Raw genomic sequence first — 576,716 nt, 5'->3', positions numbered from 1 at the left:
GCTGGAAAATTCATTCATATGATTGTGTGGATGAATGGTAAGCAAAGAAAGCTGAAGAAACTAATAAATATTGAGTAAGTCCCATTCATTTTTTTTTTTTTTTTCCCCCTCAGTTGGTTTTGAGACAAGATTGGAATAGTTTATTTGCACATCTGATTTGCCTCTCAAATTTAAATTTCTTCCAGTACTTCAATGTGGACAACTTTAAAGGGATAGTTCACCAAAAAAAATCTTTACTCACCCACAAATCTTTATGAATTTCTTCTGTGAAACATAAAAGAAGATTTATGACCATACAATATCATACAGTCCATACAATGACAATCCATTTTCTTAAATGTTTTTCAAACATATCTTTTTTTTTATGCTCCACAAAAGAAAGTAATACAGTTTTGAAATGACATGAAGGTAAGTAAAAAGGAAGTCGACCCATCCTTAGGAAAACATTACAGACTTTTGAAAAAAAAAATAAAAATTGGGGCTCTTTTCTGGACTGTTCACCTTCTCTTACTGCAAATTTAATAAATGTTAACATGTTGTTGTTGTTGTTTTCTGGTTTTGTAAAAGAAAAAAGTAAAAGTTGTAAGAAACAGTTGTAATGTTTTCTCTTATAATAAACTGAAAATAAAGCTGTGCCCTAGAACGACTGATTGCAAGTATATTGAGTTAAAGCCTGCGCCTTCTAGAGAGAAACTTGCATTAAAAAAAAGTAATCAAGTAATTTATTGCACACTTCATGTCATGCCATGTTATTAGTTTCTCTCACATTTATTTCCTATTGGTTTTAAATAATGACTTATCTATTTTTTGTTCACTGCTGTAATGCTTCAATGTCCCCCAGAGGATCAGTTCTGTCCTGCCTTGTCCTAAAAGTAGTTTGCTACTTTTGGTCTATAATATTTTTGAGAAATATTTGCATTAAATTTCCATTTTCTTTTTTTCTAAATTTGCTTGGGAGAATGGCCTTTTCCTTTGCTGGTAGAAAGATTTGTTTATGCAATTTATATAGACAAACACTTTCATTGGTCTGCGCCATAAAGATGAAGTACCATTCCTATCATCTACTAAGGCTGGATTGGGAGATCAGCTATGGATATGGAGACGTTTGTCACGGTACTCCTTTTTTTGAGTCTCTTTAGACTGAACTCCAGTTATAGAAAACATATTTATGTGAAAGATAAAATGAAAGGGAACGATGCACAAGAGTACTGCAGATAAAACTACGATTACCTGTCCACTGTCACCAGTCAGGACCTACAGACCTTCTGTCAAAACTCAGAAATCAAAGAGGAATACTTCTACTGTGGGCTTCAGAGAGATGTTCAAAACTCACAGTGGAAGTGGTCTGATGGTACACCAGCAAGAATTAACGAATGGGATGTTAATCAAGGAACTAAAACAGGTGAAAACTGTGTTGCTGTAAGAAAATCCAATGCTAAACTGCATGATTTTGATTGCAATGAAAAATTAGCATTTTATTGTATGCTGGACTTCGGGCTGGTCCTGGATTTGACCCCAAAACTGCTCGAGTGGACACCCTGCTGTATGAGACAATGGGAACAAAACCATCACTTTCCAGAGTGTGGAATGTGGTGAAGATTCTTCTTGCCTTATCACATGGTCAGGCAAGCGTCGAAAGAGGTTTTTCAATCAACAAAGAATTAATAGTTGAGAATCAGAGGGAAAGATCTCTGGTGGCTCAGAGGCTCATTGTTGACCATGTCAGATCTGTAGGGGGCGTAACCAAGGTAGAAATCACAAAGGAGCTGCTCCTTTCTGCTGCAGGAGCCAGGCAGAAGTACCATGGGTACCTGGATGAAGAGAAGAGAAGGAAAGAACAACAAGCTGTTGACTTGAAGAGGAAGGCTTTCACAGATGAGCTGGAAGATTTGAAAAAAAAAGAGGGCTAGGATGGAGGTGGACATTTGTGCTCTTGAGAAATCAGCAGATGAATATGCTGAAAAGGCTAAATCTTCAGGCAAACTGACCTTAATCAGCAAATCCAACAGTTTCCGCCATACTGCAAAAGAAAAGAAAGCATCTCTGCTCAAAATTGAAAATACAGATTGATGAGAAGCTTTCAGAAATGAAAAAAATGGTGTTGATTGTTTTGGGGCGATGTAGAAATCAAATAAGGATTAAGTTAACTTGTTAAAGACCGTTATCAGTTTAATTTATGGCAGTTAAAGTAAAGGACAGTGTTGCTGGACACTTTTATTTATTTTTTAGTTTAACATTGTTGCTTCCCCTTGATTAATGTTAATTATCTCCCATGGATTACGTTAATCCATTTCTAAGCGGTTCTCAGGGTTTGATGTATTATGTTATGAAACTTTGTTACTGTGCAAGCGTTATTTAAATAAATATTTCATATTCTACTGTACACTACAAAGCTTGTCATTTATTTTAGTAAAAATATGCTGGGTGTAACATGGATTTTCTTCTTATTTAACATGTATACATAGACATTTCATGAAACATTAGGTCATGAAATTTTACTTAAAGTCATGGAAAAGTCATGGAATTTTATTGGTAAAAATGTGTACGAACCCTGGAATACACTAACCCTGACTAATGATGTTTGGACTGGTCTGCACTTTATCACTGGTTCTGGGTAAAAAATGGAAAAGATCTCGGCTATAAGGTCTGGTGGTCTGCGGATGGAGAGCTCCAGTGTCCTGCTTTTGAATAGAAAAAAAAAACAAGGCATGTTTCTAGTTTTGAGCGAATCATTCGGGTGAACCAATGACCCATTTATAAAGAGAACCATTTACTGGGTTCTTCTCAATTCTCTAATTGCACCGCGAGGAAGCCTCCTGAGGAGTCATAATGGGGTGGAGCTAAGACGTGAGGAAAGAAAACGAGGATGCAAAAATTAGAAATGAGAAGCACCCACTTTTTACTTCAGTGATTCAGCCGTTTGAATGAATCGAATGAATGAATGACTCAACTTACTCATTTAGACATTTACTGCCACCTACTGGCAGTTTTAGTTTCTTATTTAGAGCATCGTTGGGGATAGTTTGGCCAAAAGTGAAAATTCTTTTTATACATTTACTCACTCACCCTCATGTCGTTTCAAACCTGTATGATTTTCTTTATTTTGTGGGACATAAAAGAAGATATTTTGAAGATTTTTTTTTTAATTTTTACTGTTTTGCTCCGCAAGTATGGCTATCTAAATACCAATTCAGATGCAGCTTCCGAAAAAAAATGATGGCCATTGGAGCCTAAAAGTTTAATACCGTGTATGCTGAATCCAATAAAATATTTCTTTCTAAAGCTACTTTGTGTGTGTGTGTGTGTGTGTGTGTGTGTATAGAGGGAGCAGATGTTAACCCATGATTGATTATTTTGGGGAGGCTTTATATGGACTTATGCGGACTGTTTTTGTACGCACCACATAAAAGCATGTCTTAAAAGCAAGATGACAACATAAGTTATAACCGTAATTCAACTAAACTATACCTGTTCTATCTTCATGAAGCATATATTCTCTGGCTCAGGATCTTACAATAGTTCCCACATTAGCGATTTATTATCATGACAGAATATGCTAATCAATGACTTTAAGATAGTTAACTCCATATCTGCTACATAAATTAATCAACTAACCATTAGGAAACGCCATGTTGCATTCTACATGTTGTCACTTCTTCTTGAGTCTCTCCATCATTGTCCTACTCCGGTTTGAACATAAAAGGCTGAACAGTTTCTGACATTTTCAGTGAGTTTGTGTGAGGTAATCGGCACTGCTAACACAAGCTCTTGAAACTCCGCCCTCTTCTTGAGAGCAGCAGCTCATTTGCATTTAAAGGGACACACACAAAAATGGAGCGTTTTTGCTCACCCTCAGTGACAAATTTAACATGCTATAAAAAATGATATGTGGGGTATTTTGAGCTAAAACTTCACATACACAATCTGGGGACATCATAGACTTATGACCCCTTTAAAGCATTCTGTCAGTGTATATATAACGTTTGAAAGAACTAACACTGAATACACTGTGTTCTGATAATATTTCTAGAGAGGTTTGTCACATTCTCAATGTTGTATTTAGAATAAACAAATCCAGTTTCTGCATGTGCAGAAACACTTTACCTGTTTTGGGAGGTAAAACTGAATTTGTTTATTTATTTTGTCCTTGTTAGTCTCTTTTGTTAGTTTGAAGGTTAACAAAATTTATTTGCATCGTCTGATTTGCATCTCAAGCCATTTTCTTAAAAATGGACAAAAATTTACAAAAAGGACAATGTTTCAGTCACACTTTCTTTTACACTGTCATTCAAAGTATTTAACCTTGTTGTCTCATGATTTTTGTAACACTTTACAATAAGGTTCATTAGTTAAACATTAGTTAATGTATTAATTAACATGAATTAACCATGAGCAATACATTTGTTTTTGTATTTACTAATCTTCGTTAACATTTTAATAATGTATAAGTAAATGTTGAAATTAACATTAACAAAGATTAATAAATGCCGTGTAAGTGCAGTTCATTATTAGTTCATGTTAACTAATGAAGTAAATGCTCTACAAACGCTCCCGCGGCACTCCGATGTCACCCGCCGGTCGGTCCGCGCTGCTCCGATGCATCTCGAACAAGCCTTCTATCAACAATGACTGACGCTGGCTAGTGGCTACTATTGATGCACATGGCTTTGCGAACCTACATCGGCATCCAAACACGGCTCGCCGTAATTTGTATATAGACGGAGAATACAATCAAGTTGCTATTAGCTCGATTAGCTGCTTCTGCTATTTCAAAAATGGCGGTCACAAGTTTCTTGTTGGTCACGGTAACCCCGCCCCCAACCACTGACGCAAGCGGTTCTTTCTTCTAGACCAGCAATGTTTTGGTGCTACTTACGAACCACTTTTCCTGGTTCGGAACTGGTGCGTTGGGTGTCGACAGACAAAGAACTGATTTGAAACTAGGCTCTGGCTCCGAACCAGCACTCAAACTGCCTTGGTGGAAAAGCCTCTGGACTTACTTCCGATTTCTCTCAACACGGGGACAGGAGAGGTGTCAGTCAAAAAATGGGAAAACAAAGTAACTTGAGTTACTCGAAAAAATAACTCAGATGTTTTGGTGTAAATTTAAATTGTGTTACTTTAATAGTTACTTGAAAAAAGTAATCTGATCACTTAACTTGCGTTACTTGTAAGGCGTTACCCTCAACACTGCTTGTTAATGTGTGGATGAATAACGTTATCCTACTGCTCATAAAACATTCACTACTTAAGTAGGCAAACCTATTAATAGACACGGTACTTCTTTTAAACTAAATTCCAGCACAGCTACAACAACCATAATTAAATGACTCTTCACAATAGATAATGCTTTACAATGAACTCTGTTAGAGAGCTACATTTGGAAATTTATCTGTTCAATAAAATACCTTACTCACCTGTTGAGTAATAAAAACACCATCTCCAAGTCACTTTTACAACATTTCAATTAAATAAAATCTAAGTCAGTGTTGATTCTCGTTTTATTATTAGCTCTGTCGCATTTTCTTTTTGCAAAAAACTATCCTCTGTTCAGCATTAAAAAAAAAAAAAAAAAAAAAAAAGAGTGATTCCCCGGAGGTTCAAGATTTTCAACCCACACCATAAATGCGTCAAAGTAGCCGGAGCAACTTTTCTCTATTTACGGATGATGAGACACGCACAATGACTTATGTATGCAATTTCCCGCAAAAATCATCCCGACAGGTCTAAAAAAATAAACGTTTATAATAGGCTTACCATAGTAAATCATGGTAAGACAAAAACATGCTTTGAATTATTTAAATTGTATTAATTTTGAACAAAAAAGTTACAGTGTACCTTTAATTAAAACTATTTTTTCATGAATTGAAACAAAGTCCCTTGTTATTCTATAGTCTTTGATTGAAATAAAGCTGAAATAAAATTATTCAAACAATAAAATCAATACAATAATAATTAACAAATAAATAAAAATACATTAAAGCTATCTAAAATATTAAACAAAATTACTTAAACTGAAAATATAAATATAAAAGCTTACACTGTAAAAAGAATTGTTGGTTTAACTTAAAAAAGTAAGTTACCTGGTTGCCTTAAAATTTTTAGTTCATTGAAATTCAAAATTTGAGTTAATACAATGAAGGCGATTGGTTTAATCAACAGAAACTCAAAATATTGTGTTATCTGAACCACATTAATTAATTAAGTTGATTTTAGAAAAATAAATGTTTTAATAACAAATCATAAAAATATTTTTTTTACAGTGTATTCATAATATTAATAAATACTATAATAGTATTTAAAATAACACTGGTAATTCATATCTAGCAGTGTCATTTGAGAGAGATGATCACATCAGGGATGCATGCACGATGTACAGTACTGTACTGGTTATTGGCTGATACTAGAGATTTTTAATTTATCAGCATTGACAGATATTGGACATTCAATCCCTTATTTATACATTTACAGTAAATTACACTAAACGTTCTTGAAGCTTTAAAAATGTTAATAATTTAATAATACTTTTAAAAGTAAACTTTAGCAAACCTCAACATGAATGTCAATTTTTCATACTGTACATTATATATTTTATTGCACATTATACTGTAAATATTGTACAAATCTCTATGTTTGCTCATTCGGATGCATTTTACCTTTTTCTGAGGTCAGTCTGAATTTGTTTACTTATTTTCTCTTTCAGTTAGTGTGAAAGTTAAACAATATTTATTTGCATCCTCTGATTTGCATCGCAGGTCATTTAAAAAAAAAAAAAAAAAAAAAAACACTTTCAAAGGACACCACTTTAAAAGTGTCCTTGAAATATTACACAAAAGGTGAGTCTGTATTTTTTTTTTTTAATCAAAAATAGAATCACAAGATGGGGACAGAGACAAACTAAAATGGTAAAACATTAAAATAAAAATAAAACAAAACAAAAAAATTGAGGTAAATCATGATGACGAGCCACCCCATCCACAGTCTTTTTAAAGCATATATATATATATATATAAGACATTTTTAAAAAGACACTATCAAAATTTTAGGCATATTGATTATTATATTGTCAAGATCAGGAACTACAGTGAGCCAGCACAGATAACAGTCTGTGGCAATTTAGAAAAAAAAAAAAATGAATCCAACAGAATGAGAAACTAAATTAGACCTGAAAAGCTTGGAGATTTTTTTTTGAGCATACAAAAACATTTCTATATTAGTTTAATATGTTACTTTGGAATGAGGGAAAGGTCATTTCCACATTTTCCACACATTTTAAGACAAATTATACTTAATTTTACTCCTAAATTCGTGTTTGACTTATATACTATAGCTGGACCCTGGATGTACTGTCTGTGAAACAATTTGTGATTTATTTCAAATCAATTCACTTTATTTTCATTCAGAGCTTAAAAAAAAAAAAATCAATAAATATACTGTCTCCAGGGTTGGGGTGTCCAAGCAACTCAAAGGAATAAGGAGGAGTCTTACAAATATAGCTTAGCCTTTGATTGGTTAAGGTTGTCCTTGTCTTACTGGTCTAAGTAAGAAATCTTCATAAATTCAGACCTGCAATCGTCTCTTTGGGCATTTCTGCTGATAGTAAAACACTGGATATATTGACAATATGGCAATGAAGGCTACAGTCACTGTGTTTTTGTTTTTGAGTCTCTTTGGATTGAACACCAGCCTCTACAGAAAACACTACTATGTGAATAAGTATATGGGGTGGTCAGATGCAAGGCGATACTGCAAAGAAAACCATGATGACCTGTCCACCGTGAGCAATGAAGAACTGCAATCACTTTCTGATAACACACAGAGCACCTTTGGTTATTACTTCATTGGTCTTAGTAGAGATCCCAACGACCCAGAACGGTGGAGATGGACTGAAGGTGAGGATGCAACTAATGTAATGTGGGACAATGACCAACCAAATTCTCCTTATGAACAGCAATGTGCTGCTGTCAAAAAATCAAATTCTAAAGTTCATGATGTTGATTGCTCTTGGGCTATACCATTTTATTGTATGGAGGTCTTTAAGCTGATCCTAGTGCAGCAAGAAAGCACGTGGGAAGAGGCCCTGCAATACTGCAGACAAAACTACACTGATCTTGCCGGTCTAAGCTCAGATGTGATTATGAAAGAGGTGAAAGTTAAGACCACATCAGCCCTGACAGATGATGTTTGGATTGGTCTGCGCTTTATCGCTGGTCACTGGTTCTGGGTAAATGGAGAAGATCTCGACTATAAGGTCTGGTCTGCGGATGGAGAGCTCCAGTGTCCTGCCATAAATCAGCGCTGTGGAGTTTATGATGTAAAGCAGAAAAATTGGAAACCTGCAGACTGTGAGCAGAGACTCAACTTTCTCTGTGTCAAGAACCCATGAAATGATTTATTTGAATAATGATGACAACAAGCCTGGTGACTAAAGAGCCAAACAGTAAAGCCTATTTTAATAGTTAATATAGATGTAGGTTAACTGCAGTGCATTGTGATAATAATGATAATGTCTAGTCTCTTTTGGGTGAAATGTTGTTAGCTGCATCCTACACTTATTTTGTGCTTTTAAACTTTACATTTGTAATAATAAATTATGTCAAGACATAGTTTTTTGTTATACACACACTCCTGCTGTACTTTAAAAGACTTAAAAAGCACTCTGTCTTAATACGTTTTTTTAACTTTTTATTTATTTTGCTATCATAAACCATTAAGCAAAACTATTAAAGATGTTGTAATCAATGTTTTATTCTACACAAACCTACTGAGTCAGTCAGTGTCTGTAAAACAGTAATTATGCGAGATGAGTCATTTTGATCGTTTGAAAATGTCTGAAGGACTACGAAGAAAGGGGTGTTGTAGTTCTAAGCCTGGCAGAAAATTATAGAATAACCAAGAAATGAGTAATTTAAACGCTTTACATATACACTTGACAGTTTTTCAGCAATCAAATTGTGCGTCCATTATTCTCTGTAGTCATCCGATTCGTGATGTAATCGTGTTTCAGAAAGTGGTTAGCAAAATGATCTGAATCAGTTCACTCACTCTCGCATTGAATCAATTAGTTTCTGAATTAAAGGGATGTTCACTTAAAACATCATTTACTCAACCTTATGTCATTTTCAGACACATAACTTTCTTCTGTAGTACACACAGAGCTGGGTAGTAACGGATTACATGTAATCTGGATTACGTAATCAGATTCCAAAAATCAAGTAATTAGAGTAAACTACTTTTTAAAATACTCTTAATCAGACTACAGTTACTTTATGGATTACATGATTACATATTATTTACACAATGGCAGTAAGTTGTTCACAATTCATTGATTCTTCTAATTTTAAATTTTTTACGTCTAATTTTTTTTCATAATAAACCTGCCGCTTATATACTGTGACGCAGAGTCAGCGGAGTGAGGATCCATCTGCAGCTTTATTTTAGCCAGAGTCTAACAGTACAGGGTCGAGACACAGCAACGGCAATAGAGAAGGCAAAACAGAATCGTAAACAGGGACAGGTTTGGGTCGAGGCAGGCAGCAAACATACACAGTCCAAAAATCAGGCAAAAGGTCAGGGCAGGCAGCGTACAATTACAATTCAATAAACAGGCAATAGTCGGGGCGGGCAGCAGAGAATCAAACAACAGGTAACAGTCCAAGATCAAACACAGTCTAACCATCCACAAAGAAACGCTCAGTAATGACCACCATGGCACATCAAGACTTCACAATCGGTGGCGAGTGTGTGGCGTGCTTAAATAGTATGTGTGTGATGAACTGCAGGTGTGTGTGCAATCAGTCCCAGGTATGAGGGCCTATGTGAGATGGAGTCCAAATGCAACAGTAAATATTCTGTTGAGAGCTCCCTCTGATGATCCGGAGGAAGCGGAGAGGGAGCCTCACCTGTAACATATACGTTCGTGATTCTTCGAGTTTATCTGGCGGTGAGGGGGAAATATAGATGAATATGTATGAAATATAGATGAAATATATATATGAAATAATAATAATACACTCAAAAAAAAATGGTCCTATATTGTACTATAAGTGGTTCTTTGGCTCGTAATCATAGGGAAACCACTTTAAGTGCTGTATAGCACCAAATCTTGGTGCTTCAGTGGTTCTTCAGCAGTTCTTCACTGGTTCTTTGGGATGACTGAGGTGCTATATAGCACCACTACTGTATACAGAACCTGTTAAGCCCCTGTAGGTGCTTCAGCGGTTCTTCAGCAGTTCATTGGGGTGGTTAAGGTGCTATATACACCACTGCCATACAAAGAACCTGTTAAGCTCCTTTAAAGGTTCTTTACAAGCCAAAGAACCACTGTTGGTGCTGTTTAGCACCATTTTTGTTGAAGAAATAAAATGCGATATGGCACCTCTTATGGGTTCTACATAGCACCTTTATGATGCTACTTAGCACCAAAAGTGGTTCCCCTATGATTACAAGCCAAGAACCACTTTTAGTGCTGTAGCACTTTTTTTTTTAGAGTGTATAATAATATATGGAATATAGATGAAATATTTGATGTAGCAGTGATATTGCTGTGAGTTTCATGTTTTTCAATATTTGTTTTTGTAATGTTGCTGTTTTCTAAATGTACTTAATTTCAAGTAAATATGTTTTAAAATCATAAGATGTGATTTTGTTTTATTCAGTGTTACTATCAGCAAACACTAACAGGTACATTAGTGTTAGTATTTTGAATTATTAACTATCTATAGCCTACATTTTAATCCAAAAGTAGCCAGATTACGTTACCAAAAATGTGTAATACAAGAGATTATATAGAAGATTATAGAGAGAGAGAGAGAGAGAGAGAGAGAGAGTTCCATGAGAGATGGTCACACTTGAGTTGAGCTCCAGATAAATTATGAAAAATGAGAATAATTTTATCAACAAATTAGTAGAAAAGTAGAAGATTCAACATAAAACAACGTCTAGATAAAAGCTTCAGTTGAATTAGGACAGGTTTTTTTTTTTTTTACACTTTTTTTTCAAACCTGATTCTGAGGAAAGTTCAAGAAAGAAGTTCAAGAGACGATAATCACAGGACAACCCTCTGCAGAAGAGGATATTCATGTTGAAAAGGATAACAACAAAAACAACAACAAATAAGAAGAAAACTTACAAGAAAAGAGAGGTAAAGACATTTTGAACAGACTGTACTTCATATCTCTCTTTGAGTTTTTGCTTAGAAGAACAGCATAAAGAAAACAATTTGGACAAAACTGGAACTTTAAAGGCTTTTTTTTTTCACTTAAAATCAATGAAAGTCATATTTTTCCACTTTTTGGCTCATTTTTTCATTTTTATCTCTTTATATACTCACTGAGAGAAAATAAACAAAAAATTGGCAGTTAATTCAGTTGATTGTTTACATTCTAAATCAACTATGGCCAGCGCATCATCCTGGCCCCACCCCTTCATCTACCCTCAGTCTGCGCTCAAAGTCTTCGTTGAGGAACGAATAAAAACATTGGCACTGTCTGATGAAGACGACAACAAGGATATAAACACTGATGCCTCCCCTGGAAAATCAGTCCAAAAGATGACAATAACTTCAGCAACTGTGATTCCATCTCCAATGTCAAGAACTCAATTCTGTTTCATCACCTAGAGTCTTCTGCTAAACCCTTGATGTGTGCAGAGATGCCCACAGAAAATCCTCAACCTGAACAGCTTCCAGTGGAGGAAGAGTCTCACTGCTCAACTGATCCAGTATCCCAGATTCACACACGCTCTTATCCTGACTGACTCAAATGGGAAATACATCAATGAGAAACTTCTATTCCCAAATTTGAGATCCAAGAAAATCTGGTGCCCAAACACAAGAAGTGCTTTTCAGATCCTGTCTGAGAGAAACCTGAATGAAAACTATAAACACATCATTATCTACACAGGGACAAATGATTTAAGGGCCATGAAGGGACATGTGGCTCCTGTGATCAGAGAGATGGCAATCAGAGCCACACAATGTTTCCCAGAAGCTAAAATAACTCTGTCTACACTACTACCACGCACTGATGTGCCATTTCACATGATCCATGGAAATAATGTGGAGCTTTCCAGAAGTTGTGTACTTATTCCTAATTTTCACCTCGCCCATCACAAAGACATACGGCCTCATCATATGTATGACCATGTACATCTCAATAAGCAAGGAGTGAAAGTCTTTGCCAGAGTGCTGAAAAGCACAGCCCTTGGAAACACACCAAGAAACAGCAGAAACTCTAGTGACAAGAGAAGATCTCAGTCACCAAGAACCATCCGTCCTCCAGCAGAGTCCAGAAGGACCACAGGACCTCCATCACAACACAAGAGCTACGCAGCGGCAGTTCAACAACCAGAAAACCCTGCAGCTGCTGAACTCATCTAGGGCTGGGCAAAAAAATCGATTTTTCGCTTAATTGTTTTTTAAAATGTGGTCGATCTGATATCGATTCTCAAAAGTCAAGAATCGTTTTTTTCCGTATTTATTTCTGCAAACACTGAACATAATATCTGATTGACGTTAATCTTTTTATTAGTCTTCTCCACTAGATGTCATCCTCTTATTTACCTTGCGTGATGTTACAGCGGGGACCCTGTCATTCATAGAGTACCTCAGGGATGACGTGTTTTTGCAGGCCAACCCGGAAGTTAGCGGCGCACGGGTTCCCTCTATCGAAAGCCTATGCATTTTTCCTATAGACCTTTGGAAAATTGCAAAAAATAAGCTCTGTGTTTAACAAAGGGTTATGACACTTACACGTTTTGTCTATCAAGATAATCTTTACAAGTTAAACAACATGGTCACCACGTCACCACCACCAAGCTTCCTCAAACTTTATTTAAAAACATGCTCGCTGATTATGATCTGCGCTGTGTGTGAATACTTATCCACTTTTTCATGAGAAATGCTGTCCAAATGTCCTGCTTGTCATGATGACGTCTAAAGTCCCCGCCAAAGGAAGTAGTCCCTTTTAGCAATTTGTTAGCAACTGCCGTTTTTAAGACACAATAAACGTTTAAAAAAATGACAAGCGGGTTATAACTGGTGTGTTTTATGTCATAGATCAAAACGTGAAAATATTTAGAGGCTGTGTTAACCACAGACCTTATTTCAGGCCATTTAGCAAAAACCCATTCAAAAAACCCATTGACTTCAGGGCGATGGAACCAGAAGTCCTAAAATGCTAACTCGCTTCCAGGTTTTGCCTACAAAAACACGTCATCCCTGAGGTACTCTATTCAGTGATACTGCTAAACATGGCAGAAGCATGCACGACCTTCAGCGTGAAAGACGTTCCGGACAGTTGAAGGAACTGTAAGTGTCCCGATCGGGCCAGCACTGCATGAAGTTAGGCAATCGGCGCAAGTGCATAAAATGTAAACAACACAAATGTTTTTGTTCCCTTTGTATTTATAATGATGTCGCAGCTATCAGATGATCTCTACACAAAAGCTGCACGCGCTCGTGACTCTTTAGCTCTGCCCACGGCACTGACGGCAGGCACGCCTCCAGGAGCTCGGCTTTTTGACAAGACTCGGTTTAGCGTATCTATCTTTTATAAATATGATAAAACTAAAGACTTTAGACCCTTTGCAGCTATAACTTTGCAATTCTTCTGGGAAGGCTTTCCACAAGGTTTAGGAGTGTGTCTCCGCTCTAATTCATCCCAAAGGTGTTCTATAGGGTTGTGCAGGCCAGTCAAGTTCCTCCACACCAAACTCGCTCATCCATGTCTTTATGGACCTTGCTTTGTGCACTGGTGCGCAGTCATGTTGGAACAGGAAGGGGCCATCCCCAAACTGTTCCAACAAAGTTGGGAGCATGAAATTGTCCAAAATGTCTTGGTATGCTGAAGCATTAAGAGTTCCTTTCAGTGGAACTAAGGGGTCAAGCCCAACCCCTGAAAAACAACCCCACACCATAATCCCTCCTCCACCAAACTTTACACTTGGCACAGTGCAGTCAGGCAAGTGCCGTTCTCCTGGCAACCGCCAAACCCAGACTCGTCCATCAGATTGCCAGACAGAGAAGCGTGATTCGTCACTCCAGAGAACACGTCTCCACTGCTCTAGAGTCCAGTGGCAGCGTGCTTTACACCACTGCATCCGACGCTTTGCATTGCACTTGGTGATGTAAGGCTTGGATGCAGCTGCTCGGCCATGGAAACCCATTCCATGAAGCTCTCTACGCACTGTTCTTGAGCTAATCTGAAGGCCACACGAAGTTTGGAGGTCTGTAGCTATTGACTCTGCAGAAAGTTGGCGACTTCTGCGCACTGTGCGCCTCAGCATGCGCTGACCCCGCTCTGTGATTTTACGTGGCCTACCACTTCGTGGCTGAGTTGCTGTTGTTCCCAATTGCTTCCACTTTGTTATGATACCACTAACAGTTGACCATGGAATATTTAGTAGTGAGGAAATTTCACGAATGGACTTATTGCACAGGTGGCAACCTATCACGGTACCATGTTTGAATTCACTGAGCTCCTGAGAGCGACCCATTCTTTCACAAATGTTTGTAGAAGCAGTCTGCATGCCTAGGTGCTTGATTTTATATACATGTGGCCATGGAAGTGATTGGAACACCTGAATTCAATGATTTGGAGGGGTGTCCCAATACTTTTGACAATGTAGTGTATTTTAATGCACATTATACTGTAAATATTGTACAAATCTCTACGGTTGCTCATTCGGATGCATTTTACCTGTTTCTGAGGTCAATCTGAATTTGTTTATGTATTTTCTCTTTCAGTTAGTGTGAAAGTTAAACAATATTTATTTGCATCCTCTGATTTGCATCGCAGGTCATTTTTTAACACTTTCAAAGGACACCACTTTAAAAGTGTCCTTAACCCTTTCATACATGATTTTATTGCTCTTAGGGTATGAAAAACAAGGTATGAATTTTTATACACATTTTTAAAAGAGATTTTCAAATGTCCAATTTTCTTTCTTTTCTTTTCTTTTCTTTTTTTCTTTTTTCTTTCTTTCTCCACTTGAGTGGACAGTATGTGTTTATGGTTCTAACTGAAGATACTGTAACATTTTAAATTTTCTAAAGCTTAACATGGACAAAACTGAGATTATTTTTATTGGAACCCCCTCACTCACTAGCAATATTCCAACCAATTTCACCTGTGAGATTGCTGGTTCTCACATCAGATCATCTAATACTGTTAAAAATTTAGGTGTAATCTTCAACTCCCCTCTCCTTTCAGTTTCATATTAACTCTATCACCAAATCAGCATTCTTTTATCTTCGTTGCATTGCCCAACTTCGTCCCTTCATCAGTATCAAAGATGCTGAAACTGTCATCCATGCATTTGTCTCATCACCCCTTGACTACTGTAATGCCCTTTTCATTGGTCTACCTGCCAGCTCCATTTCCAGATTACAATACATTCAAAACTCTGCTGCTAGAATACTCACCCATACCAAGCGTTCTGCTCATATCACCCCAATTTTGTATGATCTTCACTGGCTTCCAGTTGTTTACCGTATCTTTGCATGGCTTGGCTCCCCCTTATCTTCTTAACATGCTCGTCCCCTACACCCCGACTCGCTCACTACGTTCCTCTGACTCTGGCTTTCTCATTGTCCCTCGGCAACGCCTCTCTTCAGTGGGGAGCAGATCATTCAGTGTTGTTGCTCCAAAACTCTGGAATTCTCTCCCCTGCTCACTCTGTTGTGCTAATAATATTTCTGAATTTAAATCATTACTCAAAACTCACTTATTTTCTGAATGTTATGTTATGTCTCTTAAGTTCTGTTTTGTATTTTGTTGTGCTTTATTCTATTCTTCTGTATGCTGCCTTGTCCATATAATGTTCCTTTGCTGTATCTTTTAACTATTGTTTATCATCATTGTCTACTCTACTTGTATTATCTCTTCCTTGTTAAATGTACATTGTAAAGCATCCTTGAGCCATGGAAAGGCGCTATATAAATAAAACTTATTATTAATAAACATAATACAGTAATAACACAGCAATATTGTGTGTATTTAACAAACCAATTAATAATATTATAACATCATGTGAAAACTACAAAATATATACAAAAAATATAAACGCAAAATGCAACTGAACATATAAGTTGAAATTCATGTGTCTTTGATATCAGAACACGAGGATGTGATTCCATCAGAGATCTCTATAACCTGTCAAGGAAACCCAACTCAGATTATGTAGAAAACATTCACACCCCCTCCAGTCTACCTGAGTATGTTTACCCTTATTAGCTGGTAATTCTGATTATGTTCAAGATGGACACATTTCTACCATAGCTCTCCTCTGAGAAAACCTAGCGATTCAATCTCATCTGAAATGAGCAGTGTTGGGGGTAGCGCATTACAACATGCATAACGTAATCAAATTACTTTCTGATGTAAGGAGAAAAGTAACGCATTACAAGTAATGTGTACTACATAATCAGATTACTTTTTGATGTTATGAGTAAAGTAATGCATTACAAGTAACGTACATTACATATGTAATCACATTACTTTTTTGATGTTAATACAAATTACATTCTAATAACAAACAAACTAATAAAAACAACTAATAAAACAGTCAATAGTATGAATTGTAGCTGAAATATAGCTATAGCTGATGCATGATGTTCAATTTAATAGACAGATGATTAATCATAATTTCCTAAAAACAATATTTGGAAAATTTAACTGTGATATGACTCATTAGATATAGCTTGATGCTACAAGATTTTTTTTATTTTTATTTTTTACCTACAAGAGTCTCCTAGGATAGAAGGAATGGATGGATAGTCCAGAGCAACTTGGCATTTCTGACTGGCCATCAGCCATCTTGATTTGGAGGGGAAAAAATTGACATACAACGGCTTGCCACTTGGTGGCAATGTATAGGATGATGCACTAGGGTCCACTGTAGAGGTTGATGTGCAACTATGCCATCAAAACCCATGCATATGCAAGAAAATGCTTTTTAAATAGCCGTCCACTGTAATGACCTCTAAGCGTGAAAGGGTTGAAATATTACACAAAGGGTGAGTCAGTATTTTTTTTTTCTCTGCATTTAAAGGATTAGTTCACCCAAAAATGAAAATTCTGTCATTATTTACTCACCCCCATGTCGTTCTACACCCGTAAGACCTTCGTTCATCTTCGTAACACAAATTAAGATATTTTTGATGAAATCCGATGGCTCAGTGAGGCCTCCATTGAGAGCAAAGCCATTGAAAGTTCAACAATATCTAGTGATGGCCGATTTCAAAACACTGCTTTGGAACTTTACGAATCGAATCAGTGGTTCGGAGCGCCAAAGTCACATGATTTCAGCAGTTTAGCCATTTGATAGGAGATCCAAATCACTAATTTGAAACAAAAGATTCGTAAAGCTCAGAAGCTTCATGAAGCAGTGTTTTGAAATCGGCCATCACGAGATATTGTTAAATAAAGTCGGTATTTTGCGCACAAAAAGTATTCTTGTCGCCTTAGAATATTAAGGTAGAACCACTGAACTCACATGAACTGTTTTAAATATGTTTTTAGTACCTTTAAAGATCTTGAGAGGTTCGGTGGCTTTGCTCTCAATAGTGGCCTCACTGAGCCATCAGATTTCATCAAAAATATCTTAATTTGTGTTCCGAAGATGAATGAAGGTCTTACGGGTGTACAGCGACATGAGGGTGAGTAATAAATGACATTTTAATTTTTGGGTGAACTTTCTTATTAAAAAAAAATCCAACGGAAAGGTCATTTCCACATTTTACACACATTTTAGGACAAATTATACTTAATTTTACTCCTAAATTTGTGTTTGGAAGAATGGTCTTCATCAGATTTGCCTTATACTATAGCTGGACCGTGGATGTACTGTCTGTGAAACAATTTGTGCTTTATTTCACATCAATTCACTTTATTTTCAGAGCTAGACAAAAAAAATCAATATACTGTCTCCAGGGTTGGGGTGTCCAATACAAAGCAAGGAATAAGGAGGAGTCTTACAAGTAGAGCTTAGCCTTAGCCTGATTGGTTAAAATTGTCCTTGTCTTACTGGTCTAAGTAAGAAATTGCTGCTGGGTAAATGGAGAAGATCTCGACTATAAGGTCTGGTCTGCGGATGGAGAGCTCCAGTGTCCTGCCATAAATCAGCGCTGTGGAGTTTATGATGTAAAGCAGAAGAATTGGAAACCTGCAGACTGTGAGCAGAGACTCAACTTTCTCTGTGTCAAGAACCCATGAAATGATTTATTTGAATAATGATGACAACAAGCCTGGTGACTAAAGAGCCAAACAGTAAAATCAATTTAAAATACAAACTATATTCAAAGCCTATTTTAATAGTTAATAGCTGTAGGTTAACTGCAGTGCATTGTGATAATAATGATAATGTCTAGTCTCTTTTGGGTGAAATGTTGTTAGCTGCATCCTACACTTGTTTTGTGCTTTTAAATATTTATAATAATAAGAATATCTGTTAAGAAGTAGTTTTTTGTTATACACACATTCAGACCTGCTTTAGGCTACTAACTTGTTTTCAGAAATTCCACATGGACTTTAAAAGCACCATGATCTTTCTGTCTGAATACTCATTTATTTTACTTTTAATTTATTTTGCTGTCTTAAACCATTAAACAAAACTATTAAAGATGTTGTAATAAATGTTTTATTCTACTCAAATCTACTGAAACAACCTCTATTAGTACTTTTAGTGTCTGTAAAACAGAAAGTTTAGCCAATAAAAATGGCCTCTTAATGTATAAGGTGGCCCCAATTTGCTCCAAGTTTTGTGAAACCGATCAACCAATTTATTGAAAAGATTCAAAAGCCATTCGTTCATCAGTCGGACATCTCTGCTTCTCATGAATAAGGCCACTTACTGGTGTTTTTATAGCATGCATACAACATAAACGAATCAATAAATGTGGATAAAAGTGTAGGCTATAGGCTACATGAATATGACTGTGATGTGACTTTTGTTACTGAAAAGGATATCATAAAAGGATGGATGATGAGATAGGGGAAAATGGGGACGGTTGGAACACTTTTTGCAAATTTGCAGACTTTTTGCAGACTTTATTGGTAGGCAAAAATTTTAATAGGCCTATTAAAGGATTAGTTCACTTTAAAATGAAATTACCCCATACTTTACTCACCCTTAAGCCATCCTAGGTGTATATGACTTTCTTCTTTCTGATGAACACAATCAGAGTTATATTATAAATATCCTGACGCATCAAAGCTTTGTATGAAGCTCAAGAAAGTGCATCCATTCATCATAAACGTACTCCACACGGCTCCGGGGGGTTAATAAAGGCCTTCTGAAACGAAGCAATGCATTTGTGTAAGAAAAATATCCATATTTAACACGTTATAAAGTAAAATAACTGGCTTCCGCAGACCACCTTCCATATTCAACTTAAGAAAGTCATATACACTTAGGATGGCTTGAGGGTGAGTAAAGCTTTGGGTAATTTTCATTTGAAAGTGAACTAATCCTTTAAACCCACATCTGTCAGCTACCCACACTGCTGTAACATGTGTACATAAGATAATATACATACAATTTATGCTTGAATAGACAAAGTCAAATGTTGCAACTAACCCCATAATAAAAGGCATGATAAAACTTGCTATAGGGGAGACCGGGGATGGTTGTAACATGGGGATGGTTGTAACACCATCAATTCCACCAATTAGAGACAAGATAGGAGTCATTTGATCACTTGAGTATTTTCCTACTTTCTCTCCGACCCCACATATTGATTGTCAAGGCTGGAAACAGGAAAATTCAGAATATATAGAGAAAAAAACAGATTTTGAGGTAAGAAAGTAAAAATTTTGACCAAGACTAAATTTTGTTTAGTATGTATACTAATGCAGATAAAATTGTATGACTTATATTAGATTAAATAATAGTTTCTTAGGCAATATGTGATGCATTTTACCCCTGCTAATTTCAAACCACTATGGTAATAAAGCTAGCTAAACAATGGCTGACAGGGCGGGGATGGTTGTAACATAAGTGTTACAACCATCCCCAACCCTGTCAGCCATTGTCTTTCATACAACTAAGAATTATCTTGATTTAAATGTTTTTACAGAATGACTAGGACATGGAAAAGAAAGACTGATAGAGGTATCTGTTTTAAGTAAAGCATCTGATGAGGTTTGGGTGAAATGCACCCCATGCAGTTTCTGGGCCCACCAAGCCTGCAATCCGGGGTTACCAGCATTCATCTGTCAGCACTGTGACTCTGATTGAGAATATGCACACATAGACACACACACACACACACACACACACACATTGACATTATTTTTGTTAGACTTAAAGATGTACAAAGATGTTCTTTATTCAGCTACATTGTAGTAGCCTAGTGCTTTTATTAAGTGCACTTAAGTAAGTTTGTTCTAGTAGACAAATTTATACACACACAGTCATAGAGAGAGTAAGAGACATTGTTCTTTTATTTCAATAAACCTGTTTTTGAACAATATCATATCAATATCATATCAACACCATGTATCTAACATTAACTCACAAGGTCTGTGATATTCTTGTAGAGGATTGAATTGGTTCCATTTGTAGTAAACAAATGTGGGTACTTTGTATAAAAGTTTGAGAACTCAAGCTAAAAAATTCAGCGAGTTATAGGTGCTGAAGCAAAAAGTGTTACAACCACCCCCGGTCTCCCCTACTAGTATGACAAAATAGCTTTGACACATGCTAGATATGCCTGTTAGAAGCTAAGAAAACACTAATGAAAATATTACTTTACAATGTTTCACAAAAACAGTTTAGACAGTATTTTTTTTTTTTTTTTTTTTTTGCAGAAGGAATGGTTACATGTGTCTGCTTTCTTCCAGGTAGAAGGGGCTAACTGAGCATGTGCAGTATAAATATCATCACTCTATCTTACTCCTGGGGCCCGTTCTTCGTACGTCGCTAACTCGGTTAGCTGGATTTGATTGTTGACAATTTGGCATGATCTTGGATTGTTCGGTTCTTCGACGCTCATCCTGGACGTGCTGTCATACCAACAGGTCCGTAAGCTTAAACCTGCTCGTGAGCAGGCTTATTTCATGTAGGATTAGATTGCATCTTTTAACAAAATCTGTCCCAGCCACTGCTAATTTATTTCACAAGTACTCTACTTATCCAGGGACAATAATTTAAAATGATAATAATTTACAAATTAATTTGAAAATAATATTATAATGTTGTGTAGTCTAAAATACTATAGAGACAACCAGTTTTACTCATTGAAAGATTTATTTGTGACGGAATAATTACTTTATAATTGTATGGAGTCTTACACACATGCTTGTACAGTTATTCTGAGCCGTGCATTAATTTGAATGGTGACGCTATTATGGGAGTGGCTTGATGCAGATAACTTGATCTTGACTTTAATTCATTTTTAATTAAAACTTTAATTAATGCTGTCACGTAACAAATCTGCTTCAAAGATAAATTAAATGAATTGCGAATTACAACTTTGAAATAAAAATGTAATGACTGTACAAATGCTCGTGAATCTAAATAGTTGGGAATCATGTAAAAAAAAAAAAAAAAAAAAAAAAAAAACAGTGCATATTTCATTTATCTATTATAACATTTATGTCGTAATGTCATGTTGTTCATTTGGCTGTTTCAGGTCCAGAAATTCATCGAGTTTTTCGCCAGGTGTCTTTTCTAATTATATGATGTCATTACGTTGCTGTCTTGCCGCCAGCCAATCGCTGCATTGCTGATCGTGGTTTCGAGTATCGATACATCTGCCCTTTTCAAGGAACACGAGAACGCGCAGTAATCTCGGACAATTTAATCCTGATATTTTAATCCAATCAACAAATTCATTTGAAGAACCAAATTAGCCAGTGATCAGTTATCACGATTAGTTATCAAGTTATCAAGATCTGGCATCTGTCAAATCATCTCAGATGTATTAAGCGAGGTACGAAGAACGGACCCCAGATTTGGAGGAATAAGCCATGTTGCAACCGTCCCCTACATAAAGAGATACATAATAAACAAAGAAGTTGAGAAATACAAGCAATGATTTAATGCAGGACTGCATAATCATGTCACAGGAAATTGAGTCATCAGTGTCCTAACTTGGTTAATGGATCAAGGCTCTTGCTGCTGCCTGAATTCATGTTCATGACGTACTGCTTCATGAAAGAGCAGAATGTTTTTCTACATATTGAACACACCCCTAATGTCAACAGGGAAGTCAAATTTCCCAATTCTCAGTATTATTACTACATACATTGCTTTTATAATAAAAATTTCCATTTAAATACGTTAAAATGCACTTAATTCAATCAGTATTTGTGCATTTGTTTTTTGTAACCTATAGGCTATCAACCTGCTATGTTAGCTACATTCTAACACGAGAATTATGCTGTTAATATGCTGGGAACTGCTTTGAAAGAGCTTACACAATGTGTTGAATCATGTTTCTGCTGGAGAGTTTTGTGTCACAAGTGTGTTAAAAACATGCACGGTAACCAAATCCTGTTTTTACATATGTGGAAACATTTTAGCATAAAACTTGTTTCTGAAGGAAATCTGAATTTGTCTAATTGTGTTGTCCTGCAAATTAAGGTTAAATGATATTTCTTTGCATCCTCTGATTTGCCTCTCAGGTTGTTTAAAATGGCCAGAGTTTTAATGTCACCTTTACTTACAGTGTCACAAAGTATTTCTCTTTTAACAAGGTAAAAGTTGTTTTTTTTTTTTTTTTGTTTTTAGCTTTTAATTGCTTTAATTGATGATATGCTCCGGTATGCTTATCTAAGTTTAGGTGTTTGTCACTTTTGATATTGTTTTATTCCCTATGTTAGATGTATGTGGAATGTAACAGTAAATGGGAAGGCTCTATAATAATAATAACTGTGTGTCCGTACAGTACTAAAGTTAATCAATACATCCTCAAATATTAGATGTATATCTTAAGATTATGAAGGATAGACTTTAATAGTAACATCTAAACTCACAGCAAACAAGGCAAAAAAGTTGATATAAAATATATGTGTATGTATGTAAATATGTTTTAAAGGGCTAGTTCACCCAAAAATAAAAATTCTGTCATCATTTTCTCACTTTCAAGTTGTTTGAAACCTGTATGAGTTTCTTTCTTCTGTTGAACACAAAAGAAGATATTTTGAAGAATGTCAATAACCAAACAGTTTCTGGTCCCCATTGACTTTCATAGTATTTTTTTTTCATACTATGGAAGTCAATGGGGTCCTGCAACTGTTTAGTAACCCACATTCTTCAAAATATCAATATAAAATGTATTTAAAATGTCAACAGAAGAAAGAAACTATACAGGTTTAGAACAACTTTTGTTGTTAAAAAAGCATTTTCATTTTTGGGTGAGCATGCCTTTAATAAAGATCTAAAATGCTTGAGAATATCAGTGAAATACAACATTTTTATATTAACAGACATGGCAAATGGATGCGGAGTTTCCCTGCACACATACTTCATGCACTGGATCCTCATTTTCACTCATCTAGAGGAAGCTGACATTCATACATTCATACAGGAAACCACAAAGAGTTTTTGTAATGTTGAAATGGGTCAAATCAGGCCCAAACACAACACATGTAACATTTTAAAGTCACACAAATTCAAAACGGATAATTCTTATTTTTTTAAATGGAATTTTGCAATGGGTTTTTTTAAATACATGATTTATCTGTGCACATTATTATTATTTGCATTTTTTCTTGATTGAGAAGCTGCATTGCAACTTCTTGTAATGCAGTGGAATTTCTGCATTTAAATTTCTTATAAGAAGATAACAATATAAAAGCTACAGAGTTCATTTCCACTTCCTCCCACATTTGTATGCAAATCACACTTTGCTTTTGTCCTGTGAAAAATATATTTTCCAGTGGTGGGTGTGTAATACATTTACATTTAGTAGGTGCATAACCAAAGTGACTTACAAATGAGGAATATATTAAGGGATTCATAGGGAAGTGCTAGTAATACAGTTTCAGACACTGTTCAGAATATTAAAAAGCTAGAACAGGGAGGGATTAAGGAATAGTGAGTGGACAAAAGGGGAGGGGCCAATCCTTTAATTGGTCAGACCTGCTTTTTATTGGTTTATGTAATCTTTGGGAAGGTATGGTAGCAAATTATTCACAAATAAAAATGTGGAATTGACAACTTCACTGCATTTCTGCTAACACTGGATACACTGACAATATGGCAATGAAGGCTAAAGTGACTGTGTTTCTGTTTTTATGTTTCCTTAGAATGAACACCAGCATCTTCAGAAAACACTACTATGTGAAAGAGAGTATGACGTGGTCAAATGCACAGCAGTACTGCAGAAAGAACCATGATGACCTGTCAACCATCGACAGTGTAGAACTGAACCGACTTTCTGCAAATCCAAGGGTCGTTTCTGATTTTTACTGGATTGGACTTCAGAGAGATGCCCAAAGCCCAACACTGTGGAGATGGAGCGGAGGTGAGAAAGCAGCTAATATTATGTGGGACGCTGGACAACCCAATACTTTGTATGAACTATGTGCTGCTGTCTCAAAATCAAATAGTAAAGTGCATGATAGTCCTTGCCTTATGTCTAAACCATTTTATTGTATGGAGGACTTTGAACTGATCCTGATGCAGCAGGAAAACACGTGGGAAGAGGCTCTGGAATACTGCAGACAAATGTATGTTGATTTGGCCGGTCTAACTTCAGATTTGATTATGGAAGAGGCGAAAGACAAGAGCACACCAGCCCTGACGGATGATGTTTGGATTGGTCTGCGGTTCATAGCAGGTTACTGGTTTTGGGTAAATGGAAATAATGTTGTATATAAGGCCTGGTCTGAGGAGGATGAGCCCCAGTGTCCTGCCATAGATCAGCGCTGTGGAGTTTATGACAGAAAAAAGGCGGTTTGGGAACCTGCAGACTGTGAGCGGAGACTCAACTTTCTCTGTGTCAAGAAAACTAAATCGAAACCTAATGAAAGCAGTAACTGAATACATTTGTCATGTGTAATGATTACAGCAAGTAAAGTCACTAAAAAACAAACTAAAATTATTTCTGTTGTTAGTTGCTAAATGTAGGTGTAGATGTCAGCTATGTACTCAGAAAGCAAAACATGCCTGGTTTTCAATCTTGTGAGTAATGTTTTATTTATATAAATGAGTGATATTTGGAGTGATAAAAGTATCAATTTTAATTATTTGATTCCAGATATGTTTTTGATACATTACAAAGTTACCCACATTGTCTGGATGAATTACAAGTATTTTTGTATTTAAATAAAGACTGTGTCATTTCAGTGTCCAAAGGTAGTACTCTATTGATTCAGCTTGACTACTGAAAGTGTGCTGCTCTTTTCACTTTTTTAAGTTTAAAGGGGTCATGAACTGCGTTGTTTTATTGTTTTATAATGTTTCCTGGGGTGCACTTATAATGTTAGTATGCTTTTTACATCCAAAATTGTCATAATTTAGAAATAAAAGGCATTTTTCCTACCCTTATTTTAGCCCTCTGGTTTGAACGCTCTGTTTTAAGGGGCGTGTCTGCTGTGAGACTTCAGTGTAGACGCCCACTGCTGTGATTGGCTAACATCTTTCCATTTGAAACAACCAAGTATTACTCTCTCTTTTAGCGTGATTTTACTATTACAGCTCTCAAGGTTAACTAATCGTGAAAAGTGTTGCATTACATTTAGATCTATGGCATTATATTTAGATCGTGGCATTAAAGGTTGCAGAGATGAACAAAGTAGCCGATCACAGACATGTTGAGCGAATGAAAGCAGTGATCTCGTCATTGCAACTCAATTTATGTACACTAACAAATGCTTTCATCTTCACTAACAGTGCAAACGCGATATAACTAAGAGATTCGTTGAATTAAACGGGAGTTTTGCACGTGTCAGTCACTCATAAACTCGCGCTGTTTGATTGACAGCTTCAGCTCGCGCTGCTCCAACGATTGCAAAGGGAGCTTTCTTTGATCGCGTTCTTTATATCACCGTTAAATAACAGATTATTTTCATCCTACTAAGAGAAACAAAGCAAGTTGACGTTTAGTCACGGGTTTGATTTACTGACACTCAAACAAATAACATCTGTAGCCTACATAAACTATTACATATCAGATCAGGCATTAGAATTAACACAGTTACTTACATGTTGCATTACTGTCGAATCGAGGCACTGCACAATATTTTGTAATCCTCAATGGCATGTTTATTGCTTGGTAGCTCGATCGTAGGTCTTCGTTTCTTACGCTACCTATTCTATTGCATGTCATGCGCGAATCGGTGGGCGGGGCTAAACAGGCAGTGATGAAGTAGGCGTTGATCTTCTTCTGCGGAGGCGGTGCTTGCTACCCTTTGACGTCACAGATCCCCACTTTGTAAAACCTGTGGTTTGCTGGGTCTGGTGTCAATAAAAGCTTTTATTGGACTAACAAGGAAGTTTTCAGTTCTGAAACTTACAGGATATTCTTATAGCATGATGATCTCTTATATGTCAAAAGCTCAAGAAAAATTTGATTTCTCAGTTCATCACCCCTTTAAAATATTCTAGCTGACCCTGTTTGCCTTTATTGTTTCCATGGCGACGCGTCATGCTTGTCACATAACACACCGCAGCCACAATAACACTGTAAGACAGATGTATCGCTATTATTTTGTTTTTCCTTTTTTATTTAAAATATTCACAAACTTGCTTACCATGTCATCAACTATCTGATATTCGATTCTCAAATAAATGTAAGTGAGTGTTTTGTCATTTAAAAACCTTTATAAATGATTTTTTTATTTTTTATCTTGATCTATAACGCCAGATGGGCGCCGCCATCTTAGTTTGCGCCATGTCCTGTCAGTCGGATTTACAGCACGTGAATGCATCAGTTTCTCCGAAATACACCCAAATAAGTGGCTGGTGAACTGGAAGAATAACAGAGTAAACTTTATAGTTACTTAGGCCCACTATGTGTGTCTGATATGAATAAATGTCGGCAAATTATATTTGAATGGATTGTTATTCACTGCTTCCACTGATGTCTGACATCAGTGTGTATTTTACAAACTCTAAATGTATTGTTTTACTCGTGCTTATGTGTATTTAAATGTCTGAAACCTTAAAAAAACATGTGGCTGAAAGCACTACATAGTTGTGATATATGACAAGCGCTGAGCGTGTCTGTCTCACAGCCAACGCGCGAAAGCAGTTTGAATCTGGCAGTTATGTGACGTCACTGGACGTGTTCCCATATGTGGGATCGTACCGCTCAAAAGGTTAATAAAAAAATAATAATAATAATCAAATAATAAAGAAAAGCCAACACTTTTTCAATGGTCCATTTTAGACAATCTACTATAAGTAACTTTGCAACTACATGTTAACTAGCAGTCATTAGAGTATCAGTAGACTGCTTAATATCTGCTTTATTTTGATGATCCACCAACAGACTTTCAACTGACTATAAGTAACTTTTCAAGTATATAAACTTATTCAAACCCGAAAGCTTTATCCTAACAGTCTACTAATATTCTAATGAGAGGTAGTTGACATGTAGTTGCAAAGTTACTTCTAGTTAGTAGAATGTCTAAAGTGGACTATCGAAATAAAGTGTTACTTTTTCTTTATTATTTGATTACTTTGTTATGTAAGCACACTTTCAGTAGTCAAGCTGAAAAACTCAAAGAAAATAAATTAATAAAATAAAAATGTAATTCTTTTTAATTAATAAAATAATGTAAAATAAAATAAAAATAATAGGCAATGTTTTGACAGTTGTATTTATTTTAAGGATAGTAGAATTGTGTTTACAAATCTATTGATGTAAGACCGAAAACAAACTATTCTGTGGACAGGAAATGAGACCATTTCAGCATAACATTATTAGATATTGATCATAAAAAACTGTAAGCATTAATTACAACTGCAAACAATTGCAATTTTTGGACGTATTTAAACACTTACAATAAATTCTTATTGTCTCAAAGTCTATATTGTAACTCTTAAAGTAAATACTGACAATCAGTGGTATCATTTTTGTATCACACACATACAGTTGTTCTCTCAGATGCCACATGTAGCAGAAAAAAACAGAGCAAAACAATACGAACGCTCAGTCTTAAACCAATGGAAAAAAAGGCCTACACATATACAATCAAACATAGCACTGTTTCCATCTCTCACACATGTGGTCAAAGGCAGATGCACTTTTTGTCAGACCACTCATTTATTCTTTAAAACAGGAAATGACTCGGACTCTTTGGGGTTGGTGGCATGTTGCTATAGAAGCCTGAGCAGGAAGTTAGCCTCGAAAATAGTGACACGCAGTGTGGTATACATGTTAAAAGCTATATATGTAGTTTAAAGGCGAATAGAAAAATACATTCATTAAACATGAAAACTATTTAAATTATTAAACACGTAGAAAAGTAGATGTTTGATTATTTGCTTACATCTATGCTAGTGATTACCAAAAGTTATAAACAACATTTTCTTCTTGTGATTGAAAGCTTATCTACAGGTGCGACATACTTAAGATAACAATTGTACAAGGTCCAGAAACTTCTTTCCCTCCTTTTGCTTTGAGTCTTAGTCTTGTCCTTTGAGTCTTACGCTTTTCCTTGCTTCATTTTGATGGTCTCGTATGTGTCCTGATCATGAGGCTTGAGACCCTGCGGTGTGGAGGAGAGAGAGGGACAAAACGGATGTGGCAGAGAGTGAGCGCCATTTCAATAGAAGCTTACCAGATCAACCACAGGCTTCAGAAATTTAATATGCATCAGTTAAATGGTATGAAAATCCTAATATAACAACCTCTAAGACTGGATTTAAATGTCTTTATGCCTTAAAAGAGTTGCATATGGATTTAATACTGCCTTTATTTGCTATCGGAATTATCATAAATACAAGTTTCTTAGGTAAAAACTGGATATTTACCACTGGGAAGTTCGGGGATAATTTTGATACCCAAGTTCCCCAAGTTGGGCGAGCCATAAACAAACTTTAAACATGGCCGAGGGGAAAATGTTTGCTGCTGTGACCAGTAGTCTTTATTCGTTTTTTTCCACAACAGCCTTGTCTTCTCATTAGTAGTAGTAGTGCATATTTAGTCTACATATATGAAAAGTCATTTGAAGCGTATTGTATGTTTTATACACAGCAAAAATAGCCTCTATTTGACCAAAATTGTTAGAATTGTCAGCAAGCTGACTAGATAGATAGTGGGGTGAATGTTTATATGGCCGTCAATAATTGGGGCGCTAAATGTCATTTTAGCTTTAATAAAATTTTCCCAATAAATTGGTAAGAATAAACCTGGTGTCCTCCATGATTCCTGTTCTTTCCGACGGCAAAACACTTGAATGCGATGAGTTTGTATTAACGACTTCAGAAGTGGGAAGTAGGAAATTTCCGACAGGCAGCATAAATGCAGGTAAACAAAATACTATATAGTTTTACAAATAAATACAATTTTAAACTTGAGAGTAAATATGTATATAATGTAGGTATTTTAAATAAATTTTGAATTGTTATTTTGTAAATGAATTAATAAATCCAGTCAAACTTAAAACTTGGCAGTTAACAACCCAACAGATGTCTGATTTAAAGTAGAGATTGAGTAATTTTTCACCCCTTTAATTTGCTTAATAACAGCCTAGTTTAAAATATTGCATTTTCAACTTGTTTATTGCTCAGTTTAGTGTGGCAAAACAGACTCAAGTGCAGCACTTTTCAAGTAAATTCCCTGAAAAAAAATATACTAAAATGTATTTGAAATACATTTATTTTAAATAAATTTACATGTTTATGTGCTAAATAAAAATACCCTGCAATTGTACTTTTGGTATACTAAACTGCTATACTTAAAAGTCTGCTAAACTGGAACAACTAATTTTTTTATTTAATGCACTTTAATTGTTTGGAAGTAGTGCTGAGGTTTAAATAAAGATATACTGAAGTATATTTGGTTGTGCTAAAGTGGAACTATTGCAAATATACTTTAGGTACACTTTAAATGTCTTGCATTTAAAGACTGATATTATACAAAGATCATACAATCCTTATTAATAGTGATATTAAAACACCTTTTAGGCATAATGTGCATTGTGCAATAAAGAAATACTCCAAATAAAGTTTAATTATAATTTTATATCAGTAAGTCTTAAGTGATGTGTCAATAAATATGTTAATTGGTTTGAAGTATGAAATAAATGCATTTTAAATAGATTATGGTATAGTTTTTTTTTTATTATTATTATTATTAGGGTTACACTTGCTGCTCTCTGTAGTTATAGTTAAATCAATTCAATGTCATTATCTATAGAGTTACACTGAGTTTGAATATGTAGGTTTACTATAGAAAAGCTATAGAAAAGCCCCCCCCCATGCTCTGCCCATGAAACATTATTATAGTAGGCTATTCAAATAATATGAATTCTATATAGTATTTGATATGCAAAATATAGACATACTGTACACACAAGAAAGGTAAATTCTACCGCTACACTGAGTATTAAACAACCACAACACAACAAGAATACCTCATAAACCCCTTCGCCGGCATCTTTCTTCTGTAAACAATTGGAAAGAATAAAAACATTAGAAAGGCTGTAACAAATATGAAACATACACACAGGGCTATTTTTTTTGCAGTGACAGTCACGTATGGTCAAATTAAGTTCAAACAATGTTCATTTGTTGCAATACCCTTCTAAGAAAGGATGCATGACTGATCTGTACAGGCAGAGGACATGTTTCATGTGAAAGGTTGCATGCTGAAAAGCAGCAATTTTTAGAAAGGACTTCACTCACACACAATGATCACGACAGGATGCAAAAGTGTGAAGGGGGAGGATACGGACAGTAAGCAAAAGCAGATCATTTTAGAGATTGAAACATAAGACTGAGTCTTCAGGGACTCAAATTTGAGAGAAAAAAAAATGTGCTCCTTAAGTCAGTCTAGGGTTAATTTTAAGGATATTAATAGTTAACCCGCATAAATGTCATTTGTTGGTCTCAGAACGTACTGGCCATCGTTACAGCCGTTTGTGTTCAATTTACATTACAGCACATTGATTCATTCAAGCAGTTTTAGAAATGTTTTTCTATATTTTATAATTATTTTTTTATATATGTATAAATATATTGAACATAATAGTGAATAATTTAGCATGGTTAGGATGGATAGTCTTACCCCTGAATATGACTGTCTTCCGGCTTGTTTACTTCGCATCTGCAAATAAATAGATAGATGATCTCTCTCTCTTTCTATATATATAAACTTTGACAGTCTTATCTAATACTTAAACGATTGAACACAACACACATACACTTTATGATGCCATAATTATATATGAAAACAATTACCTTTCAGACTAGTTTGAACTGTTAAAAAGAAGTTAAACAGAGTTTAATCACATATACAGTACCTTCATTCTGCAGTACAGGACAGTGAGAACAATCCCATAGACGAACAGAACCGCGTCCAAGATGTAGCATATCTGCGGCTCTTTTAAGCTCACTGCATCTAAAAAAATAGGAAATAATAAAGAAAAGAAAAAACTAAATATATTGCGCTTCAGTTAAAGTATTTTATGACAATTATTAACAGTGATAATATGATTTTTATTATTACATGAAACGGTCTGAGAGTCAGTTTTATAGGTCATTGCTACATATAAAAACCCGGTTACGCTTTATTTTAGGGTGTGCTTGTTACAGCGTAATTATACATGAGTAAGTATAACTACATGTACTTACTATAGGGTTAGGGGTTGGTTTAGGGTTAGTTACATGTAATTATGCATGATCTATAGTTCGTAACTACATAAGGACACAAATAAAGTGTTATCATAAACTCTTTCACAAAGTTTATCTGCTGTATTTGAATACATTATCAATTTACACTTGATAAATTCTCTTTAAATTTGTGGTCATTAGTAAATTACAAAAACTGATGCATCATTAATTATACTGATTGTCACATCATTAGAATTGTGTGAAAGCATTGGTGTGCGGTTATATTGTTTATATGAAAGACTTGTGTTTACAATACGAATTCTAATGATCAGACACTAATACACACCAACAAACTGTGATTTATGGGAATATAGTGTATCGTGACATTCAAATTCAAATCAGAAATCTATACCTGCTGTAACAGTTTTGATAATATACACAAAAAATATAGCAAAAAGCCATGAATTTGCAAATCAAGGTTTTTGTGAGAAACTAACAACTTTACAAAGTGCTGAAGTGTTAAAAAAAACTATAGGAGGCCATGTGTGATGTTTGTCATAGTATCATATCCTACAAAATAGCGTTACTTCTCTTTTCGTGGAAATGTACAAGTACAAACGTGAATCCGCTGACCACACGCTTACAATGAATCCAATTACAATCAAAAAATACAGTACTGCGTAATCTAAAATAAAGAGGCACAATGACTTACTATATTTAACTACTCTAACATTGTGTTGTCTTAATGGCTCCAAGTTTAATGGATTCATTCTAGTGCAACAAAAACACTGTTGGTTGATCAAGATGCATGAATTTTTTTTTTTTTTTTTTTTCTCATAGCTGAATGCCACTTTCCACTTGTCATCAACCACATTTTTATCCATGAGAATTAAAGTAATGCATTGAAAATGAATTAATAATAGAAAGTACTACAAAGCTCAAATCTTTAAAACTTTGTTTAGTTCAGGGTAGCAGAGAGGCAAAAGGGAAGTGAACCAGCGACCAGTAGAAGTAACATAGCCAGAACCTATAATTAAACACTAGCAGTTTTCACATGTACTAGTCAATACATTTTGAAAAAAAAAATTACCTGTGTATTTATTCTGTTATTGTGAGCTTTGTCTTAGCAGTTGCCGTTGAAATATAGGGTCATATTTGTGTGGCTCAAGCCTTGTTTACAAAATAAAAAGAGGCTACTTCCTGTCATCAAAGTTTCATTTCAATGTTACACCAAAAGATGTGAAAAGTGATCTTGACTAACCAACCAAGGCTCTCACTTCACTTAACTTTTCTTTTCTTTTTTTTTTAACACAAATGCTGGATTGAAAGAGTGACAAATGCACTCTTTTAAGCTTCACTTGCTTCTTAAACGTGCGGCAAAAAAAAAAAAAAAAACAGAAGAAAAACCTTGTATGAAATCCCGGCATACTTCCACATTTAAGACATGATCAGAGCGTGCTATTCTTAGTGGTTTTATTTCATAATTTGTGAACAAATTAGGAACAAAACTGGTCTAAAAAAAAACAATGACGCAAGGAAACACAGTGATCGCAATGTATTAAAGCTTCACAAGTTTAATGGACAAAATGACTATATTAAAAAAAAAAAAAAAAAAATTTAATTAAAAAGTTAAATGAAAGCCAATGTTCACACTAGATTTTAGTTTGTTATACATCATAAAATTTTGGAATACCCCTTAGGCCTTCCCTAAAAAGGAAAGTTGTTAACGTATGGTCGCGAGCACGCAAAACACAACCAAGCCAATTCCTTGCGATTTGCATCGCTCGTATGAGATAAAAAGCACATTGATATTTAACACTTACCAGCAGTGCCGAAGCTGAGCCAAAGAGAAAGAAGAGAGAACGGCAACCCCACCTTCATCATCATCATCCTCGTTAAAAACTTGGGCTTTGCTCGAATACAACCTCACTGGACACACACCTCCAAAGAAGACTTTCAGTGAACAGATGTGAAAAGCACATCAGAGGCAGACAAGAGGGAAGTTGTGGTGAAAATATGTCAGTTTTGAAGTTTAAACCACCCCCACCCATGAGTGACGAAGAGGAAAAGGCCCGTAAGTCAGCTGATTTACTTCAGACTGCGGATCTTTGGAAATGCTGAATCAGTATTTGACCCTATGGATGCTCTAAAAACTGCTTAATTGCAGTTACTTCATATACATATATATAGGTTTATGACCAGAACGTTGCATTGCAGCACTTGTAATGCGACCTTCCTTGTTTGCAAGTCACATTAGATAAAAGGCACCCGCTGAATTTAAAAAAAAGAAAAAAAAGAAATTGCATTCTTTTTTTCTCCCAAGTTTTAAAATATTTATTAGGTTTCATAAGCATTTACACAGAGAAATAAGAGAAACTTCTGTCGTAACATCACTAGAATGGACTGCAAAGACAGAATCATAATCAGACACTCAGAGCAGCCATCGGCATCCTCAACGGTCCACTTCACCAAACACGATGTCCTGAGTGCCTATGGGAAGAGACAACAGGTTGTTACAGGTCATCATCATAACGGTTACGAAACACTGAAGATATTGTAGCAAAAATTGCCATTTTATACGTTCTCCTATCCCAGTTTAATTTTCAGAAACACATTGCATTAAGCAAAAGAAAATGTTAAAAGTTCAAGACTTTGCCACAGGAACTGGCAGGCTGAAACCACTGACTGCAATATCCCTTATACTTCCTCTGTTGAATCACTCCAATCCACCTTCTTTCTTATGTAAGAGCTGGTGCGACCAATTGTAAACTGAATCTGTCTGGCTTCCGGTGTCATTCTCTTCCAGTTACGTTTAGTTGTACAAACCGCTTGTTTTGCCGTTTGATATTGCAAACTGGTATTTTTACCATATTATTTTAATGTATTGTCTTAATTATAAACACACTGGCTTGTAGTGCAAATAGTTTTACCATTTACTGGACTTTGTTACTCTCCTAAAGCGGCTAATACATCGGAAGTCGCACTTTCACCGAAAATAGCTTACTTCTGCTTTGCAAAATAAAGTGGATACATTTATAATGAAAACTGTTCTTAGTTGCAGATGGACTTTAGATTCATTGAAAATACACACATTATGTTTAAAAATCAACAATATCACTGCACTGACCAACATTTATGAGTTTGCTATAACTTTCTTTAATATGCCAATAACAAGCAATAAATGTATAAGAAATTAAAATGGATGAAGGTTTCATGACATTAACTATATAAATGTTTGTTAATGATCTGCTAAGCATTATATAATTATATAAGCAGCATATACAAGTGTCAATGGTTTTGTGTGCACATAAATAAGCAGGAAGATCAAAGTGTGGAAGCTCAATAGATCATTGAAGTCTTTGATAAAATAATACAGAAAATGTCAGTGAATAAAATATTTGTAAGCAGAGTGTAAACTGTGGAGCATTGTGCCTGTTTATTTGAGAAGTGTGATATAGCTAGATTTGGGTGGGACTAAAGGCCTATTCACACCAAGAACGATAACTGTAATGATAACTATGTTAGCGTCCACACCAGTGGTTGATATCGTTGTGTTTACTCTGAAGTTTTGTCGTCTGCAGCTTTAAATGCTCGAGCTCTTTTTATAGCTGGATGGATTCTGATTGGCTGCCAATGTTTTTATCATTCATCCATTGCAAAAAAATCATTCTGAAAGTGATTCCAGTGATATTGTTTCTCTGTGTCATTCTCATTAAACTTGTGCTTAGGGCCCTTTGAAATCAGTTTTATTTTTTTTTCCCAAATTCCATTTTAATTTTTATGGATTCAGTTTTTTTTCTTTTTTCCTCAGTTTAATTTTTTTTGGACTCTATTTGAATGATAAATTTAATTTGAGTAATCAAAAAGCATGTGTAATTAAATGAAATCATGAAACTTATACAATTTAACAACAATTTAATAAAAGGTTTAACAAAAATTTGATTTTTAAGGCCCTATGAAATAAGTTTTTTTTTTTTTTTTTTTCTCTTTTCTAAAATTCCGTTTTACTTTTACCAAATTCTGTGTTTTCGGTTTTAAGTTTTCTGGATTCCATTTCAATGGTTTAATTAAATTTTAATAATCAAAAAGCATGTCTAATTAATTTAATGAAATCATAAAAACAATTAATAAAACATTTTTAGGGCCCTGAAATGTTTTTTCCTCTAGAAATTCTGTGTTGTCTATTTTAATTTTTCTGCCAATCAAATGGAAGGCATAAAACATTAATTTATCTTTTGATCAAATGAAATTAAACTTTTTTGTCAAACAAAAAGCTGCACAACAAAGCTTTACTGTTAAAATGAAAACATGGAAGATAAAATTGTGTTTATTACTTAAAAAAAAAAATAAAGATTTAATAATAATATTAGAATTAATTTAATATTTATTTATTATTACATCGAGACATAGCTACATTCTACTGTACAATAGTAATATATTTCTGTCACAATTTCTTCAAGTTAAACCAGACTTTTATTTTGACGAGTTGCCGTAAAGACCTTTGAGTTTCTGCGTGTATATGATATTACGATTCAAATGAAATGGTAAAATGTCATGAAGTGACTCTCAAAGCAGCTCTGGAGATGAAGTTCATGCATTCATGTCCTTATATAGTGAGGCGGCAGAGGCTGAAAACAAAGCGAGCGTCATGCGTGCTTCAGTGTGTGTGGTAAATGAAACCACACGTCTGCGCCATTAATTCACAAAGCGACATGCAGAACATGCAGGATACATATTTAAATAGTCTTTTTGTGGTTTAATATTCACAAACACTTGTATATATCGCAATTTGATTAAAGTGTACTGACCTACTTTTAATTTATTAATCAGAAATTTGACAAATTCTGTAACATTCTGCATTATACATTAAATTACGTTTTTATGACTGGATTCCGAGATCTCACCAAGTTTTCTGCATTGCGGAAATCATAGGGCCCTATGTGCTGTGGACTCTGCTACTCTTTCATATTTAGAACAATTTTTAAAACTATATATTTATCTTTATGGTTATAGTCCTTGGTGTGAACATGCCTCGGGAATAGGGTTTTTAATATTACATTATTTTATTTATTTATTTTTTTATCATCATCAAGTGTCAGTGGCCTTTTATTTAATTTTATTACTTCAAACTAATATGCAGTTCAGCAACAAACTGATGTGACAGGCAAATCTCAAATTGTATGTATATATATAAAAAAAAAAAAAACAGACAGAACTGATATGTTGAACCGTAAGAGTGAAGAACTAGTTCTTACCGATGATTGCCACCACGTCTGCAAGCATGTGTCCTTTAGACATTTTATCTAAACCAGCCTGTGAAAAACAGGAACAGGAAAAAAAGAAAAAGATCAAACCTGCAGTATTTGCAGCCTTTTTACATACACTACTATTCAAAAGGTTGGGGACACTATGACTGTATTAAATTTGACTATGACAATTTTTTTTTGAAGAAGAAAAAGGAATCAATACTTTTATTTAGCAACAATGCATTAAAATGATACACGAATGCTGACAATCCTGAAAAAGTGAATCATGGCTTCTAGTCAAGTCAGTCATCTTCATTTATATAGCGCTTTTCACAATACATATTGTCTCAAAGCAGCTTCACAGTGACAATAGGAAAATTATTATCGAGCTAAAGTTGTTTTTTGATTGAATCACTTCCATTGTAAAAATGGTTAATTATTACTTCAGGGGCCGCTTAAAGGGATAGTTCACCCAAAAATGAAAATTTGATGTTTATCTGCTTACCCCCAGGGCATCCAAGATGTAGGTGACTTTGTTTCTTCAGTAGAACACAAATGATGATTTTTAACTCCAACCGTTGCGGTCTGTCAGTCGTATAATGCATGTCAATGGGAACACCATCTATAAGAGTAAAAAAAAACATGCACAGACAAATCCAAATTAAACCCTGCGGCTCGTGACGACACATTGATATCCTAAGACACGAAATGATCGGTTTGTACCGAACAGTAGTTATATCATTTTTTACCTCTAATAAACCACTATGTCCAACTGCCTTGAGCATCCGGTTGGTGAGGTCTGAAAACGCGCTCTGATGCCGGAAGTGATGTCTCGCACTCATTGACATATACACGCGAGAGATCACTTCCGGCATCAGAACAGCGTTTTCAGACCTCACCAACCGGATGCTCAAGGCAGTTGGACATAGTGGTGTATTACAGGTGAAAAATGATATAAATACTGTTCGGTTTCTCGCACAAACCGATCATTTCGTGTCTTAGGACATCAATGTGTCGTCACGAGCCACAGGGTTTAATTTGGATTTGTCTGTGCATGTTTTTTTGACTCTTATAGATGGAGTTACCATTGACAAGCATTATACGACTGACAGACCGCAACGGTTGGAGTTAAAAATCATCATTTGTGTTCTACTGAAGAAACAAAGTCACCTACATCTGGGATGCCCTGAGGGTAAGCAGATAAACATCAAATTTTCATTTTTGGGTGAACTATCCCTTTAAATGACACCTTTCATGAAACTATCATGGCTTCTACAAAATTTAAGCAGAACAACTGTTTTCAACATTGATAAATATTTCTTAAGCAGCAAATCATCATATTAGAATGATTTCTGAAGGATCATGTGACACTGAAGTTTTGCACATAAAATGCACATAACATTTTAAAATATATTATAAATAAAATTTGGAAAAAAGAAAATTAAATTATAATATTTCACAATATTATTGTTTTTACTGTGTTTTTGATCAGATAAATGCAACCTTGGTGAGCATAAGAGACTTCTTTCAAAAAGATAAAAGATCTTTCTTACCCCACACTTTTGAATTGCAGTGTATGTTCTTTTTATTATTTACAAAGATTATTTTATAATATGTATTTTTTTTTGGTGAGTGCATTAACAATAACTAAATCATAATAGTAAACTGATTTAATTACCAAGTGAGCAAAGCCAGGTGCCTTGATCTTGCAGCGGTAAGGCCTGCTGGACCCGTCAGACACCAGATACACACCAAACTCACCCTGCAGCACAACACAACTGGGTTCAGGAAAGGGAATTGTGGGAATATATAACAATTCTGGTTCTGATTCCTCTTAAGTCCAGTATAATAGTCATATACTTATATTAAAAAGTTTTTGGAAAAAAAAAAATTGCATTGCATTTATCGGCAGTCTGTTGCCAAATTATGAGATCAGTTCAGATTTCAGCAGAAGTACAACAAATCAAAAGTAAAATACACGGGTTGCATTGTATGTATTTGATTGACTGAAAATAACCAGATCATAAAAGACGGGAATCAGACTGGTCGTGCTGTGTTGCGGCATTGCTAAATAAAAACAGCACCACAAAAAAAGTACCTGTACAGAGCACCACAGAGACAACAACTTTAGAAACCCACATTCCCCACATGCGCATGCTTAGTTGCAAATTCACCAAAAACTTGACCATGTTGGATGAAAAGACGACCAAAAACCACTGAACACCGAGGCAAATGCAAAAATTTCTCGAGAACAGTGATGGTGTGCAGGTCAAGACGTGCTCATACGGGGTCACGCTCACCTTTGGTGCCTCTACAGCGGTGTACGTGGCTCCTGGAGGAACTTGGTAGCCCTCGGTGTACAGCTTAAAGTGATGAATGAGAGATTCCATTGACATCTGTATGAAACAAAACACATCACAGGACGAGAGGGGCATTAGTTTACGTTATAGGACACAAACATGAAAACATTTGAAACCTTTTTTTCCTCAAAGGGGAAGTGTGCTTTTTATGTTATATAATATAAATATTTTCTCTTATCTTAATGGACCCTTTTCACATTTATGTGGTATTCAGAAGCGGAAGTCATCATATTTGGGTAAACTTCTATAGAAGTGAACAGGAGACGACAGGAGGGACGGAGGGAGAGAGAGAGAATAATGACAAATTTGCCATCGCTCCCTTTTTTTGTGTATGTGTTCATTTATTACATATACATTTGTTAAAATGAAAATATATAAAGAAAAAAACTTTACTAGATTTGCAATGTCAATAACTGTGAAAACACATCACAGTGTGTGAAAAGGGTCCATGTAATATGAAGAGAAAATTATAATTAAGCCATTGAAAGTTGTTTAACACTGTGGTGCTTCAAAACATTTTTTGTTTGAGCACTCAACAAAGAAAAATTGTCTCAAGGGGCAAGACTATATGACTGACCAAAGGAAAATGAGGGGTGTGTTCAGAAAAAAACAGTTTGAAAAAGTTGTTTAGTGACATTTAGGGATGCACCGATAAAGCTCATGTACTTGTACTCGTACTCATAAAAATACCCCCGATACCAAAGACCGATACCTCACGTGACGTAACTGACAGAATTTTCCGTGCACCGAGACACCGACGGCAGCAGCAGAAACAATGTCAGCCTCAGAGGTGTGGAAATACTTCAAAATTAGTGATAACCCACACATTGCGAACTACATGCTTTCAATCACAATTCGTTATCAATTAGTGAAGGCGGGATAGGCGGAATCGCGCTGAATGACACAGACCAGAAGCGCGCTCTCTCTCTTTCTTGGTTGCGATCCCAGTTCAGACAGCACACGATCAGTTCTCCTTGCGCCTGAATGGTCAAATGCACACATAGTTGTCAAAATGTCCATCGTGTGGAGTATCTCACGTAAATACAGTCGGTTATGGCTTAAGTGGACGTAATCATTTGGGTGAAAACAGGATATGCGTCAGTATCAAGCGGCAACCTCCCCCAGTTTCTCGTGAAGCCAATACGGAAGTGACTTAAACTGCAATTCATCGACTGGCCGCTAGGGACAGGCTCCAAAAGAAAGCAGAATCTCATTGAGTCCCATGTTAAAACGGCCAAATTTACATCAGAAAAAAACAGCTTGGTTTACAGCTTGGTACAAATTGTGGTTTTGGTCTATACTGCTAATTTTGCCCTTCATGATAACTCTGAGGGGGGTGAATTTTTTTATAACTCATCCGTTTAAATTATATTAAGCCTTAAAGTTCTGCATAATTAAGGGTGTGGTCACTTGAGTGACAGGTAGATTGCTGCTGCTGTCTGTGAGACGTCACTTTACTTCAGCTAATTCCAGCCGCTGAATTTGGCATCTCAGCCTTATTTGTGCTTTTTTCTGGATTACTTTATACAATTATAAAATAATATGGCTTGCTGCATTAATGGTCGAGACTCGAGAGAGATGTGTGTCTGTGTAGATGTGCATGCATGCGGAAGATAAACAGAACACACGTTGTTGGATCGTCTTGGCATTGGCTAAAAGTTTTGTTTGTGAGATTTACTACAATGACAATGGCGGGAGGATATAAAACTCCGACAGCACTGCTTGGATATTATAACTAAAACTGCTGCATTTTGAAAAATTATACTTTGGACGCGGTCTCATTTGTTTGTGACATATATACGATCATATACAGTTTTACAACATAAACGCTGCTCAGGTTGCATCATTTCTTGAAGAACGATGATGGAGAGCAGATCATTCAGAAGAAATGTGATGCAAACAATGGATAATCTATCAATATATCATGGATTTAACGCTTTTATGGACAAAAAGTAGGCCTACTGTTTTTTGTTTTGCAATGGACACTCATGAACATTTCACCCAATTAAGTGCCATGGATTGGATTCATCTCGCGATCGCTATTTCATTATAAAAGGTATGTAGTTTGGGGTTATAAAACGGGTATATAAAGTCCCGTTTGATTTTGCGTGTTGTTATTTGCACACCCGACTCAAATTAATTACTGGTGTTGGAGCATATCTTAAAGACACCGTAGATTGACAATGCACCTTTAGAACTTTCTAATAAACTTGTTATCTTTATTAATATTTTAGATATTATCTAAGATAGATAGCTCCTTCTGCTAACATGATCATGTCGCACTAGGCCGGCGTGGTTTCAGTAACCAGTCACCTTGGTTCCAACCACGTCCCGCCTCTTTGCCCATTTTCAGTTATCCGGGAGTGACGTGCGGTGACGCGCAGCTAAGATGGCGGCGGCCTCATTTTCGCTTCAAAAATGCTCTTCAGAAATCTACGGGTGACGTCACGGACACTACGTCCATATTTTTTTACAGTCTATAGTCAGTATCCATGGATTCAGTCTTAAAGGGACCGTAGCCTATATTTGTCATTAATTTAATAAATGTATACATGGTAAATAAACCTACTGTATCTGAAAAACAAGTTTATTTAATTTGTATCTCTATAGTATTTGTTGTATTGTTCGTAATTTGTTTGTAAATTTCTTTTTATATAACAACAATATTTATATATAATAATAATAATATATATATAATAATAATAATAATAATAATAATATAATTATGCCCTTTGAAGGTTATATTGGACACTGTGAAATTTTTGTTCTTTAAGTTTGTGACAAGCACATACAAATTATTACTTTTTTCATTAGAGTAATAACAAAGAAGCTGTCCTACATTCATTATGTGTTGTGCTTGGAAAACTGCAACATCACCCAAAAAAAAAAAGAAGAAGAAAAAAAAAAGAGAGAAATTAATAAATGTATAGGCATCGGTATCGGCGAGTACTAGAAAAAAAAAAGTATCAGTACTCGTACTCGGTCCTTAAAAAAAATGGTATCGGTGCATCCCTAGTGACATTATTGGTGCAGAAATGGCACACTGCACCTTTGAATCACATTTCTTGCCATTTGAACAAGATACATATGAAAACATATCTTACCTTCATTTCAGATCTTTTGGGTGGGGCAATTTTAGCGTCATCTACCTTAATCTCTCCAGCAGGCATTTTGTTGAGACACTGATGCATGATACGCAGAGACTGTCTCATTTCCTCCATTCGGCACAGATATCTGAAAGTTCATGTTTGTCACTAATAAAATCTAATATAAAAGAAGCCTAGGAATATTTGCATCTCTTTCTATATTTGAAGGCAATGCTTTTAACAAAACCAATACGTGATGTGTTATTCATTGGTATAAATTCTTCATGTGAAATGTCATGTCATCATTTTTGGTCGGACAATTTCAAGTTTTCACAACACATTTTATCTGTTTTATGCTGCACTCGTCGCCACATTTCACATGCGATACTATCAGCTCATGTGGTGAGAAAGCTAAGCAAAGCCTAAGACCAATTTGTAGCCTGTGGTCGCATTTAGATTTCCTGTCATTCGGAGCTTTCTGAAACTCTTAAACCCAGTCTAAAACAGAAAACATTGACATGTGTGGTCACCTGTCATAGCAGTCGCCATTACTTCCAACGGCCACGTCAAACTCCACCTCGTCGTATTTGTCATATGGTTGACTCTTCCTCAGATCCCATTTAATACCAGAACCTCTCAGCATCACTCCACTGAAAGAGATCGAGAGCGATTCAAACAACTGCTCAATAAAGTTCAGTTACTGGATACTATCTACATCCTCAGTGAACATCAATCAGGCAGCTGTATATAATTAACATCATCAGATACACAGATTTTAAAGAGATAGTTCAACCAAAAAAATTAATATTCTGTCATTATCATGCCCTTAGGTGACTCAAAACCTATATGAGTTTCTAAAACACCAGATATAGTAACTGCTGTGATGTTTAACTTGAAACAATGATGTTATTGTGTTAGTCAGGGACTATATTTTATAGTATTACAGCTGAAGGAGGAAGGCCCTTAATTGATTTACATGAAAACATAAAGGGCTGTCATCTATTAAAACATTTAAATGCAAAAAAACAACAACTAAACAATATGACTAATTTGTGTGGATGACAGTGTAAATTATGCAATGCTGCTCTTGATATGTCTCACACACACAAAAAAACCCAAATATTCTCTGTAAACTTGAATACTTGTGTACTGTGTTAACATTCTAATTATAAATTATAATTATAACATAAGTTATTATTTTTTATCATCATTATTAATAATAATTTTCCTCACACACTGACAATCTGACAAGTGTAAAGATACTCTGTGGTCAACGATTAAAATCTCAACGTTGCAGATGACTTGTGGGTGATTTTTTACATCACTTAATGAATAATCTTCACCATACAAATATATAAATCTAAATATCTTAACACAAATGATTTCGCTTCTGTTCCTGTTTGGGTTTGATTTATAAATAAATTGGTCTTTCTCAACTTACTGATCATCTACTATAACAACGCCTGTGCATGCGGGTGAGAGAGAGCGAGACACTTGAGCTGCAGCTCTGACCAATCAGATTCACTTCATTATATTACATTGTTTTACCTGAAGCCGTAATTGAGTGCATCCTCTGCACTAATAACACCAATGCCAACAGTTCGGTTCTTCCAGATACGATTATTAGTCAGCATCTGAAACCATATTGGCGATGTACTCATTTAGAAACTGAAACACTAATCTACATGCCCAGTAAGACAAATATCAAATTTTAGATATATATTTAAAACTAAAACCAGTTGCATTTCGGTGCACATACCTCCTCAACCTCATCAATGCGAATAGAGAAATTCTTGCACCATTCATAGATGTCGTCCATGAGACCAAGAGGCAAGTCCTGCAAAAAAAAAAATAAAAAAATCAGCAAGTTGAGGTAGAAGTTATAACATTTCAGTATAAACAGAAATGATACAGATTTTTCAGTTAGAATGACAGTAGCCATCCACCCAAAGTTGACTTGTGCGCAAATTTGGAATATCTCATAAAACATTTGGAATAAAGAGAACACAATCGTCACTTACTGGGAAAGTGGGGCAAAATATCCGTAATAAAAATGGAAGTTGCTGCAATCGGGGAAGAAACCGTGGCTCTTTTTTTCCTACATCATAAATGACTTGCGTCTCAGAGCGCACAGACGAAACACAAACGCTGTCATGTTATCTTGTGTTCGGATGCTGGTGTTTGTGAACACAATCAGGTGAGATGCTTCTGGAAGGTATTTAAACTCAAACATTTTGATGACAGACTTAGACTCAGGCATTTCAGAATGATCAAACCAACATTTGAGATGCTGTGCAATGCGATTGGTCCAATCACATCCACTGTTGAGACAAAGTCACGAGTTTTTTTTTTGCGCATCAAGGGATTTATTCTGTAAATATGTAAATATTTATGCACATGCCTTATCAGATAAAAAAAAATTATCCGCCTCAGTTGAGTGTACAAGTTTTTTATGCTCATTTTTAGAATTCATGTGCATCTTGGCATTTTCATCCAACGTTTTGTATGTGATATCCCAAAATTTGCATAAAAATAAGTTGATGGAAACAGCTAACGTTCATCAAATCGTACCTGATGAACTCCACCGGGTCTGACGTATGCAGCATGCATCCTGGCTCCAGACACTCTCTCATAGAACTCAAACATCTGCAAGATACCAACAAACAGCCAATTGAATGATAACTAGGTTCCACACAAACAACCAACAGTTTAGCAGAATCTTGTATTAGGCTGCAACTAAAGATTATTTGTTGATTAATCAGATTAAAAAAAAAAAGCCAGATTTTATTTTTTTAGTATTTTATTTTAAAAAGAAAACGTTACTACATCCTCCCTAATGTCGTCCTCCAGTGTGCAAACTGAAGAATCTATATATGCAAAAAAGGGTTAAAATATATAAAGATGAGCCAAAACATTATGACCACCTGCCTAATTATGCTGTTGGTCTTCCGCATGCAACCAAAACAGTGCTGACCTGCTGAGGCATGGACTCTACAAGACCCCTAAAGTTGTCCTGTGGTATCTGATACTAAGACTTTAGCAGCAGATCCTTCAAGTCCTGTAGGATCCGCCATGGATCGAACTTGTTGGTCCAACACATCCTACAGATGCTCAATTGGATTGAGTTCTGGGGAATTTGGAGGCCAGGGCAACACCTTGAACTCTTCATCATGTTCCTGAAACCATTTCTGAACAATGTGTGCAGTGTGTCAGGGTGCATTATCCTGCTGAAAGAGGCCACTTCCACCAGGGATCACCATTGTCATGAAGGGGTGTACCTGGTCACCAACAATTTAGGTAAGTGGCGTGTGTCAAATTTGCATCCACACGAATGGCCGGACCCATGGTTTTCCAGCAGAACATTGCCCAGAGCTTCACAGTACCTCCACCGGCTTGTCATCTTCCCATAGTGCATCCTGGTGCCATCACTTCCCCAGTGTAAATGGCACACACATACACGGCCGTCCATGTTATGTAAAAAAAAAAAAAAAAAAAAACAGGACTCATCGGACCAGGTGACCTTCTTCCACTGCTCCAAGGTCCAGTTCCGACACTCACGTGCCCATTGTAGACGCTTTCACTGGTGGACAGGGGTCATCATAGGCACTCTGATTGGTCTGCAGCTTCCACCCATAACCATTGTTAAAATTCTGTGTGACTTGTGCCACAGTAGACCATCTTTTGGCTCGGACCAGACGGGATAGCCTTCGTTGCCCTCATGCATCAATGAGCCTTGGATGCCCGTCACCTTGTTGCTGGTTTGTGGTTTGTCCCTCTTCTGACCACTGTTGTAAATCCTCACCACTGCTGACTGGGAGCAACCCACAAACCTTGCCGTTTCAGGGATACTCTGACCCGGTCGTCTTGCCATAACAATCTGGCCATTGTCAAAGTTGCTCAGATCTTTATTCCTGCCCATTTCTCCTGAATCCAATTATCCAACACACTGATTACAAGAACTGATTGTTTGCTTACCATCTAATCTATCCAGACCTTAATATGTGGCCTTGTGGAAACATTCGTGTCACCTGTGCCTGGTCATAATGTTTTGGCTCATCAGTGTAAACATTACATTCTAAACCAATAAAGCAGAAAACAAAAACAGACTAAACATGAACTTATCTTTCTATAGTAATTATTTACAATTTTACCACAATTTTACAACATTCTCTTTAAATTTTATTTCTGTAAAAAACAAACAAATGTTACCTTCTCTCTCTCCTCAAACATCCAAAAGAAGGGAGTCATGGCACCGATGTCAAGTGCGTGAGTGGTGATGCCCATGATGTGGTTCAGGATACGGGTCATTTCTCCATAGAGCACTGCAGAGGCCATATAACACATTTATGCAGCTGATACAGCCAATCAAACACATTCAAAAACAATCAACGCAAACTCAATTCCTTGTAGAACTATAACATCTTTTATGTTATTTATGGGGATTTGTTTTAGCAAAATGGACTTTAAATTTGGGTTTAAATCTAATTTCATGAGTGCAAACCAGATTGAAAGTGTTTTAGTTTTTGTTCCTCACCTCTGATCCACTGTGCACGGGGCGGAGCCTGAATGTTAAGAAGCTTTTCTACAGCTAGAGAATATGCCTGCTCATTACACATCATGGACACATAGTCAAGCCTGTCGAAGTATGGAAGTGCCTGCAGCAACAAACACACAAGACAACATTACAGCCAGTAATATTAAATCACAGACAACAGCATAAAGTATATAGCATCATATACGAGCACAGTTTTGACAGCTTATTAATGACTAACAATAGAGCCAAAAGTTTGTGATGTAAAGCATTATATTTAAGTTCAACTTCATAAATTTGGCAGACAGTTTTATCCAAAGTAACTTATATTGCATTAAAGATATTCATTTTATCAATAGAGCACCACGATCTACTGTTTGAGCTACAGGAACTGAAATTAAACCAGATATTTTTGCATTACTAGGCAACCATTCCATCAAACAAACACCAATCTAACAGCACACACACCCTCAAAGCCCAGCAAAATAAAACAGATGCGCTGTAAAAAGGATATTATAGCTTCTCAACCTTTCAGCTGTACATTCATTCACAGTATTATACACTTCTTAACCAGTTATTGTGCCCTATTAGCCCTATCAAGGACTATATTTTCTAGTAAAAGAACAGCAGTTAATGAATTTGATTTGAATATTATTTTTTTTATAAAAGGTTTGTGTTCCTAATATTTTTATTTATTAAGTAATTGTTTCATTAAAACACTAAAGGTTGCGCTATATTGTGTATACAGCTCAGCCCTGAGTACTCAAATTTTGGACTATGCAGAAACACTGGATTTTAAGTCAAATTTATTTGTATAGTGCTTTTCAATATTTTCATGCATTACACCATGTCCTAATCAGATGCAATAAAATCCAGACAACTAATTTGTCTGTCCACACCAGATACGACTATAAGACATGAAAATCAATCAAAAAAACACAGCCAATCAGAAGAACGTGTGGGCGGAGTCTCTCTGCAAGCGCACCACACTCACAACCAAAAGGATGTGCTTAATCAAATTCATAAATTTTACACCATTTTAACATTATTAATAATACATACTGAGTGACTGAAACAATCTTTGTCACAGAATACACTTGCTTGTTTGCGCTGAGTTGACAGTTTGAACGTCATTGTTTCCTTTAATTCATTTTCCAGATTTGAGGTGAATTATCCATTGTCACTTTCAGTATGGCTATAAAGTGCACACAAAATTATATTCAAAATCACATTAGATGCTTTTAACAGTAAATAAAGCACATAAACAGAACCTGAGTTGATCATTGTCATTCTTTGTATGTTGTTTGTGCCGCTACATCGCAGAAATAGAAAACATTTCTAAAATTAGGACAAAAACTGATTAACATGCAAAAGATACCTTTTATCACATCACTGCTTCACATCGCATCTGGTTAGAAGGACATGGTGTTAAAGTGGCATTTAGCATATTAGAGCAGAGCTAAAACATAAGTTTAAATTCTGTGATGACAGATGCAATCAAGCTATTAAGATATGCTAATATATGTCTATGGATAAAGTCAGACATACTTATAGTGGATCCCACTTTATATAAAGAGCTAGTCGATAACATAGCTTCATTTATAGCTACGAGGAAATTTTTTAAAACCTTTGCGTGAATTAAAGGTGCAATATGTAATATTTTCTGTCTGCTAGAGGTCGCTAGAGGCCTATTCAAAACAAAGGCGTAGCTAGATGACGCTAAGTTTGAGCGCGGAATCTTGGGACATGTGGTCTTCACCTCAACTTGTGGAAAAGAATTGGGATAGGACTCAGGAAGAAATCATGTTCATGGATGCGATTATTAACGTTACTATAGTATGAAGCAGAGCAGGACCGAGTGTTGTGGGAGCTGAACGAGGCCGCTGGAGCGATTGCGCAACACACGCCTCACGAGCAGCTGAACTTTTATTATGCCGCAGTCGCTGGCGCCGCTTCCGCTTTTCTGGTCATAAGCATGAGATAACGCAGCTCTGTTTATCATATTAGATACATTTGAGTGTGTTGAACATGTTATAGCGTGGGTTCGCTTGGTGGCTGCTGTGAGACACTTGTTGCACAGTGCAGTAAGCTAGATCGATTTTAGAATATATTAAATGCTGGATGGCTTGTGTTGATAAATGGCATGCAATTAATTTTAAAACATATTGTATGATGGAGAAAATGCTGTATTACTGTTACTAAAAATAAAGCTGCATCTGATTATGCTATGTTAGCTACTTCACAAAATAGTGTTTTTCTCTGAGGCATGGTAAAAGCATGGTACTTGCAAAAAATCAAGGAAATTAGACAATAAGACTAAACGTGTTGAGCTATATAACAATAATTAGTTTTCTGTCTATAAATATATAAAAACAGTTGTTCCCTTGTCTATTAAAACATGTAAATAATAAAGCGTCTTTGGTGTTTCCATGGTTTCTACAAAATAAAACCGGAAACCGAGGGTAACGCGGGTATGACGCAATTGACAGGCGACTCCCTGACACGTCCCGGAGCCTTGGTTAAAATTGCAATTTTCTCACGATTTACAAATAGTTGCAAACATTTGGCTGTGTTTATTTATGTTACCCAGGAAGCAGTAGATGTGGGAATCACCAGAGGAAACCACGATATGATGTCACGATTCTTATTTCACAGTGCAATATTATTGCAATTTTAAACACTTTGTGATATGCTAAGTATTGCAAAAAATATATATTGCGATATATACATATTGCAAATGTCCCAAAAGGAAAACTGTGTCCACGTAAGTTTTATTTAATATAATAAAGTTCTCAGTCTGTTCATTTTACATCTTCATATCAGTCTTCTTCATTGCTTCCTTGTTCAATATTTTCTTCCTCATATATTTTAGAGTAGAAACTACATATTTGCACACCCAGTTGATATTACAGTGTCATGCTTCAGGGTTTGTAATTCTTAAGTACCTGTAAATAAGTCTTGTACTCAATTAGTTTCTCCGTGCCACGGTGGAGGAGGCCGATGTGAGGGTCGCATTTCTTGACCGACTCTCCGCTGAGCTCCATCACCAGACGCAGCACTCCATGAGCCGCCGGGTGCTGAGGTCCGAAGTTGATGGTGAGGTTGGACACCTCCTTCTCCGCTGGTGGGTCCTTATCTGAAAGAGATGAAGATCTTTTCGATTTTGTGGTTGGACTTGCACGGTGATTGTGAAAATATGGAAGTCATGTAAAATCAAACCAACCGTTCCACGGTGGAGGTGCCCACTTCTCAGTGATGACACTGGGGTACATCACAGCTCCAGCGTACTGCTCTGTCCACTCCACATCTGGTTGCCATTGCTTCAGCCTGAGCAGACAGGAAAGAAACACATTGTTTTTACTGTCATTGACAGAGATGTATTCTCAAACTTCACAAAGTTCACAAATGACAAGGTGTCAGCTTTTACACAGTGGCCTCATTTGTAAGCCACACTTAAAAGGGTTAGTTCACCCAAAAATGAAAATTGTGTCATTAACCTTCATGTCGTTCCACACCTGTAAGACTTTTGTTCATCTTTGGAACGCAAATGAAGATCTTTTTGATGAAATCTGAGCAATTTCTGACCCTATGTTGACTACACAACTGAAACTTTGACACTTCAAAAGTTCATAAAGAGATAGTAAAACTAATCCATATGAATTAAGTGGTTTAGTCCAAATTTTCCATAGAGACTCAATCTTTTTTTTTTATGATGAACAGACTGAATTTAGGCTTTTATTCACATGTAAACATTGATCAGCTCAACTGAAACTGCTTCATATGTGAGATAAAACCTCTTCCGGAAGCTCAAACATGCTGCGTAATACATGAGAATGAACCTCACTGGTTCACTGTGTGAGTTGATGGATGTTTATATGTGAACAAAAGCCTAAATTCAATCTGTTCATCATATAAAGCGATCAAGACTCTTCAGAAAATTTGGACTAGACCGCTTAATTCATATGGATTAGTTTTACAGTCTCTTTATAAACCTTTTGAAGCATCAGTGTCAGTTGTGTAGCTGTCTATGAGGGACAGAAAGTTCTCGAAGTTCATCAGAAAGATCTTAATTTGTGTTCTGAAATGAAACGAAAGTCTTATGGGTTTGGAACGAGATGAGGGCGAGTAATTAGTTTGATTTTTGGGTGAACTAACCCTTTAAGCATGTCTCTTTAAAAAGTGCCCAAAACTTTGTCTTCATTTTGAACTATATTAATTGTTTGAAAATTAAAACAAAACACATTTGACTGGAATGTTTTGCTGAAAAAAGGTGCTTGCGCTCTTTTTCTTAAAAATAAACTCCATTTGGCTTGATGTGTTGTTATCTAATGCAATGACATTCAAACATTTTAATGTGTGGCTTCAGTACATTTTGTGGGCCACTTTATCTACAGATATTAAGATGTTTGCGTTGGTGGACATTTAAAACATATAAAGCAAAGCAGATGTACAAGTAATTGAAAGAAAAGACGACAAAATCTTAAATCCATGACTTTAGAGTTGTTTCTTTACTGCTTATGTTTCACCTCCACCGGCTACATGCTCATTTTCAGCAGTTGATCAAAACCTTGGTGGAGGGGAAATAATTAACAAATAATATCATGCAATAATAAGTATTATTATAAGAGGTACAGTTTCGTAATATTGTACATTTCAATGCTTGTCAAAAAACTCTTAAGTTGCATAAATACTGGTTATCTAATCCTGATAACATTGCCAGAAGCAAGCCGCGCTATCTAACTAAACCAATGCTTAAATTAGGCCGTATTGGTGACTGTAATATGTGTACCTCTTCTGAAGCAGAGCACAGGCTGGGGTGCTGATATTATTGTTTAATATGACTGAAGGACGTCCGAGTCTGGAGAGCGACCTCAGCATTGTCGCCGCCATCTTCCCTTCTGTCAGACTGCTGTTTCTGCGGTGATTTCTTTACGGAGGATTGTTTTACTGCGGCTCTGACGCCATCTGCCTGTAGGAGGTTTAAGCTGTAGGTTCAGTGCGCATTACTACTACGCACAAAAAGCCACTAGGTGTCAGTCGACTCTGTAGTTATAGTTTTATGGACAGATGCAGCTGCTGATGTGGAATTTAAAGGTGTTTGTTGTGAAATTTTAGCCACTAATAATATTTCTGGAGAGTCGTTGCAACCGGATCATCGGAGTCAGTGGTGACACGGACCAATTCGATTCTTGAGCGAATCGTTCTTTTGAGTCGGGTGTTTTAAATGAATTTGACCAGGAGTGTGCAATCCTGCTCCTGGAGGGCTACTGTCCTGCAGAGTTCAGCTCCCCAATTAAACACACATGAACCAGCTAATCAAGGCCTTACTAGGCATACTAGAAACTGTGTTAAGGCAAGTTGGAGCTAAAATGCAGGACAGGAGCCGCCCCTGAATTAGACAAATCGAACTGATTCACGAATCGACTCCTGCCCTGCGCTCAATTCACGGACTTAGTGATCCGGTCGCTGCCTGCTATGCTGTTTCAGTACAGGTAATGTGGAATACATAGCATTAGCATGATAACATGGTACATTTTAATAACTTTATGTTAGTGATATTTGTAGTTAATTTTCCCGATATGATGTAATTGTTGATATATTTATTGCGAACAACCGTTCAAAGGTTTGGGGTCAGTAAAATATTTTTTAAATAAATTAATACTTTAATATTAATACTGACAGTAAATACATTTATAATGTTAAAAAAAAATTCAGTTCGTTTGAACTTTCTGTTCATCTTACTGTTTCTGTTCATGTTTCTATAGCAGCAAATCAGCAAATTAGAATGAGTTCTGAAGGATCACGTGACACTGAAGACTAGAGTAATGATGCTGAAAATTCAGCTTTACCTCACAGGAATAAATTACATTTTAAAATATATTAAAATTTAAACCGGTTATCTTAAATTGTAATAATATGCCACAATATTACTGTACTATAAGAGACTTTCATAAACGTTAAAAAATCTTACCGACCCCCAAACTTTATATATATATATATATATATATATATATATATATATATAGGCTATATATAGGCTATATATATATATATATATATATATATATATAAAGAAGGCTGTACTATGTGTAGTCGACAGGTCCTTAAGAAACATTCTTTAAAAAGAATGGCTACTGGGTATTAAAACTGGGCCTAACTGTATTCATGAAAACTGAATGTGATCCTATAAACAATAATCTCCTCATATTTTTCATATCTTGTAGCTGACACCAGTTTGGAATTAAACTAATGCTAGAGATCACATTCTCAAACACAAGAATGAACCGTAAATATATTTGTATTGTATGTGTATATATAAACCACACATTCAATACGTCATTGGTTCTTAGAAAAACAGTGCTTTTATTTCTGATATACTGTGAAAAAATAATTACGTAACATTTTTAAAAAATATTGGAAAAAATCAAAGGGAAATAAAAAAAAAATCAATAACTTTTGTTGTACATCTGTCAAACATTTTTCAGCTACCAAGAACAGTACAGTAAGGTCAACGTTTATTTTCTAAGACACAATTATACAGGATACACTCCTACCAGCAGAAGAAAAGTATTGGAGCAGAAACGTGAGAGAAGTAAATGAACGGATTACATAAAGATTTTCATATACTCGCACTCAATCGCACACACAAAAACACGCATACCTTCATCTGCACACACTCCTCTGGCCTTAAGCCGGTTTATAAAGTGAGGGAATATAAAAGTCATGTTTTCCTAAGGCCACTCTTTATTTTGTTCACTCCTTCATATATTCCTTCTTTCTCATCTTCATGGAGCTTCAAGTTCTTAGATGGGGCGGGGAATGCAAATACTGTCCAGTGGGTCACATGTCCCACAAAATTTTCCCCAGGCCATCAGTATAAAGGATGAGTGATTGGCACCGGATCCTCCTGAACACTCTTGGTATCGTACTGGCTCCAACCAAGCTACTCATCGTCCGCTTTGTACCGTATCAGAAAGTACCATCGCTATGGTGTTTGTCAACCTTCTTCACGCAATTAAAAACATGACAATACTGCATTTAAAGAGTGCATCACATTGGATGATGTAAAATAATACTTGAAGTCGGAATTACACATGGGAAGTATTTACAGGGCTCGTTTGAAATGTGGACGAAGACGAAAACTAGTCGCAGAGAATATCTCACTGTTCCGAGGGATTGTCTTCATCCTCATGTTTCATCCTCATCCATCACTGCTCTGACAACGGCATCCTTCAAAACCCGTTGAAGACAGTTCATAGCCAAAGACCATCTCTGGTCCCCGTAAGGTAGTTTTTCGCAATTGGCGGAAAATTCTTCAAGTTAGTCGTCTGTGTTTGGCACAAATATCAGGTGTGTGTCTGTGTGAATAAGTGAGTGAAAGACTCTCCGATCTCAAGCTTCACATCAAAGTCTGGGGCGCGAGACATTAAAAATCCACTCCAGACCTCTGACCTTAAATTACTTCCAATTTGATCTGCGTAATTTTTAAGACGAATGTGATAGCAGCCTGATCTCAGATCAGTAAGGGTGAGATTGAATACCTAAGGCTGGATCAGTTTAAGACCTTCTCTGCTGTTCCCAACCCTCAAAAAAAGGAAAAAAAACTCTGGGTCACTAGCGACCGAATAAATTCGCAAACAACGATAACAAACAAATCTGCATATTTTCTTGTTCGTTGAGGTGAATATCACCCAAATAAAGACTGATACTCTAACGTTGAACCTTTGGTCCAGAATCACTTACAGAAATATGACAAAAAAAGAAGATTTTCGGTAATATTCAAAATATAGAGGAAAAAAACGCTCTAGCCTAGTGTGCAAATGAGAGATTACATATCGATTATGAGGGTAATCTAAGCTAGAATACTGGAATGCAGTGCAAACAATGACCCCACTACAAAAGCACCATGGAAAAGAGTGGGGCATTCCTGTATATGAATATGTATATAGATTTATATATATTCCATGGTTCTGAACTATTTGTACGATAGTGAAATAAATGGCTGTCGCCATGTCTGAAAACGGTTCAATGGCTTCCTCAACTGGTCTCCGTCATAATGTTGAAATTTAAAGGGTAATGTGTTTTATTGCAAATGCTCAAAAGTGCTTTTTAAATGGAGATGGACCTTAATGCGAGTTGGTCGCTGCACTGGAAGGCTCCTAACCTGTTTTATCGAGGTAGCTCAGCAAGCTGGATAGCCAGGTTGATGCTGATTTACAAAGAGTAATAGTCATCTAGACTCAAAAAATGTTGCTTTGGTGATCAAGAGTATTGGATGAGTATTGTGTGCTCTTCATCTCATTTCGTTTGAGAATAAATGGAAAAATAATATTTAAAGATATTTGGATATTTTGTGACACTGGCATTTGTGTACAGTGGGGTCTAGAAGTCTTCTCTAATATCCATAGATGTATAATTTTTTCATAATTTTGAGTGAAAAGTTCTACACATCTCTCGCCCATTATGTGTTTGATTATTAAATATACTGGTGAATCTGATTCATGCTTTCAGCTACCAATAATAGTGTAGTATTACTTTAATGCACTGGTAACCTTTTTGACTAAAACATTGTCCACAACAATATGCGAAGGCCCTATGGTTTTTTTTTCATGAATTACTGGATAAGGATTTTAAAAATATATATTTTAGAGCTTGGCATAACTAGAAAAATTGTATATTCATTATAAAAATGGCCATGGAGTTATAAGATTTTATTAATTCACATGATTTTTTTCAGGTCTAGAAATCACACTTTTAAAAATGACCATGTATGTCCATGTTTTTCAAGGCAGTAGAATCTTCAAAGAAAAATGGATGTTGAGGGGGTAACTTAAAATAAGAAATATCTTGATTCTTAGAAGTTTTATTTTATTTTAATGCTTGATTAGTCTCATTTTAAATCAATTTAAGTCATTGGGGCCTCCTGTTTTAATGGCTTTAAATATGGTAAACACATTATTACCATATTTAAATCAATTATACAGATTTATTTACAAAGCGCCTCCAGACTCTTTATGGGCCTACAGATGATCCCAGAGCATCTTGGCCTTTAATGGAAGAAATAAAATAGTTTGCACATGATCAAAATTGGCTTACATTTGATTAGTGACCTAGAAATAGTGTAGAACCTTAAATATTTCAGCTTCTTTATCTTTTCCTGGTTTAAATTTGTGTAATTTAAATTTTTTATATCCTGAAAAATCTCAGACTTTTGGACCTTATTGTACATTGTGCAGTTTGCCATTAAATGTCATTTTAAACTATACTAAGCTTAAGGAGAGAAGTTGAAGAAGCCATTGAAGAGAATTCATTCATGTGTCTCATATGACCATCTCTGTTAGAGACCACTGTTAAAAGACTATAAGCCTATAAGAGGCACCCTTCATTTCTCAGGAATCACCTTTGTGATCATGCTTATGAAAAGCATTCAGAATTTATTGATCTTTTATTAGATCTTTTCTAAACATCAGTCTTTCTTGATTGTGACTTTCGCTTTCAGCTCCTGCAGCTGAGAAATAAACACTAAGACGCTCCTGCCCTGCATCTCGTTCTCTTTTCTCGGCCTCTGTTTACTTTGAGCTTCTCTTTGTTCGTTCACCTTCCGTGTTTATCTGTGGTTCATGTGTATCTGTGTGAGTGTGTGTACTTATACGGCCGATAACATCAGCGTAACTTGTGTTACGAACTTGTGATGCTTCTCTCTTACACATGTGTCTGCATCCTCTGTGTGTGTCGGTGGGAATAATCGGAATGCTGGGAGGTGTATGAGAACCGTGTGGAACTGCCATATTTCCCAAGTCCAGTCTCTGGAGTTCCGGTACCGCCTCCTGCGCCGACACTCGGCCCGACCCCGTACATCTCATAAGCCGGCCCTCCTTCTAACGGGGCGAGGCTAGGCGGAGCAAAACCCATCCGAAATGCCGGATAGTGCGATGGGTAGCCATAATTTTCGTATCCGAGCTGAGCGGTAGAGTCCAAGAGGCTGCATTCAGCAGGGAAGTCGCTAGTCTGTGGGCCAGAACTGGGCGGAGGCTGCTGGGACTGCCCAGCGCGGGTGAACGTGTTGAATTGGGCATAGCTGTTGTGCGAGAGTCTAGAGGGAGGACGAGGGTCGTAGCAGCCCGCTCGTGACCCCGGAGCCAAGCTGCTTGGTGTTCCCGGACCTGCCGTAGCTCCAGGAGCTCCTGAGCTACTGCTAACAACGGCTGCAGCGCCCCCTGGCTGGCCGGAGGTGCGATAGTCTGAGTAGTGCATGGATCGGGAGGCTGGACGTCCCTCATCATGGGTGGAAGCTCGCACGTTGTAGTAGCCATTTGTTGGGTCCTGCACAAAACATAATAGACATCTTGAGTGAAGTTTTTTTTAGACAAAAACTAAAACTGCTAAATGTTTCTTGAGCACCAAATCAGTATGTAAGAATGATTTCTGAAGGATCATGTGACACTGAAGACTGGACTAATGGCTAATTTCACAATATTACTACGGTGAGCATAAGAGATTTTAAAAAATATTTACATCTTACAGGCCCCACTGTAGAAACTATGGTATAAAAAAATCTATTAGAACCACAGTCTTGATTCTGGAAATATTTTTCCCATTCATTTTCTCCATAGAGATTAATAAAGAGAAACATTTTAAGCCATGAACTCAACCGAACCAAACAAAACAACTGAATGAATAACATTACAAGCGATTCAAAACAAAAAAGTACTTGAAAATCAGAGGAAAAAAAAAAAAAAAAAAAAAATTGACAAATCAGCACGTTTTATTAAAAAAAAAAAAAATGTTAAAAGTCACACTTATAGCTTCTACACTAGCATTTTCCAAACAAAAATCTTGGACCTAATGGTTTTTCTTTTTAGTAAGGGTAATACTAGTGGTCGACCGATATCTCCAAGACCGATTTATTGGCCGATATTTGGCATTTTTTAAATATCGGCACTGGCCGATAAGTTTTTCTGTTTGGCTGATGTGTCAGAAGCAGGACTTTTATTTTGACGGCGCTGGTGCCTGAACACACAGCGCTCCTGTTTTCCGTCTTCATTAGTTTACAGTCTCTGCTTAACAGTCCAAACAGTCTGTTATTAGATAAAAAGAAAGTAAACGGTATAAGAAAAAGTATTATAGCATTTACTATAATCAAAAAATCAATGTCGGTTGACCACTAGATAATACGATGTTGCTAATTTCTCTATGGAGAAATGAATGGGATTTTTGCTTGTGGAACCTGAGGTCTACTGAAGCTGCATACAGGTCATATATCACTTGTGTTAGTGTGTGAAGTATCGGTGTGTCTATTCACCTTGAGCTCGTAGTCCTGGCGCGTGTCCAGCGTGTCACTGCGTAACTCCTGTTTGAGGTCAATGTCATCTTTAAAAGGCTGGGAGGAGGGAGAGAGGGTCACAGAAGGTAAAAACTAAACCATAAACGACAAGAGAGCAACCAAGAGGGGGGGAGAGAGATGCAACGTAAGAGGGGAGGAAAACCAACAGGAGATAAGAAGAGGAAAAGAGAGGAAGGATATAAAGGAAGAGAGGGAGGTTGAGAGAGAAAAAGGATTAATTTCAGCTTTGGAAATGTTATTTAAGAGGAAATACATTGGAGCAAGTAAAGGTGATTATCAATTAATTTTGAAATGTAAAATGTTACAGCAATGTCTTTCTGTCATGACAACTCTGAGTGTTTGGCATGGTAATGGATATGACAATGTTGATATGTTGGTTCTTGGTGGAATAAATCTGCTACGCTGCTGCTGCAGAGCAAGTACGGGACTTGCCAATGCATACAGAGACATGCTGTTGTGAGCAATTAAGATGCTTTTAAGATACATTTATTAACTACAGCAGATCTATACAGGTGGAGCTGGGGAAGGTGGAGGGTTTCTGAAAGTGCGCTGCAAACTGCTACAGCAAATGCTGACAAAGTATTTGAAAGTCGAGCAGCAAAGCTCATTGGCTACTGATACAGCAGGAACCAATCAGCTGTGGCCTATAGAGAATGATGTGATTGCAAGCAGATTAAGTTAAAAATCAGCCTGCGCCATCTAGAGTTTCATGACAGAACTTTGTATTTGTTATGTGTTAGGCAGTGAAATAATGCTTAATAATTTTAGGGACAATTTATTCATGCAGATAAAATCTTGTGGTCAAAAGTAATAAGTGAGTGTATATTTCAGCGTTATCAATTAATTAGTGTCAGTGTTGTTGTATCATCTTCACAAGATTCACAAGACAAGGCACAATCACCACTGGCAAAAGACACGACATTGAATCAAGAGAAAATTGTACTCAATATTACCATAGTAATATTAATAATTAATAAAATTAATATTATGCAAATTATCCTTCCTACATTTTACAAAAAAGTCCATATCTTGTCAAAATTATAAATTATGATATTATTGACAAAATGTAGCAGTTGTGAGCTACTGTACTGTTCATGAGTTTTAACTCAGCTCAGCTCATCTCAACGCTTTAATTCTATAGTCCTCTTTAGACATTCTACTGATTATAAATGTCTAACTCTCATTAGAGTATTAGTTGACTGTTAGGTTAGGGTTAGTGTTAGTAGAATAAGTTGACATGTACTTGCAAAGTTACTTATAGTCAGTAGAATGTCTGTTGGTAGAGCATCAATTAGCAGATATTAAGCAGACAGTGTACTAATACTCTAATGACTGCTAGTTGACAATTAGTTGCAAACTTGCTTATAGTTAGTAGTATGTCTAAAGTGGATTATCGAAATAAAGTGTTACCCAGTACAGAATATTTAAAAAAAAAAAAAATTTTTTTTGTTTCAGGATAAGTAATATCTTATTTTAAATAATTAAACTATTATACAGTACTTCACAATCTCAAAGTCCCTCTACATCCTTCGGTTATTGCTGTTGTGTTGTCAAAAGTACTCACAGAGTACATGGCCTTAACCATGCGTGTTGCTGTGGAGACGCTACCAGAGTCTTCCTCCAGGCTGTGGGTCTCTTTGTTTATGGTCTCTACCTTGATATCTGGCTTGCCGAGCGTGACCCCTCGACGACCTGAAAAGTAAACATCCCAGTAAACCTCGGATTCATTGCCTCTACAAACATGCTTTTTTGACATCTTTGTGGCTATTATTGATGTTCTTAAATATGGCTGATTGCCCTTGGGTTTTGTGAGTATTTAGAGGCACTTTTGCTTCTACATTCTCAAAGACAAACTTGCATGTTGCTGTTTTCAAGATTTCAGATTATTGTTGATTTAGATTTCTGAAGGATCATGTGACACTGAAGACTGGAGTAATGATACTGAAAATTCAGCTTTGCCAACACAGGAATAAATTACATTTTAAAATATATTAACATAGAAAACAGTTATTTTAAATATTACTGTTTTTACTGTATTTTTAATCAAATAAATTCAGACTTGATGAGCATAATTGGTGAGCACTTCTTTCAAAAACATTTTAAACATCTTACTGACCCCAAACTATAATTATTATTTTTTTTTAAATATCTAATAATTGTGAAAAAAGTGTAAGAAAACTGTTTTGGTGGCTTTGATAACTTACTTCCTTTGCGTTGCCGGTACAAAAACAGCACTAACACTAGTAAACACAGGAGAAGCAGAATCGAACAGCCGACGGTGCCACCCGCAATGATCCCGACTGGAACTATTTCTGCAAGAAAAAGACAAAGATAAAAATTAAGCACCATAATTTTTAGCTTTTTATTGATGATCTTTTTGCCTTTAATCATCAGGACATAAAAGGACAGGTAGAAAAACGGAAGGAAAGAAGGTAAAGTATCGTGATATGACGCAGACCAGACTCATGCATCACAGGTCCTGTGTGTCATGAATGTGCGTTCACTGCTGCACCGTCTCTTTTTTGTACCTGTATAACTGTACTTACAAACTGTATATTGAATAGAGAGAACTCTTAACCTGAGTTGACGTGACCTGAAGTAAATTTGGGAGATTCCATTCAAGCTATTTATTATTGAAGGCTGTGCTCTTTTACTTCAGTAGAGTAGTCTACTGTACTCTGGAGATGACGCAGCAGCACAATGAATTTTTAAAGACACGAACTGTACAAATCTTTGTCTTTAAGTTTCATGACAAATTTGTAGACTAAACTGTATGTACACTGTATATTACTTTTGACCTTACTTTTAGCTTTAGCTTATCGCATAGCTTTGAATAGGATAATCTTGTGCTATAGAGATATAAAATTACAAAGAGATAATAAAATTATGTTGAAAACTTGTCATCAACAATATAAAATGCATTAAACATTATGTCAGGGTTTCCCAAACTGGGTTTTGTTAAGGAACTGCACAGGGTTCGTAAGATGATGAAAAGGTAATAATTAGATAAACCATAAAAATGTAACCCTTTAAAATAAAATAAAAAACAAAATAAAACACATTATGCTGTGTGGCCTCTGACTTGTGTAATTCCACAAAACTGGAAGACTTTCTGAACATTAATAAGCAATAGGCTTATATATATATATATATATATATATATATATATATATATATATATACACACACACACACACACACATAATGCAGGCACGTGTCCTCACCGGTCTCTTCCAGTATGATGATCATAGTCCCCGGTCCGAATGAATTCCACGCAGTGCAGTTGTAAGTAGACTGGAAGTCTGACTCCATAACGTTGTTGATGGTGAGGGTGGACAGCACCGCACCACCCTGTGAGGTCAGTTTGCTCTGTTCTACCGTGTACCGTTCTGATAGGGTCCCTTTCTCTTTTTCCCATACATTCTCCTTCCATGCCCACACCTGGGAAAAACACACAGAGTTCACTCACATACACTTACCATCTAAATCTCCAAAATATGTGTCAGTGTAATGCTGAATTTAACCAATGTAAAGTATTAAAAACTGCTTGTGACTAAACCTTTTAACTCCAATGGATCAAAAACCTCTATCGTGAATGACGTGCCACATTTTGGACCATCTCTGCTTGTTATATAATGACTAATGTTTTATGTATTTGAGGAGCGGAGAAGTGTGTCATAGTCTAGAATTTGTCGTAGAGTCAAAGCCAATACTGTTGTAAATATAGCCTGTGCGTGGCACTACAATAACATGAGCTTTTGGCCAAATGGCAAAAAAACTAAGCGCCCATATAGCTACAGTAAACTTTATAGCCTGTAAGTTCATGAAAACGTAATGCAATATATATAGCCACAATATCAACTTACACAGTGTTTAATTATTGTAAAAATACAGTGTTTTTTCCATTTCCTGACAAGAAGCGATTTAGGGGATTATGTGAATAGTTACAATATAAGAATAGTTACCGTCCGACAACAACGATATATATATAAATAATATTTATTTGGATCCACAAAATGAAAATACAAAACTACATAAAAATATAAAATGAGCAATGTATTAAATGAATACATTAAAAATAAATAAATAAATAAAACTACAGCAGCCAAAATACCAAAAACTTTTTTTTTTTTCATATTTCAGTAGACCTACTGTGAACATTAAAAATGATACATATAAAATTATGAAAATCATTTAAATACCATCAAGTAATGCCTGAGAAATAAATAGTATAAAAAGATATAAAATAATATCAGCACCATCTGCAGTGGTCCTGCAAGAAGCAAGTGGACCAAAAATAATACATAATCTGTACCTTTCAAACAGGAGTGAAAAAAGTAATCCTTTATAAATATTTAGGATTTAAAAAGCATATTCAAGTGCATAAAATGTACCTGAACTGTATCTGCTTCGCATTGACCGCATGAACACATATTTCACACCGGCAATGGGATAAATGGCCTTTCTGTGCTGAAACATGGGGCTGGATAATGGTGAGAAAGCACCAGTTCTCCTTTCAAAACCACTAAATCTGTTGTATTATTCATGCTGGGCTGTGAGAATATTTAAAAATGCATACCCCCACATGTTCATGGTAAGCTTCCATTTACCTCACAAACCAAGACATTTGAAAAAGCTACAGCATTAAAAGGAGCGACTGCTCTGTTCCCATATTTCATATTTTATAAATCTCATCCTGGAGATGCATCGGGGCCAGAGCTGCGAGTCATTTTAAATTAAAATCACTTGTAGTTTCAGAGAAAGGATGTGTTTGAAAGCCTACAGGAGAGAGTGTTACTTTGGGATCAAGTCTAGTTTGAGTTAGTCTTAAACTAAAAACTGTAAAAACTAGTGAGCTCATTTGGAGTCGTAGGTGTCTAAAATGAAATTCTGAAACCAGCTTTCCCATGTAGTGAATAACAGCAAAACAGTGAAATATAAGTTATTAGAATTGTTTAGGAATGTTTTTGTACATTTCTCTGGAAAACAGCATAAATGTAAATGTATGTAAATGTAATGTGACTTACAATCTTGTCAGGGGGAGGGGTGCTGGCAATGTAACACTTGACTTCCCCTCTCTCCCCTCGAACTGCATACTGGACCGGTTCACTTGAGATGATGGGGGGACCTGCTCAAAAATAGAGTCCAAAACAAAATGCATAAACAACAGAAACCATACTATCAGAAAAACTACTTAAAACATATATACTTTTACATAGCTGATATAAGTGGCTCATAATTGTTTTTTTATTAATTAATTATTGATTTTTTTTAGTTATTTTAGTACATCAAGTTAAACTAAATGGAAATGAGAAAAGCGACTAGCTGATACAAAATAAGTTAGTATTTAAGTTAAAGTTTATTTTATTTCAAGTAACATTTTTTTTATGGATTTACATTTAGTTAACTACAATAACCCTTGCTTTAGGACCCAGAACCAAATTTGTTCATATAAAAATAAGAAAAATAATACACTGAATGTATTAATATCACACTTTTCGAGAATGACATGTAACGCAATCTCTCTATGCTGGCATGAACTTGACATCAACAACAAATGTTTTAAACATTTTTAGTGTTTTAACTGATCTATACAGGTGGAGCTGGGGAAGGTGGAGGGTTTCTGAAAGCTACAGCAAATCTGGCCAAGTATTTGAAGGTTGAGCAGCAAGCTAATTGGCTGCAGATATAGCAGGAACCAATCAGCTGTGCCCTATAGAGAATGACTGATTGCAAGCAGATTGAGTTAAAGACCTATCAGCCTGTGCCATCTAGAGTTTCATGACAGAACTTTGTATTCATTTTGCTATCCTAACTACATACACCATTTTTTGGATTGTGACCCAACTGTTGTGCAGTGTAGTGACTGTAATTAAAGCTTGACTCATCATCGAATGCAGAATGATCTGAACATTAATAAAAAATCTTGAAAGCTGCCTGGTTTTATTATATCTGTAGGTATTATTTCTGTAAGTTTTATTATTTCTGTAGGTCCAACAAGATAACAGAGCTGTACTGACCGTTGACGGTGAGTGTGACCTCCGTCTCGCCCACTCCAATCCTAGGCACGATGGCCTTACACACATATTGACCAGCATCTTCCTGGCTTACTGACTTCAGATAGAGCTGGTTATTATTACTCAAAACCTGTGTATTAGAGAGAGAGAGATAGAGGGAAGGAGAGAGATGGAGGGGGGAAAAGGACAAAAAAGCTGTTAAGTCACTATAAGGTACACATTATCTAAAAGGAAACAAATGGAACAAAGGACTGCAGCCTCAACATCAAAACACAGTTGCAAGATAAATATGGAAGAGAAGCAGAGCCAGGAAAAGAGGGACACATATGGAGAACACTCACTGAAGAGAGATTAAGTCAGAGGAAAATATCACAGTCAGACAAAAAAAGGTACACTGTAGAGAAAAAAGGATAACCTATATCTCAAAAAGAGAGAACAAAGAAGAAACTGCACATGTAACAGAAAAGGGGTTTGACTAAACAGATCTACAGGCAGATGCTCACCATGCTGGAACCCTTTTTTGTCCAGGTTAGTGTGAGAGGAGGATTTCCTGCCCACTTGCAATTTAAAGTGACGTCTGAGTCTACGTCGACTGTTACTGGTTTAGGCTCTACAACCAGGATAGGGCCAACTGCATGAAAAAGGGATTAACAGCAGGTCATTTTTTTGCATTTTAATATGATTATTTATATGACATTTGAGATTCAACTAGAAATGTTCACTAGACAGACAGACAGACAGACAGACAGATAGATAGATAGATAGATAGATAGATAGATCTGCTTTCACATGTTAAAGTTCACTTTAAGATTTTCTGGGTTAGGTTGCACGCTCTATCCGCTGAATTTCCAAGCTGATACTCACAGTGGACATCGACGAGTATACTGACGTTTGTGCTGCCCACAGCATTGAACACCTGGCAGGACACAGGCTCGGTGAAGAAAGAATGATCAGCCTTGGTGACAAAAACACTCTCTCTCGCCCCCTGTATGACCACACCTCCTTTTGCCCACCTAGGAAAGCCAAAAGGGTCGATCAGCAGATACAGTATATGAAGAAACACCCATAAAGCACGTAAAGAAAAAAACTCAAGGGTACGACTGCCATAACAGAAAATAATTGAAGATATATGGGGCTTAATATTACTTAAAGGACGTCTTTATCTCCCTGATAAAACAAGTCATTAATTTTTCATCTCACAGAATGTAAAAGGAGACACTTTAAGCATCACATTTAGTAAGAGACATACTTATAACCCATAATAGGTGGGTTGGCAGTAGCTTGGCAGGTGAAGGTCACTCTTTCTCCTTCCAATACAGAGCGAGGCTCAATGGATAACGTCACCACTGGTGGGTCTGCAGAGAGCATTCAGAATACATAATAAAGCCATATCATTCATTAGACCAAAGGCACGTTGAAGGACTGCCGGTAAGGAGCTACTAATATAGTGTCAGAATGTAGATGAATGTCATAGTTCCTCCTCATGGTTCTTGCTATCATCTTAAAAGGGTTTTAACCTCTTAGAAGGTTTTAATGTGCTATATTTTTTTAAAGCTGTTTTGGACAGCTTGTACTGTCTTGTGGGTTGAGATGACGGCCAATGAATACAGGAGCGACTGGCCAGATGTGGGAGGTCCTTCTCTCTCACATTTCTTTTCCTACACTGTAAAATATGTTTGGTCAGGTAGCCTAAAAAAGTGTTTCAAGAAGTGTTTAATCTAAATGAATTGGTTTTATTCAAGCCAAAAATATTATTTAATATGACTGAATCCACCTGACTAAATGAGGTTAGATCAGCAAAATCATTTTTAAGGGTTAGATCAAGTAGAAATAGATATTTATGAGAAACAAGTGCACCAGGAATGGATTGAGACTAAAAAAGGAGCACTTGATTTATATTGACCCATCACAGCCCACAATGGACAATTCCCTACTATACTGTACATTCATTAAAGTTCAAAAGTTTGGGGTTGGTAAGATGTTTTTAAAAGAAGTCTCTTATGCTCACCAAGGCTGCATTTATTTAATCAAAAATACAGTAAAAACAGTAATGTTGTGAAATATTATAATTTAAAATAACTGTTTTAATATATTTTATAATGTAATTTATTCCTGTGATGGTAAAGCTGAATTTTCAGCATCATGACTCCAGTCTTCAGTGTCACATGATCCTGCAGAAATCATTCTAATATGCTGATTTGCTGCTCAAGAAACATTTATTATTATTATCAATGTTGAAAACTGTTGTGCTGATTAATATATTTGTGGAAACCATGATACAATTTTTTTTCAGGATTCTTAATAGGAAGAATAGAAAGTTCAAAATAACAGCATTATTTTACTGTCACTTTTAATCAATTTATTGCATCCTTGCTGAATAAAATCTTATTGACCCCAACGTTTCGAACGGCAGTGTATGCATGATATGAACTATTGCCTGATGTATTATTTAGTTCATTTATATTGATTTTCAATGTATTCTTATCCACCTTATTTTTAACGTAAGAGCGGGTGCGGCCATTTGTAAATTGAATGTGTCTGACTTCTGCTTCCAGTTAGTTTTAGCTGTGCAAAACAACTTGTTATGCTGCTAATATATATATATATATATATATATATATATATATATATAGCTTACTTAAGTGTTGCAAAATAAGGTGGATATGTCAGAAATAGCTATTTTTACATCGCACAACAGAAAATAATTTAATAAAATAACTTTTCTTCATATATGTTACTAAAGCTGGAAAGGGTTCTAGACTCACGGTGTACGTTGAGGGTGATAGTGGCCCGTTTGCCCATCGGCACGGCCAGGTTAGTAGCCACACAGGTGAAGTTCTTCCCGGTGTCTGTATCTACTGGTAGAACGGGCAGGTAGCTGCGCGTGGTCACGCGTTTCCTGTCTAGAAGCACCTCCTGCACAACAAAATGATACTGTTGATATCAGGTGTGCCGCACAAGTCCTGAAAAGTAGGGATGGGCAGATCGATATGAAGTATCGATATATCGATACTGACGCTGAGTACTGAAAGTATCGATACTCAAATTAAAATATCGATACTAAGGTGTGTTTTTTTTTTTTTTTTTTTTTTTTACCAGTTATTTTGTTTATTTAACAATAAATTTAATGCATACAATATACACTGAATTGGACAAATAACCTATGTTAGCGAATAATTTGTAGCAGAAGTATTTTCCTGCTCATCTGAACACGCAAATACTGCAAGTCAGAACCAATCAATCACAGAGTGTTTGCTCACTGCCGACACTACATTCAAACAGGGTTGCGTTTAGTATCGTAAGAAAGTATCGAAACGCAGCCCAGAACAATGCTTAACAGCAGACAGAAAAATATAATATTATTATTATTAGTTATTTCACAATAAACAAAATGAAATAGTAGCCTACATACTTTGTGCAATTACATTTATTTACATTGAAGGTTAAAAGTTCATATTGATGTTCTGTCAGAATACAAATGTTGCACTGAATGGGTGCAACAGCCTGTCACTGGCAGCTTATGAAAATGAACCATTACTAAAGTGACCATAGTTCAGCTAGGCATATTTGTAGATTTGGTTTACCAAGTAAACATTTTAACTATGTGTAAACAAAAATATAATCTAATAAACTGCAATTAAGGCATATTGAATGTTAAAATGCCTTTCAAATATAATGTTAAGTGGGTATCATAACCCATTTTACTCTTAGTAATTCAATAATTGAATAAATGTTAAAAGCTATAAATTCATATTAGAGGTATCGTATCGGTATCGATATCGGCGATATTGGCCTTGAAAGTATCGGTATCGTATCAAAAACAAAATAAGTGGTATCGCCCATCCCTACTGAAAAGTGAAGCCAAAGCATTTCGATCGCCCCCTGGTGGCTGGCTGCAGTATAGGTCTTAAACCCCACCCTCTGCATGTAATCAAATGGGACGTGAGCAAACTAAAAAAATCCAATAACGCTTCAAATAATTTTTTCCTAAAGATGGTTTCAGTCATTTTATGTAGTTCTTATGATTCCAACGTATGTTCAAGTGTTTCAAGTGTTCATTTTTCCAATAAGTTTGGTTTTAGTTAGTTATTTGATGCTATAAAAATGGGGTGTACCATCATAATTTGACAGCTGTGCTTACGATTGAGTCTGCGGGAATAGGATTGTGGGCGGGACCTTGATACTGCGGCTCCACTCCGGCTCCGAACGATGTAATCAGCTTAATCTGGCTTAATTTTTCTACAGTGGAAGGAAGTGGAGACGCGCTGTCCATCTTTTTTTTTTTTTTTTTACAGTCTATTGTTGATACCTTTGTTCTTGAGCAACATAAGCTATTATATTGGGTTTTCTCAGAGTCAAATGTTTGGCATGTGTGTGTCTCACCGTGGTGCTGACAGCCCCTTCTATCGGCAGGCCGTCTTTCTGCCACTCTATGACGGAGGCCGGTTTGGCTCCACGGGACACGCAGCTCATGTTGTAGGGAACCCCTGCTGTGAGGAGGATCTCTGGGGCCCCCTCAATCACCGGGTCATCGGGAGGAACTACAGACACAAACACATATGGAGTTCAATTATTAATGGAAGCAACTCATAAATCTATTAATTTCATAACACATTAACCCCTTCACTCCTCATATTCTGGATAACAGGCAGAACTATCATAGCTAACATTTAAAACAATAAGCTTTAGAATGCATTGACCATTCAGATTCTTCTCAAGACTCACTGAGGACGGTGAGTTTGGCCCGTCGGGAGCGCAGCGCAGCCTCTGTTGCCTGGCACTCATAGAGAGAGTCATCTGAGAGTTCAGCAGCCGAGATCTCCAGATTATACTGCCCAACATCCACCAGCCTTAGCACACGATACCGGGGCCAGGCTGCAAAAAATCAAAATTTGTCACATTTTGGAGGTAGATAGTCTTCATTTGAACACAAAAACACACTGACTGTAACTAGTAAAGTAACGCATTACTTTTCAATTTACAACAAAATATCTGAGTTACTTTTTCAAATAACTAACGCAAGTTACTTTTTCCCATTTATTGACTAACAGGTCTCCTGTCCCCATGTTGAGAGAAATAAACTGCACAGGTGTTGTGTGCGCTGTGTAAACATGATGATTATTGTAGTTCTAGACTAAATGTGAACATGCATTTACTCATCTCACTTGCACAAAAACATTCAGTATTTCTCAAATTCCTCAATAAAAACAGTGAAATGCAATCTCAGAATTTTATGCAAACCTGTAATAATTGTATTTAATCTCACTTCATTAACCAATGTCTTTGCTGCTGACCTTCAATGACCTAAATCAACCATACTAATAAGTAAAAATTACTTTAGATTTAGAAATAAGAGACTTTCTTTTCCTGTATCCTATTCTTCTTTAATCCAGAATGGCAGCACAGCTGAAAGGTTTGTTTGAGCTGCGCCCTCTACTGTACAGGTATAAATATTCATTTTCTTCAGCCTGAGGCTTATTCATTTCACTTTTGGTGTGAAAGGGCCTTAACATTTGCCAAAAATACTTTTTTTGTTGTTATTAAAAAAGAATCAAGCAAGCCCAGCCCAGGTGAGAAAAAGTAACACAAAAGTAATGTAATGCATTACTTTTCATAAAAAGTAACTAACGCAATTAGTTACTTTTTTTAGGGAGTAACACAATATTGTAATGCATTACTTTTAAAAGTAACTTTCCCCAAAACTGGGTCTGATTGTTTTTTAGTGTGTTGTCATGCAGTCACTGGGTGTTCTGGGTGTTTTCATAAGGGATAGTTCACCCAAAAATGCCTTAGCAACCGCATTGCAACACACCAAAACTATGCAGAACACCTTAGTAAACTCATAGCAACACATTAAAGGGATAGTTTACCCAAAAATGAAAGTTTTGTCATCATTTACTCACCCTCAAGTTGTTCCAAACCTGTACAAGTTTGTTTCTTCTGTTGAATATTATTACTTCTGTTATATATAGTATTACTATGGAAGTCAATGGCTACCGTCAACTGTCTTGTTACCAACATTCTTGAATCTTTTGTGTTCAACAGAAGAAAAAATTCATACAGGTATGGAACAACTTTTCATTTTTGGGTAAACTATCCCTTTAATGTGTTGCTATGAGTTTACTAGGGTGTTCTGCATAGTTTTGGTGTGTTGCACTGCGGTTGCTAAGACATTCTGAGTGTTTTTTTTAATGTTTTTATATGTGGTTGATAAAATGTTCGAAAAAACACGAGACACAGGCATGGTCTCTCAAGACTCCTTTTATAAAAGCTTAACTTGAGCTTGGCGTTTTTAGAGTGCAGTGTTATGCGTTCCCAAAATATGGGAGATGTGAGTGCAGCGCAACAGTCATAGATGCTTAACTAGCACACTTTTACATAGAAAAACAATGGAAAAGCAACACAGTGAAATAAAAAAAAAATTAAAAAAAACGAGCTCTGTGTGAATGGTTTCTAAGTGTGTATGTGGTTTCAAGTGTGCACATGTTAGGTTGTTTTGGGTGGTTGTCCACTGGCCCAAGTGAAAATAAAATCCACCCTTAAATCAGATATCGTCCTGAGATATCTATGGAATTTTTTCCTCCATTTCGCTTAGAAAAGAAACAGCTCACCTCTCAAACCACATGACTTGCGGTCTCATTCACTTCTGCACCAAAATTGGTTTTAATACTCAGGGTTAGAGGTTTGTTCAAATCTCAGATCTCTAAGCAATAGTAAGTGACGTTTGCCTACTAACAAGGAAAAAAATAAGCATGCAGTGCAGTGATGTTATCCACCACTGGATGGCAGTAGAGTTTGCATGATATATGCTAGCGCTATGACATGGACATTTCCAGCTTCTGCTGCAAGAGAAATGACAAAAATTCTGCTGTGAATTACATCACGCATCCCCAACCCACACAGCCCTCTCTCTCTACTGTGGGATTGAGTTATCAGTGTGTGCTGTGCGCCGCTGAGTACGTGCGGATGTATTTCTGCGTGTGCACATTTGTGTATGTGTGTGAGTGTGAGTGCAGGATTTGTTCACATGCTTTTATATGAAAGCCACGGGGACAAACCAGTGAAGCATCACAGTGTAAATACAACTACACTGAGTCAAAGTGAGAGAGCGAGCAAGAGAGAGAGCAAGAAAGAGAAATCTCCCTCATGCCTCATGTCTTTTAACAAATCTGGCAAATGCAGCAAATGTAGTTTATCAGGTCCACATTTATCTATTTATAATGGCAGAGGTTAAAAATACCACATCCTGCCCTCACTGTTCTCATGACAGTCCACAAGGAGTGAGAAAAAATGAGCTAGTGGAGCAGAAAGCAAAAGAGCAAAGGGGAAGAGAGGACGAAAGTTAGACAGAAAACAACCAAACGGGGAAACAGAAAAAACAGCGAGAAGGATGAGAGATGAAACTGAAAGAGTGTACACAGGGAAAACTAAAAAGTACAGAGAAAGAAAGAAATACACACATTCTTACATTTTATGAAGACAAGCGTTGCCAATCTATTGCTAAGGTGTCCTGGTTGTTGTTGTTTTTTTGTGTTTGCTAGGGTGATTGGTTTTTAGGACTGCCCCCTAATAGTCGACTAAACAACTAATTTTATTAGTCGGTTAGTCGCAAACAATGACTCAGAAAACAGTAGTTTATGTAAGGAATAATTGACGACGAGCCGTTGAATTATTAGAAAATAATGCACACCTGAGGTGGTAATGCGGCCACGACGCGAAGCGGAATCAATGGTCTGAAGTCAATTATTCCGCTTATACTACGGTTACCACACCTCAAGACACTGTTCAAATGTTGTATTTCAAGACATTTGTCAAGTTTTTGTTCTTTAAACACTCTTGTGTGTGGGACTAATTTCTTACGCATCTCATCCCAAGCCTCCGTTGCTAATTCCAAAACGTCATTTCAGAGCTAGTAATGGAGCCTTGAGCTTTGATAGCAGAATAATACAGTTGATACAGTTATTAATGCACTTGAGAGAGAGAGAATAAGCATATGTGAATTAGCCTACCTGTGCACCTCTCACGGCAGCACTGTCTCTACTAATAGCGAAACTATAAGTTTATCTACCTCAAGAACCTCACAATTATTACTTTGCTGGTAGAAATGTAAACTATTTTACTGATCAATTCGTCAGAGCAGTGTGGACAACACGTTTCTGTGCGAGTGTGTGTCCGTACTATATAGTATGTGTGTACGTTTGAAAGAGAGAGAGAGAGAGAGAGAGAGAGAGGGAGGGAGAGACACAATAAAATGTATTTTGTGGCAAAAACCATGACAATAATTTGTCGTTTTCATCCTATTGTTTACTATATTTATTTGGTTGTTGTCGTTGTACGTTTAGTTTCTTTTGCGGTTGTAGGCTGTAAGGACCTATTGAAATTACTGAAAACATTTGGCAAAGTGATATGAAACTGTAATGCGGTCAAGACCTGCCTAGAAATACTTTAGCCGTGCGTTTCCCTGAAAATAATTGCACACCTTAGAACGTTGGTCAACCCATCAGATTCAACAGCCCCGTAGTATAATAGTAAATAATTAAAATGCCTCCTTGCTATTTTTTTGGACACTTTCATAATCATTACTTTTGCCGGTGTTTTGCGGCAAGCTTTATGTGTGCGCTTAAGCACGGAATAGGCTATATATTACGCCCCCCACCCCCCAGTATATATTTAATTCATTAAATTAATATAAACGTGCAATTAGTCGACTAATGGCTTAAATGAACGACTACTAGTCGGCTAGAAAAACCTTTAGTTGGGGGCAGCCCTAGTATCTTTTTCAAGCAAAAATGAAAAAGAAAGAAAAAAAGGAAGGAAGAAAGAAAGAAAGAAAAAAAGAAAGAAAGAAAGAACAAGTGCTATGTATCACTGACCTCGGAGGTCTTCTCCGATGCCTAAGGCCAGTCCATCCTTGGTCCACTGCACAATGCCTGAATAGTTGAAGACCACGCAGGACAGGACCACCCTCTGGCCCAAAACCACTGACTGGTCTGCAGGCTCCTGAGAGAACCGCGCCGTCCGCACTGAAACACAACAGACACAATTATTATTAAAAATATTAACATATCATGAGTGAGTATAACAATAACAGTACAATTACTGAAAGAACTTAGCTCTAGTTCAGTTTACTTCATGTGTTTGATGCAGCGAAAGTTAAAATGCAACAATATGTAAAAAAAATATTAAATTATGTTAATAAAACTGGAAGAGATTATAGCACTTGGTAAATATAAAGTTGATCTGTAACTGTCAAGGTGTTGTGGGTGGTTGCTAGGGAGTTGCTAAGCGGTTGTTCTGAGTGGTTTTGGAGGATGTATTAAAGGAAAAGTTCATTACAATTCTCAATCATATTTCTGAATATTCAATCGTTTTGCATTGCGATCAGTCATGTGACACGAAAACCAAAAAGTGGCATTGAACCTGGTGTAACGAATCTTTAGCAGCATTAACAATTTTCTAAACTTCTCCTTATATGTTCCTTAGAGGAAAGAGAGGGGTTTGTAATGATATTAGGGTGAGTAAATGATGACTATTATATATATTATTTTATTTTTAAATTATTTTTTATTAAAAAACGTGACATTAAGAAAAGTTAATATGTGACTGACTAAACGTAAGCAACAATCGTAAGAGTCAATGACTGAAACGCAGCATTACGCCTATATCTACTGAGCAGCTTCACTCTTACAATCAATCTTCTGAGTAAGTCAATGTGGTTTTTTGGAAGAAGGAACGTGTCCCTTGATACCAAATTCCAGACACATTTCTTCACCCGCAAAACATGGTATCCACCAGAGTCGCTCTCTTTCTCTGACACACAGGAGGATATTTGATACTCCAGACAAGCCCGAGTCTCCAGCTTGAAGAACTGACTTACAATGAAAGCTTTCATTCAGAGACTGAGTTGTGGATCTTTAATTGGACAGAAATCAAGAATGTTGTAAATTAAGTAAGGGTAACTCATATTTTCCCCGCATTCTTCTTTTCTTCGCTCAATGCTTTTCTTTCTTTCTTTCTTTCTTTCTTTCTTTCCTTTTCCACCAGGAGGCAGTTTGCAACCTTCCTTGTTCTTTTTTTCTTCCTTTCAAAAATGAAAGTCCTGTCATCGTTTTATCCACCCTCACAATGTCGCAAACCAGTATGGCATTCTTTCTTCAGTAGAATACAAAAGGAGAAATTGTGAAGTGTACTAGTTTCTCTTTTCCATGTACTACAGTATAAGGAATGAATAAATGATGACAGAATTTTCATTTTTGGGTGAACCATCCTGAGTTTTTAAGACTGAAAATGACACTAAAGCACCCAAGTAAATCAGAAAAGTATCATAAAAGTGGTCCATACACCTTTGAACTTTCGAAGCCATATGTGTGAAACAGACCAAAGTTTATGTTGTTACTGATCTTCCTCTCCACTGAATTCTGTGATTGAGTTGAACTTTAGAACCAGATGAGTCTGATTCATGAACAAAATATTCCGACTGTTTTTGTGAAAAAAACTAGGGGTGGGTCATCAGCATGAGTCTTCAGCAATTCCAGTCTCTTTCCTGTTATGCACCTATGTAACAAATTTGCATAATGCCAGCCTATGGTCTTCATTGGCTGCCAGTGAACCACGTCTGCTTTGACCCTCAAACTCTGTAGTTGCAGCTGAGGCCTGGAAGAGTTTCGTTCGTGTTATCGACATGTCGAGAAGATGCTTAAAACTATTAAAATTGACAAAAGGACAGAAAATTAAAAGTGAACACATAGAAATAAAAGTTAAAAATATAAAAAAAAAACATAATAGTATTTAAATGATGGCTAAAATAACCCTGCTTCAAACATCATGGGCCCTATTTTAAAGATCTAAGCGCATGGTCTAAAGCGCATGGCACAAGGGCATGTCCGAATCCACTTTTGCTAGTTTAAGGAAGGGAAAAATAGTCCGCGTGCCCGCCGCATGGTCTAAAAGGGTTGTCCCTATTCTCTTAATAAGTCATGGGTGTGTTTTTTGAGCGTAACATGCAATAAACCAATCAGAGTCTCATTCCCTTTAAAAGCCAGTTGCACTCGCGACATGGCAGATTCGCTATTTACATGGCGGAATTTGCAAGCGGAAAAACTGAACGCTTCTCTAGCGAGGAAACGGATCTCCTCGTGCGTGAGGTTAAAGCGCGCGAGCAGACCATCTATGGGACAAGAACACAATAATAATATTTTACATTGTAATCCTTTTATTTTGAATATTTGGCATGTTTGTGTGCTGCTGCGCGTCCCTGTGTGTGTAATAAGCAGAGTTTATGCGCGTTAGGCATTAGGCGCATATTACTAAAGTGCTCTTTAAATAACAAAAAAATATTGCGCCATTGACTTTAGACCAGGTTTCAGTTGTTTTCAGTTGCCTCAATAGCAACGCGCCAACAATGTGCCTGAACACACCTCGTTTTCAGACCAGCATGCGCATGGGCACACAAATGGGTGCAAATACATTTGCTATTTAAACAACGTGGCGCAGGACGTGAAAATGATAACTGCGTCGGGCTGAAACTAGCAAAAAACACGTTGCGCCTGGCGCCGCATTGCGCCGGGTGTGTGATAGGGCCCCATGTCACATGGACCACTTTTATGATACTTTTATTTCCTTTAGGAAGCTTGAAAGCTTCAGACCCCATTCACTAATACTTCATGGAAAAGATAAACCAGCAGAGCCTTCAGAATTTCTCCTTTTGTGTTTCACTAAAGAAAGAAAGTCATACAGGTTTGAAATGACATGCTGCTGAGTAAATGACAGAATTTCATTTCCCTTTAACTTCACATTCCTATGGGATTTCCTAGTAACGGCATCATCTAGTTTGGGGTACAATTAGCAAGAAAAGCCACTACTTTTGATCCGTTTTGTCATTTTTGCACAATTACTTGCAGTTTTCTATCCTTCTTGTTTAAATCCATTTTTCTCTCCCTAGCCCTGCCTTCTATTTCTGTGGTCTTCCTCTCTGGTTGGAGGGGGTTTGGAGACACGCTGTCACAATCCATTTATCACATTAAATATCAGCCCTCTAGCCCTCTCTTGTTCTCTCGCTCCCTCTCTCTCGTCTCTCATCCCTCCAGCATTCCTCTGTAGGTCCCCATCTCTCTCAGTTTCTTAACAACTGGCATATGCCCACTCATCCCCCCATGACCCCGTCCCTCTCTTTTTCTCTCCATGACTGTTTCCTCTCCTTCTCGTGCAACATCCATGATCACTTTGGGTGAAATTTAATAAAGTCAACAAGAGGAAGCAATTCTCTAATGACCATGAAAAACATCATATATTCTGTAGGATAATGCAGTTAATATGTTACTCTGGCATACCAAACCTCTTTTTTCTGCTTGCATGTCATGCACTTTGAATATCATTAAATAAATCTCATACTTGGGATAGTTCACCAAAAACTGATAATTTCATAATCTTTTACTCACCCTCATGCCATTCCAGACCTTTTTGACTTTCCTTTTTCCGTAGAACCAGTGTTGTTATCATTAATTAAAACAAAACTATTAAGCTAAAACTATATCTATCTATCTACAGTATCTATCTGTCTATCTATCTGTCTATATCCTTTACACATATATTAACAAACTTTTTTGTTAGATGTGATTAATTGTGATTAATCGATTTGACAGCACTATTTTTTATATAGTTTTAGTTTAATAGTTTTGTTTCAGTTAACGATAACAACATTGTTTATGGTTAACAATCACTTTTGTTAACTGAAATAAAGCTGAAATAAAATATAAATAACTTAAACTAAATATAAATAGAATAAAAATAAAACAAAATTAGAGTAAAAAACATAATAAAATTTAACCTAAAATTAAAAATGAAAACTGAAAATATAAAAATAAAAGCTAATTCAAAATATTAATAGATGCTATAATAGTATATAAATAGTACTAAAATAACACTTTGCTGGATACAAATCATGATATTTTGAAGAATATTTCTACAGTTTTTGTCCATTTAATGAAAGTCAATGGGGTCCAAAATAACACTGCTCGGGGTGACTTTCACTGTACCAACAAATAACACAAATATTTTTCAAAATATCTTCTTTTGTTTTCCACAAAAGACAACACAAGAGTGAGTAAATGACGAAAGTTTCACACACAAAAGTGACTAGATTTACGATTTACAAAAGATGATAAAACATGCAGAGAAAGAGGGACTCGAGCCATCTCAAGGGTCCAGAATTTCATAATAGAGACTTAGGGGTGGACTCTTATGACTTGAGCCAATAAGCAACCACCTGGCAACCGCATAAACACAAACTTGAAAAACCGTAGCAACTTCATAATCACTCTGTGGTAACCACCCACTACATGCATTGTTTTTCATCACATGTTCTACAGAAAATATAGCATCAAGTTACTATAGTTGATGTTATTATACAACGGGGCAGTATTTGGCCTTCACTAAAATCCATATCTATCCATTAACAGTATTACATCACAGGGAGGTCATGCAACCCAATGTGACAATGTGCTCTACGGCTGCCCGTCTTGTAAAGCAGCAGTGCATTTATCTATAGAAGATTACTCAGCTGCAATCGTCCTCTACCTAAAGGGCTTTGTGCACATATAAATATACGCTCATGGAATACATGCATAAAATGGGAGACCTGTGTACAGTATGCAAAAAGCTGTATGTCAAATGAGTAGTATTCATGAAACAGAAGGTGAACAATATGCGGATTCAATATCCGCTGAGACTCTGAGGTGTGCAGCCACAGGATACTTTACTATCCCATGAGGCCACTGGGGCCTAGGAGCTGTCAGATTCAAAAGGAGATCAGATTCAGGAAGCTTTTTTTAAGTGCTATAGGTACCAACAAAGATGTTCCTCATGGTTAATTTGTACTTGTGTAATGTCGCTCAAAATGTCTTTCATTCAACAGCAAAATTGTTAACTTCACTACAGTAGTTACCTCATACACAATAATGACTTATGCCAGGACCATTAGTACAGTAAAATTAATTATGGTGTGCTATACATTACATTACAGTGTGCTTACAGTACTGTACAGCCACGGCTCGTCTTTAAGGGAAGGTGGAGCAGTTAACCACAAAAATATTCACCCAAAACATATAAACTGGATCAATAATAAATTGTAAATGTGTTCAGATTTCTGCAACAAATATTTTTCTGATTTTCTAGACTATTTTAAGTTGTAAAGTGAGCAGGATATATTAAAATTTAGCGCATGGCTTCGGCAGGCATGTATTATGATACTAAGCAGGGCAGCGGGTGTCTGAGCCCTACTCAGCTCTACAGCGCCCCACAGTTTTCTAATGCAAATCTGTGGTGAAAAATGGAACTGCAGCACGCTCTAATTGAGAGCCATTAGGGCAGATTTCAGACTGCCCTGCTTATTTTCACACTACCCTACATAAACTTCGCTCCAGACCAAGATGATATTTCAATCCGCTATCAATATCAATTCAGCTCTGTGTATATTGGTCTGCATCATGTCAGTAACTAGTAGGCTTGCTGCGATAGTCGGGTTTTGACGGTGTTACCGGTGTTTAGCCTCAACACCGGTTACATCACTTGCTCACCATGGCACCGCCCCCACTGTCATTTTGATTTTTTTATAGTAATAAAAATCATTTAGTTCAGAACAGACACAATTAAAAACTGAACGTGTCTGCTCAATGCAGCGTGAGCTGAACAGCACAGACCAGCAGCAGGAGTCCGATTTCATTTATCACGGGACTGACAAGACGATGGCAGAAGATTTGGTTTTCAAAGCAAAATGTAAAAGTGCCTATTTGGGAATATTTTGGATTTAAACCCAATGCTAAAAGTGAAACCTGCAAAGGATTAGTTGTGTTTTTCTAGTTGTTGTGTTTTTCATTAAGAATAATAATGAACCCACCATTCAAGCAACTGCCGAATTGGCGCTAATTCGAAAGCAAAAGTAAAATGCGCACAGCTGCACGGACATTCATAACGGTGCATGTGCACTGGCGCAGAGTGAGCGAGCGTTTTCAGCTCATTGAAAACAAAAATAAATTTTTAAGTTTTCAAAAATCGCTCTGCTCCACATTATTATGAATTAGCAATTTAAAAGTGAGGTGCAACACTCCAACGTCCCCAACCCCCGTAGATTACCGGTGTTGTCACACGTCGATTAACCGGTGGGAAAACTTCCTCACCGTCACATCCATAGTAACTAGTTGGCATATCTGTTCTTCCTATGTGGACTAGCGTATCACTTAATTGAAAGTATAAAGCCTTTCATTTAAATGTGCTTGTATTTGCTGTATGCCATTTATATAGTTCTGTTGTGTTTGGTTTATGTTTGTTCTGAGAATAGACTTTACTTTCTTTTCCTCACCGGAATTCATCAACAACTTCTAACATCCTAAAACAACATTCAGAGGCAATAAATGCTAAATTAAGGCATTTTTAAGATAGCATTCTAAGCGTGTGTCGTGTACTTAAAGCCTGTCAATTAACATGAGAGCGCCACCCTCAGACTGAATAATGCAAGGTCATTAGAGCTCTGCCAAAAGTGTGTCTGCATGTATTCAGTGATTAGAATATAAAGCTTACAAAATGTTTATTGACATTCATTGTATGGACAAAAAAAAAAGACAGACCTTTTTCTATATTTGTATATGGGTGAGTAAATGATAACTGAATTTTGGATGAACTATTCCTTTACAATTTAATAAAATCTATTTGAATCTGAATTTCTATACCTCAATAATGTAAAAGTAATGTGAAATCTTTTGAATATGACATTTTTGTTTGTCTCTGTATATAAAAGGAGACCGGGGCAAGTTGCCACACTTTTTTCCCAGAAAAAATGTCTCAGAATGGCATCTTATATTAACTTGTTCGAATGCATGTCAGTGTTGTTTGATTGAACAGCTAATGCAAAAATATGATATTGTAATTTTAGTTTGGAGGACAGAATTGACTACATTACAACCCTTGACCTATAAATTCTCATGTTACAGTTAGACCCGCTCTCTCCTGTAAGGTCTCACTACGAACTTGATATTTATGAATCTACCAGAAGGAAACAAAAAAAGGGTGACAGAAGAGAAAGAGGAAAAGGGGAAGAGAGAAAGAGGAAAAGGGGAAGAGAGAAAGACACAGGGGAAATGAGGACAGAAAAACAAACACAGAGATGGAGAGAGAGACATGGCTGGAGAGGGAGTAAAAGACAACTAATGAGAGAGGACCTGAGAGAGAGAGAGAGAGAGAGTGAGAGAGGGCTTGTATAGTTTTCATTATGTGGGTTATGCTGCAGCGACAAATTTAGAGTGTCCTGATTTTCTTGAGTCACTGATCCCTGGGTACCAGCAGTAGTCCGTGCCACACTGCCAACGTCCTGACCGCACAAAGACGTGGTCACACACACACTCCGACCACACTTACACACCACACTCGTGTCAGGAACCACTTGACCGACCTGAGAGAACAGCCTCTCATCAAGGGATCGCCGAATCACAAACCCAGCACACCAGAAAATTCACTTCTGTCAACAAACATAAATCCTGAAGATTATCAGTTTTCACTCCAAGACTAACCGGATCCAATGAAACGCCTTGAGATGCGTGCGTTATAGTATGAAAATATTCAAATGCGCAACAAAGACTGAGATGATGTCATTTAAATATAAACCCCTTCATGAATAGAGATAAAAATGGATAAGCCCCGCCCCTTTCCCATTAACCAGAGAGAACTCTGCAGATTAGATATTGAAAAGATTTTCTTAATGATTAGTATTTTTGTCTTTTTTTTTCCAGATACAAATTTCTAATCCTAAATCAAGATACAGCAACTTAAGAAGCAAAATGACATAAGATATTTTTAGTCTTGATGTCTGAAAAAAATTAAAATTAAGTGAGTTTATGCTTAAAACAAGAGCAAATATCTGCTAATTGGGAAAAAAATAAAAAAAAATAGTTTTCCCTTTATCTGCCTTTACCCAACTGGCAGATATTTGTTCTTGTTTTAAGCTTAAACTCACTTAATTTGATTATTATTATCATTTTTAATTATTTTGCTTGTATCTTAATTAAAGAATGTTTAGATATTTGTAGTGGAAAAAAAGACAAAAATACTAAAATAATGTTTTGCAGCATTATTTATGATATCGTACTGACAAAAGCACAAAAAAAGGCAAAAATTGTTTTAATTTGTTTTTATTACACAAAAACAGAAGCACCTTGGAGCATCTGGAAACAGCATTTTCAACATCCCATCACATTTTATTGGTTTATTTTCTGTGTTTCATTCTTTTTGTACCATTTAAACAATTACGCAATGTTTTTTGAGATTACATATGAGAATCGAAGACAAAAAAAGACTGTCCCCATTACCTTCCTCGGCATACTTTAATCAAAACGGACCCTTCGAGGTAAAAATCCTAGATACTACTAGTAAAAACAGCATTGACACAATGTCAGACAAAAAAGCAGAGCTGTTCAAACTCCTCTGTGCGCATGCAGCGCAACGGACCAGACACTTCTGTGACTTCATGCGCTAGCCACTCTCAGACAACAAAGGAGTATGTCTGGACAAGGAATACGTCACCTGCTGCGGTCAAGGTGCCTATGCCGGAGCAACGGGAAAAAACCAATGGCTCCAAGTGCATTTGACACCTTTACAAAGGACAGTCAGCCACATCGAATGCTTTCGATGCTCAAATCATTTTATTCTCCATTACTGATTTCATACATCGCTGGCTCGTTAAACCGCTCTGTGTGTTGCTGTCATTGATAAATTAGCATCATATTATTTATTAGTATACATAAAGCTGTCATAATCCTTACGTCTGTCCAATTTTTAATGCATCCTCTATCGTAACCCCTCTCTCCATGCCTTTTTTCATCCCCTGCTCTCCAACCAATCGGGCACTTTCACTGGCTCATAGTGTTGCATCACCATAGCAACAGCTGACGTATGCAAAAAACTACCCTAAAAGTTTTTTCCTTGTTTGCAGGAATGTGCATGTGTGTGTATGCATGTATGTTTGTGGTTCACTTATGTGTTTGTTTGTGCCTCCTTGTGCTTTTTTAACATTTAAACAGTTAAATAAATATCTAGTTAAACAATTGCTAGAGATGCACCAATGTATCTGCTGATTTTTGATTAATTTAAAACCAACAGCATATCGGATATAGGATGAAAAAGGTAGGATGAACAGATACCAATGGCTTTTTAATTAACTGTGAAGGCGCTGAGTTGTATAATGTCTGATGTATAATCCAACGTCTTTCTCTGGTTAAAATAATTAAATACTTGCCAAAATGAAATGAAACCGCAGGGCTTGACAACAAGGACTGCCCGGTGCCAGCATGAACAGCGCTCAGGACAGTTGACGGAACTGTCACTGTCCCGATCTGGGGTGCGTTTCCCAAAAGCATCGTTAGCCAACTATAGTCGCAAGTTCCGTTGAATTGTATTGGTAACGACGGAACTTGTGACCATAGTTAGCTTCAGGAAACGCACCCCAGGCCAGTGCTGCTTTGTCACGAAATTTCACGTTTATATTTTGCATGTGTTTTTAAGCCTTGGGAATTTAAATATTCAAGAGCAAGAAGATGCAAAAGAGAACTCAATTTGGTACTCACTGTGTGAGAAGACACACATCCAGCGCGTGCCCGGAAAGACACGTCTCAGACAGTGTGCAAATACTGAATCGAGTTCTCTTTCACTTCTTCTTGTGCTTGAACAAACAAATTCACACAAAATGGTATCAAAATGCCCACAGTAAACACAGTCGGTTATGGCTTAAGTGAATGTAAACAGCTAAGAAATAAAATGCTTGTGTACTATCAGTATATTGGATCCATGTAGCTCTTAAAGTGACAGCAGCCTAATATTCCTGCTGCGCTGCTGTCTGTGTTTAATGTTAATCAAACAACAAAAGACAAAGAAAATGTGCTCACTGCTCTTGATTAAACAACTTTTGTAACTTTTCACACTTGAAATAGTTAACCCTGGGTCACTCTAAACCCTGGGTAAACAGAATATTGGGTTATCTTGCATCACGTTTCACACTGCTCATAATTTACCCGGGGTTAACAATTAATTCTGGGTATTCATAAGCTGACTTTCACATTGTACATTCCTAAACCCTGGGTTAAAGTTCTTATTTGCATATTTGCGGTGTCAGTGTCATTGATTGGATAAACGCAACATGCGACCTGTTTACATCAATCCAGCATTGAGCATCCTCATAGTATATATTGCCAACTGTACTATCAAGTTTATGCTGTATGGACATTTTGGACTATAAAGTTAAAAATGCAACAATCTCTTCTTCACTCAAATTGTCATGTTTTCAGTCAGCAATTTTTCCTCTCAAATGCTGAATTTACTGTTTATGTGCAATACACAGTGTTTCCGTTACTGTCCAAAGCAGGAAAATACAGTATTAGTACGCGATTGGTTGTCTGTTGCTAATCGTCTAGCTGTAACATTCTAACACCGCATCGTTTCACACTGTACAAGTTTGGCACAGAAGTGCGGGGTTAACACCGCAAAAGCGGCTCTGGAGCAGGGTTTCATAACCCCGGGTAAAAAGTGGTGCTAACCCCGCTTCTAAATTACAAGTGTGAAATGTTCCTTTACCCGGGGTTGAAAGCGGTGTTTAGATCGACGATAACCCAGGGTTAAGTGCAGTGTGAAAAGCTCTTAATAAGGATTAATGTATATTTTTATACAGTAGTGTTATCACTCCGCTGTGGCGACCCCTGACAAGAAAGGGGGCAAGAGTGTTGAGGTTCATTCACGCCATATCGTATTTACTGTAACTACGAGATTCTGGCTCGTAAAAAGCATTCACATCCTCGTAAAGCTCGTAATTCAATTTGTAAGCTGGGAGTTTTCTGAAAGCTCTCAAGAGTACCACGTGGCCGCTGTACCACCTGACTGTAGATTCATTTAGGCGTTGATCGTGGTGCCATAGAAACGCATAATTCCCAGTCCGAGGACGTGAACAGCTCCGAATATAACGTCACGTGTTGTCATCTCAAGATTACGGTAATTACGCGGTAGCGTGAATGCAGCATTATCTTACATTTGATTACTTTATTCAGTTTCTGTACCTGAAAACTACTGTAAAGCACTGTTTATTTCATATGCATATTTGTTCTGTATTATTTATTTATTTATTTTGAAAGTTAAATGGATCCAATCCATGTTCATTGAAGATAATTTGATGATGCAGCAATAAACTAACTTGTACTGTATATCTTAATGCATGTGTTTTTGAACTTTGCTAATTTAAAACATGATCCAAACAGTAATCTATTTTAATGACAACAGTAATATCGGAATCAGCCAATCATTGTTTGTTAAAGTCAATATCGTATCGGCCAAAAAAATACTATTGGTGCATCCCTAACAATTACCCAATGTTTTTTGAGATTACAAAGGAGAATGGATGTGTATATATGTGTATGCATGTACATATGTGGTTTGCTAAGGAGTCCTCTTTGTGCTTTTTCAAACAGTTAATGTTCTCTTCTAACAATTTAACAGTTAATGCATGAACAAGTGCAATGACAAAAAATGGTCAAGAACAACCTAAATCACCCAGGCAGCCTGTTTTTACAGTTACTAGCTAACAGTGTACGAGCTCTTTGCTTTGTTATATACAGGTCTAGTGTCCCTCTCCGTCGTCAACATTTCCTCATGTCGTCTCTTATTTGTCCGCAGCCTCATCCGATGCTTTCCCTTCATCATCTTCCCGCTTTGCTTCTCTAGATTCGCCCTTGCCATTCCTGACAGCGAGGAGAAACACCTCTTTCCCCGTGTCGCTCTCTCATTCTCATCTTCCTCTTCACACCTCTCTCTCCTCATCCTTTTCTCCCCTCCATCCCTCGTTTCTCTTCTTCTCGTTCTTTGTCCCTCTATCTGTGCAGCCCAGAGTTGCTATAGAAACCAATCTATTTGAAATAGGAGGGAAGGAAAATTATTTCTCGCAGGTTTCTACTCTTCCCCCATTTCGCTCCTTTCTCGGCTGCCGCGTCTTGTCTTCTGCAGCATTTATAGAGCTGATTTTAACATTATTTATTTGCGTGAATGGCTGTTGGGGCTATTGTTGCCATGGCTACTGTGGGAACATTGACATAATATTACATACAGTGACCATGGCAACCTCAAGGGTCATCAGCAGAGTGCTATGCTAATGCTTGGACGGACTGTCCACTTTCAATAGGCAGAGGCTTGAAGTATTACCTAATACCTCACAGACATCCTTTCAGCGCACTAAATATTTGGCTTTCCAAACAAATATCAAGAGGCTGAGAATGCCAGATGTGGTTTGTGTGTGTGTGAACGCATATGAGGAAACACGCACAGACCGACATTAAACTCGCTCTCAGAAGACATTTATTGCTGTTTCATCATATGCCTTTTATTTTATGACTTTGACGTACTTTGATGCAAAAGAATGGAAAACACTTGTCATTAAAAAGCAAGCGCTCCACTCAACTGTGGGAATCTCCTTCAATGCCGATCTAAAGATGAGCTATGCTGATGAGTAACTAGCCAAGGGTCATTAATGTCTAAATGATGTTTACACGCTCTTAATGTATTCATCAGTAGCTTCAAGTCAACATGAAATGCCGTTCACAACCCATTTTACTTCAGTGTTATTCCAAAATAAAAAATAAAATGCATTTACGAGTAGTTTTGCAAAATTCTGGGAATTTTTAAAGTTGGAAACTTTTCATGGGAATTAATGGGAATATATAGGAATTAACAGGAAATTTGCAAAATTGCAGGTTAGCCTATAACAGGGAGCTTAAATGTAGTTTAAAAAAAACATGTTGCAGCATAATCTTGGTTTAAAAAAAAAAAAAAATTATGCTTAAAATACCAGATTTAATTAATTCAGTACAATTTCTACTCTGCGCACTCCTGAATTTGCTTTCATTTTACATTTTTATTGGGACTTTTTTTGGGGGGTCGGGGTGGAGGGAATGCTTTCATTTTACATTTTGAATGGGACATTTTGAGGGGGGAAGAGGATCACAGGGAATATGTTTATTTTATTTAACATTCATGCTTTTTTTTTGTTCAATGAAAGAATCGATTAAAGTTCTACACACAAATAAATCAAAGTCAAAAATATCATTTTTTAAAATTTGTATTAGTTTGCAAGCATGTTTGCTTATGACCGAACAAAATGTTTATATTTATGTTTGTATACGATACAGTTTATATAAATTACCCCAAATTTCTAATTAATTCCCATTAAAGGGTTAGTTCACCCAAAAATGAAAATAATGTCATTTATTACTCACCCTCATGCCGTTCCAGACCCGTAAGACCTTCGTTAATCTTCGGAACGCAAATTAAGATATTTTTGTTGAAATCCGATGGCTCAGTGAGGCCTGCATAGCCAGCAATGACATTTCCTCTCTCAAGATCCATTAATGTACGAAAAACATATTTAAATCATTTCATGTGAGTACAGTGGTTCAATATTAATATTATAATCACGTGGTTTCAGCAGTTTGGCGGTTTGACACGCGATCCGAATCATGATTCGACACGCTGATTCATAACGCTCCGAAGCTTAATGAAGCAGTGTTTTGAAACTGGCCATCACTATATAAGTAGTTATTTTGTTTTTTTTGGCGCACCAGAAATATTCTCGTCGCTTTATAATATTAATATTGAACCACTGTACTCACATGAAATGATTTAAATATGTTTTTAGTACCTTTATGGATCTTGAGAGAGGAAATGTCATTGCTGGCTATGCAGGCCTCACTGAGCCATCGGATTTCAACAAAAATATCTTAAATTGTGTTACGAAGATTAACGAAGGTCTTACGGGTGTGGAACGGCATGAGGGTGAGTAATAAATGACATTATTTTCATTTTTGGGTGAACTAACCCTTTAAGTTTCAAACTTGGAATATTTCCAAAATTCCACAGCTTAACTTCCCATGGAAAGCTTTTGGAAAGTTTCCAGAAAGTTTACCAAAAATTTTCTACCCCTTTGATTTTTTTTATATTCAACAAAAAATTAAGGCAGAACTTTATTTGATCTATCGGTAATATACGATTACAATGGCCTTGGTTCCAAATGTATTTTTCCCATAAAAAACTTCTTTAGTGAGGGAAAGAATCCCATGGAAGAATCATGATTAATGTGTTTTTTCACCAGGTTTTAACACGATTATGTTAATAAGCTGACATATTAGGATTTTTACTTCCGGGACCCAGCTGCTGTGAGACAAGGGTAGCTGCAGGTCATAATGGGTGTGCCAAAAGGTTCACAGTGGCTGTGTCTGAAAACTGAAAAATGCTGCTTCCTTAGGAAAGATATGAAGGTAGGAATGCAACAAGGCACATCTGAATCCAGTGATAGTGCCACATCCTGTCTTGTGAGATACCTTCATATGATCGATTTTTGAAGGCAGCATAGATGTATTCTTCGCTGCCTTTGATACCCCACAATCCCATGCGTTCCATTCCATGACAGTTGAGCTAAAAAATATATATATATATCTGATTGTGGTTGGTGGTCAGTTTTGGTGTAAATGTTCATTTTTGACCAACTTTTGTCCACTTTTGATGTCATTTCTAGCGAGAAATTAAATATTCATTAGTTATCACCAAAGCTCTCTTTATTTTGATGTAGATCATTAAACCGTTACGCTGCCTCAGAAGCCTCTCTGAAATCAGTTTTGTGAGGTACCTTCATGTGCAAACTCCGCATGCAAAGCCATTGCCTGATTGGGCAGCGAGGCAACAAGCCAGCTGCCTAAGCTTTCGGACGCAGCCAATGCTACAGCAGAAAATAACCCCTAACCCCACCCCACACCATAACAGGCTGCTTTCACAACCAATTTTAAGGACCTTTTGGCACGCCCACTACCTTTCAGCACGCATGTTACTTCGACCAGCAAATACCCACACTTGACTTTTGCTGCACTCTATTGATTGGATCGAGAAAAGTGGAAGGCACATACCAGAATGGAGACAAGCGGTTGTAGGAGAGGGGTTGAAAAGTTGTTTCAGAGGTAGAGCTAGTTACTACAGTTTGATGAAAGATTATTAAATCAATTTCTTTTTCTTTTTTTTTTTTTTTGCTAACACTTCACATTCAGGTTCAATTTATTAACATTAATGCAATAGGTATCAGAAACTAACAATGAACAACACTTTTGTAGCATTTAATAATCTAGATTAATATTAATTTATACATTATGGTTTCACAGACAAGGCTTAAGATAGTCCTAGACTGAAATGTATGTTTGAGCTGTTTTAACTGAAAGCAACTTGCACTGACATATCTTAAAATATGTTAGAGCCATTGTTTTGTCTCGAGATGCACACCAGTAATGTTTTTTTTCTAGGGTACTTTTATAAAAGCTACTTAAATACCCTAATTGAGCTAAGGCCTAATCCTGGCTTAATCTAAACCCTGTCTTTGAAACCGGGCCTTAGAGTACTATTAACATCTAACATTTTAAGTTCAATTAATAGGCCTATTAATGTTTGATGAACAGTCAACAATAGTAAATGAATAAACATTAACCAAAATTTAAAAAAATGACGTAAAAGTATTGTTTATTGTTGCATTAATTGAAGGTTACTGAAAAACTGTTAACTTGCACTAATGAATGCTCCTCAATAAGCCCAGGAACATACGTTAGTAAAGTCAAAAGGTCCATTTTGGTTTCACATTGACTTTACAATGCATCTTTGTATTGAGTCAGCACCGGAACAGCTAGCATTTTTAACAGCTCTACATTTTGGTCCACAACCTCACCGGGTGACCGGTAATAATGCTTTTTGATGCAGAACGCCTCGCTGTCTCCCCAACTGTGAACGGCTTTTATTGCGGGTCGGCTGATTGGCCGAATTCGTCGATCAGCCCTCCCTGATTTGAAAACTTCAGAGAACAAGAAATGACATCACCATCATCATCAGCCACATTCCATTGCAGTGGGGGAGGGGAAGCAGTGGGAGGGGATGTCTGAAAAACTCCCCACACACACACAGATAAACACACACACACACACACACACACACACACATACGCACAACAGAGGAGAATCTCATCAGTGTCTACAGTACAGAGTGGCCTCTTCATCATGCGCTCTCTTTTAATTCATGTGCTTCTCCATCTCTCTCTCTCTCCCTCTCTCTTTTTTTTCCCTCTGTCCCTGTTTCCCTCTCCCATTCCGTGACCCCTCCCCCTCTCTTCTGACTACAGGAATGTAAGAAACACATCTGGAACTTATTAGAAAGAGGGAAGGGGGAAAACGAACTGGGGGATGGAAAGAGGGAGAAGGGAAAAATGAGAAGACTGAGGGAGTGAGGAACGACAAAAGAATGAAAAGCAGAGCGAGGGCCAGAACAAGGGGCCACTCAACAAAACCATTTCTGGAAAGAAAGAGATGTGCAATGCAGGAGCGAAGGCGAATTTTAAAGGGATAGTTCCCAGAAAATTAAAATTCGGACATTATTTGCAACATGTCACTGCAAACACGTATGACTTCTTCTGTGAAACTCAAAAGGTGACATTTTGAAGAATGTTAGGGTTGTTTTTTGTCCATACAGTGACAAAGAATGGGAACTGGAGCTTTCAAACTTTAATAAGAAAGCAAAAACACTGTAAAAGTATCATAAAAGTAGACTATATGGCATATATTTTAAGGTTTAAGTGCATGACACTTTTGTCTAACATCGACTAACTCATATGACTCCAGTCAGACTAAGGGTTTACATGAAATTTTAAAAAGACAAATTATTGATTTAGTCCGACTGAAATTGAATGAGTTGAACTCGAGATTTGAATCATTCCAATTTGTGAGCTGAGTTTTGTGAACCAGATGAACTGATTAACTGAAAAGAACTTACACTTTTATGGTATTTTATGGTGGTTTTTGAAGCTTGAAAGCTCCAGTTGCTATTCATTGTAGTTGTATGGGGGAAAAAATGGCTGGTGCATTCTTCAAAATATCTCCTTCAGTGTTCCACAGAAGAAATAAATGCAAGTTCGGATTATGACATGAGAGTACATGATCAAGGAATTTTCATTTTTGGTTAAACTATTCTTTTAAACATAACAAAGTAACAGCTAACGCTGACAAAACACAATGTGAATGAATGGAAGGCTGTTCATCTGAAGGGAAACATGGCATGTTCAAAATCGTTTCAATGAGATGGGATGTGGGAGCCCCTAAAAGAGGCGAGGGGGGTTCAAAGATCCTCGTCTAAGCCGGGCCTTTGAACTTTTCCCCCCTCACATTCATTGGAAGCAAGAGAAAGAGAGAGATTGGAGAAGAGAGGGTGTGAGCAGCCTCTTCTATGAGAGCAGTCGGGCATGAGTAATAATGCCTTTCTCTCCCTCTGGCCTAAAGCACACCCCCCTCTAGTTCCCCCTTCACCCATCCACCCCCCAATAACAACAAAAAGAAAACTCAAATCTTTGTCAATTCAGTCCCTCAACTTCACCCACCTGTCCCCAGTGTTGTCTTTTCTTACAGGCTCACCTCCAGACACAACGACACTAAAACTACATATTTTCAAAATCCACTAGTCGGTGGGTTTCCTGAACAATTAATTGACTAATCGGTCTCAAAGTCGTGATGAAACAGAAGTAGTGACAGATGTTTTCCTCTGTAATGTGACGCACATTCAAGAAAAACAGATTATCTGGGGGGAAAAAAGTAGGGTGGGGACTTGGTTCTGTCCATCATCGGTTGTTGACTGTATGGAGGCAGATCTGAATGTGATCTTGCAGTCGATTGTGGAGGTGCAGGGTTTAAGCGGACTAAAAGACTGAAGAAGTCCGGCATACGTCATAGAATGCAGGGGTCTTGATGCCCATTTTTAAAGGTGCAAAGGTAAAAACTGCTTTTATTTATTTTAAAAACCATAAAAAGAACATGCATTGCTCATGCCAGCATGATCAAAATAGCCAAACACAGCAATATCCATTAGTACATCATATAAATATCCTTCTATAACAAGCTGATACAGACACACAAACCAATTCCTCAATTAGATTTCATCTTTAAGGGGTAGTTCATCCAAAAGAGAGAAGAAAGAAAGTCATACAGATTTGGAACGATTCACACAATTTTTTTTGTTTGTTTATTATTATTTACATTATCTCATGAGGAACTGGCTGAAATGTATTCGCTGATACACTGCAGAAGAAATTTAATTCTCAAATCGTGTTCAGAAACAAATATGGTGAATCAATACATCACATCACTGACACAAAGAGACATTGGTTGAATATGTGAGAATAAGACCAAATTTTCACTCTCCAATTTTGGTTTCCTACACAAAACTATCATAATGGCTCTAAAATTTGGACAAAAAGCGCACAAGTCACACAAACTGCTTTATGGTGTTTTTGGAGCTTGATAGATTTTGTTGCATTAAGATCCTTTAAAAATCGCTGATACTGAGCCGGCGTTTTGACATAAACACGGAAACCTGCACTGCGTTCACTACGTCAACTGCGTATGACAACAGTTCAAATTGTTCAATAAAGTCGTTATTTTTGTTTTGTTTTTACACACAAAAAGTATTCTTGTCGATTCATAACATTAAGATTGAACCACTGTAGTCACGTTGACTATCTGAACAATGTCTTCTGGACCTCAAAAGGTGCAAGGACGTTGCCGTATATGTGTGCTTCAGAAACTCTCTGATTTCATCAAAAATATCTTAATTTGTGTTCCGAAGATGAATGAAGGTCTTACGGGTTTGGGACGACATGAGGGTGAGTGCCTAATGACAGAAATTTCATTTTTGGGTGAACTAACCCTTTAAGTGTTCAATGGAAAGAAACAGCAAATGGGTTTGGAACAACATGGGGGACAGTAAATGAAATGCTTTGTGAGCTATCATTACAAACAGAGCAGGTGTGCTCAGTACTGCTCACATAGATCTACCTTCAGTTCTAACCCTGCTTATACACACACCTGCCTGTAATTTACATGTGAACCTGAAGACCGTAATTAGCTGGTTCAGATGAGTTTGATTAGATATGGAACTCAGCAGGAACACAGATATCCATGAACAGAAATTGAATATCCACTTCTGACTATCATTTCACAAAAACTCTTTAGATTGTGTTTTAAAGTGATTTATCAACTTATATGTCTAAAAGTGCCCCTATTATGCTATTTTAAAGGTGCAATGTGTAAAATTTGGGAGGATCTATTGACAGAAATGTAATATAATATACATAACTATGTATTTAGTGGTGTATAAAAACCTTACGTTTTTATTACCTTAGAATGAGCAATTTATATCTGCATACACCGCGGGTCTCCCCTCCATGTCAAGTCGTCATTTTGCGCCGGCATGTTTCTACAGCAGCCCTAAACGGACAAACACTCTACAAAGCGCGTTTCATCACTATATTGTTCTCCTTCCAAATCGTTTGTGTTTTTAGAGGCAGTTTGCATCGTCACTACGTTGAATACACGTGAAGAAGTAGTAGGTGAGCATTATGCACATTTGTTACATTGTTACGTAGGTTTGTAACATGAAGTGAGACTGTAATTGCTGACGACTCGTTTCAGCAGTTCAGAAACAATTCTTTCTTTTAGGAGACAATAACTTTATTATCTTTAAAACTTTGCAGACCTTTTACATTCACAAACAGCTACTGTATATTACACACTGCATGAAATGTAATATTCGAAAAAGCATAACAGGCACTTTAACCATAAGAAATACTGATACAACAGGAAATCATGCTGACACCGCACACGATCACCTCATTGATATGATGCTGTGTTGCATTGCATATGGATTTTTTAAAGACAAAATTAGTAATAATCTAGAGAAAAAATTAGTACTGCATAATAAAAATACATTATCAAAGTCCTGCAACATTGTATGATTAAACAAAGTTCTTTGTAAAAGGTTAAATTACAGGACATGCCTGTACACAGAGTGATTCATGGGACTACTGCAGGTTTTATTAGAGGTATTGCTTCTGAATGACTCCTGGCTGCTATGATGGAGTGCGCCTGATGCTTAAACTCACATTACAACGTCTTTTCACTGTACAAATTATAGACCTCTTCGTTATAATGCACAAGTAAAACAACACCTGACATGTTTAAGAATGCCTGACAAACTCATAATGAACATCACAGGGGGAAAAATTCACTGCTTGGGTTACAAAAAAAGGAAAAGTTATTATCTCTTCTCATTATCAGGACAGAACATGGTAACAAGGAACATCCGTTACAGTATGTGCAGATGGAGTCACATACACTCACTGCCGTCTCCTGAGCAGGTTACTATGCTTCACAATGTGTGCTTAATGTTGACCTATATTACTACACTGCATACAGCACTATTGAACAGTTATTAGAAAGACAATGGCTGCATTGTTGTGTGAGGTCATCGCAATTGTCTCTGCTAACCTTTTAAAAGTCATTACAGTTTATTTGAAGGGCCAATTTACATGCCAAGTCATGTTGCTTTATGAGCTGAGGCGTCTGACCCGAGTATATCATTTTCTCAGCACCGATACCTTTATACGTTCCACCTTAAGACACAATAAATCATTACAGATGACATCAGTGCATGTACATTACTGTACAATTGTTCCAACAAAACTAATGCAGTCAACTTTCAGTCATCATTTACTCATTTTAAATGCCCAAATGTCTAAAATTCTGTCTTTTGTTTTTTCACAGACAAAACAAAGTTATACAGATTCGGAAAAAAACAAAACAAAAAAAAAAAAAACACTGAGGTTGATGAGAAAATGACCACATTTTCATTTAAGTGATCCCTTTAATGTGCTCTTTAAGAGAGTGCATTGCTACCTGTACCTTTCACACGGTACTTTCATTCATTCTAGTGAGTCATTCTGTATTCTGTTTCATTTTATAATAGCTTTAAACGTTGTGTGATGCTGAACAAAGCCGTGTCTGTATCCCTGGAAGACAAATCTCCCCAGATCTTGTCGCATACTGACGTTCAAAGCACCTGAACCTGTTTTCAAAAGGTATTTCTCGATGAATATGCATGTTTCTGCTTTGATTCTGGACCTTGTGAGAATGGGTTACATCATTCGTTACCTTCCTGGGACAAAAACACGCCCCTCACCTATGATGGAGTGGTCTGTACCTGCTCTCTGCTTCACATACGCACACATGCACAGTGTGTGACAGTAGACAATAGGGAGGGTGTCCGCATAGGCGCGATCACGGGAAAAGATGCTGTAATCTAACAGGTAGAGCACTGTGCTGTCGCCTAGCAACTCGCTGGATACATTAATACAGGCGCACCTGGATTTGCACAATGCAAAACATTAATTGGCCGTGCTATGTCCATTGAAAATTCTGTGATGAAACGTACTTGACTGTGAGTGTCTGACATGCGCAGGTGCTGAAAATACCTACATGACCCCGAGAAAAGAAAACGAAGTGGTGCGTTTCTTTATGCGGGAGTCTGTCAGAGAACCCCTGCATGCGTGTGCATGTGCGCGTGCCCCCCAGCCCCCCTCAAACCTCTAGTCTAATTTGTATTCTCATGACGAGAGCATGTTTGACGGGAGGGACCGCCGTTCTTCAGTCTTCCGCACTGCCAGTTTTTTCAGTCATCCCGTCATTGAGGGATCGAACGACATCACTGTTAACTTTGCGCGTGGAACGCAAAGGTCACGTTGCACCTTTATGACCGGACAGATATGAACGCTATAAGATCCACAGTACATCTCCCCCCGTTCTCCTATTTCTCTCTCATATACGCTCACACATATACAACTTTCAGCTCGCGGTTCATTAAGCTGAGTCTCTTACCTCTGTGGAAACTCAACGCCAAACTCAGAAGCAGCAGCAGTCCCTGCATGGTTCAAATCTCCTCATGGGGAGCGTCAAAATCCCTCCAACGGTGGATTATAATCCTTCCATTCACGTGTTTGCTGTGTATTGCCCCTTTTCTCCCCCCTTCGCTACTTTTAACGCATTTCTGGTCGTTTTTCTTCAGCCGTTCCCTCTTTTGCCCTCCTCTCTTGCGTCCTCAACGACGCTCCGGTTTCTTATTAGTGGCACATTCCTTGTTCATCGCGCTCGCTCTCTCTCTCTCTCTCTCTCTCTCTCTCTCTCTCTCTCTCGTGTCAGCAGCTGCTCCCTCCCTTTCTGTTTCTTTTCAGTGATGTCCAATTCATGAACGAATCGTTCTCTCGAACTGAATCTTTTCAGTGATTCTGATGAACCGGTTTGTTTACGAATCGGACTGAATCTGTCTTAACGGCTTTCGAATCAAATAACTCGCTGACTCATGAATCAGCACTTTTTTTTTCCGATATCGAATCAGAGAATCATTCCAAATTGCGTAAAAAGTTGTTCATTTGCTTTTTTTCCCCACTTAACTTTTTGACCGCTATGCGAAGGGGAGAGTGGGGTAAGATGAGCCGTTTTTTACTTATGTGGTCCTCAAGATAAGGGAAAATGAGGCAGAAGTACAATGAAAGTATTTAAAGTAATTTTGAATGTTTCCTATCATTTTAAATGATCAGAATACATCTATGAGAAAGGGTTCTAAAAATATGGCTTCTTATAAAAAAAAGTGTTCCTCTGGCTCAATTTACCCCAGGCTAGGGGTAAGTTGAGCCGAGTCAGTAGGTGGGTGTAAACTGACCATCTAACTGAATCTGAATCGAACCCATTTAAAATTTTAAAGATAATGTACCTATTTTAAAAACTAATTTAATAATCAAATTTCCTTTTACAAATATTCGTTGTTAAATTATTTTACAAATATTTCTTTTTTTTTTAAGCTAACTTAAACAACATAAAACCAACCAAATGAATTTGAAATTTCAGTATGTTTAATTGTTTCCATTTCCGAAACAATATGTTGAACACCAAAGTTGTAACCTTCCCATAAACAGACTAAACAGAGAGTTTGTTGAGTAAAATTAAATAAAAACTAAATAAGAATGAATAAATGCCACTGAAACTAATAAATATTTTAGCCAAAAGGTTCTTGACATGGTAGTTTTGCTGCAATGTCGACCATGTTAGGCCATTAGAGACTACAGGTGGAAAGATATATATGATTGAACATCCTCTGGTTCGTATCAGAGAAGGATTTGGTGTACTTGTACACTATTCCTATCAAATAAACTCGAAAATAAAGATAAACTAAACCAGTTGCGTAATATTACATTGAAATGACACCGGTTTATACTTTAGATTTATCTTAAATTCATTGCCTTATCGTGGGGTAAGTTAAAACGCTGGCTCAATTTACCCCACAGCATTTGGCTCACTTTGCCCCATAGCTGCCATTTTAGGAAAAGCTAGCTAGCTTACCAATTCAGAATAATATTTGGCTAAATAACTTGCATGGTTTTATACATTGCTAAATCACCAGTGTGCATCATAAATAGTTTTAGACCTGGACAAATTTGCTTTGATGAAACAGCCATTACATCTGTTATGTTAAAATTTTACTTTGACAAGCCAAAAACAGTTTTTGAAGTAAATATGCGACTTCCACTCCTCCCATGTGCTTCTCCTTTTCACAGTCTGGCAGAAATGACAGGTGGTTTTAAAATATATGGTCACACGACAAAAAAATGGTACGGTTGCCAAGATACAGGGGGTGGGTCAACTTACCCACTGGCTCATCTTACCCCACTCTCCCCTACTTTGGTTATGTTGGTGTTATTTAATGCAGGTGTAGTTCGACCCGTCATGTTGGTATTGTCCAGGCCTCGACGCTTAAAGTGTTAGTTCACCCAAAAATGAAAATTCTGTCATTAATTACTCAACCTCATGTCGTTCCACTCCCGTAAAACACAAATGAAGATATTTTTGATAAAATCCGATGGCTCACTGAGGCCTCCATTGACAACAAGTTAATTTACACTTTCAAATGCCCAGAAAGGTACTACAGACATATTCATGTGACTACAGTGGTATACCTTAATGTTATGAAGCGACGAGAATATTTTTTGTGCCCCAAAAAAACAAAATAACGACTTTATTCAACAATATCTAGTGATGGACGATTTCAAAACACTGCTTCATGAAGCTTCGAAGCTTTACAAATCTTTTGTTTCGAATCATTGGTTCGGAGTGTGTGTCAAACTGCCAAAGTCATGTTAACCATTGAAATTTCGGAAAGTTTCGAAACACTTATGACATAACGAAGCCTTGTTTACTGAAATCAGTGACTTTGGCAGTAAAGGGTGAACTAACCTTTAATTTTTTCGTCCGAACGGTTAATAACTCACTAAATCGCCTCTGTCCAGGGATGTAGCTTTGGGTTAATTTTTTTTTTTTTTTGCACATAGCACTGATGCTGCAGAGGTTTAAAGTTTTGTAGCACAGGCCAGACAATTGTAGCACAAATATGCTATAAAAAGAGCATTTTTTCCCTCGATACTTTGAAGAGCTTAAACTATTCGCTGAACTGACAGAATCGGTTCTTTGAAACGAACGTTCGAAAGAACCGATTCTCGGAACTAAGTCGAAGTCTCCATCACTATTTCCCTTTTACCCATCCCAGTTCAGTTGCCCTCCCTCTTTAGAACTCCACAGCGACAAAGAGAATAGACCCCGCGGGTGCGAAGAAATAAACCTTCTCCTTCATCGAATCGTAGAGATTGGGCTCGCATTTTTTCAGTGTACGTTCATCCCTGTTGAAAGGAGGACTTTGAGGGGCAAAATATTGGCAGCATTAGCTTACTGGATGTAGGCTACTGTAATATCCCAGTGAAGATGGAAAATATAGAAACGCAGTTATTAATTTAAACTTGTCTATGGATGCAATTGCAGTTTGGCAGAACGAGGATATTAAGATCACTGGACTGTCAAATATGAAATCCTGGGTTTCTATCGTGATCACTTTCAGACAACGTTTTCTGAACGTACGTAGGCTACATATCTTTGTGTGCTCTGCCATCTGCTGGACAGAATCAGAACTAGAGGGCAGAATTTGGACTAGTGACCAAATTACTGGAGATATTAGATTGGATTGTATGATAATGTTATCATTATAAACTTCTGATATAGGCTATTTACTACCCAGAATCAAACGGCAATGCAAAAGAATTGGTTTGGCCATAAAAAAACCCGATTTGTAATTGCGTTTTCTCTTTTATACATAGATAAGAAAACGGGTAAATATGTTATGGTGCTTGAACTACTTCATGTAAATTGGATAATGCTATTCAAAAAATGCTCAATAGGCCTATTTAAATAATTCAATTTAAATGTCGTATTTACCCCATTTATCTCAAAATGGGCTGTAAACAAAGAAACACCTGCTCTTTTAATGTATTACAATTCTTTCTAATAAAATTAATAACATGGCATTACGAGAAATGTGTTATGGCATTAAAATAAAGGCATTAAATGTGCATATTGTGAAGGGATTGAGTGAAGAAATATTGGGTGTTAGAATAGTAATATATAACATTATCATGGCCATAATATTAAAAGCAATTTCACTTAAACTCATTTTAGATCACTAACCATTCGGTTAACCTGTGAACCTGTGTGTGCATGTGACAAAGAGAAAGATAATTACATATATATATATATATATAAATTATTTAGCAAATATTAGTTGTTGTTTTTTCAAACTCACACCAATCAAAACAGTTGATGCAATTTGTAATTGTAGTATAGTGAATATTTGTTCAATTAATCAGTCCATGTAAAATTCTTCAACATCATCTCGGTTTTCAGGGTTTACATTACTTACATTATTCTGTATGCTTTTGATCAAAGCACAAATATACAAATCTGCCTTAAGCTATTACACTTATAACGTTGAAGTGCACAAAAGGCACTATAAAAACAATTAACATGCTCCATCCAAGAGCTGCACTGCATCTCTGCCGGGACTCGAACCCGGAGCCTCTGGATTAGAAGTCCAGCGCGCTATTCCATTGCGCCACAGAGACCGAGCCAATAAAAATCGATCAGACCCGCTTTAGAGACACACTGCACGGCGTATGCCTTCATCAGCATCCAGCAGCATCAGGACCACACTGCCGCCATTTTGGATCTCCGCGGACTGCCAGTAGAGGGAGCTCTAAGCGCAACTAAACAGCAGCTCTGAGCCAACATGGCGGACATCTGCGCAGATGACTGAATTGCTGTTTATGCATCTTGAAAAAACTTTTACTTTTCAAGATTTTAGATTCAAATATATAAATATTTATCACGGTTACCATATTTTCGCAATTATAGTACTTATTATTAGACTTACCACTGCCACTACTGTAAGGACAATAGCACATTTGTAAAATGGATTTCTCTTTCTTTTTATACTAGTTTTTCCTTTGCTCGACAACCAACACTTTTTTGTTTTTTTGTTTTTTAAATTTGACTTCGTCGAATAATTAAATTAGTTGTAAAGATGTGTCCAGCTCTAAACAGGATACCCAGCCATGCTAACGTAATTACAGCAAAATAAAATGTTCACTCAACCTTGATATGAGACAGAAAATATGAAAAAATAAAACTGAATAAATATTAACTTGTATTTTATTTGAATATCTGACTGTTTGTGTGACTTTCTATATCCAATTTTTTTGTCTTATTTACCTATTGTTTAGTCACCAGCCAAAGTTGTCAACGTACAGTATATACACATTAGAGTCGAGAACAATTTGGTATACAGTAAACCACACTTTAAAAATACATGTAACAATTCACAGTGTACAGAAAAGCAATTTTTTTATATATACAGTATATATAGGCTATATATATATATATAATCATTTTTGTAGCAGTATGTTTAGATTGTAAACTGTGCAAAAACACCCATGAGCTCATTAATGCGGCTATAAAAACAAACATGTAAAAGTTCTGAAAAGGTGTGCAAAAGACAAAGATGGTCAAAATTTCCACATTCCATGAATCTTTTTGGAGTGTATTTCTATCAAGCTGTATTAAGGGTGTTGATACTTATGTTGTCCACTGGCCTCTGGATACACCGCTGGCTCCATATACCACATCAGGTACAGGCAATGTTGGTCCTGGAGTGCCGCTGTCCTGCAGAGTTCAGCTCCAACCCTAATCAAACACACTTAAACAAGCTAATCAATGTCTTCAGGATTATTCAGGCTGAAGCCACTAATAAGTCCATTTCTACTAAGGCTACAGGCAGGTGAGTTTTTTTTTTTCAGGGTTGTCTCTGCAGCAGCACTCCAGGACCGATGTTGCCCAATCCCTGTACCAGATAACCAGATCCAACCAAACTGCCATCCGAAAGTCCACTGATTGCTTTTCTTATCTTCACAAAAAATGTAATGAAAACAAGCTGCTGTTTTCTCAGGAAGAGCAATTTACTGGCAACGCGTAGCAAAATGCGTAATAAGTGAAGTCAAAGTCCATTCAAAAAAATGTAGGTGGAGCCTGGATTCATTATTCATTAACAGATGAAACAGACAACAGGAGTTTGGTCCTCCTCATTGCATAGACATTGTCCAGACAGTGTAAGTTTTCAGTGCACCCTGAGTCCATCCTGATTTACTGGATATTTCCAGTCATCAGAAATGTTTATTTCGGCTCATTTTTCATCATTGGTACAAATGGTGTGTCAGGTTCAAGACTTATCTTGCTTTCTACGACTTCTTCAAGGGGGATATACAGTCTGCCAGTTGCAGGACTCTGTTGGTGAAGAGATTAAATCAAGAATATTAATATAATAATAATAACATTTTGGTAGCATTTTATTTTATAGTCCTGTTCCACATGTACATACAATGTGCTAATGATAGTTATTACAATAACTGGGTAATAACTAGGTACTAACCCTGAACCTACCCCTAAACCTAACCATAACCCATGTAGTTACTTTATATTACCCAGTACTTTCTTGCGCAAATGCGCTGCAAGTACACATGCGTGCATGTACTTTAAAATAAAGTTGTTTTTTACAAGCAAAGGTGTAAACTTGAGAGGTTTTAAACTGATGAATGATGACTGGCTGCACAATTTACCTGTAGTTCCTCTGGGGTTCTGATGTTGTTGATGAGCATGTCCTTAAAGAGAAGCGATGGCTCTGGGATTTGTGGGAATATGATGTCTTTATGTCTGAAGTAAGAGAAGCAAGTTTCAGTTTATTCTAGGCCTCAGTAATCATGTATATATTCAGTTCTTAGAACATGATAATATGCAATAATATTGCTTAATATTTGACATTTTTAAATCAAAGAGCAGAACAATGAATATCTAAATCATTCATCACCTTCTGAGCAGCACTAGAGAGACTAACAGGCAAAGGGAAACTATGAGCGGGATTATAATGACAGCCAGCAATGCAGGCAATTTCGGATCGCTGTCCTCTCCTACAAGAGCACAAAGAAAAACATTCAAGTTAATCTGTCAAAGACCAGAGGAAAGCACATTTCATTTGCAGGATGTGAAGCAATTAACACTTACGCTGCCGTTCAAAGGTTCAAAATCGGTGCAATTTTTTTTTTTTTTTGAAAGAATTTTTATTTTATACAAATGCTATGATTCTGAATGTTATATTCATCAAAGAATCCAGAATAAAAATGTATCACGGTTTCAACAAAAATATAAATCAGCAAAACTGTAAAGTATGTATGAAAAGTATCATTTGACTGAAGACTGGAGATGATGCTGAAAATTCAGCTTTGCCATCACAGAAATAAATGACATATTCAACATTTTCAAATATTCAAACAGTTACAATAATATTTTACTATGTTTATTGTATTTTTGATTAAATACAATACATGCAGCCTTGGTGAGCATAAGAGACTTCTTTCAAACACATTAAAACAAACTTGCTGACCTCAAACGGAATGGTAGTGTATTAATCTAAATGAAGTGGACTATACATATAAAAAACAAAGTCTAAAGGTAAAGTCTAAAGGTTGTTTCATTAAGACTGATTTAAACATTTTTCTTTTTGTTATACTGTATAAAGGTCACATTAAAATTGTCTTGGAAACTTGCCATGCATTCACCATTTAAAGGAATAATTCACCCTAAAATGAAAAATGAGTCATCATTTACTCACCCTGGTGTTGTTCTAATGTAGTTTACTGTTCTTTCTTTTTCAGACCACAAAAAGAGAATTTTTTTTAAAATGTCCCGCTTGCGTTTTTCCATATAATGGCAATGAATAATGACAAGCATTAAGCTTTTAAAAAAAGACGCAAAAGTATCACAGAATGATCCCATGCGACACGTGTCGTATATTCCAAGTGGGACCGTTCTTCTAATTTAAAAAGCTTGATGCTGGTCACTATTCACTGCCATTATATGGACAAGCGCAAGCAGGACATTTTTAAAAATTCTCGTTTTGTGGTCCGATAAAGAAAAAAGGGTTGACTTAATTGTTATTTTAAGGTGAACTATCCCTTTAAATTTTCTACATTTTAAAATGCCATTTTTATTGTTTTTCCCTTGTTGCAGGGTTCCTTATGCTATGAGAATTTACCATAAAATATGACTTACATTCTTAAAACTTTGACAAACTAAACAAAGAGTGATTATCATAGTTGATTATGAGGTCCATTATTAGGTCCAGACGTACCATATTCCACCTCGTCACTCAGATCACTTTTCCCGGCACCACATTTCTGTGAGAAGTTGACCTGCACTCTGGCTCTGTACTTGCAGGCTGGGTCATACTGCACCTCATAATGTTCTTTGTCCTTTACAGTACTATTCTGTTAACACAACAACAGAAAAATATAGGATCAAAAAAAAAAAAAAATTCTGGATCTTGTTTAACATGACATTTTGTGCTCCACTACATGGCGCAATAATAGCTCTGCTGAGGTCATGCTTGAACTGTGACCTGTGACTTTTAGTGAAAATGAAGAGGACCTGATCCTGTACTATTAAATAAAAATGTAGATTACATGATTTACCTTATTGCACTTGCTGATTGTGTAGATGTAACTGTAGCATTCCTCTGCAAACTCATCTAAATCTGATCCATTTGCTTGAAAAATGAGTTTTTGTCGGTCTTTATGGATTGTAAGTTGAGGTTTATTTAGTTTCACTGCAAAATAAGTCCAAAAAAGAAAAAGAGACTTTTTGTTAGTGTATGTGTCTGTCTATTTAAGGAACAAACAGAGAAGAAACTTACATTATAAAAACTTACATTAATAATACAGTTATTGCAGAATTATTAAAGGTTTTACTCAATGTAGGCCCACACATCAACGTGATTAACTTTTTTTTTTTCAAATAGTTTGATGTTATGAAACTGACAACTCTCGATATTCATAGTTTTCAGTCATGTGACTGGCACAGAGACCTGGAGGGCAAAACATCCATAGAACCGCAGCACAGGCTCGACGGCATTTATTTTCTAACCTTAACCAATGAAATTAGCTGTATGGCAGAGTTTCTGCTGAACCGGTTTGGGGAAAAAAATTACGCAAACCCGACTGGACCCGAACATAAACGGCATTGACGTGTGCACAGCCTGTAGCCCCGCAGTCGGTCAGGAAAAATCCCAGTGTCCTACTGACTGATTTGTCCGCTGCTCTATTACTTTCATTTATTTATTTACTTAATTATTATTACTTTATATTATTGCCTGCCTGGTGTATGCAAGTTATTTCTGAGTTTGGCTTTCAATTGTGACCAGTGGACTGGAAAAACAAACATGATAGCTCGATAAAAATTAAATCGATAGTCTAATAAATCAAGGATTCGCTAGTATTGTCTGCAACACTGTTTACCTCATATCCGGAGTGGCTTTTCCTGATGGATCTCATAGCTATAAGATGGATTTCTGTGTGCGAGATTACAAACGTTTGTTCCTTTTCTACAGGCGTTTCTCAAAAATGCACTTAACACGAACACGCAAGTATGCGCTGAAGTGCTGAAATGTCAGTCACTCATCACTGTAACCTCATTACGTCCTATAACTTTTGGCGTAATGTTATTTACCTGACCATAAGATGATTAAAGTTTATTTTTCTAAATATTCAAGGTAATTATCTAAATAATTTATATAATTTTATTATATTTAGCTTTTCTTCAGGGATATTCACCAATCAAGCGGTGCTTTTTTATCCTCAAATCCAAAGTGATAATGATGACAAATGGAAGGGCCTGGGATGAATTTAGAAGTTAAAAGCAAAAGGAACAATGATATCACTTTCCCAACCTTTGTTTTATTATTCTTAAAAGTAATGTAAATTATATTTGAATTAATAGTGGTTAGCTGAGTCTAAATGCGGAAGCAACCGTGCGTAGAGTCCATTGCACATAGAAGGGCGGATTCAGAGAGAACTTAGAAAAAGTGAGATAATAATGCTGTCATAGAATTGTTTTCAGTGGCTTGTTTAGGTTATTGGGGGCCCTAAGCAAATCTCCGGGAGGGGGCCCTGTGATCGTGTTCCCAGGGGTTTATCAGCTGGCAAGTTTCAATGCACATTTAAGAGTGCAGGTTGCAACTATTATTAACAAAAATGGAAAGATTAGGCTTATCAGTATGTCACAATATCACACTGTTCGGACTTTGTTTTTTGTTTTGCATCATTTCCTGCCAGTCTGTCATCATAGTTATGCATTTTGATTCACAAGCTTGCAATTCGATTCAGCATCAGTTATTTTGGATATACTGTATATCAGGTACAGTACATGGCAAATTTTCTCAAGAAAAAAAATCTCTCAACTAATGCTGTAAAATATACATGGATCAGTTGGTACTACATTAATATTGTAGGTTAAAATTAACTTATTTGTATACAAACTTAAATTACACTTAAGGAAATTTTTATAATAGGCCTAATAAAGTTGGTACTACATTAATATTGTAGGTTAAAATTAGCTTAGGCCTATTTGTATACAAACTTTAATTACATATAATGATATTTATAATTTTTAATAATAAAGTTATAATAGGCCTACTATCTTTAAAATTATTTCTACTCCAATTCGTTTTTTGAAATATAAACATTTAAATGGTGGCTGTCAACTTGATGGATTTTTTCAAACATGCATTATATAGGCTATTAAAGAACATTAAAATTATAATTAATATGTAATATGGTGCATATAGGCTATTAAGCTAAATGCTCCTCTCTAGAGTTCATTTTTCTAGCTGACTAACGAGTTTATGGTCATGATGAATATGTTTGTTCTGAGGTAAATTTGACGTTACGTTTGTTTATTACAAGATATTTTAGTAATGTCTTTCCGTGGTTGAACAATGATTGAGCGCGATTACACGAGACATGATATGGATTTCGGTAAGTTGTTCTGTATCTTTTAACATACCTTTAGTTAATTCATGTTTATTTCGCGCTGTAACTAGTATTAAAGCGGAGGAGAGGATCAGTTCACGTGCGCGTCAGGCTGCCGCTTCTCTAGAACTGGGGCGTTACGATCTGTCACAGTACATTAAAGAGCGCCAAATCCGTTTTCTTGCGCTTTTTAAAGTGGGTATATGCAAATCCTTGACCTTTCCTAGTGGGTATACGGCATATACCTGCGTATCACATAGACTACACCACCGTGGGGTCCCCCTCGGGAGAAATCGCGGGGCCCCACGCAATTGCGTGCTTTGCGTGGTGGATAAACACGCTACTGATTGTTTTAAATAATAAAATGTTGTTAAATGTCCGACATAGTTTAAAAAAACTTGGGTCTTCTCGGGTCCACTAATACTGAACCCGACCTGTGGCACTCGTCTAAGTTTCGGACCCGAACCCGCTCGGGTTTTTTAGTTAGCTTATGTACCAGCATAACATACATCTACCCAATTAGCCTGCTAGCTTAGCTTATATTGTATTATATTAGGTGTGTTTTTTGCTTCCAATATCTGTTTCCAGTTTGTTTTATTATGCAATACATAGGCATTCATTTTATATTTCATGCTGTTTGTTCACTTAATGTAATAAACATTATACAATAGTGAAATAGGTTATAATTAGTTAAAGACATCACAATAACTAATTTTGATCAGCCTGGGTCCTAAAAGAGACCCAACTCCTGGGAGGGGAGTCAATTTCTCATGACACTGTAATTGAGGAAAAGTGAAAAGGTGCATGTTTACCGTATTTTACTGGACGTTCATCCGTGAACGTGTTGAATACAGAAGTACCATTGTAAGTGCCGTTGAACAGATAGAATATGTCCAACGTGTCCTTGAGAAATTCATCGTGTATGATACATCCTCTGGGCTTCAACGTCTCATCAGGTATACACTTTTTTACTGATTCATAACGAGGTAGCCTGAAACACACACGTTTACAACCAGTTAATGTATGCAAGGAACTTAAATGACAAATAAAAAGGGAAATATACAAAGCAATGGTGAGACAAACAGAAAATGACAAACCAGTAATATAAACTGAGGTCTTGGACATCAACAACAGGAATCCAAGTGCAATTCATCTTGCTGTGGGAATATTCGTAGCTTCTGTTTTCCACCAGCCTCACTGAAATAAATTTGCAGATTTCAAATCAGTGCTCGAGATTAGAGAATCATTTGGAATAGGAGATTCATCTGTGGATTATGGAAGGTGTGAATCTTAATTGTTGAGTTCCCTGATGTATAATAGATGCCATTATTCCTAAAAACCAGAAGAACTAACAATAAAAGTAAAATGTGCTGCTATTCACCTAATATTCAGCCTATTTGTTGTCAACCTATATGGGGATTTTTTTACAGAGCAAAATGGCGAAAATATATGATATCACATAATTTAATTTATAGATAGTAAATAACACACGCTGCAATAAATTAACATTTATTTGACATATTTACTAAAATAATTGGAATTTTTTATTTAATTTTTAAAAAATGTAACACTTAATTTAAAATATATATAAAAATTGCTAAAATAGATGAATAAAAAAAGAAAGTACACACTGTAACCAACCAACAATGCACTGGTTGTGTGCACTTGGAATCGCATTTTCTCAAGTAAAGACGAGGCAACGCTAATTTTTCATACAGTTTGGAATGATTATTACCAGTTGCAGAAGGGTTTGACATCTTGCTTGATTTGCAAAAATTTGCGGTGTTCATGGAAGTAAGTCTGACATTTAATTAGACATCTAAATACTTGTTTAACTGCATATTTGACAAAAGCCACTTTAAAAAAAAATACAAGCTACTACTGCAGAGAGAGAAAGCAGAGATTCAGTGTGATCTAAAGCGTTTGTTCTTGTTCAGCACAGATCGTAATGCAGACTTCAAAAAAGGTCTTTATTGTAGGATGGATGAGTTAAAAACTATATTGGACTCAATATTTAACCTGCAGCTCTTGATAATAACTTTTCATCTTTTGACTTTCTGCTTTGTTAAAATGAATCAAAGGATTCTGCAATCTATATCCAATAATACCATAACACAATCAAATACTATACATGCAAAAACAGGAAACCATAAATACAGTAAGGTAACATATAACATTAACCAATTTAATTACCTCAACGTCTTAAGACTGAATAAACTAATAATATACTGCTCATGATCAAAATTGAGTTTGCTGCCACTGGATCAGTATAGAATGACAAAAAATGGACACAATTTACATTAGATAGTTGGCAATAGTGCCGAGTACCTGAAGGTGGAGCTATGCTAATGTTCGTCGCTTGACTACTGCCACTTTTTCCACAGTTTTCAAGGTTTGTTGTAACACTGATGCACAGTCCTTTCTCATTGGAGATATTTAATTTACAACCCAGGGCTTGGACTCTTCTGGAATCATATTTTCCTGAACATTCCTGTTGGTGAAAGAGGATATTTGTGTTAATTACTGCTGTAAGATATAGTATGTTTGTACTTGTGTTCATTGTGTGTTGCTGTGTTTCTGCATTACTCCATACTGAGTAAAGATGAGTCACTTTCTCATGAAAGCCTCCCCACCCTCCTGTTATTCCTTTCCAAACAATTAAATACACTTTTTTTTGTTTTTTTGTTTTTTTACAAACATTTCCTCAATAACACTTTACAATAAGGTTCATTTGGTAACATTAGTTAATGTATTAACTAACATAAACTAACCCTGAGCAATACATTTGTTACTGTATTTGTTAATCTTTGTTAATGTTAATTAATGAAAATACAGCCGTTCATAGTTTATTCATGTGAGTTCACAGTGCATTAACTAATGTTAACAAATGCAACTCTTGATTTTAATAATCTATTAGTAAATGTTGAAATTTAACATTAACAAAGATTAATACATGCTTTATCATTATTAGTTCATGTTAACTAATGAACCTTATTGTAAAGAGTTGCCATTTCCTCTTTACTATAGGGACTAAGACTTAAGATGGTTGAAATGTGTGTAATATATTTCAGGAACTTTTGTGCTTTCATTGAATTACAGTGCAAAGCAACTGGTTTCATTTTGAACAAGCAGTGGCTGACCACCTCAAACTACACAAGAGCATAACCAAAGTATTGCATCATGTAGTTGGACAAACCACACAAACTAATTCGCATTTATTCTCTTTCATTATTCCCTTATTTCATATACATACAAAACACACAAACAAAAACAATCACCAAAATTTTCCTCTTCCTCTCACTTCACCAAACCTTGTTATTGTGTATAATGTGTGTGTTGATGAGGGTCTTAGACTTGGAAGCTGGTCTAATTTAATGGTCAAAGTAACAAAATGTGACATCAATGTGAATATAAATGACTGGTTTTATTAACAGTTTTTCTAATTAAATGTAGCCTTTGTCAAGCTTTACAGTGTCAGTACAACTGACTTTGCTAACCTGACTGGCTCTCCTAGAAGGAAGTAACTCTGAAACATTCAGAAGGACCTTTAACTCTGAAAGTCCCTAAAATGCCACAGGCTAGAGATGCACCGGTTGACTGGCTATACTGGCTATAAATCAGAACAGGCTGGTTTTTTTAGCTTTATTTTGGCCCATCTCTATTCCGGACTTCTGCCGAACACAAAAGATGTTTTGAAAAAAGTCATTAAGCAAACAGTTGATGGACCCATTGACTTCCACAGTGTTTTCCCCCCATATTATGGAAGTCAAAGGTGGCCCTGGGCCTGTTTAGTTACCGACATTCTTCAAAATATCTTCTTCTGAAGATAGTTCAGCAGAAAGAAATTCATACAAGTTTGGAACAATTTGAGGGTGAGTAAATGATAACAGAATTTCCATTTTTGGGTAAACTATCCCTTTACTCCGTATAATGCCTGTTTATAAGCACAGAGCTGCTTTGTGTACAGCAATACCCAAAGAAACTGCTGCTGTTCCATAAGCGCCACCTACTGTCAGAGAATAAATTTGCATTTTTATTCAGTCTTTCTGCTACAGGTGTGTCTTATGTAGCATAATTTCACAAATCTAAAGTCAGTCAATTATGTTTTTGCCTTAAGTCTTGAAATTATACAATCTAGTTGAAATCAGAAACAACTGCTCATGTTACATGCGTGTAGCATCTTTGTTTGTTTGTACTGTGATTAAATTCAGTGATTGCCTTTAATTTCAAATGGCTACAGATATTTTTGTTTCAAGTTTCATGTGTGCTGGCGAGAACTCAAAACACATCTCATAAAAGCTTGTTTGATTTCAAGTATACTATTTGTAACCTTTTTTCCAACATTGCTCCAACATGTACAATTGCTCCAACGTGTACAAATTTCCATTAGTTAACATTTTCTTTGTGTGAACATCATAGTATTTGGCAGAATTATTAGACTAAGTAGATTAAGAAGGTCTTTATGTCCATTACATTTCCTGTACCATAACACTCAATGAGGAAATGAGAGGGCTTTAAGGCAAAGGACAAAGAGCTGCCAGGTTTACAGGGCTCATAAATGAAAAATGAAACTTAAAGGTAGGGTTTTATAAACACTTTTTTTATACTGGTTGAAACTCTCTTCATATCCTGATAGCAATCAATAATAGAAGTGGTGTAGATATTAAAACATGTACATATATCCTCTGTGGAAGTCTCAGGACCGAAAAATGTTCATCCAGTCGAATGATACGATGTCCTACCTGCCTGTCAACAAATGTATTTCCATACCTCCGCGCACCCTGCTTGCGCAGACATCACACGTCATCAGCGTGTTCTGTAAGGCTATGCAAAGTCGTACACAGACAGTCACCGAGTGCAACAAACAGACAGCAGCCACCTTTTACAGTTCCTCCTGAACCAAAACAACGAGCTTATGTTGCATTCACGCCATGTCGAAACCGAGATGGCAACCCGTGGCATTCTACCTGGAGCTGTATTTATGCGTTTCTATGTCAACACTATCAACGCCGAAATGAATCTGCAGCAGTCAGGTGATACAACTAGAGCTCTGTAAGTTGTTTAGCTTCATTATTATTTTAATGTTATGTGCTTTGAGACATGAGGTAATTTAACACCGTCTCTCGTCTCGTGACGCTTTGCAGAATCTGCCTGCCTTCCTTGTGTGTTGATGTGTTTTGAAGGAGGCGTGGCTTTGGAGAGCGCTGTGAAGGGAGGGTGGGCTCTGCCTTTAACACATGTAATATATGAGAAAATGACAAACCCAATGTAGACTTTGAGTTTAGATTAGATCAGACCTGATTTTTTTTTATTCAGTGTTTATTCAGTGCTTCTCAGGTTTGGTTAATTGCATGTTTACAGAGAAAAACTTTCCTGCATATAAAGTGTGTCAAGGTCACACATAAGATCGGCCGTGTTTTGACTCAAGTATGCTAATAAAACTGAGTGAAATGTGGGACAACGAAGGCATTTTCTTTATTACTGTTTCACCATTATATGATATCAATTAGCATGAAAAATATTAATTAGCATTTATTTCAAGTATGCATAGTTTAATGGCATACTATTAATTGGGAGCTCACATGGAATATTAGTAGCCTACTTTTTAAATGTTTATCTGTAAAACTGCAGGGCTATGTAAAAGGCAAAAATATGATTCAAAATGGTCCTGCCTCAGTTTTCCTCATGTTACATAACATCATTAAATATAATAGTTAAAAATAAATATAATGCATCATATATACTATAAAAAGTCTATACGATTTTATTCACCTGAGATCTTCATCTCAAGTGCTATAGCCAGATAAACATAACCCTAAAAACATTTTTGACTAATGAATAGCAAACTCCGTCAAACCTGTGTTGTGACGAGGATCAGGCTTTGACTGAGAAAGTTTATATTCTGTACCAAATGAAAAAATACTATAGTAATTTATAGTGTTTTTGAACCATACTATAGTAAAGTACTTGAATTAATTTGTTGTGGTAATTCTATAGTTGCTGTGGTAATATAAAACTATAGTAATATAAACAAATTACTTTACCCAATACTGTACTAAGTTTTCTACAACTATACTACAGTACACTAGTAAAAACTAAAGTATACTATAGTATTTATTACAGTTTATCAGTCACTATAGTTAATACTACAGAATGCTGTAGCATTCATTAACAAAGTGTTGTAAATACTTTGTTTCAATGGTTCAAAATCACTATATTATTTACTATAAATTACTATAGTATTTTTTCATGCGGGTACTGTATGTTAATCGATACACCTTACCTCTTTAAATTAACTGATTAAGCCTACTAAAGGTTCACATACTTTCTCCAACAATAAATAGCTTAAATAATATTTTAAAAATAATACAGTATAATCACGATCACTCGAAATTTATAAGATCTGAACAAATTAGCGATTTCAAGAAAAGCATGTAGAATTTCACATTCTTAAGAGTTCACTATCTATAGCGACTGTATCCACCGAGAGAATATTCTTTGAAGAGTGAGCGACGGATCGAGAGTGACTCACCTGTGAATGATGCACATTTACCGTGTAGTTCACTATACAGCTACGATCCAAATCCTCAGGCTTTTCCCATGTCAAACTAAGCCGGAAAGGTGTTTCCCATATAAAGGTCAGATTCTGAGGAGGAGGAGGGAGTTCTAAGGTTTTTAGAAGAGGGAAACAAGAGAAGACCAAGAGGGGAAAAAGAGAAAAATATAAAATAAGAACAGCGTTCAACAACAAATTAAACTAAAACTCAAAGGGTTCAGTCATGAGAAGATCTCTGACGTCAGTTTCGGGAATTACACAGGATACCCCGCAAGCGCTGTCATAGGGAAACTTAAGGGGAAAAGCGTTCCTAACAAACACGCAACACAACAACAGTAAACCCACCTGATATGTTATCACCTCCGACGAACATAACGGAGACAGAGAAGCATATAATCAAGGATATATCCCAAAATCGACACATTTCGACGGTTTTGTCGGATAATCCGTGTGAAAATCCAAAGTGAAATTACGTAATCCTGTGTTAATATACGCTAAACGCGATATTTTTTACTTTACTCTCAAGTGGTCGTACCCGTGCTTGGCATAACTCAACAAGAGTAAAGTACGTCCGTCAGCCTCGCGCTCAAAACAGAAGTGCGACTGGAGCTTTTTGGACTGTCAGACTGAAGTGGGTGGAGTGTGTGAGTGAACTCGCTTCAGGACTTTTCCAGGAATCACGTACACTACTTCAGTGGCATATTGCCTTTTTTTTCCCTACGGATTTGTCCGCTGAATGTCGAGTTAAATTACGAATACCGTCCCAGTCGAAATAGTATTCAGAAAATGATACAATTACAGAATGTTTATTGCCACATATGTTTACACACATACAAGGAATTTGCCTTGGTGACAGACGAAGCTTCCTGTGCAACAGGATATAGATAGAAAAATAAATAAAGATGAGTAAATGGCGTGTGTGTACACATACACACACACACACAGGTTTGTTTCGCTATCTTAGAGAAGACATTCCATAGGCGTAATGGTTTTTATACTGTACAAACTGTACATTCTATCCCCCTAAAGTACCCCTACCCCTACCCATCACAGAAAACATTCTGCATTTTTACATTTTTAATAAAACATTGTTTAGTATGTTTTTAAAGCTATTTTAAATATGAGGACTCATGAAATGTCCTCACATTTCATGTTTACGTCGTAATCAGGGCCGCATTAAGACTATATAAGGGGCCCCTGGGCTTTACCTCTTGAGGGGGCCCTTCATCCACCAGAACCAGGGGCGCCTGCAGGATTTTAGCACAGAACTTCGGCGGGAAGTTGGTGGGAACAATCTAATGCTGTAAAAATTGACTTATCGACTGCCTCTTTTTTGCTCACGCACTTAGAAAATCTGATGCACATAACTGCACTCTGATGTGCTTGTGTAGATGCTTCGTGAATTTTGTTTTACGAAATATTTTTGTGTAGATTATCTTCGTGAAGTTATCTCTAAGCGGCTTTGTCCCGAAATGTGCGTATTGTTTTCAGAGAAACGTGATTAACGAAAAACGAAGCTCATTTTCTTTCCAGTCACGTGAATGCTTCACTTTGCGTGTCGGAATGTTTGAACCCAGACCACTCCTATATCGAAGTTCAACATTTTAAATATATAAGCCTGTAGACTACATTAGGCTACATTATCATATGTTCTGTCATATAAACAGTATAAAAACAGTAAAATAACAACACAATTTACTTGCCTCAAACAACTCAGAGGATATTATTAGTATTATTATAATTATTGTTTTTGTTGATCCATTTAATTTATTGCCACACTTTAATATGTTATTTATTTTGTCAGAAAACTAAACACATTTAGCGTCATCAGGCTTTTATAATGGATAAAACAACAGAGCTGTGCACTCAGGTTTATGGCTGCTGTAAATTTTACCCGCCACAAGATGGCACTGTTTTAGACACTGGTCGGAAAAGTCTAAAATAAAATACACATTTTCGTTATTTTATGCCGCTTCAGATTTGGTTTCTGTGCTGCTTTTTCAGTGTAAAGATGCCCATTGAACGTTTTCAGAAACTGTAAGCAATGATTTGTTTTTTTGTTTTTGGGCTGCATCCGAAAACCTAGGAAGCTGACTTGTCGCCTCACTGCCTTCTCAGGCAATGACTTATAAGGCAGCGTTTGTGCATGAAGGCACCTCACGAAACTGATTTCAGACAGACTTCTGAGGCAGCGTAACAGTTTAATGATCTACTGCAAAATAGCGCGAGCTTTGTTGAGAACTAAACAAATATTTAATAACTACACTAGTAATTTCTCGCTGGAAATGACATCAAAAGTGGAAAATGCTGGTCAAAAACGTACATTTACACACAAACTGACCAGCAAACTCAATTTTCGGACGCCATTTTCGTCTATTTCGTTCGGATTGTGGGATATCAAAGGCAGCAAAGGATACATCTATGCTGCCTTCAAAAGTCGATCAGAAGAAGGGATCTCAGGAGACAGGAAGAGCATTTTCCAGTTTTCGGACGCAGCCTTGGACTTCATACAGACATACGTTAGGCTACTGATGATTTGCAGGGTTCAGTGAGTGAAGGGTCGCACATAGGTCGAGAAGCGCAGCGCCGCACCACGTCTTTAAAATTCGAACACATTGTTTTTTTATGAGGCCGTTCACACAGAACGCGTTTTTCCATTCCACTCCGTCTTTTGCAGCGTCTCGCGCATGACATGGCGTTCTAAAGCCATATCAGTTCAACTAAGGTAAAATCAATTCAAACTTGTGTATTGTCCATGTTTTTTTTGCAAAACGTTTGTCTTTCTGTGGCTTGACTAAGTTATATCCTATGCTTCATTTAGAGAGCTATTGTAATATAGATCGTGCTTTCTCTTTCCGTTTGTTTAAACACCTAACTTCAAACTCATCAACGCCACTATTTTTTTTAAACTATTTTCAGCTGTTTTGAACTGAAAGCGACACGTCCGGTGTGCGATAGCCTACAGTGAGTTTTTTGCTGCTAAATGCGGCGCGTCTTGGCGCACTTCACGCGCAAGACTCGAAACACCCGCACATGTATTCAAAGCAAAGCGACGTTAAAGGGACAGTTAACACATAATAAAATGCGTTTATATTTTTTCCCCCCGGCATCACCGGGGCCCTCCCTCAGCCCGGGTAAGCCCGTGCATTAATGCGGTCGTAATACCAGTGTTATACCCATGTCATTATACAAATTTGTGTCATCATAAATCACAAAAACGCGCGCGCGCACACACACACACACACACAACTCACACTAAATAGATGTAAATAAATGTAAATATAAATATAAATAATTTTAAGATTTTCAGGGTAAGGCAAGGAGACAGAATAATTTATGAATAATTGTTTTTGTTGATTAGCTACATTTTTTTTTTATCTTTAACCAATTAATAAAGGTCAGTAAGAGATAATCTTCAACAGTCAACCCTGCTACCATAACTTTATTGAAAACTCAATATTTGTAGAAATATTAAAATTTATTAAAAAAAATAGCTGAGATTGCACCATGTAATTGCAACTTCTATGCATTCCGGTTAGAATGAAAGAATCCTGAGAGAATGGAATTGGTTAATACAATTTAAAGTAACCATTATTATTTATACATTTCTGAAACTGGAAACTCTACATTGATGAGAAGTTATTCATGTTTAAACCACAACATAAAAGTAACTAACACTTTAATTCTCAAAACATTCATTAAAAATCATTGACAAACATAACAGTTTTCAGCAGGACAATAACTCATTGTCATCAACATCTGTAGTTTATCTTAGCTGTACACAACATTTGTAGGCGTAAAGGAACTGTTTTGTAAAAATCAGTAATGCAAGGCTTGCAATTTTGTCTTCAGATTTGGACATTTGTATTAGTAATGACAGTTAACTGTTTAAGCTGCAAAAACCAGTTTTATGCAGTCAGATAATATCAGTACGTATCAGTACATGTAAGAGTATGATATTAACCTCCAGTGTCCCTCTCAGAAAGCAGGCACCAAAATGAATTGTTACAGTTTTTCTCAATCGATTTGACACATTTCTCCAAAGTAATGTAACTGCCCTCAAAACAGTTAACACGGTGATCTCAACACACTCTTACCTTAGCCAAACAGTTCAACTTTACTTCAAAATAAAGCATTTCTTTTCTAGTTATGCATTTTGAGCGGTACGGTCCCACATATGGGATTTAGAACGTTCACACCGTGTCCTAACCAGACGCGACGCGACGCCGCGACAAGCGATAAAAGGTATCTTTTCCATTGTTAATCGGAGTTTTTGTCCTAACCAGCCGCGACGGCGACACGCGAATATTCTATTTTAGAAACGATTTCTATTTCTCCGCGACGTCGCGGCTGAAACAGCAACACAAAGTATGGCAGTGTTAATATCAGGTACTGTTTATGTGCTTTATTTAATGTTAAAAGCGTCAAATGTGAGTTTGAATATTGTTCTGTGTTCCCAGCTTTTTTAGCTGTAATGAAAACAACACTGGCTAATTCACCTCAGATCTTGAAAATAAATGGGCACAAGAACGTTCAAACTGTCAACTCAATGCGAACAGACTAGTGTATTCTATGACAAAGATTGGTTCAGTAACTCCGTATGTATTTTAAATGTATAAATTGTGTAATATTTATGAATTTTACAAAGTACTTGCCCATTTCATTGTGTCCGCTGTGCTCTTGCAGAGAGAGCCCGCCCACACTCTCTTCTGATTGGCTGTGGTTTTTGATTGATTTTGTCGCTTCTCATTTTCGCATCGCGTCTAGTGTGGACAGTCAAATTGCTCGTTGCTGGAATCTTATCGCATCGCGTCTGGTTAGGACACGGTGTCAGAGACGTCACATAACTGCCAGATTCAAACTGTGCATTCGCGCTTTGGCTGCGAGATGGACACGCTCAGCTCTTGTCATATATCACAGCTATGCAGTGCTTTCAGCCACATAATGTTTTTTTTTTTTTTAAGGTTTCAGACATTTAAATACGCGTAAGCACCAGTAAAACAATACATTTAGAGTTTCTAAAATACACACTGATGTCAGACATCAGTGGAAGCAGCAATAACAATCCATTCATATAATTTGCCGACATTTATTCATATCAGACACACACAATGGGCCTAAGTAACTATAAAGTTTACTCTATTATTCTTCCAGATCACCGTCCACTTACTTGCATATATTTCGGGAGAAACTGATGAATTCACCTGCTGTAAATCCAACTGACAGGGCCAAACTAAGATGGCGGTGCCCATTTCGCGTTATAGATCAAGATAAAGAACATTCATAAAGGGTTTTAAACGACAAAACACACTCACTTACACATATTTGAGAATCGAATATCAGATAGTTGATGACATGGTAAGCAAGTTTGTGAATATTTTAAATAAAAAAGGAAAAACATAATAATAGCGATCCATCTGTCATACAGTGTTATTGTGGCTGCGTTCAGCGTACGTGACAGACATGACGCGTCCCCATGGAAACAATAAGGGCAAATGTTCTAAAATAACGGTTGTCTTAAAAAAACTCACTCTGAGGGGGGTCAGTTAAAACATTTTAAACTCACGCTTGAAAGGGTTAAAAGCAAATACTAACATCAAAACTACAAGTGTATTTTCTAATGATTTTAGAACACTTTCAGCTGTAGATGTACAAATACACTAACGAAAATACACGTTTATGGGTCAATGACGTGACGGGTCATTTTTTTTGTCCAAAGGCCTTAATAATAATAAAAAACAAAGATATGACTTTTTTTCTTTTATTGAATCCAAAAGGTTTTAATTATATTTTGCTACATATAAAGGTATTTTAAAGATTTTGAAGTATCAAAAGGTCATTCAGTTTAACCGTCCAAAGGCCAATACCGTCATTTCATTTGTGATTAAAATATCTTAAAACGTAATAAATGTATATATTTTTTAATTCTGGCATGATTTCATGACATTATATATCAACATATTGCAAAATGGTATTGAAATTAGCCTATATGTAGAAGTCGTTGCTTTGTTATGAGAAAGAATGTCTGGAAAAATGAATTTCATTGATGTCGTTCGGAGTAACCAATATAAAGGGACCATTTTGGATCAAGCTATGCGCTCAATATCATGTGACAGGATGTGACATCATTCAGACACCTGCAAAGGACCGCATGGTCATGAAGCAAAGTAACTAACTCTCTTTTAACTATTTGAAAAATTCATGTTTTCACTTGCTCATGCGCACGTCCCGAAACATCAGGTCATTCGGTACAACCGCTATAAAACATGGAAAATGTTGTAATATTTTAAAAACTTGTACTAAATATAAAATGTTTGATTGTCCTTTTGCTAGCTAGCTAGCTAGATGTTAGCCTGATAGCATTGTTTAAAAATATCGTCATTCGGTATAACCCAAATTTTGGTTAAACCGAATGACTTTTTTGGTGACAAATTTTGTCCATCTTGAAAAAAATGACAAAAGCAGTGTTAATTGATTATAAAAACCACATAATCTCATCGTTAAAACTTCACAATTAATTATACCTCCATTATGTTTTTCTTTTTATAAAAACGTATTCGTAAATGACCCTTATTGTAATGTTTTTCCAAAAGGTTTTGTTATATGGGTCACTGAGCAAATAAAGCTGCAAAAAAGGTAATTTTAAAAAATCTTTTCAAAACTAATGCATATTTTTGAGTCATGAACAATGTGTAAACAAGTTTCAGTTGTTACATGACATTTCAAAGTGTTTAAATGATTTTTTTTTTTACTTTCTTTTCAAGTGGTGCAACCAAATATTTGTAAATGTATATCTACCCATACCTGAAATTAGCTGTTTTTATCAGTATTTTAGAGATATCTACAAACCTAAATCTATTGGGATCCTCTAATTGTTGCATTACAGTATCAGGCTTAACGTTATTACCTTGTCAGTTGATAATAAAATATATGCAGTTGTGCCACCCTGACATTCGATAATATACATTGACATTTGAGAATAATTGCCGGGCAAAAGTTTTTCAATTATCTCAACAGCTTTAAAGCTACAGGTATTTATAAAATTTGTTTATATGTATATTTAAACATAACATTATGCCAAAGTATTTTATCTTGAATTTCTTATAAATAAAAAGGTACAGGATTCAGAACCACTGAGTTAGGGTAATTCTGATTTCATTTGAAATCCACCTCTCCTCCCACCCCTTCCACCCTGCTGTCCACTTTCACCATGTCCATGTCTTCTTGCGATTTCTCCTCTTGCTCTTTCCACTACACCAGTGTCCTCTACTATACTCAGCTCTTCTCCTATCCTCCTTTTTACTTCCTCCTCTCTCCTCGTATATGATCTCCTTCTATATGTTCCACTCTTCCTTTCCTTCTCATTACACCCCTTCCTCTACCCACACCACCACCTTTACGCTTACACCTTTTTATTTTCCCCTTCTCCTGCATATTTTCTTGCTCAGTTTATACTTTCCCTTTTATATTTTCCCTACTACATAATGCAATTGTGATAAATGCGTAAACATTTGGGAAATCTGCATTTCCTGAGCTGTGTGCATTATTAATGAAGCAGATATCAGTTTGAGGCTAATTGAAAACATACCATGTACATTTGATAATATGACAAATTCTAGAGTTTTGTTTGTTGTGTTTGGACAAATGGTACATAAATGTTTGTGATTTGTGTAAAGCCAATTAAAATAGCTGCGGTTGTTTTTTTTTCCCCCTGATATAATAAAGTTTTGGTTGAATGTATGAACTATTATGAAAACATCTGAGAATTTTGTGTGTAGTGTTTTGAGAAAATGGTTCACAATCATTTCACATGCAATATGTGTGAAATGATTGAAAACTTACAATCTGTTTAGGACAATTACAAAGTGTTCAGGTCACTGAGTTAACTGTTTTGAGAACAGTGATCCGAGTTTGGAGAAATGTGTCAAATCTGTAAATGCCATCTTAGACAAATTATATGGAAATGGATTTAAAAGATGCGTATGCAATAAATTACATGTTTATTTTTTCCAATGCAAAGGTTATCAAGTTCTCTGTGGAATTAGGGACCAAATGGGGTCTGAAACCTGTTATACAGACAAGGGTCACATATTTTATCTATCATGTATTTTGTGGTTACCCAGTTTGTGTGTTTGTTTGGAAAATGAAACAGCACTGTTATGGGAAAACAGAGCTCAAAAGAGCTCAGAATAAACATCATCAAAGACATTTTTTTAAGAAATATTTATCTTATGAACTACAGACCACAGAGAAAAAAAAAAACATTCATACATTATATGCTGACATAATTTGAAGGAAATAATGAAACATCTTCAGAAATGGCAGCTTGTCTCACGCTATTCTCTAGCAAATTAATTGTCCATTGTTGATCAGAGATGGCTTTATTACTAAACTAGTAATTGTAAACATTTTAAAGAACTGCTTGCAAATACTGCTCTGCCAATACTGTATGTTTTTCATACACGGGCGCACACACACACACACATATATATGCATTTACAACAAATGGACAATTTCCTATATAAATCTACATATCCTCTGTTTGCAATTTGCATATTCAGTGCAGCAAGGTCTGAGAAGTATTAACAGCATTTCTGTGAATAAATTAGCCCTCGATAGGCTGTTCTGGCTATATCAGCGGGCAGGAACTAAGGACCAGCCCCCACAAAAAATAAAAACACGTCTACAATGGGAATCAAGTCTGCCTAAACTGGATATCAATTCTGTTACATTCTGCATATCATTCCTGCCCATAAAGTCAGCTGTTCTCTACCATCTGGGGTATGCATTCATTTTAAAAAATATTTGCATATATAATATAATTTTAACTCCAGATGGCTTCTATTTCATTTCATGACAGAAATGATGCACAATGATCTTAGTTCATTTTACAAACTCGCTGCCAGTCAGTAACCACTGCACTGATGTGTAGTAATGAAAATAGACAAACAAAAAGGTCAGATAAAGGGTTAGTTAATCCAAAAATTAACACTTTGTCATTAATTACTCACCCTCATGTTGTTCCAAACACATAAGACTTTTGTTCTTCAGAACACAAATGAAATCTTTTTGATGAAATCTGAGAGATTTCTGTCTTTTTGACGCTTCAAAAAGTTCATAAAGAGATCATAAAAAAAAAAAATCCATCTGAATTGAGCGGTTTATTCCAAATTTTCTTAAGAGAATTGATCGCTTTATATGATGAACAGATTGAATTTAGGCTTTTATTCACATATAACCCATTGATCAACTCAAACATCAGTTTGCTTGATGCCTGTGAGAACCAATGAGGTTCATTCTCGTGTATCTCGTAGACTCGTGTATTAAGCTTCCAGAAGAGGTTTGCTCTCGCACGTCATTCAGGTTCGCTTGAGCTTCTGTTTATGTTCACTGATCAAGGTTTATATGTGAGTAAAAGCCTAAATTAAATCTGTTCATCATATAAAGTGATTGATTCTCTTCAGAAAATTTGGACTAAACCACTCAATTCATATGGATTAGTTTTACTATCTCTTTATGAACTTTTCGAAGCGTCAAAGTTTCAGTTGTGTAGCTGTCTGTGGAGGGACAGAAAACTCAGATTTCATCAGAAAGATCCTAATTTGTGTTCCGAAGATGAACGAAAGTCTTACGGATTTTAAGGTCATAATTTTGTTTAATCAATAATTCAATTATTGTATCAATAATTAAATAAAATTCATTGTACCATTGTTTTTGTACCAAAAAAAAAATAAATAAAAGAAGTACCTTCCAATATATATATATATATACACACACACACACACACGTTTGTAATGATTTGATTCACCTTGAAGCTAGTTGGTTGGGTTTGTATCTTATAACTGAATAATTTTTCCTGAAGATGAATGAAGAAAATGAATGGCAAAAATACTTCCAGAACCAAAGCCACTGAAAATGTGGGCATTGCGCTCTATTGTCATCATGTTTATGGTTTTTTTCTTTTTCTTTTTTTTATACAAGATTCAGCTTTAGATTTTAAGGTCACCTGACATTTTCAGAAAATAAAACTGTCAATGTAAAAGCCATATGATATGGAAATGTAAGCATAAAATATAAACTGTCCATTTGATCTTTGGTGTGCTGGGTGATCTACACTGCGCGTTTTGTTTCCAGTGGCATCCCTGCAATTTAAATGGACAGTTTGGCTGAGATGCAAAACATAGATTAACCAACACAGAGAAAATTTACAGTCAAAACGCAATGGCATCGGTACAACATTTTACTTAAATGTGATGTGACATATTTCCAAGAACATGAGATAAAAAAAAAAAAAGAAAAGAAAACTGGGCTTTATCCTTTGATATCCATTGGATGGATTTTATCCATCGATAACTGATTGGATCATGAAAAGTTGTCATATAGAGATGGTTGAATAATTATGTCATAATTAATAAGTCATTATTATGCAAAAAAACTAATTTATGACATACTATAATTATGAGATTATGGGACTTTTTTTTAATCTCATAATGACTGATGTCTCATAATTACGGAGCACCTAAAGGGACATGGTGATGGAAAAATAAAAAACGAGATGGGAGAAAATATTATATGTCAATGCTTTTGCGAGCGAATTCCGTTTTTGAACGAGTTTCGCGGGGGAACGCAAAAGTTTCTAGGGGGTCATAATGGGTATGTCATGATTTTGACTTTTTTATTGAGTGATTATGACTTAGTATGTCATTGTTATGATTCTTTGTCAATTTCAACTTTTTGTGTCATAATTATGACCTTTATGTCCTAATTATGATTGTCCAAAGCATAATGTTTTTCTTCTGTGGTGGAAATAAGCTTCCATAATAATCAGAGGGTAAAGGTTGAAAAAAGAAAAAAACTCTTGGTAATGTGAGCCTAGAAGGAACGTCGATGCAAACACGATATGAGCAGGAATGTGCATTCAAAAAGTACATAGGCTCAATTTTGTCTTCATGTGTACACAAACTAGCTGTCCACATCAAGTAAAACATGGAAAAGATGCTAACGTTCTTGTTTCCTGAAGGGATTTGTACATTCAGTTGTGACTGGAGAGCTGATAGTCCAGAACAATCAGGAACAAGCATCAGGTTCTAGCTCAGGTCAGAGGAGGTTCCACTGATAGCACGGAACACATGAATAGAGTTCTGCAGCAGGGAACGCATCATATCCTCCTGGAAGATCTGTGTGACATAAGGTGAAAACAGGATAAGGATTTCAAAATGTAATGGAAGACTGGATTCACGTACAGTAGCTAGCAGATAACATGATCTCTCTCACACACCCACACACATACAATTACAGTATATAATCATAGGATATAGCAACTACATGCAAAAATATTCCAAAAAAAAAAAAAAAAGATACTTTTGACAACAAAAGCGGTTACCTAGAACTCAATCTATAGGACATGGCAGCATAAGGAAGAAAAACAGAGACACATTAGAAGCAGAAGTACTACTAAGAGGACAGCATAAAGAGAAGAAAAAGCACTTTACAACCAATTACTTTGGTTAAGACTTTTGAGGACTTGTTTTAACCAGTTACCAAAACATTTTGCAACACATTACCACATTCTTATTTCCAGTAATTTCAATTTTCATGATGATTCATTAAGCCTTAGTCACACAGGCAAACCCTCGCTTGCTGCAATTCTGCTAGTCTAAACAACATGTAACGGAGGAACTAATCTATTAAGGTATTTACAGAAAGATATCCTGTGGTGGCATTATGATTGCTGTGTTGAAAGTACAGTTGTTTCCGAGAGCTCTAACATGTATTTAAAATAATGGTATTAAAGAGGATGTGTGTGTGTGTGAAATTGTAATTTCATGTATTAGAGACGAGAACTGCCTGTTCATTGCATAAAATTCACATGCATAACTGCCTAAGGACTACATTTTATAGTATAATCTGAATAGAATTAAAGGATTAGTTCACTTTAAAATGAAAATTACACCAAGCTTTACTTTCTTCTTTCTGATGAACACAATCGGAGTTATATTAATAAATATCCTGACGTGTCAAAGCTTTATAAAGGCAGTGAAGGGGATCAACGAGTTTGAAGCTCAAGAAAGTGCGTCCATCCATCATAAACGTACTCCACACAGCTCCGGGGGGTTAATAAAGGCCTTCTCAAATGAATCAAGGCATTTGTGTAAGAAAAATATCAATATTTAACAAGTTATAAAGTAAAATATCCAGCTTCCGCCAGACTGCCTTCTGTATTCAACTTAACTCAACGTAAGTTAAATACAGAAGGCGATCTGGCAGAAACTAGATATTTTACTTTATAACTTGTTAAATATGGATATTTTTCTTACACAAACACATAGCTTCGCTTCAGAGGGCCTTTATTAACCCCCCGGAGCCGTGTGGAGTACGTTTATGATGGATAGATGCACTTTTTTGAGCTTTGTACTCTTTGCCCCCGTTCACTGCCATTATAAAGCTTAGACGCATCAGGATATTTATTAATATAACTCCGATTGTGTTCATCAGAAAGAAGAAAGTCAAAAAACATCTAGGATGGCTTGAGGGTGCAACTAATGTACTGTAATATTAACAGCTAATTCAACATAAAACAATAACACTTTTACTGATTTAAATTAAGTACTTGCTTCTTGTTAACTAAAAATGGTGAAGTTCACTCTTCAAGAAGAATATATAAAGCCGCATTTCCACCTCAGGAACTTCCCCCAGGAACAAGGTACTTTAGGGTGGTACTCTGTGTGTTTCGACTGCAGGGACCAGGGTCTAAATGAAGTTCAGAGTAAAAATTGCCCCCTCAGAAAGTCCCTGCTCACGAGGTAGTAATTTTCAAAGTTTTTCACTTTTTCAGGAACTTTTGGGGGTGGGACTTGGGCACTTTAATTGGTTGACATTTTAATTGGTTGACACCATGCAGCATTTTATTTCAACCACCATTTTAAAAAGTCTGTTGCGGTGCATACAGTAAGAGTTGTTTGCTATTCAAATCAACAATGTTTAAAAACTAAGCAAAGAACTGGGGCTTTGAGCTTCTGAAGAAAGCAAGCAAAAAAGGGTTGGGCTCAAAGCACATTCCATGACATGCACAAAAACCTTTTTTGACATTTAAATTCAATAAATTGTCAATGTAAATAAGTCGTCAATGAATACAACTTTGATTGAGTTGAATTTCAAACAAATAAATTCTATATGATGATAAATCAAGCCAAATCATATATAGCTGATATAAAAGTCTACACACCCCTGTTAAAACACAAGGAAAAATCATATCAGAACTTTTGCATGTTTACATGTAAAACAAACAAACAAACAAACTATCTATGCAAAATGACACAATTCAAAGAAAAAAAAAAGAAAAAAGAAAAAAAACTTGGAATAACTAACTGCATACAGTAAGTGTGCACACCCCTGAACTAATACTTAGATGAAGCACCTTTTGATTTTATTACAGCACTCAGTCTGTTTGCGTAGGAGTCTATCAGCTTGGCACATCTCAACTTGGGAGTATTTCCCCACTCTTCTTTGCAAAAACGCATCTGTTAAATTGTGAGGGAATCTCCTGGTCATTGCCCTCTTCAAGCCCCCCCCACAGATTTAATCGTTCCATTCCGTACTGATGCCCAGTGGCGATGTCGCTACATGGATTCTACCAGCACGGTTCAGTACCAACTGTTAGCCAACTGTGCTGAGAATTCCGGGTCAAGAACCGATTTACAAGCAGAGCAGAGTACACTAAAAGCACCTTTTTAAACATGTTTAAAAAAATTCAAGGATTTGGCCAGATTTTGACCAGTGTATAGTAGAGGTGTAACGGTACATTTATTCGCCTGAACCGTCACGGTTCGGTGAACAGTCAGATGACAAACACAGTCAGTCAAAGGCGATCCACACTCCAATCCAGAAGGGGGCGCGCGGAGTAATGCAACACTGTTTGCTAACCACCACAGGAGAAAGTAATAAGAAGAAGAACAGATGATCTTTGCATAGATGTTTGTGTAATCTCTCAACCAGCGTTTTAAACACGGAAAGACATCAATAAAACAGCTTGAGAATAATCTCTCACGTAGCATTACATTTACCTCAGGCAAGTCATTTAGTGTCCATAGCATGTTAGTTCACAAGAGAAATTAACTCTAGATGGGAGCATTTTACTAAATATATGCACTAAGCACTATATTATGCACTACAATATATATTCTTTACCTGTTAGTAATATCTTAATTGTTTTATGTTTAAATAAATTTGTCATGAAAACAAGTTATGACAGTAACCGTGTTAACACCAAATCACACACAAACACATCACATAGGCTAGATCTATAAATGTTATTATAGCCCAGTGACTGCCGTTCTCTGCTTTTCACCAAATAATTTGCACACTTGTCTTTTTATATTCTTTCTTTTTTCTGTCCGAATCTATAGCAGCAACATTGAAAGCTCCAGTGTTTAGCATAAAAGCTCATGTGATTGTTGCCGGCTTGCCGTGCAGTACAGTCATGCCGTGTACCAGCTGCTTTGACACGATTATCAGGTTAAGGAGTCGTGACGTGTGCAATGGCTCACAATCTCCCGAGTGTCCAAACTCGTACAGTGTACGCCTGCCTTTAGTCAGAAAAAGCTTGCATTTTGCCACCCTGCCACATAGCTCAGGCAGATGGAGAATACAGGAGACAGTTGTCACATGTAGGGAGCAGCCAGTACTTGGCAGAAAGAGCTGCAACTCTTTTAATGTTGCTCTAAGCCTCTTGACAGCCTCCCTGACCAGTTTTCTTTATCTTTATCTTGAACAATGACCTGTTCTTGATAAGCTCACTGTTGTGCCATACTTTCTCCACTTGCCATACTTTCTCCTCTTTCGTATATCTAATCCCTTGGAAATGTTTTTGTAGCCCTCACCTGAGCGATACCGTTTAATAATAAGACATTTCTGATGCTTTGTTAGCTGCTTGTGGCCCATGGCTCTTGTAGTAGCATGCATGCAACCAAGATGTCATCAGAAAAATCATATGAGAGGAACTGAAATTCATTTTGAGTCACTTGAGGATAAGACAGGTGTGTATGTTTCACATGAGCTTAATGATTAGTTAATTCTGACCACAGGCACATATTATAAAAGGGTGTGCACATTTATGCAGTTTGGTTATTTTTCTCTTTTTTTCTCTTACTACTCTGGTTTTCAGTGGCATTGCAGAGGTTGTCATTTTTACATCAAAGGTGCAAAAGTTATATGATATGATTTCTTTTTGTTTAATTTTTTACATCACAAAAAACAGCAGTTTTAATAGGGGTGTGTATACTTTTTATATCCACTGTATACTGCAAGCCCCCAAATTTAAAAACACTATGGCAGATGAGTAAACATTAAATATAGACTTTATAAGAATTGTCTTTAAATGTCAATTATTCACACTAAATTAACACATTCTATTATTCCATTATTTCTAGTCTAAGACAGGTGTCAGAACATGAGGGTAAAACCCAGTAAATTATATATATATATATATATATATATATATATATATTTATTTATTTATTTTATTTTTTTATTTTTTGTACACAATAGCAACACAATCTTTCAATCTCAAAATCTTTAGTCAAGTATGTCATGTCATCTCAGGACACACTCTCTCTGTGATAACCATGTACAAGCCAAAACATATCAAACCTGTTGATCTTTAATCGTACCAACCTAACAAACCTGTCTGCCAATCAATGACTGCTAGTCATAGGAGGAGGACAAAACAAATTCTTCACTGAGATCTCCAAGTTTTGAATAACATTTACTAACCAGTGGAGACATACAGTAAATTTGTTTTTTGGTTTGTTTACAGAGGGAAATGCCCAGTTAAAGTAGCTCATTTCCTGGAGTCTACACAGACAAAAGAATAGACAGTACAGAATTAACTATTTATCTTAATTCAGTCTGTAATTGCTATAAATTTGGTGCAACTGCAAAAACAATCTAAACCCATGCTCAGGGTCAAAAGTTAAACTTGCCAACCAACAAATGCTAGCAAAAACTGCCATTAGTGTGAAAGTTGGCCTGTAACTTTTTAAGGAAGTGCAATCATAATGCAAGGTGTAAATCAAATCTGACATAAGTGACAAGAATGAACAGTGTTGGGGGTAACACATTACAAGTAACTTGAGTTACGTAATCAGATTACTTTTCCAAGTAACTATTAGTAACAAAATATCTAAGTTACTTGTTCAAATAAGTTACTTTTTTACATTTATTGACTAACAGGTCTCCTGTCCCCATGGTGAGAGAAATAAACTGCACAGGTGTTGTGTGCGCTGTGTGAACATGATGGTTATTGTAGTTCTAGACTAAATGTGAACATGCATTTACTCATCTCACTTGCACGAAAACATTCTGTATTCCTCAAAATGAATAAAAACAGTGAAATGCAATCTCAGAATTGTTTTTTTGTTGTTGTTGTTGTTATTAAAAAAATAAACAAGCAAGCCCAGCCCACATGATAAAAAGCAATGCAAAAGTAATGTAATGCATTACTTTTCATAAAAAGTAACTAATGCACTTGGTTACTTTTTAGAGAGTAACGCAATATTGTAATGCATTACTTTTAAAAGTAACTTTCCCCAACATTGAGAACGATTATAATCAAAAAGTCAAGACAAGCTTTGAGATTTTTGCACATCATCTGAGGAATCAAAACCCTTCTTTGTCTTGTATTGTCAAATAACTCCAGAACTTAGTGTGGCAATACATTAATGGGGTTTATGCTTCGAAACAAAAAATGAGGAACAAAACCATGACGGGTGAACATTCTCATTTTCATGAGAAGTGGCACTTCACATAGAAACTGTCAGATATGGGAAAATGACAAGTGCTTTAATCTGCAAATCAAAGGAAAATAAGCTTACAAAGACATCCCCACCACCAGGATTTTAAAACTTTAATCTTAAATTTTAACAAAGACCAAAAACAGCACACCAAATTATCTAGTAAACGTTTGAATGGAGTTAGGGCTGAATTAATTGCAGAAATGTGTTGTGTAGGAGAAGAAGATAGATGAACAAGAATTTTGTGCCGCAAGAATTATAAAGATGGAAATGAGCAATCAAACATACCGGCTCGTGGATGATCTCAGAAAGTTCTTTAACCATGCTTTTGAAGTTAGCCTTTAGTCCCTCATGATACTCATACTGATCCTCCTTAATGAGTCTCTCATTAATGTCCAGAGCCATACTGCATGCATTGACAAATTGCCTGCAACACATATAACCAAACAATTAAGCATAACAGAAACAATGTAATATTAAAGCTGCAAGCAGCGATGAAAGGGCCCTCGCACCCGTGCCACCGCCACCTGGTGGCTTTAGGAAAAAAGAGCACGTGGGCAATATGCATTTAAGTACATAAATATAGGAGGATAATGTCAGTCATTTGTATTCGCCACACTTCCTGCTACCAGCTGGTGCCAATATGACTATAACTTATTTTTGTCTTCAGGCCAGAGCACTTATCAAACATGTGAAGTTTGAGGCAGATTGGACATTGTATGCTTGAGTTCCAACAACTTCCAAAAACAGTTTCGTGGCATTAATCGCATACATTAGCACTTAGCCAAGTGTTGCACGACTGAAAGTGTTTCTAGCATGTTTGGAACTTCATGGCATATTTAAATGTGTTTCAGGGAGTGAATTACAGTGTAAAGCATGCCATTTCCTGTTGCCAACAGGTGGCGCTATGACTAACTGAATATTGCCATGTAGATGTCTTCAGGCCAGGACTTTGTATGCCCGAGTTACAACAACTTCCTTTTTCATGGCGAAACATCGAACTTTGTCAGGCCGCCACGGACACGCCCTTCAGGGAAAACTCGCAATTTAACATCGCAAAGGCCTTCAGATTAGACTGACCAAATATGACGTTTATCTGATTAAAGCTCTAGGAGGAGTTCATTAAAGTATGTCTGGAAATGGCAAAAACTGCAAAAATTTTGCAGAGAAAACTCAAAATATCTCACTTCCTGTTGGGTTTTCAGATTTTGCACCCAGGGACTTTTTTGTAGGTATTGGGCTGTTAGATGTGTATACTGAATTTCATACCTGTACGTGAAACCTAGCGCTAAGGGCACTTAATTGAAATTTTGTAGGTGACGCTATCGAGCCATTTTGGCACACCTAATTCTGAAACCCATATCAGACATACATTTTTACCACTTCTGACGCGTGTGCAAAGTTTCATGAGTTTTCGAACATGTTTAGGCCCTCAAAAACGCGATTCATTTTGGAGAAGAATAATTGACTGAGCAATTACAATAGGGTACTCACACCATCAGTGCTCGGGCCCTAAATATAAACAAGAAAAAAGTAGCAAATAGCAAAAATATTTTTTTTATAGCGTGTGTGCACATATTATATTTATTGCATCCTAATGTGCTATTTCTAGTGAGTAGTTAACTGCAAAAGATTCAGCTGATTTACTTTGACACGTCTTAATTTATGGGAGGAAAAATTGTGTCATTTAACTGTCATACAAATGTCAGTGTGCAGTGCTGACGACAACAAATTCCCAAGCCATTTCCAAGAATGAGATGTTCTGACTGATAACAGATACATTCCTGCAACATGGCAAGATGATACATGCTGTTGAATAAACAGAGACTGCAGTTGGCTGCTTCCTGAACATGGCTAACTTCAGTTTCACCTATTTTTAGAACACTTACAGTACTATTCTTTTAAAATTAAAGTTCTTAAGTAGAAAGACGTGCCAATTGTGGTTTTATAACCAGGCAAATGTGGAAAATTAAAAACAAACCAAAATGATATTAAGCTCACTGATAAGAGAATTATGGATAATATTTATATATATATATATATATATATATATATATATATATATATCCTAACCTGTATCTATAGTGTGCCTGGTATTAAGATACGTTTTCGTCAATACAATCACGAGTGGACGATGCTAAATTCAGGTGTAAACCAGGTCTAAAATGTTTTGAGCTTGTCCACTTTCGACCACTTCCAGAGGTAGTTGAAAACACATTCGACTGGATTGCTTTTGTAGTGGAAACACTCATGTGGTCAAATGTGTTCGAACAGCCACAAAAGACCACCTGCTCTCCGCCTACTGACTTAAGGAGTAAACATTATAGGATGGATTTTAAACTTTGTTCGCTGAAGACCTAAGTTTGACATGTTCTTGCGGCTATCAGAGCAGAAAAGAACACTACTGTTGAAACAACTAATGCTGTTTCAACATAAAAAATAAAAAACTAATGTTTTTTTGTTCGCCTCCTTTCGCATTCATATGTAAATTGTGCAAGCTTATTTCATCCAGTAGATCGTAAGATCTGAAAAAGCCCATTAATTTACCTGGCCATAGACCCTCCCCTCCAAGAAATCAGGACAGTAGTGGTCAAAAGTGGACAAAAGAGAAACGGAAATGTATCTCCCTTATCTACAAAAAGCATCTTAGATCCAGGTGTCAACAGGGCCTTGGTGTTGGCCAATTTCCTTGTAACTGTTGTTTTAGGTTCTTCTTATGAAACCATGCCTTTTCATTGTTATGTTCCCACAGTTATCTTTTCCCTTTCTAAGTTCAACAAAGGCAAAGGTAATACAGCATACCTGAATATTTCTTTGAGCTCCTTGACTTTCTTATTGGATTGACCTGATTTGGATTCATCCAGGAAAGCTCGGGCATAGGCCATCGGTCCAGCGTTCACCTATAAACCCAAAAATGGTATTAGATTCATGATTGCGCAATAAACCATTATCAATGAACAGCCATTTGTGCAGTGTGAAAGCTGAATAGTAGTGCACTTACTGCATGACAGCCAACATGGAGGCGCCGGTGCGATCACTTGCACTTAAAATACTACGTCATTTTTGGTCATACAGATAAAAGTAATATATCTTTTAAATCTATGAAGAGTCTACTTTTATTTGTGTGCATACAAAATAACAACAAAACGTTGTGCTTTTGTAAAATAATGAAAGCAAACGGGGTGCGCTTTCTGCCGTCTCTCTCTGTGAACTTGAAAACTGTAACTCCATGTAAACTTGCCTCACATACATGAAAAACATATCTATAGAAATCGAAATGTCTACTTGAACCAATTTAAATGGAAAACAAATATTCTCAGGTTATGTAATACATATGAAATGTGCAGAGGCGCATCCACTACTGAGGAGATGACGAGTCAGCATCGCCAACTTCATCACTGCAGCCGAAAATACAGAAAACACTAAGTTATCAATTTATTATTAAAATGTTAAAGCAACTTCCTTGCTGTTTTTCCCGATGCATTCATAATCATTACTTCTGCCGGTGCACTGATTAGGCTATGTAGACATTAAAAGCACTTTATTATGATTTATATGGTTTATTGATAAACGTGCGATTAGTCGACTAATCGCTTAAAATGAACGACTACTAGTCGACCAGAAAAATCTTTAGTCGAGGGCAGTCCTAATTCTGATATTATTAAGTGTTCATATTAGAATTATGGGTCAAAAATGCAAAAACGTTTGTTACTTTTACAGGGCAATTTTGTTTTTCATGTAATTAACTTCATTTGCATTCTGTCATCTTAAAGGTGCAGTAAGCAATTTTTGAGAAACACTCCAAACAAACACTCCCCTCCCTTCATTGCTCCGCCCCCAAAATGCACAAACACAGAATGTAAGAGTGGATGTCTCTTTATCATAGCTGAAGCAAAGCAAAATAATGCTTTGCGAAAAATAAAGCGAAGATGACAAACGAACGACAAGGAAGAATAAAAAAAATGAACATACAGTACACAATAGAGTTGTCAAAAGGACCAACCTCGGTACCTAGTCGTTACTGATACTTTAAAAATGTGACGCTTTGAGTGCTGTTGAGCAGATTCGTAAACACCTCTGATTGGCCACTGTGTTCACGGGTCATCGGATATGCCTGTGATTGGTTTCAATGGTCAACGCTGTAAAAACATTGTAAATAGTCATCAATGACGCTCTTCACCAAGCGCTTACACAGATACACATGGGAGCAGACATCTATCGCGGACCATCCTGCTTTCAAACGCTCCCACTTTCAAATTTAAACACTTACGTGTGCTTTCAAACGCTCCCGTGCGTTGATCATTGTAGCCAATCACAGACATATCCGATGAGCGAGTCAACACAATGGCCAATCAGAGGTGTTTACAAATCTGCTCAACAGCGCTCAAAGCATCACATTTTTAAAATTTCAGTACCGATAGGTTTTGACAACTCTAGTACACAAGAGTATTTACAAGCTCCAGACAAACAATGATCCTCAAAACTGTCCTGTTACTATAGCTAACATTACAACAACAGCATATCTTGGTTCTGTGAAACAGCAAAACCAATGTTCTCTCTTCCCGCTTAGGTCTCTCCAGTGCCGGAAAGCTTTTCTAATATTATCTAACATTCCTAAAGCTCTGGCCTGATCATAAACCTTCTTTTCCCAGTGATATTCCTCTGACCTTTTCTCTTTTGTAATGTCTCCCAGCTATCTTTCTTTCTACAGTCATTCTTCAAATCTCCCTCTTGCTCACTTTCTCTCCTCCCCCATCATGAGTGGACACGCCCCCTACTGCTGATTGGCTACAAGTGTGTTGTGCTGCTCAGTCTGATCTACTTTCAACAACACTTCTCAGAAATCACTTACTGCACCTTTAATCAACACGTTCATGTTGCATTATAATGAGCTGGGTTTTTTTTATACTTAATACACTGTTATCATGTAAACACACAGGTGTAAAACAAGGGTTTTTGGGTGCTACAAACTTTTGAATAGAAGTGTAAATAGTATAAAGACTAAAAAGTTCCAGAGTCTGTACCTGCACACTAACACAGCCTTGGAGTTTGAGTTGAAGCGTGATCATGTTAACCTCCTGATTAGAGCAGAGCTTAGCGAGTTCAGTACTCTTCTCTTTCATCTCATCTATTGCCACATCAATCGGTTTAAGCTCCAAGTGCTTCTCTGCCACTACCTCGATGCGCTTCTTTACATAGGGAAATGTGTTGGCTGCTGCAGACACAAAAAACAAACACACACACAAGAGTCAGCAAAACAATACGCTTTTGAACCTGAAGACATCACTCAAACAAAAGATTGTAATCATGATTCAATAGTGGAATATCTAATATTTCATCTATGATTGACTGTCAGACGAGGTCATGGAGTTCACAGCTAGTCACGCACCTGCTGTTGTCATTATTCTTTGGTGCATGACAATAAATGAGTAAGGAGGCCAATTGAAAAGACTCATTATCTAAGTGATAGGTCACTCACAAAAGTTGTCACACAAATGCGTGCCAGTTTGAAGGATAGGCATATTTTGGCCCATGGGGAACATGTCATTGCCATTGTTCATACAAAACTGTTTTAGTTCGTTCCATCAAATATTTACACTGATGTTATACAGTATTAAATACATGCCATTTTCTTTAGGCTATGAACTTGGATGTTGCAACTAGCATATAAACAATGATTATTAGGGTAACACACACACTGCAAAGTTTCAGGAGTGACACCTGCATTTAAATGTGAGAGTGAATGACCTAAATTATCGTTCCATGAGTGTACGAAACTAGAGTCACTTAAGAAATTGCAATGACAGCAACGTTTTTGCGTTTTTAAATTTTAACTAAACCACCACTGACAGAGGCACTGTTTTGTTTATGCTCAGAAGGCTGACACGTTTAATTATGTCATTAACGTCAGTTCTGTACACTCCTGTAAATGTCGGAACTGTGTATGTACACAACAGGATTAAATAAAGCACTATGTGAGTAGTGAGTTTAGAACAGCTAAAGGGTGTTGTTAGGGGCTTATTGCTTTTCTAAAACGGATGGTAACACTTTAGGGTCCAATTCTCACTATTAATTAGTTGCTTATTAGCTTGCATATTACTTGGATATTGGCTGTTTATTAGTACTTATAAAGCACATATTAATGCCTTAAGTCATAGTTAATAGACAAAAGTCAAAAGTCATAGTTAGCAAAAGTCATAGTTAATAGACCCGTAACTAAAGTGTGACCAAACGGTTATGATAATAATACTGTACACTGTAAAAAATGATAGATGGTAAAAGACTGTAAAATGCTACGGTGAAAAACAGTTAATTGGTTTACAGAAAGTTTCCATACTATACACAGTGAATAACTGTAATAGATCTAATAGTACATTTAATGTAATTTTATTATACCATTAAATTTACAGTTTTTGGAAGTGAAAAATAACAAGTCATTGTATAATTTTCAGTGAAAAACCGTAAATTGACATTCCGTCTCATTACCACGGTGTTTGGTGGTTGTCAGTGTATTACAAAAGAACAAAACAGATATTAGTACTTCAATAGGTTGGTAAATGAATTAAAATCAGTTAATGAAATACAGTTTTTTACCATAAATTTAATGGAATTTTTATGTTATGAACAGTTATCAAATGTAATTATTACAATATAAACCTTTAAATTATACAGTTTTGAACTGTAAAACAGACAGTAAACCAAGTGTTGTCCTGTAAAACCGAAAACTTTGCTACCATATTTTTTACGGTAAAGTTCTGGCAACCACAGCTGCCATTTTTTTACCATAAATTTTACAGGGATTTAAGTGCTAAAGTAATACTGATGTAATGATGTTTGTAGAGTAATTTACAACAACCAATCAGAATCAAGGACAAGAACTATCCATTTTATAAGTATAAGTTTGCCGATTTTCAACCAGCTTTGTATTGTTATAGTGTTGGTGGTAAATGAACAATGTTTACTCTTTCTCCTTGTTAACTGGACTGAGAAAGTCCTGTTTATTTGCCAGCAAAACTCTGTTGACATCTCCAGGGCTTTCATGAAAACTACACATTGTACTTCCGCATTTTTGTATCCCTCCCCACAGACAGTCCGACTGACAGAGTGTTATTAACAGAACAGTTATTTAAACACCGTGTCTACACCAGAAAAGCTGTCTACACTGAACGCGACAAACCAAGCATTACAAAGCACTTGGACTATGTCAGAAATAGAACGGGGAATCCGTTTACTGTCGGGAATTTGTGTCGTGTCGCATCCAGTGTAGACAATATCACTGATTATAATGGGTTCTATTGTCTTTTGACGCATCACGTCACGCCACTCGCGTCAGGTGTAGACACGGTGTAAGACTAGGTTTATCACTGAAAATTGTATTGTACTTTGTCTGCTCTTTAAATGACAGCGTTTTGCTTCGGGGAGTTGGGCTGAACTGAGAGAACAGCAGTTTCTTTCAGACTAAAACAATGTGTTCGTAGTCATCCAGGTTGAAATGGACACTACAGACATGGTTTTCAGATTTTTTTTCGCAGCGTCCTCTCCATATTTACGATTCTTTGCAACCACTGCCAACACTGCCTTCTGGATCCTTCACTGGAAACTGGAAATAACTGACTCGAGCTAAACATTTACTCTTTGAATTCTTGCACCCGGGAGCAAAAAATGTCGACACCAAGTTTGCTAAGGAGCATTTCCTACTTCAAGCAAGGGGGTATTTGACGACTAAGAGTGGCCTTGGATGGCAACATGCCATGTGCATTATGGTTGTTGAAGTTTTCCTACTGATCTGGCAAAAGGGAAGACAACAGCCTTTCTACCATATAGGCAGCCAAGTTTTATTGAAAGCCCATTTTGTCAGTGGCAAAGCATTGCTTTAAGCACTAAAAGTTGAAGTGATAACCAAATCTGGATGCCTTGTGTACATAGCATAGGAGTCATTAAAAAAAGCAAACTGTAAGAGTTGGAAAAATGTTGTCGATCTTAAAAACATGATGTACTGGGAGTAATGCCAGATTTCCAGCTGTCTGCATTCTGCAAGCTTACTGGTAAGTATCGTCCGCCGCTTGCACTGTTCCTCAACCCCTCCTTGTTTCTTTCCTGTTAGTGTGAATGGAGTCTCAAAAACAAAGCGCTGAATGTTGTGGCATTTCTCAAAGTCTGTCTTCCTCTCCACCAGTTCTTTCTCATCAAAGTAAGGCTTGACATACGTGACCTGAATGTAGGCCAACTTTGGGTCCAGTTCTTTCTGGTTAACCTTTGGGTAAAAAAAAAAAAAAAGAAGTTTGTATGTGGTTCCTTTTATTTAAAAAAAAAAAAGAAAAGTTTACTATGAAATAGGAAACAATGAGGGAAAACATTTAAAATTTAATCAGTTTCCAAATGTTAAATACTCAAAAATATGCAAAGACTGGAAGCTAGATGTGCTTCCAAATGTTTGTTCTTATCATAAACAACTTTTTCCTGTACGATGACTCAGATGTGCAGCACTTCATGGTAATTTCATCTCAATACAGGAAGCTGTAGAGTGAAAAAGAAAATGTATGACTTCTTACTTTGTTGGAGTCCTGAATGATTTTGACATTCTCTGCTCCAAACTTTTCTCCGTAGAGGCCTATAAGACGATGGGAAATTTCGGGAAGCTTTGTGAGCTTTGGCTCTTTGTAGATGTATTCTTTTCCATCCTCTTCTTCAAAGAAGCCCTGAAGTCCAAAAAAAATAAAAATTAAGAAGTGTCTATTCGTATTTAATAATTTTAGATGCATGATTGATATGTTGCTCCTCTAGTATTACTGTGCTGTGTTATTATAGTAAATCCATTTTGATGACGTTTACATACATTAATGTTAAAAGGTTTGGGGTCAGTAAGATTATAAAAATTATTTATTTTTTATTCAGCACGGATGAATTAAATTTAAAAAAGTGACAGTAAATACTTTCCCATAGTTTTCAACAAAAGTTTTTTATTTTAAATAAATGCTTTTCATTTGAACTTTACATTCATCAAAGTTTCAACAAAAATAGTGACTGTTTTAAACAATAATAATAAATGTTTCTTGAGCAGCAAATCAGCATATAAGGAATAAATCAATTTTAAAATATATTAAAATAGGTAATGCTTATATTAAGCTGCAATATTTTTTCTAAATATTAGGTTTTACTGTATTTTTGATCAAATAAATGCAGCCGTGGTGAGCATAAGAGACTTCAAAAATATTACCGACCCAAACTTTTGAACAGTAGTGTATAAATTTGTTTAATTCGATAAAACATATTTCAGCTGTCAGTTCATTAACATAATGTGTAGACTGCAATGTGCACAATATCAGTTGTACAAGAGATACACAAAATATCAATGGTTTACACAGAGAGAAGTCATTTTGGGAAGTGGTAGCAAGTCAAAGCTACACAAGCATGAATTTGTGGTATGAACCCACCTGTCCATAAAAGGCGACTCTAAAGTAAGTCCCGAGCAGACGTCGACCAGACTGCATCACCTCTAATATTTTGGTGTAAGCTCGCTGCAGTGTGTCATACAATCTCCTCAGTTTCTATCGGAGAAAGAGAGAAAGCATGTAGCATGTAATTTTAATAAACTGATGTTTTTAAACCTGTGCTGTAAAGTCGCAATACAAATGCAGTCAATGTTTTTATTTTATCCAGTTTTTTGGCTTGAAACTATCAACTTTGGATTGCTTAATATGAAATGAGAAAAGCATAATGCAAATAAATTTAACTGACTGTTTTAATTTATTATCACATTTATCAACAGAAAAAAAGAGATTTAAGACAAGAAAGATGAGGAACAAGGGCAGGAAATGGAAAGTCGGATGTGATGAGTGAGTTAACCACTAGGCCACGACTGCAATTGTGTCATCTTTAAATTGTGCAAACTTTAATAAGGATGCTAATGTCTTTGTTAGCAGAGCAGAGGTACATATTCTGAAGTTCCCTGCAAACAGCTTTCCTCAGAACGGGCCCTTTATCAGAGTAAAGTAAATTGGCTTATGCTAAAAAAAAACATTAGCAGCACGTACATAGTCTATACAGACTATAACACAGTCAAATAAATCTTCCTGTCAGACTTTGTGGTGCCATCTACTCAAACACCTAGAGCAATGACTTGGCAAAAGTGTCAAAACTCTTGATATGATAATACTACATTCATACATAATTTATAGGTAGGGGTGTGCGATATAACGATTTTTGATCGTGGACGATTAAAATGTCTCCACGATCTGCTTATGAAGAAATATCGTAGTATCGTGCTACAGTGCTTTCTATCAGTTGCAGTTCCAGCGCCTGCTTCTCAGCATACTGTTCAACGTGACGTACATTCACATTTTAACGCAGCGGTAGAGAGTAATATTCGCGGGACACTTCAATCCACAAAAGTTCATTATTTCATGTGCCTTGCCAATTAAACTTTTCTTTTGTGTGCTGATGCGCTGTTCTGACATGCCGCATGCATTTTCCAGAATGAGTACACGCGAAGCGCACAGGCACTAAAAGCCTGTCAAACAGCGCCTGATTACTAAGTTATCTTTAGAGTCCGATTGCTCTAATACTGTCAAATACACACAAAGTTTACATAAACATAGTTGGTTATGTCTAAAGTGAAAGTAAACATTTGAGAGAAAATTGGATGCTTGGCTGTATATTAGAGATACGTGCAGGTCTTTAAAGTGACAGAGCAGCCTAATATTAACCATGCTGCCGCTTGTCCTTAAAGGGATAGTTCACCCAAAAATGGAAATTCTGTCATTATTTACTCACTGTAATGTTGTTTCAAAACTGTATTAATTTCTTTCTTGTGCAGAACACAAAATAAAATATTTTGGAGAATGTGGGTAAACCAAACAGTTGCTGGTCTCTATTGACTTCCATGGTAGGAAAAACATAGTCACTGTGGACCAGCAACTGTCTGGTTACATTCTTCATTCTTCTATGTTTTTCTTCTTTTTTAATAACAAAGATAAAATAATGACAAAGATTTTTATCTTCGCCACTTTGGCCTAAATGTCTGCCATTTTTTATTTTATTTTATTTTATATTTTGTTATTTTGTAAGGCTTTGTTTTTAAAATAGGGAAATTAGTTTGGCTGTAATGCTCAGTCACTTGCAAAATAGTAAAAACAACATGAAGAATCGTGATAAAATCGTGAAATGATATTTTTGCCATATCGCCCACCCCTATTTATAGGTAATTTATACTATATTCATACAGAATTTAAAAAAATTGATATGGAAAATCAAATGGCTGAAATAGAATCTAATTAAATACAAACACTTCGAATAACTTAAATAATTAAAACCGGTTTAAGTGATGACTAGCGAGGTGTTAAAAGTTTATATGCACAAGGCAACGGTAGAAAAGAAACACATGTTTTCATATTTGCTCACCTTTGTTAGCAAAACATCCCCCAACCACTGGTTTGGAGATAATGATATTTGATTTTACAGCTGGATTAGCTTGTATCAAACACATGAAGATCATTTAGACACGTAGAGATGGGCAATACCACTTGTTTTGCTTACAATCTGATATGAAATACCATCAAGGCTAATATTGGCACTAGCAACACTAATACTTTCTATTAATTAGACAATTCTCTATTCCATCGATGGGCACTTTTTTTTACATTTATTAACAACAATTACAGAACATCATCAATCATTTAAGAACTTTTAAGTCATAAGAAATACCATATAAAACACAATGCAATAAAAGTCACACACATATTTGCTGTTAGTTAATGAAGGTAAATAACTCCACGTCGTAGTGCTTCAAAGTTTAGGATTTGCATGCGTGTCTGTTGTGCTTTAGAAGAGGGAACAGTTTAAACAAAGGATAGACTTCTGGAAGGGTTGAACCTCTCATGACAGTGCTGGCACTCTAGGAAAGTTTCCATGTTTGTGAATGGCTTTCTAAACAGTGGCTGCATAAAGTACACAATGATTTCACTTTACAAATGAGAAGGATTTTTACATTTTGTGAAAAAAAATGTGGTGTATGTGTGGCGTTTGTCAATGCAAATGCAAGTGACTGTTTGCCAAGGCATTGCTATGAGGTTGCTATGATGTTCTGACCAATTGTTGGCACATTACTAGGGTGTTATGATGGTTGATAGAGTAAAGCTAGATGGTTTCTAGGGTATTGAGCTTGCCATCATGCAGTGTTGTTAATGTTAACTAAAACTAAAGTAAATCTTTTGTTTCGAATCAGTGGTTCGGAGCACATATCAAACTGCCAAAGTCATGCGATTTCAGTAAATGAAGCTTCGTTACATCATAAGTGTTTCAAAATTTCAATGGTTCACCACTGGGGGAGTGACTTTGGCAGTTTGATACACGCTCCGAACCACTGATTCGAAACAAAAGATTCGTAACGCTTCAAAGCTTCATGGAGCAGTGTTTTGAAATCGGCCATCACTAGATATTGTTGAATAAAGACATTATTTTGTTTTTTTTAGTGCACAAAAAGTATTCTCGTCGCTTTATAATATTAAGATTGAACCACTGTAGTCACACAAACTGTTTTAAATACGTCTTTAGTAGCTTTCTGGGCGTTTGAAAGTGTTAATTAATAATTATCTTGCTGTCAATGCAGGCCTCACTGAGCCATCCGATTTTATGAAAAATATCTTAATTTGTGTTCCGAAGATGAACGAAGTGTGGAACGACATGAGGGTGAGTAATTAATGACAGAATTTTCATTTTTGGGTTAACTAACTCTTTAAGTATCTATGATATTGTGGGTTTTCCCTTAAACATGATTTTTTCATACTTATTTATACTTTTTCCTTATTTAACTGAAAAGTGAAAGTGAAATAGATTGAGGCTCTGTTCATACTGACAATGCCCTTGCCATCCACACAAACATCTGACTGAGCAACTTGACTAGTCCTTTAGTCATGTCTAGTCAGTGTGTGCATGTGCTTTCAATTAATTTAGTTATTGAGTATTGAGTCACAGCATTTTGAAAGACTATTCTAGGAAAATGAAAGAGTTGGGCAACTGGCAATTGTAGAAGGAAGATTAGTACATTTCCTAAAGCCGAATAGCATCATTGCAACCTCTTTCTTACCTCAAACTCATGCCGTTTCTCGTAAACAGGAATGATGAGTCTCGCTATGTGTGTTATGAGTTCAAACCTCTCAGCTTTTAACAGACTCTCAACACACACCTCCAACTGCTCAACCAGGACATCCTGTCACAGAAATACAGCTGACATTTCACAAATGCAACTTGTTCATCATATTCTTGACTAGTCTTTTATGAGGGTTAAAAATCGTGATATTGCTACCATGATCTGTCTGGTTTTGGCATTGATAAATCTCCCCCAGTGTTGTTTACCTCAGTGTAGTACACATCTTGCATCCCTACATCTTCTTTCATAGCTCCTTCTTCATCAATGTTCTGGGTGATTCTCTTAAAAGCTGCCAGTCCACTCGGGAACAACTCTGAAACAATAAGAGAGCAGAATATGTGACAACATACTAAGAAAAGATTAGCAAAAACTCTTTATATAAACAGTTACAGCACATATGAATCAAAGAAAGTACAGCTACAGACAAGTTTTTTTTTTACACTGCGCTTATCGTGCGGTTATCGTTGTTTTAAACCCCGCTTTGCAATACGCAATATGGAGGAATAATGCTGCCTTCACATGCTCTCAGAATTATCGTAAATACGAGGTTCCTAGGTAAAAAATTGCACATGGATACCCTCTTATGTCGAAACTTGAATACGATAATCGTAATCACGACTTCAGAAGTGGGAATTATCAAATTTCCTATAGCACGTGAAGGCAGCATTAGTCCCCCTAAATAAAAGAGCCAATGCACATGTGCATAAGCTTGGTCCAGCCTGAAAAATGCAGTTTTTTGTCATGATTCAAGTGTTTAGAAACAAAATATATGAGACAGTTGTTGTCAGATTTCATTGGTGATTTTAACTATGAAATGTAATCGTAAGCTTGGCGAATGGTTTTGGAGAATTTGATGATTTCCCATTCAAAGAGATAGGAGCTGCACTTGCATGCCCAAGAGGCATTTCAAAGATGACCGCCGAGTGAAATGACTTATCTGATTTGTGATATAAGATATTTGGAAGAATGTAAGTAACCAAACAGACCTCGCCCCCCATTTACTACCATAGTAGGAAAAATAAATACTATGGTAGTAAAGAGGCAAGATCTGTTTGGTTACTGACTTTCTTCTAAATATCTTCTTTTGTGTCCAGCAGAACAAAGAAATTCATACAGGTTTGGAACTACTTAAGGGGGAGTAAATGATGACAGAATTTTTATTTTTGGGTGAACTATCCCTTTAAAGGGACTTTGTTTTAACCCCTGGTAAAGGAACGTTTCACACTTGTAATTCAGAAGCGGGTTTAGCACCATTTTTTTCCCCAGGGTTATGAAACCCTGCTCCAGAGCAGGATTAGAGCCACTTTTGTGAGGTGCTAAATGTGTACAGTATGAAATGAAGCAGTGTTAGAATGTTACGGCTAGATGCTTAGCTTACCAATCGCATGCCTCATATTCGCATGCTTTTGACAGTCGGCACATTGTATATGAACAATCATATTTCAGCGTTTGAAGGGGGAAATGTCAAATGGTGACAGAAAATGTGTGAATTGAAGAAGAAACCGTTTCATCCTTGCCTTTATAGTCTGAAAAGTCCATTCAGAAAAAAACTTGATAGTATATAGTTGGCAATGTGTAATATGAGGATGCGCAATGCTAGAGCTTTTATGTAAACAGATATGTGTGCGGCATTCGTCCAATCACTGACACTGACACTGACACGGCATATACTGTATGTAAATAAAAATGATCCAGGGTTTATGAATGTACAGTGTTACAGCTTATGAATACTCAGGATTAATTATTAACCCTTGGTAAATTATGAGCATTGTGAAACATGAATCTGTTTACCCGGGATTTAGAACGTGAAAAGCCCTACAATGTATCTATTAGTTTATCAATTACAGTAAACCTAATGGTAACACTTTACAATAAGGTTCATTAGTTAACATTATTTAACTACATTAGTTAACATGAACTAATAATGAACTGCACTTATACAGCATTTTTTAATCTTTGTTAATGTTCATTTCAACATTTACTAATACATTATTAAAATCTTGTTAACATTAGTTAATGCACTGTGAACTAACATGAACAAACAATGAACAACTGTATTTTTATGAACTAACGTTAATGAAGATTAGTAAATACAGTAACAAATGTATTGCTCATGGTTAGTTCATGTTAGCTAATACATTAACTAATGTTTAACTAATGAACCTTACTGTAAAGTGTTATCAACTTCTTATTGTGAATTGTTTGCTTGAAAAGTGTGCTTATGTTTCTTAACGAATGCCACTTGTTTGATGACATTCACACATTTTTATCTTATCATGCTTTTTGTCTTAAGTGTACATATAAAATTTGGAACCACTGTACATAACCTAGTGCAATATTTAACATTACAAAATAACTGCATCACAGTTGCCAACACATGACTTCTGAGAAACATACAGCAGTCTTTGAACAATGACATTTTTATCTTTGGTTTCTAGGGATGCAAATTTGTGGAACCGGCAACATTCTTTTAGTTTTGCAAGGGGAGAAAACTCTGAATTGCTAGCAGTTAATGAAATACATTTACTACTTAATTGGCAAAAAAAACATAGTTTTTTAAATACTGCAATTTAATGTTTAAAATCAAAAGGAAGAGAAAAAAAAAAACAGGTTTACTATGCTATCCACAATAGCTCCACTACTCGAGACGCACTATTTGAAACTTTGCATTGCCATTTGCATTGTGCACCACAAATTTGGACTAAGACAGGAGAGTGTTTGTCCAAGCAGGTGCCTTATTTGCATGGGGAAATGAGGGAAATTACATGAGCCACAGGTATTTATTGTTTTTGTGTTGTCCATTTATAAATGAAAAATTACAGTAGGTGAGAATGAAAGTAACATTGTGTAACATTCTGATTTTGTCTCAGCAATCAGTGTAAAATAAAGTAATGGATCATTTTTTTTCAGGACACTGTAATTTAAGGACATGATCCAAACAAATGAGCATGAAACCTTTGTTGAAAGTAAAGAAACCTTTGCAAACTTACTTTTCCTGTGCAAATACTCTGCCACCAATGCAGCAACATGAACATTACACATAGCAGCCTGTGAAAAAACAAGAGCAGAGAAATACCAGAGAAAATAAGGTTCACAGAACTAAGAAAACAAATCTCATACATAATGAACAAAACTTAAGCTCATCAATCTCTGTTTCCACCCACCTATTTTTCTGCTACGATAGAAACACATTTACCAAAAATAAATCAACAAAAAAAACTCAACAGTGGATGTGATTGAATAACAGGACTAACCAGTGGACCAATTTCATCGCACAGTATCTCAGATGTTGTTTTATTTATTCTGAAATGCCTGAGTCTGTCATCAGAATGATTTGGTTCAATTTCCTCCCAGATGTATCTCACATGATTGCGTTCACAAACATCAGCATCCGAAAGCAAGATAACATGACAGCGTTTATTGTGTTTGGTCTGCAAGCTCTGAGACACAAGTAATTCATGATGTAGAAAAAAAGAGCCACAATTTATTCCCCGATTGCCAGCAACTTTTATTTTTATTACAGATGTTTGTTGGCATTTTTTCCTTAGAAGTGACTATTTTGTTCTCTTGAACACATGGGATGGAAACACTGCTTTATTTGCAGATGTTTTATGCAATATTACAATTTTCCGGGTAAGTTAAATTCACAGCTTTGGATTTTACTATACCATCCAGAAAGCATTCAAAAAGCAATAAATTGTGTTCAGTACAAAATTAGGTCTTTAAAATACATATTCTATGTAGTAAACATATTTAACCACATATCCATTGTATTTATATGGTTTAGGCCATCCACTGCAGAAGGCACTATTGTTACATAATCTTTTCCATTCTTGGATGTATTCCCTGTATGTGTAAAAGAAGCATAAGAGAACGCTTGCCAAGAAAATGACCTTTGATACAATTCAGTTCCTGTTTTTCAGTTTGTGGGGGATATATTTATAGGAAGAATCAAACACTGCTGCTAACCTAAACATATACAAAATAGATTAAACCAAATTATTAAATAATTCATGACTAAGTAAACATAACAAGTAAACAGCACTGAAAGTCTCTTGAGAACTATTGTTAAATGACTGAGGCTTGATCGGTGTTGTTCAGTCAGGGAAATGGAGTGACAGGTGCTATTACAGGTGCTCTTGATTGTTTAAAGGTTAACCTGAACGTTATACCACTGGGAGGTGGTTTCCAGAGGACGACCTGTCATATAAAATACAACTGATCTACAGTTTTTAGTTTTTGTTCAAAGACTTCCCCAAACAGGAGGTCCAACACAACAATGGGAAAAGGTAAAAATAATAGATGCATGTGCATATTGCCCAATAAAGTAGAAAAGTCTGACAAAATATATTTGTAACAGTCTGCCTGTAAGAAGGTCAATAGACCTAAAGTTAGAAAAAATTTCAAACTTTAAAGTAAAGAAATTTTAAATAAAATACATTTTCCTACAAATGACCAGGGTTATTATCGTTATCTAAAACTAATTTAAAAAATATTTTTGTTAATTGAAATATAGCAGAAATAAAATAATATACAAAAATTAATTGAAAAACCTTGCCTTGGCAATAAACCAAAATAAATTTAAGTTGAAGCACTAAACTTATTAACTGGAAATAAATAAAACAAACTAAAACTGAAATAAAAATAAAATAAACCTAAATAGCAATATAATAATAATAAAATGACAAAAGCACATAACGAAATTACTAAAAATTAAGTAAAATTATCATGAAACCAAAAAAACAAACAAAAGCTTTTTCAATATATAAAAAAACTAAAATAAAAAACTAAAATAACACTGTAATAGATTTGTTCAATGATTTCTATAAAAGTAAAATATTAAATGAAATGTTAAATTTATCACTTGCTTAATCAGAAAAGACGTTAACATAAAAAAACAGCAGCTGATGGTTTAAAAACAACTAGCACTGGTATAGACAAACTTAAAAAAGGAGCTTTTGACAGCTGAATAATGTTTAATTCTCTATGGAAGCCTGTTCCTATATCTCAGGGTACAAAATAAAAACTGTAACTGTGAGACAGTGTCATTGATCAGATCGACCGATATGGGTTTTTCTATAACCGATGCCGATGTTTAGAGGTCAGGGTCAGCCGATGGCCGATATGTGCTGCCGATTTTTAGGGCCGATATCTTGAAGTTTTCCCCTTCATTTGCATGCTAAAATGTCACACTAATAATAAGTGGATGCACAACATTTCTAAACTTAACATCATTTATTGAACACTGACTTGATTTACATAAAAGTTTTAGAGCATTTATCAAGCTGAATTTTTCAAGTTTGTTGGAACATAAATGTAAACTTAAATATACATTTAAATAAAATAAATACAACTTTATAAATAAAAATCAATTCAAAACTTTGTCATGTTGCACAGCCTTGTATGCAAGGACAGTGCTAAACTCTTAGTGATTTCTGACATTCTTGACGGTTAACGCTAGACAGGTTTAATGAGGATAATAACTGTGCGACATTATATATATATATATATATATATATATATATATATATAGTCATTGGTCGGAACACATCACTTTATTAGGCTGATGTCCATTTTTATTCGCATTACACAGATGATGGAAATACACGCAGATGCTCATATTTTTGAGCTGAATTTTCATTAATGCAAAGTTGGATGGAAACCCGGCTATTATCTGCATCAAATCATGCTTCCGAACAAATGTCATACACTTCTGCGCAGTGGCGTAGCGCAAATCCGCGGGCCGAAAGTCCGAGGCCCCCCGAAGGAAGGTTCAACCAAGAAGGGGAGCCAATGGATATCACACAAGAAGCAACGTGCAAACTTTCTCGGTCAGTATTCAAAGTGAAAAGTAAAAGTGACGGAGCTGCCTGACGCTGCATTAATGGAGCATTTTCTCTCAGAGACGAATTTCAACATAATATGCTGATAACGGTATATAACTGTCTTAATTTATTCCATTATTTCTCTTGTTGCCCGTACATATAGTGAAAAAAATGGGAAGAATAGTATTTCGTGTTAAACAGCTTGTTTTTTTGTTTTGTTTTTAAAGTTGGTGAAGTAGCCTAAAGCTGCTCTTAATTTTCATTTATGACTGCAGTGTTAGGAAATATTATAGACTGTTAATAATTTTAATTATAGGTCTAATTCATTGTATAATAGACCTAAAAAATGTTTAAAACATTTTCAAAGAGGAGCTGATAGCCTAATCTTTTATTATCCTCACAGCACGTCAGTTATGCAGTGATGCGCTGTGAAATTATTGCGGGGCAAATTTATTATAATATTAATTTAATAATAAAAGTAGCTTACCTAATAGTAATAATAATAGACTAGAAGAATGTAACAGGCTTACATTAATTGGAAATGCCAAATCCTCTTAATATTGACAATATTTGTCGGAGTAACGTAGCCCTCAATCACGCTGCAGTGTTTGTGAGAGCTGCCGCCTTCTCCACCCCAAGCACAGAGTGAAATTCTCCAAAATAAAACAGAACTTATAACATTGGGGCTAATATGTTAGCAAGCAAGCTGCTGGTAGTTTTGGACTACAGTCCTTAAAGTTAACTACAAGAAAGCGAACCTTCAACCAGCTGTAGCATTATGCCAGTTCCCGACGGTTCTATGCTATCCGTTGTTTCTTTCACTAAGTGAAGCAACACTTCATAGTTTATTAGTAATATATAGTAAATATATGGCCATAGGACTTTGAAATATCAGAATTTAAGCCTTAGGCTACCTTTATCTCCCAGGACTGTTGTTGAATCTTCCAAAAGTTTCAATTCACATGCGGTGGCAGCAGCACATTCCACCGCACCAATAACACAGGGCTGCCCGAGGACGTGCCTGGCTTTAAATCGGCGCTACTAAACACGGATATCGATGCCGATATATTAAAAAAAGACAAATATCGGCCCGATATATCGGTTGACCTCTAGTTCGGAGCGTGTATCAAACTGCCAAAGTCACGTGATTTCAGTAAACGAGGCTTCATTACATCATAAGTGTTTTGAAATTTCAATGGTTCACCACTGGGGGAGTGACTTTGGCAGTTTGATACACGCTCCGAACCACTGATTCGAAACAAAAGATTCGTAAAGGTTCAAAGCTTCAAGAAGCAGAGTTTTGAGATCGTCCATCACTAGATATTGTTGAATAAAGTCATTATTTTGTTTTTTGCCGCAGAAAAAGTATTCTCGTCGCTTCATAACATTAAGATTGAACCACTGTAGTCACATGAACTGTTTTAAATATGTCTTTAGTAGCTTTCTGGGCATTCAAAGTGTTAATTGTCTTGCTGGCAATGGAGGCCTCACTGAGCCATCGGATTTTATCAGACATATCTTAATTTGTGTTCCAAAGATAAACAAAGGTCTTACAGGTGTGGAACGACATGAGGGTGAGTAATTAATGACAGAATTTTCATTTTTGAGTGAACTAACCCTTAAACCTGTTAGCATTCCACTGTACCGTCTGCGGTACACATACCTTTCAAAAGAGACCAAAACCATGCATATACTCCAAATGGTTCAAGAACAGCATGCAATTTACTTTGGGTATGCTTTTTTTAGGCATTTTAGGCAAATGTTACAGGAATGCTAAGGGGTTAAAGTGTTTTTTGTCCTTGGATGCATGTAAATCTATTGTAGGAGACCACCAAAACAAAATTAGGAACCGTTAAAATAGCATTATGGGGCACTTTAAAAAATCTTTACATTAAAGATGCACCTCAAAACTTTTAAATAACAATAATAATAATAATTTATGGATTAATCAGAGAAAGTAATAGAAAAATGACCTATATACAAACATAAATGTATTCTCTATTTCTACTCTCACAGTCCAGATGCCTAAAAAAATACATTGTTTTGGTGATGCAAATTTATTGCTAATCAGATTGATGGAACAACGGATGACATTATTATAACCATTTTAAAAGCAAACATTGTGTGCATTTCCTCTGAAATTTCCACTGAAATACAGGTGATATGATCTGCCATAATTCAGTGTATGCTTACAGCTTCAGGGTGTGGCTTAAAATTGGCCAACAGATGACATGATTGACATTTGACTAATTCAATCCATGTACAATGTGTTGAAGCCAAAACAAATTTAATATGCACATGGAAACTTTCCAGTGCACCTGTACCAGCAAAACAACAAGTGTTTAAATTAACATACCTCAGAAAAGTCCCCATTCTTACTGTGTGCTCGTGCCATGCTGTCCAGCCAGGTCCGCCTGAGCTCCGGGGTGCTGGCGTATGATTTGGCGAGACTGTACTGCAGGTCAAGCAGCATTTCTGGGTCTTTTTCGTGCTCACGCATCTGAGCGGTGGCCATCAAAACCGTACGAATTCTCATCGTCAAACCCTTCACTTCAGATGGAAACGTTGTGGTCTAGGGAGACATATAGATTTCATATTTTAAAAACCGAAGCAAGAATACTTGCCATTTTGGTGAACTGATTATTATTGTAAGTGTTATGGGCTGTTCACATGTCACATGTCTTGTGACTTTTTCTGTGTCTCACATGAATGACTCGCGTTTAATGCCATGTAGACCGCATGCTTTGATCTAAGCTGAACTTTCGAAAACATATCTCAAAAACACATTTTCTCTTCCACTGCATTTTAGTGTTTTGAATTTTTTTTTTTTTGTTATTATTTAAAAAATATTAAGTATCCACAGAATGTGATTTCTGGTTTTAGAACACAATTCAAAGCGGAATTATCACAACCAAGCAATCCTCGCTGTCATTAAAACATTAAAATGAATCATGTCAGAAAAAAGTGTTACAAAAGTGGCTGATATTTCTATTTACTGCTTAAATTAATACAATTTTTTAACTTCTGGATAATTAATGTAAATTTTTTTGATCAACTCCATTCTTTTTATGTGTAAATTTACAGTATTCTCTTTAATTCATCACTTTGATCACAACAGTAAAAGAGGGAGTATGCAAAGTCAGTCAGTGTGCAGGTGGCACGCACATGTTCATGTTGTTGTTTTTTTTATGTATACAGATAAATGACAAGGTGACAAGGTTTATGCCAAGGTTTATACATCAGGTCCCTGATGTACAGTACAAATGTGTTTCATGTTACATATATAAATTAAATTCTGAAGAATGATGGACTGGTACGGAGCCCCTAAATGGACATGGTAGTGGGAAATAATATGAGATGGGAGGAAAAAATATATTTCAATGCCCTTGTGTTCACAGAAAGTTTTGCATTCCTCTCTAGCAACGGTGCGTTCGCTCACAAAAACTTTGCATTCCCCCGAGGAACACAAGCAAACGCAAAGTTTCTCAGGGGAACGCAATATATTTGCTAGAGAATGCAAAATGATTAACATATAATTTTTCCTCTCATCTCATTTTTCTTTTTCATCACCCTTTCGGGGCTCCGTAGACTGGAGATACTTTGATTTCAATGGGTATCAAAAAGTGTTGGGGACATGTCCCACCTGTCCCACCCGCAAATGAAGCACATGTGAGCGGCCCCTTAATGAAAATAATTGATGAAGTAGTTTGACAAATGATTACAGTTTGCAAACTCTACCTTACCTTCATGACTTTATCACTGTTGGCAAAGTTGTTGATGATGGACAGTGACTCCTGGAAACGTGAGCTGCCGGTTACTGCCACATCAGCAATAAGCTGGCTCACAGCGATGATGATCTAATAGTCAGAAAGGAAACAGACAAAATATCAATGCAATATTTTAGAAACATTCCTGGGTCACCCAAAAAAGGCACATGTCTCAGGGATTGCTTTACCATTGTGCCTGGCTCAGACTTTCAAAAAATATGAACGAAATTATGTTTTAGATTAATGAAAAGTGACACGCACGCACACACACATGTATATATACATACATATGTTTTAAATTAATGAAAGAAACCATTTACATACACTACCAGTCAAAAGTTTGAAAACATTACTATTTTTAATATTTTTGAACGAAGTCTCTTATGCTCATTAAGGCTGCATTTATTTAATAATAAATACAGAAAAAACAATAATATTGTGAAATTTAAAATTATGGTTTTCTATTTTAATATACTTTAAAATATAATTTATTTCTGTGATGCAAAGCTGAATTTTCAGCATCATTACTCCAGTCTTCAGTGTCACATGATCCTTCAGAAATCATTCTAATATGCTGATTTGATACTCAGTTATTATCAATGTTGAAAACAGTTGTGTTGCTTAATATTTTTTTGGAACCTGTGATACTTTTTTCAGGATTCATTGATGAATAAAAGGTTAAAAAGAACAGCATTTATTCAAAATATAAATCTTTTCTAACAATATAAATCTTTACTATCACTTTTTATCAATTTAACACATTCGTGCTGAATAAAAGTATTAATTTCTTCCAAAAAAAAGAAAGAAAAAAATTACTGACCCCAAATTTTTGAACGGTAGTGTATATTGTTACAAAAGTTTTCTATTTTAAATAAATGCTGATATTTTTTAACTTTTTATTCAAAGAATCCTGAAAAAATATCACAGGTTATAAAATAATATTAAGCAGCACAACTGTTTCCAACATTGATAATAAATCAGCATATTACAATGATTTCTGAAGGATCATTTGACACTGAAGACTGGAGTAATGATGCTGAAAATTCAAATTTGCATCACAGAAATAAATTATATTTTAAAGTATATTAAAATAGAAAACCATAATTTTAAATTGTAATAATATTTCACAATATTATTTTTTTTTTCTGTATTTATTATGAAATAAATGCAGCCTTAATGAGCATAAGAGACTTTGTTCAAAAACATGAAAAATAGTAATGTTTCCAAACTTTTGTCTGGTAATGTACATGTATATTTACATACTATATATACTATACTATATATACGTCTGTGTGTGTGAGTTTGTGTATTCACAGAGTGAAAGTGTAACCAAAAAAACAGTACTTTGTAGATAGGTCTAAAGCATTGTGAATTCATTGTGAATGCAAAAGATGCTAACAAATGAGAACCTGTTTTCATTATTCATCATTAATGAGGATAAAGTTGAAATGTATAGCATAAATAAAAAAGTATCATTAACATTGAGTTTAAATAGTGCAGCTGCCTTAAGGCATGTGTGAGAGAGTGGAATTCAGCTGAAGAAAACAACAAGTGAATGTGGCTTGACCTGTCTAACTGGCACCATGAAGTTTTATTACACTATAATGACTGTATAGCATGCTTAAGCACCTTTTATGCTTTTGGTAAGAGCACATTACAAGACATTCAGAATGTCTCAAGTAGTTTTAGGTACACAGAAATGTTTCGTGACATCACATCTAAGCTTAACGTGTAACGTGTAACAAGGACACTGTAAAAATAAAGCGTTACCCTACATTTCTCTTCAATACAGTAGAAATTTTTATTAAATGAAATATGAAGGATGTTAACTGTGACAAGATGATTGACAGGGCAGTTTAAATGGTGACAGGATGCACAAAACTAAGTGAGAGAGCGGTTCATTAAAGATACACTTGATGTCCCAAAACTTGCCAATCGTTCTGCTACACACTTAAAAGTATGTACTTTTTCTTCACAAAAAGAGTACATACTTTTAGCTCATAGTATAAGTAGGCGAATTGGGATGCAGAAAATATCTCAGAAGTGGCTAATTAGAAAACCTACACACTCGACTTATGATATACCACTTATGATATATGTCATCTTAATGTTAATACGACTATAACTTTACCCTTTGTAAGAAAATTGATGCACCTCTTGATGGAAATAACATCACAACAACATTTATTTCCATCAAGAGGTGCATCAATTTATGATTTTGTATTGATAATGTACTTATGTCAATCACCCTAAAGCAGCCTAGAGTTAAATGGACAATAACATGCAATAATTTATTTTTTTCACTTAAAATGTTGGTAAAGTTTTGCAGCAAAAACAGTTAATGACTTAGGATCTTGCAACCGCCATTTTAAGTGTCTTACTCAAGGACCCAGTGGTGAAAGTTCATGAATCACCCCTTTAAATGTCCAACCATGCAGTAACCACTAGATATTTTATGCATTAGGTTAAAGTACTCCTCTGTGTTACACAAAACACCTCCCCCACATACAAATAATCTTTTACCGCAAGGTATTGTGTAAGAGTTGACTGCTTAAAGATTAAAATGATCTGCCAAGACATGTGCTAACATACAGTAAAGATGGGATTCACAATTTCCAGTATAAACAAAGAAAAGAATGATGTGAACGGTCATGAGATTTGGTGAGCACAATTGCTTTCCAAGTAAAATACATAGTTAGGACTCGTAATGGGCTTGTGTGTGTTACACTTGGAAAATAAAAAATCAAACAAAACAAAGACAAGCCCAGTGACCGGAAATTAGTCTTCTTAGATTAGTTTGGTTACTAGTCAGATGGTGATGTGTGCACAGCTGCCTGAAATTGTCATTATATACCTGTAAGTGCATGCGCAGGAAGCTTTTCCTCTTGGTGTACTCAAAATTGTTCTTCATGAGCAGGTAAAGAAGGGCAGATGCCTCCCCACGTAGGACACTTAATTTAGACATACAGCACTTCAAGACTTCGTAACACAGCGAACCGCACAGCGTTACGCGGCCCTTGAAAAGGGGAACCTGGAACTAAAATACACATAATCAAGACACAAACACATCAATGTTCAAATTCTGGAACATCTTGAAAACATCTCGAAAACATCTCATGTTGTTGTACTTAAAGATTGTGGTCATTATTTAAAACTTCACTCAAAATAAACATTTCTGTCATTGATTATTCAAAGTCATATTTTGCATCAAACCTGCATCTTTTGTGTTATACAGAAAAAAAAACCCCAAACAGCATTTAGGTTGGGAACGACAAGAGGGTGAGTAAATAATCGAGTAAACTATTCCTTTAAAGGTTTATAAAAGAAATATATTGATCTCACCTTGATGATAAAGGCTCGCAGAGAGGCAAAGATGTGTTTGATTGCTGCTTCTGATTGTCCGACTTTCAGTAAAGTGAGGTATGTGTCAAAGACCTTCGTCATCAGAGCATTGTGACCATCGCTGTCCAGCAGCTGATTCTGTCAGGATCCGTTAATCACATTATCAGTTTATGGAAGAATCAATCTATCTATTTAGAACTAAATCTTTAGCTTCATTATGAACTCTAGAACACTTATCCAAGTTAAAAAACAAAACAAAAAAACTCTTCCTTGAATGTTTGGAATGGTGATTACCTTAAAGCTCTGAGTGAAGAGTGAGAGGACATCCAGCACGGTAAGGCAGGCTTCTGTCGACATATTCCCCTCAAGCAAAGACTGGTGGTTGGTCTCTGCTTCTGTGGGACCTCCAACTAAAATACAAGATTCCACAATTACACATTAGATGCAAAATGAAAACAACTGGCTTCACTCAATGAATTCTGTAGTTTTCTTGTTCATTTTGTACTTATAAGACTAGATTCAAGAAAAAAAAACCCATAATAAATTATGTTATGCAAAGAGAGATGAAAGGCCTCAGTTTACTATGGTAGTGAATTCAGCTGTAGGGTGTCATTTTTTTATTTTAATATACTTTCTCATAAACTAACTTATGCTTTTTGGCATTTCAGTGATTATATATATATATATATATATATATACTAATTACCAAAAGTTTGGGGTCAGTAAGTTCTTTTATTTTTTAAATGAACAGTTTATTCAGCAAGGATGAATTAAATTGATCAAAAAAATGGTTTGAAAACTATTTTTTTGAGCACACTCAAAGTGTATGTTTAGAAAACTATAGTTCCCCTTTCCATCAAGTAAAAAAGGAGTTCCTCAAGGATCCATTTTAGCTCCCCTTTTGTTTTCTATTTTTATCAATGATTTAGGCTTTGGAGTGGATTCCGCTACTATACATCTGTACGCTGACAACACAATCATTTATACTGTAGCATCATCTTTAAATCAAGCTCTACTGAACTTACATCATGCATTTAACGTTATACAACATTCACTGTCACAGTTGAAACTTAAATTAAAAAAAGACAAAATATATGATTTTTAGTCGTACTCATTCTAGGATAACGGATGTGGTAATATATCAACTTTTTATGGTACAACCAATGAAAGAGTTTGCTCTTATAAATGTTTAGGTACTGTATATGGTTAGATGGAAAAATTGCTTTTAATGTACACATTGATAATCTGCTGAAGACGTTTAAACCAAAATTAGGATTCTTTTATATTTTAAAAAACAGTTTTTATTCAAAAACTTTAACAAAAATTTACATACCCCAAACTTTTGAACTATTGTGTATATAAGGCAGTATTTTTTTTAATGGATGCTATTAAAAAAATCATAATAGAGCATTATAGGAGCAGAAAATCTCTTAGCAAAATGTGATTTTTCACAGATTGAAGGGTATAAATCTTCAGGAGTACACAGATTACCCATGTTCAGAGTGAATGAGGTGTCCATAGTGCTGAACTGCTGCAGCTTTGCTTGCATAAGACTTCCTCGGCTACGCAGAACCGGCATGGTCTGAGACTTCCTGTCAGGGGTAAAGAGTTTCGACACCCACGGTTCCTGACTCCTAAACATCATACAAACAAAGATGTATTGTTCGCAACAGTGCTAATCTTAATACCACTGCTTAAAAACACAGGACCCTGAATGAAATGTAAAGATCTGACTTTGATGACACGATAGCAGGCAGCATAAAGTTATAGTTGTGGTTCATGTAAATATAGATGATCTGAATGTGGTTAACCCTTAAGCATACCGACTGATGTTTCGCTTTCCCATATAGCGGAACTGGACTATGCAGATCCTACAATCAGAGAAGACAGAAAATTAGTCTAATGATAGAAACCTAGATAAACACAGAGAGACAAATTAACATATTTCTGGGTCTTGAATTACTTTCTGGCAACAGAATTTTATATTCTCAAACAATTTTTAAGGCTAGAAACCCAGAATAAGACCTGAAATATTCTGCAAGTATACAGTTGCTTCCAGCTACACAAGCTGGATTTCACATCTTCCAAACTGTGTCAGAACACAATTCAAAAAGCAAGACAACTGTGTGCTGCATTCTTAGTGACACCACAAGGTGCCCTAAAGTGGGAATTTCTGGAAACTTCTTCTTATACAGTCTTTTTCTTTTCTTTTTTTTTGTCAGAAAGATCGTATTTGCCTGTTGAACGCACATGAACAGCACCACAAAGTGGGAAGCTTGGGATTTTCTTTAAGCCCTGATCTTTACGAGTTGGGGGCATGTCAGTGAGAAACATGGTGGAATACCTCAATACTTGTATTTAGCAGTGAAATATTAAGCAGCACAGTTATTTTGATGATAACAATAAGAAATGTTTGTATAGCAGCACATCAGCATATTAGAATGATTTCTGAAGGATCATGTGACACTGAAGACTGGAGTAATGATGCTGGAAATTCAGCTTTGACATCACAGGAATAAATTACAATTTAAAATATTTCAAAATAGAAAACCGTAATTATAAATTGTAATAAAATTTTACTATTTTACTGTATTTTTGATCAAATAAATAGTTGAACATAAGAGACTTCTTTCAAAAACATTAAAAAAAATCATACTGACTTATCTTGTATGATTAACCATCTGATTGTGTAGGAACACAAGATTGAGATACAGCTGAATAATTAGATCAACATTGGTCAGGACAACACCGCATGACGAAGTTAGTATGTCACTCACTCGAGCAGACTGAGGAAGTTCATGACGTCTTGTGGATTGACTTTAGACCAGTATGCCATCAGAGTATCTACAGGAAGACATTAAGCAAGACAGAATGATAAACATTAACGCAACATAGCTCAACTCTTCCTATTACAATCACGTTCTCAAGAGTTTCAGGAAAACCAGGATCCCACGGATCCACAAGGTTCCCACGCTCTTTGACCAATTACTTTTCCATGTCCTTTCCACTCATTCCTAGATAAGTTTTTTTTTCATAGTGATAATTGGGATGGATTTCAGATTACAAATTTTGGTAGCACTTTATTTTACAGTCCTGTTCCCTATGTACATACTATGTACTATTATAGTTATTACAATAACTGGGCAATAACTAGGTACTAACCCTGAACCTACCCCTAAACCTAACCTTAACCCCTGTAGTTACCTTATATTAACCAGTACTTTCTTAGGTAAGTACACTGTAAGTACACTTAAGTGCAAGTACTTTAAAATAAAGTGCGACCCAAATTAATAATATATGTACTAGTATATTAATAATATATGTACAATAATGTCTCAAATAAGAAGTGATGGTCAATTGTGAGCAAGTTTTACTCTAAACAGGAACTCACAATATCTAGCCGATGTTGTGAGTACTATTTTAGAGCAGAGAAATATTAGGAAAAACAAATTCAATAGGAATTTCTGTGATTTTTCCCAGCCTTTAAATCACAATTCCAGGTTTTCTATGACCGTGGAAACTCTTGATCTAAGACCAGGCACCAACTTGTTTAAATCAGTTTCTCAATACTGCTCCAGCACTTTTTGGGTGCATGTTTTAGGTGCCTCACCTATCTGACACACCCAACTTATGTCAAGCGTCACTCTGCAAATGAGCCGACAAACAGACGAACCTGAGAGTAGGACTGATAAACCCTGGATTGAAGTTGGATCTGTCATAAGAGGATAGTTGTGTGTGAAATCTGCACCCACGGATCTCCAACGAATATTCAACAGATTTCCATAGAATTTAAACAGCTGTCATGTAAAGATCAACAACAGCTGCCACCCATAGTTCACGTGTTACATTTGGGTACAACAGCAATCTGTTCTGTTCAGGTCAAGTCAAATGTATTTGTATTTTTGGGTTATTATTTATACGCACTGTTTCAAAGCAGCGTTACAGAAAATCATGATAACAATATGTTTTATCCGCTTGTTAAGTCGTGACGTAAGGAACGCCGTTTCTGGGTCCAAGCCCCGACTCGTTTCACTTGAGAATGTCATCTCGACGGCCTTTATGAGCGCTATTTATTCATATTAAACATTTAACATTTTGAAGTTAAACATTTAAAATATTTACAGTCTACACAACAGTCTCCATGGTCACTGCGTCACAGACATTAACATTTTAATGATTTATAAGATGAATCACTGTCTGGCCATCTGGGATTTTGGTATGGAGATAATGATTATAATTTTTTGGTAGTATTACACCACATCATGTGTGTATATTAGCACCGTTTGTTGTTTTCTTGTGGTATGAGAAAAAGTATTATAAAAAATACTGCCTTATATACACAATAGCGTTTGGACCCGGAAGCGCTGCTGCGTGACGTCAGACTTAACCGAATAGACATATGTAGCCCCGCACTCGTTGTGTTTTTCCACAGCATCAAGATAAGATCTTACCGATTTATGATTGAACGGCTCATTTTAAAATGAAATTTGTTATGACATCCGCTTTAAACATTACAATGCTCATGATAACTTTTGTCAACACTAATACACAATAATTAAATTCAGTTTACCAGCTAATACTCTTCGACAGCGATGCCATAGAAATATACAGAGCTACCGCAAAAAAATGGAATTCAAACACAAGATGGCTGCATGCTTGTTTCTCTGGTGCATAAGGTCTATATGTGAATGTGAAAATGTGAACAGTGCTTGTCCATCACAACGCTATTCTCTGTGGTTTTTGTTGTTAAGTAGTTGCTTTGGTGTTCTGAGTGGTTTCTAAGACATTGCTTTGTGGTTGTTATGGTGTTCTGGCTGGTTGCTAGGCTGGTTGTGAGGAATATTCTTGGTGGTTGCTAGGGCGTTGCTAGATGTTTTGAAACACACCTAAAAAGGTTATTATAGTTATAACATGAAGCTTCGAAGTTTCGAAGCTTTATGGATCTTTTGTTTCAAATCAGTGGTTCAGAGCATGTATCAAACTGCCAAAGTCACGACCCCCAGGTGTCAACCATTAAAATTTCAAAACACTAACGAAGCCTCGTTTACTGAAATCACGTGACTTTGGCAGTTTGATACACGCTCCGAACCACTGATTCAATTCGTAAAGCTTCGAAGCTTCACGAAGCAGTGTTTTGAAATCGCCCATCACTAGATATTGTTGAATAAAGTCGTTATTTTTTTTTTTTTTTTTTGGTGCACAAAAAGTATTCTCGTCGCTTTATAACATTAAGGTTGAACCACTGTAGTCACATTAAATGTTTTAAATATGTCTTTAGTAGCTTTCTGGGTATTTGAAAGTGTTAATTATCTTGCTGGTAATCCAGTCCTCACTGAGCCATTGGATTTTATCAAAAATATCTTAATTTGTGTTCCGAAGATGAACGAAGGTCTTACAGGTGTGGAGCGACATGAGGGTGAGTAATTAATGAGAGAATTTTCATTTTTGGGTGAACTAACCCTTTGAAGCTGATCTGAAAATAAGGCTACAATCATGACTATAATTCTGGTGGTGTTTTATAATGATAACAAAAGCCTTAAGTGTGCTTACCATCTGACAAAGTTCTTACAATGTGCAGGTAACACAGAAGCAGCCCTCTGACCTCATACTGCCCCAAACGGCCAGCGGCGGGTCCAGTGCTCATAGTGGAGCCACGCCTGTGTAACTGAGCAGAAGCAAAAAAAACATTAAAAATGATTCATTATATTTGTAATGTAAATAAGGTAACCTGCAGTGTTGGGGTAACGTTACGCATATTTATTTATTTTTTTCATAAAATGAGTAATGCATTACTTGTTAAATTTATACCATAATAGCCACATTAATGTTTCATTAACGCATGTTATTTAATTTATTAACTGACAAATGTAAATGCAAATCTGTCCCTTCCACACACTGGGGAAAAACGGGTATATTTAAGAGATTATAGCAGTTATGAGTGTGATTTATGCTTAAAAAAAGTGTTATTTGCTGTGCGTGCCATGATATATGTTGTTTTTTAAGTAAATTATATCATTAAAAAAAAAAAAATATATATATATATATATATATATTTTTATGATATAATTTACTTAAAAAACAACATATATCATGGCATAATGATTAATATTATAAGGTCTTATATATATATAAAATGTTATGCATGGCCGTTCAAAAGTTTGGAGTCTGTAAGATTTTTTATGCTCACCAAGGCTGCATTTATTTGATCAAAAGACAGTAAAGACAGTAATATTGTGAAATATTATTACAATTTAAAATAACTGTTTTACATTTTAATATACTTTAAAATGCAATTAACTCCTGTTATGCAAAGCTAAATTTTCAGCATCATTCCTCCATTCTTCAGTGTCTCATGAGCACTATGCCAATGCTGATTTGCTGCTATAGAAACATTTATTATTATTATTATTATTCAGGATTCTTTTGAACAGTAGTATATATGTAAAAAGGAAGAATTAACCTACTGCGTTTCCATAAAAAGTAACAAATGTAACATAATCGGTGAGTTTGACTTTTAAAAGTAACATTCCCCAACACTGGACATCTGTAGTGAAATCATGGCTGCCTCTGTTTCACCTCATTGATGTCTGGAGTGCCAGGATCTCCATATATAGAGCCTCTGGACTCCCCTTTCCTAACATGTCCATTCTGGGCAGCGACACCGGCTGTGAAACACACAAATGCAGACTGTGTGAGTGTGTTACTTGTAACTTCTGTTGTCAAAAAACTTTGATACTCACTAGGTTCCTTATCAACGATAGTGCTGCTCCTGCGGCTGTCCAGTGACAAATCATCCCGGTACTAAAGGAGCATGGGAAAACAGGAAGTGCTTATCCAAGTCCCGATCAAGAACTTGCAAGGTTAACATTTACATTAGAACATGGAATTTAAATGTAGCACTCGCATGTCTCGAGTTATACAACAGTGTAAAAGTAAACCCAATTGGTAAATATAGTACTGAAACACAGCACACACACCCACAATCAACACACACTGCTGACAAGATAAAACAGCTAAAACAAAGGAAAACAACTGGTCCATCTGTAAACTCTAAAACAGCACATATACAGTATTTTATCTGAATCATATTATACTTTTAATTCTGTAAAGCTAAAAATAACAATATGCAAAATATCCATTTCGAAGGTATCAGATGGTATTGAATGAAAGTTGATTAACATTACCATGAAATATGTTAACTAATGCTAGCTAATCTTATCTTTTTGGACTGACGTTTGTGAAGTTTCAATCCATTAAGCAATGCAAATTTCATAATATATTAATGGCAGAGAACAGATGAAGAGTCATTGTTGATCCCAGATAAGAGAGAAAGGGGTGTTTACCATCATGCCGAGGTCATTTCTACAGAGTTGCCTTGGGCTGTTCATCTGACTCAGGTTCTGGTACAGCAGTTCAAACAGTGGCAGGTACAGCAGACAGATGCGGGCCTGTTGGTTCTGTCATATTAATAGTAAATGAATGATTATGACACATTGTAGCAGAAAGAATGGAAGGCATTGTAAGTCACTTACCAATGACTGCAGCTAAAGAATTGACTTTCCATTAGTGTTTGTTTAATTGTGTATATTTCAACACTGTTACTCTGTGTGTGCCCTGTGGCTTTCAAAGAACAACATCTACTTTTCAAAAGCTTCCATGATTTTAATAATGCAGAAACAAACTATTTTAACAATAATCTTGCTATATATTACACAATAACTGAAGAAAATCATGACAAGTCTCGAAAGAGTTTAGCATGGTAATGTATATCAAAAATGTTGATATTGCTGCTGCTGCTGATTATTGCTGCTGCTGTTGATTATTGCTGTTGCTGATTATTGCTGTTGCTGATATTGCTGCTGCTTTTGATTATTACTGCTGCTGTTGATTATTGCTGTTGCTGATTATTGCTGCTGCTGATTACTGCTGCTGCTGATTATTGCTGCTGCTGATATTACTGCTGCTGCTGATTATTGCTGCTGCTGATATTACTGCTGCTGATTATTGCTGTTGCTGATTATTGCTGCTGCTGATATTGCTGCTGCTGATTATTGCTGCTGCTGATTATTGCTGCTGCTGATTATTGCTGCTGTTGATTATTGCTGTTGCTGATTATTGCTGCTGTTGATATTGCTGCTGGTGATATTGCTGCTGGTGATATTGCTGCTGCTGATTATTGCTGCTGGTGATATTGCTGCTGGTGATATTGCTGCTGCTGATTATTGCTGCTGATGATATTGCTGCTGCTGATTATTGCTGTTGCTGATTATTGCTGCTGCTGATATTGCTGCTGGTGATATTGCTGCTGCTGATTATTGCTGCTGCTGATTATTGCTGCTGCTGATATAGCTGCTGCTGATTATTGCTGTTGCTGATATTGCTGCTGCTTTTGATTATTACTGCTGCTGTTGATTATTGCTGTTGCTGATTATTGCTGCTGCTGCTGATATTGCTGTTGCTGATTATTGCTGCTGCTGCTGATATTGCTGTTGCTGATTATTGCTGCTGCTGATTACTGCTGCTGCTGCTGATATTGCTGCTGCTTTTGATTATTGCTGTTGCTGCTATTGCTGATATAGCTGCTGCTGATATTGCTGATGCTGTTGATTATTGCAGCAGCTGCTGCTGTTGATTATTGCTGTTGCTGATATCGCTGATATAGGTGCTGCTGTTATTGCTGCTGCTTTTGATTATTGCTGCTGCTATTGCTGATATAGCTGCTGCTTTTGTAGAGCCAATACATTCACAGACATGCTGCTGTGGGGATGTAAGACATACTTGCTGCTGCACAAATAGCATATATGAAATTACCCATAGCAGACCTATACAGGTGGGGCCTGAAGGTGGAACTTTGAAAGTGTGCTGCTAACTGTTACAGCAAACACTGACCAACTATTTAAATAGTTGGTCAGTGTTAAATACTAGGTTCTATTCCACACCCAAACGCTCCCGCTTAAAATTCACTCTGTGTTCAACCACTATCCGCTTAGAATGTTTTTCTTCCAGACCCGACTAATCCCACTAAATGTAGATCTCATTTCCAGAACCTCACATTTAAATTTCCGTAAAGAAAGAGAGAATGACTGGGGATAACAAATATAAAATATTGGCTATACAAGAATTTTATTTGTCATATTTATATCTGTCAACACAGTAAAAAAATGTCATAGAGAAAAATAGGCTAAATTAAATACAACATCTGTCACTGAAAATTATGAGCCAAAAATACAAATAAATGAAAACTGTTGGCTATGCTGGCTATGCAAAATGAAATCTTTATTTAAACATCCATGCAAGAACAGAATGTCTGACTGACGACGGTTTCAATACCGAAAGTCTCTCCTCCAAAATCCAACCACAAATGAATGTTGAATTTTAAATGGCTGAATATTCTCTCTGAAGGTGCAATTGTGGCCGGGATGTAAAGAACATTGCCAGGTTGCTCAGGGCAGGGAACTAAACGCCGCCAATGCAGAAAGTTTTGTTCACTTCAAGTTCAAGGGCGGATGTGCTGTTGTCAAAGGATTTCGGGAGAGGCTGGGCTATTGTCAGACCTGCCCTCTCCCATCCAAAGTACACCAGAGCTTAAAAATTTAGAAAATTTAATCCCGCGCCACAAGCAATTGGATCGGGTCACGCAGTTCCCGCGGGAGAGCCACGGGATGCAGACATCTACTTACTGGCCCAAGTCAAAAGAATCAAAGTGTCTTTCAGTGTTGTTATTGATAACTAAACCTAAAACAATTAAAAATCATTGCAAAAAATGTTTTCGTTATTTGAAATAAAGCTAAAATAAAATAAAATATTAGATGAAAAGCTTAAAATAGAAATGCTAACTTGGCAACTAACTGAACTAACTAAACTAACTAGCTTAAATAAGTTTAACTACAATTGAAATAAAAAAAATTACAGTTAAATAGATATAATAATAACAAAATAATAACATTTAAAATAAAATTAAAATGAAAACTTAAAATATCATATGTATAAGTAAAAAGAATATTATATAAATAATACTGAAATAACATGTCTCTATGATATTCTCTAAATTACATGGCAAATAACACAAGTCTTTTATTACTTAGAAAAGTAACAGCATTCAGAACAACATGAAAGTGAGTAAATAATCACAGAACTATAATAAGATTTGTCAAATCCCTAACTTTGGCCTTAGCAATCACCACTAAAATTGTACTGAAGACTAAGACTAAACTTGTACGAAATATTCCTGAAATGATTTGTCCCATTTGTGTTTATAAAATGAAAGTCATTCTTGTCATTCCTGTCATTTTTGTGTCTAGGCATGTTTTAAATCTAAAAACTGGCTAAAAACATATTAGCTTCTGATGTTCACTGTTTTTTAGAAATTACCCCATGATTCCATTTACAGAGATTCTGGCACCAGTAGCTGAGTCACAATGTTAAAAAAAATAAATGTGTTCTTCAAAGCAAACGGATCATAGTGACTTCTCAAGAAATGCGATTGCAGCGGCAGCTCAAGAGCCATGTCTGTGGCAACGATCTGGAACTTTAATCTGGACACACTGGCATTTGCATAACAGAAAGACGTCTGTCTGAGGTGAATGCAAACACAATGTGCAGCAGTTACTTGCTATGGCGACAACGGCATGAACGCAACTCGAGGATTTCTTTTATTGTTGTTAGCCACCCACCGTGATAAGATAAAATGCAAATGTCACACATTTTAATAACCTCGACTTGCTTATTCATTGTGGTCATCTCAAATAGCTTCCTGTACATGAGTTCCTGTGTATGATATACAGAAACCTTTAACTACACTTACAGTAGTGGCCCAAAGTGAAGGGGATTTTTGTTTTTAATGACCCTACAAGTTGATTAACCCATCAAAATACGAGGAAAATGTTTTATATTTTTCAAAGTGTTTTTAATATGAGGGAAGAACAAAACACTAAACTTGGTATATTTATCTGACCAATTTTTTTTTTGTTTTTTTTTTAAATGTTTTTTTTAAACATAAACCTGTTTTCAAAAGTTTGCGTTTCCAGGCACCCAAAATGCTGTTGTCATGTAAATGAACAGCCAAAATGCATAAAAAGTTTTACGTTTTCAGTTGAAAACGGTGTCGTGTAAACAGCCCCTTAGATTAAAAACTGTTCTTTGAATTTTTTCCCGAGCTGTGCGATTATTACAGCACCCATGCCTGACACAAATAAACTAGATTTTACATATTCAGAACTCACACTAATGTGAGCTTTTTTTATGAAGTTTCTATGTTAGTCCGGTTGATTAAAGTGCTGCCATTTTGTCATCTGCCACTTTAAACGCTAGAGCTCCGAAAGCAGGATGGATTCTGATCGGCTGTCAATGATTTTATCACTGATCAATTAGAAAAAAATTGTTCTTAAAGTGATTCCAATGATATTGTTTATCTGTGCCATCATCGTTGTGGTGTGGACTATATTTAGAATAAAATTTAACTATATCGTTATCGTTATAATCCTTGGTGTGAATGGGCCTTAGTAGTAAACACTACTAATTAAACCAATAGTGCAAAATAAAAGACTGATAGAGACTGAGGGTGCTTTCACACTGGCAGTTTAGTTCGAAACAGCATGGTTCACATGAAAAATTGATCACGAGCAAGCTGTTATGTGGACCCGGGAGCACACTGGTAACATGCGCACATGTTTTGGCCGATGACTATGTTAAACAAAACCTAGATGACAGTGGTGATGATTCACCTTGGATACGAGTGGCAAAGTAATGGCTCACAATCAGCTGTCTCCTCAAAAGAGTCTGTTTGCAAGCAGCAAAAAAGCCGTCCTTAATGCGATGCACATACAGTAGATGTGAGTGCCGTACACTCTGCTGCGCATAATAGCACTAAATAAATATATTATATATATATATATATATATATATATATATATATCATGCACCATGCACATTTGTGATGATGTAAGATGCAGTGGTGTAACTTTGTTTTAAAAAGCGGGCAAATTACAACCAGACCAACGCTGCGGGGGGCGCTGGGAACAGTCACACTCGTACTCGGGCTCTGACTTGCAGCAAACTTGTGTGAAAGCCCCCTAATATTAACATGTTATAAAACAGTTATGTAAAGTTGCACATGCAAAACAGCAATCATCCTTCTGGGGTCAAGTAATAACACCTGTCAATTCAGCAGCAACACGGACATGGCAAACAAGAAAATGTGATTTACACTTGTAAAATGATACATATGTTTGTACACTTACATAACTTACCTTATAAGCATTGTATCTGTCGTCCATGGCATGTTTGATCATGAGGTTCTTGAGTGCGGCCACAGCCAGCTGTCTGATCTCTGGACAGCCTTGGAGTCCATCGGCCACCTCTCGCAGAAGCAGACCCACCAGGAAATGGTTTTTGCAGTAGTCCTCAGTCAGGCTGTACTCCAAACTCTGATCTGAAACATATCCTTTGAGGGTCAGCAATGTTCTGTACTAGCAATATTTAATTTGACATTTCTTATGAATGTTTTTTGTTTTTGAAATCTGTGTGGCCTTTTAGTAGAAAGTAACAAGCTTCACTTTTATTTCATGCATCCTAATGACGCAAAACTTTTAAAGATGCTTATATGCAAATGGTACTTAAAGGATTTGTTCACTTCAGAATTAAAATTTCCTGATAATTTACTCACCCCCATTTCATCCAAAATTTGTATGTCTTTCTTTCTTCAGTCGAAAAGAAATTAAGGTTTTTGAGGAAAACATTCCAGGATTTTTCTCCATATAGTGGACTTCAGTGGGGTTCACCGGGTTGAAGGTCCAAATTGCAGTTTCAGTGCAGCTTCAAAGGGTTCTACATGATCCCAGACAAGGAATAAGGGTCTTATCTAGTGAAACGTTTGGTCATTTTCAAAAAAAAAAAAATATATATATATATATACTTTTTAACCACAAATGCTCGTCTTGCACTGCTCTGCGATGCGCCACGCATTACATAATCATGTTGGAAAGGTCATGTGTGACGTACTGTAGGCAGAAGTACAGAGCAAATGTTTACAAAGCAAACATGCAACGAGTAAGTCAAATGCCTTTTACAAAAAAAGGTAAAACGATGTTGGGGGAGAAAATAAGATGGAGTTTTTCGCCCTCCCGCCTTACTTCCGCCTGTGTCGTGCGTGACCTTTCCAACGTGATTACGTAATGCGTGGCGCATCGCAGAGCAGTGCAAGACGAGCATTTGTGGTTAAAAAAAAAAGTATATACTTTTTTTTTTTTTTTTTTGAGAAAATGACGATTGTTTCGCTAGACAAGGCACTTATTCCTCGGCTGGGATCATGTATAGCACTTTGAAGCTTCATTGAAACTGCAATTTTGACCTTCAACCCGTTGGTAGCCGTTGAAGTCTACTATATCTGGAATGTTTTCCTATTAATAAAAATTAATAAATATCCTGACGCATTCGAGCTTAATAATGGCAGTAAGCATTACCAAACGAGTATGAGTTGATGAAAGTGTCTCCATCCACATCCATCCATCATTAACATATTCCACATGGCTCCGGGGGGTTAATAAAGGCCTTCTGAAGCGAAACGATGCGTTTGTGTAAAAAAAAAAAAAAAAAATCCGTATTTAACAAGTTATAAGTGAAATATCTAGCTTCCGCCAGACCGCCTTCTGTAAGTGTAAACTGGCGTCGCGTCAGTTACACTTTTTCTGTGAGTTGAATACGGAAGGCGGTCTGGCGGAAGCTAGATATTTTACTTCATATCTTGTTAAATATGGATTTTTTTTTTTTTTTTACACAAACGCATCATTTCGCTTTAGAAGTCCTTTATTAACACCCCCAGAGCCGTGTGGAATATTTTTATGATGGATGGATGTGGATGGAGACACTTTCTTCAGCTCATACTCTTTGGTAACGCTTACTGCCATTATAAAGCTCGGATGCGTCAGGATATTTATTAATATTTCTCCGACTGTGTTCACCAGAAAGAAGAAAGTCATATACACCAATTTTCATTTGAAAGTGAACTAATCCTTTCATTTCTTTTCAACTGAAGAAAGAAAGACAAATATCTTGGATGACATGGGGGTGAGTAAATTCAGGAGGTTTTAATTCTGAAGTGAACTAATCGTTTAACATACAGGTGTAACAGGTAACTCCTGTATTAAGTCAACTGACATTTGTGATAGTGAAAGGCATCCAAATGAAAAGAGAGTTTGATGGCTGACTACAAATGTTTCTGAAAGCTGACTTCACTGCATTCCAGACATCACACAATAACAGAAACAGAAACCAAAGAGTGACAGAAAAACCTTGTGTTTATAATTCAAATGCATTTCTTTGATAGAAAACTAGTCATGCAATACTGAATTGTTGTGTGCATAATCTTAAATACTGATAAGATTTTCCCCCAGAATACACACAAGTTCATGTTTTCCTAATCCTCATGTTGCTTCAGACATGCATGCTGTTATTCATTCTGTGCTACACAAAAGGAAAACGTTTAAAGAATCTTCTCACGGTGAAAAGCATATCAGTGAACAAACAGTTCTGTCAGCCAGTTCTTTTTAAACTGGACTAAATGAAAAAGAGTTCAGTTCACTAATTCACTGATTCAGTCTCAGTGGTTCTCTAGCCATTCAAAAGTTTGGGGTCAGTATAAAAAAAAAAAAAAAAAACTTTTACTCAGCACTGACATAATAAATTGATCAAACATTATACAGTAAAGACATTTATAATGTTACAACATAATTCTACTTCAAATAAATGCTGATCTTTTAAACTTTCTATTTTAAAGAATCCTGAAAAAGAATCATTGTTTCCACAAAAAATTAAGCAACACAACTGTATTTTATCACTGAAATTAATAAGAAGTGTTTCTTGAGCAGCAAATCAGCATATTAGAATGATTTCTGAAAGATCATGTGACACTGAAGACTAGCGTAATGATGTTGAAAATTCACAGGAATGAATTACATTTCAAAATATATTAAAATAGAAAACAGTTCTTTTCATTTGTAACAATATTTCACATATATTTATATTATTTCATCAATATTTCTACTTGGTGAGCATAAGAGACTTCTTACAATCTTAATGACCCCAAACTTTTGAACTGTATTGTATGCCATATGTACTATGTCTGCAGCATTTTAAGGTGGTTTTCTGTCGTTTTAGGAGCATAACAGCGTTGGTCACTGTGAACTCTTATCTACTTGAAGATTCATGCTTTTTGTTTCACAGATTAAAGAAAGTAATTTGGTTTTGGAAAAACATGAAGGTGAAAACCTTGCATTTTTGGCAAAAGAATCCCTTTGAGATAATTTCTAATCCCTGTAATCAGAATTAAAAACAGTCACATTTCCTCACATTTTCCTGTACAACAATAGTCATAGAAATCAGATTACAAGTGCACACAAGATGTTTCCACACTCATTCTGCATGTACAGTATAGTATTACAGTTAAGAAAGCAAGTGAGGACAGAACAGGACATGACAGACAAATGCAGGACATACTTCATTAAAACAGTCAAGTCTAACAGCAACAAACTCAGATAGCATAAACATTGCCCTTTAAACCTCTATGCTGTACAACCATCCCAAAAATCCTCTCTCACAATGCAGTCATTCAATTTCATCAGACCAAAGCAAATATGCAATGCTTGGTGACAGAAAAAGCAAAAGCCTCAACTTAAAGTGTGAAATGCAGTTAGACAGTGATTTATGAGTGATGCAGGAGCATAGCAATTAGTGGGGTTATCAGGACGATTATCTGGCGACTGGAAATGCGTTGGCATTGGTCGGCATCACCTACCTACGACGCCAAAATACTCCGCTGCATACGAAATTAAATCTGAAATAATGAATAAAGGAAGCAATCATGCAGGATTGCCATCATCAGTGGTGGGAGTGAAGCTGTGAGGGTGTGTGGCTGTTTGGAATGTAATACTGCCTCACTACTCAATACTACATACAGTATATCCTGCATAATTCATTTTTTTTCTAAAGCTGGTTCATTCTGAATTATACATTAATAAACACTTCAAACAGTAGGATGCTACACTGTCATCCATGCTGCATGTTTAATTCAACAAAAAAGCTTTTTTTGAAGGGGGTATTTTGCTTTTTAATCCAACTTTTGCCAGATTATGGTCTCATGATCAAATAATGAGTTAAAAAAAGTTCTGGTTTATCCGTCAGAATGGAAATCTGAGCATAGCTGATTGCATTATGGGATCAGTTTGGGGTCAGTAAGATTTTTTTTTAAAGAGATTAATACTTTTATTCAGCAAGGATGCAATAAATAGATCAAAAGTGACAGTAAAGACATTTATAATGTTACATAAGGTTTCTATTTCAAATAAATGCTGTTTTTTTTTTAACTTTCTATTCAGAATCTTCAAAAACGTATCAAAAATATGAGGCAGCACAACTGTTTTTAACATTCAGTATAATAAGAAATGTTTCTTGAGCACCAAAATTAGCATATTAGAATGATTTCTGAAGGATCACATGACTGGAGACTGAAATAATGATGCTGAAAATTCTGTTTTGCATCACAGGAATAAATTACATTTTAAAATATATTGTAATAGAAAACAGTTATTTTCAGTTGTAATAATATTTCACAATATACCTGTTTTTGATCTAAATAAATGCAGCCTTGGTGAGCATAAGAGATTTTTGTTTAAAAAAAAAAAAAAAATCGTACTGACACCGAACTTTTAAATGGTAGTGTACAAACTCTGCAAAGCATTCATACTTTATACTGCACATATGAGTAGTATGGTAGTGTGCTAATACTGTGTTTCAAAGCTGAATTCAGAACCGCATACTAGCATATCACTCTTACTATTTCTGCCATACAAAGATGTGTTAAAAGTAGTATGAGTAGTATACTAGTATGCAGTTCGGTATTTAGCATGAGTGAAAAGAATGAGAGGCCATCTTGTCTGAACTTCATCTGAACTTAATCAGAAATTCATCTGAACTGCGTTTGTGGTGAGACAGTTTACCTCAGTGGAATAGTAATCATGGAAAATATATTACTTTAAGGGAGTGATCCATGCTGACTGACTGAAGGTTTTAGTATAAAGAGTTTCCAATTAGAAATGCCAAAACTGATAAACTCGTGACAGCCATTATATGTGTTAAGTGAAATTGTTTAATAGTGTTTAGGGAAAACTTTTAGGGAAAAGTAATCTGATCATATGCCAGTATTAGATGTTAAGCTTAGATGTTATCACGCCCCAGTTCGTGACACTTAAATCCCTGTGTAGCTGGGTTTTCAGGTTCAAGTTACATGGCATGAGGAATGGAGCTATTAGCAGATCTTATAATGTGGTGAAGTCGTTAGACTGGGATGGAGGGAAGGATGGGGGCAAGGGAAAGCCGTGGCAAGGTGGCAGCTACAATGATGGTGTGGAGAGACCTACCCTGGACTCGCTGCAACTTGGTTCGGCCGAACGCCATGGGCAGGTTAAGAGGAATGTAGTGCTCGTGATTGCACACCGTCATGAGAAACTCGAACTTCATCTCTGTAAGCACCTGCAAATATTGGATATAAAACTGATGGGTGAGATGCTGGAGAAGTTGGTTTGTAGATCTATGACTCATAGTAACAGACAGATAAGGGATTTAATCGCAAAAGCGTATCTGCTCAAGTTCTGACAAGCTAAATGCCTTAATTCACGTCCTAGTTCAGCAACAGAGTCAAAAAGAGTTGTTACTAACAGTTAAGTACAAATTAGGAAGGCCAAAATTAAAATTCTGGCTGATACGATAACACAGTAATTATTTTTATGTAATGGCTGACATCTAATAAAATAAACTTCTGTATTATTTTGTCTAAATTAGTCAGAGAAAAAAAAAAAAATACACAGGAATTGGAGAAGTCACACAGTCCGTGTTGGACAGATCGCTAACACGGCTAGTCCATGTGGTAATTACAGTATGTTGGGCAGAAAATCTAAACGTTCGGCTATAATTCATCAACCTCAAACAAGGTTCATCGTTTGAAACATAAGTCGTAGCCTAACGATAGCAACTTTACATGGCCGCTCAGTCTAACATTTATGTTAACCTAGATAAATGTTCGCTAATATTAGGCGCATAGTGTTTGTGTGGAGTGTGGAAGCTAAATTAGTACTGTAATAGTTAATTAGATTACTAGTCATTTACTATTAGTGCTGTAGTAGTAAATTAAATTAATAGTAAAATAAATTACTGCATGACGTTTAACTTCAAGAGTTAGTTCACCCAAAAATTGATTCTGTCATTAATTACTCCCTCATGTTGTTCTACACCCGTAAGACCTTCGTTCATCTTTCGAACACAAATTAAGATATTTTTGATAAAATCCAATGACTCAGTAAGGCCTGCATCGCCAGTAATAACACTCCCTTTTCCAATGCCCAGAAAGCTACTAACAATATATTTAAAACAGTTCATGTGACTACAGTTCATGGACATGTGAAACAGTTCATGTGACTACAGTGGTTCAACTTTAATATTATAAAGCGACAAGAATACTTTTATTGTGCGCGAAAAAGAACTTTTTGTGCACCCTTTCTTGGCATTGAAAAATTATTGCTGGCAATGAAGGCCTTACTGAGTCTTCAATTTTATCAAAAATATCTTAATTTGTGTTCCAAAGATGAACAAAGGTCTTATGGGTGTGGAACAACATGAGGCTGAGTAATAAATGAAGTAATTTTTCATTTTTTTGGTGAACTAACACTTTAACATGCATTTCTTTCTATCCACTGTACTGTGGAGATGAGAGTCAGCATTGTCAACTTCAAACACATAATTACTAAATTACTGAAATGTTCAAACAGTAACCTTGCTGTTTTTTCTGACACATTCATAATCATTACTTTTGCTGGTGTGCTGCAGTAAGCTTTCCTTTATGTGTATGCTTGAGTGCTTAACTTATATTTTAAATGCTCTTTATTATGGTTTATCAATGCATGCGTATTCCAAGGACAGTCTAGACATGCTGTAGCACACAGAATTTGCAAGTCAAAATTAGTTATGCATGATGTTATGATAGGACACTCCACAATAAAAACCACCTTTGTGATATCAATAGCACAGAAGATAAGCACAGAGAAAAACAGTATGACTCATACTCATCATCTAGATGTCTGTTGAGAAAGTCTTCACAGGGAAGTAAATCTCTTAAGAATCAAAACTGAAACATCAACTATGTATGGTCAATTGATTTCATGAGATGGAAAATAAAAGCAATGAAGCATTTTTAGGAGAACTGTACGTGCCAAAGCAAACAGGCCACTTCTCAATCAAGAATTAAGGAGATTAAACAGGTTAAATGTTGTTAAAATGACCTAAAATAGTTAATGTATTGATCTAATTTGACATGGTATCATTATGAGTTGTGTGGAGAAAAGTTAAGTTATTGCATTGTATGGCAGAATTAAATTATCACCCTTTAACTGTTATGAATGTCATGAATGTTACTATGAAGACTGTAAAGACCAAAGTATTGGTAACCCGGTGAGTAAATGTAAGCAGCATTGCTTTGACCATATAATGGAGCTGAATCATTTTGCCTACCTTTGGATCTTTCAGGCTGAATCCACACATGTAGTCATTTATCAAACTGAAAGCAAATCCTCTGTTCATAAATGTTAGGCAGCGCTGTGCAGGGAAAGAGTTTCAGTCAGAACAACATAATGCCAATCAGTGAGATCATATGAAACATAAATAACAAATAAAAATAATAAAATTCAATAACGAGTGAAATAAAACTTTAGACATGAATTATATTATATACGAACAATTTTGTTTGGTAAAACTCTATTATCAGGAAAAACAGGTGCAAGTTTAACTTTGATCTTGAAATGTTAGCCAGACATTCACTAAATTCTAGCTTGGCTTTATGAGTGATCCATAAATGCTAGTGATTATTTGTAGCAGAAAAACTACAAAAACATTTACATAACACACACTGACCAAGCCCAAATGAAACACACTTATGGTGACCAAGCCCAAATGAGAAACACACTTCAAATAATATCTATTAATAGATTACTTTAGTAGTTCCTTACAAAAAAAAAAAAAAAAAAAATCACTAACTGTGGGTAATTGCTCCGGGATACTTGAATGTTAATACCAGTATTACTTTACTATAGAAAATATGAATCAACCACCTCTTTGGCTCCTTTCTACAATTTTTTTATATCAATTCAGTTTAATTATTAGTGTGAAGGCCATTTGAAACCTATGATTAAATGTAAAATAGAATATCAGACTATCAGAATACCTTGTTCTCATTTTAAAGAATATATACATAATGAAATTCAAACAATTAAAATGAGTCCATCTTAACTTTAGACCTGACCCTAATGAAGCACTTAAAGTAAAGAACAATTTACAATGTACGCAGAGACTGCGTAACACATAAGAATAAACCTTATTGGTTCTTGCAGAAGCTCAAATGTGCTGCTTAACACACGAGAATGAACCTCATTGGTTCTTGCGGAAGCTCAAACGTGCTGCGTAACCAATGCATAACACACGAAACACATACTCTGTGTAACCAATGCGTAACACACGAAAATGAACCTCATTGGTTCTTTCGGAAGCTCAAACGTTTTGCGTAACCAATGCGTAACACACGAGAATGAACCTCATTGGTTCTTGCGGAAGCTCAAACGTTTTGCGTAACCAATGTGTAACACACGAAACACATACGTAACCAATGTGTAACACACGAAAATGAACCTCATTGGTTTTTGCGGAAGCTCAAACGTGCTGCAAAACACATGAGAATGAACCTCATTAGTTCTTGCAGAAACTCGAACCTCATTGGTTCTTCTGGAAGCTTCTAAATTAAATCTGTTCAGCGTTAAAAATAAGTGATCATTGCTCTTGAGAAAATTTGGACTAAACTGCTCAATTCATATGGATTAGTTTTACAATCTCTTTATGAACTTTTTGAAGCGTCAAAGTGGTAGTTGCATAGACTGTCAATGGAGGGACAGAAATCTCTCAGATTTCATTAAAATATATGTGGTTCGAAGATGAACAACATGAGTGTGTGAGTAAATAATGACAATTTTCATTTTTGGGTAAACTACCCCTTTAAGCATGACCTTAAAAAAAGCATTTAAGAGTTAGGTCTAACCTAGATATGCTAAACTTTTAGGTCACATGATCCTTCAGAAATCATTCTAATATGCTGATTTGGTTCTCAAGAAACATTTACAATTATTACAGAAACAATTATTATCAATGTTGAAAAAGGTTATTCTGTTTACCTCATTAAGCCACTAAAAGTTAACCTTAACTCAAGCACTAAAATGTGCCAGTTGCACAAACTTCTAGTCATCTAATTTTATTCTTTAAGACTGGTCATAACTTTTTTTTTTAAGTAAGTAACTTAAACTGGTAGATTGGTTTAATTTGGCTCTTGGCTAACAGCTAGTTGGTCAGACTAGTTCTTAAGATTTAGTCTTAACATAATGACTGTGTTTATGCAGCTGGCCCCTGGTCTTATTAAAATACTACTACAGCTTTAGGCCTGACCTTAATGAAGCAGGCCAGGCTGAAGTTGACGCAGCGGGCCTCCTCTGAAATCTCCACATAGCGGATAGTGATGTGAGGCATGATTGACAACAGCAGAGACTGCAGTGCTTGGTGGAATGACTCTGGAAACCTCTGTGCTCGCGGCATCTGTAGGGAATGTAGGTGGTTTGACATCATTAACCATCGCATAGCAATGCTATGAATGCTTCATAGTTTCAGTGTTTATAGTAAATATTCATTCATAAGACAAGTAGGATTTTATCAGATTTCATCTCAGTTGTCAATATCCTAGAACTCACACGGAAGTTCAATTAAAAAAAACAAAAAAAAACATGAGCTTGTTTCATGCAATCCAAGGCATGCTTGAACAACAGACTTCAAGCACTGGCCCTTAAATTACATAACATAAGGCACAGCTTCAGTTATGCAAATAGGATCCAATGGCATGTCAAATAGGTCTCAACATGTTTGGAAAGCTGAAACTGTTAAACACATATTGTAAATGCGAATCATAAAAACACAGTGTAAAAACTTGATGACAACAGTAGAGTACAGCTCAGCTTGTGTTTTGTGTTTATGAGTTCAAAGGGTGTGTTTTTTTCTGTGCCTTTTAAAGAATGAGGAAGTTCACTGCATTCTATGTACAAATGCAATAGTTGACAACATCCTGCTCAGCAACCCAGGATTATTTACATCCAGAGCTAGTATATTTACCTGATGATGATGTTGACAAAGAAAAGAAATGGAAAGGAAAGCCCTTTGTATTCTTCTCACATGACAAATGGTTGTTAATTGGTGATTATTTTAAAGTTAGTACTTTGTGATATTGTGTCAGTCTAAAACATGTGAATGGATTATACTAACTTTCATTCTGTTGCCGTCCTGGAGGTACTGTGCCATTGACTTGGCCATGGTCTCAAAGAAGAACCAGGAATACTGTAATAGGATTTAATACAATAACAAAGAAGAATATTGTAAATGTGTGCCAATACACACAATATACAGATACAATACCAAAAAGCAGATTATGCATATACACTACCATTCAAAAGTTTGGAACAATTACGATTTTTTAATGATTTCAAAAGAAGTCTCTTATGCTTACCAAGGCTGCATTCATTTTATCAAAACACAGTAAAACAGTAATATTGTGAAATAACTGTTTTAACATATTTTAAATTGTAATTTATTCCTGTGATGCAAAACTGAGTTTTTGGCATCATTACTCCAGTCTTTATAAATCATTCTAATATGATGATTTGCTGCTCAAAAAACAACAATGTTGAAAATTTTTTGTTGAAGCTGTGATATATTTTTTTAGGATTCTTTGATGAATATAGTTCAAAAGAACAGCTTTAAGTTGAAATATAATTTTTGTAACAATGTAAATGTCTTTACTGACACTTGATCAATTTAAGGCATACCTGCTGAATAAAAGTATTAATTTTGTTCTTTCAAAAAACATATATAGTGCCCTCCACTAACAGTGGCACCCTTGGTAAATATGAACAAAGGCGGCTGTGAAAATAAATCTGTATTGTTTTTTCTTTTGATCTTCCACTCAAAAAATGCACAAAATTTGTAAACACACTCATATTTTTGCTCATATTTTAATGTATTTTGGCCACAATTATTGGCACCCCTAGAAATTATTATAAGTAAAATATCTCTGAAGTATATTCCCATTTATATTTTTTAGCACACCAGGGTGACTAGGAGCACGAAATTGTCCAGTCATGACTTCCTGTTACACAGGAGTATAAATATGAGGAAAAACAAAGACAAAATTCCCTTCATCATTCATCACAATGAGTAAAGCCAAAGAATATAGTTCTGACGTGTAGCAAAAGATTGTTGAGCTTCACAAAATACACACACACACAAATCACTCAAAAGTTTGGGGTCAGTAAGAATTTTTATTTTTATTTTGTTTGAAAAGAAATTAAAGAAATCAATACTTTTATTTAGCAAGGACGCATTAAATCGATCACAAGTGAGAGTAAAGACATTTATAATGTTACAAAAGATTATATTTCAAATAAACATTGTTCTTTTGAATTTTGAGCATAACAGACTTCTTTTGAAAACATTAAAAATCTTACTGATCCCAAAATTATGAACGGCAGTATATATATATATACACATATATATCTTCTCTTCTCAGTCATAATCCTTACGCAGGTGACACAGTAAGCACAGTGAACGCTTCCATGTTTAAGTCCGAATGCCGGCTCAGTATTGGCCAAAGGTGATCACGTGAGCAGCACGACGCATGCGTGTGATGCTGATGCAGAAGCCGGCCAATAATGACTCAGCATTCTGACGTAGAATCTGGGAGCGCTGGACGTAAACAACGTATGAGAATGACACAGAAGAGAAGATATTGTTGAATAAAGTCGTTATTTTTGTTTTGTTTTTGTGCACAAAAAGTATTCTCGTTGCTTCATAAAATTAAGATTGAACCACTGCAGTCACGTCGATGTCTTTAGTAACTTTCTGGACCTTGAAAGTGTTGATTATATTGCTGTCTATGGACAAGTCATATACCTCTTGGATTTCATCAAAAATATTTTAATTTGTGTTCTGAAGATGAACAAAGATCTTACAGGTGTGGAACGACATGAGGGTGAGTAATTAATGACAGAATTTTCACTTTTGGGTGAACTAACCCTTTAAAAAGTGTACAAGTCACGTTTTTCTAAAGGAACACTGTTCAACAGCGACACCCACAGGTAAAGTTACAGCGGGAGTCCGCGTCTCTCGTGCTCCTCTTAGCCCCTAAAGCGTGCAGTGGGTTTAGTGCGGTAATTGAGAATGAGAATCACATGAGAGAAGGCAATGCCTCCATCGCGCTATGATTGGATGTGATTGGTTATGATTGGTTCACGTGATAAAATCCTGCCTCTTGTTTACGTGCACGGCCGCGTCAGTCTGAATGAACAAAATGAACAGCAAGACACAAATAAAATATATTATTTAAATTGTTACACATATAAAATTAATGTAAAATTGCTTAAAGCACTAACTTGATCTTACTGACCCTAAACTTTTGAACTGTACTGTAAATTATTAATTTCATTCTTTCAAAATAATAATAGTAATAATAATTAGAGATGCACCGATGTCGGCTAACAATCGGTATCGGCCGATAAAAGCTATTATTATCACTACTGGCCATCGGCCGATCGTTTAAAAACTGCAGATGGTCAGGGCCGATTATATCCTGTCAATCAAAAGGGTGCGGAAAGACGTGTTCAGACTGCAACTCATACATACTGTGTGTGAAGAAAATCACTCTTGTGTTAAATTTTAACGCATTAACAGTTTAAAAATAGTGACGTTAAAGCAGGCTCTTTTTGACCCTATGAATCACCCGTAGTTCAAGCCAGGGTTGCCAGGTCTGCGCTTTTTTCCTACATGAAATATTATTTGTAGCGCCTCCCATCCAATAATCGCAAAAAGATTTTATCATCAAATTCAAACAAAACATGGCGTTTTGGCGCTCTTAAATGTGACGTGTCAGTTCGCTGTAATACCTCAGTTCAGGCGGCAGCTAGGAGCGCGAGTCTTCCTCTTCAAAGTTATCTCGAAAAACATGAATGAACATCAAAGGTATGTTGAAATATATTGTACAACTTACCAGAATGTATCATGTCTCATGTAATCACTTTATTTGTGTTTCAACCGCGGAAAGACGTCAATAAAAAAGCTTGTGAACAATATGTCACATCAAGTCACTTTTACCTCAGGAATGTTTTCCAATATTCACAGTTCCTTAACTATCTACATATAAAAAAACACTAGAGAGGAGCTTATTTACTGTTAATTATATGTTTGTGCAAATTTGCCATGAAGACAAGTGCTTATGAAAACTACCTTAATGTGATACTAAGTTTTATACATTTCAGTTTTTATTTGAGTGTAATTATTATATCTGAATATAAACAGCAGCTGAATATAATACCTCTGCTGTTAATTGTAACCTCTAATATTGTAGTGTACCAAATGAGAGCGTTCCCTGTATAGTTTGCAACATTATTTGGGAGAGATTTTTTTTTTCCTTAAGAAAAACCAAACTATCGGTATCGGTATCAGCCGATATCATTCTGAATAATTGGCTATCGGTATCGGCAGAGAAATTTAGTATCGGTGCATCTCTAATAATAATATAAATATATTAAAAGTACACACTAAAAGTGGCACTCATATTCCTAGTCTTCAACCAAGTCTGCAAAACTGCAAGCACATTATTTGCTTTACTCTCAGATTTCAAATGTAAAGCAAGCTTTTTGCAAAACGTTAAACACAGTTCTTTACATTAGATACATCATTCAAAACTAACAGCTCTCGTGTTTTATTGTATTTGTGCAAATACATGTACGTGTGAGTGCTATGACAAACTGCACACTGAACAAGCAAAAGACACAAGATAGTAGTGTTTTACATTTGTCATATCCGTGTGTTCTGGAGAGTCTATGGCTAATCATTTGATGGTTTGTGTGTAGTTACTATGCAATTTTTAGAAGAGTTAAAATAGTTTTGAATGAAGTGTTTGATTTTGTGTGACATTTTGCATTTTGTGTGCATGTTTTATGGTTTTGTGAGCAGAGTTAAGAGAAAAGGAGCCATAGTTTTGGAAAATTATGTCTAAACAATTTTAGAAAAAATGTAATATATCTAAAATGAATAATAATATTAATACTGATTGTAAGTATATACATAAATACTATAAGATCACCTATTCTTCTGCATCACTATTACTTAATCTATGAGAGCAGGCAGTCAAATCAGTTTCAGTTATCTAATTGTGTAAGAAGATTCCCTAAAACTTAGTTCTAAGAAACCTCTGAGAATTGAATTCCAAGAAAATGTGTCCTTGTGGACAGGGCCGAATGAAGACGTGATGGAGATAGTCTGTATGAGAGAAGCAGCCTACATTCATTTAAATACACCGAGGAAGGTCCAGTGGTATTTAATAAAAGAAAGTGGTTTTATATTATATGGATGTGAATGATGATATAATGATCATTATTTGGAACAACCCACATATTCCTCATAACTTATTCAGACAGTAAGTTAAACCTCAATTCTTAAATTAAGCCAAAGGAGAGAAAATAAATGCAACAGCGCCATCTGCTGTGCAAAGAGGTCATATTCAGTATAACAGAACAGTTTTGTCACCTTGAGGAGTTTGTTGCAGGTGTTTGAGTCTGCAGTTTGTTTGAGGATGGCAGTCACTGCTGTAGCCAAAACTTCATGTGTCGTCACAGAGTTTTCTGAAGTTGTGTTGTGGATCCGAAACACGTACTGCAAAAGAAAAAGGTGGTTCTGAAGATTTTTTACAATGTTTATAAATAAAAAAAATAAAACTTCAGAGTATCAAGGTTGTAAACATTTATTTACACTTGTTAATAAAAGGAAAAGCCAGTAAAGCTGTATTGGTAACTAATGTTGTGATGTCATTGTTACATTAAAATACAAATACAGATGCAATTGTTTAAACCAGTGTTCTCAATTAGTAAGTCATGAAATTACCAAAAAGTACTAATAAATTGCGTAACTGGTATGTTTTGTGTTAGCTGGGAAGGATTTACATGCAGGTATGATGTTCATTCTATTAATCAGGATCAGCGTCCATACGTTTTATTAAAGGTTCATGTTAGTATTGTGTATTTACCATGGTAACTGTAGTTTCTGTAACCTTAACCAAAAATAGCACTTTATTTACATTTGGTGGTATTTTCTATATTTTTTATGACTGTGGTAGCTCATAAATTAACAACTATTTTAGAAATGCTATTTAATAGCCTTATACTAATTACCTTATACTGTTTATTCATCAGTGTCACCAATATTCTTACAGTTAATGTGTATGTTAAGTAAAGTAGGATGTTACTTGTGTGTTTGTTTGTGTGTGTGTGTGTGTGTGTGTGTGTGTGTTCTTGTATACATGGTTTATGAGGACACAAATGTGTATAATGACATGGGTATTACAACGTAAACATGGTTTATGAGGACACTTCCTGTGTCCTTGTAAACCAAATGGCTTAAAAAACATACTAAAAGGTGTTTTTTTGAAATTCAAAAAATGCAGACAGTTTCCTGTGATGGGTAGGATTAAGGGTAGGTGTAGTGAAGGGGGATAGAATATACAGTTTGTACAGTATAAAAACCATTACGTCTATGGAGAGTCCCCGTAAACCACATATACATGTGTGTGTGTGTGTGTGTGTGTCAACCATTATTAAGAAATAAATTTGCTTGGTTCAGATTCCTAAAAATTTGGGTCATGGCTTAATGACCATGGGAAACTGTGGGTCCCATGGCCAAACCTGTTAAGAACCACTGGTTTAAACCTCTTTTACACTGATCAAATCAATAGTTTTGTTTCCAAATTAATAAGAATAACTTTTCAGTTTTTTTTTTATTATTATTTATTTCACGTTTGTCAGTTTTGGTTTTTTAAATAAAATTGCATTTACAGCTGGCTTTTTGTATGATCCAATCAAAAAAATACATGGTAATGGCAGGTTTAACATGGAGCCTTAGAGTCATACCTTCAAAAAAGTGCGTAGGTACTGCTCCAGATCCTCCTCGTGACACTGAGACACTATGTGAATGATTACACTGTGAAACAGACGCACATTAGTAATGTCAATATGAGGGAGCATTCCTACACTTTAAATAACCCAAAAAGATGATGTTAAAGGTACACCATGTAATGTCTGGCCCTCTAGTGGTTAAAAACAAAGCTGCATGCATTTTGTGGAAGAAATCTTTTGGTTGTGCTTCAGCTCTGCCTGACTGGATGAAAATGACCCTTCACAATAGATGATGCTTTACAATGAAGTCTGTTAGAGAGCTACATATGGCAATTTATCTGTTCAGTAAAATACCTTACTCACCTGTTGAGTAATAAAAACACAATTTTTAAAACGCTTTTACAACCTTTCAAATCCCTCAGTTCTTGCCATCTCAGAAAAGCAAAGCCAATGTTGATTCTTGTTTTATTACAAGATCTGTCGCATTCTCTTTTTGCCAGCAGACTCTCCTCTGATCTGCATTTTTTTCTAAATGTGTGATTCCCCAGAGGTTTGAGATTTTCAATCTTTATCACTCGTTGTGACAACTAACCTATGACACTCCCACACCATACATGTGTCAAAGCAGCCGGAGCAACTTTCTCTATTTACAGATATGATGAAACACATGAGCGAGTGACGTATGTACGCAATTTCCCGACAAAACTGTCATAACAGTTCTAAAATATAAACACTTATAATAGGCTTACCATAGTGAATCAGGGTAAGACATGTTTTGGAAGAAAGACTGATCATGTATTGAATCATTATTTAAATTTAAAAAAAAAAAAAAAAAAAGTTACATAGTGTACCTTTAAAGATTAAACTTTTTCATAGGCCAGTTGGCATTCAAAACAGTAATACAGGTGGTGTCTTTCTGAGAAGACAAATAAGGTAGAAAAATCACCGTGTGGTGTTGACAGCAATATCTTGACCCTCTTTGCTTGCCATAGTGAGGACTTCAAAGAGCTGAACGAGCACTGTAGGGAGGAACTTGATGATGACCTGAGTCTCTACCGCATGTAGGCACTTGGAGAGGAGACAGGAAATGAAAAAGAGTACAAAGATTTCATCATTTAATTGGGTTTAACTCCAATTAAATTATGACACCTGCATTTTCCCTTGTTCTCAGACATGTAATTCTCACCTTTAGATATTTGACAAGTTCAGCGGGGTTGCCCTGTGATGCTGACCTCATCAGCTGGCAATACTGGAAGAAATTGTGGAGGTGCAAATCCTGGAGGGGGTGGAAGTTATTTTACATAACACTTCATTATTCTCTGTTCAGTACAATGGAAATTGGCTAAAGAATCCTTAGATCAGATCAACATACCTGAGTGTAAATTGTTGATGCTACATACGCTCGCACTTTGAATAATGGTTTGGCATTTTCCACCCATTTGATGTCCGGGCAAGCCTGGAGAGGAAAAAAAATGACTGAATGAATCAGTGAATCAATCAAATCAACCATAGGTTTTAGTAGTTTTACACATGTTTATGTTTCCCATTTTAGACATCTTAAGTGGTTACCTACAGAAAGCAGAGATGTACACCTTAAATTAAAGATAGTACACAAGATAATTAATAATAAAAAAAACTCCCACATACTGTACTTTAATATGTTATTTTCTTAGAAATAGAAACATTGTTATAATACTAGACAGAGGATATTACATTAAGTCGTTTTAAAACAAGAGTGTAATAAGTTGCCTCTAGATGTAAAGGGTATGTCAAATATAGTTGGTTTTAGTATGAAAGTTAAAAGTTGGCTACTAGGTTGTTTTAGTGATGAATTTGTATTAGTGTTTTTTGGGTGGATGTTTAATTATGATGTACATTTTAAAAATGTGTGTTCTTACTGTAGTGTTGTAATTATAATAGTATGCAATGCTAATGTAACCTGTCACTAGGAGTGAAGTTTGTGCTTTACGTCAAGGATCACAATGGAAACAAGTTTTCTTTAAACTTTATTGTGCTATCCTTGACAAATGTGTGTAATTTCACTATTATGTTGTCTAATAAATCAAATCAAATAAAAACAGTGAATGTACAAACGAACCAATCAATCAACAACTCAACCAATAAATGCACATTTAAATGAATTTTCAGTGTTAGTGTTGCAGAAAAGAAGATTTTACCTTCTTTGAGTCTTGGCTTTTGTCAAACATGTAACCAGGTGGTAGATTAGCAGACACAGGAAGTTGTAGCTCTGAGGACTGTATTCTGCCATCCTTCAGTAAAGGAGTCCAGGAATAACCCACTGTTGAGAGCGAGAGTTAAAGGTCAATAGAGCGCAACAGTGCCTGCCCACTTTTTCAGCAGTGCTGGTTCCAGAAGTATTTTTTCCAATCATTCAAAAAAGGGATTTCAAAAAAGTCTTTGCTAAAGCGTTTTAAGCCATGAACCAAACCAACCAGCTACAAGGTGAATCATAACATTACAAACTTTGATTTTAAGCAAAAAAGTATTTAAAAATCAGACAAAAATACAAAGGTACAAGCCTGTGTACTTAACGGCTTTAGTGAGGGAAAGAACTACAATCCCTTGATGCATTAATAACAGCACTATCAAATTGCAAAATTTGCATATTCAAATATTTAAGAATTTTGAGAGCGTAAGGAGAAAGCCTCGTTTATGTCATTCGCAGTGCTTCATGGAAGTGGGCGGAGCTAACAAGATATTTTGGCGTATTTTGCTTGTTTTGACTCTGATTGGTGGAATTTTTTGTACAACATCATGGGTAATGCAGTTTTTCAACCCTGAATTCCACTGTTAAAAACAATTATTTTAAAACTAAGTTGAAATAATGCAGCCTGATGGCTTTAACAGAAGCAAATACCATTGATTATCAACCTCATAGCTCACAGTAAGGCTGTCTTTAAAAGGTTTTTAAGTAATCGTTAAAAATCAATTTCTCTATTGAAATTTCACCTCCAGAACCCGACTGTTGCACTCTTTTCCATACACACACACTACCGTTCAAACATTTGGGGTTGGTAAGATTGTTTTAATGTTTATGAAAGAAGTCTCACTAAGGCTGCATTTATGAATAATATTGTGAAATATTATTACAACTTAAAATAACTGTTATATAATATAATTTATTCCTGTGATTCAAAGCTGAATTTTCAGCATCATTACTCCAGTCTTCAGTGTCACATGATCCATTAGCAGTCATTCTAATATGCTGATTTGCTGCTCAAGAAATATTTCTTATTATTATCAATGTTGAAAACAGTTGTGCTGCTTAATATTTTTGTAGAAACTGTGATTAATTTTTTCAGGATTCTTTGATGAATAGAAAATTTAAAAGAACAGCATTTGTTTGAAACAGGAATCTTTTGTTACATTATAATTGTCTTTACTGTCACTTTTTCCAAAATTTTGAACGGTAGTGCATACAGTACAGAAACAAGCAATCACTTACCCAGTGTTTCCACTCCCTCTCGCTTCTTGGTGGTGGTTTTGTTGCCAAGCTCACAGCTTATGTGGTAGAAAGTAAAGAGAATGTGATGCTTCTCGTGGATATGAACAGGAAGCTCGATTTTAATCTGTGACAGAAATGAAAATACTCAAACATTAAGGGGAACTTGACGAGTTAATTCATACAGTACATGAAAAAGTAAACGTCATTATTAAGTGATTAGTTTGGAACAACACAGAATGAGTAAATAATGCCAGAATATGAGCGCTTTGTCTTAATGCATTAAGCCAAATTAAGCATTTTGTTTATAAAGGTTTTCTAGGGGAAAATGCTAAACGCATATTGCATTTATATTCTGGGCTCATCTGCTTGCCTGTATATGGTATATATCATCAATACAATAAGGTGTATTTCAATTTTTGGTGAACTGCTCCTTTAAGGCTCGCCAGCTGATGACGTCATTGGCTATGTCTGTGCCTGCTTTATGTGTCAATGTCTTGTGACTCATTCATCTACTGAACAAACAATTTGTCTTTAATATCTTAGCCCTGAGGGTCTAGTGAAGCCTAACAGGATGTGTCTCAGGAATGATTCAGATTTTGTCTTGGGTAAGCTCATGCTTTGTGCTGTTTATGGCTCAACACCATGGGGCATTGACTGGGTACTGAATTATGTACGCACTTAATGTAAAATAGTTTTTGGTCTCAATAAAAAAATCTAAGGCTGCATTCACATTTTATGAGCTATTCATGTCCTCAGATATATACACATCATAAATATTTATTATTTAACAGTATTGATAATTCATAGATGTTTTATTTAATTAATAATAATAATCTTAATGTTTTACTAATTACGATAAAACATCGGCTTAATAGATTTATATTTAGGTGAGAGAATGTGTTGCTGCGCAGCTGAGCAAAAGAATTACACTACATGACAATATGCATGATAATATATGGATATATTACCTCATCATAAAACTCTGGACACTGATTGTGATGCAAAACTGCAGCAAAAGCACTGGTGGTGAAAAGTGGATCCCCTGGCTTGCCGTAGATACACTGAAAGGAATCAGTGGTTAATCAGTTACACATTATACTGCACTAATTATTAAATATTAAAGAACAGATGGAATAACGCTGGTACCACATGAAGAATAATCATAGTTACCTTCAACGGACCAGCTCCCTCCTCATCAGAATCCTTGAACTGAACACACACTGCAATGTTTCGAGCCTGAGAGGAAACATTGACACTGTATTAGACTTCATGGCCAATACATTTATCATATATGACATACAGTAATATTTGATTTCATATTTGATATGTTAGGGATTTTTTGCAACCATAACATATACTTTGCTTATCATCAAACTTAATTATCTTTGCAATGGAACTTTATTATCAAAGATAAAAAATAATTTGCCCCCTCAGTTTGAATAGGCATGATATTATATTATATGCAACAGACAAGGATATTTTAGTTTATAAATATGACATAATATTAAATATATTTTAGTTGCTAGTAGGTAAGCTAGAAGATGGCAATATATTTGGCAACATGTAAAATACAGATTGAAAAGATCATTATAAAGCAATATGTAGAGTGTAAATTGTTATATTGCAAATTAATAAAACTGAATGAAAGCCAATAAACAGATGACATCAGAAACGATGTGTATATATGTTTGGTAGCATCTCTAATTTAGTAGAAAAGAAGTTGGAGAGTAACAGGGCAAACAGCCAGTATCATAAGCTTTCCAGCAGTGCAGGAGGAAGCAATTAACCCTGAAGTCTGTTTAATTAGAGATACGATCTTTCGTGAATTGATTATGAATAGAATCCCGGGGGCTTTTCACAAAGCTCCATGTTTGAAAACACGTAGGCAGACATTGTTACTGCTTGAAGGAGCTTGTTGTTGTTCCACCACCCACAGCTTCCCAGTTCCATTAATTACAGATTGTGCCTTGTGAAGTGTGAGGAATCTCACCTTGGCAAATGTCTTCTGATTATCGTATTTGAGCTGCTGAGGATAGATGTAGAGATGGTTCTTGTAGATGGTGAATGGGTGGTTGTATTTAGCCTCTTCTGGAACAAACTCCTCCACTTCCACAGACGCCCTCTCACACTGTTCCTCAAATGGCTTCACAGGAATATAAGACGATGTGACCGAGTCTATGAAGATAAATATTATATTAAATATATATATATATATATATATATATATATATATATAATATACACACTATATTGCCAAAAGTCTTGGGACGCCTGCCTTTACGTGCACATGAACTTAAATGACATCCCATTCTTAATCCGTAGGGTTTAATATGGAGTTGGCCCACCCTTTGCAGCTATAACAGCCTCAACTCTTCTGGGAAGGCTTTCCACAAGGTTTAGGAGTGTGTTTATGGGAATTTTTGACCATTCTTCTAGAAGTGCATTTGTGAGGTCAGGCACTGATGTTGGATGAGAAGGCCTGGCTCACAGTCTCCACTGTAATTCATTCCCAAAGGTGTTCTATCGAGTTGAGGTCAGGACTCAGTTTTACAATATAAACATGTGCCTGTAGATAAAGTGCTACTAAGGCCCTGTTTCCATGCATTTTGGTCAATCGGATCACAAGTGGACGAGGGAGACACATACCCGTTTACACCTGGTATTTCAATCCGTCTCTTTTGTCCACTTTCAACCACTTCTGTCCTGATTTTTTCAAGGGGAGGGTCTATGGGCAGGTAAATGTATGTTTTTTTTTGTTTGTTTTTTTTTTTTTTTTTTTTAGATCTTTCGATCTAATGGACAAAATAAGCTCGCACAATTTACATATGAACGTGCCCATGATGAAAGAAAAACAAAAGGATAGGATCAACTTTCGTTTCTATTCTGACAGCCATAAGACCATGCCGAAAGCTGAGTATGTGTTAGAAATCAGGAATGGTGAGAGAACATTGTGCTTTGTACTTTTTTCGTCTTCAAACCAAACTTAGTTTAAAGTTTAAATCCCGTCCCATCCCATACTGTTTATGCGTTAGGTCAGTAGGCGGAGAGTAGGCGGTCTTTTGTGGCTGTTCGAACACATTCGACCACATGTACGAAAGCTATCCGGACAAATGTGTTTTCGACTACCTTTGGAAGTGGTCGAAAGTGGACAAACTCAAAATGTTTTACACCCCTTTTACACCTGTATTTAGCGTTTTCCACTTGTGTAAACAGGGCCTTAGAGATGTTAGCAAATGTTAATTGGGACAAACAAAGGGACAAACAAACTTACTTGACAAGTCTGGAGGTACACACTCAACAGTGATGTTAATTTGTCCAGGGATTATCTGAAGTTTGTTCTTCTCTGGTCTATGAAGAAAAAAAAATCTTTTCAAAACACTAAACTCTTAATGCATAATGCAATAAAGCGACTAACAAGGAAATACATGCATGGTGGATGAGCAGGATTTTGCCAAGTGGAGCACATCATTTCCATCAACTAATCAGATTTTAGGGATGGAGAAAGGGGTACATTAGGACTAATCTTAGGGTGTGTTCACACTTGTAGTTTGGTTCGCTTGGTTCTTTTGGTACCCCCCCAAAAAAAAAACATACCATATGATGGTATTTTTACCAGCTAAGAAGTCACAAAGAGCTTATATAATATGTAAAGGAATCAAAACAGTGGCAGGAATTTCTCTGTTGCACACAAACGAAGATCTGTGGCAAGGAGACAGAAGGAGAGTTTCCAACACCTGTACCGAACTGTAACAAGTAGTGTGATGAGAAGAACCAGGTGTGCTTGAGCTTTCTGTTCTTTTAGGGTCACATCTTGTGACATCACATCCTGTTTTTTTTTTTATTATTATTTTGTTTGGATGTCTGTATTGTGTTCATATTTCAGTTGAATCACACTAGAGTTAATTTGGAAGTGGACCGAGACCCACCTTTTCTCGGTCCGCTTGTTTGGTGCGCACCAGATTTCGGATGGCGGCGTTTACATTTTTTATCAGAAAAGCACTAACAGAGCAATCGCACCAGAGTTCAAACCAAACCTGAACACACCTTTAGAAGCTGTACACCACTCTTATCACTTCCCCTTTAAGGACTAGTTTATGTTTAGGGTTTAGTTTAAGGATAAATTTAGGGCTATGATTGTTTGATGCAGGATCATTTCTTGCTTGTCAAAATCACAGTGACCATTTAGGGATACCAGGCATCAAAAGATAGTGTACACATATGTTATCACTCACTTTTTGAGATCCGTCAACAGTTTGATGAGGTCTTCTGTGGATATCTTGCTACTGTCTTGGCGGTAGAGTGGAGAGAACTTCCCATCCATGTCTAAACTGCCTTGGGAATCTTTGAACACCTGCCTGAAGCCACACAACACATACAGTATATCCTGATGTCCTTGGCACCAGAAATTAAATTAAAAACTTAAACATTGTCGAAATATTTACAAGCTGCGTAAAGCTATGTCCAGAGAGTACTGACTGTGACATTTCAGTTTGAAAGGCACATAATTCTACTTGACATAGAACACAGATAATGTAAGTCAGTCTTACTAGCCCATTAAGTGAATAAAAAGTGAGTTTCTGCGTCTTACTTAGCAGCCCAAGCGAAGGGCATCCGGTACTGGCCCAGCCGTTGGCACGTCTGCTTGGCAGTCTTCAGGACTTTCTGTACTGTCTGAGAAACAGAGACATAAAAATGCTTGGAAATATTCTACAGTACATTCTGGAAGCATTTAAATCTGAATTAACAAAAGGACCCAATTACAGCAACACCTCTGGAAATACTGATGATAAATCATGAGTTTTGAAATGAAAAGCCATATTTTAATAGCAAAACATTACTTAACAACCAACAATTGTATAAATACAACACATTTTTATATTAACTTTATACACTATTCTTTTATTTTTCCCATCAGACGTATTTCTAAAATGTTAAAGTGCATCCTAGACAGCTTGTTGATGTTATGCAATGCTCTGTTCTAGTAGAAAGACGTGATGCTTCAGAAGATTTTACACTTCTCTTGAAGCATGTGTGTGTTATTCAGCACCAGACCTTGCTGATGTCAGAGGTCTTCATGTAGGGCTCAGCGCAATGGGTAATGCCGTTCTGTAAAACCTTTTCCACCCGTGCCAGCAGGAAGATGTCTGTGTGAGGGTTTGTAACGGAGAAAATACCCTGGATAAGACAAAAGACATTGTGGATGTAAGGGTGTTCTTAAAGGGATAGTTCACCCTAAAATGAAAATGAAGTCATCATTCACTCACCATGGTGTTGTTCTAATGCCATATTGCCTTCTCTTTTTTTATGGATCACAAAAGGAGAATTAAAAAAAAAAAAAAAAAAAGAAAAAATGTCCCGCTCGCATTAGTCCAGATAATAAATAGCAACCAGCAATAATAATAATTTTTAAAAAAGACGCAAAAGTATCACAGAATGGTCCCATGTGACAAGTGTTCTGGGGTACACAATAGGGTTTGGTGAAAAACAAACTGAAATTTAATGTATTATTTAACAAAAATCTTTGGAACAAATAGACTTTGACAAGACTAAACAAAAGACTTTGGCCGTTGGTCTTTGTGCTCGACTGCATGTTCATGACACTCTATTAGTGCCGCAGTTCACTCCGACTCACCCAGAAAAAGCACACAAGTTGTGAGAAATCAAGATTAATAAAAACATGAAATGAAATCCAATCCATGCACTTTCTCCTCTGAGATGATATGTTCGTCACAACAAGAAGTTATTGTTTTCACATCTGTCAACTGACATCCGGAGTTCAATTCAATTAAATTCACATTTATTTGTATAGCGCTTTTCACAATACATATCGTTTCAAAGCAGCTTTACAGAGAGTGCATGTCAACATTACAATTTAGAGAATGCAGTTAGCTAATAATGTAATAATTTAGGCAATTAATTTACAATCACTGTTAGCAATTTAATTGAAGGTAGAAGCAATGAACTCCTGGAAAAATGAATTACATATTAACAATAATTAGGATATATAGAAATTTGGGAATGTGCGTGTTGATCCAGATGTTCCTGTCCGGAGATATTTAACTGAGTGAAGAAAGTAAATGGATATTTTTGGGGATTTCTAGGCATTGTATTTCATGTCATGTTTATTATTCTTGATTTCTCACAACTTGCTATTCCTGGGCGAGATGGAGTGAACTGTGGCGCTCACGAACATGCAGTTAAGTACCGAAAACAAACAGCCAAAGTCAGGATTTTCGCTAAATAATACATTAAATTTTAGTTTGTTTTTCACCAAACCCTATCGTATACCCCAGAACACTTGGAATAGAAGACACATGCCGCATGGGACCATTCTGTGATACTTCTGCATCTTTTTTTTTTTAATATGCTGGTCACTTTTCACTGCTATTATATGGACTAGTGCGAGCGGGACATTTTTAAAAAACTCTCCTTTTGTGGTCCGAAAAATAAAGAAGGGCATACGGCATTAGAACAACACCAGGCTGAGTAAATAATGACTTTACTGTCATTTTAGGGTGAACTATCGCTTTAAGTAAAGAGGAAAATTAAACAGATTGATAGTTGTTTATTCAAAGATTATCATGGTAAGTGGTTTGTTAATTATGGAATTTCAGTGTAGTTAACTCAAGTAATTTGAATAAATGTGACAGAGAGAGTACAATGGTTTAGATAGTTTGCTAATCTGCTACTGATTTTAACCTGATACAATAATAAGCAAGTTAGTATTTTGCTTTGCATGTACTTTAACTAACTCCCAATCTTAAAAACCAACAGGAGGTCTCAAACGTAGAATAAAGTGTACTCACTATTTTTGTTTGGCATAGGGCCACATATGCAATTCATTCAAGTCATCAAAAGAAATCAAACTCAGTCTAAACTGCAAGACCTTGCTCAAACTCTTAAGTCTCTGTCTATCTTTTTGTCTATTTCTCTCTCTCTTCTTCCTCTAACAACACATTCAGCTATCTATTCTTCTTCACGTCAGCTGCCCTGTGTTGCACGGGGCCCTGCGTTATGTCAGTTCCAGGAAAGCCACGTCACTTTTCCCTGCCTGCCAGCAGAGGCTTGAGACAGTCACGGCACTGGCTTTGATTTAGTGTGTAGCATTAGTGCTTTGAAACAGTGCTGTGTTAAAACTTAAAGCTGTTTCTGCCCTGGCCACACGCCATGCACGGCATAGCAAGCTCAAACACATGAAAACACACATTTGAGAGTACACTCAGATAAGTGGGCCTTGAGAGGATTAGTGAAGTTCAACGATTCATGATTCATAACTAGAAAATTTCAGTACCCAAGATAAAAAAGGTGCATTTATTTAGCACAGGTCTCCATATCATCCTGCATTAAAAGGCATCAGGCCTGCAAAAGGTGAAAGATGTAAATAATAAAGCAAAATATGTGTTCAGTTGTATACACTAAACTGAGTGCTAATGTGGTAGATAAATTCATGTGCACATGACTTTGCATTTGTGCCTGTTATTGCAAAATTGACATAGGCTTTCAACAAAATGCAGAAATACAACGACAAAGAAAAATGACGCAAGTCAGCCAAACAATGACTATATTAAGCCACCTGCAGCCATGAAAACTGCATGGATGTGCAAAATTCTGAAACCACATTGAGTTCCTTATCAGGAAGCACAGCAGAAGCATCCTTCTTATTCAGCAGTGCTGGATAATGCTTACTGGGAAGGGTTGCCAGTCATTTAAAGAAATATTCAGCAAAGTGCAGAATTTAAAAGGTGACCAGGATAAGTCTGTCACAAGCTAATGAACAGAAAGCTTTCTCGTGGTTTTTAGTGATGCTTGCTAATGCTTTCGTCTGGTGGACCATAAAACAGGCAAAAAAAAAAAGAAAGAAAAAAAAAGAAAAAAGAAACCTTCCTTTAAGGAAAGGAGCCATATCTAGTGACAAGAATATCTTAGAGAGTCAAAGGTTCATCTGAATATAATATAATATATAATAAAATATAACATAACATAATATCATATATAATATAATATAATAATACATAATGTAATGTAATATAATATAATATACATTATATTATATTACATTGTTATATTATGTTATATTATGTTATATTAACGTAATATAATATAATATAATATATAATAAAATAAAATATAATACAATATAATATATCATATATAATATAATATATCATATATAATATAATAAAATATAACAATATAATATAATAAAATAAAATATAATATAATAAAAAAAAGTCAACATTTTCATTTAGCAAAGGATTTTATCAAAAGTGACTATCCACGTTTATTATTAAACATCTCTCGAAAGCAATCCCAATTATACAAAGTGTTACCATGTCAGTATCATGAGCTTTTACCTGAGTGGGGAAGCGTAAGAGAGACTCTGCAACCCTCTGGAGAACTGGTAGGCCCTGTCCGTTTACTCTGACTGTTTCATTTCCGTCTCCTCCTCCTGGTTCTGTTGGCACACCAGGAGAGCCTTCTTGAAGCATTTCCCTCACGCAGGGTGGATTGAGGTCAACATGGAAGTCTGCAGAGATCTTACAGCCTTTGGACAGATCAAACAACGCTAGGGTGATGAAGAACGGCTCTACCTGAGGAGAAACCGAATATTTGGGAATGTCATTACACCTTCTTTTACTCTGTTTAAAGGGATAGTTCACCCAAAAAAGAAAATTTGATGTTTATCTGCTTACCCCCAGCGCATCCAAGATGTAGGTGACTTTGTTTCTTCAGTAGAACACAAATTATGATTTTTAACTCCAACCGTTGCTGTCTGTCAGCCGTATAATGGGTGTCAATGGGAACTTCTTTTATAAGAGTAAATAAAACTTGCTTAGACAAATCCAAATTAAACCCTGCGGCTCGTGACGACACATTGATGTCCTAAGACACGAAACGATCGGTTTGTGCGAGAAACTCATTGAAGTATAAGCGCGAGACATCACTTCCGTTGTCAGAGCGCGATCAGACCTCACTAAGCGAATGCTGAACGCAGTTGGACATAGTGGTGTTTTAGAGGTAAAAAATGATATAAATACTGTTCGGTTTCTCGCACAAACCGATCGTTTCGTGTCTTAGGACATCAATGTGTCGTCACGAGCCACAGGGTTTAATTTGGATTTGTCTGTGCATGTTTTTTTTGACTCTTATAGATGGAGTTCCCATTGACAAGCATTATACGACTGACAGACCGCAACGGTTGGAGTTAAAAATCATCATTTGTGTTCTACTGAAGAAACAAAGTCACCTACATCTTGGATGCGCTGGGGGTAAGCAGATAAACATCAAATTTTCATTTTTGGGTGAACTATCCCTTTAACTTATTTGACCTCATTTTAGGTAAGCTTAATTCACACACAACATTTGATGTAGAGCAATTTCTGTTGTCTGAGCAGTACTGTGAGAATCATATAGTTTGTTGATGATACAGATTATATAATATAATGACAGCAAATTAGATGTAAGCAAAAGACTGTACTTTTCATATTTATGAACCAGCACATCTCTGTATGTAATTTCACAACATTCCCATCAATCATGTCTGTCTAGATCCTTCAACAAAGTGTGGAACAGAAAAGAAGTGTTCTAAGGGAGCAGTAGTTTTCCAAACCCAGCTGACGAGTGCCAGCATTCCTTCCCTGGAGCCAATGAAAGTGCTTCACTGAGCATGACCATATTCATCACTGTTCTGGATGAGTCTTCTATCCTCATGCCAAGAACCTCTAATTCATCTCTCATTAAAAACTCCCTGATATTCAGCTATACTGACCTATAACTGCTGTACTCTGAAAATGAAAGTTACACAATAGTTGACAAATGTATTTAACCTGGAGCCCAAAAAAAAGAATTCAGGTTTTTTTTGTAGTCCCCCTGTAGTCAATAATTTTATCCATTAAAACTTATCTTTGATAATCAAAATGTTTTTTCCTCTGAAAATAATTTCTTCATGTCTTAAAAAAGTTTGAATGTAATTCTACACCCTTGCTTCATTTAGTATTCGCAGATCTATGAATATGCGAATTAGTCCCCGCCTCCACTTAATCACACCAGCTCGGACTACCTGACCAGCAATAAATGTTTGAACCAGAAAGTGATTCAGAAGAAGAAGAGGTATAGTGAATTATACAGACTCGTCTACAAGTCGATGTATCAGAATGGTATCATGTTTTATGTATCACTCTCTACAATGTCGGGCGGACACATAATGGTAATTGATATGATTGTGTTTCTAATGTTACACAAGCCATGTTCCCGTTCACTGTCTCAGAGTAAGACAGCTGCTTTCTAAAAATCAGCATCTTTAGAAACGTTTTGAACATCTCAGAAAGTCAGTAGAGATAGTTCATTTTTCCTGTCCCTTTTTAAAGGTGTTGCCCGCACGTTGACGGGATTGGTTACATGTTTGTGACAGTAGAAAACGGCTGTTTCAAACCGTGTTTTGGTAAACTGCAGTTTTAAAGGGTTAGTTCATCCAAAAATGAAACTTCTGTCATTAATTACTCACCCTCATGCCGTTCCACACCCGTAAGACCTTCGTTCATCTTCAGAACACAAATTAAGATATATTTGATGAAATCCGATGGCTCACTGAGGCCTACATAGCCAGCAATGACATTTCCTTTCTCAAGATCCATTAATGTACTAAACATATTTATTTAAATCAGTTTGTGTGAGTACAGTGGTTCAATATTAATATTATAAAGCGACGAGAATATTTTTGGTGCGCCAAAAAATAAAATAACGACTTAGATAGTGATGGCCGAATTCAAAACTCTGCTTCAGGAAGCTTTGGAGCGTTATGAATCAGCGTGTCGAATCATGATTCGGATTGCGTGTCAAACCGCCAAACTGCTGAAATCACGTGACTTTGGCGCTCCGAACCACTGATTCATAACCATGATTCATAACGCTCCGAAGCTTCAGGAAGCAATGTTTTGAAATCGGCCATCACTACATAAGTCGTTATTTTGTTTTTTTGGCACACCAAAAATATTCTCGTCACTTTATATTATTAATATTGAACCACTGTAATCACATGAACTGATTTAAATATGTTTTTAGTACATTAATGGATCTTGAGAGAGGAAATGTCATTGCTGGCTATGCATGCCTCACGGAGCCATCGGATTTCAACAAAAATATCTTAATTTGTGTTCCGAAGATTAACGAAGGTCTTATGGGTGCGGAACGGCATGAGGGGGAGTAATTAATGACATTATTTTCATTTTTGGGTGAACTAACCCTTTAAGGAGAAAATACTCAGCAATGGTGTTGACTGATGAATTTGCACATGGTTTGTCTTAAAGCATATTAAAAACACCACACAGACATAGAAACAAGATGAAAAACTTGATTTTCACCACAGGTGTAATTTTGTTTTTACAAATACATTTTTATGTTTTGAGATATTTTATTCTTTAACACTGATATGTAAAATGTCGAACAAGTTTTTAAAAATAATATTTCATGTTTTTTGTATGCACACTAATATAATATACATATAAATTAGCAGTGCCTGTATATAAACGTTTTTATTATTATTATTGTATTTAATACGTTTTCACAAAATTTGTTTTCAGCATCAAACTAAAACTTTAAAACTATTAAAAAAATAAGATACATAATAATTATTTTATGTTTTTTAAAAATCTAAGGTGTTAAATTTTGAACATGAGCAAAATACAATTGATCAAATCTTTTTGAATTGTGATGTCAGATTATTTAAAAATCAATGAGAGGAAGTTGTCCTCTTTAAGATATATCAGGACTCTATATGAGGAAATTAATAAAAACAAATGTCATCTACAGAGAACAAACATGAATTGTGGGGTCATACGAGGATAACTGAGACAAGGGTTATATTTATGTTTTTGCTTTGAAAATGATACAGGGATGATAAACATTCTCATGTAACTGAGCTCAACATTACAGTAGAATTGGTGGCATTTACTACCAATTCTAATCACAAAACAGGACAAATATTTGACACTGACAAGAAAGATGAAATGTATAGATGAGAGTTTACTCACGTTAGTTAGGACGCCATCATTCTTCTCATTGATGCATCCTTGCAGGCTAAAGGTCAAGTCATGACAGCTAACCATGATTCTTCGTCCAAATCGCTCTTCAAACGGCTTCACGTCAGGCTCGATGCCTGAGAAATCTAATCTCTGAAAAGTAAAAGGGAGATATCATTTATTAATTTTCATCATTACTTCAGACTGTCTTTAATAGCTGTACATTGGGCGTAATGGACTAACCTGCATCTCAGGATCGAGGGTGAAGATCTTCTGTCGGCCCTCATTCCTGCTCATTTTATTCAGCTGATCAGTTTCTCTGGCATACTGGAGATTATAGGACAAGAACTCTTTGCATTTGTAAAAGCTTATGAATAAATAAAACCAAAATTCACCAACTGTGAGATAAAGGCCTGCTTTCACAAACAGGGCTCAGATTAAGCCACGATTAGGACTTAGTTTAATTAGGATATTTAGGTAGCTTTTATAAACATTCCTTAGAAAATCAGACTTTTAAGATATGTCAGCACCAGTTGCTTTCAATTAAAACAGCTCAAACATATATTTTAGTCTAGGACTAGCTTAAACCTTGTCTGTGAAGCCGGGGGAAAGTACATTAAGCATTGTGCTCTGCTCAATATAATCTATCCCACAATGCATTAAACTCAACGTGACCTTCCATTTCCAGTATGATAAATAAACCAGAAGCAAAATCAACTGTGAATTTTAATATCTCTTCTTGACTTTTTTATTGGATTACCATGACCTAAGATATTTAAACACAAAATTGGACTAAAATGCAAAATAATCCATCACAATACCTGGACGCCACTCACTGAATTAAACTATACAATGTGAGGTCACATGACAACAATGAAGCATACTTTGTTTTAAATGTGTATTGTCGCATACAGTTACATTTTTTTTACAACAGTATTCAGTACAAACTGCACAGTATGTAGTAGGCCTGTCACAGTTATTGATTATCGTGGTTATTTGATCTCATCACAATTATTTGAGATTACTACCGCAATAATTGTGCAGTTTAAAACCAATTTGCCAAAGAATATTAAAAACCCTGTTATAAAGTACACAAAAATAGTTAAAGGTTTTCCTTCATTCAAAATGATTTGTGGGTTTAATCAGACTGCATTATGTTTTATTAGAATTATTATTTTATTATATACACTCACAGGCCACTTTATTAGGTACACTTGTTCAACTGCTCGTTAATGCGGATATCTAATCAGTCAGTCACATGGCAGCAACCCAATGCATTTAGGCATGTAGACATGGTCAAGATGATCTGCTGGATCAAACTGAGCAACAGAATGGGGAAGAAAGGTGATTTAAGAGACTGAACGTGTCATGGTTATTGGTGGCAGATGGGCTGGTCTGAGTATTTCAGAAACTGCTGATCTACTGGGATTTTAACACACAATCATCTCTGGGGTTTACAGGGAATGGTCAGAAAAAGATAAAATTTCCAGTGAGCGGCAGTTCTGTAGGTGAAAATGCCTTGTTGATGCCAGAAGTCAGAGGAGAATGACCAGACTGGTTCAAGCTGATAGAAAGACAACAGAAACTGAGGGTACAAATTGCATGGGCTCACGAAAATTGGACAATAGAAGATTGGAAAAAAGTTGCCTAGTCTGATGAGTCTCAATTTCTGCTGCAGCATTCAAATGGTAGGGTCAGAATTTGGTGTAAACAACATGAAAGCATGGATCCATCCTGCCTTGTAGCAACGGTTCAGGCTGCTGGTGGTGTAATGGTGTGGGGATATTTTCCTGGCACACTTAGCCCCTTAGTCATACCTGTCAACACTCCTGTTTTTCCCGGGAGTCTCCCTATATTTCACACTCAACTCGCCCCCCTCCCCCCTCCCGTTTTGTTATTTCTCCTGGGCAACTCCCGTAATTTGTATGGCCCAAACCTTGTTATATGAATAATCACATCAATATATTATTCCAAGGTTGTCCAGTTGCCAGATCTTGTATGAAACGCATCCTACTCACACAATCGACACATCATACAAATTTCAACCCATTTGTGACCTCAACCTGGCAACCTACAACCCAAAATTAATTAATTTGTAAATTTAACAACAGCTGGATGGAAGAATTTAATTTCATATCTCGAAGCCATATCGACAATGCCCACGCCAAAGCGTGTCGCTGACTCTGCTAGAAAATACTATTATCATAATAACGTGACATTTTTTTAAATTAATAATTATATATTATGCATTTATTTATGTGAATTTAGCCTGCCTCTGCCATCCAGTAACTAACACTCCCCCCACCCCTCCCCCCAGTGCTTGTCACTGGGGCAGTACACTAAGGTACAAAGGTAAAAAGGTACTAATATGTACCTTTAAGGTACCAATATGCACCATTTAGGGGTAAGAAGGTACAAAGATGTACCTTTTCACTTGTGTACCTTAGGGTACTGTCCCAGTGACAAGCACTGTACCTTTTTTTTTGACAGTGTAGTTTTGCGTAGCCATACCTTCAGACTGACAGCAGAAGGTCTGGACTCTATCACAGCTTTCATTGGCCAAAGACCGCACAAGAGGACATTTGACTGACATGTAACGCAACCAATCACAGGAATTGTTTTGTTCCGCGTCATGTTTAGGTGTGTGAAAACGCAAAGTCGATGTCCCTACAATAACAGACCAGCGTACATCTAATAAATTATTCATTCAAGAACGCTGTGCAAGTTTACTGCAACGAATGGAGCCACGAATTTCACATACTTTTGAAAATCCAGCGTTTAGTTGATCCTGGTAAGCGCTCATTGTCACAGTTGTAAACACGAAAGCGTTCTTCTTCCATGATGTGGTTTGGCGTCACGCCATTTCTTTCCAGGCAGACCATTAAAGAACGTGACACGCACGTCTCCCGGACATCCTGTAGAATTCAACCAACCAGATGATGACTTCAAAAATCCTGAAGTGTTTCCAGTTAAGTGTGCCATGTGCATCGGATGTTCAGCCAACGGTCCGTAAGCGTAATGTCTGAGGCTGAGACTACAGTGTACCCATCTCATGATGGCTACTTCCAGCAGGATAATGCACCGTCACAAAGCTCAAATCATCTCAAACTGCTTTCTTGAACATGACATTGAGTTCACTATACTCAAATGGCCTCCACAGTCACTAGATCTCAATCCAGTGGTGGAACGGGAGATTCACATCATGGATGTGCAGCCGACAAATCTGCAGCAACTGCATGATGCTATCATGTCAATATGGACCAAAATCTCTGAGGAATGTTTCCAGCACCTTGTTGAATCTATGCCATGAAGAATAAAGGCACTTCTAAAGGCAAAAGAGGTCCAACCTGGTACTAGCAAGTGTACCTAATAAAGTGGCCAGTAAATGTATTATTCCAAGTAAAAAAATAACATATTAGGCTTACACTGTAAGTGACATGAACAAAAGAAATTAATCTTTAATCGCAATTATTTGAAAGACAATTATTTGGCCTAATGTCTGGCCCTAGCAGGCAGAACACAGCAACTTAAAAATGTACAAAGATGTGTTCAAACCACTACAGTTATCATTGTAATTATTTTGTCAAGTACCTTCATTAGCTCTGGATGAAGACTCCGGCCAAAGCTCTCCGCAACGTTCTCTGGTTTCCCCTGGCTACTGCTGTCATCATCTATGGAGATGAGGCATTTGTTAATCAAAAGGCAAGCTGATTAATTCTATTGAAGGTACATGCTTAACAGACAAAACGTTATATTATCATGCAGTGGGTGAATATGGGCTTATCTTAGATGCCAAGCAGAAAATTTTCTTTAACCACGACTGACAGTTATTTTTAAACAGCAAAAGTCACAGTCACATTGCTAATTTGCTGATCAAGGTGTCTGATATTTTTGAAAGTCAAACAGGTTTCTAAATTTTGAGTCCATTGAAACAGAAAGCAGTGCCAGTAGCAGTAATGTGTGCACGAGTTGCTGAAAAAAAACGTGTCAAATCAGGGACACTAGGTGGAGCTTTCTGGGAACTCAGCTGCCCTCATTTATTCATGAACACACCAGAGAAGGTGGGATGCTGGAAGATTTATCTCCAAACTGAGGTGGAACATTTTTAAATGGCTGCTTGATTCATATACTGCCACTTTCCAAGAATAGGGTACAGCTTGATCTCATGTTGTATCTAATTAGATTTATTATATAAACTATTATCTAACACAGGACATAAAATATCTGCCTCTCCTCTGGTGATTTTGGCCTAAATCCTGCAATTAAAATTCAATTAAAATCTGTTCTATCAATATTCAATTCATTGCATTAATGTTTTAAATGACTAACTTATTTTAATGACCAAAAACATAATATTGTCCATATTTAGGCTAAATCTGCAACCCTGTTAAATGCATTTTCTGAAGCACCTTTCAAAAAAACAATGACTTAATATTTTATACTATTTTGTGTGCTGTTCATGGAAAGTGTCCTGTATACTATCTAGACTTATAATAAACAAAAGGAATGGCTACCCAAATAGGGACATGGGGTATCATACATGTTAAGACAGTCTGTTAAACTTAGAGCAAAGAAAACCAGATGAACTGGAAAGCAGCATTTGAGACTGAAGGCTGCATGAAGACATCCAGCATTTGTTGTATGCTGTTGTTTTGTGTAGTTATAGTTATGTTTAATTCTAATGCTAATAGTTAAAGTTATCATATAATAACTGTGTAATTTCAATATCAGAGATCTGAATTATGCCCATTATTCATTTCAAAAATCGAGAAGTTACAAATTGAAAGCATGTTATTGAAAGCATAATTTCATTTCCTCATGACCATCACATGGAAGGTCATAAAAACAAACACGACCATTGGCCAAAGTTTATACCATAAAAGCACAGGGAGTTTTTTATCAGTGTCTTTATTTAACAGACCAAAAGCAGCATTCCCTTCACTACTCCTCTATGTGAATAGAGCCTCCCTAACATTTCAGTGATCTGTCATCACAAGAGAAAATATTTTCCAGAAGTCCAGAAGACTGAGTCTCCTACAATAAAAGAGCAGAAACTGTACTATTATTGTTATTATTATTATTCAGTGGGTCTTATTTCGAATACAGAGAAAAGTTTGATAGGCTTTAAAAAGGCCCCAAAATGAAAACAAACATATTTAGCAGAATGGAAACTATGCACCTCTCCAGGAAGTACTAGACACAGGCCAGAATTTCCCTACATTGCCAAAAATGCTTGGTATTTGGTTACGTAGATGAATATTTTGTTTATAAAGAAGGTGGTTTGTGTTCCAAAATGAAGGGAAAACACTGAGAACAGCCAATTAAAAACTGTTTATTGTTGGTATTTTGAGAGTGACATCATGTCTTTGATGATGATGATGATGATGATGATGATGCAATAAGTCGCATTACATCTTAAAGCTTAAAGGAATATTTCATTAAAAAAAAAAAAATTCTGTCATTGTTTATTTATACTCTTGCCCTTCCAAACCTATATATTGATTTTTTTATGGTGGAACACAAAATAAGAATGTTTTAAAGTGCCCTTATTATGCTATTTTAAAGGTTCCTAATTTTGTTTTGGAGGTCTCCTACAATATGTTAATAAAAAACAAACTCTTCCAGGCCTCAGCTGCAACTACAGCATTTGAGGGCGGGTCAAAGTAGACGTTGTTCACAGGCAGCCGATGAAGACCATAGGCTGGCATTATGCACATCTGTTACAAACCTATGTAGGTTTGTGCAGGAAGTAAGACTAGAACTACTGACGACTCATTTCAGCAGTTCAGAATCGATTCTTTCTTTTTGGAGACTTTTCTTTCTTTGATCTTTAAAATCCTGCAGACCTTTTACAATCACAAACAGCTATATTACACACTGCATTAAAGTTAATATCAGAAAAAGCGTCATAGGGGCACTTTAAGCATCTTCACATGCTATTGTTCGTGCTTTCAGTGTGTGTGTGTTACTTACCCAGAGAACTTTCAGAAGGTTCTGATCCGTTCCTCTTGTCCTCCATCGTGCCTAGTAAGGCCTGTTTCAGCGTGTTCACCCAATCCTCCATCTCGGCCTCACTGTCGGCCGCCAGATAGTGACTGATGCAACGGTCTTGCATCTTCAGCTCAAAACAATTGCGCCGCATCTTAGAGCACTGCAAGAAATATGCTGCATTAGTCAGTGGAGGAATTTGTGTGACTTTAAGAGCTGTTTGTGGTTGTAAGCAAGGAAGATTCCTCTGTTGTGTTACTGATATTACACCCCAGCCTGAGGGCTGCTACATTCTGCTGTGAAACTTCCTGAGAAACGTATCAAACCAAGTTCAGACACTTCCATCTGAAGTATGAAGATAAGTGGGACATAAAAATTGTAAAATAAAAATTAAGCTTAACAGGCAATACATTTGTAGTGTTTTGATGTTGATAATAATAATAATAATTGTATCAATAATTATAATAAACTTTTTAACAATGATCATTTTATAATTTTTAATTGTCATCAATTGTTGTAGACCTCATTTGTAAGTCACTTTGGATAAAATTGTCTGCTAAATTAATAAATATAAATTACATATTTACATTTTACAATTTGTAACTTATAATGCTAAAAACGTTTCAGGATTTCTGTATACAAACTTATTCAGAGCATGTACCGGAACTACATCTATACAGGAGTCCAGATAGATGGAGCCTTTTGATTCTTTGTAGTTTTTCTCATCTTTGTATGAATTCAGTATGTAGGAGCCATCAGGGAGTTGAGACAGGTAGAAATACCTCCTCTTGAACACCTGTGGAGAAAAAAAAGTGCTGCTCACTCAGTAACCATTTCTTATTATCAGTGTTGAAAACAGTTGTGCAGCTTAACATTTTTGTGGAAACCGTGACACACACTGTTCCATGTTTAACTACGTCGACTCATTATTGGCCGGCTCCTGCGTCAGCATCACACGCATGCATGGTGCTGCTCACATGAACAGCATCAGCCAATGCAGAGCCTGCGTTCTGATGTAGAACCTGGAAGCGCTGCACTGTGTTTACTGCGTGAACAGTGTAGGAGACCGACATGGAAGAGAAGAAATTGTTGAATAAAGGCATGTTTTTGCGCAGAAAAAAGTATTCTCGTCGCTTGATAACATTAAGGTTAAACCACTGTAGTCACGTGCACTATTTTAACGATGTCTTTGCTACCTTTTTTGGGACTTGAAATTGGTTATGACTTTGCTGTGTATAGGGAGGTCAGAAGCACTTGGATTTCATCAAAAACATTTTAGTTTGTGTTGCGAAGATGAACGAAGGTCTTACTGGTTTTTGAACGACATGAGGGTGAGTAATTAATGACAGAAATTTCATTTTTGGGTGAACTAACCCCTTAATCGTATATGAAACTATATGTGTTGGTCTCCTGACCAATCTACACTCCTGGGGAAAAATATTTAGTGGTCTTTTAATGGTCTTAACCATTTTAATTACAAATTAATTTTGTGTCCTAAGTGGTATTATGACATTTATCCTTTTGTATGTTTTACTTTGCTGCACATTAGTGCATGTAATTGATGTTTCTGATTTTCTGAGAAAACAAAAGACCTTATAGTCCTATCCAGCAGTGGTTCCTCAAACCGTATTGATGAGTAGATGACGGACGTACATTATATTAAGCAACAATGACTGCTACAGTTCTGCTGATGTCTTTTAAAAAAAGGTGTGCCGATGATTCCACTAACCTTCATAGAGACAGACAGACTGCTGTTGATGTTGGCCTTCTGCAGCCAGCCCTGCTTCATTACTCCTCCTCTCTGAGAGCAAAGAGATGACGAATCCTGAAACACACAGACAGAGTAAGAACTAAGGAAGCAGATAAACTGATCTGAATGCAAAGACACAGATCAATATATGTCTATGAGCGCTGCCTCTCTGCCCTAAAGATCAAATGCTCTGAACATGAACGCTGTGTGTTTTGCATTTACAAACCTTGATGCAAATAAGTCACTTATCCCTTGCATAGTAACTCATAGGGGTGTAACGGTACATGTATTCATCCCAAACCATCACTGTACGGATGTCACAGTTCGGTGCATACAGTCAGACAACAAAAACAGCCAGTCACAGGCCATCCACAATGCAACGCTGTTTGCTAACTACCACAACAGGAAAAAGCGCAGAAGAAGAAGAACAGATGATCTTTGCATAGGTACTGTATGTTTACGTGTAATCTCTCAACCAGTGTTTCAACCGTGGAAAGACATCAATACAACAGCTTGAGAATAATATCTCATGTAGCATTACATTTACCTCACGCAAGTCATTTAGTGTCCACAGCGTGTTAGTTCACTAGAGAAATAAACTCTAGAGGGCAGAGTTTCACTAAATATATGCACTATTTTAGTTCATATATATTCATTAATGTCTTAATAATTTAATATATTTAAATAATTTTTTAATGAAAACAAGTTATGACAGTAACTGTGTAATTAATTATATTTCAAAAATTAATTAGACTACTAATGAATAATTTAAAAAAAAACAATTGTATAATTAGATTTAGAAGTTAAGGCAAAACCTGCCTTAAGTGCAGTTTATAAGTTTTTTTATTTGAGTGTTGATTATTAAATCTAAAAATAAACAGCAACTGAATTTAATAGTTTGGGCTCTGTTGTTAATTGTGACCTTTAATATCACAGTAATGTGCAAGAAAGGGCTCACGGTATATAGTTTACAGCATTAACTGAGATAGATTTTTTTTATCCTTGACTAGAACTGTGACTATAATACCGAGGTACGTACCGAACTGTCATGTTTGTGTACCGTTACACCCAACTCAACATCACACACACACACATACATACATTAACACAATACAATAATCATGTAAAACACAGCTTAAAGATGCTTGGAAACAAATGTAGTGCATATAAAAGTAATATTAATGTATTTATGAAAGGTACAATGTAGTGGGATTTTTTTTTACTTAGAGCGACTGTAATTGTGTGTGTGTGTGTGTGTGTGTGTTAATTTAATTGAAGTGGCCTGGCGTCCTTTATGAATGTGCTTTTCTCTAGCTCTCCACTGTAATATAATTGTCCAAATGCCCTTCTCCCCTCTTCCCTCTAACATTTCTCATTCCCTCCCTCTTTCTATTCCTAACAGCCCCTCTGAGACTGATCAATTGCTTGCACCCTGTTCTACCTTCTGAGTCACTCAGCTAACTAATTAAATTAAATGGACACGACACAGCCAACATATATATATATATATATACATACATACATACATATATATATATATATATATAAAACTTTTTGGTGGTGTGTGTGTGTGTGTGTGTATATACATATATAGCTCATATATCTCAAAATCATATAGTCACTGCTGGAAAGGGTTCAAATATGCAAAACATGCTGGAAAATTGAAGAATTTGCAGGACCGTCACCTGGAGGATTTTTCTGAAGAACATTGGGCAGTTTAACTGTTCAGGACAAACAAGGGACTCATGAACAACCATCACAAAACAATCATCTAATCATCAACAATCATCATCGTAGATTATCCAGGTAACGACACACAGTATTAAGAACTAAGGGTTCCCAAACTTTTGAATGGGGTTATTTTAATAAATTCAGCTATTTTTTTATCTTATGGACTACATGTAAACATCTTTTATGTAAAATATCTTGCTCAGGACAGTACTAAACAAAAAATAACATGCATTTTGTATGATCTCTCTTATTTTGTTAAAATAATTCACATTTTCACAGATTCTGCAAGTGGTTCCCATACTTTTTCATGCAACTGTATATGAGGTACTATGAAAGTGATATAATTTTATTGTTGATCTAAGGTGGAAGTCATGTAAATGTACCAATCTTTGAGGTTTGGGATGTAAAGATTATTTTATTAGCTGAAAATAATAAAGTCAATATATACTTTATATATATATATTTTAGTCAATGTGTTCTAATGTTGCTTGGACCCCAACATTCTATAAAATATATTTTGTGTTCTGCAGAAGAAAAGAATGCATACAGGTTTGGAATGACATATGGGTGAGTATATTTTCATTTTGCAACTGAATGAGATACTGAATTCGTTCTCATATAATGCCCTTATTATTGTTATCTCTTTAGCCCAAAAAGTTTCTTTCACATTGGTGTTTAGACAACACATTTAACTTGATTCACCAATTAATTTAAGTGAAGCATAAGGAAACAGGCAAGACTATCCATGTCTAAACATATACACATAAATTCAGACATGCACATGCACACACATAGGGTGGAAAAGCAATCTCTTTGCCCTGTAATCACCACTTCTTACATCTAATTTTATCAAGATCTGCTGGACATTTAATGTGCGTCTATTAATAGACCATGAGGGTCAGGTTCCATGTAACAGGCCTCTCTGCTGACCGTCTGGCCTTCATCTCTACATCTGATTATGACCTCACAGAAGCCTCACAACATTTACATATACAGTATTCAGAAGTAAAACACAATAAATGTGTGACTTTTTAAACCTCAAAGCATTTCAGAGTTAACAATTCAGTACAAACTATACACAAATATAAAAAGAAGTCTTATTTTTAATTTTTTGATTGGATACAGTCCTTTTTAGACAGTAATAGAGCTGTTTAGTCATGACGACAATTTGTAGACCAACTAGATATTTGGTCTTGACATATGATTAAAATAAGGTCTGTGGTTAACATTACAAGAAAAGACTTTCCTGTTTTGTGCTATGACAAATCACACACAGTGTGTATGTCATTTTGGATTTCAAAAATGTTGTTTGCTTTAAAAATGTATGTTACTAATAATTTGTATAAAGGCTCAGTTTTCACTTTACCTGTGACAAAATGAACAAAAAGCATTTTTTTAAAAATATGGTAGTCAATTTGTTGTTTGATTCTGCACACAATTCAATAGATAAATGGACAGAAAAGCATTTTTAAAAACAAGAAAATGAGAAAAGGCAGTGCAATATTCTGTACTCAGTTTTCCACCGCCCAACATTAATGTCTCTTACCTCCTCCCCCTCATCCACCTCAAACACTTGGCTGGGAAGCTTTTCCGTCTTCATCCCTTTACTGCAAGACAGAAAAAGAAGCTTACGCCAAACTTTGCAAATAGCACTGCAAAACCTTTGGCAAAAAAAAAAGCAAAACTGACATACCAGGGCAGCGTCCGGAAATCTCCAGAGTAGGCCTCGTAATTATAGTTGATGACGTGCCAGTTGGTGTTGTACATCTTAATGCACTGCCAAAGAGCGTAAGTATTGCTCAATTACTCAATCACATGATCAGAAAAACATCAAAATATGAAAAACAGGAAAATATTATCTCATATTTTATTAGTCTGGAAAGCTCCAGGCTTTGCTGTTGTTTTAGTATTGCGAGGTTCTGCTCAATCCTTACCTCTTTGGCGAACAGGCTTTTTGCTTCACTCTCTGCATTTTGAGGAACTGAAGGAACAATGGTTCTCCTTTGACGTTCAATCTGTGCCTCCTAGATAGATTAGATGGATAGATAGTTAGATAGATAGACAGGTGGATACACAGGTAGACAGACAGATAGACCAATATGCAAACAGATGGGCGGAAAGACAGACAGACAGAAAGATGACTGATAGATAGATAGATAGACAGACAGACAGACAGACAGACAGACAGACAGACAGACAGATAGATAGATAGATAGATAGATAGATAGATAGATAGATAGATAGATGGATGGACGATAGATAGATAGATAGATAGATAGATAGATAGACAGACAGACAGACAGACAGACAGATAGATAGACAGACAGATAGATAGACAGACAGACAGACAGATAGATAGATAGATAGATAGATAGACAGACAGAGAGATATATTTATGTTGTTTAAATAGTATTTAATCTTATATTATGTAATATTTGCTTTGCTTTCCAAATTGATTTCTCTTTCGCGTCCTCAATGCACTTGGATGGACACATACACGCGTTATGTCAGTCATAATACCCCTCTTGGCAAGTATTCTTGTAAACACATTCGGTTATGTCTTAATTGAACGAGGTGAGAATTCGGATGTGTATCTATTGGATGTGTGCGTGCATGGGGTCTTACTTTTAAAGTGACAGCAACCTATAAATACCTGCTGTTGTCTGTCATGTAAATCAAACAACATAACACAGCTTTAACCAAAGATTAATCTATATTACATTTATACAGTGAACAGTGTCATTTTACATTTAATTATTACATTTCTGTACACGAAAATTAATACTACAGTTGGACCTTATACTTTATTTGTAACTTTATGTTGTATTTATCTATGCTTGTAATTGGTGTACAGTATTTGTTGTTTTACAGTCTGTTCACATGCCTTTAATAATGTATTAGTTAGGCTAGTAGTTTCTGCTGTGGTATCGGAGTAGTTAAAGTGGGCTAAGTAATAAATGCAAAGTTACCCCCCACGGAAAAATGATCCGATCCGTGACTTAATAACCGTGATATGATCCGAACCGTGAGTTTTGTGATCCGTTGAACCACTAATAGATAGACAGATAGATAGACAGACAGACAGACAGACAGATAGACAGACAGACAGACAGACAGACAGACAGACAGACAGACAGACAAACAGATAGATAGACAGAGAGATAGATAGATAGACAGACAGACAGACAGACAGACAGACAGATAAACGGATGGATAGAGAGGGAGATAAACAGGTAAAAAAGACAGACAGACACACAGACAGACAAATAGACAGTCAGACAGACAGACAGACAGATAGATAGATACATAGATAGATAGATAGATAGATAGATAAACGGAAGGATAGAGAGGGAAATAAACAGATAAAAAAGACAGACAGACACACAGACAGACAAATAGACAGACAGACAGACAGACAGACAGACAGATAGATAGATAGATAGATAGATAGATAGATAGATAGATAGATAGACGGACGGATAGAGAGGGAGATAAACAGATAAAAAAGACAGACACACAGACAGACAGACAGACAGATAAACGGATGGATAGAGAGGGAGATAAACAGATAAAAAAGACAGACAGACACACAGACAGACAAATAGACAGTCAGACAGACAGACAGACAGATAGATAGATAGATAGATAGATAAACGGACGGATAGAGAGGGAAATAAACAGGTAAAAAAGACAGACACACAGACAGACAAATAGACAGACAGACAGACAGACAGACAGATAGATAGATAGATAGATAGATAGATAGATAGATAGATAGATAGATAAATAGACAGACAGACAGATAGAAACAGACAGACAGATAGATAGATTGATAGATAGATAAATTTATGTTGTTTAAATAGTATTTAATCTTATATTATGTAATATTTGCTATGTAATATTAGGCTTTGTAAAGCCCAGCCTGCCAAATTAGATTAGACAAGATTGAGGACTAAGTTGGAAAATGAGCCAAACAAATAAACAGCAGGAAATGTGCTTGTGAAATGACTTACTGATACATCATCAGCTGGCCACAGCAGCAGGTCTCTCTGTGGATCACTGTGGATTTGAGCTTTCCTCTGGAACACCACATTCTCATAGTCCAGCGGCTCGATGATCTTCGGCTGCTCCTGCAAACGCACAAGATGGATCAGTGAATCTACACAGTGGCCCTCAAAAGCCCTATGCTGTCTAGAGCAAAAAAGTCTAACTCTTTCCTGCTGTTATTGAACATATTAAAGCAATGCACACTTGTTATTCAGATTTGATTAATCTGTTGTACTTGTTAGTGTAGCTTACACTGATTTGACAGCTCATCCTGTGAATTTAGCAGACACAGCTTACTGCCCCTCTACAACCTTTCCACACAAAAAAAAACAGATGCAGGACTTCCGATTTATTACTTTTAAAGCTTTTGAGTTTGGTTCAAAACTTTCTCTCAAGTGCTTTCCCTTTTCAAGTTCCTTCTAAAAGAGAATCACGTGCTAAAGCTTAAGCACTCACTCCTGACTCAGCTGACATGCCTGTGTCATGGTCTGATACTCATTCAAAGAGTTTAGTCCACAGAAGAGAGAGTATTTACACCAAAACAAACCATGTGGGATGGACAGAAGAAAGAGAAAGTGGACCACATTAAGCTGAACTATCTGATTAATGATCCATTTCAAATTTCTCACCTTTCATAACTTGATTCTTTTGCACTAATTTAACCCATGTTTCACATTACCAAATGGGAATTGCCAACGAGATGACATGTGTAAATGTGTCAATTTGTTTGCATTGCAACACACTCTGATATAAAGAGAGGAAGTTACAGTTTCAAAACTACAGTAGTCAAGGTTTAGGCAAAAAATGAGTAGTTGCTGCCTTCTGTTCAAAGTTCGGGGCTGGTTAAAGCTGCTCATTGTTTCTCATGTTTAAAGTGGTTCAGCTTTGACAGGATCAGTGGAGCCTGAACTCATAATCACACAGGTCTTTTGTGAATATTTCAACTAAAATCAAAGGAATAAAGGAAAATGAGTTCAAATTAAAGCAATTTCAACTAATCCTTTTTAGAAATCATCTTGTGGAAACTTATCCTAGCTTGGACACTGCTGCAGAAATTCTTACAGTTTCCCTATTATGCGTTTTTGAATATTACCTTTCATGCAGTGTGTAATATAGCTGTTTGTGAATGTAAAATGTCTTCAAAGTTTTAAGATTAAAGTGCACGACAAATAAAATTATTCTCTCGTAAAAGAAAGAATTGATTCTGAACTGCTGAAACAAGTCAGTAATTCCAGTCTCACTTCCTATTACAAACCTAAGTAACAATGTAACAAATTTGCATATTGCCAGCCTATGGTCCTCACTGGCTGCCCACGAGCTTTGACCCTCAAACACTGTAGTTGTGGATGAGGCCTGGAAGAGTTTGGTTTGAGTTGTTGACATGTCAAGAAGATGCTGTTTTCAGCACTGCGAATCCACTTTGCATGAACTTCAAAAAGATGAGGACCTGCACTGGAACTGATAAGGAAAAACTGTTCTGTATCAAGTGCTGAGGAAAATCCGGAGCTGAAGTTCAGATATGGTAAATGGGCGTTTCATTTGGTCTACACGCTGTAAGCGGTAGACCAATCACAACAGACTGGACCGTCTGACCAATCACAGTAGAGTAGGCTCTCGGAAAGGAGGGGTTTAGAGAGACCTTAGAACGAAGAGAATCTTAGAACGAACTGTTTTCAGACTCTTTGAGAAATGAGGTGAATGTTTATGTTTAGGTGAACTAACCATTGTACAATACAAACAGGTCAGGACAAATGTATACTACCGTTCAAAAGTTTGGTTAAGTTGCTAAAGTTTTTTTTATGTTTTTGAAAGATGTCTCTTATGCTTGCCAAGGTTGAATTCAATTTGAATATACACACTACCAGTCAAAAGTTTGGAAACATTACTATTTTTAATGTCTCTTATGCTCATTAAGGCTGCATTAATTTCATAATAAATACAGAAAAAACAATAATATTGTGAAATATTATTACAATTTAAAATTATGGTTTTCTATTTTAATATACTTTAAAATATAATTTATTTCTGTGATGCAAAGCTGAATTGTCAGCATCATTACTCCAGTCTTCAGTGTCACATGATCCTTCAGAAATCATTGTAATATGTTGATTTATTATCAAAGTTGGAAACAGTTGTGCTGCTTAATATTATTTTATAACCTGTGATACTTTTTCAGGATTCTTTGATGAATAAAAAGTTAAAAAATATCAATATTTTTTAAAAATAGAAATCTTTTTAACAATATACACTACCGTTCAAAAGTTTGGGGTCAGTAATTTTTTTTTCATTCTTTTTTTTTAAAGAAATTAATACTTTTATTCAACACGGATGTGTTAAATTGATAAAAAAAGTGATAGTAAAGATTTATATTGTTAGAAAAGATTTATATTTTGAATAAATGCTGCTCTTTTTAACCTTTTATTCATCAATGAATCCTGAAAAATGTATCACACAAAAGATATTAAGCAGCACAACTGTTTCCAACATTGATAATAAATCAGCATATTACACGCTTACACGCTTGATACACGCTCCGAACCACTGATTCCAAAACAAAAGATTCGTAAAGCTTCGAAGCTTCATGAAGCAGTGTTTTGAAATCTCCATCACAAAAAGTATTCTCGTCGCTTCATAACATTAAGGTTGAACCACTGTAGTCACATTAACTGTTTTAAATATGTTTTAGTAACTTTCTGGGCGTTTGAAAGTTAACTTGCTCTCAATGCAGGCCTCACGAGCCATCAGATTTCATCAAAAATATCTTAATTTGTGTTCCAAAGATGAACGAAGGTCTTAAGGGTGAGTAATTAGTGACAGAATTTTAATTTTTGGGTGAACTAACCCTATAAAATGTCACTTGACAAGTGACTGTCACTTTTAATACATTAATTGCAACCTTGCTAAATAAAAGTATACATTTTCAAAAAAAATTTTTATTGTATATTCAAATTGCACAATATGCTTTGCTTTCATTAACTGTCTTGCTTGAGAAGCAAGCACAAATATACCCAGACAAAAACAGCCATACATCAATACCATCTCTTATTATACACATAAATGCTTCCTGTGTTTCTAAAACACATACATGAGCTGTACCAATGCAAGTGTTTCAGCAGCAACTTCCTGTCATGTGTCATACCACATAGAGACAAAAAACCACAGCCAGTCCAGCTCCTACTGCAACAAAGCATGAGTTACAGCTAACTTCTGTTGCCTTGTGGCTGCACTCTCTCTCAACTGCCCTTTCAAACCAAACTAGCGCCAACTTCCCCAATGGGAATGCTAGCGTATGTCCAAGTCCTATCCCTAATCGCTGCAAGCCAGGCGTTAAAATCTCAGGGCCAAGGTTAAGCTACCTTACCCTGGTAGAACTAGCTTCCTATTGCCGAAAATAGCCCAACCTCTGCAAAAAGGCCTCAGATCGTTTAAAAAAGGGCTATCAACATATCAACCCTGTTGAGGACAGAGAGGAACTGAAGAAAAACAATCACAGGCCATCAAACCACAGGCTGAGGTAAAAGGAAATATGAGCCAGATTACTGGCTGCTCACAAGCTCATGGGCGTTGGCGCCACGCGCGTTTTAGTCATGTTATTTCCGTATGCAAGAACGCAACATGAAAAGTTGAAGGGCGACAAAGTGGGCGACTTAAAGCTGTACAGAATCTACGACTGGAGCACGACTACCGGATGGTTAATGTATTTTCCAGATGTGAGTCTTTGACTAAGCAGACAAAAAAGTAGAGCTCCTACCACAGCTGATATGAATTAGGCCACTGTATGTAAACACATTCACCAGCATGTGAACTGAACTGCCACAGCCTCTGTCTGAACCTCTGAGTTACAATGCGAACACAGATCTGATCTATTTTCTCTATCATTACAAGCCTTCTGAAAAGCTTATCTTGTCCTGTAAATCTCATGGAGGACCACATGCTCTGTGGGTCCGTGAGCATTTGAGGCCCACCATTTGAAAGCATCATGAAATATTTACATCCAGTGAGTCCTGTGCAGCAAACATAGCATAAAACACTGCGAGTAGTTTACACTTAGTACTATAACTTTCTGCAGCTTGGCTACAACTGCCCCATATTTACAGTCAATATGAATTGCTGTTTGCTGTAATGGGGTCTAAATATGATCAGCCTATTTTTAGTTATGAAACAAGCCATTTCAGAGGAAGAGCAAATTATGCCAATTTTTTTGTTTTGTTTTGTTTTTTTGCGTTGAAATAATATGCACCATTTCATTTACAATAAAAAAAGATAAATGTGCATTCATAAATTAAATGGGGTCAGTTTTGGCTTTAAAGTGTTAAATATCTGTCTATAGCGTGCCTCTCTGTTTGAATGGGTTTTTGGTTAAATGCCTGAAATAGATTTGTGCAGAGATGACATATTTTTGTAGGCCAAAAAATAGAAACGAGTTTGCATTTTGGCACTTCCGTTTCCATCATCCTGAAGTCAATGGGTTTTTTGAATGGGTTTTTGGTTAAATGCTTGAAATAATGTCTGTGGTGAACACATGCTCAAGATATTTTCACGTTTTATTGTATGATATAAAATACATCAGAAATACCCTCTTGTGATATTTAAAGGGTTAGTTCACCCAGAAATGAAAATTCTGTCATTAATTACTCACCCTCATGTCGTTCCAAACCCGTAAGACCTTCGTTCATCTTCGGAACACAAATTAAGATATTTTTGATAAAATCCGATGGCTCAGTGAGGCCTGCATTGAAAGCAAGTTAAATTACACTTTCAAATGCCCAGAAAGCTACTAAAGACGTATTTAAAACAGTTCATGTGACTACAGTGGTTCAACCTTAATGTTATGAAGCAATGAGAATACTTTTTGTGCGCCAAAAATACAAAATTACTTTATTCAACAATATCTAGTGATGGCCGATTTCAAAACACTGCTTCATGAAGCTTCGAAGCTTTACGAATCTTTTGTTTCGAATCAGTGGTTCGGAGCGAAACTGCCAAAGTCACATGAACTATGGAAATTTCGGAACACTTGTGACGTAACGAAGCCTTGTTTACTGAATTCACGTGACTTTGGCGCTCCGAACCACTGATTCGAAACAAAAGATTCATAAAGCTTCAAAGCTTCATGAAGCAGTGTTTTGAAATCGCCCATCACTAGATATTGTTGAATAAAGTCGTTATTTTGTTGGCACACAAAAAGTATTCTCGTTGCTTCATAACATTAAGGTTGAACCACTGTAGTCACATGAACTGTTTTAAATACGTCTTTAGTAGCTTTCTGGGCATCTGAAAGTGTTAATTATCTTGCTGTCAATGGAGGCCTCACTGAGCCATCGGATTTCATCAAATATATCTTTATTTGTGTTCTGAAGACGAACAAAGGTCTTATGGGTGTGGAACGACATGAGGGTGAGTACTTAATGAAAGAATTTTCATTTTTGAGTGAACTAACCCTTTAAAGCTTTTACTTGTCTTGTTAAAAGCGGTTGCTAACAAGTGGCTAAATGTGACTACAGAGGTTGTCGGGGACATTAAACGTCATCAACCAAAGAGATAAACTCATCTACTCATTAATCCGCTTTCACAGCCTCAGTGTGTTTATAATCACGCTCTTGCAAACTACTATAACTTGAACTTTTAATAGAAAGGTTTTAAACAAAAACTGAAAGTTCTCAGAAGCTTAGTGATGGTGACACTGAAGTTGTGCAGCTGTGGTGTAGTCAGCTTTTTACATCCACAGATTGCTCTTAGGCTTCAAATTTTATAGCAGTTTTGTTCATTTATGGAGATTATCACGATGAACAAAATGTTAAGTCACAGAGCTTATTTTTCTGCAATTATCCAAAAGTTAAAAGAAAAATCCATTTTTGGTTTTTGTCAAGACAATTAGGGTGATGCAAACTTTCAGGATGGCCAACAAAAATGTCATCCCTGCAGCACTCTATGTGCTAGTGTACTCCAAAGTGCTCAGAAAATTCACTTTTAGATAATATACACATTTAAAATGTACAATCAAACTCTTTTGGTAAAACAACGCAAAAAATCTTAATGACTCATCCTGCACTACACAGATTTTTGTCCAATCAAATTCTCTCTTGAATTACAATGTCCCGCCCCCTTATACCACCTGAAACCGAGTAACAAGTAGAAAATCATGTTCATGGCTATAAAACGATTTATAATTCCCTATTTAAAAAAAAATAAGATACAAAATAAGGAAACTTCCCATGAGAAATAAGTCAACACAAATAAAGCTGTGCTTGTTTATCAATTCCATTGGGTTTTTAAGTAAATAAATGAGCGGCAATAATAAAAGTGGTCACTTGTTTCATCTTTTGGTCGAATTTGTGCAAATGCACAAGTGTGCAAAAGAGAAGAGATGAGACAAATACTTTATTCAATGCATGCAGATGACACAGGAAGCATAGCTGAGCAGCCAGAGGGTATTCTCAAGGGAAACACAAAGGCTCTGCAATCTCCATAGAGTGCCATTTGTTTTCTGTCTCTCTGGAAACCACAATCAAACTGACAATCATGACATTATAGACCTGTACTCATACAACATAGAAAATCTCAGCCTCATGACATGTCTGGCTGAAAATATAATTTCTGAGCATGCCTCTAATGAATGCTGCAACAATCTATATCCTCCCTAAAAAAAAAAAAAACATTAATGGCACATATCTTCTGATAATTAATTTCTCAAAGGTTCAATAAAGGCACAAAGAGAGCATGGGCTTTGCTCTTGGACTGGTGCATGAACACATGCACATGTCTCTTTACACAAAGGCATAAGGATGCTCCATGTGGTTCCAGAAGGAGCTACAGAACAATGTCTTTTCCCATTAGGAAACGGTCAGGATCACCTAAATACCAAACCGTTTAGTGGAGTAGATCCCTCATTTTTTATTTAAATCAACACATAACTCAGTATATTAATGCGCAAGGCTACTACTACTGCCGTCTATGTGATGTGTAAGACAGATGTTAAAGCTGTGCTGCTATATTGCTTGAAGGCACTAGACGTTATGCCTCAGCAGTCTGGCACGTGTATCAATAATACTTTCAAACGCCGTTATAAAAAAAAAATAAAATAAAAAAAAACGAGTATAAGCAATACTTGACAGCTTATATACATATATGAGGTCAAATAATAAACTAGGACTGTTTCACAATCTAGTGAGCTGCCTACCTAGACAGCATGCTCGCGCCTGTGATGTCAAAAACGCCTCCTACATAGGTAGCTCACTACGTATTGAGACAGCCTACAGATGCACACCCCAAAGAGAGAGATGGGACGCTCTTGAGTTACTAACCACAGCAATGGACGTCCTCACCGCCTCCGACACACTTTGTCTGAGCTCCGCAGCCGTCCCAGGTTTGCTCAACCTCTTTGTGAACTTTCGTACTTCGGACATGGTTCTTTCTTTCTTTAGTTTGACTGTAATTCCATCAGCGTTCTCATTGCGGCAAACGACATCGCGGCACTCCAATCTGCGAGTCTGACAGAGGTACGGATGCGGGCGGGGGCCTCATGGACCAATTAGCTCCGCCCATCACGAGGGGTTGCCTGATATTCAGCAATCCCTGGTTTAAAAATATCTAAAGTCTCCAAAGCAATAATGTGGAAAAAAAATAAGTGTGAGCTTTAGCCATATCACTTTTGTAATAAGATTTTTTAAGATAGTCTTGGCCTACCTTTTCTTTAAGCAGAAAATCATCATGTTGCATACATGAATACGCGTTTTTGTGAATATGAGTCAACATACTCATTAATATGATCATAGACTGACACCTTGTGGTCGTGGTCTGTACTAAAATGTATATATTAATGCAATAAATGTAAGAAAACTCATATCAATCACATCATAAAATAGTTTTTTAGATTTACAATTGTGAGTGAATTAAACATAGGACAATAATATTGCATATATGGCATTGTATTTTTTCTGTGTACAAAATGCATGCTATATACAGGGTTAGTTATAGAAATAAACTACATATATTATCTTATATATACACATACATACATATATATATTATACATTCTGTACAGTGCTAACATTCACCTGACAGCTAGCAAATGCATCCAAACAGCGGGTTTTAAAGCAGTGGCTCTCAACCAGGGGGCCCCAGTAGATCATAAAATGATATAAATTTAATTATATTCACATAAAAACTCAACATTTACAACATTAAACTGTAATTAAATTAAGTTTATTTTTTATTTTATTACAACAGACTACCAGGGGTAGCTTAGATGCGAGGGTCTCCAAATTTTGTCTTGGACAAAAGGGGGCCTTAAAACGGTTGAGAACCACCGTTTTGAAGAATTAGTATGATTCAGAGGGTGAAAATGATCATTATAAAATAAAGGCTAAGTTGACAAGTGGCATGGAAGACATTTTAAACATCTCTCTGTGTCTCTAGGTCTTTGAGCTACATTTGGTTTTCAGAAGCTGATGGACTTTTCGGCTCAAGCTGGGTCTCCACGGCTTCACTATACTCTTCATGTTAACCATGAGACGGCCTTTTCTCACATCCTCATGTCCAACTACAAGATATTCCATCCCTAAAGCAAGAGGAAAAACAGTCTTAGCAGTTTACAAAATTATCATTATCATATTAGCCCAATTTCACTAAACATATAAAAACATAGGCAGTGTTAAAAATTAATAATACTAAATAATACCAAATTAAAGTATTTATTAATATTTGAACTAGCTTTTATTCTTATATTTATTTATGATTATGTTTGCAGGAATAGATTAATTTATGATTGTTTAGTCTGGTTTTAGAAGGTCTTATTCAAAAGACACTTGTTTTGTTGATATTTGACAGATTTTATTAGGAAAGAGATTGATGGAGGAAATTTGTGTGGAATGGTCCTGCTGGATCTTCAAAAAGCTTTTGATACAGCGAACCATTCAATATTATTGGATAAAGTATGTGCTGTGGGTTTTTCAAATACAGTTAAATCATGGTTGGCCTTGTATTTATCAGGGAGAGAACAAAGGGCAAAAGTTGAAGGGATACTTCTGAGATTAAAACTGTAATATTATATTATATATATATATATATATATATATATATATATATATATATATATATATATATATATATATATATATATATATAAACTGAGTTCCACAGGGTATTGTACTTGGCCCTTTTGTTTTTATTATATATAAATGATATCCAAGCTGTGTGTGATTGTAATATGTTTTTATACACTGATGATGTTTCTGAGAAGGAGACTAATAGAATTCAAGAAAAGTTAGGTGAGGAGCTTGTTAAGGTGAAGGAGTGGCTGTCTGAAAATAAGCTTTTATTACATGTAGATAAAACAGAATCTATTCTTTTTGGGTCTAAATTTCATTTATGCGAGGTAGATGACTTGGCAGTCAAAGTTGAAGGATATGTACTAGCTAAAAGAACTTCAGCAGCCTGGTTGGTTACTAATTGAAAGAAGATTAGTATTCCAGAAATTAAAAATGGTATATAAAATTACTAATAATAGAGCTCCAGTATATTGTAACTCATGTGAGACATAGGCACTTTTATCAGACAAAGTATTATGGATCTTAATCTATGTAGGTTTAAGACTTTGTATGGTCAAAGGTCGTTTAAATATTCAGGTGCAAAGGAGTAGAATAAATTACCTTTGGATATCATGGTACTAACAGATTGTGATGGTTTCAGTATAAGAGTGAAGAGACTGTTTTAAGATAGGATGTCTTAAAATGTATATGGATTTATGTTAGTGGATATTTGTTTGTGATTAGGGTGGAGATGTAAGCCAAATGAACCGTAGTCACTAATACAAGGTTTTTAAATCAAGGACCACAACAGAAATAAGTTATTGTGTTATCCTTGACAAGAAAGTTGTAACTGTGTATTGCTACTTTTGTGTCAAATAAACTCAAAGTTATATTTTCAATTTTCACTTAATTTGAGTAATTTTATGTTTTTGTCATTTTTATTAGTTTATTTTTTTAATTTCTATTTAGCTTTATTTTTATTTAAGTTTTTATGTCATTTTAGTACTTCAGCTTAAAACTTTTCAGTTTTTTAAGTTTTTCCATTAAAATTAATATTTTATTTCAATTGCTGTTAACAATAACAAGACTTAAGATAAGATTATGCCATCCTAACTAACAATAACACGGTCAAATTAAAATAAATGCATTTATTATCACCATTGTGTAAATGTAAATTATAAAAATCTTAATTTTTCACGATCTTTGCCAAGTACAATTTTATTTAAAAAAAAAAAAAAAAAAAAAAAAAAGCATAAGAGTAAAATAAGTGTATAAAAATTTGTTGAATAGTCACTGAATAAGTTGCTGAATAAGTTTGGTGAATAAGTTACACATTCAGAAATATTAGAAAAATAATGCAGCAAAACTACTATTATCCAGGGTGACAGGGAAGGGACACGTTTGGTTCACTTAGTTTAACTCATGGGAATGTGATAATATGTCGTGGCCACGAGGTCATAACATCCTTGTCGTGGCTACACGATGTGAAATCGTGGCCTCGAGATCCAATGTTGAGGGAATGACATCTGTTTCTCGTTTAATGCGTAAACAAACCCGCATGACCATAGCAACCTGGGATTATCAGAAATGAATATTAATAAATTAATATTTTATTTTGAATTAAGACTCGATCAGTGAAATTTAAATGGCTGTGGGATGGGATGGATAAAAATGTTTTCTTGTAGGCCTACATTATTTTATGTTCTTACATATTCTTTTAACATTTATTGATAATAACAATGCTGTCGAAGGCTGTCTATAGGCAACATCATGCACAATATAATATAATATAACGGTAGGCCTATACTATAGGTTAATATAATAATTTCTTAATTCTGCACTTTTGTGTCATTCTTAATTCAAAATAAAATATTAATTTAGTGCGTAAACAAACACGGGTTTGTTAAATGAGAAACAGATGTCATTTTCTCAACATAGGATCTCGAGGCCGAGACTTCGCATCGCGTAGACACCTCGGCAAACTGACCTCGTGGCCACCACATATTACCACGTTCCCACGAGTTAACCGAACCGAACATGTCACGTCCCGGTCACTGTAGTTATCAGATTGTGTCTGATACGGCGTTATATTAAATAACTATGCTTCCACTGAATCTGCGGTCACAGAATTCAGCAGAAAGCACTGCAGATTTCTACAGAATTAACACTTAATTTACACTGCATTTGATTTGACGATAACTCTGGTTAAATACTGTTCTCCGAGGCTCATTTAACACATTTGATCATATTTTAATCCATTCCACAGACCTCCACAGATGTGGAGGCAAATCTGCAGACTCCATATGTGCTTGCGTATTTTCCCCATCATAACAAACCTTGAATCCATGCTCATGTTTGCTAACCTGGAAAAAGTACAGGGCAGGTGCAGCCTCGTGACATCCAAGACTCGGGATAAAGAATTCGATTTCCACGAGAGAGCCTGAGGCGCGAGATATCCCACAACACCTTGAGAACCTTAACATCCACCTCTGCATGAGATCCCTTATCATGAGCACTGAGCACTTTCACCTTCACTGCTACAAACACACAATCACACAAGCAAACACACATTATATAAAGTGAACATAACACTGAGGTGAAGTGAGTGCACAGCAAGCGTGCTCTGGTCCAGGATTGTTTTATATGCTGCTTACCATAGGCATATTTTACGTTGCAGAATACTTTGCTGTTTCCAAGAGCTTGCTGTTTGCATAAACATTTGTCTGTCAAGAAAAGAAATACCCAGCAATTAAAGTATTGGCTGTCAGTTTCTTTCTGTTCCTATGACAACTTAAAAACAGGCATGACTTTACAACAGCACATGCCTTTAACTCGGACGAGACAATAAACTTTTCATAAAAACAAGACAGTGCTGTTATCAGCTCCAAGATTTCCATTTAATACCTGGATGACTAAGGGCGGAGAAAAGCTCTTCTGTTCGAAAAAGATGATTTTCTGCCGTGATGTTGTGAGCTGATTCAGACCTAGACAAGAATCACACACACAAACAAACACACAAAAAGCAAACACATGCATGATTATATATCTATGTAACTATATATTTCTATATATGAAATTTATAGTATAATATGTAAATTATATTATATAAATAAATATCAAATTAAATATAAAACACAAACTCCATCCTAAGTGTATATGAACACAATTGGAGATATTTTAATAAATATCCTGACGCATCCAAGCTTTATAATGGCAGTGAACAGGGATCAATGAGTATGAGCTGAAGAAAATGCCTCCATCCACATCCATCCATCATAAAGGTGTACTCCACACGGCTCCGGGGGTTAATAAAGTCCTTCTGAAGTGAAACAATGCATTTGTGTAAAAAAAATATCCATATTTAACAAGTTATGAAGTAAAATATCTAGCTTCCGCCAGACCGCCTTCCGTATTCAAGTTACGAAGAAAGTGTAAACTGGCTTCGCGTCAAGTTGAACAGGGAAGGCGTAGGACGTAGCGCAAGCTTTTTAAACTTGAAGAGTTTTACACTTTCTTCGTACGTTGAATATGGAAGGTGGTCTGGTGGAACTTAGATATTTTACTTCATAACTTGATCATTTTTTTTACACAAATGCTTCGCTTCGCTTCAGAAGGACCCCCCTGGAGCTGTGTGGAGTATGTTTATGATGGATGGATGTGGATGGAAGCACTTTCTTCAGCTCATACTCGTGACCCCTGTTCACTGCCATTATAAAGCTCGGATGAGTCAGGATATTTATTAAAATATCTCCGATTGTGTCCATCAGAAAGAAGAAAGTCATATACACCTAGGATGGGTTGAGGGTGAGTAAAGCTTGGGCTAATTTTCATTTGAAAGTGAACTAATCCTTTAAGGTAATCAAAACTGTTCATATTCACCTAAACATACAGTCTCCTGTGTACGGGTCACAATCACCAGCACACTGGCAGGGCTTGCAACCATATTCATCAAAACCCCAATATCCCAGCATGCACTGGTCGCAGCGTGGTCCAGCCACCCCTGGCTTACAGACGCAGTCTCCATTCTCAGGGTTGCAATATGTGGAACCAACATGGTAACACATGCAAGCTGTAATTCAGAAAGAAAGACAGTTACACAAAATACACACATCAGACTGCAAAATACATGCATATTATTAGTTGTGTTTCCTGAGGCTCTAAACTAATTTAATAATATGCTTTGCTCTAAGAAATGAGTTTCTCAATGACTCACACCATAAGAACGAACACATAGAGCTATACAGACCAGACTGACGCTTAGCATGCGTAGTTAATTATTATGAGACTGGTGTCATCTGATGATTAATCTGTCTGCCTCCACATACACAATATGCACACACGGCAGAGATCCCATCAATGTTCTTGTTATTCTACATGTCTCAACTTGTCCTAAGAGCCATTAGCATTCCGAGCAGGAACAACATTCAATACCAAACATCCCCTCAATGTGTGCATGCGTGTGTGTTCTACAATATTGGACATGTTCGCTGATCTGACGAGTTCTTGAATTTTGACATCATCTAGGCCACGTAAACAGGTACTCAAACACTCACTCACATTTTCATGCACATGCTGAAGAAAGACGGAGATCAGGAAAGGAAGTGTACAGCGGGGAAATCACAGATACTCCACATTCCATTTTAAGCAGCTTTTCAAAATCTGAGATTAATGGCTTTCATCTTTGTCCAAGACACAAATACACACACACACACACACACACACACACACATACATTCACACATACATTTACACACTAACAAAAATTATTACTAATTATAAGGAACTTTGCATCCAATGTTTATAGAAGTATTCCCCAATTGGATAGCCGTTTTGTTATAGTTTAAATATTGTGTTTAAGTAAGGGATAATCCATGGCTAGCTGTGCATTAAATTATTTTAATGCACGACATGGAGGCAAAGAACCACTCATTTAAATAGTTTAAAGCACAGCTAGACGTGGATTATCCCGCTTATACCATAGTCATTTACCAGCATTGACAAGTTAAAGCTGTTATTGATGTTTGCAGCACAATATTTGACTGGAAGAGTAAAAATGACTTATTTTTCGTCAATTACGACTAGTTAGATCTAGCATTCTGTTCGCTTTAAAGGTACACTATGTAACTTTTGGTCCTCTAGCAGTTAAAAAACTAAACTGCATGCATTTTGTGGAAGAACATTGTTTTGGTTGTGCTTCAGCTTGATGAATATGGTTCTTTCTCATAACTTTCTCATAACATACACACCTTCCATCCAGTCAGAATTAAGTATTCAGTCTGACCGTAGTATAAAAATATATAAACGTGCCAATGTTGAGCGATTAATGTGTGAACATGGATTTGAATGCGCGTTTACACAATGATACATGATTGCGTCTTACGTCTGCAGGAATCCGGGGCAGTGAAGGGTCTCTCGGGGCCTCTGTAGAAGCCGCTCTGACAGTGTTGGCAGTGGCGGCCGCTGGTGTTGTGAAGGCAGTCACACACACCGCCACTTCGCTGACCCGAGCGTAGCCATACAGTTTCGTCAAAGTGACAGCTCTCTGCGTGGCCGTTACATTTACACTCTACACAATGACACAGGCATACACAAATATTGGGTTATTATGCATTTTCATAGACCAGGGTTGCCAGATTTCCTGAAGATTTGGGCTACTTTTGAACTGCTGTGGTTGACTTTTTATTTTGTTGTAGGAAATACTGGACTAAATAGATGTTAAACGGATAGTTCACCCAAAAATGAAAATTGTGTCATCATTTACTCAACCAGATCTCGACCCCCATTGACTACCATAGTATTTATTTTTCCTACTATGTTAGTACACCGCGTTCCAAATTATTATGCATGTTACTGCTTAGTTTTATATTTAAACTGAAACTTACTAGCACACTGATGAGCTTCCCCGGTTAAACCGTTAGCTGGTTGCCATGGTTGGTCATTGTAAAGGCGATCACAGCGTTCACAGTGATCCCCAGTCGTGTGATGCCGACATAGACATTTACCGTGCACCTGTGGTAGAGGCCAGAAAAACACAATTCACAATACAATGACATATTGTTACACATTCACCTCAGAGGACCTCCGTCCAAACACTTGTTAAAAATCTTTCAAACAGAAATTTACTAAGCCGATCGTCAACATGTTCCAGCGTCCACGGTGTTCATTCTGGTGCCAAATATTTTATGATACCACATACTTTGCCAAACTATAAACCAAATGGGATAGGCCAACAACCAAGACTTTTTGTTCTTACCAGAACCTACGCTTAGCTTATGTTTGCTACATTAGATTCACTGGGCTTTTTCCAATTGACATTTCATTGCCAAAACTGATTATTAGATTCACTAGGTACACTACCATTCAAAGGTTTACTTTAAGTAAAATGAATACTTTTATTCAGCAAGGATGCATTAAATTGATCAAACTGTCATGTTTGATCAATTTAATGCATCCTTGCTACAAACCCGATTCCAAAAAAGTTGGGACACTGTACAAATTGTGAATAAAAAAGGAATGCAATAATTTACAAATTTCATAAACTTATATTTTATTCACAATAGAATATAGATAACATATCAAATGTTGAAAGTGAGACATTTTGAAATGTCATGCCAAATATTGGCTCATTTTGGATTTCATGAGAGCTACACATTCCAAAAAAGTTGGGACAGGTAGCAATAAGAGGCCGGAAAAGTTAAATGTACATATAAGGAACAGCTGGAGGACCAATTTGCAACTTATTAGGTCAATTGGCAACATGATTGGGTATAAAAAGAGCCTCTCAGAGTGGCAGTGTCTCTCAGAAGTCAAGATGGGCAGCGGATCACCAATTCCCCCAATGCTGCAGCGAAAAATAGTGGAGCAATATCAGAAAGGAGTTTCTCAGAGAAAAATTGCAAAGGGTTTGAAGTTATCATCATCATCTACAGTGCATATTATCATCCAAAGATTCAGAGAATCTGGAACAATCTCTGTACGTAAAGGTCAAGGCCGGAAAACCATACTAGATGCCCATGATCTTTGGGCCCTTAGACGGCACTGCATCACATACAGGAATGCTACTGTAATGGAAATCACAACATGGGCTCAGGAATACTTCCAGAAAACATTGTCAGTGAACACAATCCACTGTGCCATTCGCCGTTGCCGGCTAAAACTCTATAGGTCAAAAAAGAAGCCATATCTAAACATGATCCAGAAGCGCAGGCGTTTTCTCTGGGCCAAGGCTCATTTAAAATGGACTGTGGCAAAGTGGAAAACTGTTCTGTGGTCAGACGAATCAAAATTTGAAGTTCTTTTTGGAAAACTGGGATGCCATGTCATCCGGACTAAAGAGGACAAGGACAACCCAAGTTGTTGTCAGCGCTCAGTTCAGAAGCCTGCATCTCTGATGGTATGGGGTTGCATGAGTGCGTGTGGCATGGGCAGCTTACACATCTGGAAAGGCACCATCAATGCTGAAAGGTATATCCAAGTTCTAGAACAACATATCTCATCCAGACGTCGTCTCTTTCAGGGAAGACCTTGCATTTTCCAACATGACAATGCCAGACCACATTCTGCATCAATTACAACATCATGGCTGCGTAGAAGAAGGATCCGGGTACTGAAATGGCCAGCCTGCAGTCCAGATCTTTCACCCATAGAAAACATTTGGCGCATCATAAAGAGGAAGATGTGACAAAGAGTTGAGCAACTAGAAGCCTGTATTAGACAAGAATGGGACAACATTCCAATTCCTAAACTTGAGCAACTTGGCTCCTCAGTCCCCAGACTATTATAAAAAGAAGAGGGGATGCCACACAGTGGTAATAATAGCCTTGTCCCAACTTTTTTGAGATGTGTTGATGCCATGAAATTTAAAATCAACTTATTTTTCCCTTAAAATGATACATTTTCTCAGTTTAAACATTTGATATGTCATCTATGTTGTATTCTGAATAAAATATTGAAATTTGAAACTTCCACATCATTGCATTCCTTTTTTTATTCACAATTTGTACAGTGTCCCAACTTTTTTGGAATCGGGTTTGTAAATAAAAGTATTAATTTTACTTAAAGTAAACTTTTGAATGGTAGTAAAGGCTTTTACACTGTTACAAAAGTTAAAAAAAAATTACAATTTTACAAATGTACTTTTGAACTTTCTATTCATCAAAAGACTCCTAAAAAATGTATCATGGTTTCCACAAAATTATAAAGCAGTAAAAACTGTTTTCAACATTGATAATAATAAGAAATGTTTCTATAGCAGCAAATCAGCATATTAGAATGATTTCTGAAGGATCATGTGACACTGAAGACTGGAGTAATGATGCTGAAAATTCAGCTTTGCATCACAGGAATAAATTACATTTTAAAATATATTTGAATAGAAAACAGTTATTTTAAATTGTAATAATATTTCACAATATTACTGTTATTAAAACAGTAATATTGTGAAATATTACAATTTAATAGTATTTTGATCAACTAAATGCAGCCTTGGTGAGCATAAGAGACTTCAAAAACATTTTAAAAATTTGAACAGAAGTGTAATTGATAACATTTTTACTTTTTTGGTTTAGGGATTTGGAATATGTAAATGATAACTCTTAATAACTCTAAATATTTAACCTTTTTAATGGATTTGTGCAACAGACATGAATGTTACATCAAACCATGTATCTTGTTGTGGGGAGTTGTGCTATTTCTTTTCTAAGCCTGCACAATTTTGCCTGGGAGATGATAAAATGAAAAAAAAAAAAAAAAAATCTACCCATAATCAATTTTCACTTGCTGCAGATCCTCATTCTCTCCTACATCCCTTTTAAATTAGTTATGTGCTCAACATCTCTCACTCAACAGTCCTGTATAAAAACATCCTCCTCGTCTGCAACGTCCCTGATGACCTAATGATTCTCCTCAATATCCCAGACTCAGCCATCCATCGAGATGTCCTCTCCTCCGTGAGTTTTGAATGAAAGCACAGATAAATATTATCGGTCACTCACATGAGGAATGAAAATAGAGCAGTGAAAACAAACAAGCGAGAGAAGAATTTTGAAAATACTTCAGAAGAAAAAAAAAAAAAAAAAAAGGAGGACAAATTAGCGAACTGGCAGTGCTCCATCTAGTTGGCATCTGAAACACTTTCACATGTTTATCATCATAATATGGGAGGAAACGCACTCAGACGCACACACTCTCCCTGCTAACCAAAACATTCCTGCAGGGGCACACAAGGGTTGCGTGTGAGCACGTGTTCCTATTATGAGTGTGGATGGACAAAGCATGTCAATGCGACCGTGTTTGTCTGCATGTCTGGGTGGGTAGCGTGTATGTCTGTATGTGCATGCTTGTCGATTGGCACGGGGTGTGTGTTTTGTCTGGGCTGCTAGATCAAACGGTCTGACCTTTGATAAGAGAGCAACGAGCTGATGTGTGTGTGTTTGAGCGAGTGAGACTAATTGCTGTTATTGTCTGATCACAGCATGCAAACAACTCAATTAGGAAAAGGGGTGAGCAACGCAGCCACTCGTTTTCGTCTCAGCACTTATCGGTATTCCTCTCTCCGTTGTTTTCCTGTCTGATTTTGTCTTTTTACCCTTCAGTTGCTATCAGAGTTTTATCTCTCCACAGAGATAGAGCCAAATGAACAGCAAGCACACTGCTTATATAATCTAAAACAAAGACAGTGAGAGTGAGAGGGGGAAAGAGAACGAACGGGTGAAAGACGGGGAACTGTTTATGTAATCACACGGGAAACATGTTCTCTGAGAATGTGGACAACCATAAACAATGCAAAGTTGTTTGCCATTTTTGGTTTACATTGCCACTGTTGAAAATTCTGTCATGATTTACATCATTCATGCGGTTTCAATCTCTATGATTTTCTGTCTTCTATGGAACATGAAAAATTTACATATTTTGAAGAAGGTTTCAACTGTTTTTGCCCACACAATCAAAGCCAATTGGGTCCAAAACTGTGTTAATTAAAATAAAGCAGAAATAAAACAATTGAACTTAAATAACGTCAATGAAAACTACAAATATTTTCTTGGCAATTAACTGAAAATTTTAAAGTACTTGTTGAAATTTTAAAGTACTAAAATATGGAGCCCCACACATGACATGCGGAGGAAAAAAAAAAAAATGTATATCATGACCACGAATTAACAATTTGTTCCCACAACTTAATACGACAGAATATTTTACTACCTTGTGCTGCACATTACATATTACCTTGTTTTAAGTAAATCTTGTGCACAATATAATAATTAATTCCCTCGATTTACTAAATCATGGCCACGTTGTAATAACTCGTTCCCTTGTTTTAGTTAAATCAAAACGAGGGAACGAAAAGGCTTTATACAGAACGTTACATGAACAAATAGGAAAACATCCGCTGTCGGACAAAGTGTTAACGGCAGTACAAACTGACAGTGATATCTATGGACTTTTAAGGTAATCAGCTAACCTAACTAGTTCTTTTTATTGCTGCCATTTAATTTGATTTAAATATCTAAATGTTAGTGAGAAGACGAAAAATAAACTTTTAGATATCAATCTGCATATGCGATAAACATTGGTAATGCTCATCTTTACTTGCTTCTTTGAAGGAGTAAAATTGAGAATCTTGAGTAAAACAGCTATATATTTAACAAAGCACGTACAAATGTGACCTGTTTTACAGACTAATGAAGTTTGTTGGGCATAACCTCCATTAGTTTATAAGGCCACAACCATATGATCATTCATCCAGCCACCAGAGGGAGCCCTCTCCCAAATATTAACATCACTGCATTCCCTCTACAGGGACTTCCTGTTTGTAGGTTTATAAGCCATGTGGGCCCTGGCTGCGTTCCACTCCAGTTTTAGACAAGCACTTGCGAACTTCCCCTCGGGGGAATCCCTGCCGCCATTTTTAAGTGCGTTCCACTTCGTGAAGTGGACGAGGGAAGTTTATATGCACAGACCCTAATCCCCTCGATTTTGACCGAGGGAGCGAGTCTACTCTGATGTACACTTCAAGCTGCTCTATATCCCACAATTCAACTTGATTGTGATGTCACTGCAGATCGCGCTTAACTGAAGTGTATGATATTATTTTTAGAATTAAATTGCATAAGTCTATAATATATTAATTATGTTGAGATTCAATCGCATAATACTTGTAGCTACCTTATGTTCATAGTCAAAGTTTATACTATTGAGATTCTTTCATTTGTGTAATTTTATTTTTCTCCAACATACATATTAGCATATAGAATGGTGCATTAAACAAATTCAAAAGTAAAAAAATGGGTTTAAATAATAAATCAGCTCCAAAAGTGATCAAGAGCTTAGTGCGTTTCATTTAAACCTTATACACAAGTTCCGCCAGTAGTGGGCACTCATGCAACGTAAGCAATGACACACATCCAAGTCCACGAGACGGAGGGAAGTTAGCGAGTAAAGGGCATAAAAATTTGGAGTGGAACGCAGCCCTAGTTTCAAATGGCACCCTAAACACTCGCAGTCTTCCTACGAGTCCGCACTTCCGTGACGTAATGTCGCTTTGACTGTCAGGAAGATGTCTGCTGCGGAGATCGCACCAGTGCGGTCAGCAAAAGTGCGCATCGAGGGCACATATGAACCGCAAAGAGGGCGCTTTAGAAGCTCTGGTTCACATTGAAACCTGAGACTCACGCTCAGGACTTCACATGCACATTGACTTTTTTTTAGTTAGGTGGATGAGTCAAGTTCTGTGAAAGTGACATGTGAAGGCCAAGTATGGTGACCCATACTAGGAATTTGTCCTATGCATTTAACCCATCCAAGTTAGTGCTCACACATTAGGAGTAGTGAGTAGTGAACACACACACACACCCAGAGCAGTGGGCAGCCATTTTTGCTGTGGCGCCCAGGGAGCGACTGGGGGTTAGGTGCCTTGCTCAAGGACACCTTGGTCATTTCCAGCCAGTATTGAGAATCGAACCCGGGTTATCAGTCTGACTCTCTAACCATTAGGCCACGACTACCACCATTGGCTGGTCTAGTCTGAAAAATAAGCCTTTTTAACACTATTTGATCATAAGAAACAACATTTATGGGACAGTTCATTTCAGATTTTGTTACCGATTTGAATTGTAAGTTCTGAAAGCAGTTTTTGAGATTTCAGGATTTCCCCACTCAACTGGGTCATATGTGCCCGAAATAGCTGCCCAAATATGGCTGCAGAAGGAACAGACTTTCCTTGAAAGAGACTTTGACTATGCCCGTTGCGAAGTATTGCCAGTTCACCTGCCTTACCGAGCGTTTCTCCTCTGTGCCATTGTCTTGCCTCATGTTATGATCTTCAGCCTATTTATTGGATTTACATTTTTGGATTACTGTTTCTGCCTTGATCGCCTGTTGGAACGTTTACCTGTTATTCGACCACTGCCTGCCTTGCAAACCACATTTGTGCCTGTTGTTTTGGATTTTTTCATTAAACTTATGCAAAATGGATTCTAACCTGACTTTGAGTCTGGGTTCATTATAGTTCAAAGTGGCCACGAGTTATTAAAATGAGGGGAAAAAAATTAGTAAGTCGAGGGAATGAATTCTTAATTCTATGCCACGATTTAACTAAAACGAGAGAAAGAATTCTTTTTTTCTGCTGGGGTCCATACTAAAATATACTACAAAACTAAACAAAAATAAATCTGATTAGAAATATTAAAAAATACTAATAAAAATAGCAAAAACAATTTAAATGAAAATATAAAAATAAAAACTAATTTTAAATATTAATATATACAATATATGAATAGTATAAAAAAAAAAAAAAAATACTAAACCACTGGTCCAAAACAACACTGGATCCCATTGACTTCCATTGTATAAATATAAAAACACAGATGTTTTTCACAGAAAATGTTTCACAGAAAAAAAGACATTTAAAAGGGTTTGATACTACATGTAGATGATGTCAGAGTTTATATTTTTGGGTGAATGATCTCTAAGTTTTAATTATTTGTTTCTGTCAAAACTAACACTCAGGCCTTTGTCATTCCACATTGTGTTAGCATACAGTATGTACATACCTAAAAAATAATGACTCTGTATTACAACTATACACTTACCATGTGTTTGCTAGGAGGGTGTGTGATCTGTTGGTCACCAGCAGGCACACACTGGTCTGCATGTCCATGGCACAAACAGCCTCCCTTTAAAATGAGGTCATAGATGGCATAGTGGGCAGTAGGCCCTTTGGCATCAGGAAGTTTAGGCTGGCAGGGGCAGGACTGCGGTTGAAGTAGACGCATCCGTATGTTAGTGATGCCGAGGAGGGCTCGGGCATCAATGCTGTACGGATCCATTTTGTCCCAAGGTGACAGAGCACGGTAAATGACCTGCTCACACACACACACATCTGTTTCACTATATTAGTGAGGACACTGCATAGACTTCCATTGATTTTATACTGAAAAATGTTACGTTTTGAAATTTTTAATTTTTTTTGCTCCATCGGAATGAGATGACACTTGGTAACTTTTGTCACATTAGCTATGTGAACACACACACACACACACACAAAAAATCATGGACATGATTCAGATATGTTAAAGGGTCGAGAAAAAAAAAAAAAAAGCACTCAAAAATGCATTGCACAAATGCATCTTCTCTAAAATGTGAGATTCTGTGTGCACACTCTCACCTCTCCATTGCTGCAAGGCCATGCTGTGGAGTATTTCTGAGTGCATCTGTGTCCATCCTCCAGGTCGAATACTTCACTGCAGTTGTGTGCGTACAGCATCAGAGCGCTCCATGTGTGCCCGAAGTCCTGCGAGCGCTCTATTGCCATGGCAGCAGGGCGTGGCGACCGGAATATTATAATGAGATGGGTGAAGTAAAATTCCACCTCTAAATCCAACTGTAGAGTTTCTATTGTAACCTCCTGAGCAGACTGCCACCAGGTCGGCGGGTGTTTGAAGGGCGAGTCTGTCATGGAGGCAGGTGGGTGCGCACGATGTGTTACTGAAGCATCACACACCTCACAGTGCAACACACAACTACCCATTTTGTAGTTACAATAGCGTTCTGGAGAGGTTGAGCCACACTGGGAAATCGTCTGTACAGGACGCCCGACTGCCAGGTTCCCCATGCGTGGATTACAAACCTGATTCTCACATCCTGGTACATAAACACATAAACAAATACTTAAAATACAGTACTACATTACACAAACAAATTGCCTGAATGTGAAAAATTGAATGACTAGAAGATATTCTTGCCCCAAAAAGAATTTGCAGAAAAAAAAAAAAAAAAAAAAAAGTAACTGCAAAAATGTATAGTTTTGAGATGTTTGCAGATCACTTGTTCGATAGATAAGTCAAATAATGCAATGAAATTCATACATATTAAAGTGGGCTAAAGTTTTTCATACTAGCTGAGTTTCAACAGCGTTTCAGCACTTATTAAAGCCAGATTACAAGTCAGATTTTTTACAAATCAACACAATTTGCATTTTGTGAGACTAACATTGACAGGATTGCACCCGAAAATGACCTTTATAGGCAGTGCTGGGTAGATTACTCACAAATTGTAATCAGTATTCCATATTACATGACAAAAATTGTAGTTAGTAACGTAATCCATTACATATGTAATGTCTACTTTTTGATTACTTTTAGATTACTTTTGACAAAACTAATATCACATTGATTTGAATAGGATAATCTTGTACCATATTGATATAAAAATACAAAGAAAAAGAAAATATATTCCATTCTTTATCAACAACATGAATATTATATTAATAATTAATAATAATAAACATTACATTAAGTCAGGGTTTCCCAGACTGGGGTTCGTGAAGGAACTAGAGGGGGTTTGTGAGTTTAATGAAAAGCCATTACATAATTAAATCATAAAAATGTAACATTTAAAATAAATAATTTTAAAATAAAAAGCAATCAAAATAAAACTATAATAATATATATATATATATATATATATATATATATATAAAATACAAAAAAAAAAAATATATATATATATATTTTTTTTTTTTTTTTTGTATATATATATATATATATATATATATATATATATATATATATATATATATATATATATATATATATATATATAAAAAATACAAAAAAAAAAATATATATATATATATATATATATATTTTTTTTTTTGTATATATATATATATATATTTTTTTTTTTTTTTTTTTTTTTTTTTTGTTTGTTTTTTGTTTTGTTTTTTTGTTTACCTGCATCTCATGTGACCATTAAGTGATACCAGAAAACAATGAACTTAATTTTATTATTATTATTTTAATTTTGTTAGTGGCCTAACTTATTCACTTAAAATATCAGGAGGTTCAGCTAACAAAAAAGGGAATCCCTGCATTGCATAATATGAAATGATGTAAAATTTTAATGGGTTTAAAGACAAAAGCCTTCCAAAGACAGTAATACATGGTTAAATGACTTTAGATATGCAATGCTGCAATGCTGAGAAAACATGTTTTAAAATGATTCCTGTAATTCCAGTGATCAAATGCTGTGTGGGTCTCAGTTTTCAGTGATAGTCACATGACTAGTGGCTGGTCTGTGTGTGCAATTCCACAAATGTGGAAGCACTTCTGAGCGTATATAAGCAGTAGACTTTTTAGAAAGAAAAATTTAAAAGATAAAAAAAAAATATAGTAGTGGGTAAATCAATGAATTAGGAATGATTTACTGCCATTGTAGAAATAATCATGTAATCAATAAAAAAAAGTAACTGTAGTCTGATTATGAGCATTTTAAAATGTAATATAATCTAATTGCAGTACTTAATTTTTGGAATCTGATTACGTAATCCTGATTACATGTAATCAGTTACTACCCAGCTCTGTTTATAGGCTATATTTAGCAGGCGTGTTAAAGTCATTGTGTAATTCCCACACTGACAAACATATAAACATTTTTTTATTAATGCAATTAAAATTTATTACACTGACAAATTAAACGCACTTTTAACGTGCTTTAATATTCTACAACTGCAGAATCAATCTGAATGCATTTTGGCTGGATTCAGCAACATCTTTCTGGGTGTGCATGCACATGCAAAATTTGGTTTTGTTTTGCATATTCAAATCATCCCCATCTCTCCATATCAATCAGTTCGTCTGACACCATGAGTCTCTGTTTGGTTGACAACCAGCCAACTTGTTTTGATAGCACGTGCGGGTGAATAGTTTAAACACTGACCTGAACACGCAGGGTGAGGAACGCTCATCACGAGCGCTGCGAATAACATACATCTCCCTGGCAGCTCCATATTGGTCATTAATCCAGGGGTGAAACAATCCACAAATTACACGTATCAAACCCCTCGAGGGTTTTAATCCACAATACGCACAGGAACCTGATTCCGCTCCAGAGCCTTTCAGATTGCATGTAGGAGCACGACTTCACTGGCGTGGGTTGGCCAGGTGCGCAAACGCTGAGCTGAGGTGATATGCCCCCATAACAAACAGAAACTATTCACCTGAAAAAGGACAAAAATCTCTCGCGACAGCGCCATTAGTGGGTAACCATAAATAAGCGTCTATCTGAGTCACTTCTGTCCCCGGTGACAGCTGTCCGCTCGCGCTGTTCGTGTAAAAGTGAGTTATGCGTGTGTTTTGCTCTGAGCGCGACTCGTGGGGCTGCGCGTGCAGCTCTGTAACACCTGAGCTGGAATCTGGAGCCCCTGTGAGTGACAGGACCTTTGAAGAACAGAGGCCACGCCCCTTCACCCAGCATTTTTCTCGATTTAATAGAGCATTCCTGGCATGAGTCATCTGAGTCATTCAACGTCAGATCTTGCAGGATGTGCTCTCGCTTTCCACCTCTCTCACTTTGCCCAGCTATCTAAATACACTTTCTTTTGAATTATTAATAAGGCTAATCTATACTAATTTAATACATTTAGTCTCTCCTTAACCCTAAAACACACGTGCTGTTTTTTTTTTTTGTTTTTTTTTTGCATATGAATTTCTCAATTAAGGTATCTTTGGTCATATAAAATAATTGTTTTCACGTTTAATTTTGTTTTAGATTATTTTATATTAAAAGGAGGTTTGTTGTACTGCCCCATATAATAGTTTATGTAGGTCAAAATGACCGTGAAAATGACAAATGTCCACCTCTTATTAGGGGTTCAAGCATGTAGCACTGAAACCCTATTGTAATTTGTAAAATTTCCAAGGATCAGCATTCTCCCCTAAAAGTGATCGGGCATACCAAACCAAGTCTTAAGGCCAGAACACACCAAGCCGACGGTCGGCCGTCGGGCAGTTTTTGTTCGTCGGCCGACTAAGTTTTCTCAGTGTGTTCTGCACCGTCGGCTGAAGTTGGTCCTCGTCGGCTTTTTTCCGGCCGATTCGAAATGTTGAATCGGCGTCAGGTCCGTCGGGCCATCTGATCATTCTGATTGGCTGTTCAGCTACTGCCACCTGCTGGTACGGAAAGGCATTACATCCTGCGCAGGCGCAGAACGGACGTGCTACTTGGCCGTCGGGTGTCGATCGTGGGTTTGGTGTGTCAGGGCAACTTTGGACACAGACACTGCCCACGTGAGCCCCGCAGTTTACTTTCGTCACCACTAGTTCGTCGGCGTCGGCTTGGTGTGTTCCGGCCTTTAGAGACTTGAAACTTTGAGGGCTGGTAGTACTCACACCATCTACAACGTCACAAAGGCTCACCCCGATCGGCCTGACGGGGGCACTACAGCGATGACAAGTATGAAATTGCTCATAACTCCTGAACCGTTACGCCCGGAACGCACCGAGCCGACGGTCGGCCGTTGGGCAGTTTTTGTTCATCGGCTGACTAAGCTTTCTCAGTGTGTTCCGCACCGTCGGCTGAAGTTGGTCCTCGTCGGAGCTCGTCAGGTCAGTCGGGCCATCTGATCATTCTGATTGGCTGTTCAGCTACTGCCACCTGCTGGTACGGAAAGGCATTTCTTCTTACACAGGCGCAGAACGGATGTGCTACTTGGCCGCCGGGTGTTGAGCGTCGGTTTGGTGTGTCAGGGCAACTTTGGACCCAGACGCTGCCAATGTGAGCCAACCCCGCAGTCTGCTTGGTGTGTTCCGGGCTTTAGTTGTAGGCTCAATTCTTGGCTCAAGAAGGACAAAATTCGATGGTTGAGAAATTTTCATGTATTTTTCAATTTTTTGAAAAACCTACTTTTGTGAACTAGTCCTAGGTTTTTGGCACGACTGGAACCAAACCAGTGCAGCAAGATCTCTGGAGTTTGATTAACAATAATTATCAAAAAAAAAAAAAGGTGAAATCTCTAAGAGCCTCCAAAACGTTTGAAGTGGGCGGAGCCACTTTTACTAAAATGGCTATAACTTGTGAACGAAATGAAATATTTTCACCAAACTTGGCACACATATGTAAGAGCTCATTCTGTTGTCTTGTGTAAAAGGACGCGGCGACTGGCCACTTGGTGGCGCTAGACCGGACCAGAATATAAATGTAACTCTTATACCTTTTTGTCATCCTAACATACACAGTGATGCGTAATGAAGTCCAACAGAGCAGTGCAAGAATTTCAAATTTTGGGGGGACAATTTGGCCATTTCTAATTATTGGGGGGACTTAATTGTCCCCCTCAGTGTCTATGGTGGTTACGGGCCTGCTTTGAGGACATTCTCGTATCTCGAAAAACGTGGTCGGCAGCAGCTAATGAAGTTTGAGCAGCTATCAGACAAGGTTAACGGAGGCCGATCGGAACGAAACTTGCTGGGCCTATTTGACTCATGGCCCTAGAGGCCTTTGAGAAATTTAGAAGAAATCGGCCAATGGGAGCACCTTCGTGTTTCTCATGTGCGTAAAGGATTGTGCATCACACGACTTTTTCGCACACGGCCACGACATTCATACCACATGGTAGAACTCCTCATTCTGAGGACCGCCGCTGTCCATCAAATCGCTCATTAAATATTGGAGATTATTTCAAAAACCAACTTTGGCGAACTAGTCCTAGGTTTTTGGCTCAACCTCGATAACTGTTAAAAGGCTTTATAAACCATATCGGCTGTAAATGGTCCTTTCCATCTATGATCGAGATGGTTACAGGCTTGCTAATTAAAACATAATTCCTTTTTACGCATGTGCTTAAAGGTCTTAAAGCGCTTGAACCCCGATAACTGCTGCTCGCAGCTATATTCTAAATATTATATAATGGCAATGTTGAATATCATGTTTAGATTTATATTTAATATCTAAGAAAGTATATAGCAAGCTGTCATTTAACAGCAATGCACTGGTGAGGTTAAATACATTTAAATGATTATTGTATTTTCATTAGCAAAAGTAATTCAGTAAGAATATACATGTAATTCAGCATTTTATAATCTCACTGTAAGAAACAGTTTCATTCAACATTCTATGATGACTGTTTTCACAATGTTCTATTTTTCAGTTTATCAAAGAATCTTATTTGATTCTTAGAAAATTCTTGGATGATTCTTGTTTGATCTCATTAGGATTTGGTTCCAAATTATGTTAAAAATACTGTAAAAGAAATCAAAGCATTAGGGACATTTTGAGATTTAAATCATGTGAAATCAGTTGACAGAAAAGAGTGTATATTGATTTGATCAAGGCAGAAAAGCCTTGTTTTAAGATTGGTCAACAGGAAGGTATAATAAAAGATGAAAGACGGACCACTTTCTAAAATATTGAAAAAAATGCTTGTCTGGAATGCGGATCTGCAAAAGATTTCCGCTCTAATCCGCTACTGTTGGCTTTCAGGCAGCTTTTCTAATCTTTGACTCATTCACAAAGTACCCAACACATCATTGGAGTTTAGAACAATTCATCAGAATCTACTATTTGCAAACATATCAACACAGAGTTTATTTTGTGCTGGATCTGTCTATATACTCTATATACATCCTCTCTGGAGATACAGCGAATCTGTTGCCATGTCATCCCTGTCAGCCAAGTTTACATGACATTACAGAGAGGCTGTGTCCTCTTTTGAATAGATGGTAATGAAATGCAAACAAAAAATGCTGGATAAGTCTTCAGCTAGAACATAAAACAACTGTGGAAGATCTAATTGTGTGTTTTATTTATTTATTTATTTGAGACAGAATTACTGTGCAAATAAAGGACACTGCTGTCCGATTTAGATTAGTTTACTGTCGTTTTCAAACATAAATGTAACAGTATGACTGAAAAGTGTTGTACTCAGTGAATGCATTCTGAATCAAAACAAATGGTAAAATTATCCACAGACACTGCTGATGTGCTGGCAGTCTTTCTCGTAACCTATTATACAAAAATAACGCAAAAGTAACGCATTTTTATCAGTCTAGCCCAACTGTGATTCAATGGCCCTATTTCACGCCAGTGCTGCGTGTGGCGCTGTGAGCGAACGAGCTCTTCTCTCCCGTCGTGCGGTCAAAGGTCGCTCGTAGTCCTTCCCTCTTTCGGCGGCAAGGCGTGCGAGTGTGTTGCAGTAGCCTATGCTATTTGAATAAACAATTTTTTTCTGCCGTAATACTACTTTAGCAGTCCAGTCATGGTAAGTTCACCAGAATCTTTTCTTTTGCTCAATATTTGAAGTTTTGTTTAGAAGAGCGACGTGGTTTTCATTCATGAATGAGCTGACAATGCGGCTGCGTGTTAGCATCTGCAACGTAGACTGGACGTTGTCTCTAGTTATTATCAATGTTTCTTTAAAAACATTGATCTCTTATCATCAAATTTTCCACTTGTCACAATCTAATCATTTGCACTCCGAAGATAACTAGTAAAAATGCTCTCTGTGTAAAATCGCTCGCTTGTTTTCCTTGAGAAGATACTAAAGTTCTTCGTATAGAGTTAGTTTGCTTTGCACCTAATTCCAGTGGGGTTTAATAAGAATACCATAACACTTAAAAGATACTCGGTTAAACTTGAGTTCTACTGATCTTTTTTTTCTTTTCTTTTGAGAATAAAGCTATATTACATACAGTTTAATCATGCATTGCATTTCATTGGAATAATGTCTTTCTACTGAGCAGTTCTAGCAATGTTCATACCAAAAATATCATTCAGTTCCTTGTGATATCCAACAGAAGCATTTGACCCTAGTCTTACTTTTTTGTTGGAATACTATGAATGAATTCTCATTGTGATATTTTAGGCTCCAAATTATGATACAAATTTTTTTCAAAGTTAATGTCTAACACTGAACTTTTCTGCAGAGTTTGCCTTTGAACCCCAAGCCCTTTCTGAACGGTCTCACGGGAAAGCCTGTGATGGTGAAGCTGAAGTGGGGGATGGAGTACAAGGGGTACCTAGTGTCCGTGGATGGCTACATGAACATGCAGGTAAGTCTGAATATAATAAACCATTTATGAATGCGTTAGTCATTGATGCTGATGTTTTGATCTCCTACATATAATGTTTTTAGCAAATTCGCTGTCTCTGCAGGTGCAATATCCAGTGTAATTGCAATCCCCATTCACATTTGATTTTAAAATTGATTGCGATAGGTTCAGCAGAACATAAACATTGTAAATAGTCCTTTTGGGTTAACTGAGCTCTGTCCTTCTGATGTATCTAGCTGGCCAACACAGAAGAGTATGTGGATGGAGCATTAGCAGGTCATCTTGGTGAGGTGCTCATCAGGTAAGGTTTTGGATTTAAAGTCAATAGAGTAGTGCAGGGATGACATGAAAACCCAGAAGACTAATTTGTCAGCGGTTCCCTCGAGATTTTCTCATTTGGGGGGTTTTCACTTTGAGTAAAATAAGGTCCATGGTAAACAGTAGTTATGATACTTGAATGTTTTATTCTACAATATAAATTACACACACCCATATCGAAAGCACAAATTTTGAAGCTGTTTATTTAATTAAAAAAAAAAAAAAAAAAAAAAAAAAAATCAAATAAGCAACTAGATAATGTGTAATTTGTTGTGAAACAAAATGTCCTAGTATTGTCAAGTTATGTTTACCACAGGCTTTATTTTACTTAATTTTTAATTGAAAAACCCCATTGTAAAACCCCACAGCAAAATCTTGAGGAAACTAGCGGCAAATTACTCTTCTGGGTTTTGACATCATTCCTGGACCACTCAGTTCATGACTCTGCATTAATGGGAAATGCATATTTTGTGTTCTACTACTAATAATGTTGTTTTTTCCTTTTTTTTTTTTTTTTTTTTTCAGGTGTAATAATGTTTTGTACATAAGAGGAGTAGAAGAAGAGGAAGAAGATGGAGAGATGAGAGAATGAAGAGTGAATCGATTTCTTTTTCTAATAGATTGGAAGATTTATTGGTTAATTTGCAGTTTGTATTCGGTTTTATGTGAAACTGTTTCTTTTTTCCTTGTAAAATTGTTAGTTTATTTTTTACACTGTAAAAGCTATTGGTGACGCAATGAGAAATAAATTGTGCACTTTTGTATGTTTAAGTTGTCATTTCTTTAAAATTTAAAGTCAACATAAAATCAAAACTGACCCTACTCAAAGGGTTAGTTCACCCAAAAGCATTTGTCATTAATTACTCACCCTCATGTCGTTCCACAAGGAAGATATTAAGATATTTTTGATGAAGTCTGAGAAATTACCACATTCAAAGTCCAGAAAGGTAGTAAAGACAAAAGTCCATGTGACTACAGTGGTTCAACCTTAATGTTATGAAGTGACAAGAATACTTTTGTGTGCAAAAACAAAAATAATGGCTTTATTCAACAATGTCTTCTCTACCCTGTCATTCTCCTCTAAGCCGTTTACGTTGAAGACACATTGCAGAGCTTCCAGTTCCTACGTCTAGATGTCTACAGTAGTGATCAAAAAAGAAAATCATCTTTGAAAGTAATTTGATGCTTCAAATAAAGATTGTAAAAATTACGTAGTTAGATCAGTTGGTGGTGACAAGTGTGTCAATGAATTTATCATGAAATCCATTCAAAAACGCTGATTCATCCAGTAATGAAAAATGGGTCTGTATGAGTGAATCATTGAATCACACATAACAATTGAAAAAATGCATTAAAAGTAATACATTTCTTTTAAATGGATCGCAGTAGTTAACATTTTGTCAGAACCTCGTTTTTTTCATAAATGTGTTTTTGTGTAGTTGTTTATTCAGAATCGTCATCTCTATTTAAAAAAATAGTGGGAGTTTTATTGATGCATCCCATCTCAACCCTTTTAACTGTTGTTTAAAAAAGGTACGAGTCAGTATTATTAGATACATTATCCAAAGTGTTTTTATTGTTAGCATGCACATTAGCTTCCCTTAAAACTGGATTCAGCTTTAAACGTGTTTAATAATTGTTGATTTTCAAAGCATGAAACTGAGAGGCAGCCGTCCAAAACATTCTAGTTTTATTTAACCTGAGGACAAATGTTTTTAAAAGGTTGTGTGATCTGTTAAATTCAGCATGCACTGCATATACAGATTCCTACACAATGTATGTTTACTTTGAACAAAATTAAAGTAATTTATCTCTAAACAAAGATTCTGGCAGTGAACATGTTTGTGCCACACACAATTCATAAATGTTGTTGTTTATTGACTTTTCATGTGCCTGTCTTGATACTCAAGAAAACATTGTTTGGAGGAAACATGAAATATGTTAATGTAAACATCTCTGCATAGTATAGTATGCAGAGATAGGTATAGTATAAATCTTTTGGAAGTTTCTGTGTTCAGGTCCTCTACTTGAAAACATCTAAGAAGAGAAGTAAGTATTTCATACACATAACCTTAAAGATTTAACTCCTAAAATTTAAAACAAAGCTATTTTATGCATCACTTTGGATGCACAATGCTTAAATATGCGATAACATGTATTAAAAATTATATATTTTATTTATTTATATAGCAAAGCAATTATTTTATCAATGGATAATAGTGGTCTGTGTATTTATGTTGTATTTTGTAAGTTTTTATAGGCCCTATTTGTTAAACGGACACAGGAATTCATTTAAATTGGGTAAAATATTGTTTTTATTGTTAAGTGAAAAGTTAAAGTGAGACCCTTGGGGTGAGATGTTCTAATTAGAAATATTTTCCTAAATATACCTATATAACAAATAATCCTTTCAGCAAGAATAGGAAACAAGCCCATTTCTCAGCGGTGAGGAGAGTTCAGTCTCACGCGCGTTCGAAAGCTTCACTCCTCAGTCACGTAATAATGAAGTAGAAGGCTGTCTGTGCTGATTTGTTAAACATCCTCAGTTTTCGCAGTCTTCTCGTTGCTGTCTCTTCTGCTGTTCGTATTGAGTTTCCCCGAGTCAACATTTGTTATCATGACAATGTTGAAGCGAAAACGTAGTTTTTGCGCTCAGGTGTGCGACTCTTACAGCGGCACATCCTCATTCAGCACCGATGCGGCTAAAACCCATCAGCCCGTTAGTGTTGTTGAGGAAGATGAGATGCCAGTGAGAAAGAGAAGGAGGACGGATAGTTTTGAGAAGCTGCCGTCTCTTCATTTCTGTGACTGGAGCGGCAGCTCAGATCATACCACTGCGAATGAGAGAAGTACTGATGGTAAATCAAATGACCGTTTGAGAATGTCGTTGAAGTGTCGTTACAAATCCACACCAAAACACATTATATCAAAATATAACTGAAGTTTGATCAAGGCAATGAGCAGAAGGCTTGTTTAAAAACTATATAAACTATATAAACTGAAGAATCACCATAATGAGTATGCAATGTCTAATAATTATTATTGATTGAAACATGCTTTTGTTCAATATTCCCTGCTTTAGATCAGATTTCTCTACTGTACAGCGCCTGTGCTCTAGAGGATCATGGTCTTCAGGAACCTCTTTCCAGTAGACTTGATGTCCTTCCTCTGGCAGATCAACAGGTTCAAACCCCTCCAGTCCACCTGTTTTATGTTCTTTGTGATATGAGATGAAATTTGAGGTCAAATCTCTTCTACGTGTAATGTATGTCGGCCCCTACCCTGATTGCTGTTTTTGTTTATTGCGTATCATCAGCCTGTTAGTGAGGGAAGTGATAGTGAGGAGAGCCAGAGGAGGAAGAGTAGTTTTGGCGAGCTGCTCACTCTTCACTGGAGCTGCAGTTCAGGTCAGGGTCAGAAAGTGGAGGATCAGACCACTGCAGCCGTTAGTGAGAGACACGCTGAGGGTAAATCCAGCGACCATTTGAGAATCTGTACATCATAAAGTCTACATAATTTTCTGCTAGATATGAGTGTCCCTACATGGAAACCTAATTCATAAATTAGTGGAAATTTTTCTGTTTTGTTTATTACACACCGTCACACCTTATCAAAGATCAGTTGAAATTAAATCAAAGCCATGATCGGATGTTTATTCCAGCACATTTCATATATCTTTAAACACAGATGAACCCAAGCGGACATCTTTTAACAATGGCCAAAAGAGAAAACGAAGTTCTCACAGTGCTCAGGTGTACGACTCCCATCAGAGTACAACATCCAGCACCGATGCGGCTGAAAACCATCAGGCCCGTTAGTGTTGGTGAGGACACTGAGATGCCAGTGAGAAAGAGGAGGAGGACGGATAGTTCTGAGAAGCTGCCGTCTCGTCATTTCTGTGACTGGAGCGGCAGCTCAGATCAAAAGAGAAGTGCTGAGGGTAAATCAAATGACCATTTGAAAATGTGTAACTGTTTTCTGTTTACTAGAGCTCTGTACATCATAAAGTCTACATAATGTTCAGGTATATTTAAGTATCCATTAATGGAAACTTTAATGTTTATCATTCCCTGCTTTAGATCAGAATTCTCTACGGTACAGCGCCTGTGCTCTAGAGGATCCTGGTCTTCAGGAACCTCTTTCCAGTGGACTTGAAGTCCTTTCTCCTGCAGATCAACAGGATCAAACCCCTCCAGCTTCAGTCCACCTCAGTCCAGTCAGTCCAGAACCAGATCACAACAGAGTGGACGTGACAACTGAGGGTGAGTTTACAGCAATAACCTCAAACATTTCACTCACTGCTGTCCATGCTTGACATTTCATGTCAACTAAATGATTCATCTTTTAACAGACGACATTCTGAACCGGTATGAAATCGGCAGAATGCTTGGTAGAGGAGGATTTGGATCTGTCTATGAAGGGAAACGATTGGCGGATGACCTTGAGGTATCGTAATTTCCTTACAATATTTACTATATCCATTTCAAGTCCTTTTAGTGTTTACTACTTAGTGCACTTGACATGTTGGAAATGTAACAATTGTTTTTGGTTGATCAGGTGGCTGTGAAAATCGCCAGAAAGCCACGGAACATGAAATACATTTCCATTGTAAGTAGTCGACACTCTCTAAACTGTTCTTCCACTGTTTTCAAATTAAAATGTGTAAACACACTGACAGCACCTTCTTTCTTCATGATCTTTCTTCTAGCCTGGTCATCCCGCACCCCTTCCATTAGAGGTCGGCCTGTTGGTCCTTGCTAACAGGGGCCCCAAAGTTCCAGAGATCATTGAGCTGCTGGACTGGCAGGACCAACCTGACCAATACATCATGATCTTGGAGCGTCCCTCACCCTGCCAAGATCTCTGGGATTTTGTGGAGAGTCACGGCGGCACTCTCAATGAGGACACAGCACGGTATATAATGACGCAGGCAACAATGGCCGCTCACATGTGCTGTTCCCGTGGAGTTTTCCACCGAGACATTAAGTTGGAGAACCTGCTAATAAACACAGACACACTTGAAGTCAAACTGATTGACTTCGGGTGCGGGGATCTCCTGCAAGAATCCGCCTATGACGTCTTCTGTGGTACGTATTATGCATCAAACCTGTAGTTTTAGACTTCTAGTTTTAGAAGTTCTAGTGACAAGTTAAATTGGAATCATATAAACCATATCTCACTTTTGAAGCAGCATTTAAAAAAAAAAAAAATTACAAAGAAAACATGCCGTTGGATTTCAAGCTTACCCATCAAACAAAATCTCCTTCCTTCAGGCACTCGAAAGTACCGTCCACCTGAGTACTTCACAGAGGGCAAGTACCACGGTAAACCAGCTACTGTGTGGTCTCTGGGAGTGCTATTATTCTTGCTGGTGTGTGGACGCTTTCCAGAACCCAGAGATTTGCAGAGGATTGATGACGACGTCTGGTTTGAGCCTGGCTTGTCAAATGGTAAGATGACATTCATCACAACAAAGAAGACCAATTGTAATTTGAATCATACAAAACAAAGAAACAAGGAAAAAGTAACACCCGAGCCAAGTGGCTTTATAAAAGATGGATAATGTGGATAAAACATGAATTTTTCTTGATTTTCTGAACATACAGTATAGAATAGTCAAATCTTACAGCTTAATACAAAGACAGCAGGTGTAAAGTTTAAAGTAATAATCTGACTTTCTTCCATCGTTCTCACAGAATGCTGCCATCTGATTCGATCGCTCCTGCAGAAAAACCCAAGCTGGCGGATTGATTTGAAGAAAATCATTTTCCATGAATGGTTTATGGTATTGAGCCTAAGATCAGCTACAAATGATTTTGAAGATATATTTGCTTTTCATTTTAAAGTTTTTCTTTTTTTTTTTTAAATTCCCTATTTCCCCTAACAATTCATATTCTCTAAGAATGTCCTATGTATTTTTTTTTTTTTTTGCATGAGATGTCTTCTAATTCTTCTAATTGTAATGTATGTAGACGTCAACATATCATCTGGTGGTCTGATACAAGTGGCATCCCTCCCTCCATGCCTTGGCTGGTGACCCTTGGCTTGTGGCAATAATATAAGCATCTGGCAATATTACTTGTCAGAATTCCTCTCTTGGCTGCTCCAGAAGTTCATGCGAAAGCTGCTCCTTCCACGGCCCACTCCAAAGGATTCTGCACTGGATGCCACAGAATTTCCCATCTTTGGCCGCTCCATCCCTCTGCTTAGCATTTAGCATCTGGCTCATTGTTCATTAAATATTATTGTTCAATAAATATTATTTTATATAAATAATATTGGTGTATCTGGTATTGAGAAACGGTCTGTGTGTTAGTGGTGGGAATTTTTCAGCAACTTCAGCGCAGGTTACATTGACTTAACCTAGAGAATGAAAGCTCTAACAGACGCAGGTAATCAAGCACAAGCTCTCTCTCTCTCTCTCTCTCTTTAAAAATAAATTACTAATTACTAATTGCTTTATTGGGAGGGAGAGGAAATTTGTTAGATTGTTTAGGGAAATGAAAGGGATTTCTATATTTTCTTCATTTAATAGCCTACGCAAGTGATCTGAATTCAGCACAAAAACGTAGCGCAACAAAAAATAAATATAAATAAATGCAGCCGGGTATTCTATGCTTGGTTGCGCAATGTCGACTTTCTAGCTTTTTTGATTGGTCATAATATCTGCTGTGTTGTGTGAAAGCAGATATGTCAACCCAGAAAGAAGGGCAAAAAATCTTGAGAGAAAGACATCTCATAAATAATAACAGCCTAAAAACTTTAACTCTGTTACAGTCTTCAAGACCATCACACTATTCTCAACCTTGTCACATTCATATTTTATATTTATATCACCACCTGACATGTTAAGAACTAACACAATAAAATTGTGGTTTTAGTTAAACATTGTCACAGTCAGCAACACCTTCAGCAGCAGACGTCTACAAGCCAACACTCATCAGTTCACCATTCTCTGGTCTTGTCGTTCAACCTGAACCACTTACATGACTACTTACCTGAATGACACTTACCTGTGAGAACCTCTTCTCTACTCATCAGCCTCCCGTTGTCTGCTACCAGCTTCAGGCATCCTTCTCCAGTCTTCACCATCTGAAACAGATAAGAACTGTCATCCACCGCCAGCATTACATCAATTACCTTTATCTCAGTTACTCACCTGCTCACATTGCTTGTTTAAACCTCTTGTTTTAGATATTACCTGTGTTGCGTTCTTCTGTTCCGTGACAAACATCTAAATTAAAAACCTTTTTTACAGAGACCACAGACACAGTTTTTCTTTTTAACTTCATTCCCATTCAAATGTGAAAATTATCACATGTAATCACATGTATGTAAAAATGTTACATTTGTATGCACTTAATTAAAACATTTAAGAATTCCACTCACTTTAACTATTTATCCACTTAAGCTATTTCTTATAAGATATTACTTTGCTTTATGGTTGAAATCATTTTTTCCGTTCATGTTTGGTACGTCTGACCTTGAAATGAAGAGGTTCGAAGTTTGGCTAATTTAGGTTTGTGCAAGAATTATACAAGAGAAATAAACTTATTAATATATACATGCATTTCACAAACATAAACATCCATTTAAATAATTAAACAGAACGATAGGCCTATTATTCAAGTATTGTTGGACAATTATGAGTAATCATTCTGAACATCGCCACAAGAGGACGCTAGTAGCACGTAAATACAATTCAACTAGGTATGCCATAAACGTGATAAGCCGCTGATCACCGCGCGATAATAATAATCTCCAAAATCACGTGCACCCAATAATATCAGTGTGCAATACATAAACATCTAACATCAAATAGCACATAGAAAAAATTCGAAATACACTGAACAGAAAGAGTAATTATACAGGCAGAATGATGCTAATTGACTACTGTTTAGACTGAAAATTAAACTACGCATTTCTCAGTAAAAACAGGAAATATATAGACAATATTCACTTACTTGATATTTATGCACACAGCAACTCAATGTAGTCTTAAACTGAACAGCAATAGAGCATCAATGGATGAACTATAATAAAGCTGACAAACTTTACACTCTCTAACATGCGCTGCATCTTCTCTCTATACTGATGTGATAATTCTGCATATGGATATTGCATATTGAGTTATGCATAAAAACAAATCAATCGGCACATTAAGGTTATCCCAATATATAGGCCTTCTGAAGCGAAGCGTTGCGTTTATGTAAAAAAAAAAAAAAAAGAAAAAAAAAATCCATATTTAACAAGTTATTAAGTAAAATATCTAGCTTTTTTTTTTCCCCTTACGGAAAAAGTGTAACTGACGCAACGCCAGTTTACACTTTCTTCGTAACTTGAATACGGAAGGTGGTCTGGCGGAAGCTACATATTTTACTTAATAACATGTTAAATGTGGATTTTTTTTTACACAAACGCATCGTTTCGCTTCAGAAGGCCTTTATTAACCCCTCCGGAGCCGTGTGGAGTACGTTTATGATGGATGGATGTGGATACTTAGCTCATAATCGTTTGGTAACGCTTACCGCCATTATAAAGCTTGGATGCTTCAGGATATTTATTAATATTTCTCCGATTGTGTTCATCAGAAAGAAGAAAGTCATATACACATAGGAGGATGGCTTGAGGGTGAGTAGCCTAAAGCTTGGGGTAATTTTCATTTGAAAGTGAACTAATCCTTTAATGAATCGGAAGTGCATTCACAGAATGCAGGATATCATTGCATTCGGTTCGAAGTAAGAAGCACAACGAAGATAACGTTTGTTTTCCTTATACAGAATCGGCTGAATCTTAACATGAGCTCCTCCTTTACTGACTGACCATTGGTAATTTATCTACCAGTTTCCCCTCCGACCTTCGGCCATGTTATCTAATTTTTGCTTTGCTAAATATTTACCTACTCTTTCATCCCTAAGCTCTTCTCTAAAACACTAACAGCAAAGTTATACTAACAATGTCTGCAAACAGTTTTAGACTTTTGGTCAAGAATGCAACACAAGTGGTCTTAGTTTGTAGAAATGGTGAAAAGTATCTCACCAGGAATGGGATGCAGACTCTGGCTGTCGTTGAGAATGGCAGTGTGGTGATTGGACAGTAAGTAAGATTAATTCTTTATATTACTGATGGTCTGTCTGTTATTTATTGCCTGCTAAATTCAGCATGTAAATAAACGCTTGCAAAACGCAAAAGATCATATATGTGATATTTATTGTCCCTTTGTAAACAATTAGCCATTTTTTTATTTAAAAAATTAATATTTACAATTAAAAAAAAATAATATAGGATTCATGGCTCCCTCAAAGAGAGATTCATTTTTGCACGGTGTTGTATTAAAAATACTTTAGGTACAAAATTGTCCACAGAAAAGAGTTAATGTCCACAAAGATCCTAGTAAATCTAAAGTTTTGTTAAAGTGTCTTTTATTAACATTACTATGCAGTTAACATGAACTAACAATAAACAATACTTCTACAGCATTTAGTCAATGGTAATTACAACTTTTACTAATACCTTTTTTAATCCAAAGTTACATTTGTTAACATTGATTAATGCACTGTGAACTAACATGAACAAACAATTAATAATTAGATCTTTACCAACTAATGTTAACAAATATTAATAAATGCTTTAAAAAAATATTTATAATTTTTAGTTCATGTTAGCTAATGCATAATAACTCCTCATTGTAAAGTGTTACCAGTGTTTTTAATTCAAAAAAATATATTTTGTTATGGTTTGGGTTAGTCTCTCGTAATTATAAATAACTTTTTAAAATAACAATTTAAGTTCATGGTATGTGCTCATTTAGCAATGTGTGTGTGTGTGTGTGTGTAGTGATGGACTTATTAAAGCTGTTGGATCGGCAGACATCATTGAGTCTCAGTTCAAAGGAGCAAAGTTTGACAGTGTTCTGGATGCTTCCGGCATGTGTGTTCTCCCTGGTAAGTGTTACATCTTCCACCCAAAATAAACAGTTTGACCCCTTCTGCTGACAATTTTTATTAAAGAATCTTAATTTTGCAGGTCTGGTAGATGCACACACACATCCAGTGTGGGCTGGAGACAGAGTGCATGAGTTTGCCATGAAGGTTTTGCTCTCATTTAGTTCAATTTATCTCTCCCTTTGCATTTTGTAAGTCTTGGTGTTAGAGAAGATATCTGAACAAGTATCTTAATATCAAAGCATCTTGTTCTGTGTACAGCTGGCTGGTGCCACATACATGGAAGTGCATGAAGCAGGAGGTGGAATTCATTTCACAGTGGCACACACTCGCTCAGCAACCGAACAACATCTATTAGATGGGTTAAAGAGCCGTCTGGAGCGCATGATGAGAGCAGGAACCACGCTGGTGGAGTGTAAGAGCGGATATGGACTTGAGTTGGACACTGAACTCAAGATGCTGAGGGTTATCAATTCAGCGAGAAAGTCACTGCCAATCGGGATATCAGCAACATACTGTGGAGCCCACGCAGTACCCAAGTACACACTCTTTACAAAAAGATTTTGTCATACACAGTTATTGTAGTTTATTTTAGTCCTTGGGTTAGTTCACTCAAAAATGAAAATTCTGTCATTAATTACTCACCCTCATGTCATTCCACACCCGTAAGACCTTCGTTCATCTTCAGAACACAAATTAAGATATTTTCATAAAATTCGATGGCTCAGTGAGGCCTGCATTGCCAGCAAGACAATTAACACTTTCAATGCCCAGAAAGCTACTAAAGACGCATTTAAAACAGTTCATGTGACTAAAGTGGTTCAACCTTAATATTATGAAGCGACGAGAATACTTTTTGTGCACCAAGAAAAATAAAATAATGACTTTATTCAACAATATCTAGTGATGGGCGATTTCAAAACACTGCTTCATGAAGTTTCAGAGCTTTACGAATCTTTTGTTTCGAATCAGTGGTTCGGAGCATGTATGTGTACGTGTACGTGATTGCAGTAAATGAGGCTTCATTATGTCGTAAGTGTTTCGAAATTTCAATGGTTCACCACTGGGGGGAGTGACTTTGGCAGTTTGATACACGCTCCGAACCACTGATTCGAAACATAAGATTTGTAAAGCTTCAAAGCTTCATGAAGCAGTGTTTTGAAGTCACCCATCACTAGATACCGTTGAATAAAGTGGTTATTTTGTTTTTTTGGCACACAAAAGTATTCTCGTCGCTTCATTACATTAAGGTTGAACCACTGTAGTCACATGAACTGTTTTAAATACATCTTTAGTAGCTTTCTGGGCATGAGGGTGAGTAATTAATGACAGAATTTTCATTTTTGGATGAACTAACCCTTTAAATTGATTCTTGCCAATCCTAAAGTTTCTGAATAAATTAAATACACACACTTGTTCAGATATTAACTAAAAAAGAAAAGTTTATAAATGTTGAAGTTAACAAGTATTTTAACTAGATAGATAGATAGATAGATAATGAGAAATGTGTCTTGAGCATCAAATCAGCATATTAGAGTGATTTCTGAAAGATCATGTGACACTGAAGACTGGAGTAATGATGCTGAAAATTCAGCTTTGATCACAGGAATACATTTTATTTAAAAAAATATTAGAATATAAAACAGTTTTTACATTGTAATGATATTTCATAGTATTACCATTTTAATCGATCACATAAATGCAACCTTGGTGACCAAGAGACTTTCAAAAACAATAAAAAATCATAATGACCCCAAATTTGAACAGTGAACAGTAGTGTAAACAACTCTTAATTTTCATATGTTTTATTTTCTTTGTGTGTTCAGAGGAAAAACTATGGAAGAAGCCACTCAGGACATTGTGGCAGTGCAGTTGCCCAAGATAAAAAAGCTAACTGCTTCCGGTGATCTGCAGGTGGACAACATTGATGTATTTTGTGAGAAAGGTGTGTTCGATCTGAACTCTACACGTTGCATACTCCAGGCTGGCAAAGACATGGGCCTCAACATCAATTTTCATGGCGATGAACTCCATCCCATGAACTCGGCACATGTATGTTGGCATATTCACATAGTTTCTTGCATACATGCTTAAACATTCAAATGGTGTTGTTCTTACATCATCTGTGTCTCCTCTTTGTCTTCAGCTCGGGGCAGAACTTGGCGCTTTAGCCATCAGCCATTTAGAAGAAGTGACAGATGATGGAATCGCTGCCATAGCAACAGCTAAAACATCAGCTGTCCTCCTACCCACCACTGCCTATATATTAAGGTAAATAACCACAATGTTGATGTTCTCACCTTCCCTTTCCTTTTACTTCACTGTCCTGTCAATTATCAATGCAATAAAATAATTCAATGCAATAAAAGAGATCACGGATTTGATTCTCCTTGTGTCTGTTAAAGGCTTTCTCCACCACGTGCGAGAGATATGCTTGATGCTGGAGTCATAGTGGCCCTGGGCAGTGACTTCAACCCCAATGCCTACTGCTGCTCAATGGTGACCATAACACACAAACTTTTGTATTAATGAACAAATGTTGCCTGTAGAAATTTGACCTGATCACTTCATATAATTCCATTTTGTCTGTGTTTGTTTATTAGCCTATGGTGATGCACTTGGCCTGTGTAATGATGAAGATGTCTATGCCAGAAGCTTTGGCTGCAAGCACTATAAACGCAGCCTACGCTCTCAACCGTTCACATACGCATGGGTCGCTTGAAATCGGGAAACAGGGAGACCTTGTGATCACCAATGCTCCACGGTTAGATCACACGCATACAGAAGCTAGAGATCTAAAGGGGCAACTGCTGAATTCTTGTTCACAAGCAGTGTTGAGGGTAACGCATTACAAGTAACACAAGTTACGTAATCAGATTACTTTTTTTCAAGTAACAAGTAATACATTACTTTCAAATTTACAACAAAATATCTGAGTCCCATTTATTGACTGACACCTCTCTGGTCCCCTTGTTTAGAGAAATCATGAGTAAGTGCATAGGTGTTGTGTGCGCTGTGTAAACATGATGGTTATTGTAGCTCTAGCTCTGGACCTCAAGATCTACTTTCCTGCAACCTGGATTAAAGGGTTAGTTCACCCAAAAATGAAAATTCTGTCATTCATTACTCACCCTCATGTCATTCCACACCTGTAAGACCTTCGTTAATCTTCGGAACGCAAATTGAGATATTTTTGTTTAAATCTGATGGCTCCGTGAGGCCTACATAGGGAGCAATTTCCTCTCTCAAGATCCATAAAGGTACTAAAAACATATTTAAATCAGTTCATGTGAGTACAGTGGTTCAATATTAATATTATAAAGTGACAAGAATATTTTTGGTGCGCCAAAAAAAACCAAAATAACGACTTATATAGTGATGGCCGATTTCAAAACACTGCTTCAGGAAGCTTCGGAGCATAATGAATCAGCGTGTCGAATCAGAGGTTCAGAGCGCCACAGTCACATGATTTCAGCAGTTTGGCGGTTTGACACGCGATCCGAATCATGATTCGATACGCTGAGTCATTATGCTCCAAAGCTTCCTGAAGCAGTGTTTTGAAATCGGCCATCACAAAATAAGTCGTTATTTTGTTTTTTTGGTGCACCAAAAATATTCTCATTGCTTTATAATATTAATATTGAACCACTGTACTCACATGAACTGATTTAAATATGTTTTTAGTACATTAATGGATCTTGAGAGAGGAAATGTCATTGCTGGCTATGCAGGCCTCACTGAGCCATCGGATTTCAACAAAAGTATCTTAATTTGTGTTCCGAAGATTAACGAAGGTCTTACGAGTGTGGAACGGCATGAGGGTGAGTAATTAATGACATTATTTTCATTTTTGGGTGAACTACGCCTTTAAACACACCTACCTGCAACTTTATAGTATACCTGAAGACCTTGATTAGCTTGTTCAGGTGTGTTTGATTAGGGTTGGAGCTAAACTCTGCAGGAAAGTGGATCTCGACGTCCGGAGTTGAAGACCCCTGCTCTAGACTAAATGTGAACATGCATTTACTCATCTCACTTGCACAAAAACAGATTCAGTTTTTCTCAAAATAAATAAAACAGTGAAATGCAAACTCAGAATATTCCACAAACCTGCAGTAATTAAATGTTAAATAACACAAATATACTTTATGTATTTAATCTCACTTTATTAACTAATGTCTTTGCTGCTGACCTTTGATGATCCAGTTCAACCATATGAAATGGTTCATCAACCAGAACCATATTCTTTTTTTTTGTTTTCATTGCTGACTATTGACTTTCTTCTCTTGCATTATTTCACTTTTGGTGTGAAAGGGCCTTTACATTTGCCAAAAAACAGAAAGTTTTTTTTTTTATATAAAACAGACAGACAAGCCCAGGCCCGGTGAAAAAAAGCAAAAGTAACATAACACATTACTTCCCATAAAAAGTAACTAAACGCAATTAGTTACTTTTTCTCAATATTGTAATGCATTACTTTTAAAAGTAGGTTTCCCCAACAATTATCACAAGTTGTTTGAATAAGGCATAAAAACGGTTTAATATATGAAATCAGTTGTTGAGATTCAGATTGTGACTGGTGCTTGATGGGACTTGTTAAGGAGGTTGTTATAATTTGAGTTCTTTCCCTCTGCTGCAGGTGGGAACATCTGGTCTACCAATTCGGGGGCCATCAGGAGCTCATCAGATATGTCATAATCAAAGGCGAGATTGTTTATGAAAATGACAAAGTCTTGAACCTTTGAGTATCATGCACCACAGCCAGTCCTTCAGTGAAGCAACAAGATTGTGTGGTAAAATTTTATTACCATGGATAGTAAACCTCATGTAACCATACTCAAAAAATAAAAAAACATATTTTGTTGTTTAAATAAATAAATATATATATAAATAATGTGTGTATATATCACCCTTGATTTTTGTGTGTGTGTGTATATATATATATATATATATATACACATAAATCAAGGGTGATTCTGTTTACAACAGCTATATAAAATCATACAAACTTGTTTTATATCAATGTGTCCTTCCATCTCCAGAATGCTTCTATCGTAAAGGAAATGCACGATTTAGTACCAATTCCAGCTTCTCTGCTCCTAGTGCACATGCATCTAACACACACAGTAGTCTTTGATTGGTCAACTGATTTGCAGTGGCGATCATGTCAGCTGTTGGAGAAGAAAGAGAAACCAGATTTAAAATTTTTAGCTATTTTATTACACACAAGAAATAAAAATGATAAATAAAATAAAATGCTTATATATAAATTAAATAACCAGTTAAATGAACATATGTAATTATTTAAGAGAAATTCTCCTTATATAGAATCTTTTGGCATAAAGTGTTCTTTAAAATTGAGTCAAGAACTCTAGGGTTCTATATAGAACCCCATCTAAGAGTGTACTACTACATTTATTATCTGAAAGCATTATCAAATTAGATAAATTTTACAATTTTTGTGTTAATGTATTAATGAACAATGTGTTTTTACATTGAAATTCATTCCAAATAAATAAATATGTAATATATACATATTTACCGGGGCTTGGGGGCAGGGCATGTGGTGAAAACCCTCCGTGTGATAGGATAGACTCCCAGGAGTTATCATGTGAAAGGGGGAGGGGCATCCAGTGCAAGTTTCCCGGGGCAGCAGGCAGAAAAAGAACATCAAGCATCACTCCATCTGATAAAGCTATGCAAACAAGGGAAATAAAAACATTTTAAATCACAATACTACAAACACGCTGTGACTGACACTTTGACTTCACACTGTTCATGCAAAAAACAAACGAACAAAATTGTGTTTCGAATGTGCACCTCTCATTGTCAGAGTGAAGTAGCCTGTGTAGCAGGAGGCGGGGCTAAATGACTCCAGCTCTCTCTGTGGGAGGAGCTTGTGAAAGTTGTTAACCTGCATCCCCACAGCAACAGCCTGAACATGTCGTCGCTCATAACAAAAAACCCGTGGCCGAGTTTCAATGGCAACACGTGTCAGTCCCAGGCGTGAGGTCATGGGACTAGTGGGCGGCGTCGAGAACTCTTCGTCATCATCTTCATCATTACTATCATCGTCCTGTTCTCCGACTAGAAACTCCATGGCACCATCAAACAGAGAAAAATCTACAGGGCACAAAGACACACGGATCTTTCACTAGAAATTCAATGCAAATTTGCAGGGGATACAAAAATGTGGAAGTACAATCAGTTGTTTTCACAAAAGCCATGGAGCTGTCAAAAGACTTTTGCTGACAAATAAACAGAACTTTCTCAGTCCAGGTAAGATGGAGAACGAGTAAACATTGTTCAATTACTTCCGACACGGTCACAATACAAAGCAGGTTGAAAATCTGTGAGTTTACGCCCAAGAATACCTGTGAATTTGTATGGTTTGTGTAATTGGTTAACAACGCCACTGCATTCTCTTACCCCTCTCTGCGTCATCCTCTGTTGCAAATGGTTGCAGGGGTGGTACCAACCTGAGAAAGAGTGAATTATTATTCTCCACTCAATAACAGCAGTACTTCTGTATCAGACAGAAACACATTCTTACCTCTTTCTAGGGCTAGCACTGCTGAAAAGTTTCCGCTTCACGGGTGTCCTGTGAGGTTCAGACCTGTGGTAAAAACAGTTATAAATGAACATTAAGGGACAGTTCACCTAGTAATGAAAATGTAATAAAGGTCTCATATTCTTGTTTTTCTTAGAAAAATCAAAGGAAGAGGTTTAGCTGCTCTTTTCCATGCAATGACAGTGAAGGGGAACAGATGCTGTCAAGCTGATATCAAATCTCATTCACACTTCTGCTTCTGTGTTAAAGGGTTAGTTCAAGCAAAAATGAAATTTTACCCTCACCCTCACGTCGTTCTAAACCCGTAAGCCCTTCGTTCATCTTCGGAACACAAATTAAGATATTTTTGATGAAATCCAAGAGCTTTCTGACCCCGCCATCGACTGCAACGTTATTACTACTTTCAAGGCCCAGAAAGGTAGTAATTTTTTTTTTTGCACACAAAAAGTATTCTCATTGATTCATAACATTAAGGTTGAACCACTGTAGTCACATGGGCTATTTTAACGATGTCTTTACTACCTTTCTGGACCTTGAAAGTGGTAATAACGTTGCAGTCTATCGGAGGCTAAAAAGCTTGCGGATTTCATCAAAAATATCTTAATTTGTGCTCCGAAGATCGGCATGAGGGTGAGTAATAAATGACATTATTTTCATTTTTGGGTGAACTAACCCTTTAAGTTGCAAGACATAAAAGAACATTTTTGATCATTTCTGGATGAACTATTCAATACTTATATCAGAAACCCAAAATAACACACATACCCCTCTCTTTGCCGTGGCACTCTAGGGCTGAGTGGAGCTGATGGAAGATCTGAATACTGTGTTCGCCCATTGTTCTATAAAAGAATAGAAAATAGAGATATAACAGAGGTACACTACGACTCAAAAGTTTGGAGTTAGTAAGATTTTTTTATTTAAAGAAATGAATACTCTTACTCAGGATGCATCAAATTGATCAAAAGTGACAGTAAAGACAATGCTGTTTAATTTTTACTTTCTATTCATCAAAGAATCCTGAATAAACGTATCATAATATTTGATCATATTGTAATATTTAATACCATAGATAATTGATAATACTAAGAAATGTTTCTTAAGCATCAAATCAGCATATTAGAATGATTTCTGAAGGATCATGTGACACTGAAAATTAAGCTTTGCCATCACAGGAATAAATTATATTTTAAAATATATTTAGATAGAAAACAGTTATTTGAACCTGTAATAGTATTTCACAATATTACTGTTTTTATTGTATTTTTGAGCAAATAAATGTAGCCTTGGTAAGCATAAGAGACTTTTTTCAAAAACATACAATTCCAAACTTCTTATATCAGTGTATGTTGTTGGTTGTATAACATTGTGGGTTATTTGTTTCTGTCTATGTCTGTACCTCTCTGTGGTGGTGGTAGCAGGCAGCAGTGATGACACACTGAATAGCAAACTGCCGTTTCTCTCTGTAATTCAGCTTCTCGCACTCTAATTTCATCTCTCCTCCACTGATGAGACCAGCTTCCCCTGCACACACACACACACACAAAAATTAGCCACAGAAAGACCTGAAGAGGTACAGCACCACATTTGAGTATTTAATTAATTTATTCTACACTAAACTCAAAAGGTTACCGTTAGAGAGCATTTTTCTATGCTTGGTCCAATCAAAAATATATATCTTTGTATAAACACTGGCAAACTCTACAAACATCCTCAAGTCGTTTTCTGCTTCTCACCTTGTCTGTTTTCCATGAAGCTATTCAGTGAAACCGGAAGTGGTGGGTAGCTGAAATATCCTCCAATCACAGCTCTTTCCAGCAGGCTGCTCTCATCTACCTGCTTCAGCCAGTGAAGAAACTGGCGGATGGGCCGTACACCTCTGTATGGCATCACGGGGTGAGACCCTGTGCCTGTTTTCATGTTTGCAAATGATAGCAGTGGATTCTACTAATTATGCAAATAAATAAGTCTACGTTCACTACCGTTCAAATTTTTTTTTACCATTTTTTAAAGGAGTCATGATTTAAGAAATCCTTGATCGTTTGACATATAAGACATCATTGTACTATAAAAAACCTCCTGTAAGTTTCAGAACTCAAAACTTCCTTGTTAGTCCAAAAACAGCTTTTATTGAAACCAAACTCAGAAAACGGCTCGTTTCAGATTTTGTGATAGTATGTACAGGTGCTGGTCATATAATTAGAATATCATGAAAAAGTTCATTTTTTTATTGTAAATTATTTTTAAAAATGAAACTTTCATATATTCTAGATTCCCTACATGTAAAGTAAAACATTTCAAAAGTTTTTTTTTTAAATTTTGATGATTAGAGCGTACAGCTCATGAAAGTCCAAAATCCAGTATCTCAAAATATTAGAATATTTCCTAAGATCAATCAAAAAATGGATTTGCTAAACAGAAAAGTTCAAGTTCTTTAAAGTATGTTCATTTGTGCACTCAATACTTGGTCGGCAGCACATATTACAGCAAATGACTTGCTCCTAGCACAAATTACAGCATCAGTGAAGTGTGGCATGGAAGTGATCAGCCTGTGGCACTGCTGAGGCACTATTGAGCCTTCAGATCATCTGTATATTGTTGGATCGACTGTTTCTCATCTTTCTCTTGAAAATATCCCATAGATTCAGGTCAGGCATGTTGGCTGGCCAATAAAGCACAGTAATATCATGGTCAGCAAACCACTTGGAAGTGGTTTTTGCACTGTGGGCAGGTGCTAAAGTCCTGCTGGAAAAGGAAATCAGCATCTCCATAAAGCTTGTCAGCAGATGGAAGCATAAAGTGCTCCAAAATCTCCTGGAAGATGGCTGCATTGACTTTGCACTTGATAAAACACAATGGACCAACACCAGCAGACATCACGGCCCCCCCAAATCATTACTGACTTCAGAAACTTCACACTAGACTTCAAGCAGCTTGGATTCTGTGCCTCTCCAGTCTTCCTTCAGACTCGGGGACCATGATTTCAACATGAAATGCAAAATTTACTTTTATCTGAAAAGAGGACTTTTCAACCACTGTTCACTGTCCAGTTCTTTTTCTCCTTAGCCCAGGTAAGATGCTTCTGACATTGTTTCTGTTTCAGAAGTGGCTTGGTAGTCCTTTTCCTGAAGATGTCTGAGTGTGGTGACTCTTGATGCGCTGACTCCGGCTTCATTCTACTCATTGTGAAGCTCTCCCAAGTGTTTGAATCGGCTTAACTTGACAGTATTCTCAAGCTTGCGATCATCCCTGTTGCTTGTGCACCTTTGCCTACCCAATTTCTTCCTTCCAGTCAACTTTGCATTTAATATGCTTTGATATTTCACTCTGTAAACAGCCACCCCATTCAGTAATGACCTTCTGTGACTTACTCTCTTTGTGGAGGGTGTCAATGATTGTCTCCTGGACCATTGCCAAGTCAGCAGTCTTCCCCATTAGTGTGGTTTCAAAGAACAAAAGATACCCAGAATTTATACTGTAGGGATGGTCATTTAATGAAACTCAAATGTAAATATTCTAATATTTTGAGATACTGGATTTTGGACTTTCATTAGCTGTACGCTCTAATCAACAAATTTAAAAAAAAAAAAAACTTTTGAAATGTTTTACTTTACATGTAGGGAATCTAGAATATATGAAAGTTTCATTTTTTAAAATAAATTACAATAAAAAAATGAACTTTTTCATGATATTCTAATTATATGACCAGCACCTGTATAACGAAAGACCGCCTCTGCAGAAGATGATCAACGCCTACTTCTACTTCTTCATATCCTCTTTAGCCCACCCACCGATTCACACATGTCATGTAAAAGTAAATACGAGAGACGAAAACACAGGATTACTCCAGAAATAAAACAATAAGAGATGCCTCTGTTTTGCAGTGCCAAGTTGTGACACAGTCTTTGCATTGTCTTCCTTGTGATCCTAACATTAAGAACGCGTGGAAGAGCTTTATTTTTAACGAAGTCCCAGATCACGTCAGTAAGACATTGTTTGTTTGGTTCATTTTACTGCGGATTCAAAAGCAAAGCAAAAGCAAGCTGTTCAGAGAGACTGAAAATAAAAGATGATGCAGTGCCGTCTATATTGAATCCGATAATAATGCTGCAACACTTATGTGTGTGTAACAATGGGTCTCATTCACTAAGCATGCGTACGCACAAATTTGAGCGTAAAATCTCATATTTCAGATAGTTTATTTGATCAAAAATACAGTAAATACAGTGATACAGAATACATATGCTGATTTGCTGCTAAAAAACATTTCTTATTATTATCAATATTTCTGTGGAAATTGTGATACATTTTTTTTCAGGATTATTTGATGAATAGAAAGTTTAAAAGAACAGCATTTATTTGAAATAGAAATCTTTTGTAACTTTATAAATGTACTGTAATTTCTGATCAATTTGACGCATCCCTGCTGAATAATTTTAATTGATTTTTTAATTTTAATTTCTTTCAAAAACAAAACATTTTTCTGATCCCAAATGTTTGAACGGTAGTGTGTATTATATGTCTGATCTATGAAGGTGTAAGCGTGTTATTTACCTGTGCAGTAAATCTGGGTCAGTGACGTGTTGGTGAGATATTCAAAAGTTGTAGCTCTGTCAACTGCACTTCTGATCAGCTTTAGTCTAGTGCAGACAAGCAATGCCACTGAATTGAAAAAACAAAAAACAATACAGTTAGTCTGTAATAACAGCACAGAAACAGAGAATAACAATGAGAAAATACAGTGACGTGGTACTTGGATAGACACGGCTTTGAATGTCAGGCTGTGACGTGGAGAAAAGCTTGATCGTGATTGGCTTGTCTGATGTTCTATCTGCCAGTTGGAGCCATCGATACTCCTCGATCTCTGACCTTTGCCCATCTGCAAGGAAAAATATTTCAGTCTATTGGCTTAAGAGAAAGAATATTTTTTGTGTGTACCAAACATCTTACCTTTCTTTCTGACACGTTCTGGTCGACCAACAAAGATCACCACACCGATGACATCGCAGATGTGGCCTTGTGGACAACTAGGAAGCTCCTGTCTGTAAAATGATCACATAATACATTTCTCTGAGCTGTACAAGTCTTGGATTTCAATGTAAGACACTCGAGGATATTGAGATTGTGATTTTGTATCCATACCTGCAGATGAATGAATGAGGCAGGTTTGGCAAAACCCAATCTGGAGAAATCTGGTTCTTGGGATGATAGTAATTTGAGCAGTGGGGTTCCTGGAATTAAGACTGATCTCTAAAGGATGAACAGAAGAAGGTAGAATACAAAATGTTATAAATGAGAACAAACATTTACATCTAATTCATATACTGCAACATAGGCCCTGTTTACACCTGGTATTAAGATGCGTTTTGGTCGAGTATTACAGATTTTACTGTATTTTTGATCAAATAAATGCAGCCTTGGTGAGCATAAGAGACTGCTTTTAAAAGCATTAAAAAAAACTTGCCAACACCAAACATTTGAACGGTAGTATATACACTATGTAATAACTTCAAATGTTAGATGGGTATAATTCTTTCTACCAATGTGTGGCTCTGATTCCTGCCCCGTGCGGCTGCTGTAACTCTCCTTGACTCTGTAGTGACACAATCTTACAACTTGACCCGGATGCATGATTCGGTACCATTCCATACAGACTGTGTTCCACAGCACAACACAAGCACTGGATGAGCCATCACCCACCTGCAACTCTGCCTGAGAAACACAGATTGATGGACGAAGTTACTTTCAATGTCAAACCAATGTTGTGACACTTAAGTGATATTAGGCAACTATTCATTTTGAGAAAAATAGTTTTGGGAAAGTTGAATAATTCAGATGAGAAAGTCCTAAGAAGGGCTTTTAAAGAAAATATAGTTAAATCTTTGCCGGTAAACACAATCTAACATCTAAACAGGTGGAAGCAAGTGCCCACAATATCAGTCAAAACATATCATATATATATAGACCAATTCAATAAAATCACTAAAATGAGGCGATATGGTCCAGAATCCTGATATATTGCATCTCTACTTCTTAGTAGATTCTTTCTTACCAAAGCAAATTCAATTCTTTCCAAAACTATTTTAATATGACCAAGTTCCTATAAGTTACATAAATGTGCATGGAAAAGGAAGTCTTGTATTTGTCCTCTGACCTTATAGGGACATTCACATTTCTGATCTGCTTTCCCATAATACATCAGTCTGGATTTGTGAAGGATCCGCACACATAGGGCGCCCCGGTACTGGCGAGATCCACTCAAGAAACGTCGGCGTACTTCTGCGAGTGAAACCGTGGACCCGACATCTACCACCAGAAACAAAAGCGCATGCATGAACAGCAACATTTCATCATACATCATATTAAAACGTGGCACTCATCTTACTGTTTTCAGAAACACCTACTCCTATTCATACATACAAGAGGTTGAGATTCCTAACTGGACCTCATTTTTGTGCATTCACAATGTATCATGTAATGTGGTGTTAGGCTGAATTTAAAGGAATAGTTTACCTAAAAATGAAAATACTTATATATATCTATAATATCTTTTTTTTTTTTTTTTTTTTTTAAATGTGTGATTAGTATTACGGTTTGTTTGTTTTGTTTTTTTTGCCTATAATTCCTAGTGTGATTTTCAGTGAATTTTATTGAATCCAATTAGGGAATTTGAACCTAATACAAGAGAATTTTAGAGGGTAGGTGAAAACTATGGTACCCAAATTAAACGTTTATGATCGATTCCCTTCCCTTAAATGCTGCCTACGTAGGCAGCTTACAGCCTATGAACACACCATTAATTTCATCTCCAGAGTCCTCTGCGTCGGGTTCAGAGGGGGTCGTTTCCCGCCACATCTCTCCATAGAAGTCGTGATTGTTCCACAGCGGCAGGTAGGAGCTTCTGCGGGCTCTGAGGGGGCTTGCGCTCGGCTCTGCTCCCATCCACGGAATTGACCTCACATTGACGGATGAGAGCGCCCGAAGAGCCGCATCACCGCCGGAGAGTCTGTCCACCTCCAGACTGCACACATGAAAAGACCCGCCGTCTCCGTCGCTGTCTTCCCCGCGGCTGAACTCCACATTCCGTATGACGGAGCCGCAGTGAAGTTTATTCACGCTAACGAGTCTGTTTACAACGGGATCCAGAGACACGCGGATCTTACAGTCTCCATCCGTGATAGTGGCGTCAAACAGACTCTCTGACATCGAAATACTGTCCGGGAAACGGATCCCGAAGTCTGCATCTCTGCCGTAGCGCTCCAGAGAGATCACGTAAAGCGGTTCCGAGCGGGTTCGTGCTCGTGGGGAAGCAGACGTGTTAGATACTAACCTTTTTAGAGTCTTTTTGAGTGTGCAGCACTCAGAGGAACTGCCTGACAGGGCGGCCATGTCTGCGCGACACAATAACAATGTCACAAAGCATTGTGGGAGATTGAGTTCAGCACAGAATATATATATATATATATATATATATATATATATTAAAAACAATGACCGAAAGAAAAAAAAATGAAATAATAAAAAGACAAATAAAGAAACAAAGTAGAATACTGACAAACAGAGGGAAAAATAGAACAAATAAAAATAATAATATATAATAGAAAAATAGAAAAAAGTATTCAATTCATATATATGAATTATATCTGAAGAAAATATTGCAATAATGACATAATTACAATTAAAGAGAGATTAAATAAATAATCAAATACTGAAATAAATATAATAGAAGAAAATAAAATATGTGTATATATAGACCGAAAATATAAATAATAAGAAAAATCAGATATAAAAATGAAAGACTAAATAAAAAAAAATAAAAAAAAATTGAAATAAATATGATAGAAAATAAAATGCATGTAAAATACGAAAAGTCAAATATATAGATACAAAAGCCTTTCCATATGTATAAAGTTTGGCAGCAGTTTGAAATTCACAGTAATCTGCTGACGTTCCCATGGCAGTGTGTAATAACACATGCAGAACGCCATCTAGCGGTGATTCAGCATCACTGAATAATGCACCCTTATCTTTTGCTGAGAGAAAGAACGCGCATCTACTCAGACTCTTTTTATATGAAGTTCAGAACAGACGTCCAGTGTTTGAAGCCTGCTGTCCGGTGCCATGTGGACATACTACAGAAATGGAGTTGTACCGAAAAGAAATAAGCAGAAAACGGTAAGATTGTATGTTCAATTCAATATATTTTATACTTTTGCAGTGTATTTATCAATAGAGAATTCTTCTCCCTGTAAATCAAACTGTTGTAAATGAGTATTGTAATATTTTAAAACGGATGATTTATTTGTTTGATAGCTTAACTTTTGTCTAAAAAGCATTAAAAGTGCATGATTTACTTATTAAAATGAATAGACACAGTCAACTCTCATAATCACATAACTAAAGTATACTCTCATATAATAAGCATGTGTTACAACTGAACAGGAAAATGAAGTTGTCAACCTTCCTCCCATTTCCAACGTGATTTCCTCAAATTCAGCAATACTGGTAAGCTTTTTCATTGATTAATGTTTCCTTTTTTTTTAAAAATGAACAAGTCCAATGCAGTTGTGACAGTTTTTTTCTTTCGCAGTGGAAGGCTTTGCATCAGCTGTAACACAATCTGTTAATTTAGTGTTGCTAATTTGGCTTCTTGTGTTACTTGGGGAAGCCAATCATTTGAGCTGTTTGTGTACCACACTTTGTTGCTCCGTCATTTAAGATGCATGACTTGTTCAGGATCACCACACCAAAGGCCAAACCACAGCCCAACGACTACAAGAGCTGTTCTTCTCCCAGGGACCGAGGGATCACGGCCCCCTACACAGAACTGTCAGGAAGAAGGTGCATGTGAAATGAGAGATTTCAGATTTCATTCTACTCAAAATACATCATATATTTGTATGTTATAAGACTTATGTGCTAATATATTATGTGATTCCCTTAAATATGTAATAGAAAAACACTTTAGGCCATCAGGGTGTTCCGTTATCCAGAGTAAGTGTGGAAACAGAGCTGGAAATCACAGCTCACCTTAAAGTAAGTTTGGAAAATGTTTCAGAAACTAGTTCCCAGTTTACAAAAATATATTTTAAGAACGTTTTGCCAACATTCACACTAAGTTATGAAAACATTACTTTTCTGAATATTCTCTGAACATTCGAAACATACAGTTTTTTAATTTTTCTTGTTTATATATGAATGAACATTCCATTTTATAATTCTTCAAACATTAGGGGAACGTTACCAGCAACATTTAAAAAACGTATATGAACAATATACAGTTCTGTGCAAAAGTCTTAGACACGTTAGTAATTTCACCCAAAAAAAATGGTTTTAAGCCAGTTATCTATATCTTTTGCTGTAGTGTGTCAGTAGGAAATATCAGTTTACATTTCCACACATTTCTTTTGCCATTAATTGTAATAATCCAGTGAGACTTTTGCATGCACAAGGCCAAAAAGCTATTTTCAAAGGATCATCTGAGTTTGGAAATTCCAACAAAAGAAACTGTAAATAATGCAAATAATTAGTTAAATAATTATTAAGTTGAGCAATTTGTATTATGCCAAATTTTCTCTGTCCAGTACCATTTGCATCAGCGTCACTCAAAGAATTCATCTCTTGAGGAGAAAGGTGCTGTAGTGTTTCAGAAAACAAAAACTGTTTTGTTTAAGGTTAGTATGATGTGTTAATGTTTTAAGCATTTATTATTATTACAGAGTTTTATGTAGCCATGATGTGATCTTATAGACATTTATCGCTCTTTTTGGGGGGTTAAAGGACCAGGTTTCATCAAACAGTCCTCCTCATCTCCTGCAGAGTCTTGTGCCACTAGAGGAGAAAGAGAAGGAAGAAAAAGAGGACGAGGAGGAAAAAGAAAAGAAAGAGGGAGCAGTAATTGTTCAAAACACATCTTCATGTACGGATGAGGCCCCGGATGGCCAGGGATCCCTCTCTGATGGACCATTTAGAGCTGCTGATAATGACAATAAACAAAGATTAGATGAAAGAGATCCAAAACTGCAAAATCATTCTTCTCCAAACACCTTATATGATGACAGTATTTCATCGTTGCATTTTAAACAGAGGAGATTTATGATCTATCTGTGTGGTGGATATAAAGGTATAAAATAAATTGGTGTCTGTAAGATTTTTTTAATGTTATTGAAGTCTCTTAATGCTCTCCAAATACAGTAAAAACAGTAATATTGTGATTGTGAAATATTATTACAACTTTTTATTTTAATATATTTCCAAATGTAATTTATTCCTGTGACGGTAAAGCTGTATTTTCAACATCATTACTCCAGTTTTCGGTGTCACATGATCCTTCAGAAATCATTCTAATATGCTGATTCTTATTGTTATCATTATTCTGTGTGTAGATACCGTCCCAGAGCGCAGTGCACTGATGGAGAGCGTGTATCCTCGGCTGTATCTACACTGTAAGCAGAGAGGATATGATTTCAGGATGATAGACCTGCGTGCAGGAGTCGGAGATCCTGTTTCAGACCATCATGATTTGGCAGAGATGCACATGGAGACACTTAGGCGTTGTCAGGAGACCGAGGGGCCAAACTTTTTTGTAAGATTAATTGTACATAGTTTATTTACATTCCAAGAGAGTCTTATGTTGGAAAATTGAGTATTTGTAATCAAGTCTTTTTCCTTGTCTTGTAGGTGTTCACTGGACAGAAGCATGAGATACGGTCACTGCCCAATACCATTCCCCAAGCAGATTTTGAAGCAATTTTAAAATTGGTAGAGAGAAGCAAGAAGAAGCTGTCCAGGAGACAGTCAGACATGGCTGTTGAGTCACAAACCAGTATTGGCACTGGTGACAGTAGGAGTTTTGTCCTTTATAAGGAACCTATTTTATCCGAGGAGAAGGAACCTTCGCAAAGTTCTGCCGTCATGAGTGAGAACTCCATCTCCAACAGTTCCATGTCAGATGGAGACGAGACACAGCTGGCCAGAAGCTGGCTGGACTATGACCAGGATTTGACTCTCTTGCAGACATGGTATAAGCTGGATAAAAACACAATTCCTGCTGTGTACCGCTTACTTCCTGTCAGGTAAGTGTATGCCTTAGTGACGTAATCCTGCATATCACATATCTTTTCACTCTGACTCTATTGTATATTACTTGCAAAACTAAAATAGTGAAAACATATCTTTCATCAGTTCCAGTTCAATTTATTGAACATGAACAGCACAAGTCACTGAGAATTCACTAATTTCTATGAATCAGGAAGTACTTGCCGAACAAGTTGAAAACAATGGAGTAATTGCTACTATCGTTACTTAGCTTTCAATAGATATATACAACTCTCTTTGTTTGGTTCCCATGGCAGAGAATAGTGATGGTAGACACAATACAACTTGTACTGATGCAGTTGTCACGTTTAATTGCATCAAAGTCTGCATTACAAAGTCTTGATTTTGTTTTTGGGGTCCACTTGAATAGGTTTTCATATTTGAATGTTCAAAAAACACATTATTTTTCACATATTTGACATTGTTGCAGCACCTCTCTGTCAGTATCGCTCTGTTTAATTCCTATCTCTATGAAGCCCCGCCTTCCAAAAAGCGCAATGTGCTCTGATTGGTTGGCTGGATCAGTGTGTTATGATTGGTCAACCACTTTGAGTGTGTTTCTGAAATGACACACCCCTTACTATAACCACGAGTTTCAACACACTACTAACTCAACTCAACCAGGCCTCGTCCCCTTTATTTTGCATATGTCTTGGGCGGGAATTACTTAAATGAGGAATATTGTGACGTGTTCGTTCCCGGAAGAAAACTCAAAACTACAATGGAGGCATTTCAGGGAGTTCAGAAACAGTGCGCACTGATATAGAGAATAACTCCCTTTGAAATGACTTTGTAACTTTGCAAACCTCATGCTTAAACAGCAACATTACACGGTAAAGAAAGTTGAAAATGTAAAAAAGCATAATAGGTCCTCTTTAACTTCCCCTTCCTCTGAGCGATATCTTTTCTCTTCTCTGATGACGTGTTTACTGGCGTGAGGGTGGGACAACAATTCTTGATGGTCAAAATCCCGCCCTACATTTTTTTTTCTTGTTTGAGAAGCCATTTCACTCGGATATACATCACAATAGGGAAGACATCAGACTATCACAACTTTCATTTCATGCCGACTGTAACTGTACCCACTTGGCCAGTCGTCCTCTCTGATTTCTCCCTAGAGCTCATTTTATTCAGATGCCTTTGTTTTTCATCAAGCTTTTTCCTTTTATTTTATAATAGCAAACATCACCCTGACTTCCTCAGCCGGGATGGGCATCGCAGGAAGCTGGGAAGGAAGGCATGGCGCTCTTCCTGTGTGAAACTGTGGAACGTGCTGTGGCGGTCTGGACCTGAGGCCATTGGAGAAGAAGCTACCTGCCATCTGCTTAAAACAGGTGTTTTGCAGACATAATAAAGTTGCATAGAAGTTTTGTGTCAGATGCAGATAAAGCCTGCACTCGTCTTGCTTGATTTAGTCGTGAAAATGGATGTAAAGAAGCCTAATTGAAATCACCAATCCAAATGTTGCGTATGTTTCAGTGTTGGACTGGGAAGTGGAACAGGGTCTCGGAGGGAAACAGCCACCAGAGGAGTTCAGTCACTGTTATAAGAGGATCATCACTGATCTTCTGTACAATCTGAAAAATGAATATGCATCACAGTTTATAGACCTACACAAAGGAAGACCTGAAATCAACCAAACCTTACATCAAGCTCAGCAGCGCTTTATACGCAACATCCACCTCAAGGTTTGTCTCTAATCTATCTATCACACTCACACTATTCTTCAAATGTTTTCTATCTATCTATCTATCTATCTATCTATCTATCTATCTGTCTGTCTGTCTGTCTGTCTATCTATCTGTCTTTATTTAAAAAATCCTTTCAGAGATATTTGAAAATGTCATATGGTAGTACGGCATAATTATTTTGCCTTATATGTAAATCTGAATGTATAAAACATTGTTGTACATAATGTAAACATGTATTTTTATTATTTTCAAGCTGCGACACACTAATATCCATGAGACAAACGTCAGCTGGGGAAGGAAAGGTCTGAGTGCCAAACACAACAGATCTCATCAGTTCTATGTTGAGCGGCTCTGCTCACACTTCCAGCGCACGGTCACTGCATCCCTCAACAGGTAAGATGACACATTCGTCCTTCTGTTCCTGTCATCTCACTTTACTTTATCACTGTTTGTCAAGTTGTTCTCAAAGTGTTGCTTCAGACTTATGCAGGTCCGTCAAGCTAAAGGCTCTTTCGACATGCAGAGGAAGGAGGTTTCCAGACTCCGAGTTGAAGAAGAGATTCAGCGTCATGTCAGATTTGGGAAAACACTGTAAGTCACAGAATCAAAACATGATTGAATTTAGTTTGACTAGTTTGAATTCCAACATAAATATTCTTTCTTTTTCCTTGTTAGAGCACAGGGCTATGTGTTCAGGCAGGACTTTCTGATGGAAGTGAAGCATGCGCTTCAAGCATCATTGTCCTCCCAGAATGCTGTGCTGTTACTGGGGGATCTGGGGTCTGGAAAGAGCATGACACTCGCCAAACTGGCACAACTCATACCTACTTGGATATCTGGGTAGGCAAACAAAGGGAATCTGAGTTTAAACAAGTAGTTTTAAAAAATACACTACTGCTCAAAAGTTTAAAGTCTGTAAGATTTTGTAAGAAGTCTCCTGTGTTCACCAAGGCTGCATTTATTTGATCAAAAATACAGTAATATTATGAAATATTATTAGAATTCAAAATAATGGTTTTCTTTTTCAGTATATTTTAAAATGTCATTTATTCCTGTGATGCGAAGCTGAATTTTCAGCATCATTACAGTCTTCAGTGTCACATGATCCTTCAGAAATCATTCTAATATACTGATTTGCTGCTCAAGAAACATTTCTTATTATCATTAATAAAAATAATAATTTCTTAAAAAAAAAAAAAATTTACTGACCCCAAACTTTTGAACAAAAATGTAAGTATAAATAATGCGGATCTGATGTGGTTTAACATTCTAATAGTAATAAAATCCTTATTTAAAAATTAATTTAATGCTAATTTTATTAATAATAGTAGTAATGTTTATTGCTAAAGGTTATATAATTAAAGGACTAAACTGCTTAATCTGGATTATTGTGGTTAATTCTTAGGGATGCCAAAGTGCTGACCTGCTTTATGGGTCTGACATCTGACAGCAGAAACGTGCGTCTGCTCCTCCAGACCCTGTGTCTGCAGATAGCCAACATCTATAGCCTCAAAACAGAGATATCTGAGGTACGTAAACACTTTAAAGATAAATCAAATATTCATAAGGTCTTTTACACCGTAATGGATACACGATATTATGAGATTGCTTATCCCTTATCTATCTCACAGATAGTGTTGCACTATGAAATGCAGTCTACGTTTTTTCCTCACAGTCACTGTCAGAGTTGTCCAGTGAGCTGTGCTCGTTGTTGGGCCTGGTGACAGAAGACCGGCCCTTGACCCTGGTGCTGGATGGTCTGGATAATCTTAGTGAGGAACATGAGGCTGACCTTTCCTGGCTTAGTAATATTCTACTGCCAAACGTCCTGATTGTCCTGTCTGCCGGCACACAGTCAAAATGTGCTCAAATTCTACAGGTGAGCAGATGGGTCATAGAGGACTTACACTAGCATTCAAAATTTTGGGGTCAGTAAAATTTTTTTTAAAGACCCCCTGTTGTGAAAATCAAGTTTTCAGTGTTGTTTCTATGTCTATGTGGTGTCCATGTGCAAATTCATCAGTCAACATCATTGCTGAGTATTTTCTCCTTAAAACTGAAGTGTACCAAAGACGGTCTCAAAAATATGGTTTGACATCGCCCGTTTCCTACCATCACAAACATGTAACCAATCCTGTCAATGAGCGGGGAGGGGCTTACAATGTTATAATGAACTATATATCTTTCTCTACTGACTTTCTATGCTGTTCAAAGTACCTTTTGTCCGGTAGTGTAGTTCTGAATGAGGCCTAGTGTGGTGCAGTTACATTTTTTTTTTTTATAATATTATTTTATAATAATATAAAAATAAATATTATTTTATTTAATTCATACAGGTCAGTAAAGCAATGGGAATTTCTACTCTAGACATTCACTGATTATTAGTGAATATGATAATCAAAGCGTTGGTTTTCAGTTTGAATTTCTTTTCTCTTCATCTCTTTCAGTCCCAGGTTAAGGTCACTGTCCTGTCCCTACCTGCTCTTCACCGTGAGGAGATCGCATCAGGACTGGCTTCCAGACTAGCTTCAGATTTTCGCCAACTAACTGAAAATCAGTGGAGCCTTTTATTCCAGTCCTGTCTATCCTGTCCATCCCCTCTCTATCTCAATTTAGCCTATGCTGAGACCAGGCAATGGAGTTCATTTACACCAAAAGAGAGTCTGAACATCCGTATGGATCCAAACCAACTTTTCATGAGCATCCTTGTTAGTTTGGAGCGAGAGCACGGGCCGTGTTTGGTGCGACGTATGGCTTTGCTCATATCACTGTCCTGTTCTGGCGTGACCGAGGAGGAACTTTTAGTGCTTTTGGGGCACGATGATAATGTCACACGTGAGATGGCTGTTTTGCATCATCAGACACTTCCTGTTTCCGAATACTCCCCAGTGCCTTATGCGTTTGTGGCACGACTGCTGCACGTTCTGAAGGATTACGTTAAAGAAGTGGAAAGTGACGGCACATGGGTGCTGCGCTGGGCTCATGCAGAGTTCGGCTACGTCATCCTGCAGCGATACTCACCAACCGAAGACTCGATAAAAGCTGTTCATGCAGACTTTGCAGATTACTTTAATGGGAACGTCCCGAATAGCCAAGTTTTTCAGCCGCTAGCTTGGATCAGGAAGGAGAAGGGAAGGAGGTGCTATGAATTCAATTTGCGCAAACTCCGCTGTTTGCCGTATCATTACATCCACTCAGGGCAAATTATTCCCTTACTCACGCAGTGTCTGTTTAACTACGAGTTCCTGTTGCATAAACTGTGGGGTCTGTCCGTCCATCATGTCGAGGAGGACCTTAAAGCTGCTGTCATACCGGATAAGTACGACGATATGATCACCAAACAAGTGTGTTTTGCAGGAATAGCTGTTTGGTTATGGCCCTGTCCCAAATGGCACACTTCATATGCACTTTTGGTCTTATAGACTTACAATTGGCTGCCGCATGTGCATGTCCCTTAAAGGATAGTTCACCCAAAAATGAAAATTATCCCATGATTTTGCTCTATCCTCTGTGCTTCCACATTCGTCAGTACGTCATGTGTCACATTAGAGGTTGCGCTATTATTGTTTATAAAGTTGTAAATATGTAGATTTTTCTTACCAAAACGCATCACTTCACTTCAGAAGGCCTTTATTAACCCCCTGGAGCCGTGTGGATTTCTTTTATGATGTATGTATGTGCTTTTTTGGGCTTCAAAATCATGAGCACCATTTACTACCATTATATTCATATACACCTAGGATGGCTTGAGGGTGAGTAAATCAAAGGATAATTTTTACTTTTTCACCTTTAAGTCCATGAGACCGTAGGGTGTCCCATTTGTCATTTTAGGTTTCAGAAGGGAGCTTGCTAGCGCCCCCTTTGCAGTCGATATGCGCCCTCGATGCTCACTTTTGCCAAGCTCGCACTGAAGTGAGCTCCGCAGCAGACTTCTACCCGACAGTTACGTCACGAAAGTGCGGACTCGTAGGAAGACCGCGAGTGTTCAGGGTGCCATTTGGGACAGGGCCATTATTGAGATAGAACAGTTAAATGGTGCATTCAAGTCATGTTGGAAAGATCGTATTTATGAGTTGAATGCACATGAACGACACCACAAAGTGGTAAATACTAGCGAGAATTTCTGGATTTTCTTTGAGCCCCGATCTTTAGGAGTTGGGGTCAGTGAGAAACATGACGGAATATAACAATACTTACAGGTATCTAGCAGTGACATTTGTCAGGCTTTTTTGTTTGCAACAAAATAAGCAAATTGCCTGCACAAAATTTGATAGCATTGTAATTATACAACAATATAATAATAATAATAATAATATGTAACGATAAAGTTTACAGTGGGTTCATAATTAATTAAAAACATAAAAAAACAAAATACACCTGATGCACATTAATTGTTCTTCATTTTCTAGAAGTAGAGTTAAAAAACCTTGCTGTATTTTTGTGTAGTTAATTAAGAGAAGGTACACGGCCATCATGCTCTTCCGAAATTGACTTGAATGCACCTGACGTTTTAAACACAACTTCCTAACTCGGAAATACGAACTTCCCAGGAGAACTTGAACACTCTATAAAACCTTGACATAAAGTGCAACTCACACATAATATATATATGTATGTATATATATATATATACTACCAGTCAAACATTTGGAAACATTACTATTTTTAAGGTTTTTAATGTCTCTTATGCTCATCAAGGCTGCATTTATTTCATAATAAATACAGAAAAAACAATAATATTGTGAAATATTATTACAATTTAAAATTATGGTTTTCTATTTTAATATACTTTAAAATATAATTTATTTCTGTGATGCAAAGCTGAATTGTCAGCATCATTACTCCAGTCTTCAGTGTCACATGATCCTTCAGAAATCATTGAAATATGCTGATTTGTTATCAATGTTGGAAACAGTTGTGCTGCTCAATATTATTTTATAACCTGTGATACTTTTTCAGGATTCTTTGATGAATAAAAAGTTCCAAAAATATCAGCATTTATTTAAAATAGAAATCATTTGGAACAATATACACTACCGTTCAAAAGTTTGGGGTCAGTAATTTTTTTTCTTTATTTTTTTTGAAAAAAATTAATACTTTTATTCAGCACGGATGTGTTAAACTGATAAAAAGTGATAGTAAAGATTTATATTGTTAGAAAAGATTTATATTTTGAATAAATGCTGCTCTTTTTAACTTTTTATTCATCAATGAATCCTGAAAAAAAAAAGTGTGTGTATATATATATATATATATATATATATATATATACTTTTTTTTCAGGATTCATATATATATATATATATATATATATATATATATATATATATATATATATATATATTAGTCTGACAATATTAGTGTAATTGTTTTATCTAAAAATAAATATACAACAATAAAATATATAAATAAATATTTATAAATAATTAAATAAATACATTTTAAAAATAGCTTTTTGATATTATGGGAATTAACGTCAGCTCAAATGTCTAATTGTATATTTTGAAGTTTCAAAAAATGCTGAGACTGTGTGTGTGTGTGTGTGTGTGTGTGTGTGTTACAGAGAGCTTCTGGACGTGAAGGTGCTGGGTCAGGTTTTGTGTCTTTCTCATTCTGTGCTCTTGAATGATCCTTGTCAGCTGGCATCCCAACTCTTGGGCCGTTTGGAGCGGATCATTTCCCAAGATAAACCTGTTGCTTCAGGTACACACACACACACACACACACACACACACACACACACACACACATAAACCTAAAACACCTTTAGACATGTTTTAATGTCAAGCAAAACCCATATCTCAGTGTATGTTGTTCCAGGTGATCCAAGACGATACTCTTTTCTGCATGATCTGTTAGCACAATGCAAGAGCTCTTCTTTGCCTGTACTTGTGCCCTCTTACACCTGCCTGCTTCCTCCAGGTGGACTTGTACACACACTCCTTTCAGGTACACATATTACATTTCTTGACAACTTCTTAAGGGCTCAGTTTCCCAACATCACCATTTAGGCAGTGATTATGGCTTAACCTATGTCCTGGAAAAATCTTAGAGTCGTGGGTTTCCTTGGGAATTTCCTAGGGGTGTTTAGAATGCTGGTTTGGCATTTATGAGTAAATTAAGGTCTGTGGTTAACATTACTTGAAGAGACATAAATTACACACAGTTATACCAACTCTGTGAATTTTGAATTCACCGTATGCTTTTAAAATGCAAGTTGATAAGTTACCAAATACAGACTACAGTGGTTATCCAGTGAATTACACATTGACAAGCACATAAACATTCTGGTACTGTACACAAAAAATGGGCAATAGTTTTGGGCATAGAATAAACTCTACACCAGTTATTGTTAACTAAAAATAAACTATTAAAAATTGTTTTCAGGAGCTGAAAAAAAGCTTAAATAAAATATAAGTATTAGATTAAATACTTCAACGAATATTAGAAAGGTTGCGTTGGCAACTAACTGAGATAAAAAGGAATTAAAGCTAAATAGAAATAAAAAATAACAAAATCACTAAAAAAATTCAAATTAAAATGTAAAAATAAAAGCTATATTAAAATATTAATAAATACTATAGTATATACATAATAAAATAACACTGCTCTACATATGACATGTTTTCAAAAACTGCCCTCTTTTTGCACGCAGAAGAGGGAAGTGAGTTTATGCGGTTTGACGAATGAATGATGTGTCACGTGGAATTAAGCACACAGCTGTTGTAGTTCTTGTGTATCAACTTGTTAGCAAGTTGGATTTTTAACACACGCAGTGGTTTCAAAATTCATGTTTGAGGTTTGGCTGTGTGGAATTTACTGAATCTTACAGAACAAGTCTGTTGAAGTCATTTCATCCACTGATGTTATTTTATTCAAATACCAAAAGCTGTCACTCTGAAAACCCATAGGAAACTCCAGAGGGAACCCAACCCACAGTGAATTAGTTGGCCTACTGGTTTGACCTACAACCAGAGTGAACAGCTCTATAATCTAGTGGTTTATAACCAAAACATTTAACTCTAAAATAAGATTCTTTATCACATAATGACTGAATAAACTGTCCTTAACACCCTGACTCATATCTAACTAGGTCATATGAGTGCTGTGACAGCCCTGGCTCATGGTCGGCATCACATCATTTCCTGCTCCTCTGATGGAATGTTGAATATGTGGCGTCTGGATGAGCAAACAAGGCCCGTTAGGTCCTTACCGAAGGCTCATGGATCTGCAGTAGACTGGGCTGCCGACTCACTCACCCTCTGTCTAGATGACAGTGTGCTTGTGCTACAGATGGGCCACTGTCTGCAGGTGAGAGAGGTGGATTCTGGGAAGGTGCTGTACATGGAGAAAGAGTCTTTGGATGTTCCTGTTGTCACATCTGCCTGTGATGGACGGTTGCTGGTGGTTTTTTATGATGGAAGTCACATGGTTAAGGTGAGACCTTGGACACTGTGGAAAAATAACCTGTTAAATTTACGGTAAAAAAACTTCAGGTGTGGGTGTCAGAAATTCATTGTAAAAAAAAAAAAAAATACAGTGACAATGTTTCATATATTACAGAATGGCATATTTGTGTCTGTATATTTCCCAACATATAGCTGTATATTTTATTAGAGAGATATAATGTTAATATTCCAATCTTCTTATACTACCAAAATCGGCTTTTAGGGCAAAAACTGTGATTGGACGCAGGGGAAAATTGGGCCAGTTTTCGCTCCTTTTGGGTTGGTTTTGAGTAAGTTTTGGGCTGGAAATTTTTCTGGGACCAGGAAACCCTTCTTAAAGGTGCAGTAAGCGAGTTACTGAAAAACACTGTTGATATATGAAATCAACCCAAACAAACACACCCCTCCCTTCATTGCTCCGTCCCCAAAATGCATGAACGCAGATGTCCTGTTACTATAGCTGACATTACAACAACAGCATATCTTGGTTCTGTGAACAATGTTAATCACATATGGAGCAGAAACAATACAACCTCGGAATCCATTTTCAGGCCTTCCCGCTTAGGTCGCTCCAGTGCTGGAAAGCTTTTGTAATATTAACGTGCGTCCTAAAGCTGATCATAACCCTTTCTTTTCCCTTTTCTCTTTTGTAATGCCTTCTATCTTCAAATCTCCCTCTTGCTCTCTCTCTCTCTCTCCTCCCCCATCATGTGTGGACACGCCCCCTACTGCTGATTGGCTACAAGTGTGTTGTGCTGCTCGGTCCGATCCACTTTCAACAGCACTTCTCAGAAACCACCTACTGCACCTTTAAAATGTACTGATAACAACATGATGAATAAAGTGATGAATCAGAGTTCATTTTAAAGTAGCCTGTACATAAAACATGGACAATACTCTTACATAGAAGGTGCACAGGGTCATACACACCAAGACAAAACACCTTCAAGGTAACACACGACACCAACATAATGCAATAAACATTCATTTAAGGGTTAGTTCACCCAAAATTGAAAATTCTGTCATTAATTACTCACCCTCGTGCCATTTTACACCCGTAAGACCTTCGTTCATCTTCGGAACACAAATTAAGATATTTTTGTTTAAATCCGATGGCTCCGTGATCATGATTCGACACGCTGATTCATTATGCTCCGTGTGTTTTGAAATCGGCCATCACTAAATAATTCGTTATTTTGTTTTTTTTTGGCACACCAAAAATATTCTCGTCGCTTTATAATATTAATATTGAACCACTGTACTCACATGAACTGATTTAAATATGTTTTTAGTACCTTTATGGATCTTGAGAGAGGAAATGTCATTGCTCCCTATGCAGGCCTCACGGAGCCATCGGATTTAAACAAAAATATCTCAATTTGTGTTCTGAAGATGAGCGAAGGTTTTACGGGTGTGGAACGGCATGAGGGTGAGTAATTAATGACATTATTTTCATTTTTGGGTGAACTAACCCTTTAATTTCAAATCAGAAAATGTAACAACTTGTGTAAAGAAGCAAAATTATTTAAATAAAATATAAATGTGATGTCACATAGGGACGTCTGGAAATGTCCTAGTGTTTCATAGATTTTACTTGCAAAAAACATAAATTTGACAATATTTTACATACTACATATTTTACATATAATGTGATGTTGAACCATTTACAGTTTTTTACTGTATATCTCAAGTCAAATCACCTTTATTGCGCTTTATACAATTTAATGTTTTTCAAGTTTCAAATTTGTCAAGTTTCAAAGCAGCATTACAGGGATAAACAGGAAAATAATGATGAATCAGTCAGTTCAGTGTTGATTCGTTTCAGATCAATAACTGTGTAAAGTTTATCAATTAGGAAATTAGTACAATTATGAAATAAGCAGCTCTACAGAAAACAATAGGGTTGATTCAATTGAGTTCAATAACAGTGTCGATTATGAAACAAAGTTGAATCAGCTATAAAGTATATTGTAAGGTAACTTACAGCATAACCATTTAACAGTCAATGATTCCATGAAAGCAAATGACCAGTTATCAATTTGGATCTAACTTCCTCTCTTTCTCTCTCTTTTATTGTGTTCCTAGGTGTTTGATCTTGTGGCGTCCTGTTCGCTGTTGTGTTGTGTGAACCTCGCCCTTGAGTTTGAGCCCATCCACAAAGACCAATCCATCTTAGTCTCTCGTCATTCTGTTAAAGACTTTGTTCTCTTCGCCTACAGGTTATTAGTATATTACTGCACACATAAACACATGATGCACATTAAGATAAATTAAGATAACAAAATGCACTCTTAAATTATAATACACCACATATCCGATTTCTGGCCATGTGTGAAAACAATGCCGCTGTTCCTGGACTGATTTATATTGTCTGATCACACAATGTATTATTTAAGAGTCTGCTTCTCGCGCAGCTTGAGTGTATGCGTGTGTTTGCGTTACTGGTTACCTTTGTCAATGGTTTCATGTAACTCTGTAGCTATAAAAAAAAATGTGTAAAGGCTTTCCCAGAAGCTGTTTATCTTTCTCGTATTTCATTACACGATTAAGAAGCATGGATTTTCCAATAGAGATGATTGAAGGGAGTAATGAACCTTTCCTTTTAATGTTATTAAGCTAAAAGCAATGTTGTTGCACATACACACACAACTGCGTTGACTAGTAATATGAAACAGACAGAGTTTGAACAGTTGTTGTTAGAGCTATGGACACATGCAACATTCATACGAGGAACAAAAGGTCAGAATATGACCTGTGTTGTGTCCCAATCTCTTTTTCTTTCCCCCTCTCTAATGTCCTCTACTATCTAGTGGCTAAAAAGCTCCCAAAATGGCAGTAGCTATAAAAGGGGTCATGTCATAAGGAATCCAATACTTTCTGATAAAAGAGTTCATTGTACTGTGAAAAAAATACTGTCAGAACCCAATACTTTCTCCCCAGTTCAAAACTGCCTAATGTTGAAACTAAGCTGCAAAATGGCTTTTTCATACTTCAGCAGCTTTCTGACCGCCAATAGATGAACACATTTACACTTCAGTGACTCCTGTTGTGTATTCAGAAAGAAGTAATGGTAAGATAAAGATGTGGGAAAGTTTGCCAAAATTTATGCTGGTTCCAGATGTATGTGGCACATGCCACTTGTCCTCCTAAGGATCTCAATGTTAAGTTGTGGTCACAACAGACTTTCTAGACACAAGATTTCTACGGACACTGCAACGGTCGTAATATGCCGTCACACTCTGTAGCGTCTTTTTTTAAAAACACAAATTCAACATATAACAAATAATAATAAATCCAAAATGTAAAAATATACAATCTACTCCTCTTTAATGGAAAAAAGTTTGCATTCTTTTAATTCAGCTAAGAGGTGTTGCCTTGACTTATCGTTCTTCTACTGGTCATGTCTTCTCGTGATACGAATTCACAAGTGAAAGTTCACGAAACTTGAGCTTTGGAACAGAGAGAAATAATAAACTTCTCCGCATGATCTTGCGGTCCCCTGCATTCGCATGCGATTGAATGCAGGTCAATGGAATGAAAAGTGTAGTGTGACCGCACCTTTAGGAGGGAGTGACTGAAGTTTATTTTTAACTGTCCCTGATCATTTCAATCTGAACCTTGACGTTTCTCTAGCACATTATTTTGTGACTATACCGTAATGTAATGCAGGTTTTGATTAAAAAGCTTGGACAGTTTCAATATATTTTGGGCTCAACAGCAAATATACAGCTTGTGATTAATAGAGCGATGCAGGGATAGTGTATTTTTTTTAGGCCCACTTGGAGCTTGCAGCACCCTGGTTCCCTCGACAAAAAACCAATAGGATTTTTCAATTGGCTTTTGGATTATTGCAGAAAATAAGGTCTGTGCCAAACAAAAGCTTATGATGCTTACACGTTTTGTTCATCGTGATAATCTTCACAAATGAACACAACTTTTATGAATTTTGAAGCCTAAATTCAATCTGCAGATGTAAAAAGCTAAAAGAAGTCTATAAACTCACAATACCACAGTCGCACAACTTTGTCACAATCACCAAGCTTTGGACAACATTTTCCTTGAAATTTAGAGTTATAGTTGTTTGCATGAGTCTGATTATAAACACTGAGGCTGTAAAAGTGGAGTAGTGAGTAGATGAGTTTAACTGTTCGGTTAATGACGTTTAATGTCCCTGACAAACTAGCCACTTGTTAGCAGCCGCCTTTTACAAGACAAGTAAAATCTTTTAAAAAAAGAGGGTATCATTGATGTATTTTATATGGTAGAAAAAAAAAAAAACTTGAAAATATCTTGAGCTTGTGTTCACCACAGACCTTACTTCAAGCATTTAACCAAAAACCCAATCAAAAAATCCCATTGACTTCAGGACGATGGAACCGAAAGTGCTAAAATGCGAACTCATTTCCAGGTTTTGGTCTACAAAAAATATGTACAACCCTGCACAACTCTATTGAAGCAAAGCACTTTTACTTGTGTCACATGTCAATACAATTCAAAAGTTTGAGGATGGTAATTAAAAAAAAAAAAAAAAAGTCTCTTATGCTTATCAAGGCTGCATTTATTTTAAATTAAAAATTACAGTAAAACAGTAATATAGTGAAATATTATTGCAATTTAAATAAAAGTATTAATTTCTTTAAAAAAAAAAGTCTTACTGACCTAAAACTTTTGAATGGTACCGTGTATATATATTTTAATTATTATTAAAGGAACAAACATTGAAACATTGAAATAAATTAATTTTAAGGGTCAGAAAAGGTGAATGGCCAACACACACACACACACACATACATATATATATATATATATATATATATATATATATATATATATATATATGAACATAGGAAATGATTGTTATGCATGAGCCATATGATGTGTAAAGAACAAATAAACCTACAGTAGTGAAGTGAAAGCAAGAGAAAACCAGGTTGACTTGTTTCAATGTTGTAAAGTGCTGTGGCAACTGAAGTGTTGCTAGACTGCTAATAGTCCCACCACACTGAGTCTCACTTTCATGCTATTTCTTGTTTCTTTCTTGCTTCAATTCTATTTGTTTAGGGATGGAGGAGAAGCGGCAATTTTCAATGCAAAAGGTGGAATTGTGTCCTCCACATTGAAAGCTCAGCACCCTGCAGCATCGATACAAGCTGTAGAGATCAGCTTTCAGTATTTACTACTCTTTTGCAGGTAATGTAAAAGAATAATTCACCCAAACGTGAAAATTACCATGGTGCGTCCGTGAGACTTTAATATCCATTATATTTGTCTCTTTGGTTTTTACAGATACCCCTATAAAAGACACAGTGAAATCATTCATATTGAACTATTCAGTTCAGCATCCTTCCAGTACCTGCGCTCTATCTTGGGTTGCAGTCAGGACTACATTTCCCAGGTCACCATTGCAGGGGGTGGGTCCCACATTGTGGCCTTTTGTCCCGCCCTGCATAGCGCCACCACAGAGATTATTATCTGGAACCTTGAGACTGAAGACCATAAACACATTGCACGGTTTCCAGGCCTGCTGGCTTATGGTTAGTCTTTTTAGACTCTTTTGTCAAAACAAACACACATGGTTTGAGTTCAGTCTTATTACTGTAATGCACAAAAAATCTGATATATTATTTAAATACTAAACAATTTATATATATACGTGTATGTGTGTATATATATATATATTTATAATAATACTATTTTTGGTGATAAATACATTACAAATATATTTTTAAAATTACTACAGACAACAGCTTTTTATTCATCATTCAGAATGAGAAAAAAACATTACAATAATGAGAATTTATGAAGGAAAATGTTATTTACTGGCATGCAAAAATTGTCACAATGCAACAAATATAAATTATCCTAAAATAGGCTTAATTTTATATATTTATGCAAAATATATTTTCTTGCTTTTTGTCTTTGGTTTTTATGGTGAAATACAGTAGTGGCCAAAAGTGATGTCTGGCCTAAGAAAATTGACATCTTCACCCTTTATTCAAATATTATTAAAAATTTGTTAAAGATTTTGTATGCACATTGCATAATTGTGCTTGGAGTCAATTATTTTATTTGTGATAACACAATGAAACATGTCAAATTATGTAGAATAAATTTTTGGCTAGGCTGTCATACAAAGAAATTATTAACACATGCAAAAACAATAAAGCGAAATATTAATAATAACTGATTATATTGTATTCAATGTATGCTTTTTCTACAGTAAAATAAAACCTGTAGCTGTAGTTTACTTTTTTGCCAAATAATTTTGTCAGATACATACTTTAATCAAGGTTAGAGTTTAGTTCCTCCCTCATATTTAAAATATTTAACAAATATCCTCATATTTTGATGGTTTAATCGAACTTTTCGTGTTATTAAAAACAAATATCCCCTCTGGACATCACTTTTGGCCACTACTGTATGACTCTGACATGTTTTCAGTAGATAGACTTCATAAATATATTCACTCTAATAGCTCATGTGCAATTAACACACGCAATTAAGACAAATCATTCCTCTAAAGCAAACAGCATTATGCTTTAAAAGCTCTTTTACTGCTTTGAGACACGTGACACATGAACAGTTTTAGTCATGTTTATTGATTGTGTAATTTTTTTTAATTCAGCTGTAAGCAGTGACATTTATTTGTCCGTATCTGTCACTTTTTCTTCACCGTGTTGTAGGTGTGTGTTCTGACCTGCGGTACTGTGTGGGGTTTTGTGCCGGGGAGCAATTCTTACGCACATGGAACCTGGGATCCAGGATAAATGACCAAACGCTCACATACAACGTGCACAAAGCTCACAGTGACGGTACAGCGGAGATTGTAACCATGCAGAGATATCCTAGGTACAAAGTTCACTGAACAGCTTGCATGCATATGGCCACAGTTTATAACTGTAAAAAAAACAATGAGCCAGCAGGAGACATATTTCATTATCAGCCATTTGTAGCCATTTTTCTGTGCATAATATAACTATGAAAGCCTCGCTTACTGTTGTTGTTGTACAGACCACCTAGTGAAGTTTTATCATGGCAAACTAATAAAGTTACTGTGATGCATATTTATAAAATGGTTAGTTACTGTCCTTGATTCTGATTGGTCAATAGCCGTGTTTTATTCACGATAAAAGACGGCTATGACCGCTTCACCCAACGGTTCTGTGTATCACTACACAACACCCTTAGCAACCACTCTTAGCACATAAACTGTATGTTCTCAATTGATATTGTTCATTGAAGCTTACTGTATTATGTAGAAGAGTATTGAGCGAGTAGTGAGCGAGTTTATTACCTGCACTCAGATTTAGCATTTTCCTTCAGGTCAGTCCTATGTTCATAATAAAAATCTGTTTAAATATCCGATGTATTATCCAGTCCTTTTAACAGTTAAGGGGTTTTCCCGTGACTGACAGCACTAGTCAAAGCATTTGTCATTTGCGTCTTGTTCTGTGTTCACAACAATTCAGTCTTTTCAATATAAAAGTCTTCGCTACTGACCGACACACTCATAAAGAGTGTCTTTGCTGCCATCTGTTGGCGTAATAATGTAACTTCTGTTGCTGTTCACGGTCAGGGACTATTTTTTCCGGCGGAAGGAAGGCTTTTAGTAAAAGTTTACTTCATGAAAGTTGCATTGATACATATTTTTGGCTTTAATATTTGTATTGTGTGGTAACCGTTTTATAAAAGCAATAAGGTACTCGAGGCTAGTGCTGTATCGTGAATAAGTAACGGCTTACTCCGCTTTGCGTTGTGCCTAACAACGCCCTTCAGCCGTGACTTATTCACGATACAGCACAGCCTCGAGTACCTTATTGCTTACTTATTTGTCAGTCATACATAAATTAAATGGGATAGATTTCTTTAACAGTACTACTTTAACAGCTTGTTCCACAGCTAGCTATATTTTAACCATGTTCATACTTTTTAACTGAATACATTCTTTTCACAATAAACAGATATACTGTATGCTTATTCTGATGAATGGATTTTGAAAATGAGATTATTTAAATAATACCAAAAAGATGTTAATAACCTAAGCCTTATTTATTTTTTTGTTATATGTACTGTTTTTGGTGTAAAGTTTTAAAATTTCCCTCTGAATCAGGTATGTGGTATGTCAAAGCACTCGTCCTGGTACTGTGAGAATATGGAATGTGGCGCGGACTCGATTCAAGGGCCATCCTGTGCAAGTGGAGCACGGTCTGTTCTCAAGTTCAGACATCGCTCTGGTGCGAGACCTGAAACTCTATATACTATCTGACCGCGGTACCACCAGCTTCACTGATGCACCTACATCTGTCTACCAGGTACTTCTGTGCACTACACAGGCTGAAGATTTTATACAGGACTTACAGTTATGCTGATCTGAAACCCGTCTTGAGATCTGTCACATAAAATTGAAGTTGTTTATAGACTGATCATCCACAATGCTCACGACTTGAGTTAAGTCGACCTTCAGCAATAGCTATGTTTCCATCCACCAATTTTTATGCGCATTTTGGGATCAGTTTCATTGCACAGCATCTCAAATATTAGTTTGATCATTCTGAAATGCCTGAGTCTGTCATCAGAATGATTTGGTAATTTCCTCCAAGAAGCATCCCACATGATTGCGTTCACAAACACCAGCATCCGAGTGCAAGATAACATGACGGTGTTTATTGCATTTCGTGCTCTGCATGCTCTTTGGTTTAGGATTAGTTGCATGTAATTACGCATAATTTATAGTTATTACTACACTAACTACATGTAGTGTCTAATAAGGACACTGTAAAATAAAGTGTTTTTCTGTATATGTTGTAGACATTGCTGGTGTATGACCTTCTTAAAAAGAGCTATATTAAGAAACAGACTGGACTGTTCATCGTGCCCTGTCCTCGGCAAGACTATCGGCTCTTGGAGGGTGAAATTCTGTTGGGCCTTTCAGAAACACGGTAAGAACACCAACAATTTGTCACTTCCTCTTTCAGCAGAAACAGAAAATTACTGTATTGCTTAGTCTAGCTTGAGTAATAATCATGAGGTGGCTTGGATATGGTATTTAGGGATCACCTGATATTGTGGGATCTGGACTCTGGCTATATTAAAGGACGTATCAAGACATCCTACAAAGAAACCCTGCTCTCCAGCATGGACAGAGATTCCCAGATTATATCCTCAAAAGAGAAGACGGGTATTAAAACAGTACATTAACCTTGTGATACTTGTGTTTACCAGTGCATTTATACAACATCTCAGTCCCACATAGATTTTCACAATAAATTCAACATAAAAGAAACAATTCTTAAAGGGATAGTTCACCCAGAAATGAAAATTCTGCCATCATTTACTCACCCTCAAGTTGTTCCAAACCTGTATGAATTTCTTTCTTCTGCTGAACACAAAAGAAGATATTTTGAAGAATGTTGGTAACCAGACAGGCCCAGGGCCCTATTGCCTTTCATAGTATAGAAAAAATACCATGGAATTCAATGGGGCCCATCCACTGTTTGGTTACAGATGTTCTTCAAAATATCTTCTTTTGTGTTCAGCAGAAGAAAGAAATTCATAAAGGTTTGGAACAACTTGAGGGTGAGTAAAAGATGACAGAATTTTAATTTTTGGGTGAACTATCCCTTTAAATTTTGAACTTGTTGCACAGGTCTAGTGATGCCATGGGACAGGCGCACCGAAACCCAGACAGCAAAAAGGAGGCGACGGGAGCGTGAGGTGAAAAGAGAAAAAGATGAACAGCAGCGCCTCGAAAGAGAGAAGTTCAACTCTATAGACCAGTATCTTCTCAGTGGAGATGAGCGGGTAGAGAGACAACCAAGCCACCAATGCTGTCCATTGACCAATACACTAAACTGAATTATGAAATACATTTACATTTATACATTTTGGCAGATGCTGTTATCTTGCATTCAAGGTACACATCTATCTATCGTTCTATCGTTCGTTTTATCTATCGTTCGTTCTATCTATCATTCTATCATTAGTTCTATCTATCTATCGGTCTATCGGTCTATCTATCGATCTATCTGTCAATCTATCGTTCGTTCGTTCTATCTATCGTTCTATCGTTTGTTCTATCTGTTGTTCTATCATTCGTTTTATCTATCATTCTATCGTTCGTTCTATCGTTCTATCATTCTATCGTTCATTCTATCTATCGTTCTATCGATCTATCGTTCGTTTGTTTTTATCGTTCGTTCTGTCGTTCATTCTATCTATCGTTTTATCTATCGTTCTATCTATCTACCTATCATTCTATCATTCGTTCTATCTATAGTTCTATCGATCTGTTCTATCTATCTATATCATTCTATCGTTCATTCTATCATTCTATCGATCTATCGTTCTATCGATCCGTTGTTCTATCTATCATTCTATCAATCTGTTCTATCTATCTATATCGTTCTATCATTCTATCGTTCATTCTATCATTCTATCAATCTGTTCTATCTATCTATCTATATCGTTCTATCATTCTATCGTTCATTCTATCTATATTCTATCGATCTATCATTCTATCGATCTATCGTTCATTCTATCTATCGTTCTATTGTTCTATCATTCGTTTTATCTATCGTTCTCTCGTTCTATCATTCTATCGTTCGTTCTATCTATCGATCTATCTTTTTATTGATCTATCTTTCTATCGATCTTTTGTTCTATCTATCTATCGTTCTATTGATCTGTCTATCTATCATTCTATTGTTTGTTCATTCTATCTATCGTTCTATCGGTCTATCGTTCGTTCGTTTTTATCGTTCGTTCTGTCGTTCATTCTATCTATCGTTCTATCTATCTATCATTCTATCATTCGTTCTATCTATCATTCTATCTATCGTTCTATCGATCTATGGATCTGTTCTATCTATCTATATCGTTCTATCGTTCATTCTATCGCTCTATCGATCTGTTGTTCTATCTATCATTCTATCGATCTGTTCTATCTATCTATATCGTTTTATCATTCTATCGTTCATTCTATCTATATTCTATCGATCTATCATTCTATCGATCTATCGTTCTATCATTCGTTTCATCTATCGTTCTCTCGTTCTATCTATCATTCTATCATTCATTCTATCTATCCATCTATCTCGTTCTATCGATCTATCTTTCTATCGATATATTGTTCTATCGTTTTATCGTTCTGTCCATCTGTTCATTAAAAAATGGACAATGTACATTAATAAACATTCAAACAAAGGTGAATGTAAAAAATTTAAATTTAAAAGTTAAAGAAAATTTTCATCATCAGTCCCTTTTGCCTGATGTTATTAGGCAGAAAAGGAAAAAGACAGAGAGAAAGAGAGAAAAAAAAAGTGTACAATACAGAAAACAGCCCATATAGCTCAATTAAATATAACTATGTAGCACGTACATAATACACTAAGATAATGAAAATATATTAATGTAGCTATTATGCATGTACAAAGCAACATCAGTGTCGACTTTATTGGTTTTCCATCTTTGAATCTCTCTTCTTCTCTCACTTTTCTCTGTTTATCACTTCAGGTGGTCATATGCTCATATTTTGCCCATCATCTCAACATCTTCAGTGTGGTTTCTGAGGAGCATCTGCACACCCTTGAGGACCGTTGGTCCCTTTTGAGCCTCCGTACTGCTGCAGTCACTCACACAGGAGGGTACTTGGTGGTCTCTAACTACAGTGAAGCCCAACATGCTCCATACCTCACCCTCTGGGACACACAACAGGGCAGGGTATGCTAATCATCAGGGGCCAATCTGTTTAATAATCTTACATTTTTATCAGCTGTGTTTTCTTTATTCAAATGAAAGTGGACACATTGCTAACTTAAGGTCCAACAGTAAAATCTTTTCATTTAATAAGTATTTGCTGTAAGATTCTGTAAGCTGAATATTCCTTTTATACGTAAAGGTGCGGAAGAGATTGAAAAATGAACCTGGAATCTGTTGCATCGCTATAAGCAACGATGCCTGCAGAGTGGTTTTCGGCATTTCAGGATTCAACAAGTATGTGGCACTCCAGTCGCATTGTTCAAAACCTGTTCATCTGTATCATAGCTTTTTTTAATATACACTACCAGTCAAAAGTTTGGATTTTCTTATGCACACTTATGTCAGACGTTTAGTGTACGTAATCTATTTCAGTTTTTACATACATGTAACTCTTAAAATAAAAAACCCTTTTAAGAACATTGGTTATTGTTGCATTTATCATGGGTTTTCTTTAGAAAAATAAACTTTTTTTTCTTTGCTAAAACACAGGCTGAAAGTATGGGAGCCCTTCCGGAGGAAACATAAAACCATCTCTGGTTACGGAAGTTTAAATCTTAACTGGTCCAGCTTGCTATTTATCGCTGAAGGACAATCAAAAGCTTTTTTATTATCAGGTACAGTAGACCTTTGATCATATTTGTTTTGGCTTGCTCTTAATGCTAATCTAGGTAAAGAAAAAGATTCAAACTTTGGTAGCCTAGTTTGGTGGTGAGAGGATTGGATAGGATTTTTACATCTTCACAATAGGATTAAACATTTTTTTCTGTGTTTAAGTTCGATTGAGATACCAGAAAGAGATTTTTTTTCCACAAGTCTGAAAATAATGCCAACATTTGCGAGAATGCCTTATATATATGGGATGTATATTTCAATACTTTAAATTATTTGTTCAACAGATGCAGTGAGCATGTGGGACCTGGACAATGGGACGTTGCTGTCTGTCTTCACACCTGACTCTAAGATCCAGACCATCTCTCTACTTGGACCCAACAATGGCACATTGCTTTTGGGCTTTAGTGACATTTCTACTCTAATCACCATGACGGTCAGCCAACAAAATGCACACACAAAATCCAGCTCTGCTTGTGGGAAAGACCTGTTTGGGGAATCCAGCAGTAGTGAAGACGATGAAGAAACAAACAAGAACTGATTGGAAGAGCATTGGACCAGTTAAATGTACTGTATAATATAGTTTCTTTACCAAGACTGAATTCAGTCTGAATGTAAATATGGGGCTTTATGATCTCTGGCATTCACTTTGTATTGATCTTAAGGATTTTAAGGGAAAATTTTACTGGTACATTGGGAAAAAAGCACAGTGTGAAAGGTAGACATGTGACTTCTGTCTTCATGAGAAATGCAAGGTATTCCGATCAGCATTTCCAGTGCTTGTTTTTCCACATACTATGAATTTACCAGAACTTCCCCGTCTTAACCTTAGAGAAGTCATGAGATCCAGAGGTTGTGATAAAACAAATCTCAACAAGCCTGTGTTCTCACTTTACATTATCTCAGTATTTTCCTGAACTTCAGATGTATGTATATTAACAGAACAGATGTAATTACATGTGTGCATACTTTGACAGTCCAGTTTCAAGTGTATAGTAAAACGGACTCACCTTCTGTAGCTGTCATGCATGGTGAGCATGAGTCAAATTTTCACTTCCTGCATTTATGTCACATGAATGATGAGCAAAACACTTCCTGCTTTACTCATTCTGTATAAGGAGTTTTTAACAACTATAGCTATTTGCCTTATCAAGACAAATAAAAGTAGCTGATGCCATTTTTTCATTTCCTTTGTAATTATTGATTTATTTTAGAGCTTTCTGTCTTTATTTATTGGCTAGTAGGACTGATGTGAGATCAGTACCTGGCCCATTTTGTTTAGTTTGCACTGGTTGATATGGCTCTTGTTTTATGAAACTGAACAAGTGTTCAGTTATTAATTGCGCTGTAGAAATGCGCTATTTGCAGTAAAAACAAGATTTATTGATTCTGCGAAACGAAACTGGCCAAATAATAAGTGGGTCACTGAGGCAAAGATGTGATTTCAACATGACGACCCCCTTGAGACAACCCATTTGAAATAAAACTGCTTTTATTCATATTTATATCACGGGAATGTCTGTGATTTTAATTTTATTTTTCACATTTCTTTACATATAAAACATTTTATTGAGCAAAAAAATACCGAGAGTTTGTAACAACTAAGAACTGCTCGGTTGCCACATAATATAAGTATGATGAAATCAAGTAAACAAGATTCTCAAAGGATTATCCGTTTTAAAGATGATTGCCACGATATAAATGTACCATTAAAAAGTGCTTCTAAATGTTACAACAGCGAGACAGTGACAAAATCCTATCGTCTGTTAATTTTCGTTTTCTACGAAGCAAGCTAACACGGTCACTGTATTGAATTTCAGGGACGCTTGTCTCACTGACTGTGATTGGACAAACACTCTAAGCGAGTTTGGTAAGGTTGAACTTCCTTTACTTTATCAGTGGTTTCGTTTCAGGCGAATAAGTGCGGTGTGCTACAGGCTTTCGACACCAGTTACTTTCGCAACATCACAGCTGACGGCTCAGACAGTTTTTGTGTCAAGTTCCAGCGGAATAAAGGCGTAAAAATGGGACACGGATTATTATTGATCTCGCTTTTTATTGCTGCAACAGGTAAAGGACACCATTTTACTTTATTAATCGCTTTGAAAGGAAATGTTGACTTGTGCGTTTACCGTGTGTCCACCATTAATACTGTATGATGTAGGCTAGCCTACTTGGTACTGAAATATTAGGCTACTGAATCGCACTGCACTATATGGAACTTGAAAGAATACTAACATATGGTATGGTATTTTAAATGAACATATGTCCAAAAAAGTGCAAACCAATATAAAACTGATTGCTTTCAACAATAAGGAAGTGGGTAATTTAAGCCTAATTTAATTATTAATAATTAACTTTTGTGACTAGGTTTAAAAAAAATGACATTGAAGAGATTTATTATTTGACACTTTTCGGAAACTAGTTTCGATTTCCTATGAAGAGAAAAAACTGAGGTCACATTTTGTAGTTACACGTCAAAACATTATAAAGAGTAAAGAGTTAGAAATATCAATAGCCTTAATGTTTTTGCTGAAGTTGGGATAATGTAGTTTTCTTCAATTAATATTTAAATAGGCTGACTAGTCCAGTTCACAAGTCACAAGTGTACCCAAGTGTAGTACATTTATGTCTAGTGGTAAACTGAACTTTCCCTAAAGCAAAGAGAGTGTCATTACTTTGTCAGCATTTTCTATTATGCGGCTAATCTAACAATCAAACATCACGTGAAATTGGCTGATGTAAATTATCACATTTCCTTGTTGGGAAATTTTAACGCGTGTGAACTTGTGACAACGCGCGCGCGCTTGGGAGGAAGTGAATGTATATAAACACCATGTGCAAAACAGTTGGAGGCTCTCTGTAAAGTGTGTATTTTACTTCCTCACCAAAACGTTTAACTAGCTACACACACACACACACACACATATATATATATGGTAATTATTATTTTTATACAGGTTATTTATATTTTTCTAACTGAGGATGTTACTGAATTCTTTTGTCAGATTTAGCTTCCCTTTGGGAACAATTTTTCTCACATTTCTTGTCTGCATCTTTTTCCTCAGCTCTCACCTCAGGTGAATATAGTTCAACTTTAATGGCCAAGGCAACCCCTCCAACCATTCCGCTTACCACGAACACAACAACTCACTCTCCGAACACAACAACTCACAATCCGAACACAACAACTCACAATCCGAACACAACAACTCACACCCCGCCCACAACAACTCACACCCCGCCCACAACAACTCACTCTCCAAACGTAACAACTCACTCTCCAAACGCAACAACTCACAACCCGAACTCAACAACTCACAACCCGAACGCAACAACTCACAATCCGCCCACAACAACTCACTCTCCAAACGTAACAACTCACTCTCCAAACGCAACAACTCACAACCCGAACTCAACAACTCACAACCCGAACGCAACAACTCACAATCCGAATACAACAAGTCCCGCTCCAACCAGTCAACCAATACCAACGCCACACACCAATTTGACAGTGGGGAGCTATAATGTTACTGATGGAAAGGGCAAAATATGCATTCTGGCTAAATTGGCAATCGGGATCCGTGTGAACACCAGTACGGTAAGATGTTTTCTGTTGGAGCCATAGATCTACGGTACATCCAAATGTGATTCCTGCTTATTAAATCTAAACCACTTGTATCTTTCACAATGTCTACCTTGTCATTTTTCCATATTCCATATAAATATTATCCATTATTCTGAAACATTTCTGTCTTTCTAGATTAATGGCACGTTCATTGTTCAGCCAAGCATAACTACTCCCAGTGGAAAATGTGAGGATAATACAGCATATATCACTCTCAAGTTCAAAGAAGGCACTTTAATCCTAACATTTAATAATGTAAGTCTGCTTATGGATTTTCAAAAATAGCCTATTCTAAATAATGTTGTCATGTATGATGGAATTTAATCAAAATGTTCATTACTTCCAATGTGGCAAGTGGCAACAAAAGATTCCATAAACCTTTTTTATCTGTAGTTTGTTTATATCAGGCTAGTGGTCTTTATTGGCAATACGAACTCAAGTATCTTTCAGTACAACCTGAGTTTGTGTTGTCTGAAAATGGGAACTTTAAGGCACTTTAGGGGGAAGTATAAAAGATTGTGTTATTTATTCTCTACCTAATAGCAACCTGAGCCACCTCCCAGCAACAAATAAACCAATAAGCTATAAGCTAAACCAATAAGGCACCGGGTGTTCTTAGAAGATTGATTATGATATGGTGACCCACATTATATCAGTATGCTGCAGTTATGAAGATAATGTTTGTTATTCATTAAGGGTCGGGTTTATTGATTGTTACAGGATTGTTGTTGTGATTTGAAAATTGTGTGATGGTTTTACAATACATTATGGTTCTTATTCTATTGTGTTTGTATATTTTGTTGGTTAATATTCTAATAATCTTTTTTTCACTGACTTTCCAGAATGAAAAAACAAAAAAGGTCTACGTCGATGATGTGGAGTATAAATTGACCTATGCTTTCAAAAAAGGAGGTACATTCCCTGCCATATGACTAGTACCATTTGCCTGTACAAAACACAATAACACATATCCTCAATTGTCAGCAATTTATTCACAGGACTTTTAACTTTTACCTGTATACAGTTTTTGCATTGGACATCTAAATAAAAAGGTTAAATATTAGTATTGGTCTATTTTAACTTTAATAAGTTATTGCTAACTTATTGGTTTCTCAAAAATCTACTGAAAACAGAATTCTTGCCTCAAAATAGCCAAGCTTCAATAAAACAAATAAACAGTAGGCAGGTCAACCAGTTTGGCGACAATTAATGTCACATGCTGACAAGGAAGAATAAGGAAGTATTACTGTCATTTTGGTTACAGTAAATGTCGTCTTTCCCTCATTGTGAAAAATCCATGTATGTAAATGCATTTCATTTTGAATTCAAAAAACAATATGACCTTGCATAAAGACTCAAAGATATTTAGTTTTTATTTCTATGTGAATAAATTTTCCCTATTTCAAACATGAGTGGTAGTGGTAGAGTTTTGACTATAATTATGACTATTATCATTACAATTATGTTTGTGTGATTGATCAAATTATTTTTATTTTTGTCTACAAAGATGTAACAACGTACAGTGGGAAGAACAAGTCTCTTGAGCTGTTTTCTGCAGCTCAGGGTCACTCCTACTCCTGCACTGCTGAGACTGTGTATATGGGGAACGGTGTGAGTCTAGATCTGAGCAATTACCGACTTCAGGCCTTCAACATCAAAAACGACCAATTCGGTGCACGTAAGTATAGAGTAATGACACTTCAGTATCTTAAAGCACCCCATCCTTGTAGTGAATGACACTCGACATCAAGTTATGTTGCTATTTGGACTATACTCTTTGCCTTTTTTATGCACCGTATAGCTTATGTTCTGGTGACTCTGATTTTGACAAGCAAGACATGTTCTAGACATATTTTGCTGATCCTGGAACAACATTTTAACCCTACCCCTAAACCTAACCCTAATATCAGAGGGAAATGATAAGTGAATAACACTGATGTAGAAGCAACAAAACCCTGGTTTTAGGCCTAAACTTGACATAAACTGTAAACTTGTCCCTCAAATCTGTTTGGTTGATTGGAATGTTGTCCAAGGATCAACAAAGATGTTGCACTTGCCGAAATCAAGTACACCCTTATGTCATACAGACTTCGTACAGCTTGTTTTCAAACATTGTTGCAAATGTGGCAATGCAAAGGAGCTGGTTAGACCAGCCAGATAACTCTAAACAACCGGTGCTAAAAAAAAGGTACGCCTGATATAAAGTCCAAAGGCTACCTAACATATTATTAACTAATGTGGATCTTGATCCCTGCATGCTTTTTTAAATCATATGAAAGTCTACTACTTTTTTAAATAGTTTTTTTTTCTTATTTGACATGACAGCAACTCTTGTTAGCTTTAAAAGTCATGCAAATTAAAATATTATCTTTAATACAACTGTAAATGAGCAGTTGTGTCTACAGTTTTTGGCCACCTGTTTAAGTATTTTTGTATCTACTGAATTATTGCTATTTTAAGACTGGAAAACACTACACAACTTTTGCCCAAATTTACATTCTGGATGAGTCGAAGCTAGTTGCCAAAAGTCAGAACCAGTCTTCGGATTTGAGTTGACAGATTTTACAGCGTGGTATATAATGGCCACAGACTCTTTTCTTTTTTTAGTTTCAGACGATGATTCTTTCCAGTCAGAGAATCAAACATGTTTGATATTGTGGTCCTCAGATCTCAATCCATTTACAAAGTCGGCAAGTTTATGATGCCTAGTGTTTTAAAATCTGTTCAGATTTGAAATGTTGAGTGGTGTATTCCAGCCTTTAATTTTTGCCAGTAAAACTAGAAAATTGACTTTTCATTTCTTACAATGAGATTACAAAGCTGACTGTGCTCTGTTTGTGTTTGTACAACAGCGGATCTATGCAAGGCTGATAAACCTGACTACCGTGTCGCTATCGCCGTGGGCATAATCCTCATCATTCTCATCGTCATTGTAGTCATTGCCTATCTTATCAGCAGGAAACGAAGAACTGATGGGTACCAGTCACTATAGAGGCCTATAAGTCCTGATTTATGAGTATATCAGCGATTCCAGTTTACAGGAATTTTAATGCTGTTATGTATGAATATTACTTATGTACCGATGAACATGGATGGCTTAGGATCTGTCCAAAAAATGTTTACTATACAGAGACCGTGTGCCTCATCCTAACACAAGCTGCAGTTGACTGCACAATTTCTACATAACTATAAGATCATGATACAACCAGTGCATGCCTTATTTAGCGCACCTTCATAAAATAATCACCTTTTTTAAAAGAACCTAACCTAATACTGACATTACAGAAGGATGTGCAAAATCTACTCTTGCTCCAGATTGTGTAAGTGTTCTTTTCTATAGGTGCTCTTCACTGCTTGTCACATGCTTTAACATTTTCTGTGATAGGCTGATAAGCCAATGTTAATCTGATAAATATGTCCAAATTTGTTTTTAAACCTAAAGGGCTGCATAAAAGGGAATCCAGTTGCTTACGTTTATGTTGAAATATATATAGGCCTACATTGTGTTTTGTAATTAATAATAGAAAGGATTTTTCTGCATCCTGGTTTTCTTTCTGATGTGCTTTACTATACTGTATTGAGACCATATCCTTTAACTCCAGCTGCATTTATGCACTGAATCCACTGAATAAGGGGAATAATATGTAATTTTGGAGACAAATAATAAATAATTTCATGGTAAATGTCATGGTAACACATGTTTAGAGTTGGTCTTGATTTGTCTTTTTTACCCTGCTTTGCCTTGTGTGAGTTTTTGTAATTTACTCACTTTAATTAATTTCATGTGGATTACCTTTTGTACATTAGTGCAAATAAACAAAAACAACAAAAAAAAAACCTAAAGATTTTTGTTCACTTGGCTGCTAATTCTGTAGAAATGGAAGTGGAACAGGGGAAAACACAAGCATTATTTTTGGCAGTGCAGATGCAGAATCACTTAAAAGCGTTTTTTAGAACAGGTTTTTTTTTTATTGATTTAACCCAAGTATGTGTCCTCACTTTTACTAAAAATATTTAAAGCAATATAGCTAAAATCAGCCTCCAAATTCTGTATTTTTTTTTTTTTCTAAATTTGTTTTTGATTTTAGTAAGTCCTTCTTGAGAGAATCAACTATTTTTAACCCTTTTTATGCCTTTATTCATGCTATATGGTTAAATATTGAGAGGTTTTTTTTTTTGTGCCATTTTCAAACTGCGTGCAATCGAGGTGACGCTCGAGAGCTCGTGCAGCGTGGCTGCATCTTTACCTTGGGAATTGTTAGGAAATTTGAAACCAGATACACTAGTCTTTTCTGCCTCATCTTAAAGTTGTCTTTCTCTTTCAATACATTTAACCTTGTATATTCTTGTATCTGTGCAGCTCAGTAGTGTTCATTGACATCTCTATAGAGAATGAGGAGTTACATCACGATGTTTTCACTCTGCGTTGCATTTCGGGAAGGCGCCGCCATATTAGCAGGATACGCTATCCGTTGCTATGGTAACTTCTTCAGCGAGCCCGAGATAAAGAGCAACAGAGAGAGAGCAGATTAATTTAATAAATACATTTTGCGATACAGCGCAGTTTTATGGGAATACATGGAGAAGGAGAAAGTGAAAGGAAAGGGGCTCTATCGGGAGAGACTAAATAACACCGCCAAAGCAGCGTCATTTAGAGAAAATGCTTGACTTTAAAAGCATCGACCCGTGCGACCTGCGAAATACCCAGAAGCACCAACACCTGTCACATACCCTGACATCGTCAATTGCCTGGTTTATATGGTATCAGTGCCTACACAATGCAAGAGTTCAGACCCTTTAAATCATTAGAAGCATATGAACAATTCTGCTGCGGCTGAATTACAAACCCACAAACCTGTAAAATGCGAGAGCTCAGTCATACTTGATAAGGAAGGTTGCACTCCACTTTTATTACAGTTCTGATGCTTATTATTGTAAAAATAATAATATTTTCGCCTACTGAGTCATAGACTGGTTAGTGATGTCAAGCAGTTTTCTCTAAATAATGCTGCTTAAGAACTTAAACTTAAAAATTTGCTTTTAATTGCTTAAAGGGTCTGAACTCTTGCATTGGTGTAGGCACTGATACCATAAACCAGGTAATTGACGATGTCAGGACAGCCGGCGCCAGGACACAAACTGGGGGTGCCTTAATTTACTAAGACAGTTTATTAACGAAAACCAGATGAGCCCAGAATATGAACGCAACACATTTAATTACACGTGTTTTCCTCCCATCAAGAAAAAGACAGTGCCATTAAAACACCAAACTTAGTAATCACTAGTGTTGTCACGGTACCAAAATTCCAGTAGTCGGTACCAATATCATAAAAATTTTACGGTTCTCGGTACCAATTTCGGTACCGCAGCAAAATCTGTTGGAACTATTTTACTATTTTATATAGCCTATTTTAAAAACATATTAAATATGGTAATCATACATATAAATATTTGGAGCTTGTGTGTATGTTTGTGTGTGTATATATACCTCAATGAAATAAACTTTGAAATATAAAAAAATAATAATAAATGCTCAAACATCCATTTTGTAACAGACGCGTGTTTATTTTAGCTATTCCTTCAATGAAACGACACAATACAGCCATGAAATAAATATCGGTAAATAATGGTAACCTAAATAATAATAAAGTTAAATATTATTTAAAAAAAAAAAAAAAACATTCGTTTTTTATTTCTGCACAAAGATGCGTCATATAGCCTACCGCTCTGCTCTTAGAGAAGGATGTGGGACACGAGCAGGAAAGAGACCATTTCTCTTTAATGATATCTTCATGTTATCTCCGGATGTTACAAGGAACTGACACTTGTTGTAAAAGGTCTGAAGAGCGAGTTTTATCTTCACACATTCAGGCTATATTTAATTTAGCGCTGCCAGGGAAAGCGAAAGTAAAAATCACCAGTGTGTGAAAAGCGCTATACAAATAAACTTGACGCGCCTTATCAAGTCTAATAACAAGCACAAACTGTGTTAAATAGAAATTGACGTGCAAGCAAAAAGGTTCCTGTCCTACAGGTGTTTTTTCTACTTTACCACAGTAAAGAATGCGAATAGCCTATAATAGGCCTAAAAGCGAACGAAAGGAAGAAACGTTATAATCCCCTGCGTGAGTGAAGATTTGGGAAAAGAAACAGAGATTCCATGTTCAGTGGAATAACTAATGGAATATTGTTAAATTCTCTGCTAATCAGGTGACCAGATCGTGATTCGCAAAACACAATACAAGCTTTATGGACTCACCTACCTCTCTCATTCGGCATGAACCAAAATGTTTCCATGGCTGCGATGTCACATTTAATTGCTAACCTATTATTTCTTTTGTAAACAAAGCTTTGTGCTTCACTTATGTCATATTCAAGTAAATACTGGCACAGCCCTATCAGTGGGTACCGAATACACCCGGATTCTCGGTACTACCGGTAGCCTACAGAAATGCTGGTATCGTCATTTTCAAAATTTCAGTACCGACTTGGTACCGAAGTACCGGTACTTTTGACAACACTAGTAAACACTATAATAAAGCATAATATACAGAAAAATTGGTTTGTGCCGAATTTGATCTTTTAATATCACTTAGTAGGCTACATTAAGCAACGTTTCTCAACAGTTTTCTATGTGAGGAAAACGCTCGTGAATTTAAACACGTTGCGTTCACATTATGGGCTCAACTGCTTTACTTTATTAGTATGATGTTTACTGAGTTTGGTCTGTTAATATCACTGTCTTTCTTAGTACATTAAGCCATATTAAGCGTTTTCTTATATAACGGCTTTCTATGGGAGGAAAAGGCTTAACGTGTTACTAAACGCGTTGAGATCATTCAGGACTCATCTGATTTATTTATTTATTTATTTTTTGTAGGTCTACATGCTTTATTAGTATGATGTATAGTGAGTTTGGTCTGTTAATATCACTGTCTTAGTACATTAAGCCACGTTACGCGTTATAGAATGTCCCTTGGCGACGCTTGGCGGTGTTATTTAGTCTCTCCCGACAGAGCCCCTTTCCTTTCGCTTCCTCATTATCCATTTTTTTCCAAGAAACTGCGGCGTATCGCAAAATTGCAAACAAATATCACGCTATTTCTCTCGGTCTGACGGTCTCACTGTCAAAGTAACCATGGCAACGGATAGCGTATCCTTCTAATATGGCGACGCCTTCCCGAAATGCAACGCGAGTGAAAACGCTGTGACGCAACATTCTCATTCTCTATTGCAAACTATTTTCCCTGTTCATCAGAAACCCGCACTTCTTTAACCGGGATAACATTACATTAGTTTCTTGCCACTGAATTAGCGGGACGTGCTTCTCTTTTGGTCAGTAAACAAAAACTTCTCGGTTAATATCATGTGGTCTACAATTATCAAATGTCTCTGAAATCACACTATCTACGCTCGTATATATATATTTATTATAACTAATTATTCAGTAAAGAGATCGATAAACGAATGTTATAGTCAGTCAGTAAAACAAAATGACGTTAATTTTTAAATTACGCGAGTGCGCGGCTTTCTGTGAAAGACAGAAGAAAGCGCGTGCTGGAGAAGTGCGTGATCAGAGGCACGCAGTAAAGATAAAAACAAACGCAAACATTCTTTTCACACTTTGGCTTAATATTTTTAGCTCTGAAAATTATAATGTGTTTTAACTAAACTAATTTATTAAAAGCTGCATTAAACTTGATTCAGACGTAATTCTGCAAAAATATAGTATGTTTATAAATAAATTACACATTTCAGCATTAGAATAATCTTCTATCTGCAACATTAATTTTGGTTATAAAAATAAAATCTAAAAATAAAAATAACCTGCAGGGAACGTTCTGAAGGTTTTCTTTAGGTTATAAAAATAAAACCAAAAAAATAACTTGCAGGGAACGTTCTGGGAAGGCGCGCTGGGAAATTGCCTACCCTACCTTTAGCCTCAAAAGACAACTTTAAGATGAGACAGAAAAGACTAGGAGAAAAAAATCTTTCCCCATCTTTCCCCATCTTGCCCCGGTGGCCTCTTACCCAATGTTAAAACGGCTTGCCATAGAAGTCTATATGAAATCATCATGCTCCAGATGGGAGAAGGGCGGAAACATTCCGAAAACCCCATAAAGGACCCTTTTCAGGGATTTTGGCCGCAGTAGTCGTGACTGTTTTGAACGCCTATGGAACAGCCGAAGAAAATGACGAGTAAGCTATCTTATAAGTAATGCGTATTTTATAAACTATTATTTATTTGTAATAGCCGAACCTGGACTGATCCTAAACTTTTCAACAGGCGAACCCGAGGCAGAGGTTTCGGATGTTGCTCCGGCGATTGCTGCAGCCCAGAGCGCGAGCGATTCAGGAGACACGGCGGCGGGATCTTTACTGGAAGTTACTTTCCAGAGGAACCCCCGTCAAAAATACAAATACCTGGAGGCAGAACCGAAGATTTTAGGGGTACATCTTAAGTCCGCATCAAAGTAGTATACAATGTATTCTGAAAAACATCTACTGAAGAGTTTTGTCTCATCCACAGTTGACGGAGATCGCGCTGACTGTCTTCTTCATTGGTTGCAGAATTCAGTTTTATATGGTAGTGTCTATTGAACGGATTACAAACAACATCATGCTAGCGTTTTCCTGTGTTGTAAGTGTCCATTCTATATGTTTTAACTGTAATTAATTATTTATACGTATTGTACCATAAGCCTGTTCATAAGTTGGTGAGCTGGTATTAACAAATGTAAACTGTTCCAATACTGGTTCAATTTAGCTGGTCCTGTGTGTGTGTGTGTGTGTGTGTGCGTGCGTGCGTGCGTGTGTGTGTGTGTGTGTGTGTGTGATTTACTGAAACGCAAACATAGCTGCAGCCAAGTGACTTTGCGCAACACACAGTTTGAAAATGAAAACCCCTGGTCTAGGATGGATTTCTGGATGGTTAGTGTGTGGCCACCCATCCCGTTCCAACAAGATTGTGACATCAGCAAGAAGGTGGTGGTGGGTGATGATTTGGGCTGGAATAGTGCCCTTTAGAGCAGGGCTCTCCAAACTCGGTCCTGGAGGGCCATTATCCTGCAGAGTTTAGCTCCAACCCCAATTACACACACCTAAACCAGCTAATCAAGGCCTAATTAGGCATATTAGAAACTTCCAGACAGGTGTGTTAAGGCAAGTTGGAGCTAAACTCTGCAGGACAGTGACCCTCCAGGACCGAGTTTGGAGACCCCTGCTTTAGAGTCTCTGAGGGTGTCAAAATGACTTCTGCAAGATCATAACCCTGACCATGTAATGCTATGATATAAAAAATAGGATTCTGTCTTCTGATATAAAATGATTTTTATGCAGGACAACACGCTATCCCTTGTGGCAAAACTTTATGCACAACTGCCAGCCTGCATGGAGAGGTTCTTGAGGTTCTTCAGAAAGAAGAACCATATTGCATGGCAACTGACTTGCTTAATAAAACTCTTAAACTCCACGGACCCTTATACGATCCGAAAATACATCATAATTCACATTTTAATGTTTACACATCCATTTTAAAGGCTTCCCTATAGGGTATCACTCCATATTTGGTATCATTTGAAAGCTTAAAATCTAAACTTTACAGAAACCATAACTTTTGTTTTTATGATACATAAAGCAGTAAAATTGAGCTTAAATATGCATTGGTCCCAGGTACAAATTTTCGCCTGATGATTGCAAAGAAAATTTTCTACGAATTTTTTAAAATATTTTTCACAAAACGGTCAAGTCATATATCACAAGAAAGCTCTCACTCTAAGGAATTTGCCCATCTAGTTTATTTCACTGTGTGACAATCATAGATCGAATAATCTTCTAAAGAATCACACAGTGAAATATGATCACAAAGACAAGCATCACATTCCAACTCCGATGACTGCTTCAACCAGTCACAAACAGCTACAAGTAGACAACTTATACTATAATACTTATCACTTTCATGTAATTTCAAAGGGTTTTCTGTAAAATGACACTGGGATATTGCATTTATATCACTGTATATGGGTATACTTTAGATTTGGGTAGGCGGAAATTATATAAAAATGTAATATTCTTCCCTTCAGGTGAATTTGAATAACTCTTGCATACAACATGACAGAGACAAAAGTATTTTTTCCAGTGTTTGCTGAAATCTAGAGGAAACAACCAAAACTGTCTGCAGGTGCTGAAGCACTCAGTGCCTGAGTTATACACTTTCAAAAAAGAATTTATAACAATTTTGGCGGGGTTTATTACAGCACAAACAACATATACTATAATTTTTTTTAATCACTTTCAGCAGTTTTTTAATGTAACTTCAAAGGGTTTCCTGTAAAATGACACCATAATTTTGTATTTAGAGCACTGTATGTGGGTATGGGAAGCTTTTCAATTTGGATAGGCCAAATCCAGGCAGAAATCCCCAAAATGGTCCCCGAGCATAAGAGGTTAATAAAGTGGAACAACCTCTTTAAGGTTTTCCATTTACCTAAGAAGACCCGGCAAACTACTAAACAAACCTGCCTCAGATTGATACAGTTATCTAAAATGACATGAGAAGTAAAACAAACACTTCTTTGAAAAACTAAAATCTGAAAGTTTATTGAACTAAAATCCTACTGATATGTCACTTGCATAATTTGGAACACAGTGTACGTCTATATATAAATTAAATTTAGGCTATACAAAGGTAAAATTTCTGATAGTATAAATGTTCCAGCATTTCAGCAGCACTCTAGAAAAAATACCATTCACAATGATGTAACATTGAGCAAAACTATGTTCTATGTAGGCTAGTATGAGTGTGTGTGTACTGTAGTATGAATAGTGAAGTGTCCATCTTATGCACACTTCAGAATCTCGCCAGAAGTAGTAGGTCATCTGCATACTTTTTGACTACTCTTTTTATGAGTATTGTAAATTCGGACATACTACTTTTGTCATGTACTGTCTTTCACTCACTATATAGTAGGGAAGTAGAAGAACTCTGCAGGACCGAATTTGCCCATCACTGATGTATCACTATGTTTCCCTTAAACAGGGCATAATTGCTGGCAGTGTGGCGATAGCAGCGCAGAAACTCCACCTACCGACAGTAAGACTGGACACATAGCAACAAGAAGGACATTTCATTTCTTTTAAAAAAAAAATAATGTACTATATGTAGAATGTGCCCACTCAGAATGTGTCAGGAAATCAGTTTTTTTTTTTTAAACATATTTTTATTGAACATTAAACATGTAAAATGACAAAAGAATAAGCCAAGAAAATACATTTTAAAATATATGGAAATAAGCATTTCTGACACTGTGTGTCATTTTATTTCTTAACAGCTCAAGGCATGTTTGGGAATGCAAGTAGTCACATGTGTGGCATATACTTTCTGTCTTATCTTCACACTTAGTGAACACGAACACCTTGGTTTCTGCTGGTATTTTCACAATGATAGTGAGATAATACATGAAAACAACACATGTCTACTTTTAGAGGTAAGCTAAACCGTTTTAAAGATAAAATTTCAATGTTATTATTGTCACTGTATGCTGTACTCCTTTAAAAAAATGCTCTGCATACTAGGATGTGGGAAAGCAAAAACTTTAATAGACTACCGACACTGTTTCTAAATGTATAAATTCATATTAACCGAGTTAATGAATGCAGAGTTATTTCTTTAAGTGATGAACATGATTGTCAAGTGTAACCAACCAATGATAATGCTTATTAGCTCTGAGGTGAAAGGAGGCAGACAGGGAAAAAATCTGCCCATTACACACTTTTAGGAGCCCTAGGGCTCGGGGCTTGACAAAACAGCTATTACATGATGATGAAGTATTTGCCATTAAATGTTGATTTATATATAGTTTACCCTCTTTACTCACAGGATGGATTTAGTCATCTGAGTTTATTGGATCAACTCATGGAGGTGACTCAGATTGCTCTGTCCGTCACTCTTGCCGCATACTGCTGCAAGGTGATTCCGTGCTGCACACCCAGATCTCATGTGGTAAGCAACGCTCATTTCATAAACCTGTCGATGCTGGCGAGCAGTATGAATGAAGTGAAATAGGATGCGGAGTTCTCAACTGTAAACTGTTTCTGTCTTTTTCAGCCTGTCATCATCATGACGCCACCCACAGCTCCACAGTGAAAGTGAGAGTGTGTGCATCTAACAAGATATAATAATATAACAATACTAATAAAACTGAATCTTAGGACACATTAGTAGATACACCAATACATCATAGACATAATACCATTATTTCTGTAGATATATTTTAAGAGCATGAAAACATTAACCCAAGTTTGTCTTTTCACATAATATGCAGAATTATTTCTGAACACAGAGTCGTATAATAGCTAGTATGAATTCATGTGAATTAATATCTTTACAATACAAAATGTAAAACGTGTTAAAAAGGACCTTTTACAGAACATATACTGTAAGAATCAGTCGCTATATGGACAGTGTCAATACTCAAATAAGAGGTTTTTAAAATTTAATATTTAAAAATTATTACTAATGATTTTCTTAAACACATGACAAAAAAAGCTATTAATGTATCAATAGCCATGTTTCCATCCACCTATTTTTATGCATATTTTGGGATATTGCATAAAAAAAACAATGGATGGAAACAGCAAGATGTGCATAAATTCTAAAAATGCGCATAAAAACATTTAAATAAGTCCCTTGATACGCAATAACACACTCACGTGACTTTGACTCAACAGTTGATGTGATTGGATAACTGGACTAACCAATTTCATTGCACAGCATCTCAAATGCTAGTTAGATTGTTCTGAAATGCCTGAGCCATGATTGGTTTAATTTCCTCCCAGAAGTGTCTCACATGATTGTGTTCACAAACACCAGCATCAGAGTTAACACAAGATAAGATGACAGTGTTTCGTCTGCGCGCCCTGAGACGCAAGTCATTTATGATGTCGAAAAAAAGAGCCACAGATCCTTAGGCCTACTTCCTTCTCCGATTGCAGCAACTTCCATTTTTTTTACGGATATTTTGCGCCAGTTTCCCAGGAAGTGCCAATTTTGTTCTCTTGAACACATGGGATGGAAAGGCTGCTTTGGATGGAAACATAGCTAATGATGATGAAGTTTTTGAATTGAACTTGAACTAACAAAGTTTACATTTACTCACTGACCTGAAGTCGAGATTGTATTTGTTCTTTCTAAATAAGCAAAGGACACAAACATGTCCCAAAAATCCACTGTGCATGATGCTTAACATTCATACTGTTTGTGATAAATGTCCTTTTTTTAACACATCATTTGAAGATATTGAACATTTATTTTTTTATTGCCCTTTTTCTATTTCTTTTTGGATTTTATATTTTATTTTTTTTACATATATGTTAATTTTATGTTTTATATGCTGTTATTCTGTTTCACATACCCTGAACTGTATCACAATGCCTTATTTTTGCCTTGTACTTTTGAATTGTACTTGTCTGTGATTGAACTAAATAAAAAAAAAAGATGCTTAACACTTACGACATTTATCCTAAGAAAAACACAAAGAAAAATTTTAAAGTTTCAATGATTCAAATTGTGCACATCTTAAAATCATTACTGACACATTAGAAATAATCTTAATAAAGAATCTTCACAGAAGACAATCATCAGCTTCTGTAAAACAGTCTATTTAAAGTAAATGAAAAAGGTTCTGATCTCCTTCGGGTGAATGGTCACATTGAAGTCCTGGGTTACGCCACTGAAAACATCTGCTTCCTCTGTAAAAGGAGAAAAATGACAATTACTACTGATGTCTATTCAATCTGATTCAATTACTTGCCAGATCAAGCATTGTAGTTATCAATCAAGGGGGAAAACTCACTTTCTTTTAGTACTCTTTCATTGGTTTTCCAGCTCCACCTCTGGAGGTCTGATATATCCCATGTTCCAGTAAGTGAACGCTCCTGCACTTCAGTTATCTCTCCTATGCCCCGCATAACTTCCTATTAATAAATTAATTTACTGTTAATGGCACTGCTTAATAAGTAAAACATTAATCCACTAATATTCTACCAATACAAATGCCAAAATGGATAGATTTCATGTACCTTCAGGTTAATAGTGATGGGTTGCGATAAGACTGGGTCTTCTCCTAATTCATACAGGTGTGTAATCCTCAAAAGAATACGGTCAAAGTCTATTTTTCTCTCTCCACCTTGGAAAACAACATACACATTTGAATATAGCATCTGGTTTTAAGTAGACTTTATATTGCACTCTGAAAATAAATAAATAAATCACTCCACACACGCAGAAAACTCCATCAAATTCTGATTCAGATAACTGTTATGATACATGTTGCGCGTTTTACTGTGTATTGTGTACTGTACTCTACTGTATATTGTGGCCTACCTGCGCTGAGATTGTGGATGTGCTGGGTGTGATCAGGACTGTAGTTCCAGCCAGGGATGCTGAGGGTCTGCATGTGGAGGTTCTGGGGAAGCACAACCGGCTGAACAGACGGCCCATTAAATTTCTCTCTCTGATTGAATGGCTTTTCTATGAAAGAGAAAATTTTACACTTTGTTTAACAAAATGGACGAAAAGCACAAAACATGATATAGAAAATGTTTTGTTGTTGTTCAGTGCACTTCAGTTAAAGCTGGTAATTTTGCACAACTGACAACTTTTTTTTTTAATTTATGATTTTTTAAATATTTTTTTATGATACATACCTGTTGGGAAAAGAAAAAAAAACAATAAAGAAAAATAATTCTGACAAATGGAGATAACGATAAAAATCTAATAAAATATTAATTAATATATTAAGGTAGAGCACTGAAATCTACAAACATAGATAAACAAATAGTACAAAACTAAATTCTATACATATATCATCTGGATGATGAAGCAAACGTGTAATATTCTGTGCCTAGGATGGAAAATCCAAATTGAGTTGTGTGTTTGTATGCTAAAAAAGGCTTCTAAATTTAAAAGGAAAGATGTACTGGGCAGTGTTATTTTATTATAATTGAGATACCATTATAGTTTTTATTAATATTTTGAATTTTTATTTGTGTATTTTCTGTTTTCATTTAAAGTTTAGTTTGTTATTTCTGTTATTAGTTAGATTTAGTCATTTACTTGCACTTTAAAAAAAAAAAAAAAAAAATGCCTATATAGTTTATTTTCGGTTATTTTACTACATTAAATTAAACTAAATATTTTATTTTATTTTAGTTAAAGTTTTTTTTATGTAAAGTAACAAAGCTTTTATGGTTTAGTTCACTATAATTGCAAGTTTTAAAGTTTGAATTGCAAGATCTAAACTGAGAAAAACTGAGAATTGTGAGGTAAAAACTCGCAATTACATTTTCCATTTTTTATTCCATAGTTTGTCAGTAGTTATACATAAGTAATGGTGATTATTTGAATGCATATAATTTTGTGATTTCACTGTAAAGGAGAGTGTTTGGATGAAAGGTAAGTGGAAGGCACACAATAGAGTGCTGCAGGGATGACATGTATTTGTAGGCCAAAACCTGGAAATGAGTTTGCATTTTTGCACTTCCCGTTCCATCATCCTGAAATCAAGCGGAAAACCCTCTTGTGTTTTTTTTTTTTTTAAAGCCTTTACTTGTCTTGTAAAAGGCAGTTGCTAACAAATGGCTAAATGGGACTTTAGAGGTTGTCGGAGACATTAAACATTATCAGCTGAACAGGTAAACTCATCTACTCACTAGTCCGCTTTCACAGCCTCGTCGTGTTTATAATCGTGCTCTTGCAAAATTATAACTCGAACTTTAAGGGAAAATGTTTTTAAACAAATACTGGGTCTTTTACTCATTTAAAGGGGTAATAATTAATTTAATTAACTTTACATTCAGACTGAAGTGACCTCAGATACAGGGGCTGAGATGAAAAACAGTCTAGCAATGCCTATGTCTGCAAACTCACGGGGTTGGTCAATAGGCATAACCACTGGTCTGTGCTGCAGCTCTAGTGCCTCCTGTTGGTAGATGGATGATATTGCAGCAGGGGAGCCCAGCATCATCCAAAGAACAGGCCGCACCACAGAAGAGTCATTGAGAGTCAGGTTATAGCCCAGATTCCACTCCTGGTTGTTCCAAAGCCGTCTATGAAGCATAACCTGATACACAGACAGTTAGTAAATGGCTGGGAAAGGCCTAAGAGACTGACACCAAGTAAGTATGAATGGCAAATGCAAGCCCTCACTTCTAGTTGACCCTGACTCAGACTGGCCACTCCATGAGCTCTTTCACTGAGGAACACAAGTCTGCTGGAATCATCTTCTATGTAGGCCGCTCGTACCATTGGGTAGTAATTCTGTGCACGTAAACAGCAACAGATGTATGTGTAAAAAAGATGTTCACATCTGGCAAGCAGGTACAATTTAAGAATCTTAACTGTCAAGCATCCTTACACGAGAGACTGTGTTGTTGACAAAGCTCTTGAATGTCCTTTTCATCATCTGATAGCCATTGTTGTCAGTAAACAGTGTTTTGTTATTCTGCAGACTCGTGCGGGTTCTGAACACGGTCTCTCGGTTCACCTGTAGGGGTCCCACTTTATAGCTCTGCTCCAGTCTGAAGCACGCCAGCCGACCCTGAAACCCTACCGGCACTCTGGTGACCACGGAGTAAGTGTGATTTTTGTCTTCCTCCTCCCTGCAAAGAGAACAGTCACACTTTACCTCTGAGAACTACTACTAGATTTTTACATTTCTGGAGAAAATGTGAGTGGTGTTTAAAGGGGTCATGACATCAAATTTGCCTTGATCTCTTGACCATTAAAACACCCTGGAAGTTTCAGAGCTTAAAATGTTCTCCTCATTATAAACAGTATTTATTTAATGAAGCTCCAAAAACGTTTTGATTTTGCGGGATCTGTGATGTTACACGGGCAAATACATTTGCATATGACTGCCTCCAAAGCAAGACATCAACGAATCATCACACCATAGGCCCCGCCCACTGGCATTCATTCGCTTAACAGCTGACACTTGTTTACACCAGATGCAAGCATTGCATCACATCAAAAAGCAAACATAAATATCCATTTTTCACACTGTAAATTATAATGTTGTGATACCTAAATTAACTCTGTAGCATTTAAAACAACTAATTGTAGTTTTTAGTGTTTTACTTTTAATTTATTTAGACAAAACAGTATCGAATTTTAATTATTGGCCATTATATCAGCCATAACATGAAAATAATTATTATTTTATTGTATTGACTAGAATTTTAATGTCACATCGCTACTTCAAATAAAGGCAGATTGCTTTAAAAACAGGCATAATAGATTAAGGATATCAAAGAACATCTTTTCTTTCACCTGTAGAAATACTGACGTATCTCTGAAACTATCTTCCCCGGCACAATCTCCATGGCCACAGATTTGTATGCAGGAATAGCAGAGCCGTTAGCAGTAAAGATGTAGTTGTCTGAGATTGGCCCAGAGTGGATGTCCCCGTTGGCCACATACTCCCAAAAGTCCTGCTGTACTCTAACTCTCATCTTTTTGCACCTATAATGGAAAAGCAAGGTCTAAAATTCAATTTTAAATGTCCCATTAAACAAAACTGTGGTGATCTGGACACATGAAACACTCTGAAGAAGAACTTGCCGGTCTGTGATGCTGTGCAGAAGGTTTGTCTCTTGGTCAAACATCAGTTTGTAGCACTCATTCAGCACTGGTAACAACTTCCTACCTGTCCTCTTCCACTGGCTCACATTCTTCTTCTTAAATTTCACTACTCTGGCCACATGAGTCGACCCACAAGCAGAGTCACAGTGGGATTGTGGGAACTGCACAATGTACTTTCTGTACTGCAGTCCACCCAGCTCAACAACGAAGAAGAGATCGTAGTCAGTGGAAGACTCCATCGATTGCTGGATCTGCAGTGAATTATTGAGTTTGTTATCAACATGAGGCAATGATTGGGTTAAACAGAAAGAATATGAAATCTGAATATTAAAAAGACAAAATACTGAACTAACATATCAATGTATACATATTGAGAACCGAATATGCACAATGTCTAAAAACAAATTATGTTTTGGTACCTGAGCAGGTACTGCTTTTCCATCATCATCAAGCACAACTGCCATTGCATATGGCACAGAAATATTAATATAAGTTGAAATGTTCCAGGCTAGGGGGTTGTACACAATGATATGCTGTTCAAGAACATTTCCTGAGTCTGAAACTACAACAAAAAATTTATTAGACAGTGCAACCCATGATCAACCAAACTCTTCACATTTTAATAATGATGACTATTAACATTGATATTAGTGCTGGCAAATAGATCATGACAATTTAATTAAAAATGCACTAAATTGTCAAATCTGTCTTATCAATTGATTGTGAACAGGTGTCAAATAATAGAAATCATGAACAAAGGGATCAGTAAAGAAGAATATTAGGACAAGATTATTCAGTATTAAGATTATTCAAACAAAGGACGATAACTATAAAGTTTTAATCGTTCTAACACCACGGCTATAACGATAACGACACAGAGGAATGATTTCGTTGGAATCACTTTCAGAACAATTTTTTTCCAGCTGATGAACAATAAAAACATTGACAGCCAATCAGAATCCATCCTGCTTTGAACAGCTCGAGCATTCAAAGCGGCAGACGAGATAACTGCACTGTGCGCTTACTGTATAAACAGATAAATAGAAATATAACTATATTATTGCTGCTATTATAGTTATCTTTATAGCGTTTACTCCTATCTTGTGGTTATTGCTGGTATATTTAATCAAGGTATATTTTAAAATGTATATTTAATTAATTTAAATTTAATTATATATAAATTAAAATCAAATATAAAAAACACATATCACTGATCAATTAACAGGAAAAGCTAAAGATGCATTTGGACAGAGAATATAGAGCTATGTGCTGAGAAGAAAGATTCAGGGAATCTAAACAAATAAATATACCAGTCTTCAATGTGGTGGGTCTGGTTTGGGATGGGTGATGGATGTCATTGGAAGGTTCGATGGTCTGTGGAAGCAAGAAAATGGCTGCCAAGAGTTCCTCAGCTCCCATCATGCCTTGCATGAGATGCTCCATGTACATATCAGCCACTTTGGGTGATTCTGTCCCTGTGATGCCATCATGATGCTGAACCTGGCATGTCAGACCAGATAATGGTAGTCAATCATGTCTTGTCATACGCAAACCATTATTATATATACTGTTTGATTTGGCCGTAATTAATAAATGGATTTTAGTACTAGGTAGACATTAAAGGTGCAGTAAGTGATTTATGAGAAGCGCTGCTGAAAGTGGATCGGACTGAGCACGACAACACTCTTGTAGCCAATCAGCATGAGGGGGCGTGTCCACTCATGATGAGGGAGGGGAGAGAGAGCATGACGGAGATTTGAAGACTGTAGAAAGAGAGATGGCTGAGAGATATTACAAAAGAGAAAAGGTCAGAGGAATATCACTGGAAAAAGGGTAATGATAAGGAAAGAGCTTTAGGACCTGTTAATATTAGAAAAGCTTTCCAGTGCTGGAGAGACAGTGCTGCGTGTTTGTGCATTTTGGGGGCGGAGCAATAAAGGGACGGGTGTGTTTGTTTGGGCTGATTTCAAATATCAACAGCGTTTCACAGAAATCGCTTACTGCGCTTTTAATGAAATACATTTATTATAAAAAGTCAATGCAACTTATTAAAAGTAAATTGTGAATGCCAGTGTACCTAAAGTTGCCCACATGGAACTGATTGTGGCACAACAAGATAAGTTTAAAACCAGGCACCTCAGAAACAGCCCATCGCAGGGCCTTGAGTTTGTCTAGAGCCCACTCTCTCTGAACCGGGCCTTCTGGGTAGCTGATGCGGTATCTAGTGAAGAGAGACTCTGCTGCATACAAGAGGGAACTCGCTCGTCTGGCCACTCCTTTCAGAACATTTCTGGAACCATAGAACCCCGTCCATGCCTGAAACGGTTCTGGGAAACCACGATAAAAGACCATTCAGGACCATTTTGTCATTCAAAAATGCAGTAATCACAATTATAGAAGTGGCTATTGAGAAAACCTGTTGAGTAAGGAAGGAAGTCTTGGTTTTCCCTCACATCCCAGGACAGATTTGTTTGGTGCAACATCTGGAAATAGTCCTTTAGCGTAGCATACTGAACTGCAACTCCATACTTGTCACTGTGTGCATTAATGTAGTTCATTAAAACATCCATGTTCATGAATTGCACTGATGCATTGTAGAACTGCTTGTCACAACCCTGTAAATACAATATCCTTTTAAATTGTAATTCTAATGAGTGAATATATAAAAGAAACAATGCGTAAGATAGTCTGCAGGATGATGGAGTTAAACTGACCCAAGGCCAGAGAACATGGCTGGTTCTGAACCACTGGGCCCTCATTCTGATGTTGTCCACCATGGTTTGTGCATAAAGCTCTACAGTTTCCTTGGTCACTGGCAGACTCATGTTAGGGTATATGCCATCTTTAGGAGGGTCCGGAAACAAGGCAACACCATTCCAGTAAAACCCAGACCTGGACACAACCACCATCAATATTAAAAGCATGCATTAAAGCAATAATGACAAGTGTCTGACCATACTGTATATAAAGCCAGAATATCAACTTTACCAATGCAGTGTTTAATTATTTATATAAATGTTTTTTCCATTTCCTAAAAAGTAGCGTTTTTTGAAATACACGGTTTCCGCCCGACAGCGACAATATACTACAAGTGGAAAAGTTTGGAGTTGGTAAGATTTTTTACTATTTAGGAATTAAGTCTCTTCTGCTCAGAGTAAGAAAAACAGTAATACTGTGAAATATTATTACAATTTAAAAATCAATGTTTTCTAATTTAATATATTTAAATTTTTAATTTATTCCTTTGATGGTAAAGCTGAAATTTCAGCATCATCACTCCAGTCTTCAGTGTCACATGATCCTTCAGAAATCATTCTAATATGTGGATTGAGAATGATTGAGAATGACTATGCTGCTTATTATTTTTGTGGAAACTGTGTCACCTTTTTAAGAACAGCATTAATTTGAAATAGAAGTCTTTTGTATTTACGGTTAATTTTGATCTATTTAATGCATGTTTGCTGAATTTCTTTTAAAGAAAAAAATGTTACTGATCCCAAACGCGAAACATAAAAAATGTCTGAAGTAACAGTAGAGATGTTACAAAAAAATTAAAAAATAAAAATGTTACTTGACATCACCTGTTCGAGAAGGGTAGGTATGATGGTGTGCAGTAGCTGAACTGGTCCATGGTGTGTGTGAATATCTCTTGTTTTTCCTTTAAGGAGGGAGAACCTCTCCACACAAACTGCAATTTCTACAAATACAGTTGCAGTATTATCACATGTACCAATGTATCATAATTTAGGCAGCACTCTGAAAACTAAATATGCAGAGCTGCATTTATATATAAAACACATTTCCCACTATAAATACAGACTAAACCATTGGTGCAAAAGTACAACCTTGTTTTTCTGCATGTCATCTTTAAGGTCGTAGTCGATGCGAGAGATGAGGTGAGCGTCAAACCCTGCCAGGGCAAAGAGAATGGGGGTGGTGGCTGATGCACCAAATGGATCAACATGCCATGCAAAACGTGGCCGAACACCAAAAGTCTCATACAAGAAGCCATGACCCTCTAGAATCCAGACAGAGGAGGGAGGAGGGGGAGGAGGGGATGTGAGAAGAGCCATAACTATATGCAATAAGTTTACCAACACTAATATCATAGTTTTTTTAATACTGTGTTAATACCATGATGTTACATAAATGTGGTAATCATATAGTAAAGACCATCTGTATCACATTCTCTACAGTTTCATCTGTAAAGAGAGTGTTGGGTTCACACACCTGTGAGTTGAAGAATGGCATCATCTACATCTGTCACAGCTTCATCATGCATCACCTGACCACCGATTATAAACTCCAGACGACCCTCGTGCAACAGCTGTCTCACCTGACATATGAAAACAAGTCACCTTAAAGGCACAATATGTAACTTTTGCCACTAGAGGTCGCTTATTCAAAACAAAGATGATGCTGTGAAAGTGTAGAATTATGGGTCGTCTTTAGCTCCACAGTTGATGGAAAGGAATCCGATGGACTCGGGAAGAAATCATGTTCATGGATGAGCTAATGTATCAAGTTTTACTAACGTTACGGTGGTATGAAGCAGAACTGGTGAGAGCCGTGGGAGCAGAACGAGGCCGCTGGAGCGAATGCCAATGATAGACACCTGTGATGCACACCGATCTCGAATCCAGTGGAACTTTTATTATGCTTTTACTGCAGTTGGCCGCTTACGCTCTTTTCGTTGCGTACGTGGGATAACGCAGCGCCGTTTTACACGGTTAAAACAATCATACTAAATACATTTGAGTGTGTTGAAAGTTATGTTATAATGTTACTCTTTGCGTTCCATCAGTGGCTGCTATGAGAGACTTGTTGCACTTTGCAGTAATCTACACGCAATGACTGTGTCCTGGTTAAAATTGCTGATTTCTCTGGATTTAAACATTGTTGAAAACGTAATGTAAGTACACAAGTCAACAAAATATATAAAGGCAGGAACACACCAAGCCGACGGTCGGCCGTTGGGCAGTTTTTGTTCGTCGGCCGACTACGTTTTCTCAGTGTGTTCTGCACCGTCGGCTGAAGTTGGTCCTTGTCTGCTTTTTTTCGGCCGATTCGACGTTGAATCGGCGTCGGAGCTCGTCGGTCCGTCAGGCCATCTGATCATTCTGGCTGTTCAGCTACTGCCACCTGCTGGTACCGAAAGGCATTTCATCTTACGCAGGCGCAGAACAGACGCAGGCGCAGTCTGCTTTCGTCGCCACTAGTTCGTCGGCATCAGCTTGGTGTGTTCCGGGCTTAACACTTGTTCTAGTAGTTTTTGGATATTAAACCAGGTGCCTTTAAACCAGGAGTTTTTAATCTTTCAGATACCATGGACCCTCAAATAAAATTATCCTCATGTGAGGGACAACCATCCTAAAATTTAAAAGGGAGCTCTATTTTCATGTATAAAGGTCCAATACTCTGAAAAATTTATATATATTATTATAAATACGTGTAAAATGTTATTTGGAAAATATTTTAGCTATGTTTACACATTAACAATGTACTAAAAACAGAAAAGTTTTCCTTCGCGGATTTTATGTATAGACGACAGCCTTGTCAAAACGAACCCCGTTCACACTGATCTGCGAAAACGACTAAAACCGCTGTATTATGCTGCCAGGCCAGTAGTTGGCGATGTCACTTTGTAAAGAAACACTACGTAATACTGAACACGTAATACGCATGTGCATGACGTCACCGTTTTCACAAATTCGCTTTTTTTGTAGTTTATACGTAGACTTTTGTTTTCAAAAACTTGCACTTTGAAACCCGTTTTCAAAAGTTTGCATTTTATGGTCCCTAAAACACAGTTATCATGTAAATAATTCGAATAAAAAGCGCATAAAAAGTCGACCCCTGAATTATTTATTTTTATGAATTTATTTTAACCAATTCATTTATTTAGTTTAGTTATATTTTTACTATTTATATATTTTGACTTTTTTTCACAGTTTGTCTCTAAACTTTTCCAAGGAACCCCCTATTGCTCCCTTGTGGACCCCTGGGGGTTCATGGACCCAAGTTTGAAAACTCCACCCTTGAGTTTTAAGGTAAACTGATTTACCTACATTATGTAATACAAAAAAGACATCAATCAGTCCTTACCTGTTTCTTGTGCCAATCTGATGCCACATTCACCCACCAGAGTCGGAAAAACTCCTGTTCAACTGCGATGAACTTGCGGCTTTTGACTCTTGACAGCTCTTCAACTACACTGCTGTACACATTGCTGGCATACGCATGCATGCTCTCCTACGACAGAAAAGTTTGACAGACAACACTAATGATAGCTCCACTTACTTGGAAACAGAGCAGTCATTAAAAATCTGCGTTTTACCTGGACGGTGTACACCCAGCCAACATCCATGTGACTGTGAGGAATGACGAAAGCTTGAATCTTCTCCACCGCATCGTTTTCAGAGACTGTCATGAACAGTAAACCAAGAAAGAAAGATAAAAACATCATCGCCATTCGACCCTACAATATCATCGGAACATCATAACCTGTTTCAGAAAGTCTCATGACTGCCTGTGATCAAATACGCATGCGCACTTTTACTTCCCATTTCATTCGCTGTGCTTGAACTGGAGCTTCTATAAAAAATAGTCTATTTTTTTCACCATTTCCACATATTTATTTATTTATATAAATATATGTAAATTTATTTATATAAATATATGTAAATTTATTTATTTATTGGTCGTTTGTTTGCCTGGATATGACTAAAACAAAAAAATTCAACCTCAAAGCATTGGAAGGATACTTTTCCTATTTATAAAGTATTTTATACAAATCTAAAATTCTTTAGTGTATAAATACTACAAACTTGATAAAATATTTGTAAATATCCATTATTATTACCATAGACTGTAAAAAAAAAAAAAAAACCTGTCGTCTCCTGATCAGTAGGGGGCGCCCATACACACCCGTCTGTGTTTATCACGCTTACTCGGGTCCTGCTTTACATACTAAAGATGGCCGAGGTTGACAAAGATGGGGAGAAAACAACAGACAAAGATGATTTGCAAGCTTTAAAGGTTTGAACTGACCATTTCATTTCCTTCTCTCTTTTCGTGAGCTCAAATAAATAGGCATCACCGTATTCATATGATGTTGTCGATGATGTATAATGTACACATGACTGCTGCACCGCCTGTCACTATAACAACTGATACACTGCATTGCAACAATATTCAACGAACACGTTACAAGACAAGCAGCATCTGCATCTTTTTGATTAAACTCTCTGTAGTGTCGACGGACGTGTTATCCATCGTGTGGTGTAATGCTTGTTTTACCCATCATTCACCTCTCTCTACAAGGAGACACTTATTGTAATACTGTAAAACCATATTAAGCTAATTTGAGTTCCTTTTTAAGTAATGTAAGAAGCTACCTGAACCCTTTTAGTCGTTTTAAGATAACTCTCTTTTACTATGATCTCTTTTTTTTATGACAAATACTATTATGCCACAGTTTCTCATAACTGCAGTTAATATGTTGATAGAAGCAGTATATACATATGTACAATAATAATGTTTGTAATGTCTTCTGACAAACTCACTCACCCACCAATCGCGTTCATTTTATTGAAAACGAATGCGATGCAAGTGAGTGGTGACTGGGGCTTTCAAAGTCCTGCCTTTGTCTTTCACAGGGGGACTAAATCATGGTGACATAATTTATTTTCGGCTGAATTATTCCTTTAATGCATGAAATCTCTTTGAGTTCTTGAGGAATTTCAAATGTGCAGTTGTTTAATAATAGCACATTTCTCTCACAGGAGCTGGTAGATGATTTGTACTCCTTTAGGGACCGTTACTTTGAGACACACAGTGTTGAAAATGCTGGTAGGAAACAGAATGATGTTGCTCAAGAGATGGAAAAGACACTTGAGAGGCTGGAGGAAAAGGAAGGTGAGCATTAGGTCTTTGTTTTCTACAAATTTTTCTTGTAAAGAAGTCTTACTGTTTAATAAAATTTATTCTGATAATTAATTTAAAAAATATTACTAAAAATATAGCAAAATCTTTCATTATTCACTCTTGGGTAAGTAAAAATGTTTATATATATATAATATATATTAATATGCCCTGCCCTCTCTTTCAACAGACTTGTACAAACACAGCGCCCAGTTCTTGCTGCTACGGGGTCGGTGTCTGAATGTGGCTTCGGGATTTAGTCAGGCTGCAGAGGAGTGTCTGTCCCGGGCTGTTAAACTGGAACCGGGTTTGGTGGAAGGCTGGAACACACTGGGAGAGCAGTACTGGAAAAAAGGAGACCTTACGGCGGCCAAGACCTGCTTCACAGGTGCACTACAGCAGGTAAGTATTATTATAGCAAAAAACAATGGGTCTCTTTCATTAAAGCCCTATCCGGACAGGATTAGTTTTCCCGACGTCAGAGAAATTTGTATTCCGCAGACGTACTTTGTGATTTTTAATCCTGTCTGAATCTGCCAAGTCTGTGTAAAGTCTCCAGGGTGAATCACTTACTGTTTTTCAGCAAACTCAACGGTCCTCACATACTCTGGATGGCCTTATAATTGTGTTATAATGAAATTTTATACATAAATATGTCATTTTAAATGCATTTCCAGTGAAAGAGGAAGAAATGTTGCTATATAGCTTGAGCTGTAAGCTGGTGCTGACATTCGTAACTTGAATGTGCGAGGTTTCTGTGTCATCTGCTTCCAGTTTTTTTTAAGCTGTGCAATAATGCTGCTTGATATTGCAAACTGGTATTTGTTATCATATTACTTTAATATATTATATATAACATAAACAACCTGTTTGTAGCGCAAATAGTTTTACAGTTTCCTGCATTTTGTTATACTTCTAGCTCTTTACCTATAACGGCTAATAAATCTTGCACATTCACTTTAAATAGGCACTTACTTCTGCATTGCAAAATAAAGTGGATATAACAGCACGGATCTACATATGTACAGCTGGCTAATGAGAGGTCTGTACAAAAGGGACAACCTGTCACTCACATGAGATCGACCAATAGCAAACCACAACCATCCAACGATCTAATCAGTTCCCGACAGACAAAATCAAGTCCCTTCCTACATTTTTTTTCTTGTTCGAGAAACCGTTTCACTAGGATATACATCATTATAGGGAAGAAAAGACTGTCACAACTTTTGTTTCATGAGGATTTTAAAAATGCACGTGTTGTGAATTAGGCTTCATTTTCCGTGGCAAGTTCACCTGTACGTATAAATATGAAGTAATCCATGCAGTTATTAGTGAACAAGACCCAATGTCTTTTATGATATCTGCCTGTTTTGATATGGTACTGCTCATGAAGTGCACAGATTAACCCTTGGTGTCTTATCTTCATTCAGAGTAGGAACAAAGTGTCTCTGAGAAGCCTGTCTATGGTGCTACGACAGCTGCCACCAGAAGGGGACGCACAGGAGCAGAGCAAGCGCATTGTGGAGAGTGTGGAGATGGCTAGGCAGGCTGTGCAACTCGACGTCACTGATGGGACTTCGTGGTGTGAGTGAATTACTCTGATGATGTAGAAATGACACATTAGGTGCGTTCCTTTCGAAGTGGAGAGGGAAATTTGCACAACGCTATACAGCACTTAAAGGGATAGTTCACCCAAAAATGAAAATTCTGTCATCATTTACTCACCCTCAGGTTGTTCTAAACCTGTACAAATTTCTTCCTTCTGCTGAACACAAAGGAAGATATTTTGAAGAATGTGGAAAACTGAACAGTTTTGGGGCACCATTGACTTCCATAGTATTTTTTTTTTTTTTTTCTACTATGGAAGTCAATGGTGCCCCAAAGCAGCCTAGTTACAAACTTTCTATCTTCATTTGTGTTCAACAGAACAAAGAAATTTATACAGGTTTGGAACAACTTGAGGGGGAGTAAATGATGACAGAATTTTCATTTTTGGGTGAACTATCCCTTTAAAGGGTAATATGGTATAATGCTAAAAATCCATCCACTCCTTTCTTTTTAAAATCCCCATAATCATAAACAGTCCCTCAAAATGCACAGCTCCAGATTTCCCTCTACTCTTACGTAAGAGTAGGGAAGCCCCGCCCATGACTGGTGATAATCTGCCCTATTAGCATAGATACCGCCCTGAGTGAGCTGCAGCAGTTTGCCAGTTCTGTTTCCTCGCTGTAGCAGCTGGAGATATAATGTAAGTGCCAAAAAACATTACAAATGTTCTGTTATTGGATGTACCAACGAACATAAGAGTCTCCATAGACTCTCTGCATCTGAGCCACTGAGGAAACCGTGGTAGAATTTAATTTAGCATCTCTGAATACAGACCGATTATAATGTTAGTATAATGAGAAAAATTTGAATAAATTAATTTGTTTTGCTTTGACCCAACAGATGTTTTAGGGAACGCATATATCTCCATGTTTTTCACCAGTGGACAGAAACCACAGCTCTCTCAACAGGCCCTCAGTGCCTATGCACAGGCTGTGAGTATCTCTCTCATGTATCACCTAATCATTAATATAGTGGTTAACATCATCTTACCTTTTGATTTTTATCTGTCCATATTTACAGGAGAAAATCGATAAAGCATCCTCCATGAATCCTGACCTCCACTTCAACAGAGCTACGGTAACAATTCTTTCATTTGCTTTGACACATGCTTTCTCAAACAGAGCTGTGCGCCAGCAAATGTGTCACAGTAAAAGATTATTCAATGCTCATTTTTATTATCATTACTTCGTTTCCTGCTTTCTGCTGTTCTCTGGCTTTCTCAGTCAACCTATTGGCTGATGGAAGACTGTTAGTGCTGTTTGGGTACCAGACAAAACACTGATTTTGGGTACCAGTCAAGCCTACAAAACCAACATGTCCTTTCTGTCACCAGTTGTTCCAGTATGAGGAGATGTACAGTTCAGCTCTGGATGGATACAGCCGTGCTGCAGCCCTAGACCCTGGCTGGGAAGAGGCACAGGAGAGGGAAAAACAGCTACTGAAATACCTAGACCAGATTACAATGTTACTAGAGACCAAGGTGAGAGAAATACACTGGCGCAGAGCAGGTGTTTTCAATTCATTCCTATGGGAGCTGAGCTATTGTGGGATTGACAACGGATCAGAAAAAACTTTGAGAGCATCCAAGAACTTCGAAAAGTTCAGAAAGGCTCAACTTTATGCAAATGTAAAGTGAAAAATGGCAGGTGGCAGCCAGTCGCTGTCAGGTGCAGATAGTGATGTCTGTCAAGAGTGTTTCAAAATCTGAGAACTGTACTGGAGTTTCTGTTGAATTTAGTCTGTAAATCATATTATTTACATGCGTTGCACTTGTTACATGCAGTTTGGATGCTTTGTGAATTAAATCGCTGGGTTACAAAAGTTCATTAATTTGACACTGTATCTTTACTTTGAAGTAAAAAAAAAAAAAAAAAAAAAGTGCCCAAAGCGAAGCTGTTGTAGTGTTTTGAGTGGTACTAAGTAGAGTTTTGCCAGTGCAGTGTACACACACCTTTTGTTTAGTTCAGTTAATGCTATAAAAGCTCATCGGAAAGCTTGTTATTTTGGGTTGTTTCCAGCAGATGGCAGTGGAGTACAGTCAAACAATATTCCAGACTTCCATAAGCAATCACAATAACCAAACTCTCTCTGTGTTTCAGGGAAAAGTAAAAGCGCGGCGTCTTCGTAACATGCTTTCGTCCCTCAGTACCTCCTCCTTGGGCCCGTGCTCTTCCCCTCAGTTCCGGTCTCCCTCAGGCCGCGTGGGAACCCTTGAACCCCGCAGCTTATCCGCCCTCACTCATGGCCACAACGGTGGGGTGGCAGCACTCGGAAAAGTTGTCTTCAGCCTGGCCTCAGAGGGCCGTATGGCCTTGTGAGTTTGAATGCCTCTGCTACCCCCTGTACATTCGATGAATATTTAATAAACATTTCTCAATATGTATCCATTCATCTATATTAGCAGTCAGATACTAGATATAGTTAAAAGTACAGTAAGCGATTTCTGAGAAACACTGTTGATATTTGAAGTCAACCCAAACAAACACACCCCTCTTTTCATTGCTCCGGCCCCAAAATGCACAAACATGCAGTGCAAGAGTGGATGTCTCCTCAGCTCCAGGCAAACAATGACTCTCAAAACTGTCCTGTTACAGCTAACATTGCAACAACAGCATATCTTGGTTCTGTGAAACAGAGCAAAACCAATTTTACTCACATATGGAGCAGAAACAACGCAACCTCAGCGACCTGTTTTCAGGCCTTCCCGCTTAGGTCTCTCCAGTGCTGGAAAGCTTTTCTAATATTAAAGTTCTTGCCTGATAATAACCCTTATTTATCCAGTGATATTCCTCTGAGCTTTTCTCTTTTGTAATGTCTCTCAGCCATCTCTCTTTCTACAGTCTTTCTTCAAATCTCCCTCATGCTCTCTCTCCTCCCCCATCATGAGTGGACACTGCTACAAGTGTGTCGTGCTGCTCAGTCAGATCCACTTTCAACAACGCTTCTCAGAAAACGCTTGCTGCGCCTTTAAATGTTTGCTTTTTTAGCATTGTGTTTTACTTTTTAAATGGTTTCCTGTTGTTGTTTTGCAGCACATTTGGCATGGTGGACAGTGATGAGACCTGTTGTCTAGTCATGGTGTACAATACAGCAGACAGCTGGGGTGTTTTAATAGGAGATACTGTAGTCATTCCTGAACCACAGGTCAAACGGCACAGCGTAACACATAAAGATAAGGTTTGTGTACGAAACTTTAAAGGTTTATATCTCCACACTTCTCCACATCTCCACAACCATGATGGTTTTCAATTCCATTTTAATTTCAGTATATTTTAAAATATTCCTGTGATGGCAAAGCTGAATTTTCAGCATCATTACTCCAGTGTCACATGGTCCTTCAGAAATTATTCAAAAGGCCTGTTCACACCAAGGACGATAACTGTAGCGATAACAATACATTTTTTTTTTTTTAGGATTCTTTAATGAATAGAAAGTTCAACAGCATTTATTTGAAGTAGAAACCTTTTGTAACATTGTTTTTAATGTAACTTTTGATCAATTTAATGTGCACTTGCTGAATAAAAGTATTAATTTCTTTAAAAGAAATATTACTAACCCCAACGGCCTTTTGAACAGTAGGGTATATATTTACAAAAATTAGCTCATTTAACCCTCTGGTGCTCCTTGCATGTCTTTTTTATTATTATTATTATTATTATTATTATTATTTCAATTAAATGAATGTACTATATTTAGTTTAATAATGTTTATTATTAAAATTTTGTATTTTTTAGGGGATTTTATGTTACTAAATTATATTTACGCTTTAGTCATCCATTTATTACCTGTTAACCACTTGTTGAGCTTAGACCTGAAAATTACATTTCCAACTTAAACTGTCAAAATGCTTTGAAAATATATTTTCAAAAACATGTTTTACTCTAAAACTGAGAGAAAATCAAAGACATTAATCTAAACAAGTTTTTCCAAATTTGAGGTTGACATCTAAATAAAAAAGAACTCAGTAAGATTGTTTGGGCGCAGTACCAAAAGCTTCCACTAGCTGAAATTCGTTTCCCATTCATTTCAAATGTGGTCATTTTTGTACAAGTGTGACTATTTTTTCAGGACCATTTAACCTTTTCACATAATAAACATGATTTGTCTTTGTTGTTTACATAGCAAGTTCCGTAACATTCCGAAGTTAAAAGTTCTAAAATAACAAAAATGTAAAATTAAGTCAGAAATGACTGAAGAGCACCAGAGGGTTAAACAAGTTTGCAGCCATCATCAGTGGCCACAGGTGTGATAACCCAATTGTAATTTAAAAGCACTTTGTTTTTGCATTATGATTGGTGTAATAAATACTGATGTCTTTGTAATATGTTTCTTCTTTGCTTCTCCCTATACAGTCATATGACTTCCGAAGTATACGTGTGGACTCTCCCTTGCTCCTCATAGTCAATGGGAAAAGGCAGGTGATGAAAAGCCAAAGTGCAGCCTTTGTTACTTACAAACCACAGAGTGAATGAAAACCCCAGAGAACGGACATACATACAGTGAGAACATTGAGAGCAATGAGGGTAGTGTTTTTTCCTTTTGTATATATTTTGTTTGGTTCCTGTTTGTGAATACAGGAAAACTCTTTGTACATATTTTTCAAACCATTTCCCTTTTTAATTTTCCTCTTGTTTGTTGATGGGTGTCATTCTGAAAATTGTTCTGTGGTCTGTTTCATATTTGGGTTGTGAAAATAAAAATAAAAAACCCAGAAGTGTACTCAAGTCTTACTCTGATCAATTTGGCAGTGCCTACAGATAAGCCTAATTTACTTAGGGGCTTTTACATATATTTTAATTGACTTCTTTTCGTCACTAAAGTCATTTACATTAGCAGAAACATGTTGGGAGTATTTACATCGTAACACGTTCTCCAAACTCTGAGCAACAGCTTTATCAATAAATAACACATTTGAAAGAACATGGAAAAACTAAAGAGAAAACAACCATACTTGGCAGTCAGAACTGAAATCAGAATTCATAAATGGAAAAAATAAGACTGATACAGCTCATGCATCCTGGTGAAACTCAAGTTAAACTCAGTTTTTCTTGATGAAAGAGTGGGTTCTGTCTCGGGTGGGTGTGCTGAACTGGAAGAAAGTTTTAGCATTGTCTGGTCCCAATGAGAAAAACCTGTCAACTTCTGGTCCCAGGAATGAAGGACTGCTATGGGGAGAGTGTTGTTTGACCAACCCTGATGACAATAATTGCAAAGACATTTTGTATACTATGCTTTACAACAGTCGATCACATTTGAACAATTTAACTCTCAATGGGCTAAAGAACTCTTTACCTGATTTGAATGTAATAGAAATAGCCTCATGCAGTGTAAAAGTAGACAATTGCTATAATTAATTTAAAGTATTACACTTGTGTCTACTTGTCGCTTTTACCCCTAACCTGTAGGGAAAGTGTGGGGCGTGGGATCTTTCTCTTCCATTCCCAGAGTGTGCATACGAAGTGAGTCGAGAAGTCTCTGCAGCTTCTGATATTGCCTGTTGCGTTCATTCAGTCGCTCCAAAACCTCATTGTACTTCTGCTTGTATTCATCCAGCACCTAAAAGTTGGAAATGGACATTCATGGCTGTTAAGAGATGTTTACATGAATTACAAAAAGCATCCCCCTTGTGCTTCTATATATACGGTACCAGTCATAATTGAATGTTTCTTGCCATCTCAAACTTTTCAGAATCATTACTCCAGTAATTTATGAGTTTTTTTGAAGAACCATAAATATGCTTTTAGATGATTTACATTTTTGGTAGCAATTTCGCCACTTCATAGTTTTGATAATATTTCTATTATTCAGAATTGTGTAAAGCTGTTTTTTTTTTTTTTTTTGACTGGTACTGTATATAAACATCGAGTATCGGCATTGGTTTGATGGCATGATCATGTTTGAGACCTTTTTCAGTGATGCGATCTCCCCTCTTAATGCATTTAACTCAAGCTCTCTGCTCTGGTTCTGCTGGGTCATAAACTTCTCCATCTGAAGCACTTGTCCCCCAGCTCTGGACAAATTGTACTCCATCAGCAACCTTTCCTGGTTTACCTGAAAATAACCACAAACAATAGTGATAAGGATGGATGCTTCATCAATCCCAGCCTTTTCTCCGTTTCTGTATTGTGTGATTGCAACCAGGCAGACATCAAACCTGGTAGGTCCAAAAGACTAGTGCGTTATGACTGATTTCCAAAACCGTTTCAGGCTGTAGTCCGACCAAAACCATAGCTTTGTATTGCTCTGATGGTGTCAACTCTGTTCGCAGCACGTCCAGTTTGCCTGAAAGCATGGTGGAGCATACGGGGCAGATGGAAGGTGTGCGGCTGAACGCTTCCGAACCGTGGTGATCACAGAAGACATGAGAGCAGGCCGTGACCCACGCGAAGCCACTCAGCTTTGCCCGGCATTTATGCGAATTACACTGCAAGGTGTATTTAGATGCCGACATGGCGGTTCTTATGGAAGAAAACAGACAACAACGGTTAAATGTAATTGTTCTGTATTTAGGATGTTTTTATAATTAAGCTAACGAACAATGACAAAGATTATGCGCGCGCTTTACGTAAAAGATAATAGCAAAGAGCGGGAAAAATATTCCCCTCTCACATCTCTATTAGGATACTAAAACGGTAAATCAAACTAATGCTGTTATCAAATGTATATCGCTCTTCACAAATATGTAGCTTTTTAAGCTCATAATAGTTACCGAGAATTCGCAACTGTGTTGTTGTTGTTCATTATTTACAGACTGTCAGTCACAGGTAGGTCGCCGCGCGGGCGCAATTGGCCTCATCTGATTGGCTGCTGACTGAGCTAACGCAAATAATAACAAACGCGCCATTATGATGCACTTTTTTCCTCAGGGCAAACAATCTCTAAAACGGTCATAAATAATGTTTATGTAATCAGAAGAACTGACGTACATTGGTCAAGTATGTTGCACTTACCAAAAAAATCTGATGGTTTGCTCTAAAGGAAACAGGAAATTTAATCTTTTTTGCTCACCAAAACTCAAAAATACAGCCAGAAAGGTAATATTGTGAAATATTATTACAATTTTAAATATATATCCTATACTTTAATATATTTTAAAATATAATTCGTTCCTGTGATGGAAAAGCTGAATTTTCAACAGCACATTACAATACAAATACTCAAGTAACATTTCATATTATGTTGACATTTCATTTGTAATGTTGAAAACAGTTTAATATTTCTCACAGATACAGCATTTCTGCCAATTGCATCAACTGAGCATGAGAAAGGTAAGTCTTGGCATTTTCTATTTTGCCCCCTATATTTTTTCCCCCATTTTGGATTTTTTAGATTGACTAGCTATTATGACTCAAATCTATGAGTCATAATAGCTGAAAAAACATTTGAAAAAACATTCCTTGAGTGGAAACTTGGTACGTCCTCTGAACACGATTGAATACATTTTTGGCAATCAATGTTCTGGCTGAATTGAATAAACTATTAAATGAGGAGAGAAATTTTATTAATTTTAGTTGCACTGTTAAGCAAATCAAAAACTTATTTCTTTATGAATGCCCAAATCGTTGCAAATCAGCACCCAACCAAAAACATTTCCCCTGCCCATTTCAGCTAAATTTACAGTATCAATTTAAATAAAGATATAAAAGCAGTATAAGATTATTGTGACTATTTTTCTCTTAAATGATATGTTTAAGGCCTAATGCGCTCACAGATAAGAAAACCTAGCCTACTTTATAGTTAGTGGACAGCTTGGCCTTGTATGAGATACGGTGCAGGTCGGGTGCTTGTTTTTGATACATCTAATTAAAAATGGCTTTTCACTTTATCCCTCCTCCACGTGGTGTATGGGAACAGAGGCGGGGGTGAAAGGGGGGTATTGTGCGGAGCGGCAATGGATCCTGGGGGTGAGGAGAGAGAAAGAGATGCCCACTCAACTGTGTCCAGGTCGCCATTGTTGGAAATTCCCTTCCCATTCAATGCATTTTAAATAGAGCTCCGAATATTCGGACGCACCGACAAAGTGAGCGAGCCGCAGGGGGTCTTTACTCCAGTAGCCCGTGCAGTTATAGTCTATAAGCCGCTTGACGTATCTCATCCCATCACCTTCCTCATCATCTCCTTCAAGTTGTTACTATTATCTTTTTTATTTATATTTATTTATTTATGATTATTATTATTATAAATTTAACAACTTTCTCATCTGGCATATTTTTACATTAACCTACAGTAGCATAGGCTAATCATCCTACAGCCTATCACTTTCTCAGTAATAGCCTATATTTTCTTTAGGTAGCCTGATAAAAGTTACAATCTTTATTTATGTACCTTTTTGAGAATCAGAAAATTTGCAATGTCCCCTAGCCTATTTAAATTTCCCATAAATCTTAGTAGACTATACCAATACAAAAGGTCTCATTCGGGCGCGCTAAATGAAGTGCAGTCATTAAGTTGTTTAAAACAGACAGATGATGTAAGACCCTTGAGGGGTATTAACTTGTTTTTTGCATAAATTACAAGTGTATATGTAGATATAAAACGTCAGGAATTTTCGTATTGACGCATATTGATAAAACTCAGCTGTCTAAATTACTAGAGAGCTGCTTTAGCATTAAGAGAAACGCAAAAGAGGGAGAAAGAAAGAAAAAGAGACGGTGTTCCGCACCATTGAAATGCAAATGTCAGAACAAGGAGAGATTGTATTTTTGTGTGAGTGTGTGTGTGTGTGTCTTTGGAGAGGAGAGGAGGGGAGGGGGGTCCGCAGAGTGGACAAGTTTGAGAAAGGGGACTTGTTGAGGAAAAACAGCCACACACGCACTCGCCAGTTCACACAGCAACAGCGGACGACGTCACGGTCCGCTTCAGCAGTCCACGCGAATTTTAAGTTTTTTTTTTTTTTTTTTTTTTTTTTTTTAAACTAACTCTTTTAACTGATGTCGGTGCTGTTTTAACGCGTCCTGCAAGGTGGATTATTGGCGAACAAGGAGGTTCGGTATTTATTTATTCACAACCGGTCTTCCCATAACTTACAACTTGTTGGTTGATGCCCTTAACTCTCACCGTCTGCTCGTGAATCATGTCACGCCGGAAACAGAAACGGCCCCAACAGCTTGTTAACGCAGACCCCGGGGGCACGCGCTTGATGCTGCAAGGTGAGGAAATCATTCCTTTGTTAATTATTTGTTACCCTAGACTAATTGATAGTTATGTTTAATGTTTAAAAACGATGGGTTAATAAAAAGGTTTTTGCTGAACAATTTTACATAGAGCACCTGTTACCCGAATAATATTTTATATATAAGTTTTATTCATTGCTTAAAATGGGCTCTCTTATCACCTGAAGTGTTATGATACAGGTTAAAATGCACTAGAGTGTTTGGCCCTCTACTCAGTGAGCCATTGTTTAAGAGCTTCAGCACACAGCTCACATTTCTACCATGACCTAACTTTTCAAAAAAAAAAAAAATAAATAAATAAATAAGTAGGCCTAGTTTACTAACATTTCCCGCTAAAAATGTCTGCAAAATGTGTTGTATTGAAAGAAGGCTCTTAAAGACATAGCCAGAGGGCTGGTCTAAAGGTGTTCAGCCGTATGGCTGGTCATTATATTGACATGAATCACTCAGGGGCCATAACTGCTTTAGCTTTTCAGTAACGTCAATCCACCAAGAAACTTGCAGCATAGTCAGTTTGATTGCTGGGGGTCTTTTATGCATTTAGATGAGTCTCCTATTCAGTCTGAATAAGGTGCAGGCAAGGGGGAGGGGATAAAGGGGGTGTTTGGGTAAAGATTAATCTCTTCTCGCTCTATTCTCTCCTCTTCTCCCTTATTCTCTCTCTCATGTTTCCATGTGCTCCTCTTTTCTGCTCCTACCGTGTTCCCCCCTTCCCACTCCCTTGCCTCTATTCACTTTGTACCTCTGCTCAGTTGGGGGTTCCACTGTTAGAATACAGAGAGGAGAAAGAATGCACCGTTGCGTGCATGCATGGAAGGGAAAAAAGTTAGCTAAGGAATCTTAAAGATACAGCACCTTTGTGATTTGATTTCTATAGCTTTTGGCAGGAGCAGGTAGTATGTTGTGAGGGGATTTTATTAGGATTGAGCATTTCTGGGCATTTCAGTAGATTTGATTCCACAGGTCTGTGTACAGTCATTTAGGGTATCAGTATGCCACAGAGAGTTAAAATAGTTTGTCTGTCAGTCAATCCACAATTTTCCCAACCCCCTTCTTCTAGTTCTTTTTCTCCGCTCAAGATTCTAAAAGAATTTGACCTTAGAGCTCATGAGGTTAGGTCATCTAGCCAATCAGAGCACATGGACAGTGCCCAAAACCTTTTCTATGCCGTAACCTCTGACCCTGTGTAGGGTCAGGGGGAAGGGTGAATAGAGAGATGAAAGATGTAGTTGATGGACAGAGGGTTGGGTTAAGAGGGGTTGTGGGTTGTTGTGGTGATATCTATTGTCCTTTAAAAAGCGTTGCAATAGCTGCAAGGTGGTTAGTGAGTTGTGGCAATAGTGACGACAGAAGACGTGAGCATTGTATATGAAGGTTGTGATTTAAGGGTGAAAGATCATTAAGAATGCGGAATGACGAGTGGCCACTCCACTCGTCATTCCGCATTCTTAATGATCTTTCACCCTTAAATCACAACCTTCATATACCATGCTTCTGTATTCAGCGTTTTGTGAAAGAAAACTGTTGACAAAGGAGTTGGCCTATAATATGAAGGCTTTCTCATAACTCACTGTTATAGAACTCAGTTGTAAACAATTAATATATAAAATAAAATTATAAAATAATACAACAATGCTATAGCAATATAATGTTTTTAAGTAATTGTAGTTGTCTGAGGATAAATACTATATTTGTATAAACTTATACTTAATTTTCTCTTTTTTTCCAGACGACCAGCTTCCAGTGAAATCTCCATCCACCTCTCTTGCCTCTGAAGCTACCTCATCATCTTCCTCTTCCTCTCCTACATCCCTTCAGGACTGTCAGCCTCCTTTGGCCCCAAGACCGTCTCCAGGTGGCCTTCATGCTCCCTCGCTCCCCAACGAGAGCTCATCTCCTCCCCACTGGCCAAATCACATTGCCTCATATTCCACATCACTGCCTAATGCACACTCATCTCTCTCTCCGGACTTCCCACACCCTTCTCTGTCCTCCCAGACCCACTCTCCTCCTCCTGGCCAGCAGAAATCCACTCATATTCCATCTCATCAGCCCCTGTCCACTGTGACGTCCCCACCGATGGGTATTTCTGCAACCACCACTACCTCCTCTTCCTCCTCTTTATCATCTTCATCATCGCTGGGTGCCCCACCACATCAAGGAAGCCCTAGTCCCATCCACCAAACTCCTTCGTCACCTTCAGAGCAACTCCAGGTGCCTCCGACCCTCGCTGTACTATTGGAGGAGCTTAGGGTCCTGCAGCAAAGACAGATTCACCAAATGCAGATTACAGAAGAGATCTGCAGGCAGGTGCTGCGTCTAGGTGGTATGGTCAGTGCCCAAGATGCACCTCAGGGATCTGTGGAGGGTCAACAGAGAGATGCAGGCTCTAGCTCCCCACCTAATACTGTCTCTGGTGCCTCTTTAATTCCCCAAGCTCCTGCATCCAAGCCCAACCTATCTCACACTAATGGAACCAGAGCTCTTTATTCCACAACTTCATCTTCAACATCTTCCTCATCCTTAGTCACGTCTTCAGCCTCTATGCACCCTCTCTCTCTAACGCTTGGACTTCCACCTCGTTACCTCAATGAAAAGTCTCCCAACACCTCAATCAGTCATGGCAATGGTGTGAATTTCTCAACTCCTCCCTTGCCCACGGTCAGCCTCTCCCAGGACCAGCTATCTCTCAGTTCCACTATTAGTACGTCAAATGGATCTTCAAGCTCCTCTTCAGGCCGCCAGCAGCACATCTGCCGTTTCTGTGGGAAGGTTCTAAGCAGCGACTCCTCCCTACAGATCCATCTGAGATCCCACACCGGTGAGCGCCCGTACCAGTGTCCAGTCTGCCTCAGTCGCTTCACTACCCGCGGCAACCTCAAAGCCCACTTCCTTCGTCACCGTGAGCAAAATCCTGAGCTGTCACTTTCGCTCTTGCCACCTGCTCTGTCCGAGCAGAGCCAATCAGGATCTGGCTCAGGGCCTTCACAGAGACGCAGAAAACGTCGAGCTGAGGATGATGAGCCTTTTGGGGTTAAGGGTAGTGTAGGTGTGCCAGACAGTTTAGCCCTGAGTTTCCTATCTGGGTCATCTCATCCATCTCCCTCCTCCCTACCATTGCCACCCAGCGTTGATCTGGCCCTGCTTTCCACCGCCCACTCTTTGCTACAGCTTAACCGTGCCTCGGCTGCAGCCGCAGCCTCCGTTTCTACAAGTGTGCAGTCATCATCTTCATCCATCACCTCCTCTGCCATGAACAGTCAATTTAAAGGTGCAAAGCAGCAGAGGTTTGATGAGAATACACCACCACATTCCACCTTACATCCTGGTTCTCCATATTCCCAGCTGGCACATCTTCCGAAGATTCTCTTCCCATCAGGTCCCTCTGCTCACCATCCTAGTCTTGCTCTTCTTCGCCCTCCTCACCTTCCCTCCCCTCACCTCCCACTTACCTTCCCTTTCTCCTCTTACCCCAAACCTCAAAACTCCTCTTCTCCATCCTCCTCTCCATCTTCATCCTCTGCCACCTCTGACACCTCCAAGCTGCAGAGACTGGCTCAGAAGTTAGAGAAGCAGCCTCTCCCAAAAAGCACCAATGAAGGCCAGGTGAACTGCAATACTCAGGCTAATGACATATCCACAACCTCCAACACTAATGCTATCTCAGCTTACAGGAGGGAGATGATGGCAGCCTTAGGTCTGAACCCGAATCCCAGCAGTGAGCCGACTAGCCAAGATCTCCAAGGGTCAACTGCCTCCTCTTTGGTCCCTAATCAGTGTGGGGTGTGCCTCCGTGTCCTCAGCTGCCCAAGGGCATTACGTCTCCACCAGGCCACTCACTTAGGGGAACGTCCATTCCCCTGCAAACTCTGTGGCCGCTCCTTCTCCACAAAGGGAAGTCTAAGGGCTCATTTAGCCACTCACAGAGCACGTCCAGCCAATGCACGTGGCCAGAACTCATGCCCACTCTGTCAGCGCAAGTTTACCAATGCCGTGGTACTGCAGCACCACATTCGCATGCATCTGGGGGGCCAATTACCTCCAGAAGGTAACGGAGACCTGCAGTCAGAGGAAGACTCTGGTCAAATGGATGGAGTTTCCTTACCCAAGACCCTTCAGTCTCTTCCTCTCAATATGAGCATGTCTTCCTCTGCCAGCTTACTGGAGTCTGGTGCTAGCCTAAGAAATGCTACATCAGGTGATGCAGACCAGATCATGGAGTCAGATCAAGATCCCTATGACAACACACCTGAGACTAGTCCAACCCTCACCCTGGAGAAGCAGGACCCCTCCAGAGAAAACAGCCCACCTGACAATTCCATAGCCTCAGATGAGAACCATTATGGCACAGTCCATCACAGCAAGTCTCAAGTTGTCAATGGCTCTGCAGAAGAGGATGAAGACACACCTTTATCACTCTGTACCAGGACCAACTCCCAAGACACCTTGTTTGATAAAAAATGGCACAATGGGCCTTCGCATCACACGGTGATCAGTGGGCCAAAACCTAGTTTAAGCTCTGAAGCTCTCAATCTGTCACCTGCCCTAACTCCACCCTCCAGCCCAGGGTTGTCCACTGAGTCAAAATCAGACCAAAGCAGCGAGCAGACAACACTTCATGTGAATGGGATTGACCATGTTCTTGAACCCAATGATGGTGACTCTCACCCATCCACAGAGAATGCTTCTTTGCACTCTAAAATTCCTGACAGAGCCGTAGAGCAGAAGCTGAAAGCTGAGGATGCACAAGAATCCAAAATGGAGGAGTCTGCAGAAGAGGATCAAAGGAAAGATAAAGAAAAGACCGAAATGACATCATCAGAAACTCCTGTGGCCCTTCCACAACCGCAGCGCTCTGAGAAACCTTACAGCTGCACAGAGTGTGGAAAAGAGTACGCTAGCCGCAGTGGATTGAAGGTACAGAGATTAATGTGTACTTTAAAAAGGTGGATTATGTTAGATGACATTTTATCCATTAAATATTTATGAACTTCTTCTGATATTGTTTATGTGAGAAACAAGACTAATTATTGTGTTTCAACAGGGGCATATGAAAATCCACAGTGGGAGTATGAATCAGTTGGCCAGTACTGCATCCTCACAGTCCTCTGAGGGAAAAGTCATGGAGCGTACAGAGTCGTCGACCCATCGAAAACTGAGAGGAGAGGATGCTAAAAACTTGTCAGAGGAGAGTACAGATAAACTGTCCTTGACTGAGCATCCGGTGTCTACTGCTGACAGAGACGACAGAACTGAAGACACTGCTTAAAAGAATGTGATTAGTTAAGTTTTAGCACTATTCTTGTTTACTGATTTCTATGACAACTTTTTTCAATTTTGTGGTTAGGAGTAGTTTTTAATTGTTTGATATTGTAGAATGGTAGTGAATCAGTCCATATGTAATAGTAGTGCCTTTTCATGAAGACAATTAAATCATATTGATAAAGACTTAGTAAGTCTTCCGACTTCAAATATCAGGATGCACCCAAATTGGATCTTGAAAATAGTATTTGTGTATAACAAATGACAAGCAAATTAATTATGTGTCTAAGTGCAATTTCAGAAATCAATTTGGAATTCCAGGATATACATACAAATACTTTTAAAAAACGTGCAAAATCGAGGAAAAAAGGGACTGACCTGATGTGTGAGATGAGAGAGGATGTGGGATCATACCAAATCCGATGTGCAGCTGAATGTAAATATCCTTTTTGTTTTATGTACTCTGTGTTTATTTTCTTTCATGCTGCTGTTCTTTGTAGGTGTTTCTCTAAATAGCTGCACTATATCTGTGACTGCTGAAACTCTTATTGACAAGGGAGGTTTATATTAACAATGATGGAACAGAAATGCTGAGAGTCATATTTTTTTCTGCCCAATCAATGCCTGTTCTTCAACCTTCTTAATGTAGTGGTTTGTAAGTATTTTTTTTTTTTTATTATGAAAAACAGCAAATCAGATCAGTTATCACAATGCTGTAGATGAGAAAAAGTGGCTCAAAATTTGTAAACATTTATGCATTATTTTCTGTTATCTTGAAGGTTGTTGGCCCTGTTGAACACTGTTTTGTAAATTTCTTGGATGTAATGTGGTCCTAACTTGTCAAAGAGAAAAATAAAGTCAGAATGAATGTTTCACAATTAGTTTTTACTTTTTTTCTGTTATTTTAATTGCATTGAACACAAAACTTCCATTTGTAAAGCTATTTTCAGCATCCTGTGAGGTGTCTTTTTGTTCTTGTTCCATAAGGTTCGATATTCCTGAGCAATTGTCTTCATTCACCCCCCTTTTTCTGAAAAGTCTGTTTCCTTTAATATGTTTAGTTCCCCAGTTTGATGGTGTGCATGTTGATGGCTGTATGTGTGTATGTTGTGTGTGTGTTTGTTTGTTCACACACACACACACACACACACACACACACACACACACACACACATACATACACATATACTTGTGTAATGTGATTGAGTGTGCAGCTGTACAGACTTCACTCCCTCCCCTCAAACACCCTCTCGCTTTCTGTGTCATGCTCTCTTTCATATGCTCGCTCTTTCATTTTCTCTTTCATTCTTTGCCTCTTTCACTCTCTTTCTATCCCCCCTCTCTCCCTGTGTAATGCGGCTGACACACAGGAAGCTCTAATCCTCACACAATGTCCCCCCTCATCCCCCCTGAGCGTCTCTGCGCGGGATGAAGGGGAGGTGGAGACCGACCCGGCCAGCTGTCCCTAAAATGGCTCCTAATCCTGCCTCTGCCAGGCCCTTGAAACCATGACAACCTGTAACCAAGGAGAGAAATTTTGAGGTTGAGAGGGAGACGAACAATGAGCCAGAAACGAGGCATGTGGTAGAAGTTTGTCCACATGCATTCAGGAAGGGATAAAGACATGTCTCAATCAAAAATAAGGAAATCTTCCAGAGACAATGCCAAATATGCCAGAATGTAGTGCCTTAAGATGCAAAAAAGCAGCAGGACTGATGAATAGATCTTTAATGAGCAGTTGTCAAAGATAATTAAAAGATTGCTAATTTATTAAATCAATGGATGAAAAGTAAAGCTTCTTTTCATTTAGACTCAACAGTGCATGTGGTACATAAACCAGTTATCCCAACATTATATTTGTAAATCATTGTACCTAACTAAATTCTGTTTGTTTATATATATATATATATATATATAATTTTAACTTTTAATATGTTGATTTGCACATTCATTTAGTAATTAGTGTAATTTAGAAAACATCATCTTGTAAACATGTTCCAAAAAAAGCTAAATACTAGGTAAAATGTATTTAAAAAATACAATCATAACATAGATAATTTTAAAGTGTAATGAAAGTACTAAAGCAGTAGTAGTAATAGTAGTAAAAACGGCAGCAATGGGAAAGTGTTTCCATTGCAAGTCAAGAAAAACAGATGTGGTGTAATATCCTATTTTGACCGCACGATGGCGACACATGCACAGGTGTGCCGTAAATTATCCAAATCCAATGCCCCTCTTTTAAAACAGTGACAGTAAGCGAATGCTACAAGATCATCGTTTTTTATTGTTTTTTTATTGTCTAATTCATGTAGATGACACCGGTGCCTGTTGTTACACGTTTTACACCAGCCTATTTCTCATGGTATGTTTATTTATTTATTTTTTTTAAAAATCAGTTTCTATAAATGTGTTGTTTTAGTATCATTTTTATACTAGGCTATTACAGTAGCTTATTTATTAATATTTTGAAATAGCTTTCATTTTATATTTTCATTTTCTTAATGTATTAGTTTTTAAAAATATTTTAATATAGCTTTATTTAATATTTCAGTAGCCTAGCCTACTTCAGTATTTTAATACTTAAAATTAAACATAATTATTTCAGTTAGTCTGAAATTTTCATTTAGGTTTTTTTAAAGTTTACGTTTTTCATATAGGCTAGGCTAATATTTTATTTTATTTTATTTTATTTCAGCTTTCAATTTTGAATTACCGAAAAATATTTTAATAGTTTTAGTTAAAAGCAACAACAACTAGCTTACCTTAATGTCTCGACTACAAAATATCTTTCATTTGTTTAGCTGGTATTTATCAAATGTTCACCTAGACACATTATAATGGTTCAATAGTTTAGAGAGCTGCGATCCATTCCTTTTCTCCTCCCCTTACTCGCTGTGTGTTTGTATCTCTGTTTGACTGAGAGCAGAAGTTCATCAATCTACTCCAAACGTCTCGAACGCACGAGCTGAACGGAAGGGAACTCGAGCGTGAGCCGTGACAGAAGACCATATGACTCACAGGGCAAAATAACATGAGCTCCACTTTGGCTTAAATCGTGTCTACGAAAATGAACGGCAGATAAAGCACCAGTACAAGCTGCATCCTGATGCCAGTTCAGCACCTGGAGGGAAAGGTAATGCAGAACCATTCTACTCAGCTCTTATGTACTTACTGTGGTCATTGCCGTCAGAATTATTTCAACACGCTTTGATTCACATACACCTCATTATAAAAATGCATATTGTATAGTTACAGGTTTTATATGGGAAAGATGTAAGTTTACATAAATGCATTATCAATACCTTTATTCTCACAATTTTATGTTAAGTAATATATTGCAAGTAGTTTCTATACAGTTAGTTTCTGATGGAAATAATTTTAGGTAAGCCTAAAAGGCTGTAACCTTGAGTGACTTCGTTTTATAGTTGTTGTTTTTTTATCAAAGCGCTTATCAGTCCGTCCTGAACCTTGCTCTCCTGTCCCTAAAGATTTTGCATTGGAGTGGCTTTTTAATTATCACGTGCAGTAATTGCCTACTGTCCACCCACTCAGCTCAGCTCTTTAATCATCCTCTCTATCTTTTTTCTTTCCTGAATGCAACTTTCTTCTTTTGTGATAAGACTTTCCTCACCATTACACAGAGCAATTAATCAGATCTGCTGAGTTAGTGTGTGAAAGGTGGCAACGATTCTAAGGTCTAAGTAGGTGCGCAACTATTTTAATTTTTAAATTTGAAAATGTCTTTTTACAAAATTTCAAATTTGAATTTAAACAGTCAAGAGCCCCAGAATTCTGCAGCTCTAATGTGTGAAATTCCCATTTATTTCCTTTTCAGATTTCAGGATGTCATTAAGTCTTTTTAGATAACCTATGCCAAAAATCATGCCTTGTCAGGATATAGTTTGTCAAAGTCAGCATCAATGGCTCTCAACTTTGAGCTTCAAATATACGAGCTGTCAATTAACTAGACATGTCCCTGTATGTGCATTTTTTTATATCACGTGAAGAAGTTTCGCAGCCTGTGCTCTTGAGCGTAGCTCTTTTGAGTCCATTGAACCTTGAGAAGCATGTGACAGATCAGCATGCTGACTCACCAAGAAGTCTCCATGCTAAAAGTGAGAGAGAGAGATAGAGTTGAATTGGACTTGACATATTAAAAATCCCTCCACTTGGTCTTGGTTGACTAGAGATCAGGTGGATCAATGTCCACGTCAGAGATGATGATTGAGTAAGCTGTTGGCTTAGACATACAATCCTGTCTCTCGCAGTAAGGAATGGATGTTTTTCTTACATGTAGACCTCTTTCTCCAGCTCTATGTTTACACACCTTTAAAAAGCCATTTGCCAAGACGTCTAATGGATCAGTAATTGCCATATGTACATTTGAAAAGCAAGAGTGTGTATGTAAGCTCTTTATGATTGCCCTGTTTCTTTGGAGATTATTATATGTGCATGCATGTGTGTGTGTTTGTATAAATACTGAACCAATCCTTCTGTCTTCCCCAGATGTCACCTGAAGATCTCAAGAACTAGCTGGGAACTTTTCAGATCTTCTTGAAACTCTTGTAACTGACTGTAGGTTTAGACAGTCTTATTTGTATCATACAATCTATTAAAACGATGGCATCCTACAGTCCTGCACCCACAGAAGAGCCTGCCTCAGAGGTATCGAACGGAGACCTGAAGGCAAGCAGCTCGCAGGAGTCCATGAAACTGAAAAAAGAAATATCTTTGCTCAATGGCGTGTGTCTCATCGTGGGAAACATGATCGGCTCCGGGATCTTCGTCTCACCCAAAGGTGTACTGATGTATAGTGGCTCCTACGGGTTATCTCTGGTAGTGTGGGCAATCGGTGGGATCTTCTCGGTGTTTGGTGCGCTCTGCTATGCCGAGCTCGGAACCACCATCACCAAGTCGGGCGCCAGCTACGCCTACATCCTGGAGGCCTTTGGGGGCTTTTTGGCTTTCATCCGTCTATGGACTTCACTTCTGATCATCGAGCCCACCAGTCAGGCTGTGATAGCCATCACTTTCTCCAACTACATGGTGCAGCCCATCTTCCCAACGTGTATAGCGCCCTACATAGCCAATCGTCTGCTGGCCGCAGCCTGCATCTGTGAGTTGGTGTGTGTGGATTTGTGTGGCTGTATTTGGGAGGTGCTTTTGTAGATTATCTATGAAGGTTTGTGTACTTCAAGAACATAAATTAATCTATGAGAGTTAAAAGGAATAGTTCACCCAGAATCATTTACCCACCATTCCAAAACCTTTTATTTTATTCATGTAATTGCTTCTGTGGAACACAGAATGAGACATTTTAAAGAGAATACACTACCGTTCAAAATTTTTTTTAAAAGAAAATAATACTTTTATTCAGCAAGGATGCATTAAATTGATCATAAATGCGGTTCTTATGAACTTTCTATTCATAAAAGAATCCTGAAAAAATGTATCATGGTTTCCACAAAAATATTAAACAGCACAACTGTTTTCAACATTGATGCTGAAAATTCTGCTTCACCATCACAGGAATAAATTAAATTTTAAAATATATTAAAATAGAAAAACAGTTATTTTAAGCTTTAAATGGTTAGTTCACCCAAAAATGAAAATCATGTCATTTATTACTCACCCGCATGTCGTTCTACACCCGTAAGACCTTCGTTCATCTTTGGAACACAAATTAAGATATGTCTGATAAAATGCGATGGCTCAGTGAGGCCTCCATTCACAGCAAGACAATTAACACTTTCAATGCCCAGAAAGCTACTAAAAACATATTTAAAGCAGTTCATGTGACTACAATGGTTCAACCCTAATATTATAAAGCGACGAGAATACTTTTTTTGTGCGCCAAAAAAACAAAATAACGACTTTCCAACAATATCTAGTTATGGGCGATTTCAAAACACTGCTTCATGAAGCTTTACGAATGTTTTGTTTCGAATCAGTGGTTGGGATCGCGTATCAAACTGCCAAAGTCACGTGAACTACTGAAATTACGAAACACTTATGACGTAACCATGTGACTGAAATCACATGACTTTAGCGATTTGAACCACTGATTCGAAACAAAAGATTTGTAAAGCTCAGAAGCAGTGTTTTGAAATCGCCCATCACTTGAAAAGTCGTTATTTTGTGTTTTTGGCGCACAAAATGTATTCTTGTCGCTTCATAACATTAAAGTTGAACCACTGTAGTCACATGAACTGTTTTAAATATGTTTTTAGTAGTTTTCTGGGCATTGAAAGTGTTAATTAACTTGCTGGCAATAGAGGCCTCACTGAGCCATCGGATTTCATCAAAAATATCTTAATTTGTGTTCTGAAGATGAACGAAGGTCTTACGGATGTGGAACGACATGAGGGTGAGTAATAAACATAGTTTTCATTTTTGGGTGAACTAACCCTTTAATATTTCACAATATTACTGTTTTTACTCTATTTTTTATTTTAAAAAATTCAGCCTTTTGGTGAGCATAACATACTTCTTTCAAAAACATTAAACAAACCTTACTGACCCCAAACTTTTGAACAATCATGTGCTTTGCCACTCTGAGCTTTGCCACTCTGAATCAATTTATATTTCAGTCCGTATTTCTGCATCGACTGAATGTTTGTTGGTTGCACTTCAATTTGAAAGAGTGTGTGAACAGAAGGAAGTGGGTAGTGGGTTAACATTACACAAACATAAACACAGTTGCTACATTTTCCATAGACAGGAAGAGTGAAGAGTGAATAAAGGGGCATAAAACGCAATGAGAAATATGTTGAGTTCAAAAGACACTCACAAAAAATGTTCTATGGTATCACCATCTGATACTATCACATTAGCCTACTTTTTTGTAAGGGGAGAAAACAGCACAAGAGAAATTATGACATCATGAGAAATAATGAAACCCTGTCAGTGTTTAATGTTGCATGGAAAAGGGAAGAAGAAAAGAATGAGTCAGGCAAGTGCTGCTGATGTTGAGGGTTTATTTCACGTGATTAGTCTCGCTCAGCACAGACATGCACAATAGCACAAAAACTGCAAACTGATACAGAAAGTGACAATTGAACTGGCAGTTCTTCAAATGCTCCGGAATTTTGAAATCTGAGAAAATTTTTTGTGTCACTTCAAATAATCAACACATCACATAATGTAGATCAGTGGTTAATCTAGATCAACCCTGGTCCTGTGGCCCCCGAACAACACACATTTTAGCTGCGTCCCAATTCAGAGGCTGCATCCTTTGAATGCGGCCTACAAATGCGTTCTTCTTTCCCTGAGCCATGAAGGATAGAAAGAGTGGATCCTTCGCAAACTAGTCTATCCCAAGAGTCATTGTGCGCCAATGACAACTGGATTTTTTGAGAGAAAATGCCGGATTACACTTTTAAATATAAGTTTTGGGTTTCATCTTACCCGAATATCTAACGATACAAATGTTAAAAAAAAAAACTTTATAAAGCAGTTCAAATTTTGACTTGTATCTTACAAAGATGCAATTTTATTGATAGTTTATACTCTTTATTATGTACATAAATGGACCAGTGTTGGGGAAAGTTACTTATAAAAGTAATGCGTTACAATATGGCATTACTCCCTTAAAAAGAAACTAATTACATTACTTAGTTACTTTTTATGGAAAGTAATGCGTTTACATTAATTTTGCATTACTTTTTCTCACCTGGGCTGGGCTTGCTTGTTTTTAATAACAAAACCCCCAAAAGTTCTATTTTTGGCAAATGTAAAAGCTCTTTCACAACAAAAGTGAAATGAATAAGCCTCAGGCTGAAGGAAATGCAAATTCTCCCCTGTACAGAGGGTGCAGCTCAAACAAACATTTCAGCTGTGCTGCCATTCTGGGCTGTGTTTCCCAAAAGCATCGTGAGCTAAGTTAATCGTAGAAAACACTGGTGGCAGTGGTCTCCATGATCAACTTGGGCTCACAATGCTTTTGGGAAACGTAGCCCTAGATTGCAGAAGAATAAGACACAGGAGAAGAAAGTTCAACACTCTTGCTTGAGAAATCAAAACAAAAAAATGAAAAACAAATGTGATGTTTAACTAAAGTCATTTTTTGCTTATTAGTGTGGTTGAATTGGATCATCGAAGGTAAGACATTGGTTAATAAAGTGAGATTAAATGGGCCCGGTTTCACAGACAGTGCTTAAATTAAACCAGGATTAGGCCTTAGTTCAATTAGGATATTTAAGTAGCTTTTATAAACGTGCCTTAGAAAAAAAAAACATTACTGTTTTTTATCTTGAGACAAAACAATGGCACTGACATATTTTAAGATATGTTAGTACAAGTTGCTTTCAGTTAAAACAGCTCAAACCTGCATTTTAGTCTGGGACTAGACTTGAGCCTGCACCCGGGGGAAAGTATATTTGTGTTATTTAACATATTTAAGAAATGAGTTTACTTTAAAATGAAAATTACCCCAAGCTTTAATCACCCTCAAGCCATCCTAGGTGTAAATGACTTTCTTCTTTCTTATGAACACAATCAGAGTTGTATTAAGAAATATCCAAGCTTTATAATGGCAGTGAATGGGAAACAACGAGTATGAAGCTTAAGAAAGTGCATCTATCCACATCCATCCATCATAAACGTACTCCACACGGCTCTGGGGGGGTTAATAAAGGCCTTCTGAAGCAAAGCAATGCGTTTGTGTAAGAAAAATATCCATATTTAACAAATTATAAAGTAAAATATCTAGCTTCTGCCAGACCGCCTTCTGTATTCAACTAACGAAGAAAGTGTAAAACTCTCGCAGTTCAAAATGCTTACACTACGTCCTACACCTTCCATATACAACTTAGGAACAAAGTGTAAACTGCCGTCACGTCAGTTACGCTTTTTTTCGTAAGCTGAATACAGAAGGCGGTCTGGCGGAAGCTAGATATTTTACTTTAAAACTTGTTAAATATGGATATTTTTCTTACACAAACGCGTCGTTTCAATTCAGAAGGCCTTCATTAACCCCCAGGAGCCGTGTGGAATACGTTTATAATGGATGGATGTGGATGGAAACACTTTCTTGAGCTTCATACTCGCTGTTTCCCATTCACTGCCATTATAAAGCTTGGATATTACTTAATATAACTCTGATTGTGTTCATCAGAAAGAAGAAAGGCTAGACCGTCCCATTCAACAATGCTCGGTTCGACTTTTGCAGACTTCGAAGGTCTGGCTTTTGAAGTCCACGTTCTTCGAAGCATACAGCCTCTGAATTGGGACATGCTTTTTTATGCCCCCCTAATCAACCACACCTGATTCAGGTCATCAGCTTATTACAGAGACTTCATGACCTGAAATAGGTGTGTCAGACAGAGGAGATATTTAAAATGTTCTATCTGAGAAGCACTAATCTAGATGAAGATATTGTGTACCAGAGTAAAAAAAAAAAGTCTTTCATATACATATTACACCCACAAATCTAAATTAAGTTCATCAGAGTGCAACACACATGCACGCTTCATTGAGAGATAAGAAGCATTCCCAAGAATTTACTGATTTCTGGAAGGTAAAGTCCTCCTGATTATCAATCTTGCCCATATGACTAATAGCTAATGACAGCTCAGTATGGCATCGAGCCAAAAGGACATTGAGAGAGGGAGAGCAGTAGTTGTTCCAGTAGACACATCTGGAATCTTATGCCAGAGACACACTTTTGATCTCTTTCCTCACAAATACAATGTGTACTTTCTTCTGTGTTTATCTCTTTTCTAAGGGACAATAATACAATGTTAATATTATTGGTATTTGTCCTATAGTAGCAGTTCACCCAAAAATGAAAATTCTGTCATCATTTGCCCATGTCTTTCAAAACCTGTATCACTTACTTTCTTCTGCAGAACACAAAAGAAGATATTTTGAAGAATATTGGTAACTAAGTAGTTTTGGTGACCATTGACTTCCATTGTATGAACAAAAAAAAAAAAAAAACACTTTGACATTTCTCAAAATATCTTTTTTTTTTTTTTTTTTAATGTTCCACAGGAATGTCAGACCAGTCTACTGTGGGTGAGTAAATGATGACAGAATGTTCATTTTTTGGTGTGAACTATCCCTTTAGGTATGCTAAATACTTACATTCAATCATCAAGCCCATCTGAAATAAAACTTAATGACATGATAACATGGACATATTCCACAAAAAAAGAAATATCTTCATGAGACACAGAAAAAAAAAAAGTTTTAGTATTTTTTTCACGTCATTACATTGTTTAGAGCATAAGAAACAAATGAAAATTTTTTTTTTTGAAAAATTATATTTTATTCATGTTATGCTATGTCCTCTGTAGTGGACACCAGGACTAAGTTGTTTAAAAAAATAAAATGACATGAAATGACATGTATAGGCAAAAACAATAGGATTTTTTTTTAGGCTTCAGGATTTTTTTTTTTTTTTTTTTCCAAACTTTGTTTAAAGATGATTCTCAACTATGTTATGAAAGATATAATGAAATTTATTGATATACCATTTTACTTTATGCAATATGTGGCTAAAATACATGGGTTTTCCCATTCAATACAATGCATCTATACACTATATCTAATTTGCATATTAATGTGTTCTTGGGGCAACATGTAATAAAAAAAAGAAGTGTAATAATGGGAGTAATAATTGGCAACATTTTTTTTATAATAATATCTAATAATTAATAGGAATATTGATTTATAATTTATTTCGCTATTCACTTGTTGTGTCTCCCAGAATGCCTGATAAACATGATTTAAGTCCTGGTGTCCTTTACAGAGGACATGCATCAAATCAATGTCCTGTTTTGTAACAGAAAGTCATATTTTGATTTGAAACCCCATAACATTTTCCTGAGATGTTGATTTATGACAAACAATTTGAAAATTAGTCAAATGTAAATGATAATAACAAAATATTATCATATTTCCATAAGGGTGTTAAATTTGGTCACTAAATTAATGTCAGCCATATTTAAAGACCAAGCAGAGGGAGTGCTCATGGTGAAACCTCAGAACATTTGGTATCTCTGAAAAGCCCTGAATGTACTCTTTACAGGACATTCAGACTTAAAACTGTGACATGTATGATGTCAGAGAAAATCACTAAAATATAATGCCCACTACAGAGGACAAAAGTCTATTCCTGGGTCCCAGGAGGATATTCACCTTAAAAAATGAACATTCTTTTATCAATTACTCAAGTTGTTTTCCATTGTACATTCATTGTAAAAGATGAAATAACCATACAGGAATGAGACACATATCTGCCCGTCGCAAGCAGTGAGACTGTAGATTAGAAACGGGTGTGCGAGCAGTTTATGAACTTGAGGCAACATTGATAGCAGCCATAACAGATAAGATGAAGTCAGAGTAAAACTAGAAAATATTTTTTTCAGAAATGTGAGCCAAGGGCAAAGGACACAGGAAGGGTTTGAGTATTGTATAATTGTAACATCCACATATACATCCACATATACTGTGTGTATATATATATATATATATATATATATATATTCCCAGTTTCCCTCATTGTTTAATGGGTCAGACTGTGACTGTACCTTGTAGGAGTTATTCATGTGACACATTGCTACTTCCTCTTTGGTGTTAACACAAACTGCCCATTCTGACTCTCAATTTCAGTTCACTTTCCACTGGTTTATTATTTTCTTGGATGAATGCACCATCAAGGAGTATTTGCAATATAAAGCAATACAAATTTGCTTTCATTCTGAGTTGTTTAAATGTGCTCTCATGGTATGCAATATCAAAGCACAGGTGCTTATAGCTGGATTTTCTGTATGACAGAAAAAATGCCCCGCTCATGCACACAAACTTTAGTGCTGCCCTAAGCTCTTTCGCTCCTTGCAAAACAACCAGCAGGAGTGCTAGAGTCAGCAGCTCTGCTTCCTCAAGCCAGGAAGACTACCTTACAAAAGACACACACACTTGCTCACACGCTTTGTCTGAACCTCCCACACAAATCAAGACATTTCAGGGTCAAAACAAACTGACCCCTGAAGATCATTGATCCTCTTGGAAAACAGGGGAAGACCATATCTATTTCATGTTATTGCAGTGACGTTGTGACTAGACTGACTCAGACTCACAAGAACACCCACGTGGCTCCTTAAAGGGATAGTCCACCCAAAAATCTAAATTTTGCAATCATTTATGGACTCTCAGTTCCATTCCCATTGACTTTCATTGACAAAAATAAAATAGAAGTCAAATGAAACTGTTAGGTTATCAACATTTTTCTTTTGTGTTCAGCAGAAGAAAGAACAGCATACATGATTGGAACATGAAGGGGGAGTAAATGATGAACTATCCCTTTAAAGCCTAGTAGAAATTGACCTAATGCACAAAAAACCTGTGCAAGTCACCTGAGCTCCTTAACAAAATACATTATAGTGCGATGAGAACGAGTGTTTCATCTTGACCTGTGTTTGTTCTGTAGGCTTGCTGACCTTTGTGAACTGTGCCTATGTGAAGTATGGAACACGCGTTCAGGACATCTTCACCTATGTAAAGGTCGTCGCTCTCATCGCCGTCATCATCACCGGCCTGGTCAAGATATTCCAAGGTAAAGACACTACAAGAGACTTTTTACACCTGTATAATGTTTGTAACTATTTGTATCTGTATGTACACAATATAATTAAATCATGCTGGTTTATGTGTGTGTTTGTTCCAGGTTACACACAGAATTTTGAGGGGCTGTTCTCAGGTTCATCTCGGGATCCTGGTGATGTGGCTCTGGCATTATATTCTGCTTTGTTCTCCTACTCTGGATGGGACACGCTGAACTTTGTCACTGAGGAGATCAAAAACCCAGAGAGGTAATCAATCAATCAATCAATCTATTCATCCATCCATCCATCCATCCATCCAGGACTTGACATTAGCACCTGCCTACCCGCTAAATGCGGGTGGATTTCAGCAGTGGCTTGTAACTCAGTCACTCCTACTAGCCACTTTGGCGGGTTAAATTTATATAGATATATATATATATTTCTCAATTGTAGTCTTTTTAAAAGGCATCTGAAATAATTAACTAAGTTCAATGTAGTGTTGTCAGAAATATAGATTTTTCGATACATACATATCTGAAATTCTTCCAATACTCCATTTCCGCAGAATAGATACACAATATCAGCTGTGCTTTCTCGCTCTCTCATCTCTCCGACAGCAAGTTGACACACACACACCCACCTCCCCTCACTCACTTGTTTCATTTGCTCCGGATGAATATTGTTGGTGTTACAGGGCTTGAATTTCAGCGTGGGATAATTTTACTCATTCCCGCAGATTTTGTGCTCATACCCAAAGTGTGCGCACATTAAGCCTCCTCAGTACTAAATTACACTTACTAAAATACACACAAAATAATGTCAAATAATGTCAAAATGCCGGTCTTGGCGAGTATTCATGTAAACACAGTCATCCATCCATCCATCCATCCATCCATCATCTATCTATCTATCTATCTATCTATATCTATCTATCTATCTATCAAATAAAAATGGATAGCTGGGTTTACCTGTTTTAAATGCATTTTTTCTTTGATTCACACAATTTACTGAATGTCTAATTGAACACAGCAAACATGTGATTTTGTCACATGCCTTTTTGTGGGATGTTCAGGTCTGTCATGTGACAAGAGCTACTCTTAAACCCTCCTTCCTACAACCTATCCAAGCACTTCTCCATTTGGGCCTCTGGGTAGAAGTAACTACTCTGTGTTGGTAAGGCCCAAAATGATCTGTCAATATTACAAAAAAAAGATAATCGCCACCAATATACATAGAATATAGAACCATCTACTGCCACTGTCCAGCATAGTTTAGCTCTAACTTGCCTCAACACACCTGCCTGGAAGTTTCTAGTATGCATTGTAGTATGCCTTTTTTTTTTTTTTTTTTTTTTTACATGTGAAAAAAAAACAAACAAAAAAAAAAACCTTTGTCATAAATAGGCATAGCATTTTGGGGTGGGGTGGGGGTTGCAGAGCTTGGAGAGTTGTAGACTGTTTACAGGCCAGGTATTATATGCACATTAATACATTCTGCTGCCCTCTGGTGGTTGTAATTTTTTTTTCTTTTCTTTTCAGAAATCTCCCACTGGCCATTGCAATTTCTATGCCCATTGTCACAGTGATCTACATTCTTACCAATCTGGCATACTATACAATCCTGCCCATCCCTGCCATCCTGGACAGTGACGCTGTGGCTGTGGTGAGTATTTATCTCTGGTGGTAGTCAATATTGTTTAGAAAATCTAAACATGGTGGGACAGATTCATTTATTAGCTATTCTCTTTTTTCAAACATTGTTTTTATTAGATTTGTTAGTAAGATTTTTTATGCTTTTGAAAGATGTCTCTTATGCTAATGAAGTCTCTTATGCTTATGTCTGCATTTATTTGATCATAAATACATTAAAATTGTGAAATATTATTACAGCTTTAAATTAATCGTTTTCTATTTAAATATTGTTTTTTAAATATAATTTATTCCTATGATGACACAGCAGCCAATAATCCAGTCTTCAGTGTCACATGATCCTTCAGAAATCATTCTAATATGCTGATTTGCTGCTCAAGAAACATTTCTTATTATGTTTAAAACAGTTGTGCTGCTTAATATTTTTGTATATTATAATATCATAAATATCTTTACTGTCACCTTAGATCAATATAATGCATCCTTGCTGAATAAAAGTGTTAATTAAAAAAAAAAAAAAAACTTTACTGACCCAAAACTTTTGAACAGTAGAGTACAAAAAAGAAAAGAGAGAAACAAAAATGACAGCAGTTCTAAGCTGCTATAAGCTTGAATCATGTTTTGGCTATTCTACCGAATTCCTGGGATAATTAAGGTTTTATTTCACAGACATTTGCAGACCAGGTATTTGGGTATTTTAACTGGACAATACCGGTTGCTGTCGCCTTCTCCTGCTTTGGAGGATTAAATGCATCAATAGTGGCTGCATCAAGGTGAGAACTATCACATGTAGCATAACCAGTGTCATTGTTGCCATCTGATCCACCACATTATTCCCTCTCAGGCACCATTTTCCTTCTTAACTTCAGTCTCAGCTCATTTCTCATTCACGTATCTCCTCTCAGGCTGTTCTTCGTGGGCTCCAGAGAGGGCCACCTACCAGACTACCTGTGCATGATTCACGTCACCCGCTACACCCCCATCCCTGCCCTACTCTTCAATGTCAGTTCCCATCATCTCCATTTGTGTGTCACAATTCGCTGTTTCATATATGTACTTGTGTTCTGTTTCAATCCTTTTCATCTATATAGTCCATAAGTCATTGTGTCTATAAATGTAAGTGTAGCATTCTCAAATGTTAATATCTCAAATGTCTTGTTGTATGACAGGGTGCCATGGCTCTTGTGTATCTGTGTGTGGAGGATGTCTTTAAACTGATCAACTACTACAGCTTCAGCTACTGGTTCTTTGTGGGTCTGTCTATTCTGGGACAGCTGTACCTGCGATGGAAACAACCAGACAGAGTACGACCACTAAAGGTAACCACACAAACCAGCATCTGTAAATAAGTGAGGAAGCTAAATCCAACAACACTTGTTGAAGGGATATTTTTATTCATACCAAACCACTGCAACATTAAAGTGTTCCTTATGGAAGCCTGTTTGTGTCTGAGAGTAAAAAACAAAATTAAAACAGGTAGCTCTTTGTGAGACAAAGATTAAATAAATAAAATCATGGTGACATATAAAGTCTCATTGTGAGATATAAAGTTGTAATTGTGATATAGCCAAGCCTCTTGAATTCTGCTGTTGTAGTCATCATAAATTACATATGTATTAATATATTATATATCACAAATATTAATATTTTATATATAATGAAACGGAAGTTGCAATAGTCTTTTTTTCCCTGTTGTGACAGAGTGAAACGGCTTCTCGAACAAGAAAATATTACAAGGATAATAAAGATTACAAGTGAATACACGTGAATTTTAAAAAGGTTGTGCACAGATAAATCACTTATAAGATTTACTGCAATATTCCATAAAAAAACAAGAACTGTCGATTCTGATTTCAAGGTGACTTCAATATTAATATATAATAAAATATATGCATTTTCATACAAGTTTGGTCAGAAGGCGTTTTCTAAGAATATACATATTTAAATGTAAATGATATTTCATACTGTGTGCTCATTAAAAATATTTTTTTTCAAGTGTCATAAGGAGGTCAAAACAAAAGCATGGGCAGATGGGGTGAAAAATACGCTTTTAAAAATAACTATATATTAATTTCGGTGCTTATAACTTTAGTACCCAAAAGTTACCAATTATTATACTTTTCGTTATGTTTGGGTTCGTACAGTATCGACAAACCATAAGTAGGCTATTATCATTTATTCATCACTTTATTTTAGATTTAGGCTTCACAAAATCATGTGTGTGGTTCAAACGTGGTTTAATTAGTTGACAGTTGGTTACTACCTTATGAGCATTGCGCGAGACAACAAATTTCGCGCACCGGAAGTCATTGAATAATAATAATAAGTACAGTCTATAATCTCATTTATCTTACCTTTTTTCTTTTTTTTTCTTTTTTTTTTCCAGCTCAGCCTGTTCTTCCCAATTATATTCTGCCTCTGCACTGTATTTCTTGTGGTGGTGCCTTTATATAGCGACACTATCAACTCGTTAATCGGAATTGGTATTGCCTTATCGGGAGTTCCAGTCTACTTCCTGTGCTGCCATCTACCTGCCACACGTAGGCCAATGTGGCTCCGCAAGTTAATTGGTATGTCTTCTAATAGTGGTTGTAGTTGACCGAGTCAAAACTAATTGCTAATATTAATGCATCTATTTTCATACCCTTTTCACCAGCATCTGCAGGTATAGTCATTCAGAAGGTGTGCTTCTGTGTTCTTACTGAGATGGACATCGAGGATGAAAAGGCAGAGTAGAAGAGGACGATGCACTGACAAGAAAACTGTGCTATATCTGGAATAAATCTGGACATGCAATACACAAGCTGCTGATGTGATTAACCTCATTTTACACTGGTTTACACAGTTATCATTTTATATTGATCAGATATCATGTGAAAACTTCCCCGCAAGCCAATGCAAGTCCTTTATATTTATTGGAAATATTTATGTAGATGAACTGCATCTTGATCGGTTAAATGCTGGTTTTATGGGGAACAGTAAACTATCTCCTTGGCCTGGTTTCACAGACAGGGCTTAGATTAAGCCAGGATTAGGCCTTAGTTCAATTAGGACATTTAAGTAGCTTTTATAAATGTGCCTTAAAAAAAAAACATTACTGGTGTTCATCTTGAGACAAAACAATGACACTGATATTTTAAGATGTCAGTGCAAATTGCTTTCAGTTAAGACAGCTCATCTGGGACTAGGCTTAAGCCTTGTCTGTGAAACCGGGCAATAATGTGTGAAGAAACTACCTTTGGACTTGGAGATTGTTGCAGGGTTTGGTAAGATGATGAAATGATAGCACTGATAACAAAGGTATTATTTAGAGACATTTGTACCATTGCTTTGATACAGCTATAAACCTAAATCTTGCACATGTTAATTGAACATAAATTTCGATGCTTGTAAAAGTCTAATGAAATATCTTGTATTTTGAAGAAAGGAATTGCCACTACAGCATGTTTTATCTTTACAGGTTTATATCTGAATATCAAGAGCAGTATTTTCCATTTTTTGTAAAGACAAAGGCAGTGTTATTATAGATTTGTGATAAATAACTATTTGAATAAGACAAAAAATAAACTAAATAAAGGACAGACAATGCAAAACCTATGTGTGTTAATCATGAGAACATAAATATTCATGTTGAGCTCTTAATATTTTCTCTGTCATTCTATTCATGTGCTTTGGCTGACAAACTATAAGAGGGAGATACATTTGTGTGTGTGCATGAATAAAATAAGCACTTCAGCAGACTGTAAATGAATGGAGAGGGTGGTAAGGCAATAAGACTGCTCTTTAATGGCAAGAAAACAGCACAACACCTTTTCATCAAATGTTGTATTTAGTCTTAATATTACCACCCATCCCTTAGTCCTTCTCAATACATATATGTACAAAGCAATCACACAATTCTCCATCAAGGTGTTAGCCAATCGTCTCTTCCCAGGGTCTCTTCTTGTCTTGCTTTGGACTACTCGATTTTCCTGTTGACATTGGTGCTGCTGATTGCTGAAGGGGGTTATGGGTAAAAGTCTGCCTCAGGGGACCTTGGAAAGTGCAGGAATAAATGAAAATTGTGAATAACAAGCATCATATGTAATACCCAAGCTTAACAAGCGCACACACTCACAATATACAAATGGAGGTGAGAGAGGCGAACCGAATGCAATGATTGGATGAGTATTTTTTGGTCCTGAGATTTCCACTGAAGATATTTACACATTTTATTAATTTTTAGACCAGTTCTATTATTAATTGCTATCAGGATGTGAAGCATTTCAACCAGTATAACAAAAAAGTGTTTATGAAAAACATTGCCAACCCTAACATTGCCTACCCCTTTAAGCAGCACAAGAGTTTTCAACATTGATAATAATAAGAAATGTTTCTTGAGCAGCAAATCAGCATATTAGAATGATTTCTGAAGGATCATGTGACACTGAAGACTGGAGTAATGATGCTGAAAATTCAACTTTGCATCACAGGAACAAATTACATTTTAAATACAGTATATTAAAACAGAAAAATGATATTTTAAATTGTAATATTTTTAAAATACTACTGTTTTTACTTTATTTACTGTATTTTTGATCAAATAAATGCTCTTTTGGTGATCATAAGATACATTGGCAAGAAAAAGTATGTGAACCACTTGCAGAATCTGTGAAAATGTTAATAATTTTAACAAAATAAGAGAGATCATACAAAATGCATGTTATTATTTTTTTAGCACTGTCCTGAGTAAGATATTTTACATAAAAGATGTTTACATATAATCCACAAGACAAAAAAAATAGCTGAATTTATTAAAATAACCCCATTCATAAGTATATGAACCATTGATTCTTAATACTGTGTGTGGTTACCTGGATGATCTACAACTGTTTTTTTTGTTGTGTGATGGTTGTTCATGAGTCCCTTGTTTGTCCTGAGCAGTTAAACTGAGCTCTGTTCTTCAGAAAAAATCTCCAGGTCCCAAAAATTCTTCAGTTTTCCACCATCTTTTGCATATTTGAACCCTTTACAACAGTGACTGAATGATTTTGAGATCCATCTTTTCACACTGAGGACAATTGAGGGACTCAAACACAACTTTTAAAAAAGGTTCAAACATTCACTGATGCTCCAGAAAAAAAACATGATGCATTAATAGATGGGGGGTGAAAACATTTGGAATTTGAAGATCAAGGTAAATTGTATTTAATTTGTCTTCCAGGAAACATGCAAGTATTTTCTGTTGCTTCCGAAGTTCAGTACTAAATGAAAAAAAAATGACATTGAAGCAAAATAAGAAAAATTTGGACCTCTTCATCCTGTTCAAAAGTTTTCACCCCCCGACTCTTAATGCATCGTGTTTTCTTCTGAAGCATCAGTGAATGTATGAACCTTTTTTAATATTTGTGTTTGAGTCCCTCAGTTGTCCTCCATGTGAAAAGATGGATCTCAAAATCATTCAGTCACTGCTGTAAAGGGTTCAAATATGCAAAAGATGGTGGAAAACTGAAGAATTTTTGGGACCTGGAGATTTTTTCTGAAGAACAGAGCTCAGTTTAACTGCTCAGAACAAACAAGGGACTCATGAACAACCATCACACAACAAAAAAAAAAAAAAAACAGTCGTAGATCATCCAGGTAACCACACACAGTATTAAGAATCAATGGTTCACAAACTTTTGAACTGGGTCATTTTAATAAATTCAGCTATTTTTTTGTCTTATGGATTATATGTAAACATCTTTTATGTAAAATATCTTACTCAGGACAGTACTAAATCAAATAACATGCATTTTGTATGATCTCTCTTATTTTGTTAAAATTTTGCACATTTTCACAGATTCTGCAAGTGGTTCACATACTTTTTCTTGCCACTGTACATCTTTCAAAAGCATTGAGAGAAAAAAAAAAAAAAACTCTTATTGACCCCAAACATTTGAAAGGTAGTATAGGCAGTAGAGAGCATATACAGTTCAGTAGGTTTTGAAACAGATCTATAGAGAACGAACCCTCACCTTTGGCTGCCATATCCAGGTGTCCTTTAATTCTCCTTTCTCTTTCCTCCAGCTGCTGAGCCAATTGGGCATTCTTCCATCCTGAGGTGAACAGATACAGAAACATTATATAGAGAGTATATAAGACAGGCAAAAACAGTAAGAGGAGAAAAGTAAAAGGAGAAAAGATTCAGATACAGAACAGTGCTGTTCTTGTTAATTGCAACTAAGGCCCTGTTTACACCTGGTATTAAGATGCGTTTTGGTCGATCGGATCCCAAGTAGACGAGGGAGACACATTCCTGTTTACACCTGGTGTTCTCTTTTGTCCATTTTCAACCACTTCTGTCCTGATTTCTTTGAGGGGAGGGTCTATAGGTGGGTAAATGTATAAAAACGAAGGAAAAACATAAGGAGAGCATCAGCTTTCGTTTCTGCTCTGATAGCCGCAAGACCACGCCGATCAGATTGACGAAAATGCTTCTTAATACCAGGTGAAAAACTATGAAATGGCCAAAAACTATTAAACAGCATTTTTGGTAATTGAATTAAGGCTTAAATAACATAAAATATATTCAATTAAAAAATAAATAAATAAATAAACGAAAATTATAAATGTTGCCTTGGCAGTAAACGAAAATAAATACAGAGAGTCTATTTACACCAAAAGCAAAAAGCTCACGTTGTTGGTAAATAGCCTTATTTACACTAACTCAACCCACCATTGTATCATTGAGCCAGACAAAATTACAAAAGAAACGCCGCTGATAACAGGATCAGTGGTGTGGAGATTAAAGTGGGTGGCGTTAGTTTTTGATGCGACAGACCCAAGTTCAAATCCACCTTTTTCCGAACTTCTTTTCCCCTTGCATATCGGCTCCGAGAGGCATTTATTTTATATAAAAATTAGCACCCAAACTCTGTAACAGTCTTCCTAGCCTTGTTCGGGAAGCAGACAGACTCTGTTAAAATCTAGACAAAAAACATGTCTCTTTAACCTGGCATACACAACACATGATCACATTTATATAATTCACATCTGCTAAAGGATTGTTAGGCTGCATAAATGAGGTCAACCGGAACCGGTAACACTTCCCATAACACCCGATGTATTTGTTACATCGTAAGAAGAATGTCATCTATGCTAATATTAGTCTCTCTGTTAAATCCCGAGGTTACCGTAGTCTGTCGTATCCGGCCCGTATCCAGATCAGATGGTGGACCTGCACCTAGACACGACCACAATGCAGCCCTGAATTTCAGCAGAGACTGTGTCAACTAGGCCTCAGCAAAGACCTATGACCAGCTTCATATCCATACTGGCATGATGAATTCAATCTTTAAGCAAAAGGAACTGGATGAAATATTTGAATGCTACCGATCCACAATCTGATTTCTGACTTGTGATGCAGCCTGAATCCTAATCACACCGTGTTCGTTCGTTGGCCAGAACATAACTGATCACCCGAATGAACGCTGTTTGCATCATGAAATTATTTTCCTGTTATCACTGTAAAGCTGCTCTGAAACAATCTGTATTGTATTAAGCGCTATATAAATAAAGGTGACTTGACTTGATAAAAAATTAAGAAAATATTTGGAAATAAAAATAAAGCTATATAGAAAAAGAAAATGCAGTGCACATATCAAAATTACTAAAACTTAAACTAAAATTACAATTAAATCTGAATATAAAGATAAAAGCTAATTTAAAATATTAAAGGTGCAGTATGTAAGAATTCTGTCCGCTAGAGGCCTATTCAAAACAAAGGCGTAGCTTGATGATGGCAAGTTTGAGCGCGGAATCTTGGGACATGTGGTCTTCACCTCAACGGACGGTGCAAAAGAATTGGGATAGGACTCGGGAAGAAATCATGTTCATGGATGCGATTATTAATGTTATTGTAGTATGAAGCAGAGCAGGACCGAGTGTTGTGGGAGCTGAACGAGGCCGCTGGAGCGATTGATCAACACACAGCGTGAGCAGCGGAACTTTTATTATGACACAGTCGCCGGCGCCGCTTCCGCTTTTCCGGTCATGAGTATAAGGTAACACAACTCTGTTTATCATATTAGATACATTTCAGTGTGTTGAAAATGATGTTATAACGTTACTCTGAGCGTTCGCTCGCCAGCTGCTGTGAGACACTTGTTTGAGACACACTGCAGTAAGCTTGATCGATATTAGAATATCATATTAAATGCTGGATGGCTTGTGTTGATAAATGGCATGCAATTAATTTTAAAACGTATTGTATGATGGAGAAAATGCTGTATTACTGTTACTAAAAATAAAGCTGCATCTGATTATGTTATGTTAGCTACTTCACAAAATAGTGTTTTTCTCTGAGGCATGGTAAAGCATGGTACTCGCAAAAAAAAAAAAAAAAAAAAAAAAAAAAAAAAATCAAGAAAATTAGATTTAAACAATACGACTAAAAGTGTTGAGCTATATAACAACAATACGTTTTCTGTCTATAAATATATCAAAACAGTTGCTCCCTTGCCTATTAAAACATGTAAATATTACAGTGTCTTTGGTGTTTCCATGGTTTCTACAAAATAAAACCGGAAACCGAGGGTAACGCTGGTATTGACAGGCGACTCCTCACACGTCCCGGAGCCTTGGTAAAAATTGCGGTTTTCTCACAATTTACAAACAGTTGGAAACGTGTGGGATATTGTAAGTACTCAAGTGAACAAAATATATAACACTGGCCTAGTGGTTTTGGGATATTTTACTGCAAAATTCTTACATATTGCACCTTTAATAATAAATAAATAAATAAATACTATGATTTCTGAAAAATCCTTAAATTTTAAATTCATCCACACCTTTCTTGACACTTTCTATGAAGCCTTCATTCTTAGGTAGTGCTGAAGGTGGGTGTGCGATGCGTTCTGGGATGCGGAACTTCTGTCTCACTGCCGGGTGCTTCAGCAGGGCCACCTGACCCAGTGAGAAGAGGTTAGAGGTCATCCAGTAGGTAAACACCGCCTGTAAAACACACAGATCACATGACACTGAGGGAAATCATAACAGCATGACAAGAGAAGACCGATCCCATCACAAATACTGTGTGGCAAGAGAGAGTGCGAGAGACTAACCGTGGGGAAGTTAATCGTTAGAGGCAGGATAACAAAGGGCATGATCCTGAAGACGGTCTTCATGGCCCTCAGATTGGGGTTGTCTACACCAGATTCAGCTCCCAACTAAAAGCACATTTGAAATTGTTGCAATACTTCAAAAACGTGGCTGTCAAGCTCCAAAAAGGACACACACAAAAAAGTCAATATTGTCCATACAACCCATGGCTAAATTCCAAGTCTCAAAGCCATACAATAGCTTTATGTAAGATACAAAACAAATAGTTTTAAAAATAGAAAATTCAAAAGTGGTCATATGGTGACTTTTATCCTAGGTCACAATATGCTTTCACTGTATCAAGCTTCTTCAAAATATCTAAAATGTTTGTTCCGTGACAGAAAGAAACGGTTTTGGAATTACTTGATATATTTATTAACTTATTTACCTCTAAGATGGCAAACATTGTGCCAGTCACAGCAATGGGGAGAATGTAAAATGGATCACATGCAGTTAGATCTGTGAACCACCAGAGGCCGCCAGTCTGCAAACTTGGTACAGGGAGATCAGCCATCTTGCGCAAGGCAATGAAGAAAGAGACGAAGATTGGAGCCTGAAGAGGAAGGTGATAAAAAGGTAAATATGACTACTAAACAGCAGCTGATTATCCAAGTAACTTGACCTTGACACCTAAATAGCGATCAGATGCTCATAAGAATAAAAGCATTAACAGTAACTGACCTGTACCAAGGGCACTAGGAACCCACGCAAAGGGTTCACATCATGTTTCTTCTGAAACATCATCAAGTCAGTATATGCCTTTGAAACTGAAGAAAGAAAAGGAATTCTTCTTAATTAAAAAGCATTAAAAAAAACATTATAATCCACTATTGAAAAGTTCAGGACTAGAATGAGAGAACAAATTAGAGAGCATCAGGGGGTAGAAAAAAGAAGCAATGCAAGAGATCATTTACATACTCTGACAATATAACAAAGTTTAAAAAAGAGAGAAAGAAAAATTATATGAAGAGAAAATATGGTTTAGAAAAGATGAGACACTTACATTCAAATTTGTTACCGCTCTGCTTGGCTTCATTCATGCGGTCGGTGAGTTTTGTCATTTCCGGCAGGACGTTGTTCAGTTTGGCTGCTTCTCTCTGTCCCTTTACAATGACCGGGAACACAGCACACCGAGCAACAATGGTGCCTGAGGAAAACAGACAGAAAGTTATGGTAAAGGAAAATTAAAATTAAATTGACAGACAGACAGATAAAATTTCAAAAAATAAAATTACAAGTAATAAAATGAGAATATGAATTCTAAATACAATAAAAAAAACCTTGTGGCTATTCATAAGTACAATTCTACACGTAACCAAATAAATAGAATGGAAATATTACTTTAATAATGTGCTGATTTCTCTTTGTCAGTTTCTTGTCATCTCTCAAGACTGACTAAGTGGTCTGTGTTGCTGTAAAACTGCCTAATTCATTATCAAAGATGCACAAAACTAAATGCTGATTTGATTGATAGATATATCAATCCATCCAACAGCATCTTTGTTAATGAATTAGGCAGTTTACAGCAATAAACAGCACTCATTATAAACACTTCTTTACCTGCAACAATGGCCCCCCACCATGGCAGCCCAATGCCAACATGCATAAACTCAAGCAGATTCTGGATCAGACCCACAGGTGTGTAACTGCACAGGCCGAGCTCTGATAGGCTGGCTTCAGCTCCAACCCCCTGCAGAACATCCAATGCAGTGAGAGGAGCCTCGGCCACTTGCTCTGTGATTGGTGGTGTGACTGTGGAGGTGAGGTCAGCAGCAGGACTTGGAATGGACACTGGGACAGATACAGCAGCATTTGCCATTTCACTTGGAGTCGACACGCTCTGAACTGCTTCTATCGTCTGTAAAATAAACAAAATACTTGAGCAGTTGAAATCTATCACAAAAGTCAATTCACAAAAAGATCTTCAGAGATCTATTTTATCTAATTGAGATTAGTGAGGGGGAAGAGTACATAAATATACAATACTTAATGCATAAAGCCCAGAGTATACTTCAACTGTATGCATACGCTTGCGTATATAGCGTGCACAAATCAGGGGGGCGCGCGTACTATTCTGGTGACAAAATTTGCATTGTGCACTGTATGCGGACCCTCGTGTACACATAAAAAAGTATACTTTGGGTTTAAGTATAGGCCTATGGCAGTAGTAGAAACACTCTGCTATGGAATGAAAATTCCTTGAGCAACCCACCTGTGAGCTGTTGTGTCTGACGGCCACAGCACTGACCAGCAGGAACTGGCCATGATTGGGACACCCAAGAAGTGCCCTAACTAAAGGACTCCTACTTCCTCTGCCAGTGTGAAGATGTGATCTCTGTACAAACCACTGCAACAAGATGGAATTCAGGGAAAAAGTCAGATCACTATCAAACAGAGACCTTTTGAAAAATGCAATAAACTACAAACAGGCTGTTCAGGATATTTATTCACTTAGTAGACACTGTTATAATGCAACTTACAAATGAAGAACATCACAATTTTTTTGATGCAAGAGTGAACATTATTTATAGTACACATAGTATAATCCAGCAAACCCGATTAGTACAAAAGCATAGGTGAAATGCAAAAGAGAAAAATAATTGTTTGTTCATTTATTTATCAATCAAACAAACAGAGTTATGAATAAGAACATTTGCGTTAATATCTAAGCCAGTGGTTCTCAACCTTATTGACCTAAAGGCCCCCCACTTTCCAACACAATATTCAAAGACCCCTACATAACATATTAACAAAACTATAACTATGAATATAATTAACTATGATATAATATTAATAGAAACTTTCACTTAAAAGAAGTGTCAGTACAGGTTAATTAAGCACAATTTATTTTGTTATTCTAGAAGTTTCATGAACTCTATGTTCTTCAATAATGTTCTTCAATTATGTTACCAGTAAAAAGTGGAATACATTATTTTAAATAAATCTAGTCAGTGACAGAGTGCAAACATATTCATCTAAAATAAATCTGTTTCAGCATCAGAATCAAGAATATTTTTATTCTGTTGTCACCATTGTCCTGTGCATTGAGTTACCAGCACCAAGTCCAGGCCTATTCATTTCCACTCCCAATGTAATACCAAATTTAGTATTTTAATCAACAGTACATTTTTTGTTATCCTTTTACCATATGTGTTGGAGTATTGCAATAATATTGTACCGTGAGTTCAGTATCATGATATGTATCGAATCGTGACATGAGGGTATCATTACACCCCAAGAATATACATAATCTTAAAGGGATAGTTCACCCAAAAATGAAAATTTGATGTTTATCTGCTTACCCCCAGGGCATCCAAGATGTAGGTGACTTTGTTTCTTCAGTAGAACACAAATAATGATTTTTAACTCCAACCGTTGCGGGTGAGGTCTGAACGCGCTCTGACCATGGAAGTGATGTCTTGCGCTTATACTTCAATGAGTGCGAGACATCACTTCCGTCATCAGAACGAGTTTTCAGACCTCACCAACCACATGCGCTCAAGGCAGTTGGACATAGTGGTGTTTTAGAGGTGAAAAATGATATAAATACTGTTTCGGTTTCTCGCACAAACCGATCGTTTCGTGTCTTAGGACATCAATGTGTCGTCACGAGCCACAGGGTTTAATTTGGATTTGTCTGTGCTTTTTTTTTTTTTGACTCTTATAGATGGAGTTACCATTGACAAGCATTATACGACTGACAGACCGCAACGGTTGAAGGTAAAAAATCATCATTTGTGTTCTACTGAGTCTTGGATGCCCTGGGGGTAAGCAGATAAACATAAAATTTTCATTTTTGGGTGAACTATCCCTTTAAGTCATCCTGCGGACCCCTTAGAAGTTTGCTGAGGGCCCCGGTCCCCTGGTTAAGAACCACTGATCTAAACTATAAGACACATTGTTAAGAAAATGAGTAATCAGTCACATGATGCTGTTAGTCTACATTAAATGTAGATAGCAATGCAAATTATAACACAAAAAAATGCATAGTGTGGGAAATGTAATTATTAATCTCACCAAATCCCTGATCATGACACCATGTTACCAGGCAATATATCAATTTATCAACCAATCAACAATTAGAGAAATGGTTTATATACATGATCATTAATCCTGATTTTTAACCGCTTTGTTGTGAAGTGTTTTGAAGATGTTAAGGGACATGAATACCCGCTCTACAGTGCACAACCTCAGCTATGCTATTTAGCTTCTGTCAAAGTCATGTCATGTGAAGTACTCTGTTTTTGCTGACTTTGGGGAGCGAATTGACAAAGTACAAAATGCCACTCACCTTATTCCCTGTCATAACAATAGGAAGAGTGGAAATGCTCAATGTGCTTGTTTGTCGAAACATACATGTTGTAAGACATTCTGTCACCACTCTGCCCCTGAGCGCAGCCATCTTGGATTGAAAAAACACATTGTACGGTGAGCGCAAAGGGACAGCGCGTTTCTACTCCGCCCCCTTTCAAATAAAACCGTCCATCTGTGGAGTAGTGAACCTATTCTGGTTACTTCAGCTTAGTTTAGGGGAGTTTGTCTTTCACCCCTGAAGTTTAGCATAGGAAAAAATATAACTACATTTTAAACGTAAAAAATGACGGAAGAAGAGGATAACTGGGATGAAGATTTGGAAGAAGACGCCGCGGTAGCAAATGTCATCAAATACTTGAGTAATCTGAATTTTTATCACATTTGTTTTTCCCATTTTATACGTTTCCCAATGTGTGATACATGATGATAAAAATTATTTGATTAAGTAAAATAATAGAAATAATCACAGAAAAACCGAAAGTGAAACGGACCAACATCGATTTTAAAAGGAAGTTTTACGGGGGAGGGGAAACAAAACAGAAAAATATGTAGGCTATTGTTTTTGTTTTGTTGTTGTTGTTGTTTTTTAATCCAGATATACATAAACAACATTGCTATTCCGAAGTACGGCCATCAACTGAAAGAGTGGACTCTGGTGAGTTCACCACCTATTACCGTTAATCAAATACATCAGCATTCTGATAGAAAAGTGTGATTTCAGCATTTAGTTTATGTATGTACTTCATCAAATTTTTAAGTAAATTATTTTTGTTAACAGTTCCATTGCCCTGTGGTCATCAAATGCCAGCAGACTATGTTGTTGCTTGGTTCAAGTATTATCTTAAACAGGTTGGTCCCTATTACACTCTTTATATTGTTTATTTACTGACACCTATACTACAATTTTATGTTCAACTGGTTCTTGTCTTTTAGAAAAATACTGAATTTTCCTGCCCTGGTTTTAATGAGGTTCAGAGGAAAACCTGCGGCTCAAAGCTCTCTTATCAGGGCATCTGTCAGCTGATACCACTGACAGACAAACAACGGGAATACTTAGAGGAGAACCTCGCTGCACTTGTTGCTAGAAGGCTGTTTGACTTTAAAGCTGTAAGATAATTCAATTTGTCTGCTTTTGCATGCATATCTTAAAGGTGCAATGTGTAGATTTTAGGAGGATCTATTGACAGAAATGCAATATAATATACATAACTATGTTTTCAGTGGTGTATAAAAACCTTACATAATGAACCGTTATGTTTTATTACCTTAGAATGACCCATTTCTATCTACATACACCACGGGTCCCCTTACATGTTAAGTCGCCATTTTGCGCCGGCATGTTTCTACAGTAGCCCTAAACGGACAAACTGCTCTACAGAGCGCGTTTGCTTGACTAGCTACTCTCTGCTGTCTCAGACGATAAATTTGTCCTGTGTTGGCCACCGTAGCTTCTCTATATTGCAATTCGCAACCTCACCGCTAGATGAAAATGATAAGAAACAGCCAATCCATCCTCCTTTAAAGAGTTTGAGCATTTAAAGCGACAGACTATAAATCTGCAGCGCTCGCTTTGATTAATGAACAGAAAGATATCATTCACTGGTGTGGATGCTAGTATAGTTGTCGTTGTAGCTATCTTTATAGTTATCGTTCTTTTTGTGAACAGGCCTTTACACCAGGGGTTTTCACACTAGGTTACAGGGACCTCCAGGGGGCCACAAGGGAGTGATGGGGGGTTTGTGGTAAAGTTATAGAAAATCTGTGTAAAAAATGTATAAATAGCCTAAATAATAAAAAGACTAATTAACTAAATAAACAAATATATTTGATTAAAGTAATAAATAGATTAAAATAAATAGTATTACATTGGGTCTTTATACTTGAAAATACAGAACTGCCTTTTAAATTTTAGGATGGGGTCCCCTGCATGAGGATGATCATATTTGGGAGTCTGCGGCAAATAAAAGATTGAAAACCCCTGTCAGTCCAAATGCATCTGTTTGTCTTTACTGCAGTGTCCAGGATGTCAGTCTCATGTGGAAAGACGAGATCGAAATAACCTGTGTGTACACTGCACTATCTGCACGGCCAACTTGAAACGCACTTACTACTTCTGCTGGAACTGCCGGAGGGAATGGAAGGGCCCGGCCAATAATGCTGTGCAGTGTGACAACAATGGCTGTGGACAGAAAGTGGTAAATATGAGAGTGGTTTTATGAAATATAAAGTGATTTTATTTAATCTAGTATTAACATTTTGTTGCATTTGAACAGAGAACTTCAGATCCTCTTAAACCATGCAAACCTGAGTTTAAAAGGGAAATCCTTACACGAGAGGGACAAGATGTAAGTTAGGTTGTATATATATCACAAAACTGAAAATGGCTAGTATAATAAAAAAAAAAATTCCTCCATACCATTAAATAGTAGCATTGAAACAATTAAGAAACACGTAATATTGTGGTAATTGTCCTAAGGATGTGGGAATGTACTCTATATTTTTGAATTTGTTTATTGTATTATTCTTTATGCATGTGCAGTATATTATGTGCAAATTAAGAAAATGTGTTTGTGAATTATTTTTCCTCTTCTCTGATAAGATTTACCCAATAAAAGACAAATCCCCTGACAGAAAACGTCTGGCACTGCTCATCAACAATGTCGAGTTTAAATACATAGATGACAGGACTGGGGCAGACAAGGATGAGCTGAAAATGGAGATGCTGCTTAATGGTCTGGGTTACACTGTGGTGACACTCAGAGACCTCACTGCACAGGTGCGTACAAGTGTGTTTAAGCCAAATAGGCCAGTCTACTTGAGCCAATTGTGTCATTTTTAAAAAAAAAATATTAAAGATATTGATGGTCTGATGTTCAGGGCATGCTTGCTGCCTTGCGAGACTTTGCCCAGCGAGAGGAACATGTCAAGTCAGACAGCTGCTTTGTGGTGTTGATGTCCCATGGAGATGCCACTGGAATCAGTGGAGTTTTCGATTCCGAAAGCAGTGATGATGAAGATGACATTTTGCCAGCAGATGAAATCTTTAATTGCTTGAACACTCCAAACTGTGCTGGATTGCGGGACAAGCCAAAAATCATCCTCATCCAGGCGTGTAGGGGTGGTGAGTTACTAAACATTATATTAGAAAATAAAGTAACTGGGTGTTAAACTCTACTAATCAAAATATTTGATTGGTTAGAGACCCATCCAGTACTGCGCACTAACAGCAACATGCATTGACTAATGTTTCCCTTATGTTATAGATAGAGAAGGCAGTGTAGATGTCCAGGATAGTAAGCCAAGACACAACAGAAGAAAAGAGCACCGTGAAAAAGACTTCTGCTGCCTGAGGTCCTGTACTCCAGGTAAATAATATTTCCATACCCAATTCCACTATACTGTACGTTTACTAGAGCTCCAGGATTTTAGCAGTACTTCTCTATTTTTACCTTTAGCGTACCGCTAGTTTTCCTTATGTACTGACACTTCCGACATGTTGCACGTACGGAAGCCCGCCGCACCCTCCTTTCTTCAAGAACGCGTTTTGAACCAAGCATCAGGAGTACCAGCACTTTTATTTTTCTATTTCAAGCACTGTCGCTACTGTAGACATCAGTGTTTATATTTGAACTATAAACTTTTATCCCAGTACTTCTATGTTAATTTTAAAGTGCCCCTATTATGCCTTTTTTAAGGTTCCTAATATTGTTTTGTGAGTCTCCTACAACGGGTTTACATGCATGCAAGGTCAAAAAACACTTTAGTTTTCTTATAATATACATTTAATTTCACCTGAGATATTAATAATTCGTAAAAGATTCATTTAAAGCAGTTCAGAGAATCAGTCTCTCTAAACCCCTCCTTTCCGTGAGCCTACACTGCTCTGATTAGTCAGATGGCCCAATCCTTTGTGATTGGTCCCATTGCCATAACTGAATGACAGCTATCAATTCGATAGCATCGATTTTACCGTATCAATTCGAGCCCGAGTCCAATGATGAAACGTCTGATGTAGTCGATCAACCAGAAACTGATTCGCAATCACGACTGAAGTAGGACGTTTCTATATGGTAAGTGTCACCGTAGTTATTTATAAGACGTGATAGCAGCGTCACTGTTTATGAAGGTGCATCTGTGGGAACTGTATCAGAATGCCAAGCGAAGCTAAAAACTTCTAACATAAGATAAACATTTAGGCCAGATGTGTACACAGACTCTTTCGTCATAACTATTAACATTACAATGGGTGTTTACTGTTTACAGAGAGAATACTTCAACTAGTTAGCGTGGACTAGCATCTTAACATCCTATTACAATACAGATAGAGCTCCACTCTACTGTAATAAAAAAAACGTCGTGGAAAAAAACTGTTTGTTTTGTATGTTGTAAACTCCCACGTTAGCCGAGCACAAACATGAATAGCTGATAATGCATTACACTTTGTAAACAAAAGTCATGCTCCATCCTTGATCATTACTGCAAATATTAAGACAGACAAGCTGCATTAATCGACACATTTTTAGACAATATTAGACCGACATATGAATAGCAGAACTACAGAAACGTGAAACGTGAGTTAACCGGTTAGCAGGAGACAGACAACATAACATACAAAACTACGAATTTTGAATGATCGTTAGAAAATATAAACATCAATTATTAATCATACTTACAGGTTGGGATTCAGAGGAGCAAGCTGGTCCAAATAAACTGGGCATTGATCCATATTTTAAGACCAAGCGTTTTGTGAATCCTGCGTTAAACTCCCCGAGGTTTGAGAAGCAGTCGTCAGTAAAATGACAACAAAAGATTGTACTGCTGTGGTATTGTTGAAAAAATTAATTTTCCCTGGCGTCTGCGCGCGCAATAAGTGGGCGGGCGGTATGCTAATGTTTTGTTGTGATGTCACAACGAAACAGCTTGGGATTCATTTTACAAACAACTCGTTTAATTGACTCTGAGTCGACTCTTTTGAGAGACAATAACTTTATATACGGTGCACTTTCAGATTTAAAACTTTGCAGGATGTTTTCATTCACTTAGAGCTATGCTACACACTACATGAAAGGTCATTTTCAAAAATCCATAATAGGGGCAATTTAATGTTTGTAACAGAAATAACGATGCTTTGTGGTTGAAAAAACTGTGTGTGAAGCTGTTTCATACCATGACAACTGCTCTCTCTGGCTCAGCAGCAGTGTCAACGCAGATTTGATTTAATTTAATCCAGATTTGATGTGATCGTACTTGTTAAAGCTTTAATAGACATAGGAGAATCATTGTTATTTAGAAATAAGATCGCATGGGTGTTTAAATCTTTTAACGATTAACCGTGCAGCTCTAATATTTACTATATAACATTACACGAAACACACACAAATGCTTTTTAGTAACATAAACTGATGCTGACTCCTGGGTATATTGTTTTAAATGTGTGTTAAAATGATACGTGTTATTTGTTTCACAAGCAGTGAGGATCAGTCACACAATGTTTGTAATAATTTGTATTTTTTATACAGACACGGTGTCCTATAGAAACAAAGAGAATGGCTCACATTTCATCCAAGACATTGTGGAAATATTTAATAAGCATGCCTGCCAGGACCACATCGAGGAGCTCTTCAGAAAGGCAAAGTCACATTCTTTATCAAGACAGACATAAAAATCTGTAGACGTCAATGGCGATGTGTGGTTTTTCAATGATTGATGTTTACTTCCTTGTATTGTTTTTAGTGTTTTATAACTTTGTATGTCAGTTTGTGTTGAACTACCCAGGCCTAGAATAAAGAAAACTTTGTAGTTAAACATTTTAGGTTATTATGTGTGGTTAGTTTTTTTTGTAATTTTTACCTTTATTTTTTAAACAGGTCCTTAAGCAGTTTAAGGAGAAACATCGAGATCAGATGCCATGCAAAGAAAGAACAACGTTATCTAAAAGATTCTACCTCTTCCCAGGGTTGTAAAACATGATGTGTGCAACTTTATCATGTTTGGAGAAAACATGGGACATTTAAATCATGTTTGCATGTTCATATAATTCATGAGCATGATAAACAGATTTAGCTTGCTGTCTATCACCCCCAGAAATAAACTATAAGTAAATTATAGTTTAATTCACAGAGGTCCTGACTCTCCTAGGATGTCCTTCGAAAAGAGTAGGGGTGTAACCCCGACATCCTGGCCATTGGTGGCGGTTGAGGAGATTCCCCCTTCCAAATGTAAAGTGCTTTGAGTGCCCAGAAAAGCGCTATATAAATGTAAGGAATTATTATTATTATTATTATTATTATTATTAAATTCTTATATTTTACACAAATCTATATATATTTCTCTACAATTTACTTGAAAAAAAAAAGTGGGACACTGATATTGAAATATTATGTATAAAATATAAAATATTATGACCATTAAGAAAATCAAGAAAGTAAGCAACTGGATGTATTTTATTGTGAACATACTGTATTTACCTAATTTTATGTAATTGTTCATTTTAAATTGCACATGAATGCATTTGGAAATGTTTATAATCATTTATAATGACCTGTTAGTTTGCTAAATCTGATGACCTGGATTGCATATTTAATTTCTTGTAATTGCTCAGCTATAAAATTGGATTTCCTGTATTTGAAAACAGAAACCAGCAACACTGTGATCTCTGAGATTTATGTGTGTTATCTGTCTTTGGATTTATTTTACATGGGTGGAATGAGACATTGAGGGTTAGATATCCTATGCTTTAGGTAAACAATAACCTCAGTCTTTCTCAAAGCATAAGATGCACATGAATAAAGGCTTTGTCTCAACTCACTAAACATTTGCTGGTTTTATGGACTTTTGTAATATTAGCAACATGTTGTGGATGGTCTGAATATTACCTAGATAGTCATAGGATTTATTTGTGGTTATTGCTATGAAAGAATACTATGAAGTTAAACTATATTTCACAGTAGAGATGTGGAATAATTTGTCCACAGCCAAAACTTTCTCCCTCTGAGGTATCTTAATACTAAATTATAAAATCAATCAAAACAGAGAACGCATTACTGTGACCATTAAAAAAAAAGTTCATAAATTTTGTCTGACAACCGTTGGGTGTTGCCATTTTGTCTCCACAACCGTAAAAGATTTCTTCTCTAAGAGGAAGAAGACCATCTAAGATTATTTTCTCAGTGCTGTCTGATTTGCAAGAGAATCGTTCTTTTGGGCAATTCAATGATTCACTTAGCTAAATACTTATTTCAAATATCCAGTAATTTCATTATTTTTAACCGGTTAATTGAAATGAACTGTCCGAACGAGCTGATTTGTTTAAACGAACAGGACTTATGCAGATGTAGTCGCCGTGCTATTAAGCATTTTTTTTCTTTGAGTTAATGCACTTATACTGTAGTAATCAAGAATAGTTTGTTTTGGAAATCTCGATACGTGATTTGGTGAGACGCATTTTTTATCTTTACCTGTGGCAGCCCAACAAATGGACGTCACATCATCCTCATGTCGTTGTCAAGTAAAATAGGCCTACTACAAGGTTAACTTAGTAACTTTATTAGGTCTAACACATTTGACGTCTTTCAATATTTTAAGCGCTTGAAGTTAGACGCCTCAAATGCAAATACATGCAAATTGCTGCAATTTCATTCGCTGCAGCCGCTAAAGATTCGTTCAGGTCATAGACTGTAAAAAAAGATGGACGACGCGACGTAACATGTAAAACGTACGACGATGGGCGTTGACATGTTACGTAAAAACGTCAGCCTGGGCATGCGCAGAAGGAATCGTCAGTGGAGCCTGGAGGCGGAGTCGCGGTATCAAACTTCCGCCCAGATGATTGCGTCATCATTGATGTATTTTAAATAGTCTATATAAATTATACACAATTTAAAATTCTATCTATAAAATAATAGGCTATTCTAAAATGTCTGGAACGGTCCTGCCATTTTAAATAAAGTTGAACTAACGTTACAGGAGATCGATTGCTGTAGACAGTGCTCTACAATTAATTAGAGTAGGCTATCATTAGTTTTGCCCTGCTAATTATTATTTTATACCCATAAAAATAATTAGTAACTGCCAGATAACGATCACCTGCTTTTTCCCAACATGGCTAACGTCAGGCGTGTTATCTTAACTAATAACATTTATTAATTAGCTTATAAAGCCCACATTTAACGTTACCGAAAAAAGTTCAGTGATCCGTCAGATCCTGTAGGTCGGTTAGTACAGTTTACTGCTGAACAACTCATTTTGTCGGTGTGAAATAACACAGAAATCGAAAATTAATAGTTAGTTATATATCTTCAATCTCCCCTCGAAGCTCCGACAGTCCTCAGAGAAGCTGTCAGTCACAACTGTCAATCACAACGACACGCCCCGTTTCCATAGCATCAAATTGCTAGCTAAAATCAAACTTATCACAAAAACGAACAATTGAAAATATATCAGCGTGATAACAACTACCTTAAATGACCAAAACCATCTTTCGGAAAATTTTATTTGAAGCGTAATTTATTTTTTTGTTTTGACTCAAGTCCCGTTTGTTTGCATTAAGAGGGCGAGGTTTATGACCTGTACTGCATCCAGCCACCAGGGGGCGATCAAAGAGCCCGCAGCTTCACTTTTCAGGTCGTATGAGGCAAATTAAAAAAAAAAAAAAAAAAAAAGGACGTATGAGGCACACCCGGTGTTGTGTAATATTCGGTTCCTGTGAAAAACTGTTCCAGTTGGTGGAGTATATGAATATTCATGATATTTCCCGGTTGTGGGCGTGGCCTTGAGACAACGCGCAGACGAATGGAACTGAAAATATTAGTGCTCAAATCGCAACTCGTTTAATGGATTATTTCGAAACGGCAATGAAGTTTCAATGTTAAGCATTAACTGCAACAGCTGACATTTTCAAAACTATGAATATATTGTGTAATAATATGATAAATCGTCTGTGCTGTTTTGCCTGATTGATTACAGACACAGCAGTATATATACTTGTATCTGTCACAATTTTTTTTTTCTTTTTCTTTTTTTTTTTGCTTTAACAAAGCAACATCAAAATCATTCCACACCTATTTGGGAATCACTAGTCTCCAAGTACTAATCGATTATAATAGATTAAAGGTATAGTCCATCCAAAAAGTTAAAATTTTGTCATCATTTACTCACCCGTCTTCTTTTCCTCTGTGAAGAAGATATTCTGAAGAACATTGGGAACCAGTAGAACTGATTTTGGTGCCCATTGACTTCCATTGTATGAAAAATACACTGATACGTTTTTTAAAATATGTCCCACAAAAAAAAATTTGTCATACAACTTTGAAATAAGATGAGAGCATCAGAATTTTTATTTTTTAATGAACTACCCCTCAAAAGAATACATCCTGTTTTCATTAACAAAAACAGGTTGTATTTAGTTAAGAGTAAAATACTGTTTAGAGAAATAACTACTACTAATAAATATTATATTACTAATAATTTCTTACACACACACATTTATATATATTTATTCTTTGACCATACATTGCACTGAAAAACAACCTTGTCATGTGTTTTATAATGGTAAGTGAAATCATCCAAAATTTAATAATCCATAATGTTGTGTTATAATCGTGTTTAAGATTTGAAAATATTATTCAAACGTACTTCTTCTCATTTTACAAGTATGCATACAATTATACCATTTCTGATCTTCAACATTGTAGGGCAGGGATTCCCAAATGTTTTTCTCTGTTGATCTAAAATATTTACTTGACGTCCCCCTGAGATTAATAAAGTTAATATTTCAATAATTCAACAAAACACTTTCATGTTCACTGTTCTCTGATGTTAGTTAATGTGACATGCATGTAAACAAATTAAATATGTCATCTTTTTTAGTGTTTTATTTGGATTGTTTTTACAGTTGTGTGCTTTTCATCAACTCTAACAAAGCAAAGTTAAGTCTGAGAATGTCTGGGATTATCAAAACAGGGTCTTGGCACTCAATGAGAACAGCTTCCATGTATGTCCAGATCACACACTGCCAGAGCTACCAGTGACTTCAGCAATCACATCCAGTAGCTTTACATGATGATGATATGCATCACAGAAGCAAAATGAAGCTTCTGAAAAATAATAGAATAATATTCTTGAGGTAACTGCTGGCCTATATAAGAAAGACTGGGCCATCAGAGGCCATCAAGGTTTATGAACTGTATTATATAATAAAGTACAAATTGCAATGTTTATGATGACTACAAGATTAATAAAACATTCTCCTCAGGTATGTAGTTTATGTAGTTAACAGAAACACTGGCTATATACGAAATAAACAAGAAATTAAGGATGACTCACAACAGGCTAGCTTATAAATATTTTAATAGGGCATAAGTAATAAACTGTACTATCCCAGATTAGAATAGGTTATCCGCTCATTGCTTGCTCTGCTGTGTCCTTGCCTAAATCCGAATGTCTGTAATTAATCAGGCAAAACAGCACAGACGATTTATCATATTACACAATATATTCATAGTTTTGAAAATGTCAGCTGTTGCAGTTAATAAACACTGAATCTTCATTACCGTTTCGAAATAATCCATTAAATCCATTAAACGATTTGAGCACTAATATATTTTAAGTTCCATTCGTCTGCGCGTTGTCTCAAGGCCACGCCCACAACCGGCAAATATCATGAATATTCACATGTACTTAACTCCACCCACTGGAACATTTTTTCACAGGAACTGAATATTACACAGCACCGGTTCAGGTCGAAACGTCCATGGATTTAATGTAAATTAACGAAAGACTTTAGATATGCTTTGGATTTAACCGCTGAACCTCTATATTTGTTTTCATTTGATGACTTTGTTTTGACGATTAAGCAGCTAAAGCAATCATTGAAGGGTAAGTTAAGCAAACAGGTAGAGAGAATTAATTTGATTTGACTTGTCATGGAAAAAGTTTTACATGGAGGTAAAATGTTGCATTGCATTGAATTGTGAAGACAATTTAGTAATGGTTTTACGAACGAGTTACACAAAGACATCTTGAATGTGGACCTTTTTGTGTTTTCATTATGGTGAATAGAAAGTATCTGTGTCACAACATGTTATAAGGCTTTGGTTCCTGATTTGAGTATGCTACAATCCTGAAAATCAGGTTGGGCAATAGGTCCTAAGGCAAAACTGATTTTATGATGATTTCAAATCCACCTTAAACACTATTAATTGCAAATGATTAGTTTAAACAATCTAATACATTTACTAGTGAGATCATGCAAGTATCAATGCACTGTGACTCTGTTTTGTTAAATTTATTTGAAAATGAAAACTGGCAAATGTGGTTTTACCATAAAAAAGGATGATAGACTATATATTTTACAATTTATATAAATGTCATTAAATCATACAATGTTAATATACTAACCTGTTTGAGATATATATTTTTATTATTATTTAATATATGGTAAGGACATTTTTCTGATTAACAGGTTTTTACCGTAGCATTTTTCTGTTCCTATAGTATTTTGAATTTGAAGTTCTCAAGCTCACAAAACATTTGTAACTTGTGAAGTGTTCAAGCAAATCTTTGTTGAGTCTGTTTTTAAAGTTTCTACTTGTCTGCTAAAATCACTTACTGTGTATATCTGTGTTTGTGTACGATTTCAGCTGTAAAGTCATGGCTTCCATCAGCGTTTTTTCTGATAAAAACTTTACATGTTCCATATGTCTGGACGTGTTCACTGACCCTGTAACTACTTCCTGTGGACACAACTTCTGTATGACCTGCATCAGACGCCACAGAGACAGCAGTCTATGCTCAAGGTGCCCACTGTGTGGGATAGCATTGGACTCAAAACAAGATTATAAGATAAATAGAACGATTAGAGACATCGCAGAGGGCATCAAAAGAAAAAGGATAGAAGAGAATCCTGAAGTGTCCTGTGATAGTTGCCCAAAGAAGAAAATTGCTGTTAAGTCATGCTTACACTGTGGAACTTCTTTCTGCAAGACTCACTTGGAGCCCCATGAAACTGCAGAAAAACTCAAGAAACACAAACTAATTAACCCTGTGAAGAATCTTGATGAATACATTTGCAAGAATCATGAAAGACCTCTGGAACTTTACTGTAGAGATGATCAGACAACCATCTGTCAATTCTGCACAGAGAGTGACCACAAGAATCATAATACAGCCCCTCTGGAGGAGGAGAGTTTGGTAATACTAACTTGGTAGTCATTAATAGCAACAATGAAAATATACAAGAATACATTATAAACAACATTTGTATGCTTTACATTAGAAATTGCTGATGAATCAAAAGACAGCAGTGCAGCAGAAAATTCAGGACAAGTTGCGGAAAATTAAAAAAATTAGACATTCTACAAGGTTTAACAAAGTAAGTTTATTTACTTATTTACTTAAGTAACACTTGTGGTTTTCTTCTATATTGTTTGGTTTAAGTATCAACTAAAGGTCCGCAAGATGGTTTAGTTTATTTTGTGCTTTAACAATGTTGTGATTTTTCAATTGATGATATTTTTTTCTTAAATTTCACAACAGCAAGCCAAAGAGAAGGAGATCGAAGAGAACATCAAGTTTTTCAAGGACATCTTTGAGAGAAGCAATTCGGAGCTACTTGAGCTCACGGAGGAAAAGCATAAAGAAACAGAAAGACGAGGCGAGGAGCTCATCAGAGAGCTAAATGAAGAGATCGAGGTGCTAAAGAGAAGACAAACTGAACTGGAGCAGCTCTCAAATCCTATTGAATTCACACAAGTCAGTGTTTCTCATCAAACAATGGTAAGAAATGAAGCCACATGTACACTTGACTTAAGGGCTTTTTTCCCCTCTATTCTAGATTATTAACCTCCTGCGCAACCCCATATGTACTAAGCGCTCAAAAAACATCAGCAGCAGCGCACATGGACATGGGGGTATTCTGAGGAAGACAATATCATGGCTTCAGAGTGTCTTGGATGAGAAAATGAGAGAAACTGGTAAATATTCACCATGTAACCAATCATATTTATAGCATTGTGCACTCTTTAATAAGACAGAAACACATATTTAGTTCTTTCCCACTGTTCTTACTGCTATAGTTGGCAGAGAGCTGCGGAGTATACAACGTTATGCAGGTATGGAAAATCTAACTAAAAGTTTCATTTAAATAAACTCTTAAGGACCAGATTTACTAACCGCTTGCGCCAATACGAACCCTCTTTTGTCATTAAAAAACTACTGTCATGATTTACTAAAGCGATGAAAAGGCATGGACACAGTTATTTTTGCAGCTAACCTTATTACAAATGCATTTGTAGGAGTTTCTTATTCAGACACAAAACTTTCAGCAGAGTATTTAAATAAATCACACAATGTAGTTGCTTCTACACTCTCAGAAAAAAAGGTAAAATGTAGTCCTGTAGTCATTTATATAGCGCTTTTTACAATACAGATTGTTTCAAAGCAGCTTCACAGTGATAATAGGAAAATTAATGGACAGAGATTGTTTTGGCCTTACAGCAGGAAAAAGTTATTATCGAGCTAAAGTAAGTTTTTGATTGAATCACTTCTGTTGTAAAAATCATTTAAGGTGGACTCAGTAGAATTTCAACAACACTGTTTGGAAGTTAGTCGGACCGACACCAAACGTCTAACCAATCAGAATTAGGGGGCGTATGACGGTCGAGGAGAAAGAACGAGCAAAAAGGAGATTTGAAAATAAGAAAGGAAAAAAGGACCGCATTTATATTAGAAAAGCGCTGGAGAGAGCTAAGTGGGAAGGCCTGAAAACAGACGCAAAGGCTGCTTTGATTCCTTCTCATGTGAGTAACACTGGGTTTTGATTGTCTGGAGCTGCTGTGCTGTTGGCGACTAACAACGAACTCTTGTGTACTGTACGTTTATTTTTTGTGCTTCCTTGTCGTTCGTACATCAACTGCGCTTTATTTTTCGTGAAGCATTTTGTTGCCCGTCAGCGGTGATAAACAGACATCCACTCGCATTGCGTATGTAACAGTGGCCAGATAGTGAGAGTTGAACAGGTAAACCACTGCACACTGACGCCCGCTAGAGAATGCAGTGTTTAGCATCATTGTTAGTGCACTCGGTGAGTGGGGTTCGAGACCGACTCGGAGCAGGGTGGTTAGGATTGGAGTGTGAGTTTTGGAGGTGGCGCAATGAAGAGAGAGGTGGGTTTCAAATATTAACAATGTCCAACAGCGTTTTTCAAAATCTACTTACCGCACCTTTAATTATTAACTTAGGGGCCGCTTGACACCTTTTTAACTGAAAACAGAAGACTTTTAATGCGTTCTTGCCGTTAATTTACGTGTTTAGTCTATAGGTATGCGTGTTTGAATGTGTATGTGCTCAGACGCTTAGTCTTTCTTTACAAAGTGACATTACCAAATTACTTGTCTGGCCCGCATAATACAGAATTATTAGTCGTTTCTGTTTTTAGTCTAGATTTAAACTGACAGAGTGTGTCTGCTTCCCGAACAGTGATAGGAAGACTGTTCCAAAGTTTAGGTGCTAAAAAGGAAAAGGATCTACCACCAGCAGTTAATTTTGATATTTTAGTTCAGGGGTGTCAAACTCATTTTAGGCTGAGGGCCGGATGGGAAAAAATGCAACCATGTGTGGGCCAAATTATTATTTTTTAAACCTTAGTGAGCTTTATTAGATTTTTAAAATAATGTTTTATTTAAAGGCCCACTGAAGTTTCTTGAAACGCGCAGCATTATTCAATGTGTTGACGTAATTTCAACTGAAATAGGAAGACAGGGCGATATATCGAACAGCCCCACCCCTTTTTTAAAATAGCCAATAGCGTTTTGTTTATATCAAAGCTCGGCCAGAGTCGTTAAACTCAGTAAAACCTCTGTTACATTTTAATATCTAACTGTTTATCCTCCTAATCTCCTCTATATCACTTTAAAATACAGCATTCTGTGCAGAATTTAAATGGGTCTGATACCTTTCGTGGTCTGAGCCGACTCGCGGTCCACGGATATGATCCGCTCCGTGTCCCTGGGCCAGAGCAGACTGTGCTCGCGCTGCGTCGGTTTGCATGACACTAATGCGATAACGGACTTCATTCGTGTCAATAGAAAGCATATTTACACTGTCTGAATTTTTTTCCTATTCTCTATATAGTGCACTATGTGCCATTCACCATGTAGAAACTAGTAAATGTGTGAACAAATGACCGATTTCAGCCGCAGCGTCAGTGTAGGAGGGGGCGGGACTTCAGATTCTCGTCAGTGCAGCAATGGCGGACTGTAAAACTGGCTGTGAACTCGCTCAGGTCGGTTCTATGTTAAAACGGCAGTGTCTGTCACCATTCGTGGGTGGGGCCTGTGGCTAACGTGACGTCACACTGGAAACAGCTTGTTCTGAGACACTGCTTAGTGCTTATGATTTATGGGGATTAAAAAAAAAAGGAGTGGTTGGATTTTTATCATTATAGGGTGGTTGTGTACACACACTGCTAACACACATTTATGTCCAAACACCATGCAAAAGTGAATTTTGCATAATAGGTCCCCTTTAAATTAGATTGTATAATTTAAAGATTTACAGAAAAAAAAACAGCATGGTCTGACTTTATAGCTTTGTGAAATTATGCTACATAAGACACCTGCACAAAACAAAAATAGCGGACGGACTGAATGAAAATGCAAATTCACTCTCTAGCAGTAGGTGGCACTTGTGGAACAGCAGCGATTTAGAGTTTCCTTGGTTACCACTGTATACAAAGCAGCACTGCGCTTATAAAATAGGCTACGTATATGGAGATCGAAACTTTTCTTGAGACATTTCCTGTTACATTCATATAAAACTCAATTCAATATTTATATTTTACTATATTTCACAAACAGTGAGCTTGGCCTGGTACAGAATAGATACTGGCCAAAATAAAACTAATAACCGTTCAGATTTATGGCCGGTGGACCAGGCATAACTGTTTTTTAATTATTGTTCAAATCATCCCCCGGGCCGGATTGGACACCTTTGTGGGCCGTATTCGGCCCGCGGGCCTTGTGTTTGACACCTGTGTTCTAGTTATTATCAACTGGCCAGAATTTTGAAATTGCAATAGACGTGAAGGACTATAATGCGTTAAGAGCTCACTCAAGTATGGGGGAGCTAAACCATTTAGTGCTTTGTAAGTAATTATCAAGATTTTAATATTTATATGATGTTTAATAGGGAGCCAATGCAGTGTTGACAGAACCGGGCTAATATGGTCATACTTTCTAGTTCTAGTAAGAACTTTAGCTGCTGCATTTTAGACCAGCTGGAGTTTGTTTATTAGGCGTGCAGGTCAACCACCCAGCAAAGCATTACAATAATCTAGCCTTGAGGTCATGAATGCATGAACTAACTGTTCCACATTTGTCATTGAGAGCATATGTTGTAATTTAGATATATTTTTAAGATGGAAGAAAGCGGTTTTACAGATGCTAGAAACGTGGCTTTCAAATTAAAGATTGGTATCAAAGAGCACACCTATTTTCCTAACTGACAACCCTATATAGAACCCTAGGGTTCTTGACTCAATTTTTAAGACCTCTTTATGCCAAAAAAGGTTCTATATAAGGAGAAATATCTTAAATGATTGCATAATACTTTAATGTTTAACAGGTTATTTACATTTTTTTTCTAGTGATAAAGTTTGTTTATGAGCTGATTAATTCATACAATTTAATTAAAATTAAAGATGAATTAAAAGAAAATTAATTAAAGCCATGACTTAAATTAATGAATTAAATCCATAAAATGATCCCATACTGGGAACCCCTAAAATGTTCTATATGAAGTGCCTGACAGAACCCTTTTCTTCTAAGAGTGTAGGAGGAGACACTGCAGAGAATAGAGAGCGCATGTTAGAAGGAAGAGCATTTTCTCCACTCATGTTCATTTTTTTTGGAATACCAGAGGAAGACGTTATCCGAAAATATTGTTTGACAAGCCACGTTATTTTAATTTGCGCTGCTCTTGGTAGATTGTGTTGGTCATAATGGAAATGAGCTGCTCCGTCTGTTCTTTAATTTGCGCGTCGTCAGTAGATCACCAGCAGAACTTTCTACTCCCATCAGCCCTTTTATGGGATTGTGGTCTTGCGCTAATTTGCCATGTTTAGTAAATCTGGCCCTATCAAAAAAGAAAAATAGTCCTTTGTAATAATCCTTACTGATGTGTTGTAATATAAAGTTTTGCATGAATGAACTTACATTAACCCTTATATCTTTTATCAGTGGATGTGACACTTGACCCTGACACAGCTTATCCTGAACTCATTTTGTCTGACAATGGAAAAGAAGTCAGAAATACAGGCAAATCACAGCAGATTCCTGACACTCCAAAAAGGTTTAACCATTGCTCGTGTGTCTTAGGAAAGGAAGGGTTCTCCTCACAGAAGTTTTACTATGAGGTTCAAGTCAGTAGGAAGACAGAGTGGGATTTAGGTGTGGCAAAAGAATCCATAGACAGAAAAGGGGAAATTGGGCTCAACCCTGAAAATGGATATTGGACTATATGGCTGAGGAACAGGGATGAGTACGCAGCGAACGATTGCTCCCCTGTCCCTCTCACCTTGAAAGAGAAGCCAGTGAAAGTGGGAGTTTTTGTGGATTTTGAGGAGGGTCTGGTCTCTTTTTATGATGTTGAAGCCAGGTATCATATATATTCTTTCACTGGACAGTCTTTTCCTGAAAAGCTCTATCCATATTTCAGTCCTGGAGAATACGAGGAAGGACAGAACTTGCATCCTCTGATCATTACACCTGTTGACTCAACCGAATAAATCAACTTTCAAAGGCAATAATAAAATGAATTGTTATAAATCTTTGTATATAAACCTCTGTATGTAACACCTTCGGACTAAATGATGTTCAATGCAAATATGACCATTTCATGTTTCTTTTTCAAAAAAAAAAAAAAAATGTTTAATGTCCATTTCAATTTGAATTCCGTTATATCTAAATGTAACTAGTAAAACCATATATTACAAATTCATTACAAATGTAATACACTTTTCATTTAGCAGACACTTTTATCCAAAGTGACTCACAAATGAGGAATGGAAATAAAAATGTGGTCAAAACATAACATTTATTTTGCTTCATTTGCTATTTTCAAATGCAACTTTATTGTTATGAACTGTGATACATTAATTTTTATATCAATTCAATGTACAAGAAAAACCATGGAAATTATTTACATTTTATCAATATGCAAAAACACCAAAAATAGCAGCTAAAAACAGATAACCTAACAACATTAAAACATTCAATGATTCACCGCATTTCTAGCTTTAATTTTCTTCTTATTCACCAATTTTTTTCACTCATTTTTTGTTGCTTTGATGTTTTTTTGTCTTCTTATTAAGACGACTTCTTCTTAAACACTTTAACTGCATTCGAGTAATTGCAGTAGCTTCCTTCGATGTCACCATCTCGCTGAGTTTTTCAAGCAGTTCTGAAGTGTAATTGTGACCATCACCACCAGTGATGTCAATGACATGGTACCTGTTCTGACAACAACGAACCACTTTACAGAGCTTTCTGTGATCTGAAATAAATCTGTCAATGGGTTGCACAAACTCTTTAAGCTGTCTGCCCTTTGTGAAAATAATCATCATACGTTTCGTGATTCTTGAATCTAGTCGTTTTTTGAAGGTGTGGAAAAGACCTTGTTGTTCCTCACTGAATTTAGATATCGGTGTTACCCAGAGAATCACACTAGGACCAGGGTCAGAGAACTTCTGCATTTCCTTGACCCAACTCGATTTGTTGAGGGAAAAGAGATTTAGGGTGTCCACTACAGTGACCTTTCCCACTGTCTTCACCATGGATGTTTTCGTCACAGTCTCCGATCCACTTTTGCAAAGAAAGTAATTCCCACCAAGGATCATGTTGCCTATTGTACTTTTCCCAGCTCTGGAAGGCCCTATTAGAAGGATCCTCATAGGATGGGGAATGCTGCCAGGGCTCAGTGCTGCTGCTTTGAACAATAAATAAACATTTTTAAGATTTTTTTTTTTTTCATTAAAAGTAGCATATTTCACCTCAACTTACATTTTCTGTACATCAGCATGTATGGTAGGCTTGAGCTGTCAAAAAAAAAAAAAAAAATCTTTTACTACTAAATCCTATGAAATGCTTTTTTCACATTCTTCACGAGAGAGAAAACTACACTCACTTTTCCAGTGATGCTTCTGAAGTCTGTAAGATATTGTCAATATTAAAGAATCAAATTTACAATCTTGAGTCATAAAAATTTGCTAATGATATAATGTTAATCAAACAAACAAACAAACAAATATACCTGTGTTACACTGCAGTCATCAAAACGGTACCATATCTCATTTTCATAAGATCTGATGATTGTATTGTAGTGTCCACCACTGTATCCACCCTTATGATTGATAACGGCATAAAGATCATATCTAGGCCTATTATCCTGCAGAGAAAGATCATTTTTTAATTAAAATGTTTAGACTATTTTACTGATTTTAAATAGCATTTTGCTTTTGGTATGATGAATTGATGAAACCTCTTTAGGAAGACTTAGAGGTACATCCAGACGACATTCATTCTTCTCGTATCTCATCTGTATGTAATCAAAGTCAAACCTCTTCAGATGCAGAGCAAGAACAGTGGGATATTCATGTATTTCACTCCACTGAAAGAGTAGGAAAATTGCCAGGATGAATGATAAGCACATGTTGGAAACTCATAAATACTTCGTTATAATTGGTTGAGTAATCAGGTTGATCATCTATGTAAGTGATGGATGTTGAAAATCTCACATTTTCCTTTACTCACAGTTTCTGTTTCTGTTTTGCTGTCACATCTTTCACAATACATCCAGTCATCCTCTTCTAGTTTTGAATGTTCAAAGAAGGTCTTCAGGCTTTTTTCCTATAGGGTCAGAAAAATAAACCATGCAGTTTTAGGGGGAAGCTACTGTCTGACTTGGCTAACATTAACTTTGCATATGGTAGTCTTCATACCATATCATACTTATCATTTCCAGCATCGATGGACAGCAGCATTGAGATGAAGGTATTGGTTTCTGTGGTTTCATTGCCACATTTGCCACATTTTGTTATATTGTTCATTTTCCCTTCAAAGACCTTGAAGAAATGCACTGTGCTGTCATAGGCTGATTCTTAATGTTATTGCATGACCGTTACTGATCAATGATAACAGAGACTTATTTACAATAAGTTGTTTCTCACTCGCATTGAAACAGACTTTTAAATGTTTCATACCTTAGAGGCATGTGTGCCCACTGCTTTTAAAATCTTCCTGTAGTACTCCACTGCATCTTGTTGCTCAAAAACTTGAAGGTTCAAAAAACAGAATTGTGAAAACAATGTTCTAAACATTATGTAAATCATATGAATTTTTTTTAACTTGGCTAATTGCCATATAAATATTTTGACCTGAAATGAACCTACCACTTCTAATGCCAAGACTCTTGGTTATTCCTCCAGTTGTGGCTGCCTTTTCTGACAGCTGTGTAAACAGCTTTTGAAGTTGTAGCAAGAGATTTTCCTCACCACAATCTCCAGGGGCTTCATAACTAAATGGGGGAAAACGTAAAAAAAGAAAGAAAAAAAAAAAAGTAATAAAGTAGAACATTAAATAATTGTATCATTAGTGATTAGTAAATAACTTCTTTAATTCGTTTCATTTTACCTCTCCACTGCCTCTCTGAATTCTGGAGTCATGAATAGACACTGCAATACTGCATTTAAGTAGCAGGTGGCACCTTGATTTTTCAGGCCATTGTATTGGACTTCGTTCCTGAATCCCTGAAAGAATTCATTAGGTTCGCTAGATGTAGCCTATTTCACAAAGTGCCCTCAAATAAGCCTCGAGAAAACGGAACGTAAAAATTTTGTTTCATATAGGCTATTAAATCAACTTTCTAATGTATCCTGAATATAATTTAGGTCTATAACGATATTTATCTCAAAGAAAACTAAAAGTGAAAGAGTACCTAAATATGAATTAAACTATAAAAGAATATGCAACAAACGAATAGGCCTAATTGGCCTCAGAATTTACCTTATTGAAACTCATCTTTTCTTCTGGAAAGCTGTAGCTACTGCCGAGTCAACTTCAAACATGCACGTCGAACTTCGCTAGGCAATTGTCAAGTTATAGCCTAGTTTTACTTTCGATTTTGTAGAAATAGATATTATGATGACGGACACTATCAAGTGGACTTAAAGAAAAACAAATATTCAAAACTCGTCATTTTGTTATGGCATTCACATTTTATTATATCATTTATATGAAGAAGTTAGGCCTGGTCTAGCCTATTAATTTGTGCATTACAAGAATAAAGACATGTCAAGTCATTCAAAAGTCAAATCGCAAGTCATAGGTGTAATTCTTAAAGACTTTTCTTCATTGATAAAATACCCAAGACTGGGTAGGATTAAAGAATGTTCTCCGATTATCCCCGATGTGGGTGACGGACAAACCCCATTTACAATAGCCTGTACAGATTACACACTCATTATACCCATAGTGAACAACAAATGTCTCTGTGAGTCTGCTTAAAAGTTGACTCAGTGCCGAGGCACTTGAGGTGGACTTCTTAGCATGTTTGGAAACCTCCAGGTAGACGTAAGACCATGAAGAGAGTGGAGCGATCTTTAATTTGGTGGTCTAAAAACGTATCATTGTCCTCTAGTTGTTTATCTGTGTACAGCAGTCTCAGGGACGATGGATCATCCCCTGTGGTAAGATAAAGGAAGGGCTAAAACATTTACATAATGTTATAGATACATAGGTTATTTATTTACATATAATGTATTTAATCCATTTCATTATGAGCTGTAGGCTAGGTCTAAACATGTCAGTGGTCACAGTTCTGAATAATAAGTAGGCTAAGATGATGCTATATGTTTTGGCGATGTGGAAATCACCACCGGTTAGCTACAATGTCACCAGGAAACGGCTTTCACTAACTTTTTAAGAAAGGTTCGTTGAATTTGACTAATTAACGCGGGTTGACTGCCTGTGCTATTATCATTTGATCTTACCTGCTTGACCCGGCAATTTTTCTGCAACCTTCTTTTTGAATTCCAAAATAGTTATTTTGTTGAATTCTTCCTCTGATGTGGCAACATCAACTGTTTTTTTCTCTCCCTTTATTCCAACCACCATGATCTGGTAAATCTTTCCCATTTTAGAAGAACACCTAAGCAAGTTACTGCAAAACACCGTAATAAAATGTGGACGTTTCACTTTCTGTTCTTGCGACTGCGAGGTGTTGACGCCCTGTATATGATAAAATAGCTACATATATTACGCCTACATCTTTACTGTCTTAAAATAATAGGCAATACGAATAAACGAAATATAATAAAATAATTAGCTATTTTATTATTCACAGATGTGTAGGCTAAGCAAACCGTAGTAGCCCAGATATCCATGGCAATGCTGTAGCTATTAAATACTGATATTAACAATTAGCTGCCTCTTTGGAAGAAAAGGACAGACAGGGGCGCGGGAAGATGTTTTAGGTTGGGGATGCTGTACGCGCGGGGGTGATTTTATTAAGAAACCATTAAGAAACAATACCGAGTATATAAAACACGTCAAAACTCCGGGAAACGACAAGCATATCGCGGAGAACAACAAAATAAAAAAATTGCTGAGAACACTGCATCTTAGTTTAATAATGTCTACACGTTGTTTTAATCAGAGGATTTGCCAGCATGCAAAGCATTCAGCGCTGAACAAAAACTCGCGTTTTGAGCGGTGAGTGGATCGTAACGTCTCATTGCGTTCCAGAAATCAACAGGTATGTCTGTGATTGGCTACATTGCTAAACGCTGCAAAAACATGTTATTAGAAACTCTCCTTGAGCCCGTAAAGCGTTTTTATTTGATCATAGTTGGGGGGTTTTTAATAGCTCATTTTTTATAGCTCATTTATTACAAACAAATTATTAAATGATAAAAAAAATTAATAAATGTACGTTAACTGAAAAATTTGCGTTGCATTTACTGTCCTATGAAAAAGGGAGTGCTGCACCCCTACTTCCCATGCCCCTGGACAAAGACCTAGGCTACTCATTTGGCTGTAACTTGACAGGTAGGCTATCTTATCTCCACTCCTCAGTCAAGAAACCATGTGACAAACTGGAAAAAGAAAACATTGTCAATAGTTAACATTGGTTTCATTTCTAAACCGTCTCTGCAGGAACAATGACTGAACAACAGCAAGAAGAAAAACGCTACGATCCTAATGACACAACGCTGAAGTTTGTAACGCGCCAGGATGACATAAGTATATATATATTTTACTGCTGTTTTTATATATTCGTGTTTTTTTTTTTTTTTTTTTAATTTATGTGAGAGAAGAAGAAAACAAGTGCATTTCTACATGGAATCGGTGACTGAAAACTTATTTTTTTTGTGATTCTACATTTACACAGCGTCAGTAAAAGATGACAGCTATATCGCCCAACGAAACGAAATTTACTGCACAATTTTAGAGCGATCTAGTATAGTCTAGCACAACATCCGCTTCACCTTCCGCAATGGTAGCGAGCCTACTACTTCTGCGTAACCTTTTAAATAGAATCAGTATTCCACGTTAAACATTTCAGATAAGTAAACCTACTAACGTACATCTTTGTCACATGACCTCATAGGTGCATGTTTGGCGTCCAGTCATCTTAAAAACATGTCATTTGTTCATAAATCAAAATAGTCATCAAAAATAAAACAATGAGTCGAGAAATAGACCTATGTTGAAATGAGTCTGATATTATTTAAAGTTGATTCAAGTCAATGGGCAAAGGTTTTCGCACAGAAACTTCTGTGCATGCTAATGATTGTATGCTATTCTAAACATAGTCTGCAGTATAGTACCTAATTTCCTTGTGATCTTAAGCAGTTACTGTGCATCCATTGCTTAGTAGAATTCAATTTAAGTAGCCTATTAAAAATATTCAAAAACTTTTACACAAACCATCTCAACCCCAATTAACCAATGTGCTTTCAGCTGGGGATGATGACCCCGAGACTCGTCGAGCTGAGATGTCTTGTGGCCATGCTGTCACTCCACAGTCACTGACTGGGTGGTGTCGAAGTCTACTTGACCAGGTACTCAAGAATAAAGTATCAGTACTTGTTCACAGACACATATTCACAGTAATCTACAATTATTTCTGCCTTTCATTTTCAGGGTCAGCACAAGTTTATGTGCCCTGCACTTAAAGATGACACACTCAAAAGATGCAATGCAGAATGGCCCTATGTGGAGGTGCGGAGGTTGGCTGTACTGACACAAGAGGAACAGAGCCATTTTGAAGAGACAATGGCTGTCCTGGCTGCAGCTGAGTACTGTGAACACAAAACAGTGAGTTAAATTGGCATAAATTACTGATATACATGGATCCAAAAATAATAACTTGTATATTCATTTATGTAAGGATGCAATTATTTTTTATTAAAATTTACTTAATAGATAGCATATATGCTTCTTTTTTATTCCTTGAATTGCTTTTTAATTTGATCTGTTTACCTTCAGTGTCCTGGCTGTCAAACATTTGTTGAGAGAGCCGACATTACCAACCTCTGTGCCATTTGTACAATCTGCACGGCTGAAAAGGGTCGGACATTTCAGTTCTGCTGGCAGTGTATGAAAGAGTGGAAAGGTCCAGGCCCTCGATCTGACCGCTGTGAAAACCCTGGCTGCACCAATCCTGACATCGAAAAGCTGGCAAAATGTCGTTATATAACGCTACCTGAAGTTAAAAATGTGAGTTGTCCCTCCATGCGAGCTTGCCCCACTTGTGGCAATCTTGTGGAGCATGACACAACAGGGTGCAAGAATATCATATGTAATCGCTGCAGGGTTGAATTCTGCTTTGTGTGCCTGAAAGTCACTCAAGAATGTTTACAAACAAGCAGTTACTTCATTGGCTGTTCAGCTGGAGTCGCGCCACGGCAGACTTCCATTCCAACCTGGAATAGAAATTAAAAACATTGAAGAAGCCAAACAGAATGACACGTTTTTTGTTTTTACACGTGACATACGCTAGGCTATAGTAAAACGTTCCTGCATTCTTTATGCGTAATAAATAAGCTGTGATTCTATATAAAAAAAGGTGAAGGTTTTTTGTTTAATTCTGTCCATTGTTCTTATTCTCTAAATAAAATGTATTGTGTTCATAGAGTAGAACTGTCATGTGGCCACCTAAATTTGTTTTTGCATAACTGCACTACTATGTGAAAGTAAGTCAGTTAGCTGAGGAATATTGTGCAATGGGATATTTAATCAGTACTAAAATGAAGAGCAGAAAAAAAAATGTTATTTTTTCAAAGTTGTAAATAAAAAATCATTGGAGTACATTTTACAAGAAAATACTATTTCAGGATTGTAATTTCAATGTTACTTGCCATTTCTTTGTAATTGTTTGTGAAATTTAATAATAAATGTTGCTACACTAAAACTTTTTCAGTGTATATGAGCTTAAAGGGTTAGTTCACCCAAAAATGAAAATCATGTCATTAATTACTCACCTTCATGTCGTTCCAAACCCTTAAGACTTTTGTTCATCTTTGGAAAAACAAATGAAGATCTTTTTGATGAAATCCAAGGGTTTTGGTCCCTCCATAGACAGCTACGCAACTACCACTTTGATGCTTCAAAAAGTTCATAAAGAGATCGTAAAACTAATCCATATGAATTGAGTGATTTAGTAAACATTTTCTGAAGAGACTTGATTGCTTATCATTTGATGTTCATATGATGAACAGTTTGAATTTAGACATTTTTGGTTGAACTAACCCTTTTATACAGTTAAACTAAGAAATGTCTTATAGACATTTACAACTGTCACATTTGAAATGGAATTTCCCTTAACTGCCCAATCCTTTCGGCAATGAAACTACGGTGTACTTGTTTTGGTTTCTGTTATACTGAAATAAAAGATCTGACAAAGGTTCTCTGTGAAACGCACCATGAGACTACAGAGGAAAACATTCCTTTATTCTTCTCTGGAATTTTCTTAAACCAATGGCTCAAATGTTAGACAGGTAAGCAATTTAATTATATGGCATATGTTAAATGGAGTTTCCCTTAAAGCCAACGGCATTTATGAAAATATAAACCGGCTTTTCAGCACAGATCACATGTTGTGCCAACAAAACTTGATGCAATGCAACTAAATAATACAATTAAGCGTGCGAAAGAAAGAAAGAAAGAAAGAAAAAAAAAGGATAAAAACAGTACATTCTAGGTTGCATGGTAATGTTGCCAATTATGGTACATCTCACACTGATGGGGTGGGACCTTCTTAACCTCGGCACCCGTCTCATTTTTAATATTGCTGAAACAGGTCTTAAGACATCATCAGGCATTCCTGTGATCATTCCAAAAATCTTATTTGTCTTTATAGTGCAGACATCTCAATATTAGACATTTCAAACTTTAAATGATGCACATAGAGACATTTTCAACTGAGTATCTGTTCTTACTATCTTTATTTAGCATGAGGCAATGCATTTCTTTCGAAACAAGAAAAATTAATAAAACTTTACAACAAAATAATTGGACCCCTCTGTTAACATTAATACCAAAAAAAAAAAAAAAAAAAACCCTCTTAATAGAGGCTATTCAGACGCAGAACTTTGACTGGACGTTGTCTGTGTTGAGCAGCCACCCTGCTGCTGAGACTTGAGCTTCTTGTAGTATTTCTGAGGAGAGAGAAAGGGGATAAAACGTAACTATAAACAGATGTAAGTGTTCAGAATGCACTAAACACAGTACCTTAAATAAGTACCTGTATTTTACACCTGTATTTTACAGTAAGAAAATAAGGTGCAATTAACATTCAGAATTAAGTCCTAACTTGTACCTCCATGTTCTGGTAATGCCTTAGGCTACTACAGTGACTTTTCTTAGCAGTTTCCTCATTCCCATAAAACAGAGAGCAGAGTCTGCAGAAGAAACCAGTCTTGGGCACCACAAAGTCAACCCCTATGAAACACAAAGGAGAAAAAAAAATAAAAAAATCAGACATATTACTTTGTTAGGAAGTGATGTTAAGATGCATATGATTCAGTCATTGTACACAGCATTATCAAACAAAGCCTTTTTGGTTCTAGAAAGCCAATAATTTAGCGCTGATGTTAGTGTCATTTGTAGTGGATCTTTTACCAATGGGGTTGTCTGGGCTAAATGGGGGCAAAGTGAAGTCTTCAATCACAGGGGATTGAGAGCGGGCCTTTTTAGTCTCGGGTTCCTGTATGGGCTCCATCTCCCGACGTTGCTTGGACTCTTCTGCAAATGAAAATGAAGGAAAGTAACAAGTAAGAACATACAATGGTACAAAAAAACAACTAAAATATGTTAATATGAGATGTAAAACTGCTGTCAATGACATTTAATACCTTTGATAGTGGATTTTTTATCAGGGACTGGTGTGCCAACAATATCGCTTTCTGACTTAGCAGAGCGGTCATCACTTTTAGCTCTAGGCCTGTCCTCTTCTGACCCTGAAGAGACCTCTGCACACAATGAATCCGGAACTTTTACGGTTTCAGCCTTCTGCGGTTCTGGCTTAACATCAAGATCCATGGATTCTACAGTTGCAGGAGGACTCTCGCTTACGGAGGCTGCTGCCACTGGTTCACACTCTGCACTCATCTCGGGCTCTTCTGCTTCTTCAGCACTCTTTGTCGCTCCTCTTTTACCCCTTGTGGATCGCCTCACTACAAAGAGCAAAAAGGGGACAACAGTGATTACAAAACCTACCAGCCATTTTAGACTCAAAAATACATCTAATCTGAGAGTACAAGAAAAATATTCTTCTTTCTATCTTTTACTCACCTGGGGTCTGACGAGCCCTCTTTTTGGCCCTTGTAGCTCTCTTTTTAACTTGCTTCTCCTCTTTGATCTCTTCACTAGGTTCCTCTTCCTCCTCCTCCTCCTCCCCTACTTCATCCACAGTTACAAAGTTCATCTTGCGGAGCTCATCCAGGTCACAGGCATCCTCTTCTTGGCTTGGTGATTTCACAGGCTCCTCTGGTATGATTGGTGTTGTGGTGCTAGGACTGGTTGGCTTGGCTTCACTCTGCTGCAATTCCTCAATCTCCTCATCATCTCCTTTGGCCTCATCCAAAGTTACAAGAGTCTGAAAGGACAAACAAGAGGCCATGTAAACATACAGTTAAGAACTAAACCAAACCAAGGTAACAATTTCAGTGGTTCAGTTGTCAACCAAAAAAGAACTGACCTCAGGGTTGAATGAGTCAAACTCCTCCTCTTCATCAACAATCTCATCCAGTGTGACCAGGCCTTGAAGTTCTTTGTCCAACTGGTATTCCTCACCCCCAGTTTCATCATCTCCAACCTCATCAACTGTTAAAAGTGCCTCAGGTACTTCATCAGCCTTTGAACGCTGATCCTCATTTGATTCATCAAGATAATCTTCTTCACCCTCACTGACCTCATCAAGAGTAACCAAAGCATCATGGGATGGAAGTTCAGAGATTGCCTCATTTTTACTGTCAATCTCTGGGGCAGATGTTTCAGGCTGCTCGGGATGGCCATCTTCTGACTTCACTAAAGTTTCTGCAGAAGTTGGCGGGCAGCCTTCCTTCTGTGAAGGAGAGGAGGAAACTGACTGGCTTGGATCAAATTTATCCAAGACCCCAACGTCAGTGCTTTCTTTCACTGTTGAATGGGTCTCAACATTGGCATCCATCTCGGCTGAAACACTTTCTGCTACAATACAAAGCTCTGCTGTCTCACTCTTAACAACAGCAGCTTCCATCCCATCTGTTCCCAATGGTTTATCAACACTCTCTTCCTGAAGCTCATGCTCTTCTGGTTTTTGAGATGCGACCACTTCCACTACTGGTGTGGAATCTTCAGGCTTGTTGTCCATTTTGTCTGTACATTCAATAACTCCAGGATCCCCGGTCTCAGAAGGCATAACCTTGTCAGTAGGTTCTGATGTATTAGCTTGACCTGACTGTGCAGTAGGAGAGATGATAGTATGGAGATCAGGTTCATCGTGAATCTTCTCGTCCCTGGCTGAAGACTCAGTGTTTGATGCTACAGTGTCCTCTGCATCATCCCCTACTTCGTCAACGGTGACAAACTCATCAATGTTAAATGGAAACGGTTCTTCATCGTTTTCCTGGAAAGCACAAATTCCTAATCAGCAATGCCTATTCTCAGTTATTAGCCTGCAAACGTGTTAAATGTTGACACTTACCTTTTCAGTTGTCCTTGTTTTTGAGTGACCCCTTGAGGGCTGTGAGTTTTTGCTATGACTCTAAAATAAAGCAAATAATACAAATCAGGCCAAAACATCAACATTTCAGAGCGATTTCACAACTGAAGAAACAGAACCATCAAGGAAAAACAGTCTTAAAACAATAGCTTAATATATTTGGTCCTTCTCACCCTACGATCAACATCATGCCCTCTTGATCGCTTTGATGGAGGGCTGGATTCCCGCCTACTTCTTCGGGAGGATGACCCAGAGGATCCTCCACGCCTGGAGGTAGTACTATCTTCTTCAGAATTACCCCTGCTCCTGTGCCTAGAAGCTGGCTCCTTTTCAGGGGACGAGGTGTCCACAGGCCTGCTTCTGGAACCGGAGTTCTGAGACTTTTTCTCTTTCTCTGCCTGCTTTTTGTTCTCAGCCTGCTTTTTGTTCTCAGCTTGCTTTTTGTTCTCAGCTTGAGTGGTTTTCTTGGTCGCTTGAGCAGGCTTCTTTGAGCTTGATGAACCTTTTGTGGTTGTCTTCTCTGCAGCTTTTTTCTCCAACTCGGCCTTCTGTTTGGCTTCCTCTTCAGCACGTTTTAATGAAGACTGCAAGCGACACTGATGGACAGCTAATTCGAGGGCCTTCAAAATTTCCTGCGTAACTGGAGGAAAGTCCAGAGAGTTGTCATCAATCTGGAAGGGCTCAGGCACTGTTTGGGGAAAGTCTGAGGCACAAGTAACTGTGACCGATGAATTACTGACAGTTTGATCAGAAGTGGAGGGCAAATCAGAAGCAGAATCTAAGGTTGGAATGGAGTCAGATGCAACGGCTGCAGGTTCGGTTTGATTACTAGACTCATGGCTAACATCCGCCTTCAAAGGTTCAGTTGGTGTCAAGTCATTCGATTGGCCCACACACTTGATCTTGAGATCCTGTGGTCCACTTACTTCCTCTTTGACATCAGTGCCTTTGGTAGGTTCTTCTGGACTCTCGGTCTCCATGGCCTCTACTGCAGTTTCCTCACTGCTAACAGCTGAAGCAGCAATATCCATTTCTGACTTGGTCTCAATATTCTTGTCTTCTGCTAGCTTTTCACTGTCAATTTTGCTTTCTTCCAAAGATGTGGGAACCAATTCTTTGGGAGCATCTTCAGCCTGTGGGACATGCTGATTGTTGTTTGTCTGATCAGTTGTGTCAAATAAAACAGATTCTGAGGAAGCCAATTCATGCTCTGCTTTAGCAGACTCCACTGAAACAGCAGATTCTCCTGAGAGAACTGAGGATGCCAATTCAAGATTTGTTATCCCAGACTCAAATGAAACTGTAGATTCTGAAGCGGGAACAGAGGATGTAACTTCAAGCTTTGTTTTCCCAGATTCAGAATCAGGAACAGAGGATTCAACTTCATGCTCCGTGTTCATGGATTCAACTGAAACTGCAGATTCTGATGCAGGAACAGATGATTCAACATCAAGCTCTGCTTTCCCAGACTCAACTGAAACGGCAGATTCTGAAGCAGGAACAGATGATTCAACTTCAAGCTCTGCTTTCCCAGAGTCAACTGAAACGGCAGATTCTGAAGAGGGAACAGAGGATCCAATTTCAAGCTCCTTGTTCATAGACTCAGGTTCTGCACTGGGAACTAAGGATCCAGCTTCATGCTCTTTTTTCACAGATTCAGTCTCCGGGGTTACCATGACAGTTTCATTAACAGCTTGGGTGTCCATCTCTGCTTTATTCTCAGGAGTAGTTGTTTCTGCATTAGCAGACGTATCAACTGCAATGTCTTTGGGAGCTGCAGTAACTTCAGTTGCAGCTGTGTTAGCATTCAACTTTTCTTTACTATGCACAGCAGATTCAGTAGATGCACCAGCAGCTGCTGACGCAACTCCTGGTTTTTTGGCTTTGACCGTATTAGGTTTTTTTTCTGTTGCTGCTAATTGACCAGGAGGCTTTGCACTAAGAGGAAACATAAACATGAGAGAATAAATTATTTTGACATTTCCAGAATCCGTAATAAAAAAAAAAAAGCAAAATATTTAGTTCTTCCCCTCTTACCCTTTTGCTTCTGGCTTCTTTTTCAGCTGTTAAATAAATAACAACATGGTCACTTTTTAATTAATTGCCACTGTAAAGGAATGTCATACCACACATGCAAATGGCTAACAAAACCTGCTAAACTACCTTGATTGGTTTGGCCAGTTGGAAGTTGAGGGTATTGTTCTGGACTACACAACGGAACTTGAGGAAGCGGATGAAGATAGTCCTAGCAATAGTAGCGTTCTCCATTTCAAAAATGATCTGAGAACGAGAGAAAATTAAAAACAATAATACAACAGCTAAGATCTCACATTTTCCTTAAATAATAAAAAATAGATCTGCATAGATATTATGTAAAAATAGGATTGTTTAATAAGTATAAAAGTTAAATTTAAGTTTCTTACCCTGCCATTTAGTGGCAAAACCTTCTTGAAGTTACCATAGCGTTTGATTACGGTCTCTACTTCTTTGATTGCCTCAAGTGTTTTTGGCACATTACCAACAATGAGAAGGCGTTCTGGCAATGTGATGATTTCCTGTGGTCAGAAGGGAAAAAAAGATTTATTATACAATACTACACAAGTCTGAGACATGATACAAGTTATTTCATTTTATTTTTAAGGTCAGTGTTATCTCTTCAGCATTTACTTACAGGTGATTTGTCCATGCCCATGAGCACTCTGAAAACTGATTCCTTTGGGAAGAAAAAGATAAAACAGTCAGTACTAACCAGTATTAATCAAGAGAGTATAAATGTACTTGAGACGTAATGCACTTGAGACGTAATGCACTCTCTTTTATATAGATAACAAAGAGTGTCCATTATGCCTGTGTTGTTTTTAAAAGAGAACACAGACCGTTTAAAGCAACTGTACGTAATACATCAATAGATACGAAATTCAGTGAAAACAGTAGATTCCTTTACAGCAGTATGCCACACCAATATAGTTTTAACAAAGGAGTATTATCAATACAGACATCATGAAAGAGGCTAAGAGACCAGAGAGAACGTTGACAGAGGAATCTTAAAAAGAGTAAGTGACCATGAACGTGAGGTTGCAAACTGTTGATATATATATAACCTTATTTATGTTATCCCTATCTTAGAGTTTTGTAATTTGTTGGGGATATCAAAATTCATCTAACAGTCTCAACTAAGGATAGCATGCAAATAAATACATCTCATGGCAGGTAAGCTTTGAAAGTTTGCAACCTTCCAAACCTATTTTGGCTAGTTAGTAATAGTCCAGGGGTTCTCAACTCGTCTCCGAGCTCTACTTTCCTGCAGATTTGAGCTCCAAACGTGATCAAACACATCTTAACAAGCTATTTAAGGTCTTCAGGCTTACTAGAAAGTTACAGGTAGGTGTGTTTGATCAAGGTTGGAGCTAAACTAGGAAAGTAGACCTCGAGGGCCAGAGTTAAGAACCCCTGTAATAGTCTACACTGTCAAATGTATATTATGTGCAATGTGGCCTAAATTGGGGGCTATAAAAATCATAAAAATAACACAAAAACAACATATAGTTGCTTTAATAAAACTGGGGTAAGAACCAACTTGTATGTATCTAGGACATTCATAAAATATTTTTTCCCCCTCTGCATAACTTCAGACAGAGATGGAGTGCATACTCACGGTGTAGTTCAGGTCTATAGGTTGCATCATCATCTTTACGGTTATCTCTTTCTCTTGCACTTTAGCTGGGTTCTCAGAGCAGGCCTTCACCATTGCTTCAACTGCCTCTGTGTTGGGCATCTGCAGGTAGGCCTAAAACAATTATAAAAATACTGTTAAAATATATAATACAGTTTAATATAAAATAATAAATTACACATTAATAACAATACATATAATATATAAAATTAAGATATTTTTGATTAAATCCATGAGCTACCTGGCCTTCCGATAGACTAACGCTGCATTCACATGGGGCGTCGGCATTAACGCTTCTCATTTACTTTGAATGGGTGACGTCATGCGTTGCCGAACAGAACTGTGGGTTCCGTCGTGTCGCTTCACTCGCTTTGCTCGTGGACAGAAGTTGAAGATTTCCCAACTTCTCAAGCACCAACGCAGGCGTCAGCCAATTAGATCACAGACGCTAGCCAATCGCGTTCATGCAACACCAAAAAGTAAAGTGATTGGCTGTTGTACTATGACGGTCACGTCAGCTCAAGCTTTAGACGCCCTTCGACAAGCATTGATGCTGACGCCCCATGTGAATGCAGCGTAAAGCCTCCTAAAGTATTCTCGTCACTTCATAACATTAAGGTTGAACCACTGTAGTCACATGGACTATTTTAACAATGTTTTTACTACCTTTCTTGGACTTGAAAGTGGTCGTTGTGACGCAGTCTATCGGAGGCCAGATAGCTTATGGATTTCATTAAAAAATATAATTTATTTGTTTTCCGAAGATGAACGAAGGTCTTACGTGTTTGGAGCAACATGAGGGTGAGTAATTATTGACAGAATTTTCATTTTTGGGTGAACTAACCCTTTATAAAGGTGCAGTATGTAATATTGACAGCTAGCAGTTGAAATGGGTACTGCAGACCAAATTCAAAATATTAGAGAGTTGTTTCTCCTGCCCCCTACTCCTCAGACTCAACACTTACACTGGGTGCCAGATTGAAGACATCCAACAGGAACAAGCGCAATTGACAATGGAAAGTGACCAGCCTTACACTGCCTAATGTATACGTTACAGTGGTTTAACGGATCAAAAAACTCACGGTTCGGATCATATCATGGTTATTAAGTCACGGATCGGATCATTTTTCGGATCAGCACAAAAAAAAAATAAAAAAATGGGGGGTAACTTTGCATTTATTACGTAGCCCACTTTAACTACTCCGATACCACAGCAGAAACTACTAGCCTAACTAATACATTATTAAAGGCAAGTGAACAGACTGTAAAACAACAAATACTGTACACCAATTACACCTTATGAGCCAGAGAAACAAGTGTGCCACCATCTTTATAATATTGTCTTTGAACTTCCGTTTTCACAGTAGCTCTGTATATTTCTATGGCATCGCTGTCATAGAATAATTAGCTGGTGAAATGGATTTACTTGTTGTAGAGTTAATGAAAGTTATCGTGAGCATTGTAATGTTCAAAGCAGATGTCTTAACAAATGTCAGTCGACCGGGAAGATTTTAAAATGAGCAGTTCATTCAAAAATACGTAAGTTCGCTGTGGAATTACAAACCGGAAGACAAAAGACAACGAGCGTCTGTGTGACAGTAACAGTGTGGCGTGCGATACCGAATTAAATCCTCTTTTGCCTCTTCTAGCGCTGGAATGGTTTTATGTCTATTTAATGTGTAAAATAGCAAAACAAAACACGTGCAAATGATAACCTTTCACTATTGCGGTTAAACTTGCAATTGATCCGCGAATCACATGCGTCCTGAACCGTGGGGCTTGGTCCGTACGGATCACAGATCAACAACGATCCGTTTAACCACTAATACGTTAGCAATGTTTTTAATGTTTGCAAATTATAAACCAGCTCATATCCATCCCAACTAGTTACCTGGATAAACCAGCTAACTTTAGCAGAAGAACAATGCTTAACTATCAAGGAAAAAAAATTGCCATATTAGCATTAGTCTTTTTGGGTGGATGCCAAGGCTTTTTAAGTTGGGTAGAATGCTATGATATTTTTTTGTGCTTTAGTACAGCCAAAAACAAACAAACAAAAAAGCACATACAGCACCCTTTTATGTTATTACCTTTTGTTGAGTGATTGCTATGACAGGAGTTGCAGTGAACCCGTATGGTTTAGCAAGGTTGGTGAGGTCATCCTCAGTAACCCCTTTCTCTGGAAGATTTGTAATCTCAACTATATTTTTTCTCCAGGGTATTTCCTGTAGTCAAAGAAGGAAGGTAGAAGTAGTTTTTATTTGTAAATAAATAAATAAATAAATACAGTTTAGATGGAGAACACAAAATAACATACCTTCTTCACAAATTTCTTGGCAACTGGGGTCTCTGCCAAATTAAACAAATGTTATACAGGTTGTCCAACATGGCCACAGGAACAACTACAAGGGAAGATGCAGTAGCTTACCTGAACCCTTAGCAGGGGGCTTAGGTTTAGCTGTTTGTACCGTCTTTTTAGGGTCATTGAGTTTTCCCTTGGTTACTTGAGATGTCTTGGAACCTGGCAACTCTTTTGCTTTAGCTGGCTGAGATGCCTTCACTGGGTTTGCACCCTTTACTGGGTTTGCACCCTTTACTGGGTTTGCACCTTTTAATGGGTTTGCACCCTTTACTTTTGCTGACTGAGTTGGTTTTGTCGTAGTCACCTCTTTTCTATAATAAGACACAAATGCATTCACAGAACCATTTGTAAAATGTTTGAAACAGGCATATATAATAAAATAAATAAATTAAAAAAAAAAAAAAAAAAAAAAAAAAAATCAACAGTTATTTCTAGATCCACTGCAAAACCACTGCATGCATGAGCACTTACTTCTTAACAGACTTTTCAGTCTTAACAGATTTTCTCTCATCATCATCATCTCTTGCATCCTGCAAAAGTGCACAGATTGGATTTAATGCCAGGGCTTGGTATAGTTCACATCTCTAAGTGGACTTGAAAGAGTCAAACATACCTTCTCCATGCAGATCTTGATGACCTGACCACGAATTGTCAGGTTCTTAAAGTTGAGCAAAGCTTTGGCATCCTCCTCTCTCTCCATACACACAGAGGCCTGAAGAGAGAATCACAAAAGTTTACAACAGCTATACCAGCTACGCACGTTGTATTACACTGCCATTCAAACATTTGGGGTCAGTGCGTTTTTTTTCTTTTTGAATGACTTTTATTCAGCAAGGACGCATTAAATTGATAAAGGTCTGGTTTCACAGACAATGCTTAGATTAAGGCAGGATTAAATCTTTTGAATTTTCTATTCAAAGTATCCTGAAAAAAACATCATGGTTTCCACAACAATATTAAGCAGCACAACTGTTTTCAACATTGCTAATAATAAAAAAATGTTTCTTGAGCAGCAAATCATTATATAAGAATGATTTCTGAATGATCATGTGACAATGAAGACTGGAGTAATGATGCTGAAAATTCAGCTTTGCATCACAGAAATAAATTAAAATACAGATGTTAAATTGTTATATTATTTTACACTATTACAGTTTTTACTGTACTTGCCTCACGAATTGCCTTCAGGAGGATGGCAGTATATATTTTGCCAAAAGGTTCAATGGCATCAGTCAATTCTTTGCTGGTAGTACCATGAGGAACTCCAATGAGCCTCAGCAAACAGGATGTGCCTGGGGCATCCCTGCCTTTAGGCTTCACATCATGCAAAAACAAAAAAAGATATCAATTAGATTTCATTTCATTAGAACAGATACTCATATTTTTTCAAAAGTGTTTTCTAAAGACCCTGCAGCAAATACGACAATATAATGAGCTTAAAGCCAAAGAAACGAAGGAAGAAGCACATTTACAACTGCAAGTAACCGCTGTATGAATATGTACCTTTGGAGTGCTGGAGGTCTTTGTGGTGGAGGTTCTGCTTGTCTTTGAGTACTCAGGTCTCTTAGGTGGTGAAGACCGTTTCCAACTACTGCTGCTGCTTCCCTTTGATGAAGAAGTAGAGGAAGCACTTTTCTTCTTTGCTAGTTCAGCCAGCAGGGCTGGTGCCAAGGACTTCACCACAGCCTTCAAAGTATTACTGTCTGTAATTGATGAAAACTCAGCTGTGGGCAAGAAAAGAACATTTAGTAGTACACCAAGTGATTTGAAAGCAAAAAAAATTATACAATAAATTACAAGAGCAGTGTAATAATTGTTCTTACCTGATGACATGAGTTTCATGGCCAGTCGTTCGCCACTGCTGGATCGCTGTTGCCGGGAGGGGCTGCTCCGTCGGGGACTCGAACGGCGTGGAGGAGAGCGCCTACTGTAACCTGGAGACCTTGACCGTTGAGATGGAGGACTACGGGACCTACGGGATCTATAAGGACTGACTCGAGACTTCCTATGGGGGGACCGGCTGTGACTTCTGCTACGCCGGTACCTTCTAGGGCTTCGGGATCGGGAGCGCGAACGGGATCGTTTACGACGGCTTGAAGAGTCATGGTGCCGCTTCGGGCTGGGGGATCTGGAGTACGAGTGTGATCGGGTGTGCCGCTTTGAGCTGCTGTGTTCTGATTTGGGCTCAGGTCTGTGGATGATTGACATTTTCGAATGAATTTAAATGCAAACTGTCTTAAAGTATAAAATAAAAAAACAACTGTATTTCTAGATCTAAATGTCCAAGATTGGATATATTAGGGATTTACCTGGAAACAGAGACAGCCTCAACATTCCAGTCAGGGTATCTATAACAAAATAAAAAAAAATGGCTTTTCGTTAGTTAAATGAGAAATTCTCCTATGAATTCTTAGCTAAAGGTGAACATGAGCAATAGCAGCCATTCATAAAACACTCACTGTTTCCTAAGACGCCTACAACTCTCAATGTGAAGATTTGTGTTCTGATGTTCAAGCCAGTCCTGTAAACCAAAAAAAACAAAACATACTTTTAACAATGTCTTTGCTTTAAATAATGCTTTAATTATTACGTGTTTTAAACAATGCAATTGATTATAAAATCTTGGTGATCTGTTACACCAAGTTATGTATATAGAAGTAAAAAAATACAACATAAAAAAGACATGAAATACCAGAAGTCCAAATTTAAAAAGATGATAAAGCTTGTTTAACCCACTATAGTCTCATTAGTGCATAACAAAAATTGAAGTCCATGATTTTCATGACAAAACTTCTTCCAACATGAACAAAAAAGTCCAAAGTGTGGCTTCAGGTATTACGGAGATGGAGATCAGCATCTGCCTTTTGTCTTCAGCATTGTGGAAAGTCATCAGGTCTGCCTTCACAATTGGTACAGTATTTTTTCAGCCAGTCCAAGGTCTTAAACTATGTTTCAGCAAAATGGTTTTTCATCAGGCTTCCCCAGGTTTCCAGAAAACAGACTGATTAATTTTCTTCTGAAACTGGAAATGGCTTGGAGTAGTCAAGATACAGTTCTTTTTTCCAGCCATGGTTTACCAGCTGCATTATCTACTCTATTTACACCAGCTTATTGCCTTTTTTTTAACCCACAATGAACTGCACAATTATTGAGCAACTGAAGTTAACAAACATTAAAATTTCATTATAGGTTTGTGACATTTTATTTCATAATTAAATTTAGTACAGTTTTAGCTCAAAGTTCATCAAAACATTGAAATGAATTAAACAGCAATCGAGACCCTTTACATACAGCGAAAAATAATGCAAACATCTTTCAAATGAGGCACTACTGGGTAAGAAGATACTCACCTTAATCTGGACACATTCAATGTTACATAGAGAGCATGTATGAGGAAAGATTCTTGGAGTAGCTGCTGAGTAATCATTCATCATGGTAGGAGTCGGAAGCCTCTTGGTGGTGGGCACGCTGACTGGAGGGGAAAGGAACGGGATCCAGTTGGCATTCGGACCTCCGGAGATATCGTCCATGGCCATCATTGGAAGAAGACCCAGTTGAGGTGGCATCTGCGCTGGAGGTCGACTAGTGGGTGGCAGAACAGTCTGGGGTGCAGGTGGTCTTGCTGGGATCGTCTTCATGAGTCTTGGATCCACTGATGAAGGTTTCTGAAGCTTTGAACAGGGGCTGGAGCTGGTTGGCACGGCTGAGGATGCTTTGTGATGTCCATTCCACTGAAGGGTGGTCTGGAGACCTCACTCCCATACTTTGGTGACTCTTTAGGCAGGTGTTCACTTGCATAGCCATCTGCGCTCTCCTCTGGATAGCCAAATTTACTAGAATGTCCATAGTCAATGACTTTGCTGTATTCAGATCTCGCATCAACGTCCCTTTTCACTTTACGCATACGGATGTCCCGCAAAATAAACGGTAGGTTGTCAGGAGTCAGCTGATCATCTGGATAGTGGCTTAGAAGCTCTAGGTCCTCATTGGAGAGTCCAAAGCTGGCTAGGATGCTGCTGGCACTTTCAGAGGTGTAACGTGAAGGCCGCTGTTCTGGTGGAGGTTGGCTGTCTAAACCGCTTGATGCTCCACCAAAACCGGTAGACTGGAACAGCTGTGAGGAACTGGAAGGACGATCCAAGCTTGAAGATCCAAAGAGCTTCCCCGGGCCTTGGTATATGGACCAGTCCCCCTCATCAGATCTCGAAGACCCTGGAAAGACGCTCCCTCCGGAGGAAAGCACCTCATCCCTCGTGTCCTTTCTCATGCGGGGATCTGCTTTTTTGGGTTGCTGGAGCATTTGAGTGAGAAGGCGCACTTCCTCGCGGGCTCCCCGAAGGTTCTGGTCTATGGCGGCTTCAAGATCTGGGGAAATCTGCGACTGACGTTGTCCCAGTGAGAAGGGCTGGTTGACCAATCCCCCTCGAGAACCGGACATGGAACCTGGGCCAAGACGGGATGCTCCCAGCTCCATTCGAGGCTGTGACCCAAGACCATACTGGCCAGGCACGACGGGTCTCTGAGCGCTGGGGAACAGCCCTCCACGAGGATTATATAATGGATGCGACATGGTGACCTTAAGCAAGTTGAGCAAGGTCAAAGCAGGTGTAGCAACTGCAGACGGAGTGACGCTTGAGCCAGCAATTGCATTCAGCTGGTGCAGTGCCAACTGAGTCTTTATCTGTGCCAACTGGAGGGAGACGGGGCCAAAGAGCGGCAGACTCCCAAAATGCCTCAGGGAATTTGCAACAGGGGGCACAAAACTTTCCAAGAACAATGAAAAGCTGGAAAAATTAGGGGAAAAACACACAGAAAGCGTTATTGGCTTGTCGTCTTCACGTCCTCACACAGATACTGCAAAACGGCTGCGACCATTTTCCCCTTCTGTCACACACTCTCAAATCTCCAGCTTCGAGGGATTTAAACAGGTTTCCATGTCTTCACTGAAGAAGAAAACAGCAAGCAAAAAGGACAAGACAGACAATGGAAAATAATATCACAGTTTAAGAGTATCTTCATACAACTATCATGCATGAGTTTTAGTGGTTTTCATTCTTTTTTTGGCCGGAATATGAACAGGGAGGGACAAACATGCCTTAAGACAGGACAACATGATAGGCCAGACTGTTAATTCATAGATATTAGACAACTGTTATTTATTAATACTGTGAGCAGTACCTTGACCATTATTTAACATCAATGCTGGCTTTTCAAAATAAAACTTGGAGTCTGAACCATCAATATTGTCCATCCCTGTCAACAAAGATTACACTAGGGCGACTCATCTTCGTGAATAGTTTTACGAAAAAAAATAAAAGGAAGAGTCTAAAAGAATCTACTACTGTAAAAGAAACTACAGAGATGCTGCACCAAACATTTCTCAAAACAAAAATAAATCAACAAATTCTAACTAAACAACAAGAGCTGTGTTTTCCAAAAGCAATAGCCTCTACAATCTACTTTGGCTTATGATGCTTTTGGGAAACGCAGTACAGATAAAGTAAAGATGTGAATGGTGAAGCCCTACAATTCACCTCACTCTGTCAACCTTTTTTTATAATATTTGTTTCTAACAGTAAAAGTGTCAAGACAATCAAATGCAAAAATAAAAGTCATCAGGAAATTATTCATTTATCTTCCATATAACATTTTTCTAAGTAAAAATAAAAACTGTAGAGCAGGACATAATTATATTCCATTGGAAAAATTACTTTTCAAATCTGTCCTTAATGGCCATCATTGCCATAACCTTGGTTAACTGGCATTAAAGTCAGCATGAAACAAAAGTTCACCATATCTATTTTCCAAATGTGTGTTATTGATCTTATGCGGGGGGTTTTTCCCCCTCAATCTTTAATCAAAACAACAACTTATGTCAGACTTCTCCAATCATTTAGTCTGCTTAAGCATTAATTTGCCTGTTTCTGTGTGCAATGCCCACATCTCAAAATCCAATCAACAACTTTTTTATAGTACCAAGTCCCCACCCTACATTTCCCCCCCTTTTACAATAAAGTTACTCTTTGATATATGTTACAAGACATAAGACCTATTTCCATTTCATCATGGCTTTACATTGCAGTGTAGTAGCCTACAACTGTGTAAAAACAGTGCAGATGTCAGCCAAAAAGAAAAATATTATGAAAATATTTTTCTCATGAATAACATGCACTAATAAATTGTGCACAATGAGATCATTAAGTAAATGAGGTCAGTTAAGACTTCAGTTTTCCTTTGATTTAATTCCAAACATTCTTATACAAAACTTTAAATGTAAAGGTCTAAATATAAAATTTGAATGAACTTATCAAATTGTATCATCAACCATGCATCTGAAAGCACAAAAGACTGGGTTTTGTATTGCATGTACTGTCATGAATCAGCAGGAAGTGTTTTAAAGGGAAAATTTACTGCAAAACAAAGGTGACGGCCAAAAGTGAGGCCGCCATCCAGCGACTGAACACAAAATGTCCACTGAACAGTAATAGACCGCCTCACAGCAGCCATTTCTGATAGCAGGCCTACACCTGTATTAAATGTCAACCACTGGACACCAGACAGAGCCATTCTTCCAGGCATTGTGAAGAAATACACAAACACAAGATGATGTTATAACCCAGCATCTGCTTCAGTTCCCCAAGTAACAACATTAGAGTACGTGGAATACAACTAAAGATCACAAATCATGTCAAACTGCAAACAACTGCTAAAACACGTATTTTTGATGAGACTGAATAGCTGACCGACTGACCGCAAAGCGTTATACCCCAACAAAACTATAACGCTCCATTACGAAATCGCTTACACCGCTTAATCGATCGTCGATCATTTCAATGGCGTTATAGTCTGGATGGGGTGTTTAAGTTATGTTTTCGTTGCCAGTGTATCTCAGACAAAATGAAAACAATGTTTAAATGCACGAAACACGCAATATGCGCAGTAACACGCAGGACGGTGAGTAAAATCAACCAGATATATGCAGGCCTCTGGCTCTACTGCTTCGCCATAAGTATCGTTTACACCGATTGCAGTCGACGACGTCATTTTTACAGAGCAACAATCACATTATTCGACAAAGAAATCGCCACATTTACACTACAAGCGCTAGAGAACACTGTTGGGATGCACCACAGTAACATACCTCTTATTTTAATATGTAAAATCTTACGATGGAAATGCATCCGAAGAAGAAAACGCTCCAATTTCAGTGGACGGTCTGCTTGCGTCTCAGACGTGACCAATTGATTGACGATGTGATGCGCAAGACATATAGTCAGGAAAACCAATCAAACCCGAAACCTTGTGATACGGAAAACCTTCAACCTTTCAGTTATTTCGTAAAAACTAATTATTTCGCGTGAAGTGTGAACTTTTTTTTTTGCAAAATGGGAAAGAGAGACGGATATTACGCTGTTTCTTGTAAACAACAGAGAGGGTGTCGTTCACTTCAAGGATATCCAGGAGATGGCAGTGTTTTCATTTTGGTGACTGCTCTGCTGGCTTTATTTTAGGCAAAGACTACTGGTTAAAAAATCACGTTATAACAAGGTATGCCTATAAACATTTCATTTACCATATATTTCAGTGAAGGCTTATATATTTATGTATTTTAGCGTATTTTATATTGTCTAAGTAATTTTGCATGATTCACATTGAGTGTGACAAAGCAGCTGTAAGTTGAATAATTGTTCTTCATTGCTATTTTTAGCCTTAGTTTTGGGCCAGTCATAATCGGATATGCTGAAGTTCAGAGTTGCTGCTTGTTGATGTTCTTGACATCTAATCCTGTCACAAGGTCAGAGATTTTGGCCACCAACGTCTCTCTCACATTTCTGCAGCTGAACCTCTTTCTATCACACATCAACTGTCTCACCACAGTTTAATCAAACAAAATTTTGATTTTTATTACTTTAATTCTTTTATTTTCTTGTTAATTAAATTACGTTCTTGTTAATAGGACATTTGGTATAATATTACTGATGTATAACCATGCTGATTTGCAGAAAACTGGAGTAATTATGCTGAAAATTCAGCTTCGCATTACTGCAATAAATTATATTTTAAAATTCATTATACAGAAAACAATTTTAAATTGCAATAATATTTAACAAATATTACTGTTTTGCTGTATTTTTGATCGAATAAATGCACCCTTGGTGAGCATAAAAATCTTACAGACCCCAAACGTTTGAACGGTGGCTACCTAGTTTGACCATTAAGCCATTTTTTATCATATTGCCATAAAATTAACATTATTAAATTCTCATTCTGTTCCATGAGCTTGGCAAACCCAAACTTACACCCTGAGTATTTACTTTGATTGACCACATGGGCAGAACTCAGTTAACCAGAAGATCAAGTCTGAGCTGTGTTACAAGCCTAAGTAAAACATTGACGCAGATGGTTTCTACGGCCTATATAGGCTTATGATACTTTTGGGAAATAAACTTCTAAACAGTTAAATGCAGTGAAAGACAGAGAATAGAATAATACTTTCACCCTTACTTCCAATCATATCGCTCATCTCAGTTTTCCTTTGTCCTTCTTTTCTTCTCCATATCTTTCTCACTGGCTCTGGTTTTTGTCCAGGTCCAGCATAGTGACAGACCAAAATAATTCAAGCACCAGAGGCCAATTTCAATCAATTACAGTTTGGGCACAAAGAGAGAGAGAGAGAGAGCTGGCCGCATTACAAACACTCAGACAGGAATGACAGAAAGAAAAAGAGACATGATGATAGGTGTCATTTGCACTTCAAGCAAAATTATGGGACTTAAACTGTTCATCCTTTTCATCCCTTCCCCTTCAAGCATTATTGTAGTACTTGCACATACTGTAGCTACATTATCAGCAGCTGGCATGGCACCATTTGTCCTTGTCTGGCAGGACAGATTATGTGGACAGTGAGGGGTCCCGTTAACAGATAACTAATTAAATATAACAAGAATAAATGCCCCCCAGGGGTCGGGGGAATACCTAACACTCAGCGCTACAGGACAGACTCTCCCAGGAGCTTCAGTTCTTAAAAGGTCACAATAACATGATGTCCTCATGGCAGATAGAGCTCAGGCTACAAGTATTTTCAGTTTGCATGTACCCCACTGGGTCTTATTTTAGACATCTAGGTTTACGGTGTCAGATCAGATCATAGAATAATTTACATTATATATTGTGCATTCTGTTTATTATATTAAAGAGGACCTATTAAACCATTTTACAAAGTTTTGATTTTGTTTTTGGGGTCTACTAGAATAGGGTTTTCATGCTTGAATTTTCAAAACACATAATTTTTTACATATTTGACATTGTCAAATATGTAAAAAGCTCAATGTGCTCTGATTGGTCAGCTGGATAAATGTGTTGTGATTGGTCAACCACACGCTTCAAGCGTGTTTTTTATCATAACCGTGAGTTTCAACACACTACTAACTTAACTCAACCAGGCCCCGTCCCTTTATTTTGCGTATGCATTGGGCAGGATTTATTTAAATGAGGAATATTGTGACATGCTCATTCCCGGAAGAAAACTCAAGACTACAATCGAGGCAGTTCAGGGAGTTCATAAACAGTGCGCTCTCATTTAGTGAATAACTCCCTTTGGAGTGACTTTGTGATTTGTAACTTTGCAGAGCTTTGCGTGGCTGTATTTGTAAGAATATTAATGTACATTCATGTCACTGTTCATTTCTATGCACTGTCTATACACAGATGTTAGCCATGTTTTATGGACAGACCACATGCAATGAAATCTGATTCATTGTGTGGCTTTCTATTGTACCACCTGTAATATTATGGTGGTTATCAGTAAGATAGAAAGAAGATTTTGGTAATTACCATTATATCAACTAATGAAATATATGGTTATAATTTATAAAACATACAGGCATCAATATGCCATCCCGTTAGACCTGAAACACGATCACCTTGTCATTTTCACAGTGAATTTCTGGCAACCACAGATTTGTTAACATGCTGTTTTTTTAAACATGAATTTAACAGAATTATTTTATGTTGTGTACCTCTATATTAAGATCAAATTAATGTTAATGCTTTGAATTGATGGTTAATATGAAAGAACATCCTGTCACAGCATGATTCCTATGGGTTTCTACTGGTTAACTCACATATGCTGGTCAATGTTTCCGTAATGAAAGCTTTATTCTAGTGGGCAGTGGTTTCGTCACCCCATCTGAAATGAGTTCTTTCAGCACCTCAGCACCATCTATTTCGGAATACAGACACACACGGATAAACACTTGCACACCCTCGTGCAAACACAACCTCTTTAACCTTCTCCCACACCTGTGATCTCAGAATTGTGCTGGCGAAGCGTTTTGTGGTAACAGTGTCTTCAGATATGTTCACCATCTTTTCTGCTGTAATGAAAACTGTTTGTTCCTCATTTCAGCTGTCCTTATCTCACTCCTTTTCTTCCAAAGACTGTTTAAGTTCATGTGTTTGGTAGGGGTGTAACGTTACATGTACGGATGTCACGGTTCGGTGCATGCAGTTAGACAATAAATACAGTCAGTCACAGGCGATTCACACTCCAATACAGAAGGGGGCGTGCCCAGTAATGCAACGCTGTTTGCTAACCGCCACAACAGAAAAAGCGCAAAAGAAGAACAGACGATCTATGCATAGGCTGCATCTGAAACCGCATACTCTCTTGAGGTACTTATTTTGAATATATTTTGTAATTACTTCACGACTACTAATAGTATGAGTGTGTGTAGTATGAATGTAATCCAGATGTACTACATACACCATGTTGTCATTATCACGTGACCTACCAGCGTCAGTTGCGTCACTACACTGCCATTCACAAATCTTCTCCCGTGGATTAGTCCCATGGGATAGTAAAGTGTGCACACTTCAGAATCTCGCCAGAAGAAGTAGTTCATCCAGGTACTTTTTGCCTACTCTTTAATGAGTACTGTGAATTACTTCTTTCGTCACATTGTTTTTCACCTTCTATATAGTAGGGAAGTATGTGATTTCGGATGGAGCCAGATGTTTGCGTGTAATCTCTCAACCAGTGTTTCAACCGCGGAAAGACATCAATAAAACAGCTTGAGAATAATATCTAACGTAGCATTGCATTTACCTCAGGCAAGTCATTTAGTGTCCACAACATGTTAGTTCACTAGAGAAATGAACTCTAGAGGGGAGTGTTTCACTAAATATATGCACTATTTTAGCTTATATATATTCATATTTACTTTACCTGTTAGTAATTTCTTAATTATTTGATATAAATTTGCCATGAAAACAAGTTATGACAGTAACTGTGATCATATTTCAAAAATGAATTAGAAAAATAATTTTATAATAATTGGTAATACTGCAATTTTTCGTTCTATGGTGGTTTGTATAAAATCTCTATTTTTGGTATTGAATAATATCAGCTATATCAAATACCATTTTACTGGTTGATTGATTTAACAATAGTTCCTGTAAGTGAGCCATAGTCCAATAGGTAAGCTGTGAACACCCTGTATTTGCACTTGAGGTTTGGGTCTGGCTGTGTTGACATGACACCCTTTAAATCAGCATTGCTTCTCTGAATTACCTTACACAGGGTTCAAGTACCTTACACTGGCCAGTTGATGGAACTGTCACTTCCAGTGCTGCATTGTTAATGAAAATGTTCATCAGATATCTTATACAACATGCCTGGCAAATGGTTTTTTTTTTTTATGTGCTGCAAATTCTGCTGATTTGTCACCAAGATAATGTTATCTAACAAATAGATGAACAAAAATGAATTGATAGTCTTGAAAGCATCAATAAGCATGTATTGAAAACTACATATCAAACATGAATGCTTTGCATCATATTCCATTGTTTTCCAGAAAAGGTGTGTTAATGAACGGAATTGCATTACAATTTAAAAGTTTGGGGTCAATAAGATTTTTAAAATCAACATTTTTATTCAGCAAGGATTCATTTAATTGATCAAAAGTGATAGTAAAGACAGATTTCTAAAAAGATTTCTGTATAATGAATTTTTATTTTAAATAAATGCTGTTTTTTTTTACACTTTCTATTGATCAAAGAATCCTGGAAAAAAATGTATCCACAAAAATATTAAGCAGCACAACTGTTTACAAGATTGATAATATGAAATGGTTCTTGAGCAGCAATCAGCATATTAGAATTATTTTGCAAACACAGGAATAAATTACACTTTAAGATATATTCAAATAGAAAACAGTTATTTTAAATTGTAATAATACTTCACAATATTACTGTTTTTACTGTATTTCTGATCAAATAAATGCAGCCTTTGTGAGCATAAGAGATGAGAACATGTTAAAAATTGTATACTGACTGAAATGTGTCAGAACACAGCGCATATGGACTATGTTTAGGGTTTTAGTTTCTTAGGTCTTAAATATTGGGAGGCTGATTACTGTACTATAAGACAACATGTGTACTACACTTCTATGTGCGCAACTGTTAGACACACACACACACACACACACACACACACACATACAATCACTGTAAACCATTCATGCCCATAAAACATTTGGTAACCTTTCTGAAGGAAGAACCCATAAATCTTGTTAAGGGGCCCAGATATATATATCCTCTACTGCCCATCTAAGGTCCTTATGGCATTAAAACTGAACCAAGGCCAAGAGCCAAGGTCATGCCAGCATGTGCTAAGAACATATTAGCAGATCAGGGTATAATATAAATGTGTATGTGTATATGTTTTTAGCATCATAAAATGTTTCTTTTTCAAGATCGTTGTTGTGACGAGGTAATGTCACTCTGTCAAAGATGAAAAGAAACCACATGAAACTTTCTAGTATTCAATTTCTGATAACAACCAGTACCAGGAGACCCAGGAGAGACTATGATTATCACATCTAATCCTGCCAATAAATCTTGCCAAGGTGTAAGGAATAGTCTGTTCAGACTTTCCATCCTGTATCTTTTTTCTGTACATATACAGATACACACACACACACACACACACACATATATATATATATATATATATATATACTGTATAGTATTACACTAGGACTTCCACACAACAGCATTTAACACTTAAGCTTGTTTTATATAATTCCTTTGACTCATTGCTTTAGTTGCTATGCCCGTGGTCCAGCTTGATACGTCTTAAACTTTAGACAATTTGTGTTTGGCAGCTCCATCAGTAAAAAATGTGATAGATTTAGCTGACCTGACCAATTTTTCTAGGCAATAGTTACCAGAAACATTGTTTTTTATTGCTATTTTATTGGTTTGAAAAAAGATATATTACTTGTAAATGGTAGTCACTTTCAATATTCACTTTTTTAGCAGCCTGATGAAAGTCAGTGTTGATTCAAGACCTAATTTGGATGACACAAAGATAGATTAGTTGGTGTTACTGCCTCATAAATCTCCAGTTTTAAAAGAATGCACTTTTTTTGGACACCACAAAGGTCTAGAGGTGTATAGATTTGGCCATTTAGTTCAGAGCAGGGTTGTTTGGACATTTTTTAAACACAGAGGAAAGCAATTGCAAGAGGGGGAATGAAACCATAATCTCCTGGTATTTATTTTGTCAACATTCAATCAATGGCATAAGCCTGTGGCTGTGATTACTTCCAGAACAAACAAACCAGCGTCATAAATCTGTTTCAGACTGCGTTCAGACTTTCATCAAGCCATGGGATCATCACCACAGGCCATATCACAGGACTCGATTAGATGTCAGGGAGGCTACAGCAGATTGTCGCCTTCTATAATACAACAGTCCACCTGATTGTTTTTAGGAGATTCCTTTACTTAAATTTCATCAGAACTTTGAAATGATAATCTGCTAGAGGTGACTGATTGGTTTATGCAGTGAATGTCATCATTCAGCATTGTTTAGCTCAGTCATGACCCTTTGCTGTGTGCTGAATTTACAAATGCAAAGTGTCGAGTGTAGCCGTTTTATTGAGTTTGCATTCAGCTGCTTGACATGACTGGCCCTTCAGCTCAAGGGTCTATTTGGAGAGAGCAGTGCGTTATGTTAGTGAAATCCAGACAGACAGCAGGAAGACACTGTGTCCTTTGCCTCATGTGCTTTGTGATTATGTCATGATTATCGTTAAATACAGAATTTGTTTGCTTGCAAGGCTTGTATGATGAAAATGCAGTTTTTGATGAGCATAATAACGACGAGAATGTGGAGGTTTATGATGATATTTCAGTAATGATTGTAATTACGAAGATGAGGACAGTAACAATTAAAACAAATGATTTTACAAATGGTAATTTAAAAATAAAACATGATTTTATAGATGAGCATGCATAATGGGTTGGGATGGAAATGGCATATCAGTCTGAGAGTAATGGAGGCGCTGGAATTTACAAGAATACCACAGCCGACACACTGTGGGCTTCTCCAGACAGTCTCTCTGCAGTCCCACATGACCATTGTGTGCAAATGTCAAAGTCAAAAGCCCAACTCACAGATTAGTCAAGTCAGCAAGTCACACAAGTCAGTGCTGTATTCTCTCCCAAACAGTGCTGTATTCTCTAATTGCAAGTTACAGTTACATGTTACAGTAATGCACTTACAATGAAAGTACACAGAGCAAGATTGGATGGATGGATGGAGGAAAGGAGGGGTGGATGGGTGGGTGGATGAATGGATGGATGGATGGATGGAGGAAAGGAGGGGTGGATGGGTAGGTGGATGAATGGATGGATGGATGGATGGATGAATGGATGGATGGAGGAAGGGAGGGGTGGGTGGATAGATGTAGAGTTGTCAAAAGTACCGACTTCGGTACCAATCAGTACTGAAATTTTAAAAATGTGACACTTTGAGCGCTGTTGAGCGGATTCGTAAACACCTCTGATTGGCCATTGTGTTGACGCGCTCATCGGATATGTCTGTGATTGACTACAATGATCAACACATGGGAGTGATTGAAAGCACACGGAAGTGTTTAAATTTGAAAGCAGGAGCGTTTGAAAGCAGGTGTCTATTAGCGGACCGGTCCGTGATAGACGCCTGCTTTTAAACGCTCTTGTGTGTATGTGTAAGCGCTCGGTGAAGAGTGTCATTGATGACTGTGATGACGTTTTTGATGCGTTGATCATTGAAGCCAATTACAGACATATCTGATGAGCGCGTCAACACAGTGGCCAATCAGAAGTGTTTAGGAATACGCTCAACAGCACTCAAAGCATCACATTTTTTAAATTTCAGTACTGACTTGGTACCAAAGTTGGTACTTTTGACAACTCTAGATGGATGTATGGAGGAGTGGGTGGATGGATAAATGGAAAAAAGGAGGGGTGGATGGGTGGGTGGATGAATGGATGGATGGAGGAATGGAGGGGTGGGTGGGTGGATGGATGGATGAGATCAGGCTAGGATTGCAAAGGGATTTCAAGGATGGGTGGGAGGGAGGGAGAGACGGAAATTGACTAAATCATTAGTTTTGAGGTGAGTAAATTTTTCTAGTTTGTGAACGTTTGGTTATACATTAACGATATTATTGTGGGTCGAGTCTAATTTCATTTAAAGGGTTAGTTCACCCCAAAATGAAAATTCTGTCATTAATTACTCACCCTCATGTCGTTCCACACCTGTAAGACTTTTGTTCTTCTTCGGAAGACAAATTAAGATATTTTTGATGACAGAATGCTGTCAGATTTCCTTCCATTGACTGCCTTTGCAACTTCCACTTTGACGCTACAAAAACTTCATAAAGAGATCGGAAAACTAATCCATACGAATCGAGTGGTTTAGTCCAAATTTTCTGAAGAGATTTAATTTAAGCTTTTATTCACATATAAACATTGATCAGCGAACATGCACAGAAGCTCAACCGAATATGATTGACGCACAAGAATAAACCTCTTCCAGAAGCTCAAACGTGCTGCGTGTTATGCATTCTGTCATCAACAATATCTTATATTTTCATTTTGGGGTGAACTAACCCTTTTAAAAAGTCCTTTACTATTTGGAGTGTCATTTAAACAGTCCAGTTCCTTTCATATAGTTCATGTTATCAGGTTTTCACTGTGAGGTCTCATGCTCAAACACATAATGTGTATGTTTTGTGTCTGTCTATATGAATGTTTATTGTCTTGTCCCCTGTAAACAGCAAAAATTAATTTCCTGCTTTGTATTTTTGTCTTGTTTTCCAGTACAAATATCTAAACATTCTTAAAATAGATACATTTTTTAAAAATAAGATAAGAATGCTTTTGCATTTAATGCTTTTGCGTTCCCCCGAGAAACTTTGCATTTGCTCGCAAAAACTCAAAAGTTTCAACATTTCTCGGGGGAACGCAAAAGCGTTGACTTAATATTTTTCCTCCCATCATATTTAATATTTTTCCTCCACCATGTCCCTTTAGATGCTCCATACTTATCTGTTCAACTTTTATTAATAAAAACAAGTTAATTTGCTCATCTGTAGAGTATCAGAGTCCGTTTGTGTTAGAGCAATGCACTTATAGCCACTATCCCAGACAGCAGAGGAAGATCCATTGTTAGAGTGAATAATAAGGGAGGAGAAGAGAGGATGTGAATTGGAGAGAGAACAACAAAATCCTTTCATCCACAGATCAGGGGGAGAGCTTACATCAACCATATCAGTTGGGACAAAGGAGAACATACCAAAGCAACAATCAGTCCATAATTATTGTACTTTTATAAGGATTCAAGGCAAATACTGCTTTAAATCAGACCTATAATACCTACATTTATTAACAGAATAATGTTGATTCTTGTTCTGTTTGGATTGCATCTTTTCAGTCAGTTTAATGTGGGAGATCCTGTATGTAATAATATCTGAACCAGTGTTAATCTGGGCTGAGTGACGAGAGGAATGTGACATGAAGTAAGCAACAGTATCCTCTAGTCATGTGATCAAGAGAATGAAGTTAGGCCGCAAAAGTAAAGCTATGAAGCTCACAAAAACACAGAGAAACCTTACATGTCCTCACTTGGGGGGTAGAGAGGATTGGGGGGGGACTTCGTAAATATGTCTACATTTACGAACATGGCAAAATACTAATTTATTTTTTTTAAAAAGTCTTATCACAAGTAAGAATTTTTTAGTTTACTTTAGATATATTAAAACAATTACCATGCTGACTTTGACATTATAGTACAGGATTGTCTAAAAGCTCATGTTGGTTCAAGAGTACATTTTATACATGATAATGACATTCCTTTGCACCAAACAGCAGACACAACAGGTGCTGGTCCCTGCAGGCAACAGAAAACCAACCCATTGAGCTTCTTTTTTCATGCTAGTTGGTCTAAGGACCATTATAAATGAATGCAACATGGATTATATAATTAGACTATTGCCATCAGGGGATACTGACTCACACAAAAGGAATGAAACCAGGCGTAACTAGTCTATGATTATAGACGCCTTTACCAGCACAAATATGTTCTGATTTGATGTGGCACTGCCAAAAAATCTTTTACTTAAATCATATTCAAGTTAATGCTAATTCTTTTCATAAAGCTAAACAGCAGAAAATAATATGCTTAATGAGTATTTTGTCTTGTTCTCCTTTTAATATATATATATATATATATATGGTAACACTTTATTTTAGGGTCTTTTAACTAGTTGCTTATTAGCATGCATATTAATAGAAAATTGGCTATTTATCAGTACTTATAAAGCATTATTTATCAGTACCTTATTCTGCATGACCTTATTCTACTTTCTTAATCCTACCCAATACCTAAACTTAGCAACTACCTTACCAACTATTAATAAGCAGTAAATTAGGAGTTTATTGAGGGAAAAGTCATAGTTAATAGTTTATATGTGTATGTATACTGAAGTGTTACCATATATATATATATATATATATATGTATATATACATATATATATATATATATAAACATAAAAACAATATATTGAACATGTAACTGAACAACATTGCATAAGACATTAAGACTTGTTTTCAGTGATTGTATCTTGAATAGAGCACTGGAAAAACTATTGACATTTTCATATTTAAAAAGCAAGTGAAAAATCAAGACAACATACACTCGTATTAAAGATACATTCTCCGAAAACAAGCCTGAATATCTTATGCATTGTTGCTCTTTAAATAAATTTATATCATTTAAAGGATTTTTAGTAGTTTAGTATTTTTTTTGTTGTTGTTGTTTTGCAATGTAGGTAAATAGTTACTGAAAGTAAAGTTCTTGTAAAGTTCTTATCTACCTTGTACTTCTGGAAAGTCAATTGATTCATGTAAACATATAAAGTTTAGGACAAGACATAACAAAAAACAGGCACATGAGCATGGCACAAACTGCAACAAATCTTACATCCAGACATGTTAGCGAATTAAACAGCATAAGACGGGAGACAACACAAAAATGACTTTTCTTAACATTTCTTTTTTCTCTGTTTCAGGTCCAACATTTCAAGCCACACATTTTTAGACACAGATATCACTTAAACGCTTAATCTGTATTTGCTCCTACTATGAAATAAACCACAACTGATCTAGAATCAGTATAAAAGTTTGGTTTTACAACACATCTCCACTTACCTATTTGGGGCATTCGGTTGGCAGAAGAGAGCCAGGCTATTGACCTGTTTGTTGACATTGTTACTTGTGATAGCATTTGTTGCGCCATCTTGGGAATTTAGTTTCTTATTGCTCTTTATCATGTCTTCTGCCCCAGAAAATCTGAACGGAGGGCAAATGTGCTCCTGTAGCACTCACACCTGCTCTGGGCCCCAAAGAGACCTTAAAATCCACAAATAAACCAACCCACAGGGATACAGAGTCTGAGATTCACAAAGGCTTTCAGATGGATGGAAAAGTGTCTAATGAATATAGCTGAAGGACATTGATGAGGAATCAACACATGATGGGATGCTGGTTGTTGCAAATGGTCTTAGGATGATGGATTTGTTGCTGATCCTTACCTGGAGTTGCAAACAGGAAATTGTTTATGAGCTGCTATATGAATTATCTGGTGAAGAGGTAATAAATAAGCGTGGAGAGTAAAGAGTCACAACAAGGCAAAAAAATTTGTCCCAAAAAAAATCAAACCGTCCGAAAGATAATAACGGAGCTCTGTAGGTAGAAATTTTCATTTGCATATATTGTAGAAAAATTTCTTTCTTCACCAAAAAATTTCAGAAAATCAAACTCATTAACAAAAACACACTTTCATATGCTGCAAATACTCCTATGAAAAAAAGGAAAGCGTCAAAACAAAAGTAGTATTTAGTATCCACTTCTCCATCCTAGATGTCTTCACTGACAGCTATTAAAGATCAGGTTAGGATTGCAAAGGGATTTCAAGCCACACGGTTTCTGCCACCCGGATCAGTCAGCTGGTGTAGCTGGGCCACAGTGTCACATGCCAGACATCTGTAGGGAGGGGAGAAAAGAGTGATCTAGTGGGGGAGAGAGAGAGAGAGAGAGAGAGAGGGGGGGGGGGGGGGTATGGTATTTCCCTCTCTCCTTGCTTGGTAGCAAAGGGTAATTTAAAAAGACATTCGTTCCTTCTATATCCTGTGCCTACATTTACATCTCCTGGCCCCATTCCTCTCTCTCTTTTTTTATCTCTCTCGCTCTTATAGCTAACTGCTGACCCCATGTGTTGGCTTATTCCCTTGCAGACTTTCATTTCATAAGACCCATGTGAGTAATTTTAAGTTTCCTTTCAAGGCCTCGACACCATGTCACTTGTCCTTTGTCCAACATCAGATTCGAGATCTGAATCTGGAATCATGGTCAAGGATTGTGCACCATTCAGAATTGAATTTAGAATGCATTGTAAATTGTGAATTTGAATTGAGATGCATTAGCAAACAGGATGTATAATTGTAAATTTTAATGAAAGGAAGTGGAATGAAAATAAATTGAAATCCATATAACTGTAGTTTTTAAGTATAATAGGCCTTATAGATAGATAGATAGATAGATAGATAGATAGATAGATAGATAGACAGTCAGACAGACCTATGAATTTCCATTTAGTTTATATATTTGATCATATTTTAAAAAATGACCATGGACCACAAAACCAGTCATAAGAGTCCATTTTTTTAATTGAGATTTATACATCATCTGAAAGCTGATGGTTTGTTAGGATAGGACAATATCTGGCTGAGATTTGAAAATCTGGAATCTGAGGGTGCAAAAAAAATCAAAATATTGAGAAAATCACCTTTAAAGTTGTCCAAATGAAGTCCTTAGCAATGCCTTTCCACTCACAAAAATACATTTTTTATAAATATTTACGGTAGGAAATTTACAGAATATCTTCATGGAACATAATCTTTACTTTATATCCTAATGATTTTTGGCATAAAAGAAAAATTTATAATTTTGACCCATACAATGTATTTTTGGCTATTGCTACAAATATACCCGTGCGACTTATGACTGGTTTTGTGGTCCAGGGTCACAAATAACCTTTTGTATACCAGGGTGGAAGAACACTTATTTTGCATAACTGTACCTTTGTTGAATTTCTTTAAATTGCAACTCAGTAAATTCATTTTCCTGTCTATTCACTTCAAATTCCAATTCAACTTCTTTTTGGGCATGGCGAGTTTAATTCAAATTCCAACTCATGAACTGAAATCCAGTTCATTCATTTGGATTTATGCCCAGTCGGCTGTGTTGAAGCTTCCACGAAGCCTCTTAATCAGATCCGGAATGCACACTCATCCTCCGCTCAAACTCAGCTGACACTGGGGGCTCAAGAGATGGAATATCCTAATCAATGTGTCCTGTGTGAGTGGATAGGTTCGACTGTACCTGTGCCCCCTTCAAACACTGGTGGTAATTCCCTCCCTGTTGACCTAGTTACCAATTACCACACATCTTACTGTGAAAAGAGGAAACTGCATTACTGTAAATGTAGTTGACAGAAGTTGAGGTGGGACATATTAAAGGGCTTGTTCTTTTTTAAAAAATATAATTTTAATTAGATTAAAGGTGCAGTAAGTTTTGAAAAAAATAAAGCTGTTGAAAGTGAATTGTACTGAGCACCACAACACACTTGTCAGCAGTAGGGGGCGTGTCCATTCATGGTGGGGGAGAGAGAGAGCTAGAGGGAGATTTGAAGAAAGACTGTAGAACGAGAGATGGCTGAGAGACATTACAAAAGAGAAAAGGTCAGAGGAATATAACAAAAAGAAGGTTTACGATCAGCTTTAGGACCCACGCTAATATTAGAAAAGCTTTCCAGTGCTAAAGAGACCTAAGCAAGAAGACCCCAAGAGACCTAACCTGAAAACGTATGCTGAGGTTGTGTTGTTTCAGTAACGTTGGTTTTGAGTGTGTGCTGCTGGCGACTAACAATGACCTCTTGCTTTTATATACTCCTGTGTACTCCGAAGTGAAGCAATGCATTTGTGTAAGAAAAATAAAGTAAAATATCTAGCTTATAAATATCTAGTTACAAAGTAAAATATCTAGCTTCCGCCAGACATCGCGTCAGTTAAACTTTTTTCGTAAGTTGAATATGGAAGGCGTACGACGTAGCGTAAGCATTTTGAACTGAGAGAGGCAATTACACTTTCTTCGTAAGCTGAATATGGAAGAGGGTCTGGAGGAAGCTAGATATTATACTTTATAACTTGTTAAATATGGATATTTTTCTTACACAAACACATCGCTTCGCTCCAGAAGGCCTTTATTAACCCCCTAGAGCTGTGTGGAGTACGTTTTGCTTTGGATGGATGCACTTTCTTGAGCTTTACTCGCTGGTCCCGTTCACTGCCATAAAGTGAACTAATCCTTTAAATAACCTACATGATACATGGGATGGACTGCATATAAGTTTAGGATGAACAGTGTGTCCTGCCTACATTGGTGAAATGAAAGCAAATACATATTTAGACTGGGACAACAAGCACTTAGCCCAAAACTGTAATCATGTGCAAGAAGCAAAAAGTGTTGGTGGTGATATATGTGGCAGCCCCAAACTTATCACCAACATTAAGAGGGATATAAAAAGGGACAGAACAGGGACAGAGGAAAGAGTAAGAAAATGTAGAAAAACACATTAGACAGATAAGATTACTGATTCTAAAATAGATATATAAATATCCAAAGTGAGGTTTTTTATAACAATGTGTTTGAGTGACACACTGGTGCATGACATCACTGTCTTTCACACCTAAAGTGTTCATACTAAATATAACACATAATAATAAACTGTGCGGAAAGATAGGCTTTGAGAGGAGGCACTATTATTGTCACCTGTTAATGTCCTTGCCAAGTAGTGCCACCAGAGACAGGCTTAGCACCTTGTTCTAGGAAGGTTAGATTCTGGCTATGATAACCTTTCTGATATGATGGGTTTAATTTATGTACTGATACACTACTATTGTGAGACACATGTAGAACAAAAAAGACATTTGAAGAGGCTAATACAGTAAATGATGTTTTGCTAATAATGCACAGATTTGTGTGAGGTTTAGGGATACTTAAAATAAGATGAAAACCATTGCATCACCTGAGTTACTGATGTGGCTCCATAGTCAAATTCATTAGATATTGGTGATTTATCTCCTCTATTCAAACTGGAATTGTAGCAATATGAGATCTTTTTTATTGAGCAGGTCAACACATGCTTTGTATAAATCATTTTGATTCATTTATCAATATCTAGTGGAAGTGACCATGTATAAAAAATGGTTTTATTAAAGCAGATTGTTTTCCTTTTTGTGTGTGTTCAGTGATGTTTTAATCTTAATTTAATCTCATATGTTTGAGAAGTGTATATGTGCATCACTGTAAATGTAATGTTTGTTTCTTTTTTCTTTTTTATTTGTAGGTCCTACATTGTTTTGCAGTTAGCAACATATAGTATAAATAATTGGCCTGTCTCCCTGCACACCAAGAACAAACACACAGAGTATGTCACTCTTCACATACACTGCTCAAAAAAATTAAAGGAACACTTTTTATCATAGAATAGCCAAGTCAATTAAACTCCTGGGATATTGATCTGGTCAGTTAAGTAGCAGAGGGGGTTGTTAATCAGTTTCAGCTGCTTTGGTGTTAATGAAATTAACAACAGGTGCACTAGATGGGCAACAATGAGACGACCCCCAAAACAGGAAAGGTTTTACAGGTGGAGGCCACTGACATTTTTTTCCCTACTCATCTTTTCTGACTGTTTTTCCACTGCACAGGCAGTCCAACTCCTCCAGGATGGCACATCAATACATGGCATTGCCAGAAGGTTTGCTGGGTCTCCCAGTACAGTCTCAAGAGCATGGAGGAGATTCCAGGAGACAGGCAGTTACTCTAGGAGAGCTGGACAGGGCCGTAGAAGGTCCTTAACCCATCAGCAGGACCGGTATCTGCTCCTTTGTGCAAGGAGGAAAAGGATGAGCACTGCCAGAGCTCTACAAAATGACCTCCAGCAGGCTACTGGTGTGAATGTCTCTGACCAAACAATCAGAAACAGACTTCATGAGGGTGGCCTGAGGGCCCAACATCCTCTAGTGTGGCCTGTGCTCACTGCCTGGCACCGTGGAGCTCGATTGGCATTTGTCATTGAACACCAGAATTGGCAGGTCCGCCACTGGCGCACTGTGCTTTTCAGATGAGAGCAGGTTCACCCTGAGCACATGTGACAGACGTGAAAGGGTCTGTAGAAGCTGTGGAGAACGTTATGCTGCCTGTAACATCGTTCAGCATGACCGGTTTGGTGGTGGGTCAGTGATGGTCTGGGGAGGCATATCCATGGAGGGACGCACAGACCAGGGGTTCCCAACCACATTCCTGGAGGCCCCCCAACACTGTATGTTTTCCATGTCTCCTTGATCAAACACACCTGATTCAGATCATCAGCTCATTAGTAGAGACTCCAAGACCTGAAATGAGTGTGTCAGACAAAGGAGAGATACAAAACATGCAGTGTTGGGGGGCCTCCAGGAACGTGGTTGGGAACCACTGGGCTAGACAATGGCACCCTGACTGCCATTAGGTATCGGGATGAAATCCTTGGATGCATTGTCAGACCCTACGCTGGTGCAGTGGGTCCTGGGATCCTCCTGGTGCACGACAATGCCCGGCCTCATGTGGCGAGAGTATGCAGGCAGGAATTGATACCATCAATGGCCTCCACGCTCGCCTGACCTAAATCCAATGGAACAACTCTGGGACATTATGTTTCGGTCCATCTGATGCTGCCAGGTTGCACCTCAGACTGTCCAGGAGCTCAGTGATGCCCTGGTCCAGATCTGGGAGGAAATACCCCAGGACACTATCCGTTGTCTCATTAGGAGCTGCCCTGACGTTGTCAGGCATGCATACAAGCACGTGAGGGCCATACAAACTACTGAGTAGTTGCTGCAATGAAATTTCAGCAAAATGGACTAGCCTGCTGCACCATTTTTTCACTTCGATTTTCAGGTGTCTTTGAATTCAGTCCTCTGTAGTTTGATCATTTTCAGTTCCATCAAATGATGTGGCATCTTTTCGTTCCTAACACATTACCCAGTCCATATCAGTATAGATATCCAGATATTTTTCCCCATTGAGATCTGATGTGTTTTCAAAGTGTTCCTTTAATTTTTTTTTAAGTACAGTCAACTTGGTTGTAGTCTACTTAAGTTATATTAAAATGTTTTTTTAAAATATTATAAAAAAAAAAAAAAAGTTGAAATTACTTAAATTATTTTGATGATTTAATGGAAAAACATAAGTTGCCATGACTTAACCGATCATATTTTTTACAGTGTTGTTTTAAAATGTAAAGTATGCATCAAGATGGCTCAATCCATTAGGGTGAATTCAGGGTGAGTGGGACACTTTTTTGCCATTTAGATGACTTGGAAAAAGTGTCAACCTGAATTCACCCCCCTATATAAAATACTTTATAGAAAGACCATGGCCTGGTTTCACAGACAGTGCTTAAATTAAACCAGGATTAGGCCTTAGTTCAATTAAGACATTTAAGTAGCTTTTATAAATCTTCCTTAGAAAAAAACATTACTGGTGTGCATCTTGAGACAAAACAATGGCACTGACATATTTTAAGATATGTCAGTGCAAATTGCTTTCAGTTAAAACAGCTCAAACATACATTTTAGTCTGGAAATAAGGCTTAAGCCTTTTCTATGAAACTGAGAGAATATGTTCACTGTTTGCATAGTTCATTATGCAACAAAATTTATAGAGTGGTAAGAAATTTCAACTCACTGATCTATGTGTATAATACGTGTTTGTACAAAGCCATATTTCTGAATTTAACCATAGTAAAATCACCACCTGCAGTGCAAAAAATGAAATGTTAAATGGACAAACTGGAGGTAGTTTGGCTGACAAAGTTTTTATTGACTATAATTTTCATAAATGTAATTTACATTTGTCATACACAAATGCACTGCAAAAAATGGCTGTTGTACAATAACAAATAAAACATTTAGAACAAGTAAAACAAGAGGGGGAAAAAAAGATAATTCCAAACACTTTAAACACAAGAGTTTTGACTGTCATGTAAATTTATCTTGTTTTAAGGATGTTTAGATATTTTTGTAGGAAATGAAGGCAAATAAAGTTCAAGGAACTAATGGTATGATTACACAACAACGATGTACTAAAAACATTTTTTCCTTTGCGGTTTTCGCGTATAGATAACAACGTTGTCAAAACAATCCTCATTCACACGGATCCGCAAAAACGACAAAAACGCTGCCAGGCCAGTAGTTGGCGATGTCATCTTGTAAAGAAACACTACACGCCTATTTCATTTAAATGAATAATGCAAGGTGATTTACAATTTACTAGTATTTGCGCCATTATTTACCGCCCAAAAAAAGCATGTCATAAACCAGACGATAATTTGCACTGCTCTTGGTAGATTATGTTGGTCATTATGGAAATGATCTGGCTGTATCTGTGTTCACGAGTTCACACTTACAAATAATTAGTTAGGGTAAAAGAGTATGTGTATTTGGCGTGCTGTCCAGGGGAGGGCTCCAATCTACACCTGCAGGCTAACGGGGTGTATGTGATTCCAACTGCCCAACCGAGAGGGCCCTTATGGCATCCGATGAGAGCCTGCAGCTCACAGCATCGGACGGGCAATCCCTGCTGGTCAGTTAGATGGAGGCGCGAAATTAACTTATGAGGGATTCTTGGGCTTTCCTAATATGAAAGAGGTTGGACCTCTTTCATATTAGGAGGTTTTAAAAGTTTCTGATGACCATCGACCGAGCGCTGGAATTGCTTGAGTCAGCCCCTGGGCCGAAGGAAGGAAATTAGGGAGGGAAATAAGGTGTCTGTGCTTGTGACGCTAGCGGAGGCATCCACACGCTAGCGTCTGCGGCTGAAGCTGACGGCCATGAATTAGAGAGAGGGTTAGGAGGAAATGGTAGAGATGGCTGAGGCATCCTCATGCTAGGTCCTGCTGTTGGAGCTGGAGGCCACGAAAAGTGGAGAGGGTTGAAGACGTCAGAGGGGAAAGGCAAAGACGGCTGGGCCTGCACTGCTAGCAGAGGCATCCTCACGCTAGGACCTGTTGTTTGAGTTTGGAGGAAAAATGAAAGATTGGGAGATTGATGGAAGGCAAGCATCATAGGAGGTGGGCATTGCACTCTGAGGCACCGCGGTGGGGAGAGGTGCGGTATAGAGCTGAGCAGACGTGGAAGGAGAGCGATGATTTTCGGCTGCGGAATCAAGCTTGCTGAAGGCCTAACGCTGCGGCCCGATGAACGAAGAGTACCCGGGATTGCACCTGAGTGAGCCGGTGTCACTGTGTGACATGAGGTCGGTGCCCTAGGGACTTTGCTTGTGCGTTTTGTTACCTTGGGGGCTGGAGTGGATCTAGGAGAGGGAACGACTGATTGTAAGATGACGTACAGATCTTACAGTTGCGCTTTGTTCATACATCTAGAAAACGGCACGTCTATGTTAAGTAGTGCTTGCCTTAATCCAAGAACTGTCCATTTTTCAATTGTAGGGATTGTTGGATGGGCCAGAGTGTATGAAGATGCCGAGGAGGATTTCTTGCTGGCAAAGGCGAGGGTAAGCCTCGGCGTCTTGGTGGAACATAGGTGAGTCGGCATAGGCCTCCTCTTATGCTGATTGGGTAGATCATTTGAACGTGCTCCTCCCGAACTTTGTTAATAAAACATAATTTCTTTAATTTGCACATTGTCAGCAGAACATGTGCAGAACTTTCCACTCCCATTGATGCATTTATGGGATTGCGGTCTAATTTGACCTGTTTAGTGAATCTGGCCCCAAGTGATCCAGGACCATCACTGGTACCTCTTCAAAATGCATGATGCCTTTGTGTACAGGTATGGAGAGAAGGTATGGGAATGTTCAGTTAGTATAAATAAATATGAATTGTTTAGATATTGCACATATATATTGTACAATGATGACATATTGCACTATGAGGAGATCTGTAATCGGTTCATGAGAGACAAAACTCAGGATGCTTTGGCTCCTCTTTTACTTTTTATGAAACATTGTCTTGACAATGTGTATCAATTTAATTCAAGACTAATGAGGTTTTAGATCAAATCTAAACATGATTGATAAGTATTAGGTTTGGTCACAGTCCCTCTGAAATCTCTAAACTGAATATAAGAGCACAGGTGGGCATTCAGTTGTGCAAGTAGCATTTGAATATGCCGGTTCAGGCATAAAACTGTATCAGATCTCATAGTTCCCTCAGAAACATATTTGGCCAGGTTGGCACAAACATTGTCTGTGTGAGGAACGGCAGATATTTCATCTCAACACCAGGTTAGTGGGCCACTTTTGATGTGTTTAAACTTACCATTTACTCCATCATCCATGTGTAGGTGACAAGTAATTAATCCTCATTACTGGGATCCCTGTTTTTCAGTCATATTGTTTTTATCTTTAAAAAAAATTTGTTTAATTTGAATTTGGAAGTTGCTTTTTTTAGTATCACTCCTCTCTACGTTTCTTTTTAGACACCAGCAAAAGCAGTTTGGGGGGAAAAATGAACACCACTATTTCTGTCAACCAAACTTTCTACATCTACGAATGTTTTGACTCCTACCTCGGGATTGTCATAGCGCTGAGCTCTTTAGTTCCAGACTTAATGTTCTTTGTGCCTTTACACATCTGGATCCTTTCTATGTGCTTAACAGATTTGATAAAAGGGAAGGGCATTCCAGTTTCTGACATCTTTACAGTTGTCTTGTCTCTAATGGAAATTATTTCATTCTTTGGGTTTTTCATGTGTATTATTTCACTTGTTTTTGAAATTTCTTGGACTACCTATGCAGCTGTGTTCATGCTTGGGAAATACCTGATTGGACGGCCCCTAATGAACAGCTTGATTTGTCTGGAGCGCCTCATTGCTGTCGTCTATCCTGTGGTGTTCCACAAGTTCAGCACTCTGAGGCTCCGATACATATGTGTTGCTGTGGCCTGGCTGATGACCTGGTCTTTTGGGGCACATGCCATTCTCACTTTTCCACGAATCCCAGTGCAAGTCTACAGTATCTTTCTCATGGCCTGTCTCTTGTGCATCACTGCATGTAATCTGGGAGTGCTGAAGGCTCTGTTGAAACCCAGTCCTGGTAATAAAGAGACAGAAAGAATGCACAATAAGAAAAAGAGGGCCTTCTGGGTCATGACAAGCATTCTAGTCCAGTTGTTTGGGTCCTATTTCTCATTTTTGATAGTTGCAGTGATAAAGACAAACATTCCATATGACACTTTTTGTTTGTTGGGAGGCATTAGCATGTGGTTTCTGAGACCAAGCAGCGTAATACAACCTATGTTGTATTTGTCCAAGTACGACAAACTGCCATGTATTAAAAAAAAATGAACAATATTTGTTTAAAGGGAGATTCACGTAGACAAAAAAAATTAATGAGGCCTCACTTTTTAAAGTAAAAAGGAAAATCCTTTTAAAAAATATTTTATAAATTTGTGTTTTATAAAGATGAGACCTGTTAACATATTTTAGAGTGTTTTTCCCCTTATGAACTGGGGTCGTGAGTTTTAAAAACACTATATATCACAGATTTTGTTTCCTGTGTACCTCCTACTATGTATAATAGTATGTATGATAATGGTTATGGTTATTCATTCATTAGGTCACACCTGTTTGTATTCTGTTTGTTATTTTGTGTATATAAGCTCTTCAGTTCCTTCTGGTGTTGCTTGTGTGTATAGGCCTGCACACTGTTTCATTGTGTTTTACCTGTTTGGATTACCTGAGTTAACTTTGTTTAAATAAACTGAACAATTAAATTGACCTTCTTCATCAACCTTCTTCATCTTCGGACCCATAGCGTAACAACATATTGTTTCAAAGCAGCTTTACAGAAAATGCTTGTTTCAATGTTACCATTATAAAATATTTTGATTGTTTATCAGTCAGAGATAAGTGTGTCAAAGTAATGTCCACTAATATACAAGATAATACAAGTTATGTTGTATTCAGTTAAGCATACACAATGAACATCATTATAATATAAGGATAATATTTGACAGTTTTGTACGTCAATCCAAAGGTGGTGCTTGAACATTTATTTTAAAACTTCTGAATCTAAAGGTTTGTAGTTATGATGATGGGGATGATACTTAATAAAAGGTCTGGATATTTATTTGTATATGATTGATATGAACATTGACATTGTTTTGTAGAGCACAGATGGCAGAGAGAAGATCATTTGAATACGCCTTTAATGTGATCGCGTATGTAAATGTCACTAGGCTACTTCATACATCAACCTATGTTATGAAACACTAGAGCTACTGGAGGATTTGCAAGCAACAGCTTACATTTAATTCAGTGTTGTGCTTCATCTGATGTATAGTTAGCAAACTTTGAGAGTTTTGTATTAAAGCAAACAGAAATTGGGTTGATTACATTATGAGCCCTACAAATAATAAACTTTTTCAAACAACTCAAAACTTAAAAAAAAAAAGCCTTAAATTCTTTATCATATATATATATATATACTCAGTACACTCAGTTTTGTTTTTGTTCTCACTGTGTTCTGTTCCTGTTTGTTTGTGTTCCTATTTACCTGTGTTCCCTAGTTAGTTTCCTTGGTTGTTGATTAATTCCACGCACCTGTTTTGTTTTCCGCTGATTACTCTCTGTCTGTATTTAAGCTCTCAGTTCATTCTGTTCATTTGGTTGTGTTTTGTTATCTTCTGTGATATCCTTTGTGGATTTAATAAAGAATGTTTTTGTTTGATTCCTCGTCTTCTTGCGTATTACTACAATCTCACCTGACAGATAAGTTGTGCTTAAATTTGGTTGAGCAAAGCAGAATTTAGGCTATATTTTTATATAACTACTGCTAAACTACATGTGTTGTTTTTGTTTTGCAGGCTAATTGATTTCTAAACTAAAGTCACACAATTTCTTCTCTAATTTCCTCACAGGTCTCTGGATGAGAGGAGTGGCTATCACAACAACATATATTTACACAGACTATATCCTCACACAACACACTACAGGCTGCACAGCATTTGTGAGTATGTGAAGGCTTTTTTTTTTTTGGAGTATGTTGTTGTGGTGTATGATTTATCATCAAAAAGATATCAAATATACTGTGTCTTAATCTTTTGTAAATTCACCCAACTGCCTTCATTAATAATGTAATTGTATTTCTTTACTTATTTGATATAATCTTATGAACTAATTAAATTGAACATCATTCCAGGCAGATAACAAAGGAACATCTAGAAAAATGGCAGTGAACAACACTATGGATTATTTATCCAACTGCACTTTACAATCTAAAATGAACTTTTCTGGTGATCCATTTTATGAGTGCATGGACTCTTATCCAGGAAATATTCTCACTGCCACCGGTTTACTGATGAACACTGTCCTTTTGTTGCCTGTGAACTGCTGGATTCTGTGGCTGGTGAGGAGAACTGCCGATGTTGCATCCTCAGACTTTGTCATTTTAAATCAGTCTGTTGCTGAGGTCATTAATGATGTTTCCTTCGTTATTTTTGTGTTAGGTGCTTTCCTTAATAAGAAGGCTCTTATTCTTACTGCTATTTTCCTGTGCAGTACATTCCTGGTGGGTCGACCACTCTTTCAAACCATTTTCTGTGTAGAGCGCTACCTGGCTGTGGTCCATCCACTGGTCTACCTGAAATACACAAAAAAACATAAAATAAAACTGCTGTTAGTTGTGCTTGTCTGGCTAATTATATTGATGGTTGGACTGTTTATTGTGGATTCCTACCCTAAAATCCCTATATGGCTTGGCATGGGACTATATCTGGCAATGTTAGTTGTGTGTTCATCTTGCTCTGTCATGATTTTATTGGTTTTGAAGAGGCCCAAGCCTGGGGGCAGAGGGAAAGGAGCATATCAACTGAAGAGAAAGGCTTTTCTAGCCGTCACGGTCATCTTGATCACGCTGGTGTTTGGCTATGGGACAGTCTCATGTGTTATTGTACTGAAGGATCAACTTTCATATCACACTTATTGTTCAGTTCTAGGCTTAAGTTGGTGGACCTTTATACCAAGTGCTGCAGTTCAACCTTACCTCTACCTGTCAAAAGTGCATAAAGTATTTTTCGTCCTGAACTTCTTGAAGAAACTACATAAAAGTCTTGCATTGTTTGGTAACAAATGATCATTTTAAACCATTGTCAGTTCACTAAAGTATCGGTTGTGATCAGTTCATGCAAAATACAAACAATTAAAGCATTTTTACAATAACTTTGCAATGACCATCAGGTTTCTCAGTGATTGTTCCATTAAAGTTTAAAAATAAGAAAGTGCCACTTAATGTTTTACTTTCATTTTGAACAGTAAATCTGTTGGTTCATCATTTCAGGCCTGGCAAACTTCTTTTTTGTAAATTTATTGCTTAAAAAGTGTACTATACTATCTTTTTGGGAAATGATACTTTGTTTGGATTGAATATCATGACAATCATATATATTTAAGTGTGGCTTACATGCCCAAATAATTTGTATATACTAGTGCCAGTGTATATATTATTATCTGATTCTGTCTAATTGACCCATTTTGTGGTTCCAGGGTTCTCAAAAGCAGAGAACGTCATTGTTGGGTACACTTCTGGTGAACAGGAGATGATAGCAAATCTAATATTTGTATTTGCATTTGCTCTAAGAGCAAATGAAAAAAACTGTGATAGCATTTCCATGAAGAGAGGGAAAAAATTTAGGGAGGTTGATTACAGCAGTCAGGAGAGAGAATTATGTCAAATTTGCCATCACTCCCTCAGCCGTTGTAGAAACACCCTCACAGCAGCATTTACTACCAAGGTAATATAACACAAAGTATAGAGTTATAAATGTGTATTCAATTTTTTTAAAAATGAAAATATTAAAAACTTTATTACAGCACTCAGTATGGATAGAAGTCTATCAACTTGCCACATCTTAACTTTGGAATATTTTCCTAATCTTCTTTGCAAAAACATTCCAGATCTGTTAAATTACGAGGGAATCTCCTGGTCATGGCCCTCTTCAGGTCCTCCCGTGTTGAGGGTAACGCACTACAACTAAAATGAGTTACATAATCAGATTACTTTTTTCAAGTAACTAGTAAAGTTACACATTACTTTTAAATTTACAACAGAATATCTGAGTCCTTTTTTCACTACTTACTAGTTACTTTTTAGTTTCAACCCCATGTTGAAAGAAATTGTGAGCAACTGCAGAGGCGTTGTGTACGCTGTGTAAACATGATGGTTATTGTAGTTCTAGACTAAATGTGAGCAGGCATTTACTCATCTCACTTGCAATAATTAAATATGTTAAATAAGACAAATATACTTTATGTATTTAATCTTACTTTATTAACCAATGTCTTTGCTGTTGACTTTCGATGATCCAATTCAACCATACTAATAAACAAAAACGATTAATTTTTTAGTTTTTATTGCTTAAGTAAGAGTGTTAAAAGAGCCTTTACATTTGCCAAAAATAGAACTTTTTTGTTATTAAAAAGCAAACAAGCAAGCCCAGCCCAGGTGAGAAAATTAACGCAAAAGTAATGTAACGCATTACTTGTCATAAAAAGTAACTAAGTAACTCAATTAGTTACTTTTTTAGGGAGTGACACACTATTTTAACACATTACTTGTAACTTTCTCCAGCCCCCATATATTTTCTATAGGATTCAGGTCTGGGCTCTGGCTGGGCCATTTCAAAACATTCATCTTTCTTTGCTGAAGGCATTCTTTTGTTGATTTAAATGCATGTTCTAGATAATTGTCAGGCTGAAAGATTAAAGTTCTCTTCAGTTTATATTTCCTTCAGAATTCATGGGATCACATCAATAGACTTTTCAAAAACTTTAGTTTGAAGCACCATTTTATAAAAAGAGCATGTTTGCTTTTTGTGCAGCAGATACACATGACTGCTGCTGTTACCTAACATCTCACTGTGGATGAGAGGAGTGGCCATCAGATCAACACATATAGTGTAGAGAATAAAACCTCACAACACACTACAGGCTGCACATATACATGTACTGCAGAACTATTTATTTGTAAGTATGGGGGTGGGTATGAGAATTGTACGGGATGTATCACAAAATAATTGTATATTCTTTGTTTTAATATTTTAAATTTATCTGATATGATCTTAAGCATTGTTCACTGTATTATGTATTGACGTATGTTTACTATATTCTGTGGTAATATGGTGCATCTAAAATGAATGTTCACCTTTTCTTTTAATACTTTCTCATGATGATAAATGTGAGATGAACAGTCTATGGCTTTATTTGGAATAATCTGACCATTTCTAAAATGACACACAATAAGCTTGCAAGCACTGCATATATGCAAAATATATGTATGGACTAATTTTACCCTTATTTCATACAGAAAACAAAGGAAAATCTGACTGAACATGGCAGTGAACATCACTGTTGACTTTTTATCCAATTGTACCTTTCAATCTGGAAGCAACGATTCTGATGATCCATTTTACCAGTGCATGGACTCCTATCCAGGAAATGTTATCACTGCGCTCAACATAATAGTGAACGTCATCCTTTTTCTGCCTCTGAACTGCTGGATTCTGTGGCTGGTGAGGAGAAATACAGGTGTTGCATGGTCAGACTTTGTCATTTTGAACCAGTCTGTTGCTGAGGTCATTTGTGGGATAGGCCTCATTGTTTTTCTATCAGGAACTTTGCTCAAAAAGAAAGTTGTTACTATTATCTCTAATTACCTGTGCAGTACATTCCTGGTGGGTCGGCCACTCTTTCAAACCGTTTTTTGTGTGGAGCGCTACCTGGCTGTGGTCCATCCATTGGTGTACCTAAAATACACAAAAGATCATAAACTTAAAGTTTTTTTTGTTGGGCTTGTCTGGCTGATTATCCTGATATTTGGATGGTATACTGTGTATTCTTACCCTAAAGTGCCTGTATGGCTTTTCTTGGGAACATATTTAGCAATGTTAGTTGTGTGTTCATCTTGCTCTGTCATGATTTTATTGGTTTTGAAGAGGCCTAAGCCTGGTGACGGAAAGGAAAAAGCAGCAGCATATCAACTGAAGAGAAAGGCTTTTGTAGCCGTCACAGTCATCTTGATCACACTGGTGTTTGGCTATGGGACAGTCTCATGTGTTATTGTACTGATGGATCAAGTTCCATACCGCATTTATTGTTTAGTTACATCCTTAAGTTGGTGGACCCTTATACCAAGCAGTGCCATTCAACCATACCTCTACCTGTCAAAAATCAACAGGTTGCCTTGCATCAAAAACATTTAATATTTTTAGAGATGATCATAAATGTAATAAATGGATAAATCTGATTTGTCTGATTTTGAATGCAAAAACAGAAAAATGTGAGTCTTTTTGTGTCTTTAAAACTCTGCATAAATGTCACGTCGTTTAGAAGCAAAGTATTAATATAAAATATTGTTCTAAAGGGAAAGTATAAGTTTTCCTACAGAGTAGAATAGTTTTTGTATAGTAATTTACAAGACATGCTTAAAATCTAACACATACTATTATGTGAACCATAATATGTTTAATTTGATTTAAATATAAATATGATTATTTTCATTTTAAAAATATCTGTCTCAAATACTAGCTTTGTTTAGTTTAGTGGATTCTTATGAAACGCTCTGTAACATAATCATCTTATTAAAAAGTTATTTATTTGCTTTTTTGCAAGAACTGGTGTGTCCAAATAAATACATATGTTGACATAAAATATTGTCCTAAGTTGCCATTCTTTCATAGTCTTACTCATGTTTTTTTATGTAGGCTTTGTGTGAAAGCATTAGGTATGCTGTAGATATGTCAATATACAATACAAGTGCATGTTTACTTTTTAAAATGTGTACTAAATCACATGCTGCCTGCCATAATGATCACCACATAAACTTCATTGTGGAGAAGCCAGGGAGTGGCAATCACAACACAGCATTAAATCTTTACAACGCACTACAAGCTGCACACATACACATGTCACCTCAAACAGCCGAATAAATCCAGGAGGGAGGTGGAGCGGATGCGGACCCAGGGGAGGGATGGAAGGCCAGGTCCGTGGAGTGGAACCAGAACTAGAGACTGATGCGGATCAAGGAGCCAGGGCAAAGCCGGCAGAGCAGGTGGCCAGGGTGGAGCTGAAGGGACTGAAGACCACCACGGTGGCTTCAGCAGAACTAAAACAGAGAACACCGAGAGGTTGGAAACGGCCTCTGTGGTCGTCACAGAGACATCCTAGAAGACCTCCGTGATCGTATCAGGACAGACAGAGTTCATGGATGACCTCCATGGTTGTGTCAGGGCAGACAGGAAGTTCAGGGACAACCTCCGTGGTCGTATCTGGGAGGGTCCACCTCCGTGGTTGTATCTCAATATCCCTCCTCATTTCTCGCTCCTCTGTCCTCCTCTGACCTGGAAACCAATCAAACTCAGCCATCTTGAAGGACATCTCAATTCTCTAATTGCACCGTGAGGAGGCGAGGAACGAGGAGTGAGGAAGCTTCCTGAGGAGTTATGAGCAAGGATACACAGGTGTATCCTTTGCGGAAGTCTTTCTCGTCGCGAAACCTGAAACACGTGTAAATTCTCCTCCCCCTTCATATCTGTCACAATAATTTAAATGTATGCTTTACTTTTGCAGTTTAAATAAACTTTATATCTAACATACTTCAACGGGGCATCTTGCTTTATTAATATTTATTATATATTTTTTTAAATAACCAAACTTTAACAACATATGGGTAGATCCCTCAAGTGCAGCTGATGACGCTTTGAAGTGACGCTAAAGGGAGCAAGGAAATCTGTGGTGGCCATGATGGCTGGAGACTCTGGCGTTGGGACCACTGGACTCGGAAGCGCTGAGAGCACTGGACTTGAGATCACCAGACTTGGAAGTGCTGGAAAAATGCTGAAATGTCACTTGTTGGTGTGCTGGGGAGCAATAGTGTAATACTTAGTCAGAGTATAGTCACTTAAATAGTCAGGCCCAGCATTAATTTAGTTATTCAAACGTATTTAGACGACATAAAAAAAATAAAATAAATAAAGACGTACATACCTCAGTGTTCCTCCTCGGCAAAATTTAATTCGACCATCAGTTTTAACACTTCATTGTGAAAAAAGTGTAAACTCACTGTAAATTAAAGATTTACTGTGCACTTTAGATAGATTCATTTAATAAAATATGAGTTTTCACAAGTATGCCATTGAGCTATACTGACAGCTTCTGTAATCATTACATAGGGAGAGCGCAGTGCTCGCTTTCTGTGCAATTTATTCACAAGAAAAGTTATTGTATTTCATGAGATTTTGTGAGTACTTTATACTTCACCTTGACAAAATGTATTTTTAAACCTAGTGATTTTATAATGTTTAATATTTATTCAAAAGCGAAACTGAGTGAAAAACAGGAAATGGCAGATATATGCGCAAATAAATGCTACAATGCCGCCATCTGCTGGTTATAGTGGTAATTAATGTTTTTATTTTTAAATAAAAGTGTTTTCTATCAAATGTTGGATTTCCTACATCTTGAAACGTTCAGTTTTACAAATGGGGACAATCTCAGAAGGATGCACAAATAATGTTTGTGGTCATCACATTAAAAATAACATTTGAAGTGCTGGAAAATGTTGCGTTTCTTATTCCAACATTCCCATTAGCTTCGTCTTTATTGCAATCAATAAAACTGGTTTGTTGGTAAATTAAGTGTGATAACTGAATTAAAATATAAATACAACTTTAAAAAGTCAACCATTGATGGTTTTGTGTCGAAGTACAGTGAGTACAGAATGACAGCTAACAGTTCACCGGAAATGCCCAAGCTGGCTTAACGAAAACCAGGAAGTAGCTGCTGGATCTGTATATGGCAAAGTCTTCTGTTACAAACTGCTTTGAAACACAGTTAGAAGATCCAAATACAGCTTTATTAAGGTTAACCCAGAATCGTAATCTAAATAACAGGCAAATGGCACAGGGCAAACAATCTGAATATCAAACAGAGTCCAAGAAACAGTCAAACAATGGAATCCAGGAAAACAGGCAAAGGATCAGAACCCAGAACACAGAAAGCACTCAGAAATGCAGTGGTAACACAACTTCACAGTTGCACTTTATCTTACATTACGTGTACTTACATTGTACTTACCTGAGAAAATACTGGTAATATAAGGTGACTACAGGGGTTAAGGTTAGGTTTAAATGGAGGTTCAGGGCCAGTACCTAGTTATTACCCAGTTATTGTAATTACTGTAATAAGTTCATCATATGTAGGCTACATGGAGAACAGGACTGTAAAATAAAGTGCTACCGACTTCACAAAGTGAGAGTGAAAACATATTAACAGGTTAATGACACACCTGAACGCAACCATACCATAATGAGTACAAGCAATTGGTTATGAGAAATTAAGTTCATGATGGGAAAGCAAAGGAGTCGGGAGAAGTGCCCTCTGGTGGAGATCATGGGCACTCCAGCTGGTGGATGTAACAGCAACATGCTTAAAAGAAAGCTACTACAAAATTTTACTCTGCATTTGTTCAGTGGAGTTTTGTGAAATCCCAGGTGCAAATATCCCAGGTGTCACTTTTGTCAACATGTGGTCTAGGCTTGGTGGAAGCATGGAAATTACTAGATTTATAAGAGGCAAAAACCTCCTTTCAGTTCATTTGAATTAATTGCATTCTTTACATTATGATGTGTTGCATGTTACATGTGTTGGTAGTAGAAAAATTAAAAGATAAAGAGTAAACAATATGTAAAGGAAAAGAATTACAATTACATTTGCACTGGTCTGTGTCCAATGACCAGTGTTGGGGAAAGTTACTTTTAAAAGTAATGTGTTACAGAATTGCCTTAATCCCTAAAAAAACTAATTGCCCAGTTACTTTTTGTGGAAAGTAATGCATTAGATTACTTTTATGGTACTTTTTCTCACCTGGGCTGGGCTTGCTTGTTTGTTTTTAATAACAAATCAAAATTCTATTTTTGACAAATGTAAAGGCCCTTGAAATCAATTAGCTTTGGCTGAAGGAAATGCAAATGCACACCTGTGCAGTAGAGGGCATAGCTCAAACAAACCTTTCAGCTGTGCTGTCATTCTGAACTGCAAAAGAATAGGACACGGGAAAAGAAAGTTCAACACTCTAGCCGTGCGTGCCAATGTGCATACTATCCATCCTAAATAGTATGTGAGATTTGAATAAGTGTGTCCCAACGCAAAGAAGTATGTTGAAAAGAGTATGCCAAAAGTCCCCGGATGGTCCACTTTTCCGGTAGATTTTCGAAATGTGGATCCGTGCACACTCTAACACGGCTATATTGCCCATTGCGCTTTGGAGGAGGAACTACAAACACAAATAAAATGTGTTAAAAACTACAAACATGGCGGATGTGCGCTACCGATGGTTAAGTAGAAAGGTTTAGCATAAGCATCTGCTAAAGACCCAATTTCTAGCACATAATAGTATGTCCCAAAGCTTACTCAAAAGTAGTACTTTTTCTTTAAAAAGGAGTACATACTTTTAGGGCGTAGTACATGTATAGGCGAATTAGGATGCAGCATGTCTTCAGCTATAAAAACTAAAAAATGAAACATAAATGCGATGTTTAACTGAAGTCATTTTTGTTTATTTGTATGGTTGAATTGGATCATCGAAGGTCAGCAGCAAAGACATTGGTTAATAAACACCCTGTTTGTATAACTGGCCAAGAACATGTTTGGTTCATACATTTTCTACTCGACTGTGAGTAAAAAATTTAGTTATAGTGTAGATACAGGCCTATATATAACTCTGCTGTAATAACTCCACATGAGCTTCAGTGTGGGAGGGAGTGGATATCACAATATAATATATTGTACAGAGACTAAATCCTCACAATTTTCTACAGGCTGTTCTTTGTTTGAGTAAGTGTGTAAAATGTTTGAAATTTGCTTAAAAAAATAAATGATTTAAATATTCAATTAGTAAACATGTAATTTCAATACAATCAAATTTAGCAAAATAATAGTGATATCAAAATAATGTCAAAAATATGAATTTATGTGGTATGATCTTAAGCATTGTTCACTGTACCATCTACTACTACTAATAATGTGCTGTGGTAATATGGTGCATCTAAAAAGGTTGTTCACCTTTTTCTGTAAAACTTCTTCAGGATGTGAAATATGAGATTAACATTTTGTGGCTTCATTTGGACTAATCTGACCATTTCTAAAATAGCACACAATTTGCAAGCAGTACAAAATAAAGGCGTTGCATGGTCAGACTTTGTCATTTTGAACCAGTCTGTTGCTGAGGTCATTGGTGGGATTTCCCTCTGTACTTTTATTTTAGGTGCTTTGCTTAGTAAGAAAGTTCTTCTTCTTACTGCTATTTTCCTGTGCAGTACATTCTTGGTGGGTCGACCACTCTTTCAAACCCATTTCTGTGTAGAGCGCTACCTGGCGGTCCATCCGCTGGTCTACCTGAAATACACAAAAAACCCTAAAATGAAAGTGTCATTAGTTGGACTGTTCTGGCTGACAATTCTGATGTTTGGATGGTATTTTGTGGATACCTACTCTAAAATGGCTACATGGTTTTACATAGGACTGGTTTTAGCAATGTTAGTTGTGTGTTCATCTTGCTCTGTCATGATTTTATGGGTTTTGAAGAGGCCCAAGCCTGGAGACAGAAAGGAGAAAGAAGGAGTATATCAACTAAAGAGAAAGGCTTTTGTAGCCGTCACAGTCATCTTGATCACACTGGTGTTTGGCTATGGGACAGTCTCATGTGTTATTGTACTGAGGGATCAACTTCCATATCACACTTATTGCTTATTTATAGGTTTAAGTTGGTGGATCCTTTTGCCAGTTGGTGCAGTTCAACCTTACCTCTACCTGTCAAAAGTGGACAAGTTGCCATGCATCAAAAATGTTTAATATGATGTTGTTTGATGTGGATTGTTTGGTTTACATTTTTCTGATAGCAGGGTTTATATACATTTATACATTATATACATTATTCTGCACAATCTACACAATTCTGCACAATTTAGTAACAATTGTATTATACAATATTGAGGGAAAGTATCAGTTGTGATAGAATAGAACAATTGATTTTGTGTGTGCTTGTGTGTGTGGATAGATATAGTTTTTATTACCACAATTATTTTAATTACAAGTAGGTTTCAGATACAACTACTCTTTTACTCTGTTCAGTGGATTCATATGAAATCTCAGTCGTTACCAAACACTTTTCCATGAAGTCATTTATTACTGTCACCTTTGTCAACATGTGGTCTACAGGCTTTGTGGAAACAGGGAGCTTTACTACAAGAGGCACAAACCCACAGTGCCATCAAATTCAGTTCATTTGAATGTTGGACAATCTACAGTGATAACAACTGCCAATAGAATATGATGATTGATTGCAGAAAATATTAAATAACACACACTTGTGAAAATAAAGCTGATTTTGAGACGCACCAGCGTTCAGCTTCTGTTCATGCATTTTGGCTATATTCAAAGGACATAACAAGTCTTATCTGCATCTGTTATCTCAGTTCTTATACTTGTTTCACAAAAGTCACAGCAAAGTATTTTTCCTACAAACTGTATGTTCTCAATTGATATGAAGCTTACTGTATTATGTAGAAGAGTATTGCGAGAAAGAGATCGAGTGATCGAGTTTATTACCTGCATTCAGATTTAGCATTTTCCTTCAGATCAGTCCTATGTTCATAATAAAAGTCTGTTTAAATGTCCGATGTATTATTTTGACCTTTTAACAGTTAAGGGGTTTTCCCGTGACTGACAGCGCTAGTCAAAGCATTTGTCAGTTGCGTCTTGCTCTGTGTTCACAACAATTCAGTCTTTTCAATGTAAAAGTCTTCGCTACTGACTGACACACTCATAAAGACAGTCTTTGCCGCCATCTAATGGCGTAATAATGTAACTTCTGTTGCTGTTCACAGTCAGGGACTATTTTTTCCGGCGGAAGAAAGGCTTTAGTGAAAGTTTACTTCATGAAGTTCTTTGATACATATTTTTGGCTTGAATATTTGTATTGTGTGGTAACCGTTTTATAAAAGCAATAAGGTACTCGAGGCTAGTGCTGTATCGTTCACTTCGCGTCGTGCCTAACAACACCCTTCAGCCGTGACTTATTCACGATACAGCACAGCTCTCGTACCTTAATGCTTACACAAATAGTATAAAGCTAGTGTGTCTAGATATTATATGGTCCACATAGGCTACTTCTTACCTTTATACCATGCATTATGATGCCTGATATTTAGAGTTTAGTTTTCGTTTATAACTTTTTTTCGTTTAAGGAAGTTTACTGAAGCATAATGTGCTGCTTTATTCTTGGTGCATTCGATTTCAAAGCTGTTTAGACATTATGAAACACTTTTTTCATTTTTTTCAGGCAACAGAATTTGTTTCTATAATAATATATTTATTTTAATATACCTATTGTTTAAATGTCTCCGACCTACCTTAAGTTACAAAATAAATGTTGCTGGAATTTGTGATAACAGCATCTGCTTGTGTATACATTTATACATAGGGTCACTCCTTTCTGGATACTGTAGTCATCTCAAATGAATCTCTCTCTTGACAAAATAAATGTTGCTGGAATTTGTGATAACAGTATCTGCTTGTGTATAAATTTATATATATTATATTTATATATATCTTTATAAATATGCTCACTTCTTTTCTGCATACTGTCATCTCAAAAGAATCTCTCTCTTGACAAAGGGAGGTGCTATCATGTTAAAATACATGGTATACATGCAAAATCCTCACAACACAGGCTTCATGGATATGTGTGCAACTCTTCATGTGTGAGTATATGCTAGTCAATTTCTTTTCCCTTTGAAAAATCAAATGTCTTAAATAACGTTGGAAAGTTTTGGAGAAGTATACTTTATAATAAATAAAATATATTTGATGTAGTTATTTGGTATAAACCGATCATTTACTACAGTGTTACCATATATCACAGCACAATGTACCTAAAACTCATGTTCACCTTTCTTGTCTTGTGCTTTCTGTTGCAACAAACTACAGTATTTTACCTTTGTTCCATACAGAAAAGAAAGGAAAATATGGCAGTGAACAACACTATTGACTTTCTATCCAATGGCACCTCTCAGTTTGCAAACCACTCTTCTGGTGATCCATTTTTTGAATGCACAAACTCCTTTCCAGGAATTCTTCTCACTGGTTTCTCCACATTTCTGAATGTCGTTTTCATGCTGCCTGTGAACTGCTGGATTCTGTGGCTGGCAAGAAGAAATGTTGATGTTTTGTCCTCAGATTTCATCATTTTGAATCAGTCTGTTGCTGAGGTCATTGGCAACATCTCCATCATTATTTTTCTGTTCAGTGTAATCATTAATAAGAAAGTTATTATACTTATCTCTGTTTACCTGTGTTGTATGTTAATTGTGGGTCGACCACTCTTTCAAACTGTTTTCTGTGTGGAGCGCTACCTGGCTGTGGTCCATCCGCTGGTCTATCTAAAATACATGAAAGCCTTTAGGATTAAAATGTCATTTGTTGGGCTGGTTTGGCTGATAATCCTAATATATGGATGGTTTGTTATGGACTCGTACCCTAGAATACCAACATTTTATGTAGGAGTGTTTATAGTAATGTTAGTTGTGTGTTCATCTTGCTCTGTCATGATTTTGTGGGTTTTAAAAAAGCCCAAGCCTGGGGATGGAAATGAGAAAGCAGTAGCATATCAACTGAAGAGAAAGGCTTTTGTAGCCGTCACAGTCATCTTGATCACGCTGGTGTTTGGCTATGGGACAGTCTCATGTGTTATTGTACTGAGGGATCAACTTCCATATCACACTTATTGTTCAGTTCTAGGCTTAAGTTGGTGCACCCTTCTGCCGAACACTGCAGTTCAACCTTACCTTTATCTGTCAAAAATAGGCAAGTTGCCATGCATCAAAAGCCATTAACCTTTAATATATTTATTTAGAGATTAATGTTTTTTATACTGAATGCATCATATATGTTTACATTAGATATCAGAATGTCTCAAAATGTCTCACTTTCCATGAGCAGTTAAATGAATTCTGATGGTTTTTTACTACTAAAACGTATAAAACTTTTATACTAAATGTACTTTTTTCTACATTGTACTATTTCTTTCATTCTTCAGTCTCTATTCTAGCTTGTTTCCCTCTAAACAACTTTGCATTTGTTGTATTCCATACAATAAATGTAAAATGTAATCCAAATGTACTTGTTTTGTGTGCTTCTCTCTCTCTCTCTCTCTCTCTCTATATATATATATATATATATATATATATGTGTGTGTGACCCTGGACCACAAAACCGGTCATAAGGGGCAATTTTTGAAATTGAGATTTATAAATCATCTGAAAGCTGAATAAATACACTTTCCATTGATGTATGGTTTGTTAGGATATGGCAATATTTGGCCGAGATACAACTATTTGAAAATCTGGAATCTCAGGGTGCAGAAAAAAAAAAAAATCAAAATATTGAGAAAATCGCCTTTAAAGTTGTCCAAATGAAGTCCTTAGCAATGCATATCCACTCACAAAAATAAATATTTAATATATTTATGGTAGGAAATTTACAAAATCGATCATTTTGACCCATACAATGTATTTTTGGCTATTGCTGTATGTATTTTGTATTTTGGCTAAGATGTTCTTCGTGTTCTTTAGATACAAAACCAGTCAGAATATACTTGTGCAACTTCTGACTGGTTTTGTTGTCCAGGGTCATATGCATACATACATGTATATACATCTTAAGCATCTGCATAAATCTTAAATATCTTAAATCTATACTTATCATAGCCATTATAGTCTGATTATAGCTACAGTAAAATATTATTTTTCCTTATTACTTATGTGATAAACAACGCTGAGTACAATTGCTAAGTCTTGTATACAAAAGCTATTTCATTCAATTTTATGTAAAAATGAACAGTTAAAATAAGTTCTCAAAAGGTAGACAAATAATAATTCTAACAACAATTAATGAAATAATACAAAAAAAGGGAGGCAGGCACCAGGCAGAATATTATATATTTGTAATCGCCCATCACTAGATATAGTGGAATAAAGTCGCTATTTTTTTTATTTTTGCAGCACAAAAAGTATTCTCGTTGCTTTATAATATTAAGGTTGAACCACTGTAATCGCATGAACTGTTTTAAATATGTTTTAACTTTCTGGGCATTGAAAAAGGGAGTGTTATTGCTGGCGATGCAGGCCTCACTGAGCCATCGGATTTTATCAAAAATATCTTAATTTGTGTTCTGAAGATGAACGAATGTCTTACGGGTGTAAAACGACATGAGGGTGAGTGATTAATGACAGAATTTTCATTTTTGGGTGAACTAACCCTTTAAAGGTCTGGTTTCTTTTTGCATATTTTCCAGATATAATTCATTCAGACACACAGCTGATATAAATGATGCACACCCAGGTGAGATAAACTACACTGCACGATGGATCCACTCTAATAGTTACCTGTTCAGTACCAGGTCAGTAAACAATCTTATAGCTCTGTGTCACTATTGCTAACAGTTTATGTTTTCACTAAAGTCTGTCTTTCTTCTGTTTATACATTTTTTAAATGAATCTTCATTGCACCATTTGACAGATGTTCTTCGTGTTCTTTAGATACTTGTACTTCTTTCGACTGAAGAGCAAGATGAGCACCACAGTCTCCACGAACCAAACATATCCTCTTGTATTTACATGCACAGACTCTTACCCAGGGAGTTTCATTGGATTAACTGTCGCAGCATTCCAGATCTTAATCATCCTACCTATTCACACCTGGGTCCTCTGGCTGGGCACAAGTGACATTAGAAAAGGTGGAAGTCTGGCAACCTCAGATATCTTTACAGTCAGCCTGTCTATATTAGAACTTTTGACTGTCATACTTTATGTGTTTACACTGGTTGCTTTTGCTCTTAAATATCTACACACAATGCTTATTTTTGTGTTCTTATCTGGAAGCTACATGGTTGGACGTCCCTTTACGAATAGCTTGATTTGTGTTGAGCGCTACATGGCCGTGGCCCATCCAGCGATGTACCGCAACACAGGCTTTGTGAAGCACAGATATATTGTTGCTGGACTGGTCTGGATGCTGACTTTGTCTTATGGAGGATTTGTTGTGTTCACCTTTCCAGAACAGCCGATTGCAGCCTACCTTGTCTCCCTCACAATTAGCCTGTTAGTGATCACTGCTTGTAGTCTAGGTGTGCTCAAGCTCCTGTTGAGACCAAGTCCTGTTGGAACACAAAAGGAAGGGATGCAACACCAGAAAAAGAGGGCATTTGTAATTGTCACTGGCATTCTAGTTTGCATATCTGTTTCATATGGTATGGATTTGTTTGTTTTAAGTATGAAGAAGTATATATCTTATGATACTTTCTGTGTGCTGGTGGGCATCAATATGTGGTTAATTCAAGAATGTAGTTTAATACAGCCTTTTCTCTATCTGTCCAAGCTTGGCAAGTTTTCATGCAGCAAAAAAGTTTCTCATTAAAACAACGAAAAAGGTTGGAGCTGTCGCTTCGTGGATATCACATGGCTCTCAGATGTAAGACGTAAGCTCAATTCTGGGTTGTGTTGTGTAACCATCAGCTCTCCTTACTATTTTCTATCTGCTTCTTTTGTTAAAAAATGTTGAAAAGTCCAACAAATAATTGGCATTAAAAGCTGATAAAATGGTAACAAACATGGTAACAAAATGGGACGCTTTCTTGTGGTCTCCGGTGGCCTTTGCTAATGCTCTGTGTGATATGAAATTAGTCCTGAAATAGGATTCTTCGAATATTAGTTGTTTTTCTTGGTATTTATAAATGTTTGCATTTAATGCAAGTAGATAATCTGAACAAAGTATATGTAACCAATAAAGAGCAATAAATTCTACTGTGTTATGTTATGAAAAATGTTGGTAATGCTAATGTGAATGTAAATCAAATCTTCGATTATATTGCTAATGCATAATGATCTTTATAATTAAAGAGATGAAAAAGTATATTGGGCTATGTTCACATATAGGCAGAACAAAATCTAATTATTAGACCTAACAGATCTAACTTAAATCTGTTTTGTTTTTGTAGTATGCACAGGAAAAACAAACACAGACTTTTATTAATCTTTATCAGTCTGAACAGGTATGGTTGCAGAAGCAAAGAGCAAAATTTATCACAAAATAAAGCTCTTCATGATGAAAAAAGATCTCCAACTGTATATTAGGCCCCATCCCTTCACAGTGTAATGAGTGAGAGCAAGAGAAGGGAGGCAGAGTGGGGGGCCAGGGTGAAGCCGGCAGAGCAGGAGACCACCACGATGGAGCTGATGGAGAAGGAGACCACCGCGATGGAGCTGATGGAGCAGGAGACCACCACGATGGAGCTGACGGAGCAGGAGACCACCACGATGGAGCTGACGGAGCAGGAGACCACCAAGGTGCAGCTGATGGAGCAGGAGACCACCACAGTGGAACTGATAGAGCAGGAGACTACCACACCAGAGCTGACGGAGCAGGAGACCACCACCACCACCAAAGTTTTATGAATCTTTTGTTTCGAATCAGTGGTTCGGAGCGTGTAAACTGCCAAAGTCACATGATTTCAGTAAACGAGGCTTTGTTAAATCATAAGTGTTTCAAATTTCAGTGGTCCACCACTGGGGGGGCGTGACTTTGGCAGTTTGATACGCGCTCCGAACCACTGATTTGAAACAAAAGATTCGTAAATCTTCTAAGCTTCATGAAGCAGTGTTTTGAAATTGTCCATCATTCAACATATATTGTTGAATAAAGTCATTATTTTGTTTTTTTGGTGCACAAAAAGTATTCTCGTCACTTCATAACATTAAGGTTGAACCACTGTAGTCACACGAACTGTTTTAAATACATCTTTAGTATCTTTCTGGGCATTGAAAGTGTTAATTGTCTTGCTGGCAATGCAGGCCTTACTGAGCCATCGGATTTTATCAAAAATATCTTAATTTGTTTTCCGAAGATGAATGAAAGTCTTACGGGTGTGGAACGACATGAGGGTGAGTAATAAATGACAGAATTTTCATTTTTGGATGAACTAACCCTTTAAATATGGCATTCAAAAGGTTGCAATATCAGTTCTCTTCACTTTTTATTTTGAGGTTTTAAAACTGTGAACACAAACTCAAATGAACACATGCTGTTAAAATGCTGCTTTTCATTATATATTTGCATATTTTCCTTTCATAATTCATATGAATGCAAACATATGTACCTTGGGGTGAAACTAATGTGAGAAGAGTTCCAGGAATAAAAACCACTCAGATGGCTATCTGTCCGATTAACATCAGGTCAGTGTAATTTATTGTTTCTATTTCTGTATTGTTCATTGTCACCACAGAAAAAAAAAAACAGGTGCTTTTTTTTGTTTGTTTTGTTTTTAGTTTTTTTTATTGTACCGTTGTATTATTTGTTGTTCTTCACATTCTTTAGACACACACATCTCGAAGAGAAAAATGAACAACACTGTCTCTAAGAACAAAACATCTTCTTTTGCGGTCACATGCACAGACTCTTTCCTAGCGTATTCAATTTCTGTAATAGCACTGGATTTCATTGTCTTCCTGCCCATTCAAATCTGGGTCCTCTGGCTGGGCACAAGTAACGTTAGAATAAGGGGACATCTGGCAGCCTCAGAAATCTTTACAATGAACCTATCTGCACTAGAGACTTTTGCGTCCATACTTTATTTTTTAGGTCCGGTTGCTTTTACTTTCAACTATCAAGAAACCATTCTCCTTGTTACGTTCTTTTCTGGAAGCTACCTGTTTGGACATCCCCTCGCGAACAGCTTGATTTGCTACATGGCCGTTGCTCATCCAGCGATGTACCACAACCCAGCCTTTGTGAAGCACAGATATTTTGGTGCAGGACTGGTCTGGCTGCTGATTGTAGCTTACGGATTAGTAGCTGTTTCCATCTATCCACAAAACACACTTGAAGTCTACATATTGTCCCTCACAATCAGCATCTTGGTGATCACTGCTTGTAGTCTAGGAGTGCTCAAAATCCTGCTGAGACCAAGTCCTGGTAAAACACAGAATGAAGGGATGCATCACCAGAAAAAGAGGGCATTTGTAATTATCACTGGCATTCTAGTTTGCATATCTGTTCCTTATGGCCTAGATATATTAATTTTCACCATTATCAATAAAATTCCTAATGATGCTTTTTGTGTGCTGGTGGGCATCAATATTTGGTTAATGCAACAAGGTAGTATGATACAGCCTCTTCTCTATCTGTCTAAGCATGGTATGTTTTCATGTATCAAAAAGTTTCTTATTAAAACAGCACAAAATGTTGGAGCCACGTCCTAATAAGTAGCGCAGCCGTGCAGAGAAGTGGCTCTCAGACAGAGATTCACGGTCAATTCTGCATTGGTTTTTGTAACCATCATCTCTCTTTATCATTTTCCTATCAAGACTGCTTTACAAGTATTGTTAAAAAAGGCAAAAAAGTCCAACAAAACAAATAAATTAACAGGAATTTCTTTAATTAATTGTATAAGAATTAAATGCATTTAATGCAAGCAGATTAAGTGAACAACAAAGCACATTTAACAAATGAAGCACAATAAAATTCTACTGAAAACATGAAAATATTGAGAATTCTAATGTTGTGTGAATGTAAATTGACTGCTTATTACTGTAATGATTCTGTTAATAATAAAGTGATGCTGTACTACATCTACATTTATTGAATTCTTCTATTATAATTATTATGCATGGGTTTTTATGATCTAAAAAAATAAGAGACTACATGTATTTGCACAAAGGAGGACAAAAATCGATTTAAAATGAAAGGAAGTGAGTGCAAAAAAAGTGTTAAAAATGGTGAAAAATTTTGTTGGAGCCATAGCCTTTTGAGCAGTCGCACAATAGTGTTTCAGGTGACCAGTTTGAGTCCGTTCATGTTGCTCTACTTAGACTGGCAGCCAAAAGTTTGGAATAATTTTTTAATGTTTTTGAAAGAGGTCTCTTATGCTCACCAATTTATTTGATCAAAAACATATAAACAGTAACATTGTGAAATATCATTACAAATTAAAATAAATTGTTTTCTTTTTGAATATATTTTAAAATTTTCAGCTTCATTACTGTAGTCTTCAGAGTCACATGATCCTTAAATTATTCTACTGATTTAGTGCACCATTATTATCAATTATTATTGATGCTGGTTCTTGATTATTATCAATGTTGAAAATGTTTTTTGCTTCTTAATATTTTTGTGGAAACTGGCACATTATTTTCAGGATTCTTTGATGAATAGAAAGTTCAAAAGAACGGCATTTATTTGAAATAAAATGAATTAGTTTAATGTGTCCTTGTTGAATTAAAGTATTAATTTCCATTTCTTAAAAATGATCTAATTCACCTCAAACCTTCAAATGGCAGTGTATACAAAAATATGAAGCAGAACAACTGTTTTAAACACTGATAATAATCAGAAATGTTTGTATAGCAGCAAATCAGCATATTAGAATGATTTCTGAAGGATCATGTGATACTGAAGATTGGAGAAATGATGCTGAAAATTCAGCTTTTGTTTAAATTACATTTTAAAATATATTAAAATAGAAAACAGTTATTTCCCAATATTACTTTTTCATCAAATGCAGCCGTGGTGAGCATAAGAGACTTCTTTAATAAACAATAAAAAATCTTAATTATTCCAAACGTTTTACCGTAAATGTAAATGCAAAAAAGTGACCAGTTAAGCACTTTACCTAATACATTCACAGTGTTAACTCAAAATTGATTTAAAAAAATGTCCATGGACACAATATTCGTCAACCTTATTGTCATTAACTAATTAGTGCAGCGTTTGTTTAAAGCCTAAGTGGATCATACACTGTAAACCCGAATAAGTTGGCAAGACTTAAGTTAAGAAATTCGAAGTTTAAGTAAGCAGAACTGGCATATTTTGTACTACTCATCCATTGTTCTAAACTTGAAATGTTTGTTTAACTTAAATTATCATGTAACCTGAATGTAAACATTTGTATTAGTGTAAAATTAGCTAGCTAACAAGCTAATTCAAAAAATGCTAACTTGCTAAATTGTTAACATGTTAACAATAGCATAGTATAGCACTTGCTGAATGAGTACAGCAATATAAAGCTTTTAATATACTTGCTCTCAAACCAAGCCGCATGCACTGCATGTTACCATGATGGCAACTCTCCAAAAACCCATATTAACAGAAACTGTTCTAAATTAGCATAACAAAACATGAATCATTAATAAATCTCCCACTTAACATTAATCTTGCACAAAAAAAAACATTATATAACACTTAATTTAGAACCATTGCACAACAACAACAAAAAAAAAAAAAAAAAAAAAAAAAACATTATATAACACTTAATTTAGAACCATTGCCACCAATAAGTCTCTACAATCAATTTAGCTCACAATGCGTTTGGGAAACTCAGCCCTGAGCAGTAAATATGTCATTTACAGTCAAATGCATGCAATATCAGTTCTCTGCACTTATTTTGAGGTTACTGTGAACACAAACTCAAATGAACACATGCTGTTAAAATGCTGATTTTCATTCCATATTTGCATATTTTCCTTTCATAATTCACACTTAGAGATACAGATGCAAAAATATGTGACATATGTGATGAAACCAGCGTGAGAGAATACACTGCTGGAACAACACTGGAAACACTCTGATCTGTCCAACATCAGGTCAGTGTAATTTACTGAATACATGTCTTGGTCACCACAGAGAATAACATGTGTTATCTTATTTTGTTTTTACATTGGAATGTATTTTCATTGCTACTATACCATTATTTGTTGTTCTTAATATCCTTTAGGTACTCTTGTGTATTTAACTTGAAGAGAAACATGAACAGCACTGTCTCCAAGAACCAAACTTCTTCTTTTGGGTTGGATTGCACTGACTCCAACCCAGGGTATTCACTTCAACTTTCTGTAATAGCACTGGACTTCATTGTCTTCCTGCCCATCCAAATCTGGGTCCTCTGGCTGGGCACAAGTAACGTTAGAATAAGGGGGCGTCTGGCAGCATCAGAAATCTTTACAATGAACCTATCTGCACTAGAGATTTTGGTGATAATACTTTATTCTGCTACTATGGTTGCTTTTGCCTTTAACTATCAATACGCAAAATTCCTTGCTATGTTCTTTTCTGGAAGCTACCTGGTTGGACGTCCCTTTATGAATAGTTTGATTTGTGTTGAACGCTACATGGCCGTTGCTCATCCAGCAACGTACCGCAACCCAGCTTTTGTGAAGCACAGATATTTTGGTGCAGGACTGGTCTGGCTGCTGACTGTAGCTTACGGAGTACTAGCTGTTTCCATCTATCCACAAAACACACTTGAAGTCTACATATCGTCCCTCACAATCAGCATCTTGGTGATCACTGCTTGTAGTCTAGGAGTGCTCAAAATCCTGCTGAGACCAAGTCCTGGTGAAACACAGAAAGAAGGGATGCACCGTCAGAAAAAGAGGGCATTTGTAATTATCACTGGCATTCTATTTTGGGTATCTGTTCCATATGGCCTGGATTTTTCTCTGTTAATTATGAAGAGAAAAATGACAGATTATACTTTTTGCCTGCTACTGGGCATCACTTTATGGATAATGCGACCAAGCAGTGTACTACAGTCCATTCTCTATCTGTCCAAGAAAAAGAAATTGCCATTCACTAGAAAAGGTTAACCATAAAAAATGCAGGGACCTGTATGTTTAATACAAATGTAGACCTTTGCAAAGTTTCCTCAAATAGGACTTTGTATTTGTTAGTTTTTTTGATTTGCTTGCAATAAGTAAACAGTTTGAGCGTGTTATTATATGTAACTGAAATGTATGCTTACTTATATTGCTGATGTAGTAAATTGTAAACATTTAATAATAAAGAGTTAGGGAAAAGTGGATATGAGTACTTTACTATATGAGTATATTATTAATTTGATGATTGTTTTGTTTCTACAAACATACACTAGTACAGAGCACAATATACATAGCAAACAGAATATTTGATCTGTAGCATACATCCATACAAAAATAAAAAAACAAGACTTAAGGGAGATTAAAACTCCTATTAAAACTTTTTTCTTAAATTGTTACTAAACAAAACAAAGATGTGAGTTCAAGACCTATATATTAAAAATATATAAATTGGAGACGAGTGCTTTTGATTTGGGGCGGGCTTTGTGACGTCATCGTCATAGACGCGTGTATGCGGAAGTGGTCAGAGGACGAAGGTCTGCAGGCGTGATGGAGGTAAGTAACGGTGTCTCCTGCAGGAATATTTCAACAAACAGTTACATGTTAATTGCGCAGAGCACATATATTAAAAATTTGTCTCTGTCATGATTTTGAAAAAGTGTGTAACGTAACTGTTGAGTAGTGACTGACTGAATAGAGACATGCGAAGGTTTGAAATGTATTATTTTTTTACGATTGGAGCAGGTGCGGAGTAAATTATTGAACTCGGTTGATAAGTGTGTGGACGAGGCTTTGGATGGTCTCGTCAGGAGTAACGGGGATCTGGTGCTGCTGCGGGGGCACAGAGTTGTGCTGCGGTCAGATCTGGAGAGCATTAAGGGAAAGGTAGCGCTCCTGTCCGGAGGAGGATCTGGCCATGAACCCGCACATGCAGGTAATGCATGATACATCAGCCCCTCCCCTATTCTGGCTCGCTCTCTCTTGCCCGTCTCTTTATCGCTGGCACAGAAACATGCTCATGCACTATTAGCGTTTATAGACCTTATGCGCCAGAGAAACAAACGCGCCGCCATCTTTATAATAGTGTCTTTGAACTTCCGCTTTTTGCGGTAGCTCCTATATTTCTATGGCATCGCTGTCAAAGAATAATTAGCTGGTGAAGTGGATTTACTTGTTGCAGAGTTAATGAAAGTTTCATGACCATTGTAATGTTTAAAGCAGACGTCTTAAAGGGTTAGTTCACCCAAAAATGAATATTCTGTCATTAATTACTCACCCTCATGTCGTTCCACACCCGTAAGACCTTTGTTCATCTTCGGAACACAAATTAAGATATTTTTGATAAAATCCGATGGCGCAGTGAGGCCTGCATCGCCAGCAATAACACGCCCTTTTTCAATGCCCATAAAGCTACTAAAAACATATTTAAAACAGTTCATGTGTCTACAGTGGTTCAACTTAAATATTATAAAGCGACGAGAATACTTCTTGTGCGCCAAAAATACCAAAATAGCGACTTTATTCCACAATATCTAGTGATGGGCGATTTCAAAACGCTGCTTCATGAAGCTTCAAAGCTTTATGAATCATTTGTTTCGAATCAGTGGTTCAGAGCGCCAAAATCCCATGATTTAGTAAATGAGGCTTCGTTATGTCATAAGTGTTTTGAAACTTCAATAGTTAACGTGATCCTGGCAGTTTGATATGCGCTCCGAATCACTGATTCAAAACCTATGATTCATTAAGCTTCATGAAGCAGTGTTTTGAAATTGCCCATCACTAGATATTGCTGAATAAAGTTGCTATTTTTTTTATTTTTGGCGCACAAAAAGTATTCTAGTCGTTTTATAATATTAAGGTTGAACCACTGTAGTCACATGAACTGTTTAAATATGTCTTTAGTAGCTTTCTGGGTATTGAAAAAGGGCGTGTTATTGCTGGCGATGCAGGCCTCACTGAGCCATCGGATTTTATCAAAAATATCTTAATTTGTGTTCCGAAGATGAACGAAGGTCTTACGGGTGTGGAACGACATGAGGGTGAGTAATAAATGACAGAATTTTCTTTTTTGGGTGAACTAACCCTTTAACAAATGTCAGTAGAACGGGAAGATTTTAAAATGATCAGTTCATTCATAAATACATAAGATCACTGTAGAAATACAAACCGGAAGACAAAAACAACGAGCACAGCGCAAAAAAGGGGCGGGGCTACGTAAGATCTATACTCCTCTAGAAAATACCATAAATACCATAGTTACTACGGTACTATTGTCATAACTGTATTTAAAAGGAAAAATCTTGATTTAGCTCTGTAAATTACACCCCAGACGTTTGAACGATAATGTACTTTTATGCATGTGGCAGATGCTTTTAGCAAATGTGACTCACATATGAACAGTTTAACAGTTCATTCATTTCCTGGGAATTGAACCTATGACCTTGGTGTTGCTAGTGCCATGCCGTACTTGAGCTTCAGAACTGTTTCACATTTGACAAGTCTCACTCTCATTCAGGTTACATTGGCATGGGGATGCTGTCTGGAGCTGTGGCGGGAGCTGTATTTGCGTCCCCTCCTCCAGGTAGTGTGCTGGCTGCCATTCTGACTCTGTGGAAGGGAGGCGCTTCAGGAGTCCTGCTCATCGTGAAGAACTACACGGGTGACCGTCTAAACTTTGGCATAGCTGTTGAACAGGCCAGATCACAGGGCGTCCTGGTGGACATTGTGATTGTGGCCGATGACTGCGCCTTCGCTCAGCCCAGCAAGGCCGGCAGGAGAGGCATTTGTGGAACTGTGTTCATTCATAAGGTACTATAATGAGCTTGACATGGCTATATTAATCAATTGCATTATCAAATCAAAATAAAAAAATAATAATAATAAATTTGTTTTTAGCTAGCTGGAGCTCTGGCAGAGAAAGGCTGTCCTTTGGATGAAATTGTTGCATGGGTGAACAAAGCAACAAAAAATATCGGTGAGAAAGACCAGCATAGTACCATTTGTGTTGTTATAGCTTAAAGCTACAATATGTAAGATTTTTGCAGTAAACTATCCAAAAACCACTAGGCCAGTGTTATATATTTTGTTCAGTGGAGTACGTACAATATTCCAAATGTTTCCAACTATTTGTAAATCGTGAGAAAATCATGATTTTAACCAAGGATATGGGACGTGTACGGAATTATTTATTGCTCTTAGTTAATGTTAATTTCAACATTTACTAATACATTATTAAAATCAAATGTATTTGTTAACATTAGTTAATGCACTGTGAACTCACATTAACAAACAATAAACAGCTGGATTAATTAATTAACTAATGGTAAAAATGAGACCTAAATGTAAAGTGTTAACAAAAAAATATATATTTTTTTTTATGGTGTTTTGACAGGCACATTGGGTGTTAGTCTGTCTCCATGCAGTGTGCCCGGATGCCTTCCAACTTTCCAGCTTCCACCAGGAGAGATGGAGCTGGGACTGGGTAGGACTGGGTGTGTGTGTGTGTATGTGTGTGTGTGTGTGTATGTAATATATATATATATATATATATATATATAATATATACAGGTGCTGGTCATATAATTAGAATATCGTGAAAAAGTTCATTTTTTTTATTGTAAATTATTTTAAAAAATGAAATTTTCATATATTCTAGATTCCCTACATGTAAAGTAAAACATTTCAAAAGTTTTTTTTTGTAAATTTGTTGATTAGAGCGTACAGCTAATGAAAGTCCAAAATCCAGTATCTCAAAATATTAGAATATTTACATTTGAGTTTCATTAAATGACCATCCCTACAGTATAAAATCCGGGTATCTTTTGTTTTTTGAAACCACACTAATGGGGAAGACTGCTGACTTGGCAATGGTCCAGGAGACAATCATTGACACCCTCCACAAAGAGAGTAAGTCACAGAAGGTCATTACTGAATGGGGTGGCTGTTTACAGAGTGAAATATCAAAGCATATTAAATGCAAAGTTGACTGGAAGGAAGAAATTGGGTAGGCAAAGGTGCACAAGCAACAGGGATGACCGCAAGCTTGACAATACTGTCAAGTAAAGCCGATTCAAACACTTGGGAGAGCTTCACAATGAGTAGAATGAAGCCGGAGTCAGCACATCAAGAGTCACCACACTCAGACATCTTCAGGAAAAGGACTACCAAGCCACTTCTGAACCAGAGACAATGTCAGAAGCATCTTACCTGGGCTAAGGAGAAAAAGAACTGGACAGTGAACAGTGGTCGAAAGTCCTCTTTTCAGATAAAAGTAAATTTTGCATTTCATGTTGAAATCATGGTCCCAGAGTCTGAAGGAAGACTGGAGAGGCACAGAATCCAAACTGCTTGAAGTCTAGTGTGAAGTTTCTGAAGTCAATAATGATTTGGGGGGGGGGGCCGTGACGTCTGCTGGTGTTGGTCCATTGTGTTTTATCAAGTGCAAAGTCAATGCAGCCATCTTCCAGGAGATTTTGAAGCACTTTATGCTTCCATCTGCTGACAAGCTTTATGGAGATGCTGATTTCCTTTTCCAGCAGGACTTTAGCACCTGCCCACAGTGCAAAAACCACTTCCAAGTGGTTTGCTGACCATGATATTACTGTGCTTTATTGGCCAGCCAATATGCCTGACCTGAATCTATGGGATATTTTCAAGAGAAAGATGAGAAACAGTCGATCCAACAATATACAGATGATCTGAAGGCTCAATAGTGCCTCAGCAGTGCCACAGGCTGATCACTTCCATGCCACACTTCACTGATGCAGTAATTTGTGCTAGGAGCAAGTCATTTGCTGTAATATGTCCTGCCGATCAAGTATTGAGTGCACAAAAGAACATACTTTAAAGAACTTTAACTTTTCTGTTTTGCAAATCCATTTTTTGATTGATCTTAGGAAATATTCTAATATTTTAAAATACTGGATTTTGGACTTTCATGAGCTGTACGCTCTAATCATCAAAATTTAAAAAAAAAAACTTTTGAAATGTTTTACTTTACATGTAGGGAATCTAGAATATATGAAAGTTTCATTTTTAAAAATAATTTATAATAAAAAAATGAACTTTTTGATGATATTCTAATTATATGACCAGCACCTGTGTGTGTGTGTGTGTGTGTGTGTATATATATATATATATATATATATATATATATAATTTATTTAACAAAATTACAGTAAAAACAGTAGTATTATTACAATTTAAAACAACTATTTTCTATATGAAAATGTAATTTATTCCTGTGATGGAAACGGTGAATTTCAGCATTATATTGGTGCTCAAGAAACTTTTCTGATTATTATCAATGTTAAAAAAAAGTTGTACTGCTTAATATTTTGTTGCTTAATGTGATACATTTTTTTTTAATAGAAAGTTCAAAAGCATTTATTTATTTATTTAAACAGAAATTATTTTAAATTAGAAATCTTTTGTAACATTATAAATGTCACTTTTGATTAATTTCATGTGTCAGTTTCTTGAAAAAAATCTTACTGATTCCAAATGTTTGAACAATAGTGTATTAATATATATTATATTTATATATTAAAATTTATACTGTATATTTATTTGTATAGGGATCCATGGAGAACCCGGTATTAAGAGATCAAAAGTGAGTCTTTTCAACATGCCGATCATCCAATCCTACAATAAAGAGCAATGTATGGTCCTTTGAGATTGACAGTTTTGAGTGTTTTTAGGTGGCCTCAGCTGATGAAGTTGTGAAGACTATAATAAATCACATGACTGATTCCTCAAACAAATCACATCTGCCGCTGAAGTCAGGTATGATGTGTAACAGGGTTGAATCTGAAGGTTTACATGAATGTATTCAAACATGTATTTCTCTAACAGGAGACAAGGTGGTGCTGTGCGTGAATAATCTTGGTGGTCTCTCATGTTTGGAAATGGCTGTGGTTTCCAAAGCAGCTGTACATTGCCTAGGTGAGACTCAAGTAGCACAACACTATTTAACATTCAGCTTACATCTTTGTTTTTTTTTTTTTTTTTTTTTTTTACAACTTACAACTCATTCAACTTTCTTTCCTTTTTTTTTTTTTTTGCAAGAAGAAAATAAATGATCATGTTATATGCTAATATTTGTAGTTCATTATACTCTTAAGAAATTAAATGTCTTCAACTGGTGTTTGTTTCTGATTCGATTCGCTCCTTTTCAGAGGAGCGTGGTGTGCTGGTTGTCAGGGTGATGTCGGGATCATTCATGACATCACTGGAGATGGCGGGAATGTCTCTTTCTTTAATGAAGGTTGATGAAGAGATGCTCAGACTGTTTGGTGAGTTGGCTTTAAATCCAATTTTACACACATACTTGCCTATATATGAAGTGCAGAGTATGTGAAGTGTCACTGATTTGTCTTTCTCAGATGCTAAAACCACAGCCCCAGCCTGGCCAAACCTCAGCACGACCTCTCTGAGTGGGAGGAACCTGTTCATGGAACCTGCAGAAAAACCTGCCGCAGCTTCAGATAAATATAATGACGGTAAATTTAAAATTTAAAGTAGCTGTTTTCTATTTTAATATATTTTAAAATGTAATTTATTCCTGTGATGATAAAGATAATTCAGGATTCTTTGATGAATAGAAAATTCAAAAGAACAGCACTGAAATAGAAATATTTTGTAACATTATAAATGTCTATATTGTCACTTTTGATCAATTTAATGTATCTTTGCTGAAAGTATTAATAAATCTTACTTGAAAAAATATTACTTAAACTTGAACGGTATTGTATATTTACTGAAATACTAAAGCACTTGATGAACACACTGATACTGCTTCACAGGCTCGCTTTCCTCCGTCATTCGCTTGGTTTTGGAGTCAGTGTGCAAGATCCTCCTGCAGCGCCAAGAGGAACTCAATGCTTTGGACCGCGCAGCAGGGGATGGAGATTGTGGGAGCACACATGCTCTTGCAGCTAATGGTAAAACTTTTTCAACATTCTAACAATGCACATATTATTTAAACCAACATATTACTTAATTTTATGTTAAAAAATAATGCTGTTAAAATGTTTTTCTTCACAATGTCATCTACTTCAGCCATTCAGGAGTGGCTCCAGACCAGTAGAATCCCTGGCAACCTTGGCCAGCTTCTTGCAGATCTGGCTCTGTTGGTCCAGGATAGGATGGGAGGATCATCAGGGGCGGTATGTGCATTTACATCAGGTTCAGACACTTGACGCCCTAAACCAATGCTTGAGCTGATAAATTACTTTATAGGACCCGTTCACACCAAGAACAATAACTATATTAGCGTCCACACCAGCAGACAATATCGCACTGTTTATTCTAAGCACTCGCTGCAGTTAAGTCATCCGTCGCTTTAAATGCTCAAGCTCTTTAAAGTCGGGTGGATTCTGATTGGCTGTCAGTGTTTTTATCACTCAGGCCTTAAGGGTGTTCACACTTTTAGTTCGTTTCTCTTGGATTGTTTGGTCCGGGACCGAGACCCACCTTTTATCGATCCACTTGTTTGGTGTTCACCAGGGTTTCGAATAGCAGCGTTTAAACTTTTTCAGATGAACCGCACTAGCAGAGCAATTGCACCAGAGTTTGTTTTAATCGAACCAAACGTGCCAAGTGTGAACACACCCTAACTATTTGAAAACAAAATGATTATGAATTTCTCATGAAATGATCAATTGATCCGTTATCTTTTTCTCCCCAGTTATATTGCTTGTTTTTGTCCGCGGCTGCCCCTCATCTCAAACAAAACTGTGATGGTGCTGCTTGGGCCAAGGCATTGCATGCTGGGACAGAGGCCATGAAGAGGTCAGTGACACCAGTATTAGATGAACACATTCTGAATTGTTTTTCTTTATACTTGAGTATTCTCAGTATATTCGAAGTTGCCAAGTTTACAGTTTGGCACAGTGTGTAAAGTATAAAGATGTGTGTCATTTTATTGCAAATGTATTCCTTTTCTGACAGATATGGAGGTGCTGAACCAGGAGATCGGACCATGGTATGATTGAGAGAGAAATTAAGAGTCAAATTATAGTTGTAGTCATTGTTGTACACAAATTGGTAATCTCTGTTCTTTAATTAGTAAATAGTAAATGCAGATTAGCTTGTAAGACCCACCCAACAGGCCCAACGGCGGTTTTCCCATAGAATGGGGAAGGTTTCTTGCGCGTTCGGTCTTTTCAGTGTGCCAAGGTAGTCTAATTCCAATTAAACTCTTATCTGACTCCATTTTAATATGACCTCAAATTTAGGTTGGAATGACAATTGATTATTGACCATTTATATTTATAATTTATCTAGACATTTGAATATTCTGTTTAACTCTTTACTCTTATTGTACTCGTTCATTTCGGTTCTCAGAGTCGCACAGGGTCCTCGCACTGGCCATTTATTTATTATGTGGGCCCACGATCACAAACTAGCCAGTCTTGGTGACTAGACAGAGGTAATTGATTATACTGTTTAGAAGGCCGCTTTCATGCTTGCTCGATCTAAAAGTATTTTGTTTAGTCCCCATAGATCTGTATACACTAAAGTAACACTACAGTGGGTACGGAAAGTATTCAGACCCCCTTAAATTTTTTACTCTTTGTTATATTGCAGCCATTTGCTAAAATCATTTAAGTTCATTTTTTTTTCCTCATTAATGTACACACAGCACCCCATATTGACAGAAAAACACAGAATTGTTGACATTTTTGCAGATTTATTAAAAAAGAAAAACTGAAATATCACATGGTCCTAAGTATTCAGACCCTTTGCTCAGTATTTAGTAGAAGCACCCTTTTGATCTAATACAGCCATGAGTCTTTTTGGGAAAGATGCAACATGTTTTTCACACCTGGATTTGGGGATCCTCTGCCATTCCTCCTTGCAGATCCTCTCCAGTTCTGTCAGGTTGGATGGTAAACGTTGGTGGACAGCCATTTTTAGGTCTCTCCAGAGATGCTCAATTGGGTTTAAGTCAGGGCTCTGGCTGGGCCATTCAAGAACAGTCACAGAGTTGTTGTGAAGCCACTCCTTCGTTATTTTAGCTGTGTGCTTAGGGTCATTGTCTTGTTGGAAGGTAAACCTTCGGCCCAGTCTGAGGTCCTGAGCACTCTGGAGAAGGTTTTCGTCCAGGACATCCCTGTACTTGGCCGCATTCATCTTTCCCTCAATTGCAACAAGTCGTCCTGTCCCTGCAGCTGAAAAACACCCCCACAGCATGATGCTACCACCACCATGCTTCACTGTTGGGACTGTATTGGACAGGTGATGAGCAGTGCCTGGTTTTCTCCACACATACCGCTTAGAATTGAGGCCAAAAAGTTCTATCTTGGTCTCATCAGACCAGAGAATCTTATTTCTCACCATCTTGGAGTCCTTCAGGTGTTTTTTCATGTGTCTTGCACTGAGGAGAGGCTTCCGTCGGGCCACTCTGCCATAAAGCCCTGACTGGTGGAGGGCTGCAGTGATGGTTGACTTTCTACAACTTTCTCCCATCTCCCGACTGCATCTCTGGAGCTCAGCCACAGGGATCTTTGGGTTCTTCTTTACCTCTCTCACCAAGGCTCTTCTCCCCCGATAGCTCAGTTTGGCCGGACGGCCAGCTCTAGGAAGGGTTCTGGTCATCCCAAACTTCTTCCATTTAAGGATTATGGAGGCCACTGTGCTCTTAGGAACCTTAAGTGCAGCAGAAATTTTTTTGTAACCTCGGCCAGATCTGTGCCTTGCCACAATTCTGTCTCTGAGCTCTTCAGGCAGTTCCTTTGACCTCATGATCCTCATTTGCTCTGACATGCACTGTGAGCTGTAAGGTCTTATATAGACAGGTGTGTGGCATTCCTAATCAAGTCCAATCAGTATAATCAAACACAGCTGGACTCAAATGAAGGTGTAGAACCATCTCAAGGATGATCAGAAGAAATGGACAGCACCTGAGTTAAATATATGAGTGTCACAGCAAAGGGTCTGAATACTTAGGACCATGTGACATTTCAGTTTTTCTTTTTTAATAAATCTGCAAAAATGTCAACAATTCTGTGTTTTTCTATCAATATGGGGTGCTGTGTGTACATTAATGAGGAAAAAAAAATTTACTTAAATGATTTTAGCAAATGGCTGCAATATAACAGAGTGAAAAATTTAAGGGGGTGTGAATACTTTCCGTACCCACTGTATCTCTAATCAACCACTACTACAGATAAGCTGACCAATATTACTCTGATAGTATCTTTGGTTTGGTTATGTCATGGTTTCCCATGTACACTTACCTCTGTTTAATGTAATGATACTCTAGTTAAGGCTCACCCTATTTAGGTTGGTCGATCAACATTTTGTTGTCCTAAACGGAAATTCCCTTTTCAGCCTTTACAGTCTAAGTACACTTGAACTAATGCCAAGCGTTAGCTGGAGCTCTAAAATCTCAGTTGGCGTGCCCCTATGCTCCACTCAACTGGACTTTAGTCTGGTACTAACCTGAGACAGATTTGCGGTAACAGTGGATACATTGTAATCTACTGAAGTCAATAATTTCAGAGTAAGTCAGAATAAAATCAAATGTAACAATTTATTAGTCAGGTAAATGTATCATGCCAATTACATAATCAATTCAAAGATGATCAATACAACACATCAAATGCTCAGAAATAGAGTAAAAGATGAATACCTGACATTAGAAAAATGCACATTGCTGAGTGTCTTGGACATTCAGCAATGTGGGCTTATCTGACTACAGAATCGCGCAGAGCCTTTTGCAACATTTCTTTAAATACTCAGACCAAGACAAAACATCCCCCAATGTGGGGCATGAACTTACAATCAGAATTTGCATTGACTAGTGTCACAGACCTAGGGAGTTTGCACCTTGTTGGGGAACAGGAGGTAGTTTGGATGAAGGACCCTGGGAAAGGGGCACACCCACGATTGCAACCAAAGTATCTCTAAACTCTTAAAACCTTTAATACCTTTTGGTTTACTTCCATGTAGACGAGACCATTGTACCAGTCGCATTGAGACATTTCAAACGATACCAAACATGTATAGCATTCTGTGATGATTGTTCACATTAAACCATACAGATTTTGGGTGAATTTCAGGTCATCTCTGCATGTAGAGAGAAGAGATGGGGGAAGAGGGGGTGAAGGAAAGGAAATGTAGATTAAGGCAGGTGTGATAGACTCAGTGTGATTGCGTCTCGGATGGGGATGCTAATTTCGCAAGAGAGAGTCCAAATGTTAATTTCCTTTGTTTTCTCAAAGAGTAGCCCTCTCTTGGTCCAGATAGTCCAGCATCAGTCTTACAAGCTAATATATGCATGAATTACACTAGCGTTCAAAAGTTTGGGAAAAAGTCTCTTATGCTCATCAAGGCTGCATTTATTTGACCAAAATTAAAAACAGTAAAATTGTAAAATTTTTGTGATTTTTAAATAACTCTGTTTTTATTTGAATATATTTTAAAATGTAATTCTTTCCTGTGATGCAAAGCTGAATTTTCAGCATCATTACGCTAGTCTTCAGTCACATGATCCTTCATAAATCATTCTAATATGCTGATTTGCTACTCAAGAAGCACTTCTTATTATTATCAATGTTGAAATCAGTTGTGCTACTCAATATTTTTGTGGAAGCTGTGATATTTATTTGAAATATGAATTCTTTTGTAAAATTTTAAATGTCTTTACTGTCACTTTTGACCAATTTAATGCATCCTTGCTGAATAAAAGTATTAATTTCTTTCATAAATAAATAAATAAACTTACCTTTTATACATTAGTGTAGTTCCCTGTTTACCTGAATAGTTTATTGAATGTACATGAACAGTATTTTGGATAAATATATAAATTGACAAACACCACTATTTATTTCCATTTATATCAATGATGGATCTGCTTGAACAGTGTTTTTGAAATAATTAACCTGCAAGTCTTATCTTTGGACCTTCATTAAATCCAATCTTTTAATATTGGCAAATCATTGATAAAACTGACCTTATGTGTTATCTTTCAGCTTGATGCCCTATGCCCTGCTGTAGAGGAGTTGATGAAACTTTCCACAGCACCTCCTGATGGTCACATGGCTATACTACAAGCAGCAGTGGAGGTATGGACTGTCACTTAGGCAATTTTTTTTCTTTTGCAGTTTTCTCAATTTCTTGCATCTATAATATTAGCCTCATGCCTATCTGTTACAGAAAGCAGATTTAGGAGCGGAATCTACCCGCAGTCTCACTGCAAAAGCTGGACGTGCCAGTTACGTTGCATCTGAACATCTGACCCAGCCTGACCCCGGTGCAGTGGCGGTAGCCGCCATTCTGAAGGCCATACTCCATTCTTTAAAGGAAGAGAGTTAAAGAAGCTCACCAACATTATGCAGATTACTAAAGTTCCCCTATTATGCTATTTTAAAGGTTCCAAATTTTTTTTTTGGAGGTCTCCTACAATAGATTTACATGCATCCAAGGTAATAAAAAAAACCTAAAAAAAAAAAACTTTAATTTTCTCATAATATACACATATGCACATGACCTAATTTCTCAAAGAGGATTCTGTCTCTCTAAACCCCTCCTTTCTGAGAGCCTACTCTTCTCTGATTGGTCAGATGGTCCAGTCTGTTGTGATTGGTCTACGGCTTACAGAGCAGGTGTCAGAAACTAAACGCCCATTACCATATAAATTTCAGCTGCGGAGGCTTCTTAAAGCACTTGATAAACAGTGATACGAACGATGGTTTTTCCATATACAGTGAGACTAATTGCTGACGACTAGTTTCAGCAGTTCAGAATCGATTCTTTATTTTAGGAGACAATAACTTTATTTGTTGTGCAGTTTGATCTTTAAAACTTTGCACTTTACATTACCTATATTACACACTGCATGAAAGGTAATATTCGAAAAAGCATAATAGGGGCACTTTAAGGAACCGTAAAGCAAAAGGTTATAAACAAAACACAAGAGTTTGCTAGCAATGATTTTTGCAGGTCTTTAAGATGCTGTGTTTGATTTTTAAAAACATTAAAATACTTTCTCTGATCCCAGTAGGTTGATCCCTGAAGAGTGTAAAAACTCACAGCTCTGCTGCGTTTTCAACATTCAACTTTGTTCGACCAACATAGCAATACTGGCTCAATCATTTGTGTGGGTTTGGTCCAAGAAACCTGTTTAAAACAAGTCATTATTTGTGTATTGCAATTTGGTGCCGCTTACTTCAGCTTTAACTCTTCAGTTTTAATGAAAATAATGGAAATACTGAATAAATAATTCATCAATACACTGCCAATAATGAAACAATAAAAGTGACCAAGACCAAACATTGTTAAAATGAGAGGGCTTTTGTAGTTGAATTGTTCTTGTTTACTGTTGTAAACAATTATGGCAATTTCAGTATTGTAAAATGAATGAATGTAACTAATAAAAACTGCTATATTTTAATCTGTGATTACATTATTTTGAATAATCAAAAATAAAATGTTCTGTCACCATTTACTCACCCTCATTTCATTCCAAACCAGTATAACTTTTTCTCTGTGGAATATAAATAAAGACAGATTTTTTATTTTTATTTATTTTTTTATTTTTTTTTTTTGAGTGAACTATCCCTTTAATATGATGATAATGCATTTATTGTAATGTTTTCCCCCTGCATGTTAAGTATTATGTGCTCACAATACCCACACACCCCCATGAAACACGTCTATACAGGGAATTTGTCAATTCCGTTTTGTGCCTTGAGCGATATTGTTGTCGTAAGTGTGATGATCTTCTATTTACATTAAACAGAGTGAATTATGAAATCAGACAATAACACTGCACTGCTGCTAATGATTAAATGACTGAATTATCTTTACATACAAAGGTAAGCCTGACATCCGAGTCAAAGTCCCGTTAGGTGAAGGAGGAATAGCAAAGAAAATAGTGTTTTTAAATCGACACTTTAACACATTTGAGCTGGACGTCTTCTTTCGTTTCTATCTCTCTGACTTTTTTTTTCTTTTTCCTTTCTTTACATTTTTTTCTAGTCTTGTACCCACAATTTCCTGACTTCCTGTATCTTCACGCATACAGTCAAAAGTGCACAGTAGGTATGTGAAGAGCAGGACCGTAATGTTGCTGGCTTTCTACCCAAGCTGAATGACATACGCTTCATTTTGAATTGCCGTCTCCAGGTAGGTACGTTTTAAACATAGTACCTTGTACAGTTTATCAGATATTGAAGCCCTCACGATTAGTAGATAAGGCTGTTTCTATCATATCAGATATTGAAGCCCTCACGATTAGTAGATAAGGCTGTTTCTATCATATATTGGCATTTTTTTGTTTTTAGGTGTATGTGTCAGAGTATGTGACCTTTTATTTTCCATACCTCACTCAGTTTGCTTGTAGCTCCATTTCTCATAGAATCATGTTGACATTATTTTACAATGTACATCTTATGTAAATAATGAGACCGGGGTGTGTTTACCCTTGGTTTCTGCAAACTCATATAGAAACGAAAAGGAAAGAACAGAAAGAAGAAAGGACAACCACACACTAGCTTTCATTTAATGATAAATCGTTTAATTTTCTAGATTGAGATCGTTTTACAAGGCAAGCAAGATGTGCCACAGTGTTTACCACAGGTGTAACTGCCTTCAGCAACTGAGATCAAAGTAAAACTGAACCATTTTAGCAGGAAATGAAAGTCTTAGAAAAGAACTAGAGTCTTGCCTGAACTACATAGAAACATTATCTGCCATTTTCTGTACATAACATGACCAGCTGAATGCTGAAGTTGTTGTTGTTTTAAGGTGTGTTGGCGTTATGGGTTCAATTTTAACTTGACTGTAAAGAATAGAACTTGACACAAGTATAATTTCTCATTCATTTTTGTTAACAATCCCTTTTCTGTCACCTACAGAGATGGAGTTTGCTTGCAGTCATGTTGTGTGTAACTGGAGGTCTGAGAGCTTAACAGAAGATGAAGCTAAAGTCACGAATCAAGGTTAGTCTTGTGCTGTGAATGCATTACTGAGAATGGGGAACTGTGGGCTATTAACATTTATTATTAGAGCTCAGATAATTCTGATGAGACATATAGAGAGAGAAAATTAATAAAATAAAAATAATATGTATTAAGGGAAAGTTGTCATAAGGGTTGTATTTTAGCAACAAAGTCCAGTTACACATACTTGCTTTCTCTGTTTTTTTTTTTTTCATGTTGGATTCAATGTCAGGTTGGGGCAGGTTGTCACGTGCTTATGTATTAGTTGGTTTAATATTATTGTATGTTGCCTTTTAAATTTTGTCAGTTGTTTTGTACTTGATAATTATTTTACTGTTAAAATGTAACTGAAACAAAAACAACATTAAATAGTGTCTAATAATAGGCATGGTCCGATTGTGACAACTTGCCCCATATAGTGTACTGGGGTACTATTATATTTTATTGCACACATAGTCAGTCAGTCTATAACTCCATCTGTTCCACATGATTGCTCATGTTTTGTAGGTTCTGCCTCCACTTTTCCCTGTGGTTTGTCCAGAGCTCATTCTGTCTCAGATCATCCTTACGACAACCGCGTTACCTTTATTCAGAAACCAGGTGAGTAAACGGCGCATTGTTTTTCATTTTAGCATTGCTTTATAAAGACTGTTTGTAATGAGTGAAGAGGCCCGTATTATCTCTGTATTTGTGAGCTTGCTTGAAATGAGGAATGAGGTTTCTTTTTTTAATGTTGTAATGTTTTTGTACCAGTTGTTTTTGTTACTAGTTCTGATAAAGAATTTGAAAAGATTGGTTTGATCTAATTTTATTTGATTTTTTACTTTGTCAAGTCACCTTCATTTATATAGTGCTTATGTTTTCAAAGCAGCTTTGTAGTGATAAAAAGGAAACTAATGATTCAATGATGCAAGCAGAATTCAATTCTTCTGTAAAGCAGCTCTAAAAAGACAATAATGTTGAGTGGAACCACTCTTTCAGTTCAAAAGACTTTAAGTGAAAGACAAATGCTCTTGAAAGAAATTGTTCGATGGAAAAAATAACATCACATCCTTTTTGTGGGTGTTAAAAGCTGATGAGATCAGTGTTTTTTCAAGTGCAGGTTGATGAGTGGGTGCTAAAAAAATCAGCATCCCTGATATTCATATAGTAACAACAGTAATATTGTGATATGTTAATACATTTTAAAAGAACTTTTAAAACAGTTTTTTATTTGAATATATTTTAAAATGTAATTTATTCCTGTGATGCAAAGCTGAATTTTCATTACTCTATTCTTCAGTGTCACATGATCCTTCAGAAATCATTCTAATATGCTGATTTGCTGCTCAAGAAACATTTATTATTATTATTATCAATGTTGAAAACAGTTGTGCTGATTAATTTTTTTGTGAAAACTGTGATACTTTTTTTTCAGGATTCTTTGATAAATATTACTGACCCCAAATTTTTAAATGGCTTTTATTTGTTCACGATACTATATTATTTTTATTATTAATTCATTAATTTTTTTTTAAGCGCCATCATTGGTTCCACCACCTGTTCCACCCCGTAACATACAACAGAGGAAGAGTCTGTCTAGATCTCGCCCACCACCATTACCACCTAGAGGTGAGAACACATTCACCCGCCCTTTATAATACAAACATACACAGAAAATATTCAGTTACGCAAATACCTTGTACTTGATAATAAACAGGTTCAGTCAGTTGATTTTTATTTGTTTATTTTTGTTTTTTTGAGCTGAATAACACAACAAAATCTGTTCTTGAACCTTTATATACTGTTTTTCTTCTCTCTCTCTCTCTCTCTCTCTCTCTCTCTCTCTCTCTCTCTTTCTCTCTCTTTCTATCAGGGCTGGAGAATAATGGAGAGACTCGACTTAAAGCTAATGTAAACGTAGTGTCGCTAAAAGTTGGAAGCCTTGTGGACATTACTAAAGGTGTGCTAAACTTCTAAACAGTCTTTTTTGAAGTAATTTTTTAAGTGTTTTCAATTCAGACCACCTCACTTACTGTCTCCGTAGCATCTGCTATACAGAGCAGCCAGAAACCAGTGCACTGTGGGAAATGCAATGCCGTCATGTCCTCTGCAAGCAGCCCAGAGACACACCAAACAACAATAGTAAGTTATACCAATAGGTGCAAAATCCATTTGTGCATCTGATATTAGTGTTGAAATATCATTTACTTTTGATAAAAGTGATTCCTGTGGGGTTTTCTTTCTAGATGTGGAACTGTGAGTTTTGTGGGAAGGAGAACGTGTACTCTCTGACGGCACTAAAGGCTGGCCGGTTTCCCTTGCGCTCTCCTCCAGGCAGGGATATACTTTACATGGACGACAACGATGACACGGACTATGAGAATCTAGACGACATGCTAATTGTGCTGTGCGTGGACATTTCCGGAAGTATGAGCGTCACTTCTGAGGTGCCTTCTTTCATTACAGACGGCCAGAGCTGTCATTATGTTTTCAACACTCTTTATTTGATATTTTGTTTACATTAAATATATTTTTCTCTCAGATCTCTCCTGGTAACAGCATGCGATCACCCACATATATTTCACGACTGCAGGTGAGAGGTTGCCTCTGAAGTTTTGCTTATATAAACAGGCACCATACATGTGAAGTTATTCCCATTTTTTTGGGTTCAGGGAGTCCAAGAAGCTCTTCAGATGGTGCTGTCCTCCCTGCAGAAAACCTCACCTCACCGAAGAGTGGCACTGGTGACTTTTAACAATGAGGTAAAGGCACTTATGGGAGGAGACAAATGAGTGAGCCAGAAAAGGAGAACAAGAGGAGGGAAGTGTATACTGTGGTGTGTGCAAGTGCAAATGCTTTTGAGGAAGAACTAGTCACTAGATGAGCCAGGTTTTCCAGATTAATGACATTGAGAACTTGTTAGGCTTTTTTTTTAAGATAGATTTTTTTCACAGATTGTTTATTATTTCAAGTTCTGATCTGACCTTTATTTTTGCTCTACACTCATTCACAAAAACTGCCACACCATTATTTGAATTTTTAGCAATGCCAGTCAATTATTGTGGTATAATCCAGCGATTTTCAAACACAGAAAATGTAAAAGGAAAAAAGTAATTTTATGTTTTTATGTATTATGTAAAATACATTATTATATAAAATTGGTCTATTATTATTATATATAATTTAATTGTTTTATATATAATTTATATATTATTATGTATAGTTTATATATATTTTGGGGGGATGGACAGCAAAACAAAAAACGAAACTAAATTATGTATTGCAACAAGCACTATGCATTCATATTTGAATTTAATTGAAAGTATTTCTTGTCAGGTTTATTCTGTACAACATTACGCTAATGTTAGTTTGAACAAAACATAATATTTGAATTTGATTTTTTTTGCTTTGCCTTATGTTGCAACAGCAATATAAAAGCCAGTTATTTAATTTTGCAAACATGTTGTCTATATAATATAACATTTTTTCTAGGGCTGGGTAAAAAAAAATATTGTTTTCTCGGTTTTAATCGATTCCGATATCGATTCTTAAATCCCAAGAATCGATCTTTTAATCTGTACAGTTTTCAGTTGATGAACAGGACAATGTAACCCATCTCCCATCTATCCAATAAAAAAAAATCGCAGTAAGCTTTGTGCTTTGTTACTTTTGATAAGAAAGTCGATTTTATTACGAAATTCAAACAATAAATACAGTTTTGGTGCTCTTTAATGTGGCCTGACAGATTGCTGTAGCACTTAAGTTCAAGCAAAGCGTGAACTAATCATCTCTTTCGCTTTACTACGAGTTACCGTGCGAAATAAACATGAATGAACATCAGAAGGTATGTTAAAAGATACAATATAACTTGCCAAAATCCATATCATGTCTCATGTAATCGCTCAATCAGTGTTTCAAACATGGAAAGACGTCAATAAAACAGCATTTGACGTAATGTTACATTTACCTCAGAAAAACCATTCAGTGACCATAAACTTGTTAGTCAGGTAAAAAAAAATTAACTCTAGAGAGCAGCATTTTGCTAAATATATGTACCATATAACACATTTATTATATTTTTACTGTTCTTCAGTACGTATGTATAAATACATCAAGTTTTTATGACAGCCACCATATAAATGTTTATATTTCAAAAAACGAATTGGAGTAGAAACATAATTATGTAATTATATATAAAAATTATATATTAAAAAAAACCTCCTTGTGTGTAATTTAAGTGTTTGTGTACAAATCAGTTAATATTAACCTTCAATGTTATAGTAATGTAGTAGGCCTACCAACTGAATCCCTGTATAGTTTACAGCATTAGTTGATATTTTTTTCCTTCAAAAATTTTCCATGTACTGTATCTGATATATATATCCAAATTGATCAATATTGAATTGAATTCATTTGTAATCAAATAGCAAGCTTGTAAATCAAAATTGAATCATGAAATTTGTGTCAATACCCAGCCTTAGTTTTTACCTCACCAATTATTAATGGGTCTTAATACATAAAAATATAGAGCTGCCTTTATATTATACGTAGGGGGTCTCTCGCAAAGAGATCATCATATTTAAGGGTCCCTGGCTTCAGAAAGTTTGAAAACACATGGTAATATATATTTTGTTGTTAAACTGTGGTTGGTCATTTTACATGTCCATCACTTGGTATCTTCCTGTCTAAAGTGGGCTAATCTTTGTCAGAATAAGCAGCGGTGAGATCCAGAGTTTATGCCAGTGGACACAATTTTGGCAACACAGGCTGACCGGGCTGAATGTACCCTGTGTAAGAATTAGGAATTACAGATATGAGCAAGAACTACATACTGTACTTCTGAAGCCATAATTCAACACACTTATAAAAGTAACTGAGATGTCAAGTTGTGATTACTGAGCATTTCCTGTTCTTGTTTTAATTTTGACTAGCTTGTGGCTTCTGGTTGTGGCTACCAAAATTCACCGTTAAGAACAAGTGAAACTATTAATATTAGAAGTGTTAGAAATCTATATAGAGGAGTAAAGTCATTGTGTTTTATTTACTGTGATGTGCCACATCGATTTCAGAGTTAAAAAAAACATGACAGTTATGCGTATGGTTTTCAGGTAACAGTGTACGGTGACGGTACAGGGGTTCCTCTCTCTCTGAGAGACTGGGCGTTAGTGGACTATGACTATGTGAAGAAGGAGGGAGAGAATTACAGCACCCCTCACTGCATTGCAGAGACTATCCAACCTCTCACCCAGAAAATCAAAGAGTGAGTAAAACGTTCTATTATTGTTTGTATATCTGTCAGTCGTCACCTTGTCTGTAGTCTCATTAGAAAGAGCCTCGGTGTATGTGTGTGTGGGCGGTTGTTTTGTATGTTTGTCACTAAGTTTCTTTTAATACTGCTGCTGGTCGATTTGATTTTGTGGTTTGTGCTTCTGTCCCTTGATTTTACAGTCTGAATTGTACAAAGTTCCACAGTTTTATGAAATCGCTATAACCTGTTTAAAATGTTAGAGATAATTTTTAGCAAGTAAAAGAACACTAGACACAAACGGTTGCCTCCGTGGAGTTTTAACACACACATTCTATCCAATCAGAATGAAGTATTCAGCAAAACTATGCTGTAAGTCAGAGATGTGCAGTTTCTCAGGGGCTTACATTTAAAAAGGGGCCATCTGTCACTAGAATTCCTATATATATATATATATATATATATATATATATAGGCCATTTCATGTCACCATTTTGCGTATTCTTGACCTAACAGCTAGTCTCGCTTAGCAAGGCCTTAAATTTGTGTTCCGAAGATAAACGAAGGTCTTACGGGTTTGGAGCGATATCAGGGTGAGTAATTAATGACAGAATTTTCATTTTTGGGTGATCTAACCCTTTAAGACTGACAGCAGAAGGTCTGAACTCCATCGCAGCTTTCAATGGCCAAGGACCGCCCAGAGACCGTCTGACTGCCATGTAAAGCAACCAATCACAGTTCATTTTGTTCCACGTCATGTTTAGGGGTGTGAAAATTATTCATTCAAGAACGGTGTGCAAGTTTACTGCAACAATGGCGCTGCAAACTTCGCATACTTTTGAAAATCCAGCGTATAGTTGATCCTGATATGTGTTCATTGTCACAGTTGTAAACAAGATGGCTTTCCTCTTCTATGAGGGGGTTTGGCTTCACGACGGCTTTTGTTGTCAGTACGTGACTTCCGAAAATCCTGTAGAATTCAACCACCATCAAAACACCCTTAGTGTTTCTCATTTTGTGTGCCTTATCCCAGAGATGGTCTTATTATTGGGAGATACGAGGGTCTGTGGCTCTAATATTGGAAAAACCGTAATGGCTAACCAATCACATTACAGCCTTGATGTCACCGAATTTCGTTCAGAGTTGTGCAACTGTTGTTCTGTTTGCGGATACCATAGAAATGAATGAAGTGCCGTAAACTGAATCCTACCTGTTGCGCAATTTCCGTGTTTTCTCTTATAAAACAGCATTTTTGTTTGGTTCAAAGTCTGAAAATAGATAAATCCACAACAAATGTTTAAGAGCAAACATGTTGAAGATTAGTCGAGAGGCTGTCGATTAATTAAATGATAAAACGTTTTCCCACAAAAGCAGTTTATTCGGCGTAGTGAAGCCTCTCCTCCATTGACATCCATTCAACAAAACGGCCTCTGGTCTCCTTCCCGGGGTATTTTTTGCTAACCTTGCAGGCTTGCCTTAAAGCGGTTTTGCTTTGCATCAGACGTTCAGCCAATGGTCTGTGGGTGTGATGTCTGAGGTTGAGACTATCTAACAGCCTACATTTCACATAATAGGTCTGTAGATGGCACTTGGCCTTAAATTGACCAACTGTGATAGTTTCATCAGAAAGTAAATCATAAATGCAGTACCATTAATGCTACTTCTGGTGAACTGCTATGATCTCAACATGTGATTAATTTCAATTTCTTCTTCTCCCCAGACTCAGAGAACATGGAGCCACAGCACTGGGACCTGCTGCCCTCGTCTCTGTTGCCATGGCATCCCAGTTCACAGGGTCAAAGGTCTGTATTCATAATTACATGCTCTGACAACTATACCTGCTTTGTTATAATAAATATGTAATGATAAAACTACTATTCATTGAGTTAGGCCATGGTCCTAAATAATGGTCTAAGAGGACTTTATTTGGATCGCACATAGAGATCACTTATCACTTATTCTGTTACACAAATAATAGCTGCTTGGCTACTATATATACACTACCAGTTAAAATACACTACCAGTTAATGCTGCATCTGAAATCGAATACTTCCCTACGATATAGTATGTGACAAACAGTTGTGTGTCCGAATACATAGTGTTCGAAAAACAGTAGGCTAAAAGTCCCCGAATGACCTACTACTTCCGGCGAGATTTTGAAGTGTGCATTCGCTGGACATTTTACTATCCCATGAGGCCACAGGAAAGATTAATGAATGGCAGTGAAGTGACGCAACTGATGCTGGTAGGTCACGTGACAGTAACAAAATGGCGGATGTAGTATGTCGGAATTTCATTCATACTACCCACATTTATGGTATATAGAGCATACTTTTTTAACGGTCGCGAAGTAAATTCAAATTAAAGCGCAGTAGCTACTCAGACAGTACGCAGTTTTGGATGCAGCGTAAAACAACACTACTCCAGTCTTGGAGTGTCACATATGTTTTATAATGTGTTATATTTTAATACACACTTTTTTATTTCTTTTTTTCAGGTTATAATTTGCACAGATGGGCAGGCCAACATAGGCCTGGGCCAATTAGATCAAGAGTATTCCCATTGCTCCGCCCCCTCGCCTTATTTCTACAACCAGTTAGCCCATTATGCTGCTGAAAAAGGGTGAGCAAAGCACAAATTTCTTTCTGAATATCATGTTAGTTTTAACATATAATGACTGTAGACAAAAATACACAATGAAATAGATTAAATGTTATTGTGGTTATTAAGTCACACCTTTCCATTGTTGTGGATATTTATAGTGTGATAGTGTCCGTGATGACCTTTGAAGGAGAGGACTGTCGTTTGGCAGAGGTTGGGAGGTTGGCTGACCACACAGGAGGCAGAGTGAGTTACTGCTACTGTTCATCTGCAGTCCACCTTCACTCTGTTGAGAAGCCTGGGTCATGTTGAAGGTATCAGATTAGATGGTAAAGAAGACTGATTGTGAGCAACATTTAGAGAACCCTAGAGGTACACAAGGATTCTAGCAACAATTCATTTCCCCTAAAATGGTCGTCTTTCACTAATTTAGTTACATTTCACATTCTTGTTGCTCAGTGTAAAATTTGCGAGAAGTAATCACATTGTCAGTATGACTCCTACAGTTTCTGCTAACAGCACTAAATTTGTTACTTCCTGAACCTTGTCTATAAACCCTCTCTGTGGATGCTTAACCTGTTTTTAATCGGTTTAAGCAACATGTAGTTTGAAGCCTATTTCAGAGAAACTGATACTTATCACCAATGACACCCACACATGCAAGGGAGAACGATTTTGCGTTTAGTATTTCCCCTTCAACTCTATTTAAATGTGAAAATAAACTTTGTGCTTTGAAACAATGATAACAGGAAACTGGGGCCGGATTTACAAAAATCTTCTCAAGAAAGAAGTAAAGAAAGAAGTAATGTTCTTAAAATAAATTCCAAGTAGTTTGTAAGAAAGTGCAATTGTTGACAAATTAAGAAGTTCTCAAATATTTTCTTAAGAACATCTTAATTTTTCTACTTAGTTCACCCAAAAATGAAAATTCTGTCATTAATTACTCACCCTCATGTCGTTTCTAAACCCGTAAGACTTTCGTTCATCTTTGGAATGCAAATTAAGATATTTTTGATCAAATCCGAGAGCTTTCTGACCTCAAAGACTGCAAAGTTATTACCACATTCAAGGTCCAGAAAGGTAGTAAAGACATTGTTAAAATAGTCCATGTGACAACAGTGGTTCAACCGTAATTTTATGAAGCGTCAAGAATACTTTTTGTGCGCAAAAAAAGAACAAAACAAAAATAACGACTTTATTCAATAATTTCTTCTCTTCCATGTCAGTCTCAGATGCTTTTCATGTTGTAAACACAGTGCAGTGCTTCCGGGTTCTACGTCAGAACGTCAGCTCATTATACACGCATGCGCCGTGCTGCTTACGTTAACGGCGTTGGAGACCGACATGGAAGAGAAGAAATTGTTGAAAAGTCATTAGTTTTGTTTTGTTTTTGTGCACAAAATGTTTTCTCATTGCTTCATAACATGAACCACTGTAGTCACGTGGACTATTTTATCTTTACTATCTTTCTGGGCCTTGGCAGTGGTAATTACATTTTTCTTTGAGTCTTTCTGAAGGATCATGTGACACTGAAGACTGCAGTAATGATGCTGAAAATTCAGCTTTGAATAACAGGAATAAATTACATTTAAAAAATTATTCAAGCAGAAAACTTTTTTTTTTTTTTTTGATATTGATATTTCACAATATTACTGATTTTACTTTGTTTTTATCAAATAAATGCAGCCTTGGCGAGCATAATGCTTTGAACAATAGCTTATCTCTTTCAAAGAAGAACTGCAATATTACATACAAAACAATTAAAGATCAGTCAGAAAAACGACATTATGTTTTGTTCTCACCCACTTCCCAGATAAATATTGTAAATATTGGTACAGTTGCCACAGAGATTCAGAGCGCTATAGCTGACAACGTCCTAGCAACTAGCGTCATGGCAACACTGCTGGCACCGGATGGCATGTAAGTATCTATTAGTAACCTTCAAATATTTACAAACACACATATGCACTACACAGTCACATAAACACATGCACACACACATATATGTTGTACCTCTGTCTCTATTTTTCTCCTTCTTCTTTGAATTACGCAGGTACTTCCCCTATGAGGAGGATAATCATCGGTTAGTAAGAGAGATTGGCAACGTGACAGACGGTGTTGAGATCACCTTCCAGTTTGCAGTCAGACCGGAAAAAGTTGAAAGTAAGCAAAAATATACAGTGCGATCAAAAGAAAGCATTTGAGAAACATTAGAGAAAAAGGAAATTTTTTACTTTTTACTTATCCTTTTTTAAATCTGTTTACAGGTATTTTTAGCAGAATTTTTTTTGAACTATCTCTGTATTTTAGTTTTCCAGCAACGGGACCGGGTCCCTTTTCAGCTGCAGCTGAGTTTCAGGACTCGGGAATTGCAGAAAGTGATGAGAGTCATCACTCAACAGAAACGGGTCACCACCACCAGGTAAACCACTCAAAATACTACACAATAACAGCAAACACTGTCCAGATCCACAGCCCTTGATATACTCATTTTATAGTCTCAACATAAATATATGGTGATTTATGGTTAATTGTTTCACATGCAAAATATCTGCAAAAAAATGACTACAAAGACTTATGCTCATACAATAAAAAATACAATAATAACAGTAATATTGTGAAATATTGTTACAATTTAAAATAACTGTTCTATTATAATATATTTTGAAACATAGTTTTTAAAATATAATGTTGAAAACAGTTTTTGCTGCTTAATATTTTTGTGGAAACGATATGCTGCCATTCAAAGGTTTGGCGTAAGTAAGATTTTAAATTCAGCAAGGACTGACAAAAAGTGACAATAAAGTAATTTATAATGTTACAAAATATTTCTATTTCAAATAAATGCTGTTCTTTTGAACTTTCTATTCATCAAAGAATGTAAAAAAATGTATCAGTTTCCACAAAAATATGAAGCAGCATAGCTGTTTTTTACATTGATAATAATAAGAGCCATTATTAATAATTTAGCACCAGTAATAATTGATAACTGTAGCAGCAAATCATCATGTAAGAATGATTTCTGAAGGATCATGTGACACTGAAGACTGGAGTAATGATGCTGAAAATTCAGCTTTGCATCACAGGAATAAATTACATTTTGAAATATATTACAATAGAAAGATATATAAATATTAGTATTTTAAATTGTAATAATATTTCACAGTATTATTACTGTATTTTTCTATCAGATTAATGCAGCCTTGGTGAGCATAAGAAAATCTTATTATTAACAAAAATAAGTCTTATTTTTCCAAATTTTTGAGTATATAGTAGTGTATACATCTCAACCTTCCTTTCTTCATCTTTGTCTCTTTTTCTGTCTGTGTAGTTGGGTGTGGGCGGGCAGTTTAAATATGTCTGTGTTGGGCGTTCACTGTGCCCAGCTGTGTGCCAGGCTGACTATGGAGGGCCGAGTACAGGAAGCACAGAGACAACTCAGAGCTCAGCAGGACCTTCTCAGAGACATTAGGTACAGCAAACCTCTCTAGACAGCTCTCTGGTGCATCATATGTGTGTATGAATTCATGTCCATCTCTCTCTTTATATATATCTCACAGTCAACAGAAGCCAAGCCCCAAAGAAGAAAGTATCTATGGGAATTGGATCAGTACCATGAGTATGATCTGTGAAGACATCACCACTGCCAACCAGGTCTGAATACACCCTCAGTCAGCATAGTCTAAATGAATAAATAAATGATTTTATTTTTAATTAAACATCAAATAAAATCATTTATTTATACATTCATTTGACATTATTTGGTGTGCATGTCTCTTTTTTCCTGCCTATAAATGTGTGTGTCTGTATATATTTATTCGTGTTGATGTATTGACTTTGAAACCTTGAAAAATATCGATATTCGATACCATTTTCAATACCACTGGGAAAATTGCCATATATACTGCCATACATTATATTTTTATTATTATCTCATATATTTTTTTTTTTTTAATTTTGTTGCAATAGCTTACACAAAGCAAAGGGAGGCTTCATTTGAAATTTTGAACTAAATTTACAACAAAACAAAAAAAGATAAATAAAAAGTCAGTAATAAAATATAAACAAATAAACAAATTGCCAATGATAGCACAAATAAATATAATAGAATAAAGAAACAAATGAAATAAACACAGCTTTAAGTTTTTCAGGTGGGTCTAACAGTAGTATTCAGGTATGAAATGCTACAGAAATTAAAGTAATCAAATGTAAAATAACACTGAATAGTCTTCATTGTAAAAGTTTAATACAGATTAATGCTAAAAAAAACAGTTATAAAGGTTATTCAGTAATGAGCAGTTAGTGATTTCATCTGTCTTTTGTTCTTTGATTAACATGACAGACAGCAACAGGAATATTAGGCTGCTGTCACTTTAAGAGCTTATGCACGGATCCAATATACTGTTACACAACATGTGTTTTCTACTAATTACTTTCCAAAACTGACTGTGTTTACCTAAATATTCGCCAAGATGGACATTTTGACATAATTTTGTATGTATTTGATCGCAGTAAGCCACTCAATTTGGTACTCGCGAGCTGTTTGAGTGGTATCAGTGTATCGATGCTGCAGAAAATAAGTATTGGAACTCAAATATCAATATTTTTGAAAACACTAAGATATATGTAAATATAGGCTGCACGATTAACCAAAAAGCAAAATCACAAAGTTTTAATTAAATTAGTATATGCGGAGCATGTTTCACGGTGAAACAGATTGATCGGTTCGCATTGAATGCTGCTCCATCTTTGCAAGCGCTGAGTTTAATTCACTTTATGACGTGCATTTGAAAAAAAGTTTGGGGCCACTTAAGATTTTTTAATATTTTTTGAAAGAAGTCTCTTATGCTCACGCCTACTCAGGCTGCATTACTTAGTATTTAGTCATTGTTTACTTAAAGGCAGCATACCACAGTCAGAGCACATACTCATGTAGATATACTCTCACATGCACCTAGATATGTGTCAGTGAGTGTACTGAACATCATGTTTTAAAATGAGCTCAGTCACAAAAGGCCCCAAACAACTTTAGCGTTATGAATGAATCATTGTGACTAAACGAGAAAGTCCTTCTGTTAAAACATGACACTTTTACTCTAAACAGAACACAACAGAAACTGACGCTCAACCAGCATGCCGAACATCTTCCACTGCAGTGAGTGCAAGATCTCTCACACTTACATTGTACATTGTGATTCGAAATCTTATTTAAAGCTGGATGCAAGTAGAAACTGTTATACATAAAATGAATAAGAAGTCATGCTTAGATAGCATGGTTAAATGTGATACGCATACACAAACTGTCGCTCAATAGAATTGTTTTCTCCTCCAGAGCATCTCAGACGCGGCGGCCAAGGTGGTGTACCAAATGAAGAGGGCGAAGAGCGTGAATGGAAAGGGACAGAGAGTTGCCATGCTGGAGAACTGAGCTCAGATGTCTCCAGGACTCGTGAGCAGTCATTTTAAGTATGAATCCAGTGATGTAGGCTGCTGTATCAATCACAAACTATGGACAATTAATATTGCTTGGAAAATATGCAATATATAGTATATACAAACTATATCGATAACTTGATAACTACTTTAGTGGTGAGCTTCTTTCTATGCCATCACTGCTGTTTGGCAACACCTGCCAGTATTTATCTTTGGCTGATCTGTGGATTTCAGATGTTTTTGTGTTAACAATTAGAGTGCAATTATGTCAGATTACAAACTGTGAGACTAGGGACTGTACTAATAAATATAATGCAATGAAATAAAACATTTTATAGAAATTACAGACTGATTCCTCTTATTCTTTCTACTTACTGCCAGTGTTATTGTAGTTGCTATTGTATGCTATTATAGTTTTTCTTAATATTTTGAATCAGTTTTTATTTTTATATTTTCCATTTTTTAAAGTTAGAACATATAAAAGTTTTAAAATTGTTTTTCACTTATTTTTATTTCAAGTATGGTTTTAGTTTCAGTTTTATTTTTAGTTAATTATAATAACCCTGCTTACAGCACCTTAAAAAACCTTCAAATTATTTTATGATGTATTTAGTTTTAAAAGATAAATACAGGTAACAGTATGTCAACAAGATGAAAGAAAAGATGAGAACTGGTTAGAACCAAACTTAGTGACATACGTGACAAAGCTGCCCTGATCATTTGCACTCTTTGTGTTCTTTTTTTATCTCTCTCTCTTTCCCTCTCTAATGTTTATGGCAGATGTAGAGTAGCATTTGACTTTTGAAATACCATTCTTGAAATGAGGCGATTCTATCTGTCTCTCGGCAGATGCTATGTACCAAGAAACATCGTGTCACCATCTGGATCTCCCTTCCAAAAACAGCGGCTGATTTAACACTACGTCAGGTTTTTCCATAATGAAGTTTTGTTTTGCACATCTGACCTCTGGTTCACTCCATTAACTGACCGCATAAGTCCATGAGTCGACTGTATTCAGTCATGATCTGGCCCAGATCTCTGCAGAAATCACAAGTTCTACAGCTTTGGCTCCTTGTGATTTTATTTTTGTTTTTTTTGTTTTTTAACTTTATTTGCACAGTAAAATACCATTTTCTATTGAAACAGTATATTACTATATAACGGTATATTACTTCCACATTTGAGGAAACCAATTAAGTTTTAAACCATTTAAGTTTTAAAACCAATAAGTATGAGTACTGTAAACTCATATACATTAGGTTAAATTCACTAATATTTTAGTGTTTAGTCAATCATTAGAGCAAACTTAACTTAAAGATTTTAAGTTTATTTCACTCATTCAGTTTGAATTCAAGTAACAAAACTAAGTCTTAACAACTATATAGCTACTTAAATGGTTTGAGAAAACCAATTGCCTTAAATGGTTTAAGTTCATCAAACTCAAAGTAATAAAGTTACATAAGACAAAGCAAAAACTAACATTGGTGCAAAGCAATGATGACAGAACAGGAGATCTACACTATAAAAAAGTAATTTCTCGGAAAACATTGTTTAAAAGAAATTAGAAACCATGGAATAAGTTCATATTTCTTTTAAATATGTTGTGGTCAGCCATAAACATAAGCTACTAGATTAAATGAATTTCTGTAGCTGAAATTGTTAGAGTTAAAAATGGCATATTATTTCTAGTAACTTATTCTGATTGAGTTCTGCTTAATATAATTCGTTTTTGAGTTCACATAACAAATATTTGTTAAGTTGAATCAACTTTTTTAAAAATTTAAGTAAAATGAACTTATTTCATTTAGCGATTTTCACTGTTTACAGTGTTCACTTTGAACAGTATAAATAAAATAATAAAATAAAGAAATATTTGGAGATTTTGTCTGGATTTGGGAATGATCAATGTCAGTATTAGTTACATCAAAATGTAAACTACTTATGTTCCTGCATGATTTATTTGTCAAAACCTGACAATAAAGTGTGTTTGAAACAAGCATGTAATCTTGTTTGGAATCTCATCAGACAGGTTTGAACTCCCTGTATCTGGCAGAAAGTGAGGGAGGGAAAGAGAGCTGAGGAGGGAGGGACAGATCAGAGCATCAAAAGCAAACCATATGTAAGACTTTCTATCATGTACCACTGAATCGCCTGGATACAGCACAAGGACGGAGCGACAGACCACTGGATAAAGAAGAAAGAGTCTTAAAGAGGTCATTTACTCAAGAGATTTCAGGTATTATAAGTTTATGACTGTTGATATGGATTCGGTGTTGAGCATTTAAGCCGAAAAGTGTTATGAAAGAGCCAAGAGCACTTACTAAATTATAGTTTAAGTAGTATTTGGACAAAATGTTGTGACAAAAATTTTTGTCCAAATTTTGGACACAAAAATGAATGAATGTCATTAATTAGATAATGAATAAAACCAAGAAGCATTTATTTGAAAGAAAGATAGCATAAGCACACTTCTCAAGGCAAAACGTTTCACCAAAAAGAAAAAGAAAAAAGTTTAAAAAAGAGACAAAACATTTGACCAATTGTCAAACTTGGTTTGTCTGTGACCATAGGGAAATGGCTTCATACATCTACTAAAAATCACTTTTAGACCAGCTGGTTAAAAGTCATTGGGAAAATGGATAATTTTTTAGCAGATGCAACTTGGTTTGATATTTTGTTATCTAATGCAATGACTTTCAGGCATTTTAAGTGCAGCTTAAAAAACCCTTTGGGCGCCACTTACAGAATGCTAGTCGGAAGTACAACTGAATGGTTGCATTTGTGTGCATGTGTTCATTTCTTCAGTTAGAAATAGATTTGGATTCCTAGAACTTACCGAGCTGCTCCAGAGGACTAAGATACTTGGCAAATAAGGGACATACCAATGAAGCAAACCTGAAACGTCACAAGCTCTTACACAACATGTGTACACTTTAGCCAGTAGTGCCTCATTCCAGTGAAAAACTGCTGATTAGAGGTGAGAACAGCATTTTCCTAACTCATTTAGTGTGAATTAGAACCTCAATGAAACTAACCCTGATCCTAGACTATTACTACTAACTTATCCAATAATCCTATAGGTTGCATTTGTCTCTGAATATTCCCATTCATTCAGGTCAACACAGGAAGTAAAATGAAATCATACCAACTGAACAAATGTTAGCCCAACAACTAAAATTCTCCTTATATTGCAGATATTGTATATGGGCTCTGTAGTTTTATGTAGGTATATGTAGTTTTAATGTGTGCAACTTGTCCAATGGTGTCCAGCAGTCTCACATTGTTCTTTTTGGAAGTTTTGTGATGATATATTTCAACTCTATATTTGCTATTTTGCCAACTGAAGTGAAGCCATGTTCTTGAGTTTAAAGCATTACAAGCAGATAAAATGCTTTATCCTTTAAAATTAAATAGTTAAAAAAGCACTAGTACAAAGGTTATTATGGTTAATATTAATAAAATGAAATGAAATGAAATAAAATTAAAAAAAAACTTTCAGCCAGTTGCCAAAACAACATTTCTCATTTCCGTTTGGTTTAACTTTATTTACTAAAATAACTAAAACTATATATTTTTCTTTATAAAAATGTATAAAAACTATATAGACATATTTTTAAACCATTAACTAAAAAAATAAAAACAATACTACAAAATTACTAAAACTGAAATTAAAATGAACTAAAATTAAAATAAAAAACGGAAAGAAACACTAAAATAAATACTAATTCAAAATATATTAAATAAAACTATAATAGGGATAAAAAAAATGGATGAAAACTTTGGTAACACTTTACAATAAGGTTAATTAGTTAACATTAGTTAACTACGTTAGTTAATATGAACTAATAATGAACTGCACTTATACAGTATTAGCTACTATAATTGACTAATCAGAAAATAATAGATCTTCAATGACTAAACTTGTAGATACATGCAGCTAATTTTTTTAAAATATGAGTACAATGTAAAAACATGTACACAATAATTAAATGATTAATTTAAATGTTAGTACTTAGTAGTTTAACATAAACTAGTGGGGCCAAAAAATAATAGATAGAAAAAATTAATAGATCCATCGATCCTCAAAACAATTGTTTGTTACAGGTCTAAATACAAAAAGTCCTTTATTTATTTATTTGTGGCGGGGTCACTTCCAGAACACCGAACAGACGTGCGTTGGCTCTTTTCACTCGGGCTGCCCATCACAGCTTTCCCAAGCCAACATCAAAGTTTGTTTTACGAACTTTATCTTCTAGTTAATCGTTAATGTTAATTTCAACATTTACTAATACACTGTTAAAATCTTGTTAACCTTAGTTAATGCACTGTGAACTAACATGAACAAACAATGGTTAGTTCATGTTAGTTAATACATTAACTAATGTTTAACTAATAAACCTTATTGTAAAGTGTTACCAAAAAGTTTTGCACAATCTGTCTCTGTCCAATGTAAAAGCAAATACTGTATTTGGTAACGTTTTACAATAAAGTATGGATACTAATTTATATATTCATTGCTCCGCGTATATTGAATGAAGCAAGGGTGTAAAGTTACATTCAAACTATTTTAAGGCATGAAAAATGTATTTTCAGAGGGGAAAAAAAAATGTTTAAATATGTCATTTTGATTATCAAAGATTAGTTTTAAGAGATAAAATTATTGACTGCAGGGGGACAAATTAGACCTTATTGTAAAGTGTTACCCTGTATTGGTTTTCCTATTTATGTCATGCAGCCAAATCCTTACAATTCTGATGCCATTTTCCTTCTCTCCTCTGTATTTTTTGCTTTCCCTCTGCACAGCCATGCCATTCTCACGCAGCTTCCTGTCTGAAGAGCAGCTGCTGTGTTCCATCTGCTTAGATGTGTTTGACAATCCGGTGTCCGCACCATGCGGCCACAGCTTCTGCATGGCCTGCATCAGGCATTACTGGGACACAGCGAAGCACTGCCAGTGCCCCCTCTGCAAGCAGACCTTCAAGAGAAGGCCCGATCTCCACATTAATCGGACTCTACGTGAGATCACCGAACAGTTTAAGCATATGATGGCAAACCCAGGGGACTCTGGGGGGGTCGGAGCAGGTGGAGAGGCTGAGGAAGGGGAAAGAACACAAGAAAAAGTGGATGGGGCACACAAGCCAGGCCATCTTCCAGGTCTTCTTCTTAACGAAATGAAGCAAAGATTATCACGGCACAAGGTACACAGCAATTCTCAGGCATGTCATGAGGAAAGAGGGTCTGAACAAACACCAAACTCAAATACTAATGGCACCCAGCCTCCTGTTATTGACAGACAGTTGTCCCTGCGAAGGTATACCCTGAGTGGGGCAGCAGATGCCATGAAAGTGCCCCTTTGTCCAAAACATCACCGTAACCTGGAACTGTTCTGCTTGTCTGATCTGGAATGTATTTGTATTGAGTGTGGACAAACCGAACACCAATCACACAACATCACATGTGCCGAGAAAGAGTGGAACAGTAATAAGGTAGGATGAAATAAGAATAAGAATAAGTCTGTGTAGTCTGTAACAAGCAGTGTTGCGGGTAACACATTACAAGTAACGTTATGTAATCAGATTACATTTAACTAGTAAAATAACATATTACTTTTAAATTTACAACAAAATATCTGAGTTACTTTTTCAAATAAGTAACTGAAGTTACTTTTTCACATTTATTGACCAACAGCGCTCCCATTCCCATGTTGAGAGATGGTACAGAGGCGTTGTGTGTGCTTTGTGTAAACATGATGGTTATTGTAGTTCTAGACTAAATGTGAACACAAAGGATGATATTTGGAAGAATGTTTGTCCCCTCATTGACTGCCATAGTATTTTTTTTTTTCCTAATATGGTAGTCAATGGGGGGACGAGATCTGCTTGGTTACAAACATTCTTCCAAATATCTTCCTTTGTGTACAACAGAACAAAGAAATGTATACAGGTTTGGAACAACTTGAGGGGGAGTAAATGATGACAGAATTTTCATTTTTGGGTGAACTATCCCTTTAAACGTGTGCTTGTGCTGTTAAATAAATAAATAAATGTAACATTTCTTACTTTAAAGGTGTGCTTGTGCTATGGATTTTTAAACTAAAATAAAAATAACACTTTTATTTTGTTAAATAATCCAGTGGCATTCATACATTTGGAAGTGTGGCTTCAGTGTCCACATGTTTTTTTGGGGCCACTGAATATTACTGATCAAACATGGGCAGAGATCTTACTATTCAAAAACAAGACATTCTTAAAAAAATATTTGGGATGAAAAAATGTACAGTAAATATACATGAAGCACTGATATTGCTTAAGCACTTGTTTGGAACTGTAGTAATATAATGTAGCATTACCATCATGCATTACTGGTAAAATTTGGGTCGCTTCCTGCTGCATCATTTCCTGTTTACTTTCACAAAGATGAAGATCTCTATCACAGAGACAGAGATACAGGAGATGACCAGGGAGAGGATGCAGAAAGTGGAGGAGATCAAACAATCACTAGTTGACATTAAAGTAAGTAACGCAGTATCACTTGCTTTCATCATCCCACGACATTAAAAATCCCCAAAGTCTTAGAGAAAAGTGAACTGTGACGGTTTAACTGTAATATAAATCAAGCTCTATATTGAAAACCATTCTGACTCCTTCACCCCCTCTCCAGAAGCTGGCCGAGAATGAGGTGCAGCGCAGCATGCAGCTGTTTGGAGTGTTGATGAGCTCCCTTGAACGCAGCCAGGCCGGCCTGCTGGAAGTGACCGAGATCAACCGTCGCTCAGCAGAGCACCAGGCTGAGGTCATGATCAGAGAGCTGGAGCAGGAGATCACAGAGCTCAAGACGAGAAGCACAGCGCTGGCTAAACTGGCCAAAACTGAAAATTTTGTCACTGGACTGAAGGTCTGTAATGTGTCAAGAGAACATACTTATGCCTTAGGAATTGTGCATCAGATTTCTTTTGAGACGCTCCAGTTCACCCATCTTTTCAGTCTCTTCTCTTCTACTATTTAGTCTATTTCAAATATCATAGAGCTCTTTTGACATGAGCCAATAAGAATGCCTACATAGCAAATCCCTTAGCAAGCCATCACAACACCATTGCATATTCGTATGTTTTGCACTGACAAGTACCATTTTATGGTTAAAAAAAATACAATTATCAATTCAATAATTCAAAAAAATTGTCTCTTCTGCTCACCAAGGCTGCATGTACTATATTTAATCAAAAATACAATATAATTGTGAAATATCATTACAGTTTAAAATAACTGTGTTCTACTTTCATATATTTTATTCTTGTGATGGTAAAGCTGAATTTTCAGCATCATTACTCCAGTCTTCAGCATCACATGATCCTTCAGAAATCATTCTAATATGCTGATTTGCTGCTTATTATTATCAGTGTTAAAAACAGTTGTGCTGTTTTAAAAAATTTGTATGGAAACAATATATATATATATATATATATATATATTTTTTTTTTTTTTTTTTTTTTTTTTTTTTTTTTTCAGAATTCTTTGATTAATATAAATTTAAGTATGTATTTGAAATAGAACTATTGTGTAACAATTTAATAGTCTTTAATGTCACTTTTGATCAATGTAATGCACCTTGCTGGTTAAAAGTATTATTTAAAAAAAAAATACTGACCCAAACTTTTGAACTGTAGTGTTTAATAAATCACTTTTTTCAAACTAATAAATAACTATATTTAAAAAAAAAAATTAAATTTTGTTACATATTTTATTACATTTTTAAATATATTTTATTAAAAAATAATAAATCACTTTTTAATTGACACAAATAGATATTTAAACCTGTTTATTAAACTGTTTTATTTTCAAATGTTTAAAATGTCATTTAAAAATAAATATAAAATAGTATAAAATACCTTTAAATTGCTTTATATATATATATATATATATATATATATATATACATGTACCATTTGCCTTACTTTATCCTTTTGCCAGTGCTATAAGACTCTCTTATACTGTCTGTTTTCTGACTATATTAGCCTTCATGCACAGTTATTTTGTACTTGTTTGCATATATATTTTCAGTTTTATCTTTGCACTGTTTAGCCATTTATTGACACTGCACTATATTATTACCTCCACCGCACATACTTTATCTTGCATATATTTTATCATGTTGTGATACTAGACTGTTATCACTTGATTTTTTAGATTTTTTTAGATCTGATATTGTGTGTATTGGTGTCTTCTCTGTTGTATAACTACTGGATGCCTTGAATTTCCTTCGGATTAAGCAATCAATCAAGGCATTTCACAATGGGCTGTTGGCAGCTGACAAATTATGACTATAAAAAGAAAATAAGCATGAAAAACACCAAGCTCAATAATTGCTCTTGGTCTTTTCCAACAGGGCTACTCTGATCTCAGTACTCCCATGTCAATGAAAGACTGGACGGGTGTATCACTGACCTGTGACCTTGGAACTAAAGCAATTTACGCCTCTGTCTGTCTGTTACTGGAACAGTTTAAGGAGGAGCTTCGGAAACTGCCTGCAGTCTGTGAGTGACACCTGACAAACACTAAACAGTATTGCCATCTAGTGGCAGATGATTCATCATGCAGTTGACATAGTTTTGTTCTGGTCTAGGCCTCTCTGTATCTGGTAACCAATCAATGCTGACATCACACCCAAGTAAGTAAGACTTTTGTTGGCAAGTGTTTATCTTACCATGATTTGTTATATAACTATAGACCTAGATTTACGAAATACATTTTTAAACTTTATCTTTTCAATAACATGATCTTATTGCAATGATTTGCAGAAGTGAAGAGAGTACAGGAATATGCAGGTATGAGTTAGAGATTATATTTTATTGCTTTTATTGTAGTGTATATATAAGCAGGTGCTATAAAGTTTTTTTTCGCCCTCAAGGCTTGATAACAGCTTTGCCCTCTTAAATGTAAAGTCCTAAATAGTTAAGTTTATTGATTGTTGATTCCTGTACATTACATCATCTACATCCCTTGTGTTTAGGAAGGCCACAAGAACTTCATTTTTTTATTGTTTTTGTGAAATAGATCCCTTTGAAATTCAATGTTTCTGAGCATTTGGGAACTTGGCATAACCTTTTTAAGCAGTATGACATGCTATGCTTATTAGAAAACTCAACTAAATTTTTCTAATTTGCTTAATTATTTATAATTTCCTTAAATTATTATGCACATGCTTTTATATGCCATTGTGTTAATTGAGAGACAACACAGATTTCTTTGCGCTATTCTTTCTAAACTAAAAAAATATTACCCATTATTTGTTAAATCCCCATTTTTCTATATAAAATAAATTATATTGAATTGTCATATATACAGTCAAACCAAAAATTATTCAGACATTTTGATATATTTTTACTAGTGGGTGCAGGACACTATAGTTCATTTATGTTAGTGAGGATAGCAAAATAAAGTAAACTGTGACATATTATACCCAAAAATTCTTCATACAGTGGACTACCAGTAAAATTTATATAAAAAAAAAAGGGAACCAAAAATTATTCAGACACTTTGACCTGACCATGTTTTGCTTAAGTGTTATCTGACATAATTAAAGGGTTAGTTCACCCAAAAATGAAAATTCAGTCATTTATTACTCACCCTCATGTTGTTCCACACCCGTAAGTCCTTCGTTCATCTTCAGAACAACAAATTAAGATGTTTTTGATAAAATCCGATGGCTCAGTGAGGCCTGCATCGCCAGCAATAATACTCCCTTTTTCAATGCCCAGAAAGCTACTAAAAACATATTTAAAACAGTTCATGTGGCTACAGTGGATCAACTTTAATATTATAAAGCAACAAGAAGACTTTTTGTGCGCCAAAAATAACAAAATAACGACTTTATCCCACAATATCTAGTGATCGGCGATTTCAAAACACTGCTTCATGAAGCTTCGAAGCTTAACCGAATCATTTGTTTCAAATCAGTGGTTCAGAGCAGCAAAATCACATGATTTCAGTAAATGAGGCTTCGTCACGTCATAAGTGTTTTGAAAGTTCAATAATTCACGTGATTCTGGCAGTTTGATATGCGCTCCGAACCACTGATTTGAAACAAATGATTCGTAAAGCTTCGAAGCTTCATGAAGCAATGTTTTGAAATCGCCCATCACTAGATATGGTTAAATAAAGCCGTTATTTTGGTATTTTTGGCGCACAAAAAGTATTCTAGTCGCTTCATAATATTAAGGTTGAACCACTGTAGTCACATGAACTGTTTTAAATATATCTTTAGTAGCTTTCTGGGCATTGAAAAAGGGAGTGTTATTGCTGGTGATGCAGGCCTCTCTGAGCCATCGGATTTTATCAAAAATATCTTAATTTGTGTTCCGAAGATGAACGAAGGTCTTACAGGTGTAGAACGACATAAGGGTGAGTAATGAATGACATAATTTTCATATTTCGGTGAACTAACCCTTTAAGATTTTTTTTTTCTGACACAGTTTAACTCTGAGATCTTGTCATATTTTATTACCATTTTTTTAAACTATAGTTAATAAACTCTATTAATGAATTAAATGATCAAGGTGTCTGAATAAATTTTGGTTTGATTGTATGTATATGTATATACTAAAAGAATAATAATAATAATAATATATTATTATTATTATTTTAGAATTTATATATATAGCACCAGAATATTTAATATTTAATTTTTATGTGTTTTCAAAAGTTTGGGGTTGTAAGATTTTTTTTATGTTTTTGAAAGAAGTCTCTTCTGCTCACCAAGGCTGCATTTATTTGGTAATATTGGTAATGGTAATATTGTGAAATATTATTGCAATTTAAAATAACTGTTTTCTGTTTTAATATATTTTAAAATGTAATTTATTCCTGTGATCAAAGCTGAATTTTCAGCATCATTACTCCAGTCTTCAGTGTCACATGATCCCTCAGAAATCATTCTAATATGCTGATTTGCTGCTTAAGAAACATTCAAGTCAAGTCACCTTTATTTATATAGCGCTTTTTAGCAAAGTTTTGAACAATATACTATCTATCTATCTATCTATCTATCTATATGGTGTCAATTCATATGTGATGAAGTCACAGTGATAAATATTCTAAATATAAAAACGTATTTTAACTTTTTACATCAGTGGATGTGACCCTGGACTCCAACACTGCTCATCCACGTCTCATTCTATCAGAAGACAAGAAGAAGGTGTGGTGCGGTGAAAAGCAGCAACATGTCCCCAACAACCGTGAGCGCTTTGACCGTGTAGTCTGTGTTCTGGGGCGTGAGGGCTTCAGCGGTGGCCGACACTACTGGGAGGTAGAAGTAGATGGAAAGACCGACTGGGACCTGGGGGTGGCAAGTCATTCCAGCAACAGGAAAGGAAAGATCACAGTCAACCCCAGCAACGGCTACTGGTTTCTTAGCTTGCGGGACAGGAACAACTATGCCTTCAGGACTGAGCCTTCCACTGCCCTACCCCTCAGCCTGAAACCTCAGAAGATAGGGCTGTTTGTGGACTACGAAAAAGGCCAAGTGTCATTTTATAATGTGGACGCAAAGATGCACATCTACACATTTATGGACAACTTCTCTGAGACCATTTATCCGTTCTTCAGTCCCTGTACCAACAAAACAGGCGATAATGATGCTCCGTTGGTGATCACACCTGTACTTCTTGACTGAACAGTGACTTGAGAAGGTTTTATGACCAAACAACTGGTCCATAATGTGTTTTTTTTTTTTTGCCATGTAATTTGTCTGCTAGCACGTTGGCACTTCAATGATAACACAGAGTGCACTTTTACTGCTAAAAATAGTGTTTTCACACCAACAAATCTGCTAATCTCGATTATTCTATTGAAGTCGGCATGAAAGGAAGTTGCGATAGTCTTTTATTCCCTATTGTGACATACATCTGAGTGAAGTGGCTTCCTGAACAAGAAAAAAAGTAGGGCGGGACCTAATTTTGTCCATTGGGAATTGGTTGGATGGTTGTGGTTTGCTATTGGTCGATCTGATATGAGTGACAGTTTGTCCCGCCCTCATGCCAGTAAACATGTCATCACAGAAGAGCTGTTGCTGCAAGAGGGAGGGCAAGTTATTTCGATTAAAAATTACAAGGGCACATGAATTAAAAAAAAAAAAAAAACTTATGATGTGCACAGTTAAATCATTTATAATAAATAGCCTACTGCAATTTTGCATTAAAAAATAAGAATTGTCCATTTTGATATCATGGTGACTTTAACATAAAATCAACAGGAATTAATCTTCACGATAAAAAAAGACTTTACGTTTCTTGTCAATTAAACAGCACTGCAATCTACTATGAATAACAATATTGTGTACACTGTATTGCTTGTTAGGCATTGAAGATGAAATTAATACTTTTATAAAAGCTGGATATTATGTTAGTTTGTATCTTGGCTTCATCCACCGTTGCAGGCCACACACTACTCGTGCAGTTCACACACACTGCACTTTATGTTTCTGTTATGAAGAGTGTACTTCTTCTGAGCATGATGAAATAAACATTTCAGTGTCAGATGGCAAGTTACTGCAGGTAATTTCACTCTTTATGACATTCCACCCTTTCTCTCTATTTCATACCGCCGAAATAGCAAGACGAAGTTTAGCTACTGCTTACACTTACATAATAGGCCTACATTACAACCACCGCGTGTCTGTTAATGTTAATGACACTGTAATCAACACTAACTGTCTTTACATTGTTGTTTTTGCCTCTCTTGGTAACTCCCAACCAAATCCTAACGGTATTTTCCTTCTGTACATTGTTCGTGTTGAAGCATGTCAAAGTAACAGTCGGAGAGAAAATACCCGCGGGCTGACTGGAGACGGCGGGTCTGCGTTTCCTCAACGCTCCGCCAGATGGCAGACCTACTGAGTGTAGCCTATAACCGCACTCTTTTTCCCCACTAACGTTTCCTAACACAAACACGTGGTTTAAAAGGGCCTAGGTTTGTCTTCCGCCATCTATCCAAAGTGCTCTTTATGACTTATTGGCATACAGAACTACATAAAAACGACTTAACGTGTGTTGACCTGTTTTTCCTTGCCAAAAGATCTCATTGCCAATATGAGTAAAAAGTGATCCATATGGAACAGATTTAAGGAAGACCAGGGCTAGTTTTTACACAGGTCTAGTTGTCACTCGGGTAATTTGTCCCAAAGGCAATATCTCTGTAGCTATTCTTTTGTGTTTTATAATTGTTTTACTGTTTAAACTTTGCTGAACACTTATAATAGATTGCTTAGTGGCAGGTTCCATCGTGACATGTCAAACTTGTCACGTCAAAATGTTGTCACTAGTGTCACGTGTTCAGTTTTTTCGTTTGTTTTGTAGCCAAGACTTGTTATGTGAGATATTTTGAAGAATATGGGTAACCAAACAGTTGATGGGCCCCACTGACTTCCATAGTATGAAGAGAAAAAGAAAGAAAAAACCGCAAGTCAATGCGGCCCATTAACTGTTTGGTTAATGACACTATTCAAAATATCTACTTTTGTGTTTAGCAGAAAAAAAGAAATTAATACAGGTGTGGAACAACTTAAGGGTAAATGATGACAGAAGTTTTCAATTTTGGGTGAATTCATCAACAAATGATTTTTTTTAATTTCTTTTTGTGTGTGTGTGTGTGTGTGTGTGTGTGTGTGTGTGTGTGTGTGTGTGTGTGTGTGTGTGTGTTTTTCTTTGTATTTAATAAAATCTTTGATTTTGTATTCTCTGGCACCACTTCTTTCTGTGGGTCTTAAGTATTATTGTTATGTTTACTGTGTCATTCTAAAACATGTCTAAAACTAATGTATTATATATGCCTACAAACTGTCTTTTGAATTTAGAATAACAGTAACTCATTGTAAAGAAGAACTTTAAAATATACTGTAAATGCCATGTGAACTTAAAAATTAGATGTGTATATTGGGCATTCAGGGTCTAAAAATAAATACAAATATGAATGAGGATCAGAAATTAACCAGGCCTTAGATCGAAATGCCCGAGTATTTAAAATAAAGGGACAAAAATGCGCTGTGGTGAATTCCTGTTTTTATTTTGTATTACTTGATTCTGTTGATATACTCATTCTTTAGAATTCAGCATGCTTAAATGAATCTGTAGATACTGAGCCTTTTGTATTACATGATATTTTGTGCATTATTTGCAAATATTCTGGATTTGATTTTATAATTACAGCAATTATTGTTCAAACTTATAATGAGTTCAATCAAATTATTCAGTTTAAGCATACAGTACATTGTAAATGGACAGAACGCTGTGTATTTTTATATGGTTGGAAAAAATTTGCCCTCATAAAGTAAAATTCACAAACAAAACAATTCCATGTGGCACATATAGGCACTTAATAATGAATAAAAAAGATAGTGATTGGAATAAATGGTTATAAAACATTTCAGGAAATTCATCAGCTGAAAAATAGCACCATGTGAACTTCAAGTGTCATCATGGTAGAAATCACAGGTGTAACAAGCCTAGCAGGAACGCTCGACTGACATAACAAAATTGACAGAATGAGAGAGCATGTGTGTGAGATGACTATTACAATATTTAAATAACATTCCTCGCTAATACACTCTAGAATGTGGATATGTGAGAAGAGTTCTTCCAAATCTTTTCAGACCACAAATCGTTTCTGATGACGCACGTTAAAGTCATGTCACACAAATACTGTGAGAGAAACGCACGCTGGTCACAACTCCACCCAGCTGTGGAAAAAAGCCCATAGTTTTAGTAAAAGTCACTACCAGTCATTCTTATGGCTTAGTAGTAAATGAAGTAAAGCAGGCTCTGAGCAAGACGAGAAGAAGAGAAATGGGGGAAGGGATGGGGTAATTGTAAGAGAAATGGTCGTAGGCCGTCTATCAGGTTAAGCCTGAATGTACCGACTCTTGCCCTCCTGCCAGCTCTACTTTCATGGCAGCCAACGTCTCCGTCTTTGAGACCAGTGTTGGGAACAGTATACAGCGCACGGGACTTCTGTCTTGTGGCTGAACTGATTTATAACGGCTTATAGAATGCAAGCCTTGTACTTGTGAATCTAGTTTGCTGGAAATGTTGAACTTATAGAACCCTAGAAGTTTGAAATAATATTAGTAAATTTGTTTAATTCTGATGAAAGGATGGAGAGGCTGATTTAAAAAAATAAAAAACGTAAGCGAAATGTTCTGCCTCAACCACTCCAACAGCCCAGGCAGCATACCTGTCATTCCGTACACCTACACACTCCTTTTTCGCTCAAAGTCTTTCTCTTTCTCATTTGCAAAAAGGCCAAATCATCTCTTCATCTTTCTGCCTGTTTGCTCTTTTTACCTCAGCCTGTTTTCCATTTTTAAATTGTGCTGTCCTCCCATTATCTTGGTCTTTTACAGTTAACATACATGACAGGATCTATCGAGCTTCATGGTTTGTGAGCACTCTGTAAGCTGAAGCCTTTGTAAAAGGAGAGCAGAACTATTTCAGAATATATACAGAATGTGTGCTGCTAATGTAGCAAATATTTCAGCAGTGAAACTGCAAAAAAAGCAGGTATCTTTGTCTTTAGAAACTTGTATGCCAGCCCAACACGAAACTGGGAACTGAGTATTTTCCTAATTGTTCAATTAGCATCATGATGAACTGCTGCTGTTTTGTGTTCACTTGAGGTGTTTGTGTTATTTTAACTGTCATCAATTGCCTCATAAATAAAGTGTGAAAGTGTGTAGGGGGGAGGATTAGGCCTCAGAAGTTTCATAGTCAATTTTTTTTCTGTCGGGGGCTAAAAACAAAGAGAGCACAGTGCATTTGGCAGTTGACTACTAGAGGAAACTATATCATCACAATGCTTAGTCTAATGAGCATTAAGCAATATGAGTTAGTACACTAAATAAAAAAAAACAAAACAAAACAAAAAAGATCTTTAGTCATTCGAGCTGTTTCGGCCATATTTAAATCTTAAATCTGTCAGAGAAAACCCCAAGGAAAATAGTTTTCTAGATTTGTTTACATGACGTAATGGGCGATTTTAAATGTATACAGTCGGTGTAATATTTCTTTTTAGTTCGTTTTTGTGGCATATTGCCTCGTAGACTATTACTTCTTCATTCACTTCGGTGCCACCTTGAAGCGGAATTGTTCACATAAGGGAGAGAGAAAGAGAGAGAGAGAGAGAAACCGGTTGGACAGGTAAAACGTAGAGGCCGGACTAGGTCGGGTTTGTTGTCACCGTTATATTCAGACGCATGCGCATTGTTACCTGTTTCCTCATGAAATGTGTACCTGCGCTCTAATGAGCCACTGAAATTCGTTTTGTACTCCGTCGGTTGAGCAGTTTGGACTATTTATCTGCCACAAACATCACCTCCCACCTTGACAAAGACACCTAGCTTTGTCTTAACCTACTGGACTGAGTGAATTTCCGAAGAAGACTTCGTCAACTCAGAGTAGCGGAAGACGGCGGAAGGTGTAAGCAGAAGCGGGTAAATATAGTGGGAAACTCCACGGAAACCTGTACAGGTACACAAAGTTTGGAGTAAGGAGGTGTGCGTATAGAGTGAAGAACTCAGCTTTGCTTTTCCAAATTGAGGATAAGGCAATTGAAGGCACCATCCAAGAAGGACTTTACACTTAAATTGTATTGTGGAGCAGTTTTCCAAAAAGTAGGTCGGTGTTAAAAGCCTGCGTTTAATTTTGAGAGATAGCGGGGAAGGACCTCTGGAATAGACCATGCCACGAGCTTTCCTGGTGAAGAAGACGGGAAATTCACCCGGCAAGAGAAACTGGAGCGATCTACCGGATCATGAACGCGGTGATATTTATATTCCAGGTGAGAAGATACAAAAGTAAACTCTTTTTCAGATCACAATCCGGATAACGGTACGGATGCATCGAATGGCACAACAGTTCATTCCAGGGGGGTCCGGTTGTGTAAGGAACAGCCTTGCGTAATAAAATAGCTTATTTTTTGTATTAGCCTATATGTTTTATAATTATTTTTTAAAACAATTTTATGTAGCCTATGTTTTAGCCTACACTAAATTGAAAGCTAGCCAAATACACAACTTACCTAAATTATTTGTGAGTGATTGAAAACTCAACTTGATCTTATAAAATGAGTTTGTGTGTTAAGAGGGCCGTTACTGCACCTTTAGTTGACCTTCAGACCCAACTGTCTTCCTTATAACATGAAACTCATTGCAACACAGGACGGTGCCAGTTTGGCCTACACAAAACGTTAGTCGTCTGAAATTAAAGCACTATAAAAAAAAACAATTCTCGAGATAAAGCGAAACGTTTCACATGAATCACTTTAATTAGTGTTAATTAGTGTTAGATATATATTGGGTGATATTTAGCTTATACAGTCAAGTTACTAACTGGCTCATTTTACTGTTTTTGTAAGTAAATAGTTTGGGCTATCATATTTCTACGGGTCACCTAACGGAATACAGGCTAACCGTTCATTATGAGCCCCTTTCTTCAGTCTCTACACGAATCATCATATTACAGGCGTAACGACACAGGCCTATTCTGAGGTAGTGTAATTTTTTTAAATATTTACGGTTAACAGTTAAAGTCGAAACTTGTGTAGAAATGTGAAATTTTAAAATAATTCGTTAATTAGCTATGTGTTTGTCATCCTGCTGGTTTTTTTTTTTTTTGCGAAACTTTAATCCATTTGCATAACAGCCGATCCATAAACTGAACCAACTTGAAACAGACATTTATAGCATTGATTCATGCAGGTATGTCAGGAGGTTGTTGTACCTGTTCCATTCGTTGCCATGACGATTAACAAGTGTACATGTATTGTTAGGCTACTTAAGGCGGTATTAATCGGTGATCAAATTTGTTATGATGTTGCAGCAATCATGACATGCGAAAAAAAACTTTCTTTCTTTCTTTCTTTCTTTCTTTCTTTCTTTCTTTCTTTCTTTCTTTCTTTCTTTCTTTTTCTTTCTTTCTTTCTTTCTTTCTTTCTTACTTATCAATGCAGCATCCGTTTTAACGCATCGTGGTCCTTTAGTGTGTAGCCCGTGATCTGGTTTTGGGTTAATGTTTACAACGGTGAAGGAAATAACGGGCTTCGCCGCGCTGGCTCCCTTTCCCGCTACACCCTTAGCAAACACACATACACACACAGCGAGTGTACCTTTCACCTCACTTTTCGATATCTGTTGAACAAACCCTTAGCGTAGGCATTGTTATAAATTTATCGACGTCGCCTACCCATTTTATGACTCTTGTTTTAACCCATTCGTTAACTTTAGTTTCTTTGTTTTTAGGCTAATTGTTTTATTCCGCCCTCCATGTGATGTGGATAAGGAAAATTGACATCATAAGCGAAATGACTGATAAACCAGTTAGGATTAATGGAAACTTTTCTAACTGAAATAGAAAATGTGATGTTTTTTCTTGATTATAATGACTAAAGCATGTAATTAAAACATAGCCTATTTGTCTACATCGAATCTATTTGTGCCTTCCCTTTTTTTTTTTTTAAAGAAAAAAGAAAAAGTCCGCTCGGTTCTCGTTCATCTTGTTATTGTTTGTGGAGTGACTGATGTCTGTGAAGGGGAGGGGTTGGCAAACACCAGGGCAAAGGCAAAAAGAAACAATCACGGCTGTGTACTAATATATATATATATATATATATATATATACACACAGTCAAACCAAAATTTATTCAGACACCTTGAACATTTCATTCATTAATACAGTTAATATTTAAATGGTAATAAAATATGCCAAGATCTCAGAATTAAAACTGTGTCAGAAAAAATTAATCTTAATTATGTCAGATAACACTTAAGCAAAACATGGTCAGGTCAAAGTGTCTGAATAATTTTTTGTTCCACTGTATGAAGTATTTTTGTATATAATATGTCACAGTTTACTTTATTTTGCTATCCTCACTTACATAAATGAACTATAGTGTCCTGCACCCACTAGTAAAAAATAGTATCAAAAATATAAAAAATGTCTGAATAATTTTTGGTTTGACTGTATATATGTGTATGTATATATATTATATACTACAGTTCGATTTAAAAAAAAAAAATGTAAAAGAAATGCACAAAGGCCACATTTATTTGATCCAAAATACAACAAAACAGTAATATTGTGAAATATTTTTACAAATTAAAATAACTGTTTTTTGTTTTGAATATATAAAATGCAATTTGTTTCTGTGATCAAAGCTGAATTTTCAGCATTACTCCAGTCTTCAGTGCTAATATGCTGATTTGCTGCTTAAGAAACATTTTTTAATATTATCAATGTGGAAAACAATTTTTTTTTCATGATTCTTTGATGAAAAAGTTTGGGGTCAGTAAGATTTTTGGGAAAGAAATACTTTTATTCGGCAAGGATGCATTAAATTGTTTAAACGTGACAGCAAAGACAATTATAATGTTACAAAAGCTTTCTGTTTCAAATAAATGTTCTTTTGATCCTTCTATTCATCAAAGAAAATTGAAAAATAATTTTATTAAACCGTTTTCAATATTGATAATAATCAGAAATGTTTCTTGAGCAGCAAATAATGAAATTAGAATGATTTCTGAAGGATCATGTGACACTGAAGACTGGCGTAATGATGCTGAAAATTCAGCTTTGCATCACAGGAATAAATTACATTTTAAAATATATTTAAATAGAAAACAGTTTTTTTTTAAACTGAAAAAAAAAAAAAAATTTCACAATATTACTGTTTTGCTGTATTTTTGATCAAATAAATGCAGCCTTGGTGAGCATAAGCATGAGCCTAAGTCATATTTACAAATCATACAGACATTCCGGTCTCTTCAGCACTGAACTACTCAGTTCACATTTGAATTTCTTCTTGACCAAAAGTCGAGTTTGCTAACGGTACAAGTCTAAACGTAGACAATACGGTCGTTATGAAATATAGGTTGTTGTATTCTACCGTTAGCCACTGCACCCATTAGATATTTGCATTTTAATTTGCAACTCAGTCGATTGTGCCACACCAGAATCAACCGATTCATTGTCCAGGCTACTAGTATTAGCGTTGGTGATCATCTGAGATCTCCATGCAACCAATGTTTAGTTTTCTCCCTGTGACCTAATAATCTTAGTAAATGTGTTAGGTATGATCAAACAACCTCTTAGGAAAGAACATGATAGTTTACCAGCAAACATTTGCAGATTATCCATCTGATGTATTGTGTTGCATAGAGGTTTGTATAAAGGAAGCTGGAGCCAGTGTCTCTAGCCCAGCTGGTCTGACTGGTAAAGCAGTAACAGGAGTGGTTTGACTTCAGCCCAGTACAATACACTCACACACTCATGCACAGCAGCCAACCCACCCACTCACACTCACACACACCTGGCCCAGAGGCACAACTGTCCCCCATAGCCTGGAGAGCCACATACACACCCAGTTTCTGATTGTCTTGCAATCACATCCTTCATCTTCAGCTATGTAAGATGTAATCCACACTTACAAAGCCAAGATGTAACGCTGGAAAGGTTTGTAAACCTTGTACACCTGCGCTTGTCATCATTTGTCTTTTGAAATGTCTCGAAACAATACTCAAAGCAAATATTGTGGTGACACGATGAATGATGTTTTCTGCTCTGACTCAGTACCTCTAAAATGTCTAAAATTTAACGTTTCTTCCAGTCTCCATGTCTCCCGTTGCTCTGCGAGAGGAGACCGAAGCCAGTCCGGCAGAGGTGGCGCTGTGCCTGTCCACTCGCAAGGACCACAGCATCTACACGTACAACCAGATGTACACCGATGACCCTGGTGCAGTGGTTCCTGCCGCTGAGCTCCCATCATGCACTGCTCTAGGCCAGAGTCCAGAGACCGAGCACATCCGAAGCGCACACAACAATACATATGTGCGCACTAAAATAAAGGTGAGGCTTCTGGAAAATGTTTGCTTTTGCTATGTTGATCTAAGATCTAGTTACGGCAGCAGTAAGCAGTCATATTCAGCTGTTGTGCCATTGTGCCACTCTTGGACATAATTGATTTGTCTTTCCCTATTGCTTATGTGTGTGTGTGTGTGTGTGTGTATAGGGGGGGGGGGGGTATACTCATATCATTTTACTAGTTTGAATGTTTACACTGCCACTAATTTCATCTTTATATTTCCCTCTTTGTTTGTTTTTTCACTGCAGGTCACCACAGGTGAGCTCCCCATAGAGGTCCCACCCATTGTCCCTAGTATAACTACAAGTCCACCTGTTCCTGTAGCGACACCTTGCTCCCCTCCTGTCACTAAGTCGTCTGCAGTGCACTCGGGTGGTAGTACCTATGTTTGCCAGGTGTGTCAAAAAGTTTTCCAGTTCCAGCGTATGCTAAACAGACACCTGAAATGTCACAGTGACCAGAAGAGACACTTGTGCGACTTTTGCGGAAAGGGCTTCAACGATACCTTCGATCTCAAGAGGCATGTCCGCACACACACAGGTAAGAGATTCATCGGTTCACGATAAAATGGATGTTGCAATAAATCGTTTCGTCCGTAATGTGACGTACATCTGAGTATAATGGATTATCAAAAAAGATTAAAATGTAGGGTGCAGACTTGATTCTGTTCATTGGTTGCTGAGTTGTGGGCGTTGCACTCAAAAATGGATGCAAGCTTACAGTCGATTGTAGGAGGGCGGAGTTTTAGCAGACTAAATGATTGGAGAAGTCTGGCATATGTCACCAGAGAGAAGTCTGTCATTTTCATTGGAAGATCTAGTTACGATATTTTGATTGAACATTAAAACGTGAAAGAAAGAAGAAAAAAAAAAAATATATATATATATATATATATATATATATTAGGGCTGGGATGATACATTGATTCTCGATTCGCGATACAAAGAATATGGAGCAATTCTGATATTTTCCGATGTATCTCGATTCTCTCTCGAATCGATCCCGATCTTAGTTTTTTAACAGCAGATGGCACTATGTGCTTTAGAAACACCCGTACTCTGCTTGCTTCCAGTTCCTCCACACACACCACTTAATCCTAAAATAATCATTCATAAAGTTCGAAAAAGTTGAAGTGAATTTCAAGGGTGTTCACAGTAGCCTGTTTACATTAATCTGGCGTCATAAAAGCATTCTAAGCCGAGGTGCAAGTATATTTAACCACTTACATGACTCAGCCGAATGAGCATAGAGTACCTCAGGGATGACGTGTTTTTGTAGGCCAACCCGGAAGTTAGCAGCGCACGGGTTTCCTCAATCGAAAGCCTATGTATTTTTCCCATAAACTTTTGGAAAATCGCAAAAAAATAAGCTCTGTGTTTAACAAAGGGTTATGACATTTACACGTTTTGTCTATCAAGATAATCTTTACAAGTTAACACAACATTTATACATTTTGAAGCCTAAATAAAGTCGTCAGATATAAAAAGCTAACAGTAGGCTATAAACGGACTACAGCACACCATGGTCGCGGATCAACGTCACCACCACCAAGCTTCCTCAAACTTTATTTAAAAACATGCTCACTGATTATGATCTGCGCTGTGTATGAATACTTATCCACTTTTTCATGAGAAATGCTGTCCAAATGTCCTGTTTGTCATGATGACGTATAAAGTCCCCGCCAAAGGAAGTAGTCCCTTTTAGCAATTTGTTAGCAACCGCTGTTTTTAAGACACAATAAAGGTTTAAAAAATCACAAACGGGTTATAACTGGTGTGTTTTATGTCATAGATCAAGACATGAAAATATTTAGAGGCTTTGTTAACAACAGACCTTATTTCAGGCCATTTAGCAAAAACCCATTCAAAAAACCCATAGACTTTAGGGCGATGGAACCGGAAGTCTTAAAATGCTAACTCGCTTCCAGGTTGGAATTGATCCAGAATCACTGTTTTGCAAGTTGAGAATCAATGTGTTGTCCCAAGCCTAATATATATATATATACTGTAAATATTTAGGCAGGTGGAGCTGGGGGGGTTGGAGGGTTTCAGAGGACCTCTGATAGCGTGCTGCAGGACTAACTTACAGTAAACAATGAACCAGACTATTTAAATGTTGTGCAAGCAATCTCATTGGCTGCAGGATCAGCAAAAGCCAATCAGCTTGTTCTATCGGGAAATTATGTGATTGCTTGCAGATTACATGTAAAGGACCTATCAGCCTGTGCCCTCTAGAGTTTCATGACTGAACTAGATATATATACATACACATATACATATATATATATATATATATATATATATGTGTATATATATACACTACTGTATGGAATAATTAAGATTTTTTTAATGTTTTGAAAAAAACTCTTGAATGGTAGTGGAATATTAAGCAACAAAATCTGTTTTAAACATAATAATAGTAAATAATAGCAATAAATGCCAATAATAATTCAGTACCTAATCAATATGTTATGATTTCTGATTTTTGATTAAATAAATGCAGCCTTGGTTAGACTTACTTCAGAAACATTAAAAATATGAATTATTCCAAACTTTTTACTGGTAGAGTGTATGTGTGTGTGTGTGTGTGGTCCTGGTAAACACTACATTGTGGGGACATTTGTTTTATTCCCCATGCTTATAAATCAATGAATTAAAATGCAGGAAGTTTTCTGTGAGGATTGTGTTTAGGGTTAGAGCGGGGAGAGAATATACAGTACAGTTTGTACAGTATAAAATATATATCATCAAAGTCTAAGGAAAGTACCCATAAAACATGGAAACCCAATGTGTGTGTGTGTGTTTGTTTGTTTGTTTGTGTATATGTATTATACATTAGTGTTATTTCCTTCTCAGTTTGAATACTTTATTTTTGTTAGCAGAACATTTAGCTATGTTAGACCAACATGCAAAATGCCTTCACCTTTTTAAAACAAGAGTATTCTTCTCTTCTTCCTGTAGGTGTTCGTCCATACAAGTGCGATCTCTGTGAGAAGGCCTTCACCCAGCGCTGCTCTCTGGAGTCCCACATGAAGAAGATTCACGGTGTCACGCAGCAGTACGCTTACAAGGAGCGCCGCAGCAAGCTGTACGTCTGTGAAGAGTGTGGCCATACTGCGTCTACCCAGGATGCACTGCTGCGTCACCTCCACAATGAACACCCAAACAGTGTCCTCCTGCGGGCCAAGGGGACACGAAGACTGTCGCCAACAGTGAACGCTTCCAGAGACGACAGCTCCCAACCTGGTTCCCCTCTGTCTCATAACAGCGATGATACTGTAGGGTCAGGAGGGAGGTAGAGAAAGGGATGTTCCTTGTAAAAATATTGTTTTATATACAAAAGGATGTGATTAATGTGCATTCTGATGATTTATTGTTTCATTCAGAGAACAGACATGAGGGAGGAGGGAAATTCAAAAAGGGAAAGTGAAGTCATGCAAAATGCTGTTTTTATGGCAGTACGCTGAGATTCAGTTTACACTGTTGCTGCAGAATCGAGCTGTACTTTTTCCTGTGAAAGCAGACAAAAGCAGATGATAAAGTCTACAGCATAAGTATGCACTACTTCACTTTACATAATAATATTATTATTAACATTGATGAGATGAAACACAACTCAGGAGAAATACGCAGCTGAATGTGACATTAAATCGTTCCATTTGTACTGTGTGGGACAATAATTTTATGTAGCAATGTTTCAACACTAAAATAATACTGTTATGAACTCAACTGATAGTTATTATCAGTGGTCTGTGAATGTTTGAAATTAGGGTTTTCGAAAAGGGATTAATTAATTTCGTGTTGCTAATTACTGCTGTATGTAATATATATGCATAAATTTATCATAAAAAGATTTATATTTATCCTGGTGTAGTTTTTATATTTTCTGGGGTATGTTTGAACATTTTTGCTCTAGATTTTATACATTTATTTTCACATCCTGTAACACTTATGTTTTTTTGGTGGCATTATTATTTTTTTGTACTTTTTTACATTCATAAGCATCATAAATATAACATTTTAATTTCTTGTTACTGTTTGTTTAAATAAGTAGGATATGTGTCATTCTGTTTTGGTGATCACAACACACCTCAACAATAAATGTTTTTGTTGATGGTTTAAAAAGAAGTGTGGTTCATTTCACCTGTATTGTTTCAGGAATAGACTATCATAAACTCAACTACTTAGTTAGAACTTAATTATTGATATTTTAAAGTACTTTTTTATGGATGACTGCATGCATGCCTAATAATATGGAGGGAGATAAGAGCAATAAAGCATTTTGGGATTTGCATGTAAGAGAGAACGAATAAGAGACAGCAGCAGGCGAGAGAAAGATTCAGTGGGTGGATGTTGGCGGATTCCAGATCCTTGTTTGGTCTTGTTCATGGAATTCAGTGGCTGTTCATTGTGGGGCCATCAGGCATTAACGGCTCAAAGTTGCCTATCCCTTTAGAACCGTTATTTTCAACACCAACAAATTCAGTACCACCCTTTTTAAACTAATATTACACAAGAATTTCTTGTTTAAAACAAACAGAAGTTGAAGAGATATAGGAAATGTACTTTAAGTTGGGTAAATATACTGTAGTAGTTGTATATTACTGCAAAACATTCACCTAAACATCATCCAACCATATTGTTAAATAATGGTAAAATATTATTATGTCACTTTTCTCCATTTTGAGCATGACTAAAATGCATCATCAACCCTTTGAGTGGCGCTACTCGTGTATCGTCAGGCGGAAATGACGCAGTTACAGTACTTTAGAAAACACAGGCGGGGAAACAGTGGGGCAACTAAACCAGGTAAATGATCACAAAAACCTGCGGTTAGTAATATAATAACAACTTACATGCATTTTAAAAGATGATCACTCTAGAATTTAACATAATATTAGGCAAATAACAGAACGTGCAGATGCTCATTTAGTTTTTAGTATTCATACATACACATTTCAGTTATTGCAAAACACCCTTGGTGCAGCTGCCTAGTGTTTATCCAGTCTTGTATAATGCGGTTATGTCAGTTGCGTTACAAACATTTAAGCAACATGAATCTGTTTAACTTTATAGGATGTAAATTGCATGTTCAATGTAAATATGCCGGCGGATCAGGTGTGTTTGGGTCGAAAGCGCCCGCTACCATCGTGCCCGAACCCTTTATTCCTGCAGTGGTTAACCGAGTTACGTGACAGCGCCAAAGAGAAAGGCTTGAAAACGCAGTACGTGTACCAGAAGGTGAGCGAATGTTTGATTTAACTGACTGTAAACAAGTAAATGATCTCATTAGAATATGCTAAACTGCTTAAACTCAGCAACTGCAATCTTGTGCTGTTTCACAGGCCATAAACTCTTTGAAAAAATATCCTCTCCCGCTAAAAAACGGAAAAGAGGCGAAGATCCTGCAGAATTTCGGCGACGGGATCTGCAAGATTTTGGACGAGCGACTGCAGAAGCATTATCGGGAAAACGGTGCGGGACTTCAGTGTAGTGGAGGCGTAGATATTCCCTGAAATGTTTATAGAGTATCCACAGTCTGTCTTTAATCTGTTGGCGTCATGTTTACAGCCTTATGCTTTTTTTTTTTTTTTTTTTCCTGAAAGGTTCTGATGCTTCAATCCACTTGGCTACTTCTTGCCATACAAGCAACATGGCTTCCTCTAAACAGATGGAAGAACCTCAGAAGAAACCTTCTGGAAACTTGGGTGAACATATGGTCGGTTTAAGGATGAAATGAGTTGTGCTTACTTGTCTTAAAAAACTAATGACTAATTTCTTGCAGAAACAAACACAAACAGAAGTAAGAAAGGAGAAGGGAACTAAGAAAAAGAGAGAGTATGTGCCGCAGAAGAGGTCTGGAGGTTATGCCGTACTGCTCACTTTGTATAGACACACACAGGTATAACAAGCACATTTATTGTCATGTTATTTTGCATTATATAATTAACTTGTCCATACAATGTGAGTGTATTATATAGTGCAACAGTGCCTGTCTGCTTTTTCAGCAGCCCTGGTTTTTCCATTCAATATTTTATTTCCATTCACAACACATAACCTTAGATTTGACACAAAACAGTATTTAAAAAAGGGACAAGAAGATAAAGTTACAAGTGCCCAATGAAGCATTGTGAATGACATAACTGAGTTAAAAAAGGTGGAGAAATATAAAGAGTTTGATTTTAAAGATGTAAAACATATTGTTTCTATATATCTAACCAAGATTTGAAGCACACATATTTGAAAGTGAAAAATTGAAATGTGAAGGCCAAGTATGGTAACACATACTCAGAATTTGTCCTCTGCATTTAACCCATCCAGTTAGTGCACACACATTAGGAGTAGTGAGTAGTGAACACACACATACACACACTACAAACCGTGGAGACACATACCCGGAGCAGTGGGCAGCCATCTTAAAAGCATTTACAATCGATTAACAACCTCATAGCCCATAATAGTTTTGTCTTTTCTAAAGGTTTACAAGTTGTCGTTAAAAATGACTTCCTCTATGGAGAAAATGAATGTGATTTTTACTCCCAGACCAGAACCCGACTGCTGCGCTCTATTTTGTCCTGTGTTTTCTAGATGCCTGGCAGTAAAGGCTTCATGTTTAGGAATGAACTACAAACTGAGGCACAACCCTTGTGTGATAAGTCCTTTACAGTGGTGAGGCCAACAGCACACTTCTACAAAAAACTGAGTGAATTGTTGACTATAACCGCTGTTTGTAGCTGAAGTATGTCTTTTTCCCTTACACATAGCCTGATCTTGGTAGCAAGTACACTGCGTGGTCCTCAGTGAGCACACTTATTCAGAAAGACCTTTTGGTGAAGACACACAATCCTGCCAGGTGAGATGTAAAGCAGTTCTGCAATCACAGCCCAGGATTTCTGCTTTAACCTGAGTTCGGTTGATCTCCATCGCTATCTTCTTCTGTTTTATTTCAGGTATTCATTGACTGACCAGGGTCTGGCTCTAGCCGAGAAGCTTGATTCAGAAGAGACAGGGATGACTAAAGAACATGTGGAGCAAAAGAGTGAAGAAAACTCTCAAGATGGAGCAGATGTTGTAGACCTGACTTTGGAGGAGGAAGAGGAGGAACAAGAAGAGAGAGAGAGCTGGTGGGTACAAGCAGGTTGGCTTTTGTCTAAGTGCAAGGACATATGTTAGTTTCCATTTTTGGTACTTTTTAGATCATATCAGGCTATTTTGAGTAGCAAAAGTCACCAATATTCAAAATTTACAATTGTTTTTTTGTGGAATATTGTAGTATTTAGTATAAATGGTTTATCCTTGTACATCATTATTTTTAAAAATTCATGTGCCCTCATAATCTTTAATTAAAATAACTTCCCTTCTCTCTTGCACAACATGCTTCTCTTTTCTGATGATTTATTATTTGGACAACCTGTCATTCAAGTCATGAGATCGACCAATAGCAAACCACAACCATCAAACCATCCAATCAATTCCCGATGGACAAAATCAAGTCCCGCCCTCCATTTTTACTTGTTCAGGAAGCTGTTATACATCACAGTAGGGAAGAAAAGACTATCGTAACTTTCATGCTGACTTTAAGATTCTGTGAATATAGTTTACAGTTTTAGTTTTCTGTCTTTTTATTTATTTACAATAATGTGTCTGAAATGCATGTTGGAACCTGGGAATGTCCATCCATAGTAATATTGTTTTCAGCATATTAACTGTATTAACCTTCCTTCACCCATAGGTCCAGCAAGTCTTCAGAAAGGCCTGCTACCGCTCTTTCTGTAAACCAGCCCGGAGGTGTTGTCTCCCAGTCAGATGCCATAGGAAAATCCCAAACCTTAGAGATGGGGAAAGCAGCAATGGGTTGGAATCTTCCACCTGGCTCTTATGACATTGTGTTGTGCGTCGACTTTATCGAGACAACAGGGTAAGAAAAAAAAAGATTGTGTGGTACAACTTCACTTTTTTGTAATTATAACAATATAATTTTATTTTAAAGTTTGTTTGATGTATTGTTTTAGAAATAGCTAGTAGAATTATATTAAAGTTACATTGTGAACTCAACAGGGGAAGCAGTGGTCGCAAACAGGAATTGGTCAAGGAATTGCAAAGGAATGGTGTGACCTTTGACATCAGGAAACTGAATGTAGGGGACTTCCTTTGGGTGGCACGTGAGAAAGTGACACCTGTTCCTGGTAGGTCAACTTTGCAACGCTTTACTGAGATGCAGGACTACTTAATAACCAGCAGATGGCAGTGTTGTGCTTCTCAGAACAAAATGCACATGAAAACTAACAGATCAAATGAAGTCATTTTTATACAGTGGTTCTCAGTCTTTGACTTCAACGCCCTCCTTTGTCCAAGAAGATATTCAAAGACCCTCCTATCTAAGCTAATATGTACCTCTAGTACTTATGTTGTAATAAAAACAAATGAGCTAAAATATATGTCAGTTTAAATTTTGTACATATATTTTTTTCTGTTTTTTTTTTTTGTTGTTGTTTTTTAGCATTTTTATATAGATTGTCAATATACAATTACATTTATATAATTTTAAGACTTAATGGGGCCTTCCTGGACATTTGCTGATGCCCCCAGTGGGCCCTGGTTGAGAAACACTGCTTTAATAGTTTAATCCATAAAGGTTTTTGAAATAACAATAATAATACTAGATTACATATATAAAAATCATTTATGTCTTCCTCCAGGGCAGCTGCGTCCACCAGTGGGAAAAGAGCTAGTGCTTGATTACATCATTGAGAGGAAGAGGATGGATGATCTGTGTGGAAGCATCATAGATGGACGCTTCAGAGAGCAGAAGGTTTGAACCATGACCACAAAAATAAAAAGTTATGAAAATGAACGTTGAATTGCATTTTCTCCCTTTTTGAAGTTATTTTTAACAAAGTGAACAATGAAGCAAACGATTGATGTTCAGCCCTTCATATTTATCTGCTTTCTAGATACAGTGAAAAGTAGAGCTGCATGATTCTGGATAAATTGAGAATCATGATTTTTTTTTTGTTTGTTTGTTTGTTTATAATAGAGATAGCTATTCTCCGATGTTTCCGAATAGACAACTAAACAAAATTGGATTTAATTATATATATTTTTTTAAAAGATGCATTGAGTGAATGATTCAATGACTTACTCAGATTTCACTTGTTTTATTACTATTACTGGTTTTTGAACCAATCTCTTGAAAGAATGATTCAATGTCAAATACATTAAAGGGTTAGTTCACCCAAAAATGAAATTACTGTCATTAATTACACACCCTCGTGTCATTCCAAACCTGTAAGACTTCCATTCATCTTCGGAACGCAAATGGAGATCTTTTTGATGAAATCTGAGAGCTTTCTGTCCCTCCATAGACAGCTACTTTGATGCTTCAAAAAGTTCATAAAGAGATCGAATCCATATGAATTGAGCGGTTTAGTCCAAATTTTCTGAAGAGACTCGATTGTTCATATGATGAACAGATTAAATTTAGGCTTATATTCACATGTAAAAATGTATCAATTCACACATAAGTTGTGGTAAATGGAAACTCAAGCTTGTTTGCTTGACGTGTGCAAGAACCAGTGAAGTTCATTCTCTTGTGTTATGCAGCATATTTGCTGTGTTTATATGTGAGTAAAAGCCTAAATTAAACCTGTTCATCATAAAAAGCAGTTGAGTCTCTTCAGAAAATTTGGACTAAACCACTCAATCTCAGATCTGACTGTTCGCTGTCATCCTTGTGCAGCTCTAGTGAACAGACTTGTGACTTTCCTGACATATATTCCATTATTTTCCTGTTTCTTTTGTTGCCTTGTCATTTTTAGTTTCGCCTGAAGAGGTGTGGTCTGCGTAAGCCCATTTATCTAGTGGAGGAGTGTGGATCAGCGGCGGCTCATCTCAGTTTACCTGAGAGTACATTACAACAGGCTATAGTCAATACACAGGTATACAACAGCCCATAATGACAGGCATGCAATAGATGATGATGATGATGTGATTGTACGTGTATAATTGCAGGTGGTTGACGGCTTCTTTGTGAAGCGTGTACAGGATGTGAAAGAGTCTGCTGCTTACCTCACCATCATGACCAGATACCTCCAGAAACTCTATCAGGTTTGTTATAATGCCCAATCAATGCAGCATGTGTAAATCACTTCTTTTAATATTTCCTAATATATGTCAAGAGTTTTTTATGTGCTTTATTTCCATTTTTTTATTCCTCAGAATTGCATGTTATACTGTCGCTCCAGAGAACTGGAAGGTGATGGAGAAGAAGAGATGGAGCAAACGGCAAACCTCTCCTGTTCTCTCATGACCTTCACAGAATTTAACTATGGGGCTGTTAAAAACAAGGTAATGTGAAAACAAATCAGTGGGCTTCTGAGAAAGTAGGGTAAACTGATATTAAAATTATGTCTGATATGATTTGCTGTGATGAAAACAATTATTGCCAATATAATAAATGGCAATATTAAAAATCTATACTAAAATAAAAATATAACACTAAAAAACTAAAATTATGCATTGTGATTGCTTGAGTGGATTTAGAGATCACAATATTATAATGTACACAGAAATATGGGTAAATATTTATTTAAAAATGAACACCAGTGAATACTAGTTTTTTTTGGTAACACTTTACAGTAAGATTGTTCACATGAGTTAACTACATTAGTTAACATGAACTAACAATAAAAAAATACTTCTAAAACATTTATTATTTGTTAATTTCAACATTTACTAATACATTATTAAAATCAAAACTTGTATCTGGTAATATTATTTAATGGATTTAAACTAATATGACCTAAGAATGAACAATTGTATTTTTAGTAACTAGCAGTAGCAATGTTTCTATCCACCTATTTTTAATGTGCATTTTGGGGATATCACATAAAAAAGCTGGATGGAAACACCTAGATAAGCATGAATTCTAAAAAAAACAAAGCACTCAGTTGAGTCTGATAAATTTTTTTTAAGATGTGCATAAACTACAATGGAAATACATTTACCGAATTAGTCCCTCGATGTGCAACAAAAACTCACATGAACCAACAGTGGATGTGATTGGATAACTGGACTAGTCATTTATGATGTAGGAAAAAAGAGCCACATTTTCTTCCCCGATTGCAGCAACTACAGATATTTTGCGCCAATTTCCCAGGAAGTGAACATGCGGGATGGAAACACTGCTTTATTCGCAAATGTTTATGTGATATTTCAATTTTGCACATAAGTTAAATTCGCAGCTTTGGATGGAAACATAGTTATTAACAAAGATGAATAAATACAGTAACAAATGTATTACTCATTGTTAGTTAATACATTAACTATTGTTAACAAACGGGACCTTATTGTAAAGTGTTTTTTTTTTTTTTTCTTCATAAATCGAATCATTTCTAATCAAGATCTCTCTCTCTCTCATACAAACACAGTGCCAGACAGTACGGGAAGTATTTGCTCGACAGCTTATGCAGATCAGTGGAGTCTCTGGTGATAAAGCAGCCGCTGTTCTTGAACACTACAGCACAGTCAGCAGGTGTGACTCACTCCCTACTATTGCAGAATCACATTAAAACTAATTTACATTCCACTATCACAGACACTCACTCATTAAATTATGGTGTATCACCGCGCTATCACAGACACACTTTTCAAATCACTCATTTGCATTCAACTATCAATGCCTTTTTATGCATTCCTTAACAATTGCTTGGTAGTTGGTAACTCGTGCGGAAGATTGTCATTTTACTTGTTAATCATTTGGAAAATGCTGTTGCTCCTTCTCTTGGCTTTGCTTGTTATATTTTTTTTTCTTTATTTCTTTCTCTAGTTTATTGCAAGCATATGATCAGTGCTCCAATGAAACGGAAAAAGAGAAGCTTCTTTCATCCATCAAATATGGAAAACTCAAAAGGTTTGTATGATTGTAAAGAAACTAGAATCTGGTATTTTGCTAGATTTCTCTCCTTCTCTCAAAAGTGACAGTAAAGACTTACATTTTATTTCAAATGAATTCAACCTTATTCTTTCTCATCAAAGAATCCTAAAAAATATGGTTTCCACAGAAATATTAAGCAACACAACTGTTTTCAATATTGATAATAAGAAATGTTTCTTGAGCAGCAAATCACCATATTAGAATGATTTCTGAAGGATCATGTGACACTGAAGACTGGAGTAATGATGCTGAAAATTCAGCTTTGCATCACAGGAATTAATGAAATTTTAAAATATATTTAACTAGAAAACATTTTATTTTACATTGTAATAATATTTCACAATATTACTGTTTTTACTGTATTTTTGATCAAATAAGTGCAGCAGAAGATACTTTATTATTATTATCATGATATTTTTTGGTTGATATGATTTTTTTTTTTTCCTTTTTAATTGTCATTGCAGGAATCTTGGACCAGCCTTGAGTCGCACTATATATCAGCTTTACTGTACGCGTGGACCTCTGTCATAGGCTTTCACCTTGTGCACTTCAGTTTAATCATTGTATTGTAATTTTTCTGTACATTTGTTCACTCAAATAATGTGTAAAGTAATAAAGGTATAAATTAGTTTTTCAAACACCTCAGGAGTATTGCATTTCATTGTTGCTGTTCAAAACTTGCTGTGTCTAAGCGTTAAGCACTGAAGCGTTTTATTTCAAAAAGGCAAAATATGCATTAAAATGAGGGAGAGAATTGCAAGGGGGCATTGGTGCAATGGATCGGGACTAGCTGTATGGGGCAGGTGGGTGACATCAGTGTTAAGAAAGGAGTATTGAGGTAACAGCTGCTCTGCCTTCTAGGAGACTGGAGGGGGACTCCGCTGACGTCCTCTGAATCTCCCTCAAGGAGAAACGCGCATATCGACAAAAACAAGTAGGGCGCCTTGGATCCACGCTGGTTGCTTTCGTAGAAATGTGTTTTGACGTTTTGCTGCCTGCATCCAGCGTACAGACAGGCGCGTGCGTTTTAATATCCTCGATGCATTCTCTTCCCATCATCCATGTTTCTGGATATACAGCCATAATAACAACAACCTCATCATCACAGTGAAGGTGATGAAGCTGGTGGTGAAATGTTTAGAACCGAGAGACTGTTTGAGAAAATATGCATGCTCTTGATGTGTGAAGGGCAAGGAGGAGACGGAGAATGCGGGTGGGTAATGTGGCGTTGATCATGCGACTTCGGCCAGGCTGCCGCTCTCGAGAAACCGTATCGGGACCAGCGGCGGATGGGATGACTTACCCGCAGGGGAAGACCCGGACGAGGGCCGCCACATCGTGAAGCGCCCCCCGGCCATCCCCGGGGTGTCTCCGCGGGGCAAGAGGGACGGAGGGAAGATGCAGGAGGCGACAGCAGATGCAGAGGAACCCATTCTGAACGGAGCTGGGAGGGAAGAGGTGAGACGAGGGCGTGTATTGGCCCAAATTCTATATAAATGTTGCGTTTACATATACAGGTTAGTTGTTATTGTATAGTACAAACAGTGTTGGGCACAGGAAGACTGTCACGACGTGTATGGCAAGCCGTTTTCACATATGTTTAATATTTTTTTTTTCAATTGCTAGTAGCGACTAGGCTATTTTTTACAACTTCATTAGTAACTATTTGATACTAGTAGGCTACGTATTCTCTTAGCATTTATTTCAGTTGTAGTTGTACTTATTCGTTAGCTCTAGTAAGACTATCCCATTTATTACTAACGTTTTCTTATCTTGTTTACTTTTATTACTAGTTTACTTGTCATATGTAATGATTAGTCAGAACAACTTATAATTCAATGAAATATCCTACAAATAAAATAAAAAATGTTAGCAACAATAAAAATAGTCTTATAAATAAATGCTAGTATATTCAATTGCTCTTAAGAAAACTGAGATAGACACAAATAACAATTTGAATATTTACTGGTAACTAAAGAATAAGTAATAGTATCTAAGCAAGTTACTGATAGTAAAAGTATAATAATATTAACTAATAATTGAAAATTGACTAGCAACCAATAATAAATGTATGTGAATAAGTACTACTTTTGTAATAAGTACAAAAGTATGTAATGAATAAGTACGACTATCTAATGAAGAGTTACAAGTGAAGATGCTAGTCACTATTGGATTATTTATCAGTAATTATAAAAATAAGTTCTAGTAACTTTAAATATGTAGTAGGTTTTAAGAAATATCCTAATATAATATCCATATCCTAAATAAAACAGCTTGCCATATGTGTGATCAAGCTGCACTCTGACGTTTTTTCAGGCGCATAATTTTATTAGTGGTTAATACTGAGACTTGTTTACCATTACTATATCTATCCATAAAAAAAGCATGCTGCAGTATTTTGCCTGTTAGCCATGTGCTTTTCCCCAGATTTTTGGCCTTCTCTTAGAAATAAAGTGATCATATAGGCACAATATGCTCTTGTACAAAAAGTACTGTGGTGGTACTTTGATGGTATCATATATTAATAATGTGGTACTGAATGATTGCCATGTTCATATATCATGGTGTTTACATAGTATTTCAAGGTACTTTGGTATTGAAGTGTATAAGAGCTCATAATGCATCTCTCAAGTACATTATCTCCACAGATGCACTAAATTGGTATTACACAATTTTAGGTGTTCTCTTCTGAGGTTATTAATCATAAGATGTTACCAAAGAAAGTGTGTCACCCATAGCACACAGTATAAGTAATGCAACGGTGTATTTTAAATTGATATATTCTCCACACAGGGTAATATGCTTGTCTTTTCCCTCAGGTCTTGGCAGAGCATTTCCCTTGGGGCTGTTGTTTTACTATCAGCCTTCTTTGCAACATCTCTCTCGCACTCTCATTTTGTCTGCCACTGTAGCTCTTTCCCTTTCACATTTATCATGCTCTCCCGTCTGATAGATGTCCTCTCACTGGCACAACATCTGATTAAAGGAAGTCTGTGTTATTTCAAGGCAGATAATGACTTTGGTTAGGCCAACATATCTGTGACAAAGCTCAAGACCAGAGTCAGCACTGACCTCCAGGCCCTCTATATTAACAAACTACAGCGTTTCTCGCTCGCTTGCTCTCTCTCTCTCTCTATTTCTATTCATTCATTGGTGCTGAGTTAACCTCCTGTCTCTTGTTACATGAAGATCAATAGAAATGGAGACAGCTTGAAGGGAAGAAAGCTGTGAGTCATATCAGAAATGCAGTTTTAAATTAATTTGGATGGCAGCAGGAATGGGCTACAACAGATAGTGTGCTATTCCTATACATTTTAGTGTGGCATTAGTGTGACACAGGCTGTTGAAGGATAATGAAAGACTGAAGTCAAGTGAAAGATGCTGGTAGAGTATCTGGCTTTGACATATTGCTCTACCTTCCAAGAAAATTTTCTCTGTGTAAAGATATCATATTCCTTCTTTAACCAATATTTTTCTATGTATTATGTTCCCCTCTCTTGCATGATAGCCCTTTCTCTTTCAGTCATTTTCGATTAAGCAAAACGCAAATTCAGAATTGTAAGATTGAAGTCATTACGTCAGTCATTCAAAGGCCATAAACCTCTTGCTACTTCACTCAAATGTTAATATCCAAATTTGTGGTTTAGTTAATAGAAAAAGACTAAAAGAAAAAGGGCTACGGAAGAGAGAAGTTCATAATGAAGAGTGTTCGTGAAGGAGAGTGCTAATGCACATTTAAAAGCTAGAAAGAGCAAATTTATTTATTTTATTTTTTTTAGTTTTTGCTCAAACGTCACTTACATCACAGGTGACATCTATTGTTATGTTATATACACATAGTATTAAATAATTACAATAATAATTTTGAAATACTTAGAGTAGGATTGATTAAAAAATGTTTGAAATAATGATCCAGTGATGTCAGACTGTGAAGGATTCTCATAGTCATGGCAGGTCTCTTTGAAAGCATGATAGTATGAATGAATTGAAAAAATAAGGAAAAAAAAGTGTTACGAACATGATGCAACCAACAGTGGTGTTGGTTGACTTAAAATGTTGTAAAAAGGTTTAAAAAATTCAGAATACAGTAGATAGTAATAATTTGCATGAGATCCATTATGCTTAAAATAATGTTCCATAATAAAATGGCAGACAGGGCTTCTCAACAAGTGTTAGCACACCTATTCAGACAATTGCACTAAAAAGTACTTGTCTGGAATTCAATGGTTGTTATGAGGTAATTTAGTCTATTTTGCAACCTAATGTGCATGTAATTTATTGCAGGCCAGTCCAAGAGTGTTGTGTAATTTAACCATACTTTTAAGTAATGTTGCCAATATAATTTGATATGTATTTTTCTCCAGGCAATTTTCAATGTCCCCCTAATGTCTAAATATTTTTAAATAGTGTTATAACCTTGTCCACATGCTCACTCTCATATATTCTCTCTGTCCTCACCTCTCTGCAGCAGCGTCCGGTGAAGCAGTCCTTGGCTTCCTCTCTGTGTCGAGAGTCTCACTGGAAGTGTCTTCTCCTCACTCTGCTCATGTTCGGCTGTTTTGGCACACTGGCCTGGTGCAAGCTGTGTAAAGTTCCAGTGCTAGCTCCGACAGAGCCCGAGGCTGCGGTTGTGGAGCCTGGAGACCCCTCTACGACCTCAGCTAGTTCTGGTGTCTACATCCCCCTAGAAGTGGATTTGGATAGTCCCTGTTCCAGTGGCTACATTTATATTCCACTCGCTTTCCTGGCCATGCTGTATGTGGTCTACCTGGTGGAATGCTGGCACTGCTACTCCAAGACAGCCATGTTGGCTCAAGCAGAGGTTGCAGAGGTGTACGAGCGTGTGCAGAGGCTACAGCAAGCAACGCCGTGCATCTGGTGGAAGGCCATCAGTTACCACTACGTGCGACGGACAAGACAGGTGACGCGCTATCGCAACGGGGACGCCTATACCACTACACAAGTGTATCATGAGCGTGTAAACACGCATGCAGCGAGCTCGGAGTTTGACTATGCGAGGTATGGCGTCAAAGACGTTTCCAAGGAGTTAAGGGGCCTAATGGATCATCCAGCGGTACGGCTGCGCTTCACCAAATGCTTTAGTTTTGCTAGTGCCCGAGCGGAGGCTGCCTACCTGACCCAGCGTGCACGTTTTTTTGGTGAAAACGAAGGACTTGATGATTACATGGAGGCACGGGAGGGAATGCATTTGAAGAATGTGGATTTCCGTGAGCACATCCTGGCTTTCCCAGACCCGGCCAGACAGCCCTGGTATGCCAGGCGTAAAGTTTTCTGGCTGGCCTCGGCTCTGCTCTTGTCCTGGCCGCTTCGAGTTGTTGCGGAGTATCGCACTGCGTATGTGCACTACCACGTAGAGAAACTGTTTGGTGATGCTGATGAAAACAATAGTGGTGATGTAACTGAGAACAGTGGGGGCAATGAGAATGGAAATGGACCTGGACCCGGCACTGGATCGAGCTATCGTGCCATTTCACGAGTCAATACGGTGGACATGACAGAGCTGGAGTGGCACATTCGCTGCAACCAGCAGATGGTGCCCAGCTACTCTGAGGCCCTGTTGATGGATCCCGGTTCGGGCACCAACCAAGGTACCAACACTCCTCCAGCCGGGCAGGGGACGAACTCGACAGCGGGTGGCCCGTCTTATCCAGTGGCCTTCACTTCGGCTTACTTGCTCCAGAACTGTCCTCGTTGCCGCCGCACCACAAGCAGCGCTTCCCTTCCCTCCCAGTTGAGAGGCCCGACTTCAACCCTACTGAGTGGAACCATGGCTGGGATGAGAGCTAGTGCATCAGGAGGTGGTCCTGGAGGCCCAGGGCGACTGGTTCTGAGCAGGAGCGGCTTCTCATTAGGGCGGCTCCAGGCTCCTCGCCCATCATCCCTCTTCCACTCCCGAAGTGTAGGTGGAGGACTAGCAGCAAGAGGAGAAGAGCCAAGTGGAGGAGGTGGTTTCTTAGGTTTGGGAGCTAGACAAGACGAAGAGAGCAGAAGAGTGCTGGAGGGAGAGGGTGAGGAGGATGAGGAGGTGGCGAATGTGGAAAGAGAAGAAGAAGGTGAGAGAGATGGGGAGGAAAGAGAGCAACAAGAAGATGCAGAAGAAGAGGAAGCAAGGGAAGGAGACAGACCTCCTACATATCAGGATGCCTTTTTCTTCCCAGTGTTGATTGTGCATGGAGAGGAGAGTTGCCATTCAGGTGAGGACATTTCCTGAAGAAAAGACACCAAATCCCTATCAAAATGTGCATTGAAGTGTCAGGGGAAAAAAGAGAGAATTAGAAATGTCATGGCCATATATGATGTGAAGAAACAAAATTTGTCAACTGACCCTTCACTAAGCTCCACCCCCTTTAGTCACTGTGGCTAACTCAGACAAACTTTAAAAAAAAATATATATATATATATGCGCCATAGGAATGAACTAGTTTTTAAATTGTTTTGTGAGGAAAAAAAAAAAAAAAAAAGGTGAGAACTGAGGTGAATGCTAATCACAGGAATCTGAAGAGACATCTCATTTGTAAGAGATGAATTGATACATATGTTTAATGATCTGGAAAATAATAAAATACAGTTTGTGCTGCTATTATAAGTGACCTGACAACAATGTTATTACCATACTTTCTGTAAAACTGCATTTAAAACTATCCAATCACACAGCTCCACTATAGAATTTCATTAGAAATGTGTAAAAGCTTGTCTGAGAAAACAAAAAAATGGCAACAGTTGCTAAAGCGGGATTGGTAGGTCAAGTTTTTAAGGCAACGCTTAGAGAAGAGTCAGTTGGTTAAGTTTAAGACCAATCTGAGAACGAGAATGCATAAATTGACCAAGAAAGATGTCAGACACCTCTTGTAAACAATGACTGACATTAATATAAACTTATCTATGCAATAAAGAAATAGCAAGAGAGTGTTTGTAAAATTTAAGGGGATACACAACAAAAGAAGAGCTTCCAATATACTGCTCCTCCTCTGGTCATAGAGCAAAAAGCACCAAAAGACATACTACTGAAAGACAAGACCATTGGAAAGCTTTCCAAAGATCATGAAGAGAACAGAACAGTTCATCAAGGGGAATGTTATTAATCTATATATAGCTGTGTCCCACAAGTCAAAAAAAATTTGTTTTATAAAAAAAAAGAGAGAAGAACCTCATAAACTTGCACAAAATGTTGGGATTCAACTTCTCGAGATTTCATTGTAACTTTTTTTTTTTTTTCTTTCAAAATTCCCTCACTGCATCTATTGTTCTTATGAAATGGATATTTGATGAAACTAATGGAGTCCATTATTGTTGCAGGGAGTATAATCATATTAAGCTGTTTACTTGCAGCTTCATTGAGAGTATTTTCTTTCTGCAGGCTTGCAAGTCCCAGTAACATGTTTTGGTTTTGCTTTTCAGAAAACTAGTAAAAGTATATGGAGATATTTTCCTCAGCTAAAACTACAGCGCTTAATCTTGCATTTGTGAGGTGCTGTAATCACCTTGTGTTCACTGTGTGTATTTTATATTTATTGTTTGTTAGTCAATAATTGTTTATTTGTAAAACAGCGAATCACCAACTTTGCCTCATGAAGAGTTTGAGACAGAAGAGCACCTCACAGACATAAATAATGGTACAGCATGTTGCCCTCCATCGTAGTCTCTATGCTCGTCTTTGATTGGCTGAAGTGTCATGTGAATAAATAGGCCAATTGTGGATGAGACTGCTTAGTGTGCCAAGACACATCCATCTCCTGGTAACTGTGGATCCTCATGAGACATCTTAGTAGTGAGTTCACTGCAGCAAACACATATGAATGTGTTTAATAATTGGAAAATGCGTACAACGCAAATCTTCCTCCTTGTGTTATGCTGTCAAGCTTCAAATATAATCTGCAAATACACATTGGAAGCCGAAATGCACACGCTTTGTCCTATCATAAGCCTAAAGCATGCAGACATGCTCTCTCGTTTATCCTTTAGCAGGTCACATAGATGTTGCAACTGTACTGCAAATAATTTAAAAACACCTTTAATTAAGAAAAAGAAAATATTCTTGCAATACTGTCAAAATGTTCTGTCACAACGTGAATGTTGAACTAAAAGTGATGTGGTGTCTATTTAAATCACGATGAGAATGTAAAGTGTGTCATTAGTATTTGATTGTGCAGCGTGTTTCATCCATTCATCGGTTGTTGATACCCAGATGGTTAGACTACCAGAATACTTGAATTTCTAGAAATCGTAACTGTTCAGTTGGGTGCACAATTGTCTTCTGGAACTCAGATGGATGACGAGAGTTTTTTTAGTTTAAGTTGCAAAAGCTTCAGGCAGTCCTGAGATCAACTGTATGTTCAGCATATGTGTGTTTGAGTTCAGGTTTTTTTTTCATGTACTCTTTTGAGACCGAACCCTTTAAGATTTAATAGTAGCATCAAAAGCAATACTTTACTTTTTGTGACAATGACCTTAATACAATCAGTTCAGATGTAGCCAAATTCATTAAGATGTTTGCAGGATACAATATGATTAATTTGTTTATCTTAACTAAACAGGAGCTTTATATTTGTCCCTCCCCAAAGTTAATAGGTTGTTAGCAAGCGAATTTTGCTGTTATGGCTCAAACAGGTTCGCCTGTGTTCTCTTTTACACTAAAATAATGATTTGGCTTGGAGTTATGAAAGGAGAATGAAAGTTATGAAATATGTAAGTGTGTGTGTGTTGGGAGGCAGACTGATAATAAGAAGTCACAACTGATGATCATGATAAACATAACACTGATGGTTCATAATAAACTGCTTGATTTGAAATCTTATTTGTGCCTTGACATTGTTATCAGTGTCCAGTTATCAATTTGTAAATTTAACTGGTTATTTAGTCATGTAAAGTGTGTTTTGGCAGTTTGATCAAACAAAAAAAGAGAATGTGCTTTAAAAAAAAATAATGCTTGTGATTCCTCAATGCAATTAGAAGGTCAAGTCAAATGTATTAGACCTTCTAATTGCAGTGTTTTCCACAATTGCTGGGAAATATTCTATATTCTGTGCAGCGTTCCCCTTTGTATGCAGTTAATAATGTTGATATGATACACATATCTACAGGTTTTTAATTTTTTGTTTTTGTGAAGACTTCCTTATACCACTACTTAACCCTCATGTGGTGTTCAGGTTATTTTGACCCGGAAATTTTCTTTTTCCCCAAAATACTAGTCAATCTTTTTGTCAACTTGTTTTCTTTAAATTACGACAGGTTTTATTTTTGAAACTGATTGATCGTAGGCCTCATTGATCTGAACTGATATTGGTCAAAAATGACCGCCCATTTAAAATGAATAGGGGAGTCGAAAATTTAGAGAAACAATTAGTGTTCAGGAGCGTGTTCATCATGTTAATGTTCACATTTATACATGTGGGCGAGCAAAAATAAAAGCCTCGGACCTCTGCATGTGTGGATAAATGCATACTCGTGCATCCGCGCACATACACGGGTTCATGTACACAAACAAACTATTTTAAGTATTACAGGCTTTCTTTTGCACAGAGATGAACTTTATCCTCAAATCAGTGAGGCTCAGATCAATGAGGCCTACGATCAATCAGTTTCAAAAATGAATACAAAACCTGTCGTAATTTAAAGAAAACAAGTTGACAAAAAGATCGAATCCAATATTTGGTAATAAAACAGCATAACAGCTGATTTCTAAGTTATTTTTCTGCAGGCCGGTCATTTTTGACCGGGAACACAAGTGTGATTTTGCGCAATTTTGTAAGAAATAAAAACAAAATAAAACCGTTTCAAAACAAATTTCCTGATTAAACATTAAAGCACACTAGTGTGATAAACAGAGCAATTTTTTTTTCATATTTTGTGCAAAATTGACAATTATTTACAAAAAACACTTTTTACTCAAAAACGGGCTATATGCACGGAGCGTTCTTTAGAACTTCCGCATTAATATAAGGCAGCTCAAAAACTTCCGGTGAGATGTTATTTGCTGGTGTGTTGAGCATCAGTAGTGTAATACTTAGTTTATAATCAGAATATAGTCACTTAAATAGTCAGGCATAGCATTAATTTAGTTATTCAAACGTAAGATGGCATAAAAAATAAATAAAGACGTACCTCATTGTTCCTCCTCGGCTAAATTCAATTCGACCATCAGTTTTCACATTTTTATGTGGAAAAAAAAGCTTCAAAAATTAAATATTTATTGTGCACTTTAGTTAGATTAATTGAATAAAATGTGTGTTTTTACAAGTGTGCTGAAATCATTGATCTTGCGCTGCACTGACTGACAGCTGCTGTAATTACAAAGGGAAAGCGCGGTCCTCGCTTTCTGTCATGAATCACAAGAAAAGTTATTGTTTTTCTTAAGATTTTTTGAGTATTTCATACTTCACATTGACAAAATGTATTTTTAAACCTAGTTATTTTATAATGTTTAATATTTAGTCAAAAACGAAGTGAAAAACGATTAGAGGAAATGGCAGATATATGCGCAAATAAATGCTACTCTGCCGCCACCTGCTGGTTAAAGTGGTAATTATTGTCTTTTTTATTTTTAAATAAGTGTTTTCTATCAAATGTTGAATTTCCTACATTTTGAAAAATTCGGTTTTATGATGGGGACAATCTCAGAAGGATGAACAAATAATGTTTGTGGTCATCAGATTAAAATTAACATTTGAAGTACTAGGGGAATTACAGACACGTTTTAAAACGGTCCCAATAGCTTCCTCTTTATTGCAATCAATAAAACTGGTTTATTGGAAAATTAGGTAAATGTGATAAGTGCATTAAAATATGAATACAACATTAAAAAGTCAAGCATTGATGGTTTTTGTCGATGTACAGCGACTACAGAATGAACAGCTAACAGTTCGCCGGAAATGCCCGAGCTGGCTTAACGACAACCAGGAAGTAACCGTGCATATAGCCCACTGAGGTACATAAGCTCAGATAAATAAGGCCTACGATCGATCCGTTCCAAAAATAAACACAAAACCGGTCGTAATTGAAAGAAAACAAGCTGACAAAAATATTGAATCCAATATTTGGTGATAAGGTAGCATAACGAGAGATTTATAAGCATTTTTTGGCAGGCCGGTCATTTTTGACCAGGAACACCACGAGTGTGATAGGGTTTTCAACACAACACAAAGGTTAAGTTCGTTGCTTTTAAGTCTAAGCCGCTGTTAGACCCAGTATTAGTTCATAAAGAACGTTATATGGAACTGTAATGAGGTCAACATACCTGTTATTAATCAACACTTTGACGAGTCAAACGAATCAACAGCTCTGGTCAACCAATCCGAATCAAGAGTTCAGCAATGCCGTATATGGCGTTGGGCCTACAGGCTGTATTATGCCGCCATGCGGCGAGTGTTTGTATTACATGTTTCTTAACGGCTCGGTTTAAAATTAATTTACCCACTTGTAAGAACTTTTCTTTTTTAGTGCTTAGCCTATTTCAGTTTACATTAAAAAAAGGAAAAAAAATATGTTATTAATACAAACTTGTTTTAAACATGTCTCTCTCAGTCTGTCCCTGTCTCTCTCTTAATCCTGTCGTGTTTAGTTTGAGGTGAAGTAGATTAAGCCACTGAAAATCACGGATTTAACAGTCACGCTGAATCGCGTCAGAGACACAGCAAGCAGAAAAACTACGTGACCAAGACGGAGGGGAAAGTCTGGTAAGACTGGAATCTTATCTGATTAATGTGGAAAGTAATTTGCATTTTGAGCTGTTTGTGTTTAACTGTAAAGTTTGTTTTGTGTACTGTAAAGACAATGAATGTATACAAAACGCTGACAACTTTATTTCGATGTATTTGTTACAACTTTACCTGCTGTTGTTGCTATGCGGTCTCGTGCTTTAACAGTAGCTAACGTTCGCAATCAGCAAGATGAGCCTGATGTGAGAGCGGCTCGGTAAGCCTCTGTAAGCCGCTTGATGCCGCTTCAAGCCCAGCGGATCAAACCGAGTATGCTGCTGCTGTATAATAAAGCGTCACGACTAATGATTGACGCATTTTCACTTTGACAGAGTGTAAATGCTCCGCTGATGTCTGCTAGACAGTCCTTGGCGAGCACTGTATTAAAATGATCAACACATGTTTTTCTGTCGGTTGTAGGTGTATCAGAAGAAACGATAGCATAAGAAAAGTCATCCACCCAATTCTACACAAATGAAAATTTGTAATATTTTTGAAAGAAGTCTCTTATGCTCAACAAGGCTGCATTTATTTAATCAAAGATACAATAAAAGCAGTAATAATGAGAACTGTTTTCTATTGGAAGATATTTTAAAATGTAATTTATTCCTGTGATGCATCATTACAGTCTTCAGTGTCACATGATCCTTCAGAAATCATTCTAATATGCTGATTTGCTGCTCAAAAAAACGTTTCTTATTATTAATAGTTGTGCTGCTTAACATTTTTGTGGAAATGGTTATACTTTCTTTCAGCATTCTTTGATAAACAGAAAGTTCAATGAACAGCATTTATTAAATAAATCTTTTGTAACATTGTCTTCACTGTCACTTTTGATCAACAGTTCTTTTAAATTGTAATAATATTTCACAATATTACTGTTTTTACTGCATTTTTAATCAAATAAATGCAGCCTTGGACAGCATGAGAAACTTCTTTCAAAACAATTGTAAATCTTACCGACCTAGTGGTAAATAATATTCTATAACATAGATAACTGACATATAGAGCTTGTTTTATTTTAACCATAATTAGAAGGCTATTTAATAACCGTGGTAAATATCCCATGACCATTCTCTCCTCTTTTTCTCTCTGCCAGATGATGACTGAGATAGCAAAGGCCCAGACCGATTCGGTGGTGTCCAGTGTGGAGTCCATGCTGGCGGACGCTGCCCGAATACAAACACAGTGCAAGGAGCGCAGCACGGAACTGGCCGCGGCCGCGGTGGAGCTGCACGAGGAGACCCAGAGCCTGCGAGAACAGTGTCAGACCACACAGCTGGACATGGCCCGCCTCAGACGGACGCTAGACGAGCTAATGGATACAAAACACGCTTACGAGGCCCGTGAGAGACAGACCCGCAAACTCAGCAAGCAGCTGTAGAGCGAGGCTGCCATTTTCCATAAATGCGAAGAAATTAAGTTTTAAAGCAAAAGTAAATATCTCTGTAAAAAGTTGTTACATTTGAATAAAAATGTATTAAAAGCAAACACAGTCGTCTAACAATTGTACAAGACTCCATGTACAATAGCAATGAACAAATTCATTTAGTTACGTAGTATAAAGTAGGCTACTTGCAGAGAGAGTAGCTACAGACATGAAAGGGATAGTTCATCCAAAAATGAAAATTATCCCATGATTTACTCTCCCTCAAGTCATCCTAGGTGTATATGACCATCTTCTTTCAGACGAACACAATCAGAGATACATTTAAAAAATATCCTTAATCCTCCAAGGTTTATAATGGTTGTGATCGGGGCCGCATTTTGAAGTCAAAAATAATGCATCCATCTATAAAACAAAAGAAAAGTAATCCATACGACTCACATTTAAAACTATAAATTCAAATAACTAGCAAGTCGATTTGCGGTGGAAGAGCATCCTTTGACCTGACGTACAACGTAATGACGAACACGGAGGCGCAAAGGGTAGAGCAAAACAAATCGGTCACGGATTAGTCTAAAACGATCATTTTCAAAGAGAAATGTCAGAGAATTTCGATATAAGAGAAGAGGAGCTTAAATCTGGTGGACCCCCTGGAGTCATATGGATTACTTTTTTATGGATGGATGCATTATTTTTGACTTCAAAATGCAGCCCCCATTCACAACCATTACAAACCCTGGAGGACTTAAAGGAACACTCCACTTTTTTAAAAAATAGGCTCATTTTCCAACTCCCCTAGAGTTAAACAGTTGAGTTTTGAGTTTCCATGGTACGGCAGCAAAGTTCCTTGATTATTATGCTGGAATGAGAGTATAGTTCCTAGCCATATTGGCCTAGAACATTGCAACTTTTCATTTTCCGTCGGTCTTAGTACACAATGTAACTACAGAAGAGTCAAGTTTTAAATAGGAAAAATATTGAAACTCTTTGGTCATTTTTTTTAATGAGATGCTAACGGTCTAATCAGATTCAATGAACTATGCTAAGCTATGCTAAAAGTGGTACCGCCAGACCCGGAGATCGGCTGAATGGATTCGAAAACGGTAAAACTCAACGGTTTAACTCTAGGGGAGTTGGAAAATGAGCCTATTTTCAAAAAAAGTGGAGTGTTCCTTTAAGATATTTTTAAATGTGTCTCCGATTGTGCTCGTCTGAATGAAGATAATCATATACACCTAGGAGGCTTGAGAGTGAGTAAATCATGGGATAATTTTCATTTTTGGGTGAACTATCCCTTGAAGAGACGAGTTTTTATCCCGCAGTTCTCACTTTTATTCCTCAGAATTGCAATTGCGAGTTATAATGGCCGAATTGGGAGATATAAACTCGCAATTGCTATAAAAAAAAAAAAAAGTCAATTATATAATGTAGAATGTTTTAGGTTTAAATGTTATATATATAAAATGTTATAGGTTTAAATGTTATTTCATGTTGTAATTATAGGGGGTAATACATTATGACCCCTTTGAACTGCATCTGCCACCACAATGCGCACGCAACCACAATGACATAACTGTGACGTCTGCTTCCAAGTGTTCTATATCTCAGATTATTGACCTCAAACTGTGATTTTATTTCTTGTCTGGCATGTTCTCCCCCGACCCCAATATGGCAGATGAATGAAATCCCTAAGCGACAAAAAAATACCATACATAATAAAAATACCATATTGTGACACCATAAGCACTTGGTTGACAAATTTAATTGCTTTGAAACGCTTACATAGCACTCAAAGATAGTATGTTATACAACAGATTTAGTATTCATAAAAAATATCAGTGCATAATCTGTAACCAGCAGTTTTAAAACGCAAGTTAAATGAAAAAGTTTCACAAAAAGGTGATGAGACCCAAGCATTTAGTGGATGCAGCAAACATGGACACTGTGCAGCTGAAATGGGCGGAAGGACAGCGTTTCTGAGGACTTTAGTGTTGTGGGCCGCACCTCAGATTTGGCACTTCGCCTGTGGAAAGCGGATACCATCAGTAGCCAAATTATGGATTTATGTCCCTGTCAACCCACACACACACCTCCCGTGGCTGTATGCAGGAAAAAGCCATTAAAAATGACACCTCTGCTGGGCACAAGATTAATAGCCAAACACTCTCGGAAAGACACTCTCAAGCAGTTTTGCCCATGTAAAGGACACCAAGGACTATGGGGAAGAGAAATGTGAAATTAGGGGGGAGTACTTATGGGAGCTTCCTTGCCTACAAAACAGGCACGAGCACCCTCTAAAGGGATTTATGGAGTAATTCATATAAACAGACAGCAGAGGGCGGTAATGTTGTACACTGACACAGAGCAAGCTTCACTTAAGACAAGTTAACAGTCACAGTACAGTGCGTTAACTTGGTTTGACTTCAGGTCAGCTAGGTTCAATTTAATGGATGCTATTCCACAAAAGCCTATAAATTGATGTACATACTCATGAAACGTTTTGGCCAGAGAGTAAAAACACTAGTCACCATGTAAAAACAAAGTAGTAGTACGAGTATGCAATCCTCATGTTTACTTTTTGAAAACACTGGCAATGTTGTCAGATTTGATCTCTTTACATAAATCTGTGTCTCAATCAGTTCAGGTCACACCACCAATCTGGCAACCGCACACTATCACCGGCCAGGTCTGTGCTGCCAGCCACAGATCAGTAACCATGGCAACTAACCCTTGGCAATGCTAGTGAACAAAATCAAGACCGTATACTGGAACTGCCAAAATCCTCTTGGCTCAGCTAGCCAGCAGTGCGTTTGTGAATGTATGTGTGTGTGTGTGTGTGTGTGTGTTCAAGTGACACATAGACTGCTTTACTGTGGAGCGACACAGATTAACTGTGTCTCTGTTCACCAAGGATGTCCTGGGTGGCTCAAGATGGGCTCGGTTTCAGAAGGGGTCACTGATGGGTTCTCTCCTACTGACTGGATTTCTGACCCTTTGTTACGCTGGAGCAGGACCAGACCTGCTATGATCATCCAAAAGAAGAAATTCACCCATACTGCTGTCTGAGAGAGAGAAAAATAAAAAGACGATGTGTCTTAAAGACTATGTTGATCATGAAGAAAAAGAAAAAATACAGAGAAATTTATAGGGCATTAGTGCAATTAGAGACAGAAACAATTTGTTTTTGTTTTTTTACTAAAAAATTAAAATAATAATAAAAAAAAAAATATCACAGTACACAGACATATATTATGTAAACAAACTTTTATTTTGGATGTGATTAATCGCTTGACAGCACTAATTATATATATATATATATATATATATATATATATATATATGACAATGTTTTAGGCAACTTCATTGTGTATATTGTACAACTATATGTGCAAGTTACTTAATATATGTATAAAATGTTGTATAATAATAACATGTGTGTGCAGTCATTTGCACAATATAATTGTCTAAAACTACAAATGTATACAACATTTTATACATATATGAAGTCATTTACATATAAATATAGTTGCACAATATATATATGCATGTATGTATATATGTATGTATTATGGATTTTTTCTGATTTTACCATCAAGAAGAGGTTTCTCCACCACTCTCAGATAAATAAGAGATTTGAAGCCAGAATGTCAATAAATGGAACAACATTAAACATATTTAATTAATCTCAGATGTTAACATGATGGGGGCTCTAATGATTTGAATATGTAACTCTAATGATAATTTGAATATGCTGATTGCTCTGTGTTTCTATGTGTTTGAGATCAAGGGAGTTTGTAGCTACCTCTGCACTGTGCAGTCTGGAGTAGAACTGGTTCCCACTTATAGGGCTCAACCAAGACTTATTTTGAGCTTCTTCACACCTGCAAATGCATAAAATAGTGTATATATACACCCACCAGTTGTTGATACATTAGTTATGATGATCAATACTGTCTGTCTACACTAAAAGCTATTACAGACTCTCTCACACACACTCACCTTGTTATATTGTTCACTGTATGGAGCACTGAGTCACACAGTCTGTCTCGGCCGATTTTCAGGATGCATCCCGTCACCAAGAGGAAGAAGAGGAAGACTCCTGACAAGCCAAGGGTAATGTTCATCCATAATTTCTCTCTGAAATCAGACAGAGACAACATTGCACAATGTTTGCATGATGTTTTAGAAAAAAATATTTACTTCTGGAAAAAAAACTTCCTCATTCTTTCATGTTAGCAAGGTCTCGCACTCTGACAGTACAAGGACAGTTGTAACATCTCTTACTGGATTTGAAAATAGTTTATTAATTAATACTTTTTGATTAATAGTGCATTGGTGGGTATTATGATGATTGTTTTAATATATACATTACCAGTTAAACTAATGGTTGGCCAATATAGATTTTTTTATGGCCAATGCTGATATCTTATTTTAAAATTTAATTTATCCCTGTCATGGTAAAGCTGAATTTTCAGCATCATTACTCCAATCTTCAGTGTCACATGATCCTTCAGAAATCATTCTAATATGCTGATTTGCTGCTCAAGTAACATTTCTTATTATCAATGTTGAAAACAGTCGTGCTGCTTAATATTTTTGTGGAAACCATGAAGCATTTTATTCAGAATTCTTTGATAAATAGAAAGTTCATAAGGACAACAATTGTTTGAAATAGAAATGTTTTGTAACATTATTAAAGTCCCCATGAAATCAAAATGAAGTTTTTTGGCTTTTAGTATGAATATGTTAGTCATAGGCCCAGTTTCACAGACAGGGCTTAGCCTAAGCCAGGATTAGGCCTTAGTTCAATTAGGGCATTTAAGTAGCTTTTTAAACATTCATCTTTAGACATCTTGAGACAAAACAGTGGCACTGACATATTTAAGATTTGTCAGTGCAAGTTACTTTCAGTTAAAACAGCTCAAACATGCATTTTAGTCTGGCACTAGCGTAAGCCTTGTTTGTGAAACCGGGGGTTAGTGTTATAAGCTAGTGCTCCAAAACAATGACAAAATTCCCATTTAGAAGATATAAGCATTCAAAACTTACAGTCTCTCACTTCCTCCAATATGGACCAATGATTTCAGTGGGCCTTTAAAGTCTTTCCTGACACTTTTGATCAATTTAATGCATACTTGAATAAAATTATACATTTCTTTTAAAAAAAAAATCTTACTAAACACAATGTCTCATATCTAAATACAAATAACTTTTTATGAGTTCACATAATATCTATTTAGAGTTCCTTCTGCAATCCATTCATACTGGAGCACGACAAGTAGGAAACAGAAATGGAAGTACTTTCAGAAAACCTGTTCTCATAGCTGAAATAAACTCACTAGCAGATGATTTACTCTGTTGTTGGACATACCTATTCACCTCTCCATCAAAACAGGCGACGTAGATCCAGTAGAGAGTGACTGAAAAGCAGAAGACAGCCACACAAACGGAGATGGCTGACACAAAGTAACAGAGAGAGGGAGAACTGGATGAAAGAACACTGATGAATGTGCTGTTCAGATGCACTGAACCGTACAGCATACACTTTCCAGCAAAACCTCCCTGTTTGAGTGAGAGGAAAAAAAAAAGAAGATGAAAGTTCTGGCTTACAAAAATGCATCTTGTTATGACCATAGTAGGCACTTTCCATGAGTAATGTACAACAGAGGGCCTGGTTGAAAATACTGAACCCACATATATACATATATATATATATATATATATATATATATATATATATATATATATATATATATAGACATACATACATACTGTATATATACTAATTTTTAGTTTTTAGGACCTCCAAGGTGGGTACAAGCAAACATTAAGGGGTGGGATACAGGTGGAATTTACTGCGTTTCAAACTACACTTTTCACGTTTAAATGTTATGTTAAACAAACTATTATCTAGCATAACATTAAATATGCTAACTCTAGTTTGACAACATGGGGACGGTCTCCTTTTTTTAGGGTACCAAAGAATGCGTAATTTGTGAAATATATGCCAGGTAACTTCAAAACTACATAAGAGCATCACTCTTGGTGAACAATGTCTTCATTTTTCTCTTTCATTCTTTTCCTGAGATTTCCGCTGTTAACAGGATAAAACCCGACTGAAGCTCCTTCACAGACACTCAAATTCTTACTCACACTCTCTTTTTCTGCGCATCTGACTTTAATAAGCCAGTTCCTTTTGGGAGCAAATTCTCAGCTGGTCACATGGAGAGAGTGTCAGAACTGGAAGCTTTGGTTGCTTCTGTCACGCTTTCATTTTCTCTCCACTTCCGTGTTTTACTTTTAAAACGTATTAGTACTACGGTTTATGGATAATTATACGTGACACTTAAAACCATTTATGGTCTTATTTTCTTCAGTCACATGACTATGACGGTTTTGGTGGAAACTCATAAGCGCAAAATACCTAAAGAAGAAAAGTTATGATTTTACACGTAACTAAGGAAACACCAAAACACATCCCATGAAAACAATTGTCCTAAACAAAACTATCAACTGTAAACTACAAGCGTTCAGCTAACATAAAGTTTGAAACTTGCATTTTATCGTGTTTCCGAAGGCAAAGCACCATGTAATATCTGTTATAGTCTTCTATATTCATTAACAAACAGCAGATACCTGTGAGATTGTAACAGAGGAGGCTGTGACGATCCCGCAAATAAAACAGCTGCCGTACAGCAGCAGCTCCAACAGCAGAAGCCACGGCAGCGCCATAGCTTTAATGCGCGCGCCACAACTCTACACTGTCTTTAACCAGCCGCGGCAGCGCGCGTATACACCATGTGCCCAAAACGCATCATGAGTAAACGACAATCATGTGATCGCAGTCGCACAAAAACATGAATTGAATATAACCACATTCCCTTGCATTTTCTTCAAGTAAAGCCTCAAAATAGGTCACGTTTATGATAATCACTTACCTTAGTTAAGTTATATAGACCTACTTCATTATGACAGATTCTAACTAGATTTTAGAGTATAGCTACATTAAAGGGTTAGTTCCCCAAAAATTAAAATGCTGTCATTATTTACTCACCCTCATGTCGTTCTACACCCCTAAGACCTTCATTCATCTTCAGAACACAAATTAAGATATTTTTGATGAAATCCGATGGCTCATTGAGGCCTCTATTGAGAGCAAAGCCACTGAACCTCTCAAAATCCATAAAGGTACTAAAAACATATTTAAAACAGTTCATGTGAGTTCAGTGGTTCTACCTTAACATAATAAAGCGACGAGAATACTTTTTGTGCGCCAAAAAAACAAAAACAAAATAACGACTTTTCAACAATATCTCGCGATGGCCGATTTCAAAACACTGCTTCGGAGCTTTACGAATCGAATCAGTGGTTCGGAGCGCCAAAGTCACGTGATTTCAGCAGTTTAGCCGTTTGATAGAAGATCCGAATCACTAATTCGAAACAAAAGATTTGTAAAGCTCAGAAGCAGTGGTTTGAAATCGGTCATCACGAGATATTGTTGAAAAGTCGTTATTTTGTTTTTTTTGGCGCACAAAAAAAATAACCACTGAACTCACATGAACTGTTTTAAATATGTTTTTAGTACCTTTATGGATCTTGAGAGGTTCGGTGGCTTTGCTCTCATTAGTGGCCTCACTGAGCCATCAGATTTCATCAAAAAATATATTAATTTGTGTTCCGAAGATGAACGAAGGTCTTACGGGTGTAGAACGACATAAGGGTGAGTAATAAATGACATTATTTTCATTTTTGGGTGAACTAACCCTTTAACTATTATTATATCTGGACCTTTTACTTGTTATTGAACTATTTTAATTTCTGTTAGATTAGTGCACTTCAATCATATTATTACTCAGCCAATAATATGTCATGCAAGGCTGCATATGCATCTGACAAGAAGTGTTATTGTGGCGCTAATTTGAAGCGTTGACTGACAGCAAAGTTTGTTTGGACTTATTTTATTACATGACACCACAAATTCACAGAAACTCAGCAACATTATGTAACAATGTATATTGTAATAACAAGTAATATAAAAAGGTCAAAAGCCAACCAGGCCTGCATTTTCAGTTATATTAATGAGCAATAATGTAACAGCGAATAAAATGAGATTTTTCCCCCCCATATAATCAAAACATTTTTCAGTGCTAACCGCTTGACTAAAGTATTAATCAGATAATGTTTAAACAATACTTTTGAGCATCATGATGATAGTAATAAAACACTTATTCAGTGTTCTCGATCTTTACAGCATAATTTTGTACATTTTCTTCTTGTTTTTTTGCTACTAATTCAAATTGTTAACCGTTCTTGCACACTTATGATATCAATCTGTGCACAATTTATGTTTTTTTATGAGGCTGTGCATGTGTGTGATAAACTCTATTTAGCCCATCCGGTAAGTGTCTGTGGGGCAGCCGGGCAGACGGAAGCTGTCAGGCACTGGGCTGTCTAATTTACAGATGATCTTGTAGATGGCCTTCTTCCAGCACGGATCAGCATCCCGACCACTCTGTATGGCAGTGAAAAACTCCCTCAGGGCTACCTCAGATACCTCCACAAACCTTTCCGGAACCTAGAAAACAGACATGACGTTTAAACACGTAATTGAACGGTTACACGCAGCACCCACACATGTGCACATGCACACACTGACCTGGTAATCATTGCTCTTATTGTAGTGCATGTTGAGAATGCGGTAAAGCTCAGTGTCTCTGCCCAGGCGGAGTGATCTTTCCCTGGCAGATGTAAGCCCCTCTCTGGCTGCCTGGCGGGCAAAGCGCTCCATCTGGATATAGAAGAACTCCCGGAAGTTACTGAACCACTTAATCAGCTGTGAAGTGACACAGCGATTGAACTGTGCGAGGGGGGAAAAGAAAGAAAAGCCAAGTTAATTCTAGCAGCATTTCAAAAATATGGGCTATATAATGAATGTAGGTCAGCATTAAATACTGTAGTATCATTTTTTGGAGACATTCATTCTGTGATGTGTAATGTAATTATAATACATAAGATTTAATTTAAAAAAAATCATTGACATTCACTCATAAATGTAGGAACATTTTCTGACTGCTCTAATTGATTCAGACTGTTTCAAAAGGGAAACCATGCCAGACTGCTGTATATAGGTCAGTGTGACTTCATTCAATAAGTCATTAGCCCATATAATTATATAATTTGTGTGAGATATACACATAAAGCTATAATATTTTGAAATCAGGATATATGAATGATGCTCACTTTGACATCAGGGAAATATGTCTTCAGTGTGCTGGAACTGGGGTAGCGTGTGTAGAAGAACATGAGTTTGGCTTTCTTCAGGTGGCATGGAGAGAGACCTTCCTGAGAGTGTAGATGGTTAAGGAATGTTCGATACCACAAATACATATTTCTATGTTTGTATATATAATTTTCACTACCAGTCAATCATTTTGGGCCTGTAAGATTTTTTGTGTTTTTGAAAGAAGTCTCTTATACTCGCCAAAGCTATTTGATCAAAAATATTATTACAATTTAGCATAACTGTTTTCTATTTGAAAATATTTTAAAATTTAATTTATTCCTGTGAATTTTCAGCATCATTACTCCAGTCTTCAGTGTCACATGATCCTTCAGAAATCATTCTAATTTGCTGATTTGCTGCTCAAGAAACAGTTCATATTTTCAGTGTTGAATACAAATGTGCCGTTTTTATTTTTGTGGAACAGTGAAACAGGATTCTTTGATGCATAGGTCTTATTTAAATATATATATATATATATATATATATATTAAACTGACATTATAAATGTCTTTACTGTCAATTTTAAACAATTTAATGCAAATAAATGTCTTTAAACTTTTGAACACTAGTGTAAACATATTTTTCTTCACAATTTTATTAAAGGATATTGACCCAGCGGCAAGATAGAGTGCTGCATCTCCTCCATCCACCACTCCTGCTCCACCTCCCCTCATCCCTCCTTCTCTCGCTCTATCCGATGGAGAGGGGTCTAGCTGCCCCAACAATGGGAGGGGTGGGAATGCAGAGTTGTGTGAACGGAAGTCCATAAAAGATTCAGACAGGCAGTCCTTATGAAGAGGCAAACTGGAAAGGGAGCGGGCAAAGAGATTCTGCATGGTGTAGTGAAGAAGGGGTAAGGCAACGGGGTTGTCTGGGGGATAGGAGGGCAGGAAGTGGTCTTTGCTCCTGGGGGGTAAAAGTGCCGGGAGAGGGGGCTGGGGCAGCGGAGGGAGGCTGGGATTGGCTTGAGGGAGGAGGAGGTCTTTGTGTACACTTTGAGCGATAGAGGCCCTCTTGTCTTGAGGACTCTTTGTGACTAGTGGCAAAGCTTCCACCTGCTCTACTGCCTGAGGTCTCGGCCTCCTGTCTGAATTTAGATCCAACGTCATGCTGGTTTCTTGGGGAACAGTGGCGGATGTGACCGTTGAGGGGTCGGTTTCAGCATAGAGACGGACAACTCTGTCGATAACTTGAGCCACGACATTTGCAAGCTCCTGTTTTAGAGCTTGAGCAAACTTCTGCCCTCCTTCTGCGCTCTCCCACTCACCTCTGACCAAGCTGCAGCCCAGCCACACTTGATCACCATTTAACTCCAAGTCCAGGTCCACGGAGGTCTCTGGAAACATCTCAGCGCTGCCATTCCCATTGGTTTCATTGTTTTTCTTAGACGAACAGCGTGGAGGAGAAAATCCGCTGCTGACGAGTGGATCGTCACTGTCGGAAAACATCTCCGCAACCTCATCGAGATTGATCGCCCCATTCTCTTGTTCTTCTTCGCCTCCTTTCTCGTCATCCGCCTGCCCTCCGTACACTCTCCACACCTTGCGTTGGAGTTCTAGAAGTTTCCCTCTGGTTTCCTCCAGCTGAAGCTTCAGTTCTTGTCGCTGTCGTTTCCTGCCTTCCCTGCTTTCCCTCCTGTTCCCTTGTTCTGCTCCCTTCCTCTCGCCCATTCTAACCAAAGCTCTACTCTTCCTCCCTCTCTTGCCTTCTCTACCAGTTTCTTCTTCGTTTCTAGCTGCGGAGTCCATCCTGGGTCTCTTAGCTCTCCCAAAATCCTGTCCCCAGTTGCCGGGCTCGGGACCCGAGCTTTGTCCTCGTTCTCCATGACAGCGCTGAGATGAGGCGGTAGCCCCAAGAGCAAACTCCCTCTTCCCAAACACATCCTCCTCACTTATATCATCCTCTACCAGGAGCCCAGGGAACAAGCCCTGACGCTGACGGAAACTACCCCACCTTTGGGACGCACTGTTGGGGTGCATGAGAGGGGAAAAGAGTGGGTGGGAAGACAGGCTGCTAGGGGAAAATCGGTGGCTTGAGGGGTTGGAATCTGGCAGGCTGTGATACAGTTCGAAGGGACACATCTGGGAAGGCTGCTGATGAAATCGATCCGAAGGGGAATCCATAACCCCCTTTTCCGTTCTGATCTGGTTTCAGGATCTTTAAAGAGAGCACAAATTGCTGAAAATAAATGCATAATCGTAGACGAAAATATGTAGCTATCTGGATCGGTTTTAAAATTGTTCATAATCCTCTCATTGTTATCGGCATCATCATTGTCTCTTTTTTCCTCTCTGCATGTGTGCGTTATCTATCTGCTGACAGCTGTACCCTGTGTTTGTTCAGACTGTTGACTCTATTGCTCTCATCCTTCTCTTTCTCTCTTTCTCTCTCTCTCTCTCTCCCCCACACACATACTCAACCCAACACAAATACATGGATGGTGAGACAGTAAATATTTTAATGAGATTACTATAGTCCCAAAGCTCTGAATCTGCATTTTTACTTAATTCAGACCTTTTAGTACTACTAAGTAGAGTATAGATATATAGATAATTTATCCTCAAATCAGATTAATGGAAATTACTGTCCTAAACGTTTTGCCTATTCCTCATTGGCACAAATGCCACAGATGTCATCAGATTACTGGTCAAATATAAAGCCGTTTAACTGCCATGAAAAAAAAATGTAACAGATGGAAGGACAACACCCTCAGGGATAAATTATAGAAATTGATTTGCGTTAATTACTGACTGACACACTAACCAACACGACGTAAATATCGCAGTTCACGTCAAAGTTTTCTTGTTATGAAGACAGATTTCGCTCCTGCTCGAATACCGGTGCAGAGCGCACGAGCGGACGAGCGGACATTTGTAAACTCTGCGCGCGCGTGTCGCAGATTCATTAACAGATAAATAGATGAGGCGCATTTGACAAGGACAAACAAATACGTAGATGTCCCAAATGTAAAAAGGAACTGAAAATATTTAAAAACTTACAAAACAGTTAGCTAGAAAGCATCCCCCGGTCGGTCACTTTCCTGTCGTGTTATATTTCGCTCTTGTCGAGGTGTCCGCTGGTCACCGGGAGCATCAGCTTTACAAGCGCCACCGAGTTTCCTGTTATTGCTGTCGCTCCTGTCTCGCGCTGTCCATCTCTCATCCTCGCGCACTCTATCGCGTGGTGATCAGCCAGTAGGCGTCAAGGCGTGAGGGAGGGATGTCCGCTGCCCCCAGTGCACGCGCGCGCACACACAGTTTACTGTCTCTCTCTTTCACTCTCTCACACACTCTCCACGTGGGGCAACTACTTGGTTCTGAGCCTCCACCAATCAAAAACGACCCGATTTACCAAAATAATCCGATGTACATATATGGTAAATTTATTATTGTGACCTTTTTTCCACCATAGTTACCACAGTTCTTGTTAAGATTTAAAATGTAATTAAATTGAAACGTAATAATTGATAAGGATCTAATTCAAGCAATGTAAAAAGCTAAAAAGCCCTAATAGAATTTTCTCAAAACAAACAGTCGATTTATATATTTTCTGATCAGCTCCCAACAGTATTAAGGTTCCCAAAGAGATTAAATGAAAATTCAGATTTGCATTAGGAATAAATTACATTTTTAAAAAACATTAAAACACTTATTTTAAATGGTAATATTTAGAGATGCACTGATACTAAATTTTTCCACTGATACCGCGTTTATTTAGAGTGATATCTGCCAATACCGGTAACGATACCGATTGTTTGGGGGTTCTGCCTTTTATACCTTCTTTTAAAATAATGATAATTTCATTGTAATTAATAATTAATCATTATATTTTTAATTATTATATTTTGAAAGAAATGCAAATAAAAACTTTATTCTCTTAACTTGTTTCAGAGTAACTGGTATCAAACACATTACTCAAATCTGAAGATTAAATTAATATTTCCTAACTTTCTGAATGTTATTAATTCATATAATTACTATTAATATTGAACATCAAATTGGTTTCTTAGCATTTTCTTTACAAAAAGCTCAAATTCAATGCATTTTCCCGCCCTCTTTTGATTGACAGGATATATCGGCCCTGACCATTGGCTGTTTTTAAACTATTAGCCGATAGTCGATAGTATGAAAATTTGCTTTTATCGGCCAATTCCGATTACTGGCCAATATATCAGTGCATCTCTAGTAATATTATTTCACAATACTACTGTTTTACTGTATGTTTTATTAAAATACAGCCTTGGTGACAATGAATCCTTTTGAATGGTAGTGTATACACAAGAAATGTAAAGAAAATCTTTCAGGATTTTAAACCACTTACAGCTCCTCTAAAGGTTCAACACATTATTCTGATACAAAAGTAGGTTTCTGATAATGATTATGCAACATTCCACAGGACTTTTAAAAATAAAAAATGCTGTAAGAATTTGTTTTTGAGGTGGAACATATTTGGTTCTTTGAAGATTCTTATTTTTTTCTTCCACTGGAATGCATTAGGAGAGGTTCTAAATGATGATAGAATTCTAATAGGAATTCTGTACACATTCTTTTACAATTTTTGAAATGTCTTTTTTCCTCATGTTCTTTTTTTTTGACTAATGCCACATACCCGATATAGTAACACTGACTGTAACTAACTAGTATGTTGGAAAATCTATAATTGGAATTATAACATTTTTGTCTAATCAAACTTCTGACTTAGTATCGATCGTTTTAAGAGAGGATGAATATCTACCTGCATGTTTAAGAAAATATTTTAGTAGATAATAGGTACAAGAAGAACTAGAAGGTCTGTTTGAACTTTTTTGATTACATATTCCACTAAACACGTGCCTTGTAAGAGACTGTATATGCCAAGGCCGGTATGAAAAAGCAGCCACAGAGCTCTTCATAATCAGAGACTCCTCTACCCCTCAATGTGTGAAAGCTGATTATCGGTCCCTCCACTCCTCTTCATAGCACCCCTTCTCTCTCTTTCATTGTTTCCATCACTCCCTCTCTCCCCCACTTCACTGAAATACACCTCAACCAACCAAACTGTTCACAATAACCAGTGGCCACTGTTGTTATGGAAACAAGAAATGTGACACAAAGCCTTATTAATAAAAGGTGCTTGTGACTATAGAGCGATCTAAGTAAACACATGTAATTGAAATGTAGTTTTAAAAACAAATAAATATTGGACAGATAGAAGGGACATTAACACAACTCACATACTTTGACAAGTGGCATTGAGGCTAATGGTTTTCTCTCTATTTGAATTCTAAATTCATTTTTTTCTCAGTAAAAAATGACAGTAACTGTGCAATGCAGGTGTTAAATTCCTTGATAAATTCCTTATCCGACAATACAGTCCATTTGCACTGTAAACACACACACACACACCTTTTGTAAGGTCAGGCTGAAAGGCTTTTGAACTACATTAGCAACTCACAGTGAATCCTTTGAACTGAAGCCAAATGACTGACAGCAAACAATATTAAAATGCATGAGCAATTCTAACAAAGAGCTATGAAATACACCAAAGGGACGCAGCCATTTGCGAGCAGTGTTTTAAAAATGCCACACGAATGTCGATCCTTTCAAATGGTGGGAGACATATCAAAATGTCTCATTTGAATGAGTCACGATCAAACATATTGCATTATGAGTCCGTAATATGCACGGAATGAAAATGTGGTATCCAGCGGGGGGAGAGAGAGAGAGAGAGAAAGCAGGAGTGGAGATAGACGTTTGAGGGGGTCGATGGACAGGCAAAGTGTTTGCCCATTGGCTGCCTCTGAGGGAAAGTGTGTATGAGAGAAAAGAGCACTCACACATTCAGCCTTGGGCAAGGTGACTGAGGAGAGACAGTGAGTGACAACTGCAGTTGAACTAGAGGATATTCAATCTGAAGGGACAGAATAATGAATCAAGTCCTCAGGAATTAGTACCACAAAGACGTAAAACCCCCAGGGAAGACAAATCCACACAACCAGGATGTGAGAGTGTTTATAATACATATAAAAAAGAGGCAGGTTGATTAAATGGAAGATATTTTGAGATTATTGGACGAAAACTATGAAGGATGAACAATGAAATGGTCATTTCAACTAGTGTCAGTACGAAAAATTTACCAAAGGCTTTACACACATGATGCACATGATCTGTTTTCCAATAGATCTCCAGTGACCTTTACAATAAGGATCAGTTTGTTAACATATCACGTCCTAATTTTGCCGCATTAGATGCGTTCCTGGGTCAACATATTTTGATGATCCTGGAACAACATTCCTGTCCAAAAATGTATCCCTAATCCTACCCATAAGTTATCCCTAAAATCAAAGAAAAATGATAGGTGAATAAGAAGCACCTAACCCTGATTGTAAGACTAAACTTGACATAAACTGTAAACTTATATGTAAACTGTAAATATATATATATATATATATATATATACAGTATCTCACAGAAGTGAGTACACCCCTCACATTTTCGTAAATATTTTATTATATCTTTTCATGTGATAACACTGAAGAAATGACACTTTGCTACAATGTAAAGTACTGAGTGTACAGCTTGTATAACAGTGTAAATTTGCTGTCCCCTCAAAATAACTCAACACACAGCCATTAATGTCTAAACCGCTGGCCACAAAAGTGAGTATACCCCTAAGTGAAAATGTCCAAATTGGGCCCAAAGTGTCAATATTTTGTGTGGCCACCATTATTTTCCAGCACTGCCTTAACCCTCTTGGGCATGGAGTTCACCAGAGCTTCACAGGTTACCACTGGAGTCCTCTTCCACTCCTCCATGACAACATCACGGAGCTGGTGGATGTTAGAGACCTTGCCCTCCTCCACCTTCCATTTAAGCATGCCCCACAGATGCTCAGTAGGGTTTACGTCTGGAGACATGCTTGGCCAGTCCATCACCTTTACCCTCAGCTTCTTTAGCAAGGCAATGGTCGTCTTGGAGGTGTGTTTGGGGTCGTTATCATGTTGGAATATTGCCCTGCGGCCCAGTCTCTGAAGGGAGGGGATCATGCTCTGCTTCAGTATGTCACAGTACATGTTGGCATTCATGGTTCCCTCAATGAACTGTAGCTCCCCAGTGCCGACAGCACTCATGCAGCCCCAGACCATGACGCTCCCACCACCATGCTTGACTGTAGGCAAGACACACTTGTCTTTGTACTCTTCACTTGGTTGCCGCCACACACACTTGACACCATCTGAACCAAATAAGTTTATCTTGGTCTCATCAGACCACAGGACATGGTTCCAGTAATCCATGTCCTTAGTCTGCTTGTCTTCAGCAAACTGTTTGCAGGCTTTCTTGTGCATCATCTTTAGAAGAGGCTTCCTTCTGGGACAACAGCCATGCAGACCAATTTGATGCAGTGTGCGGCGTATAGTCTGAGCACTGACAGGCTGACCCCCCACCCCTTCAACCTCTGCAGCACTCATACGTCTATTTCCCAAACACAACCTCTGGATATGACGCTGAGCATGCGCACTCAACTTCTTTGGTCGACAATGGCGAGGCCTGTTCTGAGTGGAACCTGTCCTGTTAAACCGCTGTATGGTCTTGGCCACCGTGCTGCAGCTCAGTTTCAGGGTCTTGGCAATCTTCTTATAGCCTATGCCATCTTTATGTAGAGCAACAATTCTTTTTTTCAGATCCTCAGAGAGTTCTTTGCCATGAGGTGCCATGTTGAACTTCCAGTGACCAGTATGAGAAAGTGAGAGCGATAACACCAAATTTAACACACCTGCTCCCCATTCACACCTGAGACCTTGTAACACTAACGAGTCACATGATACCGGGAAGAGAAAATGGCTAATTGGGCCCAATTTGGACATTTTTACTTAGGGGTGTACTCACTTTTGTGGCCAGCGGTTTAGACATTAATGGCTGTGTGTTAAGTTATTTTGAGGGGACAGCAAATTTACACTGTTATACAAGCTGTACACTCACTACTTTACATTGTAGCAAAGTGTCATTTCTTCAGTGTTGTCACATTAAAAGATATAATAAAATATTTACAAAATGTGAGGGGTGTACTCACTTCTGTGAGATACTGATATATATATATATATATATATATATATATATATAGAAAGGTAGTGTATATATCTCAAGCGACGTTGTCGGCTAAAGCAATAAAAAATATTGTTTTGGGCCTGTGAATTTTATATCTGTGTTATATAAGCTATTGGCTACTATAGATCTTTATAGATATCATTTGAACACAAAATGTAACCGTGACACCACTGGATTCTGGATCCAGCTGAGCCATGGCCACTGTTTCACCAGCTTTCTGATAAAACTCCTCTTTACTGAAGCTCTGTTTTGAGTTTCCGCCTCTGACCTTGAGTTTCAGGAAACTGGCGGTAATGCACATTATTAAAACTGTGAGTGTGTGCATGTGTCTTCAATGGATTGTCCTTGTCCTCTCAGCACCGCAAACATATTCTTTGATCTCTGACCGAAATGACTCTCACAATGCGGTGGAGAACCTCAGGAATACAATATAATGCACCGACTCGCGCTCTCAACCGCACACAGATACCACAGACGTGAGAAAACGCGCTCGCGCACACACAATTTCACTCACTCTCCCTCTCAGTCTCTCCGCAGTACTCAGGTTGCAATTATCCTCTTTGGCTGGAGTGTTTTGATGGTATAATTGCCATGGACACTGAGGAGAGAGGGATTGGTGAGTGAGAGATAGAATGAGGGATGGAGAGGGGGAGAGAGGGACATTGAGAGCTGACACTCTCAGCATGCTAATGCCCAAACACACTCCATCTCCCAGCGTTTTCCTTTTTGTGACTCTCTTCATCGCTTACACACGCCACACACACGCACACACACACACAGGTGCGGTAACCTCTCTCCATTCCACATTCACTCCAGGCAGCCAAAACAGCAAATACACAAGCCCGACGGGAGAGCGAGAAAACAACAGTAGGAGGGGAAAGAGAGGGATATTTTCCATCCACTGACAATAGAGATGATCCACGCTCATCCTCTGCTCATCCCTCAGTTCTTTCAGCTATGTAATCCTTTTTGTCCTTTCTATTCGTTCCTTCCCTTTACCAGAAACAGAGCCAAAGTGCGTACAACAGCCCCAATACACGAAGGGCCTAAGAAATGTGGATCTATCTGCGCTGATGTCTTGATCTAGTTTGGGCAAAACAGCGACATCTGGTGGTGTATTAAAAAAAACTGCGCTCAAACCTATTAAAGTCAACATGACAAGAAAATCGACCATTTTAAAGGTACATGATGTAACTTATTTTTTCCAAAATTAACATTTTAATAACGAGTCAATAAATCAATCATTCTTCCAAAACACATTCTGTACATTGCGTACATATGCCCTGTGTGTCAGGTCTTATCTGTTAAATTCATAGTTTTCAGTCACGTGACTGACATGTAGACCGAGTGGGCACAACATCCATAGAAATGCATTACAGGCCAGTCAATTTTCCATCTCAAAAGAAGAAAAACAAAAAATATGTGAATATAATGCAAGTTTTGGGCACTAAAAACAGTGAGACGTTCTTAAACGGTTAATGTGAAAAACACTAATGCATTAATGTGCTAGAACAGTGATATTGGGGGACCGGATTCGGTGTGCACTTTGTTGACGGTGAGTACTATGTGTAGGCGAGATGAGCCAAGAATGTGAACGCAATGTGTTAAATGGTTAAGTGTTTTCTTTATAATGGTTTTCTATTGTTTTAACGCAGAGCCGAAGCACAACCAAAACAATGTTCTTCTTCCGCAAAAAGCATGCAGTTTTCTTTGTAGTCTCTAGAGGGCCAAAAGTGTACCTTTAACGCTCGTAATACACACTCTCGGGTATTATTGTGCACGATTTATTAGTAAATGACTTTCCTTCTAAGTTGATGTCATCTAGGGTGTGCAAACAAATAGTAAAAATAACCATTTAGACATTATTCAGTCGATACAACTGACAGCATTTGTGGTGTATAATGTTGATTATGGTGAGGCACTTAAAACAAGCAAACGGGGCTAATTAGAGGATTTAGACGTAGAAATGTGAAGCATACAAAAGCACTTACATTACTTACGTTAAAAGGTGTATTATTTGAGCAGTTAAAGTCTCAATGAAATCAAAATTGACAATTCTTATTTTTCATGGAATATTAGAAAAACAGAGGGTTAAGACACTAAGAGCCAGATTTACTAACAGCTTGTGCCAGTGTAAACCCTCTTTTGGTGTTTAAAACTACTGTCAGGGTTTACTAAAGAAACGCAGTGAAGAAATACCGCCGAAAAGGCAACACGGTTATTTTTGAGGCTTCAGACGCAAAATTTATGGAAGGATAGTATTTAAACGAATCATGCAAGGTGATTTACTAAGGTTTGCGTTAGTCAATTTACTGGTATTTGCGCCATTATTTAGCACCCAAAAAAGCATGTCTTAAACTTAATCTTGGTAGATTGCGTTAGTCATTATGGAAATGGAATTTGTAAACTTTTCACTCCCATCTGCGCTTTTTTGGCTTCTTATGAAGCTGTCAGCCTGCATTATTTCAACTTAATTTTAAAATAATTATGTATAACATCAGAATTCGTGGTGGAAAATTACATTACCCTTGATGCTGTACAGAAAATTACACCAGAGAGTCAAAACAACCAAAACCTGCCAAAAGATCTTGTAAGCTCCGCCCACTCCCATGAAGCACTGCGAATGACGTAATCGTGTTGATCTCCCTACACTCTCAAAATACTTAAATATTTGTATATGTATATGCATATTTTGCAATAAATTTAGAATATGTCGTTTATATATATATCAACATTTATAAATTAATAGTTTTATAATTCTCAATCATTCGATTATTCTGTTCGCAATGCTTCATGGGATTGTAGTTCTCTCCCTCACTAAAGCCGTTAAGAAGACAGTCTTGTACCTTTGTATTTTTGTCCAATTTTCAAATATTTTTGCTTCAAACCAGTTTGTAGTGCTATAATTCACCTCGTAGCAGGTTGGCTTGGTTCATGGCTTATAACGCTTTAACGATGACTTTTTTTAAAAATCCCTATGGAAGAAATGACTTAAATACTTCCGGAACCAGCACTGCTGAAAAAGTGGGCGGGCACTAATGCACTCTATACTAGCAAAACAGAGCACAGTGTGTTTCAGGAGTGGAGAACTCCTCCACAATCAACTGTAAACTCTAGTATGGAACACCCACGATCCAATTATTTCCCAATGGATGGAATCAAGTCCCTTCCTACATTTTGAATACACACAGTGAATATACTGTTTCACCCTGAAATATCATATAAAAATATATATATATAAAAAAAATGGGATGAGAATGCCATTTCATATTTATATTATATTTTTAATTACTTATAATTTACAAAACAGGCAGATTCCATTGAAAAGGCAATGTCTTCATTTAGACAACAGTCATTTACATAACAGCTTAATTTACACAAAAGTTAGATTAAAGAAAATTGAATAGCCACTAAAGATGTCTCCAGTTCCTTAGGATCAAACAGTATTAGATGATTACATTAAAATAATGTAAAATCAAGTAAAAATCGCTTGGTCTTACAGTACAGGGAGTGTAGTGCTGTTGGACACATCCGTTTGGATGGTGCTACAAGTGTAACTATTTAAATAAGCGGGAAGGTAAGTGTGGGAGTCAAGTGTGTGTGTGTGTGTGTGTGTGTGTGTTGACCGTGTGGGTGGTCGGCGAGTTGCACTTAAGTGAAACCGTGGTTGTTTCAATATGTGTGCGTGTTAGTCAAAACTCGGTTCATGAGAGTACATATGTGGGAGTGTGCTTGGGTATCCCAGGTTTGATGAAGCTTGAGTTAGTATGTATGTGTGTGTGTGTTTAAATTGTTTCTCTATGTATTGTGGTCATGAGTGGGAGTCTGTATAGATAGAAGTCTCTCCGCAAGCTCTAGGACTTCAGCAATCTTCCTCTTCACTGCTTCTCTCCTCTTCAAATCTACATCTCCTAGCAGGACAGAATGGGTAATAGAAAGAGAAGAGAAAAAGGGTAGAACAAAGGGATGTTGTGAGTTTTTTTTTTCCCTTCTACCATTTAAATATTTTGCATTGCATCCAAAAAGAGCTAATTTCCCGCTTCGAGGAAAAAACATTGCATGTAATGTCCTTGTGCTGAGAGCTACTCTGCTCTTTCCTCTCCAATAAATTAATCACATCAGGGTCGTTCTGACCACAGCAAATTGGCATTTGTATGATTTAGGGTCTGTAATCTGCACATGGGGCCAGTTTTTCAATTTTATTTTTATTTAGATGGAAAACAAGAATAAAAACTACAATGTTTATTAAAACAGCAATGTTTTGGTCATGCAATTTATTAAAACACTGCTGTTTTTGTTTTTCAAATAAATAAATACTTTTATTCAGCAAGGATATATTATATGGATCAAAAGTGATAGTAAAGAGCTTTAAAATGTTTTTAAATTTAAAATGTGTTGGGGGTAACGCATTACAAGTAAGGTGAGTTACGTAATCAGATTACTTTTTTCAAGTAACTTGTAAAGTAATGCATTACTTTTAAATTTACAACAAAATATGTTTTACTTTTTCAAATAAGTAATGCAAGTTACTTTGTTTTCCCATTTATTGACTGACAGCTCTCCTGTCCCCATTCTGAGAGAAATCGTGAGTAAGTGCAGATGCGTTGTGTGCTGTGTTTAAACAGGATGCTTATTGTTGCTCTAGAGTCTAGACTAAATGTGAACATGCATTTACTCATCTCACTTGCACAAAAATAGATTCAATATTACTCAAAATGACAAACAAGCAAGCCTACATGAGAAAAAGTAACTAAGTAACACAGTTAGTTACTTTTTTAGGGAGTAACACAATTTTGTAAAGCATTACTTTTAAAAGTAACTTCCCTCAACACTGGTTATGATATGTATCACAGTTTCTACAAATATATTAATGAGCACAACCGTGGAAGGTCAAGTCAAGCACATGCATTGTGGGATACTATATTCCCAACAGTGTGCTTTGTTGAATACAGCACATATTAACAAAGGTAGCGTTTAGGTTTTTGGGAATTCTGTGCAATCTGTACTATACACTGCAGTTTTGCTAGTATGCTATCATAAACAGCCGTTTGTCATACCTTGCACTCCTTTCATAAATATATCGACAGCCATCCTGTATCGTTGCACTGCTGCACTGTAATCACCCTCTCTCTCTCGTTCCTGGGCAGCATTCAGCTCTTTGTCGGCCTGGTGCACATAGCTCACATCTCCATCAGACTCAGTCCCATTTGGACCAGTTAGAGGGACAGACAGGAGTTCAGCATGGCTGGGTGATCCATATGGTTGATCTGAGGCATTGAATAAGGTGATGAGAGAGAGGTTTGAATAAAAAAAAAAAAATTGATGAGTCACACTGTGCAGACTTCCCTACCTTCTTTGGCACACGGGTCAAAAATGGCGAGGTCTGTATCTGAAAGTGGAGGCGGAGCCTTGTCTGAATGTTCCTCCCATCCAGAATCAAACAGCGAATCAAACTCCTCTAATTGGTCGACTGGAGAACTTGGAATTTCAAGCGAGGCATCTGGAAGATGAAAAGCAGGAATGGACCAATTAGCCATGATTGAAATCGAATAGAAACAGGATAAAAGACTTGGATAACAAACTAACGTGTTGTAGCATCTGTAGCAGCAGCGCACTGGTCCGTGCCGTTACTCTGTGTTGTGATGTCAGTGTCTCTCTCTTTTTCTGTCAGTCCCAGTATTTTTATTTCTCCTTGTGTTTCTTGTGTAGGGCTGCTTTCCATGTCACTGAAGGCCTCAACTGCTATCTCTGGCTGGGCTAGATCTGTCAGTCTTTGGTTGGACTCCAGCTCCTGGGCCTGGATAGGAGCATCTCTCCCCGTCTCTTCTTCAGCCAACAGCTCAGTGTTCCTCTCAGGAAGAGGAATAAGAGGAGGCGGAAGAGAAGTGGAAATGGCAGCTGTCTCCAGTGGTCTCCTCACTTCTCCTCCCTGACAGAGGAAAAAGGACCAAGCAGATTACCAAAAAAATAAACATTCACAAGATGCAAACAAATAAAGCACACAGGTCACATATGGACAACTTTTATGGTACTTTTAGCGTGTTTTTTTCATTATATTAGGATTTTGACCGTGTCAGTGCCCATTATGAACTCTGAAAAGAGCATTATTTCTTTTATGTTCCAGCTAAAGAACTCCTGAGGATGAGTAATTGATAAAAATAATTGATGAACTATATGCATACATTACCATTAAAAAAAATGAAAAGAAGTTTTTGAAAGAAGTCTCTTAGGCTCAGTCCAAATCTGATTACATGTGTATTCTGGAATTGATCTAAATATTGGAATCTGGTCTAAATTATAGACTGTCCACAATGTGTATCGCATTGTGCTTCCCATGGCGTTCTTCCATTTTCCGCAATATATGCATTGGTTTCTATGGCAATGACATTGCATTGGTAGGTACACGCCAAAAACAACAACAGCAACATGGAGGGGTTTGCAATACAGATGTTGTCTTATTTACCACATGACTACTGCGTCATCTGAAGCAGCGGCAGAAATGTAGGAGGCTGGTATGAGCGGCTTTTTCTGTGCTGCAGTCTCCAATGGTCTCAAAACATGTCGTTATATTGTCATTTTCTGCTTGACCAGCACTTTGCAACAACACAAACTTGTTTCTGTTGCGACTATAGGCATGTTGTCTATAACAACATCTGAGATGTTACGTTACGTTTTATGTGGCGTGAGAAAGTGATAAACCATGCGAAATCCGATTAGAGCGGTCAGACTGAAATACATTTGAAATCCTATTTAAATCTCATATGAATGTAACTCAAAATGGATTTGTAAAAATAACATTTCATTTTTTGCTCTTCACACCTGCTAAATACCGGATTTCAATCGGATATGCACAAAAATTGGATTTTGACTGACAGTCTGAATGAGACTTTATTCTCACCAAGGCTGCATTTATTTGATCAAATTCAGTAAAACAGTAATATTGTGAAATATTATTACAATTTAAAATAACTGTTTTCTTATATTAAAATATCTTAAAATGTAATTTATTCCTGTGATTTTCAGCATCATTACTCCAGTCTTCAGTGTCACATTATTCTTCAGGAATCATTCTAACACGCTGATTTGGTGCTCAAGAAACATTTCTTATTATTATCAATGTTGAAAACAGTTGCCGCCTAATATTTTTGTGGAAATAGTGTTATTTTCAGGATTCTTCTGATGAATAGATTCAAATCAACAGTATTTATGTAAAAAAGAATTTTCTGTATAAAGTATTTGTTTGTTTGTTTTTTTAAATCTTAGTGACCCCAAACTTTTGAATGGTAGTGTATAGATTTTTGTGGGGGAAAAAATATATACATAATTCAGGCATGAAACTCTAACCGAGTGCTGACTGGTTCTTCCAAAGTCATGGAAGCAGCCAATCAGAAGTACTTCCTAATCCACGTAACTATTGCTGTGTTCAAAATCGCCCCCTATACCCTCATTCACTATTCCCTACATTACTCCACTAATATAGTCCACTTGAGGGAGTGAATGAAATGAGTGAGTGAATTCGGACACTGAGTGCACCAGAAGGGCTGCCGATTTTTTATAGTTTGTGCTGCTGTTTAATAATCTTTTGAAATGTAGCAAACTGTGAGCTCCAGTAGTAATGAATATTTATGTTGAACTAGCATGTTCAAACCTTTTAAACGATTTAATGATTAATTAAAAAGGAATTTATACCTGTATCATAATGCTGGACCAGCGCGGTTTGGAAAATGAATGGATGATTGATTCAGCTGCGGGGGCCACCTCCTGGCGAGACGCGGGAATTCATTCAGCGCGCGACTCTCACAGTGCATTATGGGTATTCTCTAGCCATTGAGCGTGCATCGGTTGTACACTCGTTATTGCGGTGCATTGTGGGATTGAATGAGCGCACTCAACATTGTCCACTATGGTTTCGGACACCACTACAAATGGCTGTCCCCTCAAATAGTGCCCTATTTAAGGGTATAGGGGGCGACAGCCTATATATATTGTACCCTATCCTGTGATCCATCCTCCTCTCCAGCGCCACCTGTAGACATCTGCTACGGGGTTCTACCATTTTCTTGCAGCAGCCTGTCCTTTTGATTGTTATTTGACTAAGCTGAACAAATTCTTGTATTTGTTCAGTAGCAGCAGCAGCGTGGCTGATCTCGTCTGCCAAAATCAAGCCTATGTATATGGTTGAAATAATCCACTCCAAGAGTTGGTATGACTGAAATATATTTGTCTTACCCTGAAGAAATCTTTGAGCTGAGGGCTGTTGTACAGAGCAGGAATGTTTGTAGTGAAGAGCAGCATGGCCTCGGCTGCTTTCCTCCTCTCTTCAATCACAGCCTCATCAAAACGCCCTGTGAGAGCGAGAGACACGGACAAAGAATGACAAAAGAAAGAACAGAGAGAGCGGTGGGGGAGTTAGAGGAGTACAAAGAAGCTGACTTACAGCATAAAGTCATACAAATGAAATTCTTAAGATCCAGGTGGTGAGAAATAAAGTGGCAAAATTGCCACAAATGTTTGCATCATGTCTCAGCATTTTCATTGACCTTACCAAAAACCTGCGCTCGTGGAAAGGGGGGGAACTCTTCTAGTCGTCTGAACAGGTTCCTATGAGTGTAGGCCAGCTCTCCATGTAATTTCTTCAGCTCTGAGTACCTCTTCCACACCACAACCTGCCATTAAAACCAACAATGAGTCCAATGCAACTCCAAACATGTGCGTATTCAAACATACAAAAATGATCATACCTCTTTAACATTCTCCGGCTTTGTCTTTGATACAAACTGTGGAGAAAGTGATACGTTAAATCACATTACACCAAAGGGAGAGGATTTAAAAGGGCTGATTATTTTAAGCATGAATGAGGATGGGGATGAGATTGGTGCATGAAACACTGAAGTCACGGGATCTCATTCCACATTCTTTAAATCACGAGTTTCATAGCAAACCAGATAAATAAAACGAGGCTAGTAGTTATTAACCCTCTGTATAAGGATTCTTTAGCCTTCATGCATTCATGAAGCACAGTTTATCTGATGTCTATGCAGTATTTATTATTCCTCTCTGTGATAAAGAGATGTAAATATGATCATGTAGTATATTATAGTGCTACTAACCCTTGCTGTTACTTTATATTCCGTGTGTCCTTTCTCGTGTGTGCGTGGATCTGCCACAGTGAAGAAGCGGTAATATTCTTCTGTTTTAGACTTTCGAGACATCACTGTCAAAGAAAAATGTTTAAATTTGAAATAACATAAATATGAGGACAGAATCAAGCGGTCGTAACTGGTACTGCGTTGGACTGTTGACAGTTTGGAATAGTTACTTCCTGCTTTGTGACAGGCGCATGCGCAAACTGATTCCATCGCTATTTTTCAATCTCTTCAAAATAAAAGTCATGTTAGGGCAAATGAAGATTTTTGTCTGTGGTCTCTTCAACGAATGTACTGATGAATGAAGTGTGGATCAACAGCATGTACAAAAGAGGGCTGAGAACACATCCATGTATATTTGTATGTATTAGATGATAAATCAAGTTTTACATCATTTTCAAAGTCACTGAAGACAATAATCTACCCCCTTTTCAAAATCTTTTTGCTTTTGAAAAGAGTAGGCTAACCTAATTCTGTGACTAAAAAATTGTGCAATGTATTTATAGCCTATTCAAATTATATTATACAAGTGTGAACCAGCCATTTAGTAAAATTATTAACAGATGTGATTGTCAAAAATAATCATTTTATACAGTGCCTATAGAAAATCATCATACCCTTTTGAAATAGAATTTTTCGTACAGCCTGAAATCAAAAACCATTCCAAAAAATAAATAAATAAAAACCTTTCCAGCTTTATTTACACATTTTGCCTTATAACAAAAAAGAAAAGAAAAAGGCAACAGTTCTGAAAATATTAAACAACAACAACAACAACAACAAAACTGAAAAACTAGAATATCAGGGTTGGAAAAGTCATCAGTCCCCTGATTTAATACTTCGTAGAGCCACCTTTTGCTTTATTTATAGCCATTAATTTATGGATATGTCTGTACTAGCTTAGTAACACACCTAGGGGAATATTTGCCCATTCTTCCTTGCAGAATTGCTCAAGTTCAGTCAAATTCCTTGGTGTGTGGCAATGGACTGCTCTCTTCAAGTCCATCCACAGATTTTCTATAGGATTTAAGTCAGGGCTCTGACTTGGCCCCTCAAGGACATTCACCTTCCTATCCTTAAGGCTTGCGTTGTTCTTTTCTGTGCTTGCTTTTTGCTAAACATAGCGCTTGGAGTTCAGTCCAAAAAGGTCAAATTTGGTCTCATTAGACCATAGCACCTTCAGTGTCTTCCAGGTGTGTTTTTGCATAGCACAAACGAGACTGAGTGTGGCACTTTTTCTGGAAAGGCCTTCTTTCTTTCAGTGCTATTTTTGGTGAAAAGCAAATACAGCAAACCACTCAAAACACACCATACCTACTGTGAAGCACGGTGGTGGGAGCATTATGTTGTGGGGGTGTTTTCTCTTCAGCAGGGACTGGGCGATTGGTCAGGAAGGAGTGAAGGGAAAATGGATGCTGCCAAGTACATCCAAAGTCTTGAGGAAAACCTGCGTTCAGTTAAATTTGATAAAAAAATCTGTGGATGCATACATACTGCATCCATACTTTGAACTTTGAACTGAGAAATTCTGCAAAGAAAGAATGGGCAAATATTCCTCAATCTAGGTGTACAAAGCTAGTACAGACAGATCCAAAATTATTAAAGGGTTAGTTCACCCAAAAATGAAAATTCTGTCATTAATTACTCAGCCTCATGTCGTTCCACACCAGTAAGACCTTCGTTCGTTTTCAGAACACAAATTAAGATATTACCATTCAAATGACTACATTCAATGTCCAGAAAAGTAGTAAAAACATAGATAAAATAGTCAACATGACTGCAGTGGTTCAACCTTAACGTTATGAAGCAACAAGAATACTTCTTGTGCGCAAAAACAAAACAAAAATAACGACTTTATTCAACAAATTTGTCTCTCCTCTGTCCTTCTGCTGCACTATTTTCGTTCCAGAGCTTCCAGGTTCTACGTCTGAACAGTGGGTCAGTATTGGCCAACACCTGTTCACATGAGCAGCATACGGACCTAAACACGGAAACGCAGACAGACAGAGAAGAGGAAAATTTTGAATAAAGTTGTTATTTTTGTTTTGTTTTTGTGCACAAAAAGTATTCTCGTCGCTTCATAACATTAAGGTTGAACCACTGTAGTCACATGGACTGTTTTAATGATGTTTTTACTACTTTTCTGGACATTGAATGTGGTAATTTCGTTGCTTTCAATGGAGGATAAAAAAACCTCTCGGATTTCATCAAAATATCTTAATTTGTGTTCCGAAAATGAATGAAGGTCTTAGGGGTGTGGAACGACATGTTGGTAATTAATGACAGAAATTTCATGTTTGGGTGAACTAACCCTTTAATGGCTGTAATTAAAGCTAAAGGTGGCTCTACGAAGTATTAAATCAGGGGACTGATGACTTTTCTAACCCTGTTATTCTAGTTTTTTATTCATTTTCAGAACTTTTTTGTCATTACTTTGATATTGTAAAGAAAAATTTGTAAATAAAGCTGGAAAAGTTTTTTTAATTATTATTTCAGGCTGTATGACAAATAAAGTAATTATTTCAAAGGGGTGTGATGATTTTCTATACACTCTAAAAAAACCAGCACTAAAAGTGGTTCTTGGCTCGTAATCATAGGGGAACCACTTTTGGTGCTAAGTAGCATCATATCTTTAAAGGTGCTCTACAGTGCCTTTGTCAAATGGTGCTATGTAGAACCCATAAGAGGTGCCATATCGCATTTTATTTCTTCAACAAAAATAGTGCTAAACAGCACCAACAGTGGTTCTTTGGCTCGTAAAGAACCTTTAAAGGGGCATAACATGTTCTTTGTACAGCAGTGGTGCTATATAGCACCTTAACCACCCCAAAGAACCACTGAAGCACCAAGATTTGGTGCTATACAGCACTTAAAGTGGTTCCCCTATGATTATGAGCCAAATAACCACTTTTAGTACTATACAGCACCATTTTTTTAGAGTGGGCTCTGTATATTCAGAAAGTATTTTATGTTGCAGCCTTATGGTAAAATGCTTTTGTTTGTTTTTTTGTTTTGTTTTTCAAATCACTACACTCCATACCCCTTAATGACAAAAAACAGTATTATTGTTATTATTATTATAATAAAAATCTTTATTCTTCTCTTTCAAACAGCCATAAAAACTCATCTGATTGTGTGCCACTCTGATCATCTTATAGGGACCAATGGAAAACTCATTTCCACTCATCTAAACTACATTACATGGGTCTTGTCACTCTGAAACATTTAGTCATCTGTCACAAAAAAAGTAAACAATTCTGTTTATCTCTAATAATGGTGCTTACTTAATTTACGTATATTAAACCAAGGATGAGCTGGGCCTCATTTACATGCCCAGCATGTTGCCCATAGCACTGACATGCCCACCTCTCCTTTGTAAATGTTAATGGCCACCCACTGAGACGACCAAGTCTGAGTAATTGCCCTCTGAGTTCTTGAAGTCCTGGTTCATGTGGGTTCAGAGAGGGGTGGCATTTAGAGGTGCACATTTGTCTAATATAAGCCGCACATGAGTATCAGATTTGATCCGATAGACAGGATCTATATCTATATCTATCTATCAATATATATATATATATATATATACTGTAATGCAGCCACCCATATCACCAGAGATGGAGGATGGTGTGAAGTAATGACTAAGCAGACCAATTAACATTTGAGTCACTTCGCATCATTAATTCCTCTGTATAAAGAGGACCTCATAGTGAGAACAAGACACCGAAATGCACGCTTCTCCAAATCACAAGTGACACAACATGCCTTACTGGAGCATGATAGTATCATCACTCAGCTATAATTAAGATCTCACTAGTTCATTAGTTCATTGCCACTGAAGTTGAAAAATACTTTCGCCTGTCAAACATGAGGATATTTATGTTCTAGATGATCAATTTTTACATGACATATTATTGCAAATAACATAGAATTGATACGGCTTCTGATGTAAAAGTTAACACCTGTGTGACCTTATCAAACATCTTTCCTACTGGGTCTGGGAGTCCCTCCCCTCGCACAAATGTCTCTTCACCCTTTACCCCTGCTTCTCTACACCCACACAACCACCTTCATCATCCTTCGTGGTTATGTTTCGACCAATAAGTTCTCTCTAATTGACCCCAGAATCCCACCTTTGGTGCCTATATAAGCTTGTCATCCTTAAAGCACTCTAAAAGGCAGTGTTTTTACAGCTTTAAGATGTTCTCCCTGTTACAGGTGGCCGTGGCGACTCTATCGGTCTCTTTGCTGCTGTGCAGTGTCAGTTCAGCACCTAGAGGAGACATGCTGCTCCAGCTGTTACAATCTGAAGTGGAACCCAAGGAGAATGAGGTACAACGCATGCTTTTCTACGGTTAGTGTTGATGGTCACGTCTGTGTGGATTATAAATAATGGTAACATTTTACACTAAGGTTCCAGAAGTTAATGTTTTTTTAACGCATTACCTAACAAAAAAATAACAATGAGCAATACATTTGTTACAGTAATCTTTTTTTTTTTTTTTTTTTTTAATAAAAATACAAGCGCTTATAGTTCATTTTAGCTCCGGTTCATTAAATTATTTTTATTTTAATAATGTATTAGTAAATTTTGAAATTAACATTAAAAATAATATATGCTTTAGAAGTATTTTTCATTGTTAGCTAATGTAACTAATGTTAAACGTCACTGAAACCCTAGCCTATCTCCATATTTCGTGATTTTTAATTATTTATTTTTCCTCCCACCCATAAATCCTTACTATTGGTCACCCTGTAAGTGTGTTTTTTATATAAAAAAAAATGAAAATGAAAAGTATTTTTAAAAAAAGAGCTTGTGACTAAATCTCGTAACTCCATTGGCTCCTCAATCTGTCAGTCAAACCTTATAACTTCACTCCACCCGCCTCAATCTAAAATAAAGTGCAGTTTGGACCGTCTTTGCTTGTATACAATAATATTAAAGTAATAATAAAGAACTGGTTCTTTGCACAATTAGCTTTCTTTACACAATTAACACTAGGCTATATATAAAAGCGAACGTTTTATGTAGGCAATTTGAGAAGCGGAGACGACGAGTGTCTTGAGATTTTGGCCAAATGACAGAAAAAACCGAGAGCTCATATAGTATTTTCGTAAAATGTAAATAATATAATGACACATGAAGTGTCTGACCATATATAAAGCACAATATCGACTTCGACAACGCGGTGTTTAATTATATAAAACATAATTAAAAAAAAAAAAAAATACATAGTTTTTTCCATTTTCTGAAATGTAGCGTTTTTGGAGTACGTTTCCGCTTGACAGCGACATAAAATGTAACCTTATTGTAAAGTATTACAAAAACAGTAACATGCACATACTAAATCAAGTTCAAATCAGTTTTATTTTTGACCTTGAAAATCTTTTGAATCATCTTTTCTGTCTTCAGCTTCAGGATCTCTCTCGTTTGCTCCTTCTGAAGCAACTTTTTGAGTCGATGGCATCTGAGGAGAAAGATGCTCTTGAAAGCATTGATGATGTTGACGTTCACAATGAAGTGGTTCGCCAGATTCCCCTCTCCCAACGAGAACGGAAAGTAGGATGCCGGAATTTCTACTGGAAAACCTTCACCTCCTGTTAGTCAAATTGCTTGGTTAAAAAACCTCAACTGAAACCCTACATTGTCATAATTGTGTAGGCGTCAATATTAGTTGATGTTTTAGAGGGTTTCTGGTCATGTGCATTTTTGCCTTATGCCTGTATCACGGATTGTAAAAACCAATCTATATTGTCTTCGGGTTCTCCTTCTCTTTATGATACCATTTGGCAAAAATGTTCTTATTAAAATTCAGCAGCACGCATATTGGTAAATAACACTGGTTTTACTATTCCAGTACAAAGAGAGTTTAACTCTTTTTGTCTAGTGTTTAATGGTCTTGTATGCACTGTATGGTATAAAATATTTGTTATGGTACTATCAAGCTTGATAGCAAGTGATTATATGATTTAAGTTTAAATTAAATTGAAAAAATCTTGATATAGAGGTGTTGTGTTGACCTTGCAACAGTGTCATTGGATTTGCTAGTTCACTGTAAAAAAGTGTGATCAGGGAAACTGTATTTATGTGTGATTGGCTTTATGTAATACAAAAAGCAAGCACACAAAATCTTATGGCTATTTGTTTTCTTTCACAGTTCATTAAATCATAAACCAGAAACAATGGTCAGTACAAACCAGAAATCAATAGACATAAAACAGATGGATTTATAAAGCAGATCTTTGTGTCTCCTTACAATCAATATCAGGGAAAGATGCAAAGTCATCCAAACAAACCCTGAAATAAACTGGCAGCTTGAAAAGTACATCCGCCATTAAAACAAACCGTGCAGTACCAGTGCTACTTTATCAATTAGAGATCACCAACTATGTTGACCAGTTTAGAAAAAGTTTTTTTGGCAGCAAATTGATCAGATGGACACTATGTTTGAACATTCTTACAAAATATTCCAGACAAACCAATAAATAAAGCATGCAACCATCTGAACCACTTTATGCTTTTAGTTTCTAGACAATTGTAACAATTTGTTGGCACAAATACTTTTTTTTTTGTTTCAAGCAACCAACACCTTATTTGAAACCTTTTTGTATAACGGCATTAAGTAATGGATGCTTGCACATTATTCAAATAACAGACAATTAAAAATGCATTTTGACACAAAGCAATTACAAAGAAAAGAGATATATAAAAAAAAAAATAAAGCCAGTCAGTAACAATCTCTTTGCACAAAAGTCAGATGCATAATCTGAATCTGAAGTGAAAGTCGTTTCTCTAGTGCGTACTTAACCTTTTTGTAACCTTCATACTTGTCCATTTATCTTCTGTTAGTCTGTATATTTAGTAACACAATTGCAACTAACTTCCTTGATGTTACGAGAAACGTTCTAATTCTAACAGGTCACATTTGTCATTCTTCTAACCTAGTGGATTCCTTTCCCTAATTGCTCACTATTTCTCTCACTATTCAAACTCCTTGAAAATGATCCACTCTGCTGCCAAAACCAAACCACTGAGCATAGCAGAAAACTCAACTACATGACTGCAGCTTAACACACACCTGTCAAGAGATTTCCTTCAGTGAAGTGTTAATGGTATACACTTACCCTTTATTCCTATCTGACAACACACTTCTTATAACAGCTTAAAAGATCAGCATAAAGTTTTACCTAGAGGTTGTTTGGAGTGACAAGAGCAGGGGGAAAAAAAAAGAACAAAAAAGCTGCCCATGTTTCCACCTCTTTACCAGAACTATCATTAGCATTATGGTGAATATAACGATAATAAATCAATATCAAGTCAGTAAACGAAATACAGTAATAATATCCTTCAACAATCATGATTTCAAGTATTAAAATAATGAGCGCTTGATCTCCGCCGAGTGTAGCAGGAGAAAACATCATGTTTTTGTTTTTGAGAGGATAAGAGAACAGAGATGATATAAAAGAGCATCTGAAAGGGGACGATATGAAGTGACCCCAACTGCCAGCAGAATTGGGGCATTATTTGAGGAAACTTGTAAAAACTCTTAAGAGCAGTGACTGCTTCTCCAAAGTTAGAAATGCACCCTGTTCACAAGACTCACATTTTGTATAAACATACACGCGTGGAGGATTACACACAAACACCATCACGTTTCATTCACCACCTGTTTTTCTGTTTTATTTAAGAAACAGCTTTCCAGTGAAACTACTCTAAGCACAAGAGCTATTGTTTTATTTGTTCACAGCTCTATGCTACCCTGAGAGGGACGTCTTCATATTATTTGTGCAATCGACATGTGGATATTTAGTGTGTAAGGTCGAGGATGGAAGAAATACCAGGTGGTGGATGTTTAGATAGTGGTACATTCTGAAGAATAACCATGAAGCAGAGAAAGGATGCGGTGAGACAGGACGGGTGCATTAGCAGTCAGTGGAGATTTTGGCAGAAAGATCTTGGATGCGACGGGCACTGCAGCTCTTGCACAGAATGTGTCCGTCCAGGGGATAGCAGCCTCTTCCCTCGCCCTCTGAAGAGAGGAGAAGACCACACTCCTACAACCCAAACAATATTCAAAATGTTATTTTTAATACAGTTAATCTCATAATATTATGCATGCATTTGTAACTGCAGTGTAAATGCATTCATGCCAACTCACTGTATTTAACAATGTGTAAATAGTAAATACATCTAAAAATGCCACTTCAGATGCAGCTTCTGTGCCACCTCTGTAGTGTAAAGATGGCTTTTGTTGATGCTGATTTCATTTGATTGGTAACAGTCCTATAGTGTGCAACAGCGCCCGACCACTTTTTCAGCAGCGATGGTTTCGGAAGTATTTTTCCATTCATTTCTCCCATAGAGATTTAAAAGAAAGTCTTCATTTAAACATTAAAAGCCATAAACCAAACCAACCAGCTACAAGGCGAATCATGACATTACAAACTTTGATTTGAAGCAAAAAAGAATCTGAAAAATCAGTCAATAAGGGAAAGAAGGGATGTAAAGTACTATAATCACATAGAGCTTTGTGAACAGCATAATGAATTAAAAAGCAAAATAGCCTAAAATCTTAAAATTAGCCAGGTTTCCATTACAGATTTGCGCAAAACTTTTGCGATAATTTCTAAATGTCGATAAAAAACGGCGTTTCCATTAACTGATGTTATGTGAATAAAACGTAATTTTTCCTCTCGCAGTAAGTTGTTCCAAAAATCATCGAAGGAGACGTAGGCATGTTATATAAAGCATTAATGGGAAGGAAAGCCCTTTATACATGGGAGCGGCCACATATGAGGTGTTTCTGGATGTTTCTCCCTCCTATCTGCTTTGAGGTCTTGATAAATTGTGGCATTTCTTTGTTGTTTAGAATCCAGTATTCTTTTGTCTTTTATGAGTTTAATAAAGAACTCCGTCTTGTCTTCTGTCCAAACATACCGCGCCATCTTTAAAGAATGATCGACTTTTACTTACGCCATGCGACCTGTAAATGCCTCTAAGTTGTACCTGTAAGTTTTGCGAAATATTCCTTTTTCGAATTGCCTGAAAAACCACCTCATGCGAGTGTAAAAACTTTTTTGCAATATATAGGAGTTTCTGCGAAATTGACGTTGTTTCCATTGGGCGTATTTTCTATTTGTAATTTAAATTTGCGCAATTTGAAGGAAAATGGAAACGCAGCTATTGACAAGTGCCTGAATAAACAGTGGTATAGCCTGTAGTGTCTTGCCTTATTAAATCAGAATAATAAGACACTATAGGGCTGTTACCAATCAAAATAAATCAGCATCATCAAAAGCAATCTTTGCCTTTTTGAACCTTATGTACTTGATGACTTATGTAGGACTTAAATACATCTTTATATGTAATTTCAAAATTATTTCTATTGTATTTAAAATATGGTTAAATTGTACTGGTGAATATTCTGACAAACATGGTAAACTAAAGTATACTTTGATGCCATTTCTACTGAAACTTCTACAGTTGTAGAACTGTTAATGCATCATGTTTCCTTCTTGAGCATCAGTGAATGTTTTCACCTTTTGTAATACTAAATAAGAAATAACATGCAATTTTTATGCCTCTTAGTTTTTACAAAATATTAACATTTTGCAGGTTCAGATTTGCAGATTGAGCACAACTGTATTTCATGCAATTTAATACATGTAAAATATATTAAGTTTAAATGTAATATTGAATAACACACTACAGTTAAACTATAATCAAGTACTTTACATGTGCTTTAGTATGTTAGACTTAAAATTAAAAACTTAAAAAAAAAAATTAAGTTTACTTAAAGCATAACAAAAGATTATGAAAACAAAGATTTAAAATGTACTTTAAGTTGTTTGTTCATATATCATTCACCGGATACTTTTAACATTTTATGCCTGAAAACATGGTAAACATGTATTTTTCTCTGTCTATTGACAGTAATCCTGATTTATGGATTGATATAAAGAGATATCCAAAACCTTTAACTCTAATAGTGTATGTCACCAAAATAAAACAATCTTGAACCTGGCTTTATCCAATGTTCGGATTTATTTAATTAGATAATTACAAATTACAAAATTAATTTAGTGTGATTGTCATTATTAACAAAATCCCCCAAATTACTGATATATATATCTCATACATCACTAACTGCAACCCCTTATTTTTACATGGGTGTTAAAAATAAACTACTCTCAAATATCTGAGTTGGTGCATCACATCAATAATTCAACATAAACACAAAATGATGGTTCTTACCTCACATACGTAGCAGTTAACATGAAAACTGCGATCCAGTGCAACGATCCTCACTGTTTCCTCCTGCCCAGGCTCTGGCATTATGGGCTGGCCACATACAGAGCAGCGTGGGGCAAATTTCCTGAAAACAAGAAGCAAACAAGGTTTTAGTGATAAAATCCATACAGTAACTGGTAGGACATTTGGAAGAGCCTCATATTAATAAAAAAAGCAAAGATTTAGTGAAGAAAAAAAACAACATGCCACTCCACCATCTGCATTTGATTGTTTATCAACAGAAACAGTGGCTTTACACCACACAGAGGGACAACAAAAGGAGAGAAGTGAGTAAGTACCTGTGGAAGTCCTCAATACAGTGGATCTGAGATGTGGCATCCACAGTAAAAGGCACTCCATCCAGACAACAGCCGCAAACCACACATGTGAAACAGCGAGGATGGTAAGCCTTTCCCATCGCCCTCAGGATCCGGTCTAGGATGGGCTCAGAGCATTTTATACAGCGCTCAAGTGTGCTCTGTGAGCAGAGAGGAAGAACAAAATATTAAAAGTTTTGATGTAAAATATGCTAAAAAAAAAAAAAAAAAAACAATAAAAGGCAGAAACCAAGAGAAGACGACAGGGGAAAAAACAAAAAAAAACAAAAAACTCACTATGTAGCAGCTCTCGCAGTAGCTCTTCCTATCTAATGCATAGAAAGGTTGGCCTCTCAGTCTGGCATGACAGGTGATGCAGGTGAAACACTCCACGTGAAACACCTGCTCCATGGCAATACAGCCACTGCCATCTCCCAGAACATTATCCCCACACCGAGCACATCGACCTGAGAGAGAAAGATGGAGAGAGAGAGATCCATGACCCTCACTGTACACATAAAATAAGAAAAAATGCATTAAATATTGGAGCATACCAAAATATTCCTCAGTTGGGGGATGATTCATGTCATACACCAACTTCTTGGTGAGTCGATCCAACTCTTCCTCTGGACGTGGTGCTGACCCCTGCTGGCAGAACATGAAAGAACATTGATAAACTGCATACATAAAACCTTTTTGCTGTTCACTTGTACACATTTTATCATTGTTGTACAAATGTAAATTTAAAACACTCTCAGACTTTCTGTAGTCCAAACACACACACACAAAACCTTTTTGAAAAAGAAGTTTACTTAATTGTATTGCATGTGCACTTGTGGTGTACTTCAAATCATAAATATATCTGATAGTCTAATATTGATGAAATAAAAGGCCACTTAAGTGTACTTGAAACATTTTCATGACTGTTTAACACACTTAAAAGGCGCAGTAAGCAATTTCTGAGAAACGCCGTTGATATTAGAAAATCAAAAATAACGACTTTATTTAACAATATCTTCTCTTCTGTGTCATTCTCATACGTTGTTTACGTCCAGCGCTCCCAGGTTCTGGAACGCCGACTCACAAATGCGTCGTGCTGCTCACGTGTGCAGCTTTAGCCAATACCGAGCCGGCATTCGGACGTAAACATGGAAGCCTTCACTGTGCTTACTGCGGCACCTATGTAAGGATAATGACGGAAGAGAAGAGATTGTTGGATAAAGTCGTTATTTTTGTTTTGTTTTTGCCCACAAAAAGTATTCTGGTCACTTCATAAATTAAGGTTGAACCACTGCAGTCGCATTGACTGTTTTAACAATATCTTTAGTACCTTTCTGGACCTTGAAAGTGGTGATTATATTGCTGTCTATGGACGAGTTATATACCTCTTGGATTTCATCAAAAAATATCTTAATTTGTGAAAATTTCTTTCGGGTGTAGACCGGCATAAGGGTGAGTAATTCATGACAGAATTTTCATTTTTGGGTGAACTAACACTTTTTTTTCTTTTTATAAAAGCCACTCAAAAGGAAGTCTGCCTTTGGTTTCATGACAGAGTTTTTCAATCTCTGTTACAACTTGACAAACCGACATTGACCTCTCCTACAACCCAGTCTTACCTTGTTAGACTGATATGCTGACACTTGGTCTTGACTCATCTTCACGGGTGCTCCCTGGCCGGCTCTTCCTCCTGACATATTTCCTGCTCCTCCCTTATAGGCACCTGGATCTCCATGAGGTTCTTGGGCAGGGGGAGGTGGAGGTGGGTACCAGCCCTGTCCCTGTGCCTCATAATGTGGCCGATCTTGCTGAGGGGGCCGAGAGGCATGCTGACGGGGCGGCGGTGGGGTGTAAGCTTGCTCTGCCTGTCGTCCGCTCTGAGAATAGGTGACGGGCTGAGCCGTTTTCACCTGTACAGTAAATCGAGGACCAGTTGGGGTGGAGGCAGTGGTGTAGGAGGCAGGCACTGGTTGTGGGTAAGGTTTGTGGATGGAAGAGGGGGCGGAGGGGTAAATATAGTCTGGCTGAGGTGTAGAGGTGTAAGGTGGGGCAGGATGGTACTGGTTTTGGAGTGGAGGGGGGTAGCCCATTGAGGGCCTGCTTGTTGGTGGAGCCCCCATCTGGCTGGAAGAGTTATAGCGGTCAGTAGGGAGGTGCTTGCTATAAGGCACATTGTCATACAACTGTTGAAAAAAAAATGAGAAAGGATATTTTGCATACAAAAAACTATTTTTGAATTAAAAACAGAATCAGAACAATTAGAATCAAGTATTATAAAAGTTATTTGTCATGCGACTTCTAGCAACGAGGTGCCATGTTTCTGTGCGAGTTTGTTGTGTACGGAACAACTTAAAAAGTCTGGTACTGTGTGAACCTCAGTCGTTAGTATAGGATGCCTAGCTTCTCTCTGTAACTATTTACAAAATCAGTAATGTATGATGCCTTGCGTTTTAAAAATCAGATTTTTAGAGTCATGTAGTGCAGTGTTTCTCAACTGGTGGGTTGCGGCCCAAAAGTGGGTTGCAAAACAAACAACAACAAAGAAATCATTCTAAATCTTTTACTGATGTGAGACTTTTATTTTGAAAGACATTTGTGAAAGCTGTTGCTTCAGCACTGAGTGCCTGAGAGGCACTGAGGAAAAACGCATTGTCAACTTGTCTTGATTCAGTATGGCTGAATCCCAAATGGCACACTTCTATGCACTTTCGGTCTTGTGGACTTACAATGGCTGCCGTGTGCGCGTGTCCGTTAAGTCTACGAGACCGCAGGGTGTCCCATTTGTCAATTTTAGGCTTCAGAAGGGTGCTCACGAGCGCCCCCTTTGCGGCCGATATGTGCCCTCGATGCGCACTTTTGCTGAACCTGCACTGGTGTGAGCTCCACGGCATACTTCTTCCCGACAGTCAAAGCGGTGTTACGTCACGAAAGTGCGGACTCGTAAGAAGACCGCAAGTGTTTAGGGTGCCATTTGGTATTCAGCCTATGTGCTGTCAGATGAGACTATGTCAGGCTATTTGTCATTGTCCTTATTCTAACACTATTTTTGTAATTTCTTATGAAATAAAAAGTCTCTCACCTCAGAAAAACGAACTTTCCGGTCAGGTCAGATATACTGTGCCTGCGGCATGCACTCTAACTGCACGATCAATTTATGTTGTCAATTATGTCTCGTTTCCACCGAGTGGTACGGTTCAGTACAGTACAGTACGGTAAGCATTTTTTTCTATTTCCATTGTCAGAAGTTGTGAATGGTACCCTAATTCTGAACCGTACCATACCACTTTTTTGGGACCCTTCCGTTGGGGTACCTAGCACAATAGTACCTGTACCAAAAGGGATGAAGCTACACTCACTGCAGAACATTGATTGGTTGACAGAGAATCGTCACTTGCGCATGCTACAAGGGGAATACAACAATACCGTTGCAGCACAATGTGTATTTTTCGGCTGTTTTTCCTTGCAGCCTTCAGCCTTTGCTCAAACAAAGCTGCTGTATGTCCTCCATTGTTGTTTACTCTCATTTTCTTCTTCACACTAGAATGACGTTGATCGCTACTTTCCGGCATACACCACGCCTATCAAGTAAGGGTACTGTTGGCGGTGGATCAGGGTTTACTGTCCCGAATTGTACTTTACTGAACCGTACCGCTCGGTGAAAACAAGCCATTATAAAGTCATGAAATTACCAAAAAGTACCAATAAATTACATTATAAAGAGTTCATGTTAATATTGTGCATTTACAATGGTAACTGTAGTTTCCATAACCTTTACCAAAATACCACTTTATTTTCACTTTGTGTGATTTTCTACATTTTTGATGACTGTGGTGGCTCATGCTCACAACTTACTAACTTACTCTATGAAAAAAACACTAGTTTGGGAGTGCTATTTAATAGCCTTACCTTATACAGTTTATCCGGGGCCCGGATACACTAGTTACAGCCCTGCTTGTGTGTGTCAACCATTTTTGAGAAATAAATACTAGGTTTCAATTCCTATAAAAATTGAGTCATAGCTTAATGACCATGGGAAAATGTGGGTTCCATGGCCAAACCAGTTGAGAACCAGTGATGTAATCTATTCCAGCCTTAAAGGATTAATTCACTTTGAAATGAAAATTAGCCCAACCTTTACTCACCCTCAAGCCATCCTAGGTGTATATGACTTTCTTGTTTCTGACGAAGACAGTCTGAGAAATATTAAATATCCTGACGCATCTGAGCTTTATAATGGCAGTGATAGGGTTCAACGAATATCAGCTGAACAAAGTGCTTCCATCCACATCCATCCATCATAACATATTCCACACGGCTCTGAGGGGTTAATAAAAGCCTTCTGAAGCGAAGCCATGTGTTTGTGTAAAGAAATATCCATATTTATACAAGTTATGAAGTTAAATATCGAGCTTCCTATAGACCGTCTTCCGTATTCAACGTACGCAGAAAGTGTAAACCTCTTGCAGTTCACAAAGCTTACGCTACGTCATGCACTTTCCCTATTAAACTTACAGAAAAAAAGTGTAATTGACGCGACGCCGGTTTACACTTTCTTCGTAACTTGTATACGGAAGGTGGTCTGGCGGAAGCTCAATATTTGACTTCATAACTTGTTAAATATGGATATTTATTTTACACAAACACATTATTTCACTTCAGAAGGCCTTTATTAACACTCTGGAGCCGTGTGGAGCACATATTTATGATGGATGGATGTGGATGGAAGCACTTTGTTCAGCTCATACTCACTGAACCCTATCACTGCCATTATTAAGCTCGGATGCGTCAGGATATTTATTAACATTTCTGCAATTATGTTCACCAGAAAGAAGAAAGTCATATACACCTAGGATGGCTTGAGGGTGAGTAAAGGTTGGGCTAATTTTCATTTCAAAGTGAACTAATCCTTTAAGAAACACATTTTCTTACTAATATACATGGAAGCATTCTTTAAATTATTGGTAAACTGTTTTTTCCCCTAGGACTTGGTTTAAAGCATTATTCTGAAGTGTTACTGCTTTTAAAGTGTTTACCTGTGTGCTTGAGCTCTGAGGGTGATTGCCCAGGTCAGCCAGCATGCACGTAAGAGAGTCTATCTCTGCGTCAATAGTAGAGATGTGCTTCTCTGATCCCCGATTCTGAGCAAATAACAGCCACAAACAAAACTCAGGTTATTATACTTTCAAGAAGCACAATAATGCCTAAATGTGGGGGGAATGTTTTAAAGTGTCTCTATTATGCTTTTTCAAATATTACCTTTCATGCAGTATGTAATATAGCTGTTTGTGAATGTAAAAGGTCTGCAAAGTTTTAAAGATCAAAGTGCACGACAAATAAAGTTATTGTCTGCTAAAACAAAGAATCAATTCTGAAACGAATTGTCAGTAATTCCAGTCTCACTTCCTGTTACATAATTACATAACAATGTAACAAATTTGCATAGTGTCAGCCTATGGTCTTTATTGGCTGCCCGTGAACAACGTCTACTTTGACCCTCAAATACTGTAGTTGTAGCTGAGGCCTGGAAGAGTTTGGTTCGTACGAACAACATATTTAATGAGAAGGATATTTTCCCTGTTTTTTTTTTTATTTATTTTTTTTTTTTTTAGGAAATTTAAGGAACTTATATTTGCAGAACACAACAAGTCCTAAACAATAATTATAAATGAATATGTGGATTTCACTGACGTGAAGTTCATGGCTGGCCATGCGGGGGTTCCAGTTGTGGTGGTCTTCTTTGGGCCCCTGGCCTGAAGCATAGTATCGGTCTCCTAATTGGGGAGGCAATGGATGATAGGTAGTAGACCCTGAGCGATCATCTTGATGCTGGTGTTGCATGGATCCACCTAAGCACACGAACATCAGTTTAAGGTTACGAAGCACAAACTGTCATACTGTATTCAATCAATTAATTCTTTAAAGGGGACCTATTATGCCTATTATGCACAAGATGTAACATAAGTCTTTGGTGTCCCCAGAATGCGTCTGTGAAGTTTCAGCTCAAAATACCCCACATATAATTTATTATAGCTTGTCAAATTTGCCCCATTGAGGTGTGAGCAAAAACACGTTTTTGTGTGTGTTCCTTTAAATGCAAATGAGTTGCTGCTACCCGCCCCCTTTCCATTTGTGGTCGGAGCTTTACCAGCTTGTGCTTGGGATACTCAACAAAAAAAACAAAAAAAAACTGGAGAATCTCACGCAGCCAAAATATCAGAAATTGTCAGTAGCGGTGTTCAGCCTTACAGTGTTCAAACCGGAGTCGGACACTGATGGAGAGACTCAGGAAGAAGTTACAACTTTTAGAATGCAACTGGACGTTTCTGAATGATTAGTGGATAAATTGATATAGTTGTTGTAGTTAAGTTGATTCAACTCATCGACTAGCATGTACTGTCATGTTAATCTTTTGTGCAAATCCAGCGTTGAACGGACCCTCGTTTGTGAAGCAGTCCGGTGTAAAATGATTTGCGCAAATATATAACACTTTACCAACTTTCTTCGGCACATTTCCTTCTTAAATGAATTTCAACCACGGTTTCCTCAGTGGCTCAGATGCAGAGAGTCTATGGAGACTCTTATGTTCATTGGTACATCCAATAACAGAACATTTGTAATGTTTTTTGGCGCAGACATTGTACATCTCCAGCTGCTACAGCAAGGAAACAGAAATGGCGGACTGCTGCAAAATTTGATGATTCAATTTCTGTACCTGAATACTGTTAGACTTACCTGAAAAAGCACTGTTTATTTAATTTGTATCTTTATTCTATAGTATTTATCTATGCTTGTAATTTAACATTTTCACTCCCCTACAAAATCACCCCAATCATTCTAGAAAGATTCATTCCCATGTCGCAATATATGGAGCGAAAAACAAAATTTCACAATGTCAGTTTTTTCTAATATTGTGCAACCCTAATGAAGCAAACATGCACTGGAAAGATAAAGTGTTCTTACCTGAAGGTCCAGTTGCCATATACCTTACAGGCATCCCATTTCCTCCTGTTCCACCATTCTGTTCATACATGTTATATTTGGGCCTCTGGTCGGGCAGACCTTTCTTAGGAGGTCTGTAGAGAGCGGGGCCAGAGTGTGACATTGATGCTGTGGTTCTATCTGAACTACCCAAGGTTCTCGGAGGCAGCCAGGTGGGTCCAGACATACCAGGCTTCTACAAGGACAGCACAGAATATAAATTATGTCACTGTGTGTAACTTCTCAGTTTTTTGTGTCTTAACTGTGCATGAGAATGATTACATAATATATAACTCCAGATTTTCTACTACACACCTTAATTTAAACCACACCTCAAAGAGTTACAGCAGTGCTGTCAAAGCTTGTAAAAACTGCGTAACTGTAACTACGCAAAACAGGTTTATGCTTTATGCTGGGTTTCCAGTGGCAACGCATGGTTTTCACGATAACAATAGGGGCCAAATTAAAAAGCAGGAAAAGGCGACCATTCTCAGCCGAAAGGGGAATTCCAGGGTTCCTTAGTCGAATTGCATTTCTCTTTCTCACACACACACACACACACACATATATACATACAATTCCCACAGGTGCACAGTACTTGCAATGTATTCACTCCTCTCTCAAGCCTCCCATTGCTACAATAGCTATTGTCCCCAACACTTAATCCACAATCCTTTATCTACGGAGCCCGTCCATGAAAATAAGATAGGAAATGTTATGTAATGATCAACTTTTCATTTGAGCCATCTGGTGTCCGCTGGACAATGTCCTGTGTTCAAGTGCTGAAGAGTGTTTGTTATTATAAGCTTATGAAAACAAAGCAAATAAACCTCACAACACAAGGTGCTAACAAATGAACAAGTGTAAACACAGTAAGAAAAAAAATCTAATCTTAAGCATTAAAATACAAACTGGGCCTTTGAAACTGCAGGAAAATCCTGCTTGAGATAGTGGTTGGTTTCTAGCTGGTTGGCCAGTTATGATGCCCACCAAAATAGTTTGACCATCTTAATATAACTAACTAGCTGCTGGTCCAAGATTGTCTACCAGTTTGGACCAGATAATGACCAGCTACCATGTAACAAAACAAATATCATCTTAAGATGTATTTTTCAACTGTGACCTCTAATCATTGTACTGATCGACTACATCCTAACAAATGTCTTAGTCTGCAACCAGAGAAATGTCCAGCCTGACCACAATGGATTGCACTGCAATCCGTGAAAGCTCGTACTCAAAGCCGAGGATTGTTAGGCCGATAAATCACCCGTATGACAATGTTTTTATCTTTGAAAACCCATTAATCTACGATAAAACGTGTTAGTGCTGCTCTCTCCTGCAGTAGCCTGTGTTACACTGCAAAGTTACATCGACTGATAAAAGTGCGACACTGCCGCAGATAAACGTCATCGTAACAACAACTCATCTATGGTAACTTGTGTCCTGTGTTTACTGGGTTATTTAAACAATAGGACATTAACAATTTCCTCTACCTCTTGAAAACGCTGCAGACTCCCAGTCTACCGAGCATCTGCCTCGTCTTGCTTCGTTTTCATCTGCAAAATGAAATCAGCACATGAAATAAACCGACGAGCTGCGTCCGTGTGTCTGGTAGCCTATCTGTGGGGTTTCAGTTAAAAAGTTCAGTTCATAGATTCCCAGCCCAGTGCACTTACCACCAAGTAGTATATATTAATACAACTGTTAAACATTAAAAAAAACAATTCCCTAAACATTAAAAAACACAAACGAGCAATCTAGATCGTTTAGTTTGTCGATGAGTAGCATAACATCCCGTTTAAACTGTTTATTTGTTTGTTGAATAATGCGATTACTTCAAGTCGACTCGGCTGATTTATGCGAGATTTTTACTTCTGAAAGAAATACAATCTCACACGATGTGAGTAAACACTATCAGTAAGCTGTGTTCGCTCTCGGCTAGTAGCTAAACCAATACACTTGTGAAGTACTTTTTAGTTCTCTGTCGGTTTCATTTTAGTAACCTACTTTTCCTGGAGGATCCAGCAGCGGCTGACAGAGGCCTGTATGCAGCGGTCCAAACTTATGACGTCACATGGCAAGCTGTTTTAACATTTACGCTGCCTTCACGTGCTCTCGGAATTATCGTAAATATGAGTTTCCTAGGTAAAAAAAAATGTGCACATAAACTGAGCTCGTTATCACGACTTAAGAAGTGGGAATTAGCACGTGAAGGCAGCATAAACATCCTTTACGCTAACTAGCATCTATTTTTATTTACAATTTTAAAATTGATATTAAGAAATCCAATAATGTTTAGAGTCCTTTTTACTTTAACTATTTCTTATTCTGTAGTTAGAGTTAACTAACAAAGTTACGCTTTCTTAGTACAAATACACTACCACCTATTATTTACGTAGTGTGTATTCCAATTGCTAATAGCACATTTTTGAATCATACTTAAGACATTTAATTGAACTTTAAAACGGCTATTAAAAATATAAATTTATTTATTTAAATTTAAATAGTGCCTATTCATAGGCTATTAGCTGCCTTTGAGACTGTTCATTAAATATTACATATGATAGGTTTTTTTTTTTTTATCTCATATGGTATAGATACTAGTGTCTCATAAATAAGTACTAGTACCTAATAAAATGTTAGAATGGAGTAGGTACCGGCAACAATTGGAATACTTAAAGGTAGGGTAGGCAGTTTTTTATAAACACTTTTTTTGTACTGGTTGAAACTCTCTTCACATCCTGATAGCAATCAATAATAGAAGTGGTCTAAATATTAAAACATGTACATATATCATCTGTGGAAGTCTCAGGACCAAAAATGTTTTCAGCCAATTGTCCTACCTGCCTGTCAACATATGTATTTCCATACCTTCGCGCACCCTGCTTGCGCAAACATCACACGTCATCAGTGTGTTTCATAAGGCTATGCAGAGTTGTAGACAGACAGTCACTGAGTGCCACAAACAAACAGCAGCTACCTTTACAGTTTCTCCTGAACCAAAACAACAAGCTTATGTTGCAAATGTGACATTTACCTGGAGCTGTTCATGTCCTTAGACTCAGATTTATGCATTTCTATGTCAGCACTATCAACGCCGAACTAAATCTGCAGCAGTCAGGTGGTACAAGTAAGAGCTCTTTGAGACATGAGGTAATTTAATTTCTCGTCTCGTGACGCTTTGCAGACTCAGCTGTGTGATTTCATGTGTTTTGAAGGAGGCGTGGCCTTAGAGAGCGCTGTGAACGGAGGTTGGGATCTCATGCTTTCAAAGCTAGCTTGCTATTGCTAGCATCTTCGAAATTGCCTACCATACCTTTAATAGTTGGAAGTAAATAGTTGACATCTGAGCAACAAACTTCATTGACAAATATTTGCAATTCATTTGAAATAGTTACTTATCACTATTGGGATAGTGACTACTAACAACTAATTAAATACTAGTAACGTGATAAATAAATACTTGTGATTAATTGAATAGATAGTTAAATTTGGAATGATTATCAGATAAAAAAGTTATATTTTCTAAAGATAGAATCTAGTGAAACTGAAAAAGATAGTATCGTAAATATTGTATAACTATTAGATTATTTACTAATAATTTAGAGATAAGAGCTAGTAACTGAAAAGATACTATTTATTGTAAAGGAATAAATGTTAAATTGGCTTGCCATAAATGCCAGGGCTGTAGAGCATATTTTGGGATGCATGCTGTGTGTGTCCCATATTGGAATGACATATGGTGCCAGATGAGGGATTTATTTATTGCCTGGGGCAACTTAATCCTGGGCATATCACTTGTTCTCAAAACGAAAAGGAATGTTTAGCTGTATTCAGTTGCATTTTGTTTGATGAATCTATTGTTTAACCACTGGGTTTGATTAAATCAGCTAATGCTAAAGCAACTGAATAATAATCAAAACTGTATGAATAAGAATGTCCCATCACATTATTTTATACTGCTGCCTGTGTTGGGAAAACAAGCTGGCTCAAATCTGCAGCCCATGAGGTCTGTTTGTCATTTTATTATTATGCATAAAGATGGAAATGAGACAGTCTTTAGTGGTTTTGTGAAAAAAAGTCTGGTACAAGTTAAAATGTGGCACAACAATGCAGAAACAATTAAACTAAATGAAATATAAATTATTATTTTTATTATTAAAACAATAATATAAAAAATAATTAAAGGGGTCATATAATGGCACTTTTATAAGATGTAAAATAAGTCTCTGATGTCCCCAGAGTGTGTATGTGAAGTTTTAGCTCAAAATACCCCACAGATCATTTTTTATAGCATGTTAAATTTGTCACTTTTTGAGGGTGTGTGTCTCTTTAAATGCAAATGAGCTGCTGCTCTCAAGAAGAGGGCGGAGTTTCAAGAGCTCCTGTTAGCAGCGCTGATTACCTCACACAAACTCACTGAAAATTTCAGAAACTGTTCAGCCTTTTATGTTCAAACCGGAGTCAGACAATGATGGAGAGACTCAAGAAGAAGTGACAACATGTAGAATGCAACAGGATGTTTCTGAATGGTTAGTTGATTAATTTATGTAGATGATGTGTAGTTAACTATCTTATAGTCATTGATTAGCATATTCTGTCATGATAATCTATAAATCGCTTGTGTGTTATCCTCCAGAGCCAGAGAATATATGCTGCATGAAGATAGAACAGGTATAGTTTAGTTTAATTACGGTTATAACTTGTCATGTCGTCATCTTGCTTTTATGACATGCTATTCCATTTTTGTTACTTACTATATTGCAATAAGATGGCCTCACCCCCTTTGTTGCGTGTTCTTGGGGGCGGGGTTTATGTAAATTTTAGGGTTAGTGATGTCACTAACCCGGGAAGAAGCTCGTTGTAGTCTCTACCAGCCATCTGTTGTAGTCCTTAAAAAGCGATTTCTTTAAAAGAAAAGATCTCCCTTTGCATTGAACTTTGAGCGTCCTAACTTTGCAGATATTGTTTATGCTCTAACAGCAACATTACACACTAACTAAAGTTAAAAAACTGAAATCATAATCAACCACCACTTTAATAAATATACCCAGACCTCTTAAAGAGCAAATCTTTGTAGAAAAGTTACAGCTTCTTTTTTGGTTGAATTTCAATCAATTAACAGAACCTCTTGTGTCAGATTTGTGATTTATTGCCGGTCTTGGCCTCTCCAATAACCCCTTATCCTAACTTGATTTGTAATTATATTACACTCTGTGCTCCACTTTAATATCCTGCCTTGAAAATACCTCTCACCTCCAGGCCCGCACATGAAACACCCTTTGTTGCCTGGCTCTCAGAAACTCTATGTGACCATTGGATCAAGCTCAAGGGCTCTTGAGAGGAAATGGCTGACCTGAACCAGTATCATTCTCTCCTCTTTTTCCTTCGAAGGTCACTTACTACCAAGAAAATATCGGGAACTCTTCAGACACCCACAGCCTGTTCACAACATTCACCTCCTCCCACCATTTCTGGTATTTCACATAGGTTTATCAGAGAATATTTCTTTAAGAGATTTCTGGTATTTATAGAAAAAGTGAATGGTCTTCTAAAAAAACATTAATCTATTAATTCTATCAATCTGGATATGATCAGTATACTTTGGACTACAAGAAAATGGGTTTCTATTACTGAGACTCCCATTAGGAAAAGTTTATTAGTCTTTTTTAATTAACTTATGTTGTGATCCCTTACAAGTAACACATATTATTTCCCTATTTAGTACAATTAATAATGAAAATACATATTACATATGTTTGCTCTTCGCATAATTTTCTTCAAAAATACTTTTTTATGTAATAAGAAAGGCTATATGTGCATGCTGACAGTGATATGAATAGAGTATTGTTGACTGCTGCAATTTTTCTTAGACCTTTCGCTGATAATTGTTAATGTTGCAATAGGTTCTATGAATAACCATGTGGCGTAACTCATGACCTGAAATATCTTCAACATTTTTAGCTGCAGACAATTCAGCAAGCATCTTGATTACTTGGCTGCTCATCTAATGATTCTGGCACAGTATTTTGAGAGAAACATTGTTCTCTATATAGGGAGTACGTACAGTCTTGTTTTCGTTGAGCTTTTCTGGGGTTTGGAATGTTAATAATTTCTGGCTCGTTCATGCTTTATTTTTATTTTTTTTTATACATATATTTTGTCTTCAAGATTTGTCCATCTCAGACCCAGTAGCTCAGAGAGATCTAAGGGATCTTAAAGGGTTAGTTCATCCAAAAAAGAAAATTATCCCATGATTTACTCACCCTCAAGCCATCCTAGGTGTATATGACTATCTTCTTTC

The 576,716-nt window shown here is 36.8% G+C and overlaps 38 protein-coding genes and 1 non-coding gene across 73 annotated transcripts; 22 read left to right on the top strand and 17 right to left on the bottom strand.

The window, feature by feature from the left end:
* Positions 1 to 6,400: 6,400 nt before the first annotated feature.
* On the top strand, positions 6,401 to 8,464 carry LOC127516615 (C-type mannose receptor 2-like). The gene has a single exon (XM_051901392.1). The coding sequence runs from the start codon at positions 7,625 to 7,627 to the stop codon at positions 8,384 to 8,386; it is 762 nt and encodes a 253-aa protein (XP_051757352.1). The 5' UTR covers positions 6,401 to 7,624; the 3' UTR covers positions 8,387 to 8,464.
* Positions 8,465 to 20,183: 11,719 nt separating this feature from the next.
* Positions 20,184 to 26,148, top strand: LOC127516613 (C-type mannose receptor 2-like). The gene has a single exon (XM_051901389.1). It carries the CDS (start codon positions 24,205 to 24,207, stop codon positions 24,988 to 24,990), a length of 786 nt encoding a protein of 261 aa, XP_051757349.1. The 5' UTR covers positions 20,184 to 24,204; the 3' UTR covers positions 24,991 to 26,148.
* A 1,611-nt stretch (positions 26,149 to 27,759) lies between these two features.
* On the bottom strand, positions 27,760 to 33,788 carry fcer1g (Fc epsilon receptor IgFc epsilon receptor Ig). Its single transcript, XM_051901395.1, has 5 exons — positions 33,555 to 33,788; positions 31,422 to 31,519; positions 31,187 to 31,225; positions 30,534 to 30,563; positions 27,760 to 28,664 (listed from the first exon to the last, which is right to left on the bottom strand). The coding sequence occupies exons 1-5, from the start codon at positions 33,619 to 33,621 to the stop codon at positions 28,602 to 28,604; spliced, it is 297 nt and encodes a 98-aa protein (XP_051757355.1). The 5' UTR covers positions 33,622 to 33,788; the 3' UTR covers positions 27,760 to 28,601.
* A 248-nt stretch (positions 33,789 to 34,036) lies between these two features.
* ndufs2 (NADH:ubiquinone oxidoreductase core subunit S2) lies at positions 34,037 to 51,924 on the bottom strand. Its single transcript, XM_051901388.1, has 14 exons — positions 51,744 to 51,924; positions 50,178 to 50,281; positions 49,900 to 50,090; positions 46,958 to 47,078; positions 46,633 to 46,745; positions 44,995 to 45,069; positions 44,183 to 44,260; positions 43,972 to 44,057; positions 42,954 to 43,073; positions 42,442 to 42,571; positions 39,278 to 39,373; positions 38,656 to 38,739; positions 36,987 to 37,044; positions 34,037 to 34,221 (listed from the first exon to the last, which is right to left on the bottom strand). The coding sequence occupies exons 1-14, from the start codon at positions 51,842 to 51,844 to the stop codon at positions 34,184 to 34,186; spliced, it is 1,395 nt and encodes a 464-aa protein (XP_051757348.1). The 5' UTR covers positions 51,845 to 51,924; the 3' UTR covers positions 34,037 to 34,183.
* A 1,369-nt stretch (positions 51,925 to 53,293) lies between these two features.
* Positions 53,294 to 95,379, bottom strand: kirrel1a (kirre like nephrin family adhesion molecule 1a). 2 transcript variants are annotated; one of them, XM_051901380.1, is made up of 15 exons: positions 95,113 to 95,379; positions 73,189 to 73,338; positions 69,041 to 69,190; positions 68,699 to 68,856; positions 67,081 to 67,231; positions 65,565 to 65,670; positions 65,180 to 65,328; positions 64,819 to 64,946; positions 64,319 to 64,445; positions 63,326 to 63,426; positions 61,523 to 61,739; positions 60,503 to 60,610; positions 59,863 to 59,990; positions 58,257 to 58,370; positions 53,294 to 57,277 (listed from the first exon to the last, which is right to left on the bottom strand). In XM_051901380.1, the coding sequence occupies exons 1-15, from the start codon at positions 95,159 to 95,161 to the stop codon at positions 56,657 to 56,659; spliced, it is 2,457 nt and encodes an 818-aa protein (XP_051757340.1). In that variant the 5' UTR covers positions 95,162 to 95,379; the 3' UTR covers positions 53,294 to 56,656. The 2 variants fall into 2 exon arrangements, with proteins under 2 accessions (XP_051757340.1, XP_051757341.1); XM_051901381.1 differs by having other exon boundaries at positions 58,257 to 58,334.
* Positions 95,380 to 99,159: 3,780 nt separating this feature from the next.
* Positions 99,160 to 99,233, bottom strand: trnar-ucu (transfer RNA arginine (anticodon UCU)). The gene has a single exon. It is a non-coding gene; the product is annotated as a tRNA-Arg (tRNA).
* A 568-nt stretch (positions 99,234 to 99,801) lies between these two features.
* On the bottom strand, positions 99,802 to 112,697 carry il13ra1 (interleukin 13 receptor, alpha 1). Its single transcript, XM_051900375.1, has 10 exons — positions 112,423 to 112,697; positions 112,054 to 112,187; positions 107,850 to 108,012; positions 106,619 to 106,718; positions 106,334 to 106,512; positions 103,188 to 103,321; positions 102,848 to 102,983; positions 101,528 to 101,627; positions 101,280 to 101,373; positions 99,802 to 100,947 (listed from the first exon to the last, which is right to left on the bottom strand). Exons 1-10 carry the CDS (start codon positions 112,499 to 112,501, stop codon positions 100,837 to 100,839), a joined length of 1,230 nt encoding a protein of 409 aa, XP_051756335.1. The 5' UTR covers positions 112,502 to 112,697; the 3' UTR covers positions 99,802 to 100,836.
* Positions 112,698 to 120,060: 7,363 nt separating this feature from the next.
* On the bottom strand, positions 120,061 to 219,511 carry dock11 (dedicator of cytokinesis 11). Of its 3 annotated transcripts, none has more exons than XM_051899080.1 (54): positions 219,322 to 219,511; positions 211,984 to 212,100; positions 209,905 to 209,994; positions 209,664 to 209,746; positions 209,517 to 209,577; positions 206,219 to 206,314; positions 205,151 to 205,285; positions 204,475 to 204,652; positions 202,093 to 202,172; positions 198,745 to 198,828; positions 198,514 to 198,654; positions 194,839 to 195,075; positions 191,537 to 191,659; positions 191,073 to 191,155; positions 190,717 to 190,839; positions 189,756 to 189,832; positions 188,475 to 188,659; positions 187,655 to 187,720; positions 187,453 to 187,545; positions 186,485 to 186,608; positions 185,196 to 185,317; positions 184,391 to 184,474; positions 184,205 to 184,294; positions 183,965 to 184,086; positions 183,034 to 183,103; positions 181,658 to 181,783; positions 177,341 to 177,412; positions 176,477 to 176,623; positions 174,503 to 174,586; positions 172,360 to 172,471; positions 170,739 to 170,777; positions 167,197 to 167,378; positions 162,292 to 162,405; positions 161,689 to 161,749; positions 161,525 to 161,613; positions 160,499 to 160,613; positions 157,726 to 157,792; positions 156,772 to 156,819; positions 156,440 to 156,582; positions 155,243 to 155,358; positions 154,949 to 155,086; positions 154,461 to 154,643; positions 151,583 to 151,696; positions 150,196 to 150,411; positions 145,005 to 145,062; positions 142,221 to 142,327; positions 141,952 to 142,074; positions 138,302 to 138,415; positions 137,420 to 137,566; positions 136,911 to 137,121; positions 133,892 to 134,082; positions 131,670 to 131,767; positions 129,156 to 129,294; positions 120,061 to 123,254 (listed from the first exon to the last, which is right to left on the bottom strand). In XM_051899080.1, exons 1-54 carry the CDS (start codon positions 219,421 to 219,423, stop codon positions 123,165 to 123,167), a joined length of 6,210 nt encoding a protein of 2,069 aa, XP_051755040.1. In that variant the 5' UTR covers positions 219,424 to 219,511; the 3' UTR covers positions 120,061 to 123,164. The 3 variants fall into 3 exon arrangements, with proteins under 3 accessions (XP_051755040.1, XP_051755042.1, XP_051755041.1); XM_051899082.1 differs by lacking the exon at positions 219,322 to 219,511 and adding an exon at positions 212,270 to 212,414; XM_051899081.1 differs by lacking the exon at positions 170,739 to 170,777.
* Positions 219,512 to 219,759: 248 nt separating this feature from the next.
* On the bottom strand, positions 219,760 to 237,786 carry ntn4 (netrin 4). The gene is made up of 10 exons (XM_051899083.1): positions 237,262 to 237,786; positions 234,710 to 235,185; positions 234,135 to 234,404; positions 226,929 to 227,055; positions 226,427 to 226,612; positions 224,926 to 225,115; positions 223,951 to 224,030; positions 223,701 to 223,769; positions 223,410 to 223,583; positions 219,760 to 220,577 (listed from the first exon to the last, which is right to left on the bottom strand). The coding sequence occupies exons 1-10, from the start codon at positions 237,338 to 237,340 to the stop codon at positions 220,432 to 220,434; spliced, it is 1,797 nt and encodes a 598-aa protein (XP_051755043.1). The 5' UTR covers positions 237,341 to 237,786; the 3' UTR covers positions 219,760 to 220,431.
* A 3,625-nt stretch (positions 237,787 to 241,411) lies between these two features.
* snrpf (small nuclear ribonucleoprotein polypeptide F) lies at positions 241,412 to 243,451 on the top strand. The gene is made up of 4 exons (XM_051901436.1): positions 241,412 to 241,579; positions 242,244 to 242,369; positions 242,606 to 242,670; positions 243,213 to 243,451. The coding sequence occupies exons 1-4, from the start codon at positions 241,577 to 241,579 to the stop codon at positions 243,277 to 243,279; spliced, it is 261 nt and encodes an 86-aa protein (XP_051757396.1). The 5' UTR covers positions 241,412 to 241,576; the 3' UTR covers positions 243,280 to 243,451.
* A 3,568-nt stretch (positions 243,452 to 247,019) lies between these two features.
* LOC127515597 (serine/threonine-protein kinase pim-1-like) lies at positions 247,020 to 248,568 on the top strand. Its single transcript, XM_051899431.1, has 4 exons — positions 247,020 to 247,133; positions 247,245 to 247,295; positions 247,396 to 247,774; positions 247,961 to 248,568. The coding sequence occupies exons 1-4, from the start codon at positions 247,020 to 247,022 to the stop codon at positions 248,248 to 248,250; spliced, it is 834 nt and encodes a 277-aa protein (XP_051755391.1). The 3' UTR covers positions 248,251 to 248,568.
* A 2,988-nt stretch (positions 248,569 to 251,556) lies between these two features.
* amdhd1 (amidohydrolase domain containing 1) lies at positions 251,557 to 257,525 on the top strand. Its single transcript, XM_051898921.1, has 9 exons — positions 251,557 to 251,783; positions 252,525 to 252,631; positions 252,714 to 252,778; positions 252,893 to 253,170; positions 254,458 to 254,683; positions 254,778 to 254,902; positions 255,037 to 255,130; positions 255,235 to 255,395; positions 257,271 to 257,525. Exons 1-9 carry the CDS (start codon positions 251,644 to 251,646, stop codon positions 257,374 to 257,376), a joined length of 1,302 nt encoding a protein of 433 aa, XP_051754881.1. The 5' UTR covers positions 251,557 to 251,643; the 3' UTR covers positions 257,377 to 257,525.
* A 58-nt stretch (positions 257,526 to 257,583) lies between these two features.
* si:ch73-71d17.2 (RPA-related protein RADX) lies at positions 257,584 to 266,622 on the bottom strand. The gene is given in 16 exon segments (XM_051898920.1): positions 257,584 to 257,802; positions 258,174 to 258,326; positions 258,452 to 258,754; positions 259,061 to 259,110; positions 259,185 to 259,247; positions 259,968 to 260,041; positions 260,599 to 260,723; positions 260,936 to 261,109; positions 263,754 to 263,861; positions 263,953 to 264,078; positions 264,150 to 264,241; positions 264,342 to 264,405; positions 264,408 to 264,449; positions 264,740 to 264,911; positions 265,354 to 265,505; positions 265,994 to 266,622. Coding segments are annotated over 16 exon segments (2,415 nt in total). The 5' UTR covers positions 266,589 to 266,622; the 3' UTR covers positions 257,584 to 257,680.
* A 31-nt stretch (positions 266,623 to 266,653) lies between these two features.
* Positions 266,654 to 292,978, top strand: LOC127515366 (uncharacterized). Of its 5 annotated transcripts, XM_051898916.1 has the most exons (31): positions 266,700 to 267,374; positions 267,642 to 267,704; positions 267,936 to 268,040; positions 268,155 to 268,235; positions 268,784 to 268,873; positions 268,980 to 269,322; positions 269,585 to 269,784; positions 269,880 to 270,274; positions 271,476 to 271,630; positions 271,776 to 271,984; positions 272,241 to 272,380; positions 272,468 to 272,578; positions 272,663 to 272,827; positions 273,393 to 273,516; positions 273,663 to 273,866; positions 274,435 to 275,306; positions 277,551 to 277,690; positions 277,808 to 277,936; positions 279,081 to 279,424; positions 281,521 to 281,654; positions 284,497 to 284,625; positions 284,722 to 284,969; positions 286,119 to 286,284; positions 287,546 to 287,747; positions 288,244 to 288,374; positions 288,486 to 288,613; positions 289,082 to 289,236; positions 290,947 to 291,153; positions 291,332 to 291,426; positions 291,682 to 291,806; positions 292,089 to 292,978. In XM_051898916.1, the coding sequence occupies exons 1-31, from the start codon at positions 267,321 to 267,323 to the stop codon at positions 292,340 to 292,342; spliced, it is 5,898 nt and encodes a 1,965-aa protein (XP_051754876.1). In that variant the 5' UTR covers positions 266,700 to 267,320; the 3' UTR covers positions 292,343 to 292,978. The 5 variants fall into 5 exon arrangements, 4 of the variants coding, with proteins under 4 accessions (XP_051754876.1, XP_051754879.1, XP_051754877.1 ...); XM_051898919.1 differs by having other exon boundaries at positions 269,585 to 270,274; XM_051898917.1 differs by having other exon boundaries at positions 268,980 to 269,784.
* A 654-nt stretch (positions 292,979 to 293,632) lies between these two features.
* cd68 (CD68 molecule) lies at positions 293,633 to 299,127 on the top strand. The gene is made up of 6 exons (XM_051898922.1): positions 293,633 to 293,871; positions 294,870 to 295,402; positions 295,565 to 295,684; positions 296,272 to 296,341; positions 296,937 to 297,107; positions 298,282 to 299,127. Exons 1-6 carry the CDS (start codon positions 293,826 to 293,828, stop codon positions 298,419 to 298,421), a joined length of 1,080 nt encoding a protein of 359 aa, XP_051754882.1. The 5' UTR covers positions 293,633 to 293,825; the 3' UTR covers positions 298,422 to 299,127.
* Positions 299,128 to 303,468: 4,341 nt separating this feature from the next.
* On the top strand, positions 303,469 to 308,938 carry LOC127515157 (uncharacterized). Its single transcript, XM_051898496.1, has 7 exons — positions 303,469 to 303,628; positions 303,717 to 303,880; positions 303,960 to 304,070; positions 306,468 to 306,521; positions 306,760 to 306,915; positions 307,308 to 307,430; positions 307,536 to 308,938. Exons 1-7 carry the CDS (start codon positions 303,604 to 303,606, stop codon positions 307,572 to 307,574), a joined length of 672 nt encoding a protein of 223 aa, XP_051754456.1. The 5' UTR covers positions 303,469 to 303,603; the 3' UTR covers positions 307,575 to 308,938.
* Positions 308,939 to 308,967: 29 nt separating this feature from the next.
* On the bottom strand, positions 308,968 to 319,633 carry man2b2 (mannosidase, alpha, class 2B, member 2). The gene is made up of 19 exons (XM_051898486.1): positions 319,408 to 319,633; positions 319,176 to 319,322; positions 317,301 to 317,406; positions 316,916 to 317,088; positions 316,652 to 316,767; positions 315,785 to 315,962; positions 315,487 to 315,685; positions 315,207 to 315,397; positions 314,381 to 314,570; positions 313,490 to 313,632; positions 313,050 to 313,321; positions 312,759 to 312,950; positions 311,845 to 312,088; positions 311,637 to 311,747; positions 311,358 to 311,550; positions 309,813 to 309,959; positions 309,509 to 309,615; positions 309,283 to 309,403; positions 308,968 to 309,178 (listed from the first exon to the last, which is right to left on the bottom strand). The coding sequence occupies exons 1-19, from the start codon at positions 319,540 to 319,542 to the stop codon at positions 309,087 to 309,089; spliced, it is 3,057 nt and encodes a 1,018-aa protein (XP_051754446.1). The 5' UTR covers positions 319,543 to 319,633; the 3' UTR covers positions 308,968 to 309,086.
* Positions 319,634 to 319,967: 334 nt separating this feature from the next.
* On the top strand, positions 319,968 to 327,320 carry ttc5 (tetratricopeptide repeat domain 5). Its single transcript, XM_051898493.1, has 10 exons — positions 319,968 to 320,108; positions 320,855 to 320,987; positions 321,184 to 321,395; positions 322,424 to 322,577; positions 323,442 to 323,533; positions 323,622 to 323,678; positions 323,935 to 324,081; positions 324,701 to 324,915; positions 325,634 to 325,778; positions 326,954 to 327,320. Exons 1-10 carry the CDS (start codon positions 320,046 to 320,048, stop codon positions 327,071 to 327,073), a joined length of 1,338 nt encoding a protein of 445 aa, XP_051754453.1. The 5' UTR covers positions 319,968 to 320,045; the 3' UTR covers positions 327,074 to 327,320.
* Positions 327,321 to 327,378: 58 nt separating this feature from the next.
* LOC127515156 (E3 ubiquitin-protein ligase CCNB1IP1) lies at positions 327,379 to 331,064 on the bottom strand. Its single transcript, XM_051898494.1, has 4 exons — positions 328,756 to 331,064; positions 328,506 to 328,652; positions 328,001 to 328,157; positions 327,379 to 327,794 (listed from the first exon to the last, which is right to left on the bottom strand). Exons 1-4 carry the CDS (start codon positions 329,050 to 329,052, stop codon positions 327,640 to 327,642), a joined length of 756 nt encoding a protein of 251 aa, XP_051754454.1. The 5' UTR covers positions 329,053 to 331,064; the 3' UTR covers positions 327,379 to 327,639.
* A 283-nt stretch (positions 331,065 to 331,347) lies between these two features.
* On the top strand, positions 331,348 to 337,914 carry si:ch211-212k18.5 (sal-like protein 4). Its single transcript, XM_051898485.1, has 3 exons — positions 331,348 to 331,750; positions 333,504 to 336,691; positions 336,819 to 337,914. Exons 1-3 carry the CDS (start codon positions 331,675 to 331,677, stop codon positions 337,041 to 337,043), a joined length of 3,489 nt encoding a protein of 1,162 aa, XP_051754445.1. The 5' UTR covers positions 331,348 to 331,674; the 3' UTR covers positions 337,044 to 337,914.
* Positions 337,915 to 339,955: 2,041 nt separating this feature from the next.
* slc7a7 (solute carrier family 7 member 7) lies at positions 339,956 to 354,826 on the top strand. 3 transcript variants are annotated; one of them, XM_051898488.1, is made up of 10 exons: positions 339,956 to 340,169; positions 341,543 to 342,152; positions 349,470 to 349,595; positions 349,707 to 349,851; positions 351,123 to 351,246; positions 351,903 to 352,006; positions 352,139 to 352,235; positions 352,403 to 352,552; positions 353,620 to 353,803; positions 353,890 to 354,826. In XM_051898488.1, exons 2-10 carry the CDS (start codon positions 341,657 to 341,659, stop codon positions 353,967 to 353,969), a joined length of 1,506 nt encoding a protein of 501 aa, XP_051754448.1. In that variant the 5' UTR covers positions 339,956 to 340,169; positions 341,543 to 341,656; the 3' UTR covers positions 353,970 to 354,826. The 3 variants fall into 3 exon arrangements, with proteins under 3 accessions (XP_051754448.1, XP_051754449.1, XP_051754450.1); XM_051898489.1 differs by lacking the exon at positions 339,956 to 340,169 and adding an exon at positions 341,239 to 341,436; XM_051898490.1 differs by lacking the exon at positions 339,956 to 340,169 and adding an exon at positions 341,285 to 341,303.
* Positions 354,827 to 354,996: 170 nt separating this feature from the next.
* Positions 354,997 to 364,806, bottom strand: oxa1l (OXA1L mitochondrial inner membrane protein). The gene is made up of 10 exons (XM_051898491.1): positions 364,645 to 364,806; positions 362,566 to 362,700; positions 361,914 to 362,211; positions 361,357 to 361,500; positions 361,035 to 361,120; positions 360,742 to 360,906; positions 360,317 to 360,421; positions 360,044 to 360,206; positions 357,230 to 357,310; positions 354,997 to 355,267 (listed from the first exon to the last, which is right to left on the bottom strand). The coding sequence occupies exons 1-10, from the start codon at positions 364,753 to 364,755 to the stop codon at positions 355,146 to 355,148; spliced, it is 1,410 nt and encodes a 469-aa protein (XP_051754451.1). The 5' UTR covers positions 364,756 to 364,806; the 3' UTR covers positions 354,997 to 355,145.
* casp23 (caspase 23, apoptosis-related cysteine peptidase) lies at positions 364,798 to 371,479 on the top strand. The gene is made up of 11 exons (XM_051898492.1): positions 364,798 to 365,026; positions 365,263 to 365,322; positions 365,446 to 365,516; positions 365,601 to 365,774; positions 366,683 to 366,862; positions 366,941 to 367,012; positions 367,267 to 367,443; positions 367,545 to 367,788; positions 367,931 to 368,032; positions 370,187 to 370,296; positions 370,535 to 371,479. The coding sequence occupies exons 1-11, from the start codon at positions 364,951 to 364,953 to the stop codon at positions 370,628 to 370,630; spliced, it is 1,362 nt and encodes a 453-aa protein (XP_051754452.1). The 5' UTR covers positions 364,798 to 364,950; the 3' UTR covers positions 370,631 to 371,479.
* A 3,894-nt stretch (positions 371,480 to 375,373) lies between these two features.
* Positions 375,374 to 382,754, top strand: LOC127515127 (zinc-binding protein A33-like). Its single transcript, XM_051898388.1, has 7 exons — positions 375,374 to 375,542; positions 376,307 to 376,856; positions 376,942 to 377,037; positions 377,202 to 377,417; positions 377,500 to 377,638; positions 377,741 to 377,776; positions 381,902 to 382,754. Exons 2-7 carry the CDS (start codon positions 376,317 to 376,319, stop codon positions 382,447 to 382,449), a joined length of 1,575 nt encoding a protein of 524 aa, XP_051754348.1. The 5' UTR covers positions 375,374 to 375,542; positions 376,307 to 376,316; the 3' UTR covers positions 382,450 to 382,754.
* Positions 382,739 to 387,110, bottom strand: zgc:194655 (uncharacterized protein LOC794380 homolog). 11 transcript variants are annotated; one of them, XM_051898389.1, is made up of 12 exons: positions 386,710 to 386,919; positions 385,724 to 386,423; positions 385,352 to 385,467; positions 385,111 to 385,235; positions 384,922 to 384,992; positions 384,661 to 384,783; positions 384,473 to 384,568; positions 384,201 to 384,329; positions 383,973 to 384,107; positions 383,847 to 383,869; positions 383,723 to 383,757; positions 382,739 to 383,648 (listed from the first exon to the last, which is right to left on the bottom strand). In XM_051898389.1, the coding sequence occupies exons 2-12, from the start codon at positions 385,736 to 385,738 to the stop codon at positions 382,993 to 382,995; spliced, it is 1,524 nt and encodes a 507-aa protein (XP_051754349.1). In that variant the 5' UTR covers positions 385,739 to 386,423; positions 386,710 to 386,919; the 3' UTR covers positions 382,739 to 382,992. The 11 variants fall into 11 exon arrangements, with proteins under 11 accessions (XP_051754349.1, XP_051754350.1, XP_051754359.1 ...); XM_051898390.1 differs by having other exon boundaries at positions 382,739 to 383,645; XM_051898399.1 differs by having other exon boundaries at positions 384,671 to 384,783.
* A 122-nt stretch (positions 387,111 to 387,232) lies between these two features.
* Positions 387,233 to 390,134, top strand: si:ch211-212k18.15 (uncharacterized). 2 transcript variants are annotated; one of them, XM_051898406.1, is made up of 6 exons: positions 387,233 to 387,473; positions 387,695 to 387,766; positions 387,875 to 387,961; positions 388,682 to 388,782; positions 388,865 to 389,038; positions 389,210 to 390,134. In XM_051898406.1, the coding sequence occupies exons 2-6, from the start codon at positions 387,718 to 387,720 to the stop codon at positions 389,660 to 389,662; spliced, it is 864 nt and encodes a 287-aa protein (XP_051754366.1). In that variant the 5' UTR covers positions 387,233 to 387,473; positions 387,695 to 387,717; the 3' UTR covers positions 389,663 to 390,134. The 2 variants fall into 2 exon arrangements, with proteins under 2 accessions (XP_051754366.1, XP_051754365.1); XM_051898405.1 differs by having other exon boundaries at positions 387,448 to 387,766.
* A 1,016-nt stretch (positions 390,135 to 391,150) lies between these two features.
* znf638 (zinc finger protein 638) lies at positions 391,151 to 403,868 on the bottom strand. The gene is made up of 24 exons (XM_051898387.1): positions 403,312 to 403,868; positions 402,421 to 402,482; positions 402,271 to 402,309; positions 401,785 to 402,152; positions 401,465 to 401,685; positions 401,132 to 401,275; positions 400,575 to 400,673; positions 400,433 to 400,491; positions 400,028 to 400,272; positions 399,917 to 399,948; positions 399,690 to 399,824; positions 397,582 to 397,713; positions 396,598 to 396,639; positions 396,350 to 396,481; positions 396,090 to 396,206; positions 395,964 to 395,989; positions 394,100 to 395,864; positions 393,909 to 393,968; positions 392,922 to 393,830; positions 392,516 to 392,819; positions 392,077 to 392,397; positions 391,844 to 391,966; positions 391,542 to 391,663; positions 391,151 to 391,380 (listed from the first exon to the last, which is right to left on the bottom strand). Exons 1-24 carry the CDS (start codon positions 403,597 to 403,599, stop codon positions 391,297 to 391,299), a joined length of 5,829 nt encoding a protein of 1,942 aa, XP_051754347.1. The 5' UTR covers positions 403,600 to 403,868; the 3' UTR covers positions 391,151 to 391,296.
* A 3,236-nt stretch (positions 403,869 to 407,104) lies between these two features.
* On the top strand, positions 407,105 to 432,705 carry LOC127515129 (uncharacterized). Of its 3 annotated transcripts, none has more exons than XM_051898401.1 (3): positions 407,105 to 407,509; positions 430,336 to 430,424; positions 430,617 to 432,705. In XM_051898401.1, the coding sequence occupies exons 2-3, from the start codon at positions 430,344 to 430,346 to the stop codon at positions 431,547 to 431,549; spliced, it is 1,014 nt and encodes a 337-aa protein (XP_051754361.1). In that variant the 5' UTR covers positions 407,105 to 407,509; positions 430,336 to 430,343; the 3' UTR covers positions 431,550 to 432,705. The 3 variants fall into 3 exon arrangements, with proteins under 3 accessions (XP_051754361.1, XP_051754362.1, XP_051754364.1); XM_051898402.1 differs by lacking the exon at positions 407,105 to 407,509 and adding an exon at positions 423,871 to 426,998 and having other exon boundaries at positions 427,109 to 430,424; XM_051898404.1 differs by lacking the exon at positions 407,105 to 407,509 and having other exon boundaries at positions 423,871 to 430,428.
* Positions 432,706 to 452,642: 19,937 nt separating this feature from the next.
* tkfc (triokinase/FMN cyclase) lies at positions 452,643 to 465,625 on the top strand. The gene is made up of 16 exons (XM_051899373.1): positions 452,643 to 452,727; positions 452,917 to 453,106; positions 454,688 to 454,980; positions 455,068 to 455,146; positions 455,564 to 455,653; positions 457,749 to 457,783; positions 457,872 to 457,956; positions 458,026 to 458,115; positions 458,349 to 458,465; positions 458,556 to 458,672; positions 458,976 to 459,113; positions 459,232 to 459,338; positions 459,860 to 459,963; positions 460,123 to 460,156; positions 464,151 to 464,243; positions 464,335 to 465,625. The coding sequence occupies exons 1-16, from the start codon at positions 452,722 to 452,724 to the stop codon at positions 464,491 to 464,493; spliced, it is 1,737 nt and encodes a 578-aa protein (XP_051755333.1). The 5' UTR covers positions 452,643 to 452,721; the 3' UTR covers positions 464,494 to 465,625.
* Positions 465,626 to 465,978: 353 nt separating this feature from the next.
* Positions 465,979 to 480,725, top strand: si:dkey-9k7.3 (circularly permutated Ras protein 1). 4 transcript variants are annotated; one of them, XM_051899369.1, is made up of 21 exons: positions 465,979 to 465,995; positions 466,159 to 466,305; positions 467,037 to 467,120; positions 467,628 to 467,720; positions 468,639 to 468,731; positions 468,976 to 469,062; positions 469,147 to 469,244; positions 469,349 to 469,549; positions 469,645 to 469,695; positions 469,775 to 469,864; positions 472,211 to 472,362; positions 474,068 to 474,149; positions 474,845 to 474,969; positions 475,110 to 475,194; positions 476,762 to 476,868; positions 477,002 to 477,111; positions 477,259 to 477,370; positions 478,280 to 478,420; positions 478,509 to 478,602; positions 480,053 to 480,103; positions 480,281 to 480,725. In XM_051899369.1, the coding sequence occupies exons 3-21, from the start codon at positions 467,039 to 467,041 to the stop codon at positions 480,374 to 480,376; spliced, it is 1,950 nt and encodes a 649-aa protein (XP_051755329.1). In that variant the 5' UTR covers positions 465,979 to 465,995; positions 466,159 to 466,305; positions 467,037 to 467,038; the 3' UTR covers positions 480,377 to 480,725. The 4 variants fall into 4 exon arrangements, with proteins under 4 accessions (XP_051755329.1, XP_051755332.1, XP_051755331.1 ...); XM_051899371.1 differs by lacking the exon at positions 465,979 to 465,995 and having other exon boundaries at positions 466,050 to 466,309; XM_051899370.1 differs by lacking the exons at positions 465,979 to 465,995; positions 466,159 to 466,305 and adding an exon at positions 466,688 to 466,926.
* A 119-nt stretch (positions 480,726 to 480,844) lies between these two features.
* On the top strand, positions 480,845 to 487,240 carry LOC127515565 (E3 ubiquitin-protein ligase TRIM47-like). Its single transcript, XM_051899375.1, has 5 exons — positions 480,845 to 482,617; positions 483,187 to 483,358; positions 485,185 to 485,867; positions 486,817 to 486,893; positions 487,042 to 487,240. Exons 3-4 carry the CDS (start codon positions 485,187 to 485,189, stop codon positions 486,835 to 486,837), a joined length of 702 nt encoding a protein of 233 aa, XP_051755335.1. The 5' UTR covers positions 480,845 to 482,617; positions 483,187 to 483,358; positions 485,185 to 485,186; the 3' UTR covers positions 486,838 to 486,893; positions 487,042 to 487,240.
* Positions 487,241 to 488,784: 1,544 nt separating this feature from the next.
* Positions 488,785 to 494,411, top strand: LOC127515566 (erythroid membrane-associated protein). The gene is made up of 4 exons (XM_051899376.1): positions 488,785 to 488,911; positions 488,985 to 489,045; positions 489,176 to 489,202; positions 491,507 to 494,411. The coding sequence occupies exons 2-4, from the start codon at positions 489,027 to 489,029 to the stop codon at positions 492,046 to 492,048; spliced, it is 588 nt and encodes a 195-aa protein (XP_051755336.1). The 5' UTR covers positions 488,785 to 488,911; positions 488,985 to 489,026; the 3' UTR covers positions 492,049 to 494,411.
* A 2,182-nt stretch (positions 494,412 to 496,593) lies between these two features.
* Positions 496,594 to 505,408, top strand: ovol1a (ovo-like zinc finger 1a). The gene is made up of 4 exons (XM_051901510.1): positions 496,594 to 497,204; positions 501,027 to 501,265; positions 501,530 to 501,821; positions 504,242 to 505,408. Exons 1-4 carry the CDS (start codon positions 497,105 to 497,107, stop codon positions 504,577 to 504,579), a joined length of 969 nt encoding a protein of 322 aa, XP_051757470.1. The 5' UTR covers positions 496,594 to 497,104; the 3' UTR covers positions 504,580 to 505,408.
* A 601-nt stretch (positions 505,409 to 506,009) lies between these two features.
* On the top strand, positions 506,010 to 513,855 carry mus81 (MUS81 structure-specific endonuclease subunit). 3 transcript variants are annotated; one of them, XM_051899565.1, is made up of 17 exons: positions 506,010 to 506,089; positions 506,357 to 506,521; positions 506,626 to 506,755; positions 506,887 to 506,988; positions 507,066 to 507,182; positions 507,869 to 507,949; positions 508,045 to 508,133; positions 508,231 to 508,404; positions 509,013 to 509,198; positions 509,339 to 509,466; positions 509,980 to 510,092; positions 511,099 to 511,218; positions 511,292 to 511,387; positions 511,499 to 511,627; positions 512,710 to 512,813; positions 513,108 to 513,191; positions 513,680 to 513,855. In XM_051899565.1, the coding sequence occupies exons 4-17, from the start codon at positions 506,893 to 506,895 to the stop codon at positions 513,744 to 513,746; spliced, it is 1,584 nt and encodes a 527-aa protein (XP_051755525.1). In that variant the 5' UTR covers positions 506,010 to 506,089; positions 506,357 to 506,521; positions 506,626 to 506,755; positions 506,887 to 506,892; the 3' UTR covers positions 513,747 to 513,855. The 3 variants fall into 3 exon arrangements, with proteins under 3 accessions (XP_051755525.1, XP_051755523.1, XP_051755524.1); XM_051899563.1 differs by having other exon boundaries at positions 506,887 to 506,999; XM_051899564.1 differs by having other exon boundaries at positions 506,024 to 506,112; positions 506,887 to 506,999.
* Positions 513,856 to 513,994: 139 nt separating this feature from the next.
* On the top strand, positions 513,995 to 526,420 carry LOC127515678 (transmembrane protein 151B). 5 transcript variants are annotated; one of them, XM_051899566.1, is made up of 4 exons: positions 513,995 to 514,673; positions 517,684 to 524,160; positions 524,794 to 524,908; positions 526,029 to 526,420. In XM_051899566.1, exons 1-2 carry the CDS (start codon positions 514,614 to 514,616, stop codon positions 519,445 to 519,447), a joined length of 1,824 nt encoding a protein of 607 aa, XP_051755526.1. In that variant the 5' UTR covers positions 513,995 to 514,613; the 3' UTR covers positions 519,448 to 524,160; positions 524,794 to 524,908; positions 526,029 to 526,420. The 5 variants fall into 5 exon arrangements, 1 of the variants encoding a protein (XP_051755526.1); XR_007930848.1 differs by lacking the exons at positions 513,995 to 514,673; positions 517,684 to 524,160 and adding an exon at positions 524,194 to 524,280; XR_007930849.1 differs by lacking the exons at positions 513,995 to 514,673; positions 517,684 to 524,160 and adding an exon at positions 524,359 to 524,377.
* Positions 526,421 to 528,062: 1,642 nt separating this feature from the next.
* tmem179ba (transmembrane protein 179Ba) lies at positions 528,063 to 533,149 on the bottom strand. The gene is made up of 5 exons (XM_051899568.1): positions 532,953 to 533,149; positions 531,688 to 531,878; positions 530,316 to 530,453; positions 530,119 to 530,197; positions 528,063 to 529,378 (listed from the first exon to the last, which is right to left on the bottom strand). The coding sequence occupies exons 1-5, from the start codon at positions 533,046 to 533,048 to the stop codon at positions 529,220 to 529,222; spliced, it is 663 nt and encodes a 220-aa protein (XP_051755528.1). The 5' UTR covers positions 533,049 to 533,149; the 3' UTR covers positions 528,063 to 529,219.
* Positions 533,150 to 534,258: 1,109 nt separating this feature from the next.
* On the bottom strand, positions 534,259 to 538,874 carry prox3 (prospero homeobox 3). The gene is made up of 5 exons (XM_051900985.1): positions 538,599 to 538,874; positions 536,208 to 537,756; positions 535,557 to 535,664; positions 534,973 to 535,173; positions 534,259 to 534,891 (listed from the first exon to the last, which is right to left on the bottom strand). Exons 2-5 carry the CDS (start codon positions 537,720 to 537,722, stop codon positions 534,703 to 534,705), a joined length of 2,013 nt encoding a protein of 670 aa, XP_051756945.1. The 5' UTR covers positions 537,723 to 537,756; positions 538,599 to 538,874; the 3' UTR covers positions 534,259 to 534,702.
* An 8,072-nt stretch (positions 538,875 to 546,946) lies between these two features.
* On the bottom strand, positions 546,947 to 553,019 carry snx15 (sorting nexin 15). Its single transcript, XM_051901020.1, has 8 exons — positions 552,794 to 553,019; positions 552,425 to 552,460; positions 552,229 to 552,349; positions 551,913 to 552,028; positions 549,270 to 549,612; positions 549,034 to 549,183; positions 548,741 to 548,950; positions 546,947 to 547,594 (listed from the first exon to the last, which is right to left on the bottom strand). Exons 1-8 carry the CDS (start codon positions 552,893 to 552,895, stop codon positions 547,482 to 547,484), a joined length of 1,191 nt encoding a protein of 396 aa, XP_051756980.1. The 5' UTR covers positions 552,896 to 553,019; the 3' UTR covers positions 546,947 to 547,481.
* A 5,939-nt stretch (positions 553,020 to 558,958) lies between these two features.
* On the bottom strand, positions 558,959 to 572,512 carry trip6 (thyroid hormone receptor interactor 6). 4 transcript variants are annotated; one of them, XM_051900237.1, is made up of 11 exons: positions 572,420 to 572,511; positions 571,906 to 571,968; positions 570,395 to 570,608; positions 569,123 to 569,280; positions 568,468 to 568,572; positions 565,054 to 565,617; positions 563,989 to 564,082; positions 563,732 to 563,901; positions 563,417 to 563,595; positions 563,082 to 563,202; positions 558,959 to 560,881 (listed from the first exon to the last, which is right to left on the bottom strand). In XM_051900237.1, exons 3-11 carry the CDS (start codon positions 570,597 to 570,599, stop codon positions 560,750 to 560,752), a joined length of 1,728 nt encoding a protein of 575 aa, XP_051756197.1. In that variant the 5' UTR covers positions 570,600 to 570,608; positions 571,906 to 571,968; positions 572,420 to 572,511; the 3' UTR covers positions 558,959 to 560,749. The 4 variants fall into 4 exon arrangements, with proteins under 4 accessions (XP_051756197.1, XP_051756200.1, XP_051756198.1 ...); XM_051900240.1 differs by having other exon boundaries at positions 563,989 to 564,079; XM_051900238.1 differs by lacking the exon at positions 572,420 to 572,511 and adding an exon at positions 572,089 to 572,411.
* Positions 572,513 to 576,716: the final 4,204 nt, after the last annotated feature.

This window comes from Ctenopharyngodon idella, chromosome 7 (genome assembly GCF_019924925.1).
Source record: "Ctenopharyngodon idella isolate HZGC_01 chromosome 7, HZGC01, whole genome shotgun sequence".
Classification (NCBI taxonomy): domain Eukaryota; kingdom Metazoa; phylum Chordata; class Actinopteri; order Cypriniformes; family Xenocyprididae; genus Ctenopharyngodon; species Ctenopharyngodon idella.
The sequence above is the reverse complement of the archived record's forward strand: the minus strand, read 5'-3'. Positions and strand labels throughout refer to the sequence as shown.

Coding starts and splice junctions, on each gene's coding strand:
- LOC127516615 (XM_051901392.1), top strand. CDS start 7,625: ATGGCAATGAAGGCTACAGTCACTGTGTTTTTGTTTTTGAGTCTCTTT.
- LOC127516613 (XM_051901389.1), top strand. CDS start 24,205: ATGGCAATGAAGGCTAAAGTGACTGTGTTTCTGTTTTTATGTTTCCTT.
- fcer1g (XM_051901395.1), bottom strand. CDS start 33,621: ATGATGATGATGAAGGTGGGGTTGCCGTTCTCTCTTCTTTCTCTTTGG. Junction 30,564..31,186: donor GAAGACAGTCATATTCAGGG/GTAAGACTATCC, acceptor AATTGTTTACAG/AAGAAAGATGCCGGCGAAGG. Junction 28,665..30,533: donor CCGGCGAAGGGGTTTATGAG/GTATTCTTGTTG, acceptor TCCACACCGCAG/GGTCTCAAGCCTCATGATCA.
- ndufs2 (XM_051901388.1), bottom strand. CDS start 51,844: ATGGCGGCGACAATGCTGAGGTCGCTCTCCAGACTCGGACGTCCTTCA. Junction 45,070..46,632: donor TGTTTGAGGAGAGAGAGAAG/GTAACATTTGTT, acceptor GGTATCTTGCAG/ATGTTTGAGTTCTATGAGAG. Junction 34,222..36,986: donor AGACGTGGTGGCAATCATCG/GTAAGAACTAGT, acceptor CTCTTCCCATAG/GCACTCAGGACATCGTGTTT.
- kirrel1a (XM_051901380.1), bottom strand. CDS start 95,161: ATGCAGGGACTGCTGCTGCTTCTGAGTTTGGCGTTGAGTTTCCACAGA. Junction 69,191..73,188: donor CATCGGAGAAGACCTCCGAG/GTCAGTGATACA, acceptor GATTTTTTGCAG/CCTGGCCCCGGTATCGTGTG. Junction 67,232..68,698: donor AAGGGGCTGTCAGCACCACG/GTGAGACACACA, acceptor TTTGTTGTGCAG/GAGGTGCTTCTAGACAGGAA.
- il13ra1 (XM_051900375.1), bottom strand. CDS start 112,501: ATGTGTCGATTTTGGGATATATCCTTGATTATATGCTTCTCTGTCTCC. Junction 102,984..103,187: donor CAATCAGCAAGTGCAATAAG/GTAAATCATGTA, acceptor TTGTGTTAACAG/AATAGTACTGTAAAGGACAA. Junction 101,628..102,847: donor GAGTGACGAGGTGGAATATG/GTACGTCTGGAC, acceptor GTGCTCTTGTAG/GAGAGGACAGCGATCCGAAA.
- dock11 (XM_051899080.1), bottom strand. CDS start 219,423: ATGTCCGAAGTACGAAAGTTCACAAAGAGGTTGAGCAAACCTGGGACG. Junction 184,087..184,204: donor AACTTGTCAAATATCTAAAG/GTGAGAATTACA, acceptor CTCCTCTCCAAG/TGCCTACATGCGGTAGAGAC. Junction 177,413..181,657: donor CCTGCAACAAACTCCTCAAG/GTGACAAAACTG, acceptor ATCCTATTACAG/TATTCCTGGTTCTTCTTTGA.
- ntn4 (XM_051899083.1), bottom strand. CDS start 237,340: ATGACCAATATGGAGCTGCCAGGGAGATGTATGTTATTCGCAGCGCTC. Junction 226,613..226,928: donor GGAAGCTCATCAGTGTGCTA/GTAAGTTTCAGT, acceptor GTCATTGTGTAG/AGTGTAAATGTAACGGCCAC. Junction 223,770..223,950: donor CTCCGCCCTTAGTCATCCAG/GTATTAAATGGA, acceptor TTTTCTTGACAG/ACAAATGTTTATGCAAACAG.
- snrpf (XM_051901436.1), top strand. Junction 242,370..242,605: donor ATGGCTACATGAACATGCAG/GTAAGTCTGAAT, acceptor TGATGTATCTAG/CTGGCCAACACAGAAGAGTA. Junction 242,671..243,212: donor CTTGGTGAGGTGCTCATCAG/GTAAGGTTTTGG, acceptor TTTTTTTTTCAG/GTGTAATAATGTTTTGTACA.
- LOC127515597 (XM_051899431.1), top strand. CDS start 247,020: ATGATTCATCTTTTAACAGACGACATTCTGAACCGGTATGAAATCGGC. Junction 247,296..247,395: donor ACATGAAATACATTTCCATT/GTAAGTAGTCGA, acceptor TCTTTCTTCTAG/CCTGGTCATCCCGCACCCCT. Junction 247,775..247,960: donor CGCCTATGACGTCTTCTGTG/GTACGTATTATG, acceptor TCCTTCCTTCAG/GCACTCGAAAGTACCGTCCA.
- amdhd1 (XM_051898921.1), top strand. CDS start 251,644: ATGTCTGCAAACAGTTTTAGACTTTTGGTCAAGAATGCAACACAAGTG. Junction 252,632..252,713: donor CGGCATGTGTGTTCTCCCTG/GTAAGTGTTACA, acceptor TTAATTTTGCAG/GTCTGGTAGATGCACACACA. Junction 253,171..254,457: donor GGAGCCCACGCAGTACCCAA/GTACACACTCTT, acceptor TTGTGTGTTCAG/AGGAAAAACTATGGAAGAAG.
- LOC127515366 (XM_051898916.1), top strand. CDS start 267,321: ATGTGGACATACTACAGAAATGGAGTTGTACCGAAAAGAAATAAGCAG. Junction 268,874..268,979: donor CAAAAACTGTTTTGTTTAAG/GTTAGTATGATG, acceptor GGGGGGTTAAAG/GACCAGGTTTCATCAAACAG. Junction 291,154..291,331: donor GGGACACACAACAGGGCAGG/GTATGCTAATCA, acceptor TTATACGTAAAG/GTGCGGAAGAGATTGAAAAA.
- cd68 (XM_051898922.1), top strand. CDS start 293,826: ATGGGACACGGATTATTATTGATCTCGCTTTTTATTGCTGCAACAG. Junction 295,685..296,271: donor TAATCCTAACATTTAATAAT/GTAAGTCTGCTT, acceptor CTGACTTTCCAG/AATGAAAAAACAAAAAAGGT. Junction 296,342..296,936: donor CTATGCTTTCAAAAAAGGAG/GTACATTCCCTG, acceptor TTGTCTACAAAG/ATGTAACAACGTACAGTGGG.
- LOC127515157 (XM_051898496.1), top strand. CDS start 303,604: ATGGAACAGCCGAAGAAAATGACGA. Junction 303,629..303,716: donor ACAGCCGAAGAAAATGACGA/GTAAGCTATCTT, acceptor ACTTTTCAACAG/GCGAACCCGAGGCAGAGGTT. Junction 306,522..306,759: donor AGAAACTCCACCTACCGACA/GTAAGACTGGAC, acceptor ATTTCTTAACAG/CTCAAGGCATGTTTGGGAAT.
- man2b2 (XM_051898486.1), bottom strand. CDS start 319,542: ATGGCGATGATGTTTTTATCTTTCTTTCTTGGTTTACTGTTCATGACA. Junction 319,323..319,407: donor GCTGGGTGTACACCGTCCAG/GTAAAACGCAGA, acceptor TTTCTGTCGTAG/GAGAGCATGCATGCGTATGC. Junction 315,963..316,651: donor TACCTACCCTTCTCGAACAG/GTGATGTCAAGT, acceptor GGTTGTGTCCAG/GTCTGGGTTTTACTGGAATG.
- ttc5 (XM_051898493.1), top strand. CDS start 320,046: ATGGCCGAGGTTGACAAAGATGGGGAGAAAACAACAGACAAAGATGAT. Junction 323,679..323,934: donor TCCACTTCAACAGAGCTACG/GTAACAATTCTT, acceptor TTCTGTCACCAG/TTGTTCCAGTATGAGGAGAT. Junction 324,082..324,700: donor CAATGTTACTAGAGACCAAG/GTGAGAGAAATA, acceptor TCTGTGTTTCAG/GGAAAAGTAAAAGCGCGGCG.
- LOC127515156 (XM_051898494.1), bottom strand. CDS start 329,052: ATGTCGGCATCTAAATACACCTTGCAGTGTAATTCGCATAAATGCCGG. Junction 328,158..328,505: donor AGATCGCATCACTGAAAAAG/GTCTCAAACATG, acceptor TCCAACTTTTAG/GTGCTGGATGAATACAAGCA. Junction 327,795..328,000: donor GCCCCACACTTTCCCTACAG/GTTAGGGGTAAA, acceptor TATTGTCATCAG/GGTTGGTCAAACAACACTCT.
- si:ch211-212k18.5 (XM_051898485.1), top strand. CDS start 331,675: ATGTCACGCCGGAAACAGAAACGGCCCCAACAGCTTGTTAACGCAGAC. Junction 331,751..333,503: donor CACGCGCTTGATGCTGCAAG/GTGAGGAAATCA, acceptor CTTTTTTTCCAG/ACGACCAGCTTCCAGTGAAA. Junction 336,692..336,818: donor CTAGCCGCAGTGGATTGAAG/GTACAGAGATTA, acceptor GTGTTTCAACAG/GGGCATATGAAAATCCACAG.
- slc7a7 (XM_051898488.1), top strand. CDS start 341,657: ATGGCATCCTACAGTCCTGCACCCACAGAAGAGCCTGCCTCAGAGGTA. Junction 342,153..349,469: donor GCTGGCCGCAGCCTGCATCT/GTGAGTTGGTGT, acceptor TTTGTTCTGTAG/GCTTGCTGACCTTTGTGAAC. Junction 349,596..349,706: donor CCTGGTCAAGATATTCCAAG/GTAAAGACACTA, acceptor TGTTTGTTCCAG/GTTACACACAGAATTTTGAG.
- oxa1l (XM_051898491.1), bottom strand. CDS start 364,755: ATGGCTGCGCTCAGGGGCAGAGTGGTGACAGAATGTCTTACAACATGT. Junction 361,501..361,913: donor GTGGGGGGCCATTGTTGCAG/GTAAAGAAGTGT, acceptor TGTTTTCCTCAG/GCACCATTGTTGCTCGGTGT. Junction 360,207..360,316: donor TAACGATTAACTTCCCCACG/GTTAGTCTCTCG, acceptor TGTGTTTTACAG/GCGGTGTTTACCTACTGGAT.
- casp23 (XM_051898492.1), top strand. CDS start 364,951: ATGACGGAAGAAGAGGATAACTGGGATGAAGATTTGGAAGAAGACGCC. Junction 365,027..365,262: donor AAATGTCATCAAATACTTGA/GTAATCTGAATT, acceptor TTTTTAATCCAG/ATATACATAAACAACATTGC. Junction 365,517..365,600: donor TCAAGTATTATCTTAAACAG/GTTGGTCCCTAT, acceptor CTTGTCTTTTAG/AAAAATACTGAATTTTCCTG.
- LOC127515127 (XM_051898388.1), top strand. CDS start 376,317: ATGGCTTCCATCAGCGTTTTTTCTGATAAAAACTTTACATGTTCCATA. Junction 376,857..376,941: donor CTCTGGAGGAGGAGAGTTTG/GTAATACTAACT, acceptor GCTTTACATTAG/AAATTGCTGATGAATCAAAA. Junction 377,777..381,901: donor GAGTATACAACGTTATGCAG/GTATGGAAAATC, acceptor ATCTTTTATCAG/TGGATGTGACACTTGACCCT.
- zgc:194655 (XM_051898389.1), bottom strand. Junction 384,993..385,110: donor GAGTCTTGGCATTAGAAGTG/GTAGGTTCATTT, acceptor TGAACCTTCAAG/TTTTTGAGCAACAAGATGCA. Junction 383,870..383,972: donor ATGACTGCAGTGTAACACAG/GTATATTTGTTT, acceptor AATATCTTACAG/ACTTCAGAAGCATCACTGGA.
- si:ch211-212k18.15 (XM_051898405.1), top strand. CDS start 387,625: ATGATAAAAAAAATTAATAAATGTACGTTAACTGAAAAATTTGCGTTG. Junction 387,767..387,874: donor ATTTGGCTGTAACTTGACAG/GTAGGCTATCTT, acceptor CCGTCTCTGCAG/GAACAATGACTGAACAACAG. Junction 389,039..389,209: donor AGTACTGTGAACACAAAACA/GTGAGTTAAATT, acceptor GTTTACCTTCAG/TGTCCTGGCTGTCAAACATT.
- znf638 (XM_051898387.1), bottom strand. CDS start 403,599: ATGAAGACGATCCCAGCAAGACCACCTGCACCCCAGACTGTTCTGCCA. Junction 401,686..401,784: donor CATGAAACTCATGTCATCAG/GTAAGAACAATT, acceptor TCTTGCCCACAG/CTGAGTTTTCATCAATTACA. Junction 399,949..400,027: donor GCCCCCTGCTAAGGGTTCAG/GTAAGCTACTGC, acceptor TTAATTTGGCAG/AGACCCCAGTTGCCAAGAAA.
- LOC127515129 (XM_051898401.1), top strand. CDS start 430,344: ATGAGAGGAGTGGCTATCACAACAACATATATTTACACAGACTATATC. Junction 430,425..430,616: donor CTACAGGCTGCACAGCATTT/GTGAGTATGTGA, acceptor ACATCATTCCAG/GCAGATAACAAAGGAACATC.
- tkfc (XM_051899373.1), top strand. Junction 455,654..457,748: donor AGAGATGGAGCTGGGACTGG/GTAGGACTGGGT, acceptor TTATTTGTATAG/GGATCCATGGAGAACCCGGT. Junction 457,784..457,871: donor CCGGTATTAAGAGATCAAAA/GTGAGTCTTTTC, acceptor GAGTGTTTTTAG/GTGGCCTCAGCTGATGAAGT.
- si:dkey-9k7.3 (XM_051899369.1), top strand. CDS start 467,039: ATGGAGTTTGCTTGCAGTCATGTTGTGTGTAACTGGAGGTCTGAGAGC. Junction 469,063..469,146: donor CCTTGTGGACATTACTAAAG/GTGTGCTAAACT, acceptor CTGTCTCCGTAG/CATCTGCTATACAGAGCAGC. Junction 469,550..469,644: donor GTATGAGCGTCACTTCTGAG/GTGCCTTCTTTC, acceptor TTTTTCTCTCAG/ATCTCTCCTGGTAACAGCAT.
- LOC127515565 (XM_051899375.1), top strand. CDS start 485,187: ATGCCATTCTCACGCAGCTTCCTGTCTGAAGAGCAGCTGCTGTGTTCC. Junction 485,868..486,816: donor AAGAGTGGAACAGTAATAAG/GTAGGATGAAAT, acceptor TCTCTATCACAG/AGACAGAGATACAGGAGATG.
- LOC127515566 (XM_051899376.1), top strand. Junction 489,203..491,506: donor GAGAGTACAGGAATATGCAG/GTATGAGTTAGA, acceptor TTTTTACATCAG/TGGATGTGACCCTGGACTCC.
- ovol1a (XM_051901510.1), top strand. CDS start 497,105: ATGCCACGAGCTTTCCTGGTGAAGAAGACGGGAAATTCACCCGGCAAG. Junction 497,205..501,026: donor CGGTGATATTTATATTCCAG/GTGAGAAGATAC, acceptor CGTTTCTTCCAG/TCTCCATGTCTCCCGTTGCT. Junction 501,822..504,241: donor GCATGTCCGCACACACACAG/GTAAGAGATTCA, acceptor TTCTTCCTGTAG/GTGTTCGTCCATACAAGTGC.
- mus81 (XM_051899563.1), top strand. CDS start 506,369: ATGTTCAATGTAAATATGCCGGCGGATCAGGTGTGTTTGGGTCGAAAG. Junction 507,000..507,065: donor GAAACTTGGGTGAACATATG/GTCGGTTTAAGG, acceptor AATTTCTTGCAG/AAACAAACACAAACAGAAGT. Junction 508,405..509,012: donor CAAGAAGAGAGAGAGAGCTG/GTGGGTACAAGC, acceptor CTTCACCCATAG/GTCCAGCAAGTCTTCAGAAA.
- LOC127515678 (XM_051899566.1), top strand. CDS start 514,614: ATGCAGGAGGCGACAGCAGATGCAGAGGAACCCATTCTGAACGGAGCT. Junction 514,674..517,683: donor ACGGAGCTGGGAGGGAAGAG/GTGAGACGAGGG, acceptor ACCTCTCTGCAG/CAGCGTCCGGTGAAGCAGTC.
- tmem179ba (XM_051899568.1), bottom strand. CDS start 533,048: ATGGCGCTGCCGTGGCTTCTGCTGTTGGAGCTGCTGCTGTACGGCAGC. Junction 531,879..532,952: donor CCTCTGTTACAATCTCACAG/GTATCTGCTGTT, acceptor TCACTCAAACAG/GGAGGTTTTGCTGGAAAGTG. Junction 529,379..530,118: donor CCAGACTGCACAGTGCAGAG/GTAGCTACAAAC, acceptor TCTCTCTCTCAG/ACAGCAGTATGGGTGAATTT.
- prox3 (XM_051900985.1), bottom strand. CDS start 537,722: ATGGATTCCCCTTCGGATCGATTTCATCAGCAGCCTTCCCAGATGTGT. Junction 535,665..536,207: donor TCTATCTTGCCGCTGGGTCA/ATATCCTTTAAT, acceptor AACCATCTACAC/TCTCAGGAAGGTCTCTCTCC. Junction 534,892..534,972: donor ATAAGAGCAATGATTACCAG/GTCAGTGTGTGC, acceptor TCTGTTTTCTAG/GTTCCGGAAAGGTTTGTGGA.
- snx15 (XM_051901020.1), bottom strand. CDS start 552,895: ATGTCTCGAAAGTCTAAAACAGAAGAATATTACCGCTTCTTCACTGTG. Junction 549,613..551,912: donor AGCTCAAAGATTTCTTCAGG/GTAAGACAAATA, acceptor TTCCTCTGTCAG/GGAGGAGAAGTGAGGAGACC. Junction 549,184..549,269: donor TGCTACAGATGCTACAACAC/GTTAGTTTGTTA, acceptor TTCATCTTCCAG/ATGCCTCGCTTGAAATTCCA.
- trip6 (XM_051900239.1), bottom strand. CDS start 570,599: ATGTCTGGACCCACCTGGCTGCCTCCGAGAACCTTGGGTAGTTCAGAT. Junction 569,281..570,394: donor TATGGCAACTGGACCTTCAG/GTAAGAACACTT, acceptor TCGTGTGCTTAG/GTGGATCCATGCAACACCAG. Junction 568,573..569,122: donor TGGCCAGCCATGAACTTCAC/GTCAGTGAAATC, acceptor TTATTTGCTCAG/AATCGGGGATCAGAGAAGCA.